At 39.6% G+C, this 576,716-nt stretch overlaps 2 protein-coding genes across 8 annotated transcripts; one reads left to right on the top strand and one right to left on the bottom strand.

Moving 5' to 3' along the window:
* Positions 1-22,590: 22,590 nt before the first annotated feature.
* Positions 22,591-355,921, bottom strand: LOC149180873 (protein MALE DISCOVERER 1-like). Of its 7 annotated transcripts, XM_089416351.1 has the most exons (10): positions 355,319-355,558; positions 355,141-355,234; positions 293,787-293,983; positions 155,409-155,632; positions 113,611-113,684; positions 57,824-57,876; positions 57,551-57,705; positions 23,984-24,175; positions 23,416-23,700; positions 22,591-22,992 (listed from the first exon to the last, which is right to left on the bottom strand). In XM_089416351.1, the coding sequence occupies exons 3-9, from the start codon at positions 293,962-293,964 to the stop codon at positions 23,452-23,454; spliced, it is 1,125 nt and encodes a 374-aa protein (XP_089272477.1). In that variant the 5' UTR covers positions 293,965-293,983; positions 355,141-355,234; positions 355,319-355,558; the 3' UTR covers positions 22,591-22,992; positions 23,416-23,451. The 7 variants fall into 7 exon arrangements, with proteins under 7 accessions (XP_089272477.1, XP_089272472.1, XP_089272471.1 ...); XM_089416346.1 differs by having other exon boundaries at positions 22,591-23,700; positions 293,787-293,988; positions 355,319-355,549; XM_089416345.1 differs by having other exon boundaries at positions 22,591-23,700; positions 355,319-355,547.
* Positions 355,922-358,781: 2,860 nt separating this feature from the next.
* On the top strand, positions 358,782-364,327 carry LOC149180874 (uncharacterized). Its single transcript, XM_089414018.1, has 3 exons — positions 358,782-359,799; positions 360,252-360,373; positions 360,596-364,327. The coding sequence occupies exons 1-3, from the start codon at positions 358,782-358,784 to the stop codon at positions 364,325-364,327; spliced, it is 4,872 nt and encodes a 1,623-aa protein (XP_089270144.1).
* The last annotated feature ends 212,389 nt before the right edge of the window (positions 364,328-576,716 follow it).

Raw genomic sequence — 576,716 nt, forward strand, 5'->3', positions numbered from 1 at the left:
AAAACATATGTCAGAGATGATACTCATATTTCAAATATAAACACTAATCATACATACCTTGTTGTAGGAGAATTACCCTTGACTGTTGATATGTGGTCCTTACTACAGTGATCCTTGAATGCATGCTTTTTATTTCCTTCTATGAGCTCGACATTGAATCTGTTGTTTTTATGTAATTTCAGATCTCCAAGGTCTAAAATTTATTCTTGTGGTGTCCCTTTGAGTCATGTTTCCAACCCCACAAATTTGATCAAGATTGGATTCTTCAAGAAAGAGTTATACCCAATCTCCCACGATGATCTGATTATAGACTGGTTCAGTAGAGCGAACTTGTACGAAGTGCCACGTATCCCTGTTGCGACCTTTAGCCCTGAAAACGATACTCAAAAAACCAAAGTACGTCCTATTTCTGTGACTATTTACGAAATTTGAATCCAATTCTTAGAGAGAAAGTTATGATGATTTTACCAACGTCACTTGTTTGACATGGAATTTGGGAGCCTGCAAAAGCCCTAACTTCCTCATATCATATCTCTTAAAATATATTGAACCAATATCTGAAATTCAGTCAAGAGGTTCATCAAGATTTTGGCTCAAATGGGTTTTAATTTCAGCATTTGAAGGTTCGCAGAAAAAACATTATAGAGAAAATTCCACAATGACCTATTTGAAGCCACAAAATCCTTACTAGAGGAGGATATGAGGGTCATTATTTATATGAATGTTTTGAGTTGAGAGGGTCTTCAACAAGTGAACGTTGAAGGGATTTTGAAAGAAAAAATATGTATTAGTTATTGAGTATTCAATGACCACAACCAATTATGAATGCCATGCCACAACCCCGTAGGGTTTTAGCCCACTAACTGGGGTTACTAACTTCAAACATGAATATCTCTCAAACCATGAAGAATTACTTGGCGTGCCATATATCAACGGAAACATCTCAACGAGTAGAGTCCATATAGAATATCCTTGACTACAAATAGAGTAAGTTGTTGAGCCAAAATTCCCTTGCAAGATCGGGGTAGCCCTTGGTGCTACTTGGGTTAACATCAATGACAACCACTGATCAACAGCTTTTGCCAACGGTTTTGACGAACAACGAGTGGAGGTTGGAGGAATTTCTTTCCAAATGACAGAGGAGTTGATTTCTGAGGTCACAACTTTTTCCACTCATAGAGAGAAGGCCTTTAGGAGTCACATTCTATCTGGAATTGATGTTCCTTTCTTCCTAAAGGACGAATTCAAAGAGAAGGACTGGAGGGCAGGAGTGCAAAGGGCATGGATGAAAGACAAATGACATGTGTTGTTGCAAATTGTTCAATCCTATTTCACCTGCGAGGGGTGATACAACATGGTCAACCTCTACCATTTCCATTTTCTTTCTCATCTGGCAAGTCAGATAAGAATCAATGCCTCTTATTTTTTATTAGATAGTTTGAAACATATGGCTGCTTGGGTTTAAGCTAGGATAGACCCATCTTCACATTTTATCTATCATAAAGCATTGATAAAATTATTAATTGAAAACCAATTAGTAAAGGTCGGGAGAACATGGGGCCATTTTATTTTTTTGGGAGGGTTTCAGCCCCAACATATTAAGTCTAGAAGGGGTAGGAAAAAGGGTGCTAAAAAAGAGACCAAATAGGTTAAAAAAACCCTTAGATCGGAACCTCCTATCAATGAGCTTCTACTGTGCAAACTAGAAGTCGAAAGAAGACAGAGAAGACCTCTTATCTTGTTCCTCAAATTCCTAAGGTTTATACTAGGAGTGATAGGCTTAGAAAAGCGCAACAAACCCATCCTCCTATTGAAAACCCTCATGCGAAAGACTTTCCTACTAAAAGCTTACCTACAGGAAGCTAATTGCCAGAGAAAACCAAAAGAGAGATGGTTGAACCCCATGATGAAGGAGTTTCAAATGAGAAGGAGCCTACCCTGTTTGAGATGTTCAAAGTGGGGGAAATCCCCACACTAGACCCTGAAACAAGATTAGATTAAACATCAAACTAAAGCAAAACCCAGAGCTTGCTAAATAAGTTATATATGTGGATGATATTTGGTTAAAATACATAATCATAAACAGGGAGAAAGCTACAAGTTCCCAAAAATCAAAGAAAACAAAGGCCACCAAGAAAAGGGTTCCCATGGAAACTGGACAAATAAAAAGACGTAGGATGGCTGAAGATGTTTGTCTTTTGTTTTCTTTGACCCTGTGTTGTCAAAAAGAACTTTTGGTTTTTGGTCGACAAAGCGCTTGTCAGCGTTTTAGCACAAGATAACGCAAAAGAGCATGACAATTTCATTGTCAGTGCGTTTTGATGGATAGTTTAGAGGAAAACACCGATAATTACGCCTATCAATGAATTATCAGTATCCATAGTTACAAATTGACAGTGGGATTATCAGCAAATTATCAGTTCCGAAAATTATAGATTGACAGTGAGATTATTAGTAGATTATCAGTTCCAAAAGTTACATATTAATAGTGGGATTATCAACAAAATTTCAGTTCTGACAACCACATATTAACAACAGGATTGTCAGCGAATTGCAAGAAAGGTGCCTGAGGAAGCAGGAGTTGCACAACAAAAGACTATTTTTGGAGGAATGACAAGGATGGATTCCCAACGAAGGAGGCATAACAACGATGCACTTTTTAGTCCTCATTTTTAGCATGATTTACAACAAGTTGATTTTGAAAAAACATATATGTTTTGAAATATATTTTACATGCATGTACCTAAAGATATGCATTGTTATTTATTACTGTAACTAAGTTTAGCTAGAAAATTGTTATTTATTGTTTCTATATAAATAGTTTCTAAAGAAGAAGAAAGGGTTGGAACTTTTGAAAGATAACCTCTTGTATTTACTATGTGATCAAAATTATAAATAAAACAGTTTATGTGAGCAGTTTTGCATAAATTCTTGTGTTGCAGTTCCCTGTCTGTCTCTTGGTATAATATTCTCCTCAATGTCTAAATGCTAAGTGTTGAAATTGGAATTCATGTTTGTTGTGCTCCATTTTCTTATGATTCAGATATTTACATACTTTTTTTTCTACATATATATCACATTGCTTTTCCTCCATCATCCTCCAAATTTCTTGAAACTTGTCAAAGGAAATGTTACTATCTCACTTTTGTAATTTTTTCTCACTGAACATGTGACTATATAAGCCTGATTGGGTCAGACTCCATGCCCAATGGTTAGGTTTTCCTACATGTTGGCATTATGTTTCAGGAATGACTATATATGTTACAGATGTTGTACTTGATGGCAACTCCCATGACAAGGCTCTCCTTTTATTGAAAAATAAGAAGGACGCAGGAAATCAGTTCAGAAGGTGCGTACCCGCAGGTACACCTTGCAGGGACCGCGTCCAGAGACGCGGGCCAGCCATTCAGGAGGTGCGTCCACCCAGTGCACACATTTCAAGGCAGAGAAAAGCTCACGTGGGGGTTTCTTGTGTTTTACTCTTGGTATCTAGCCGACGGTATTGTGTTATTATGGTGTCGGCTCGTGGTATTGTTCCATGTTTTGAGGAGGAGCTTGCCTATATAAAGCAAAGGAGATCATTTGGATTATGTATGTCTTTGGTTGAATATCTTATGAGGTGAGATCTGGTCTAGATCTAAAAGGCGAATCTACTGAAGGACTGAGATCTCTTTGGCGCAAGATCAGATCTGTAGATCTGACTGTTTGGGTTACACTTAAAGTCTTGAAATCATTCATACCCGAAAGGACGCAGGTACAGTGAAAGGAAAGTGCGCCGGGACGCAGTACAGTAGGAGGATACCTGCGTGGGGACGCAAGGCAGACGAAGTTCAGGTGCGTCCAGGACGCAGTTCAGTATCTGGAGATCTGCGTGGGGACGCAGGGCGACCAAGGTTCAGGTGCGTCCCTGAAGCAACAGGACGTGGCGCGATAGTATCTTCGGGTGCGTCCCTGCAGCAACAGGACGCGGCGTGATAGTGTTTTTGGGTGCGTCCCTGAAGCAACAGGACGCAGAGCAGTTGAAGGAACAGTGCGTAGGCACGCAGCGCAGCAGAAGGATCTCTGCGGGTGGTCGCAGGGAAGCAGAAGGTTAACTGCGTCTGGTCGCAGGCCACAGAAGGGAAAACTGCGTCTCTGTCTTAAGATGTTCTGTTGATTGAATTTCTCTATTGATAAGGTGTTCTGGGTTAGTTCTGTTATTACTGATCTGATAACTGTAGTGGACTGTAACTGTTATGTACTTGATGATCATTTGATGAAAAGAAGTAGGGGGTTGTAGCTCCTTTCCAGGAGAAGACTGGAAAACGAGAGAGAGTTGTAGCTCTCTACAGGTTGCAGCCTGCGTACTGGTAAAGGACTGCACCAGTACAAAATCATTGTAAAAGGAGTTTCTAATTTGAAAGAAGATAGAGACATATTGCAGCAGGTGGTTTTCACCCACATTGGGTTTCCACCTTACATCTTGTGTTCTTTGGTGTGACTATCTATTTTCCTTGTTCATGCTCATTATTTTATGGTACTGACATGCAAAAATAATTCAAAGATCAAATAAGGAAGATTTATTAAATTACTAGATAATACTGATTCACCCCCCCTCTCAGTATTATTTCCAACACTACAGTCCAACCAACCTCAAATTTTCTTAGACAAATTTGGCCATGGGACTTATTGCAAACCCTCTACCACTGTGACCTTTGGATAGCTGAGTTTAGGGAGAGATCCCTCTCCAGGCTGAAAGGGCCAACTTTTCAACCTCAAAGCGGTTCGAGGTTACCTTAGAGGTTTTCCCGCAACCAGAGTTTCCTCTAAGTTATAACAGTTTGGTAACTATTTTATGATAGAAAACACAATAATAATCAAGTTAAAGAAGAAGCTAATCAAGTTATTCAACCTCAAAGCGGTTCGAGGTTACCTTAGAGGTTTTCCCGCAACCAGAGTTTCCTCTAAGTGATAACAGTTTGGTAGCTATTTGATGATAGAAAAAACAATAATAATAAAGTTAAAGAAGAAGCTAATCAAGTTAAGTAAAAAGACATTACAAGCAATTATCAAAGTAAGATAAATCTTTTAATCTAGCTACCCTAGATTTCTCAACTATCATTTTGACCAAAGAAAAGAAATTACATTCCCAAATAATTAAAGAATATCTTATTAAGTTGAAAAACCTATTTGAAGACACCTCTTAGGCGATTGAGAAATTTCATCAACATATTTCAATACCCTTGCTTTGAGAACAAAACATTTATTAAATAGAAGGTAATTATATATATAATAAATAATAATTAAACCGAAATGATAAAATTAAATATATAAATAATAATTATTATTATAAGAGGTTATGACTCAAAAGGTCATGAATCTTCAAATAGACACCTTAGACTATATTTAAGATAGGCCCTTCTCACTGCAAACTCGTCTCATTCATACTCATTACTTTATAAAAATATTATATTTGATGAACAATCTAAATATCACTCATACCATAGTGTTCCAAGATAGTACTAGATAGAACATTGTTTCATTCTAAAGTGATAACTCCAGGTGTCTCCAAGGTAATTTATATTTCTTATTAAGCACTATTAGAGAATGACAAGAGTACTTTACATTTGAAATCTAAAGAGTAATAAGAAAAAATGATCTTGTACTATCTATGCAACCTATGAAAGCTTGAGTAAATATAAGGATAAAGAATGTTGTAATAAATTCTAAGAATTTAAGAAAATTATTACACATGATTTCACTATTAAATTGGATACAAGTTTATGTTGTAGGTATCAATGAGTACTTAGACAATGTCTAGGTAAGTATGAAGCATGTTTAATTAGTAATTAAACATTACTTTAATGTTCCAACATTTATTGTTTCATATGTATTTGTTGTGTATACTTTTCACATTAGCCCATACTTGGTTGGTATGTCAATTAGCTTTTATGATGATGAAGCTTTTAGGTGCTCATATTTATTTTATTAGTATTTTGAAATATTCCATTTTCTAGATTTAATATTCCTTTAACATTTTCAACATTGAATCTTTAATGTGGCCAAGATCACACAACTTTTACGATTTCTAAAACATTGTCATGAGTCATAACAAGAATTTGGCTTTTTCTAGTTCTTCAATAAAATCATTTCTTAGTGTCAATGGTGGGCTATTATAGATTTATTGAATTTTTCCCATGAGATCTTAACATGCCAAGATGGTGGGACTTCGAACATCACTATATCATACAATAAGTCTTATCTTTCCGTAAGTCTTATCATACAATTTTGTATGTTAGAATAAGTCTTATCTTTCCATTAGCACCAAAGCAATTCCCAGTTTACTTGGGAGTTATATGGTTGGGAGTTTGGATAAGAATTAATTTGTTGATTTTTGTATAGCATCAGGAGGCATGCCTATATGGCTAAATGGTTTTCAAGTCGGCCTAGAAGAATTATTTAAAATAAAAATAAAAATTGAAGTGACAAGTCAACAGAGGAAAGTCAAGTTGGCCCAACTTATGAAGGGGTGTGTCCCTTGGATTATTTCACCTATTCAAAAAGAATAAATAGAGGGTGTGATGTCTTATTTTCTCCACCAAGAAAGAGTAAGTTTCCCCTCTCTCTTCATCATTCCTATATTTCTCTTGGACAACCACATGTGTGGAGGAGGATGAGCTTGACTATTTTTGACTGAGCAAATTTGACCTTTGTTTGGCCGAGTTTGATTGGGCATTAAACACGCTGATTTGACCTCTATTTGAACGATTTTGATTGGACATTGATCAAGTTGTTTAACCTCATGTTTGACCGCAATTCGTACAATGTTGACAGAGGATTTGGCTGTAGGGATTTCACCATAGATTGGAAACCATTGACCAGAATTGACCACAATGTATTGATCGCAAGGCCGAACTTGACCACAGGCTAAAATTTTGACCAAAGTTGACTTTTGACCAATTTTTTACCAGCATTGACTGATATTTGGACTTGAATATTTGCACAAATTTCTAGACAAATCGTTGACTTGTAATCGTTGTTGAAGAATAATTTATCCTAAGAAAATTTGTTGGGTTTTATCCCAAGGTTGGGTTTCCTGGGGTAAAATATTGTCTCTTTTGTGCATGGCTATATTTTATGATCTTTACTGTTTCCACTACATTTACTATTGAGATTTTCTGAAGTGTAATTATTCAATGATAATAGTGGCATAAAATACTAGTAAATTACATTCCCCTGCACTAGCCTTAGAATTTCAACATGATATCTTTGCTTTGTTGAAAGAAAATCCATTTACATCAACCTAAGAGATAGTAATCAACAACTTGTTTGGATTATATATCTCTTGTCAAAATGGTGCCAAGTCTCAGAGCAGAAGACATGTTGGGTGGTGCTAATTTTAGATCTTGGAAGACTAAGATACGTCATATCTTGGAATAAAATGACCTTCAAGATCATGTGAAGGAAGTCGTTCCAGAGGCAGAGGGAGCTGAGAGAAAGCCAAGCATAAGAATAATGAAGCCAAGGATAAGAGAATCTTGATAGATTATATAAAGGATCACTTGATCCCACATGTTGCTAAGTAGAACACTACCAAAGTGTGTGATGCTTTGGTGGGATTGTTCCAGAGTGAACATTAGTAGGAAACTAACCTTCAGGCATCAATTTTGTAGTGTCATGATGACTAGATCAGATTTTGTTGTCTCTTATCTTATGAGAGTCTCTTGGTTGAGAGATGAACTTGGAGCCATTGGAGATACCATTAATGATGTATAGATTGTTACAGTGACTCTCTATGGATATCCTTCCTTATGGGGCCCATTTATTCAAGGAATTTGTGCACAAGAAAAACTACCCGAGTATGATAAGATATGTACTGATTATGTCCAAGAGGAGGCTAGATTGTTGTCCAAGGACAACTTTCAGAAACCTCAAGATGAAGAAACTCAAGCTCTTGCAGCTCATACAAGGAAAGGAAAAGGAAGAATAAATTTCGAATGTTTGATAAGAAGAATATAAGTAGAAGACCAACTCTTGTTTAGGATCAAAAGAAGGATATGTCAAATATTAGATGCTTCAACTGTCATGATTTTTGGACACTATGCCTCCCAATATCCTCAGAAGAAAAGAAAAGAAAAGCAACATGCATCAATAATCAATTTTGATGATGATGATGATGAACATAAACCTCGAAAAAAAATTACAAATGGAATTAAGAAAGAATACTTCTTTTGACATTCATGATTTTCTAATGAAGGCCAAGGATGAGGTCTTAAACAAGCTCCAGGAGTTTAAGGCTCAGATGGAGAACTTGACAGAGAAGAAGATCAAGGTTTGGAGGTCAATGGAGGAGAGTATACTTCTAGGGACTTTAAATGATTTTTGCAAGGAGGTAGAGAGCAAGAGGGAGTGGATAATTCCCTACAACCCTCAAAAAAATTCTTCCTTGACTAAGAGAAGTGTACTTCCAATCATATTTTTCCTCCTCTGATTTTTTTGTCAGCCTTTTGTCCTTTTTGTATGCTTTAAAATACTAGAAAATAATTGCTTGGTTATGATTTTCCATGGCCTTCTGAATGGAGTATGCCGAAAGGAAGAACAGGTCTATTGTGGAGGTTGCCAAGGCTATGATTCATGCAGTAGATGTCAACATGGAGAAGTAAACGAGAGGTTTGAGGCAGGAGGGTTCTCCAGAAAGAGGGAGTGGACTACGAGGAGAATTTTGCTCCAATCACCAGATGGTCAGGTCCTTATATGGCCTAAGGGCTCAAGCATATCCCCAAAAAGAGTGATTAATGCTCGAGGGGGAGGATTGTATAGATTATTAAGACATCCAAGACTATGCCAGGTGACCGGAAGAGCTTCCAGTCCAAAGGGAGCAGAAAATCAGGCAGATTGGAAGGAACAACCTTCCAAGAGGATTTCATGGGTTGAGATTGTCAAACTAGACGGTTAGAGATGAAAGGTATCTAGGAGGAATATTCCTTCTATGAGGGAACTAGGCTAGACAACAAGGCATGCTTTAGTTATAGAGGGAGAAACAATGACAAGAGGAATTGCTTCCAAGAAAAAGGGAAGAGCTAGGATTTCCACATGAGGATCTACTTCAGTGTTAGAGGGAGCACCTAGTCAGGGTGACCAAAAAGTAGCTATGGTGATGGATCTAGTGATAGAAGATGGCCAATTTTTGGTTGAGATGAGGCATGTGACAAAGCATGTACATGTGTGGTACAACTGAATATTGTATGAGACATGGTGGAGAATGGAGCAGTGAAGCTCTAGTACATATCCATAAATGAGCAGATTGTGGACATTCTCACCAAACCTCGGTATAGAGCGAAGTTTGCATACTTCAGAGACAAGCTTGTCGTGATGCAAAATGTCTCCCTCTCAAAGAGGGAGTGTTGATGTTTTTGTAGCTTGCATAATAGGGCATACATTCTCCCACGGGGTCATGTTGATTTGACTAGGGGAGAATGATACATTCACCCATTGGGCCATGCTGATTTGGCTAGGGGTGAATGGTAGAGTGTTGATGCTTGCCAGATTGGGGTAGAATTTCTCCCATACAACCATGCTGCTTTGGCTAAGGTTGTGTTGATTTGGCTAGGGAATATTGATACATTTACCCTTGAAGCCATGTTGATTTGGCTAGGGGTAAATGGCCCAAGGAAACTGTAGCATAGGGCGAATATTCCTCCATTGGTGCCATGTTTACTTGGCGTCCATAGGGAAATGTTGATTTGACCAAGGGAAGAATGATACATTCACCTAGGAAGCCATGTTGATTTAGCCAGGGGCGAATGGACCAGGGGTAGACCCCCTCTTGAGAAGCCATGCTGATTTGATTGGGTCATGTTGATTTGACCAGGGGAGATGGATACATTTCCCTAAGAAGCCATGCTGATTTGGTTAGGCCACGCTGATTTTGCCAGGAGTAAATGGTCAACATTACATTGCCTGCTCCAGGATGGAGTGATCTATATCTATATACATTCATGTGAGGAGATACTAACATAGCAATCTCATGAACTTTTCTTTTGGAGGAGAAATTTTAGCTAAGGAGAATACCTCCTTCACTAAAAGGGAGGGTTGATTTTTGTGTAGCATCAAGAGGTATTCCATGGCTAAATGGTTTTCAAGTCGTCCTAGAAGAATTAAAAAAAAAAAAAAATTGAAGTGACAAGTCGGCCCAAGAAAGAGTAGGCCCAACCAATAAACGGGTGTGTCCCTTGGGTTATTTCACCTCATTCGACAAGTATAAAAAGAGGGTGTGATGTCTCATTCTCTCCACCAAGGAAGATCGAGTTTCTTCTATCTTCATCATTGTAATATCCCTAAGGGAAAATTAACAGTAAATATTCAAAGCAAAATAGACCAACACATCATAAAATCAGAACAAACAATCAAACCATGAAATTGCTTCCAAAACAACGTTGTATATTCATTTTATTAATGGAAAAGGTGTATAGTCAAGGTGTTGGAATGAGTGCTCCTGGGCTTGCTCTTAGCAAGCTAGCAAAGCCCACAATGATCCCTGAATCACCCTCCTCCAAGCTTTGTCAATTCGGCCCAACTGTTGTGCTACCATTCCTAGAAAATGGCATTGTTGCTTGAAATGAACTGCTGCTAGAGCCCTCTCTACTGCTCAGAAAATTCCGGGAATTTGATTTTGGCCTCTACTCAAGAAACCCATAATAACCAATGAAGGGTTTGACCAAAGCTTGACCCTAGAATTTTGACCCCCTTAGGCTTGGCTAACTCTCTTGCTGGGAAATTCGAGCCTCCTGAGTATTTTGCTGCTAAATGCCCCCAAAATGCCTGCAAACCCTCTTAGAAGGCTTCCCAAGCCTTCCCACCAAATTTCCTCCTTGAACTCCCTTGACTCCACAAACTCCTAGAGTGCCTCTAGCAGTGACAACTCACTCCCTGTGCTGTTATGGCTCTCTCTGCTACTGTAAATTGACCTCCTGTTGCTGGTACGAATAGGGTTGAAGCCTCCTAGGGCTGGCACTCAAAGTCCACCGAAGCAAGGGCTAGGATTTCCGCTCGAAAACACCCGGTGTGTTGAACAACACATGGAGACTTGGCTCACTACTCAAGCGTGCTCTTGTTAGAAACAAATTCTGAAATGATGAATGATAACCAAAATGAGATCTCCTCCCTTGTTTTATCGAATTGCCTACAAGGCTACCCATGTGGGCCCACATCGACTTTCTCCCACCTTTTTTGAGCCAATGAGAGCGTACTCTCCATGTGGGCCGAAAATCCCTTTGTGGTGGGCCCCATATTCCACCAAAACCGTAATATTTCATTGAACACTATAGTTGGGGTGCTTCTTATGCCAAAAATAATAGGTGGGTCCTCTAGGCCCACTTTCCCTAAGTGAAATAATGTAATATGCCAAAATTGAGCAAAATTCGATATTCCCTTAGTGAAACACTAAGAAGCAATATCATAGTCCTCCCCACCAAAATGTTTCTTATCCTCAAGCAACTACAAAGAAGGATGATGCAGTATCTGTTCCCCCTCCCGGGTGGAATCCTCATCTGGTAGATTCCTCCATCGAATAAAAAATTCCCTGATGTCTCTATTACGTAGGTGCCTCTCTCTGGTATCCAAAATAGCCTTTGGTTCCAACACCAAATGTCTTCATCGTCCATATGGGATAGCTCTGTGGCAGCGGTAACCTGTTGTCCTAGTTCCTTCTTTAGGAAAGACACGTGAAAAACGTTGTGCACTCGTCTCCCCAGGGATAGCTCCAACCAATATGCTACCTCCCCCACCCTCTGAATGACATGATAAGGCCCATATAAGCGGGGTTTGAGTTTCTCGAACCCCTTCTGCTTGAGCGTAGACTTCCTGTACAGTTGGATCCTCAAGAAGACCAAGTCCCCAACTTCGAACTGCCTTTCAACTCTGACCCTATTTGCATAAAGCTTCTGCTGATTCTGGGCCATTTGCAGATTGCCCTTCAGAGCCCTTAAGATGTCTTGGCTCTCATGTATCCATTCCTTGGCCTTTGGGGCCTAGTTGTCTCCAAACATAATGTAAACAAAAGACAATTCACCATAACCATATAGGGCTCGAAACGGTGACATACCTATAGACATGTGATGCATAGTGTTGTAGCAGTATTCACGCAAATGCAACCATCGTATCCGTGCCCTGTCACATAGTTACGCAAGTAGCCCTCCAGCCACTTGTTAACTATCTCCACTTGTCTATCCATCTGTGGGTGGTAACTGGTGCTTGGGGTGAGCTTAGTACCCACCAACTAGAATAACCCCTGCCAAAACCCACCCATGAACCTGTTGTCCCGGTCACTGATGATGGTCTTGGGGAGACCATGTAGTTGAAACACCTCCCTAGAAAACAATTCGGCCACCTATGAGGCTGAGTACCGAGCTCGAATGGCAAATAAGTGAGCATACTTCATCAAGCGATCTACCACCACATAGATGCAGTCTTTTCCCTATACGGTGGGTAGCCCGGTGATGAAATCCATCGATATGCTTTCCCATTTCCCCTTCGGAATGGGAAGTGGCTATAGTAGACTAACAGGGTGTGTCTGCTCTCCCTTGTTCAGTTGACATGTGTCTCGCTCCCGGATATGCCTGAGAACATCATCCTTGAGGCCCTTCCATGCAAAGTGCTCCTTTATGGTCCTTTATGTCTTTGTGAATACCTGATGCCTTGGTAATGGTGAATCATGAGCAACTTGTAGAATATTCTCCCTCAGTGGGGAGCTAGGAACCAAGTAAATCTGGTCTCGGTAGTAGATCACCTCATTCATCACTCGATACCGATCATTTGTCACCAACCCATCAAGGACCTCACATGCAAACTTGTCCTTGGAGTACTCTACTAGTAATTGCGCCCTTCAGTGCGAGGCGATGCTCATCAAGGAGAAAGCAGTTGGCCTCCTAGACAATGCATTAGCAACTATGTTGTGCTTCCCTTTGACATATTCAATGTCAAAGTCATATGCATGTAGCTTGCTCACCCACTTCTGTTGCCTCTCCTATAGTTGTTTCTGCTCCAAAAAGAACATGAGGTTGTTGTGATTGGTCTTAACCTTGAACCTATTCCCCACCAAACACTGCTTTAACTTGGCCAATGCATGCATGTTGGCCAATATCTCCTTATCATAAATGGAGTAAAGTAGCTCATGGGGCAGTAACTTCCTACTCTCACATGCTATGGAGTGCATCAATATGGCCCCCACACCTACTCCTAAGGAATCACACTCCAGCACGAAACACTGAGTGAAGCCAGTGAGTGCCAACACCAGACAATTACTCATGGCTTCGTTGAGGCAATCAAATGCCTCCTAAGCTATAGTGGTCCACTCAAAAGCCCCCTTCTTCATAAAGTCTGTGGGGGGTGTGACCAACTGGGAGAAGCCCTTTATGAAATTTCAGTAATAAGTAAAAATGCCCAAAAATACCCTTAGCTTGGTCACATTTCGAGGCTTTGGCCACTCCCTGATAGCTCTAACCTTCATATCAGACGCACAATATTTAGCTCAAAATTCAAAGTTCTTAGAATGGCTCGAAACTTGAGCGACTGCGTCTGTCTCAGCGAAACGATCATAATGCAACTCGTTTCAATGAAAAATGAGTTCGGATGAATTTATTGAGTTCTATCCGCTTTGAGAAACATGAGAAATTTAAAAAAAATGTCGTGGCAGGTGACTATGCAAGGTCAAAGTTTGGTCAACTCCAATCAAAGCTCGCCAAGTGTCAAGTTTTTATTGGGTTCACAGGTGGTGACATGGCAGGTTTTTAGTGGTTGAAAGTGGTCCAATGAGGAGGGGACAAATGGCAAGCTCGGAGGCCACCACGTGTCCCTCCCCAAAGGACTGGGCTCGGCGCGCATCAAAATTTTTATGGAGGCACCAGGGTTCGACCCTGCAACCTCCTCTACACAGACCACAAGACTTATCGCTACAACACTCATTGTTTCTTAACCTATCTAGTTATCCGCGCATATTTGAATTTGAGTGCGATTAAGGTTGGCAGTTAGGAGGGCCAGCCCACAAGCCAACCCTCCATGTGAACACACCAACCCATAGCGGTAACACCAAACGGTTAACACAAACCGACAGACAACACAATATAACCGCGGCAACAACAATACATGTGAACGCTCCGAACTTCGATGGTTACGACTAAGGTTGCAATAAATTGAATCAACAACTGGTGCGACATTTCTTGTGAAACATGTGTCCACTAAACCCACCAGTGCTAATGGTTAAGCCTAAACCGTGTCATTTAAATGCGCGCTGTTAGCGCTAAACCCAAATTAACCGTTAATTAATCTGGTTTAGTATTTAATTAAACTCGAGTTAATTTCGGTGGTGTTTTGGCGGTACCACGAAATTCGGAGGTTTCTCCAGATTTAGCAGGCTTAACTGGAGTTCCTTTAGTTTTGGAGGAGGTTTTCTAGGGAAAAATAGTTTGGTTCATAACTGGATCATTTTTCGACCAAATTGAGTTCAAGAAAAGGTGTTCCTAGCTAATTTCGACATTCTGAACACATTGGAACAGGTTTCAGGAGTAATAGCGCTTTGGAAACAACATTTTTGTCATATTGAGCTAATACAAAGGCCTAAGCCATGGAAGCTGGACCAAGGAAATGTAGCTCAAGAGAGGTGAACTCCTTCATCAAAACATTGTGTTAAATGTTCAATTGATGGTTCGCTGTATTTCTTATTGTTGTTGTCCAACACTTGTCTTTTATGCTATTTTTCTCATGAATGTCACATTAAAACTTGATAAAATTTCCCTGATTCCAATCACAAACAACCTAAGGAATCCTATGCACAAGCAACAATAGACAAGCATTTGATTATAAATTTATAGTTGAAATTAGCATAGCAAAACTAACATTCAATAACATATCACCTTCTCCTCATGTACTCTAACACCATCCTCCCAATTATGTGCCTGAGGTAGAGCATCTCAGTTAGTCCAAACTTGCACTTGGACAATTTGGCATAGAACTACTGCTCTAGAATGTGTAGAACTGTCTCAAGGTGTTGCAAATGCTCTTCCCACATCCGACTATAAATCAATATGTTGTCAAAGAACACCAACACGAACTTCCGCAACTACCCACGAACAAGTGGTTCATGCATGACTCGAATGTTACGGGTGCATTGGTCAGCCCAAAGGGCATAACCAAGAACTCAAAGTGCCCATAATGGCACTGAAATCCTGTCTTCAAGACATCCTGGTCCCTCACCTAGATATGATGGCACCCCAATCACAGATCGATCTTTGAGAATAACTTTCCCCCGTCAACTCGTCCATCAACTCATCTATACGGGGAATGGGATAACGATTCTTCATCATTTTCTTGTTGAGGGTCCTGTAATTGATGCACATCTGTAAGAACTCGTCCTTCTTTTTCAACAGCACAACTGATAAAGTAAAAGGGATAGAGCTGGGCCTAATGTGCCCAAGTGCCAATAGCTCATGGATGGCCCTCTCAATCTCAACTTGATAGTCCTTGGGATGTCGATAAGGGGTGGTGATGACGGCCTACACCCGTGGCTCCAACTCAATAGTGTGCTCAAACCCCAGGTCAGGTGGTTGACTAGGTGGTATGTCCCCAAACACCACTAGATACCTGTCAAGAATAGCCTATACCTTCGGATGTGGTGGCTTGGGCTTTCGCCTAGCCTCTAAGATCCTCAACTCCACAACCCACTCAATGTCTCCATGTCTCAAGTCAACCTCCATCCTGTGGGCTGAAACAATCTGTAGTCGGTATGAGTGCATCCCCTGAAGCAACACAATCTTGCCATATGGCCCTACAAACTCCATCTCTAGCTTCATCCAGTCTGTTGTGATTTTGCCAAGCGTATAGAGCCACTGGACTCCCAACACTACATTGGTGTCTGGTACATCCACCATAAAGAAATGATCTGTCATGGAGTAGTTCCCCATGGTCATTGTCAAGGCTGTCACATAATGAGTGCACTACATGGTTCTGTCCCCAGGCACAAGAACTGAGAATCCCTCAAATTCCTTAGTCGTGATGTCCCTCCTTTGAACCAGCTACGCATCAATGAAGTTGTGGGTAGCCCCACTATCCACCAGAACTGAGACACATTGCCCCTGAATAGTGCCTCTAATCCTCATAGTAAAAAATTTGGGTACCCCTCGTAGTGACGCAAGGAGCCCTCAAGTAGGTGCAAAGGAAACTCCCCCTGCTTGTGGTGGTAGTCCTCCTCCTCCCTATGGTGTTGCATTGTCCTCTCCATTCATTTCAAAATAGGTCTCATCCTCTACATCATTGTCAGAGAAGACCTCGATATAGTGGGCCTTGCCCATTACACACCTATGGCCCAGTGCCCATGGCCCCTGAAAAGTGAAGCACAGTTTCCTCCTCCTTATGTCTTGGGTCTCATCATCCAACTGCCCATGCCCTTGATTGGATCTCGATGGTGGAGCCCTGATGTCCTTCCCCTTCTGCTGGAAGCCCTGTCTAGGGGTAATGGTTCCCTTGCCCTAGGTAGGGCACCTGTAGGTCTCGGGCTCTCCCTACTGCATCTTGCAATGTAGTGGGCCTGTTGGACCTCACCAACCCACGTAATGGCTCTGCTAGCCCATCCACAAACATGAAAATCCTCCTAGACTCTGACAAGTCTAGGACCGTCATAGACAAACGTAAAAACTCTGAGATCTAGGTTTTTGCACTCCTGGTCTACCTGAGCCTAGTCAGCGCCACGAAATACTCCTCTGGATCCTTCCGCTCAAACTGCTCCAACACCCTCCTGGTGAAATCATCATAGGCAGGCACCCTGACATGCCCCAACGTGGTCAATCTGTGGAACCACTAGTTGTGGGCTTCCCCTTTTAGATGCAACGTGGCAATCTTGATTGCCTCACCTTTTGTCATTTGGTTCAGCTGGAAATAAACATCCAGCTTCTCGACCCATGCCTTGGCTGAGCTCTTGGAGGACCCATCGAAGGTTGGGAGAAATAGCCTCCCCACAGTGTGTTGCAAATATGTCCCCTACATATAACCTCCTATATCATGTCCCTTGGACTTGTTTCCCTTCAACTGACAAAAATATTTGAAAGTGATGGCCTTCCCAAATTCAGGCCCATAATACTGATACTCCAGAAAATAGTCTCCATAGGGTGCTTCCTTCTACTCTGGTTGCCCACCTGCTCCAGATTGTAGGAACGTAGGAATGGTGGATCTAGGGGGTGTGTTTTGGACCAATGGCATGTTGGCATGGAGAGATGCATGGTGGTGTGAGGTGCCAAACCCTTCTCCATAGTGGAAATCCCCTTGGACTCCCTTACCCTTGTTTCCATTGCTATTTCGCTACCCCATTCCTTCAATGTTTCGAGACAAACCTTGCACTGCCTTCAGTAGGAGTTGGGCAAACTCCTTCTCCTCCTCCCTTTCGTCTCCTTCGTTATCACCCATGTTGGTTTCCTCTACCTTTGGTTCTGTAGTCACAGGATCAGGGGTGATCTCTAACTATCGTTCTTTCCTCCTGTATCTCTGCCTTCGGTATGTCATGTTCTGCGTATCCTTCGGTGTTATAGATTACGTTGCTCCCACAGGCTGTGCCAAGTCTATGAGCTCTGATACCACTGTAATATCCCTAAGGGAAACAGTAAATATTCAAAGCAAGAAAGACAAACACATCATAAAACTAGAAAAAACAATCAGACCATGAAACTGCTTCCAAAACAACGCTATATACTCATTTTATTAATGGAAAAGGTGTACAATCAAGGTGTTGGAATGAGTTCACCTAGGCTTTCTTTTAGCAAGCTAGAAAAGCCCACAATGATCCCTGCATCACCCTCTTCCAAGATATATATATATATATATATATATATATATATATATATATATATATATATACGGCATTTCCTTGCCGTATCGTATCCAATTTTTTTGAAAATTACCAAAATAAGAATTTCATATTATCGTTCATCTTTTAGAATCTAGATTCAATATCTAAAAATACATAATCATCATCATGAATTCAACATAACCAAATCATCATCATCAATTCAGCATAAACATTGTCAGCGTCATTAGTGATTATTATAACATTCAACATATTATCATCATCATTAGTAATGTAATCAGAAATGCTACAACCTTTGTGCTTTCAGGGCCAACTCCTTCAAAGAACGTGTCATGCATGGCAAATGATATCTATCTTCCTTGCATGGAAGTTAAGAGGCCCATGGGATCATTGGCATATTCTGTCAAGACCTATTTGAACATTTCAATCTTCTCAACGTCAACTTGGTCTCTTCACTATATGCAGGCAAAAGATTGGCTACAAAAGATTTGTTATATTGGAGTGATTTATGAAATCAAGAGAAAAATCAATGACAATTAACAAAACCTTAACCAGATTGAAAACTAATCACTCAAATAAATCTCTTTACGAAGACATTCATCAAACCCTTATATTTGTATTTTTGAACATCTATCTTTTTCTGAGTAGTAATAATCCTTAATAAATATATGGAGTGTTGTTGTATCTAAAGATTTAGAAGAGACGTTATGAGACTGTGTTTATAGTGAGTTTATTTGCAAATATGATTTCTTCATTTATATTATTTATTTATGGCTATACAAATTTCCACACTTTTTAACATTTTAAGGGTGGATTCCGATCACGATTTTCGTGGATCTATTTTCGGATTTCTGGAAACGGATCCAAAAAAATTAAAAACCATTGGAAACATATCCAGTTCCAAATATGAAGTTTCTGGTTTTTTGAAACGACACAAAAACGTTTTTATAGCGTTTCGGACAAGGATCATATCCGTTTCCGTTTCGGAAATGGGGATCTGCATTTCCAGCAAATTCTTTAGGTGTTTCCGTTAACTTAGGAAAATGGTGCTGCTACCTGAAATGAACTGCTGCTAGAGCCCTCTCTACTGCTTAGAAAATTCTGGGAATTTAATTATGACCTCTACTCAAGAAACCCAAAATAACCCATGAAGGGTTCAACCAAAGCTTGACCTCAAAATTTCGACCCCCTTGGGCTTGGCTAGCTCTCATGCTGAGAAATTCAACCCTCCTGAGTATTCTGCTGCTGAATGCCCCCAAAATGCCTGCAAACCTTGTTAGAAGGCTTCCCAAGCCTTCCCACATAATTTCCTCCTTGAACTCCCTTAACTCCACATACTCCCGGAGCGCCTCTAGCAGTGATTGCGCACTCCCTGCGCTGTTGTGTCTCTCTATGCTGGTGTAAGTCAACCTCCTATTGTTGGTACAAATTGGGGTGAAAAAGAACTCCCTCATAGCACTGGCATTCGAAGTCCACCGAAGCAAGCGCTGAGATTTCCACTCAAAAACACTCGATGTGCTGAAAAACACATGCAGACTTGGCTCACTGCTCATGCTCTTGTTAGAGACAAATTCTGAAATGATGAATGGTAACCAAAATGAGAGCTCCTCCCTTCTTTTATTGAATTGCCTCCAAGGCTGCCCATGTGGGCCCACATCGACTTTCTCCCACCTTTTTCGAGCCAATGGGAGTGTACTCTCCATGCGGGCCGAAAATCCCTTTGTGGTGGCCCCCGCATTCCACCAAAGCTGCAAGCTTTTATTGAACACTATAATTGGGGTGCTTCTTATGCCAAAAATCATAGGTGGTTCCCCTAGGCCCACTTTCCCTAAGTGAAATAATGCAATATGCCAAAATTGAGCAAAATTCGATATTCCCTTAGTGAAACACTAATTAGAAATATCACAATCATTCCTTTCTCTCTCTTGGACAGCTGCACATGTGGAGGAAGATGAGTTTGACTATTTTTTGACTGAGAAAATTTGACCTCTATTTGATCGAGCTTGACTAGGCATTGACTAAGCTAATTTGACCTTTGTTTGACCAATTTTGATATTGCAATACTTGTATATTGGCATAGATTTCTAAAATTGTTGATTTATATACTTTGCTAAAGAATAATTTCTCCTAAGAAAAGTTGTTAGGTTTTCTTCCAAGGTTGGATCTCCTAGGATAAAAATATTCTCTCTTTTGTACATGGTTGTCTCTCAGTGGTGTTTATTGTTGAGATTAGTGTAATTATTCAATGATAGCAGTGGCATAAGATACTGGTTGAAAATCATTAGGAAGTAATTACCTAGAAAAAAATTGTATCCTACTACACTAGCCTTAGAATTTCAACACAACCATATTCTAGGCCATGAACTCTATTGGGGGTTGTGGCCTAAACCTTGCTGGGATTTATGATGTCCCCTACACTCTATAGCAATACCACTAAAAACTTGATGTTCTCCTTGAGACCCCAAGGCAAAACAATCAACACTGGCATCTAGATCTCAATGCTGTGCAATTGCTATTCTTTTATTATCATACATTGATTTAAAATCTTGTAATCAACTCATGGAACAATAACAATGGAAAAGGGATCATTTCAGATATCAAACCAGAAATTTATAACTTGTTTTCTTAAAAATTGTTCTTTCTTCTTTCCTATATGAATAACTTTAATGCTTCATTCAAAATCCTACAGTAGAAAATAGAAACATCGATCTATCTTATTATTTTTACCATTATATTCTCAAGATTTATGAACAAGCATAATATTTGGATGCCCTACATATGGAGTATTTTGTTGGAAAACGAATGCCATGGGAGGAATATCAAACAATTAAAATGTCTATTTGGAAGGGCATGATCTTCAATCCGGCCATTTAGTTAAAGACTATGTTGCAGGAAACATAGGGCAAGGGGGCGTTTCCGTACGGAAACGGGTACGAAACGCTGAAACGTATTTAGTACAGCTCTGAAACGCGTTTCAGGCCGTACTGCCACGTTTCCCGAAACTGAAACGTGGCCAATACAGCCTGAAACGCGTTTCAGGGCCGTACGACTCACGTTTCAACGTTTTACTTGTGTTTTTTTGTTTTGTTTTAAATTTAGTTTGTTTTCTAATTTATTTTTAGGTTATCCTAGTGACTTCTAGTTGCTTCTAGATGCCTGTCTAAAGTTATAAAAGTGAACTTTTGCCCTAGTGTTGATATGCAATTCATGGTAATGTTAAATTCTTAAAGTAAAAGTGATATTCTCTTTTATTTTTCATTTTCATCCTTTTACTTAAATTTTTAACATTACCATGAAATGACTCAGGATGTTTGAGAGTGGTTTCGCCCTCATTGGATTTCATATGGAGAAAGTAGAATTTTAGATCTCACTCAAAATCCAACAGACTTATCTGTTTTTCAGGATTTCAGGATTAGGGGGATTGCAATGTTTCCATTGGATTTTATCATGTACTAGGGTATGGAACTTGTATTTAATCAAGAGAACCAAGCCCTCTATGCAGGGGAGACTCCCAATAATGAAGAGCATGTAGGGTACTAGGGTATGAAACTTGTATTTAATCAAGAGCACTAAGGTCATTTGACTATGTAGGAGGAGACTCCCAATCAAGCACGAGACAAGAAATTAGAAATTTCTCGTGGCTGATTTTGGATATTTCTATTTTCATTATGTGATCATTCATGAGTAAGATGTGATGTAAATTTAGAGACTTATAGTTTATGCATTGACAATTGAAAATTTTATCATAATGTAATAAATTAGAATGTATCATATATGCTTTATGATTGCACATATTTCTTAAATGTCCTATATATATATATATATATATATATATATTCGCGTTTCCCCGTTTCCAAAATTTGGGGAGGTCGCGTTTCGTATCGCTTCCTGTTTCGGAAACTCGTACCCGTTTCCCCGTTTCGTGCAACTTAGTAACTGGATGATGTCGAGACCACAAAGAATTCACTATATCAGGGTAACAAATTGGAAACAAGTGCATCAATAATGCCATAGAAACATTGATAATTGTGGAGGAAATGATTTATTTTTATTTTGTGCTGGCGAAGCTCGAGGCTGAAAACATAATTCAATGTTTATTAGGCATCCATCCTATAGCAATGGATTAAGAGGTGCACGCCAATCATTGCAATCTATCTGTTTGCAAAAGGAAATCAGAGCGGAAGCACTATGTAATACAACTTCATAACCAATGACAAACTGGAAATGTAGTAAAATAGTTATATTATGGAAGATGTATAAAAGATAAAGGAATAAACAATGAACAAGAATCTTTTCCTAGCTGTGACTGTTGATTTTCCTTTTCAATGTCTATTAAAAACGAATTGACAAATATTTCCAAATATTCTTTAAAATTCAGCTATAAATTTCTGCTCTTTGTAAATAGCTTTGCATAATTCCTATTTCTATTAACTATTATTACTTCAAGTTTACAGTTGATCAAAATATAGTCCTGCACCACCACAACTAACTCATTCAAATCTTTAGAATGAAAAGGAAGCCCATTTATGGTCAATAGCCCAGCTTGATTATACAACTAAAATGATGGTCAATCAAGTCCTTTGTTCCAGCATGACATACATACACAAGCTTTGTAGGGGAGAAAATTCCCATTTTTACAGTTATGGAGAACCATAAATAGAACAAAGATACAATCCAATGAGAAATGAACTCAATACTTGATTGTAAACTCCGAATTGTTGCAAATATACACAAAATGATACTGCAAACTTCACACTGTCTACTTCTGCTACAAAGTTGTACTGGCTGCTAGAAAAAGAATTGGTTAATCTAAGTTTGTAATGCTGACCCAACTGTCCCAGGCAAATAATGAATGCCCATTGCCACCCTCATAGAACCTTTAAACACAGGAGTTACAGGAAGGAAGTGATTTTTATTCACTATGGAGGTCCTTGGGGCTTCACTGCGTAATATCCTGTCCCAACAATCTTGCAGCTGAAGAAATCTATGGCTGGCATCCAAATTTTCAAGCAGATTTGAAGAGACTTTGCCATTACATGTATGTCTATCCATAAGAGAATGCACCATCCATTAAACGAGGGGACATAGCAGCCTAAACCTTTGATACATTAGTACTCGCCTGTAAATGCTTGGATTTCTTCAAAGGAATTAGTTGATCAACACTTCTGTGGATGGAATAGAATTTCTTATTAGATGGTGAAATATACTTCCACTGAAGGACCAAAATATATATGAAGAAAATTATCTCATAGAGCAAGGATACACTAAAATTTAATTAGATTTGGTACTAAGCCCAAGGGTTATCTTGAATGGTAGTTGCTCTTCTGCAAAAGTTCATGGAGGTCTCACAATCAAATCTCATTGAGTCCTTCGGGGTTACCAGCCAGTATTTCCGCTAATGGTTACTATTGTCCTCCATCTAGAAAACTGGGGAAGGGGGCAGGAAGTTGTGGGACACTGGAAAGGCACCAGCATCTTCACTCAGAATGTTTAACATGGGGGTGAGTGAAGGACTATATTTCTTTGAAAAAAAAAATATATCTGGAACTAGAAGATGTGCCTTCAATATATTTGTAAGTGGTATTTACCTTAGTACATGGGCCCCAATGAAACACCTAGAATTACTAGAAGATTTCCCCAAGGCCTCTTAAAGTTAATGGATTTGTTATAGGTGCAGCAGTTTCAAAACCAATACCCAGTGCTTGCACAAGTAATGTAATAACATCTTCCATGTTTGGCCTGGCTTTTGCATCTTGTTGAACACAGCGGCAAGCAATTTCACATATAGAACTGAACTCTCCTGCAACAACATTCTTCAAGGCTGGATCTGCTATATCTGGCATCTTATCATTGCAGTGGAGACATTGCTTTGCCTACAGGAAACCATAAGTTTGTCCAAGTCAACAAAAAGACTTTTCAATAGGGGTAACAGAAGAAAAAGATAATATACACTTCATACCAAATGACACTAAAAGAACGTATACAGAGAACCATATCAACCAAGAAAGAAAAAAATTCTAGGTAGTAATGCCATATAAACAGTTGAAGAATGAGTCTTTTGATACGATTCATCCATACAATAAAGGAAGATTTAGTAATATAGAAGACACTGGACACAGTAACATATTAGGAAAATTTTAAGAAATATTTCATTACCAAATCAGTAAGTGCCAAAGCACTTTGACTTGAAGCTTCTCTTCCAGATATAAGTTCCAATAGAAGGATGCCAAATGCATAAACATCAGCAGCTCTGGCACTCTCCACTTGCTGGATATGTACATTATTGTCATTATAGGATTTCACTTCGAGCTCTGATTCTCTTCCTGAAGCCTTCGCAAGACCTGTAATCTTCATAACAAGACAATGTTGTCGTGTGTCAAAAATGGAACTAAATCATGGGAGTACCCAAAGTAGCTAAAGCATAATTCGTTTTTCACAATTATTGTATGAAACTCCAATGATGGTTCGATAGCTCGGATCAGCATGAGTTTGATGCAAAATGGTTTTCGATTGTAATTAAACCCTAATGGCCATAATGGAAAATCAATAGATAAAGTAATGAAATATGATGAACCAAATGATTAGCAATATTGGCTGCTATGGCTTTAGGGTATGAAAGAGAAACAATTCAAACAGAGGAATTGAACCATAAAATAAATTAGATGCCCAAAATAAATGAAATCAAGCCATAAAAATGCAAGAAGAAACAATGGCAATGATACATAAAGTGAAACCACTTAGACTGATGAAGATGGTGAACTTCAATGTCGGATGAGTGATGAAGCCTCCAACCAAGTATCCTACTAAATCAATCTGCTATAAGGATCGGTATTGCGAACATCGCAATGTTTCCAAAAAACCGCGCTTTTTTCATCGTCCCGATTTTTTCGTCCAATAACATCGGCAATGTCTTTAACTTGAAAAATCGGGAAAAATTGCAAGTAGAGCAGTAAAAATCGTGGGGGACGGAAACGACGTTTTAAAGGCAATTTTCGGTTTTTTGGTTCATTTTGTAGACAGCGGGCAAGAGTGAGAGCTAAGGAGGATAACTCATCTACAAGGGCAAGAGAGGAGAAAAGTGAAGGAATTTAGCATCCCAAGCAAAAAAAAATTCAAGTTTGGACCAAGTTTCTTTAGCAAGGTGTGGTTTTCAGATATGAGCATCAAATTTGGCCCATTTTTTTGTTTTTTTCTTGTTTTTCCTTGGGTTTCTATCACCTATTTATATTCCATGATTTTTGTTTGGATTTGAGTGTGTTTCTATGTTCTTTTTGTTGCATTTAGTGGAGAGGGTTTTTTTATCAAAAATGCAAAATCTTGATTGTTAGTTTTATTTGTTTAATTTCTTCTTGCGCCCTAGTTTTTTTCCATCATTTTTGCTTGGGTTTGAATGTGTCTTTTTTGTCATTATTGTTGCATTGAGGTGAGGGTTCTTTTTTTGTCAAAAATTCAAAATGTTGTATGTAAATTTTAATTTCATTTGTTTAACTTGAAATTCTTATTGTACCCTAGGTTCAAACTTCAAACTTCAATCTTACATTAAAACTCAAGATTTTAAAAAGTTACAAACATGCCAAAGAAATTGGACCCTCTGTGGAAATTTGGTGAACTTGTTGGAGGATATGACAAATTAAATTTGACTTGCAAGTTATGTGGGCATCATATGACAGGGGGGGTATACAAATTGAAGTATCACCTTGCACAAATTCCTGGACATCATGTAGGGCCTTGCTCAAATACAAATCCAGAAATCATCCGAAGATCCCTCCAATCATTGGAAGAAATAGACACAACCAAATTGACCAAAGCAACTTTGAAGAGTCAAATAGCAGGGAGCAGAGTGTCAAGGTTGGGAGGTGACTGCGAGAGTGATACTGGTTCTACTTCACCATCAGCGTCTACACCTAACCCTGTAGATTCCTCATCATTTTTTGTTCCTAGAACCACAACTGGTGCACAACCATCTATCTCGTCAGTTATTAAAAAAAGGGAGAAGGAATCTATAAATGCACAGATGGGTGTATAGTGGGGCGATCCACAACTTTATTAATGCACAGATGGTGGAGCAGAGAGGTATACAGACTGAGATCTTTAAGGGGTTTTCAATCCTGGTGCTAGGAGACAAGACTATGCAGTGCACCAAGTATGTCCCTAGTCTGACAGTGACTATGGGAAATTACTCTATGACCGATCACTTCTTTGTGGTCGATGTTCCAGACACCAACATAGTCATGGGTGTCCAGTGGCTCTACTCCTTGGGACGAGTCACTACAGATTGGAGAAACTAGAGATGGAGTTCATGGGGCCAGATGGGAAGTTGGTGTTGTTGAGAGGGATGCATTCATACCCACCACAGACGATATCAACACATCAGATGGAGGCTGATTTACGACATGGGGACATAGAGTGGGCAGTGGAGCTCAGGATTACAGAGGCAACGACTCAGCCATGACCAATGCATCCAGACATTCAAAATATATTGGACAAGTACCCAGCAATCTTTGGAGACATTCCTCCAAGCAGGCCACCTGATAGGGGATTTGAGCACATGATTGAGTTAGAGGAGGGTGTGCATGTCGTGATCACCACTCCATACCGACATCCCAAGGCTTATCGGGATGAGATTGAGCATGCCATACACGAGTTGTTGGCCTTGGGGCACATTAGGCCCAGTTTGAGTCCCTTCGCTTCTTCAGTTGTGTTGGTGAAGAAGAAGGATGGGACCCTTCGCATGTGTATTGACTATCGAGCCTTGAATAATAAGACGTTGAAGAACCAGTTCCCAATCTCACGCATAGATGAGCTAATGGACGAGCTTAGAGGAGATAAATACTTCAAGACTAATTTGCACTCGGGCTACCACCAGATCAGAGTTTGGGAGCATGACATGTTGAAAAATGCAGCAAAAGTTTCTCAATTTGATTTTGCCTTGATTGAATTGAGAAAATTCAAATTTCCACATCAGCAGACAACTTGGATGCAGTTCCCCTGTGTGACATGGCTCTTGTCACTCAGTTACCTCAGTAAATGCGAGATAGACTTGGAGTTCAGTTAAGCATGTGTGAATGCTAATTTGTAGCAATCAAGGTCAATTATTTCAAATTGTTTTCAGTTAAACTAGTTCTAACTATTGGAGGAACTAGTGGAAGGTCAGTTGTGTAGTCTAACTCAGTGATCATCCAGTGAACTGATCAATCAACGCAAAATAGCAAGTGCATGCAGATAATTTGAGTTCCCCAATTGTGGTGGTGATTCCAAGGCAATGTAACATCAGTCGTATACTAGTCTTGAGTGTACAGGAGTTGCATGCAATCAGATGATCAACCTTGGGAATTTGCGCAATCAATTGGAGAAAAAATCCTAAATAATAGGGGCCTAATTCCTCAGGAATTGCTCAAGGAAATAGGGGCTCAAGCAAAGGCAAAAATTGACTAAGGCTGGTTTAGAGCTTCTCAGTGAGAAAAGAGATAGGTTATTCACTTGCAGGCTGGGCTCAGTTGAGCAAAGCAATTGTAAAGCATCTCTATTCATTAGATTAATGCAAGCAAGCATTGGAGTTTTTAGGAGATTGCTTTCCCCATGAAAAATATTGTGTGCATGTGTGTTATTTCTTATTGCATGTATGAAACTTTTGTTCTAAATTGTGAATTAACTTTCTCAGAGCAGTAAAGTAGGTTTGTGTCTTGTGATTTTGATTAAAACTTCATGAGCAGTTGCAAATCTACACCATATGTTCTACATGGTATCAGAGCAGAATTCACATTAAAGTAGGAATTTCGAAGTTGTTTCTCAGGAGGTTTGAATTTTCAGTTCAATGTAGCAGAATCTCTTCAGCGCGAAAAGATGACCTTCAATGGGCTAAGGCTAGACTATGCCTTGGAAGGAAAATCTAATTTCTTTGCATGGAAGGATCACATGGAAGCGGTATTCGATGACAATGGATTGCTAGAATACATCAAGAGAGATGTTGCAAAACCAATGGAATCTAATGCCCAAAACCTTGCTGAGTGGAAGAAAGATGTAGCCAAGGCGAGGAGCATATTATTGGAGGGAGTATGTGATGTTGAAGTTTCTAAGTTTACTTAGTTTAGAAACCCTTCATGCACCTTTTCTGATTTATTCCTAGCTACTTGTTAATTTTCCTTTAACAAGTTATTTACAAAGTAGATAATGAAAATAAACACCAGTGCATGCTCAACATATTACAAATCAAAAACTAAAAGAAACAAGAACAAACACACCACATGACACCATTATTTTTGGACCAATGTCCTCGGAAAAACCCAACGCGGGAAAACCGGTGCAGCTATCTGAGGGTTTTCTTATTAAGCAATATCAGAGAAAAATCTAGGTGCTGAAACTGGCCTACCCAACAGAGACTTTCATTAACAGCTATAACTCACAGTTTGAGAGAAATCTCCTGGTTGAAACCCAAGAAAAATCCTTCCGGCAGTTCCTCAGCACAAAACTGCTCCTGCAACCACAGCGTCTGCCCAATCTGGACTGCGTCAGCCCCTCTCTGTCTCACGTTGACCCTGTGTCAACCTTTCTATGCCTGCGTCAGCCCCAGGAGGCCCTACGTTAGCTCTGGGAGCCTCTGCGTCAGCTGTGCTGGCCCCTCTGGTGCTCTGCGCGGCACTTGGCTACCTCTGCGTGGCCCTGCGCGAGCCCTTGCTGGCTCTGCGTCACTCTCCTTGGCTGTTGCGCTACTCTCCTGGCACACTCTCGGCCTTCTTTGTTTCTCTGTACACAATGCCCCTCAGCTGCTCTCCCGATCATTGATTCAATCTCTCTTAGCAAACCCCGCTCTAGAGAATAGAATGACTGATCATCTGGTGTACTTCTCCAAGTGACCCTTAAGCCTCCTCTTATACTTTTCTTGTTGGCATCTCAACGACCGAGATTAAGTCCCTAATCAATGGCTAAGATTAGATCTGGCTTAATCCATGTCTTTTGGACCACTTTAACACAAATTCATATTAATACACATTAATATTTTATTTTCCCTGAGTTTAGACTTAGGGACTCCATTAAAAATATTAATTATTTTAATATCTCTTGATCTGTTTAGAATCTACCCAAACCCTTTCTGGATATTGGAGATCTCATGTGCCCCAACCTCTCCACCAAATTTCATGGCTAGAGCACATCCGATGCTACCCCAAATCAACACTCCCTCTTAGCAAGGACTGTGCTCTAGCAATACTCCTCACTGAGTATTACTCTGATCATCCGGCATAGATACCTGTGTTGATGCTAGGCCTTCCTGCCCACCATCCTCTGCATTGTTGCCTCCTGTACTGCTGCCCATGGTTTTGCCACTGCTTCTGTACGACAGCTCCCTCTGCATCCGTGTTGTTGCTGGTCCTTTCTCCCAACACTACATCTGCACTGCAACTCCCTCTGCATCTGTAATGCTGCTGGTCCTTTCTCCCAACATTGCATCTGCACTGCAACTCCTCTCATCATGTTGCATCATGCTGCCCACTGCTGCACTGCAACTCAGTTACTGAGAAGCAAGTACCTGATCTCCCAAATGACCTCCCTATTAGGCTAGAAACACCCATTGATGCTGAAGGTCCCTCTGTCAGTGACAAGTGCTCCCTCTATCTGACCTCTGCCCTGCTGCAACAACTCCCTGCATCTCTCACCGTTGCACACCTCTTTGTGCCTTCCTGCACTGGTGCAACACTCCAGTGCCTCTCAAACTACTACAACCTGCTAGCTCTGCGCTGTCTTGGACTCATGCACTGTAGCTCCCTCTGCCACTCCATCTGCATCCGTCTCTACCCACTCAGCCAGTCTTGCTACTCCTCATTGGGGCTCCAATAGCAAGGTCTAATCCAAGAGGCTGGGTACCTCAAGGATCCTGCCCCTAATCGCCTGTAGTCCACCCGACTACAGCTCAACGTCTCCCCACTTACGCTCAAGTGGTGCGTGTGCACTCATGGCATAGTCATCGTCTACAAAACTTCCTTCTCTGCCCATGTTGGCGCTGCCTTAGTCTCGGAAGACTCTCCCTTACTCTTCTTCCTTAGGCATTGGGTCGCATAATGACCCATTTGCCCACAGCAGAAGCACTTGATCTTGGAGAGATCTTTCTTCTTCTGCTTCTCCTACTTTCCCTCGGATACTAGGGCCACATCCTCCTCCTCCTGCTTGACCTTGATCCCTTTTTTTTTGCTACCTGTCTTTCACTGTCGTCTGATCCCTTCCTGGCGAACAACTGCCCACATCCCGTCCCAAGGTAGGAGAGTCCCTCTGCCCAGGATGCTTTGGACAAACACTTCCCACTCTTCTGAGACAGCATTCAGGGTTGTCCTCACCATAAGCTCCTGATCCGGTGTCGCTCCTATAGCAGTCAACTGATCTCGGATCTCATTCAATCCTCCAAGGAAGGAGTCAATCATTTGACCCTTCTTCATCTGATACGACCTCATCTGATTCTCGAGCAACATTCTTCTCTACATAGAAGTATGCCAACACAGGTTCTTGAGAGCCTCCCACATCTCAACTGTCGTTTCCTTCTCGGCTATATGTGGTACCACATGATCCTTGACCCCATCAAGGATAATGCACTTGGCCCTCGCCATCGCCTCTTCGTACTTGTCATTATCATTTGGGTCAATTGGGATAGCTATTGTCTTCAAGGCGAAGTTCTTGACACGATTCCTGTCAAGCACTGATAAGATTCTGGCCTTCCAGACTGCGAAGTTCGATGCTCTGTCCAGTCTATCCTGGTCTCTTACCCCGTGTAGTGCCATGACGCTCCTCTACTTCCCTCCTGGAAGTTCTTTGTTCGACTCCTCTGAGTCTCTACTTCCCGTCTAGAAGTTCTCTTCTAGACTCCCTCTGAGTCCTGATTTCCCTTCTGGAAATCCTTCTGCCACTTGTAGAGATGGCCCCTACTCTGATCATCTTGTGCAATTGCACTGCTGATCCAGGTTCCTCGGCGAGAAACCCCCGGTAACAACTCCTCTGGTCCTGCTCTGTCAAGTGTTGTTCTGACTACAGTACCTCACCAGCTCCACTCTACAATATCTTTGCAGCCTTCGAGACTCCAGCAACTGCCTCTCTGTGAACTACATCAGCCCCTCTCTGCCTCATGCTAGCTCTGCATCACCCCATATGGGTCTGCATCAGCCCTCTAGCCCTCTGCGTCAGCAACACTAGCCTCTCTAAGGCTCTACACAACTCCCAGCTTCTTCTGCGTGGCTTTGGCTGGCTCTGCGTCACACTTCTTGACTTCTGCGTTGCTAGAAACAGCTTCTGTCACCCTTTGATACCATATTGAAGTTTCTAAGTTTACTTAGTTTAGAAACCCTTCATGCACCTTCTTTAATTTATTCCTACCTACTTGTTAATTTTCCTTTAACAAGTTATTTACAAAGTGAATACTGAAAATAAACACCAGTGCATGCTCAACATATTACAAATCAGCAATTAAAAGAAACAAGAACAAACACACCACATGACACCATTATTTTTGGACCAATGTCCCCAGAAAAACCCATTGCAAGAAAACGGTGCAGCTATCCGAGGGTTTTCTTATTAAGCAATATCAGAGTACAATCTGGGTGCCGAAATTGGCCTACCCAACAGAGAATTTCCTTAATAGCTATACCTCACAATTTGAGAGAAATCAACTTGCTGCAACCCCTAAAAAACCTTCTGGCAGTTCCTCAGCACAAAACTACTCCTGCAACCCCAGCGTCTGCCCAACTGCACTGTGTTAACCCCTCTCTGTCTCATGTTGGCCCTGTGTCAGCCCCAGGAGGCCCTGCGTCAGCTCTGGGAGCCTCTATGTCAGCTGCACTGGCCCCTCTGGTGCTCTGTGGAGCACTTGGCTGCCTTTGCGTGGTCCTGCGTGAGCCCTTGCTGGCTCTGCGTCACTCCCCTTGGTTGTTGCGCTACTCTCCCGGCACACTCTCTACCTTCTCTGTTTCTCTGTACTCAATGCCCCTCAGCTGCTCTCTCGATCACTGATTCTATCTATCCTAGCAAACCCCGCTCTAGAGAATAGAATGACTGATCATCTGGCGTACTTCTCCAAGTGACCCTCAAGCCTCCTCTTATACTTTTCCTGTTGACATCTCAACGACCGAGATTAAGTCCCTAATCAATGCCTAAGATTAGATCTGGCTTGATCCATGTCTTTTGGACCACTCTAACACAGATTCATATTAATACACATCAATATTTTATTTTCCCTAAGTTTAGACTTAGGGACTCCATTAAAAATATTAATTATTTTAATATCTCCTAATCTATTTAGAATCTGCCCAAACCCTTTCTAGGTATTGGAAATCTCATGTGCCCCAACCTCTCCACCAAATTTCATGGCTAGAGCACATCCGATGCTACCCCAAATCAACATGTGACCAGATTATCACCAATATCCATGGGAAAGAAACTCCTTATGCAATGTGGCAGGCTCTAACAGATCTGTGTTCATTTGTGGTAGCATCGGATGTGCTCTAGCCATGAAAATTGGTGGAGAGGCTATGGCAAATATGATCTCCAAGACCCATAAATGGTTTGGGGAAATTCTACCCGGTTGGAGATATTAAATAATTAACATTTTTAATGGGGTACTACGTCTAAACTTAGGAAAATTAAAATATTAATGGGTATTAATATAAAACTGGGTGAGAATGTTCTAAATGACATGGATCAAGCCAAATCTAATCTTAGTTGTTGATTAGGGACTTAATCTTGGCCGTTGAAGATTCAACAAGAAAAGTATAAGAAGATGCTTAAGGGTCAGTTGGAGATACACCAAATTGATCAATTAGTTTGATTTTTTGGAGTGGGGTTTGCTGAGAGAATCGAACCAGTGATCTGTTGCCGCGAGGGGCAGTTCAGCCGAGAGACAGTGCAAAGCCTAGAAAGGCTGACGCAGAGGCAGTTGGGAGCTACGCAGAGGCTGAGGAGGCTAGCGTGGGTGACGCAGAGGGCTAGTGGGCTAACACAGAGAGCCAAGGGGTTGACGCAGAGGCATCAGTAGTTGCACAGAGACTAGCAGAGCTGACGCAGGGCCAAGAGGTAGTGCTAGGTGATTTTCGTGGGGAAAACTGAGTGTTGGTGAGCTGGGAAGGGTGACGTAGTCCCTGCAGAGTGACGTAGAGCAATGGAGAAGTTTGGAGCAACTTTCGTTGCCCAGCTAAGGAGCTGCCGTAGTTGCTCTAGGATCATTCATCCAGTGATTGATCAGCGGGTATATTTGTCTTCAAGGAGAGGTATTACTGCCAAGGGCATTCTCCATTGGGTGAGCCATTTCTGGCACCCTAGTTGTATTCAAAAATTGCATAATAATAAAACCCCCATATCTGCTGCACTGGTTTTCCTGCATTGGGTTTTTTTGGGGACGATTGTCCAAAAATAATGGTGCGCCTTGTGTGATTGTCTTAGTTATTTCAGTTGCTGATTTGTATATGTGTTATGGCTGTATTTGTGTTTATTTTCGGTATTTATATTTATAAATAACTTGTTAATGAAAAGAACAAGTAGGAGAAAATAAACCAGATAATGTAGTAGGGATTTCTGACGTGTCAGACTTAGAAATTTCAACATGGTATCAGAGGGTTGCAGATCACAGGAGAACTGAAGACACCAACAGTAATCTGAAGAATTTGCAGCAGTAGCAGCTATCTCGAGAGACAATGTTGTTCCAGAGCAGCAGCAGCAAAGAGGAAGTGACGCAGAGGGGCCGCGTCATCATTTCGAGCCAGGAGGAGGGTCAGCGCAAAGGCAGAGAGGGGCAGATCAGACGTACACAGTGCCCAATCATTTTTCTCAGCCAGGAAGGATCGACGCTATGGCCAGGAGGAGCAGATTCTGCAGTTGCTAAGATTGCGCAGCGCCTGAAAGGCTCAGTTTCTTCAGCTGCCAGGGCTTGGGGAGTTGTGGGAAAATTGTGATTGAGAAGCTGGTGGGGTGTTGTTTCTGTCAGAACAGAACAGTACCTAAGGAGACAAAACCAAGTTAGAGGGAGTCGCTACCTTGACGGATTTCTAGCCAAGAAATCCAGCTCCGAGTTGTTGCAAGGAGGACTGCAGAGGAGTGGTTCGACAACTGGCCAGAGGATTTCTAGAAGGGAAATCAGGACTTAGAGGGAGATTTCCAAGAGGGAAGTCGAATCTCAGAGGGAGTCTAAAAGAGGAGCTGAAATGGTAGTGAATGGATTGACAGATCAGGACAGGTTGGACGGGGCTTCCAACTTTGTCATCTGGAAGGACAGGATCCTGGCAGTCCTGGATCGACATCGCATCAAGGACTTTTCCTTGAGAGCTCTGGCTATCCCGGTCGACCCAGCTCAGAATGAGAAGTATGAGGATGCAATGGCGAGGGCAAAGTGCATGATCCTAGACGGGGTCAAAGATCATGTCATACCACATATTGCTGAAAAGAACACAACAAAGGAGATGTGGGATACTTTGACGACCTTGTATCAAGGCACTTAGGTGCAGCCTAAGTCACCTGACACAGGGATTCAGGTTTCATAGGATATGAGGATTCGAGAGTCGGATTCGGACATGTTGACCCCCCGGAATAGGACACGTAGGATTTTTTATATATTATTTTATATATATATATATATATATATATATTAAAAATTAGATATTTCTTACACATCCTCATTAATGATACAAATTCATTGATTTCAAACATAGATCTTCATCTAGATGTTAGTTTTACTGTTTACAAAGTAAGTTAGTAACATTATTGCATGCATAGTACATACAAAATTCAAATACATGTCAGTGGTCACATAAATCATGATTCATAAATGAAAGACAACTTACAAGATAGTAAAGATAAAGACACTGACAACTGTAGTTTTCTCATTAAGTCATCAAATCAAAATGTGTTACATAGGTAGTGCAATGCTAATGACAAATAGGAATAGAAAATATAAAACAACTACAAGTATACAAGCCTCAAGGCAATAGGTAGCCCATGACTCATGAGTCAACAATCTACATAGTCATCATCAAAATCAACATCAATGTCCTCATCATTATGGTCACTAGACTCACCACTGCTCTCCTCTACATCCTCCTCCTCCCCTGTATCCATAGTCGCCTCTGCATCTGCTGGTGTGGAGGATGACCCCTCAAAAATATCACCGTCATCAAATCTAACAGGCTCTAGCACTGGATCATTGAGATCCATGTTGGCCAATGCCAACTCAACACTGTTGTCCAGACCCATATCATCAGGAAAGACATCCCACATCTTTGTCTTTCCCCTCAACCACTCTTCCCTCTGCCTGTAAATAAGACGAAGGTTGGTGTGCACATACGCCATTGTCTTTGCCCTGGACTGCTCAAGCCTACTCTTCTTCACACTATACAAATTTCCATATGTGCTCCAATTCCTCTCGCAACAAGAGGATGAAGTCACTTGAGAGAGGAGCCTCATGGCTAACTCCTGAAGAGGAGGGCTTGTTGCCCCATGATTTGCCCACCAAGAATAGGGCTTCTTAGCCCCCCTGTCTCTAATCACATCATATCCTGCAAATTGACCAGTGCCAATGGAAAACTCTACAAAGGCATCCTCCACCTCATCAAGCAATGCTCTATCCTGAAAAACCCGCCTAAATGCATCTTTCTTCCCCTGTGAGATTTCACCATCCATGTGAGGAGGGAATCTGCGGGAAGGTTCAGCATTCAACCACTCATGGCTGTAGTATTTTGGGTTCAATGAGTGAGCCAAACAATGTAAAGGTGTGCAATTCTTGTCCCATCTGCTGACAAGAATATCCTGTATAGTACCACAGAAGGCCTCTAGTGATGTCTCATACTCGAGGCACTCACTCTGTAGAATAATGCTCCTCACAGACTCAATCATGGAATCCCATCCCTCATAAACCTCTCCTAGGATGGGTTTGTCTGTATTTGCAAATCGAAGCAAAGAAATGATAGGGTCCATGATCTGAATAATTAGATCTACCCTCTCCCACCAAGCATCATCTAGCACTGTGTCCTTCACTCTTTTAGAGGCTACTTGATCTGTCTTTCTCCAAAAAGACCAAAACTTATAAATAACCATGAACCCAAGAGCGGTCTTGACCTCCCTCAACCTCTTCAACATTATGAATGAAGAGGCAAACCATGTATCAGCAATCTTCAACAATGATAGATTGTTGTACTCCTTGTACCTAAGTTGCAGGAAACGTGCCCTAGGGGTCCGTTTCCGGCCGGAAACGAAACGGAAACGCGTTTCCGGCCGTACAGGCACGTTTCCCGAAATGGAAACTTGCCCGTACGGCCGGAAACGCATTTCCAGGCCATACGGGCCCCGTTTCCCCAAAAAATGATGATTTTTTTTTTTTTCTAATTAGTTTTTAAATTTTTTTTTTTTTCTAATTAGTTTCTTTTTAAATTTTTTTAGGGTTTCTAAGCTGTTCTAGAAGCTGTTTTAGGGTTTCTAAGCTGTGACTTGTCTCTATATATATATATTATTATATATATTCGCGTTTCCCCGTTTCCAAAATTTGGGGAGGTCGCGTTTCGTTTCGCTTCCCCGTTTCGTTTCGCTTCCGCGTTTCCCCGTTTCGTGCAACTTAGCCTTGTAGATAGTGAGGACATTTGTATGATTTTGCACAAAGTTACGAATATGTCGTGCATCCTCAATAATGTTACCAATCCAAAGCATATCAGAAGCAATGGATTTCGGTGCTAAGTTCAATGAATGGACAATGCAAGGTGTCCAAATATTTAGCTTCCACAATCATGCCAGCAGCCTTGCAAACAGGTGTATTATTTGTAATGATTTGCACACAAGAATCAACACCTACATCTTTAATAACTTTAATAAATAACTCACCCATAAATTGTGCATCCTTGTATTCTACAAGTGTATCCACTGCTTTCAAGAATACTGGACCATTCAAGGAAGACACCATGAAGTTGATGATTGGGTGTCGTGTTGGATCTGTCCATCCATCAGAAACAATGCTAACCCCAAATGTTGGCCATGATGCTTTAATAGGCTCAAGCATTTTTTGCACCTCTTTTTTTGCCTTCGTCAACAATGTGGTTCTAAGCTTCTCTGAACCAGGAGGCACATACAATGAAGGAGACTCGTGAGTTAGAGCTCGACACATCTCAATAAATAAAGGTGAGCGTGCAACATTAAATGATATGAAGTTTTGATAGAAAAAAGAAGGCAATGGTGAGATCAAGCTCTTCCTGTTTGTCTTTTTGAAAAATCTTGTCCATTGGACCAAGTGAAATTGCTCTTCTTTTTGCTGCTTGTCCCCCAATAGAACTCTCAAATGGAAATTTGGTGGTGCCTTTCCTCAAAAATGGAAGGGGGTCTTCATTCTTGGTTTTTCTTGATTTTGCAGCCACATTTGCCATACCAACAGTGAACTCCCTTTCCATTTCTTTTCTCTTTTGTAAAAGAACAGCTTTACAAGCTCCAATTCCACAAACTGGTAAAACCAACAAATGGCCTTTCACACAGTAATATGTGCTTTTGAAAGAAATGTGGCAAAAGTTGCATTTCCATTGCACATTGCCTCTTCCCTTCCCCTTGGTGCTTGTCCCATCCTCTCTTGTGACATATTTCCACAAGGGATATTTCTCAATGTTGTCTTTAGGTCCTCCTCTTCCCTCAACATTACTTGCAGCAGACTCTGATGATATCGCGGGAGGAGGAGCATCTCCAATGGAGACATTCTTCTCCTTCCTTTGCCCCCTAACTGCTACCCTTGATTGAGCCATGAATACTGTAAAAAAAAATAAACAAAACATGCACAAATTTGTAAAAAAAAATTCATATACAAACTTGTAATAGAAATGCAAAAAAATAGAGATGAAATGCACTTACCTGGTGCTTGAATCTCCTTGTTGAACGCTCCACACCCTTAGCTCCTTGCTCCAAACCCTTAGCTCCTTGCCCACAGCTCAATGTATGCAAAACTAAAAGAGAGAAATGGTAAATGACTGATAGAACAGCGTGTTTTTATGCCCACAAGTTTCCCTTTTTTGGGATTCGAATCCCAAAATCGTGACATGTATGGGATTCGATCGTGTCATGTTCTAGGATTCGAATCACCATTGAATCGTGTCCGATTCATGGGATTCAGACACGCAAGCCATTTCCAACAAATCCGGTTTCATAGGGTGCAGCGAAAGATGTTATTGGAGAATCAACTGCGGTCGTATTAGATGCAAAAGGGAGAGCAAATAGATCCACTCCTTAGATTGCAGGAGATTCGCAACCAGCGCACTTCCGTGGGGTTTACACCGGATCCAGAATTTATGGTTAGGTCTACCCTGAATGCAATCTCCGAGTGGGAGACATTTGTCAAAAGTATTTTGGGCAGGGCTACTCTTCCAGGTTGGGAGGAGATGTGGGCAACTCTTCGCCAAGAAGAGATCAGGAGGTTGACCAAGGCGGCGAGTAGTGGCAAGGGAAGTCGAATCTAGAAAGAGGAGGATGCGGCTCTAGCATCTGCAGGACAACAAGGGAAGAAGAAGAAGGAGGATATCTCTAAGGTAAAGTGCTTCCACTATGGGGCGCTGGGACATTATGCATCCCAGTGTCCCAAGAAGAAAAACAACAGAGAGGCTTTCGATAATAAGGCAGCTCCAGCTAAGGCAGAGAAAGAGGTCAACACTGATGATGATTGTGCCATGAGTGCTTATGCACCTCTAGAGAAGAGGTGGGGAGACATCGAGTTGTAGTCAGGAGGACTACACACTAGGGATAGGAATCTAGGATTCTTGAGGTGCCCAAACTCTTGGATCATATCTGGCTACGGGAGCCCTTAACGGCAGCAGCAGAATGACAGGCGTCGGGTGGAACAAAGTGTAGTGGAGCAGTAGCGCAGTGCTTAGGTGTAGAAATCTGAGGCAGCGCAGTGGAGGTTGCAACAGTGCGTGAGGCACAAAAGTGTATGCAGCAGCGCAGTGGCAGCAGAGGGAGCACAAGATAGCAGTAAAGGCATCTTCAATTTCACGAGGCTTCCAGACTAACTGGGATGTCAGTGTTTGGGAGGAGTCAGTTACTTACTTCTCAGTAACTGAGTTGCAATGCAACAGTTAGCAGTGGCAGTGTTAGGGGTAGCATGGGCAGCATATTGAGAAGGAGATGTAGTAGAGATGTAGCAGTGGCAGTGGCAGTGGCAATGTCATGGGCAACAGTGCAGATGATGTGAGGCAACAGGCCAAGCATCAGCACAAGTACCGGTGCGGAGGATCAGTGTGATGTTTCAATGATGGAGCATTACTAGAGCACATTCCTCGCTAAGAGGGAGTGTTGATTTGTGGTAGCATCGAATGTGCTCTAGCCATGAAAATTGGTGGAAAGGTTAAGGCACATAAGATCTCCAAAACCCAGAAATGGTTTGGGAAAATTCCACCCGGTTGGAGAGATATTAAAATAATTAATATTTTTAATGGGGTTCCTAAGTCTAAACTTAGGAAAATTAAAATATTAATGCGTATTAAAATAAAACTGGGTGAGAATGTTCTAAATGACATGGATAAAGCCAAATATAATCTTAGCCATTGATTAGGAACTTAATCTTGGTCGTTGAAGACTCAACAGGAAAAGTAGAAGAGGAGGGTTGAGGGTCAGTTGGAGATACACCAAATTCATCAGTCAGTTCGATTTTCTGGAAAGGGGTTTTCTGAGAGAATCGAACCAGTGATCTGTTGCAGCGAGGGGCAGTTTGCCACGAGGCCGAGAATACATAGCAGAGAGGCAGAGATAATTCCAGAGAGAGAGCGCAAAGCCTGGAAAGGCTGCCGCAGAGGCTGAGAAGGCCAGCGTGGGTGATGCAGAGGGCCAGAGGGATGACGCAAAGAGCCAAGGGGATGACGCAGAGGCATCAATAGCTGCGCAGAGGCTAGCAGAGCTGACGCAGGGCCAAGAGGTAGTGTTGGGTGATTTTCGTGGGGTAGACTGAGTGCTGGTGAGCTGGGAAGGGTGATGCAATCCCTACAAAGTGATGTAGAGCAGTAGAGAAGCTTGGAGCAACTTTCGCTGTCCAGCTAAGGAGCTGTAGCAGTTGCTGTGGGATCGTTCATTTGGTGACTGATCAGCTGAAATATTTGTCTCCGAGGAGAGGTATTACTGTCAAGGGCATTCTCTGTTGGGTGAGCCATTTCTGGCACCCTAGTTGTATTCAAAAATTGCGTAATAATAAAACCCTCATATCTGTTGCACCGATTTTCCCGCGTTGGGTTTTTCCGGGAAGATTGTCCAAAAATAATGGTGTCCCTTGTGTGATTGTCTCAGTTATTTCATTTTTTGATCTGTATATGTGTTAAGGTTGTATTTGTGTTTATTTTCGGTATTTATATTTATAAATAACTTGTTAATGAAAAGAACAAATAGGAGAAAATAAACCAGATAATGCAGTAGGGATTTCTAACGTGTCAGACTTAGAAATTTCATTTTGTTCCATAATAGTAGTGACCATAGGAAGCTAGCGCTCAAGGATAAACTTCGAAACATCAAGATGCAGAAGAATGACACTATCCCGCAATGTCTGAGTAGGTTCACACAAGTTCGTGATGAGCTTGCACGAGTTGGTATTATTGTTTCAAAGGATGGCTTGGTAAGCCTAGCCCTTCTGGGCCTTCCCAAGAGCTGACATAGCTACCAAGGTTCAATAAACAGGAGGGAGAAACTACCAAATTGGGAACGCTTCTGGTCTAATTTGGACTACGCTAAGAGGCTTCTTGGGCATTTGCACTTACTACAGGAAGTTTTCAAAGGGTTCTCACAGCTGGCAGCACCCTTAACCAACTTGACAAAGAAAGGGGCCTTCACATGGACTGAGGAAGCACAGGTCGCTTTCGATCGCCTCAAGCAGTTGTGAGTAGTTGCCCTGTCTTGGCACTCCCGGATTTTTCCCAGCCATTCATGGTGGAGTGTGATGCATCAGGGGTGGGAGTTGGAGCCGTTTTGTCACAGGAGGGGCACCCCATAGATTTCGAGAGTTAGAAGCTCCTACCGCACGAGCTGTCATATTCCATATATGACAAGGAGATGTTGGCCATCATGCATGCATTGGCCAAGTTCCGCCAGTACTTGGTGGGCAACCGATTCCGAGTGAAGACTGATCACAATAGTCTTCGACATTTCATGGGGCAGTAGGGCCTCAATGACAGGCAACAGAGATGGGTCAACAAGGTGTAGGCCTACGACTTTGATATTGAGTATGTGCAGGGAAAGCACAACGTGGTGGCCGATGCTCTATCCAGGAGACCAGCTAGATTATCTCTTATGCGCATCTCCCAGGATTGGAAGGCTCAACTGTTGGTCAAGTACTCCAAGGACAGGAAGGCCTGCGAGGTGCTAGAGGCGACACATGCATATGAGCATTACCATGTGATGGATGAGGTCATCTATTACAAGGGACACATTTACTTAGTGCCCAACTCGCAGTTGAAGGAGAGGGTATTCCAGGTAGCTCACGATTCACCATTGTCCAGACACCAAGAGTTTCGGAAGACTTACATGGTTGTTCGGTAGAGGTTCACATGGAAAGGCCTCAAGGAGGACGTGCTGTAGCACGTAAGGGAGTGTGAGCCTGCCAGCGGAACAAGGGGGAGCTGACTCACCCTGCAGGGCTATTACAACCACTTCTCATTCCAAAGGGGAAATGAGAAAGTATCTCGATGGATTTCATCACTGGGCTCCCCACAGTACAGGGGAAGGATTGCATATATGTGGTGGTTGACAGGCTGACCAAATTTGCCCATTTCTTTGCCATCCCCACTAGATTCACAGTTGCCCAAGTTGCCGAGTTGTTCTTCCGAGAGGTTTTCAAACTACATGGACTCCCTAAGAACATTGTTAGCGACAGAGATAGCAGGTTTATGGGTGGCTTTTGGCAGGAGCTCTTTAGGTTGGTTGGGACGAAGCTTACTCCTAGCACCATTTACCACCCTCAGACGGACAGCCAGACAGAGAGGGTCAACCAATGGTTGGAGAGGTAGCTAGGGAACTATGTCACGGGTCAGCAAAGGACATTGATTCGGTGGTTGTAGTTGGGCGAGTTCTGCTACAACACCACGCACCACATGTCTATTGGTATGACTCCTTTTCGTGCCCTCTATGGTTATGATGCTCTAACTTTTGTTGATGTTATTTTTGGAGATAGCCAGGCCCCAAAGGCTAAAGACTGGGTCCAAGAGAGCCAAGATATCCTCAAAGCTCTCAAGGATAATTTTGCGACAGCCTAGAATCAGCGAAAACTGTATGTAGATTGGCACAGGGTAGAGAGGCACTCTAAGGGGGACCTAGTGTATCTCCGGTTGCAGCCTTACAGACAGTCCACGATTAAACAGAAGAGGGGCGAGAAGCTACAGCCACTCTTCTATGGGCCCTACCAGGTGACCAGGCAAGTTGGAGAGGTGGCCTATGAGCTAGCACTGCCTCCGAGGAGCAGGATCCACAACGTGTTTCATGTCTCATGCCTGAAGAAGGTACTATGACAATAGGTGACCGCAGCGGCTGATCTACCCCCATTGGATGATGAGGGCCATTTGGTGCTGGAACCAGAGGCCATACTGGAGAGCAAGGAGAGAAGACTGAGGAGCAGAACCATCAGAGAGTTCTTGGTACATTGGAAGAACTTACTAGATGAGGATGCCACCTGGGAAAGTGAGCACATACTAGAGCGCCCGGCTTTGACGTTGCTTAAGGGCAAGCAACATTTGGGAGGGGAGGATTGTCATGTCCCTTCTCAAAAGAATTAGTCACGGGGTGCAGAAACACAATTTTGGCAGCATTTTTGGTTTAGGAGGAGGACCCCACACGCAGAAACTTAGGAACTATAGGTAGTTCAAATTATTTCTGGCAGCTAGTGGAATGTGGGGTCCACCACATGCATAATTCAAATTTGGCCAAGGAGGACGTTGGAGGGAATTCGAGCTAGTGGAGGGAGGGGCCCACAAGAGGCTAAGGGGGCCCAAGATGATAAAAGAGGATGGAGCTCTCATTTTGTAGCATTCTAAATATCTAACAAACAAACTCACTCTTGTATGCTCTGCTACTTAGCGAGTCTACCGGTTGTCTAGCCACGAGTCTTCCGCAGGGAAGATTCAACCTCGACTTCGGGGGTATATCCGTGCCCGCCCTAGGGAGGCTGTTCCACAGAGGTTGCAGGGGTTTCCAGTAGTGATTCACAACTCAGCCAGCCATGCAAAGGAAGGAACTGCGTGTTTTCTGGGCAGCCAAAAATACACAGAGATTGATTGAGCCAGCCAAGAGGCCCCTAACTTGCTGGGATTTTCGGGAGCAAGGAAGGTAGAGGGTTGAGGGTATTTTATCAGTGTTTTGCAGTCAGCCAGCCAGTACACACAGCAATATGCATTTCTGGGCAAAGAGATTGCGTAGTGGCCTCTAGCAGCAAATTCGTGGGGCTTGATTGAGCAGCCATCAAGGCGAAGGACCATTCGAGAAGCAAGGGATCAACTAGTATAGGTGAAAGCAGCATTTGAGGGGTGTTTTCAAGTGGATATGCAAGTTTTTTCCTGCAAAATGAATTTGGCAACAGTAACTGGAGAGAAGCTCCCAAGAGGCCGTAAATCCAAAGTCAAAATCAGAGAAATTCCCTTCTGGGTTTTTTTGGGTTTTGTCCAAGGAGTCTAAGGCTGAAAGGGCATAATTTTCTGGGCAGTTTTTGGGCACATTCCAGCAGGCCGAAGTCAGCAGATCAGCAGTTTACTGGGACAACGCAGAGCACAGTGGAGCAGCAACTGAACAACCATCTTTCCAGCTATTCTACCACCTGGGTTTGGTCCAACTTGTCCTTGAGACAAGCCCAGGTGCACCACTCATTTATATATTGTACTCTTACTCTCATATTTCATAATATATGGCTCAGCAGTTCCATTATTACAGTGTTTCATGGGTGTTTGATAAATGTTTTTAATTTTCCACTGATGCATTGTTTGTTTATTTCGATTATCACTTAAATTCCTGTTTAGGAACATTACATAAATCATGTGTTTTTTATCACATGTGCAAAGGAGAGAGAGAAAAAGAAGAACTAAGTTTGACTTACAATGACCACCAAGTCTTTTGGGTAGTAGACCAAATCTTTTTCGGCAACAGCAAGAGGCCAAAATCAACCTGTGTCTGGGCAGTTGACTATAGGTTGAATGAGGCTATTTTTGGACAATTTTGACCAGGTTTGACCTGTGCTAGTTGTTGATCTTGTTTGACCTAATTTGACTAGAAAATTAGATTGTATCTCTTGTTGAATTGAACAATTTCTCCTAAGAAAAGGTTGTTGAGTTTTTCCCTAGTTAGGGTTTTCCAAGGGTAAAATTTTGTGTCTCTTGTGTTTGGTTGTCTCTTTATGATCCTACTATCATTATTGTTTTACTGTTGAGATTTTCTATGTATAATTTCTTAATGAAAAGATAGATTAATTAAGAAATCATTGGAAAGTAATTATCTGACTAGAAGATCCTGAAAAATCCACATGGTATCAGAGCCTAGGTGAAAGAGTAGCATTGAAAAAAAAATGTTTGAGAAAGCTTGTTTAAAGTTATTCTACTAGGGCTTGCTGGTATTAGCCCTTTTCATTTCAAGAGATCAATCACACAAATTTTGTTTGAGATTTTAAAAAAAACCCTAGTCTACTTTTTGTAGCCCTAGTTCAAGGTAGGAAACCTTAGTCTGTCAAGAAGGCTACCTAATTTTTTGTCTGCTATTTGAGGCTGAAGAGGACAAAATTCTGATGACAGGAGGGTTTGTAATGAGGCTGCAACCCTGGTACAAGGTTGAGAATCCCAAGCCACGGGAAGAAGGCTCAAATATGAGAAGGTCGAAAAGGCCTCAATCTGAGTTGCAGAGGGCCAAAAGGCTTCATGGGCACCTCAGGAGGGTCGAAAGGCCTCGGTATGACATTAATAGAGACCAAGAAGCCTCAAAAGGTAACCAGGAAGTGTGAATTTATCTCGTGCCTATGGAAAAGTCCACTAGGTCATTGTTGAGTGCTAATTCCTAAAAATTGGTTGATGAAAGACGCTGATAAGTATAGTGATAGAATTGGGTTTGAATGTCTAGATTATAGAGGGCTTGTATAGGCCTGATTTGAAGGGAAGTCTAAGGACCTTTTATGATGCATCTTAAGAGAGGAACTTAAGAGCTAGGAAGGAATACCTATAGTTGACATGGAGTCAAACTCTTGTTTACCATCCACTTTAAATATGGTCAAATTCCATTACAAGAATGATTGGTGAGATAGTCTACAGTTTGAATAATTCAAGCATGACATTTGATGCGATTTGAAGTTATTGAGTACCAACACAAATCTTCATTTGACATGGAGTGGCTAGCTTGATTTTTGGACTAAAGAAGAAGAACTGCCAAATAATTTGTTTGTTCCCTAAAAGAAGGTCGAAACCTCTGCTCTACAAAACTGTGAAGCACATGTTCATGAACTTGACGATGGGGTTCACGAACCTGTCCCGGGTTCTCATCCCCACAAACAGGGAGCTGGAGCGGGTACTTCCCAGATGTACCCATACGAACTGGCTTCTTCCCATAAGAAACCAGTACTCAATACTTGTGGCCTGGGTTCATTTGCATAAATAGGTTTGTCGAACCTTGAAAATGGGTGCTTAAACACCGAAAATGGGTGTGTGATGGGTTCTTATGTGGCATCGAGCAAGAAAAAAAAAATCCTATCTTAGTAAAACATTTCAAATTTAAGGTTTTGAGGTCTTCAAGTCCCATCATTTAGAAAGAAGTATAGGTCTTTTTAATTTCTTTGCCATGATTTTTATCAAAATTCTTATTTTAGTAAAACATTTCAAATCTAAAGTTCTGAGGTCTTAAAGTCCATCATTTCGAAAGTACAAGATTTTAAATTTTTGTGCCATGAATTAGTTCCTGGATTTTATTTCTTAATGATATAACCACTAATTAGTAATGCATGCCTCTAATTCAAATACGACATCCTTTACAAAAATACCATTAAGTACAAGTCATCTGAAGGATATATGCTCTTAATAAAATACATTTTGCTATCTTAAGCGTTTGTTAATTTCCTTGCATTTCTTCTGCTCTGATAAATTTCTCCACAATGTCAATACCTATGTAATATAAATGTTTCATCACACTCAAAACAATACTTTGATACTAAGTTCTTTATTTATTTAGTAGTATCCATATGTGAGGAATGTGTTTTTATGGTTTTAAGTTCTTTAAACAGATATATTAATTTTATAATCTACTTTGGTTTTCTTCTTGAAGGGAGTTATTGTCTTCATTCAATATGTAAATTGTAATTTCCATTTGATATCAAATTTAAAATTTCAGAGTGAATGTTCATGCTTAAGTCATTAAATGACTTATTTTTCTTGTTGTAAGTTGGAAGATTTCAAAATTCATATATATTATAATTTATAAAATATATAATATATATAAATTATAATATAGCCTCGACGAATCCACATCCCCTATTTCAAAAAGTGATGCATCCATCGCCGCACCCGTCCTCGAACCCGTCCCTAAACCCACGTTTCCTAGCAACATAGCTACAAAACCTACGGACAAAAATTGTTGGTTTGGCTTGAATAGGACCATTTCAAGTATCACATGCTTGTGCCACTTGAAGATTGTTGCCTTCACATATATTGAGGATAGATTGATGAAGCAAGTTTCTTTTGGAAGACATTGGAATGCCATGGTCTTATTCCCTCTTTTGGAGACATCTTACTTTCTTTGAAAATTAGGCTCGACCTATGGTATTTTTGTCTTTGTTGACATGGTAGTTAAAAAGGCTGAATAGAACTCTAGAAAATAAAGTAGCAACGACAAATTTAATCTTAGTCAAGGGCTAAATGTTTTGCCCTGGTTGTGTAACTTCAAGAACAAAGTTGAATTATGTTTATAAAGAGACTGAATTAAGAGTGTTGCTCAAGTATGTGAAAGAAATGCCTTCTATGTGTTGTTGAAATTTGCATTGACTAAGATATAATGCTAAGGTCTTGCCAAAACAGATTGAAAGCTACTTCAGAGCCATGGGGAGCTGTGGAGAAAGGCTCTCTCATATAAAACAAGAAAAGTCATATCACTTTTACTAGAATATGACCCCTTCTTGAAAGAGTTGGTAGGGTTTGTAAACCCTAGGAAAGATTTGAAGATTATGATTTAGAAAGCCCTAGTGTTTGGGGATAAAACCCTGAGCTAGATCTAGATCGATGATTATGCTAAATAAAGAAACCGTAGCTCATGCAAGGAAGGAAAGGAAAGCAACATGATGATGATGAAAAAGAGGACGATGAGTTTTAAGAAGGAAAGGATCTAGAGGGAATTGACAAATCCCTTCTCCTCAAAAGATAAGTACTTCATTTCTTTATTCCTTGATTATTACTACTTTTGGCCAGCCTTTTGTATTTGTATATTTTGCTTGGTAATAATCATTTCTTTCGTGACCTCCTAATGAGGTTTGCAAGTACGTCGTGAAGGCTTCCAAGGATCTGGCAGCAAAGACAAGTGTTGGACACCTAATCCTAAAGGGTTAGCGTGGAAGTTGAATGGACAAAGCAGTCCAAGAGACCTTGGGATCTGAATCCCAAAAGTCACCTATTGTACTATAAATGTGTATCTTATCTTAATAAAAATATGCACTCACTGATTTATCTTTCCATTTGTTTTCCTATCCATGTGTGTTTAACATGGTATCAGAGCGGGCGATCTCCTGCCCTGCTCCATTGTGAGCCACCTGTTTCTGTGAGCCACCTGTTTCAGCGCTGCCATTCCTCTGTCGTGAGCAGTCCTGGCCCTCTGCCATATTCCTTTCCAGCGCTGCCTTTTGAACGCCTCTGTCCTGACATTGACTCAGTCATGATATTCGCATCCATTTTGAACGCCTCTGTCCTGACATTGACTCAGTCATGATATTCGCATCCATTTTGAACGCCTCTGTCCTGACATTGACTCAGTCCTGACATTCGCATCCATTTTGAACGCCTCTGTCCTGACATTGACTCAGTCCTGACATTCGCATCCATTTTGAACGCCTCCCGGCTTCGAGATCATTTTTGAAACTTGGAAATGGGATTTAATGCAACGTCTTCAGTCTTCTGCAATCCTGGATGCTTGAAAGGCACGTTACTGTTATCCACAATTATATTGTATATGTCCTGAGGCCGAGGTATGCTGGGAATGTGAAACGGCACCCGGCTACGCCCACCACTGGTTTTCTTATCCCGTGAAAGCACTTTCACGCCTCCAGAAATATCCCCCTCCGCCGCCGTGGCCTTAGCACCCAGAGCCAACTTCCGCTCTCTGCATTTTATTCTGCTTCCATAAACCAACTGAAAACCATTCTCTATGTCGTCCACACTACCAGGTTACCGCTATGATGCTCCTGCCGACCTCTCTTGAATTTGTCCATGGAAACGTCGACGCGTTCGAATATATTGTCATGGATATTAACTAACCAGTCGTATGCTTCGTCCGGATCAGCTGGAAAACTGGAAGAATCGCTGAGATGTTGAATGGATGAGGCCAGAGGACCTCTGACGAGGTTTTGCAAGTTCTGAGCCGGTTCTTTGAATACAGAGGCAGAGTTCTATCCGCGGCCCACTGGATCATATCATTGCAGCAATGCCGCGGTTGGAGGGCCCGACCGGGTTCGAACCGGTGACATGGTGAATGCATAACGCTTCTTTTTCTGGTATAGCCCTCCTTTCATCATTGTAGTGTAACAGAAGGCCTGCACTGATAAGTACCAACAATGCTGTTGGAACAATGCCGAGCCTGAATGCCAATGGCCTTGATGTCAAGCCATTCTGCAGTAAGTGACGGTTAGTTTCAGTTCCATTCTTTTTGGAATTTGATGATGTTGTATATTTGAAGACATGACTATTCAAATGCAAAACCGGTAAACTTAAGCAGTTCGATAAGTAAATGGCAGAGTTGTAAATAAGGTCATTGGGAGTTTGATGTTGCTGAGTCTTCGTTGGATTTCTCTTGATGCTTCTTCAGCTTGATCAAAGTGTATCAATTCATAAATCATATGTACATATTCTTCTGATAGCAGGCCCAGCTTTCTGGGTGTTGGGATCGATTTACAAATGCGTTTGAGGGATATATTGCGGGATCCATTGTTCAACTACAGGTGCTGCAGAAAGGAGCGTATCTCTCATTCTTGATTGGCAGCATTCTCTTTCTCATCAGCACCATTGTTCACAGCAAAAGGCCTTCACCCAAAGTGGAAAACACATGGCTTGACATCCTCGCTGGGGTAATGTTTGTTATGTGCACGACCTGTGGGCACATCTCTCAGGATTCGATATCAGGTTTTCACCGCTAATTCATCTCGAATCACAGCTTCCATTCGTTGAATTCGCAGTTCCAATCCTTCACGCCATTGGAGCAGTCCTAGTCTTCGTTGGTCTGAGAAACATTATTTTCTAGATCGTTACACTTTGTTATAGCAGAGGTTGTGATAGCTTGAGATCAAATAATGCGATGGTGTGTGCACTTTGGGGTGTGCCCTGAACATTACAAACATCTCTGTGTTTTATATACCAAGAATAGTGATTATTCGACTAACATTTTTCTTAGCAAGGGCTTATAATTAGGAGCTGATATTATATTGATCCATGAGACTATATGGTCCTGAGGTTTATGGTACTTCACTCCTTGAGAAGGGTCAAACCATAAACATCTGTTGAAGTTGTGGTCTGTTTGTTTTGAGTCCAAGCCATTCCTGTACCAACTGGTCAAGTCTAATTACATTCACTATTCTACTGAGGGATGAGTTTTTGGTATTCTGGGACTGAAATTCCAGTGAAGTCTATTGTTATCCATTAAATAGCACAAAGTGTCGAACCTCTGTTGCTAAAGTAAACACTAAGTTGAAGTTTTCTGGGCAGTGTGTATACCAGGTTTCACTATCTCTGAGTTTAGTCATCTTTTTTCAAGTAATATTCTGTTGAGCACTTGTTCGGATTCAAACTCAGATTGTTACCTGGATTGTTTGCCTTGAAGGAGTTTTATTTGTTGCAGATCCGATTTGTTGGGTTGATCTTCCAAGGACCAACAACTCTGGAATGGATGTGCCTCGTTGCAGTTGTATTGTTGAATGGTGAATGCAGTATAACTGGAGTTAACACTGATAGATGATTTGTAAGTCAAATTTTTTATGACTTGGCACATGCTCAAGCAGATTTTAAGAGCAGTATTGAAGCCACCTCGAAGCAGATTTGGTGTTGTCCATGGAACAATTTGAAACAACCTCTGAGTGAGGTGATTCGTGGAAGAGTGATCAGCATTGTGAAGTGAATTTGAAGCATTTTTGAAGACATTTTTTTTGAAGTCATTTTGCAGTTTCTTGTAGAGATTTTGGAGCAGTTTCTTGTAGAGATTTTGCATGATTTCCATAGCAGCTAGATGCTCTGAAGTTTGAAGTTGAGGACATCGCTCATCTTCACATTTATATATTTTTGCATTGGTGATGTTATGCTCCAGTTCATTCTTAAAACGAACTGTGGACTGTTGATTTACCATGTGCCCAATTATACCAATGTTTATTGTAACTTAACTTGGTAACATCCAGCTTACTCAGGTCCTGCTCCATCAACCTTTTTCGCGACATTGTTGCCACTTGATAAGCCCTTACAATATCTTGTAGTAAGAGTACAATATTATTTTTCTGTTGCTGTTGCCTCAGTTGTGTTTTTTAAGTGACATTGAAGAAAAATGGCCAGACTTGAAGATGCATTAAAGTTATTGAATATCCTAATTCATTCCACTGTTGATGAGATGGTCAAAGTTAACAAAGAAACTCTCTTTGACATCCAAACCTCTCTGCAAACTGCACATGAGAATATTGAGTTTTTGCAGCTTGAAACAAAACTACAGCAGGAAGAATTACACCAGTGGAGTCATCATTCTGAACCTGTTTCTGTTCAGAACAATGAAGCAGACTCCCATAAACAGCATGTTAATAATGTTACAGATAAAGCAGCAGTTGTACATGCAGATGCAGAAACTCAGTCTGCACTTCCCAAGCCCATCATCAGACCTTGGGAACAGCTTGTCCACAACAAGCACAGAACTGGTCTTGGATATGAAAAGGACTTGTCCTTTCATATTCCAGACTATGCCAAGCCCATTCAGTTTCAGAGTGCTGGATTCATTTATGACAGTTCACCTGCTCCTTATGACAGTTCAGCTATTCCAGATTCTACTCCTCTTCCACCACAGCAACAACAACAACAGATTGTGAAATGCCAACACTGTGACCGAGTTGGCCATCTGAAAGATCACTGTTTTGATCTTCATCCATGTGAGCACTGTTATAAAACCAGCCATTCTTCACACAGATGCTTCAGAAACAAACCACCTGCAAGAACAAAGATTCATCTTGGATGGATCGCTTCTTGGCAATGGGCATCAACAGCCAAGAAGATATTCCAAACACATGTCAGAACTTGTTCCAGAGTATTGAACAGTCTTGCAGTTGCGTTTTCTCCATCTTCTCACCTTGTATCTGACAGGGGGGGAAATGATGGTCATCTACAAGCTTCAAAGTCACATCAAGCGAGCCTGAGCCACAACCTGCCACACCAGTTTCAGAGTTGTAGCCAGAGACAAGATGCCTGAACATGCCTTCAGAGTTGTTGGTCATCCTTAAACCATCACAGATTGAGAACACTTCCTCTAGCAGAAGACACCAGCTTCTTGCCAGTTTTGGAAGAGTTCCGGGAACTGCACTAAGCGTTCCAGTGTTGGTGGTCATCCTTAAACCACCGGGAAGAACGAATCAAAAATTGTGGCAAGAGGATTCTCCCAGGATCAAGCATAAATTGAGCTAAAGTGATTTGTGCTCAAGAGAGATAAATTGTACTAACATCTAGAGCCATGCCTGATGACCAGAAGAGCTCCTAGTTCAAAAGGAGTAGGCAAGTTAGCAAGTTTGAAGGATGCCATGATGAAGCAAATTGTGTTGAGACTTGAGGAGAAGTCAAGTAGTGACTTCCAAGAAGTTTTACAACCTCAAGTATGCAGCAGATGGTAGCATAGAAAAGTACAAAGCAATATTCATGGCTAGAAAGTTCTCCCAGAAAGAGGGAGAAGACTATGAGAGGATGTTTGCTCCAGTGGTCAAGTACACTTCTTTTAGAACTATTATTTCTATTGCTTTTGTTGGAGGTTACATAAGATGGATGTAAAGACTGCTTTCCTCATTGGAGCAATTGTGGAAGAAGTGTACATAGAGTTACCTTAGGGATTTGAGGTACATGAGAGGGAATCTCATGTCTGCAGGCTGAAGAAAGCTTTGTTCAAACATCGGGCATGGTATTCTTGGATTGATGGATATTTGATGAGTCTTGGTTGATCTTGTGACTTGTTTCTGACAGGAGCAAAAAAACTCATTTGATAGAGGGAGTAGCAATGGCAGGAGGATTTGCTTCTATGATAAAGGGAGCAGTCAAGTTGGATACATTACTTCTTGGGATTAGAAGTGTGGCAAACGCTGTGTGAGATCTTCCTTGGCCAAAGCATATTATTACAATCCTTTAGAGATTTGAGATAATGGACAGCTAGTCCATCGCCACTCCCATGGTAACTAGCTTGAAGAAGTTGAGTGGCAAAGGGAGTAGCCAGGATTGCCACAAAAGGATTCGTTTCAGTGTCAATGGGAGCACCCAGTCGGGGTGGTCAGAAATTAGTTGTGGCACATGTGTTGAGGTACCGGCATGGTACAGTTGGATATGGATTGAGATATGTCTCAAACAATGAAGTACAGTTGTTGGGATATATAGGTTCAGATTGGACAGAAAGTGCAAAAGACAAGATGAACACATTAGGATGATGATTCAGTTTAGGTTCTTCTATGATATCCTAGATGAGCAAGAAGCATACATCTGTTAGCACTGTAGGAGTTGAGTACACTTCAGCTTGTATGGCGAGTTGCGAAGCAGTGTGGCATCAGAAGCTACTCACAGGATTGTTTGATAAGTTGTAAGAGACGACCATGATGACTAATCAAAGCACATTGAGATCATGGTACAACCACATCCGGGACATCATATAGAAGGGAGCAATGTGCTCCAATGTGTTTCTATGGACAAGCAAGCTGTTGACATTCTCACAAAGCCTCTGTCCCAGAATGAAGTTTGTATAGTTCAGGGTCAAGCTTGGAGTGTTTGAGAATGCTTCCCTCGGCTAAAGGGAGTGTTGATGTTGTAGCATTAAGGGGCGGAGATTCTCCCTAGGTCATGGGTATTGATTGGGAGCTATGTAATGTGACTAGGGAGATTGGCCCAAAAAGTATCAAGTCCCGGAGTGTTCCCATAGTCAAGGGTTACCTGACGATATTGCCAATAGTTGGTTGAGTCAATGCCTTACAACATCATGCAAGTGTTTTTCCATTCATTAGCATGTGACGAGATGTGGGAGTGGTAAATGGGCCTCTGGTTTCACCATTTCTTAGTGAGTTCCTGACATGACTCCAAGTGACGATTTATTGAGTTGGTGACCCAACGCTAGTCTTGTTGACCCCAGCCAGAAGGTCTTTTGGCCATATTGCCATGGGTTTTGGCTAGTGGGTGAATAGATCCATTTGCAAAGGGTTGTCTAGTGGGTGACTAGATCCCTTTGCATGACGCTGATGCAAGATGCCTTCCACGTGGTTCTGGTATAGAACATGAGGTGGATGGATTCATCAACATAGCTGAGATCATTCAACCTTTTTCTTGAAATGGAGAAATTTTTCAACAAGAGAACCTCTGAAGAAATCAAAGAGAATACCTACCTAGCTAAAAGGGAGTGTTGAATTTTGATCGCTACAATCGGTATTCATTAATTGTATTAGCCCACAAAAGGAAAAGAAAATGAAAAATACAAATTTGAACTTAAGTCTGCCCTAAAAAAAAATTTAAAAGGGAGGGAATTCAAAAATTTTAATTTGATATTATTTTACCTCCAAAAGTCAAGTCAGCCCTCCAAGAAGTTCAAGTCAGCTCAGTGAAAAGTCACACCTATTCAGGCACCTTCAGCCACTATATATTCCCCCATATATTCCCATTCATCTTCACTCTTTTGGCACCAATTCAGATCACTAAATCATCTGTTTTTCTGATCACACATGTGAAGAAGAGAAAGGGAGAGCAAGAATACCTAAGTTTGACCTGTGTTGACAACCAAATCTTCTGGGCAGCTGACAGAATCTTTCTGGGCAGCAGACCGAGTTTTCTAGGCAGTAGCAGGAGGCTGAAATTTGGCCTGTGTCTAGGCAGTTGACTGCAGGTCGACTCGAGTTATTTTTGGACAGTTTTGACCAGGCTTGACCTGTGCTAGTTGTTAGTCTTGTTTGACCTAATTTGACTGGAAAATCAGAGTGTATCTCTTTTTGAATTGAACAATTTTTCCTAAGAAAAGGTTGTTGGGTTTTTCCCTAGTTAGGGTTTTCCTAGAGTAAATTATGTCTCTTGTGTTTGGTTGTCTCTTTATGATCCTACTGTCATTATTGTTTTACTATTGAGATTGTCTATGTATAATTGTTAATGATAAGATGGATTAATTAAGAAATCATTGGAAAGTAATTATCAAACTAGAAGATCCTGAAAAATCAACAGTGTGTGTGTGTGTGCAGTGTGCACTGAGCATAGTGTCCCCCATGTACCCAAAATCTAACACAGAATCAATTTCAAGAAAATATCAACATGTCTTAGGTGGAAAATCTCTAAGAATACACTAGATTTTTCTAATTGTGTGGCTTGATGTCTCTAATTGACCAATTTAGGGGGAAATCCTATAAATAGGCATTGTCTGATTTCTAATCACACTATCCAAGTGTATTTTTAGACCTACGAAGGGCTACTGAAAGAAGCATCAAGCTAAATAATGTGAATGGGTTTAGACATCAATATTAATTAGCTTCCACAATTTTCACACCTAAGATAACCAATGAACTAGGACTCAATTTAGGTAGGCAACCTAAAGAATCTCCTAAGCTGCCTAAGTTGGACTGCAGCCTGCATTACATTGGTCTAGTGAATCTATCATATATGACACGGCAGGATAAAAGAAGTAATATACCCTGAATAAAATCATCGGAAGAAACTGGGCACAAGTCCAAGTGTGAGCACTACATACATCAATGCTCAAGACAGTGATTTTATAAGCATTCTTGCATTAATGACAAATATCAGGTATTTAATTTATCTTTTTAATAAGAATAATATGCAGACTACGATCTGGACAACTCCTATATCTAGGACTGAAGTTCATGTTCTAGTACCCTGCTGCTAAGTATGGTATAATATCTACACTGCCATAGACTAAGCAGTCAACTCACTTTGAAGAGGGGGTACCTTCACTCACAAACTAGGGAGTCTCATATGTCAATTTGGCATCTGGCTAGGCCATGACCTTAAATTACTTAATTATTCTTATTATTATTGGTGTTGATTTTTCTACAATAGTGCACAGTAGAATCTGATCTTCTAACTTTGATAATTACTTCCAATGATTTATCAGATTAACTTGTCACATATCACATGTATCATTAAGCAATTATACTTGGAAAATCTTCAACAGTAGGATCAATAAGAGACAGCCAAGCACAATAGAGACAACAAATTTACCCTGGGAAAACCCACTTGGGGGAAAAACCCAGCAACTTTTCTTCTTAGGAGAATTAATTCTTCAAAAGTACAAATCAGAATCTTTCTAGAAATCTGTGCCCAATCCAAATTCAAATTACCAGTCAAATCTGGTCAAATCTGGTCAAAACCTCAAAATTTGCCTGAGTCAATTCTGGTCAAAGGGGGCTGAAATTCGCCCTGAGGTCAGCTTGAACCTGTGGTCAGATGCCCTGCGGTCAACTGTGGTCAAAATACCCAGAACTGCTGTCAGACAGGATCAAATTTCAGTGGTCAACACAACCTTCTTCAGCAGTCAAAACTCCTCTTCTTTAGCAGTCAAAACTCGTCCAAGACTTGGTCAAATAGAAGTCTGAATCTCAGTCAAAACAGGCAGGTCAAAGATGTCAATGAGCAGCTTCAATTACCTATCACTCATAAATTCTCCTCATTTTTCTTCGCACGTGTGAAGAGAAGACTAGAAGATGATGAGTGATCTGAGTTGTCCGAATGTTGGAGGTCAAATAGATATTTATAGTGGTCAAACAAGGTGGGTTTTGACCAGTGTGGAAAAAGTCGCGATAAAGCCGTGATAAAATCAGCAAAGTTGATTTTTTGGGCTAGCCGATTTTATCGGCCGACCTTTTGGCAATTTTTTCGAAAACGAAAAAGTCGTGATTTAATCAGAAGTCAACCAAAAAAATCGCGAAGCCTACCCAAGCCGCGGATAAGTGAGGGAAAAGGCCGAAAAAACACTCTTCTTTCTGCCATTCATCCCTGTGGAGAGAGGAGGCACTTCCCATTGCCCAAGAGGAGGATGACAGAGGATGACAGAGAACGACAGAGTCCATTTGTAGCCCTAGGGGCACGACCTTCTTCTTCTAGAGGAAAAGGCAAAGCCATTCCCTACTCCCATAAAAGGGGCAGAGGATCTCAGTGACTGATTACTTTATGACATGTAGATGACTCATGATATACATTTATTATAGTTTTTGTTGATATTTTGACTCTTGAGATTTGAGATTGAGTTTGGACTCAAAATTCAGGACTTGACTCACTATTTTGATATGTGATGTAGCACTAGACTTCATATACATATTATATATTAGCTTTCTTTTCATGTTTATGTGGAAATGCATTTATTTGAAATTGTGGATGCTTCAGATGCTTAAAATATAATATATATATATATATATATATATATATATATATTTTGTGGACTATTTGCCGATTTTTTCAAAAACCTCCCAACTTTAATGACTTTTTCAATTTCTGGACCCTTGCCGATTTAATCCCGACTCTAAATTTTTCCACATTTGTTTTGACCAAGGGTCACACCAATTCATATGGTGGGGCCGACTTGGCTTCTGCGGCCTACATGAAGGCCAAAAATAATAATTTTTATTTTTCATTTTGTACAATATTCTTTGGCCAATTTAGGAGGCCTGTTTGGCATGCAGGAATACCTCCTGATGTTACAAAAATCAACAATTAGATGGCTTCAAATCAGTTTTTAATCAACTAAGTCCAACTCCCTACTAGCTACTGACTTTGTCTACACAGAACACAATTTAATTTATGAGGTTCTAAACTAAGTTCTACCCCCAAATTAGTTGCATCTATAGTAATAATATTGAGGTTTCCATTAGGCCACAACTGTACTTCATAGCTTGGAAAAACTTCCTGTTAAAATGAGTCAGTATCAAAAAATTAACAAACCAATAATTGACTTTATCAACGTTTCACAATGTTGCAAACATCAGCATCGGGATAAAATCGGCAAGGGTCAGGAAAACCAAAAAATCATAAAAATTGAGAAAATATCGGTAAAAATTGCCAAACATCGGCAAAATTAAGATACCACCAAAAAATCTTCAAGGCCAAAAAATCGTGACTTCGATATTTCTTCGTGATATAATGGGGATGTTTGCAACATGACTTTTCAGTCCTGTAGACAACAATTATACTTTGATGACCAACAATAAAAAGACTATTTATTTTTGTCTTACCATGAGCCAAAACTTACAGCTCTTTTGTTACAGTCAGAAACCAGAAAAAGCTTTTCAGAGTTTCAATATGACAGTGTTAATTTGACAAGGCTCATTCACATCACAAAAGTTTAGATATGCACCTTGGCTGCATAGTCTTCAGTTAGAAAAATATTTGATGAATTGAACTTCCCATTGAAAAGCAGTGGAGGATTGCATGAGTGATGCAAGTAAGATAAGCCATACGCAGTGCCAACTGCAATTCTCATTCTTTGCCTCCAGGAAAGTTGTTCTCCACCTGCATCAGATAGTTTACAGGTATGACCACTGTAAAAGGATATCCTATTCAGGGAACAGAAAAAGAAAAAGTACGAAAGTTGCAATGCCCATAAGATAAAGGGCATAAAAACACAAACCATGCAAATTTTCATAGAGTGTTCCATTTGGAGCATACTGTAAAACCAGCATCCTGTTTCACAACAGTAATTAATGATCAATATAAAGTGCACGTCATTCTAGCACAACATCATCTTAGCACTGAAATGCATTTAATATTTAAATAATACTTGCATATTGCCAGTTGGTAAGCTCACTTGCATGTTGAGCTCACACCTATGCTAAGCTGCATGGAAACAGATATGGATACAGAAATGAATCCACCAGATATTATGAGAAGTCAGGATCTGGATAGGGGGAACATATATAAATCTAAACCATGTACCAAAAACACAGAAAAGTCAAATCTCCAAATACATGTCACTCCAAATTGTTCTCACAAGCTTAGAAATGCAGGATGTTATCAAAACTCATATTTGTGTGTTTTAGAAATGGAAGGGACTATTTTATAGGAAATGTTAGGGATACAGCCCCACACTTTGCCTTCGTTTTTTTTTTGATGCACAAGCTTGACATTTCTGACAGGCCAAAAACGGATCCTGAACAGATCCTCTGGCATTTCCAAGTTGGAAACAGGTCCCAAGAAGATCTTGGATAGATCATATCAGATCAGATAAATCCGGGATCCTGCACAGGCCGATCAGATGACATAAGTCTATGTCATTGTCATGCTGAATTTATTATTGGAGTCATCCCGGAGAAGTTTCTTAGTTTGCGAATATATTGTTGTCAATTTTTAATCTCATATAGAAATCACAACAGTGAAGTTTTGTTGCTTGTTCGAGACCCACCCAGTCCTTTAAAATGAACCCACATAAAAGTGGCAATTATGCAAGTGACTGCTCTTGGCTCTTGAATTTACACCAACTTTCTCAAAGCAGTCACTCTGCCCCATCTTAGCATGGGATAATTTGAACATCAATTAATGGAAACATTCTTTTTTATTATCTCTAAAACATTTTGGAAAAGGAAAGCAATGCCTCTTCTTCCCTTCTGATTCTGAGAGTGTATCCAGTCCTTCAATTACTCAAATTTTCTCCATTGCAATGTAGAACATGCCCAGTCATCCTTGACATATCAAAGTCTCATTTTGTTATATGTCTCCAGCTATATGTAAATATGCCTTGGCTAGATATGAAATGACAAGAAACACAATATCTCATGAGTAGATTTCAAAGCTATTAATACGTTCAACTTCAACAATCCTGACTGAAGAGGCAATGTCAGGATCTAAGAGCTATAGTACATACTATGACACATTCACCATTGACTGAGAAACTAATTTGCAGCAATCAGAGAGGCTTTTCTCATCTAAATGGTGACTATATGCAGTTCACTTTGTGTAGTGGTATTTCCAAATTGGCAAATTTCTCAAAATAGGAATTTTACGTTGAACTTCATTTGAACGGTTGTAATGTACTAATCCTCAAAACATCAGAGCAATCATATAAAACATAGTGCAAAATCAAAGATCACAACAGAAAATAGATAAACCCTGAGAAAGATCTCTTGATAATAAAAAATAGTGAGCTATGTTCACTTTCCTCTTCAAGGGGATAACCTCCTTCGGCAAAGCTCCAAACACAATAACAATTATTGACAAAACATTACATAACCTTCTACTCAATATGTAGTGTTGAAGTTCCTAAGTCTAACAGTTAGAAACCCTCCATGTACTTTCTGATTTATTTCTGCCTACTTGTTCTAATTAATTAACATGTTATTTACCATGTAGATACTGAAAATAAATACAAGTAAATGCTCAACACATTACAGATCATCAACTAAAGGAAACAAAACAAGCACACAAGTGACACCGTTATTTTTTGACTAATGTCCCTGGAAAAACCCAATGCGGGAAAACCGATGCAGCTATCTGAGGGTTTGATTTATTAAGCAGTTTCAAAATACAATCTGGGTGCCAAAACAGGCTCACCCAACAGAGAAAAAATCTCATTAGTAGTTCCTCTCAGTCGGAGACAGATGTTCTGGTTGAAACCCCGGATAATCACTCTGGCAGCTTCATAGCTCCAATCTGCCTCACGAAACCCTAGCGTCAGCCTCTAGGGACAGCGTCAGCCCTTTCTGGCCCAGCGTTTGCCCAACATCACTCTAGCTTGGCTAGCGTCAGCCTCTGGAGGCACTATGTCAGCCCTCTGGCCCTCTGCATCACCCACGTTGGCCCTTTGAGGCACTGCGCAGCTCCTAGCTACCTCTACATGAGCCCTAGCTAGCTCTGCGTGAATCCTTGGCTGGTTTTGAGTCCCTCACTCTCGGCTACTGCGCTGATCCTCCTGGTGCTATCTCTGCCTCTCTACTTCTGTATTCATTGCCCTTCTGCTGCAACTCTGATCACTCTCTCAACTTCCTCAGCAAACCCAACGCCAGAAAGTCAAAATCTTGATCAACTCGGTGTGTTCTCCAAGTGACCCTCAAGCCTCCTCTTATACTTTTCTCATTGACAATTCAACGGCCGAGTTTAAGTCCCTAATCAACGGCTAAGATTAACTCTCGCTTGATCCATGACTTTTGGACCCTTCTAACACAGTTTTCTATTAATTTACATTAATATTTTATTTTCCCTAAGTTTAGACTTAGGGACTCCATTAAAAATATTAATTATTTTAATATCTCCCAAACTCATTAGATTCTGCCCAAACCATTTCTGGGTATTGGAGATCTCATGTGCTTTAGCCTCTCCACCAATTTTCGTGGCTAAAGCACATCCGATGCTACCCCAAATCAACACTCCCTCTTAGCGAGGACTGTTCTCTAATAATACTTCTTACTGAACATCACCCTGATCATCCGGCATTGGTCCCTGTGCTGATGCTAAGCCTCCCTGCCCAACATCCTCTACACTGCTGCATCCTATACTGCTGCCCATGGCCCTGCCATTGCCACTGTTGCATCTGTATGGCAACTCCCTCTACATCTGTGCTGCTACCCATGGCCCTACCACTGCCACTGCTGCATCTACACTGCAACCCCTCTCATCATGTTGCATCGCGCTGCCCATAGCACTGCCACTGCTAACTGCGGCACTGCAACTCAGTTACTGAGAAGTAAGTAACTGATCTCCCAACTCTAACATCTCTGTCAGGCTAGAAACACTCCTGATGTTGAAGCTCCCTCTGTCACTGACAAGTGCTCCCTCTCTGACCTCTGCGCTGCTACAACAACTTTGTGCATCTCGCACTACTGCCTCACACTGTCCTAGGACTCTTGCACTGTAGCTCCCTCTTTCACTCCATCCACATTCGTCTCTACCGACATCCGCCAGCCCTGCTACTCCTCTTCGGGGCTCTCGTAGCAAGGTATAATCCAAGAGGTTGGGTACCTCAAGGACCCTGCCCTTCATCGCCTGTAGTCCATCTGACTAGAGCGTGATGTCTCCCCACTTCCGCTCAAGTGGCATGTGAGCACTCATGGCACAGTCATCGTCTGTCTCCACTTTCTCTGCTCTTGTTGGCGCAGCCTTGGTCTCAGAGGCCTCTCCCTTGCTCTTCTTCCTTGGACACTGGGTCGCATAATGACCCAGTTCCCCACAGTGTAAGCATTTGACCTTGGAGAGGTCCTTCTTTTGTTTCTCCTGCTTTCCCTCAAATGTTAGGGCAGCATCCACCTCCTCCTCCTTGATTTTGATCCCCTTGCCGCTGCTTCCCGCCTTGCTCAGCCTTTTGATCTCTTTTTGGCGAAGAGCCGCCCACATTTCCTCCCAATATGGAAGGGTCGCCCTTCCCAGTATGCTCTGGACAAACACCTCCCAGTCTTCAGAGACTGCGTTCAGCGTTGTTCTCACCATCAATTCTTGATCCGGCGTGGCCCCTATGGAAGTTAGTTGATCCCGGATCTCCTTCAATCGACCGAGGAAAGTGTCGATTTGTTCTCCCTGCTACATCTAGTATGACCGCAACTGATTTTCTAGTAACACCCTTCTCTGCACAAAAGTATGCTGGTACGATTTCTTTAGGGCCTCCCACATCTCTTTTGTTGTGTCCTTTTCGGCAATATGTGGTACTACATGGTCCTTGACCCTGTCAAGAATGATGCTCTTGGCCCTTGCCATTGCCTCCTCGTACTTGTCGTTATCAGCTAGGTCAACTGGGATTGCTATAAGATTCTGGCCTTCCAGACTATAAAGTTTGAGGCTCCGTCCAGCCTGTCCTGGTCTCTTACCTCGTTCACTGCCATCTCGCTGCTCCTCTACTTCCCTCTTGGAAGTTCTTGGTATCACTCTGTCTGAGCCTCGAATTCCCTCCTAGAAACCCTTCTGCCAATGTTAACATGCCCACATTCCGATCGTTAATGCAGCTGCATCACTAATCCGGATTTCTCGGCTATAAATCCTCGGTAGCAACTCCCCCCTCCTTGGCCTTGCCCTATTAGGTACTGTTCTGACTACAGTACCCCACCAGCTCCACTTTGCAACTTACCCACAGCCTCCTAAACCCCAGCAAACTGAAGGTTAGAGCTCCTAGGCTCTGCGCAATCAGGGACTGGCTAAAGTTCTCCCCTAGCCAACTGCGTCAACCCTCCTGGTCTCTGTGTGGCTCAATCTTGATGACGCAGGCACTGCGTCACCCCTTCCTTGCTACTCCTCTGCTAGGAACAACTTCTGTTACTTGGGACAACTGTTTTCTACTTGCTGCTGCTCTGCTCGGTTGATGTCCTCAGTTCTCCTGTGATCTGCGACCACGCTCCGATAGCATGTTGAAGTTTCTAAGTCTAACAGTTAGAATCCCTCCATGTAGTTTCTGATTTATTTCTGCCTACTTGTTCTGAATCTCTGATTAATTAACAAGTTATTTACCATGTAGATACTGAAAATAAATACAAGTACATGCTCAACACATTACAGATCATCAACTAAAGGAAACAAAACAAGCACACAAGTGACACCATTATTTTTGGACTAATGTCCTCGGAAAAACCCAATGTGGGAAAACTGGTGCAGCTATCTGAGGGTTTGATTTATTAAACAGTTTCGAATACAATCTGGGTGCCAAAACTGGCTTACCCAACAGAGAAAAAATCTCGACAGTAGTACCTCTTAGTCGGAGACAAATGTTCCGGCAAAAACCCCTAATAATCACTCCGATAGCTTCACAGCTCCAATCTGCCTCACGAAACCCCAGCGTCAGCGCTTTCAGGCCCAGCATTTGCCCAACGTCACTCTGGCTTGGCTTGAGTCAGCCTCTAGAGGCACTGCGTCGGCCCTCTGGCCCCCTATGTCACCCACGTTGGCCCTCTAAGGCACTGCACAGCTCCTGGTTGCCTCTGCGTGAGCCCTAGCTGGCTTTGCGTGAACCCCTGGCTGGTTTTGCGTCCCTCACTCTCAGCTACTGTGCTGATCCTCCTAGTGCTATCTCTGCCTCTCTGCTTCTATATTCACTGCCCCTCAGCTACAACTCTGATCACTCTCTCAACTTCCTCAGCAAACCCAGCCCCAAAGAGTCGAAATCTTGATCAACTTGGTGTGTTCTCCAAGTGACCCTCAAGCCCCCTCTTATAAACAATTCAACGGCCGAGATTAAGTCCCTAATCAATGGCTAAGATTAACTATCGCTTAATCCATGACTTTTGGACCCTTCTAACACAGCTTTATATTAATTCACATTAATATTTTATTTTCCCTAAGTTTAGACTTAGGGACTCCATTAAAAATATTAAGTATTTTAATATCTCCCAAACTGGTAAGATTCTGTCCAAACCATTTCTGGGTATTGGAAATCTCATGTGCTTTAGCCTCTCCACCAACTTTCGTGGCTAGAGCACATCCGATGCTACCCCAAATCAACATGTAGCTATCCATAGACAATCTTAACTAGCTATGGACCCACTTATAATGACGGTCTACTTAAATTTCACTTACTGAATCATCATTTTTTTCTTCTTTTGCATCAAATGTGGTGTTGTAACTAGAATTACCAAGATAGGGTTATCTACCTCAACCAATACCAGAGTCACTCCATGTGCAAGTCTACTGAAGTATGATCTCTAGAAGAAGGAGAAATTGAGGCCCAAAACCTACTGGAAGTATACTTCCTAGAGATCTTAGCTTATCACAAACAAGTTATGACAGCATGTGTCTAGGATTGTAGAGTCTAGATTCTCAATACATGTTCATCATGAAAGTGCCTCCAAAATCCCTACAAAAATATCCTCCACAAATGTCTCCTTTCTCCAGCCCCTAACTCCTCCAAACTTCTGATCCTCTGACCCCTGTGTAAGCTTTGGCTAGTGACCTCTGCACACTACCGGGAATAGAGAAATTCGGCCGTCAATATCCCTGCACTTCGACCCCCGCAAATCTACCACAAAATCTCTAGCATTAGATAGGAAAATCTTCTGCAAATTGACAGGCCTTCTAACCCACTGTAGGTGATCCCCGAATGAATGATTCAAACTACCTCTGCACCCAAGAAATGTGCAGAACTGGATAATAACTACTATAATGAAGCCCTGTCAGTGCCCTCAATGGACCACTGAATTTGCTCACTAGGGAGATGTTGTCGCACAGAGTATCCAAGCACCGCGATAACGCTCAGACCGGGGGCTGTCACCCTGATCCTGATCTCTTCGTTTAAGCCATCTCCCTAGGCTAAGGGGGGCAGACCCTATGGGATAAGGGAAGAACAACTGGGAATCAGCTAGTTTGGGAGACACGACAGAGGAAACAAGCACTTGATTGATATTTAAACTTTGATTGGATCTTTAAATGTTTAAGACCAGTGCCTTCGCTATATGAAGTGAAAACTGAGTAATTAGCTTGCTGCTGATGCTAATGAAAAATTAACGGTTGCTTGAAAAATATTTGCAAAATATCCAACACGTAACAAGCATTAAATAATCCAGGCAATGACGAAAGATAGATGCAAGAGATTCAACAGATGCACAATGCCTTAACAATGTTCCAGCAATTAAATTTCTAAAGTTTAAATATTTGAGACAATCATGAAATTTAAATGCTTACTAATTTCAATCCTAGAAATGAAAGATTTACGTTTGGAGAGCCCAAATCTAGGAAAAATTCACCACTTTCAATAGTTAATTTTCAGATATAAGAGTTCAAGCACATTTAACTATGACAAATACCACAAAAATTCTCATTTAGATTTCTTACTTCAGCACAAAAGAAGCTTTAAACCCACAAATTTAGAAAATCATTTTCTCAACATGCTAAGCAAGACGAAAGGTTTTCAATTTTTTTTAAAAATGATCAAAAATATCCGATTCACTCAAAAATTTAAATGTTGTTTTTGTTTTTTTTTTTTTTTTTTATAGGATCAAAATCAAAATAAACAAAATTTGAAATTTAAACTAAATAAAAATGAAACTTAAAATAAACAATAAATATGTACAAATAAAATGAAATCTTAAACTAATAAAAATCTAAATGAAATCGAAACTTTAACAAAATTAATCAAATTCTAAACTATATAAAAAATAAAATAAAATCTAAATTCTAATTAAAATTTTCAAAGTATTGAAATCTAAATATATGAAACTAAAATAAAAATTACGCTAACCCTAACCTAATAAAAAAAATCGAAATGAAAGCTAAACATAAGATGTGTAAATCAGAAGAATTGGGAGACTTGTTTTGTTGATGTGCATACAGGGCGACAGCGGCGGAGAAAACAGGTCGAAATGTAGGTGGAAGGTTACGCAGATGGAGGAAGGCACGCGGAGAAGGAGGTGGCAGTGTGATGGATAGGAGGAACTCGAGCAAGGGGATGGTGCGGGATTTGCAGCAGCTCGATGGAAAAGGGAAACGCGTGTGCAGGTCGACAGAGGCTTGGATGGCGGATGAGGAGACTGAGGGAGAGATTAGGAGCTCGAGCGAGGGGATTGAGGAAGGAAATGGTCGCGGGTTGGTTTGCTGATGGAGTAAGGACTGCGTGAGGCAATTTGGACCAAAGGGAATGCAGAGAAAGGTAGCAATGGAGCATGCAGAACACAGAGGGGAAGGGTTTGAAACCGAATGGAGCAGCTGAAAGCTTGAGGAGAAGGACGCGGATATGACTGCGTGGATGGAAAGGGCAGCCCCTTGTTTGCAGGTTTTGAAAATGAGCAATGATGGAGAGATGCAGCCGCGTGGAGAATGTTGTCCTGACAGCGATGAGAGGAGGGGATAACCAAAGGCTAGGGATAAATCTGAGACAACAAACCCTTAAAACAAATTCAAAAATAATTCTCCCTGAACAGACCCCAGGGAGCAATCAAAAAAAAAAATTCAAAATTCTCCAGAGAAAGAAAAACACAGCCAAAGGCTGGTAAACCCTTAAAAAAAATTTCGGAAATTTGTCATTAAAGTGATATTTTTCTGCTTCAGAATCTCCAGATAAAAAAAAAACCCACAAAATTTTTTCCAAATCTGAAACAAACACCCTTGCAAGAGCTGATTCTGAGGCCAGATCTTACCCTCCAGGGCCTAGATCTGGCCTCAAACAAAAGAATTTTTCCTCAGATCTGCAACTTGTAATGACAAAAACAAAACACCCAGAAATAATATATGAAAGGATGAAACGAAAAATCCAAAACCAATTAAATAATTACAGTATTCACAAGTTAAAGGCTCTAAGCAACCAGATTTGTCATTATGCCACACATATTTTTTAAAATTTTTGATTTAAAATGAGGTGCTTCAAAAAAACCCTTCATGCATCCACAACAAAAGTTTTAATGATAAGCCCGAGATCAAAACCAGATAGGCTCTTTAGAAAATGCTTTTCGGGAGTTGGTTGGTTCAGCAAAGAACTTCCCGAACGCCTAGTGATTTCAAAATCAAGGATTTCCTACACAGCGTAATTCAACCATTAACAAAGAGGGAGAAAACGATACTAAAATCCAAATCTAATGGAGATACCTACCATCATATTCAGAAATTTAACTACCATTCAAACCCTAGTGACTAAACAAGATACCTGTGTTTAAAATCACTCTTCATCAAGCTATCATCAATGGCTGGAATTAAATTTATGCACAAAAATAAAACATCTTACAGCATTTCTAGAAGAGTAACACCAGCAAGATTTCAACCCCAAAGTCTTTCTTTATTGCACATGAAAAATGATTACAAGATAGCTTTATTTAGCACAAGACTCACAAATCGAATAATCTCAAATGACCCCTGACACTCTATTTAAAGAAAAAATTCCCAACAACTAGTTCAAGTGATCCTTGTCAAAGCGATCTCAACCGTTGATGAAGATCAAAATATATTTTAATCTCATCTGTCGATATTAAAATAATGAGGAAATTCAAAATTATCATTTAAATGCATTTTAATTAATTCAAATTTTAATTTTTGAATTAATTTCCTCAAAATTTTGACTTTGAATTAACTCAAGGGACCAAGGGCCTAAAATTTAGCGAAATAATCATTTAACCTTAGTCCCTGGACCTTTTAAATTTTAATTTTTCGAAGGACCCTCGAATTTAGCCTTTGGAAAATTTAAAAAAAATACCTAGGACCTAGGACTTATGAGGGGATAAAACATTTTTCTAACCCTCAAGACACTTTACATCATGATTTTTACACTTTTACATCTCAAGGGGGAAAACCCATTTGACATAGACCCTCATAAACTACCCAATTCTGCGACACAAATATAATCTAGTAGATCAAACAATTTGTAATAAAATAATCTAACCAAATAGTTAGGATTATTCCCAAATCACTTTTACATGGACTTGACTTAGCACACTAGGACTCCCCTAAGATTCTAATGACAAAATCCATTCCGGCTTTAGGGTTAGGCTGAAAGAAAACTCTGCCGACCATGGGTCGGTGAGACAAAAAAACTTCCGGAACGTAGATCATCACTAGAAGATTAGGTTTACCTAGGTAATTACATACATGACACAGATCTGCTAAAATTATTTACAATTTACACATGCAGACTGGGTTTACAACATAACATGATTAGGCTGATGATGATAATTGAATGGCACGGACATATCGATCAAGCGCTATCCCTTTTGCGAAAAAGGGGGTGTACTGCTATGGTTGACACGTAGTGGTCAACATCTGGCTCTACTTGGGGACACGTTGCTGCACTGTAAGAATGTGAGAATCCAGAATCTGCATCCATCAACACACAATAAAACATAAGTAGCGTCCATCCAAAAAATCATCATATAACACTAAGCACAGGACAGATATAAGCTCTTCATTTATTAACTGTATAGTAACATGAAAAGTAAATCTAATCCTAAAACAGAACTGAAAGTGCTGAAAAAACAAGGAGTAGGGTTAGAAATACAATACAGAGGATGCCCCATGGCATCAGATATCTTCTTTGAAGAACAGCTTGAGCATTTGGCCATTTGCAAGTAAATCAAGTGGTTCGCCATCCAATCTGCTCAAGTGGAATGAGTTTGGTCCAGCAATGTCTCGGATGATGTACGGTCCCAGCCACAAACTGTCAAACTTCTTATGTTTTCTTGGTTTTTCATTCTTGCGATCTCAAATAAGTACCATATCTCCAACCTGCAAAGATCTAGATCGAGATGATTTATCAAAGCTTTTCTTAGTGTTAGATTGACTATTACATGTAGTATCAAAAGCTATCCTACGAGCTTCACCTAACTCCACAATCTGATCTATTCTATTTTGAACAACATCTTTATTAATAAAAAAATGTTGAAGGAGCTGATAAGTTGGCAATTTCAGGTGCACAGGGAAGGTTACATCCAAGCCATAAACCAATTCAAAAGGAGATTTACCAGTAGCTTTCTTTTTAGTAATTCTATCTACCCATAAGGCATACTTGATTTTGCTATCCCAAGATCGCTTATTATCTCCTACTATCTTCTTGATAATGGTTATGAGATTTTTATTGCTTGATTCAGCAAGACCATTACCCTGAGGATAGTAATTTGATGAATGAGATAAGATAATGCCATATTTGAAACAAAAAGATGAAAATTCTGAAGAACTAAAAGCCTTGGCATTATCAGTAGTGATCTTAGCAGGGACACCAAATCTAGTAATGATATTATTTTCAATGAAATCCATAATGACCTTTTCAATGGCATTCTTAGCTGGGATGGCTTCAACCCATTTAGTGAAGTAATCAGTATCAGTCAAAATCCATGAGTAGCCACTGCTAGAATTTTCATGAAACTTCCCAATGAAGTCCAAACCCCAATGCTGAAAAGGTGTCTCCACAACGACAGGTTGTAAGGGCAAGGCAACAAGCTTCTGTTTCTCAGTGAACAGTTGACAAGCTTGACAACTTCTAACAAACTTATGCACATCAAAAAAAATTGAAGGCCAATAATAACTAGCTCTCAAAATTTTGTGGGCAGTAGTTCTAGCAGCATAATGACCACCACAAAATCCTGAATGAAACTCAGAAACTAACCTTTTGGACTCAATTTCATCAACACACCTAAGAACTATGCCCTCAGGATTTCTCCATCCAAGACTATCCTTCATGAGGCAATACTTAGTAGCTTTTAATCTAAGAGCCCTTCTCTTATGAGCGACTAAATGGTTAGAACATGTAAGATTTATCAAGTAATAAACAATTTCCTTGTACCACTCATGCTCTCCTAATCTTTGCAACTCGGGCGAAGATAGATCATTAAGACAAATCAAACCAAGAGCTTTTTCATTACCTTCGGTCATCATTTGAGCCAAGCCTTGGCCTTTGACTAACTTGGTGGGTCTAATCTCTAAATCATATTCTTGTATTTTAGTAACCCACCTAGCACGAGTCCCAAAGAAATCAGTTTGAGTTAATATATCCTTAACAGCAAAATGTGGGACAAAAGCAATGATTTTGGAATAATCCACATAAGTCTTGAAGTGCTTAAGAGATTTTACTAAGGCATATGCTTGTTTTTCCATGGTATTGTATTTTAATTCAGAATTTTGAAGCGCTCTACTCATGAAAGCAATAGGCTGCTCGTGACCATCTTTATTTTTCTGTAATAAGACACCAGCAATGGTATCTTCAGAAGCGAAAGAGAAAATCATGAAATCCTTAGAGTAATCGGGACTAACTAAAACAGGGGCTCTTGCAATAGCGCCTTTGATTTCCTGAAAAGCCCTTTTGTCGTCTTCTTGCCAAACAAATTTTACATCTTTCTTCAGAAGACTCTGAATAGGCTTAGCTACTTCTGCGTAATTTGGAATAAACCTTCTAAGAAAATTTGTTTTTCCAAGGAAAGACTGAAGGGATTTAAGATTATGGGGAAGAGGAATCTTTTGGATTGCTTCAATTCTTTCAGGATCAATCTTGATTCCATCTTTAGAAATGATGTGACCAAATATTATCCCTTCGGTTACTCCAAAAACAGACTTAGCCAGGTTCAAAGAAATCCTGTACTCTCTACATCTATCAAAAACTTGCCTAAGATGATTTATATGACTGATACCATCCTTAGAAAAAACAGTAAGATCATCCTGGTAAATTTCAATAAATTTCCCAATTAACCCCTTGAAGGCATAATCCATAGCCCTTTGAAAAGTAGCCCCAGCGTTGGTTAGTCCAAAAGGCATTCTAATATATTCGAAAGTACCCCATGGTGTGGTGAATGTAGTCTTGTGACAATCCTCTTTTTTAACCCATACCTGATTATACCTAGAAAAACCATCTAGCAATGACATCATTCCAGAACTGGTTACTCTTTGCAACAGAGTCTCCATGTTTGGCAAAGGGTAATTATCTTTCTTACATGCTAGATTAAGGTTTCGAAAGTCGACACAAAGCCTTATCGTGCCGTTCTTTTTTCTAACGGTCACCAAGTTGGAATGCCATGTTGAATGCCTCGTCTGAGCAATAATTCTTGCTGCAAGCATCTTCGAAAGCTCCCTTTGAACCAAAGGGACTAACTTAGGATTAATCTGCCTAAGCTTCTGGCGAAAGGGTTTAGCATTTTCATCTTTCAAAGGGATAGTGTGTTCCATGACATCCTCCCTATAACCTTTTAATTCATCATAAGAAAATGCTAAAACATCTCGATATTCGCGAAGTAAATTAGTTAACTTTTTTCTTTCTTCAACATTAGTACCTTTACCAATTTTAACAATCTTTGGATCCCCAAGAGTACCAATGTTTACTTCGATGTATTAGCCTGGATCCATTTTATTTTCCTCTTTCAACTTTGTGACATCATGCCGATCAAAGTGTTGTTCTAAAGCAACCACATTCCTGGGAGTAGGATTTATGATATCTTCATGATCATCGGATCCATCCTCCTTGGAATCTATCTGAAAATTTTCAAACTCATCCAAATTATCGAGAAAACGAACCACCTATTTCTCGTCATCAAAAACTTGCCAATGCTTTGAGTTATCTGGAACAGAAGGTCTAAATATAACTACCATTTTTATCTTATCCTTAATCAACCCATCAGATAACTGCAAAGTAGAAGCAGTTACAGCAAGCTCATCTGCCAAACTATTATGCTCTCTTAGGATTGCCTCAAGGTCAAGGGCATCAAAGTATTCCATAGAATCCCATACAACATTCCGATAATTCCTTAACTTTTGATTTTTACATGTAAATTTATTTTTAAGCTGCATGATAATTAAGTCAGAATCACCCTTGATGCTAAGCAACTTGATTCTTAAAGACTTTGCCAACTCAAGACCTAACAACAAAGCTTCATATTCAGCGACGTTGTTGGTTGCTTCAAATTCCAATCAATAGGCAAACTTGAAAATATGACCAAGGGGTGACTTTAACACTATTCCTACGCCTTTACCATGCCTAGACAATGCACCATCAAAATACATGTACCAAGCTTTATCATTGAGATCCCTAATCTTTTTATCTACCTTATCATCAGGAGGAACTATGAAATTAGACATGATAGCATAATTCCCAACGTCAGATTGTTCTTTAATTATCTTATTATAAGGTCTCTTAGGATCTTCAACATGGAATTTTCTCTCGGGCTCTCTATTAAGTCTCACAAAACCATCACCTCTAGGAGAAGGAATCATAGTGTATGACCAATTCATTTGAATACTCCCTCCTAGATCAGACGCCCATTTCCTAGATAAAAGCATACCCCAAGCATCAGGCACATCAACAACAACAATGTCCATAACAATCGTAATGTCAAGGTAAACTGATAAATGAACTTGTAAGTCCTTGATCAGACCATGAACTTCAATCTTCTTAGAATCCATTGCGCATATATTGTAGTAAGGCCTAGAAACTCTTAATTTAAGTTGTTCCATGACCCTCTTGGTCATGACACAAGCTAACGCACCAGAATCAAGCATGCAATTATTCAATTTATATCCATTAACCATCAAGGTGATGAAGAAGGGTTGATGATCCTTGTTATTTGAATCTAAACTTTGCAAATATATGGGAGCATCGTGATAATCAACCTCCGGGGCTTTCTGTTGAGAAATATTTGCTTGAGTACCTTGAATAGCTTTTAGTAACTTATCTCTCTGGGAAGGGATTTTCACAATCTCGGAGACAGGAACCCAGATTTTCACATTATTAAACCAGCTTCCCAAATCAACGTCTAATCTAGAGTTTAAACCAGGGTTAAAAGTTCGAGGGGGAATTTGATTCCTGCTCTGATCTTTATCCCTTCTCTGATAAGTTAAACCTTTATCTCTAGCAATTTCCATGATTTGCTCTGGAGAGGGTTTTTCGCCATATAACTTAGCCAAAATGTCATCTTCATTTTCAAGGTTATTTATACCAAAAGCTGACAAGGGCATAACATCTCGACTATTTTCCTTAACCTCCATATAATCATTCATAGACAAAGGAAACTCTTTACCCACTACATTTATTTGATCACCTGCCCCAAACATTGCATTATCCAAAATTCTTCTAACGATGGGACAAGTGGCCTCCTCATGAAGAGCATCACAAACCCGACAGTAAGGCGGAGCATCATCGACCAAATTAGTAAGCGAATTAGGAGGTCTCTGCTCACTAGATTGAGCCTTCTTTTGCCAATTATTATTTCTATTATTATTATTATTTATGAGCTGGAAATTTTCCGTTTGCGCTCTTTCCATTTGAACCAACCTATTCTGCAAAGTAGCTATCTCCTTAGCATGGTTAGATGTTAATTTCGCTTGATTAATTTCCATGCTTTCGATCTTTTGGAGCAATTTCTTAACAAGCTCACTATCAGGTTCTTGAACCGCTTTTCCTTTAGGTTCTTTTAGTTTCGTAGTAGCCCTATCAAAACCTGGGATTTCAGACTTCCCAGATGCTGCCTTATACTTTTCAAGCTCTACGGCTAAAGCTTGGCAATCCCTGTAATCAGGAAGTTTAGCGTGTCTTAACTCATAGGAAGGCTCAGGGCTAAAGGTGTCAATATAAAAATCTCGAAGAGATTTGTCAGTAGGTTTATAATCTTGAGGTAATTCTTTAATAATATCATTAAACCTTTTGTTAAATCCTTCAGCGGTTTCATTCTCTCTCTTTTTGATTATGCTAATAGCTTTCACGAGGTGTCTTTCTTCTCTCTTATCTCCATACTTTTCCTTAAAGGCATTAACGATCGATTGCAAGGAATCAAATGAATCCCGAGGCTTTTTTGTTAACCATTCTAAAGCATCGCCCTCCAAGGTCAGAACAAAAAGGGTCATTCTAACATCTTCATGATTAAAATTAGTAGCCCTTGCGTACTTACCCATCCATAAACTAAAAGCTTTCAGATGTGAATTAGCACTAATTGCGTTATTTCCCTGAAAGATAGGCAATTTATCCATCCCATGCGTTGGAATATCATTGAGAAAACATTGAATGTTAGAAAAATCACAAGGAGCAAATATGTCCATGATGTCATGCTCGACTGGGCTAGTAAAAAGCAAGCGGATATCAGAGAGGGCTTCTTGTCCGAGGTTAATAAGAAGTGTACAAGAAGACAGTTTGTGCAATCGTACTATGAGAGCCCTTTCAGGATCAAGGGCAAGATTAAGCAAACTGCTTGGATGCCTTCTAGTATACACTCTTGCAGAAGATAGATGAAGTGGAGTTGCCACTCAGACAAAAAGTGTAACACAGAAAAACTCAGAAGGAAGGGGTCGAGGACAGGAAAGGACAAGAGGAAAGAAACGAGACAAATGTCGAGGAAACCAACGACAGAAAAAACTCTATGCCCGGCAATGGCGCCAAAAAATGTTGTCGCGCAGAGTGTCCAAGCACAGTGACAACGCTCAGACCAGGGGTTGTTACCCTGATCCCTGATCTCTCTGTTTAAGTTGTCTCCCTAGGCTAGGGGGGTAGACCCTATGGGATAAGGGAAGACCAACTGGGAATCAGCGAGTTTGGGAGACACAGCGGAGGAAACAAGCATTTGATTGATATTTAAACTTTGATTGGATCTTTAAATGTTTAAGACCAATGCCTTCACTATATGAAGTGAAAACTAAGTAATTAGCTCGCCGCTGATGCTAATGAAAAAATTAACGCTTGCTTGAAAAATATTTGCAAAATATCTAACATGTAACAAGCATTAAATAATCCGGGAAATGACGAAAGATAGATGCAAGAGATTCAACAGATGCACAATGCCTTAACAATGTTCCAGCAATTAAATTTCTAAAGTTTAAATATTTGAGACAATCACGAAATTTAAATGCTTAATAATTTCAATCCTAGAAATAAAAGATTTACGCTTCGAGAGCCCAAATCTAGGAAAAATTCACCACTTTCAATAGTTAATTTTCAGATATAAGAGTTCAAGCACATTTAACTATGACGAATACCACAAAAATCCTCCTTTAGATTTCTTACTTCAGCACAAAAGAAGCTTTAAACCCACAAATTTAGAAAATCATTTTCTCAATACGCTAAGCAAGACGAAACGTTTTCAATTTAAAAAAAAAAAAATGAATAAAAATATCTGATTCGCTAAAAAATTTAAATGTTTTATTATTATTATTATTATTATTTATTTTTACTATTTATTTTTTTAGGATCAAAATCAAAATAAACAAAAGTTTAAATCTAAACTAAATGAAAATGAAACTTAAAATAAACAATAAATATGTACAAATAAAATGAAATCTTAAACTAATAAAAATCTAAATGAAATCGAAACTTTAAAAAAAATAATTAAATTCTAAACTATATAAAAAATAAAATAAAATCTAAATTCTAATTAAAATTTTCAAAGTATTGAAATCTAAATATATGAAACTAAAATAAAAATTACGCTAACCCTAGCCTAATAAAAAATATCGAAATGAAAGCTAAACATAAGATATGTAAATCAGAAGAATTGGAAAACTTGTTTTGTTGATGTGCATACAGGTCGACGGCGGCGGAGAAAACAGGTCGAAATGCAGGTGGAAGGTTACGCAGATGGAGGAAGGCACGTGGAGAAGCAGGTGATAGCATGATGGATAGGAGGAATTCGAGTAAGGGGATGGCACGGTACTGGCAGCAGCTCAATGGAAAAGGGAAACACGTGTGCAGGTCGACAGAGGCTTGGACAGCGGATGAGGAGACTAAGGGAGAGATTAGGAGCTCGAGCGAGGGGATTGAGGAAGGAAATGGTCACGGGTTGGTTTGCTAATGGAGTAAGGACTGCGTGAGGCAGTTTGGAGCAAAGGGAACGTAGAGAAAGGCAGCAATGGAGCACGCAAAACACAGAGGGGAAGGTTTTGAAACCAAATGGAGCAGCTGAAAGCTTGAGGAGAAGGACGTGGATATGACTGCATGGATGGAAAGGGCAGCCCTTTGTTTGCAGGTTTTGAAAATGAGCAATGACGGAGAGATGCAGCCGCGTGGAGAATGTTGTCCTGACAACGATGAGAGGAGGGGATAACCAAAGGCCAGGGATAAATCTAAGATAGCAAACCCTTAAAACAAATTCAAAAATAATTATGCCTGAACAGACCCTAAGGAGCAATCAAAAAAAAAAAAACAAAATTCTCCAGAGAAAGAAAAACACAGCCAAAGGCTGGTAAACCCTTAAAAAAAAATTGGAAATTTGTCATTAAAATGATATTTTTCTGCTTCAAAATCTCCAGATAATTAAAAAAAAAAAAAAACCCACAAAAAAATTTCGAGATCTGAAACAAATACCCCTGTAAGAGTTGATTCTAAGGCTAGATCTTACCCTCCAGGGCCTAGATCTGGCTTCAAACGAAAGAATTTTTCCTCAAATCTGCAACCTATAATGACAAAAACAAAACGCCCAGAAATAATATATGCAAGGATGAAACGAAAAATCCAAAACCAGCTAAATAATTACAGTATTCACAAGTTAAAGGCTCTAAGCAGCCAGATTTGTCATTGTGCCACACATATTTTTTTTAATTTTTGATTTAAAATGAGGTGCTTCAAAAAAAACCCTTCATGCATCCACAACAGAAGTTTTAATGATAAGCCCGAGATCAAAACCAGCTGAGCTCTTCAGAAAATGCTTTTCGGGAGTTGGCTAGTTCAGCCAAGAACTTCCCCGAATGCCCGGTGATCTCAAAATCAAGGATTTCATGCACAGCTTAATTCAACCATTAACAAAGAGGGAGAAAACGATACTAAAATCCAGATCTAATGGAGATACCTGCCATCATATTTAAAAATTTAACTACCATTCAAACCTTAGTTACTAAACAAGATACCTGTGTTTAAAATCACTCTTCATCAAGCTATCATCAATGGTTGGAATTAAATTTATGCACAAAAATAAAACATCTTACAGCATTTCCAGAAGAGTAACACCAGCAAAATTTCAACCCCAAAGTCTTTCTTTATTGCACATGAAAAATGATTACAAGAGAGCTTTCTTTAACACAAGACTCAAAGCGAATAATCTCAAATGACCCCTAACACCCTATTCAAAGAAAAAATTCCCAATAGCTAGTTCGAGTGATCCTTGTCAAAGCGATCTCGACCGTCGATGAAAATCAAAATATCTTTTATCTCATCTGTGGAAATTAAAATAATGACAAAATTCGAAATTATCATTTAAATGCATTTTAATTAATTCAAAAATTTAATTTTTGAATCAATTTCCTCAAAATTTTGACGTTGACTTAACCCAAGGGACCAAGGGCCTAAAATTTAGCAAAATAATCATTTAACCTTAGTCCCTAGACCTTTTAAAATTTAATTTTTCAAAGGACCCTTGAATTTAGCCTTCGGAAAATTTAAAAAAAATACCTAGGACCTAGGACTTAGGACTTATGAGGGGATAAAACATTTTTCTAACCCTCAAGACACTTTACATCATGATTTTTACATTTTTACATCTCAAGGGTAAAAACCCATTTCACATAGACCCTCATAGACCACCCAGTTCTGTGACACAAATATAATCTAGCAGATCAAGCAATTTCTAATAAAATAACCTAACCAAATAGTTAGGATTATTCCCAAATCACTTTTACATGGACTCGACTTAGCACACTAGGACTCCCCTAAGATTCTAACGACAAAATCCATTCCGGCTTTGGGGTTAGGCTGAAGGAAACCTCTGCCGACCATGGGTCGGTGAGACAAAAAACCTTCCGGAACGTAGATCATCACTAGAAGATTAAGTTTGCCTAGGCAATTACATACATGACACAGATATGCTAAGATTATTTAGAATTTACACATGCAAACTTGGTTTACAACATAACATGATTACCCTGATGATGATAATCGAATGGCACAGACATATCAATCAAGCGCTATCCCTTTTGCGAACAACGGGGTGTACTGCTATGGGTAGTTGACACGTAGTGGTCAACGGGGAGACACTCGAAGTTCTCCAAAATGAGGGTGGAAATTCCGCTTGGAACTCCTGTGCTAAACAACATTGCACTTCCTGTGCTCAACAACTACAAAAGAGTTTGATTTCTGAAGTTAGATAGGAAAAAGATGCAAAATTGAAGGCCTTCGTGTCTTACATATAGATGCTAGCCTTCACTCCCTTGGTGATCCCCATTTTCCACTAACGTGCATCCCTTTTTTCTCTCTCTTTCTCCACAAGTGTGCATTGTCTCTTAGTGGGACAAATTGCCTCTTTTTGTGGTCCCCACATTCCACTAAGGTTACATTTTTCTCCTTTTCTCCTAAGTCTCAATGTAAAAAATTCCTCCAATGCCAAAATTGTCAATATTGGGTTATTCTTAAGCAATTTAGGAAATAGGGGATATCAAAGTCCTCCCCGCCAAAAAATTTCTTCTCCTCAAGCAACTGCAATGTCAGATGTTGTAACACCTGTTCACCCTCCCATGTACTGTCCTCCTCAGGTAAGTCCTTCCATCTGACAAGGAACCCCCTGAGGACCGTGTTTCGGAGCTTCCTCTCCTGCACCTCCAAACAGCCTCCGAAATCAATATCACGTGCCCCTCATCATCCAACGATGGTAACTCTATAGCAGTTGCCACCTGTTGTCTTGGTGCCTTCTTTAGGCATGACACATGGAACACATTATGTATCTTGCTCCCTGGTGGAAGCTCCAACTCATATGCTACTTCTCCTGCACGCCTAGTCACCATGTATGGTCCATGTTACGCACCACCCATGGGTAGTATGCATAGTGTTGTCGCGCAGATTGACACGACAACGCTCAAACCGGGGACTGTCACTCTGATCCCCGATCCCTCCGTTTAAGCCTGTCTCCCGCGGCTAAGGGGGGTAGACCCTATGAGAAGATGAAGACCAACTGCCAAACAGTTGGGCTGGGAGACACGAAACACGATATGATAAGCACTAGATGGATTTAGAAATTTAAAAGACCAGTGCCTTGTGGAGTAAATATTTAATCGCTTAATTGTCAGATGCTGCAACAATAACCATGTAGAGCAAGCATTTATCATGAAAGCTAGAACGACGCAAGATATCAATTGAAAAAACAACGCTCTTAAAATGGGCAAAGCTCAATAACAATATCCAGTAATTAGGAAAATTTTGATCAAAGCTTTAAACAACCACGCAAATGCAACAAATATTCACGATAAACATTTATTCCACATGATAATTTCCGAAAAATAACTGGATCTGACAAAGAAAATTTCCACAATATTTTTATACTTTTTCAATTTTTTTTTTATTTTCTTAAATGGATCATCGAACTAAGCTTTTGGAAACATCACCTAGGACCTAGGACTTAGGACTCATGAGGGGATTTAAAACATTTTTCCAACCCTCACATTACATCATGACTTTTACAATTTACATCTTAAGGGGGAAAACCCCTTTATCATAGACCCTCATAAATCACCCAGTTTCTGCGACACAACTATAATCTAGCAGATTAACACACTAGGATTCTCCCAAAGTTCTAATAACAAAATGCATCCCGGCTTTGGGGTCAGGCTGAAGAAAAACTCTGCCGATCATAGATCGGTGAGACGAAAAACCTTCCGGGACGTAGATTATCATTAGAAAGTTAGGTCCACCTAGGCAATTTTACATAAACGACTCATATCTACTAAGATTATTTACAATTCATACATGCAGACTGGGTTTACAATTAAAATGATCAAGCTGCTGATGACTATAGGATGGCACGGACACGTCGATCAGGTGCTACCCTTTTTTTGCAAAGAAAAACGGGGTGTACTGCATGGGTAGTTGACCGGTAGTGGTCAACACATAGGAGAATGTTTTTCTCCTAGATGGTCCTCAATCGATAGCCAGTAGCCCTTTGCATCCACTAGATAGCTCATGTGCCATTATCTCCACCACCTAAGACAACCATATGCTCCCTCGCCCATCTGTTATGATCGTATGTTTGAAGGTGGGCCCTCCAAACCCGAAGGTATGGCTTTTCATTGTGTAGTTCGGTATTTTTGTTTACTGATCATGGAGACTTTTGGGCATGGATTAATGGGGGTATTCGGCAGAAAGAGTGGCCTTAGTTTGTACTCTTGTCTACTTTATCCAAATTGATGGTTGACCTCGCATCCTAGTCCCTGTGGGATCTCCTCTATTGGCTACTAGGCACTGCTGAAATTTCTAAGACTATCCGTTAGAAATTTAATCTGTATTCTTTTGGTTTATTTCTTCTACTTGTTAATTTTGAACAAGTTATTTAAACGATATAAATAACGAAATAAACACAATTTAGTCTCAACATCTATAGATCAAAAATTGAAAGAAAACAAACACACAAGTGACACTGTTATTTTTGGACAACTTGTCCCCGGAAAAACCCAATGCGAGAAAACCGTAGCAACAATTATGAGGGTTTATTATTATGCAGTATATCCCTGAGTACAACTGGGTGGAAAATTGGCTCACCTGACAAAGAAAAACAATCGGCAGTAATACCTCTCTATTCAGAAACAGGTATTTAGAAAATTTTTCCCACAAAACCCTCTCTAGCAATTCTGAAGCACTGTGTCAGCCTTTTGCTGCTCTGCATCAACCTCAGAACCCTCTACGTCGGCCCTCTAAGGCACTACGCAACCTCTTGGACCCTTTGCATCACTCTTGCTGCCCTTTGCGTGGATGACGCAGGCCCTCTAGCCTCTGTGTTGTCTCTACGTGGCCTCTGGCTTCTGTGTCTGCCTCTCTACCTCTGCGTCGGTCTCTCGACACTATCTCTGCCTCTCTGTCCAGTAGTCACTGCCCCTCGCTGTTGATCATTGATTCGACTTTACTTAGCAAACCCCACTCTAGTAAATCGAATGACTAATCACTCTAGTCTATTCTCCAACTAACCCTCAAGCCTCCTCTTATACTTTTCCTATTAGTCCTTCAACGGCCGAGATTACATCTCTAATCCACGGCTAAGATTAGATTTGGCTTGATCCATGTCTTTTCAAACCTTCTAACCCAGTTTTATATTAATAGCCATTAATATTTTATTTTTCCTAAGTTTAGACTTAAGAACTCCATTAAAAATATTAATTATTTTAATATCTCCTAAACCAGGAAGAATCTACCCAAACCATTTCTGGGTCTTGGAGATCTCATGTGCTTTAGCCTCTCCACCAATTTTCATGGCTAGAACACATCCGATGCTACCCCAAATCTACACTCCCTCTTAGCGAGGACTGTGCTCTAGTAATACTCCACATTGAGCATCACTCAGATTATATGGCACCGGTACCTATGCTGATGCTAGGTCTCCCCGCCCAACATCCTCTGCACTCCTACATCCTATACTACTGCCCATGGCCCTGCCACTGCCACAGTTGCATCCGTACGGTAGCTCCCTCTACATCTATGTTGTTGTTGGTCCATCCTCCCAACAATGCATCTACACTGCATCCCCCTCTCATCACGCTGCATCGTGCTACTGCCAACTGCTACTGCACTGCAACTCAGTCACTGAGAAGTAAGTAACTGATCCACCCAACTTTTGACATTCCTGTCAGGCTAGAAACACTCTCAATGCTGAAGCTCTCTCTGCCGCGAACAAGTGCTCCCTCTACTAACCTCTCTGCTGCTGCAACAACTCCCTGCATCTCGCACCACTGCAAACTTCTTTGTGCCATCCTCCACTGTTGCAACACTCTTCGTGCCTCTTCCACTGTTGCAGCCTGCTAACCTCGCACTACTCGGAGACTCCTACATTGTAGCACTCTCCGTCGCTTCATCTACATCCATCTCTACCGACATCCACCAATCCTGCTACTCTCTCTTCGGGGCTCCCGTAGCAAGGCATAATCCAAGAGGTTGGATACCTCAAGGATCTTGCCCCTCATCGCCTGTAGTCCTCCTAACTACAACTCGATGTCTCCCCACCTATTCTCTAGAGGTACATGAGCACTCATGGCACAATCGTCATCCTCCTCTACCTCCTTTTCCGCCTTCGTTGGTGCTTCCTTTGAGTCAGACGCCTCTTCCTTGTTCTTCTTCCTCGGACACTAGTTCGCATAATGACCCAGCTCCCCACAATTGAAGCACTTGACCTTGGAGAGGTCCTTTTTCTTCCTCTTCTCCTGCTTTCCTGCATATGCCAGAGCAGCATCCTCTTCCTCTTCCTTATTGATCCAAACTCCTTTGCTGCTACTTCTCATCTTTCTCAGCCTTCTGATCTCCTCTTGGCGAAGAGTCGCCCACAATTCTTCCCAATCTAGAAGATCCGCCCTGCCCAGTATGCTCTGGACAAATGTCTCCCACTCCTCGGAGACTGCATTAAGTGCGGTCCTCACCAACATCTCCTCATCCAGTGTGGCCCCTATGGAAGTCAGTTGGTCCCGGATCTCCTTCAACCGACTGAGGAAGTGATCTATCTACTCCCACTTCTGCATCTGGTATGACCGCAGTTGATTCTCAAGTCACATCTTCCTCTGCACGGAAGTATGCTGGTACAATTTCTTCAAGGCATCCCACATTTCCTTTGTCGTCTCCTTCTCCATAATATGTTGGACCACATGATCCTTGACCCCATCAAGGATGATGCATTTCGCTTTGGCCATTGCCTCCTCGTACTTTTTATTATCAGTCGGGTCAACTGGTATCGCCATTGTTCTCAAGGCGAAGGCCTTGATGCGATGTCTATCTAGAATGGACAGGATCTTGGCCTTCCAGACCATAAAGTTGGACGCTCTGTCCAACATGTTCTGATCCTTCAGCCCATTCATGGCCATCTCTCTGCTCTTCTTGTCGACTCCTCCGAGTCTCTCTACTTCTCGCCTAGAAGTTCTTTGCGAGACTCCCTCTGAGTCTCGATTTCCCTTTTGGAAATCCTTCTGCCAGTCGTCAAGTTGCACCTCTCCAATCTTTTGTGCACCTACAACATTGATCCAGATTCCTTGGCTAGAAATCCACCTCGATAGCAACTCCCTCTACCTTGGTTTTTCCCTGTTAGGTATTGTTCTGCCCACAGTACCCCACCAGCTTTGCTCCCGCAAACTGCCCACAACTTCCTATGCCCCAACAACTAAAGGATTGAGCCTCTAGGCTCTACGCAATCCCAGCACTGGAAAAACTGCTCCCTCAGCCAACTGCGTCAACCCTCCTAGTCTCTACGTGGCTCTGCGAGAGCCTTGTCTTCCCTCCTCAGCCTCTGTGCTGGCCTCTATCTGGCCCAAACTGATGACGCAGTCCCTCTGTGTCAAGTTTCAACCCTTCTTCTGCTGCTTTCTGCAAGGATCAGCTTTTGTCACTCGGGACAGCTGATTCTGCTGCAAATGCTCTGCTTCAGCTGATGCCTTCAGCTCTCCTGTGATCTACAACCACCCTTTGATACCATGTTGAAATTTCTAAAAGAACAAGTGGCATTGCTATAGGAAGCTCTCCTGATAGGGAAGACAGAATGGCAACGCATGAAGGCGAATGTGCAAAACATAAAGAAATCTATAATGGAAAGTACAAAGGTGGTGAATGTGAAATCATCCCAGGATAAAGGGAAAATGATTGCCCAAATAAACAACCATGAAGAGAACACAAGAGAAGAAACGAAAGGAGATTCCACCAAAGTTTCCAAAACTTGGGCTCAAGTTATTAGCAATTCTGCTAATAAGGAAGGAGAAACAAATATTCAGGTTGACAACATGCAAGATAGTGAAGGCAAGGAAAGACAAAATAGGGCAGCAAACATAATTATTAAAGGGGTGAAAGACTATGGGAAAAATGAATGTACTCTTGACCTTGTAAGAGACTTCTTGAAAGACAAGTTGCTATGGGAAGGACAAATATGTCAAGCATGGAGGGTGGGTAAGTTCAATGGGGAGAGAGCCAGGCCCATAAAAGTCATTATGCCTAGCTTGCGTGATAAATATATTATTCTAAGCAAGAAACATCGCTTGAGGGGTTCTCGTTTTTTCCTAGAAGAAGATTTAACTCTAAAAAGACAGGAGGAAAGAAGGGAGGAAATTTTAAAGGTTAGGGCTGCAAGAGATGAAGGAAAGAGAGCATGGATTTATAAAGGCAAAGTTGTGATAGCGCAATTTGGACCTCCTTCCAAAATAGAGCAGCAAGATGTTAATAAAGAAGAGACAACAAACTCTTCAACAGGAAATCAGAAAGCAAGTTCGGTATGGGAAAACAGGAACAAAGACTCAAATGTGAGTCTTGCATGTCAAAATAAATAGCAATCAAGTCATACCCAGGTTTCCTTAAGATTAGTTTGTTGGAACTGCAGAGGTTACCCATGGAGACGAGGACCTGGGTTAAGGCCTATTGCAAAAAATAGACACATAATTTGCCTCATAGAAACACATGAGCATGAAGGGTGCAAGACACCTTTGTTTGAAGGATACTGGAAGATGGCAGTGTGGAACAAGGCAGCAGGGAATGGCAAAGGGCACGGGGGTATCATGGTTTTAGTAAGGGAGAAAGAAGGTCGTCTTATTCAGTTAGAAAAAGAAGAATCAAATAAGCAATTCATTTGGTTTAAAATATCAGAAAATGGAAACCACATCAGAATCGCATCATGCTATTTTGTGCCACAGGTTTCAAAAATCTACAAAGGTAGAGAGCTTGACCACAAAGATCCATTTGTAGTTGTAAAAGCAGATATTGCAACATATTCGCAACTAGGTGAAGTCCTTATAGTGGGTGATTTCAATGCTAGGACTACAAGTGAGAAAACTAGCATTCTTTGTTGTAAAGATAATTGTGATCCTATTTGGCTTACAGAAGAAAGTAATCATCAGTGGGAAAGAATTTCAGAGGACAAGGGCTGCAATCTCTTTGGTGAACAATTGCTTACTCTATGTGGTGCCTTTGATTTAGTCATTTGTAATGGCTTGACTAGATGGGCAAAGTCCGGTAATTTCACTTGCAATACTTACAATGGAGCAAGTGTGGTAGATTATGTAATTTGCTTGCATGGTTTGTGTCAGAAAATGAAAGAAGTTTTGGTTGGAGATCAGCGATGGGATTTTAAATCAGATCACAAGCCAATTTATTTATGTTTCTCTTGGATTGGAAAAAAAACATTTAGAGTCAAAAATTCAACATGTCCAACAAAATCTCCCACGGGGTAGATTTCTTTTGACACCAGAAAATTGTAATACCTTCAAAATGACGCTAGAGAGGCTCTTTGAGAAGGAGAAAGTTACAATTCACAACCTTCATAGTCATGAATTAACACATTTAATTCAATGCACACTTGCAAAGTGCAAAAGAACAAAGATTAAGAAGTCTGAAAAAAATGGCTTTCCAGTTAATGCTTGGTTTGACGAGGAATGCAAAAAGGCAAGGAGAATGTGGAAAGAGTCAAACAAGGATAACATAAAGCTCAAATCGTACAAGCAGTTATTAAGCAAGAAAAAGGCTGATTTCATGGTTTCAAGGAGGGAAGAACTAATCTTCCTTGGGAAAAATAATCCCAAATTATTTTGGAAGGAGCTCCAACCGAAAAAAATACAAATTGGAAATAATATTACAACGTCTAAATGGTTGACTATGCAAGACAACTCTATGAGCAGGTTCCCAAGGTTGACCCTCCCCCCTTGGTCAACACTGATATTGAACTCTTCATGGTACAAGAGATAGAGATGGGTATCAAAAAGTTGGGTGTTGGAAAAGCAAAAGACTTAGCTGAACTCCAAGCAGAATATCTAAAGTGGGGTTCAAAGATTCTTGCACTTCACATTACAAAAGTCTTCAACAACATCATACAACAAGGGCTCCCCACAGATTGGTCAACTAGTCTAGCAATACCCCTTTTCAAGAGCGGTGACATCAATAATCCCTCCAATTAGAGGACCATCATGATAAACCCTTTGTTTGCAAAGCTATTTGGAAGCATGCTAGAAAACAACAAAAGCAAGTGGGCAGAAAAAAGAGATAAGCGTGCTAAAGGGCAAGCAGGTTTTAGACCTAAACATTCCACAGTTGATCATTGCATAACTTTAAAGCACATCATTGAAAAAGTTTGGGAGAAAAAGGAAGTCGTCTTTTGTTGCTTTGTTGATTTCAGAAAAGCATTTGACTCAATTCCTAGGGATAAACTTTGGCAGAGAATGGAGGAACATGGGGTTCCTAAACATTTGAGAGCAGTTGTGCATAGGCTGTATGAAGATGTGAAGTCAAAATTAGAACTTCAGCAAGCATTTCTGGAAGTTTTAGAAGCGATATCGAGGTCAAGCAAGGTTGCCCACTGTCTCCTACCCTTTTTGGTTTATATATCGACAAGCTTGAGGAGTGGTTAAATTCGCAAGGGGGTGATGGTATCTATTTGTGCAAGTTTGTTATAAGGCTTCTTTTGTATGCAGATGACCTTATTCTGATTGCTAAATCGGCTCTTGGTTTGCAAGAGCACTTACTATCCCTTGAGCATTTTTGTAGAAGTGTGGGGATGCAAGTCAATATCAGCAAAACGAAAGTAGTGGTCTTCTCTAAGAAAAGAAAACATAACCAGCATAAGTTCTACTTTGAAGGCAACATTCTGGAAGAAGTTGCAGATTACAAATACCTCGGGATTGACTTCAACAAAAATCTAAGCTAGAATGGTTGTAGAAATAAAAGAACTTTGGGGGGGTTGGAAAGCATTTTATGCTTTTCAAAATAGGTGTAGAGACGCAGAGTTATGGGACTGGAAGATCACTCAAACTCTTTTTGGGTTTCTAGTGATTCCGGTGATTCTCTATGGTTGTGAACTGTGGGCTAGCAGTACCTCCGACATGCAGTGGAAACAAATTGAGAAAATTCAAAAGTGTTTGATTACAAACAAATTTAAGATTAAAAGTGCAGTTCCTTATGATATCTTGTTAAGTGAAACAGGGACTGCTCCTATTGAAGCAATTGCTATGGTGTGAGTCATAAGGTATTTAAAAAAAATTGAGCAAATGGCAGAGGGTAGATGGCCTAAAGTTGTCTTTAATGATAGATTGTGCAAGAGCGAAAAAACTTGGATGCAGCAAAATAACAAATGGTTTAGTAAATGGGGTATTTGCTTGAACGCGTGTCCCATAAACAACAAAGAGATAAAAGCTTTTGTTATGGAAAAGTTCCACAAACGTACTTGGGATAAGGAGCTAGGAAGAAAGAAAAATTACTATATTGAAGTGTTTAATCCCACTCATAATCATCAACCAAAAGCATACATAGAGGCCAATATTTCTTGGAGAGCCAAAATTCTTATTGCTCAATTAAGGACTAATTCTCATCAACTCCATTGTGAAACAAGGCACTGGAAAAGGCCAAAGGAAGTGTGGGAGGAAAGGGTATACATTTTTTGTTCTTCCGGAAAAGTGGAAACAGAAAAACATTTCATTTTAGAATGTGAGGCCTTCAAAGACAACAGGAAAAGTTATGCAGATATGCTGGCAGCTAGCTCTTGGGATAATCTATTTAGCGAGGGGTTCGTCGATAAGCTGGGAGTATTTATTGTGAAGCTTCACAGAAAAAGGGTTGAATACATCAAGTAGATGAAGAATCAATCTCTCCCATAGGCTATCTTTAGCCTTGTGGACGTTAAAATAATTTCTTTCTTTCTTTCTTTCTTTCTTTCCGTTAGAAATTTAATGTGTATTCCTCTGGTTTATTTCTTCTACTTGTTAATTTCGAACAAGTTATTTAAAACATATAAATAACAAAATAAACACAATATAGTCTCAACATCTACAGATCAACAGCTGAAAGAAAACAAACACACAAGTGACACTGTTATTTTTGGAGAACTTGTCCCCGACAAAACCAAATGCAGGAAAACCGGTGTAGCAATTATGAGGGTTTATTATTATGCAGAGTATATCCTTGAGTACAACTGGGTGCCAAACTGGCTCACCCGACAGAGAAAAACAACTGACAGTAATACCTCTTTATTCGGAAACAGGTATTCAGAAAACCTGTCCCACAAAACCCTCTCCAACAACTCTAAAGCACTGCGTCAGCCTTTTGTTTCTCTGCATCAGCCTCAGAACCCTCTGCGCTAGCCCTCTGAGGCACTATGCAGCCTCTAGGACCCTCTGCGTCACTCCTGCTGCCCTTTGCATGGATGACGCAGGCCCTCTGGCCTCTACACTGTCTCTGTTGGACTCTACATGGCTTGCTCTGGCTTCTGCGTCTGCCTCTTTGCCTCTGCGTTGGTTTCTCGGCATTATCTCTGCCTCTCTGTCCAGTACTCACTGCCCCTCGTTGTTGATCACTGATTCGACTTTACTTAGCAAACCCTGCTCTAGTAAATCAAATGACTGATCACTCTAATGTGTTCTCCAACTGACCCTCAAGCCTCCTCATATACTTTTTCTGTTGGTCCTTCAACAATCGAGATTACATGTCTAATCAACGACTAAGATTAGATTTGGCTTGATCCATGTCTTTTGGAACCTTCTAACTCAATTTTATATTAATACCCATTAATATTTTATTTTTCCTAAGTTTAGATTTAGGAACTCCATTAAAAATATTAATTATTTTAATATCTCCTAAACCAGGAAAAATATGCCCAAACCATTTCTGGGTCTTGGAGATCTCATGTGCTTTAGCCTCTCCACCAATTTTCATGGCTAGAGCACATCTGATGCTACCCTAAATCAACAGGCACTACATGGGAAACCCTGATTTTGGTTGCGTGGTCCCACTTCCCGACACCATATACATCACTCTTCTCTGCTCATTATAACTCCATTCACCATATTTCTCATCCGGGTCCACATTTGTCCATTGGGTCCACAAGTAGTTAGTCTCCCCCTCCCCTTGTCCACACCTTGGGTCGGGCCTGGTGTTGAGAATTAGGGTAGGGCAACGTTTAATTCAATTCTCTTTACTTGATTACTACTTGTGTAACTCTTCTTAGATTACCTTTGTCCATTATTATTACTTATGTGCAGTACATTAAATAGAAATCAAAACAATAAGAACAGTGACACAGTGATTACGCTACAAGCTAGGGATAAAACCCCTCCTCTTAAGGGGAAAACCCGCAAACCTCTTCTCACAGATTCTTCACTAGATGAGTACTAAGACCATGACCAACCTAAGACCAATGCTACCTCACCTAGACCAAGACACAATTGTCCTCCTTCCTTGATTCTTCTGTCATCATCATGTTGCACCATGTCTCATCATTGATTATCACATTGAAGCATCATCATCACCGATCATCATGTAGTACTGAGCACCATATTGATCATCATCGAGCCCTTATCATATAGACTGAGATCTTATCTGAACTGAAGTATGCCATGTCAACTATATCTGATCTGTATCATTGTGTTACCCATCCGAACTGTATCACCCATCCAAAGTTGCAGCACTGTGACTTCCATTTGAAATTGCAACACTGTGATCTATCTGAAGTTGCAACATTGTTCTTTCTCTGTGATCCGAACCTGATCTGCCCATCCGATAATCACAGAAGGAGATCTAAACTTCTTGCTGTGTTATCCGAGCTCCCGTGGTAACCCTTCCTATAATAACCTCCGAAAAACTCAAAGAAACTGTGAGCTTTCTATGTTCTGACAGCAAGGGTATACACTCCCTTATATAGTTGTTGGGTCATACATTTGAGCCGACCTGAACTATTGAACTGACGTGTCTATATATGCAAGCCGACATGTCACATTTGAGCATATATAATATATATATATATATATATTGGAGACAACGTGGAGCTTCTTTTTGCACATGTTGAAGCCTAAGTTGCACGAAACGGGGAAACGCGGAAGCGAAACGAAACGGGGAAGCGAAACGAAACGCGACCTCCCCAAATTTTGGAAACGGGGAAACGCGAATATATATAATAATATATATATATATATTAAAAATATTTAAAAATTATTATTATATATATGTGCAATCATAAAGCATGAATGATACATTTACTTACATAAACATTTAAACATTAAGATTAAATTTACATCACATTTACTACCTGGAAACCCTAAAAAAAATTAAAAACAAATTAAAAAAAAAAAAAAAAAAAAAAAGTGTTTTTTTGGGGGAAACGTGGCACAGACAGCCTGGAAACGCGTTTCCGGCCGTACGGCCAAGTTTCCGTTTCGGGAAACGTGGCCGTACGGCCGGAAACGTGGCCGTACGGCCGGAAACGCGTTTCCGTTTCGTTTCCGTACGGAAACGGACCCTGTACCTGCGTTTCCTGCAACTTAGGTTGAAGCCGACTTAAGGATGACTGTGCTTGTCTATTCTGGAGGACTTTTACAAGTGTAACAACACTTCATATACATGACAATGAATTATACATTTATGACAAGATGACAAATCCCTAAAGACATCAAGAAGAAGTCTTTGACCTATAATAAAAAATCCTTGCTCATGAAACCCACGATGCAAGTATTACAAAATTCATTTTATTATCTTTGTCTTCTTCATTACATAAATTCATAATTACAAGTCATTATGAAGACCGAACCTAGTTACATTCTACAACACTCCCTCTTCACTAGGAAGGTATTCATAATAATACTTGGTCACACTCAATCACTTTGAAGAGATCTCATAAGAAGAGTCGGATTGGTAACCCATCTATTTTAGCATCATAGTAACCAACATTTTTTCCACAGCAAGGCATTCACTGACAACTCTATCTCTCATCAGATCATAGCACAATGTTGGCGAGACCAATGACTATATACACCTTCATCATTGTCTCTCAAGGTACAAACCCACCTGGGTGTTCACTGAGTATGGCCTTCTAGAACTATTCTTATCTTGGGTTCCCAGCCCTCAAAGAGTATTGGTCCTCTTGCCTACTCTTATCTTGGATGCCCTACACATCCTCAAAGAGCATCGGATGCCAGATGATTACCCAATCCTCCATTCTCTCTTCCCAAGTGAAGACAAGAATGTTGTGTCTATATTTCCCTCTTAACTAGGGAAGATATGCCCATTCCTATAAAGGAATGTACCTAAGTTCCCTCTGACCAGGAACTTGCCCAAGCTCCCTCTCAATTAGGGACTTGTCAGAGCTCCCTCTTAACGAGGGACTCTCCTTTTCATTAGCAGCTTCTTCTTCATGGGTCCTTCAACTGCTTGATCAATTTCTTTCCTTAATGTCATGAAATTCAGTCGAGTTTCTTCCTTGTAGGTGTAACGACCAAAAGTCGTATACGCAGTGGAAATATTAAAATACTTCGTAGACAAAGACATCCATCATAGGATAGTAACTGTAAATTGTATATTATATAAAGAATTGATATAAGATGAGTACAATTGAGAATGAGGGTTTCGTATATATAGCCAGGTAAGTACCCTTTCACCAACAGGCATTTCTCTAAGACATGCCTTTTCATTATTAACTAACTAACCATTAGTTAATTTACTTATTATTTATTATTATATTTATATTATTATGATTACTATTTATTATCTATTTATTCTCTATTTTTACATCATTTATGTTCATGACGGTAGGGCATTGACCATCCATCACTTTCCTTCTTGGTTCGTCATGTCATGCCTTTCTTCATGGAAAGTGGCCTTCTTGATACATATCTGGAACCTTTGTCATATGGCTACTTCTTCCTCATCATGTTTCTTTCAGGAATTTCCATCCACCACATGAATGCTAGTTGTACTTGTACTTACAACTCTTGTTCCAGTAGCCCTGCATGAACTCATCCTCATATCAAGAAATCAGAACATAACATTAAGTCAAATAGTACCTTATGAGATGGCTCTTCATCATGACATCTTCCTATAGGTATCAGCATCCTGCATACATGTTGACACATCCCCCAAAGATATCCATTGTCAAGGGTCTCCATTTTTCTCAGACTTTCATCAGAGTCTTCATATCATTCCGGGAGATTTCCTAGTCAAATCTTCTTAGTCTTTTGGATGTTGATTGCCTTTATCATGGTTGCATATCTCATGATCTCTTCCTTCCTCATGCATTCCATTCCTAGGAGCTTTCAATCAGAGTTTCTTAATTGTAGTCAACCACCTCATACTTCATATGACGACATATTATGTTGATTTCATCTAGTGCGCCTTATGCCTTCCTGCATCCTTTCAAAGGAGGAGATCCTTTTTCTCTTGATCATTCTTCTCAAGATAGAAGTAGTGATCTATGTTACCTGCAACCATATGACATGACTTTATAATATTGAATACAAGCATACATACCTCATTTTACCCTTAGGTCATCTAGGCTTCTTTCAGCAGCCTCCTTGATTGAAGTGTCTTCAACCCTGGATCTGCTTCTTCTTTTATGTCGTAACATCATCCATGGAGTTTCTGATGAAACACTTGCTTCCTCTCTAGATTAGTGAACCCTCCAATGAGGATTTCCATCAGAGAATCTTGAGGATCTTGCATATCCCCATCTAGCAAATGTTTCCTTTTTGACTTGATGTATGATGAGCTTTGTCCTGGATGACTTATTCTTTTCCTTCCATGTCCAATAAGGTTCCCAAAAGCTAAATCCTTCATGTTTGACTGCCATAGATTTTGTCCTTCATGATTCCCTTGGTGATGTCACGAGCTCTTGTTTCTAATGCTTCCATGATGCCACAATGCTTCTAGATATCATGGTCATATTTATAACAAAATATTTAGAAGCTTATGATAAGACCCTTTTGTGAAGGAGACTATCTCAAACATAGTAGAGATATGTTACTCCCTCTTTCCTTGCTCCTTTTCAGCGACTTCCATCTTTTCGGTGATATGAACTTTCTTTCCATAATCTTTCCATAGCGTTGAATCTTAGCTATATTGTTTTGTCTTGCTTGAGGGCCAAACTTCTCTTGCAAATGTTTGAGTCCTTTAGCCTTTAACACTTTTGCCCTCTTCAAAGATCTCCTTTGAGACCTTCTCGCACTGTCCAACACCAAGCACCGAAACTGCTCTAGACTATAAGTTATTGAGATCACTGTAGTATGATAGAGATTGTAATGACACCAAATTTGTGGCTAGCACTATGGTTATTTCAAGACTGAATTAGCACCGAGACTGTGAGAGGTACTGAAAACTGCCTTCTCTTCTTTTGACTGTGATCCGAGTTCTAAGGACTAGCATCGAGACTTCATTTTGACTGAGATCAAGTATAAGTTATCAAACTATGGGAGAATGTGATCATAACTAAATTGTAGGTTTGTATTCACCATCCGAAGATTTCAGAAGGGAGTCTGAATCTGAGCCTGAGGTAAACTATTTGAGCCATGAATGATTTGTGGAAGGTACCGAGACTATGGGTAGTATGTCACCTGACTGGAACCCGAGATTGTAGTCATATCACCAACTAAGAACTTCAGGTGTCTATTCAAGTTGTTCCGCTATATGGCTTATTCTAAATTGTCTCACTTATCTCTATCGTAAATCCATTTGAGACAGTTCCTCATTCTAGACTGTGAACCAATCCTTGAGTGTTATTGTAACCATAACTTAGATGCCCTTAGTTTTACTGTAACCATAGCTTTGATTCCATGTTGAGAATTAGGGTAAGGCAATGTTTAATTCAATTCTCTTTACATGATTACTACTTGTATAACTATTCTTAGATTATCTTTGTCCATTATTATTATTTATCTGCAGTACATCAAATAGCAATCAAAACAATAAGAACAGTGACACAGTGACTAGGCTACAAGCCAGGGCTAAAAGCCCTCCTCTTGAGGGGAAAACCCACAAACCTCTTCTCATAGATTCTTCACTAGATGAGTACAAAGACCATGACCAACCTAAGACCAATGTTGCCTCACCTAGACCAAGACATAGTTATCCTCCTTCCTTGATTCTTCTGTCATCATCATCTTGCACCATGTCTCATCACTGAGCATCATACTGAAGCATCATCATCACCGATCATCATGTAGTGTTGAGCACCATATTAATCATCATTGAGCCCCTATCATATAGACTGAGATCTTATCCGAACTGAAGTATGTCATGTCAACTATATCTTATCTGTATCACTGTGTTACCCATTCGAACTGTAATACCTATCCAAATTTGCAACACTGTGACTTCCATCTGAAATTGCAGCACTATGATCTATCCGAAGTTGCAACACTGTTCATTCTCTGTGATCCGAACCTGATCTGCCCATCTGAGAATCACAGAAGGAGAATGAACTTCTTGTTGTGTTATCCAAGCTCCTGTGGTAACCCTTCCTGTAATAACCTCTGAAAATCTCAGAGAAACTGCGAGCTTTCTATGTTCTGACAGCGACAGTATACACTCCCTTATATAGTTGCTAGGTCATACATTTGAGCCGACTTGAACTATTGAACCGACGTGTCTATATATGTAAGCCAACATGTCACATTTGAGCATATATATATATATATATTGGAGCCGATGTGGAGCTTCTTTCTGCACATGTTGAAGTCGACTTAAGGATGACTGTGCTTGTCTATTCTAGAGGACTTTTACAAGTGTAACAACACTTCATATACATGACTCTGAATTATACATTTATGACAAGATGACAAATCCCTAAAGACATCAAGAAGAAGTCTTTGACCTATAATAAAAACTCCTTGCTCATGAAACCCATGATGCAAGTATTAAAAAGTTCATTTTATTATCTTTGTCTTCTTCATTACATAAATTCATAATTACAAGTCATTATGAAGACCGAACCTAGTTACATTCTACAACATCTGGAACTATGCCCCAAAGGTTGATGCAGCTAAAAGAAAATAAAAAGCATAATTTAACCACTCTCAACAGGAAATGTACCATAAAATGCAAAAGATGGTCGCGACATACAAATTTAGCATGTGGGCAAAAGCCAAACATGAGCTTTACCCCTGTCATCATGGCCATCACCCTGGTTCCTACGGCCCCTCATATTAGCCCCTTACATCATTAAGGAATCCATGATTGTCCCAACCCCTAATGGACAACGAACTACCCCACCTTGAGGGGGTATTCACAGTTATATCTTATATATCATGCACTCATTCCCTAGAGCCCTGAGCAGTTACAAAAGAGAAATCTATAAAAGGAAAAAAGCATATGAAGAATTGAAAAATGTAACTAGTGTCGGTCTTCATAATTGTATTTGAGTCATGATATAATGTATTTGTTAAAAGAAAGAAAAATAAAATTTTATTATAAAAGAAATTGACTTATTAAAGCATGGGTTTCATGCTTGGGTCAATGATTTTTAGGTCAAAGCCTCCATTGTAGGCTTCTAGGGTTTATGTCAAGAGTCCTTGTCCTCGTTATCATGTAAAAGACCATTCTAGGGCTTTATCAATCAAGAAAGAAATTTATTTTAATGTAAATTAGGTCATTTAAGACTCCACCAAGTCAATGTCAAAGAAGGGCAAGTCAGACTCATCAAGGGAATTCAACCTCGCATATTCACTATATAAAGGCAGCAACTCAACCTCATACGGAGCAACTCACTCAAGTTCAATCTGTAGCCACTGAAAGCAGTAAAAGGGTGTGAAATTCAAGGGACGAGGAGGAAAACCAAGCGAAGGAGAAGGAAATCTTTATCAAGCAAAAAGAAGTCGAATTTTATCTCTCTTTGTCTCACATGTGTGAAGGAGTTGTAGCTAGGCTGAAATTTTGGACTGTCGCTGAGCTGAAGTTGCTAGACAAGAGGAGACTACAAAATCATCTTGGAAAGCTGACTTGGTGTGGGAGGAAGGTCTTTTGGTCTAAGGTTTTGGTGTAATATCCTCAATTTTGAATTTCCGCATTAGAGATGATTTTTGGAAGAGAAGGAAATTCTGGCATTGGGAATTAGGAGGAAAAAGGGAAATCACAGCTTTAGTGGAGAGTGGGGACCACAAGGAGAGAAATTTGACCCAAGTGGCAATTTGCACTAGTGAGAAGAGAGAGAAAAAGGAAGGGGTGTGAATTAGTGGAAGGTGGGGACCACCAAGGGAGAGAGGGCAAACAATTATAAATAGAGATAGGGGGCCTCCATTTGTTATCTTTGATCATTTTACGAATCAAGTCTATCTCTCTTGAGCTTCTTAACCAAGATAACCCGTGATGTTTAGCACAATGAATTCCCAAGCGAGAATTCCAGCCTCTCTTTCGGTGGACTTTGAGTGCCACCATAAGGAGGAATTTCTGAACTCAGTAGGAGGTAAATTTGTTGGAGATTGTGGTACCTTTCAGCCCATTTCTCAGCCAGTTCGATTTCCAAGGAGGATGCAGGGATCAAAATTGTACCATTGAGTTGGGGTAGAGAAAAGGGGTATTTTGGCCTGAGAATTTAGCAGAAATTTCCCTCAAGTTGGACTAGCATTTGTGGAGATTTTCAGGGCTGGAAGTTGCAGCTTTTGTGAGATCCAAATATGCCACTCTAGGGCCTGCGCAGTAGTGACATTGGGTAAAATTTCGTGGGGCTGAATACTTCATGCTTGTGCGGGTTTTTGGGAAGGAAAATCCACTCACCCCTCCGGAGGTAATTTCTAGGGCAATTCTATAGTAGATTGAGGAGAACCAAGTGCCAAATCTAGCAGTTGAAGTGAGGGGGATGCAGTTTTGCGAGGAAGGACGTAACACCAAAAACTGGGTAATTCCGAGAGGTCATAATTAGCCCAATTCCTTTTTGGGTTTTGTTGATCAAGGGTCAGGGAGTCTACTCGTAATTTTGCATAATTTTTGGAGGTGTTTTGGTGCCCCAAAACAACAGAATTATTTGGCAACCAATTAGGAGAAGTGAGCTTAAATTTTGGGTCCCGAATGGTTCGTAAAATTTGCACAAACCCTTTCTGGATTTTTCTGGGTTTTTGGTGGAGAACTCAAGATTATTTGGCAGAATTTTCTGAGCACACTTTTGGAGGCTCAAATAGGGGTTTCTTCCAGCCAACAATTGCATAATTTCCAAGGCCAGCGCAGAACATTGAGGAGAAGCCTTTTCTCTGCATCCGAGTAGCATATTCCTCAACTAGGATTGTTTAGCTTGCTTTGGCAAGCCTAGGTGCACACATTTCATGCATTGTACTCTTCTCTATATATAATAAAATGGTTGAATTTTGGTGTAGTTCCGATGTAAATTGTGGGTGTTTGATTGTTGTTTAAATATTTCAGTGTTGTATGGTATTTTGTTTTGTTTATCACTGTTATTTCCTTTTTGGAACATTACAGTGGTATCAAAGACTTAATCTTGGCTCAGCTTGTGGGAAACCCTACATTCTAGGACAAGACCAAAACAAAAAACTAAGAAATCCTGGGACCCAAACAAAGGTTAAAATCAAACAACATGGCAGTAACCTTGAATGAGGTGATTAGGATACAAAAAATGATGACTGAGGTGGGGAAATAGTTGATTCATACAACAATTGGGAATCAAGACCATTCTCAATTATACAACAAATCCACTATGCCCAAAATTGTGGATAATGCATCGAGATGGCGGGACATGATTGGAACTGAAGTAGAGTTATTGGCAGCAAATCGGAGGGCATACCAATTGTTGTCGCACAGATTGTCACGACAATGCTCAGATCGGGGGCTGTCACCCTGATCCCCGATCTCTCCGATTAAGCCGTCTCCCGAGGCTAAGGGGGGTAGACCCTATGGGATAAATGAAGACCAACTGTGGACCAGTTGGGTTGGAAGACACAGCAAGGCAATTTAGCACTTGATTGATTTAGAAATTAATGTACCAGTGCCTTATGGAGTTAATGATTAAATAATTGTTTATTAAATATTGCAGAAATATGAACCTTGTAAAACAATCATTTATCATCAAATAACCCAAGCGATGCAAGATGTTCAATAAGCTCAACGCTTTAATAATGATCCAACAATTAAATTTCAAGAAAAATCAAATGCTTTAAATGATCATATTATTTAAACGCTGACCAGTTACCACTTTCACATAGCTAATTTCAAATAAACATTAAGTGCATTTAACTATAGAAAAGTGGGAACATAGATACCACGAAAGACAACAAAAATGATTTTTTGATTTTTTTTTTAATTTTTTCTTTTTTTAATAAAATTCTAAGTCAAAGTAAAACAAAACCAAACTCCTAAATAAAAATAAAATCTAATCTAAAATCCAAAATTTAATTTTAAAACTAGGTAAAAGAAAACTAAAACAAAATAAATTCTTTATGCCCTTTTTTTATTTTTTTAATTTTATGACTTTTTTTTTTTTTTTTTTTTTTTTTTTTTTTTTTTAAATCAAACTTAAACAAAACTAAACTATAAGAAATCTGAAGACTATAAGCTAAAAAGTTAAAACCTAAATAAAATTACAATGAAATCTAAACAAAAAGAGCTTTTTATTGCCTTTATTATTATTATATTTTTTTAATTATTTTATAACTTTTGATCTATGAAATTATAATCAAAATAAAACTACATTAAAAGAAATCAACACCTAATCTATATACAAAATGAAAGCCGAATTCTTTTTATTTTCAAATATTTTATGATTTTTATCTTTTATGGTTTTCTACAATTAAAATCTAACTTTAAACAAAATTAAAACTAAATTTAGAGAAGTCTAAATCTAAAACTAAAACAAAAATTTAATAAATTTGAAACTAAACTCTAATCTATAGGAACCTTTTTATTTTATTTTTTTAAACATTTATGATTTTTATATTTTTTAATTCTTTTGAGAATGAAATCCAAACTAAAACAATATACAAACTATCCTAAGATCTAATTATAATAACATTAATGAAATTGAAACTTTACAAAAAAAAAATTAAACGGCATCAATTTAAAAGCTAATTCTAAAACTAAAATTTAAGCCTAAAGAAATATATACAAAATAAAATCAAACCTAAGGAAAATTTAAACCTTAAATGAACACATAAAAGAAGAAAAAAAAATGTAATGTTTTATTGTGTGTATGTACAGGTGACTGCTGAGGAGAAATACGCAGCGGGAGAAGGAGTTCTAGCAGATTTGAGCAGCATTTGTTTTGCAGGTTATTTCGATGGCAGAGAGCGGCACCGTATGGAGGAGGCTGAACAGCGATTTGGAGGGGAAGGCATGGGCAACATTTGGGAGCACCACGCAAGGAAGGCAATGGAGTACGCAGCTGGTTTGGCTTGCAGCTGGAAGTGGCAGAGATTTGAAAAACACTGGAGCGGGACGCAGGCGAAGCGTTTGAAGATGGGCAATGTATGGGATGCAGACGTTGCAGGTTGACCACGCAGATTATGTGGAGAAAAGAGCAAAGGGTGCAATGAACTAAGAGAGCTTCATATGGCAGTGGACAAAAAATTGTGGATTTTCGGTAGTGTGAGAGGTAGCTGCATGTAGATGCGTGGAACGGCGAAGATTTGGAGAGGATACGCAAGAAAGGAAGTTGGTTTTAGCAGAGAATGGAGTGAAGTTGTTGCGTTGATCAGGGCGAGAGGCAGCGTAGAGCTGCAATGAAGCTTGGCAGCGTGGACAGTGGGTAGACTGCGCTGATTTAATTTGCAAGTAGAAGGATGGGTGGAGGTGTGCGTGGAAACTGGACAGCGTTTGAGGATGCATGGGCAGATTGTTGAAGGAATGAGATTGCATGGAGAGAAAATGCACAGAGGTGAAACAGCAATCGCCCAACCTACTTTTAAAAATTTCAAAAAAAAAAAAATCTATGAAATGAAACCCTAGGATGAAAATTTCGAAAATTTCTGTCAAAATGAAATCCCAGGCAGCAAACAGATAGCCTAGAAAAAACCCTTGAATTTCTTCAGAAAACCTGAAAATCCTTTTGAAGAATATCCCTACAAAAATGACATTGAGGCCAGATCTTACCCTCCAGGGCCTATATCTGGCTTCAAACAAAAATCTCCTCTTCAGTCCTGCAACCTGCAATAGCAAAACAGAATACCCAGAAACAATATGTGCAAGAAACAAAACTAAAAACCCTAAAACCAGCTAAAAAATTACAATATTTACAGCTCAAATGCTCTACATAGCCAAATTTGTCAATATGCCACAAAAATATTTTTATAATTTCAAATTTAATGTGAGATGCTTTAGAAAACCCTTCATGCATTCATAAAAAAATTTCAAATGATAAGCCTGGGATCAAAACTGGCTGGGCTCTTTTAGAAAACGCAATCCAGGAGTTGGCTGGTTCAGCCGAGAACTTTCCCTAACGCCTGGTAAGCTTAAAATTAACGATATCCTGCACAGCTTAAATCAACCATTAACAGAGAGGGAGAAAACAATAGTGAAATTCAGATCAAATGGAGATACCTACCATTATATTTCAGAAATTAAACTATCATTCAAACCCCAGAGATCAGACAAGATACTGTGCCTAAATCAACCTTCATCAAGCTATCATCAATGGCTAAAAATAAAATTATGCAGAAAAATAAAACATCTTACAGCATTTCCAGAAGAGTAACACTAGCAAGATTTTCAACCCCAAAGTCTTTCTTTATTGCACAAAAATGACTACAAGAGAGCTTTCTTTAGCACCAGACTCTAAGATCCAATCTGATCTCAAATGACCCCTAACACCCTATTTAAAGGAAAAATTCCCAACTGCTAATTCGAGTGATCCATGTCAAAATGATCTCGACCGTCGATGAGGATCAAGATTTGTTTTAATCTCATCCGTCGAATTTTTAAATGCATTTTAATATATTAAAAATTAAAATTCTGCATTTATTTACTCAAAAAATTTGACTTATTATTATTTTATTATTAGTTTTTTTAATTTTTTTTCTTTGGATCCTCAAACTTAGCCTTTGGAAAATTTACCTAGGACCTAGGATGTAGGACTTATGAGGGGATTAAAACATTTTATAACCCTCAAGACACTTTACATCATGACTTTTACAATTTTACATCTCAAGGGGGAAAACCCATTTGACATAGACCCTCGTAGACCACCCAGTTCTGTGACCAAATATAATCTAGCAGATCAACACACTAGGATTCCTTTAAGATTCTAATGACAAAATTCATTCCGGCTTTGGGGTTAGGCTGAAGGAAAACTCTGCCGATCATAGATCGGTGAGACAAAAAACCTTCCGGAACGTAGATTATCACTAGAAAATTAGGTTTGCCTAGGCAATTTACATACATGACTCAGATCTGCTAAGATTATTTACAATTTACACATGCAGACTGGGTTTACAACCTAACAAGATCGGGTTGATGATGACAGTCGAATGGCACGGACATGTTGATCAAGCGCTATCCCTTTTATGAAAAAGGGGGTGTACTGCTATGGGTAGTTGACCCGTAGTGGTCAACTTCTGGCTCTACTTGGGGACACGTTGCTGCACTGCAGGAATGTGAGAATCTAGAATCTACATTCACGCAATACACAACAAAAAATAAGTAGCGTCCATCCAAAAAATCATCATATAGCATTAAGCACATGAAAGATATAAGCTCTTCATTTATTAACTATCTAGTAACATGAAAAATAAATCTAATCCTAAAACAGAAATGAAATGTTGAAATGACAAGGAGTAGGGTTAGAAATACAATACAAAGGATGCCCCATGGCATCAGATGTGTTCAATATAGTGTATACTGAGCATTTGCCTACTTTCAGGCAAATCTATCGGCTGCTTGTCAAATGTGCCATGTCCAATTCTGCATATGGTAGGACTTTTTCCTATCCGAAAATCAAGCTTCTCGCAGTCGTCTGATGCATCAAATCTTCTTCTCATTTTCTTCCTCTTACGCTTTTTCTTCCTGGCAGGCTGTATTACTGATGACATGGAACTTTCTGTTTCAAAGCTCTCAGATGAAGTATGTAAGATGTGTGTGACATGTCTTTCTTCATCCTGCATCTGCCCTATCAAGGATGATGGACCAATATCACAGGTGCCATGAGTTATAACTTGATCTTCTATGACTAGTGGATTAACCGTGTGAGCATCAACCTTATTATTAATTTCCCTTTTATCCAGGTCACCTTCAATTATCCACTTTTCAATGGAACAAAGGACCTCATAATAAGATGGAGCTTGCTGTAACAGATAAGGAGGCTCCTGATCTATTGACGTTCCCTGGGTTCTTTCATCCTCTGACAGCTGTTGAAATTTCTGAACTTGTATTGCAATGGCATCCATCTGACTAGAGTGTTCAACCTTCATAGCATTGATTTCCCTGGCATGGTCTTCTTCCATGGTCAATAATTTATTTTGCATGGAATTAATTTCCTTATCATGATTAGCTTTCATGGTCGTCATATTTCCCTCTAAGCCTGATAACTTGCTTTGCATAAAACTAATTTATGTGTCATGATTAGTTTTCATGGCCTCAATTTCCTTAGCATGTTGATTTTGCATGTTGGCTATGTAATCAGAGCGTTTAATTTTCATGATCTCCATCTCCTTATTACGTTTTTCCAGGTCGGTGCATAAAGTTCTCGCATCATTGGTGTAATTAGTTTGATTGATCTCCATATTTTTTACCAACCGCATTAGTTCTTGTATAATTTGCTTGTGATCTTCCTTTTCATTGTCAACACTGTTTTTACAATTTGTCCCAGCTTTTCCACTATCATGGATTTGATCTGCAATGGTACAGGTGGATGGCACATTCTGATATGAAGAATTGTCTTGAAATCTTTCATCGACAGCTGAACCTTTTACAAGATTACTTTCATTCTGTTGCACAATTTTAGGGGCACAAGGCGAGCTATCTGGATCACCATATTTATCTTTAAAAGCATCAACAATGTCTTGTAAAGAAGTGAAAAAATCTTCAGGACAATTATTAAACCAGTTCAAAGCATCACCCTTTAAAGAACGGACAAATAGACGCATTTTGACATCTTCATGATTATATTGAGGAAGTCTACAATATATGATCATTACACAAGTAAACTTGTTTAAATGCTTTCTAATAGCAACAGAATCACCACCTGAGAACAAAAATAATTTAGAAATGGCCTCTTCCGGAAAATCATGGAGATTATCAGTAAAATGACATGGTTTAAACGAATAATCCATGATGAATAACGAGGGACCAAATGGATGATAGAACGAGATCTCTGCTCAAGAAAATCAATAGATGAAAGAAGTGGAGTCGCCACTTGAACAATGAATCTAATTCTAGGATCCAAAAAGCAACAAACAAGCAGATATGAGGGAGGCTTCTTGCCTGGGAAAAATAAAAGAAATGGAGTCGCCACCCAAACAAGAAATGAACTGAAGAGTAGTTGCTGATATGACGAAAGATAAGGCGATGAAAAGATCCAAATGATGCCAAAAAATGTTGAATCTGCCAGCGCAAATGAGAGATGAGAAAGATAAAAGAATGACGAGAAGATGAATGTCGAATAAACCAAGGACAGAAAAAACTCTATCCCCGGCAACGGTGCCAAAAAATGTTGGCGTTGCCGGGCCGGATGAAAATATAAGAAATGAAAAGGATGATTGTCGTTGAAACGCCGAGAATAAAATGTCCCCGGCAATGGCGCCAAAAAATGTTGTCACACAGATTGTCACGACAATGCTCAGACCAAAGGTTGTCACCCTGATCCCCGATCTCTTCGTTTAAGCCGTCTCCCGAGGCTAAGGGGGGTAGACACTATGGGATGAATGAAGACCAACTGTGGACTAGTTGGGTTGGGAGACACAGCAAGGCAATTTAGCACTTGATTGATTTAGAAATTAATGTACCAGTGCCTTATGCAGTTAATGATTAAATAATTGTTTATTAAATATTGTAGAAATATGAACCTTGTAAAACAATCATTTATCATCAAATAACCCAAGCGATGCAAGATGTTCAATAAACTCAATGTTTTAATAATGATCCAACAATTAAATTTAAAGAAAAATCAAATGCTTTAAATGATCATAAAATTTAAATGCTGACCAATTACCACTTTCACATAGCTAATTTCAAATAAACATTAAGTGCATTTAACTATAGAAAAGTGGAACATAGATACCACGAAAAACAACAAAAATGATTTTTTGTTAATTTTTTCGATATTTTTTTTTTATTTTTATATATTTATAAAATTCTAAGTCAAAGTAAAACAAAACCAAACTCCTAAATAAAAATAAAATCTAATCTAAAGTAAAGTCTAATCTAAAATCCAAAATTTAATTTTAAAACTAGGTAAAAGAAAACTAAAACAAAACAGATTCTTTATGCCCTTTTTTATTTTTTAAATTTTATGATTTTTTTTACTTTTTTATTTTTATTTTTATATTATTTTTAAAATCAAACTTAAACAAAACTAAACTATAAGAAATCTGAAGACCATAAGCTAAAAAATTAAAACCTAAATAAAATTACAATCAAATCTAAACTAAAAGAGATTTTTATTGCCTTTATTATTATTATTATTATATATATATTTTTAACTTTTGATCTATGAAATTATAATCAAAATAAAACTACATTAAAAGAAATCAACACCTAATCTATATACAAAATGAAAACCAAATTCTTTTTATTTTCAAATATTTTATGATTTTTATATTTTAGGGTTTTTTATTATCAAAATCTAACTTTAAACAAAATTAAATCTAAATTTAGAGAAGTCTAAATCTAAAACTAAAACAAAAATTTAATAAATTTGAAACTAAACTCTAATCTATAGGAACCTTTTTATTTTATTTTTTTAAACATTTATGATTTTTATATTTTTTAGTTTTTTTGAGAATGAAATCCAAACTAAAACAATATAAAAACTATCCTAAGATCTAATTATAATAACATTAATGAAATTGAAACTTTACAAAAAAAAAATTAAACGGCATCAATTTAAAAGCTAATTCTAAAACTAAAATTTAAGCCTAAAGAAATATATACAAAATAAAATCAAACCTAAGGAAAATTTAAACCTTAAATGAATGCATAAAAGAAGAAAAAAAACGTAATGTTTTATTATGTGTATGTACAGGTGACCGCTGAGGAGAAATACACAGCAGGAGAAGGAGTTCTAGCAGATTTGAGCAGCGTTTGTTTTGCAGGTTAGTTCGATGGCAGAGAGCGGTAGCGTATGGAGGAGGCTGAACAGCGATTTGGAGGTGAAGGCGTGGGCAACGTTTGGGAGCGCCACGCAAGGAAGGCAATGGAGTACGCAGCTGGTTTGGCTTGCAGCTGGAAGTGGCAGTGATTTGAAAAACACTGGAGCAGGACACAGGCAAAGCGTTTGAAGATGGGCAATGTATGGGACGCAGACATTGCAGGTTGACCACGCAGATTATGTGGAGAAAAGAGCAAAGGTTGCAATGAACTGAGGGAGCTTCGTATGGCAGTGGACAAAAAATTGTGCATTTTCGGCAGTGTGGAGAGGTAGCTGCATGTAGATGCGTGGAACGGTAGAGATTTGGAGAGGATACGCAGGAAAGGAAGTTGGTTTTAGCAGAGAATGGAGCGAGGTTGCTGCATGGATCAGGGGGAGAGGCAGCGTAGAGCTGCAATGAAGCTGGGCAGTGTGGACGGTGGGTAGACTGCGCTGATTTAATTTGCAGGTGAAAGGATGGGTGGAGGTGTGCGTGGAAACTGGACAGCGTGTGAGGATGCATGGGCAGATTGCTGAAGGAATGAGATTACATGGAGAGTAAACGCACGGAGGTTAAACAGCAATCTGCCCATGCATTTATTCATTTGATTAGATTAGATCTCTGCAAGGCATTTATTCATTTGACTCATGCTTGTGGAAAACTTCTACGAAAATTCCTAGACTCGAAGGAACCCCTACTGCAGCAAATCTGAATTTAATTCACCTACTTGATTTTTTTAAATTACATTCATCAAGTTATTCTTCTGAATACTGAAGCAAATTACTTCTGCAGACTACACTAATTAAATATTTGATCTCATGAAACAGAAAACAGAGAAAAGAACAAGATACATAGGACACACTTATTTTTGGACATAATAGTCCTCGAAAAAACCCAATGCAAGAAAACCGGTGCAGCAACTCTGAGGGTTTTATTATTATGCAGGAGAAATATCTGAATACAAATCTAGGATGCTCATCTAGAAATCCTTTACAGAGAAAATACTGACAAGAAAATCTAAGTTTTACCTCACTTCACCCGGCAAAATTCCAGCTGATCCAGCTATTTCTACGTCACCTCTTCTGCCCTCTACGTCAACTTTCCCGGTTGTTCCGGCAGTTCCCAATAGTTCCGACTGTTCCCGGTAGTTCCAGATTTTTCCCTCTGAGTCGGCTTTCCTAGCTGTTCCGGCTATTCCCAACAGTTCCGGCTTCTACCCTCTACGTCAGCTTTCCCAGCAATTCCGGTTGTTCCCAACAGTTCTGACTTCTGCCCTCTGTTTCAGATTTTCCAACAGTTCATGCTGTTCCTGGCAGTTCCGACTTCTGCGTGACAAGCAGTTTTTCTGCTCTATTGGCTCTCTCTGCCTCTCTATCTGTATTCTCTAGAAAGTCCTTCTCTCGGATTCTCACTACCCCTCTGTTGCAAAATGATCACTTCATTCGAAATCCTTAGCAAACCCTACCCCAGGAATCAAATTCTTGGATCAATTCGTTCTCTCCGTATGTGTTTCCAAATGAAACCCAAGCCTCCATTTTATACTTTTTTTGTTGAGTCTTCAACAATCGAGATTAAGTCTCTAATAAACGGCGAAGATTAGAACATGACTTGATCCGTCTTCTAGACCATTCTCACCCATATTTTGATTAATACCCATTAATATTAATTATTTTAATAAAATTCAATCCCGCTGGAATTTCACCAAACAGTTGTTGGGTTCTTTAAAACTCATGTGCCTTAGCCTCTCCACCAATTTTCAAGGCTAGAGCACTTCTAATGCTACCAAAAACTAGCAACTTCTTGTTCAATTTGAATATGGGAATGAAAACTCTTCAGTAGGATGTAATTCCTCAAATAAGAGGAAGTCTGGGAATATCTTGGATCTTTCATCTCAGGGAGAAATCGTATTGGACACTGGCTGCTATAGCAATTGCAATACCAACTTATGAAGCACTTGTTGATTCCTTTCAAAAGAAAATTTTCTCTTGGAACATTCTTAAGAAGGAAGGTGAAATAGTAGTTGAAGCATATACAATGAGGGATCCCGGGAATGAGCTTCCCATTCATTTATTTACTTCTGTCATTATGGGCAAGGGAACTCCAGAGAACTTGTATGTATTAGGCTAGTCAGAGATAATGTATCCCATAATTCAGATTGGCAAAAAAAGCTTAAGATGGATCAACGTGAGTAACACAAGTGAGCAACCTGAAGTAATGCAACTCATTCTTATCTCAGAAACAATTTCTATTCGATGCGAGGAGGACAGGAATGTTAGTTTCCCAGTAGATGCTTTGGATCCAAATAAATTAATGAAGGATTGAGTCTGGTATGGTGAGTTTTTTCATAAAATGGCAAGGTGTAACAATACTGCTGCAACATTCTATAGGCTACTTGGAACCCCAGCATTGATGTGCAAATTTTGAATCATTTACAGCGGAAATTCTTTAGACACAATTGGGACCCAGGAATACAGGAAAGAATTGCTTGGGACAAACAATATTTGGCAGGGAGGACTGTAATATACCCAATTTTGTGAGTGTGGAAATTACTAAGGAGTTTGCTCAATTTTGATGATATTAGTAAAAAGGCGGCAAATATTATTTTATTAAAATGGTGGCAAAAAGTCACTTAGTGGAGAATGGCCCCCGCCAATAAAATAATTTTAAAAAGGGGAAAATCTAGAAGCTTTGAGAGACTCAAATGGAAATTATAAAAGGAGGGTGGACTCATTTTGTTATTCTATTTTAACCCATCATTTTCTCATTGCTATTATAGAGGAGCTCAAGCAAGTTTCTGCCTTGAGGGTTCCAAGTGAAATCCTCACACTAGTTTCGGTGGATCTCTTGCCACCTGAGTTAGTCTCTCCTTCTTCAGGTGGGCATTATTGCCACCGTAGTTGGAATATTTTCCAGTGTTATTACTGAAGATCTAACCAAGTTTATTTGCAGAGGAACTTCAGTATTGTGGAGCAAAGTTGTTATTGCAGGAAGACAAGGTTCATCTTTGCAAGAGGCCAAAGATTTTCAGTGTTACATTATGTTTCAAGGGTTGATACATATATCTGGGTGCTATGCGTATAAATCAGTTAAATAAGGGGCTCCTGTAGCATACCCGTGACCATAGCAGAGATTAAAAGGAAGCAAATTAATGGGGTTGAATTTCTTTAGCCATCCTTGCTGATTTTTCCTCAAAGGGCTGAACATTGAATTGATAGTTCACTGCTGTGGATGTCCAAGCCAAATCTGAACCCAAGGAGTGCAAATTTGTGGATAAAGAAGGCAAAGATATAGTGCTCGAAGGCACCACGAGTTGGCTAAAAGAAAGGATTGAATCTCATCTCCATAAAGATGCTAACTCATCCATTCAAGGGCACGAGCTTTTATCTGTAGATTATTGATTGTATGGTCACTGATTTGGGATCGAACTGCCAAGAAGAGGCTGTTATCTATTGCTGAAGGAGACTGAACAGACCCTGGTGCATTGACTAGGCCCCTTGGTGAAGAATGAATGTGTGTAGCTGAAGCTTGAGGGACAAACTGCTATCTGGTTTATTGTACATATCACCGCAGTCCATATTCTACCAAACCAAATTCTATTCAGCTAAAAGAGTACGGGTTTGCATCTGTTTTGTTGATTGATGTGAAAATTTCACTACTGAAATTCTTAATGCAGCAACTAGAATTAATTCTTCTAACTGTAAATTAATTTAACAGTTTATTGCTAAGACAACAACAAATTAATCACTGCAATCTTCACAAAAATAAATACTGCGGAAGATAAATTGGAAACTGATAAAATACTAGCACACACAAAAAATATAACACCGTTATTTTTGGACAAAAGTCACCGGAAAAACCCAATGTGGGAAAATCAGTGAAGCAGCCGAGGGTTTTTATTATTAAGCAGTAGTGAGAAAATTTTGAGTACAACTAGATGCCCAAACTGGCAATCCACTCTCTGTTGCACCGGTTTTCCCGCATTGGTTTTTTCGGGGACATGTTGTCCAAAAATACCGCTGTCCCTTGTGTGTTTGTCTCATATATTGTTTCATTTTATGATCTGTATGTCAGTGTAGTCTGCAGTAGTGTTTTTCATCATTGTTTATAATTAAACAATTTGTTGAATGAAATAAAAAGTAGGAAATGATAAACCAATGACTGCAGTAGGATTTATGTTTGTAAAGATTCAAAAATTTTCACATGGTATCAGGGCATTGCAGATCATAGGAAACTGAAGCCATCAGCTAGGAGATCCCGCAAATCTACTGCAGAGTGTAATATCCCTTATTAGGGGTATCCCTCAAACACAAGCAAACTCCAACCAGAGATGGACTGGGAGGGCATTTACCAAATATGTCGCCTCTGAAAAGAGGACGAGATCTAGAGGCTACCTGGCCCTTTCCAGACTCTGTCTAAGAGCATAGGAGAAAAACACACAAGTGGTATAGTAGCTGGGAAGCTCAAAGAGATAAAAATAACAGTAGTGCAACATACAATAATGTATACATGGAATATAAGCAGATACTCGAGAAATGCAGAGAGAAATGCTAAGCCATTTTATCATACTGAGTAATGGAAAGAGTACAAGAGGTGATTAGAAAGATAGCACCTCAACTTGCACAAGGTAAGTGAAGAAATACACTTAGAAGGGTAAGGAAATGGCCTCTCTCTGAACTGCGTCCAAGCTGCCGGAGAACTGTTGTGCTGCTGCTACTGCTGGAATCAAGTGAGGATTTGGGGCTATTCCCCTCCTCAGAAAATGCTGAAACTCTAGAATCAACCTCTGCTCAATAAACCCAGAAAAGCCCAAAAAGCTTTTCTAAAATAGCTAACCCTCGAAAATCACCCCCTTGAGGATCTACGCTATCCCTCAAGGCTCTGCGCTGCCCCTGAAGAGAATCCTCCAAAACTCTACCCGAGACTCTGCCAAAATCCTCCAATATGCAAGGGCTGATCCCTTGCTCAATCTCCAAGCTCAAATCCTCCACATAAACCCAGTCCGGAGCTCCTACCAAAAGAGACTGTGTCCTCCCCTCTCAAGACTGCGCAGTCATCAAAATGCTCAGTTCCTCCTCAACTCCAGAAATCGCTCCTCTTGCAAAATACTGATGAAACTACCTTAGCCGAGAAGGCACTCGAAGTCCCCCGAGGCTAAGGGTGAGATCTCTGAATAGAGACACTCGATGCACTAAACAGTGCTGCAGACAGGCTAAACAGCCAGCGTGCTCTAAGTCGAAGTGACTAGCTCAAATGCAACATAATCCAATGCCGAAATGAGGAGGCTCCTCTCTCCTTTATAGCATTGGCCTCTCTCAAAACCCTAAGGCCCACCTCCTCCAACGTAGCCTCTCTCTTGCCACGTGCTCCTTCTCCATCTACGCAGTCCTTCCAAGTGTCTACGTGGGCCCCCTTCTCTACGTGGTCCTTTGGCCCCTTTGGCTCCCCTTTTAAGTTACAACGTTGTGCTACTAGAGAGTGACTTTATTCAAAAAGTGAGTTATGTCTCCCTTTCCTCACCCTTTTTATTTATAAATAACTATAGAAGGCAAAATTGAGCAAAATCGAATATTCCAATTAGCCATGGCTAATTAGGAATATTACACAGAGAGGCAGCTGTCCCAAGTGACAGTGTTGTTCCAGAGCCAGAGATGCAAAGGGACAGTGATGCAATGCAAAAGAGGTGACACAGAGGCTCACGCAGTGCCTGCGTCAGCTTTCTGAGCCAAGTGAGGGTGACGTAGTAGCTGGGAGGAGCCCACGCAATAACTGCGTCAGCTATCTAGGCCAGCACAAAAGAAGAGAGGGGCAGATCAGACTCACGCAGAGCTACGTCATCTTTCTGAGCCAAGAAGGAGTGACGCAGTGGCCAAGAGGAGTTGATCTAGCTCACGCAGTGACTGTGCAGAGCCTGAGGAGCTCAGATTCTTCAGTTGTTGGGGCAGAGGGAGCAGTGCAAATCGAATCTGAGGTGTTGGTGGCACGCTGTTGCTGCTGGTGAAGAACAGTGTCTAAGGAAACTGAACCAAGGTAGAGGAAGACACTACCTTAACGGATTTCTTGCCAAAGAAATCTAGGTCCGGGTTGCTGAGCAACAGCAAAAGAGGATTATAGAAGGGGTGATTCGACATTATTTGGCAGGAGGATTTCCGTGAAGGAAATCGGGACTCGGAGGGAGTCTAGAAGGAACCTGTTCCTTGGAGGATTTCTAGCATGATGACGAAATGCAGCACAACGATAGGTGAAGGAGTCACCTTGGATAATTAGTTGAAGTAGCATGTCTTCAACTGATCTCAGGAATCATCTTCTTAGAGATGATCTATGTTCTTATCTAGGTAAGTCAAAGTGTTGACTTCTGTTGTAAACGTACTATCTCTCTCTCTCTCTGTTGAACTATTGAAGAACATATAAGAAGAATTGATCAAGGGTTTCCCCACATTGGGGTTTGTCCCTGGCTAGCGCCACATCTTGTGTCCTCTTGTCTTGGCTTGTCTTCTGCGATTTATGTTTATGTTCCATCTGCAATTTACTTTAATGCTAATGTGATTGCTAATTTGGAAAAGTTATGGAGCTAACTGTGAAAATTGAAATAAATTGCTCTAAGCATAGAACATACCTAAAATTAACATGGTAGTCCCCTATTTAGCTGGGGGGTGTTGCAAATGGTGCAATCTTCACATGTGGCTACAAAGGACCCATATTATAACATTAATCTATGTGGCTAAGACCAACTCATGTTCATTTAACATAATAAACGGTCATGATTAAGGCTGACCTGGTCAATCTTCTGTAGGTCCATAAACCCTCTTTGGGAGGGTGCCCTATTTCTTTAAATACGTATAAACACCCATTCAAGTATCATTTGCAAACCATTATAGTAAGCTATTGCTCTCTCCATACACTATTACACCCTCTTGATGTCTTGGTGTGATCTTTGTGCTTGTGTTTGTATAGCACTCTCATGATCTCTTACTCTAGTACACAAATGGTTCAGCTCTAGTGAAATCACTCTTTATCAATTGTTGTTTCTCCTTTTTATCGCAGATTTTAGGGCTCGTTGGTGGTTCCATTCAATCCTTGCTATTTCTTGTGATATTCAACAGAAAACATTTGTATTGAATTCTCAGTGTCATGAAGTCTTGTATCAAGAATCAAGATGCTTCATTTAGATAATTCATTATTGCTCAAAAATTGTGTATCTGCATTTTACACATCAAGATTTTTCAGTAAACATGACTTGGTTTAGGAATTTTGTAATGTCCCTGTCCCCATAGGAAGCTTATGATGGAGCCCGCTAGCCTAGAGTGGTTCCCATAGGCTAAAGCGGGGAAATAATTGATAAGGGGACTTAAATTTGCCTAAGGAGACTTTATTAGAGAAGGGAAAAGGACGATATTTCCTAGGCAAGTGGGGGGGGGGGGTCACTTTAACTTTATAAAGTGAAAGTATCATAAAGTGACTTTCTAAAAGTGAAATTAATAAAAAGAAAAAAATATATATAAAGAGAGAAAAACAAAAAGGAAGGTGAAGGGGAAAAGACAAAAAGGGAAGGTGAAGATGAAAAGGCCATCCCAAACTCATTAAAGAAGGGAATTGAGGAGGCTCCCTGCATTCGAACATTGTGTGAGTTTGAAGAGAGAACTCTTGGAGAGAGTTGGAAGAGAAAGCTGAGGGCTTTGGAGCCCTAGCTGCCATAGCAGACTTCGGTGTTGCAATGATACCCCCTAGTCTGAGAGTGAAATCACTCAGATTTCACCGTAGAGCTTCAATGGAGAACGAGATTTCTGAGAAATATTGAGGTACTCAGGCTTTATCAATTATTTTTATATCCTTATACTGTATTTCCCATCTCTTTGACAGGCTGGAAGACTTTCATGGGAGAATGGAGTACCAGAAATAAATTTGAGCCAATAAAGGAATAAGGGTGTTGCAGAAAGCTAATGTTCCTACTCACTGGGACCCACAAGTTATCAGAAATCTGTGTGTACAGTATTGTGGGGCCAGCCAAGAATTTCTATACGAATATCAAAGAGTTATCATGTTGATAATCACGAGTTTCTGGAGGAGAAGGGTTCGATTTTTCCTTGGAGAATAAAGGGAACGCAGACAGCAGTCTTCTCTGGTTGAATTTGCAGCTGAGAAGGAATGAAGCCACCAGTAAAGACAGGTCAAACACCTTGCTGCAATTTTGGAAGGTCTGTGAATAATTCTTTGCTGGTTCAAATAGTCAGTAAATAAGACTCTAGCTGTTCGGGTGATTTGGAGGGTAGCTACTTCAATGCAGGGGTGATTCCAATTATCAAAGACAGAACTGGGTCATTCTATCGCTTCTGGTAGTTGCTGTAAGGGCCTGTGTATAATCTCAGTTCAGATTAGAAGTAGTGGGTGCTAAACAATGGCTGTCAACTAGCATGGACCTGTGCCTCCAATTCTGGGCAGCGTATTTCTCAACTAAGCTGGGAGCTGTCATTTCAGATGGGTTATAATTGTTGGCTATCTCTATTGATGACTGTCTTCAAATATCAGGTTCCATATTACTGATTCCCTCACTGTATGTTCAGATTTCCATAAAAAGAATTTATTCTGTGGGCTGCCTTATTATATATCAGTGATGTTGTGAATTTTCTGAGCACATATGGTGAATGTATAATTGCTTTCTTGAATGCTGGATGGTGCCTGTATGTTGAACGTATTGCTCATGAAACCACAGTCTTATAGAATACCTACAGCGGAGTGCAAACTAACACAGCTCACACCCAAAACTCAGATATTTTTTAGAAAAAAATCAGAATTTAATAAGGCAGAATATTACAAATTTTGCAATCACATTGAAACCAAAAAATGAATCAGGAAATGATCAAGCAATATTTTCAACTTACTACCACCTACAGAAGCAATACTTTCATGCAGAAGGTGGACCTCCTTTTAAGTAACCAAATTTATGACATTCAAAGTGTTACTTTCTAAATCTTGTATCAAGCAATTTCAGTAAGAAAATGCACTACTGCTCAAAATTCTTGTCCCCCTTTTTATACCTCAAATTTTCAGACTGAAACCGACTTGGGTCAAGAATTTTGCGATAGCATTCGCACCACTAAATGGATCAGGAAATAACAAAACAACAGTTAAGATTCACCACAACCTACAGAAACAGCACTTTCTTTCAAATAGGCAGGTCTTACTAACCTGTAATTTTTCTCTTGACAATATCCAATCAAGTTTATCAAATTCTGATGGTGCACCCGAGATAGTAACTCTACCTGAAAATAATGAATTGCATATGATCAAGTAAGTTGCTTCATAATACATTGACATTAATTCTAAACTATATAGCTAGGTGACAACTCAATAAACTCCAAATGCCTGTACAATTGTAATTCCCTTTCAAATAATCTTTCTAGGTGGATCTATTTTTCAAAATTCAATCATAGACACTCTAAAAATATGCTCAAGTATTTGAAGGAAACTTTTATGCGGAAGGAAAATGTTTCAAGGCATCTACAGCTAACGAGGTTTGAGGTAGCACAAGATTGTGGAGCTGCTAATTGGTAACATTAATCATAAGAATCTCTCAGATGAGTATTAAAATACTGAAACTCATAACTAGGCAAGCAATTGGAAGATATGAGAAATTGTTCTTTTTAATATTGAAAGAATTTTTAAAGAAACATTACAATGAAATTTTGTGCTGTTACAAAGTGGTCAAATAAATAGATTTGAATTGATCATTACTGTCAAATAAGTTTTACCAAGAAAGATTTCAATTATCCAAGCACATCAGTGACCAACCATTCAGAATGTGACATTTGATGCAGCGTATATATTTTACAAATACAATTGTTATGGCCCTTCAGGTCTTTATATGTTGATTTTTGTAGCATCGGGAGGTACTCCCGCATGCCAAATTGGCCTCCTAAATTGGCCAAAGAAAATATTAAATATGAAAAATAAAAATTATTATTTCTGGCCTTCATGTAAGCCCCAAAAGTCAAGTCAGCCCCACCTTGTATGGTGTGACCCTTGGTCGAAACCCATCCAGTTTGACCACTATTGTCATGTCCCTTCTCAAACACGTTAGTAACAAGGTGTTGCTACACAATTTGGCACATTTTTTACTAAGGAAGAGGACCCCACACTTTCAACTTAGGGACTTAGGGGCCAAATTGATTTTATTTAGCCGCTATTGGAATGTGGGGGCCACCCACATAGGAGTTCGAATTAACCATTCGATATGCTTGGAGGGAAAATCGAATGGGTGGATGGAGGGGCCCACATGAGGCTAAGGGAGCCCAAGGAGTTATAAAGAGAAATCAGCTCTCATTTTGTTTTCATCTTGAACATTTGCAAACAAACACACTTTTTTACGCTCTGTTGCTTAGTGAGTCCACCGGTTGTTTAGCCACGAATCTTTCACGCGAGAGATTCAACCTCTTCTTCAGGGGACCATCCATGCCCGCCTTAGGGAGGCCGTTCCATAGGAGTTTCAGGGAGTTCAGCACAATCACACACTTCAGCCAACAGCGCAGAGAGGGAACTACATATTTCCTGGGCAGCCAGAAACACACAGGAGGAGTTGGAAGCCAGCAAGGAGGTTCATTGCTTGCTGGGAGTTCTGGGAGCTGAGGAGGCTGCTTGTTGAGGACATTTTCACTGGGGTTTGCAGCCAACTAAGCCAGTGCAACAGTTATACGAATTTCTGGGCATAGGGATTGCACAAAGGCCTGTAGCAGCAATTTCGTGGGGCTTGGGAGAGTAGCTAAACTTGGCCAAGAGCCATTCCTGAGCAAGGAGTTGGATAGCACAGGTAAAACCAGCATTTCAGAGGTGTTTTCAGAGGGATTTGCAGGTTGTTTCCTGCAAGTCGAATTTGGCAGCAAAAGCTGGGGAGAGGCTCCAAGGAGGCTGAAAATCCAAAGTCAAAACCAGTGAAATTCCCTTCTGGGTTTTTCTGGGTTTTGTCCAAGGAGTCCGTGGCTAAAAAGATATAATTTTCTGGGCAGTTTTTTGGCACATTCCAACAGGTCGAAGTCCACAAGGCAACAGTTTACTGGAGCAGCGCAGTGTAGAGTGGTGCAGCAGCTGGGCAGCCTTCAACTCAGCTATATTCCCACCTAGGGTTGGTCTTGCTTGTTCATTAGGACAAGCCCAGGTGCACCATTCCATTTCATATTGTATCTAGCCCTCTGATTTTTAATAATATGACTCAGTTGTTCCTAATTGGCAGCATTTTCATGGATGTCTAATGTGTGTTTTTATTTTTATATTCTGCTGCACTATTTACTTGCTTAATATCACTCACATTCCTACTTAGGAACATTACAACTATAAATAAACCATTCGACCTCCTCAATTCATCATCATCAATTCGGATCCCAAAAGCAATTAGACAGCTTTTCACATGTGCAAAGCAAAAGAAGACTGAGGTTTGACAAACGAATTCCAAGCAGAAGTTTGACTCGTTGAGCAGTGTTCACTAAAGGATCTTTTGGACTGTTTCTGACCTGCGTCGACGAAGATATATCTGAGCATTTCACCGAATATTTGACTGAACTGTTCACCGAAATTCTGGTCATTGACAGAGCTGTTTGACCAGCATTGACCGCAGGTTTACTGAGGCACTTTGACCGAATTTTCTGAGATAGCAGCATAGGCCAAAATTCAGCCTGTTGACCAGATTTGACTAAGCTAAACAGAAGTCAGATATTCTCTCTCCTTTGACCAGGTTTGACTGGTATTTGGGCTTGGAAATTGGCACAGATTTCTAGACAATTTATATTGTAAACTTTGTTGAAGATTGAATTCTCCTTAGAAGAAAAGTTGGCTGGGTTTTTCCCAAGGTTGGGTTTTCCCAGGGTAATCTTGTGTCTCTTTTTGTGTCTGGCTGTCTCTTTATGATCCTATGGTTACTATTGCATTATAGTTGATATTTTCTATGTATAATTGCTTAATGATATAAGTGACATAAGACAACTTGAGAATACAAATCATTGAAAGTAATTATCAAGATTAGAAAATCAGTTTCTATTATAAGAAAAATCAACACAGTATCAGAGCCTAGGTGAAAGAGCAGCCATTATAGTACTTTGAAGAAGTGAAGCCTTGGAATAATTTGAAGTCAAACCTAGAAACACAAATTCACAATTACTTGATTCCCTTATTGTTTGACAAATGGCTCCAATCCTTAGAACTGAAGACAGGTTGGAAGGTGGGATCAACTATCAATCTTGGAAAAATCGAGTACTTCTCATTTTGGAGGAAAATGACCTTCTAGAACATGTGGAGAAAGATATTCCAAAACCATAGGGAGTGGAAGAGAAAGCAAAGTTCAAAAAGAGTGAGGCCAAAGCAAAGAGAATTCTTGTAGACTCCATAAAAGACCACTTGATTCCTCATGTTAAAGGACTAAAGACTGCCAAAGCAATGTTCAATGCCCTAGTAAAATTATATGCAAGTAGCAATACTAACAGGAAATTAGCCTTGAAGAATCGTCTTCGCAATATTAAAATGACTGAATCAGATTTTGTTACCTCTTATCTTATGAAAATAACTCAGGTCAAAGATGAACTTATAGCCATTGAAGAGAAAATTGAAGATTCAGAATTAGTTACAGTTGCTCTAAATGGCTTTCCTTCATCATGGGAACCATTTATTCAAGGATTTTGTGCACGTGGAAAACTGCCATCATTTGATGATCTATGGGATGATTGTATTCAAGATAAAACTAGGTTGCTGGCTAAAATGAACCTCAGAATGAAGAAACTCAAGCCCTTGTTGTGTTGAATTTTGTAGCTATGGTCAGTCCTCATAATTAATATTTTAGCCCTTGAAATATATGTAATGATTAATATAAGACATGTTATTCATGTTGGTTTCAAAAGAGAAAATTTTGAATTTTAATTCTGAATTTTTGGCTTCAAAGTTGCCAAATCGGCCCTCCCTCAAGTCAAGCCACTCCCAATTGAAGAGACACCCATTCGACCATCCAGAAGTCTATATATAGGACACTTGACCTCCTTCAAGCACAATTCAGATCATCACAAGACAAGATATCTTTTGGGCATGCAAGCAAAGGAGAAGAAGAAAAGAAGACAAGGACGAAGAATTTTCTCTCTCTATCTCTTTGAGCTTTCACGTTGTTGAGAAATCAATAGGGCTATAATTAGGGTGATTTATCTTATACTTGATAACTGCTTATGATGTATTTTTACTTTTTCTTGATTATTAGCTTCTTCACCTAATATTATGTTGTCCTTATCATCAAACAACTACCAAAAACATGAAGATTAATAGTACACAAGAACACAGGATGTAAGCTACAAGCCAAGGCCAAAACCTCCTCTTGAGGGAAAAACCCATAAATCTCCTCTTCTTATAGAGTCTTCAAATGATGAATTCCAAGATCTAGACCAAGACCAATACCCTTCCAAGACCAAGCCAAACCTTCTTGATGATGTGCTTCTTCTATCCAAGTCAAACCCAATCAAATCTCTTCCAGCTACACAATTTTGACCCCCAAACACAGAATTTCGGCCTTCACTGCAGGTCTGAAATTTTCGGCCCCTGCAACAGTGGTTGCTTCCACACGTGTGAGCAAAATTATGGCTTCCAAGGCTTCCTTTCTTCTTTTCTTGGGTTTCTTCTCCTTCTAAGGCTAGTAGGTGACCTAAAAGTCCTTTCTTCCACCAATTTCGACCTTCTTTCTGCAACTTGATCATTTTGACCTAGTAGTTGCAAAAACCCTAGCCTTATCTTCACACGTGAGAGAGAGAGAGAGAGAGAGAGAATCAAGCCAAAAACTTCATTCTTCTTCCTTTTATCCTTCTTCGCTTGCCTTTCTTCTACCTCTTCTTTGCTTGGATGATGAGGAATGAGTGAATGTACATAGGAGGTCAAGTTCACTCCTATATATAGACTTCCAAGGAGGACGACATGCCTTAATGAGGTCAAATTCTTAGCTGCTAGGCCCACTTGGTCTTGGAGAGGTATTTTGACACTTTAAACACAAAAATAATTCTTTTGACATGTTACAAGATGCCCAATGGGGTCTTCTTCATATGACAATGACTCTATTGACTTCTTGACTCTATGACAAACCCTAGAAGCACTCAATGGGTGCTTGACCTATAAATAAAATGACCTTGAGCATGAAACCCATGCTACAAAAATAACAATAATAATTTTTCTTTCTTTTTACAATATACAAGAATCAAGAGTACATTTCATATTTATGAAGACCAAACCTAGTTACATATTTCAACACTCCCTCTTAACTAGGGAGGTATTCATAATGGTACATGGACATTCTCATACTGAAGAGATCTCATAAGAAGAGTCGGATTGGTAAGCCATCTTATAAGCTATTATTTCAACTTATCTCATTGTATCTCATCATACCAACCAACATTGTCACATAGCAAGGCCTTGACTAATAACTCTATCTCTCCAAAAGATCAGAGCACAATGTTGGCGAGACAATGATTTATAGACACCATCATCATTGTTTCTTAAGGCACATACCCCACCTGGATGTTCACAAGGTATGTCCTTTAAGGACAATTCCTGTCTTGGAACAACACATCCTAAAGGAATCTCCTCTTTGACTACTCTTACCTATTGGATGCCCTATCGCACAAGGTTACTTGGAAGCGGGAGCGAAAGCAAGGAGCGGAAGCATGAAGCGAAATTTTCAAAAGTTCCTGGTTTGGGAGCGAATCAGGAGCAAATTTTTATATAATATATATTTTTATATATTTTGATGCATATATGTCAAGTTGTAAACAAAAGCATGTAGAATGACGAATTAGATATAAAAAGCATAAACACATGGATTACACCATATAACATCAATCATCGAGAAGTTATAATCGTCATCAACCATGTCCACAAGTTACAAGTTCTTATTTATATAGGCATGTAAGGGTGCACATGTTAGGTTCCTATAATACTAGTGATTCCCCCATTACTATTGTCATTGTAACCCTTATTGTTATTATTGTGCCCCTATTGTCCCCATATTGTTATTAGTGTGCCCCATAAAAGCCCACTATTTTTATTGTTGTGCCCTTATATTATTATTGTTATGTCGGCTTTGATTATATTATAACTCCTTAGACTCTTATATATAGAAAGGCGGTTTAGTCATTTGAATCATCAAAGAATTGTTCAATTGTGTAATGTAAAGGAGGTTGCCCCCTCAAAAAGGCTAATTTCTAAGGCGTTGATCTTTCTTTTCTATCTTTTTGTGAGCTGGTTTCATAACATTTGGTATCAGAGCTTTGGATTCTAGGGTTTCGTTGCTCCAAACGGGCCATCATGGCATTTTCCCTATAACTTTTTTTCTGCAACGTTTCAAAAGCTAAAAAAAACCATTTGAGCCGAAATCGTTCTGAACTTTGGGTCCGAATTTCCGATCTTGTCTCACTATATTTTTGGAGATATGATCAGAGGAAGTTAGGGTTTTTGCAGACTCCCGAATTACATTCCAAACAGGTGACCTTGAGAAAATCGTCATAACTTTCTCTCTGGGCATCAAATTGAAATTTCGAAAGAAGTTACAGAAAGAGGACGGACTATCGTTTTTTGTGTATCTTTTTCAAATCTGAAGGTCAAACAGTGACACATGGCACATCGTACAAGTTCGCTCTACTGAAAAATTATATAATTAGGTCATCTTGGGAGATTGGGCATAACGCTTTCTTGGAGAATCCAATTTTGATAAGACTGGTGGCATTGGAAAGAGGACTCAGAGGGCTACCGTAGGAAGCAATTTCAGACCTTATAGATCCGCAATTATATAGATACAACAGATTCAATATCGAGCTTCTACAAAGCAAAAAAATGTGTGAGGTCCTTTTAAAATTTTGCACAAGTTTGGATTGAAAAATTAGTTTGAAGTTCAAAGGGCATAGTGAAGCAAGAAAATGGAAACACCTAGTAAGCAACTTGAAAGCTCTAGCATGACTCATGAAGAAGAAGAAGAAATACAACATGATATATCAAAATTACGACATCAAGTGCAACAAATTTCACTCTCACAAAAAGTAACAGAAGCTAAGATGGATGGTTTAAAGAAAGGCGTGGAAGATAAGATGGATGGTTTAAAGAAAGGCGTGGAAGCTAAGATGGATGGTATGAAAGACAACATTGAAGATTTGAAGAAGGACATGGAAGGTTTGAAGGAAGGTTTGACAAAGTTGCTACAAGAAAGGCTTCCTAATGGCGAAAAGGTAATAGAGAAAACTCATGATGAGAACAAAATAAATGTTAATCATGATTTCATAGACTCTAATGGTGGATTGAAGACCCACCATGTTCCAAAGATCGATATGAGGAAGTTTGATGGCAAGGATCCCATAACATGGATACTACAGATGGAGCAATATTTCAATCTCCGTAATGTGCAAAACCCACAAAAGATACGTATTGCAACTTTATATTTGGAACCAAATCAGTTTGTATGGTATCGATGGCTTTGCTCTCATAAACAAATTGTCACTTGGGCAATTTTTACGGAAGAAATGATAGCACATTATGAGGATACAAAAAGCAACACTTTTTTTAGCCAACCGATAAATTTCAGAGAAAAGGGTTCAATGATGGAGCACATTGAGGACTTCCAAAAATTGAATATAGGGTAAAAGATATTCCAGAGGAGCATAGGATTGATGTGTTGATTTGGGGTAGCATCGGATGTTCTCTAGCCATGAAAATTGGTGGAGAGGCTAAAGCACATGAGATCTCCAAGACCCAGAAATGGTTTGGGAAATTCTAACCAGTTTGGGAGATATTAAAATAATTATTATTTTTATTGAGTTCCTAAGTCTAAACTTAGAAAAAATAAAATATTAATAAGTATAAATATAAAACTGGGATAGAGGGTTCCAAAAGTCATGGATCAACAAGAAAAGTATAAGAAGAGACTTGAGGGCCAGTTGGAGAACACACTGAGGGAGACCAATCAGCTCGATTTCTAGAGCGAGGTTAGCTGAGAAATTCGAACTAGTTGTCTAGAGAGAAGCAGGAGGCAGCAAGTACGGAACAGAGAGTCGGGAACAGCACCAGGGGAACAGCGCAAAGCTTGGAGAGGCAGACGCAGAGCCTCTCAGACAGTGTAATATCCCTCCCCTTAATAATAAATAATAAATAATAAAAATAATAATATAATAATATAATAATAAATAATAAATAATGCAAAAATAATAATTAATAATAATAAATAAATCACTTAATAATAAAAATAATAAAGATAATAAATCATAAATGTTAAATAATAAATGATATTAAAAATATATACAAGAAAATAAATAAAAACAATAAAAATAAAAAATTGTAATAACCATACTAAAACTCTAAATAAGAATAAATACTAATAGAAATAAAACAAGAAAACTATCAGAAAGAAGGAAATAAAACAAGAAAGCTAAAAATCAAAAGAAAAGTAAAGAAATAAAACAAGAAAGCTAAAAATCAAAAGAAAGTTGCATGTAGACACATGGAGTGTGTGCATGTGGTTCCCCTTCCAATGTTGTTCTATTTAATAGATGGTGAGAAAGATGAGAGGCATTCCTGCATTCCATCATTCCGAGAGTCTATCTTTCATTCTCTTGGGAGAATGGTGTACTAAGACTTAGGAGTCACTGGCAATAGTACGTTGATTGAGGGCTCAGGGGTGCCCAATTGGAGCAAAGCCTTGCGCAATTGAGCCTATGGTTGGGTGGAGAGTCGTCCCCAAAACCTTGTTGTCATCTGGCAGACATCGATCACAGGTAATGTAGGTATGTACTTATTTGTTGATTCTGATTTTAATTAGGAAATTAATTTTATATTTACTTTGGGCTGTTACATATGGTATCAGAGGTTAGGCTCAACCCTTAGGGCCTATGGGCATCTTAAAAAAAAAAATGTTTTTTTGTTGGGAATTTTTTTTAACTCGACTTGTTTTGAAAGTCACAGGATCATTACTTCAGAGAGGCCGCATGTTCCTTTTTGGTCTACAAACCCTCGTTGTACACGTAATTTTTAATTTCAGGGTTTTCAAGAAAAAAAATAGCTAAAAGCCAATCTAACTCAATCGCAAGACTTAAGATCTGTCAGTGCATACTGGCTGCATCGTAATATTTTTATGATGTTCATTTTTAAAGACTGTCCTATTAGTAATTTCCACAACAAATCTTATTGTGTACTGTGGTTAACTTCATCTATTGCTCATTGGTTGACTTATGTGTAGATCCTTAGGTTAATATTTTCACCATAACCATGAATGTTTCCGGTTGCTGGTTGAGGGGTTGATAATTGTCACGACGCATATCTATTCATCTAGATTACTTCTTCTAGATCACACTCTTTTAACTACTTAATGGTAAATGATCTACTGTCAATTTGTTAGCTTTTGCAGGTCACACTCTTCCCTTGCTTATATTAATAATCGATTTCATTTTTTTCCAAATTAAGATCTAATGTTTTCTTTTCTTTAATCCTTTGCATAGATCCAATATTCAATCTCACTAAGGAAAGTCGTGAATTTAAAAGTTCTCTTGAAGTATTTGAAATATGATGATGCTTTAACTTAAGTGAATTTATGAGTTTCTAAAAGCCTGATATTTATATTTGGTGCATTTAAAAAAAAAAACGTTTCCATCATATCATGATTTGAAACTTTGATGTGCTGAAAATTCACTAACGATCCACTAAAATATGCAAATGATTCAGGGATTTATTCTATGTTTTGGGCTTAAGAACTATAAATGGATCTTGGCTGCATTCTGATCTTTGTATTTTATATCCGTAGTAATCACCAATGACTAGAAGATTCATAAATTAAAAACCTTAACCACATCGTTGGTACAAAAGTACCATTCTGGGTTGTTTTAGTTCAAATGCTACTCCTTGAAGGCTGAGACCTCTGGCTGCTCCTAGATCACTTAGGAAGTAAGAAAATTGGACTGTAATCATCCATGTGGAGGTAGCATAGCATATTCACAGATCTTTGGAAGCCTTGACCTATTTTTCTTATCAGTTTTGTGGTTGCAGAGTGTTAAGTTTTTTTTTAAGCAGCAGATCTAATCACATCCTTAACAGCGCTTACTATATCTATTTTACTAACTTGGTCTGTTGGCAAAATTCTGGAAGAGGACATAGGCCTATAATTGTCTTTTCAAATCAGATCACAAGTTTCTTTTGAGTAATATATAACATCTGCTTTAGGGCATCAGATCACAAGTTTATTTTAAGTAATATATAACATCTGCTTTAGGGCATTAAGGGAACATCAATGCCACACATCAATGCCGCACATGATCTTCAACCTTTGATTGTTTCAATGGCCCATCCTCCATTGATTGTTTCAATTTTGCGTTGTCTTTTAAACTTTGCTTCGGCCAAGCGTTTTTCCTCCAATCGGTCCACCATAATCACTTCCTTCTTTCCTGGCCTGTAGCGTCCTGTAGAGCCGTTTGCTACAGCCATGGTTCAGCATCCCTGTAAGATATTTCTCTTGGATAATCGACTCTTGGTTTTCTTCCATGCCTTCCAATTACAGGAATACCTCTGGGTTGTAAAATAAATGTCCCCTCAAACTACAAGATCTGTATATGTATATGCACTAACTAATGGCAGTTTGGACTGGTGGGTAGACTTAAAATTGTCGGAACCGACTCGCATAGGAAACCCATTTCTGAGCAGTGGTCTAGCCGAGTTCCTGGGAGCAGTGGTCTAGCTCATGTTCGGTCCTTCCCATGGAAATATGCTTTAAAATTCATCTTACTAATAAAAACATAAAACTAAAAACAATCATCATGTTTGAAGGACGGTATTACAAGTATTTTTTTTGGAAATTGTTTTTAAATTAAAAAGTACTTTCCACTTATATAGAAACGGTGTTGGCATGCTTTGAAGGGACTTATAATTGTTAAGTAATTTTAAATAAAAGTAAAGTTAAACTTTAGTTATATAATTTCACTTACATGTAAATGATCTATGTTTTAGTTAACAAATTGAATTATTTATGATCTGTACAAATTGATATGTAAATAGGTACATAACAGTTTATAAGATAAATTTAATGATATTTAGTAAATCAATTCATTTTGGGGAAAAAAAAATTAACTACATTTAGTGTTGATTTAGTAATATATTTTCTAATATAAGGACAAAAAATTCTGATTCTACAAAACGTACATTGTCACTCTCTCGATAAATTTCAAATTAACAACAAGTCAGCATGATTTTTTGGTGGAAAAACTTTGGAATTCAGGTTTTGTGTGTAGCATCCAGGGTACAGCCATTTGCAGATAAATATGATCCACAAGGTTACCTCAAATGAAGTGCATATCTGTTCAAGTCCAAGCACCAAAAGAATGTCCTCCTCTCATCAAGAATTCAAAGCTTCCTGGTTTTGTTTCGATCTTTATGTTGTAATTGATGAATGTAAAACCCGGTAGCCATCAAAAGCTTTGTTAGGGTTTGATATGGTGTTGCCTTCGCAGGTGCGCTTGGAGGCGGGCCATCTTATTAATAAAATGATTTTGTTTTGTGTTGGGGAGGGATAACCTTCCCAGTGATCCGATCCGGTTCTGGGTCGGGTGGCGGTGTCTCTTCTTTATGGTGTGGAATATTTCTTTGGTTATTTGATTTCTTAAATTTCCTTAGAGTAATCATTTAATAGCCATAAGAATCTCAAGATACATTCAATAAATTTGTTTAAACGATTTATTTTGCAGTCCATTTAATTCTTCTAACATAAGTTATGATTGCTTAACAGATACTCAAAATATTTCACTCTACATCACATAATTTCAATTTATCTTATAGCACATAAGGTCATGAATCTATAGACTTAATATTGGTGTGACGTATAATTTCATAAGTCATGGTGAATTTTCTTTCAGAATTCAAGTACCTTCTTAATACAATACTGCCACTAATATTCTTAAGCTTTACTCATTGGAATTTTGATTTTATGTTGAGACAATTCTCTAAGTTTTAATACTACAAAATTAGTAATTATTGATAATTTGCATGATCAATCACACAGTTTCAAATTTGGCAATGGTCTGATTGCATGCCGTGCAGTAGGGGAAAAATATACAAAACAGTAAATTGAAATGAATCAAGAATCTTCAAAACTTTGTTGAATAAATTTGGCATGGTTAATACATATCTGGTTAAAAATTCACTGCATAATTATCACAACAATAATCTAAGTATTCTAAATGACTCACCTAATTAAAAGTATATAGTTTTGTTATGACTCATTGATTCATTGGAAACAATATATAATCTTGTAATCTTGGATGGTGATAATCTACCCATAATTAACGATGTATAATTGCTGGCATGTTTTTTGTAACAAATTTTTAATGCTGGTGTAACCACTCACCACTAGTTCATTTTACAACACAGTTTTTGAAGTATTTGGATAATTGAAGTTGAAATTTGTCACCAATTAAAGTGCTCTAAAATAGTGAAATCTGTTCCAATTTACAATGGATAAACTCTGATATCTTAGTCTCTTTAGATGATCATGGTTCACTAGCAATCTATTCATTATTTTACTCTTCAAATTTGATCTAAAAACATAGAGATAACATTCCTTGAATGTTGATCATACTATTCACTAATTGGGTTGGATTGTTGTTCTCATTTCCTTTAGCGATAGCAGTTGCTTGGCATTTCTTGGGTATATTATTGCAAGAACACAACTCTCTCAATACGATCTTCTAGTAAATTTGATTTTGCATTGCAATTGCCATTCAGATTACATGTATCTGCTCATTTACTAAACATCATTAAGCTACCATTGAAGTTCCCTTCATTCTTGAGTGAATCAATTGGGTTTTGCAGTATATATATAAACCACAGGAGGGTATCTTTTAGTCTCAGTGGCAAATCGTATAAATTTGGATTAAAGTTCAGAAGTTGAGTATAATGTTACATGAGGTTAGTGATTCAAGGCTAATTGCATATAATGGTCAAAGTTGTCTAAGGAGAAATGGAAAGGAGAAACTTACAAATTTTTGGGATGATAACTAATGATAATTCATGTGATTATGGCTAACTTGGATCAGGTGATTACGGTGGTAGCGAAGAAGTATCACAACAAGAGTAAGAAATCAGTAAGAAGAGACAACCTATTTTAGAACATAATGAAAGAGTTTGGTATAATCATCACTTGGTACTCTAAAGGTATCACTATAAGGTATATCTAAGGAAGAAAATATTGGCAATCAACCAGGGAAGTTGAAAAATCATGGTAATAATGAAGGTCATTTTAAGGAACCTGGAAGGTATGATAAAATAGAATGATTGGAGAAGATAAGTTGTGTGCATAACAACATCTATAACAATGGGAGAGCCGCATTGTAAGTTTTCCATAGGTGACTAACTATATGAATAAATTATGGATAACAAGATGAAGGATCAGGCAATTTTATTAGGTGGATGTCTTAAAACAGGATTACATATGGTAGCCATCTTAATGAATTTATTTATCAAGGATTACCCAAGTTGGGAAATAGTAACAACATTTCCAAGGTATATCGGTGCTATGTTTAAAAGAGGAAGAAAAGAAACCACAATGACTGGAGGTGAGAAATTAAAGTCAAAATAGAATAAAGTAAAGAAATTTCCATTTTAAGCTAATAAACATGGAAGACTAGGAGAAAAATATATAATAATATCTGGTAGGAGGAAATGAAGGGATGTTCTATCAAGAAGAAAGGTATTGATGAGTGGAGCGAGAAGCATGATGGGTAATGGTCATAATGATGATCTACATATTTAAAAAAAAAAAATGTGAAGTTGTAAAGTTCCATGATGACCAAGTGATAATAAACAAGGAAGATAGGAAGGAATGTTGCTAGAAATTTTATAAGGATACCTTGAGAAGGATTGAGTACATAGTGACAAAAGAAGTGAAAGTCAATTAATATAGGTTGTACTTGACTAATTTTCACTCATTGTTTCATGAGTAGGACTTCCCATAAAGTTAAAAGAGGTTGTTTCCACATAACACCTCACAGTTAAATGGACAATGATGGTAGTAGTGTTTCCAACTATTTCAAAATTTAACATAATGATACTATTTAATAAGAAAGAGTCTTTTGCCCAACTTGAGGAAACTGAATTTATGATAAAGCAATCAAGTGGTATTGAGCTACGAACTTTATGAACTCGACGAGATAAGAAAATATTTCTGTGGATGAAGTGCTAATTGTTAAATAAGTCAACATGGATCAACAAATCCTTGTGCAAGTAAATTAAGCATGATATAAAATTAAATCATGATGAAAAAAAAATGTTTACAACGGTATTGGAATCAGTAAGCCAAAGGGTAAATGGATGTAAAATCAAAGGATTTTAATTTTGAGATAGATGATTTAATAAAGATGGTATCACTAGTAATATCTTAAACAATGAATTTCACCAAAATTTCCTTGGGGAAGGAAGAATATATGACGAGAGATTAAGACTCAAGATGATGAGACTCATATGAAATTTAACGATTATACCATTGGTGTAAATGGTCAACTACCTAGTAGAAAGAAGTCGAACTGATTATTGAAAAGCCTTTTCTAACTTGTTGAATGACTAGTTTTGAATCCACGACCTCGACTACAACAAACACGTCTACTACCAACTAGGGTACACAATGTGGCTTAAGAGTTATGATGCTATGAGGCTTATTAACATGTGATTCATTTATGTGAAGTTATGATATATCTTTGATGCAAATACGTTGAGGATCTAACTTACGAGGGTATTCATAAGGTGAAGTATGCAATAATTGCGTACAAATTTATGATATGCATGAGCATGCAGTTCGTTATTAGTGATAATGCTGTGCTTAACAAAGATGAACGTTCTCATGGTGACATGCAAGAGTTGGCATGTGGATTATTTCCTATGATACTATGATGGTATGGTTAATGCATTGGATGCATGTTGAGATGTGATGATTCACAGGACTCCACAAATGGGCCGAGAGAGCCAATTTATTTGATGATTTCATGCGAGCCCATACACACGAGGGAGAATACGTAACACCATATGGGCTGGGGACAAAACTCAATCAACACTACATATGCCAGTGGTTCCTTTGTCTTGTGTATAGCTCTTGAAGAGCTATGAGACCATCTTGAGGAGGCCAAGTGCCTGATGTTCTAGGCTAGGTGCCTGTTATTGGATTGGGATGCCGAAGTCTGGAAGGGTTGTAAAGGACTTCGATGCCTGGTGCGCCTTAGTAGTTGTGGAGGGAGTGGGCCAGCCTTGCGAGATGCTCGGGGTCATTGAGTACTGGACCGGATGCCTGCCTTGGGGCAGATGAGGTCTAAGTCAGGCGTGAGCCTTGGGGCCAGCCTTGGACTAGGATACAGACCGGGTCAGGCTTAGCCTGGTGCCGAAAGTGGGAAAAAGGACAGAGATTCCTTGAGATTTCTCGGGGTGTTGGGGACTTTCGATGCCTGCTGGTTATACTAGTGCAGCAGAGGGTGTTGGCAACATAAAGTTAATAAATAATAAATAATAAAAAATTCAACTTAACTTTGGGATAAATAAGAATAAATAGAAATAAAACAAGAAAACTATCAAAAAGAAGGAAATAAAACAAGAAAGCTAAAAATCAAAAGAAAAGTAAAGAAATAAAACAGGAAAGCTAAAAATCAAAAGAAAGTTGCATGTAGACACATGGAGTGTGTGCATGTGGTTCCCCTTCCAATGTTGTTCTATTTAATAGATGGTGAGGAAGATGAGAGGCATTCCTACATTCCATCATTCCGAGAGTCTATCTTTCATTCTCTTGGGAGAATGGTGTACTAAGACTTAGGAGTCACTGGCAGTAGTACGTTGATTGAGGGCTCGAGGGTGCCCAGTTGTAGCAAAGCCTTGCGCAATTGAGCCTATGGTTGGGTGGAGAGTCGTCCCCAAAACCTTGTTGTCATCTGGCAGACATCGATCGAAGATAATGTAGGTATGTACTTATTTGTTGATTCTGATTTTAATTAGGAAATTAATTTTATATTTACTTTGGGCTGTTACAAATAGACGCAGAGGCTGCAGACTGCACAGTCACTGGAGGACCTGCGTGGGTGACGCAGAGAGGCCCAGCGTTGACGCAGAGAGCCAAGGGCTGATGCAGAGGGTCTGGGAGCTACGCAGAGGCCATCCAGGCTGACGCTGAGACTGGGGGAAGTGTTGAAGAATTTTCTCTGTGTTGGGTAAGCCAGTTTGGCACCCATTCGTACTGAAGAATTGTTAAATAATAAAATCCTCCCTTGGTGCACCAGTTTTCTCACATTGGGTTTTTCCGGGGACTGATTGTCCAAAATATTTGTGTCGATGTGTTAATTCCTGTGCATGTGTTTGTTTCTGTATTATGATGTGATATCTGTAGCAGAATTATTTTAATGTTTACTTAAGGATTTTCATAAATAACTTATCGGGAAATAAGTAGGTAAAATAAATCAGTTGTTGCAGTGATAGAATTTTCACATGATGTGTTCATATGGACTTTAAAGGATAACATCCAACATGAGTTTCGCCTTTGGCAACCCGATTCATTGGAGAAGGCATTCAGGTTGGCAAGAAAAATGGAAAGCAAAATTATGGCAACAAGGAAGCCTACCACTTACAACTATAAAGATGGGAGTGTTGTTAGTGTTACCCCTAGCCTTCCACAACCTACAAGGTTGACACCACAACAATTGGAAGAAAAAAGAGCAAAATAGCTTTGTTATAGTTGTGATAGCAAATACACTAAAGGTCATAAGTGTGCCTAGAAGAAATTATTTTACATAAATTGTGAAGAGGAGGAGGAAAAGGAACAAGGGACATCAAAACAAAAGGATATATATTAGGAACAAACCCTAGAGAAAGAAAAAATGAATTCGAACATATCTTGTAATGCGTTGGCCGGAATTACCACTCCTCAAACTATCAAGATAGAAGGACATATCAAGAAGAAAAAGGTAATAGTGTTGATTGATTTGGGAAGTAAACATAATTTTATTCATTGTAAGATAGCCAAGGAATTGAATTGCTTCCTATATCCAGCACCAGAGTGTCAAGTGATGGTGGCAAGTGGAGGAACCATAAATTGCTCTGGAAAGTGCCATAATATCAAGCTATCCATGGAAGAATATGTATTGAATAGCCCAATGCTTTCCATTCCAATGGGTGGTGTTGATGTTGTACTAGGAGTCCAATGGCTACAATCTTTGGGTACAATAGCTTTTAATTTCCAAGAACTTTTAATGAAATTTTCTTCGGAAGGAAAGGAAGTTGAATTAAGGGGTATCACAGGGAAACTGGGTAAGATAATCAGCTCTAACAAAATGACAAAGCTTCTAAAGAAATAACAACAAGGCATAATTGCACAATTATGTTCGCTGGAGGTTCCCACATCGAGATCATCTATTTCTCTAGATCTCCAAAAAGTCTTGGACAACCGTTCCAAGGTATTTGAGACTCCCAAAGGCCTCCCACCTATTCGTGATCATGATCATGCTATTCATTTGATTCTAGGAAGTGTTCCTCCAAACATCAAGCCTTACAGATATCCCTATGCCCAAAAGAGTGAAATTGAACATATGGTTGCAGATATGCTAGAGGCTGGTATAATTCAACCTAGTCAAAGTTCTTTCTCTGCTCTAGTAGTATTGGTGCACAAGAAGGATGGGTCATGGCACATGTATTCGGATTATAGGGAGCTCAACAAGCTCACTATTAAAGATAAATTTCCCATTCCTATCATTGATAAATTATTGGATGAATTGCATGGATCAATTTTACTTCACCAAGTTGGATCTTCGTTCAGGATATCATCAAATCAGAATGAAGACTGAAGACATCCTAAAAACAACATTTAGAATTCATGAGGGTCATTATGAATTTTTGGTCATGCCTTTTGACCTTACCAATGCACCTTCTACATTTCAAGGTTTGATGAATTCCATTTTCAAACCCTTCCTTAGAAAATTTGTGTTAGTATTTTTTGATGATATACTAATCTATAGCAAGCCTTGAAAGGATCATGTTCAACATGTTGACAGGGTGTTCAAACTATTGGAGGAGAAACAATTATATGCAAAAAGCTCCAAATGTTTCTTTGGAGTACAAGAGGTGGAATATCTGGGTCATATTGTATCTCATGAAGGTGTTAAGGTAGACACTAGCAAAATTAAAGACATTAAGAAATGGAAAATCCCCACATCCATAAAGCATCTACGAGGATTTCTCGGGTTGACGGGATATTATCGCAAGTTTGTTAAGAATTATGGGAGAATAGCAGCACCTCTAACGACATTATTTAAGAAAGATGCATTTTCATGGACTCCAGAAGCAACGAAGGCCTTTGAACATCTTAAAGAGGCAATGTGCCAAGCACCAGTCTTAGCTACATCGGACTTCACAAAAACCTTTATTGTGGAATGTGATACCTCAGGAAATGGAATTGGTGTTGTTTTAATGCAAGAAGAAAGACCCATTGCTTTCGAAAGTTGTCCAATCAAAGGAAAGTATGTACACAAATCTATTTATGAGAAGGAAATGTTGGCAATACTACATGTACTTAAAAAATGGCGACCCTACCTAATGGGAAGACACTTCAAGTTAAAAACAGATCATGATAGTCTTAAATACTTTTTAGAACAAAGATTATCTTCAGAAAAGCAGCAAAAATGGGTCACAAAGATGTTGGGTTATGACTTTGAAATCACCTACAAAAAAGGGAAGCAAAATGTTGTGGCAGATGCACTCTCAAGAAAGGATGAGGATGTGGAAACATTGCTTTGCACCATTTCCATTATCCAACCAGATTGGATAAATGAATCAAGGGATAAATGGAAGAATGACGAAGAAGTGTGGGCACTCATTCAAAATCTACAAAAAGATCCCAGTACATCTGATACATTTAGCTGGAAAAATGATTCGTTATGGTACAAAGATCGCTTATATCTGGGTAAGAATTCCCAACGCAAACAAAAGATTCTTATGGAATTGCACACTTCTCCCTTAGGAGGACACTCAGGATTTTTAAAAACTTACCACAGGGCTAAGAAGGAATTTTTTTGGGATGGCCTTATATCGGATATTCAAAACTTTGTGGTGGAATGTTTGGTTTCCCAACAAAATAAAGTTGAAACAATTAAGACCCTAGGTCTATTACAACCTTTATCCATTCCAAGCCAACGTTGGGAGGAGGTTTCAATGGATCTATCACAGGTTTACTCAAGTCCAAAGGAAAGAGTGTCATCATAGTGGTAGTTGACAGACTTACCAAGTATGCACACTTTTGTGCATTATCTCATCCATTTAAAGCCAGTACAGTTTCTAATGCATTTATGGAAACAATTCCAAAGCTACATGGAAACCCAAAGATTATTATAAGCAACAAAGACCCCATTTTCACTAGAAATTTTTGGATAGAATTATTTTCTTGTATTGGTACTCAGTTAGCTCATAGCTCATCTTATCATCCTCAATCTGATGGGCAAACTGAGATAGTAAACAAATGTTTGCAAGGATATCTACGTTTCTTTGTCTCTGATAAACAGACATAATGGCTGAAATGGTTGCCTCTAGCTGAATGGTGGTATAACACTTCCTTCCATACTGCACCAAAAATGACCCCATTTATGGCACTTTATGGATATCATCCACCATCCATCACATCATATTTAACAGAAAATTCTAAGGTTCAAACAGTGGAAGATCACATCGAGCATCAACAACAAGTTCTCCAACTCTCAAAGGATAACCTCACTTTGGCACAGAATAGAATGAAACAATAGGCAGATCAACATCGCAGCGAAAGGAGTTTTGATGTAGGTGACTGGGTATTCCTACGGCTACAATCATATAAACAAGTGTCCCTCAAGCAAGCTAAGAAGGATAATAAATTATCGCTAAAGTATTATGGTCCATACAAGGTCTTGCAAAAGATTGGTACTATGGCATACAAATTGGAGCTTCTTGCAGCTTCCTGAGTGCACCCAGTTTTCCATGTTTCATGTTTAAAGAAGGTTATAGGTGACAAGCTCCCAGTTCAAACAATATTGCCAGAACTTGACAAGGAAGGAACAATCATATTGGAACCTGAAGCAGTGATAGAAACAAGAACTCGAAAGCTACGAAATCGATCAATTTCGGAGTATCTCATCAAGTGGAAGAACTTACCCACTGAATATTTCACATGGGAGGATGAGAATTTTACACAGAAGCATCCAGAACTACTCAAGCATTGAGGACAACACTTTTTTGGAGGAGAGGGGCATGTTAAGTCTCTATAATACTAGTGATTCCCCCATTACTATTGTCATTGTAACCCTTATTGTTATTATTGTGCCCCTATTGTCCCCATATTGTTATTAGTGTGCCCCATAGAAGCCCACTATTGTTATTGTTGTGCCCTTATATTTTATGTCATGTTGGCTTTGATTATATTGTGACTCCTTAGACTCCTCTCTATAGAAAGGAGGTTTAGTCATTTGAATCATCCAAGAATTGCTCATTTGTGTAATGTAAAGGAGGTTGCCCCCTCGAAGAGGCTGATTTCTAAGGCGTTGATCTTTCTTTTCTATCTTGTGAGTTGGTTTCATAACATTGGAACTTCTTACCTATTGGATGCCCTACTCCACAAGGTTACCTGGAAGCGAGAGCGTGGAGCGACATTTTCAAAAGTTCCTGGTTTGGGAGCGAATCAGGAGCAAATTTTTATATAATATATATTTGATGCATATATGTCAAGTTGTAAACAAAAGCATGTAGAATGACGAATTAGATATAAAAAGCATAAAAACATAGATTACACCATATAACATCAATCATCTAGAAGTTATAATCGTCATCAACCATGTCCACAAGTTACAAGTTCTTATTTATATAGGCATATAAGGGTGCACATAACCAAAATAGCATTGATTGTAATCCATCTCTGAACTGAAAATACATCAACAAATAGGCTCTAAATGACCTCTAGCATCCAAAAAAATCGTGCTACAACAAATAGCTACATATCATGAAAATCATTGCCTATCTTGGAATCTTTGTCATTAATAGCACCCTCTAAGAAATTAACATAAGATAGAAAAAATGTAGCATGTCAAGTCAAGATTTTGTTTGAGAGAAGGGTACATTTTTAGTAGGGTCATGATACAGGAGTTCGACAACCAATGTCACTAACATGAAGGTACATAGAAGGCTTGGAGCTCTTGATTAACTACGAGTCTCATACCCTAATACATGAGGGAAAAATTGCAATCCCCACAATCTTGAAATCCTGAAACACTGATAAATCCACTGGATTTTGAGTGAGATTTAAAATTCTATTTTCTCCATGTGAAATCCAATGCGGATGGAACCACTCTCAAACATCCTGAATCATTTCATGGTAATGTTAAATTTAAGTAAAATGATGAAAATGAAAGATAAATGAGAATTTAAACATTACCATGAATTGCATATCAATATTAGCACCATAAGCTTGAATATTAATCTGCCTTACTCAAATAATCTTGTTTCTTTGAAAAAAATTGCGTTTCGAACATCTTTGTGAAAAAAACCAAGGAGTGAATTTTTTTTGTGGGAGTGCGACGGGAGCAAATTTCAAGAGCGTGCTTCGGGAGCAATTCGAAGGGGGGGAGCCACAACCTTGCTACCACATCCTCAAAGAGTATCGAGAACCAGATACTTACCCAATCCTCCATTCTTTCTTCACAAAATGAAGACAAGAATGATGTGTCTATCTCTCTCTCTCTTAACTAGGGAGGAGATATCAACCAATCCAAGCTTGTCTCTCAAATACACAAGCTTCTTATTAGAAAGAAATATTGTCAAAATGTCAGCTACCTGCTTATCGATGAAGATATACTATAGTTGCAACCCATCTTGCACTAGCTTTCGTATGTAATGATACTTGTTGTTTATGTGCTTTGTCTTTCCATGGAAGACTGAGTCTTCAGCCAACCTTATGCAACTGGTGTTATCACAATGTATCACTGTAGGGTCCACCGGTCCTTCAAACAAGTCGGATAGCAGTTTCCTCAACTAGACAGCTTATCTACTAACTTCACATGCTGCAATGTATTCAGCTTCAGTACTACTCAAAGCAATTGACTTTGTGAAAATTTGACAAACAGAATCCTATTGTAGCAACTGGAAATTATTTTCCTAATTGTTAATTTAAGTTAACAATTTATTTGCTGTTTGCTACAGCAAATACTGAATAAATCACACTGCAACCTACATAAATAAAATTGTGGAAGAATAAACGCTGGAAGAAATGCTAGCACACACACATAAAATAACACAATTATTTTTGGACAAATGTCCCCGGAAAAACCCAACTTGGGAAACCAGTGCAGCAGTTGAGGTTTTAATATTAACCAGCGGTGAAATAATTTGAGTACAACTGGATGTTGAAACTGGCAATCCTACAGAGAAATACTAGCAAAAATCTGGAGAGGAATTTTGCTAACCCCGTAGACAATCTCCCAACGCAACTTTCCCTCAAAATTTCAGCCTTCTAAGGCTCTACGTAGCTGGCCAAACGGCTTGCCTCGGACTAGACTCTGATGAAGTCGTTCTGCCTTCTACTGACCAGAAAGACGCATCTCCGACACTCTGGGACTCCTTCTCGGTCTCTGGAACTAAAAACATCAATCTCTCCCAACGAATCAACTTTGCCTCTAGAGGCTACTGCGCAGCTCTGCATCAGCCTCTCTATGGCTCCTCTGCCTCTCTACAAACGCACTCACCAGATCTGGAAATATTCCTTTTGCTTCACTGTCTCTGCCCCTCTCTCACTACTTCGATCTCCCTAGCTCTCTCTCCGGCAACTAACTACTGCTACTCTGGAAATCGATCTGCTCATGAAATCAAACCTCTCAAGTGTTTTCTCCAAGTGCCCATCGACGACTTCTTATAATCCTTTGTTGGGACTCCAACAGCCAAGACTAAATATTAATAGATGGCTAAGATCATCTTGAAGTCGATCCGTGTGAGTTTCTAGATCATTCACGCCTTGACTTAATTAATTCTGATTAATTAACCATATTCCCTAAGCTTAGACTTGGGAAATATTTAAAAACTGATTAATAATCTAATTAAGTCATATCTAGGCGGAATTTCCATAAACGATTTCTGGCTTTTGGAGATCTCCTGTATTCTAGCCTCTCCACAAAATTTCAAGGCTAGAACACATCCGATGCTATAAAAACTAGTACTCTCTCTTAGCGAGGAATGTGTTCTAATGCTACTGCACACCCTGTAGCAGCACCCTGTCTTTGCATCATCTCTTGTCACGCTGCTGATGTTTCGCTGTTGCTGCCCATCAACCACTGCACAACTCTGATATACGTTGCATCTGTGTTGTTGCTGACCCTGTTGTACTGCTGCCAACACTGCATCTACAGTAACTCCCTCTCATTTGTTATTGCTGCAACTGCAACATCTGTAACTTAAAAGCATCCTAAATACTGAATCAACTATGATCAGTATAATGCATTTGTCACCGGAGTCTCTAATTGTTGCTAGAATCTGCACTGTCACTGAAGAATCTGCATTGTTGCTGACTTTGCACTATGCGAACTGCACTGCGCTCCCCAGCATTTCACTATTACTAGTCTCTGCAACTGTCACTCTAGCATCTCACTGCATCAACTATCACTAATCCATCTTGTTGTTGAATACTATGGGCCCCCGTAGCAAGGTATTGATCCATGAGGTGGACTCCTCAAGGATCCTGCCCATCTATAGCACTCTGGGGCTAGAAAACCAAGTCACTCCACCTCACTCATGGAGGTATATCAGCAAACATGGCGAAGTCTTCCTCCAACCTGGAGGAAAGCCTATCGATCTCTGCTAAAGTTGTCTGTGTTGATTTCTAGTAGCATCGGATGTGCTCTAAGCGTCAAAATTTGCAGGGAGGCTAGGACACATGTATTCCACCTACCCAGAAATCGTTTTGAGAAATTCCACCTAGAGACAGTTTTATTAAAATAATTAATTATTTTTAATGGGTGCCTAAGTTTAAACTTAGGAAATTAAAATAATTAAAGGGTATTAATTAAACTGAGGGTGAAACTTCTAGAAGAAGATAGCGATCGAGTCCAAATGATCTGAGCAATTGATTAGAATCTAATATGGGCCGTTGATTACTCAACTGGATGATTATAAGGACTTCGATGGGCATTTGGAAAACACATTGAGTAAGAGATCAAGAGATAGAATTTCTCAGAGAGGGCAGCGCAATAGTTGCCAGAGAAGTGATCAAGGTGATTTCTTGCAGTGAGGGGTAGGGATAATTTTCCAGGTGAAGTTTTCCTGATCCAGAGAGTGCAAGGCAGAGAGAGCAGAGAGACGTACAGAGAGGTTGACGCAGATCCACGCAGAACTACGTTGTGGCAGTGTAGAGCTTCAGAGGGAGTCGAATTTTTGCTGAGGAACAGTCGGGATCTAGTGTCGAAGCCGGGGTGTGAGACCAAGAGGCCAGAGGGCCGAAGTTGCAATCCAACAAAGGATCCGAGGAGGTGTAGTGCAATCCCAGCAGCAATGATGCAATACTGCGCAAAGGCTCACCTCCAGCGTAGATTAGTGTCGAGTCTTCCAGTGACTAGGTGAGACCATCTCATTACTTTTTGTCCAGTTAGATCTATGTATAGGATTGCCAATTTGGGCATCCGAAGAATTGTACTCAGAAATTACTGCTTAATAATACAAACCCTCAACCGCTGCACCGGTTTACCCGCATTGGGTTTTTCCAAGGACATATGTCCAAAAATAACAGTGTCATGTGTTGTGTATTTCTTTCTTACTCGGTTTCTTGTTTCCGCATTTAATTTAATTGGTGAAGGTTGCAGTGTTTTAGTTTCGGTATTTGTTGTAGGATGCAGTAAATAATTTGTTTATTAATTTAACAAATAGAAGAAACTTAATCAGTTGTTGCAGTAGAAATTTGGGTCTCCAAATTTTCAGCTGCTAGTCCTACTTCTCCTTGTCCTTCTTCCTGAGAGGACATTGGGTACTATAGTGACCAAGCTCACCACATCTGAAGCACTTGACCTTCGACAAGTCCTTCTTCTTCTTCCTCTGCTCCCCCTATCCATGACTGGGACCCTTCAATGCGAGGGTCACATTCTCCTCCTCCACCTACTTCGATCCGCTGCCGCTGCCGCTGCCACTAATGGAACTCTTCAATAGAGCTCGTCTCAACTACTTCTATTGCAAATCGACACACATCCTGTCCCATCTTGGCAAGGTATGTCTGCCCAAAATACTTTGGACGAATACCTGCCACTCCTCGGAGACACTGTTAGTGTCAGTCGCACTAGCTCTGTCTCGGACCTCTTGAATCCTGGTGAGGAAGGAGTCTATGCCTTCCCCCTTCTGCATCTGCATGAGCCACAGCTTCTCCTCGAGGTACATCTTTCGCTGTTCGGAAGTACCCTGGTATAGCGTGGAAAGAGTATCCCGCATCTCTTTGGCAGTATATTTGCCAACTATGTGAGAAACAACATGATCCCGAACACCATCTAGGATCAAAAGATGAGCAATCTCTTCACCCGTGCCATTTCCTTTTTGTACTCCTTCAGCTGATATACATCTTCGGGTATTGCTACCACTGCATCAATATACATCTTCAAGCCAAACTCATCCAGAAGGAAATAAATCCTTCCAAATGACATAGGTGGAAGCTCCATCCAACCTGTCCTTATCACGAAGCCTAGCAGTGGCCATTTCAACAAATGTCGAAAACCTCCTCTTCCCTTCTACTTAGTTGTTGCTCAGCTATTCGCACTCCCTTCTGGAGTGAGAAAATCTGCTCACAACGACTGTTGATCTACAAGGAAAATCGAACTTTTTGAGACTAGAAGTTCCCTAAGGAAAATTTTCCCTCAATGTGTGATCTTCTTCCTCCTACCCAAGGCTAGTTCTTCTCTAGAAAATTGCTACAAAACTACTACGCCCAGCTAGAGATCTGCTCTGTGAAAATACTGAGTTGCTCCCTCTGCCTATGGAATCACTCGATCTGGAGAGATCGAATTTTTCTGTCCCTCACTCAAAAAAATCGAATCTCCTCAAGTAACTTGGCCTCTTGGCAAAGTGACCGCGCTACCCTTGGGAATTCGATCTGTTGCACACATTGAACTACGAAACTCCTCTCTTCACCTCTGAGCTCTCCGGTTGTTCAACTGCGCTCTGATACCATGTGAAAATTCCACAACCGGAATCCTATTGCAGCAACTGGAAATTATTCTCCTAATTGTTAATTTAATTTAACAATTTATTTACTGTTTGCTATAGCAAATACTGAATAAATCACACTGCAACCTACACAAATAAAACTGTGGAAGAATAAACGCTAGAAGAAATGCTAGCACACACACATAAAATAACACAGTTATTTTTGGACAAATGTCCCCAGAAAAATGCAACTTGGAAAAACCAGTGCAATAGCTGAGGGTTTTAATATTAAGCAGCAATGAAATAATTTGAGTACAACTAGATGCTAACGCTGGCAATCCTACAGAGAAATACTGGCAAAAATTTGGAGAGGAATTTTCCTCACCCCACAGGAATCTCCCGACACAACTTGCATTAGGAATTTTGGCATTCTAAGGCTCTGCGTCAGCCTCTACGTAACTCGTTGGACGGCTTACCTCGAACTGGACTCTAATGAAGTCGTTCTTTCTTCTATTGACCAGAAAGACGTTTCTCCAACACTCTAGGACTCCTTCCTAACCTCTGGAACTGAAAACATCAATCTCTCCTAGCAAATCGACTTTGCCTCTAGAGGCTACTACGTAGCTTTGTGTCAGCCTCTCTATGGCTCCTCTACCTCTCTGCAAATGCACTCACCGGATCTGGAAATTTTCCTCCATCTTCACTATCTCTGCCCTTCTCTCACTGCTTCAATCTCACTAGCTCTCTCTCTAGCAACTAACTGCTGCTACTCTGGAAATTGATCTACTCATGAAATCGAACCTCTCAAGTGTCTTCTCCAAGTGCCCATCAACTTCTTCTTATAATCCTCTATTGGGATTCCAACGGCCAAGATTAAAACTTAATCGATGGCTAGGATCATCTTGAAGTCGATCTGTGTGAGTTTCTAAATCATTCACGCCTTGACTTAATTAATTCTGATTAATTAACCATATTCCCTAACTTTAGAGTTAGGAAATATTTAAAAACTAGTTAATAATCTAATTAAGTCATTTCTAGGCGGAATTTCCATAAACGATTTTTGGGTTTTGGAGATCTCCTATATTTTAGCCTCTCCACAAAATTTCAAGGCTAGAACACATCCGATGCTACAAAAACTAACGAACTCTTGCTTTCTACTCATCCATGATATCATAAATGATCCCAAGCTAAATCATCTTCCAGTAGTGCTTCTTCCATCTGTCTAACCGTCTCCCTAATCAAAATTTGTATATACAATCAATTGGACATCATTGCTTCTATCATACTTCAGGTAGTAATAGATTGTTCCTGGCAGATATCTCAGTATATGCTTGGCCGCTATCCAATGGTCATATTTAGGCTCTACCTAAAACGAAATAAGAATATTCACAGCAAAACAAATGTATCGTCGAGTGTTCGCAAGATACATTAGAGAGCCAACCAATTATTTATATTTTGTAGAATCCACGGGACTTTAAAGTTTAATCAAAACTTCTTAACATCTTCAAATTTGTGATCATGGGGGTGTTGATTTCTGGTAGCATCAGATGTGCTTTAAATCTCAAAATTTGCAGGGAGGATTAAACACATGCATTCTCCAATAACCAGAAATCGTTTTGGGAAATTACACCCAGTGACAGTTTAATTAAAATAATTAATTATTTTTAATGGGTCCCTAAGTCTAAACTTAGGAAATTAAAATAATTAATGGGTATTAATCTAAAATGTGGGTGAAACTTCTAGAAGAAGATGAAGATCGAGTCCAAATGATCTAAGCCATTGATGAGAATCTAATTTGGGTCCTTGGTTCTCAACTGGAGGATTATAAGAAGGGCATTGATGAGCACTTGGAGGACATATCAAAGGGAGATCAAAAGATCGAATTTCTGAAGCAAAGCAGCTGTCAGAGAGAAATTCGAAGTGATCTTTTGCAATGAGAGGCAGGGATAGTTCTGGTTGGAAATTACTCTTGATCTGGGAATACTCAGCAGAGAAGGCAGAGAGAGATCTGGGAGAGGCAGTGCACTGGATAAGCTAGCCAACATAGGCTGACGCAGACGCAGCGCAGAGCCTTGAGGAGGTTCGAAAATTTGTTGGAGGAATCGATATCTGAAGCCATATTTCAGGGTGTGAGGTCGGAAGGTGAAAATCGAAATTCTTGGTTAGCAAATCGATCAGCGGAAGGGTTGACGTTGTCCCTAGAGGCTGCGATGATGGGCTAACACAGTCACTGCACAGAGGTAGCGCAAAGGCAGCCAGGGGCAATCCATTCAGTGGCTGGATCAACCAAGATCTTAAGTGATAGTGTGAGGTAATCTCACTTATCTCTCTGTCAGTAATATTCTCTATATTCGATAGCCAGCAAGGAATCTAGAGCTTGTATTCAGAATTACTACTGCATAATAATAAAACCCTCAGTTGCTGCACCGGTTTTCCCACACTGGGTTTTTCCGGGGACATTTGCCCAAAAATAACTCTGTAGATGTGTTGTGTATTTCTTTCTTGTTTAGTTTCTTGTTTCACAATTTATTTAAATGGAAAATACTGCAGTGTATTAGTTTTGATGTTTACTGTAGGAAACAGTAAATAATTTTGTTCAGTAATTTAACAAATAGAAGAAACTTAATCAGTTGCTGCAGTAGAAATTTGGGTCTCCAAATTTTCACATGGTATCAGAGGTGCAAGTGAAACAAGAGAGCAGTGTCCGAAGAGCCCAGCACTAAAGGAGGAAGGGAGTTCGAAATTCCTGTAGAGGCGGCAATTCGAATCCCCAAAGGGATTGCACAGTTCAGGCCAAGAGGGCTAGATTTTCATGGTAAATCTCTCTCAGGGTGAGTCGAGAGGGAGGTAGGATTTCGAGATTGAGATTTGTCAGCGGAAGAGGGAGCAAAGCAGCAAAAGCTTCAGTGAAGAGGGGTTTCTTGTGGGACACAGTTTTCTGTAGGTAGTTGTTGGGCAGAAAGACATCAGAAGGAAGAAGAAAGGCACTTGAGGGAATTTCTTCCTCAGAGAATTCCTGGCCAGGGAATTTGAATTCTCATTTGCTGAGCAGCAGTAAGAGAGAGGAGGTCATTCAACTTTTTCGATTAGCAGAGATGGCAGCCAGGGGATTGAGAGATCAAAATAGGTTGGACGGGGCATCCAATTACATCATCTAGAAGGCAAGCGTGTCGTGCCTTTTTTATGAGCATTTTTCAATATCTACGTCGACAGCGTGGTAGCTGATCCCGCGAATCCAGATCCGCTCAAAAAGTATAAGGGAGAAATGGTGAAGACAAAGAATGATCCTCAACGGAGAGAAGGATCATATAGTCTGTCATATCACTGGCAGAGGGACTGCCAAGGAGATGTGGGATGCATTGATGACACTGTATCAGGGATCTTCCGAGCAGCAAAAGATGTACTTAGAGCAAAAGATGAGGTCCATGCAGATGCAGAAGGGGCAACACATTGATCTATTCCTTGCAAAGCTTCGGGAGACTCGAGATGAGCTAGCAGTTGTGGGGTCTACACCTCAATCTTCCGAGATGGTAAGACTGGCGCTCAACTCAGTTTCAAAGGAGTGGCAAGTATTTGTCCAGAGCATCCTGGGCAAGGAGAACTTGCCAGATTGGGAAGGAATGTGGGCAGCTCTTAAGCAAGACAAGTTGAGGAGAGACTTGGTCAAGTGTAAACTTGACGGAAGCAGCAGCAGTGGGTTGAAGCCCAAGGAGGAGGAAGAGAATGCAGCCCTTGCATCTAAAGGGCAGTTGGAGCAGCGAAAGAAGAAGAAGGGCGTTTCAAAGATCAAGTGCTTCTGATGTGGTGAGATGGGCCACTATAGCACTCAGTGTCCTCTCAAGAAGAAGGGCAAAGATGAGAAGCATGATCCGAAAGTTGCACCCGCAAAGATCGAGGAGGAGGAGTTTGCCATGACAACTGAGATTCCTCCAGGAGGGAGGTGGGCTGATTTAGAACTGTAGTTCGAAAGAACTGCAGTTGGGCAGGATCCTTCAAGAGTCCACCTCTCAGATCAATACCTTGTTACGAGAGCCCAAATCAGTAGTACCAGGATGGACTGGGACAGTTGATGCAGAGGAGTGTCAGAGTGACAGTTGCAGTGGTTAGGAGCGCCAGATACTCAGCAGCACAGAGCTAGAGTTGACAGCAGTGCAGTTGGCACAGAGCAGAGTCAGCAACAGTGCAGAGGCTTTAGAGGGTCAGCATATAGACTAGCAGCAGTCAGAACTCCAGCAATGAGATGCATCATACTGAACACCAGTTCAGTAATTTGGGATGCTTTATCGTTGCTAGCTCAGTATGTAAGGCTCTCAATAATTTACTCCGATATTTACCTTAAACATAATATGAAACTTGTTTCAAGAATTTAACCGACATTCATAATATCATAATTTATCAGTTTGATGTTGGGTACCTACCTGGGTTTGTGTGGTTGAAGATGCTTCTAATTTGCTCCTGCTCCTGCTCCTGCTCTCGCTCCCATTACCAAAAGACCAAAACCTCTCAGCCAAACTGGGTACAACCTAGGTACTCAGTTCCAAAATGCGTCTCAATTGATGCAATCTGGTACCCCCGTGCCCAAAAACCTAAGAACAATTGAAGCTCCTCCTCTTAGTCTGTAAGACTCTCTCAATTTGTAAAACTTTCTCAGTAAATTCCTCCTCTCCCTTTCTCAAGATTTCCCCTCCTTTTATTTCTTTGCCTACTGCCTTCCTCCCATCTCTGTGTCTTTGTTTTTGTTACGTGGAACTTTACCTGAAATCAAACCTCATTTGATTTTCATGGATTTTATTTGAATACGTAGGATTTGGTTTGATTAATATTTATATTATTTTAATAAATTAATTTAATTTATTTAGTTTATAATTTTTAATTAATTTATATTATTATTGGCAGAGAGGATCAGTGGCAACACTGGAAGGAAGTAATTTTCAATTCCAGTGAATATGCAGAGAGGGATACCAAAGTCATCTTTGGTCCAAGAAGGGATAGCGCAGCAGCTGAAGGCGATTGACACAAAGGGTCAGCGTAGCAGCTGGAAAAGGTTGACGCAGAAGAGCTAAGGATGAGCAGAATTTAGTACCGGGAATCACAAAAGATGATTGGCAGGAAAAATCTCGATTTCTCAACAGCAGAAGAAGCAGCAGTCTAGGTTGACGCAGTCAGAGGGAGCCTCCACGCAGAAATCACGCAGAGGCTGCATAGGCTCACGCAGGTACTGCGCAGTGGGCTGAAGACAGAGAAAAATCTCCAGAATCAGTGTGAGAGAATTATCAGTTATCTTCTCTGAGTGGATTGTCGTTTTTTCTCTAGGGCATCCAAATTGTATTCAGATACTTACTGCAAATAATAAAAATCCTTAGATTTGCTGCACCGGTTTTCCCGCATTGGGTTTTTCCAGGGATGATTGTCCAAAAACAACTGCGTCAATGTGATTGTTCATATGTTGATGTTTCTCTTGCCTCTTAATTTCTTAATTTGTGAAGTCTGCAACTGAATTTATTTTGGTATTTACTGAAGCTTTGGTGAATAACTTATTATAAATAAGTAGGAGAAATAAATCAATTATTACAAACTCTGAAAGAGACAGCCAAGCACAAAAGAGACACAAAATTACCCTAGAATAACCCAACCTCAAGAAAAAAACCCCGCAACCTTTTCTTAGGAGAAATTGTTAAATTCAACAAAAGTACAATTTGATATTCACAAGTCAAACTTGGTCAACCGAGACCAAAATAAAGTATAACTCACACCCGATCAAACAGGCCAAAGTTCAACTTTTTGCAACTACCCAAAACTTAGTCAAACTTCCCAGAAAACTCGGTTAAACTGCAGGTAAAACTACCCAAGAGCAGACAAGTCAACGTTGGTCAAAGGCTCATCAAAGACTCACTGCTCAAAAATTCGGCTCCACAGGCTTATTTAGCCTCTTCCTTAGACTGCTTTCCACGTGCAAAGGGAAAAGAATGTGTTGGTTCAGAGTGGGTGTCCAAATGAGAAGTTCGATTGTCCATTGGCATTTATAGAGATTTTTAGATGCCCAAGTGGTACGTCCTTTAGCTGGGCCAACCTATACTTTGGGGCCGACTTGAGCAATTTAATTTTAATTTCCCTCCCTTTAAGTAGATGGGGAATAACTCCCACAGCTACCTAAAAATCAACAATGGTATGCATGGGACTAGGGTAATGGCCTCACATGAGGGGGTACAGCTCAAGAGAACTTGGGTTTTGACTATGTATCATCCCTTGCCTTTATTTTTCATTTTAACATTTGGCACATGCTCTTTTGTTCTTTCTTGCAACAACATCAACCTCTGTGCATTTCTAGGCCCCTTCTTTTCATAGGATTAGACAAACAAGTAACCATTATGAGCAATTGACAACAACCAAATCAAAAGAAGGGATATTGAAGGAGCGATTGAAAAGTGTTAATATGGAAGGACATGGACACGCTATCTCTATCAAGGCCTCCTATTCATGCCCCTCATGGATAGTGAAAGAAAATCCCCAGGGGATCACAATGGACTAGAAGAATCAATGGCCATAAGGTGAAATAAGGCAACAAACATGACTTCCAAGCATCATGATCCATCATTTGACTTCAATCAATGATCCTTACTTAAAGGCGTAAGACATTAAATGTAAACACTTCATATGAAACAATGGACAATGTACTTCATGTATTGTTGAACCATCTTCATCAAATAAGCATGCTGATAAGGTGAATGAGCTGAGCATATGAGGAATAGGAGGCATTTGTATTATTTTATATATATTTTATTCATAACAAGTTGTTATATGTGGATAATGTCGCTCGTCATCTCTACCAATGTAATAGGAATCGTCGAGTCATTGCGATTACTCGCAAGTTTGAATTTGCTCAGCATCCAAAAGTCTCGAGTCAAACTCACGTTGACGAAGTTTGACTCATGGTCAATGTGAGTTTGACTCACGAGTCTACAATTGAATCGTCTTCCGATGAGTTTCCCTTTCTTTTGGCGATTATAAGTTTAATATTTCGATTTAGGCTTCACTGCCACCACATTCTAAAACGTTAAGCCGCTTCGCAGAGACGCAGCATTCTAAAACGTTAAGCATATTTCGGTTTCGGTTTTCAACGATTCTGGTTTCGGTTAAGTGTTGCTTTGGGGTAGCATCGAATGTGCTCTAGCCATGAAAATTAGTAGAGAGGCTAAAGCATATGAGATCTCCAAGACCCAGAAATGGTTAAGGGAAATTCTACCCGGTGAGAGAGATATTAAAATAATTAATATTTTTAATGGGTTCCTAAGTCTAAACTTAGAAAAATAAAAATATTAATGGGTCTTAATATAAAACTGGGTTAGAAGGTTCTAAATGACATGGATCAAGCCAAATCTAATCTTAGTCATTGATTGGAGATATAATCTCAGCGGTTGAAGACTCAACAAAAAATGTATAAGAGGAGGCTTAAGGATCAGTTGGAGACGCACCAGAGTGATCAGTCAGTTCGATTTTCTAGAGCGGGGTTTGCTAAGAGAAATCGAACCAGTGATCAGAGTTGCAGTGAGGAGCAGTAAGTGCATAGCAGAGACGCAGAGATAGTGCCGGAAGACCAGCGCAGAGGTAGAGAGGTAGACACAGAGCCAGCAGGAGCCACGCAAAGGCCAGCATTGACTGCGCAGAGGGCCACAGGACCTACGTGAGTGACGCAGAGGCTGCAGAGGTGACGCAGAGGGCCAAAGAGGCTGCACAGAGCCTCAGAGGGCTGACACAGAGGGTTTCAAGCTGACGCAGAGACTAGGAGGGTTGATTTAGTGCCTCAAAGAGGCGTTGGAGAGAATTTCGTGGAGCAGACTTTCAGAATATCTGCTTCCGAAGAGAGGTATTATTGCCAAATTGATTTCTCTGTCGAGTGAGCCAGTTTGGCACCCAGTTGTACTCAAGAAAAGCTGCTTAATAATAAAACCCTCAAAATTGTTGCATCAGTTTTCCCAAATTGGGTTTTTCCAGGGGATGATTGTCCAAAAATAACGGTGTCCCTTGTGTCTTTGTCTATTTCTTTCAATTGATGATTTGTAGATGGTTGAGACTGCATTTGTGTTTATTTCAGTGTTTATAACTTGTTCAATAATTAAAACAAGTAGGTGAAATAAACGAGGTAGTGCAGGAAAATTTCTAACGGGTTAGACTTAGAAATTTCAACATTAAGTTGCTTCGCAAGTTCACAGAGACACCGCATTCTAACTAGGGAAAAGAGGGAACATAAGTCCTATGCAAAGCGGACAATAAAAATAACACCCATAAAATTAAATCAGATCATCAGACCACAAAATTGGCAACTAAACTGTGTTGTCTATTCATTTTATTAAATGGGAAGAGGTGTACAAGGTGTTAGAATGTGTGCACCGGGGATTGCTCTAGGCAAGCTAGCAAAAGCCCAAAATGAACAATGGAACACCCTCCTCAAATCTGCTGGTAATCCAGCCCAAGAGTTGTGTTGTTACTGCCCAGAAAGGTGATGCTGCCTAAAATGATCTGTTGTTAGAGCCTTCCCTGTTGCTCAGAAAATTATGGGAAATTAATCCCAGCCTCTATGCAAGAAACCCAGAATAACCCACGAAGTAATTGGCCAAATGTTGACCTCGGAATTTTGGCCCAAATTCCCCTTAGCTCCTCTAGCTGTTGGCTAAGTTGGGACCCCTATTTGACCCCTCAAATCTGCCAAGAAAATTCTATAAAATTAGGAGTGTGACCCTTTCCCAAAACCCAAAAAAGGTTTCCCTTGGTTCCAACCTTCAAAAATTGACTCTTCACAGCGTGGCCCTCCTCCAATTTCGAATTCTATTGCTATGACTGATCCTATCAATCTGTTCTCTCCCAACTCCAACAATCCTCATCAAATGGCCCTCCAAATGATCTTCCAACACCCCAGCCCCAAACTCACTCAAATGGTGTTGCCCCAAAGAGTCTCACTCCAATGACTGCGTAGTCATGAAAGAGATGACGCAATCTTGCGTGTGATGAAATGAGAGTTGCATGTAGGATGGCCCTCTTGTCTGTAGCTACCCTCTATACTCCTGAAAATGATGAAAGGATGCTCCTGTCTCCCCAACTTCTCGGAGTGCCTCATGCTATGACTGCACAATCCCTACGTTGCTGTAACTCTCCCTGTTGCTGGTACTCGACTTACAGTTGGTGTAACTCGTCTCCCTGGTGCTTCTATGAACTGAGATGAAGAAGAACTCCCTCCTAGGGCTAGCACTCGAAGTCCACTGAAGCAAGGGTTGAGATCTCCGCTCGGAAACTCTCGTGTGCTAAACAGCACAGTAACCCGACTAAGCAGCTCGAGCAACTACGATTGAGTTCAATATGTCAAAAGATAAGACGCTGAAATGAGGAGAGTTGCCTTCCTTATATAGATTTCGTGGAGCACTTTTCCCTCCATTTTCCTTCCATCGTGGATACCTCACTTAACCATCGATTTCCCCTCCATGCAAATCGAACTAGGGAATGTGTATTCTCCTAGTGTGGATGGCCCCCATGTACAAATTAACTACATCGAAAAAACTTCTACTAAGTCTAACCTCCTAATAAAATTGAATGGGCCCCATCACCTCCAAAATCGGCCCCAAAATATAGAAATTAATCTTGTTCCAAAATAATTTAGGAAGGGACATTACAGTCCTCCCCTCCCAAATGTTGCTTGTCCCCAAGCAACTTCAGTGTTGGATGCTCAAGTATGTGCTCGCCCTCCCAAGTAGCATCCTCATCCGGCAAGCTCCTCCAATGCACCAAAAAAATTGCTTGTCCTCAAGCAATGCCTGAGCAAGCATCCTCTCTAACTGTTGCTCCCCACTGTCACTGCAAAATGTGCCAGGGTCCCAGATGTGCCACTGGATCGTGCCTGACCTCTGCACTATCCTGATATGAAAGAATCCTTCAATACTAGGATCCCAGGCCATCCTATCCAACATGAAGCTCCCCTCGCTCCACTCATTATCCTGCCCGGTGCAAGTACTAGAAGTCCCCTGCTCCATCAGTGACTCACTAAAGCCCAATGGAAGATTTGTATGATCTCCCCCTATAGTAGCCAGCGCATCCCTAAAGGTTATTGAGTTGTGAAGAGTTGTGATGCCCCAGTTCCCTGCTAGTCCCAGAGTGGTGCCACCATGCTGATGTTGCGCTACTCTGACTATGACATACTCCCCATCGTGCGCAGACAGTATCCTCCCCTCCTGAGGCCTAGTGGCGAAAAATCTATGAGTCAAGCTCATCCTGCCCAAGCATCTCCATGATGCCAATATCTACCCCTCCACTGCGAATCTTAACTCTGAGCCATAAAAGGACAAGTCTGTCTCGCCATGCAGTGGAGGTTTCAGTGATCTCACATGTGTCAAACCCAAAGTGAACTGGATCATCCTCTACCATGACCCTGCTTGTCACAAAGTGGAGTGATCTGCCTGCCAACTGGATCCCCGGATTCCCCAAACATATGGGGAGCTCATAACTCCCACTCCTCACAGGATTTCGCTGCATAACATCATTACTAGCTAGAATCCATTTGGTCCTTGTCTCCGATCCCTATATGTATTCCCTGGGTGGACCCCAAGTATAAGGAGTAGGCCTTGTTGACCACTACGTATCAACGACCCACAGTAGTACACCCAGGGAATACAGATCCGTGTCATGTATGTAATTACCTAGGTAAACCTACTTTTCTGGTGACGATCTACATTCTGGGAGGTTTTTTGTCTCACCAATCCATTCTTGGATGGTCGGCAAAGTTTACTTCAGTCTTACCCCAAAGCCGGAATGAATTTTGTCACTAGGATCTTAAGAGAGTCCTAGTGTTCTAGATCGAGTCTATGTAAAAGTGATTTGGGAATAATCCTAACTATGTGGTTAGGTTATTTTATTACCAATTGCTTGGTCTGCTGGATTATATTTCTGTTACAGAAATGGGTAGTCTATGAGGGTCTATTACAAATGGGTTTTCCCCCCTTGAGATGTAAAAAATATGAAAACCATGATGTAAAGTACCTTGAAGGTTGGAAGAATAATCTATCCTCTCATAGGTTAATTAATTAAATTTTCTGGCCAAAAATTAATTAAAATCATAAACCAAAAATTTAATTAATTCTAGGTCCTAGGTAAATTTAAATTCTCCAAAGGAAAAATTCGTTGGTCCTTAAAAATTAAATTTTAAGAGGTCCAGCGACTAAGGTAAATTGATTATTTTGATAAATTTCAAGCCTTTCATCCCTGGGGTTGAGTCAAAGTCAAAATTTTGGGGAAGTTAATTCAAAATTTTAATTTTTGAATGAATTAAAATGCTTTTAATTTGAAAAAATCGAATTTCCTCAAGAATTTAATTTTTCAACAGATGAAATTAAAAGAAATTTTAATCCTCATCAATGATCGAGATTGCTTTGACGAGGATCACTCGAACTAGCCATTGGAGAATTTACCTTTAAATAGGGAGTCATTTGTCAGTCAATTGATCCGACCTTTGAGTCGTGTGCTAAGCGAAAAGCTCCTGTGTAATCTTTCGAATAATAAAGAAAGAGTTTGGGTTTAATCTTTGCCGGTGTTACTCTTCATGGAAATATTGTAAGATGTGTCATTTTTCATGTGTAAATTTGTTTTTAGCCATTGATGATAGCTTCTGAAGAATGATTTGAGTACAAGTATCTTGCTCAATCGATGAGGTTTAAGTGATAATTTAAATTTTGAATGCAATAGCATGTATCTCTATTTATCTTAATTTTATTATCATTTTCTCACTCTGTTTTGATGGTTGGATTGAGTTTTGCAGGAAAATCTTGATTTTTAGATCATCGAACATTTGGGGAAGTTTTCAATTGGACCAACCAACTCCCGATCCGTGTTTCCTGAAGAGCCCAGCTTAATTTGATCCCAGGCTTATCATAAAAAATTTATTGGTGATGCATGAAGGGTTTCGAGTTAAGCACCTCATTTAAAATATAAAAATTTAATTTTTTATGTGGGGAATTGATAAATCTAGCTGTTGAAAGCCTTAGATTATCAGATTTGGGAGCGGAGTTGGACTCACACTCCTCAGATCTGATAGATCTGCCATTCCTGGGCATAAATCTGTAATTATTTTTGGTTTTCTGACTTGGATTTTTCTGGGTTTTAGTTTTATCATTGTATGTGTCGCTTGGGTGTTTCTTGTTGTCTTGCAACTATAGATCTGAGGAAGAAATCTGTACAGAGTCCAGATCTAGGCCCTGAAGAGTAAGATCTGAATCTCTGGGGTTCATCAACATCATTTTGCAGGGATACTATTCAAAAGATTTTATAGTCCAGTGTTCTAAATTTTTTTAAATCTGGATAAATTTTTAGAAGGGTTTCATTAATAAATCTGAAGCAAGTGGATTCAACATTTAATCAAGAATTTCTAGAAATATCTAAAGGGGTTTTCTAGCTACCATTTGTCCGTTTTTTTAGATCTGCTGCTTGGGTTTTTGGGTTTGCTGCAAAAATTTTTAATTTTTGCTAGAAGAAACCCTCTCTTTTCTTCCCTTTGCAGATCTGCAAACAAGACTGCTCCTTGCTGCCGTCATTGCTCAAATGCTATGCTCGGAGACAACTTTCAAAAATCAACGTTATTATTGGGCATAACTTAATTAATTATGCTCGAGGTAGCATTCCGAAGAGATTAATTGATGGAACACCTCAGTGTAACAACTCGTTGGAATTGGAACAAGAATATCTGCAAGATGGGATGCTGAGAAGAGACTTCCAGTGGCTTAAGAGAGTATGGTGGGAAATTTACCATTTTCCTTAGTTAAAAATGACTTTAATTAGTCATTTAATTAAGGAAAAATAATTAATTAGAGGAATTGGGCCAAAAGTGACTTAAGTAAAATAAAATAAAATAAAAAGGGGTCACTTAAGATAAAGTCAATGGAGTGGCTTCTAGAATAATAATAAAATAATAAAATAAGATGCTTCTAGAGGCTTGGAGATCTATCCATCTGATCTATGAAAAGAGGAGGAGAAGATCATTTGGGACATCTTGGATCTGAGTATTTTTTTTATATGAGAGGTTGAGAACTTGGTTCTCTACTCCAGCAGTAGCCCCAGGACGAAAACCCTTGGGTGATTCAGTGAGAGTGGGCGAGCACCCATCTCTTCCCTTGGTGAATCCATTTAGGGTTCACAAGTTGCAGTGTATTGTTTTTCAGTTTGTTTTGGAGGTCGATTTGCGGCATTGTTGTAGATCTGTTTGAGGCCAGATTATCTCAGTTGTATGGGTTGTATGTGCATGTAAAACCCCAGTTATCTAATATAATAAAGCTGAGAGTTTTCTTATTCATTGTGTTGTGAGATTGCAGTGCTCTATTTGTTTATTTTTACATGGCAATCTTCTGTTTGTGAATGAAAATTTTTATGTGAAGTGCTTGTTCCAAATTTTCTTCATTTGGGACATTACAAGTATTTAGTACATCTACTCACGAACCCTTGCCACTTGCTAGGTCTTTGGTGGAAAAGCTTTGGTAGTCATACACCAGACTTGAAGAGATTTGCCATTCGAATCTTAAACCAAGCATGCAGTGCTTCAGGTTGTGAGTGCAACTGGAGCATGTTTGAGAAAATACATTCTAAGAAGTGCAGCCGATTGACACAAAAGCGCTTAAATGACCTTGTATTTGTCCATTACAATCTATGACTTCGCAACAAGCAAATACTAGGTGAGAGCTTGAATTTGAAGGTTTCATAATCTGATTTGCACTTTAAAGTTTAAACTTTAAAGTTTAAAGTCAAAATTTAATTCACATTTCAATGTCTCATGATAATGACAGGTTTGGATCATTCACCAATCAACCTTGAAGAGATAGATCTGCAAACTACAAATGCAGCAGATTGGGTCCAATTAGAGGGGGCTCACTTTTAAGCCTACATGACTTGGAGAACTTTGGGACTCAGGGAAGCAAAGCAGTCAGAGGAATCGCTTCTAGTTCTCACTCTTAAGAGTCTTAGACTCTTAGTTACTGATTTTTTTCTGATTCGTATGCAGTTTTTTGTAAATTTTTAGAAGCAGATGCTTCTGGTTCTACATAGTCACTAGTTAGAGTCAGGACTCGGTCTTTGGATCATGTTTGGACTCATAACATATATGAGATACCTATTCATTCATGATATTTTGGACAACTATTGGTATTATGCATTGTTTGGACATGGCTTTACTGAATATCAATGAAAAATGTTTTTTTTTAATTCAATATATGTTTATATTTTTATTTATTGAATTCACAGAATTTTTCCCAATCCGATTAAAACTCTTCGCCCTTTTGCCTCGCCAATTTATTTCCAATTCCGAGTCTGGTAACAGTGATCTCTACAATGATCCCTGTTGTCGATAAATGAAGAATATGTGTAGTTGCTGTCTGGAAATCTGCACCACATGAGAAAGATTTTCTCCTACAGTTACCCATGTATATGGAAGGGTAGCAGTGACCTAAATCAAATGCAAATTGCATGCTTATATTTAGGGTTTTCAAAGTCATTGATAATCTCAAATAAACTGTTAGTATATATTTTTTTGTTTCTTCAGCTTAATTGATTAATCTTCTTGAAACATTGAACTTAAAACAAATATCTGATATGACCATGACTTGGTGGATCTTAGGGATTTATTTTCTCTGGTAAACAAGGTTGGAAGTTTTTACGTTCATGTCATGAGTGGGAGTTTTCCTCCACATGTGCCTCGATGCATTATTTCTAAAAGGAAGGTTGGTCCACAAGGATACAAAAAGACTTACACCATTTCAAAAGCCCAGTCCCATTTCCTTGTTCCAAGTGACATATATACATACACGCATTTCTTTGGCATGCTAGAATAAAAAGAAATGCAGCTCTGTTGTACTCCAACTTTCATTTCACCTACTTCAATTTTTTAATATATGAGGAAGACCGTGAACTTTGAGGACTTCTCAAGAAGACTACAATCCATATTTAAGATGTACTCTTGTCCCATTTATGCCATTGCCCTAAGAAGAACAATTCAATTTTATATATTTTCCATCAGTCTCTCTCCATAAGAAGCATAAAGCATCGATTAGTGCTTTGAATTTGAAACTAAGAATATCAGGAAAGTGAAGCATATACGAAGCGTCATTGAATCATTAACAAACACAAGAGGCAGGAATACAGGACTAAACTTGCAAACAATACCAATTTATACTTTCCAGCCCTGTAGAAGCCTGAGACTTCTCAAATGATTTAGTAATTTCTTCTAGTTATATAATATATTCCAAAGTCTTCATTTAGGAACCAGAAAATAAACCAGAAATATCTGGTATATTGCTTTTCCTACTCTTGATTTTTCTGAAGAATCTATGCATATTTTTAGTAATATATAGTAACAAACCATCCTGCTAAGTTGATAGACCTGTAAGTATCATTCATATGGTTCAATGGGAAAAGGTATGGTTCCACGGACAGCAGCAAAAACATTTTACTCTATCCTCTCCACCTGATGGTATTTCATAGTAATTTATAAAAACACACGAGACATAGCAGCTTTGACTTATCATTTATGGGTGTTCTCTCAGTTGTATGGGTGAACTTAGCACCAAAATCCAGAAATGGTTAATTTGTCTTACAGAATTTACAGGTGTAACAACCTCATCAACATTGAAATATACAGGCCAAAATTCGAATTCTTGCTCTATATTTGCTTTTACCATGTGATCCTTTCATTTCATATCCTTATTAAGCACTGAAATATTATGTTTATCGATAATGAAAATTTCGATCAATCTTCTATACATCTTATTAGAAAAGAAAACAGATAATACCTTAGATCGAAATCCTTTTTCTATGCTCGACTCACTCCCAGATCGAAATCTTTTTTCTACGCTGGACTCATTCCCAACCATGTCTTTGAATCTTTTGACTGCAACCTCTGTGCCATCTGATAAGATACCTTTGTAAACATAACTATTTGAGCCTCTCCCTACAAGATTACTGAATCCTTCACAAAAATCTTCTATTTCCTTATAGGTGAACAAATGGACACGACCTGTAAGAACAACCCCACAAATCCCAGAATCAAATGTCAACCAAAACATTTATAAGAACGATGGTGCTCGCTGCAAGGCATAAATTTATAAGCCGTTTTTAACACATTAGAGATAAATTTCGTGATAATTTTTGTTACTTAAAAGATTGCTACCTATTTAGAGTCCTCCTTAGAACAATAGCGCTTATAAAATTCCTCTCTCAACTACAATATAACAAGGATAAAAGGATGATATGTGGATCACAGCTCAACAACATTTTACAAATTAGCATAGACTTTACTCTTCCCCATGGAATCCAAAACATGAGAGTCTTGTCTGAATTTTGTTTGGCAACCCATTAAAACATGGTCAGCCCCTGAAAGAATGAATGTCAAGGAATTACAGCAAAGGCCTATTAGAGAAAACTACACTAATCCAACCTTTTTCCTCTTAAAGTTACAGTGCTTGCAATTTACAATGATTTAAATTAGTACTAAAACATATATTTTTATATGATGTACATCAGTTGTCGATTTACAAGATGGAAACGATGTAAAGAGAATTAGACTAGTACTAAATTATTTAGAACTAACCATTACAGAACATTTAATAGAAATAAAACCAAATAACAAGTATTTCCTTTTCGAACAGGTTTGGAAGGGTTTCATTTTCATACCTTAAGGCTTAGAACCAGGTGAAGGGTACTCTATTAAGTCCAAGCCAGAAAATTAAGCTTGTTAAGAATACCTAGTGATTATATCTGGTACTACATATAATAAGTGATTCACATATTTTATATGACATGCAAAGGTAGAGAGGAATACATTTTTTACAGGACTGCAACATCAAAAAAAAAAATTGTGTTCAAACTTCAAAAACAGAAACCTTTGAAAAAATGTTAATGCATGACACAAACTTAGATCTGCTTGTAGGCTCCAGTGCAGTTGTGATGTGATGTCATGGTCATTCATAAGAAAATGGACAAGTTTATATTATACAATGATAGAAATAATAATGAATGTGAATGATACAATGAAGGGTTGATATGAAGTAATTAGGCTTATAGACACTCTACACTTTAATATGGAGGAGATTTTGTCACATTAGTGTTTGATGAACTTCAAGCAATAGATGAAATCATACCAGAAAAAGAGCTCGTAATTACTGCTCTTCTAAGACTACCAAAATCTTGGAGCGCTTTTGCATCAAGAATTAATAGTTGGAAGAATACTCCAAGATTTGAACAAATGTGGACTGCATGCAGTCAAGAAGAACCCTGAATATCATTAGTAAACAACAAGAAGGTGGATGAAGAAGAAAACACCTCGAATGCTTATTCTGCTCATCACAAGAAGAAGGGAACCTTCAAGAAGTTCAAAGAACCAAAGAAGAAAATTGACCTATCCAAAATTGAATGTTACAATTGTCATAAGATGGGTCATTATAAAAGTCAATGCCCTGAGAATCCAAGGAATAAGAAAAGAGAAAGAGATCAAGCAAATATTGTCGATGAAGCTCCACCGAAGAAGAACAAAACTGAGGAATCGGAAGTCAAGGACTTATACTACTAAGTCCTCTCCTACATATCCTTCTTAGTCTTGTATTGTTTTCCTTTATATTTTGATTTCTAGAGTTTGTAGGTCTAACATGTCTCATTAGAACATTTTTGAATTATTTTGATAAGTTGTAGGTATCCCTCAAAAGGATTGGGTTAAGAGGGAGCCTTCACCATTTTACAAAAGATAAGTATTTTTTTCTTTGTATCATCTTTTCATGTTTGGTTTCCTCCTCACATCAAGACTTGTTTATATTGTATACTAATAACCTTTCTCTATATATTTTCCTTGGTTAGGAAATCTTGTTGAATGCTCTAGGGTTATGGAGGAGACTTCAAATGGATAGACTTGAAGCACGGTAGAAGTTCTATTGCAAAGGAAGCCCAAGAAGGTTTGTTAAGGAATAACTCAAAGGTGTGTCTTAGAATACAAGCTTTGTTATAAAGTTCTCTTCATGTAAAAGGTAAGATCATTCTTCTTTTGAAATTTGTTTTACATTACTGACACTATTATGTCTAGCGTTTTGAATCACAAAGATTCTTGTTAGGGTGATTAATCATTAGATTGAATCTACCCTCATGATATTATTTAATCATTGTATAACCCTAACCTTTAGGGTTCACTATAAAACCCTAGCCTCTTGTTGCTAAGGGTATGTCAATATTGATTATGAAACCCCAATCTACTTAGGGTTGTTATTTCTTTTTATGTTTAGATTTTGGTATTATAGAAACCCTAGTTCTTTAGGGTTTATTGTTAATGTCTAAATTATGTATTGAAACCCTAGATCTTTAGGGTTTGATGAATTAGGGTGTATGAGCAAAACCCTTGCAGTATCTATAGTAAGATCCTAGGAATGAAACCCTAGGTGTATATTTGTTTGATCGAAACCCTAGCCTAGAGAAAAAGTATTGCTTGTTTAACTTTGATGTATTGGTGTTTGTGTCTTGGATTTACCTAGTAGGTATGAATGTTGACATGGGATGTTGGTACATAAAATCCTAGATATGTATATGCTAGTATGCTAACCTAATTGTTGATATTTTATGAATTCTAGGGTTTGTAAAGCCCTAGTAGAGATTGATATTCTAGGATATAATGATATTGTTTTCCGATATGATTTAGTTTTGATGATAAAATCTAGGGTTTGCAACAAACCCTAGTAGAGTCTAAAATTGTAGAAGCCTTGGATGTATAGTAGGATCGTTATTTGATTGAATTGTTGATATCTAAAGCTTTGTGTCTAAGGGTTTGTGACAAAACCCTAGCAAAAGGTTGAAGTCTAGTATGTGTCTCTTGTTGATTATGAACCTAACTAGGTTTAGTTATCTAATATTTGATTGTTTTGATGCCTCCATTATATTGACATAATTTTGATATAGTTAACTTCATGCTTCTGTATATGTATTTTGATTGTACTTGCTATTAAGTTTATGCAGGTACATAATCTTCAAGATAATGGTGATGTTCAAATTAGGAAGATAAAGGAAGCCATAAGAATATGATGATGATCAAGATGACCTTGATGCCATAAGAAAGAAATAAATCCTTGAAAGGATGAAATTTCTGCGATATCATGAAACTATTGATTTCCCTAAATTAAAAGGGAGTTTGGATAGAAGAAAGGGTATATCTCCCTATTGAGAAATCAATGCTAGTAGAATTAGGGTTAGATTTCTCTTTCTTGATAATTACTTATGAATTATGTTGGCTTCTTTTAATTATTTGTTATATTATCTTTCATCAAGAAATTACCAAATTATGTGTATGAAGATCACAAAAACACAAGACACAAGATGTAGCACTGTGCCAAGGAAAAACCCCTATCTAGGGGAAAACCCAGTCAAAATCTCTTCCTTCAATAGTTTTCTTGAGACTCTTCAACCTAGACACAGACCTCCTCCAATAACCAAGTCAACCTCCTCTTCCAACAACTTTGACCCAAAATTTTGACCTTGAAGCAGTAGCACTTCTACCTAGCAACTAGTAGCAGTAGCTTTGACTAAACAAGGAAAACCTCGATCTCCTTGAGGAATCCAAACGAGAGAGAGAGATATAGCCCAAAACTTCGATTTTCTCTTTTCCTTTCTCTTTCTGCAACTTCACACTTCTTTTAGCCTCCTTTCCTTCTTCGCACTTTTCCAGCTCTTTCTTATGGATATAGAACTTATGAGTGAGTGAGAGTGCACTTCAAATGAATTCGATCTCCTTGTATGTATAGGCTTGAGGTGAGGTCGAATTGCCCTGTTTGAGGCCGACTTGATCTCCTTGAGGCCAACTTGGTGAGGAGGTGTCAAATAACTAATTTGACTTAATCAGAAATCTTTTTACATGATTCAAAAGCCTAAGAAGGGTCTCATAAAATGAACAATGACTCTAATGAATCAATATAAATCCTAGGAGTCAGCAATGGGGATTTTAACTAATAAAAGAGGACCCAAGCATGAAACCCAAACTTTAACAAGTCATTGTAATAATAATAAAAAAATTACTTTTCATTCTTTTGACAAGTACATTACATAATGACTCAAATACATTTATGAAGCCCAAACCTAGTTACATTTTTCAACACTCCCTCTTAACTAGGGAGGTATTCATATACAGTACAAGGAAGATCTCAAAACATATGAACTATGAAGAGTTTACGCAGCACAATGTCATGGACTAGATTCTTGACTAGGGAAATCTATCCAAGGTCCTCCAACAGTTTAGGCACTCACGATGCCATGGACTAGATTCCTGACCAACGAAATCTATCTAGGTGGGACTAAGATGGACTAAAGCTTTCAGCTAGTCTAGGTACCATCAGGATTACTAGCTGACCGTCAACCTAGGGATCCAGGTGTGTATCCAAGGTCAAAGCTCTATGACCAACGCCACCCTCCCTATTTCAGGATCTAGACATCAACACATAGTGTTGACCGGATGTCCTCCCAAGCAATGTGTCTCACACACAAAGCCTCAACACTCCCGATTATTCCAATCGGTAGCAAATCCTCCCTAATCAAACAGATTGGTAACAAATCTCTCTCGTGTAACCAGCATGCTTATCAAACCTCTAAGAGATTTACCTGTACAAACACAACCTTAATCAATAATAAACTTTCAAATGTACATAAGTAAACACAAACGTCTGGGGTCTTTCAGATAACTTGATGTTGCTTCTCAAATTATCAATCTTGACGAAAGATTCCTCAATCATACATCTTCCTTTCCTACTTCACATGTAGCAACAAATTCTACAAACAGATCATGTTTTCCTTATTTCAACAGCCCCTAAAAATGCATTCTCCAATTTCTTATTCAAGATATCCATATGACTATAGTATGCCCTTCTTCTCATCTCGAGGAGATTTCATCTATCCAGGCTCCCTCTTAACTTAGGAAGATCAACTTCTTATAACATTGGAGAATCTTTCATGGCTTCCATCCTTCTTATCAGAGTTATCATGACCATCATCATTCATATAACTTTCTTCATCATGCTTATCATATCAACTTTATTTATGAACATCTTCACCATCTTGAAGATTATGTACCTACACAACTTAGATAGCAAGTACAACCAAATCTATAGAAGCATGAAGTTAACCATATCATAATCATATAATAATGGAAGCATTCGACATTAGACATCAAATACCTAAACTTAGTTAGGTTCAAAAACAACAAGAAACACATACTTTTATACTTCAACTACATGCTAGGGTTTTGTCATAAACCCTAGATTTCATCATCAAGACTTCGAGTACCTTAATAAAGATAACAACCTTCATTATATCTAAGGCTTCAATATTTCTTCCAGAGGTATGACATACCCTACTACAAAATATTGCAAACCCTAGAAGCAATTCAGCCATATATAGTTCTACAATGCATCTAACAACTTTAGAACTCATATGTTAAGACTTCCACTACAATTTAGTGCAAGATCCTAGATTTCATACATGAGCCATTAAGCTTCAACAATCAAACATTAATCATAGCTCAATTTCAGATTTCAACAATCTTTCATTGACATCATATATTAGAGAATTGAACTTCTACTAAGGTTTAGTTACAAAACCCTAGAATTCACAAACACTATCATCCTAGAGAATACTTTGACTAAGGCTTAGATCCAAACCTTAGGACTCATGACCATCAACAATTAGGTCAACACATATATCTAGGATTCCATCATCATGCACAAGCATATCACAACATGTGTTAGTCAAACCCAATGACACAAGTATCAATATGTTAAAGTTAGACATATAACAAACTTGATCATACTAGGGTTTTGATCAGAAAAACACACATATACCTAGGATTTCATTTCAAGGACATTATAAGGGTTTTGCTTATACACCCTAACAAACCCTAATGATCTAAGGTTTCAATACATAACACAGCAAACCCTAATTTATCAATACTTCAAAGGTTTTGGATTTCAAACATCACCATTCAACCCTAACAAGTTAGGGTTCTCATAACCATACCAAAACCCAAACATGACATCATCAAAAACTTCAAACATCAAGAATAGCATTTTCTTAGACTTCATCAACAACCCTAAGTAGGCTAGGGTTTCATACATTATCATCGACATACCCTTAAGTTAGGGTTTTTACACACAACCTTTTTAGGGTTCCACAAAAATAATCGAAGATACGAGCATGGTAGATTTATCTAATGATGAATCACCCAATCAAGAATCTTTATGATTCAAGAGAGTTAGACACAATAATGTTAGTAATGTAGAATAGTTTATCAAGAATGAATATACCTTTATCATGAAGAGAAACAACACTTATAGTTTAAGACATACCTTTTGTTTCTTAACAAACCTTGTAATTCCAATGCTTTGTCTTGAGAGGCCTTCTTCCATAATCCTTGAGTATTCAGCAAGCTTTTCCTAAACAAGGAAAATATGAATAGAAATGTGATTAGTATTTAATACAAACAAACTTAGATAAGTAAAGGAAACCAAAAATGAAAAGGTAATACAAGGAGTAAGATACTTATCTTTGGAAGTTGGTGAGGGCTCCCTCCAAACTCGAGGGATACCTATAACCTTATAAAAACAATTCAAAAATGTTTTTCCAAAATATGTTAAACCTACAAATCAAAACATAAAGGAAAGCAATTCAAAACTTAGAGTAGAAGGATATGCAAGGGATAGAGTCCCTAAGAGTTCCTAGCAAATAGGTCTTTGACTTCGGATCCTTCCATCTTGTTCTTCTTTGGTGAAACTTCTTTGGCAAAGTTTGCTTGATCCCTGTCCCTCTTTTATTCCTAGGATTATCAGGACAATCACTTCTATAGTGACCCATCTTGTGATAATTGTAGCATTCTATCTTGAATAGGTCTATCTTCCTTCTTGGCCCTTTAGACTTCTTGATTTCTCTATAGATTTCTTCACTTTTCCTTTTACTAGATCCAAGACTTTATTCTTTTCGAGGATGAGATCTATCCTCTTCTTCCAAGCATTGTAATTGGATGCTCCTTCTAATTTGTTCTCTCCCTTTATTGTGTTAGACATTGTCCTTGAAGATAGTAAGCTTCTTTCCTTATAAGGTCTCCTTATATGATCCTTTGATCAACTTCTTGAGGTTCCTTAGATTCCTTTCAATAGATCCTTAAACTGCCTTTTTCCTCCTCCTTCACCTTAGCTCCATTCTCCAGCTTCAATGATGTTGATCCCAGGCCTCTTAATCGCATAGCTTTTATTGTCTCCCAATTCTACTGCATGAAAGATGGTGAAGTTGTTTACTCTTCCCTGTCATATGCCTTGATGTTCTATTGTCAATAATCCATGCATTATCATCTGTAAGTGCAGCCAAGAACCCTTGACTTTTGACCTTGTTGAATTAGTAGAAGATCTTCTTGATCTAGCTTCCTGCAATATTGAATCCCATTTTCATATAACTTATCATAGAGTGAGTACCCATTTCCTTCAAGCCAATAGAGTGATATTCAATATTCCTTGACCTTAGCTCTGATACCATGTCAAGAATCAATGCTAGTAGAATTAGGGTTATATTTCTATTTCTTGATAATTACTTGTGAATTATGTTGGCTTCTTTTACTTATTTGTTATATTATCTTTCATCAAGCAATTACCAAATTATGTGTGTATGAAGATCACAAAAACACAAGACACAAGATGTAGGCACTCTGCCAAGGAAAAACCCCTATCTAGGGGAAAACCCAGTCAAAATCTCTTCCTTCAATAGTTTTCTTGAGACTCTTCAACCTAGACACAGACCTCCTCCAACCACCAAGTCAGCCTCCTCTTCCAGCAACTTTGACCCAGAATTTTGACCTTGAAGCAGCAACACTTCAACCCAACAAATGGCAGTAGCAACAGCTTCGACTAGACAAGGAAAATGCCGATCTCCCAGAGGAATCCAAACAAGAGAGAGAGAGAGAGATCCAAAAACTTCAATTTTCTCTTTTCCTTCCTCTTTCTCCAACTTCGCACTTCTTTTAGCCTCCTTTCCTTCTTTGCACTTTTCCATCTCTTTCTTCTAGATATCAAACTTATGAGTGAGTGAGAGTGTACTTCAGATGAATTCGATCTCCTTGTATATATAGGCTTGAGGTGAGGTCGAATTGCCCTATTTGAGGCCAACTTGATCTCCTTGAGGCCAACTTGGTGTGGAGGTGTCAAATACCTAATTTGACTCAATAATAAATCTTTTTACATGATTCAAAAGCCAAAGAAGGGTCTCATAAAATGTACAATGACTCTAATGACTCAATATAAATACTAGGTGTCCACAATGCAGACTTTAACTAATAAAAGATGACCCAAGCATGAAACCCATGCTTTAATAAGTCATTGTAATAATAATAATAAAATTATTTTTCATTCTTTTGACAAGTACATTACATAATGACTCAAATACATTTATGAAGACCGAACCTAGTTACATTTTTTAACACTCCCCAGTTGAGAGGGAAGGCATATTATGATAGTGAGTACCATGAAGTAAGAATGGAACCAAATGAATGAAGGTATTACAGATAAAGGTGTGTGATTCATGAAGAATTGAGAAGTATTGGGGTTGTATTTGGTGTTGTTGAAGAGGTGAAAGAAGAAAGCTTCTGACAAGATGTATTTGGATAACTTAATGACGATATTAGTAGCATCTGAATGATTGAGGACCCTGAAGGTTTGTCTTTACTTGTATATATATTTGAAAGTTTATTATTGACTGGGGTTTGGTTTGTACAGGTAGATCTCTCCATAAGAAGAATGAACACTTTGGAAGCATGCTTGGACAAATGGATATATCTAGTTTAGTTTATAAGGAGAGGTGAAGCATTTAATGGCAAGATGCTTGGGAGGACATTTGGTCGACATGTATGTTGATGCGTTTCGAACCAACTAGTGTGGTTCATCGTCAGGACAAGTTATTCTATCAAATATTATGGATCACAGAAGCTTCAATTCTACTGTATGTTGATGTCTAGATCCCGAAGAGGGAGGGTGGCATTGGTCATGGAACTCCAACCTTGGATATGCACCTAGATCCCTGGGTTGATGGTTAGCAAGTAAGCCTGATGGTACTTAGAGTGGCTGAAATCTTGAGGCCATCTTAGTCCCACCCGGATAGATTACCCTGGTCAAGTATCTAGTCCGCAGCACTAAGTGTGTTAGAACTCTTTGTAGTTCATTTTTGAGATCTTCCATGTACCTCTATATATATATGTAATTATGAATACCTCCCTAGTTAAGAGGGAGTGTTGAAGAATGTAACTAGTGTCAGTCTTCATAATTGTATTTGAGTCATGATGTAATGTATTTGTCAAAAGAAAGAAAAAGAAATTTTATTATTAAAAAAATTGACTTATTAAAGCATGGATTTTATGTTTGGGTCAATTGTTTTTAGGTCAAAGTCTCCATTGAAGACTTCTAGGGTTTATGTCAAGTGCCCTTGTCTATGTCATAATGTAAAAGACCCTTCTTGGGCTTTATTTGTCAAGAAAGAAATTTATTTTATTGTAAAATAGGTCAATTAAGCCTCCACGAAGTCAGCCTCAACAAGGGAATTCAACCTCACAACCTCACTATATATTGGAGCAACTCGACTCATTTGGAAGCACATCCCTCACAAGTTCAAATTACAGTAGTCGAAAACAAAAAAAGTGCGAAATTCAAAAAGGAAATTGGAATCGAAGTTTTTGGGTCTCTCTCTCTCATGTGCAACGAAATTCTGAAGCTGCATCAAAGTTGTGAAACTGCATCAAAGCTATTAAGCTGCATCGAAGTTGTGAAGCTGCATCAAGGTCGAAGTTGTTAAGCTACATCAAGGTCGAAGCTGTGAAGTTGCATCAAGGTCGAAGTTGTGAAGTTGTTAGGCTGAAGCTACTGAAGTTGCTAGATAGAAACTGTTGTCCTAAAGTTGGTCAAAGTTCTGAAGTTGGAGGTCGAAATTTTGGGTTGAAGTTGCGTTTGATAAGTTGGCACTTGGTAACTTTGGAAGAGATCATCTATCAGAAGGAAGAATTGACTTGGTGGAGGAGGAAGTTCTTTTGGTCTAGGGTCTTGGTTTATCTCAATTTGAATCTACTGAAGGAAGAGTTATGACTAGGTTTTCCCCTATAAAGGGGCTTTAGCCCTGGCTGAGTGCCTACATCTGGTGTCCTTGATCTTCACATTTTTACTTTGATGATTTATTGATGAGAAGAAGATAAAAGAATACCATAAAGAAATTAATAAGAACATAAGAATATCACAAGTAATTATCAATATAAGAAAATCTTTCTTCCTTTTTCGATTTTCTAGCATGATCTCCACCATTGATCTAGAGGGTTGAGATCTAATCTCGACCCTTGATCAAAAGGGTTAGGGTTCTCCTATCATAATAAAGCTAAAAAGGGAGAAAAAGGCTTCTTAGCACAAAATCTAGCAGGCCCTAAAGAGGGAAAGCATATAGGACAAAGAGTAAGACTAGGTGATAATAATGGGACAACGGCCTACTATCACCTCAGCGAATGCCCTTTGCTCCTTATGGACTTTCATCGATGGGAGGAGTCTTGATAGGATGATAATCACCTTTTGATAGATATTCTAAAGTTTATGGTACTCGGTGATGAGGTAGGACCTCTCAAGGGAAGCTCTATGTGATAATATGACACTTCTAAAGGTACTTCGCTCCCTTTGAGAGATGTTAATTTTAGGTTAACATGTTCTTTGCTAGGTCAATTACTTCAATGATCCACATTAGCCCAATTTACATTTTCATTGCAATCACATAAACCATTATTATATTGGCAGTAACTGACAAAATAACAGAAACCATATACGCAAATGACAAGCCAAGAGAACAGAACAGAAAATTGGCACAAGCCAAGGAAAACCCCAAGATGGGGAAAACCCTTGATCAATCTTCATTATTATCAGTATCAAATGTTCAACAGAGAAAGAAAGAGAGTACACTCAAAGTCAAAATTGACTTGCCAATATGATGATCAATACCTCTGTCCAGATGTCAAGGAAATAACCCAGTCAAATTTGCATTTCTGTCTTTTGACCTAACCAGTGGTCAACAATAGTTAAAACAGAGACAAAACTGACTTCAAAAGCAGCTCGATCCTAGATCTATATATGCGGCCTTCTTTACTGAAGATGAGGAACCCAAAGCAGTTTGATTTTGGGTTGATAACAGATCTGGCTAGGGCATACATCAGCCCTGACCTACAGCATCAAACTTATGTGTTTAACCTCAAAACAATTCGTTCTTCCTTGTTGTGAGAGCGGCTCAGGCTAGGCTAATATCTTGGCCTCTTTTCTTCCACTAAACATAGGTTTGAACCTGGCAAACTCCATAGTAGGTCTGTATGAAATTTTCTAAATAGAAATCCAACTGTAGTGATTAATATTATTTTTTCTACTTATTAACTCAGAAATAAGTTATTCACAGTGTTTCTACAACAAATATCAAAATAAATTCTACTGCAGCATTCGCAATTAATATAATGCGAGAAGTGAATGCAAAGAAAAATACTAGCACGAGTATAACCACGATGACAGTTATTTTTGGACAATTTTCCCCAGAAAAACCCAATGTCAAAAAACTAGTGCAACAGATGAGGGTTTCTTTATTATTCTTCAGCAAAAATCTCATGTACAAGATACAACCAGCAGAATGGAAGAGGATTCTCTGTGAGAAATTTTACAAACACTACTCCACGAGTTTCTAATCCAGGAGAGGACCTATTGCCACTCTAGGTCTCACTGTGTCAGCCCCTGCGTGAGAACTGTGCATTCCCAATGTCACACTGCCTCTGCGTTGTCCCTCCTCTGCGTCACAACCTCTGTGTTGTCCTCCCTCTGCTCTGCATCTTCTACTCCTGACCTCTCGACTGATGCTGATACCCTCTCTCTCCTTCTCACCTGCAACTCTCCCTCTAATTCGATTTTCTCTTGCCGAACTTTGACCAATGAGAAAATCGATCTTACTCGGGTAACTAAGTATCTGCCTTTGGTGTATTTTCCAAATGCCCCTCGATGTCCTTATAATCTTCCAGTTGAGAACCAATGGCCCAGATTAGATTCTAATCAATGGCTCAGATCATTTGGACTCTATCTTCGTCTTCTTCTAGAAGTTACACCCACAGTTTAGATTAATACCCATTAATTATTTTAATTTCCTAAGTTTAGACTTAGGGACCCACTAAAAATAATTAATTATTTTAATTAAACTGTCTCCGGATGGAATTTCCCAAAAAGATTTTTGGGTATTGTAGAATACATATGTCTAAGCCTCCCTACAAAATTTGACAATTAGAGCACATCCGATGCTACCAAAAATCAACCTCCCCTCTTAGTGAGGAATGTGCTCTAGCAATGCGACCTACCAAAGCATCACCCTGTTCTGTAACATCTCTCTCTGCGATGCTAATGTCTGACATCCCTGCGCACCAACTACTACACAAATGTTGCATCTGTACTGTTGTTGACCCTACCACTGGCAACATTGCATCTGTACTGCAACTCCCTCTCATTCCCTGCCATTGTAACTGAGAAATTACATGTTCCTGCTACTGAAACGGATTCTCTACCATACCCATCTGCTCTCTGAACTGAATGAACTTAACTCTTCCTAGAGCCTCTGTGAGTACGTCTACTACCTGATCTCATGTGGGGACATACTGCAATTGCATTGCCCCACGCTGAACATAGTCTCTGATAAAGTGACATCTGATATCAATGTGTTTCGTCTGATCATGAAATACTGGATTCTCGAAGAGTTTGATACAGCTCTGATTATCGCAGTAAACCCTAGTCGCTTCCGTCCTTTTTCTGAACAAACTCACAAGCAGTTTTCTAAGCCATATAGCTTTGGAAGTATTTGTGATGCATGTCATACATTCAACTTCTATTGAGCTCAGAGCTACCGACTTTGGCTTCCTGCTGCACCAAGAGATCATTCTGATCCAACACTGAAGCAGTATCCAAAGGTACTTTTCCAATCTACTGAACTACTTGCCCAATCTGCATTTGTGAATCCACTCCCCTCGGGAGTATTTCAACCCATATCCGACTGTTCCACGCACATACCTAAGAATGTGCCTAGCAGCGGCCCAATGCACCCTTTTCAGTTCCACCACGAATGAACTAAGGGTGTTGATAGCGAAGCAAATGTCTAGCCTAGTGTTGAGCATATACATGAGCAACCTAATGAGATGTCTGTACATGGTGGGGTCCACCTCCTTGTCTCCTGATGCATCTATTTTCTTCCAATTGGTGATCATGGGAGTAGCCATGGGTCGACAATCCTGCATTTTGAATCTCTTCATAATTTCTGTAGCATATCTTCCTTGCCCAAGGAAGATCTCCCCATTCTTCTACCAAACTTCCAACCCTAGAAAATAATGCATCAACCCCATATCCTTCATGTCGAATTCTCCTTCAATATTCTTCTTCCAGTCCTATATGAGCCTAGATGACCCTATTAAAAACAAGTCATCCACATATAATACAAGAATAAGTGGCTCATTCTCTACCATTAAATAGTAGAGATTGGGATCAGCATCACTCTTGACGAATCCCAACTGCTGCAAGTAACTATCAATCCGCCAATACCATGCTTTGGGTGCCTGCTTGAGCCCATACAGGGCTTTCTTTAATCTACACACATGAGTTCTCTTTTCATGAGTTTCGAAGCCTTCAGGTTGTTCTATATATACCACTTCTTCTATCACGTTGTTCAAGAATGTTGTCTTGACATCCATCTGGTGAATCTCCCATCCCATTTGAGCTGCTAGGGATATAACAAATCTGATAGATGTATATCGGGCTACTGGGGCGAAGGTCTAGTCTATTCCTTCTTTCTGTGCATACCCCTTTGCAACGAACCTAGCCTTGTACTTCTCTATACTTCCATTTGCAGCATACTTGATCATGTAGATCCACCTTGATCCTACAACTGATCTATCCTCTGGTCTAGGTAATACTTCCCAGACATCATTCGTCATGATAGAACTATACTCTTCTACCATGGCATCCACCCAAACATGGTGTTGAACGACTTCCTGAAAGCTAGAGGGTTCTTCAACTTGTGCTACCAAGGCCTGGTATCTATCACACTGTTTACGCTCTGCTACTCCATTCTGCTCTGGATTATATGGAGTTATCCATTCTCTTTTGATGCCCTCCTTTGCGCAAAAATCTGTGAAGTCTTTGTCTGTATATTCTCCACCATTATCTAAACGCAATACCTTTATCTTTTTCCCTGTCATGTTTTCAACGAGAGCCTTAAACTCTCTGAATCGATCAAAGACCTCATCCTTGGTCTTTAAGAAATAGATCTAGGTTTTTCTAGAGTGATCATCAATAAAGGTGACAAAGTACTCGCCACCACTAAGAGCTCTTGTGGACATTGGACCACAAATATATGAGTGTATCAATCCCAATACACATTCTACTCTATTGTTGCTTCTGGAAAAAGTTGCTTTAGCGTACTTCCCTAGTACGCATCCTCTACATAAATCATCATGCTCAGTACTAAGGACTGGAACTCCTGTAACAGTCTCTCTGAGCATCCTTAGTGCTCCATGGTGTAAGTGTCCCATTCGCCTGTGCCATAATTCATTTAGTTCCTTTTCACCATTATGATTGTTGCCTATCAATGCCATTAGAGACTTGAGCTGCAACCTATATAGTCTGTTGCTTCGAGCTCCAATTTGTCTCTTCTTCTTCCAGCTTGGATGTTTGACATATACTTTCTTTCCAATGAAATATACATTGTATCCCTTATCCTGTAATTGAGACACTGAAATCATATTCATTCCTAACCAGGGCACATGCATAACATTGGTGGCTCGAATGTTGGTTCCTACTTCATATTCATTCCTAACCCGGGCACATGCATAACATTGGTGGCTCGAATGTTGGTTCCTACTTCTGTCTGAAATGCTATGGTGTCTCTCCTTATAGGAGTACACTTCGTTCTGTTTCCCATAGTAATCTGAAAGTCCATTTGTTTTTCTTGATAGGTCAAGAAATATTCTCGTACTTCAGTCATATGGGCTGAAGCCCCGCTATCAATGTACCAAACATCTATTGATGCTGAACTTGCTAAGCATGTGAATTCTTCTTCTAATTTCGAAGATAATTGGGAGACATCTTGAGTTTCCATCTTTGTGTTATTTTTCTAACGATCTCTGACGTTATCCTGCCCCACCGACCGCTGCAGGAAAAACTGCGTCGTCGCCTACAGACTGCTCTGCACTGAAGTTTCTATGTTGCTACCTGTGTCGCTAGCAAACTTCAATTTGAAAATCTTCCTCTCTGTCGACTCTCTCAAAGAGAGATTTTCTCATGAGAATTTTGCCCTCCTAGGCTGGACTGTGCAATTCTTCTGGGGATTCGATTTTCTGCCTGTTGTCACGCAGATTGACACGACAACGCTCAGATCGGGGGTTGTCACTCTGATCCCCGATCCCTCCGTTTAAGCCTGTCTCCCACGGCTAAGGGGGGTAGACCCTATGAAATGATGAAGGCCAACTGCCAAACAGTTGGGCTGGGAGACACGATGCACTAAAATGATTTTATTAATTTGGTGGACCAGTGCCTTATGAGATTGATGTTTAAACGATTACTTGCTAGACGATGTAAGAATATAAACCATGAACAGCAATCATTTATCATCAAATAACTAGAACTGTGCTTAAATATCCAGTAAAACCACAAAGTTCCTGCAATGACCAAATCTCAATAACGATATCCAGCAACTAAGAAAATACTAACGCAATTATAAATCACAAATCGTTAACCAGATACCATATTAAGATAATCATTCATGTACAGATAAAACATTCATTCCGCATTTATAAATTTGAATCTCAGCATGATAATTTCCTGGAAATAACTGGATCTTGGCAAAAGAGAAAATTTTCCCAAATTTTTTTTTTTTTTTTTAAACTAAATGCTAAAAGTTAAAACCTAAATCTAAAGCAAAACTAAATTAAATCTTAAATAAAAATAAAACTTGACTAAAAATTTATTCTAAAATCAAACAAAACAAATATTCTTCTTCTTTTTTTCTTTTTTTTTATATACCTTTTATGATTTTTTATTAATAAAAAAAAATTTGAAACTAAAAATAAAACTAAAACTTAACAAAATAAAATTTAAAATTATTAAACTAAGTTACAATTAAATCCTAAACTAAAAAAGGGGGGGCTATTCTAAATATCTATAGCCTATATTAGAATCGAAACAAAAATCAAAACTTTCAGCTTGTTGAATTTATTTTTATTTGTTATGAAAACGTGAAACCTAAAACGACACTTTACATACGCATAAACAAGAAAAATACAACAGGCGGAGAAAAACTTTACGATTAATGGCGCATTAACAGGTTTTGCAGATTGATTTTAGACGTGCTTGACAATTTTTGGGCTCAGAAACACACGTATTTTCAGCGGTGATTGAAAATTTGAAAACGCTTAGAGCTCACCTGCGGATCCTGCTTCGAAATGTTTCGATTGAGACTAGCTTTCTCACCTGGCGTATTCAAAACGTGATCTTAATTGCATGTCCATAAATTTTAAACAATTTGTTGAATGCTCGGTGTATGCAGGATGGCGGCGGTGGACAAAATGCGTGGAGGCGAGGCTGCGGATTTGAGACAGACCAAAACGAGAGCCACGCTGAGCCGGCAGAGGGGTATAGGAGCAACGCAAAGGAGAAGAGGCCAGCGATGCTGGCTGATTTGCGGCCTAACAGAGTAGATGGACGCTGGCCCGCGCAAGAAAGAAAATTTAAACTAATTTGTATGCAATGCAGGGATAAAGCCGCGGAAAAAATTGAGGGTCGAAAAGGCTTAAGGTGAAAACGACGGCTTGAAAAGTGATGGGGAGCCTGGCGGTGAATATATGGTCGATTTTCTGCGTGATGGCCGTTGTTTCGTTTGGAGGATTTCACGCTGGTCGTGGTGACAGTCCAATCCGAGCAACAACGACAAAATAGACACGATTTCTCGCAGGCCTCACAAATGATGGCGGAGGTCTTTATAAACAGTGTTCGTGGCTGTAGCAACAGCGTGGGTCTTTGAAACCCTTTGATATTTCTCAAATATTCCTTGGCTTGCCTCAGATCAGAAGTACGTGAGCCTGCAAAACCCTAGGCAGCGCAATGATAACCCTGGAAAGCAGAAAACAAGAGCTCGGCAGATATATGCAAAACTTCAAAGTAAAACCCTTCAAAATTAACCTAGAATCGCAAAATTTACAGCTCTAGGATAGCCAGATTTAACAATAATTGCAGTGACATTTTTCGAAATATCAGAAAGACTTGAATTCTGCTGTGAACAGGAATAAAAATCTCTCATGCAAAACAGGAAATAAACTTTAAATGATTAACCCAGGGCCAAAATCAGCTGGGCTCTGCAAAGAAGAGCCTGTGGGAGTCGGCTGGTTCAGCCTAGAACTTCCCCAAACGCCCACAAATATTCTTCAATAAAGGTTTTTTTTTTTTTTTTTTTTTTTTTTTTTCTGCACAACTCAAGCAACCATCAGTAAAGAGAGCAAGAATGCTGCTAGATCTCAGAAAGTAATGGAGATACCTGCCATTACTTCAGAAACCCTAACAACACTCAAACCCTAGCAAGTGAACAAGATACCTGTGCTCACAATACTCTAAAAACAAGCTATTATTAATGGCTGAAAAATGAAATATGCAGAAAATTAAACATCTCACAGCACTTCCAGAGAGTAACACCAGCAAGATTTGGACCCCAAAGTCTTCTTTTATTAACCAGAAACCAAATTACAAGAGAGCTTTTTTAGTACAAGACTCACAGATCCAATGATCTGAAATGACCCCTAGCACCCTATTAAGGAAATGATCCCAACGGCTAGTTCGAGTGATCCATGTCGAAATGATCTCGACCGTCGATGAGGATCAAAACATCTCTTAATCTCATTCGTCGATTTATTAAAAAATGATATTTTGCATGCATTCACAAAAAATATTATTATTTTATTATTTAGGGTTTTTGCTTTATTTTATAATTTTTTATTATTTTTTATTTATTTCATTTTTTAATTTTTAATTTTTTAATTTTTATTTATTTTATTATTTTATTATTTTATTTATTTTCTTAAATGGATCATCGAACTAAGCCTTTGGAAACATCACCTAGGACCTAGGACTTAGGACTCATGAGGGGACTAAAACATTTTTCAACCCTCAAGACACATTACATCATGACTTTTACAACTTACATCTTAAGGGGACAAACCCACTTTAACATAGACCCTCATAAACCACCCAGTTCTGCGACACAATTATAATCTAGCAGATTAACACACTAGGATTCTCCTAAAGTTCTAATAACAAAATGCATCCCGGATTTGGGGTCAGGTTGAAGGAAAACTCTGCCGATCGTAGATCGGTGAGACGAAAAACCTTTCGGGATGTAGATTATCATTAGAAAGTTAGGTCCACCTAGGCAATTTACATACATGACTCAGATCTGCTAAGATTATTTACAATTCATACATGCAGACTGGGTTTACAACATAAATCGATCACGTTGTTGATGACTGCGGGATGGCACGGACATGTCGATCAGGTGCTACCCCTTTCTGTCAAGAAAAGGGGGTGTACTGCATGGGTAGTTGACCAGTAGTGGTCAACATCTGGCTCTACTTGGGGACACGTTGCTGCACTGTAGGAATGTGAGAATCCAGAATCTGCATCCATACAACACACAGATAAAAATAAGTAGCGTCCATTCCAAAATCATCATATACATTAAGCACAGGAAAGATAAAAGCTCTTCATTTATTGACTAACTAATAACATGAAAAGTAAATCTAATCCTAAAAACAGAAATGAAATGCTGAAAAGACAAGGAGTAGGGATAGAAATACAATACAGAAGATGCCCTATGGCATCAGATATCATCTCTGAAGAACAGCTTGAGCATTTGGCCGTTCGCTGGTAGATCAAGTGGTTCGCCATCCAATCTGCTCAAGTAGAATGAGTTTGGCCCAGCTATATCTCTAATGATGTATGGTCCCAGCCACAAACTATCAAACTTCTTATGTTTTCCCGGCTTTTCATTCTTGAGATCCCAAAGTAAAACGATATCTCCAACCTGCAAAGATCTAGATCAAGAGCATTTATCAAAGCTTTTCTTAATATTAGATTGATTTTTACATATAGCGTCGAAAGCTGTCCTACGAGCTTCATCTAACTCGACAATCTGATCTATCCTATTCTGAACAACATCTTTATTAGTGGAAAAATTTTGGAGAAGTTGATAGGCTGGCAATTTTAGGTGCACAGGTAAGGTAACATCCAAGCCATAAACTAATTCGAAGGGAGATTTACCAGTAGATTTCTTCTTAGTAATTCTATCTGCCCACAAAGCATACTTGATTTTGCTGTCCCGTGATTTCTTGTTATCTCCTACTATCTTCTTGATAATGGTTATAAGATTTTTGTTACTTGATTCAGCCAAATCATTACCCTGAGGATAGTAATTTGACGAATGAGATAAGACAATGCCATACTTGAAACAAAAGGATGAAAACTCTAAAGAACTAAAAGCCCTGGCATTGTCCGTAGTGATCTTAGCGGGGACACCAAATCTAGTAATGATGTTATTCTCAATGAAATCCATAATAACCTTTTCAGTGGCATTCTTAGCAGGAATGGCTTCGACCCATTTAGTAAAATAATCCGTGGCAGTCAAAATCCATGAGTAGCCATTACTAGAATTTTCATGGAACTTCCCTATGAAGTCCAGACCCCAATGCTGAAAAGGTGCCTCTACAATGACAGGTTGTAGAGGAAGGGCAGCAAGCTTCTGCTTCCCAGTGAACAGTTGACAGGCTTGACACGCTCTAATAAACTTGTGCACATCAGAAAAAATCAAAGGCCAATAATAGCCAGCTCTCAGGGTTTTGTGGGCGGTAGTTCTAGCGGCATAATGACCACCACAAAATCCTGAATGAAACTCGGAGATTAATCTTTTGGACTCAACATCGTCAACACACCTAAGCACTATGCCCTCAGGATTTCTCCATCCAAGGCCATCCTTCATAAGGCAGTACTTAGTGGCTTTTAGTCTAAGAGCCCTTCTCTTATGAGCGACTATATGGTTAGGACATGCAAGATTGGTCAAGTAATAAACTATGTCCTTATACCATTCATGCTCTGCTAATCTTTTCAATTCTGGCGAAGATAGATCGTTAAGGCAGAACAAACCAAGAGTCTTTTCATTACTTTCAGTTAACATTTGAGCTAAACCTTGGCCTTTGATCAGCTTGGTGGGTCCGATTTCCAAATCATACTCTTGTATCTTAGTAACCCACCTAGCACGAGTCCCTAAGCAATCGGTTTGAGTTAATATGTCCTTAATAGCAGAATGTGGGACGAAAGCAATGATCTTAGAATAACCCACATAAGTTTTAAAATGCTTAAGAGACTTGACCAGGGCATAAGCCTGCTTTTCCATGGTATTGTACTTCAATTCGGAGTTTTGAAGTGCTCTACTCATGAAAGCAATAGGCTGCTCATGACCATCTTTATTCTTTTGAAGCAGGACACCGGCAATGGTATCTTCAGAAGCGAAAGAAAAAATCATGAAATTCTTGGAGTAATCAGGACTAACCAGGACAGGAGCTTTTGCAATAGCAGACTTGATTTCTTGGAAAGCCTTTTTGCCCTCTTCTTGCCAGACAAATTTCGCATCTTTCTTCGGAAGACTTTGAATGGGCTTAGCTATTTCTGCATAATTTGGGATGAATCTTCTAATAAAATTTATCTTTCCAAGGAAAGACTGAAGGGATTTAAGATTATGCGGGAGAGGAATCTTTTGAATTGCTTCAATTCTTTCGGGATCGATCTTGATTCCTTCCTTAGAAATGATATGACCGAGTAATTTCCCTTTTGTTACCCCAAAAACAGACTTAGCCGGATTCAAAGAAATTCCATATTCTCTACATCTATCGAAAACTTGCCTAAGATGATCTATATGACTGATACCATCTTTAGAGAAAACAGTAAGATCATCTTGGTAAATTTCGATAATTTTCCCAATTAACCCTTTGAAGGCATAATCCATAGCCCTTTGGAAAGTAGCCCCAGCATTTGTTAACCCAAATGGCATTCTGATGTATTCAAAAGTACCCCATGGTGTTGTGAATGTGGTCTTGTGTCGATCCTCCCTTTTAACCCATACCTAATTGTACCCAGAAAAACCATCTAGCAGCGACATCATTCCAGACCCAGTTACTCTTTGCAACAAAGTTTCCATGTTTGGCAAAGGGTAGTTATCCTTTTTGCATGCTAGATTAAGGTTTCTAAAGTCGACACAAAGTCTTATTGTTCCATTCTTTTTCCTAACAATCACCAGATTCGAACACCATGTTGAATGCCTAGTTTGAGCGATGATCCCTGCTGCAAGCATCTTTGCAAGTTCTTTTTGGACCAAGGGGGCTAATTTAGGATTAATTTGCCTAAGTTTCTGCCGAAAGGGTTTAGCATTCTCGTCCTTTAAGGGAATAGTATGCTCCATAACATCTTCCCTATAGCCCTTTAATTCGTCATAGGAAAAAGCTAAGACATCTCTATATTCATGAAGTAAATCGGTTAACTTTTTCCTTTCCTCCAAACTAGTACCTTTACCAATTTTAACTATTTTCGGATTTTCAGAAGTACCAATGTTAACTTCGAGGTACTCGTCTGGGTCCATCTTGTTTTCTTCTCTAAGCTTCGTGGCATCATGCCGATCAAAATGTTGCTCCAAGGCAACCACATTTCTAGGAGTAGGATTTATAATATGTTCATGATTTAAAGATCCATCCTCCTGAGAAATTATCCGAAAATCTTCAAACTCATCCAAACTATTGAGAAAATGAATGACTTGCTTTTCGTCATTAAAAACTTGCCAATGCTCCGAGTTATCTGGAACAGATGGTCTAAATATTACTTCCATTTTGATTTTATCGTTAATTAACTCTTCAGATAACTGGAAAGTTGTGGCAGCTACAGCAAGTTCATCTGCCAAACTATTTTGTTCTCTAGGAATTGCTTCGAGGTCAAGGGCATAGAAATGCTCCATAGTATCCCACACAGCATTTTGATAGTTTCTTAATCTCTGATTTCTGCATGTGAACTTATTTTTAAGCTGCATGATAACCAGATCGGAATCCCCCTTAATGCTAAGCAATTTAACCCTCAAAGCCTTGGCCAATTCAAGTCCCAACAATATAGCTTCGTACTCAGCAACATTGTTGGTTGCTTCAAATTCTAAACGATAGGCAAACTTGAAAATATGACCAAGGGGAGATTTAAGCACTACTCCAGCACCTTTACCATGACTAGAGGACGCACCATCGAAGTACATATACCAGACTTTATTCTCTAGATCCTTAATCTCATCATCGGGAGGAATTATGAAATTGGACATGATAGAATAGTTCCCGATGTCAAATTGCTCTCTAATTATTTCGTTATGAGGCTTCTTAGGATCTTCAACATGAAATTTCCTCTCGGGCTCTCTATTTAGTCTAACAAAACCATCACCCCTAGGAGAAGGAATCATAGCATATGACCAATTCATTTGAATGCTTCCTCCTAGATCAGAGGCCCACTTTCTGGATAGCAGCATACCCCAAGCATCAGGTACATCAACGACAACAATATCCATAACAACCATGATGTCTGGGTAAACTGAAAGATGAACTTGTAAATCCTTGATTAAACCGTGTACTTCGATTTTCTTAGAATCCATGGCACATATATTATAGTAGGGTCTAGAAACTCTTAAGTTAAGCTGTTCCATGACCCTTTTAGTCATAACGCAAGCAGATGCGCCTGAATCCAACATGCAGTTATTCAATTTATACCCATTGACTAATAAGGTGATAAAGAAGGGTTGATGATCTTTGTTATCAGCATCTACGCTTTGCAGATATATGGGAGCATCATGATAGTCAACCTCGTGAGTCTTCTGTTGAGAAGGGGTGACTTGAGGACCCTGAATCGCTTTCAGTAACTTGTCTCTTTGGGAAGGGATCTTAGCAATCTCAGATACAGGAACCCAGATTTTTGCATTGTTAAACCAACTTCCCAAATCGATATCTATTCCAGAGTTTACACCAGGGTTCAAAGTTCGAGTGGGAATTTGATTCCCGCTCTGATCTTTATCCCTTCTCTGATAGGTTAAACCCTTATCTCTAGCAATTTCTAAAATTTTCTCAGGAGAGGGTTTTTCGCCATATAACCTAGCCAAAATGTCGTCTTCATTTTCCAGGTTATTTATACTAAAAGCAGATGAAGGATTCATAACATCATAGCTCCTTTCCTTAACCTCTATCCAGTCATTCATAGGCAAAGGGAACTTGCTTCCCACTACATTTATTTGATCACCTGTCCCAAACATTCCATTGTCTAGGATTCTTCTGACGATGGGACAAGTGGCCTCTTCATGAAGGGCATCACAAACACGACAGTAAGGAGGAGCATTATCAACCAGATTAGTAAGCGGATTAGGGGGTCTTTGCTCACTAGATTGACCCTTTCTTTGCCAATTACTATTTCTGTTATTATTATTTCGAGGTTGAAAATTTTGTGATTGCGTTCTTTCCATTTGGATCAACCTATTCTGCAAAGTGTTTATCTCCTTATTATGATTAATTTCCATAGTTTCAATTTTTTGAAGCAACTTGAGAACAAGCTCACTTTCTGGCTCTTGGACTGCTTTTCCCTTAGGTTCCTTTAGTTTCGTAGCAGCCCTATCAAAACCTGGGATTTCAGACTTCCCAGAAGCTGCCTTGTCCTTTTCAAGTTCTATAGCTAAGGCTTGGCAATCTCTATAATCATTAAGTTTGGCACGCCTTAACTCATAAGATGGTTCAGGACTAAAGGCATCAATGTAAAAGTCTTGGAGAGTTTTATCTGTAGGTTTATAGTCTTGAGGTAATTCTCTAATAATACCTGTTGTCGCGCAGATTGGCACGACAACGCTCGGACCGGGGGCTGTCACTCTGATCCCCGATCCCTCCGTTTAAGCCTGTCTCCCGCGGCTAAGGGGGGTAGTCCCTGTGAGGTGATGAGGCCAACTGTCGACCAGTTGGTTGGGAGACACGAGATACGATGATAAAAGGGCTCGATGGATTTGGTTAATTTAGCAGACCAGTGCCTTGTGGAGTTAATGTTTAAATGATTACTTTTTAAATGATATAGAAACATGGACCATGAACAACAATCATCTATCATCAGCTAAACACACAATGCTCTTAAAATGACAAAAACGATATCCAGCAGCTAAAAATTTGAAAAGATGAATGCTTTTAAATCACCACGAGAATCATAAACCATCAACCAGATATCAATTTCGCATCTCGGCTTGAAAACTTTTAGATCTCAGCAATAAAGATATAACGTGAAGCCACTGAAATCTGACAAAAAACAATTTTCCAAAATTTTAATATTTTTTTCAAAAAAAATTTTTTAATCTTTTTCAATTTTTTTTTATTTTTCAATATTATGGAAATTAAAAACCTAAAAAAAAAGTTAAAATTCCAAAACTAAATTCTAATCATTAAAAATAAAACTAACTAAAAAAATATATTTTTTCATTTTTTTATTTTATTAAACAAAAACCAAAAGAAAAATCTACATTAAAATTTATAAATCTAAAAAAAAATAAAAAAGGGTAAAACTAAATCTAAACAATTAACTATACAAACATAAATCTAAAACTTAAATATTAAAATCTATTGTAAACTAAAATGTTAAATGAAAACCTAAGCTTAACATATTAAAAGAAACTAAAAAAAAATAAAACTAAAATCGAAATTTTAAAGTGTACGTATATCCTAAACCCAAAAAAAATGCACACGTTAACAAAAACTAAGGAAATCAATTTCGAATTTATACAAAGGAAAAAACGAAACTAAATCAAAATTTTAATTAAAAGCCTAACCCTAAAGTGCAAAGCGTATTGCAAAAAAAAAAAAAAAACGAGTTACCTAACTAAATACGACATGCAAATCCCAAATGAATTTCGATTACCTGCTATGAATCGTGGATTTTAAATGGAGAGCGTTTTTGCGTGAACGGTTTTTTAATGGCGAGAGCTAGGGTATCATAAACGACTGAAACATAATGCTGAGGACTGAGCAACGTTTTGAATCGGTTTTCTTACCTGAGCCCGATGATGAAGATGCCAGACAAAATACAGTCGTTAAGGATCAAATCGAAACTCGTTTCCTTACCTGGAGCTGCGTGTATGACCACAGAAATCCGATATGCATTTGATTTACCTGTTATGTTGATGCAAACCGCAGAACGGCTATCTCTCGGCCACCGGAGGAAGGAAATGATACAGCGTATTAACCAATGGCTTCCCAAGCGTGATCGAAGGATGATTACTTGCTGGATTCATACCACATATCTGAAGATTTAAATACCAAAACGCAGTCACACTGAGAACGATTCTTCTTGCTGGACGAACACGCCACAACTGGCCCACGAAAAACCGCTTGCCCACGTTGATTTGTTTGAATGCTTTCTGATATACGCCTCTGACATCAGTTTGATTTACCAGATCGATTTGACCTCAGAGTTACTGTGTAAACCGCAATAACTTATGAGCTGTTTAAAAAAAAACGATTTTATGATTGCAGGATTTTAACACTGGGTAGGACGTGAGCAGATGGTGATATCCGTAGGTAATGAAGCATTTCCAAATACAAACGCAGGCTGGCCTGTACAGGAATGCAGATCTGAAAATTTTCTGATGGTGGCAGCAAAGCCCGAGCGTGGGAGAACTGTATTTGCTGGCGAAATAGGGTGAAGGGCTTTGGAAAACCTTAAAAAATCCTGCAACCTGAAACAGACCAGATCACTCAAAAAATGATATATGCATAAAACCAAAACTGAAAACCCTAATGAAAAATTTGCATAAGGCAAAAATTAAAACCCTAGATCAGCTGGTTAATGTACAGTTTTGGCCCCTTGACAGCCAGATTTAGCAGTGAACACAGAAAATTTTAAAGAAAAGAAATTTCAAATTGTCATTGTGAAAAAACTTCAAAAATTCTCTCATGCAGATCAGAAAAATAAAACCGAATAATAGACCCAGGATCAAATCCACTGGGCTCAGCAGAAAATGCTTGTGGGAGTTGGCTGGTTCAGCCGAGAACTTCCCCTAACGCCCACCAAATCTTCTTCAACAAGGGTTTTTCTGCACAGCTCAGAAACAACCATCAGTAAAGAGGGCAAGAATGCTGCTAGATTTCAGGAAGTAATGGAGATACCTGCCATTACTTCAGAAAACCTACAACATTCAGACCCTAGCACGTGAGCAAGATACCTGTACTCACAATGCTCTGAAAACCAGCTATTATCAATGACTGAAAATAAAATATGCAGAAACTAAAACAATCTCACAGCATTTTAAGAGAGTAACACCAGCAAGATATGGACCCCAAAGTCTTCTTTATTAACCAGAAACAGATTTACAAGAGAGCTTCTTCAGTCTTAGACTCACAGATCGAATGATCTCAAATGACTCCCTAAGACCCTATATAAAGGAAATGATCCTAACGGCTAGTTCGAGTGATCCATGTAGAAATGATCTCGACCGTTGATGAGGATCAAGACATCTCTTGATCTCATCCGTCGATTTATTAACTTAAAATATTATTATTTTATTAGTTAGGGTTTTTGCTTCATTTTTAATTTTTTATTATTTTTTATTATTTTAATATTTTTATTCATTTTTTAATTTTTTAAATCATTTTAAAATGGATCACTGAACTAAGCCTTTCGGAAACATCACCTAGGACCTAGGACTTAGGACTCATGAGGGGATTTAAAACATTTCTCGACCCTCAGGACACATTACATCATGACTTTTACAAAATTACATCTTAAGGGACAAACCCATTTAATACAGACCCTCATAAATCACCCAGCCCTGCGACACAATGATAATCTAGCAGATCAACACACTAGGATTCTCCTAAAGTTCTAATGACAAAATCAATCCCGGCTTTGGGGTCAGGTTTGAAGGAAAACTCTGCCGATCCGTGGATCGGTGAGACAAAAAACCTTCCGGGACGTAGATTATCATCAGAAAGTTAGGTCCACCTAGGCAAATTACATACATGACTCGTGTCTGCTAAGATTATTTACAATTAATACATGCAGACTGGGTTTACAATCAAAAAGATCAAGCTGCTGATGATGGCAGGATGGCACGGACATGCTGATCAGGTGCTGCTTCTTTCTGTCAAGAAAAACGGGGTGCACTGCATGGGTAGTTGACCAGAAGAGGTCAACATCTGGCTCCACTTGGGGACACGTTGCTGCTTGCAGGAATGTGAGAATCCAGAATCTGCATCCATACAACACAAAAATAAGTAGCGTCCATCCCAAAAATCAGCGTATACATTAAGCACAGGAAAGATAAAAGCTCTTCATTTATTAACTATCTAATAACATGAAAAGTAAATCTAATCCTAAAACAGAAATGAAATGCTGAAAGACAAGGAGTAGAGTTAGAAATACAATACAAAAAATGCCTCACGGCATCAGATGTGTTCAATATAGTGCATACTGAGCATTTGCCTGCTTTCAGGCAAATCTGTCGGCTGCTTGTCGGATGTGCCATGTCCAATTTTGCATATGGTAGGACTCTTTCCTATCCGAAAATCAAGCTGCTCGCGGCCGTCTGATGCGTCAAATCTTCTTCTCATTTTCTTTCTCTTGCGCTTTTTCTTTCTAGCTGGTTTAATTACTGATAACCAGGAACTCTCTGTTTCAAAACTATCAGATGAAGTGTGCATGATATGTCTTTCTTTAACCCGCATCTGATCTTTATCATTCTTAAGTCTGTCCGGATCACCTTCAATTAACCATCTTTCAATCGAATCAATAACCTCCTCATAATAAGATGGAGCTTGTTGCAACACATGAGAAGGATCCTGATCTATTGATGTCACCTGATTTCTTTCATCTTCCAATTGCTGAAACCTTTGAATCTGTATTCTAATGGCGTCCATCTGTCTAGAGTGTTCAACCTTTATAGCACTGATTTGTCTGGCATGGTGTTCTTGCATATCTTTTATTACTTTAACATTTTCTTCCTTCATGTCCATCAAGCAATGCTGCATAAAATTTATTTCTTCTCTGTGATTCGCTTGCATGTCAGCCAACTGATTATTATGATTGAATGTCATGATAGTCATTTCCTCATCCATAGTGAATAACTTGTTTTGCATAGAGTCAATTTCCCTATCATGATCAGTTTTAATGGTCACCATATTTTCCTCTAAGACTGACATCTTGCTTTGCATGATTCTAATTTCTGTTTCATATTTAGTTTTCATGGCCTCAATTTCCTTAGCATGCTGATTTTGCGTGACTTCAATCTCCCTATTACGTTTTTCCAGGTGGGTGCATAAAGTTTTCACATCATTGACATAATTAGTTTGATTGATTTCCATATTTCTCACCAGCATCATTAAATCTTGTATTATTTGCTTTTGCTCCTCCTTTTCATTGTTATGAACTTGATCTGCAATATTTTCGGTGGATGACACATTCTGACATGAAGAATCGTCTTCAACAGCTGAACCTTTAATATGATTACTTTTATTCTGTTGCACAATTTTAGAGGCAGAAGGCAAGCTGCTTGGATAACCATATCTATCTTCAAAAGCATTTATAATGTCTTTTAAAGAAGTAAAAGAATCGTTAGGAAAACTGTTAAACCAATTCAAAGCATCATCTTCTAAAGAAAGGACAAATAGACGCATTTTGATATCACCATGACTAAACTGAGGGGGTCTGCAATATATGATCATGAAGCGAATAAACAAGTCTAGATGCCTTTTAGCAGCGATTGGATCACCATCTGAAAAAATAGGTAATTCAGGAATGGCCTCCTCCGGAAGATCATGGAGACGGTGAGTAAAACGACATGGTTTAAATGAATAATCCATTATGAACAATAAGGGATCAGATGGATGATAGAACTAGCTCTGCTCAAGAAAATCAAAGGATGCAAGAAGTGGAGTCGCCACTTGAACAATAAAACTGATTCTAAGATCCAAAAAGTAATCAACAAACAGATATGCGGGAGGGCTTCTCGTCTGGGAAAAAATGAGAAAGTGGAGTCGCCACCCAAACAAGAAACAAAACCGAAGAGAATCTGCTGATATGTGATGAAAAGATGCCAGAATATTTGAATCTGCCAGCGCAACTGAGAGATGAGAGATGAGAAGATTAATGTCGATGAAACTCCAGGAACAGGAAAACTCTGTCCCCGGCAACGGCGCCAAAAATGTTGTCGCGCAGATTGGCACGACAACGCTCGGACCGGGGGCTGTCACTCTGATCCCCGATCCCTCCGTTTAAGCCTGTCTCCCGCGGCTAAGGGGGGTAGTCCCTGTGAGGTGATGAGGCCAACTGTCGACCAGTTGGTTGGGAGACACGAGATACGATGATAAAAGGGCTCGATGGATTTGGTTAATTTAGCAGACCAGTGCCTTGTGGAGTTAATGTTTAAATGATTACTTTTTAAATGATATAGAAACATGGACCATGAACAGCAATCATCTATCATCAGCTAAACACACAATGCTCTTAAAATGACAAAAACGATATCCAGCAGCTAAAAATTTGAAAAGATGAATGCTTTTAAATCACCACGAGAATCATAAACCATCAACCAGATATCAATTTCGCATCTCGGCTTGAAAACTTTTAGATCTCAGCAATAAAGATATAACGTGAAGCAACTGAAATCTGGCAAAAAATAATTTTCCAAAATTTTAATATTTTTTTCAAAAAAAAATTTTTAATCTTTTTCAATTTTTTTTTATTTTTCAATATTATGGAAATTAAAAATCTAAAAAAAAGTTAAAATTCTAAAACTAAATTCTAATCATTAAAAATAAAACTAACTAAAAAAATATATTTTTTCATTTTTTTATTTTATTAAACAAAAACCAAAAGAAAAATCTACATTAAAATTTATAAATCTAAAAAAAAAATAAAAAAGGGTAAAACTAAATCTAAACAATTAACTATACAAACATAAATCTAAAACTTAAATATTAAAATCTATTGTAAACTAAAATGTTAAATGAAAACCTAAGCTTAACATATTAAAAGAAACTAAAAAATATAAAACTAAAATCGAAATTTTAAAGTGTACGTATATCCTAAACCCAAAAAAAAATGCACACGTTAACAAAAACTAAGGAAATCAATTTCGAATTTATACAAAGGAAAAAACGAAACTAAATCAAAATTTTAATTAAAAGCCTAACCCTAAAGTGCAAAGCGTATTGCAAAAAAAAAAAAAAACGAGTTACCTAACTAAATACGACATGCAAATCCCAAATGAATTTCGATTACCTGCTATGAATCGTGGATTTTTTAAATGGAGAGCGTTTTTGCGTGAACGGTTTTTTAATGGCGAGAGCGAGGGTATCATAAACGACTGAAACATAATGCTGAGGACTGAGCAACGTTTTGAATCGGTTTTCTTACCTGAGCCCGATGATGAAGATGCCAGACAAAATACAGTCGTTAAGGATCAAATCGAAACTCGTTTCCTTACCTGGAGCTGCGTGTATGACCACAGAAATCCGATATGCATTTGATTTACCTGTTATGTTGATGCAAACCGCAGAACGGCTATCTCTCGGCCACCGGAGGAAGGAAATGATACAGCGTATTAACCAATGGCTTCCCAAGCGTGATCGAAGGATGATTACTTGCTGGATTCATACCACATATCTGAAGATTCAAATACCAAAACGCAGTCACACTGAGAACGATTCTTCTTGCTGGACGCACACGCCACAACTGGCCCACGAAAAACCGCTTGCCCACGTTGATTTGTTTGAATGCTTTCTGATATACGCCTCTGACATCAGTTTGATTTACCAGATCGATTTGACCTCAGAGTTACTGTGTAAACCGCAATAACTTATGCGCTGTTTAAAAAAAACGATTTTATGATTGCAGGATTTTAACACTGGGTAGGACGTGAGCAGATGGTGATATCCGTAGGTAATGAAGCATTTCCAAATACAAATGCAGGCTGGCCTGTACAGGAATGCAGATCTGAAAATTTTCTGATGGTGGCAGCAAAGCCCGAGCGTGGGAGAACTGTATTTGCTGGCGAAATAGGGTGAAGGGCTTTGGAAAACCTTAAAAAATCCTGCAACCTGAAACAGACCAGATCACTCAAAAAATGATATATGCATAAAACCAAAACTGAAAACCCTAATGAAAAATTTGCATAAGGCAAAAATTAAAACCCTAGATCAGCTGGTTAATGTACAGTTTTGGCCCCTTGACAGCCAGATTTAGCAGTGAACACAGAAAATTTTAAAGAAAAGAAATTTCAAATTGTCATTGTGAAAAAACTTCAAAAATTCTCTCATGCAGATCAGAAAAATAAAACCGAATAATAGACCCAAGATCAAATCCACTGGGCTCAGCAGAAAATGCTTGTGGGAGTTGGCTGGTTCAGCCGAGAACTTCCCCTAACGCCCACCAAATCTTCTTCAACAAGGGTTTTTCTGCACAGCTCAGAAACAACCATCAGTAAAGAGGGCAAGAATGCTGCTAGATTTCAGGAAGTAATGGAGATACCTGCCATTACTTCAGAAAACCTACAACATTCAGACCCTAGCACGTGAGCAAGATACCTGTACTCACAATGCTCTGAAAACCAGCTATTATCAATGACTGAAAATAAAATATGCAGAAACTAAAACAATCTCACAGCATTTTAAGAGAGTAACACCAGCAAGATATGGACCCCAAAGTCTTCTTTATTAACCAGAAACAGATTTACAAGAGAGCTTCTTCAGTCTTAGACTCACAGATCGAATGATCTCAAATGACTCCCTAAGACCCTATATAAAGGAAATGATCCTAACGGCTAGTTCGAGTGATCCATGTAGAAATGATCTCGACCGTTGATGAGGATCAAGACATCTCTTGATCTCATCCGTCGATTTATTAACTTAAAATATTATTATTTTATTAGTTAGGGTTTTTGCTTCATTTTTAATTTTTTATTAGTTTTTATTATTTTAATATTTTTATTCATTTTTTAATTTTTTAAATCATTTTAAAATGGATCATTGAACTAAGCCTTTCGGAAACATCACCTAGGACCTAGGACTTAGGACTCATGAGGGGATTTAAAACATTTCTCGACCCTCAGGACACATTACATCATGACTTTTATAAAATTACATCTTAAGGGACAAACCCATTTAATACAGACCCTCATAAATCACCCAGCCCTGCGACACAATGATAATCTAGCAGATCAACACACTGGGATTCTCCTAAAGTTCTAATGACAAAATCAATCCCGGCTTTGGGGTCAGGTTTGAAGGAAAACTCTGCCGATCAGTGGATCGGTGAGACAAAAAACCTTCCGGGACGTAGATTATCATCAGAAAGTTAGGTCCACCTAGGCAAATTACATACATGACTCATGTCTGCTAAGATTATTTACAATTAATACATGCAGACTGGGTTTACAATCAAAAAGATCAAGCTGCTGATGATGGCAGGATGGCACGGACATGCTGATCAGGTGCTGCTTCTTTCTGTCAAGAAAAACGGGGTGCACTGCATGGGTAGTTGACCAGAAGAGGTCAACAATACCATTAAACCTTCTATTAAATTCCTCGACAGTTTCATCCTCTCTCTTTTTTATTAGACTAATAGCTTTTACAAGATGTCTTCCCTCTCTCTTATCTCCATATTTTTCTTTAAATGCATTAATGATTGATTGTAGGGAGTTGAATGAGTTTGGAGGCTTTTCTGTAAACCAACCATAAGCATCACCTCCTAGAGTCAAGATAAAAAGAGTCATCCTGACATCTTCATGATCAAAATCAGTAGATCTTGCATACTTAGCCATCCATATGTTGAAATCTCGCAAATGGGAATTAGCAGTAATGGCATTATCTCCTTGAAAGCTAGGCAATTTGTCTATCCCAACAGATGGAATATCATTGGGGTATCCAGGAATGTTAGAAAAATCACAAGGGGCATACATACTCATGGTGTTGCGCCTAACTTGACCCTTAAAGAGCAAATGAATATCGGAGAGGGCTTCTTGTCCAAGATTTCCAAGAAGTGTACGAGAAGCGAGTTTGTGAAATCGCACCCTGAAGACCTTTTCAGGATCAGGAGTAGGGTTGCACAGACTGCTTGGATGCCTTCTAGTGTACACTCTTGCAGATAATATAGGAAGTGGAGTCGCCACCTGAACAAGAAGTTAAACACAGAAAAGCTTGAAAAGAAAGAACCAAGGACAGAAAAACTCTATCCCCGGCAACGGCGCCAAAAAATGTTGTCGCGCAGATTGACACGACAACGCTCAGATCGGGGGCTGTCACTCTGATCCCCGATCCCTCCGTTTAAGCCTATCTCCCACGGCTAAGGGGGGTAGACCCTATGAAAAGATGAAGGCCAACTGCCAAACAGTTGGGCTGGGAGACACGATGCACTAAAATGATTTTATTAATTTGGTGGACCAGTGCCTTATAAGATTGATGTTTAAACGATTACTTGCTAGACGATGTAAGAATATAAACCATGAACAGCAATCATTTATCATCAAATAACTAGAACTGTGCTTAAATATCCAGTAAAACCACAAAGTTCCTGCAATGACCAAATCTCAATAACGATATCCAGCAACTAAGAAAATACTAACGCAATTATAAATCACAAATCGTTAACCAGATACCATATTAAGATAATAATTCATGTACAGATAAAACATTCATTCCGCATTTATAAATTTGAATCTCAGCATGATAATTTCCTGGAAATAACTGGATCTTGGCAAAAGAGAAAATTTTCCCAAATTTTTTTTTTTTTTTTTTAATATACCTTTTATGATTTTTTATTAATAAAAAAAAAATTGAAACTAAAAATAAAACTAAAACTTAACAAAATAAATTTTAAAATTATTAAACTAAGTTACAATTAAATCCTAAACTAAAAAAGGGGGGGCTATTCTAAATATCTATAGCCTATATTAGAATCGAAACAAAAATCAAAACTTTCAGCTTGTTGATTTTATTTTTATTTGTTATGAAAACGTGAAACCTAAAACGACACTTTACATACGCATAAACAAGAAAAATACGACAGGCGGAGAAAAACTTTACGATTAATGGCGCATTAACAGGTTTTGCAGATTGATTTTAGACGTGCTTGACAATTTTCGGGCTCAGAAACACACGTATTTTCAGCGGTGATTGAAAATTTGAAAACGCTTAGAGCTCACCTGCGGATGCTGCTTCGAAATGTTTCGATTGAGACTAGCTTTCTCACCTGGCGTATTCAAAACGTGATCTTAACTGCATGTCCATAAATTTTAAACAATTTGTTGAATGCTCGGTGTATGCAGGATGGCGGCGGTGGACAAAATGCGTGGAGGCGAGGCTGCGGATTTGAGACAGACCGAAACGAGAGCCAGGTTGAGCCGGCAGAGGGGTATAGGAGCAACGCAAAGGAGAAGAGGCCAGCGATGCTGGCTGATTTGCGGCCTGACAGAGTAGATGGACGCTGGCCCGCGCAAGAAAGAGAATTTAAACTGATTTGTATGCAACGCAGGGATAAAGCCGCGGAAAAAATTGAGGGTCGAAAAGGCTTAAGGTGAAAATGACGGCTTGAAAAGCGATGGGGAGACTGGCGGTGAATATATGGTCGATTTTCTGCGTGATGGCCGCTGTTTCGTTTGGAGGATTTCACGCTGGTCGTGGTGACAGTCCAATCCGAGCAGCAACGACAAAATAAACACGATTTCTCGCAGGCCTCACAAATGATGGCGGAGGTCTTTATAAACAGTGTTCGTGGCTGTAGCAACAGCGTGGGTCTTTGAAACCCTTTGATATTTCTCAGATATTCCTTGGCTTGCCTCAGATCAGAAGTACGTGAGCCTGCAAAACCCTAGGCAGCGCAATGATAACCCTGGAAAGCAGAAAACAAGAGCCCGGCAGATATATGCAAAACTTCAAAGTAAAACCCTTGAAACTTAACCTAGAATCGCAAAATTTACAGCTCTAGGATAGCCAGATTTAACAATAATTGCAGTGACGTTTTTCGAAATATCAGAAAGACTTGAATTCTGCTGTGAACGGGAATAAAAATCTCTCATGCAAAACAGGAAATAAACTTTAAATGATTAACCCAGTGCCAAAATCAGCTGGGCTCTGCAAAGAAGAGCCTGTGGGAGTCGGCTGGTTCAGCCTAGAACTTCCCCAAACGCCCACAAATATTCTTCAATAAAGATTTTTTTTTTTTTTTTTTTTTTTTTTTTTTTTTTTTTTTTCTTCTGCACAACTCAAGCAACCATCAGTAAAGAGAGCAAGAATGCTACTAGATCTCAGAAAGTAATGGAGATACCTGCCATTACTTCAGAAACCCTAACAACACTCAAACCCTAGCAAGTGAACAAGATACCTGTGCTCACAATACTCTAAAAACAAGCTATTATTAATGGCTGAAAAATGAAATATGCAGAAAATTAAACATCTCACAGCACTTCCAGAGAGTAACACCAGCAAGATTTGGACCCCAAAGTCTTCTTTTATTAACCAGAAACCAGATTACAAGAGAGCTTTTTCAGTACAAGACTCACAGATCCAATGATCTGAAATGACCCCTAGCACCCTATTTAAAGGAAATGATCCCAACGGCTAGTTCGAGTGATCCATGTCGAAATGATCTCGACCGTCGATGAGGATCAAGACATCTCTTAATCTCATCCGTCGATTTATTAAAAAATGATATTTTGCATGCATTCACAAAAAATATTATTATTTTATTATTTAGGGTTTTTGCTTTATTTTATAATTTTTTATTATTTTTTATTTATTTCATTTTTTTATTTTTAATTTTTTAATTTTTATTTATTTTATTATTTTATTATTTTATTTATTTTCTTAAATGGATCATCGAACTAAGCCTTTGGAAACATCACCTAGGACCTAGGACTTAGGACTCATGAGGGGACTAAAACATTTTTCAACCCTCAAGACACATTACATCATGACTTTTACAACTTACATCTTAAGGGGACAAACCCACTTTAACATAGACCCTCATAAACCACCCAGTTCTGCGACACAACTATAATCTAGCAGATTAACACACTAGGATTCTCCTAAAGTTCTAATAACAAAATGCATCCCGGCTTTGGGGTCAAGTTGAAGGAAAACTCTACCGATCGTAGATCGGTGAGACGAAAAACCTTCCGGGATGTAGATTATCATTAGAAAGTTAGGTCCACCTAGGCAATTTACATACATGACTCAGATCTGTTAAGATTATTTACAATTCATACATGCAGACTGGGTTTACAACATAAATCGATCACGCTGTTGATGACTGCGGGACGGCACGGACATGTCGATCAGGTGCTACCCCTTTCTGTCAAGAAAAGGGGGTGTACTGCATGGGTAGTTGACCAGTAGTGGTCAACACTGCCCATGCAGTGATTTCGAACTCCCTCCTCTGGTCTACACTCCTACTTAACCTTTCTTTGATACCGTGTGAAAAATTCTAAATAGAAATCCAACTGCAGTGATTAATATTATATCTTCTACTTCTTAACTCAGAAATAAGTTATTCACATTGTTTCTACAACATATATCGAAACAAATTCTTTCATGTCAGGACAATGCAAAGATCAGGGACGTTTCAGTGGCACATTTGAGACCCTGGCACATTTTGCAATGACAGTGAGGAGCAGCAGCTAGAGAGGATGCGTGTTCATCCATTGCTTGAGGACAAGCAATTTTTGGCGGGGAGGACTATGATATTCCCACTTAGCAACATTGCTAAGGTAAATGTCAATTTTTGGCCAGTTTTAAATTAATTCGCATTAGCACCTAGGAAGTGTGGGTTTAGAGGCCTCACATGTATTTTTTATCAAATGTGAGTCCAAACATTAGAGGATTGAGGAGAAAATCGAGCCACTAGTGGTACGTGGGGGCCACTCATAGAGAACTGCGGCCCACATTGGCAACACACTCTCATTAGAGCGAAGTTGATGGGGGAAAGTCGAGTTGGAGCCACATGGGCATCTTGAAGGCTCTTTGATAAAAAGAGCAAGAGGCACTCATTTTGGTCATTCATTCATCTTTGTGAAAATTGTCTCTGACATAGCCCGCTTTAGCGGAAGCAAAGTTTGCATGTGTTGTTTAGCACACAAGTGTTTCCGAGCGGATATCTCAACCCTTGCTTCGGTGGACTTCGAGTGCCAGCATAAGGAGGGAGTTCCATCTATTTTAGTTTGTACCAGCAGCAGGGAGTGCGAGTTTGTATAGAGGCCCAACAGTAGCAGCGCAGGGATTGCGCAGTTCTTAGAGGAGGCACGTTGGGAGGTTGAGGAATGAAGTGATTTTTGGGGCTAGGAATTGAGGTGGGGTCCAGGGAAGTATTTTTGTTGGATTTTCCAGCACTTTGGGGGAGCAGCAAACACAACAACTGTCACAGGTTACATTTTCTGCTTGTGGAGGAGGGCCAAGCATTTGGGGTCAATTTTGGAGCGTCAAAACTAGAACAAACCCTTTTTGCGTTTTTCTAGGTTTTTTACAAGGACCTCAGAAATAATTTGGCAAAATTTTTTGGGCAGATTTGAAGGGTCAAACAGGGGTCCCAATTCAGCCAGCAACTAGAGGAGCTAGGGGAAATTTGGGCCAAAATTCCAAGGTCAACATTTGGCCAATTCCTTTGTGGGTTTTTGTAGGTTATTGGTGGAGAGCCCAGTGCTAATTTCTCGGAATTTTCTGAGCACCGAAGGAGGCCCTAGCAGCTATTATTTGCAGTCAGCGATGCAGTTTTCACTAGGATAGCGCAGAAACTATTGAGGACAGCCATATTGCATGTTAGAGCAGCTGATTTCATCACCTGGATATTGTTAGCTTGCCTTGAGCAAGCCCAAATGCATGATTTCTGATTTAACCTTTGTACCCAACAATTATATTAATAAAATGGCTCAGCATAGTGCAATTTATGGAGATTTTTCCTTGTTTGATGTGTTGTAAATTTTTGTATGTGTTTTTACTGCATTTGCTTTGTTTATCATTGTAAATTTCCATTAGGAATATTACATATTCTCCAAGAGAAGGAGCCCTAGAACATACCTTATTGAGACTCGGTATTGCACAGGGTTACCTACGGGTTTCGATAGAGATCTCGGCCTTGTAGGATACTTCTCCATCTTACAACAAAGATCCTTAACTTGGCAATATTTCAGCCAAACACTTTAGGGAAATCCATCCTCCTTCTGTTGTTAATCAATTTGGCAGTTTGTACCAACGTTGCACGAAGCAGGGACGAAATGGGGACTTTTTTGGAAGCAGGGACAAATAAGCATCATTTTCCAAAAATATAGGAAGCAAAGCGTCTTATACATATATATATATATATATATACATGTATATATATATATATATATATATAGATATGTATATATATAGATATGTATATATACATATATATATATACATATCTATATATATGTATATATATATATATATGTATATATATATGTATATATATATATATGTATATACATATATATATATATACATATAGATATACATATAGATATATATATACATCTATATATACATATAGATATATATATATATCTATATGTATATATATATGTATATATATATATATGTATATACATATGTATATATATGTATATACATATATATATATATACATATAGATATACATATAGATATATATATATAGATATATATATATATACATATTTATATATAGATATATATGTATATACATATTTATATATAGATATATATGTATATGTCTATACATATAGATATATATATGTATATATATATATATGTATATATATATATGTGCGTTTATATTCAAAACAAACATCCCAAATACCAAATTAGTTGTAGAAGACATGAAAACGTGCATATTTTTACATAAATCAAGATAGATATGGCATCCATGATTCCATTGTACATCAATGATTAATTATTCGAGCATCAACTATCTATATTCTAGCAATTACAAACATACATCAAATTTTTAAGCATATTATAAAACACAAAACATAAAGCATATTATCTAGCGAGTGAGCAACTGTCAACATTAGTCATGTCCAAAATTCAAATAATAATGTTTACAAAATAGGCCACTTGGTCACCACCAAGACAAAAAGGTTCAAATTCACAACAAACCTACAAGTCTAATGATTAATCAATGACAGAAGTAGTAAATTGTGAACATATCTACGAATCTTTCTTCCTTCCACCACGAAGAGAACGTGGCGGTGGGCCTCCACGTTGTGGCAATGAAGAAGATGGTGTCTGTGGAAGTTGTGGGAGTGGGACTAAAACTGATGAAGATGAAGCCCCAATTGTTGGTGTTGAACCATGGAACCTGGGAACCAAGGGACCAGATGGGGGTGGCAACTCAACTCAATCATCACCATCCTGGAATCGCTCAAAAAATTCATACCAAAAAAAACCACTAGTTAACAAAAAAAATTAAAAACAGAAATTAGAGAAATGCTTTATAAGATTAATTCATACCACAATGGACATACTTGGAGAAGAGCATCCTCTAATTGCTCTAATCGCAACACTCCGTCCTCCAAATTGGGCTACTCTAGATTCCTATCCCAAAGCTTAAAGTCTTTACTATTCTTTGCACCATCATAGTAATGGGACAACAATCGCAAGTTGTAATAAACATAAACCAAGCTCTCTGCCCGGTCTAAACTCAGCATGTTCCTTTTTACATTGTGGATGAAACAATAAGAGCTCCAACACATCTCTGCAGAAGAAGTGTTTACCACCTGTGATAGCACCCGCAATGCCAAAGTCTATAGAAGTGGAGTAGCACCTCCATGCATGTTCCACCACTCAAGAGAAGAAACACTCTCTCAATCTCTAATTGCATGCATGCTCCCAAATGGACCAGTGCTCCTCATCGGGGACTAATTTACCCAATGCAATCATATATTTTTCTAGAACCTCTAGATCTAGGTGTGGTTTTTTCCTACTCCCCCCCGCCCCCAGGTGCTGGTGTTGAAAGCCATGATGGATGATAGTATTTAGGTGTCAAAACATATGCAAATGCATGCAATGGAACATTTAGCATTTCCCATCGGTTTTCCACCTCTCAACAAATATAATTGTACAAGGTGAGATCTCTAGGCTCAACAATATCTTTAAGCTGCCCCAACATGCTATCCATTTGCTCATGTGAAAATTTCTGAATCTACACATCAAAAATCCCTACTGCAATTACTGGATTAACATCTCCTACTTGTTCTTTACATTAACAAGTTATTTAATTACATAAATATCAATGTAAAACACTATTGCAGCTTACACACACATACAGATCATGAACTGAAATACACAGACACAATCACACAAGGGACACCATTATTTTTGGACAATTGTCATCAGAAAAACCCAATGCGGGAAAACTGGTGCAGCATATAGAGGGTTTGTATTATTAAGCAGATTTCTAAATACAACTAAGGTGCCAAATCCGGCTGGCCCAACAGAGAATAAACCAAGCAGAAGTACCTCTATCTGGAGATAGATATTTTGGCAATCCAGCAACTGGATGATCAAACCTCATAGATGACAATTGTTGTTCCCAGTGCTGGGCAGCGATGGCTACTCCAAGCTCTGCGTTGGAACTGCGTCACCTCCTCTAGGAGTTGCGTCACCCTCTCAGTGAGCCTCCATTGCTCAGAAATTCGATATGTTGAACTGCTCTCTCTCTGCCCCACAGACAAACCCCAGCGCTGCCTCTAAGGGCTTGCGTCAGCCCCTCCAGCTTCTGCGTCACCTACGTCAGCCTCTCTGGCCTCTACGTCACCCTCTCTGGAGCTGCGTTGTCTCTCCTGGTGCTGCTCTGCCTCTCTACTATGTATTCTTCGACCTTGGACTGAAGTCCCTCTGCCGAATTGCCCCTCACTACAACTCGGAACACTAGCTCGATTTTCTCAACAAACCTCGCCCCAGAAAAATCGAACTCTTTGATCTCTTGGTGTATCTCCAATTGACCCTCAAGCCTCCTCTTATGCTTTTCATGTTGATGAATCAACGGTCATGATCTAATCTCTAATCAACGGCTAAGATTAGAACTGGCTTGATCCTCGTCACTTAGAACATTCTCACCCATATTCTTATTAATACACATTAATATTTTTATTTTCGTAAGTTTAGACTTAAGAATTCATTAAACATATTAATTATCTTAATAACTCCTCATCCGGGTGGAATTTCTCCAAACGATTTCTGGGTTCTGGAGATCTCATGTGTTCTAGACCCTCCACAAAATTTTGGAGCTAGAGCACATCCAATGCTACCCAAAATCAACAGCTCATACACCTCCCCAATTATTGGCCGATCTGAATCTGCAAACTTGATCATGTAATAAATTGGTTTAGTGATTTGCAAAACATATTTAACCTGTGACCAAAAGAACATGTCAAGAATAGTGTACTTGGCTACATTAGCACCATCTTTATCAGTGTTAATTTCCTCCCATGATGTAGAGGTCACCATATTAGTTAAAGCTTGTGTCACCTTCACTAGCTGCCAAAAGGTGAGGTAATAACTTGCAAATCTTGTTTTTGCAATTTTAAGCAACTGCAACTTGGAGAAAGTCCCATTGAAGTAGTTTACCCTTGTATGCCCTGTGATAAATTTAATGAGTTGCTTCCCTTTCCAGTAAAGCTCATTAATCCATCCACATTCTTTATGCTTCACAATATCATGCATCAAAGGGTTCAATGTGTGCACCTAGCACCCAGACCAAAAGATGTGGGGATGAGTACGCTCAATAACTTTTCCTGTTGCCTTACGATTTGTTGCATTATCTATGATCACTTGAACCACATTATTCTGACCAACATCTCTAATTGATTGCAATAGGAGATCTGCAATGTTTTGGGAAGATGCACTGATGGAGGAGTCATGATATGTAATAAATACTACACCACTAGCAGAAACACCAAGAACATTTATCAAATGTTGGTTTCTAATATTTTTCCACCCATCTGATACAATGGATACCCCACGATCCACCCACTCATTTGTAAAACGTGTCAAAGATCTTTGAACCTTTGCTTTTTCTCTTTCTAATAACATTGTTCTAGCTTTCTCATAGTTGGGGGACTTGTATCCTTTTGGGGCTTCATTGATGGCCTTTACCATTTCATTGTTGATTTGGGGTAGCATCGGATGCACAGAGGTTGACGAGGGCAGAAACAGGCTCACGCAGAGGCCAGGAGGGCTAACGCAGTTGGCTGAGGGAGTTGTTTTGCCGGTGTCGGGATTGCACAGAGCCAAGAGGCTCAATCCTTCAGTTGCTGGGGTGTAGGAAGCTATGGGCAGTTTGTGGGAGCGAAGCTGGTGGGGTACTATGATCATAACAGTACCTAACAATGGAAAACCAAGGTAAAGGGAGTTGTTGCCGAGGCGGATTTCTAGCCAAGGAATCCGGATTAGTGTTGCAGTGTTGCACGGACGATCGGAGAAGGGCAACTTGAAGGTTGGAAAAAGGATTTCCATGAGGGAAATCGGGACTCAGAGGGAGTCCAGAAGAGAACTTCCAGACGGGAAGTAGAGAGACTCAGAGGATTCGAACCGAGAACTTCCAAACGGGAAATAGAGAGACTCAACAGGAGTCTAACCGAGAACTTCCAAGCAAGAAGTAGAGAGACTCGGAGGAGTCGACAGAGAAGAGCAGAGAGATAGCCGTGAATGGGCTGAGGGATCAGGATAGGCTGGACGAAGCATCCAACTTTGTGGTCTGGAAGGCCAAAATCCTGTCCATTCTAGACAGACATCACATCAAGGGCTTCGCCTTGAGAGTAATGGTTATCCCAATTGACCTGGTAGCTAATGAAAGGTACGAGGAGGCAATGGCCAAGGCAAAATGCATCATCCTTGATGGGGTCAAGGATCATGTGGTCCAACATATTGCCGAGAAGGAGACGGAAAAGGAAATGTGGGATACCTTGAAGACGTTGTACCAGCCTACTTCCGTGCAGCGGAAGATGCTACTTGAGAAACAGCTACGGTCATACCAAATGCAGAAGGGAGAACAAATAGATCTCTTCCTTGGTCGATTGAAGGAGATCCGAGACCAACTGACTTCCATAGGGTCCACGCCGGATCAAGAGTTGATGGTAAGAACCGCACTAAACGCAGTCTCCGAGGAGTGGGAGAGATTTGTCCAGAGCATATTGGGCAAGTCGAATCTTCTAGATTGGGAAGAATTGTGGGCAGCTCTTCGTCAAGAACAGATCAAATGGCTAACCAAGATGGGAAGTAGCAACAAAGGCGTCCAGATCAAGAAAGAAGAGGAAGAGGATGCAGCTTTGGCATCTGCGAGAAAGCAGGAGAAGAGGAAGAAGAAGGAGCTCTCCAAGGTCAAGTGCTTCCACTGTGGGGCACTGGGTCATTATGCGGACCAGTGTCCAAGGAAGGAGAACAAGGGAGAGGCGTCTGACTCTAAGGCAGCGCAAGCAAAGGCGAAGAAAGAAGTCGAGAAGGATGACAATTGTGCCATGAGTGCTCATGTACCTCTAAAGAAGAGGTGGGGAGACATCAAGCTGTAGTCAAGAGGACTACAGGCGATGAGGGGCAGGATCCTTGAGGTACCCAACCTCTTGGATTATACCTTGCTACGGGAGTCCCAAAGGAGAAGTAGTAGGATTGGCGGATGTCGGTAAAGACAGATGCGGATGAAGCGGCAGAGAGTGCTACAGTGCAGTAGTCCTTGGGCAGTGCAAGGCTAGCAGGCTGCAGCAATGCGAGAGGCACGGCAATGTTGCAACAGTGCAGGATGGCACAGAGAGGTTTGCAACGGTGGGAGATGAAGGGAGTTGTTGCAGTAGCGTAGAGGTCAGTAGAGGGAACACTAGTTAGCGACAGAGAGAGCTTCAACATCGGGAGTGTTTCTAGCCTGACAGGGATGTCAGAAGTTGGGTGGTCTAGTTACTTACTTCTCAGTAATTGAGTTGCAGTGTAGTAGCAATATGCAGTAGCATGATGCAGCATGATGAGAGGGGATGCAGTGTTGGAAGGATGGACCAGCAGCAACACAAATGCAGAGGGAGTTGTTGTACGGATGCAGCAATGGCAGTAGCAGGGCCACTGCCACTGCAGTATAGGATGCAACAGTGCAGAGGATGTTGGGCATGGAGGCCTAGAATCAGCGCAGGGACCGGTGCCGGATAATCAGGGTGATGCTCAGTGTGGAGTATTACTAGAGCACAGTGCTCGCTAAGAGGGAGTGTTGATTTGGGGTAGCATCAGATGTGCTCTAGCCATGAAAATTAGTGGAGAGGCTAAAGAACATGAGATCTCCAAGACCCAAAAATGGTTTGGACAGATTGTACCCGATTTGGGAGATATTAAAATAATTAATATTTTTAATGGAGTTCCTAAGTCTAAACTTAGGAAAAATAAAATATTAATGGGTATTAATATAAAACAGGGTTAGAAGGTTCCAAAAGTCATGGATCAAGCCAAATCTAATCTTAATCGTTGATTAGAGATTTAATCTTGGTCGTTGAAAGACCAACGACAAAAGTTTAAGAAGAGACTTGAGGGTCAGTTGGAAGATACACCAGAGTGATCAGTGATTTGATTTGCTAGAGCGGGGTTGCCAAGCAAAGTCGAATCAGTGATCAGCAGCGAGGGGCAGTAATTACTGGGCAAAGAGGCAAAGACAGTGCCAAGAGACCAGCGCAGAAGCAGAGAGCGAGAGGCAGCAGCCAGTTCAAGCCACGTAGAGCCCAGTAGAGACAGCATAGAGGCCAAAAGGACTGCGTCATCCACGCATAGGCTACAGGAGTGACGCAGAGGGCCCCAGATGCTGCGCAGTGCCTCAGAGGACTGACACAGAGAGGTTTGAAGCTAACGCAGGGTAGCAGGACGATGGCGCAGAGGCCAGAAGGGTTAGCGCAGAGCTTCAGAGACACTAGAGAGGGTTTCGTCGGATAGGTTTTCTGAATACCTGTTTCTAAATAGAGAGGTATTGCTGCCAAGTAATTTTTCTCTATTGGGTGAGCCAGTTAGGCACCCAGTTGTACACAAGGAAATACTGCATAATAATAAACCCTCGGAATCTCTGCACCGGTTTTCCTGCATTGGGTTTTTCCGGGGACATTTGTCCAAAAATAACGGTGTCACTTGTGTGTTTGTTTTCTTTCAGCTGATGATCTATAGATGTTGTGACTGTATTGTGTTTTATTTCAATATATAAATGTTTTTAAATAACTTGCTTAGAATTTCAAGTAGAAGAAATAAACTGGCAGAATACAGATTAATTTTCTAACAGATAGACTTAGAAAATTCAACATGGTATCAGAACATGGTTGCAGATCACAGGAAAGTTGAAGGCATCAGCTGAGTAGAGCATTTGTAGCAGATTCAGTTGTCCCGAGTGACAAAGCTAATCTTTACAAAAAGCGACAGAGGAAGGGTTAACGCAAAGGGACTGCGTCATCAGTTCGGGCCTGAGAGAGGCCAGCGCAGAGGTTGAGGAGCACAGAGATAGGCTCACACAGAGGCCAGGAGGGCTGACATAGTTGGCTGAGGGCACTGTTTTGCTCGTGTCGGGATTGCGCAGAGCCAAGAGACTCAATCCTTCAGTTGTCGGGGTGTAGGAAGCTGTTGGCAGTTTGCGGGAGCGAAGCTGGTCAAGTACTGTGGTCAGAACAGTACCTAACAAGGCAAAACCAAGGTACCCTTAGCTACGAATATGCCATCTTGTATTGGCATGTGTCCCGCTTGTGTCACTGTACCTATCACTCCCTGCATGTACTCAATGCGATGTGAGGCACTCCCACTCCACAACGCAGTCCAACATACTACGACACACGACCATGCATCTCCATGCTCCTTTGCAAGCCTCTACTCCTCGCCCCATAGCCCCACACGCCACTAGATGCTATGGCCTAACATTGGGTCTGTATGCATCAAAATGCATCCCTCTACATAACACTGGACCCTATGGCATAACTTTGTGTAGTCCAGTGTACCATTGCACACTGTCGTACCACCCTGTAACATACAGTATCCTGCATGGGCCAAAATATCCACCTCTACTAGTACACCCTCCATGATGCAGGCTACATCCGCCCATCTTCTCTGAAAGACCTGAGCGGCCTGACTCCCCGCATGCTAACGGAAATGAAACTACTACGCCTATCCTCAATAGTCCCTGCGTCCCATATGTTAGTAAGAGAGCACTCTCTCCATACCACACCCTATCTAATAGCCTGTCGATGCCGCCTCCTCCTACTAGCTCCTACCAGAGTAAGCTAGTCACCCTGTGACTCCACACACCGTTAATATGCCAAGACAACTCATGAAATATGTCTGCTCGCCTGTCAAATCATCCTATCACTAGTTCTGACTAGGGCTCTGATGGAGATCTGAAAATGTGGGTATGCTCAAGTGTCAAGTCCATCACGTAGCTACTACCATCACCTACCAGCTCTATGATGTGATGGAAAATCCCGCTTGGATCCCAAAAACAGTCTAGCCCTCGAGTCCCTCTGGTAATCCGTGGCCTCTACTGACATGTGGCCTGCTCCATCGAGTACCAGCTCAGTACCTCTCGCCATCCAATCCCAAGGGAGAGATCGAATGTGTAATCCTCTGTGGAAGGAACAAGCCCTCCAAGCTGATGTGGTTTCATGCTCATCTCAGTTCCGCTAACATGCCCACCCCCTCGAGTACGTCTAGACAACTCGGCCTCCCTTAATCCAACGCATACGGGGGGTTGATAACGCTATAGACCTCGCCAATGGGCCTCTGAAGTGAACTGTGCTGAAAACCCAATGCGCGGCCTCTATGTTGCCCCTCATCCATGGCTAGCCCAAGGGATGGTTGCACATCCTCCTCCATCACGGCCTTGACATGAGCCTTCGACTACTCCTCCATAGACAACCCGATGTGCACGATATGCTCACCAGTCAGTTGTAGGCGACTATCGTCTGGCAACTCCATCATAGATCTAGAGGCCTTTGTACCTATCGACTCCTCAAAAACGGTGGAGCTGTCTTGCGGCACCTCATCAACCTGTGGTGCATTGTTATCACCTTATAAATCGATCACAACCCTGAATACCTCATCAATGGGTGCATGCTCAACTGTCTCCTTGCCAATCACGGCCCCTTCAAATACTCTTTCATCTTTCTCCTTAATACTTCTCATCATCCCTGCAAAATCCCACTGAATCTCCATTAGTTTGTGCATACCCCTTAGTTCACAGAATTCCCAAAAAGAGAGGGACGCCTAAATGCCATAACCCAATGATTCATATGCCCTCGAGTTCTCCCCTAATAACTCCACATCAGTTGCAATCATGTCTAGATTCCCAACTAAGGAATGAATCAACTTCTTCCCCACATCAATCATCATTTGTTGTATCCTCACCACCTCATTCCAGGTGACCGCCATGTTGTTTGATTCTAATCTTTCCCACAGGCTGAGCCAAGATTATGGCTCTGATACCACTGTAATGTTCCTAAACAGGAATATAAGTGATATACAAAGCATGCAAACAATCCAGCAATCAGAAAAACGAAATATACATTAAGCACCCATGGAAACACTAGAAATAGAGAACTATTGAGCCATTTTATTACTTCTTTGGGAGCAAATACAATAGTAAAATGGAATGGTGCACCTGGGCTTGTCTCAATAGACAAGCATGACAAAACTCAAGTGAGAAAATGTTGAGCTCAAGGCTGCTACAACTGTTGCACCAAACTGAACTGTGCTGCCCTAGAAATTGTTTTCTCTACTGACTTCGAAGAGCTGGAATCACTGCTTCCCGTGCTCGGACAATTATGAGATTTCAGCTCCTAGATCCTTGGCCTAAACCTAGAAAAACCCATGAAGGAATTGGCCAAATGTTGACCTCGGAATTTTGGCCCAAATTCCTCTTAGCTTCCCTAGCCGCTAGCTCAGTTGAGACCCCTGTTTGACCCCTTAGATCTACCCAGAAAATTCTATAAAATTAAGAGTGTGATCCTTGCCCAAAACCCAGAATAACCCAAAAAGGAATTTGGTTGGTTTAGACTTCAGAAATTCGACCCCCTTAGAGCCCAGCTTCAGCTGCAACTGCAAAACTCGTCCTATTGGAATCTGCTGTAAATCCTCTCGAAAATGGACCCAAAGTGTTGGTCTGACCTCTTCTATCAATCCCCTGGCTTCCCGAATGGGATTCTGACCTATGGCACCTGCTCCTTAGCTCCACAAAATTGTTGGACTGGCCCTCTGCGCTGTTCCCAAGCCCAGTAATTCGAACTGCTGGGATGTTGGCTTTGCTGGCTCTGAAACTCACAAGAAAGGTTGGCCCTTTGCTTCTCTCCCAATCCTCTAACTCTCCCGGCAAATGCTTGATCACTGATAGCTCCAAACTCCCCCTACGTATTCTCCAGCTAGCCAGAAATACGCACTCCCTGTTGTGGCTGAATGGTAGTGTTGTAACACACTCCCGAAACTCCTAATATACTTCTGGAACTGCCTCTCTAGGGCAGACACGGATAGTACCCCAAAGTAGAGGTTGAATCTCCCGCTTGAGAGATTCGTGGCTAAACAGTCGGTTGACTCGGCTAAACAGCAGAGCGAACAGTCAAATAATTTTGATTGCAAGGTGTAAGAATGAACCCAAAATGAGAGTTTCTCCCTCCTTATAACTCCTTGGGCCTCCCTAGCCTCATGTGGGCCCCGCCATCCACCTATTCGACTTTCCCTCCACACTATTCAAATGGGCCAATTCAAACTCCCATGTGGATGGCCCCCACATTCCACTAGCAACCAAATAAAGTCAAATTGCCTCCTAAGTCCCTAAGTAGAAAATGATGGGTTCTCCTCCTTAGCCAAAATTGTGCAAACTTGGGTAGCAACACCCTGTTACAAATGTATTTGAGAAGGGACATGACACTAACCCCTATCATGTGAGTTGATGCTCCACTGTCTATATACCAGACACCCTTTGAAGCTTATTCTAATAAGCAAGCAAATTCTTCATTGGATCTGGAAGACAAATGTAAAGTCTCTTGAATATTACTTCTGTCCATGGTTATGCTAAAGAATTTATAGTGTATTATTCCTATTTTCACCCAAACGTTGGATCTGCTCTAGTGAATTGCTGTAAACACCTTTGCATCCAGCTAGAGATCTGCCCAACAAAAGTACTGGGCTACTCCCTCTGCCTCTGGAATCACTCGATCTGGAAGGATCAAATTTTTCTGCCCCTCCCAAAAAAAATTGAACTTCCCTCAAGCAACTCGGCCTCCTGGTAAAATAATGCATTGCCTTAGGGAATTTTGGCCTGCTGCCCTTGCTGAGAAGCAAAATTCCTTTCCTTCATTTTTCTGAGCACTCTGGCTCATCAATTGCGCTCTGATACCATGTGAAATTTGTATCTTTTGCAACAACTGGAAATTATTCTTCTAACTGAAAATTAAATTATGCAATTTATTTGCTACGGGAAACAACAAATAAAATCACAACTGCAATTTTCACCATAAAAGTATTGCGGAAAATAAAATACTGAAAACTGAGAAGTTCTAGCGCACACACAAGAATTTTGAATCAATTATTCTTGGACAATTGTCCCCGGAAAAACCCACTGCGGAAAAACCGGTGCAGCAGATGAGGGTTTTATTATTATTCTTCAGTAGCAATTTTGAGTGTTGACCACTGGAGTGACACCTGGGGATTATATGAAGACTCCATGGCCAAGGATGTACCAAAGGACACTTGTACCATCAAATATTATCAGGGGACAGAGTTTTTAAACTCTACATCTATTTCTCATCATCTTTCTTGTACCCAGATTCCACATCCTACGGAATTTTAATAAGTGATACTAGTAATGATGAGTTTTGAGTTCGTAATAGGCCTAAGATGTTGGGAATCACTCATCAAATGAGTACACCTCGGAGTGTTCTTTTATTTGGTTAATTGTCCCTTCTTTTTTAGAGGCGGATAATTTTCTAGGTTTTTTCACTCACTTTTAACCCAAAAGTCGGGGTGACAATTTGAAGGTTGAGCCCCTAACACATCTTAGTGTCTAGAGTCTATGTATATGGTTGAGCCCCTAACACATCTTAGTGTCTAGAGTCTATGTATATTACCATACTATATCACACAAAAAAATTTGTGGAATTTGGCTAGGTCTAAGTAAGATTTTTTAATAATTAAAAACTTCCCGCAAAACGGAATCTTTTAATTATTTTCTATGTAATGATGTAAATAAGTGGCCTTGGGAAATGCCTAGGGCATGTGACTACTAAAAATTCACCCTCAGAGACCCAGCATTATTCTAGGACCCACTTTAAGGGTCAAAAAACGACTTATAGTCCCTCAAAAGCTGATTTTCTTAATGTTAGTGTAAAAAATGAGAAGAAATTCAAAAAAATTAATAATTGGAAAAAATAATTATTTTTTCCAAAGTCAAAAAAGAGTCAAAGGGTGACATGGAAGTTCGTAGGAGAAGTCAAAGCTAATGTGGCAAGTATGTGGGGCCCACCACATAAGGCACAACAAGTCAAAGTCAAATTGGGCCCACATTGAGTTCATACGTATGGCCAAAAGTTCACCTTGGATATACTTCAAATGTTATGGATTAAATTTGATTGAGCATAACTCTAAAGTTTAAACTTTAATAAAGTGGGTGGGGATTGGACCCCACCTCAATCATATAGTCTACGTAGGAGGCAATCAAAACAGATTTATGCACATGCCACTAAAGAATTCAACGCAAAGAGAAAAGAAGGTTCCACGCAGCAAAGGAAACTCAAGCAACAGTGAACGCAGGAGTTTTATATATGCCTAACTCACGGTTTTGTTAAAGTTTGAGTGGGGACAGAACTGCCACATGGGACAGTTCTTTTCTCCCACTAACAGCCAATCACAAGAAGATATGTAGAGCATGCCTGGCAGCCCATACACACAGTTACACATCAGCCCTCAAGCATCAACGCTGGCAGGTTTTTTAGTGTATACGCAGTAAATCAAGGGATCATTCAATGGTTAACAGATTTGTTTGGTGGCATTTTTCAATAGTAAATTGTGGGTTATGTTTCCCTTCATTCCCACACAGTTGTACACTTGTGCCATTCAAACTAATATGCTGCCTGTCTAAGAGATTTATGCTGCCACTTCATAGTTTATACAGCCAGTCTTGTTTACACTAGAGGAGTTTGCCCAGCTTTGGGATTGTCAGCATTAGCCACTTGTCATTTGATTCTCCATTGGGATTGGCTCCCATTTTCCTATTTAAATGAGCTTTGGCTCGCATATTGTATCATGTAATATGAGCTATTGTGCTTGAGGAGACTCTGCGGTTGAAGAAAGTGTAACTAGGTTCGGTCTTCATAATGACATGATCTTTGTAAATGATGTAATAAAAGAGAATAAATTATTTTTGTATGCCTTGCTACATGGGTTTCATGAGCAAGAGTTGTCATAAGTCAAAAGACTTCTTCTTGATGTCTTTAGGATTTATTAATATGTCAAAGAATCATGTCATGTGTAAAGAAGCTCTTCATGAGCCTATGTAAACGTATACAAGTCTACAAAAGTAGGTAGCGGCCCTTCAAAGACCAAGATCAATCCTCCACTAGCAAACACAAGAAGTCTGCAAGCAAATCGATAAGGAATTCATTATGTTGGCTTCAATATTAATTTAAATGTATAAATGGCAATCATGTCGACCTAGAATAATAGACATGTCGGTTCATGTATTCAAGTCGGCTTATTTTTGGGAGCACAACCACTATAAATACTCCGTCAAGCTATCCGCAAATGAGAGGCACATAACTAGCAAACTCCTTTCTGAAATTTCGTATGGGCATAGGAGCAAATCCACACTACAGGAACGCAAGTGTTCTGGGTCTCAGATGAAGAAGTATCACCATAACATTCAGATGGGTATAGGAGCAGAGATCCGCACTACAGGAGGACATACTCTACCCTTCGGATGGCACAATAAGACAAGCAAACACTTCAGATGGGTACAGGGATATGATCTGCATTACAAGAGAAGTCTCGGTGATAAATACAGTGGCTCAAAACCTTGGTTAAATATAAATACAGCGATATGAAATCTCAGTGAGAACAGTGGCTTGATATCTCTCGGATGGGTATCATGATACCAGTCTCAAATGTAGAGAAGATCTCAGAACAAGGAAGAATGCTATCACAGTCTCGGTGGACCTGTTCCTAACACTCCATGTATATATATGATGAAAAGGAGCTCGGAACCCTCACTGTCTTTGTGTAGTCTCACTGTCTCGGAATAAGATCCCACTGTTGTAATCACAGTCTAGAAATACACTCTCGGCATGCTCACAGTTAATGTGATGATGATCTCAGCTAGAATACAGTGATGGAGGTATGATGAGACAGTCATCATGGTGATTGTCATAATGAAGCTCTCGGTGCATCAATGAAAGCTTAGAATAAAGATCACAGTGAAGATCTCAATAGACCTCGTTGACATGATGAAAGAAGCAGCAGTGAAGATCTCAGTGATGTAGTGATGATGGCCTCAATGGTGCAGCAATGAGGATGATCTCAACAATGACAGAGGAGAGGATTGGTATCTTGGTCTTGAAGTAGCAGAATGGGTCAAGAGTCATGGTCTTGGTATTCGTCAATTGGAATTTATGTAAGAAGAATTTTGTGTGGGTTTTCCTCTCCAAGAGGGAGAGGTTTTGGCCCTGGCATTAAGCCAAATATCTTGTGTTCTTATCTTTTTGTTTTGATAGCAGTTTGATGAAGTAAACACACACTAATAATACAAAGAAGATCAAGCTAAGATAAATTGTAAAAACACTTCACAAATTGTTATCATGTTAAGAAGAATCACGTTAATTCTGATTGCCCTAGATTTTTCAACATCTGCGGGATTGTATTTGTGAGAATTTATGAATCTACACATCAGAAATCCTACTGCAATCACTGGTTTATCATCTCCTATTTGTTCTTTACATTTAACAAGTTATTTAAATTTTTAAACAGTGATGAAAAACACTATTACAACCTACACATACATATAGATCATTAACTGAAATAAACTCAAACAATCACACAAGGGACACTGTTATTTTTGGACAATCATACCCGGAAAAATCCATTGCGGGAAAACCGGTGCAACGTATAGAGGGTTTGTATTATTAATCGGATTTCTGAATACAACTAGGGTGCCAAATCCGGCTCACCCAACAGAAAATAAACCTCGTAGAAGTACCTCTATTCGAAGACAGATATTTTGACAATCCAGCAACTACATGATCAAACCCCACAGATGACAACTGTTGTAATATTCCTGATTAGCCATGGCTAATTGGAATATTCGATTTTGCTCAATTTTGCCTTCTATAGTTATTTATAAATAAAAAGGTGAGAAAAAGGGGGACATAACTCACCTTTAGAATAAAGTCATTTCCTAGTAGCACAACGTTGTGACTTAAAGGGGAGCCAAGGGGACCAAAGGACCACGCAGAGATGGGGCCCACGCGGACACTTGGAGGGACTGCGCAAATGGAAAGGAACACGTGGCAGGAAAGGGACTGCATTGGAGGAGGTGAGCCTTGGGATTGAGAGAGGCCAACGCTATAAAGGAGAGGGGAGCCTCCTCATTTTGTGATTCGATTATGTTGCATTTGAGCTAGTCATTTCGACTTAGAGCACGCTGGTTGTTTACCTTGTCTACAGCGCTGTTTAGTGCATCGAGTGTCTCCGTTCGGAGATCTCACCCTTAGCCCCGGGGGACTTCAAGTGCCTGCTCGTGCAAGGTAGTTTCATCAGTCTTTTGCAGGAGAAGCGATCTTCGGAGTTGAGGAGGAGTTGAGCATTTCATGACTATGCAGTCTTGAGAGGGGAGGAGGCAGTTTCTTTGGGTAGGAGCTCAGGACTAGGGTTTTGTGGAGGATTTGAGCTAGGAGATTGAAATAGGGATCAACCCTTGCATATTGGAGGATTTTGGCAAAGTTTCGGGTAGAGTTTTGGAGGATTCTCTTCTGGTGCAGCACAGAGCCCTGAGGGATTGCGCAGATCCCCAAGGGGGTAATTTTCAAGGGTCAACTATTTTAGAAAAGATTTCTGGGCTTTTCTGGGTTTATTAAGCAGAGGCTGATTCCAGAGTTTCAGCATTTTCTGAGGAGGAGAACAGCCCCAAATCCTCATTTGATTCCAGCAGTAGCAGTAGCATAGCAGTTCTCCGGCAATTTGGACGCAATTTAGAGAGAGGCCATTTCCCTACCATTCCGAGTGTATTTCTTCACTTGCCTTGTGCAAGTCGAGGTGCTACCTGTCTGATCACCTCTTGTACTCTTTCCATTACTCAGTATAATAAAATGGCTTAGCATTTCTCTCTGCATTTCTCGAGTACTTGCTTATATTCCATGTATACATTATTGTATGTTGCACTACTGTTATTTTTGTTTTATATCTTTGAGCACCCCGGCTACTATATTGCTTGTGTTTGAGGGATACCTCTGATAGGGGATATTACAGTGGTATCAGAGCATAGATCTAGCTCAGCTTGTGGAGCTAGCAATCTATGACACCGGGGGAAAAGCCCTACATCTGTTACAGAGGTAGGAGATACAGAGACACTGGGCATAGGTTGGAGAACACCTATGGAGAGGGAGACTGTGTTCCAGTGGTGGACGCAGAACAGGAGGAGCCTGTGGTGGACGCAGGACAGGAGGAGCCTGTGGTGGACACAGAGCAGGAGGAACCGATGGTAGATGATGACGGGAAGAAATTTGCGGACATGCTCCTCAAATCAGTGCAGGATCTGTCGAGGCAAATCGAGGTGATGGGGCAGAGATTCACGACAGTGGAGGCTAGACAGCGTGAGAGCCCACGAGTTTTCCAGGTTGGAGAGGGATCGGGTGCATCTCACCATTTGCCAGAGCAGGGTGCCACTCAGCGTGATACTACTCAGCAGGTGGCCTCACATGCCCCTATATGCTCTACCATGCCCACTTTCCTAGGAGCAGATACGGGGGCTGAAGCACAGCAGGAGGCAAAGCCCGGTCATATGGGCGATTATTTTGCGGAGTACCAGGCCTATGGGCAGGAGTTCAGGGATGCTCTCTCATTCAGAGACTTTGTTCAACTCCACTGGGATAGTAGACCCCACGACCATCACAGAGGATACCGACATTATCATGATGGAGACACCCACCGCACAGCTAGTAGATTTCACTTGCCTACGTTTGATGGCTCATCAAACAGTTCGGCAAAGTCTTGGGTGGAGAAGCTGGACATCTATTTCCAGCTTAACCAGATGTCGGAGACAGAGGCCATCAAGGTGGCAACATTACATTTGGATGGTGAGGCCCAGGACTGGTGGTTCCATGGGTTGGTTACACTCGGACACTCCACAGTGACGACATATGCCGAGTTCACCAGGAGACTGATAGAGAGGTTCAACCGGAGGGATCTGAAACAGCATTTTGTTGAGCTAACGAGGCTCAAACAAACCGAAAACCCAGAGACCTACATTGCAGACTTCTTGAGGGTCTCAGTGATGGTGCCCGATCTATCCACAGCATGGAGGATCTACAGTATGTTGAGGGGTTAGCAGAGCCACTTCGGGGTCTAGTCAAGTCCACTAGACCAGCCACACTCTAGGATGCTATTAGCAGGACCCGGGATTTACAAGATGCCTTACCTAGGACCCGGACACCTTACCCCCAGAGACAGGCTTTCTAGCCTAAGGGGAAGGATGTGGGGATTCCGCCTCCAAAGGGGAATCCAGGACGAGCACAGATTGATGATGATGCCAGGAGGGAGTTGAAGAAGAAGTGGTTGTGCTTTACCTGTCAGGAGCCGTGGGCACCGAGACATAGATGTGCTGCTGGCAAGGCACATTTTATTGAGGTCTTCTCTGAGAGCAGCGGGGAAGAGGATGAGGAGGATGATGTGGAGGCAGGAGGTAGTCATGCCGCGCAGGATCGCTTGCCACCTCCACCACCACCAGCAGGTGGTGCAGCTTTTGCACCTACCGGAGGAGCCCTTGTAGCATTGCGAGGAGTCCCCAAGTATTTGACGTTGCGCACACAGGAGACAGTATGTGGCCAGCGGGTATTAGTTTTGGTTGACAGTGGGGCAACCCACAACTTCATCGATGCACAGATGGTTGAGCAGAGGGGTATACAGACAAAGAGCTTCGATGGCTTTTCAGTTTTGGTCCCAGGAGATCAAACCATGGTGTGTACTCGTTATGTTTCAGAGTTATCAGTGACGATGGGCACCTACACACTGACTGACCACTTTTTCGTGGTCGATATTCCGGACACCAACATGATATTGGGTGTTCAGTGGCTTATCACTCTATGGAAGGTCACGACAGATTGGAAGACCCTAGAGATGGAGTGGGATGATGAGAAGACAGGGAAGCATGAGAAGATATGGGGACAGCACACATATCCGCCTCAAACTGTTTCGGCTCATCGGATGGAAGCAGTCTTCCGAAAGGGAGACATAGAATGGGCAGTGGAGCTGCATGAATCAGAGGCAGGGACTACAGGGCAGACAGTGCACCCAGATATACAGTCCATCCTCGACTGGTATGCCATAGTATTTGGGGAGATTCCGCCAGGACAGCCACCGAACCGGGGGTTTGAGCACACCATTGAGCTTGAGCAGGGCATACAGGCAGTGATTACTACCCCCTGTAGGCATCCCAAGGCCTATCGCGATGAGAATGAGCGGGCCATTCAGGAGTTGCTGGCTCTTGGGCACATTCAGCCAAGCACGAGTCCATTTGCTTCTTCCGTGGTGTTGGTGAAGAAGAAGGACGGCACATTAAGGATATGCATTGACTACAGGGCACTGAACAAGAAGACACTAAAGAACAGGTACCCCATACCCAAGATCGATGAGTTGATGTATGAGTTGAGAGGAGCCCGGTTCTTCTCAAAGATTGATTTGAGATCTGGGTACCATCAGATTCGCGTGAGGGAACAGGACATTCCCAAGACCGCCTTTAGGTGTCACTATGGGCACTTTGAGTTTTTGGTGATGCCCGTCGAGCTAACCAACACCCCAGCTACATTCCAGTCTTGCATGAATCACATCTTCCGCAGTCACTTGAGGAAGTTTGTGTTGGTATTCTTTGATGATATACTTATTTACAGCAGGACTTGGGAGGAGCATCTCCAGCACATTAAGACAGTGTTGCGCATCTTGGAGGAGCAGCAGTTCTATGCCAAGCTCTCCAAGTGTGAGTTTGGATTGACGGAGATGTTGTACTTGGGACACATCATAGGGGTGGACGGAGTGAGAGTCCATGAGGAGAAGATTAGGGCCATCAGAGATTGGCCGGAGCCGAGGAACGTGACGGAACTTCGGGGATTCATTGGTATTTGTACTTACTACCGGAAGTTCATCAAGAGTTTCTCACAGCTTGTTGCACCCCTGACAGATTTGATGAGGAAGGGGGCATTCAATTGGTCGGATACAGCGCAGCGAGCCTTTGACAGGATCAAGGAGGTGATGAGCCACTGCCCAGTGCTTGTATTGCCAGATTTTTTGCAGCCATTTGTTTTGGAGTGTGATGCGTCGGGAGAGGGGATCGACGCAGTATTGATGCAAGGAGGTCACCCTATAGCCTATGAGAGCCGGAAGCTCCTTCTGCACGAGAGATTGTATTCTATATACGACAAGGAGATGCTGGCCATCATGCATGCATTGGCCAAGTTCCGGCAGTATTTAGTGGGTAACAGGTTCAGGGTGAGGACTGACTACAACAGCCTCAGGTTCCTTTTGGAGCAGAAGCAGCTACAAGAGAGGCAGCAGAAGTGGATCAGTAAGATCCAAGCATATGACTTTGACATTGAGTATGTCAAGGGTAAGAACAACGTGGTAGCAGATGCCCTTTCACATAGACCAGCCACGTTGTCTCTTATGAGCTTGGACACAGGCTGGAGAGCTCGACTCTTAGTAGAGTACTCCAAGGACAGATTTGCATGTGAGGTTCTAGATGGGCAGGTGGCAGATGACAGGTACAGGGTGGTCGACGAGATCATCTACTACAGGGACTAGATCTTCTTGACTGAGAGATCTCAGCTCAAGAAGAAGATACCTCAAGCGTCACATGATTCACCATTGGCAGGCCATCAGGGGTTTACCAAAACCTACAGGGCCATTAGAGAGAGGTTCTCATGGAAGGGCCTCAAGGAGGACGTACTCCAACATATCCGGGAGTGCGATGTTTGCCAGAGGAACAAGGGGGAGATGAGCCATCCCGCAGGATTATTTCAGCCTCTTCCCATTCCGGAGGGGAAATGGGAGAGTATTTCGATGGACTTCATCACAGGGTTGCCCGTAGTGCAAGGCAAGGATTGTATCTTTGTCGTTGTTAATCGACTGACAAAGTACGCACATTTTTTTGCCATATCCGCACACTACACAGCAGCACAGGTGGCCGAGCTATTTTTCAGAGAGGTCTTCAGGCTACATGGTCTTCCTAAGACCATCATAAGTGACAGGGACAGCCGTTTCATGGGCGGGTTTTGGCAGGAGCTTTTCCGGTTGGTGGGGACGGAGTTGACATCGAGTACCAGTTATCACCTACGGATGGAAGGGCAGAGAAAGATAGTTAACAAGTGGCTAGAGGGCTACTTGCGTAACTATGTCAGTGGGCAGCAACGAGCATGGTTGAAGTGGCTGCATCTGGGGGAGTACTGCTACAACACTACACATCACATGTCCATCAGTATGTCACCATTCTATGCTTTGTATGGATATCATCCTTTATCTTTTGCTGACGTGATGTTTGGTGCTAGCAAGGCTCCGAGAGCCAAGATTTGGATCCAAGAGAGTCAGGATATTCTCCGAGCTCTCAAGGATAATATGGCTACAGCGCAGAACCAGCAGAAGCTGTATGCTGACAGGGGTCGGGTGGAGAGACAGTTTGAGGTAGGGGACTTGGTCTACCTACGATTACAGCCATACCGACAGTCGTCACTGAAGCAGAAGGGGGCTGAAAAGCTCAAGCCCTGCTTTTATGGGCCATACAGGGTGATACGCAGGATTAGACAGGTTGCGTATGAGTTGGAGCTGCCCCAACGCAACAAGATTCATAATTTCTTTCATGTATGATGCCTGAAGAAGGCATTGGGACAGCATGTGACAGTGACGGATGAGCTACCACCCACGGATGATGAGGGCATTTGGTGTTGCAGCCAGAGGCTATTATTGATACCAGGGAGAGACAACTACGGAGCAGGACGGTCCAGGAATTCTTGGTGAGGTGGAAGAATTTACCAGATGAGGATGCCACTTGGGAGAGTGAGAAAATATTGCAGCATCCATCACTTCAGTTGCTTGAGGACAAGCAACATTTTGCCGAGGGAGACTGTAATATTCCTAATTAGCCATGGCTAATTGGAATATTCGATTTTGCTCAATTTTGCCTTCTATAGTTATTTATAAATAAAAAGGTGAAGAAAAGGGGGACATAACTCACCTTTAGAATAAAGTCACGTCCTAGTAGCACAACATTGTGACTTAAAGGGGAGCCAAGGGGGCCCCAAACGACCACGCAAAGATGGGGCCCACGCAGACACTTGGAGGGACTGCGCAGATGGAAAGAAACACGTGGCAGGAAAGGGACTGCATTTGAGGAGGTGGGCCTTGGGATTGAAAGAGGCCAACGTTATAAAGGAGAGGGGAGCCTCCTCATTTTGTGATTCGATTATGTTTCATTTCAGCTAGTCATTTCGACTTAGAGCACGCTAGCTATTTAGCGTGTCTGCAGCACTGTTTAGTGCATCGAGTGTCTCCGTTCGGAGATCTCACCCTTAGCCCCGGGGGACTTCGAGTGCCTGCTCCGGCAAGGTAGTTTCATCAGTCTTTTGCAGGAGGAGCGATCTTCGGAGTTGAGGAGGAGTTGAGCATTTCATGACTACGCAGTCTTGAGAGGGGAGGAGGCAGTTTCTTTGGGTAGGAGCTCAGGACTAGGGTTTTGTGGAGGATTTGAGCTGGGAGATTGAGCTAGGGATCAACCCTTGCATATTGGAGGATTTTGGCAGAGTTTCGGGTAGAGTTTTGGAGGATTCTCTTCTGGTGCAGCACAGAGCCTTGAGGGATTGCGCAGATCCCCAAGGGGGTGACTTTCGGGTGTCAGCTATTTTAGAAAAGCTTTTTGGGCTTTTCTGGGTTTATTGAGCAGAGGTTGATTCCAGAGTTTCAGCATTTTCTGAGGAGGGGAACAACCCCAAATCCTCATTTGATTCCCGCAGTAGCAGCAACACAGCAGTTTGGACACAGTTCAGAGAAAGGCCATTTCCCTACCATTCTGAGTGTATTTCTTCACTTGCCTTGTGCAAGTCGAGGTGCTACCTGCCTGATCACCTCTTGTACTCTTTCCATTACTCAGTATAATAAAATGGCTTAGCATTTCTCTCTGCATTTCTCAAGTACTTGTTTATATTCCATGTATACATTATTGTATGTTGCACTACTGTTATTTTTGTTTTATATCTTGAGCACCTCGGCTACTATATTGTTTGTGTTTGAGGGATACCTCTGATAGGGGATATTACAACTGTTGTTCCTAGTGCTAGGCAGTGATGGCTGCTCCAAGTTCTATGCTGGAACTACGTCACCTCCTCTAGGAGCTGCATCACCCTCCCAATGAGCCTCCCTTGCTCAAAAGTCGATATGTTGAATCGCCGCTCTCTTTGCCCCACAGAAAACCCCAACGCTACCTCTAGGGAACTGCGTCAACCCCTCTAGCTTTTGTGTCAGCCCCACAAACTTTTGAGTCACCCTCTCTGGAGTTGCGTTGTCTCTCCTATTGCTGCTTTGCCTCTCTGCTATGTATCCTCAACCTTGGACTAAAGTCCCTCTGCCGATCTGCCCCTCTCACTGCAACTCAGATCACTTAGCTCTACTTTCTCAACAAACCATTCCCCAGAAAAATCGAACTCTTTTATCTCTTCGTGTATCTCCAACTAACCCTCAAGCCTCCTCTTATACTTTTCCTGTTGATGAATCAACGGTCATGATCTAATCTCTAATCAATGGCTAAGATGAAAACAGGCTTGATCTTTGTCACTTAGAACCTTCTCACCCATATTTTTATTAATACACATTAATATTTTTATTTTCCTAAGTTTAGACTTAGGAACTCATTAAAAATATTAATTATTTTAATAACTCCTCAACTGGGTGGAATTTCTCCAAAAGATTTCTGGGTCTTGGAGATCTCATGTATTATAGCCCCTCAACAAAATTTTGGAGCTAGAGCACATCCGATGCTACCCAAAATCAACAGTATTCACTACTTGCAATATAATGCAACAATCTCCGGGGTAAAGCGTGATAGTGTTCTTCTCCTTGCATATGTGGTAAATTATTGACTTGTTGTTATACTTCTATTTATTTCCTCATGTCATTGTTTCTTTCATGCTTGTTTCAAGTTATGCTAGTATGCAACTATCTCATATGAGCATAAGGATTACTTATTTAGGAAAAGAAATCTTCTAGTGGATAATAGATGTATCTCCAGGAATTCTTTCCACTGCATTTATTTAATTCCATGTCGATTTAATGACTTGTAATGAAGTTTTGTAGAGGAATCATTATTTGGTCAAGTTTTTCAAGTGTGAGAGGAAATTCTCGGAGGAATCAACCCATTCTTGGAAAATATTCAAGGAGAACCCGCATGTGTTAAACTCAAATTTCTCATCTATATCTTATTTGTGTCTTGCAGGGATTCTTTCAAGGTTCTTAAAACTTTTATTTCTTGCATCAAAATATCAAACTTAAAATAATTTTATTTCTCATGTATTGCACTTCATTTATCAATATCTGGCTATTTCGAAGAGCTAAATCATGCCTAGTTAAAGAGGATAGCTTACTCATACTCTTTGGCCTAGCCTCTTGTAGATTTTTTTTGTAACATAATTTGTAGGTTCTTGAGCTAACATTTGTTGTTGAAGATTGTTTCTAACATGTTCTCTTGCAGCTACTTGTGGGATTCATCATCATAAAACTACTTAGAAGTTTGCATGCAGGACCTTCGGGCTCGGATTTATTGATTACTTACACCTTTAGGCCGAATTCATCTTAGACAAAGCCGTGTTCTTCTTGAGGGAAGTCGAGTTCATTTTGGCCGTCTCTATCTCTCTCTTGGCCATGGCCATAGAGGAAGTTTATCTTCTCTTCTCCTTCTTCAAAAATCCGCATTTTGTTAAGCTTTTGTGGGCCTCAAATTGCAGAAATTTTCAGCAAGGAAAGGTTCATGGTTTGATGCCATTTGTTAAGACTTTCCTTGGATTTTAGAAAAGAATTCCTTGTCTTTTCTTTTTTGTAAAAACTAATAAAATTTCTGATTTTGGGAACATGGGTTTTACCCATTGGTACCCCTATCTCTCCACCTCTTGGAGAGGCTTGGTGGTTTGATTTTGTTGGTTTATTCCATTCTGCATGCATATCATCTAAATGGGAAATTAACACGACATGCATCACACTCATTTTGCATGCACTTTAATTTAATTTACTACAACTTTTAAATCCACAACAAGTTCAAATTTTTGCATGCAAGCCATTTCTACTTGATCTTATTTGCCTTGAACATGGTTCCAAGTTTACTTACGCTTCACCATTAAACACATCTTACATGCATCAAGTATTTGGACAAATTTTCTCCATAAAGTAACATTCTATTTCATATCAAGCAAGTACATTTTTGTTGAAATTTCTAAGCCTAATTGTTAGAAACCCTTCAAGTACTTTCTAATTTATTTCTGCCTACTCGTTTCGCTAAATTAACAAGTTATTTACTATGTAAATACTGAAAATAAATACAAGTACATGCTCAACACATTACAAATCATCAATTGAAGGAAACAAAACAAGCACACAAGTGACACCGTTGTTTTTGGACTAATGTCCCCGAAAAAACCCAATGCGAGAAAACAATGCAGCTATCTGAGGGTTTTAATTATTAAGCAGTTTCATAATACAATCTGGGTGCCAAAATCGACTTACCCAACAGAGAATAATCTCGACAGTAGTACCTCTCAGCCGGAGACAGATGTTCCCGCTGAAACCCTGGATAAACACTCTGACAGCTCCCAGCTCCAATCTGCCCCACGAAAACTCCAGCGTCAGCCTCTAGAGGCATTGCGTCAGCCCTTAGAGCCTCTACGTCACCCACGTTGGCTCTCTGAGGCACTACATAGCCCCTGGTTGCCTGTGTGTGAGCCCTGGCTGGATCTGCGTGAACCTCTGGCTGGCTTTGCGTCCCTCTCTCCCGGCTTCTGCGCTGATCCTTGTGGTACTATCTTTGCCTCTCTGCTTCTGTATTCACTGCCCCTCAGCTGCAACTCTGATCACTCTTTCGACTTCTTCAGCAAACCCTGCCCCAGAAAATTGAAACCTTGATCAACTCGGTGTGTTTTCCAAGTGACCCTCAAGCCTCCTCTTATACATTAATCATTGACAAATCAACGGCCGAGATTAAATCTCTAATCAACGGCTAAAAGATTAGATCTGACTTGATCCATGACTTTTGGACCATTCTAACATAGTTTTATATTAATTCACATTAATATTTTATTTTCCCTAAGTTTAGACTTAGGGAATCCATTAAAAATATTAATTATTTTAATAACTCCCAAACTGTTTAGAATCTGCCCAATCCCTTTCTGGGAATTGGAGATCTCATGTGCCTTAGCCTCTCCACCAATTTTTGTGGCTAGAGCACATCCAATGCTACCACAAATCAACACTCCCTCTTAGCGAGGACTATGCTCTAGCAATACTCCTCACTAAGCATCACTCTGATCATCCGGCATCGGTCCCTGTGCCGATGCTAGGCCTGCTGCCCATCATCTGCATTGCTTCATCTCATACTGCTACCCATGGCCCTGCCACTACCACTGCTACATCTGTACAGCAGCTCCCTCTCATCCTGCTGCATCGTGCTGCCCATAGCACTGTCACTGCTAACTGTTGCATTGCAACTCAGTTACTGAGAAGTAAGTAACCGATCTCCCAACTCTGACATCTCTGTCAAACTAGAGACACCCATGAAGCTGAAACTCCCTCTGTCGCTAACAAGTGCTCCCTCTCTGACCTCTGCGCTGCTGCAACCACTCCATGCATCTCGCACTGCTGCCTCACGTTGTCCTGGGAATCCTGCACTGTAGCTCCCTCTGTCGCTCCATCCTCATCCGTCTCTACTGACATGCGCCAATACTACTACTCTTCGGGGCTCCCGTAGCAAGGTATAATCCAAGAGGCTGGGTGCCTCGAGGATCCTGCCCCTCATCGCTTGTAATCCGTCTGACTACAGCTCGATGTCTCCCCACTTCCGCTCAAGTGGCGTGTGAACACTCATGGCACAGTCATCATCTATCTCCACTTCCTTCTCCGCACTTGCTGGCGCAACCTTGGTCTCGGAAAACTCTTCCTTGCTCTTCTTCCTTGGACACTGGGTCGCATAATGACCCAGTTCCCCACAGTGGAACCATTTGACCTTGGAGAGGTCCTTCTTCTTCCGTTTCTCCTGCTTTCCCTTAGATGCTAGGGCAGCATCCACCTCCTCCTCCTTCTTGATTCTAACCCCCTTTCCGCTGCTTCCTGCCTTGGTCACCCTCCTGATCTCTTCTTGGTGAAGAGCCGCCCATAGTTCCTCTCAATCTAGAAGGGTCGCCCTGCCCAGTATGCTCTGGACAAACACCTCCTAGTCTTTTGAGATTGCTTTCAGGGCTGTTCTCACCATCAATTCTGGATCCGGCATGGCCCCTATGGAAGTCAACTAATCTCGGATCTCCTTTAGTGGACCGAGGAAGGTGTCGATTTGTTCTCCCTTTTGCATTTGGTATGACCGCAGCTGATTTTCTAGTAGCATCTTCCTCTGCACGGAAGTACGCTGATGCAATTTTTCAGGGTCACCCACATCTCCTGTGTCGTGTTCTTCTCGGCAATATGTGGTACTACATGGTCCTTGACCCCATCAAGGATGATGCTCTTATCCCTCACCATTAAATCCTTATACCTATCGTTATCAGCCGCATCAACTGGGACCGCTATCGTCTTCAAGGCGAAGTTCTTGACACGATTTCTGTCAAGGACAGATAAGATTCTGGCCTTCCAGACTACAGAGTTTGAGGCTCCGTCCAGTCTGTCCTGATCTCTTACTCCATGCACTGCCATTTCGCTGCTCCTCTACTTCCCTCCTGGAAGTTCTTGGTGTGACTCCCTTTGAGCCTCGATTTCCCTCCTGGAAACCCTTCTGTCAATTTCGAGATGCCCCCACTCCGATCGTTAGTGCAGCTGCACCACTAATCTGGATTTCTCGGCTAGAAATCCTTAGTAGGAACTCCCTCCTCCTTGGTCTTACCCTGTTAGGTATTGTTCTGACTACATTACCCCACCAGCTCCACTTTGCAACTTACCCACAGCCTCCTAAACCCCAGCAAACTGAAGGTTTGAGCTCCTAAGCTTTGCGCAATCCCGGCACTAGCAAAATTCGCACCCCCTAGCCACGGGCATCAATCCTTCCTGACTGAGAAGGATGACCGGGCACTACGTAAGTTGAATATGCTCCTCTCTGACACTGGGTTGATCCTCTTCCCGACTCAACCTTGATGATGCAGGCACTACATCACCCCTTCCTTGTTGTTGCTCTGCTAGGAGCAGCTCCTGTCATTCGGGACAACTGTTTTCTACTGCTGCTGCTCTGCTCGGTTGATGTCCTCAGTTCTCCTATGATCTGCAACCACGCTCTGATACCATGTTGGAATTTCTAAGCCTAACTGTTTTCAACCCTTCATGTACTTTCTAATTTATTTCTGCCTACTTGTTTCATTAAATTAACAAGTTATTTATCATGTAAATACTAAAAATAAATACAAGTACATGCTCAACACATTACAGATCATCAAATGAAGGAAACAAAACAAGCACACAAGTGACACCGTTGTTTTTGAACTAATGTCCCCGAAAAAACCCAATGCGGGAAAATGGTGCAGCTATCTGAGGGTTTTAATTATTAAGCAGTTTCATAATACAATCTGGGTGCCAAAATCGGCTCACCCAACAAAGAATAATCTCGAAAATAGTACCTCTCAGTCGAAGACAGATGTTCTAGCTGAAACCCCAGATAAACACTCCGACAGCTCCCAGCTCCAATCTGCGCCACGAAAAACCCAACGTCAGCCTCTAGGGACTGCATCAGCCCTTTCTGGCCCAACGTCACACTAGCTCACCCTACATCAACCTCTAGAGGCACTGCGTCAGCCCTTAGAGCCTTTGTGTCACCCACGCTAGCTCTCTGATGCACTACGCAGCTCCTGGCTGCCTCTGCGTGAGTCGTGGTTGGATTTGCGTGAACCTATGGTTGGCTCCGAGTCGCTCTTTCCCGGCTTCTGCGCTGATCCTCCTAGTACTATCTCTGCCTCTCTTCTTTTGTATTCACTACCCCTCAGCTGCAACTCTAATCACTCTTTCGACTTCCTCAGCAAACCCTGCCCTAGAAAATCAAAATCTTGATCAACTCGGTGTGTTCTCTAAGTGACCCTCAAGCCTCCTCTTATACTTTTCTCTTTGACAAATCAACGGCCGAGATTAAGTCCCTAATCAACGGCTAACATTAGATCTAGCTTGATCCATAACTTTTGGACCATTCTAACACAGTTTTATATTAATTCGCATTAATATTTTATTTTCCCTAAGTTTAGACTTTGGGACTCCATTAAAATATTACTTATTTTAATATCTCCCAAACTGTTTAAAATCTGCCCAAACCCTTTCTGGGTATTGGAGATCTCATATGCCTTAGCCTCTCCATCAATTTTCGTGGCTAGAGCACATCCAATACTACCCAAAATCAACAATTTTAAGTTGGACTTAATTTTCATGTGTTTGGTTAATTTACTTACATCCCCTAAGCATCACTAAAACTTACCTCCAACTTAAGTTGGTTAAATAGACTTTTAAGGGCCCTCTACCTCTATTGACTCCTCATTGTGAGATCCAAATATTTGGGCTAGGATGAGGTCTGAGGACTAGAGTTCAATTGTAACATTGCCTTAGCACTAATTAATAAAATAAACCGAGAGCAACATTCCATCACATTTGTTTTGTTTGCAAAGTTCTTAAATTTCTTGCTATCTTGATGGTTTAAAGTCTCACATGCAAATCTTATTTCAAGAGGCACTTTGGATGCAAGCATTGTAATCTCTTTTAATTTTGCAACAAGTTTAATTTTCTTGTACTTGGAAATTGGCTTACCTTTTGGTTTAATTGCATACGGTCATGAATGGTTGATTTCACTTTCAAGTACTATTATTTTGGGTTGCAAACTTAATTGCATGTTGTCATCTCGGTCTAACATTTGAGCTCTTTGTGTCATCTCATTCTCACAAGTATATTTCTAATTGTATCATTTTGAGCAAAATAGTTTCCATGCTTTGATTTGTAGACTTGTTCATCTTAAAAGCATTTATAAAATCTCGTACTAACAATTTATTGTTTCACTTTTCAGGATTACTATGGCTTTCCACTTGAAAGCATTTCACTTCATTTTAAGCAAATACAATTTCATTTCTTAAAGAGCAATACTTTGAAGGCACGGGTTGTTTATATATTTCATGCTATCTTATGTATTGATGGTTATTTCTCATATCAGTTTTTGCTTATAAATCTTAAATAATATATTTAACTCTATCAACTCTCCTAGAACCTCATATCACTTTTAACTTAACTTCTCATTAGGGACCACCCCCCTTAGCTAACTTAGGATATAGCTTAAACGGAGAGAGTTGGGATTAGTATGACAACCCCTTCTTTGAGTTCCCTTCCACCAACCACACCTTGTGTGGTTGAAGGGTTTTCTCTTTACCCTGTAGGCAGTAGGAGTAACATACAGGGAAAATTATTGTGAGAATTTTTTCACCCCACAGCGAATTTTTGCCACCGAAATTACCTCCCTAACCTCTGTGTCACCCTCTGCGCAGAGCTTATGCTAGCCCTATGAGAATTTCGGTCTTCCTTCCTTTGCCTCTTTTGGGGACTGGAAACCTTCTTCCCGGAACATTGCTACCCTCATGTTCCACCTACTACTCACCCTCTAGCTCTATCTTCTCTGCTGAGCTACAGCTACTGAGAAAATCGAACTGCCTGGGCAACTGAGTATCTGCACTAGTGTATTCTTGTTGGAATTTCTAAGTCTAATTTTTAGAAATCATTCATGTACTTTCTGATTTATTTCTGCCTACTTGTTATGTTTAATTAACAAGTTATTTACCATGTAAATACTTAAAATAAATACAAGTACATGCTCAACACATTGCAGATCATCAACTGAAGGAAAAACAAGCACAGGAGTGACACCGTTTTTTTTTACCAATGTCCCCGGAAAAACCCAATACGGGAAAACCAGTGCAGCTATCTGAGGGTTTTATTATTAAGCAGTTTCATAATACAATCTGGGTGCCAAACCGGCTCACCCAACAAAGAATTATCTCGGCAGTAGTACCTCTCAGTTGGAGACAGATATTTTGGCTAAATCCCCGAATTAACAATCCCACAGCTCTCAGCTCCAATCTACCCCACAAAATCTCTAGCATCTGCCTCTAGGGACTGCATCAGCCTCTCTGGCCCAGCGTCAGTCCAGCGTCACCCCAACTCGCCCTGCGTCAGCCTCTAAAGCCTCTACGTCACCCACGTTGGCTCTCTCTGGCACTTCGCAGCTCCTGGCTGCCTCTGTGTGGGCCCTGACTGGTACTGCGTGGCCTCTAGCTGGCTCTGCGTCCCTCTCTCCCGGCTTCTCCACTGATGCTCTTGGTACCCTCTCTGCTTCTCTGCTTCTGTATTCACTGCCCCTCAGCTGCAGCTCTGATCACTCCTTCGATTTCCTCAGCAAGCCCTGCCCCAGAGATCGAATTCTTGATCAACTTAGTGTGTTCTCCAAGTGACCCTCAAGCCTCCTCTTATACTTTTCTCGTTGACAATTCAATGGCTAAGATTAACTCTGGCTTGATCCATGACTTTTGGACCCTTCTAACATAATTTTATAATAATTCACAGTAATATTTTATTTTCCCTAAGTTTAGACTTAGGGACTCCATTAAAAATATTATTTATTTTAATATCTCCCAAACTATTTCGAATCTGCCCAAACCATTTTTGGGTATTGGAGATCTCATGTGCTTTAGCCTCTCCATCGATTTTCGTGGCTAAAGCACATCCGATGCTACCCCAAATCAACACTCCCTCTTAGCGAGGACTGTGCTCAAGTAATACTCCTCACTGAGCATCACCCTGATCATCTGGCATCGATCCTTGTGCTAATGCTAGGCCTGTTGCCCAACATCCTATGCACTATTGCATCATGTACTGTTGCCCACGGCCCTGCCACTGCCACTGCTGCATCTCTACGGCAACCACTCTCTTCATGCTGCATTGTGCTGCCCATAGCACTGCCACTCCTAACTGTTGCACTGCAACTCAGTTACTAAGAAATAAGTAACTGATCTTCCAACTCTGACATCTCTGTCAGGCTAGAGATACCCATGATGCTGAAACTCCCTCTGTCGCTGACAAGTGCCTCTTCCCTGACCTGTGCGCTGCTGCAACAACTCCATGCATCTCGCACTGCTACCTCACGTTGTCCTGGGAATCCTGCATTGTAGCTCCCTCTGTCGCTCCATCCGCATCCGTCTCTACTGACATCCGCCAGTACTGCTACTCCTCTTTGGGGCTCCCGTAGCAAGGTATAATCCAAGAGGCTGGGTACCTCGAGGATCCTGCCCCTCATCGCTTGTAGTCCGTCTGACTACAGCTCGATGTCTCCCCACTTCCTCTCAAGTGGCGTGTGAGCACTCATGGCACAGTCATCATCTGTCTCCACTTCCTTCTTCACCCTTGCTGACACAACCTTGGTCTCGGAAGCCTCTCCCTTGATCTTCTTCCTCAGACACTAGCTCACATAGTGACCCAGTTCCCCACAGTGGAAGCATTTGACCTTGGAGAGGCCCTTCTTCCGTTTCTCTTGCTTTCCCTCAAATGCTAGGGCAGCATCCTCCTCTTCCTCCTTCTTGATTTTGACCCCTTTGCCGCTGCTTCCCGCATTGGTCAGCCTTCTGATCTCTTCTTGGCGAAGAGCCACCCACAGTTCCTTCCAATCTAGAAGGGTCGACCTGCCCAGTATGCTCTGGGCAAACAGCTCCCAGTCTTCTGAGACTGCGTTCAGGGCTGTCCTCACCATCAATTCTTGATCCAACGTGGCCCCTATGGAAGTCAGTTGATCTCGGATCTCCTTCAATCGACTGAGGAAGGTGTCGATCTATTCTCCCTTCTGCATCTGGTATGACCACAGCTAATTTTCTAGTAGCATCTTCCTTTGCACGGAAGTATGTTGATACAATTTCATTAGGGCCTCCCACATCACATTTGTCATTTCCTTTCCGGCAATATGTGGTACTACATGGTCCTTGACCCCGTCAAGGATGATACTCTTGGCCCTCGCCATTGCCTCCTCGTACTTATCGTTCTCAACCGGGTCAACTGGGATTACTATCATGTTCCCTCTGAGCCTCGATTTCCCTCCCGGAAACCCCTCTGCCAATGTCGAGATGCCCCCACTCCGATTATTAGTGCATTTGCACCACTGATCCGGATTTTTTGGCTAGAAATCCTCGGCAGCAACTCCCTCCTTCTTGGTCTTGCCCTGTTAGGTACTATTCTGACCACAGTACCCCACCAGCTTCACTCTGCAACTTATCCACAGCCTAATATGCCTCAGCAAACTAATGGTTAGAGCTTCCAGGCTCTGCGTAATCCCGGCAACAGCAAAATCCGCACCTCCTAGCCGCGAGCGTCAATCCTTCCTGACTGAGAAAGATGACCGGGCACTGCGTAGGTCAGATCTGCACCCTTCTGCCACTGCGCTGATCCTCTTCCCAACTCAACTTGATGACGCAGGCAATGCTTCACCCCTTCCGTGTTGCTTCTCCACTGGGAACAACTTCTATCACTCGGGACAGTTGTTTCTATTGTTGCTGCTCTGCTCAGCTGATGCCCTCAGTTCTCCTGTGATCTGCAACCACGCTATGATACCATGTTGGAATTTCTAAGTCTAAGTGTTAGAAATCCTTCATGTACTTTCTAATTTATTTCTGCCTACTTGTTCTGTTTAATTAACAAGTTATTTACCATATAAATACTAAAAATAAATACAAGTACATGCTCAACACATTACAGATCATCAACTGAAGGAAAACAAGCACACAAGTTGTAGGAATTTGCAGGGTAAGTTCCTCGGACAGAACACCAAAGGACAACGCTCACAAACAGATCACAGATCAATACACCAGTATGCTTGACGTGGTTAAAACCCTCAAAAAGGGAAACAGTCCACGGCCTCAGCGAACGAGGCCACTTCAAGCAATTTATTAATAAAAAAAATGAAAATTTACATAAGCTTCTCTCATGAACGGTTACCCTACAAATGACCCTTCATGCTCTTTAAAAAGAGATCATGGACCAATCGGGTGTTAAGCCACGGATCAAGTGTCGGTATTACCGAGGAGAGCATGAACCGTCGAATTGTAAGTTACAAAAGTACATAGTAAAGAAACACACTTTACCTAACTCTATACTAGACCAAGTTATACTTAACTATTTCCTATGTGTCGGAATATCCTAACATCCCCCCTTAAGAACAACTTGGGATACAATTGAAGGATGTACAAATATGACACAATAGGAGAAGGAAGGAGGCATTAGAGTCTATCCCCTCTTCGTGACAACTTCCTGAACTCCAACCATAAATCGAAGTTTAGTAAACTTCGCCTCTGTGAGAGCATTTGTAAAGATGTCTGCAACTTGATCATTTGTTGAACAATATTGTACTTCAAGAACATGGTCATGAATGAGCTTTCTGATGAAGTGCATGTGCAGTTCAATGTGTTTGTTGCGCTGATGTTGGACTTGATCTTTGCATGGTTGAATGGCACTTTGATTATCACACCAAAGTGTAGTCCGATGTTGCTACTGAAAGCCAAACTTTGACAGGATCTAACGAAGCCACAGGGCTTCCTTACTAGCTTCTACAGCACCACGATACTCTGCTTCTACTGAAGAAAGAGAAATGGCACTTTGTTTCTTGCAAGCCCATGTAATAGGTCCTGAACCAAGAGTGAACACATAACCTACAGTAGACTTCTGATCATCAGGGTCACCAGCCCAATCGAAATCAATGAAACCAACCAATAGAGGAGATGCTTTTGCATTGTAATGAATCCCAAACTGAACTGTACCTCGAACATAACGAAGTATTCTTTTAGCTGCTTTCCAATGACTTTCATGTGGGTTTTGCATAAACCGAGCAATAAGGCCAACAGCAAAGGAAAGGTCAGGATGAGTATGGGTCAGATACAAAAGTTTTCCTACAAGTTGACGGTATAAGGTAGCATCAACTTCAGGGGAAGTACAAGTGACTGAAAGTTTGGCTCCAAACTGAAAGGGAGAAGGGGCTGGCTTACAGTCTTCCATGTGAAAATGGCGTAGAAGATCACAGGCATAATTGGACTGGGAAAGGGAAATACCTTCCTTGGATTGCAAGACTTGAAGACTAAGAAAATAATGCAAGTGTCCTAAGTCTGTCATTTCAAACTTCTTTTTAAAGCTGGACTTCACATGGTTTATAAGGTTGGGTCACTACCAGTAAGGATAAGATCATCAACATAAAGAACAAGAATAATAAGAGACTTGCCCACTTTCTTGGTGTAGACAGTATTGTCAGAATGACACCTAGAAAAGCCAGTTTCTAAAAGAAAGCTATCCATTTTGGCATACCAAGCATGAGGGGCTTGCTTGAGACCATAAAGCGATTTCTTAAGCCGACATACAAGGCTAGACTCTGTTTGTATAAAGCTAGTAGGTTTTTCCATATAGATTTCTTCATGCAAGTCCCCATGCAAGAAGACAGATTTAACATCCATCTGATGGACTTCCCATTTGAAAGAGGCAACAAGGGAAAGAACAAAGCGGATAGAGTTCATTTTGGCAACAGGGGAGAAGGTTTCAGTATAGTCAATGCCTTCAACTTGTGAAAAACCCATAGCAACAAGAGGAGCTTTATGTTTATCAACTTTTCCATCTGGTCCATACTTGGTTTTGTAAACCCATTTGCATCTAACAAGTTTTCGTCCCTTTGGAAGAGGAACAAGATCCCATGTATCATTTGCCAATAATGAACGATATTCTTCATTCATAGCTGTGTCCCAATCTGGATGGCCTGAAGCTTCTGCAAAGATGTCAAGATCATAATTCGTTGAAGCTTGAGCCAGTAAAGAAGAGGCTCTATCGAACTGAGAACGTGTACGTCGCTCATCTGTAGGATCGCCAACAAGAGCACCTGCTGCATCCCGAGTAGCACGGACCTATTTTGGAAGCTGAGGAGCTGAAGGAGGATCTTGAGAAGGTGGGGGAGGATTTTCATCCTCACTCTCATCATCTGAAGAAGAAATATTTTCAAAAGTAGAAGGGATAGAGAGAGGTGGCACATTTGCCAAACTAGTCTCCTAGGCCAATATATTTTCAGCAAACTTTACATCTCTTCTAATGATAACATTTTTGGACTTAAGTGGAATAAGTCTATATCCTTTGACATCTTCAGAATATCCAACAAAAATACATTTTTCACTCTTAGATTCTAAAGATTTATGTTTCTCATCTGGAAGATGGGCCCATGCTTCACTTCCAAAAACACGAAAATGACTTACATCTGGTTTAATTGAGCTCCATGCTTCTTCTGGAGTGATATTCTTTAAAACCTTAGTAGGAGAGCGATTTACTATGTAATTTGCACAGTTAATTGCTTCTGCCCAAAAATTAAGACTAAGTCCTTTAGATTGAAGCATACAATTAGCCATTTCCTTCAAGGTGTGATTCTTCCTTTCAGCTACACCACTCTGTTGTGGAGTATATCGAAGAGTCTGTTGCATTTGAATTCCATTCTCGGTGCAAAAGGTGATGAATATGTTGTTAATATATTCTCTGCCATTATCAGATCTTAGCTTAGGAATTTGATGTCCAGATCAACAAAGGCCTTAAAGGCCAAGAACATGTTAAATACTTCACTCTTGAGTTTTAAGAAGTATACCCAAGTGCGTCTGGAGAAATCAACAATGAAAGTTAAGAAATACTTGTAGCCAAAGAATGAAACAATTGGAAGTGGACCACATAAATCACTCACTATGCACAAGCTATAAAGGGGCTAAGGTGTGCCAAGAGGCACATTTTTCAAAACTATCCCGATGATGTTTTCCGAGTACACATCCGGAACAAACACCATCTCTGCAAGATACAATTGGAAGACCTTTCACCATATTTTCTTTACATAGATTCTGAAGGGAGCGATAGTTTAAGTGACCAAATCGCTCATGTCAAAGTTTGCTCACTTCATCATGAGCAACAAATACCAAGGGAAGATTTGATGACCCAAAATTGTTAAAGTTATACAACCTTGTAGAATCATCAGCAATGCCATTAGCTAAAATTTGTCTAGGATCTCTTAGGTCCTTAATTACAACATCATGAGGTGAAAATTCAACGATTTTACCTTCACTTGAATGAGTTATCTGATATACAGATAGAAGGTTGCAGGATAAGGTTGGAACACATAATACACAGTAAATTGACCATTGTCTAGATGAACAGTTCCAGTCCCTACAACACTAAGAGATCTATCATCACCAACATATATATTTTTGGTGTTACAATCATTTAAAGAAGAAAACACGGCTTTGTTTTTGGCCATGTGATAAGAAGCTCTAGAATCAATCAGTCACTCATGAGAATGAGAAGAAGAAGATACATTTAGTGCATAACCAGACCGAGATGCTTGACAACCACATGCAAAAAGTGCTATTCCTGAAGATGAAGTTGAAGTTGAAGAGTGCTCCAAATGGACGTTATGCTTCTTCATTGCTGCTTCTAAGGCTTCCATCTTCTCAAAGCATTTGGATTCTAAGTGGCCATCTCGATTACAAAAGTGACAATGTCTATCAGTCTTCTTCCCTTTGTTTTTATTTGCCTTATCATATTTTGAGACTGAAATTGCTTAGGACCCTTGTTTGGTTTAGGACCATTATTTTTAGGATACTGCTTCTTAGGATTCTTTGAATTTGGTTGCTGCTGGGTGGCTAAAGCTTTCTTAGAAGAGTTTCCAAGATTAAGAAGACCAAGATATAAAAGCTTTTCTTGTTCTCTTATTAAAGAATCACAAAAGGCATCAAAAGAGGGGGACTTGTAGTCTTGTCATTGAGAAATAAAGGCTTCTCTAGTAGAATGGAAGGTGGAAACAAACACAGAGTACGCTGGTCCCAACTTAGTAAGAATGGAATAGATAAGGCTACCATCTTCGTTCTTAACCTTAACACCTTCCAAGAGAAGTCTAAGGGCCTTGAACTTGGACAAAAAATCTTCAATGGAAGAAAAATTATTGGGGTCCAATGCAAGCAACTCATTTTCGAGTTGATGGGCTCTAATTTCATTTTTAATTCCAAACAATTTTGTGAGCTATTTCATTGCTTTATTCAGAGTATCAAGTTCTGTGATATGGAATCTAAGGTCTGAAGAAATAGACATCCCTATCAACCCATGTGCTTGATCCTGCCTATTTTTCCATTTGGCTACTTATCCTCATCTTGAGGTTTGGTTTCTTGGCCTGAGGCTATTCTGTAAAGGCCTTTACTTCTAAGTAAATCCACAATGTAGGACCACCATTGGAAGTAATTGGTGTTGTCAAGAATAACTTGGCATGGACTTTCCATTTTAATAGAAAATGAAGTTGTAGACGCTAAAACTAAGTGTTCCAATGGAAAAATCTCAAAAATTACGCTGATTCAAAAAAATCGGCTTTGAAAATAGCGTCCGGATGAAAAAGTTATGGCTTTTTGAATAAAAGTTATTGAAGATGCCGACGAAGTGTGTGAATGTGTGAAAATGAATGATAACGTTATATTTAAAAAAATCCCCCCGCCCCGCTTTCCAAACTTAATCTAATTAGCTCACTTTAAAAAAAATTATGTGACTCACTTTTATAAATAAGTGAAAGCCACTTTTACAATGGTACTTTATGAGCTAGCCATTAAATTGTAACTTAAATAAAAGATAAAGGGACTCTAGAATTATGAGTGACTCACTTTTTATAATGGGTGAAAACAAATTTACATAAAGTAACTTTAAAACATAAGTTACATGTGCTTTTTGAAAAAATAACTCAACAAAAAGAAAGACTTTAACTCAAGACCTCTATTCCCATAAAGTAACTTTGGACCAAGTGAGCTAGTTTAAAAGGTTAGTAATTTTTGGAAAAGAGGAAGGGGGGTTTTTTCTTTTTTTTAGTCACTAAAGCTTTGGGGTGTGTGCTTACTTGAAAAAACTCTTTTTTGCCTACAAAACAAAAACCACAAAACCAAACACGGACATACAAAAAAAAAACCTTACGGCTTGAAGTTAGCTTTACCCAGAAACTAAATATTTTCCTCAATGTTTCTGATTTTCTGAAATCACACTAAGGCGCGGCGGAAAAGAGCTTACGCATGAGAAAAATCCTTCATTTTTGTTTCTGATTTGCCCAGATCGCACAAAGTCGCAGGACAAAGAGCATACACAGAAATGAAAGGTATAGATCCGGTAATAAAAAACAGAGAGCTAAATAAACCGAAATAAACAGAGAGATGAATAGCTAGAACTGCAAATAAAGATTGTATACCTCCAGATCTTTAAAATGACGTAGCTAGGGCTACCGGAAACCTTTTCGTGTGAAACGAAAAGGGTTCCTCACTGGAACAGATGCTCCTAACACAATAGAGCAGTCCTCTCGGCCTGAAAGCAATCAAAAACAGTAGATCTAGGAAACGACAGTCGGATGCAGTTGTACCGACTTCAGATTTGGATCACCAACAGATGCAGCCCTCAAATAGCTCTGATACCATGTAGGAATTTACAAGGTAAGTTCCTCAGATAGAACACCAAAGGACAACGCTCACAAACAGATCACAGATCAATACACCAGTGTTCTTGACGTGGTTAAAGCCCTCAAAGAGAGAAATAGTCCACGGCCTGAGCCAATGCGACCACTTCAAGCAATTTATTAATAAAAGAATGAAAATTTACATAAGCTTCTCGCATGAATGATTACCCTACAAATGACCCTCCATGCTCTTTAAATAGAGATCATGGACCAAACGGGTGTTAAGCCACGGATCAAGTGTCGGTAATACCGAGAGAATGAACCGTCGGATCACTACATATCGTGACCATCGGATTGTAAGTTACAAAAGTACATAGTAAAGAAACACACTTTACCTAACTCTACACTAGACCAGGTTATACTTAACTATTTCCTATGTGTCAGAATATCCTAACACAACTGACACCGTCGTTTTTGGACCAACCCCTGAAAAACCCAATGCGGGAAAATTGGTGCAGCTATCTGAGGGTTTTATTATTAAGCAATTTCAGAATACAATCTGGGTGCCAAACTGGATCACCCAACAGAGAATGATCTTGGCAGTAGTACCTCTCAGTCGAAGACAGATATTTCGACTAAACCCCGGATGAACAATCCCATAGCTCTCAGCTCCAATTTGCTCCATGAAATCTCCAGTGTCTACCTCTAGGGACTGCGTCAGCCCAAAGTCAGTCTAGCATCACCCCAACTCGCCCTGCATCAGCCTCTAGAGCCTCTGCGTCACCCATGCTGGTGTTGGAATTTCTAAGTCTAACCCATTAGAAACCCTTCATGTACTCTCTGATTTATTTTTGCCTACTTGTTCTAATTAATTAACAAGTTATTTACCATGTAAATATTAAAAATAAATATAAGTACATGCTCAACACATTATAGATCATTAACCGAAGGAAATAAAACAAGCACACCACTGACACTGTTGTTTTTGGACTACTGTCCCCGAAAAAAACCAATGCGGGAAAACTGGTGCAGCAATCTAAGGGTTTGTATTATTAAGCAGTTTCAGAATACAATCTGGGTGCCAAAACCGGCTCACCCAAAAGAAAATAATCTCAGCAATAGTACCTCTCCTTCGGAGACAGATATTCTGCCTGAAACCCTGGATAAACACTCTGATAGCTCCCAGCTCCAATCTGCCCTATGAAAACCCTAGCGTCAGCCTCAAGGGACTGCGTCAGCCCTTTCTCGCCCAACGTTTGCCCAGCGTCACCCTAGCTCGCCCTGTGTTAGCCTCTGTAGGCACTGTGTCATCCCTCAGAGCCTCTATGTCACCCACGTTGGCTCTCTGAGGCATTGCGCAGCTCTTAGCTACCTCTGCGTGAGCCCTGGCTGGCTCTGCGTGAACTTCTGGCTAGCTCTGCGTCCCTCTCTCTCGGCGTCTGTGTTGATCCTCCTGATACTATCTCTGCCTCTCTGCTTCTATATTCACTGCCCCTCAGTTGCAACTCTGATCACTCTTTCGACTTCCTCAGCAAACCCTGCCGCAGAAAATCGAAATCTTGATCAACTCAGTGTATTCTCCACGTGACCCTCAAGCCTCCCCTTATACTTTTCTCGTTGACAAATCAACGGCCGAGATTCAGTCCCTAATCAACGACTAAGATTAGATCTGGCTTGACCCATGACTTTTGGACCATTCTAACACAGTTTTATATTAATTCACATTAATATTTTATTTTCCCTAAGTTTAGACTTGGGGGCTCCACTAAAAATATTAATTATTTTAATATCTCCCAAACTGTTTAAAATCTGCCCAAACCCTCTCTGGGTATTGGAGATCTCATGTGCCTTAGCCTCTCCACCAATTTTCATGGCTAGAGCACATCCGATGCTACCCCAAATCAACATTCTCTCTTAGCGAGCACTGTGCTCTAGCAATACTCCTCACTGAGTATCACCCTGATCATCTGGCATCGGTCCCTGTGCTGATGCTTGACCTGTTGCCCATCATCTGCACTGCTGCATCCTATACTGCTACCCATGGCCCTACCACTGCCACTGCTGCATCCATACTGCAACTCCCTCTCATCCTATTGCATCGTGTTGCCCATAGCACTGTCATTGCTAACTGCTGCACTACAACCCAGTTACTGAGAAGTAAGTCACTGATCGCCCAACTCTAACATCTTTGTCAGGCTAGAGACACCCATGATGTTGAAGCTCCCTCTGTCGCTGACAAGTGCTCCCTCTCTTACCTCTGCACTGCTGCAATTATTCCATGCATCTCGCACCGTTCCACACCTCTCTGTGCCATCTTGCACTGGTGCAACACTCCCATGCTTCTCGCACTGCTGCCTCACGTTGTCCTAGGAATCCTGCACTGTCGCTCCATCTACATCCATCTCTACTGACATCCGCCAGTACTGCTACTCCTCTTTGGGGCTCCCATAGCAAGGTATAATCCAAGAGGCTGAGTACCTCGAGGATCCTGCCCCTCATCGCCTGTAGTTCGTTTGACTACAGCTCGATGTCTCCCCACTTCTGCTCAAGTAGTGTGTGCGCACTCATGGCACAGTCATCGTTTGTTTCCACTTCTTTCTCTACCCTTGTTGGCGCAGCCTTGGTCTCGAAGACCTCTCTCTTGCTCTTCTTTCTTGGACACTGGGTTGCATAATGACCCAGCTCCCCATAGTGGAAGCATTTGACCTTCGAGAGTTCCTTCTTCTTCCGTTTCTCCTGCTTTCCCTCAGATGCTAGGGCAGCATCCACCTCCTCCTTTTTGATTCCGATCCCCTTAACGTTGATCCCCGCCTTGCTCAGCCTTCTGATCTCTTCTTGGCGAAGAGCCGCCCACATTTCCTCCTAATCTGGAAGGGTTGCCCTGCCCAGTATGCTCTGGACAAACACCTCCCAGTCTTCTGAGACTGCGTTCAGGGTTGTTCTCACTATCAATTCTTGATCTGGCGTGGCTCCTATGGAAGTCAGCTGATCCTGGATCTCCTTCAATCGACCAAGGAAGGGGTCGATTTGTTCTCCCTTCTGCATCTGGTATGACCACAGCTGATTTTCTAATAACATCTTCCTCTACACGGAAGTATGCTGATACAACTTCTTTAGGGCCTCCCACATCTCATTTGTCATATTCTTCTTAGCAATGTCTGGTACTACATGGTCCTTGACCCCGTCAAGAATAATGCTCTTGGCCCTGGCCATTGCCTCCTCGTACTTGTCGTTATCAACTAGGTCAAGTGGGATTGCTATCGCCCTCAAGGCGAAGTGGTTGACACGATTCCTATCTAGAACGAATAAGATTCTGGCCTTCTAGACTAAGAAGTTTGAGGCTCCGTCCAGTCTGTCCTAGTCCCTTACCCCATTCACTGCCATCTTGTTGCTCCTCTACTTCCCTCCTAGAAGTTCTTGATGTGACTCCCTTGAACCTCGATTTCCCTCCTGGAAACCATTCTGCCAATGTCGAGATTCCCCCACTCTGATCATTAGTGCAGCTGTACCACTGATCCGGATTTCTCGGCTAGAAATCCTCGGTAGAAACTCCCTCCTCCTTGGCCTTGCCCTGTTAGGTATTATTCTGAGTCCTGACTACAATACCCCACCAGCTCCACTCTGCAACTTACCCACAGCCTCCTAAACTCCAACAAACTGAAGGTTCGAGCTCCTAGGCTCTGCGCAATGAGGTACTGGCTGAAATGCTCCCCTAGCCAACTGCGTCAACCCTCTCGGTCTCTGCGTGAGCCTTTTCTACCCTCCTCAGTCTCTACACTGGCCTCTTTCTAGCTCAATCTTGATGGCGCAAGCATTGTGTCACCCCTTTCTTGCTGCTACTCTGCTAGGCACAACTTTTGTCACTCAGGACAACTGTTTTCTGTTGTTGCTACTCTGCTTAGCTGATGTCCTCAGTTCTCCTGTGATCTGCAACCACCCTCTGATACCATGTTGGAATTTCTAAGTCTAACCTGTGAGAAACCCTTCATGTACTTTCTGATTTATTTCTGCCTACTTGTTCTGATTAAGTAACAAGTTATTTACCATGTAAATATTGAAAATAAATACAAGTACATGCTCAACACATTACAAATCATCAACTGAATGAAACAAAACAAGCACACAAGTGACACTGCTGTTTTTGGACTAATGTCCCCGAAAGACCCAATGCGGGAAAATCGGTGCAGTTATCTGAGGGTTTGTATAATTAAGCAGTTTCAGAATACAATCTAGGTGCCAAAACCGGCTCACCCAACAGAGAATAATCTCCGCAGTAGTACCTCTACTTCGGAGACAGATAATCCGCCTGAAACCCCGAATAAACACTCCGACAGCTCCCAGCTCCAATCTACCCCACGAAAACCCCAGTGTCAGCCTCTAGGGACTGTGTCAGCTCTTTTTGGCCTAGCGTCTGCCCAGCGTCACCCTAGCTCGCCCTACGTCAACCTCTGGAGGCATTGCGCCAGCCCTTAGAGCCTCTGTGTCACCCACGCTGGCTCTCTAAGGCACTACGCAGCTCCTGGCTACCTCTGCGTTAGCCCGGTTGGCTCTGCGTGAATTTTTGGTTGGCTCTGCGTCCCTCTCTCCCGACTTCTGCATTGATCCTTCTGGTACTATCTCTGCCTCTCTGCTTCTGTATTCACAGCCCCTCAACTGCAACTCTGATCACTCTTTCGACTTCTTCAGCAAACCCTACCCCACAAAATCGAAATCTTGATCAACTCGGTGTATTCTCCAAGTGACCCTCAAGCCTCATCTTATACTTTTCTCGTTGACAAATCAATGGTCTAGATTAACTCCCTAATCAACGACTAAGATTAGATTTTAATATTTTATTAGATTAGATTAGACATTAATATTTTATTTTTCCTAAGTTTAGACTTAGGGACTCCATTAAAAATATTAATTATTTTAATATCTCCCAAACTATTTAGAATCTGCCCAAACCCTTTCTGGGTATTGGAGATCTCATGTGCCTTAGCCTCTCCACCAATTTTTGTGGCTAGAGCACATCCGATGCTACCTCAAATCAACAGTTGGCTCTCTCTGGCACTACGCAGCTCCTAGCTGCCTTTGCGTGGGCCTTGACTGGCTCTACGTGGCCTCTAACTGGCTCTGCGTCCCTCTCTCCCAGCTTCTGCGATGATGTTCCTGGTACCCTTTCTGCCTCTTTGTTTCTGTATTCACTGCCCCTCAACTGCAACTCTCATCATTCCTTTGATTTCCTCAACAAGCCCTGCCCCAGAAAATCGAATTCTTGATCAACTCGGTGTGTTCTCCAAGTGACCCTCAAGCCTGCTCTTATACTTTTATCGTTGACAATTCAACGGTCGAGATTAAGTCCCTAGTCAATGGCTAGGATTAACTCTGGCTTGATCCATGACTTTTGGACTCTTCTAACATAGTTTTATATTAATTCACATTAATATTTTATTTTCCCTAACTTTAGACTTAGGGACTCCATTAAAAATATTAATTATTTTAATATCTCCCAAACTATTTAGAACTACCCAAACCATTTCTGGGTATTGGAGATCTCATGTGCTTTAGCCTCTCCTCCAATTTCCGTGGCTAGAGCACATCTGATACTACCATAAATCAACAATTCTCCATCACCACATCGATCTCCTCTTATAATCCATTGTTGGAGCACCAACGGCCAAGATTAAAACATAATCGATGGCTAGGATCATTTCTGGATCAATCCATGTGAGTTTCTAGATGATTCACACCTTATCTCAAATAATATTGATTAATTAACCATATTCGTAAGTTTAGACTTGGGAAATATTTAAAAAAACGATTAATAATCTACTTTAGACACTTCTAGGTGGAATTTTCAGCAACGGTTTCTTGGTTTTGAAGATCAATGTATTCTAGCCTCTCCAGCAAATTTCGTGGCTAGAACACATCTGATGCTACAAAAACTAACAGTGACTATAGTGTGTAAGTTACAGACTTGAGGTCACTGTTACTTGTCAATTATGGTCCACAAGAATCACTTATCATTAATGTAAGTCCAATCACACAAAAGGTCACTGTCAATATATCAAGTTGTCATACACAGTTAATGTGCATGTTCCCACGGTCATATTGTCATATCTTTCAAGGTTGCATCACCTAGACGTTATGTCACTTTCAAATCTATCTTTATATCAAGTCAGTTCAGTGCATCATATTGCAAAGAATTCATGTCAATTATATTGATTTGGGGTAGCATCGGATGTGCTCTAGCCACGAAATTTGGTGGATAGGTTGGGGCACATGAAATGTCCAATACCTAGAAAGGGTTTGAACAGATTTTAAACAGATCAGGAGATATTAAAATAATTAATATTTTTAATGAAGTCCTTGAGTCTAAACTTAGGGAAAATAAAATATTAATGTGTATTAATATGAATCTGTGTTAACCCGGATGCGGGTGCATTAATAACGTGTTAATGCCATTGCATGCGACTTGGGCAGCTAGCATTCCACTTAGCTGGCTCTGGCGGTTCGAGGTATGTGAGTTACAGGCATTAATGGATCATCGGGCTCGAGGTCTGCAGGCAAGTGATTTTAGTATGGCGCGCATTCATCACGGCATATTTGCTCCGAGTTCTTCAGGTATTGGCATTTTGGTTCTCCTCTGTTGGTTATGCCCTCAGCGCCCCTGCGCAGCTCAGAGAATTTGGAAGCCCCCCTGGCTTCATAACTGGTCTCAATCTGCCTGCTTCAGGTATATGGTTCTGGTTTTCTCCGCCGGTGTCCGGTGTATTGAGTTGGTCTTTTCCGTCTGCGTCCGGTCTACTGTTTTCGTATTGCCCGTCTCTGTAAGGTGTATCGATTCGGTCTCTTCTGAAAGTGTCTGGTTCGTGCATTGGGTTTCTTCAGTCCTTGCTTGGTTTTTTCATCTGTTCTATTCAATCTATTGCGAGCTCTGCATTTGGGTCTTCTGTACAGAGGTCTGGTCCTTAAATTGGGTTCAATTAGCCGGTGTCTGGCCGCTTCACCCTCACCTTCAGTCTCCCTGCTCCTTCAATCCGTAGATTCATACTGTAATGGCCCATCGTCGCGGAATCCCTAGGCGTGGTAGTAATTCAGGGTCCCGTGGAGGTTCTCGGGGTCGTGGTGACTCTGTCCCTCAATGCATAACTCCGTTAGCCTCTGCCTCTCCATCCTCTCCGCCCTCTGACCATTCTAGACCCACCCTGAACAGCTCATTTCAAACGACCCGGTTCAAGTTCAGAAGCAGGCTTAATAAGCCTCTCATCTCAGCCACTATAACTGTTATCTTCTCGGAGGAGGAAGATGAGCTCACAAGCTCGGATGAAACCTCCAGGGAGCAGTCTCAATCTCAAAATTCTAGTGATTTTCAGGGTAGCTTGGCTGGAGTCGTCCTCAATGACTCTGTTGTGCTGCACGAGGAGGGCCAACAGGAAGACTTTCAACCTCAGCCAGCTTCACCTCAAGAGCAAATTATTGCTTGTGAGCCTGCGCGCCTTTCTGGAAGTGTTCTGAACCTTGTTCTTCCTCCAGATGGCAGTATGATGGAAGCTGAAGACAATGTGATGGTAACCTGGGTAAGCTCCCCCAACCAGGCAAATGAGAACGCTACAGGCTCTTCACCGCAAGTTTAATTACTCTTGGCTTCAGCCACATGACAGCAAGTTATCTTATGATTTCTGGTTTTGGTCTGAAATTCCCAATATGCATGGCCTCTTTTCTTATCAGCATGAAATTTTACAGTCTCCAGGACATAATTTTGGTTTTCAATCTTCTTGTAATAGTGACTGTAAAGGACAGCATTTTTGTAAAAGATCAGCTTCCTCTGAAGCTTCAATCTTATATAGCTCAGTTTAGTTTTGGGTCTCACAAGCTTACCATAATTCTCACTTCTATGATTCTCATTTTTTGTAAAAGGAAGGCAATGTGCTATCTGCAACAGTCTTTTTGGTAGAGGGCAGGCTACAGCCCCCTCAGAGGTTCAAACCTCTTTGTAAATATTTTTTTTCCCTTTATCTTAATAGAATAGTCTTTATACAGAAAAAAAAAAAAAAAAATATGAATCTGTGTTAGAGTGGTCCAAAAGACATGGATCAAACCAGATCTAATCTTAGCCTTTGATTAAGGACTTAATCTCGACCGTTGAGATGTCAATAGGAAAAGTATAAGATGAGGCTTGAGGGTCACTTGGAAAACACACCAGATGATCAGTCATTCTATTCTCTAGAGCGGGGTTTGCTAAGAGAGATAGAATCAGTGATCGGGAGAGCAGCTGAGGGTCATTGAGCACAGAGAAACAGAGAAGGCAGAGATTGTGCCTGGAGAGCTGCGCAGCAGCCAAGGAGGGTGACGCAGAGCCAGCAAGGACTCACGCAGGGCCATGTAGAGGCAGCGAAGTGTTGCGCAGAGCACCAGAGGGGCCAGCGCAACTGACGTAGAGACTCCCAAAGCTGACGCAAGGCCTCCTAGGGATGACGCAGGCCAAGAAAGGCTGACGCAGGGCCAGCATGAGATAGAGAGGGGATGACATAGTCTAGATTGGGCAGACGTTGGGGTTGCAAAGAAGTTTTATGTTGAGGAGCTGCCAGAAAGATTTTCTGGGGTTTCAACCGAAGATTTCTCTCAAACTGTGAGGTATAGCTGCTAAGGAAATTCTCTGTTGGGTAGGCCAGTTTCGACACCCAAATTGTACTCTGATATTGCTTAATAAGAAAACCCTCAGATAGCTGCACCGGTTTTCCCGCATTGGGTTTTTCCAGGGACATTGGTCCAAAAATAATGGTGTCATGTGGTGTGTTTGATCTTGTTTCTTTTAGTTGCTGATCTATAATATGTTGAGCATGCACTGGTGTTTATTTTCAGTATTTAATTTGTAAATAAACTTGTTAAAGAAAAATAACAAGTAGGTAGGAATAAATCAAAAAAAGTGCAGGAAGGGTTTCTAAACTAAGTAAACTTAGAAACTTGAACATGGTATCAGAGGGTGATTGCAGATCACAGGAGGACTAAGAGATATCAGCCGAGTGGAGCAATAGCAGCAGAAAACAACTGTCCCGAGGTGACAGAAGCTATTTCTAGCAGCGCAGAGGCCAAGAAGTGTGACGCATAGCTAGCCAGATCACACAGAAGAAGTCGGGAGTTGCGCAAAGCCTCAGAGAGGCCATCGTTGCTGACGCAGAGGGCCAGAGGGCAGACGCAAGGCATCCCAGGGCTGACGCAGACCCATGTGGGGTGACACAAAGCCAGCGTGAGGCAAAGAGGGGCTGACGCAGTTCACAAAGAGGCAATTGCTGGAGTTTAGAAGGCTGCAGAAATATTGCAGAGTGGAGTTGGTGAGGTACTGTAGTCAAAACAGTACCTGACAGAGCAAGGCTAGAGGAGTTGTTACCGAGGGTTTCTAGCCGAGGAACCTAGATCAGCGATGTAGTTGCACAAGACGATCAGAGTAGGGGGCATCTCCACAAGTAGCAGAAGGATTTCCTAGAGGGAAATCAGAACTCAAGGGGAGTCCAAAAGAGAACTTCCAGACGGAAAGTAGAGACTCAGAGGAGTCGAATAGAGAACTTCCAGGAGGGAAGTAGAGGAGCATCATGGCACTAAACCGGGTAAGAGACCAGGATAGACTGGACGAAGCATCGAACTTCACAGTTTGGAAGGCCAGAATCTTATCAGTGCTTGACAGGATCGTGTCAAGAACTTCGCCTTTAAGGTTATAGCTATCCCAGTCGACCCAAATGATACCGACAAGTACGAAGAGGCGATGGCGAGGGCCAAGTGCATTATCCTTAACGGGGTCAAGGATCATGTGGTACCACATATAGCCGAGAAGGAAACGGCAATTGAGATGTGGGAGGCTCTCAAGAACTTGTACCAGCATACTTTTGTGCAGAGAAGAATGTTGCTCGAGAACCAGATGAGGTCGTATCAGATGAAGAAGGGTCAATCGATTGACACCTTCCTCGGAGGACTGAATGAGATCCGAGACCAGTTGACTGCTATAGAAGTGACACCGGATTAGGAGCTTATGGTGAGGACAGCCCTGAATGTTGTCTCAAAAGATTAGGAAGTGTTTGTCCAGAGTATCCTAGGCAAAGGGACTCTCCTACCTTGGGACGAAATGTGGGCAGCTCTTCGCCAGGGAGTAATCAGACGGTAGTCGAAGACAGGTAGCAACAGCAAAGGGATCAAAGTTCAGCAGGAGGAGGATGTGGCCCTAGCATCCGAGAGAAAGCAGGAGAAACGGAAGAAGAAAGATCTCTCCATGATCAAGTGCTTCCACTGTGGGGAGATGGGTCATTATGCGACCCAGTGCCCAAGGAAGAAGAGTAAGGGAGAGTCTCCCGAGACTAAGGCAGCACCAGCACGGGCAGAGAAGGAAGTTTTGACAGACGATGACTGTGCCATGAGTGCACACGCACCACTTGAGAGAAAGTGGGGAGACATCGAGCTGTAGTTAGGTGGACTACAGGCGATGAGGGGCAGGATCCTCGAGGTACCCGGCCTCTTGGATTAGACCTTTGCTACGGGAACCCCGTCGAGGAGTAGCAAGACTAGCTGAGTGGGTAGAGACGGATGCGGATGGAGCTACACAGAGAGCTACAGTGCAGGAGTCCCGAGACAGTGCAGAGCTAGTAGGCTGCAGCAGTGAGAGAGGCACAAGAGTGTTGCACCAATGCAGGAAGGCATAGAGAGGTGTGCAACGATGCAAGATGCCGGGAGGTGTTGCAGCAGCGTAGAGGTCAGAGAGAGGGAGCACTTGTCAGCGGCAGAGGGAGCTTCAGCGTCAGTGGGTATTTCTAGCCCAACAGGGAGGTTAGTTGGGAGATCAGTTACTTACTTCTCAGTAACTAAGTTGCAGTACAGCTGTGGACAACACGATGCAGCATGATGAGAGGAGATGTAGTGCGGATGCAGTGCTGGGAGAAAGGACCAACAGCAGCACGGATGCAGAGGGATTTGTCGTACAGATGCAGCAGTCGCAGTGGCAGACCCATGGGCAGCAGTACAGGGGGCAACAATGCAGAGGATGATGAGCAGGAAGGCCTAGCATCAGCACAGGTACCGATGCCAGATGATCAGAGTAATACTCAGTGAATAGTATTGCTAGAGCATAGTCCTCGCTAAGAGGGAGTGTTGATTTGGGGTAGCAGCGGATGTGCTCCAGCCACGAAATTTGGTGGATAGGTTGGGGCACATGAGATCTCCAATACCCAGAAAGGGTTTGCACATATTCTAAACAGATCCGGAGATATTAAAATAATTAATATTTTTAATGGAGTCCTTAAGTCTAAACTTAGGGAAAATAAAATATTAATGTGTATTAATATGAACTTGTGTTAGAGTGGTCCAAAAGACATGGATCAAGCCAGATCTAATCTTAGCCGTTGATTACGGACTTAATCTCAGCCGTTGAGATGTCAACAGGAAGAGTATAAGAGGAGGCATGATGGTCACTTAGAGAACACACCAGATGATCAGTCATTCTATTTTCTAGAGCGGGGTTTGCTAAGAGAGATAGAAACAGTGATCGGGAGAGCAGCTGAGGGGCACTGAGTATAGAGAAACAGAGAAGGCAGAGATTGTGTCGGGAGAGTAGCGCAGCAACCAAGGAGGGTGATGCAGAGCCAGGAAGGGCTCACGCAGGGCCACGAAGAGGCAGCCAAGTGCTGCGCAGAGCACCAAAGGGGCTAGCGCAGCTGACATAGAGGCGCCCAAAGCTGACGTAGGGCCTCTTGGGGCTGACGCAGGGCCAGCGTGAGACAGAAAGGGGCTGACGCAGTCCAGATTGGGCAGACGCTGGGGTTGCAGAGCAGTTTTGTGCTGGGGAGTTGCTGGAAGGATTTTCTGGGGTTTCGGCGAGGAGATTTCTCTCAAACTGTGAGGTATAGCTGCTAAGGAAATTCTCTGTTGGGTAGGCCAGTTTTGGCACCCAGATTGTACTTTGATATTGCTTAATAAGGAAACCCTCAGATAGCTGCACCGGTTTTCCCACATTGGGTTTTTCCGGGGACATTGATCCAAAAATAATGATGTCATGTGGTGTGTTTGTTCTTGTTTCTTTTAGATGCTGATCTATAATATGTTGAGCATGCACTGGTGTTTATTTTCAGTATTTACTGTGTAAATAAACTTGTTAAAGATAAATAACAAGTAGGTAGGAATAAATTAGAAAAAGTGCATGAAGGGTTTCTAAAGTAGGTAAACTTAGAAACTTCAACAAAGTCATGTCACAATCTTGGTTCAAAATTGCAATGAGTGGTTTGTCAAAAAGAAGCACAAATATAAAATTCAAAGTCAATGATTGGGTTACTACCTTTAATTCTTGAAGATATTCAATTTATACACAATGAGATTGTTGTGAGAATCACTATCATATATTGACAATTGTAGGTGGTCAAAACTTCCTATCCACTTCTTCAAGACAAACTTACTTCATTTGTATGCTTCAATGTCATTTTCTAGGTTACATGTCAAGTCTATATCTCAAGTCACTATTGATCAAGGTCTGTCATATAAAACATTTCTCCCACACAGTCCAAACAACAGTGTCTAGTCAAGATCACTAGTGTGCTATACTTCTATGTTATACATCTGAGTGATTATCTTCCATTAAGGTTATACTGACAGCCTATAATGATAATTTCACACGCTGCATATACACATCATTACCATACCGGAAATATGGGATTTCATATGCTGTCCATACAAATGTAAACTACAGTAATGCCAAACAGTTCGGGCCACAAAAGCGAGTCATCCAACATAGCATTGTTATTGCGTTGTAATGCAATTAAGTTCATTGCCCTAATTCTTAGGTCTAAATCCTAAAATAATTCATTGTAACAATCAAACAAATAAGCATATTAACATACTTTTTATTAGGGTGATTTACAAAAAGTCCTAAAACTTTGTTGCCCTAACCAATACCCTAACTCACTATAGTAGTCCTAGTCACAAATCTGTTGCCCTAACGGGTCCTTAGGCAAACATAGAGCTTCGTGTGAAAATGCCAAACTGGAATCCTATCGCAGCAACTGATATTATTTCTCCTAATTATTAATTAATTAACAGTTTATCTGCGACAGCAAATATTGAAATAAATACACAACCTTCAAAAATAAATTCTACAGAAAAATAAAACGCTTGAAGCTGAGAAACGCTAGAAAACAAAAAATAACACAACTATTTTTGGACAAAAGTCCCCGGAAAAACCCAACTTGGGAAAACCAGTGCAGCAACTGAGGGTTTTATTATTATGCAACAGTCAGAAATTCTTAGTACAACTAGACGCTGAATTGGCAATCCTACAGAGAAAAAAATATTGGCAAAAATCTAGTGAGGAATTGTCCTCACCTCACAGGGAATCTTCCGACACGACTTGCCTTCAGAAATTCGGTCCTCTATGTCAGCCTTTGCGCTGCCTGTTGGACGTCTAGCCTCAGACTGGTCTCTGATGAAATCGTTCTGCCTTCTGCTGACTGGAAAGATGCTTCTTTGGCACTCTGGGTCTCCTTCATGGCCTCTAGAAATGAAGAACGTCTCTCCCTCTCAGCAAATCGATCTTACCTCTAGAGACTTTTGCGATGCCCTTGCGTCAGCTTCTTTGTGGCTCTTCTATCTCTCTGCAAACGCACTCACTGGATCTGGAATGCCTCCTCCAGCCTCACTGTCTCTGCCCCTCTCTCACTGCTTCGATCTCTGGCTCTCTCTCTAGCAACTGACTACTGCGATTCTAGAAATCAATCTGCTCAAAAATAGAATCGCTTAAGTGTATTCTCCATCCCCACAACGACATCATCTTATAATCCTCTGTTGGAGCACCAACAGCCAAGATTAAAACTTAATCAATGGCTAGGATCATCTCTGGATCGATCTGTGTGAGTTTCTAGATGATTCTCGCCTTGACTCAATTAATACTGATTAATTAACCATATTCCCTAAGTTTAGACTTAAGAAATATTTAAAAACTGGTTAATAATCTAATTAAGTGATTTCTAGGCGGAATTTCTAGAAACGATTTATGGGTTTTGGAGACCTCATGTATTCTAGCCTCTCCACAAAATTTCATGGCAAGAATACATCCGATGCTACAAAAACTAACACTCGCTCTTAGCGAGGAATGTGTTCTAGTGCTGCACTCCCTGCCATAATAGACTGTCTCTGCATCATCTCCTGTCACACTGCTGATGTCTGGTGTTGCTTCCCACCAACCATTGCGCAACTCTGATATACGCTACATTTGTGTTGTTGTTGACACTGCCATACTCCTGCCAATACTGCAACCCCCTCCCATCTGTTGTTGTTGCAACTCCAACATCTGCAACTGAAAAGCATCCAAAATACTAAATCAATTGTGATCGGTATGATGCATCTATCTCCCGAGTATCTGGATGCTACTAGCATTTGCACTGTCACTGAAGAATCTGCGTTGTTGCCAACTCTGCACTGGGCCACCTGCTCTGTTGTCAACACTAAACTGTGCTCCCCAGCGTCTAACTGCTACTAGTCTCTGCAACTGTCACTCGGTCTCTGACTGCATCTACTGCCATTGATCCATCCTGCTACAATATTGTGGGCCCCTGTAGTAAGGTAATGACCCATGAGGTGGACTCCTCAAGGTTCCTACCTAGCCTTTGTAGTTTTCTGGGACTACAGTACCAAATCTCCCCACTTCACTCCTAGAGGTATATCAGCAAACATGGCGAAGTCTTCCTCCAGCCTGGAGGACAGCCTATCGATCTTTGTTGAAGCTGCCTGCTGGTCCTGCTTCTGCTCCTTGTCCTTCTTCATAAGAGGACACTAGGTACTGTAGTGACCAAGCTCACCACATCTTAAGCACTTGACCTTCGACAAGTCCTTCTTCTTCCTCTGCTCCCCTGTCCCTGACTGGGACCCTTTGATGCAAGGGCCACATTCCCCTCCTCCACTGTCTTCAGTCCGCTGCTACTGCCACTAATGGAGCTCTTTAGAAAAGCTCACCTCAATTCCTCCTGCTGGAAGTCAACCCACATCCTATCCCACTCTGGTAATTTGTCTCTACCCCATATGCTTTGGACAAAGCCTTGCCATTCCTCAGAGACATTGTTGAGTGTCAATCTTACTAGCTTTGTGGGTTAAGGCGCTGCGCCAACAGCTGACAACTAGTCCTAGATCTCCTGAATCTTGGTGAGAAAGGGGTCTATGCGTTCCCCTTTCTGCATCCAGATGAGCCTCAGCGTCTCCTCGAGGTACATCTTCCGTTGCTTGGAAGTACCTTGATATAACGTGGCGAGAGCATCCCACATCTACTTGGCAATATCTTTGCCAGCTTTATGCGAGACTATATGATCCCAGACTCTATCTAGAATCAACCGCTTTGCCCGTGCCACCTCCTTTCTGTACTCTTTCAGCTGATCTGCATTCATGTGAATTACCACCACTGCATCAATATGGGCTTTTAGACTGTTACCCACCACTTTGTGGGTGATATCCCAAGGAGAAATTTTTCTCCGTGATGAGCTTCAGCCAGCCAGTAGATCCTTGATGCCACCTACTAGCTCGTTGTGCCATTTCTCTGCCACCTGAGCTAGCGATGTGGTCCCTCACCCACCTGTACTGATCGTATGTTTAACAGTGGGCCTCCCAAATCTAAAGGTATGTCTTGTCATTTAGTAATTGAGTACTGGGTTTGCTTATCATGGATACTTCTGGGTATGGATTGATGGGGAGATTTGGCAGAAAGAGTGGGCTTAGTTTGTGCTCTTGTCCCCTTGATCTCTTTTGGTTGTTACCCTTGGATTTTAGTCCTGTGGGATCTCCTTTATTGACCATTTGGTTCTAGGGTGGTACTACTTGGGAAACCCCGATTTTGGGAGCGTGGTCCCACTCCTTTACCTGCACATATTACTTCCTTTCCACTCACTATACCCCCATTCATCTTTTCTCCCACCTAGGTCCACATTCCCATTCTGGGTCTACACGAGGCTAGCCTCCCTATCCCCTTGGCCCCACCTTGGGTCAGGCCTAGAATGATGCCCCGAAGGTTGAAGCAATTAAAAGAAAAGTGAAAAGCATAATTTGCCACATTTAAATGGAAATTGTACCACAATGCAAAAGATGGCCGAGACAAAAATAATCATCACGTGGACAAAAGCCATTGCATGAGCTCTACCAAATCCATGGCCATCACTCTAGTTCCATAGGCCCTAGATGAGCCTCCTCTATCATTCAGAAACCCATGATTGTCCCACCCCCTGGAGGGCAATGAACTGCCCTACCTAAAGGGGGTAATCACTGCTATATCTTACACATCATGCTCTTGTCTTTTGAGCCCCGAGCAGTTAATTAAATAAAATTCATAAAAGGCAAAAGGTTTATGAAGAAGGGTGGAAAAATCAAGGTCGGGGCACCTCATGTACCACAACTGCTCCCTCCTATACATTACATACCCAAGTGTGGGCTTGCCCTTATCAAGCTACCCCTATGCCCCACTATGTGGCCCAGGACTTGCCCCTCTCATTTCCTATTTCATCTCACTTATTTGTCACTTTCCACCCCCATTAGAGGGATATACATTGGACATACTATCCCCTTTAAGGGCTGAAACCACATAATAAGGTACTTGGCTAACCCCCTTTGGGGCCTGGAGACACTAGCACATGCCAAAGCCCACTATGGAAGGGCATGCCATTATGAAGTGCCCTCGTTGTTATCCATGATTTGTAAACTCTTTTACTCGATTATCTTAATGACTGGTTGTACTGGAAGGCTAGGGGATGCATTGGATCTTATACAGGATTACAGGTGGTTTCTATTTGTGTTTGGTTTCCCTATATGGGATCCTAACCCCAGAGGTCTACATTGGCACATGTAGGGTGTGCATAGAGAGCCATTGGCCTCCACAGCAGCAGACAGCACTCCACGGATCTTCATGGATGCTCAGAGATTACTAGCGATCCACTTTTGGGATGATGGTGATATGCTTGGTACATTATGCCCAATAGGACCCCACAGGAGCCCCACACTCTTGACAGGTGTCCTAGGACTTGTATAATGTCATGGCAACATTCATTCCACCACTTGGACCCTTGCAGAGGATCTCCGATTCATATGGAGACCCATGGGGTCATCTATGTGCCCTCATACCCACTGGGAGCACCACAGGTCTACTACTTGGAGAACAAGGGGCCACCCCCTTGTCCATCATATTCCGAGGAATTTATTCCTCAATATGGCACTTCAGGATATTATTGAGCCTTTGGAGGGCCCTACGACATGCACATATTATTATTTGGCCCCTTGTGAGGCTTATTTTTACATTTGTGAGCTAGTTTGGTGGGCTTGTCACCAATAGGGGTTTTATTTGCACATTATTTTATCATTAGGGGCTAATGTAGGCCCATAGGCTAATTCGAACTCCTTAGGAGGCTATATATTGATGTTAGATACACTCATTTGTATCATCACTTCACTTGGGATCTCTATAATCATAGAGAATTTCACACTTTTTCCTCCATGGATATTTTTTGGAGATGGATAAATTTTGATGTATGGATTTAGGCTATTTCTCTTGTTTTGGAGCTTTATTATGCAAACAAAATGCTGGTTGGATATACTCTATAACATTGTAAGTAAATTTTAATGTTATTATTCTTGTTGCTGCATACTACTAAAATTAGGGCTAGTTGTTGCATTATTGAAATGTGGAATTGAGCATGTTTTAGCTAATTTAATGTATGGGCCAATGTTATATGAATGAAATGTCCTAGAGATTATTTATCTTGAGAAGCTTGCATCATTTTCTTTGAAGTATAAATATTTGAAGGTCAAGTTTCTTTTCTTTCTCTCAACATTGGATGAAGTTGACTTCTCGGGCCTCCTTGATCATGAAACCAAGTTCTTACTCATCATTATCCTTGACTCCATATCCCCAAGTGAACTAGGCATTGATCCCTCAAAAAGTGTGATCATTTTAACCCTCCTTTTACCTTTTTCCCCTTCTTTCCTAGGTCTAGCCCCATTAGGTCACCTAGGGCATGAATTTCCTGGGAATTGACCCAAGGAAAAATTTCGATCTCCTATAGTCTACTGCACTGGTGGGTCGCCTCCCTCTCCAAATTTGAGGCAATTCTAACAGTGGAATCTCCGAGAATCCCAAGCCCTAGTTGTAGGGTCGAATTTTGCCTAGGCATACCCAAGGCTAGACCTCAACAAGATCATTTCAACCTTTCGCAGTAAATATTCTTGTTTGGTAATTTCCCCTCACCTTGTCCAGGATAGGAACATCATTGGTTGTTTCATTCCATCCCCGAACCTGGACTGGGTCCACTTGGCCCCGTGTGGTCCCACTTCTCAATAAAGGTTATTTGTCAACGACCATTTGGGAATCCAAGTTCCCCAAGGATTATAGGGATTGAGAACCTCGTTTATAAACCTATCCTCTATCGCTCAACCCTCCAATCCTCCTCCCTTACCCCTATGGACCAAGTCCCTTGCTTAAAGTGCAAGCAAGTTCCATTCTTCACTCCATCCTTGGGAAAGGGTTTTCAGGGTCACTTCGCACCTATCCATTGACATATACCTTACAAGTGATCCCTACACTACCGGGACTCCTCCCATCGGTGAATGTTCGTAAAGAGTAGGGAGACTTAGCCATGTTGACAGTGGGCTAAGCCTCCACCGTTGCCCTTAACCTAGTAGTTGCCCTCTTAGGAACCCCTTTCAGGTCCCCTGCTGGTCTTAGTGGTAACATAGACCATATTCATCTAGATGGAAGGAAATCCTTGCCTTCCAAATGATGTGGTTGGAAGCTCCATCCAACCTGTCCTGATCACAAAGCCCAGCAGTGGCCATCTCAATGAACTATCGAAAATTTCCTCTTTCCTTCTGCTCAATTGTTGCTTTGTTATTCGCACTCCCTTCTAGAGTGAGAAGATCTGCTCACAATGACTGTCGATCTGCAAGGAAAAATCGAACTTCTTGAGACTAGAAGCTCCCTGAGGAAAAATTTCCCTCTGTGTGCTCCTCTTCTTTGCTCTAGCGAACTTCTACAAAAACCACTGCATCCAGCTAGAGATCTGCCCAACGAAAAATTTGAGTTGCTCTCTCTGCCTCTAGAATCACTCAATCTGGTAGATTGAATTTTTCTGCTCCTCACTCAGAAAAATCGAACCTCCACAAGTAACTCGGCCTCCTGGCAGAATGACTGCGCTACCCTTGGGAATTTCAGCCTGCTGCCCATAACGAGTAGCGAAATTCCTTCTCTTTTCGCCTCTGAGCTCTCCGGCTGATCAACTACGCTCTAATACCATCCAAACTGGAATCCTACTGCAGCAAGTGATATTATTTCTCCTAATTGTTAATTAATTAACAATTTATCTGCTACTGCAAATATCTAAATAAATACACTGCAACCTTCACAAATAAAATTCTGCAGAAAAATAAAACACTGGAAGTTGAGAAATGCTAGCACACACAAAAAAATAACACAATTATTTTTGGACAAAAGTTCCCGGAAAAACCCAACTTGGGAAACCTGGTGCAGTAATTGAGGGTTTTATTATTATGCAACAGTGAGAAATTTTGAGTACAACTGGATGCCGGAATCTGGTAATCCTACAGAGAAAAATATTGGCAAAAATCTAGTGAGGAATTTTCCTCACCCCACAGGCAATCTCCCGTCACGACTTGCCTTCAAAAATTCGGCCCTCTGACCCTCTGCATCAACCTTTACGCTACTTGTTGGACGTCTAGCCTCAGACTAGTCTCTGATGAAGTCATTCTGCCATCTGATGATTGGAAAGATGCTTCTCTGGCACTCTGGGACTCCTTCATGGCCTCTAGAAATAAAAAACATCTCTCCCTCTCAGCAAATCAATCTTACCTCTAGAGACTTTTGTGTTGCCCTTGCGTCAGCCTCTCTATGGCTCTTCTATCTCTCTGCAAACACACTTGCTGGATCTGGAATGCCTCCTCCAACCTCACTGTCTCTACCCCTCTCTCACTGCTTCGATCTCTAGCTCTCTCTACAGCAACTGACTGCTGCTACTCTAGAAATCAATCTACTCAAAAATAGAATTGCTGAAGTGTATTCTCCACCACCACAACGACATCCTCTTATAATCCTCTATTGGAGCACCAACAACCAAAATTAAAACTTAATCAATGGCTAGGATCGTCTCTGGATCGATCCGTGTGAGTTTCTAGATGATTCTCGCCTTGACTCAATTAATACCGATTAAGTTACCATATTCCCTAAGTTTAGACTAAGGAAATATTTAAAAATTAGTTAGTAATCTAATTAAGTCATTTCTAGGCAGAATTTCCATAAACCATTTTTGAGTTTTGGAGATCTCGTGTATTCTAGCCTCTCCATCAAATTTTGACGGCTAGAACACATCTGATGCTACAAAAACTAACACTTTGTTTGTTCTTAAAAGCTTGTTATTACATCAAAATAGACCAACATGGTTATGGAATAGAGGGAAGGAGGCTTCAAATGATAGGCCGAAGAGGATAGCTTAGTTTTGAGGTAGTTAGAAGTAAGCCCATGAAGATATGTACCGAATACTAGTCCAGGATGCCAAGAATAGTATCTAAACAAAAATAAACTTACCTCGGAAAAGGCTTCGTTGTTTTGGAGAAAAGATTATGCCTGAACGTTTGCTTAAAAGATGCCTAAACTCCTTCGCATAATGACCGAACTCATTACAAACAAGTCATTTGCCTTTCCTTCCACCCTTAGATCCGTACTTCCCATTGAAGTGATCTTTAGGTAGGCCATCAGAAGCTTCGCTGCACCATTCTGATAATGTTCTCTGCTTCGACTTCACCCTTGGTGAATTTGAAGAGAGATGAGGGACCCATTGAGCCTTTTGTCCTTACCCAACTATCTTCGGTGATTGCTCTTTCACTCTTGCTTGGGCTTTGTCTTCACCTAAGCTTTGATACCATGTTAATTTTAAGTATGTTCTATGCTTAGAGCAATTTATTTCAATTTTCACAGTTAGCTCAATATCTTTTCAGATTAGCAATCACATTAGCATTAAAGTAGATTGCAAATAGAACATAAACATAGAACAAGAGGACACAAGATGTGGCGCTAGCCAGGGACAAACCCCAATGTGGGGGAACCCTTGATCAATTCTTCTTATACGTTCTTCAATAGTTTTAGTGGAGAGAGAGAGATAGTACATATACAACAAAAGTCAACACTTTGACTTATCTAAATAAGAGCATAGATCATCTCTAAGTAGATGATACATGAGGTAGTTGAACTCAGTTGAAGACATGCCGCTTCAATTGATTCTCCTAGGTGACTCCATCACCATGTTGCACCTATCATTGTGCTGCTCCTCATCATCATGCTGCACCTCACTATGCTACACCATGTTGCACCCATCATCACTACGCTGCATCTCATCATGTTTCACTAATCATGACTGTACCCATCACTGTACTGCATCATGTACCATTGTTGTCCCATGTGCCATTGTTGCACCATGTTGCCACACTGCTGTCCCATGTGGCATGTTGAACCATGTTGCCATACTGCATGTCCCATGTGCTTGCAACACCATGCTTGCCACTACTGTCCCATGTGCTTGCTGCACCATGCTTGCCACTACTGTCCCATGTGCTTGCTGCAGCATGCTTGCCACTACTGTCCCATGTGCATGCTTGCCATGATGTCCCAATGTGCTTACTACACCACGCTTGCCATGTTGTCCCAATGTGCTTGCAGCATCATGCTTGTCATGTTGTCCCGTTGTACCATGCCATTGCTGTTGTCATGTGGCATTGCTATGCCTTTGTGACATTGTTGCACCATGCTGTCACACTACTAGCATTGTTGTCCCACTGTTAGTCATTGTTGCTCCTGTGTAGCAGTATACAGAATCTCCTCATCAATGAAGAGACCTTTCCAATCAAACAAGTCAAAGCACAAGTTACCATACTTTTGCACTTTTGTTTATGGGCAGTGTTTTGGTCACTAGTTAGGGCTCCAACTGTAACCTACAGCAACCCAACAATCGTGCCCAAAACACACCTTAATTATGCGGCCTCCTTTCCTCTTCAAGTTATGTGACCTTGCTGCTTGAGGAGGCACCTACAGCTGTATGTTTGACCCTCAAAACAACACCTATAGGCCTACGTCATAATCACAACAAAACAATCCCTTACTCGGCCTGTTTCAGGAGGAATCCCTGCATCTACTAGCCCAGATCAATCCCTTACTATTTCGGCCCCCTAGCATGGTACTTCGGCCCTCCTTCTAGCACTCTGTTATCTGAAAACGTCCCTTCAAACTCGCTGGCATGTCTTCCTAACTGCGGCTAGGGCACCTGTGTATTTGGGCAACGTGAATAGGCCTGCTATATCTCTTCTTTAGGCAGCTTAGAGGGCAGGTTGGGCAGCGTATAGAAGAAGGGGTCTCCTCCCTTGAATTGCGGCTAGATCATCCTCCTTAGGACTGCGGCTAGGGCATCCTCCTACATCTAGGGCTTCATCATCTAGATTTCTCGTGCCACTAAAACCCAGAACAAGTGGAGAGAAATCAAGAGTGAAGTGTGTGTAGAAATGACTATCAAGTCACCTCCTTTCATACTAAAACGTTGAGCACATGAGGGGGTCATTTTGGTTGCTGGCCGACCGTGACAAATCGTCCCATAACACAAATAAATTCATATCTCCATGAATACTTATTGGAATCGGATGATCTTTAGATCAATCCTACACCTCTCGATGAGGGGGATCCAAGAAAAATATCAGCTACCATAAATAAGATGACCCACATGGGGTTTGGCCCTACTTGCCAATTTTAACAAAGAGACTCTATGCCCTTGCTCGAATGTGCCTCAAAGAGGCTGAAAAAAAAACACAAAGAAACACCACCACCGAAAATTTCAGAGGAAGATTAAATTGTTGAGAGATGAAATGTCTTGGAGAGATATTAGGTTTCTTTTATAGTAATAGGTTGGGCTATTGAGGGCCTTTATTAGGTGTGATTGTTAGAGAAGTTTTAGGGTAAAAAAATACTTATTAATATTACCTAACTTAATAAAATGTTTTGATTAATTTCCTTTATTTCCAAGGAAAACCCACTTACCTTTGTAATGAAGAAATATATATATATATATATATATATCCCATGGTTATATATCAAACTTATCTTAACATAAGTCTTTCACAACTAATAAAAACATGCCAAGTCACCACCCTTTGGGGTTTCAAGCCCCCAACTAGGATTATCAACTTCAAATGGGAATATCTCTCAAACCAAGAGTCGTTCAGGGCATACCACATACCACCGGAAAGATATCTACGAGGTGAATCCAATGACATGGATCTCCAAGTCAAACGCAATGATTTGACCCATCAAAAACCCTCGATAAAGTAGGGGTACATCGTTAGTCTAGGGAACCCAAACCCAAGGACTTGGGTTTTCAACCATCCAACAATGGAGCTGCCAACTTGATGTAATTCGACAATTACTAAGAGACATTCATTGTTCATTTGACATCAATGACTGGTGTTTTAGTCAAAGTCAAACCCTAGGGTTGACATCAATAATAACACCATCCAACGAATCACGATGACCCAAACATTAAAAAAAACACCCAAAAAAGTCTCCAAACATTAGCGTGCTCCTTCAAATCTTCAAGACAAATCTAAGCCACAGAGAATAAGATGAAATTTCAAAGAATTCAATCTTGAGCACACACCATTTGTGGAGGATTCGATCACAAATTATAATAGTTGAAGGGGCACCAACAGGTGATCCAACCTGTACCTTTAGGAGAGGGTCGACTTGTATTGGAGGGACATTTCCAATTTTTTGAATTTAAACTTTATTTCGAGCCAAGAATCCTTGTCGATTTGTACCTTGACATATTTTGAATTTTTAATAAAAATCAATAATACCCTTTCATTAAGAAATCTTCCTTTGCCGTAGACTAACCAATAATGTGATGCCACATCTCATACCTTAGGTTTTGGACCACAAGGTGGGGCTTCATATCTTCTGACAAGCATATCTCTCAAATGATGAGGGCTCTTGTGTCGTGACATATACCACTGAAATCAGCTCGAAGAGGAGCATCCAATGATGGTGATGTTGAGCCCGAGATTCCTAATCTTCATCCCCAAATGCTTCAACAAGCGTGGGGCTTCAGGAGTTTTCCAGGGGCTTCTTCCTTTGGAACTTCCAACTAATGCAATCCAAAAAATATTAAGAGCATTCAAGAGCAGACGTTTGCATCAATGACAACACCATTCAACACCTTCATGTTCTTCAAATCGAACCCAAGTGCAAATAGTCAATTCCCTATCTCCTTTTCTTTCTGAGGATCCCTCAGTTGCTCTAGTTGTAGAATACCATGGCTACCCTTTGAGAAGGGCCTGCTATTTTTTCTTTAGCCCAAGGAAGTATCACAACCCAAAAAACCAATTGTTGCTAAGTTATTCAAGGTATTTTCTAAGGCCTTCTCCAAATCATCCATAGTGACAAAACTCTACTTATGACAAATACATCAAGTTGGCAATGGGCTAAGACTGATAACTCCTCGTGACTATGAGAAATACATGCTCAGCCATGACCCCTAACCTCACAATTTACAAGGCTTCATATGTGATACAAGGCAATATCTTTATCACAGACACTTCACTCTCAACCTTTTAACAATACAACGATCATGGATACACTGATAGCAGATTAAACTCAAGCCCTAAGTCAACACACCCTCTGACTGTTAATTTCACTAGCAATGTACAATAACATTTGATTCAATAAAACATAGTAATAAACTTGCACTTACATGGCCAATTAACTCAATACATAGACCTCTCACATCAAGACATACTCAACCCTCACAAGTCACACTCAACAATTACATAGAGGTTCAAATATAATATAAACACCTCATGTAGACTCACCATACTCTCTCACTAACCCAACAAATATTAAAAACTTTCTTTGAGAACTTTTAACAAACAGTTAGCAAGCAGTACTTTCGTCAAACACTTTGCAAATAAAGTGGAAACACTTGTAACATAAATAAATATGAGAGGAAAATGCTTGAGAGAATTACAATGCTCAAATGAGTTTGAGGAATCTGGCACAACTCTAGCAATATAGTAGTCTAATTTGGCCTTAAGAAATGATAACACTTGTCTCAAGAAGTAACTCGGCCCTCAAGGAGAACTCGGCCCCAACAGCTAATCTCGATGCAATAGATAAGTTTGAGTTTCAGCAAATGAATTCAGCTCCGGCATATAAACTGGGCTCCAGCAAATAAACTGAGCCCAACAAATAAACTCTACCTCCATAGATAAATCTACCTCCGACAAATAAACACAGCCCCAATAGACAAATTTGGCTCCTTCCAATATCTACGATAAATGGAACAATAATACAGCCTCAGCAAATAAAATTTCTTCAGAAAATCTCCAAAAGTAATTTTGTCGAAATTTTAATAAATTCTAGCAAAAATTGGATAGTCGGTGAATCATATTTTTTTCATTGAAAAATGCCACAACAAGAAACCCAACCAAATTGATTAATAATACCAAGGAAGAATCTCTCCCTCTCATTTTTTTTAGTTGACTTGGAAAATTTAATCAACTACTACACCAATATATTCAACTGTTGCAAAATAGATTGAGCTAAGAAGAGAAATTCAGCGTGGCAAGAGAAATTTGGCGCATCAAGATAAATACAGCCCAACATAATAATTTCAGACCGTCGAGAAATTCGATACAAGAAAATAATTTTGGCCAGCAACAGAGATTCGGCACAACAAGATAAATTCAGCCCAACAAAATAATTTCGGCCCAGAAAGATAAATTTGGCCCAACAAAATAAGTTCGGCCCAGCGAAATAATTTCGTCCCAGAAAGATGAATTCGACCCAGCAAAATAATTTCAGCCTAGCAAGGTAAATTCGGCTCAGCAAAATAATTTCGGCCCAGTGAGATAAATTCATCCCAGCAGAATAATTTATGCCCTACAAGAGAAATTTGACACAAGAAGATAAATTTGGCCCAACAAAATAATTTCGGCCTAGCAAAATAAATTTGGCCTAGTAAAATAAATGTCCCAGCAAGATCACTAATTTTGACCCAACAAATCAACCAACAAAATATTTTTTTTTGCTCTCCCAACATTTCTAGCTTCCGATGTTATTAATCTTCAAACCCTCGAGCTAGCAGGAACACTAGCCTTGATACCACTGTAATATCCTGGAAATAAATTTGACATAACTTCAGGGATTTTTCTTCATAAATTATGTCGTAAATTTCTTTAATTAAAAACCGTTCAATTTGCAGATTTATGCCACAAAATTAAATAACTTTTACGACACAATAAACCCTGAAAACGTTGCAACCCAAAATAGATAATAAACGAATGTAGGAATCTTAGCTTGATTTATAATATATAAAAAATGATTTTACAAATAATTGGAGGATAGTTGAGATGGGATCCTCCCACTGAATCTGGCCTCAAGATATATCTGTTGCAATACTAGATCTGGCCTCACCAAAATGGAACTACAACCAATAAGTGCTACTGTGAATTCTGAATGAATTCACCAAGGGATGAGATGAATTTTCGTCCACTCTCACCAAATCACCCGAAGGTTACCATCCCGAGGGTACTGAAGCTGAGAATTAGGTTCTCCAAACCTCACCAAAGACAAATACACAAATCTAGGAACATAAATGATATTAAAGGCTTTAAAATAATTAATTAAATGCCATACCTCCTGCTGGTATTTTTTAAGATTTGGTGAAACACAGTGGATAGTATCTTGTACCTGACGAGTGACCACCTCTGAGTCACCAATTACCTTGAGGATCTCTACCTTCAAATCAATGGCTTTCTTCAATCCAAGTATAAGTGCTTCATATTCGGCAGTATTATTGGTACACTCAAACTCCAAACAGAATGAAAGGATATGCTTCTTATTACATGGGTCTATAAGTACGCAACCAGCTCCAGAGCCATCTTGCGTCTTTGAACCATCAAAATATAAAGTCCAAATATTATTAGCTACTAGGTTGCTTCCTATACTATTATTACTATTACTATGTACATCTATATTACAAGATTCATTTGCGCCAGCTGGAGAACAAGGAGCTTCAGCTGTGTATCTGGTGGGACGGGTGATGGTTGTGCTTGGTAACACCCATGGTCAATTTCAACGAAACAATTTCCAAATATCAGATCGGCAAAGGCAACAAGCTCATTGTGGCCCTCAAGTGGTGTCATGACGTGTTTCATATATGGTTCGCTTTCCACTCGAATCTGGTTATTTCTACCCTTATACAGAAGCCATAAATGTGACCAACCTGTAGCAAAATATCTTTGTAGCTTACTAGACTAGTCTCTGCTCAGGAGTATGCCATAGGCTTCAAGGATGTCCACAATTACAATATTTATACATTGGTGAACTCGTTGATCAGATGATAATCGAATAAGAACATTCTTGAGTTCACCAATAACTTGGGCAAGAGGCCTATCCAGCTAAATGATTTGTGCATTGGTTTTATCCCATTAACATTTATTTTCTTGGCAACAGATAATGGCATTACATTCACAAATTCATCGGAATCGACTAAACAATTATGGACATTCTAATTAAAGATTTCAAACATTAACAAAATTGGAGGGCAAAGAGTGTTAGCTTCCAGTGTTACAAGATTAACTACAAATTCAAGGGAACCAAAAGACCTACCAGACACCTTATGAAAGGTAGAAACTTTGTCACCTGGCAAAGGTTGTGAAAAGGCTTGGGCTAGCAATTCACGTTGGCCTGCCATATTCGTGAGCTCAAAGATGGAAATATTGGCTTGAGCTCTCTTCAAATCTTCAACTATGTTATACTCAATTGTCTCACCTTTAGCAGGCAGTGCTAAAGTGTCTGGAGGAGTAACTTTGTTTGACACTTCCGGAGTGATGAACTTACTTTTGTTGCTGGAGGAAGTGTTCTTAGAAGTAGTTGCATTTCCAGACTTACTCTATCCATTCTAAGCAAGGTTGACCGGTGGCGAGACCCTTCTTAACAATTGTTCCTTCAATTTATGTATCGTCAGCCCCTGTTCAGAAATGGACCTTTTTCTCCTCAACTGTATTGACCTTTATGCATCTAAGGAGCTCCACTTTGTGGTGGTGATTCAGCACTTTTCTTGTCAGCATTAAGAATACAATCAAAAGCATTCACTGCATGTCCAATACCAATACTTTCTTCAGCCATTGCAGGTTCTTCTATTTCTTCCGTTTGTTCTAACTACTCATCTGCTAATAAGGAATCCACAATGTGTGTGGCCAGAGCATTCATGTTGTGGTTCCACTGTGGGCATGTCTTTTTTGAATGATATTCCTGGTGGAAAGAACAATAGTTGTCCATACCCATACTTTCTATATTCAACACAACATTTGAACTCTAGGCAGACTTGGCGGGCTGATTATTGATGTTTTTGTTATTATTCCTTTGAAACAGGAAAGACTTGGGAGGCTTACTACTAATAGAAGTCTCACTTGACCTTCTCTTTAATTTTGAAATTCATTCATAAGTGCTTTTACTATCCTGGTCAAGCTTTCAATGTCTGACGAGTCCTTACCTTTAACCTTACTTGAAGAAGGTTGAGACTTCTTGCCAGATTCCTTGGAGTCTTTTGATTCATCATCATCAGTGATAACTCCAATAACACGCAAGTCTTTCTCTATGGCAATTGCTTTTGCAAAGTTTAGTGCCAATGTTTCCTTTGCAACTCTTTTACCAAATGAGGAAATGTTGGAGGGCAAGGCAGTTGTGTAATAATATATAGTAATTGAATCGTGCGGTTGCGTGCCCAAGGGAAACTTGTTCAATATGCGATTGAAATTTTGATTAAAATCTTTCACTTTCTCCTTTTCCCCCATCTTATTGTTTCTGAGCGCTTTCAGTAACATGGGGGGAGTCTTGTCATCAGCAAATTTCTCCAAAAATAGTTTTTTAAACTCCCTCCTATTGTGGACTGAATTGATAGGCCAACTATGGTACCATGTCGCTGTGACAATTCCTAATCCTCAAGGAACCCCTACTACAGCAAATCTAAATATACTTCACCTACTTGATTTTAATATACATTATCAAATTATTCTTCTAAATACTAAAGCAAATTATTTCTACAGCCTACACTACTTTAATATTTGAATACATGAAACAGAAAGCTGAGCAAAGAACAAGATACATAGGACACAGTGATTTTTGGACAAAATAGTCCCCGGAAAAAACCCAACGCAGGAAAACCAATGCAGCAGCTTCAAGGGTTTATTATTATGCAGGAGAAAATCTGAGACAAATCTAGGATGCGCAACTAGCAATCCTTTACAGAGAAAATACTGGACAAAAGACTGGTGAAATAATCTCACCCTATCATTGGAGAATCAGTGATTGATCCTTCAGCTCTGGAGGCTCTGCGTCACCTTCTAATGGCCTCTGCGTCACCCTGAGCAGCTTCTGTGTCACCCTTGCTCGGTGTTACGCTGCCTCTCTACTTTGGATCCTCTGCTGGCCGAGGAATCGACTTTCTTGCTTCTAGTCTCACACTCTGGCTTCCGGCACCTGAACTTAGAATTCCCTCTGTAGAAACTCGACTTCCCCTCACTCACTACAAGGCCTCTGCATCAGCACTACATAGGCCAGTGTCAGCCCTCCTCTGGACGTCTTTTTTTCCTCTCTCTGCCTTGGACTCTCTAGGAAGTCCTCTCGGATTCTCACTACCCCTCTGCTACAAGATCTCCCTAATTGATTTTCCTCTTGAGAACTTCTCACCTCAGAAAATCGATTTCCTCAATCCCTTTGTGTGTTACTAAATGAACCCCAAGCCTCCTTATACTTTTCTCGTTGAGACTTCAACGGCCGGGATTAAGTCTCTAATAAACGGCTAAGATTAAAACTTGACTTGATCTGCCTTCTAGATCATTCTCACCCATATTTTGATTAATACCCATTAATATTTTAATTTTCCTAACTTTAGACTTAGGAACCCCATTAAAAATATTAATTATTTTAATAAAATACAATCCGAGTGGAATTTCACCAAATGGTTTCTGGGTTCTTTAGGACTCATGTGCCTTAGCCTCTCCACCAACTTTCAAGGCTAGAGCACTTTCGATGCTACCAAAAACTAACACTCCCTCTTATCGAGGAAAGTGCTCTAGCAACAATGTCCAACTGCATGTTGCTCTATCTTTGAAGCACCTCCTTTCCGCATTGTCGCTGCCACCAACACTGTGTTGTTGCTACTACTGTTCTTCTGCCCATGACACTGCCACTACCACTGTTGCATCTATACTACAACTCCCTCTCAAATGTTGCATCTACTATGCTGCTAGCACTACCACCAATAACATTGCATTCTTACTGCAACTCAGTTGCTAAGAGAATCAACTGAAAAACATCCAAAATTAACTGAACTTAACAGTGTTCAACATAATACCATGAATATTGGAATCTGACTGCTCTAGTTTCTGACCCTCTGAATCTTATGCACTACTACTGACCTTTGCATTGCTGCCAACCTTGCTCTACGTTGATCAGTCTCTGGTCTCCGGCTACTGCATTTGTTGTCCTCCAAACAATCCACTGCATCATCTGACACTAAGTCCATCTCGCTACTGCTAAATATCGGGCTCCCATAGCAAGGAATTGATCCAAGGGGTGGACTCCTCAAGGATCCTGTCCACATGTAGTCCTCCCGACTAGAGATCAATATCACCCCATCTCCCTCCTAGAGATGTGTGGGCACTCAGGGCAAACTCCTCTTCGTAAGTCTTTGTTGGAGCAGCCTTAGGATCATGTTTCTCATCCTTATCCTTTTGCTTCAAAGGACATTGGGATGCAAAGTGGCCCATCTCGCCACATCTGAAACATTTCACCATTGAAATGTTGTTCTTCTGCTTCTTCTTCTACTGTCTCTCTGATGCTAGAGTTGCATTCTCCTCCTCCTCCTTTGTCTTCGTGCCACTCCCACCACTGCCATTGAGGTTGACCTTAACCAGATCACTCCTTAATTCTTCTTGTCGAAGGGTTGCCCACATCTCCTCCCATGAAGGTAGTCTTTCCCTACCCAATATACTTTGGACGAAGACTTGCCATCCATCTGAGACTCCATTCAGGGTCGTCCTTACCATCGCGGTAGACTAAGGAGTAGACCCCACTGCAGCAAGTTGGTCTCTGGTGTCCTGAAGACGTTGAAGATAGGAGTTAACGCCTTCTCCCTTCTGCATCAAAATCTGTTGCAACTTTTGTTCTAAGTACATCTTCCGATGTTCGGAAGAACCTTCATACATTGAAGATAAAGCTCCCCACATTTCGCGGGTTGTATCTTTGCCCTGCCAGTGTGAGACCACATGATCTCGAAATCCATCGAGTATGAACCTCTTTGCCTTTCCCTGCTCGTCCTTGTGCTTCTTCTGATCATTATCCGCAGGAGTAGCCACAACACTCTTGACATAAGCTTCGAGATTGTACTCCTCCAGAATAGCTAAGATTTTGGTCTTCCATATGACATAGTTGGAAGCTCCTTCCAACCTGTCCTGATCTCTGAGCCCATGTGATGTTATCTCACCCAAACTGTCGAATTGACTCCTCTAGTCACTGTGCAGCACTAATCTGTTGTCCGGCAGGTGAAAAATTTGAACTTTTGGCGAGAAAAGTCCTCTGAGGAGAAAATTCCCTTCTATGTGTCTTTGCTCTTTTCCAACGGATTTCTTCCCTAGCAGAAAAGCATTGCGCTGAAGCTCTGCGTCACTCCCTTTGCTTCTGCAAACTCACGAACTGGGAATCGTATCTCTGTCGACTATTTCAGAGAGAGATTTCCTCGGAATCTCTGCTTCGCAGCAAGGGCTGCACAATCCCTTCAAGAGGATTTGAATTGCCGCCAAATGCAGATATCGGCCTCTCTGCTCAGCGCTGGATCTGCTCTTCCTATTTCAAAATCAATTCTCTGATACCATGTGAAAATTCCTAATCCTCGAGGACCCCTACTGCAGCAAAGCTAAATCTACTTCACCTACTTGATTTTAATATACATTATCAAGTTATTCTTCTGAATACTGAAGCAAATTACTTCTGCAACCTACACTACATTAATATTTGGATACATGAAACAGAAAACTGAGCAAAGAACAAGATACATAGGACACAATTATTTTTGGAAAAAATAGTCCCTAGAAAAAAACCCAATGTGGGAAAACGGGTGCAACAGCTCTGAGGCTTTATTATTATGCAGGAGAAAATTTGAGTACAAATCTAGGATACTCAACTAGAAATCCTTTACAGAGAAAATACTAGACAAAAGACCGGTGAAATAATCTCACCCTGTCACTGGAGAATCAATGATTGTTCCTTCAGCTCTGGAAGCTCTGCGTCACCTTTTGATGGCCTTTGCGTCACCTTGGGCAGCTTCTGCGTCACCCCTACTGGGGATTACGCTGCTTCTCTGCTCTGGATCCCCTGCTGGCTTAGAAATCGACTTTCTTGCCTCTAGTCTCACACCCTGTCTTCCGACACCTGAACTTTGAATTCCCTCTGCAGAAACTCGACTTCCCCTCACTGATTGCATTGCCTTTGTGTCAACACTACATAGGCCAGCGTCAGCCCTCCTCTAGACATCTTTTTGTCTTCTCTCTGCCTTGTACTCTCTGAGAAGTCCTCCCAGATTCTCACTACCCCTCTGTTGCAAGATCTCCCTAATCAATTTTCCTCCTGAGAACTTCTCACCTCAGAAAATCGATTTCCTCAATCTCTCTGTGTGGTTCTAAATGAACCCCAAGCCTACTTCTTATACTTTCCTCATTGAGACTTCAACAGCGAAGATTAAGTCTCTAATCAACAGGTAAGATTAAAACTTGACTTGATCTGCCTTCTAGATCATTCTCACCCATATTTTGATTAATACCCATTAATATTTTAATTTTCCTAAGTTTAGACTTAGGAACCCCATTAAAAATATTAATTATTTTAATAAAATACAATCCGGGTGGAATTTCACCAAACGGTTTCTGGGTTCTTTAGTACTCATATGCCTTAGCCTCTCCACTAATTTTCAAGGCTAGAGCACTTCCGATGCTACCAAAAACTAACAGTTGCTGCTCTACCCTCTAATGTAAAAGGAAAAAGCCTGCAAACAACATCATCGTAACTTACTTCCAACATCCATAGATGCATGTAGAAATCGTCGATGTGATCTTTTGTCTTTGTCTTCTTATCTGGATCAAACTTTGATAACATCTTTTCCGGATGTTTGGGCATCTTATGAAGATTATCTGGAAGAGAAAGAATCCCTTGGGCCATCCAATCCAGTTCCTGATAGGCCATGTCTTCATCTCTAGGTTCCTCCTTTTCAAAATCCGAGGAGCCTCCTCTTTGACTATCTAAACTATCGCTAAACTTAAAAACTGTGTCAGAAACAACAGTGTCTTCCTCGTACCCTTCGTTAATCGATGGAAGTGGATCTTGTTGCATTGTCTTCAGAGGATTGCGCTAACTCTTCAAGAGTGGCAAAAACCAAATCTTCCACAGTCGAAACTAATACTTTGATACGAGTTGTTTCTTTCTTCTTCGGATGATGTGGGAGATTATGAGCGATAGGGAGTAAACCGATAAATTTTGCAAACCGACGGGTTATAGGTTGAATTGCCTGGAGCTAAGTTGCAGGAAACGTTGGAGAAGGGTCCATTTCCGGCCGGAAACAAAACGGAAACGAGGAAACTCATACCGTACGGCCTAGAAACTTGTTTCCGGCCGTACTAGCCTGTTTCTCGAGGAGGAAACGTGGCTAGTACAACCGGAAACGCATTCTCCTTTATTTTTCATTTTCATCATTTTACTTAAATTTTTAACATTACCATGAAATGACTAAGGATGTTTAAGAGTGGTTTTGCCCTCATTGGATTTCATATGGAGAAAGTAGAATTTTAGATCTCACTCAAAATCCAGCAGACTTATCTGTTTTTTAGGATTTTAGGATTGGGGGGATTGCAATGTTTCCATTGGGTTTTGTCATGTACTAGGATATGGAACTTGTATTTAATCAAGAGAACCAAGCCCTCTATGCAGGGGAGACTCCCAATAATCAAGAGCACGTAGGGTACTAGGGTATGCAACTTGTATTTAATCAAGAGCACTAAGGTCGTTCCACTATGTAGGAGGAGATTCCCAATCAAGCATGAGACAAGAAATTAGAAATTTCTTGTCGCTGATTTTGGATATTTCTATTTTCATTATGTGATCATTCATGAGTAAATGTGATGTAAATTTAGAGACTTATAGTTTATGCATTGACAATTGACAATTTAATCATAATATAATAAATTAGGATGTATCATATATGCTTTATGATTGCACATATTTCTTAAATGTCCTAAGATATATATATATATATATATATATATATATATATTGTGTTTCCCCGTTTCCAAAATTTGGGGGGGGTCACATTTCGTACCTATGCCTGTTTCGGAAACTCGTACCCATTTCCCCGTTTCATGCAACTTAGGCCCGGAGTTGTTCACAAGTAACTTCATATGAGAACTCCAGACCAAGCTGAGAAGACCCTCCTACTTCAAAAATAGGAGTTGGAATGGTGCTACCTTGTCCAGAAGATGAATGATTAGGATGTGCAAAGTTATCAGCCATAAAAAATGGAATGCCCTCCTTCTAGCGCCAGAATGTTGACGGTGTTGGGTATCACCAACATACAGCAGATCTCCCTAATATGAGGTCCCAATTAGACCTCACACAGTTTGGTATAGGAGTCCCATCTGGAATACAGCGCGACCATCGTTTACTTAAAGATATGCCTTGGCTTTAGCTATTAGCACGAGAGAGAAGTGCACATGTGCTTTTGAATGAGCAAGCAAGTGTGCCTTGTGACTATTCGATTGCAGATGTATCAAGGTTCTTTCACTGCGAAAGGGGGATAAAGTGAGCCTCTAAGAGAGAAGTAATAGTACTACCCTAATGGAGACACACATAAATGAGAAAGGTTTGTCTAACATCAAGCAAAATAGTTCACATAGATGCGACGATCATTATAAACATTACAACACATTTCCAATAAGTTAAGCACTGAAGTCACCGAAATAGTTCAATTACTTCAGTACATGTGAAAGCAAACATGAATCATAAACATTCAAAGAATAGTCTTAGAAACATCCACAATCCATGTGTGAAAATGTGTTGGCCTGAAAGGCTTCGATATTAAGCAAAAGTTCCAAGATACATAAATACAATGAACATCACTAGCTCCAATAGTGGAGCGTTAGAGCCACTACTTGCTCCCCAAAAGTACTAACTTTGTCTCTCTAATGCCTTGTGGGAGAAGCCAAGGTTAAAATTCCTTTACATGAGTAATGAGGATCCTTTTATAACTTGAGGCATGACCTTTCACATCCCCATGACTCTTGACTTTCCAACTCCTAATGACCTTTGGACTTCTACAACCTTTGGACTTCCAAATGACTTTTGGAATTACATATGACTCTTGGTATTACATGTATTTTGGACTTCCATGACTCTTTTGTCCATACATGACTCTTGGACTTCCACTTATTTGTCTTTACAATGATTACATCATTACATCATAACTTCCACATCATCATATGATGAAGACATGACATGTCACTATCCTTGATGATTGGGACTAATAGTGACTGATGACATGGACTTTCTTCGGTGGTGACATGGTTGCCACTCGTGTCTTCATTCTTCATGCAACTTCCGATCATTGATGCCTTCACCCTCCAAAGGGTCTTTGATCTAATGGAGTCTTTAGGGTGCTTTGATCATCAAGATTTCAATGTGTTCTTTGTTCTTCAATGCTTCCTTTATTTGCCTTCTTTGCCCGATCTTTCTCATTGGTACTTGCCATGTTCCTAGAATACTTGTATTTGCAACCACTCATGACAAGCAACCATCAGCCTGAAAATCTCCTATTCTGAAATGTTTTATGCAGATTTTCTATTCATGCCTTATCAGTGTGCCTGAAAGGGACAAGGAGAGCTCCTGGTGGCAAGGGTGCACTTCGAAAGACTAAAGAGCTGAAAGAAAGAGGCTCCAGGGCTTCTACATGCGCTCAAGAGGAAGAGGCAATCAAGGCAGGGTGCATGGCGCAAGTTCGGAGGACGAAGAGGAAAGGCTTCAAGCTTCCCAAGTGCGTTGTGCGCTCAAGGGAGAGAAGGAGGGTGTAGGGTGTACTCCTAAAGGCTAAAGGAGGAGGCTTTGGGGTGCGCTCATGCGCTCAAGAGGCCTAGGAGGGTCCGTGGCGCGAGTCTGAAGGTTGAAGGATGAAGCTTCGTGCCTTCGAAGTGTGCTCATGTGCCCAAAGGTTCAAGAGAGAAAATGGCGCATTGTGGAAGGTTGAAGGGGTGGATCTTAAGGCCTTCGAGATGCACTCATGCACTCAAGGAGGGCGCATTCCTTCGGATCGAAAGAGAGCGCTCAAAGGAAGACTAGGTTTATGGAAGGGCGGAGTTTGGAACAAGGAAGGGGAAAGGGCTTAACAAGTGCACTTTATGCTCTTGGAGGGTTCATGGCACGCTTCCGAACAACAAAGGATTCCCGATCAAGGCTTCAAAGTGCATTCATGCGCTCTTGGCCTTAATGGGTTCGCTTTGAAACCAAAATTTGTCTAAGTCTGGAAGATAGGAAAAGGGGCGAACATGATGAGTTTAGACATAAAACCATGTGCGACACATACCAACTCATCGAGAAAACTTAGACAAGCTTGAACAAGGATAAATATACATTAAAACGCCACTTTACATGCATTTCCCAAGTACAACAGATGAAATGTGTATAACTGCAACCAAAAAGTGTTGTTTGACAACATAAAAGATGTTACAACCATGAAATACACCAAAGGTGTTCTAATCAATGCGACAACACTTGAAAACACTCGAGAACACTTGAAACATATAGACTGACATGAAATGACATTTGATGACCAGGGCAACACTGAATATGACGGTAAAGTAGGCTCCAAAATTTAAATGTAGTGAAATTTTTGAGGGTGTTGTCGCAGCGACAAGTTCTTTAATGATGCAAGGGGCACTCACAGGGGGGCCCTAGGAACCAAGGTGATGGCTATAATGATAAAGGGGTAGAGTTCATGTTTGGATTTTGCCCATGTGCTAAATTTTATAGTCCCGACCATCTTTTGCATTTTGTGGTACATTTCCTATTGTATGTGGTCATATTATGCTTTTATCTTTCTTTTTAGCTGCATCAACTTTCGAGGCATTGTTCCAGGCCTGACCCAAGGTGTGGACAAGGGGAAAGGGAGGCTAACACCTTGTGGACCCAAATGGGGAAAATGTGAAAAGGTTAAGTAATGAATGGAGGGGAGTGAAATATATGGTAATGGGACGCTGGACCACGCAACCAAAATCAAGGTTTCCCATGTAGTGCCACTCCTAAAGCTAGTAGCCAATAAAGGAGATCCCACAAGACTAGGATACAGGATTAACCCCCAAGCTGAGGTAAGGGAACAAGAGTACAGTCAAAGCCCTTCATTCTTCCAAGTCACCCAATAATCCATGCCCAAGTGTGCCCAAGAAAAACAAGCATAAACACCTAATTACATAATGAAAAATCATACCTTCGGGGTTGGATGGCCCACCTTCAAACATACGATCATGACAAATGAGCGAGGATACACAATGGTTAGCTCAAGTGGCGGAGAAAAGTAGCACATCAAAGCTATCAGGTGGTTGCAAGGGGTTGTTCGTTGCCAGCTGAAGACAAATCTAGGAGAAAATTTCTCCTATATAGATCACCCACTGGTGGTGTGTAACACACCTTAGAGGATGAACTTGATGTAACCACTCTTTTTATTATATTCCTAGTTTGGAGTGTTTTGAGAGGTGGTTAGGAGTTATCATTATTTTATTTGCTTTCCTTAGAGGAGAAGTGGATCTAAACCACTTTATGCTATTTTGAGAGAAGTTGTTGAGTAAATTGTGGATCCAAGAAAAGAATTCATACTTTATTGTAAAAGGAGATGGAGCTTAAACCTAGGTAAGGGTTTGTTCTCTCCATTTGTAAGGTGTGAGTTGAAAGCTAAGTTGCACGAAACGGGGAAACGGAAACGAGTTTCCGAAACGGGAAGCGATACGAAACGCGACCTCCCCAAATTTTGGAAACGGGGAAACGCGATATATATATATATATATATATATATATATTAAAAATATTTAAAAATTATTAATATATATATGTGCAATCATAAAGCATTAATGATACATTTACATTATATGATTATAATTTATTACATTTAAACATTAAGATTAAATTTACATCACATTTACTCATGAGTCATGAATAATCACATAATGAAAATAAAAATATAGGAACTGGAAAATCCAAAATCAGCCTTTATTTATATTAGTATATGAGGCTGAAACAACTGCCAGTCTCCAAGAGAAACGACTTGCTGAATAGTGTGATGAGAGAATGAGACAAACTGCTCTTTTATAACTTTAGAATAGGTTTCTAGAACATCTTGGAAACCCTAAAAAATTTAAAAACAAATTAAAAAAAAATTAAAAAACAACTGTTTTTTTGGGGAAACGTGGCCCGTACGGCCAGAAACGCGTTTCCAGGCCGTACGGTACGGGGATACGCGTTTCGTTTCATTTCCCCTGGGGAAACGACCCCTAGGGCCACGTTTCCTGCAACTTAGGTTGAAAGTGCTTCCATGCTTTGGAATAAAATTGTTTCTATCTTTGTCTAAGGTATTGTCGGATGGTTTTGCTACTCTTTGGAATAAAATTGTTTCTATCTTTGTCTAAGGTATTGTCGGATGGTTTTGCTACTTTGTTGAATGAGAGGAAAATGCTTCATGGTGCATTATTGATAGCTAACATGGCATATTTGTGGATGCCAAAGTCAACCCCTTAACTTCTTTGTTTCCTTTGACTTAAAGAGAAAATTTTATGCTTTTGACATTGGTAGAGTTATCACATTAGTTGGAATCTTTAAGTAAAGTCGCCCTTGCATTGTCTTGAAAATGAATCTTTTCATAGGCCCCTTGTTCTTTCACGTCTGTGATCTTTAGTTGCTAAATTAGGGTTGTGTTGTTACACATCTTTAGCTGTCAGCAAGCTCCTAATCCTTCTTAAGGAGAGCCTCCTAAAGTTGCACACATGACCCCCTAGCACAAACAAAACCTTTCATCCACAACCAAAAATATAAAAATATCCAAAACTAATTCTGTTTTCTAAGCGCTTTTGCTCCTGTAATGACCAAACACAGTAACCAGAATCTAAAATACAGAAAGCCTGAAGAATTTAAGTTTGTACTTACCTTAACTGCTACTGAACTGGTGATTCTGCTGATGATGTCGTGGCTATTTTGATCCAATCTCCGGGAGACCAATACCACCCAACCAGACTGAGCAAACCTAGCTGCTCAATCCAGAAAGCTTCTTAACAGAAGCTCTCTGTCCCTCCGTGCCCAGAACCTCGGACGGCTTAAAGCTCTTCCAATGGATAATTATCTTCCTCCTGGTTTTCTCTTGGTGAATTTCTGCTTCTGGTTTTTCTGCTCCTCTCCTGTTTTTCCCCCCCTCTTGGTTCAGCCCTCCGGTTTTTATCTGCGGGCCTGGCGGTGACCGCCCTCCTACCTGCAGCCACCGCCTTTCCTCCTCCCGACACGCCTCCATGCACTTACGGCTCTCAGATATTTCCCTGCTGACATAGCGCTCTGTTATAAATGTCCTGCTGGGTTAAGCGTCCCCCTTTTATATAAGGGTGCTTCATATGATTTTATTTTTATTTTTATTATATAGTTTAATTTTATAAAGTTTAATTCATATATTTTATAAAGTTTAATGGTTTATATTTAAAAAAACTTAATCATATTTATTTTAAAGTTCATCATTTTTGTTTTAATATAAGGATTTAAAAATTTATATTTATAAGGCTTCATCATATCAGTTTTCTTATAAAGTTTAAAACTTTATATAGTGGATTAGTTTAGATGGGTCGTTACATACACTCCTCCTTCTGAAAACTTCGTCCCGAAGTTAGAGTTTTAGGTTTAAGGTTTTAATGGACATGACTTTTTCTATTCAGGTTCCCAAGCTATTCTAAAATCATCCTATCCTCCCTAATCTCTTCTGCTCCCATCCTATCCATCCTCTACCGGAGTATGCCATGGCATCAGTTTTACTGACCTGACCATTCATAAACTCTAAGGTGACAGCGTCGGCTATACCGACCTGATTCCCAGTAGGCATCCGGCAGTCATCATCACACGTCTAGGGGAGCGTGATCCGCACAGTCCTCCCATGACTCCAGGGTTCGAAGGATAAACGGTGGGCAACACCTCCACCCCTCCTAGTAGAATTTAGGGTTAATACCCTATCATAGAATCACTTGGAGCTTTAATTGTTCTGAGGTTCTGTCATCACGTGGTCATCCCGGTAACTGCCTATTACCTGCAATCATACACTTATCCATGCATCCGTAAAATGTGCATCAGCATATTCAAAATAACTCACATATTATTCCTTTATGAATTCATCTATGATACTACAGTACAACATATTTTGCCTATTCACTTCCTGATTGCTATCCCATTGATCATATTGACATAAATAAGTAAATCAGATCTATAATATCTTAATTTCTATCAGAAGAAAAATTATTCAACTGTCTTAACTTTACTTCGGCAACTATAATTTAGTAAAATGAACCACATATATTGTTTTGGTATCCATGTACCAGCAGGAATTAAACATATATTATGTCACAAATTTCCATGTTTATCCATAATCATTCAAAATGTTTCTGAGTCTCTGATTGTAGTGAAGTAAATATATACTAAACATAGTGTAAAGTTCTTCAAAATGGACATAAATTAGGGTATCTCTGACATATGTCCTCTGTATTCTCCCAAGTTGCTGATCCAGGACTATACTTGTCCCATTGGACCTTAACTTGGTCCACCAGGCGGTTCCTCAGCTGTCGAACTCTACGCTCCAGTATACGTAACGGTTCGACCGTTATGACTCCCTCGTCCAATACCTGCAATTCCTTCCATTGAAGGTTATGAGATAGATCAGCTATATAATGCCTTAATACAGAAACATGAAATACATTATGAATTCTATGCAGGTGAGGTGGCAGGGCAAGACGATAGGCAACAGGTCCAACTCTTTCCACGACTTTAAATGGTCCAATAAATCGGGGCGACAACTTTGTCCCTTTTCCGAATCGAATAGTACTTTTATTTGGTTTGATGCGGATGAAGACCTGATCCCCTACTTCATACCTCCTATCAATTCGGTGAGTATCAGCATAACTCTTTTGTCTATCCTGTGCTTCCTTTAATCGTTGTCTAATTTGTCTTACCTGCGCTTCCATTTCATGGATTAACTCTGGTCCTATTATCACTCGATCTTTTAACCTGTCCCAACTTAACGGTGTCCTGCAAGGTCTGCCATATAAAGCTTCAAATGGAGGCATCCCAATCGAACTGTGGTAACTGTTGTTGTATGCGAATTCGACTAAGGGTAAATACTTTTCCCAGTGTGATTGCTGATCCATCACATACATTCGCAACATGTCTTCAAGTACTTGATTTACTCTTTCAGTTTGCCCATCAGTCTCAGGATGGTAAGCAGTGCTTAAATTTAGCTGAGTACCTAAGGCTGTTTGCATGCAAGTCCAGAATCTGGAAGTGAATCGTGAATCTCTATCGGATATAATCTTCTTAGGTACTCCATGAAATCTGATAATTTCATTTATGAATACTCGAGCTACGTCAGCAACATCGTAAGTATCTCTTACCGGAATGAAATGGGCGCTTTTTGTTAATTTATCCACCACTACCAGAATGGCATTGTGTCTTTGAGAAGTAAGAGGTAGTCCAGTGATAAAATCCATAGAAATGGTCTCCCATTTAGACATAGGAATGTCGTGGGGTTGTAAGAGGCCCGCTGGGTGACAATGATCTGCCTTTACTTGCTGACATTCCAAACATTTTGCAACAAATTGAGTGATATCACGTTTCATGCCTGCCCAAAAGAAGAGTTTCTTGGTATCCGCATACATTTTCCCTACTCCAGGATGAGCACAATATACTGCTTTGTGGGCTTCCCCAAGGATGGTATCTCGAAGATCTTTATCATCAGGAATGTACATCCTTCCATGGAATCGTAAGATCCCATCGTTTTCTAATTCATAACCCTCAAATTTAGATTCTTTTGCCTTAATACCCTCAAGACTTGCTCTCACCTTTAAATACCAGTTGTCTTTTATAAGATGATCCAGTACTCGCTGTCTTAAGTCTACTTTAATGGGTATGAGGGAGAATATCCGAGGTCTCCTGCTTAAAGCATCTGCTACTACGTTTTCTTTTCCCTTAATGTATGATATTCCGAAGTCATACTCACTTAGAAATTCACTCCATCGCCTTTGCCTGGCATTTAAGTCTCTTTGGGTGAACAAATATTGTAGACTTTGATGGTCGCTTTTAAGTATAAAACTTCGTCCCACTAGATAGTGTCTCCAAATCTTTAAAGCTAGCACTACAGCGGCTAATTCTAAATCATGAGTAGCATAGAGCTCTTCGTGAGGTTTTAACTTTCTGGAAGCATATGCTATCACTCCCCTATCCTGCATCAATACTGCACCCAGCCCTTGCTTGGATGCATCAGTACATACCGTAAAGTCTTTGCCCATATCGGGGACTCTTAGGATTGGTGCACTGGTGAGTAGTCTTTTGAGTTCAGAGAATGCTTTATTACATTCCTCAGTCCATTCATACTTAACACCTTTACGCTGAAGGGTTGTGATTGGCTTTGCGATTTTGGAGAATCCCTCCACAAATCTCCGGTAATAACCGGCTAAACCCATAAAGCTTCGTATCTCATGTGCATTTTTCGGTATTGGCCATTCCATGATCGCTTTTACCTTCTCAGGATCTACTGAAATCCCTTCACCTGATATGATGTGACCCAAATAATGAATCTTTTCCTGAAAAAAAAGAACACTTGGATAGTTTTCCATATAACTGACGTTCTCTAAGGCAGGACAATACTATCCGCAAATGATCTTCATGCTCTTCTTCATTCTTGGAATAGATGAGAATATCATCTAAAAAGACTTGCACAAATTTATCAAGATATTGACGGAAAACACTGTTCATAAGATTCATGAACACGGTTGGCGCATTTGTTAACCCAAATGGTACCACAGTAAATTCATAATGTCCAAAACGTGTCCGAATGCAGTTTTAGAGATATCATTTTCAGAAATCCTTAGCTGATGATACCCTGATCGAAGATCAATTTTTGAAAACACAGCAGCTCCTTTCATTTGATCGAAAAGATCATCGATTCGCGGCATAGGGTATTGATTCTTTACTGTAGCTCGATTCAAGTCTCAATAATCTATGCATAATCTTAAGGATCCATCTTTCTTCTTCACAAAAATTACAGGAGCGCCCCAAGGTGAGGTACTGGGCCGAATATGCCCTATATCGAGTAGTTCCTTCAACTGGATTTGCAATTCCTGAAGTTCTGGAGCTGTCATTCTATAAGGCGTTTTAGAGATCGGTCGGGTACCTGGCTTTAATTCAATAGTGAGATCCAATTCTCTTACCGGGGGTAATCTAGGTAGTTCCTTTGGAAATACATGCGGGAACTCGGCTAACACCGGATATTGTTCTAAAGATGGCCCTTTTTCTTGGCTTACTTCGTGAATTGCATAAGCCTGACAACCCTTTCTTAAACAACGCTTCACCTGCATTGCCGAAATGTAGCGTAAAGAAACTTCCCTCTTGATTCCTTGAATTTGGATTACTTCTCCCTCATCATTTATGCCCAGAATCCTTTTTCCATAACAGTCCACCCAAGCTTGGTGAGCTTCCAGCCAATCCATACCTATGATAAGATCATACGTTCCTAAGGCTGTGACATAGACTTTCAGTTTAGTCGAACAGACCCCTAGGTCAATTTTGCATTGATCCACACTCAAGCCCACGGTTTGGAGTTCTCCTGAGGCCATTTCCACTTGGTGGAAATCATTTTGTCTACGAGTTGCCAACCCACATTTGTTTAATGCATATGACGAAATGAAACTATCTGTGGCACCAGTATCAAATAAGATTTTGAGTTTTATGCCATTGATAATACCTGAAGATTCCACTAAAGTGGATTGATGGGCTGCTTGGTCGTGGTTGACTACTACATGAATTCTATGATTACCTCGATTGGCTGATATCGGCTCCTTCCCAGTCCTATGCAATATATTCGATGAAGCTTCTGGGCAGTCACGCTGGAAATGCGGTCCCCCACATCCCAAACAATTGAGCTGCGTTGATCCTCTTGAATCAAGGTGTGAATTTCTAGAGAACGAGCCGCGTCCTCCCATGTTGATTCCTCTCGCACTCCTTCCTCTACCGGCAGTCCCTCGCGATGCCCATGGTCTGGTGTTGGACGATTCCGCAGCTATAGTGTTTACTGCCATGGGAACTCTTGTCCCCACATTTGGGGTAAACCTGTTACCGTAAGGTGGCCTCGAGCTACCTCCTCTGAAGAAGTTCCGGGGAGCCTTCCCTGGAAATCCTGATTGTAAAGGCCCTGCTGGCCCCATATCTTTTTTGATTCCAAGGTGCTCTTCTGCATAACGACCACATTCGACTGCCTCGGCTACTGATGAGGGTTTCCACATGCTTACCAAGGCTCTGATGCGAGGATTTAACCCAAATATGAAGCGTTCAGCTTGACATTCATCAGAATCTAAGTAGTGAATGTATTTTACAAGTTCCATAAACCTTATCTCGTATTCTTCCACCGTTTTATTTCCCTGAATTAATGTATGGAAGGCTCTGGCTTGCTGTTGTTGAAAGTATGGAGGCAAATACTTTGCGCGGAACCTTTCCTCAAATAGTTCCCAAGGGACATTATCCGATGTAAGGTGCAGCTGCTTTTCCAGATTTCCCCACCAAATCAAGGCACTTTCCTTTAGTTGAAACACGGCAATTTTTGTTTTTGCTGAAGGCGAATATTCTCTTAACCTAAAGCATCGGTTCATTCCTTCCAACCATGCCTCAGCGCGTTCACCTGCTCGACCTCCTAAGAATTCGGGGAGTCTAATTTTCTGAAGCTCCCTAGAAATGTCTTCTCTCGATCTTCTGGGCTCAAGATTATTTGGTTCCGCTGAACTGGTGGCTACATGCTGAAATTCCTCTTTGGTTTTGGCCTTAGTTGATTCTTTTAATGTTTCCAATAAGGCTTCCAAAGAATTCATTATCACAGTCAACTCTGGCGCTGGGGCGATTGATGTCGATGATGGTCTTGGCGGTGACGATGGTGATGGGGATGATGATGGCGACGGTGGCGGCATTAATGGTGGTGATGCTGCCTGATCACGTCGTCGTCGCTCATACGTCCTCACCATTGTAATGGTTCCTGAACACATAATAAAATTCCGTAAAAATTTTGAGGTGGGCAACCGAATTTAACACACAATTCTCTTTTGCAACTTCACATTCATAAACGGGTATAGTTTTGCTATTTTTACCCGCTAGGCGGATCTTACTGGTACCGAGGTCAAGGAGGGTGGTCTCGCGACCTCCTTGTCCTAATGCAGGGTATTCTATCCTAATATGAATAATGCGGAAGTGGGGTTATCAGCTCCTAAAGTAAGACATCTAAAGTTTATTCACCTAATAACATCCATGATATTCTGTATATATTACTAGGGTACAGGTTAAATCTATAAAAGGAAGGGTTGCTCTCGTTCCATATTAGGATGAAATGTGATTATGAATTTTTTTAGAACCAGTTTTGTTTTAAGAGTGACTCCTTCCAAGGATATAATTAGTATAATTTTGTCCTCTAATTGATGCTTTTGAAAAGTAGTTTTGTGAACTGCACATAACGCTTTAATGGTTGATGCAAATGCAAATTGACTGCAATAGGATTCATAGAAAATTTTGTGCTATCATAAGTTTCAGATTTCACAATTTTTGGCAAAAAAAAAAAAAAAATTGCATAGATATTATCTGAGAAATTTAGCTGTTCCTTTCAACTTGAAACTGGCAATCTAGGAGGCTATGAATGATCAAACAACATAACAGGGAACCTATCAAGTTAGAATTGATTACTGTTAAGAAACAAAAAAGGAACCTGTTAGAAGGGTTCACTTTCCCCTGGGAGAGGTGTAACAGCTTGCAATGATGACTAGTCTAATGCTTGTCTTGGACAGTTGACTTTATTTAAAATTGGTTTGGCAGAACAGATAACAACCACAATATATGAGCATAGAAAAGATGTAGACTCTGTCCAGACTGGTGCTAAGGTGAATGCATTGGCTCTGCTCACATAAGTTGGGAGGGAGAGTTTGATTGCAGTTTTATACAAGGCACTGATGGTCTTGCAGTTTGCTGATGTAATGCTATTTTTACCTGTAATACAAGTGGTTCATAAAGGCTGCATGCAAGGGCCAATCAGCATGCGTATTCCTAGAAAATGTCAAAAGATAAAGTATCCTAGAAATTTGTCATCTTAAAAGTGAGTGCCATCCTTCAGAATTAATGACAAAAAGGGTTAAAAGAGTTCAATTTAGACGGCATCATAGGATACAGGAGCCCATATGACAATAGAATCTAACCTTACTCTTAACTAAATCAAAATGATAAAAACTTACTTCAAAAGTATATTATAAAAGCATGCTTTGCAAGTCAAATTTTATCACTAAAATTTTATGTGATTTGTATAAAGCAGACAATTTAACATTATAGAGATGGTGTACTTTAATGAATGAATGCTCATTAAAAGATTAGGTCACCTCCTCGATCAGAATAAAAAGGATTGCAACATCTGTGTTATGCTCATCAACTCTCTTTATTTTATATATTTCCAATACATTCCTTCAATTAGGGGTGTTGTGCTTGTTAGCATCCTCCTCTTAGTTCAGAACTTGAAAAATCTGCTGAAGGGCTTGTCATGGGCTATTGAATTGCGTCTGTCCTTCTTGCTAGTGGTAATGGTGTTTAACGTTTGGATCAAGTCAAATTGAGAATGAAAACTTATTTAACTTAGTAAAAACATCTAGTGAAAAGATGAAATGAGGAGTTTTATGAAAAATATAAAAGAAATAAAAATAAAATAATAAAAAAAATTATTGCAATTCATTCAAAAGCTTCCTTATGACAAAGCAGATATAGCAATTGGCGGGCACTATATGGACAATCTATTTGTCAGGAAAACATCCAAATATAGAATGCAATTGGACACGTGGTTCTTTGAATAAAACACGCAGGAGAGGAGGTTTTTTTTTTTTTTTTTTTTTTGAAAGGCCAAAATACTCTGGAAAACAGGGCTTTGCCAACACGAAATATTTACAGAATTTGGCAAACAAGAAATGATTTTTCACTTGCTCAGAAAGAGTATACACAATGGTAATGGACAATGCAAGAAAGGTTGCTCATCAAACCCAGATTGTAAGAACCCAGAAATTAATTCCTGAGGTTTCAATTGGCCGAGTTAGACTATAGGACCATCATTCGAAGGCTCCAACGAAGGCTCCAACATCTAACTTCCTTTATCATCGAACAGGTCAACTCTCAAGACTTCAACCTAGCTCAGAAATTAGCGAGACAGTGGATCGATATTGCATACAGAAGTGTGTCGCTACCTTAGAATGGATGTCTACCCGTCGGAAATGACATAGAGACCCTCTCGGTCTTCCCCAGATCAGCCGCTACAAGCATGAAATGATTTCGGCTTTTGTTTTAAGAAGTTGTTACAGACATACAAATGCAAAATATTTTCTCAGACACAGTCACAATCAACAATGTAATTGCGCTATTGACTATCGGAGTCTGCTGCAGTCAAGCAGGATCCTTCGAATGTACCACAATGCGACACAAAGCCGACGCATATAATTGAAACAGTGGCCAAGGAAGCGGAAAGAAAAGGATACCAAAAAATAAAATTATAAGTTACACGTTATACCTCTTATCCCGGAGGATCACCGCCTCAAACCAAATTCATGGACTATGTTGTGTTGCTAGCCTGTGGATTTCCCGGGTTACGCGTTGTGCAAGAATCCCGTGGGATCATCTTTCATGATAATTCGTGGCTTAAAATGTGTCCGAGGGTCGCTGCCGGGCTCAATCTTATTATTATAGATACCCGTCGGAGTTTCCATTTATGCCAAAGAAAGCGAAACATGAAAAGAAATAAAATAAATAAACATGATATATTATATTGGATAACCTGAGGTCTCACGGTCCAGCCCGGATAAATCACAGGTTTAGAAAATTCTGTTTTAATTTACAGTGAGAACGACTTACTTATATGACCCAATATTACCAACCCTACAACCAAAACCTAAAACGCACACAGCGCAACACAGTCATTTCATATAGCAGCCACACAAAACCCCATACTGCTTAATTTTGCCAAATTTTACCCAGACGAAACCTTGACCATACTGAAAATATATATAATTAAATTGGACTTTAATGAAAACAGGAACCTGCCATTATTACCGGAACCCAGAAAGCTCAACTGAAACTTTCAATTTCGTCTTGAAACAAATACAGAGAGGCAAAATGCGAGACAAAGTCAGATTTTATCCAAGGAGCAAAATACGAGAGGCAGCTCTCAGGACGTGATCTAACCTTTGGTTGTTGGATAAAATCTGACAGGGTTTTCATTCAGAGTCTACAGCAAAACTAGATTCTCATCCATAAATGGGGATTTGGGAATTGGGACGATGGAGTTTTCTCTGTTGGTACGCTGAAGTGAAGTTTACACAGACCACAACGCAGGGCCGATGAGGTCAAAGGGTTTGAACAAACCCTCTGATACCATATGTAATGACCAAACACAGTAACCAGAATCTGAAATACAGAAAGCCTGAAGAATTTAAGTTTGTACTTACCTTAACTGCTGTTGATTCTGCTACTGAACTGGTGATTCTGCTAATGATGTCGTGGCTATTTTGATCCAATCTCCGGGAGACCAATACCACCCAACCAGACTGAGCAAACCTAGCTGCTCAATCCAGAAAGCTTCTCGACAGAAGCTCTCTGTCCCTCCGTGCCCAGAACCTCAGACGGCTTAAAGCTCTTCCAATGGATAATTATCTTCCTCCTGGTTTTCTCCTGGTGAATTTCTGCTTCTGGTTTTTCTGCTCCTCTCCTGTTTTTCCCCCCCTCTTGGTTCAGCCCTCCGGTTTTTATCTGCGGGCCTAGCGGTGACCGCCCTCCTACCTGCAGCCACCGCCTTTCCTCCTCCCGACACGCCTCCATGCACTTACGGCTCTCAGATATTTCCCTGCTGACATAGCGTTCTGTTATAAATGTCCTGCTGGGTTAAGCGTCCCCCTTTTATATAAGGGTGCTTCATATGATTTTATTTTTATTTTTATTATATAGTTTAATTTTATAAAGTTTAATTCATATATTTTATAAAGTTTAAGATTTATATTTAAAAAAACTTAATCATAATTATTTTAAAGTTCATCATTTTTGTTTTAATATAAGGATTTAAAAATTTATATTTATAAGGCTTCATCATATCAGTTTTCTTATAAAGTTTAAAACTTTATATAGTGGATTCGTTTAGATGGGTCGTTACAGCTCCCACCTTTTCTACAACATCTTGAGCTTCTTTAATCATAGGGATTCCCCACCATGCTAAAGTTCATCTATTCTAAAGACAGAAAGGCAAGGCTACTGAGGTGACAATGGGTATTAGGCTATTAGCTTTCTGTAATAACTTTCAGTTACCTGTATTCTCGTATATAGCATTCCTTCCAGCAGTTTGTATGGGTTAGTAATATTTTGTTTTATTGGGTTTGTAGGAGTGCAGCTCTGATTACTATGAATTGAAAAATTAATAGGAATTTGTCTAATCTTGACTTAGTGGACATTGCATGTTTTCAATGTAAGGCCTGAATAGGTTGTCATTAATGTGGTGGTTAAGAGGTGGCCTTAGTGTTCATTTATTATTATGGTGTTTAGAAGATGACCTAGTGATCTCTCATTAACACAGTAGCTACACTAGAGCTAACCGCCATTTAAAAGGGTCCCAACCTGTTGAAAATAGCAACAAGAAATGATAAAAATAGAATCCAGAATATTCCAATTTTAATTTGTCCTTGAATTAAAATTGTGAATTAAAATTCGAATTTAGTCTCACCAGCTGCTTGGAATTAATTAATTAATTCATTATGGATTAATTAGTTGGAAAAATTCAAGTTAGAAGTCTTTCTGAAGTCATGCAACAGTTATCCCTTAAATTAAAGAGATTATCCCTTAATTAAGGAGATAAGATTGAGTTATATTTGAGTTGTAATTAGTTAGCTCAGTTTACTAAGTTAAGTCCAGTTAAATTAGTTCCAAACTGTTTAAGGAACTAATTGTGAGTTATCAGTCAGTTGATGCAGGCATGCACTCAACCAATGTACTCCAAATAAATGAAGATTCCCTCATCGGGAACTCATGCATGTCTATTCAGAGAAAGACCTAGTTGAGATTAAAGACAAGGACAGTGTACTATCAGTTGCATGTGTTTTCCTATAAAGGACACTAGCATGCAGTCAAGGTAAGGTTCCTTGAGGATTGTGCAGTTCTGACAGTGTGTTAGAGCAGTGTTACAGTGGGTGAAGGAGATCATCCCAGAGGTAACTGCGCAAGGAAATAGGGGCTTGGAGGGCAGAGGAGAAGGCTTGTGAGAAGCCAAGTTTGCCTGTGAGCATCCAGGAGGATTGTATTGAGAGCTGGCTAGCTGTGAGAGCTAAGGCTTTGTATAATCTTGATGTATTTCCACCTTGTATGATAATACAAATGGTGGGGTTTTTAGCTGAGGCTTTCCCCTGAGTATTTTTTGTGTTTCATGTGCATTGATTCTTCTTCTTCTGGTTATATGTGTTTAGCTCTGATTCAGCTCAATCTTTAAGCTTCCGCAATTTTGATAGTAGAAGTAGATTATAGTATTTTGCTTTGGTATATTGCATTATCGAGTTAATCTATAGTCATATTTTCTACATAGATCTCAGAGGTAGATTTGTAGAGAATTTGCAGGAAATTCTACATGGTATCAGAGCCAAGTTTATCGGAGCTGTGAACAGTATACGGAGAAGAGAATTCGAAGTTTGAAGTTCGGGGTTGCAGGTGCAAATCGAATTCTTATCATACTTCAAGGTTGGCCAATGGCGTTCTATGGCTTGAGACTCGAGTATGCCTTGGAAGGCAGCTCGAATTACATAGCATGGAAAGATCGCATGGAGGCTGCATTAGAAGACAACGGCTTGAGGATTTCATTGATCAAGAAATCTGAAAGCCAGGTTCAACTAATGCACAAGAGTTCGCTGAATGGAAGAAGTGTATGGCGAGGGCGAGACGGATCATCTTTGAGGGAGTTCGAGACCATATTGTCTCGAGTCTCCATGGGAAGGATACTCCATATTCAATGTGGAAGACATTGAAGGACCTCTACCAAAACAGTAGCGACTAGAGGAAACTGACACTCAAGGATAAGCTTCAAAGAATCAAGATGGAGAACGGCGATACTATTTCCACATATCTGAACAAGCTCACCACTTGCAAAGATGAGCTTGGAAGTGTGGGAATAACTACTACTGATGATGATATGGTGAGCTTCGCTCTCCTTGGCCTTCCAAAGAGCTAGAATAGCTACCAGGACTTTGTGAATGGAAGGGAGAAACTGTCGGACTGGGAATGACTATGGTCGGATCTCATGCAGCAGGAGATCAGGAGGAGCACACGAGATGGCTCTTCATCCAAGGATGATGATGAAGAAGATCTGGCCTTAGCAAGTAAGGCAAGGAAAGGGAATGGAAATGCGTCTCATTCCGAATCGAATTCTTCTCATGGAGGGAAGAAGGTTGACAAGTCTAAAGTGAGATGCTTTAATTGTCACGAGATGGGTCATTATGCGACTAATTGCCCATCGAAGAAGTCCAAGAAAGGATCCTCGGATGTATCAGAAGGTGAGGCATTAGCCTCTTAGTTCGAAATGGACTTTACCCTCATCACATGCATGGTGTCATCGATGATGGGTCGTGGTTGGTATCTTGACAGTGGAGCCTCATTCCACATGACCGGCGATAAAAGTTTATTCAGTACCTTGGAGGAGAAAGACCTCAAGATGCGCATAGAGATGGGTGACGACGAAAGGTTTAGTGTTTCAGGAGTGGGCACAGTTGCTTTTCAGAGGGAGCATGGAGCTCCTATCACCTTGACAGATGTGAAGTATGTGCCTGGACTGAAGAAGAACTTGGTATCAGTCACGATGTTGGAGGACAAAGGCTACGATGTTGTCTTCAGTAAGGGAAAGGTTTTCCTTAGACACATCACCACAAGACAGGTGAAACAGATCGGTTCACGAGTCAAGAACCTGTATGCTTTTGAGGTTCAAGATGCATGCAAAGCCTTGAGGAGCAAGGCAAATGTTAGAGACTTGGTGGTTGAGAGGGAGAGTAAATTACCCCTCAACATGCAGTCCCAGAAGAAGTCTCAGACAATTGTGGAGGAGCCACAATTGGAGAGGTGGGCAAAGGGATCACATGAATCCATACCTCCAGGTGTGAGGTGGGGCGATGTGAAGTGATGGTCCCAAGAAGGCTGAAATAAGGCAGGGTTCATTGAGAGGTTTTATCTCATGGATCGTACCTTGCTACGGGAGCCCAAAGTACATAGTAGCGGGAGGAATCAGTGGAATTGATGCAGTCAAAGATCAAAGTGACAAAGCCTAAAGCAGTCAGATATTGAAGAGCGCAAAGAAGGATTGACAACAGTGCAGAATGGCTGAGTCAGCAGAAGTGCAAAGTTTTCAGTTGACAGTGGCAATAGCACTCAGAGACTTTGATGATAGATGCATCATATTGATTCAGGTTGGATGTTTTTTTTGTTTCTGGAGTTGTTGGAGCAACAACACTAGAGAGAAGTGTTGCATGCATAACATTCCAAAGGTTCACAATCGGGATCGAGTTGAATTCCTTTCTTGTTGAGAGGGAGTGTTGAAAATAGCAACAAGAAATGATAAAAATAGAATCCAAAATATTCCAATTTTAATTTGTCATTGAATTAAAATTGTGAATTAAAATTCGAATTTAGTCTCACCAACTGCTTGGAATTAATTAATTCATTCATTATGGATTAATTAGTTGGAGAAATTCAAGTTAGAAGTCTTTCTGAAGTCATGCAACAGTTATCCCTTAAATTAAGGAGATTATCCCTTAATTAAGGAAATAATATTGAGTTATATTTGAGTTGTAATTAGTTAGCTCAGTTTACTAAGTTAAGACCAGTTAAATTAGTTCCAAACTGTTTGAGGAACTAATTGTGAGTTATCAGTTAGTTGATGCATGCATGCACTCAACCAGTGTACTCCAGATAAATGAAGATTCCCTCATCAGGAACTCATGCATGTCTATTCAGAGAAAGACCCTGTTGAAATTAAAGACAAAGACAGTGTACTTTTCAATTTTAGGTATGTTCTATGCTTAGAGCAATTTATTTCAATTTTCACAGTTAGCTCAATATCTTTTCCAGATTAGCAATCACATCAGCATTAAAGTAAACTGCAGATAGAACATAAACATAAATCGCAGAAGACAAGCCAAGACAAGAGGACACAAGATGTGGCGCTAGCCAGGGACAAACCCCAATGGGGGGAACAGAGAAAGAGAGAGATAGAGATAGTACATTTACAATGGAAGTCAACACTTTGACTTATTATATCTACATGAGATCAGTTGAAAACATGCTGCTTCAACTGATTCTCCAAGGTGACTCCTTCACCTATCATAGTGTTGCATCCTGTCTTCATACCGCACCTCGCTGTGTTGCACCATTTTGCACTTCATGTAGATGCTCTTGTCACTTTGCTGCTCCATTCATTGAGCTGCTCTTATCACGGATCGGCATCTAATGTTGTACACATTGTTGATCTACTCTCAATGCCTGTTATGCTATACTTGATTATAAGTTGCACTTGTCGTTGTGTTTTCACCCATTCATTCACACAAGGCATACTCAATACATCATCATGCTGCAATGCCTAGTTGCTACATCATGCTGCTGCTATACTTCTGTTGCTTCATTATACTCCCATATGTATATCAGCCTTAGCTGCTTGCTAGAGCTTGCAGCCTAGCAAAGCAGCTAGGCTATAGTTCCAAATTACTTCAAGCATACTCAAATTAAACAATCCTTCTATTGTCATGCTGTCACCTACAGCAATCCGAATTTATACTGTGAATAGGTGCCATCTTTTGCTGCGGATAAGGAGACTCTTCATTTGCTGCGTATAGGGTTTCTTATGAGTGACTCCTCTAATCAGTGCATATGATTCCACTTTAGCTGTGAATGAAGGCTCAAAGGATATGCTGATTTAGGGCATCTTAGAACAACTTATAATGGCCTCCTAGAACAGTAAATAAGAGTTGCGTAATAAGAACTTTAGGACAACATATGAGGGACACCTTCAAACTGCGTATAGGTACTCCTCTTGACAGTTACAAGTCTCCTGTTTAACTGTGGCCAAATCTCTTTGTATGACTTGACTGAGTGCTATTGTAAGAGCACCGAAATACAAGCATATACATATATACGTTGAGGCTGCTAGGAGACCGAATATTGTTTATTATGATGCCAAAACAGTGCCTCTCTTTTTCTTATGTAAATACACAATGATACATCCATAATGTTGTTCCTTAAGCACCCGAGTTTATGATTGCACCTAAAACCCAAACGAGGTGCAGTCAAACCCTTTGTTGCGGCTCAACTTCATGTGGAATTTCAGATGACTGCGTCTCCTCTTCATGACTGCGACTCTCTGCGGCTACATGTCTTGACTACGGCTCCTTTTTATGATTGCGGCTCTCTGCGGCTACATTCCTTGACTGCGGCTACATCCCTTGACTGCAGCTAGGGCATCATTCTTACGTAGTCCAGCGTATACTCTTTGTTTCTCCTTCACCAAAACCCAAAGACGTGGAGAGGAGGAGATCACATGAAGAGTGTGTGACAAATGAATTCAAGTCCTCTTTTATTTATACTAAAACATAGAGGTTGAAAAGACATCAATGATGGGCTTCTAAGCCTACATAAGTTGCTGGCCGGCTTGACAATTTGTCCATAATCAAAATAAATTCATATCTTCATAAATACTTATCAGAATCGCATGATCTTTAGATCAATCCTACACCTCTCGACGAGAGGGATTCAAGAAAAATATCAGCTGCCATAAATAATATGACCCACATGGAGTTTGGCCCTAGTTGCCAATTTTAACACTCCCTCTCAACTAGGGAGAACTCCATCCGTTGGTCCATATGTCCGACTGTACTATCTCTGCCATCAGTGCCCTGCACTGATCTGCTCTGATCTGCTCTGATCTGATCTGTTGAGCTCTGCTTCGCTCTGTTCTAAACTATGAAGAAGAAGAAGTGATCGAGGATGTATCATACCATCCTCCACTGACCCAAAGTCAGTCTCAGAGTGTGTACCACTCTCACTGGTCCTAGACCAGTCCTCTACTGACCCGAAGTCAGTCTTAGAGTGTGTACCACTCTCACTGGTCCCAGACCAGTATCATTGATCCCAGATCAATGGAGGTCATCCTAGCATAGGGAGTACGGTAGATACAACGATGTGTCCATCGATAGAACTACTATGGTCCCTATCCTCATTTCCCTGCTCATTGATCAGATGAGAGGTACTTCCCATGAGTCCCAAACTGCATGGGTAGGATGCCTCGACAGGAGAACTAATCATCCTGTCCACAGGAGAACGAATCATCCTGTCCAGTGGATGCCACGGAGAACTAATCATCCTAGCCTATAGGAGAACGAATCATCCTGGCCCACAGGAGAATGAATCATCATGTTCCACAGTCGCCATGGAGAACGAATCATCCTGTTCCACAGTCGCCATGGAGAACGAATCATCCTGTTCCACAGTCGCCATGGAGAACGAATCATCCTGGCCCACAGGAGAACTAATCATCCTGTTCCATAGTCGCCACAGGGTATCACAGGGGAAGGTTGAACCTGTCATCCTGTACATAGTGCACCACCAGGGGAGGGTGAGTCGCCCTATGGTCATATGTTGCTCCAGTAAGTACCCAGTGCCCCCTTGGAGCTCCCAGAGCTCAATACATCATACTTGACCCTTATAAGAGGGTTTCTAAACGACACCAAGTCGTTCTCAGAAAGTCAAGAATTTGACCTTTCCCAGGGGCTTTGTCAAAATGTTTGCGATCTGTACATCAGTCTCAATACGATGGAGCCTCCTTGCTCATCGACTTACCATATCCCAGATAAGGCAGTATCTGATGTCTATCTGCTGGAGCAATCATCGAATACGGGATTCCTCAATAATCGAATCCCACCTCTGGTTGTCACAGAGAATCAGAATGGTATTCATCATGTGTACAAACAGCTCACTTAAGAGCTTCTGCAACCATGCAGCTTCACACGAGATCATACTTGTCGCTGTGTATTCAGTCTCGGTGGTGCTTATTTTAACCGATTTCTGCCTCCTGCTCATCCATGATATTGAAGCAGAATCCAAAGAGAACCAGCACTGAGAAGTGCTCTAGTGATCCTCCACACTACCTGTCGAGTCAGCATTCGAATAATCATGCAGTTTCATATTTCCGGCAGTGTATCTCAATCCATGAGAGATTATGCCCCAAAGATATCTCAGAAGATTCTTGGCACCAATCCAATAAGGCTCAATCAAATATGAGCTCATCATGCTAACTGCAAAACATATACCCGGGCGGAAGTTCACCAAGAACATCAACACGAATGAGTTTATCAAACTCAGAGGCATTTCCCAAATCTGGTCTGACATCACTACCATATAACTTCTGAAAGTTAAGATCCTCGAGGTAGTCATAGGCTTGCAGTTTATCATTCCACATCTGGAATCCAACTCCCTCTTACTTCTGCAAATGAGAGGGTCTGCACTTGTCAGAAATAGGTCGTCCTCATAAGGTGCCGGTATGAGAGGTCTATCATCCACAACCTTCGGGTAATGGCTTGGATCGGTTTCACTCCTAGTGAATCTCAGCTTCATCAGATAGCTTTCAATCCTCTCATACTACGCCCGGGGTGTTTTGCTTCAAGCCATAAAGGGCTTTCTTCCACCTGCATACGTGAGATTTCTGATCATCAATTTCAAACCCCTCGAGTTGTTCCAAACCTATGGACTTGCCGCATGAGGGGAATGGTCCCCTTATAAGATTTTCCTTCGGTACATCTCAAACATGTACCTTCATGCTCATTTTGAATTCAGGCATACCTGTCACCATCTTAGTCACAGACCTCCGATGCTATGTGTCAATGGACATGGTCCCCAATGGACTTCCTGCAACTTGATACAACCTTGAACTCAAAAACATCTTTGAAAATTCTATTTTCAAACACGTACCTTTCCATCAATGAGTGCCACCTTGTAACCTTTGACTTCCATTGTTGAAATGGAGACCAGGTTCTTCTTCCGATCAGGTACATAAAAGAGATTCTGTAAGTAAATCGAGTTACCCGTATTCAATTGAGAGTTAACATTTCCTACACCCTTTCCGGGATAGGTGGCATCGGCTCCAAGTATAATCCCACGATTGTTTCCATCTCTACCAAATTAGAGAGTGCACCCATCTATCTAATGAAGTGCCTTGAAGCACTACAATCTATAAGCCAGATTCCCAAAGAATCTGAAGGAGAGGGCCAATACAAGATAATGCTTCTTTATCTTATCAGAAACAACATTTGATTCTTCATACCTGGGTTCCTTGCTTTCTATGAAGAGTCGGCTATTTCCTTGATGACCTGCATTACCTGTCATTCCTTTGATCATTGAAGATGTCCCTGTTGTTATCATCATCAAGTGATGTGTCCCTTCCATTCGGACACTCCTTCGCATAATGGTCAAACTAGCTATCTGCCTTTCTTTCCACCCTAAGATCCGGTCGTCTAATGAAGTGATCTTCAGGTAGGCCATATTCCGTTGCACCATTCTGATAATATTCTCTGCTTCGACTTCACCCTTGGTGATTTTGAAGAGGGATGAGGAATCCACTAATCCTTTTGTCCTTACCCAACTGTCTTCGATGATTGCTCTTTCACTTTAGCTTGTGCATTGTCTTCACCTCAGCTCTGATACCATGTTAATTTTAGGTATGTTCTATGCTTAGAGCAATTTATTTCAATTTTCACAGTTAGCTCCATATCTTTTCCAGATTAGCAATCACATCAGCATTAAAGTAAACTGCAGATAGAACATAAACATAAATCGCAGAAGACAAGCCAAGACAAGAAGACACAAGATGTGGCACTAGCCAGGGACAAACCCCAACGTGGGGAAACCCTTGATCAATTCTTCTTTTATGTTCTTCAATAGTTTAGCAGAGAAAGAGAGAGATAGAGATAGTACATTTACAACGGAAGTCAACACTTTGACTTATTATATCTACATGAGATCAGTTGAAGACATGCTGCTTCAACTGATTTTCCAAGGTGACTCCTTCACCTATCATAGTGTTGCATCTTGTCTTCATAATGCACCTCGTTGTGCTGCACCATGCTGCACTTCATGTAGATGCTCTTGTCACTTTGCTGCTCCACTCATTGAGCTGCTCTTATCACAGATCTGCATCTAATGTTGTACACATTGTTGATCTGCACTCAATGCCTGTTATGCTATACTTGATTATCAGTTGCACTTGTCACTATGTTTTCACCCAATCATACACACAAGGCATACTCAATACATCATCATGCTGCAATGCCTTGTTGCTACATCATGTTGCTGCTATACTTCTGTTGCTTCATTATACTCCCATATGTATATCAGCCTTAGCTGCTTGCTAGGGCTTGCAGCCTAGCAAAGCAGCTAGGCTATAGTTCCAGATTACTTCAAGCATACTCAAATTAAACAATCCTTCTATTGTCATGCTGTCACCTACAGCAATCTGAATTTATACTGTGAATAGGTGCCATCTTTTGCTGCAGATAAGGGGACTCTTCATTTGCTGCGTATAGGGTTTCTTATGAGTGACTCCTCTAATCAGCGGATATGATTCCACTTTAGCTGTGAATGAAGGCTCAAAGGATATGCTGATTTAGGGCATCTTAGAACAACTTATAATGGCCTCCTAGAACAGTAAATAAGAGCTACGTAATAAGAACTTTAGGACAACGTATGAGGGACACCTTCATACTGCGTATAGGTACTCCTCTTGACAATTACAGGTCTCCTATTTAACTGCGGCCAAATCTCTTTGTATGACTTGACTGAGTGCTATTGTAAGAGCACCGAAATACAAGCATATACATATATACGATGAGGCTGCTAGGAGACCGAACATTGTTTATTATGATGCCAAAACAGTGCCTCTGTTTTTCTTATGTAAATACACAATGATACATCCGTAATGTTGTTCCTTAAGCACCCGAGTTTATGACTACACCTAAAACCCAAACGAGGTGCAGTCAAACCCTTTGTTGCGGCTCAGCTTCATGTGGAATTTCAGATGACTGCGGCTCCTCTTCATGACTGCAACTCTCTGCGGCTACATGTCTTGACTACAGCGCCTTTTTATGATTGTGGCTCTCTGCGGCTACATTCCTTGACTGCGGCTCCTGCGGCTACATCCCTTGACTGCGGCTAGGGCATCATTCTTACGTAGTCCAACGTATACTCTCTGTTTCTTCTTCAGCAAAACCCAAAGACGTGGAGAGGAGGAGATCACATGAAGAGTGTGTGACAAATGACTTCAAGTCGTCTTCTATTTATACTAAAACGTAGAGGTTGAATAGACATGACTGATGGGCTTCTGAGCCTACATAAGTTGTTGGCCGACTTGACAATTTGTCTATAATTAAAATAAATTCATATCTTCATAAATACTTATCAAAATCAGATGATCTTTAGATCAATCCTACAACTCTCGACGAGAGGGATTCAAGAAAAATATCAGCTGCCATAAATAAGATGACCCACATGGAGTTTGGCCCTAGTTGCCAATTTTAACAGTACTATCAGTTGCATGTGTTTTCCTATAAAGGAAACTCAAGCATGCAGTCAAGGTAAGGTTCCTTGAGGATTGCGCAGTTCTGACAGTGTTAGAGCAGTGTGTGAGAGCAGTGTTACAGTGGGTGAAGGAGATCATCCCAAAGGTAACTGCGCAAGGAAATAGGAGCTTGGAGGGCAGAGGAGAAGGCTTGTGAGAAGCCAAGTTTGCCTGTGAGCATCCAAGAGGATTGTACTGAGAGCTAAGGCTTTGTATAATCTTTATGTATTTCCACCTTGTATGATAATACAGATAGTGGGGTTTTTAGCTGAGGCTTTCCCTTGAGTATTTTTTGTGTTTCATGTGCATTGATTCTTCTTCTTCTGGTTATATGTGTTCAGCACTGATTCAGCTCGATATTTAAGCTTTCGCAAGTTTGATAGTAGAAGTAGATTATAGTATTTTGCTTTGGTATATTGCATTATCGAGTTAATCTACAGTCAGATTTTCTACATAGATCTCAGAGGTAGATTTGTAGAGAATTTGCAGGAAATTCTACACAGCCCCCATTGTAATCACCAGATATTACAGACTATGTGACAAATTAATAAATCAATGTTGTTTAGAGTTGAGCTTTCTAACCCACAAGGGTTTCTCCACTATAATTGTGGTGTCGATCTTGCAATATGTGTGGAGACTCTACCTTTGTGTTTGTGGTGTTTATGTTCTAAATTTTAACAGCAGGGTTTAGGAAAGCAAATTATCATGAATTTGAGATTTGCATCTCAAAATAAGTCCCCAAGTACTTGCTTTCACTGTTGCCAGACTTAAACATGGCCAGAAAAGTTAGACAAATCCCCAGTTGAACAATTATGCAAATTCTTATGATCAGGTATTGTAAACATTCTCAATCATATATTCATAACTTTAACATCTCCATACCATCAACACAGAAAAATTCAATCAGTTAAGAAAATCATGTCAATTTTTATAAATACCCAATAGAAGATGTTTGAGAGTTGACAAAGAAACCATAATAGTAGCATACCTTTATCACTGCCTTTATAGTCCAAAGACTCTTCAAGCTTTGTACGGGAGAATGGCAGTATGGATTTATGAAATCTATGGTGCAACATAGCAATGATTTGAAATACAATGAAGAGAATGCATGCAAGAATAATGACTGAACCAGCACCTATGATTCCATAGATCCATATGTCCATCATTTTCTCTTCCCAGCACTGTCTGCCCTGTCAAAAAAACTTGTGATTAAACACACAAATAATTTAACCCTAATAAATCCGTCATCAAATCAATTTAGTCCTTATTTTAGATAATATCAGAAAAAATGCATTCAATGACCATTACGATTTTTCCCAACATGTGAAATGTTAGTTCTCAACTGAGTTCAGTTAGCAATGCAAAAATGTCTCATATTTATGATAACTTAGAATAAACCAGACAGTTCTGTCATCAATATTACTGAACTAATTTTCTATTGTAGAGTAAAGATGCATAGTAAAGAACCCTTATGTAGAATTTTCATTTCTAAAGACATTAAAGGAAACCTTAATATCTTTAATTGGTTTTGTCTGCATTTGAAGCACATGTTTGCTACCTATAAGGAATTATGCTACCAAGCTTCAAAAAATAACAAGTAGTTTTAGGATAATTTATTACGTTTAGTCTTTCATAGCAATTGTTCTAATATCTTAAAGGTTACAAGACATGTCATGTTATACGGCTACATATATCAATTTTAAGCCAAATCAACTTTGCCAAAACAAACTTAATTGTGTGAGGAGCATCATTTCATAAGATACAAATATTAGGCAGACCACCAATTCATTATATAAAATAGTTAGGAAGTAGACTAAAATATTAAAGTAGTTGTGACCAATACCAATCTGGATGGTGTACGCTCCTATTACCAATAGCATTGTCCATATCTTATGGACTTTTTCATCATAAAAGTGTTGCAATTCCCTTAGGCCCTAGATCTGGTCTATGGGAATTCCGACATGGTATCAAAGCTACTTTGAAGAGCACATGGATCAGAGTGTGCACAAGGAAGCAGAGTGAGCCAATGGAGGTTGTGTAGGCTCAAAGGGAGTATAGCTTTAGAGGGAGACTGCAAAGGAAAGTCAGCCACCCAATGGAAGGTTGAATCTCCAGGTTTAAGAGAGAATGGAGTTTCCAGCCCATACAAGGACAGTCAAGAACCATGAAAGAACATTCATGGTGGTGCAAGGAAAAGACGTGTTGCATGAAAGGACAGTCATGCACCAAGCAAGATAAAGCTAGGCCTAGTACAAAGAAGACGTTGCACATGCGACGACGAGTATGGCTACGCAAGGAAAGTCATGACTCATGCAAGGACGGTCATTGGCATGCAAGGAAAGTCATGGAACTGGAAGCAAGAAGGAAATACCTTCCTCACTATGAGGGAGTGTTAGAATTTTGGGTAGCTCGGAAGGTATTTCCGAGAGAAGGAAACTAGCCAAAATAAGTTAGGGTTTGGACCCAAAGATGCGGGCTTAGGACCTAGAGAAACTAATTGTTTATTCTAATGGGTTGGGAAGCTAAAATCCTAAAGATCTAAAGGCTTCCTAAATGACCCAAAGCAAAAGTATAAAAGAGAGCAAAAGGAGAGGCTCATAAAAGCACAAGAGCGATGTGACTTCTCATGTGCAAGGAGTGCCCTATGAGGGCCACAGATCAAGAGAGAGTGCTACAGCCTAGGACTGAATTTGGAAGTTTGTTTAGAAGAAGTCGAGCCAGGGTTTCTGCTCAAGCAACAATCCAAGAGAGGTCGAGCTAAAGGAGAGTTTTTGCCCTAGGAAGAGGATGAGTTGAGCAAGTCTGCTCAAGGAGGTCGAGTCTGTTGATTAGAAGTTTGAAGGAGGGCTGCAAGTGCCAACAGCTAAAGAGTGTTGGTTGGTCGTGACTTCAAAGAAATGTCCAAAAGACTGATCGAGGGCTTAGAAGCATCAATATGGGGGTTGTGGGTTACTTGTAACAGGATTGAGATAGGGTCTGAAGTAAAATTCAAGGCTAGATCATAGAAACTCATTCTTAAGAAGCATAACAAGTCTAAGGAGATTTGCAGATCACCTAAGGAGTAGCCACAGCTAGAAGGAGTACAAGTTTATGGTCTTATCAGTTTTGTGGAAGGGATTGCACCCTAGAAAGGAATGTCGAGATCTTGTCTGCAATGCAAAGGAGAGAATCTCTATTTATGGTTATTTTATGTGTTGTAGGAGGTTGTCATGAAGACTGTGGAGGGTTAAAAGGCCTCAAAATTACTTACAAAAGGGTCATGGACAATTTGTGGAAGATCGCAGAGAAGGGTCATAGACAATTTGTGGAAGGCCGCAGAAAAGGATCGCACAAAATTTGAGGAGGCCGCACATAGTAGTTTGGCGGTTGTGAGGTCTCAAGAAATTAGTGGCACAAGGCCAAGGTTCCGCAAGCCTAAGAAAAGGCCACCGAAGGGGCCACTATTTTGATGTGTTATGGTGTGTAGAGGGTTGTTGAGTACATTTCCTGAAGTTTGTTTAGAAAAGGAAGTTTACACAGCAATGTTATGGTTAAGTATGTAGTGAATTGAAGGGTGAATCCACTATGAGTAGCTGTGGTTTTGGACGTTGATTGTATAGTGACTTGATGGACGAGAGCCATTGTGAGCTCCTGGTATGTAAAGACATTAAAGGAGCAATTTCTCTACGTAGGTGGAAAAGGACAGCCAAGTCTTAGTGACAAAAGACTACTGAAAGGACTGTTGAGAAAAGACATCTTCAACAAGTTGGTTAATTTTGTTGAAAAGTGTAACTAGGTTCGGTCTTCATAATGACATGTGTAATTGTGATTTTATGTAATTGATGAAAAGAAGAAAAATAAAATTATTATTGTAATGCTTGTCTCATGGGTTCCATGAGCAAGGAATTTTATTTTTAATAATGGCTCCCATTATGAGCCTTTAGGTTTTGTCATCTAGTCATGAAAGTCAAATTGAGTCAATGTCATGTATAAAGGACCCTTCTTGGGTATGTTACATTTTGTATGAGTCATTAGATAAGTATAAATAGCCCTCCAAGACAAGCACAAACATCTCCCTTCAAGTCGGCTTCAAAAGGAATAATAACATCTCTCCAAATGACACGTCGGCCTAGCTGGATGACAAGTCGACTTATTATGATGGAAAACAACTATAAATAGGCCACTCGGCCTCATTTCAGAACATAGATTTTTGGTGAAGCAAGTTTGAAGTTAAGCAGTGCGAAGGTGATAAAGAAGAAGCCCTATAACTAGTGAGGAGAGAGGAAGAGAGAGTGAAGTGTTTCAGCGTTGTTTTGGGCTAAGTAATCTCCACACGTGCGAAGTTGCAGACCTGTCTATTGCAGCAAGGAGGCCAAGAAGGTTACAGTGATCTAAAGGTAACCAAGTTGGGTGAAGGACAAGTCAAAGGGAAGTCGAATTAAAAGGAAGGAGTCTCTTTCTAAAGAAAGGTTGGTTAAGGTTCAAAGTTGGTCATCTATACAGACTAGGGTTTTTAATTTGGAACCAAAAGTTGCAGACCGAAATCAAGGGGTCGAAATTCTGAAGAAAAATCGAGAAGAAGAAGAAGCAAATGGTTTAACGATCTTTGACTCAAGGAAGAGGAAGAGGGCTTTGTGTCTTGGTCTTGGAGTGGCAAATAGGTCAAAGGTCTTGGTCTTGGTATCCGTCAATTGAAGACTCTATAAATAGAAGAATTTATTCGGGTTTTCCTCTCAAATGGGAGAGGTTTTGGCCCTGGCTGATAGCCTATATTCTATGTCTCGTCTCTTTATGGTTTATGCATTGGTAGTTGTTTGATGAAGAAGAATACTAATAACCTAAGTAAAAGAAGATCCTAATCTAAAGAAGTAAAAAGCAGTTACTAATAGAAAAGAAATCACTTAATTGCTATGCCCTAGATTTCTCAACATGGAATAAAGTGAAGTCAAGGAAGGGCATCTTATCAAGGGACACTCAAGGATCAAATCTCGAGAAAGGCATCAAAGTAGAGATCATCTTAAAAGTCAAGATCTACAAAGGAAGCATTATAACCCTAGATCGAAGAAGGAGTCAACAAAGAAGTCTTGGGATCGTCATCAAGAAAAGAAGACCAAGTTGAAGAAATGTATGAATCAAGGTCCTTACCATTGAAGACATCATCAAGAAGTCATTATTCATCTTCATCTACAAAGACTCCACCATCAAAGGATCCAAAGGGATCTCCCTCTTTGTGGGATCAAGGATCATTATTGAAGAAAACTATCTTCATTAAGGAGAAGTTTTCTATTCTCTATATCATCATCAACATCAAGGAAGCAACAAGGAGAAGGAGCATCCGATCAAGTAAGTATATTTATGTTCACACCTGAATCTATCAAAATGTCATTTTGCAAGGAAAGCAACAAATTGGTTGGGGCTTCTAACTATATTACATGGAAGAAAAGGACAGATCTGAATCTCATTGAAAATGAGGTTATGGAACATGTCAAAGGATCTATCACTAAACTAGGAAAGGAAGATGCTCAAGCTCTTACAAAGTATATGAAAGGGGAAGTTAGGGCTCAAAGGATTCTCATAGAATCTATCAAGGATCCCCTCATCCCATATGTATCCAAACTCGAAACTTCAAAAGAAATCTATGACAAACTGGTAGATTTGTATTCTGTAAGCACTGCTGGAGAAGTCATCTCATGAAGGCAAGAACTCTACAAGTTGAAGATGTCCAGGGAAGATGGAATAGCCTCATACTTTATGAGGATATTTGAGATCTGAGATCAACTACAAGATCTGGGAGAAGTCATGGCTGATAGAGAAATGACTACAGTTGTATTAAATGCACTACCAGAAGAATGGGGTAATTGTTAAAATTGGCAACTAGGGCCAAACTCCATGTGGATCACCTTATTTATGGCTTCTGATATTTTTCCTAGATTCCTCTCATCGAGAGGTGTAGGATTGATCTAAATATCATCCAATTCCGATAAGTATTTATGGAGATATGAATTTATTTTGATTATGGACAAATTGTCAAGGTCGGCCAGCAAACTTATGTAGGCTCAGAAGCCCAACAGTCGCGTATATTCATATTCAACGTTTGCATATAAATACAAGAAGCATTCTCCTCATTTAGACAGTTAAATTCACTCACCTTCTCTCTCTCTCTCCTATGCATAAAAGGATCCTCTCTCTCTCACACGTGTGGCTGAAAGGAAGACGTTCTAGGGCAAGGAAGACGCAGAAAGAAGGACGCTAGGGTAGCAGGTCATCTCTTTGACCAGCGTTGACCTTCCAAAAGTGTGGATTGGGTGTGGTTGCCTCTCCTAGGCATTCCGCAATTTTTGGCACGAAAATCGAGGTGATCTGACCTTTGGTTTAACCGGTGTTGACTGCCCTAGTTTAGGGCTGCAAGTTGACTTCAGAAATATGCAAATTGACTGCACTTTTGGGGTTGTTCAAGGGTTGTTTCTTCACGCTGTTCAAGGACAAGTTGACCGGAAATTGACCAAGTATTTTAGAGGTCAATTTCAGCTAGTTTGACCAAGTTTGACTTTGCTAATCTAGGGTTTGCTGCTGCTGATATAAAATTACAGAATTCAGATTTTGTACTATTTCTCTCTGTTGAACTATTGAAGATAAAAGAAGATTTGATCAAAGGGTTTCCCCGCATTGGGGTTTGTCCTAAGCTAGCCACCACATCTTGTGTCTCTTATCTTGGCTTGTTTTTTGTTGATCATTTAATGTTCTAACTGCACTTTACTTAATGTATATGTGATTGCTAATCTGTGGCTAATACGAAGAAAAATAAGTAAATTGCTCTAAGCATAGAACATACCATAATTTAACATGGTATCAGAGGTGAGGTCAAGACAAAGCCCAAGCAAGAGCAAGAGCAAGAGCAATCACCGAAGAGAAGGTTGGCAAGGCTATCTTCAAGAAATCATGGGGTCCTCAACACACTTCCCTGCTAAAGACAAACTCTGTGAGAAACCTGACTATCACGGATGGAAGATGTCTCTCGATCTAACATTAGAAGAGCAAGAAGTGTTGGACCATGTGAGATGCGGGATTGTTGAGCCTCCATCAAATGCATCCGTTGCTACTAGGAACAAATGGACCAAGGGAGAAGTCAAAGCAAGGAAGATCATCCGGGACTCTATCGACAAGCGCTTGGTGCCCTATGTTTCTGATTTGAACACCTCCAAGGAAATCTACGATAGACTGGTGAGTTTATTTAAAGTTAATGATGCAAATCAAGTCTTGTTTCTTAGAAATGGGCTAAAGGAAATTAAGAAGGGCAAAGATGAGAGTATGAAAGCATATTTCTTAAAGATCACCGAGATCAAGAACGATCTCCTATCTATTGGGGAAGTGATTCCTGACAGGGAAATGACACTCACAACTCTTGGAGGACTGCCATTTGAATGGTATATATTCAGGACTACTCTTCTCAACAATAACGTAATTCCTGGTGTTGACCTCTACTGGTCAACTACCCATGCAGTACACCCCCTTTTCTTTGCAAGAAAGGGGCAGCACCTGATCAGCGTTTCTGTGCCATCCAGCAGTCATCAGCAGCTTGATCAATCTAATTGTAAACCCAGTCTGCATGTATTAATTGTAAATAATCTTAGCAGATATGAGTCGTGTATGTGAATTGCCTAGGTGGACCTAACTTTCTAGTGGTAATCTACGTCCCGGAAGGTTTTTTGTCTCACCGATCCATGGATCGGCAGAGTTTTCCTTCAAACCTGACCTCAAAGCCGGGATGGATTTTGTCATTAGAACTTTAGGAGAATCCTAGTGTGTTGATCTGCTAGATTATAGTTGTGTCGCAGAACTGGGTGTTTTCTGAGGGTCTGTATTAAGTGGGTTTGTCCCCTTGAGATGTAAATTGTAAAAAGTCATCATGAAATGTGTCTTGAGGGTTGAAAATGTTTTAAATCCCCTCGTGAGTCCTAAGAACTAGGTCCTAGGTGATGTTTCCAAAGGCTTAGTTCGATGATCCATTTAAAAAATGAAATAAAATAAATAAAAACTAAGAAATTTAAAAAAATAAAATAAAATAATAAATTATAAAAAACTAAAAAATAAAATAAAATAATAAATAATAAAAAATTAAAAAAATTTAAAAATTTAAAAAAAATAATAAAAAATTTAAAATTTTAAATCGACGGATGAGATCAAGAGATGTCTTGATCCTCATCAACGGTCGAGATCATTTCTTCATGGATCATTCGAACTAGCCGTTGGGATCATTTCCTTTATATAGGGTCTTAAGTGGTCATTTCAGAGAATTGGGATCTGTGAGTCTGATACTGAAGAAGCTCTCTTGTAAATCTGTTTCTGGTTAATAAAAGAAGACTTTGGGGTCCATATCTTGCTGGTGTTACTCTCTTAAAATGCTGTGAGATTGTTTCATTTTCTGCATATGTTATTTTCAGCCGTTAATAATAGCTTTTTGTAGAGTATTGTGAGCACAGGTATCTTGTTCACTTGCTGGGGTTTTGGGTGCTGTTAGGGTCTCTGAAGTAATGGCAGGTATCTCCATTACTTCCTGAGATCTAGCAGCATTTTTGCCCTCTTTATTGACAGTTGCTTTGAGCTGTGCAGAAAACATCATTGAAGGAAATTTTGTGGGCGTTCGGGGAAGTTCTCGGCTGAACCAGCCAACTCCCGCAAGCATTTTTGTTGAGCCCAGTCGGATTTGATCCTGGGTCTATCATTCAGTTTTATTTTTCTGATCTGCGTGAGAGATTTTCTAAAGTTTTTTTTTTTACAGTGACAATCTGAAATTTCTTTTCTTTAAAATATTTCGGTGCTTACTGCTAAATCTGGCTGTTAAGGGGCCAAATCTTTACATTAATCAGCGGTTTAGGGTTTTAAATTTCTGCTTTATACAGTTTTCATTAGGGTTTTCAGTTTTGATTTTATGTATATATTATTTTTGGATGATCAGGTCTATTTCAGGTTGCAGGATTGTTAAAGTTTTCCGAAAACCCCTCGTCTGTATCCAATTTCGCTAGCAGCTGCAGTCCTTCCGCACTCAGGGAATCAGGCTTCTTGCAAAACCCTTGCTGCCGATTTTTTTTAAAATCGATTTCGAAATTTTTTTGGGCCATTGACAGACATTGATATCGAAACGCCCTTTTATTCACGTGTCTTGGCTCCTAGCTTTCTGGCGTAAAAAGAAATCTGTATATTGATGCAGCAAAACGATTCAAAGCCGTCTCAAACAAGCAAAAAATCAAAACCCTGCGTCAGGCAGCAGGCCATCACGCAGTCAGACGAATTCATAGAGTGCTGAGAGCGTAAGGGTTCGTCGATTTCAATCCAAATCGAAAGTTTGTAAACGCTGGATTGCTAAAGGCCGTGCGTGGAGGGTTTCATGGCGTTTTAATGGCTGCGGATTAAACAATTCATGAATCCGATCTCAGTCGAAATCCTCAAATCCGTCAGACGTCCAGGCGTATGATCATCAGCTGCTAACAATTGCCAAGCATTTCCGCTTGGTCACTGAAGCTGCAAAGGCCGACGGGTCAGTGGCGTGGTGCGTGGAGGGTTCAGCAACCTTTCGACGTAATTCATCATTTCGATCAGGCAGCGATTCGAAACAAAATCATTCGATATCAGTCGAAACCCTTGTTCTCGCCTTCGAACCCTGTCACGCGCCTCAGGTAACAACGCAAATAGGTAATTCGACTTCCATTCCGCCGCAATTTGATTTCTCACGCGTTCATTTCTTCGTTTTATTAGGGTCACGTATCAGGTAAATCGCCTTTTTTTGATATGGATATATAATCAGTCCTGTGTGGTAACGTAACTTTGGATTAGTTTTGCGTAGATTCTTTTATTTTAATTTTAGCTCTTAAGTTTAGATTTGGAGATTGTATAGTTTCATTTATATTTTAACTTTAGATTTTGTTTATTAGTTTTTTTAGATTTAGGTTTATGTATATGTTTGTATAGTTAATTGTTTAGATTTAGTTTTACTTTTTTATTTAAGTTTTAGATTTATAAATTTTAATGTAGATTTTTCTTTTGGTTTTTGTTTAATAATAAAAAATGAAAATTTCTATTTTTAGGCTTGGTTAAAATTCGATTTTGTTTTGTTAGGATTTTGATTTGTTTTAGTTAGATTTTTAGTTTTCATTTTTAGATTTTATTTTAAAATTAAAAAAAAAAAAAAAACAAAACAAAAAAAAAAACAAAACAAAACAAAACAAAAATTGTGGAAATTTCTCTCGTTTAGCAGATCCAGTTATTTTTCGGGAATTGCCATATCTTTCATGCTGAGATCTAGATTTTCAAGCCGAGATGCGAAATTGATATCTGGTTAATGGTTTATGATTCGTGGTGGTTTAAAGCATTCATCTTCTAAAACTTTCAGTTGCTGGATATCGTTTTGGTTATTCTTAAAGCATTGTGTTTTCGCTGATGCCTTTGGTGACAAATGATTGCTGTTCACAGTTTATGTTTCTATATCATCTAACAAGTAAACGTTTTAATAACAATCTCTTAAGGCACTGGTCTGCTAAATTAATCAAGTCCATCGAGTGCTTTTTATATCGTATCTCGTGTCTCCCAACCAACTGGTCGACAGTTGGTCTCATCATCTCACAGGGACTACCCCCCTTAGCCGCGGGAGACAGGCTTAAACGAAGGGATCGGGGATCAGAGTGACAGCGCCCGGTCTGAGCGTTGTCGTGTCAATCCGCGCGAAAACACCTGGATTTGAGGAATTAATGCCCAGATGCATTCAAAAAGAAACGAGGATGGAAGAGCAAGAAATGTCCATACTTAAAGGTCATCCCTCTACCTTTTCTTCTCATTCTAAAACAAGAAACAATTCCGGGGCTAAATTCAAAGGAAAGGCTGGACCAAAGGGTGGAAGAAAAGGAAAATGTTACAATTGCAATAAAACGGGTCACTATGCAAGGGAGTGCCCTGATAAAAGGGACGCACACCGGGACGATGATCAAAATCCCTCTCAAGGCAATCAAAGGAATGGCAGGTCAAATGGTAGAGGTAAAAGAAGTGACGGAAATCAAGGAAGAGGACAACCATTCAAGAAGGCAAGAAATTCCAGGTATGAATCTAACACTGTTAACAATAAGCAGGATGAATATTATCTACCAGTAGCTCTATCTACTACTGCTCCCCCAGACTCGCTGGGAAATTGGCTTATTGATAGTGGTGCCACAAGACACTTCACTGGTTACAAAGAAGCTCTCTATAATCTGATAGAGAAGGAAACCAACCTGGAAATTGTTCTTGGAGATAATTCAAAATATCCCGTGAAAGGCATAGGAAATGTCACTCTTCAATTGAATCAGGGCAAGGTTGCACGAAACGGGGAAACGGGTATGAGTTTCCGAAACGAGAACCGATACGAAACGCGACCTCCCCAAATTTTGGAAACGGGGAAACACGAATATATATATATATATATATATATAGATATAGATATATATTAGGACATTTAAGAAATATGTGCAATCATAAAGCATATATGATACATTCTAATTTATTACATTATGATAAAATTGTCAATTGTCAATGCATAAACTATAAGTCTCTAAATCTACATCACATTTACTCATGAATGATCACATAATGAAAATAGAAATATCCAAAATCAGCCACAAGAAATTTCTAATTTCTTGTCTCGTGCTTGATTGGGAATCTCCTCCTACATAGTCGAACAACCTTAGTGCTCTTGATTAAATACAAGTTTCATACCTTAGTACCCTACATACTCTTGATTATTGGAAGTCTCCCCTGCATAGAGGGCTTGGTTCTCTTGATTAAATACAAGTTCCATGCCCTAGTACATGATAAAATCCAATGGAAACATTGCAATCCCCCCAATCCTGAAATCCTGAAAAACAGATAACTCTACTGGATTTTGAGTGAGATCTAAAATTCTACTTTCTCCATGTGAAATCCAATGAGGGGGAAACCACTCTCAAACATCCTGAGTCATTTCATGGTAATGTTAAAAATTTAAGTAAAAGTGATTTTCTCTTTTATTTTTCATTTTCATATGTGATATTGTCCTTTATTTTTCATTTTCATCATTTTACTTTAAGAATTTAACATTACCATGAACTGCATATGCCTCAAACTTCCTGATGAACTGCATATCAACACTAGGGCAAAAGTTCACTTTTATAACTTTAGACAGGCATCTAGAAGCAACTAGAAGTCATTAGGAAAACCTAATAATAAATTAGAAAACAAATAAAAAAAAAATTAAAAAAAAAACACAAGTTACAAGTGGAAACGTGCGTCGTACGGCCGTGAAACGCGTTTCCGGCCGTACTGGCCACGTTTCCGCATCGAGAAACATGCCAGTACGGTCGGAAACGCGTTTCACGGCCGTACCACACGCGTTTCAAGGTTTTGTTTCCGTTTCTGTACGAAAACGGCCTCCTACCCTGCATTTCCTACAACTTAGAATCAGGGTAATACCATCCACTTACAAGATGTATTATATGTGCATGATCCCAAAAAGAACCTGATGTCCATTTCAGCTATGGAAGACAAAGGCTACAAGGTGGCCTTCAGCGATGGCAAGGTACATGTATGGAAAAAGAACTTTAAAGATGCTTTTACTCTTGGGTTTCGAGTTGATTCATTATACCAGGTCGGAGGAAGTCTATTGGGTGTCGTGTCTTGTGACACATCTCTTCATTCCGAACTATGGCATCGAAGGTTTGCTCACCTTCATTATAAAGCTCTACCCGATGTAAGAAAAATGGTGACCGGGATGCCTGAGTTCAGATTAGAGCAAGAACGTGTATGTCCAAGATGTGCCGAAGGGAAGCTCAAAAGAGGACCATTCCCCTCAAGCCAAAGCAAGACCTCCGATATATTGTAGTTGGTACACTCAGACATATCCGGTATGATGCCTGTGAACTCCTTGGGAGGATATTTATATTACCTCACTTTTACAAATGATTATTCTCGCAAGACTTGGATATACTTCTTGAAAAATAAGGATGAAGTGTTCTCCTGGTTTTGGCACTTCAAAGCCTTGATCGAGAATCAAACTGAAAAGAAGATCAAGATCTTAAGCACTGATAATGGCACTCAATATGAATCCAATGAGTTTCATGACTTTTGCAACGAGGCTGGCATTAAGAGGGAGACTACTACACCATACACTCCTGAACAGAATGGTGTGGCGAAAAGGAAGAATTGTACAATTGTGGGAGTTGTCCGTGCTATGCTCCATGATCAAAGACTTCCGAAGTTTCTATGGGCCGAAGCTGCAAATACCGCCGTATATGTACAAAACCGATGCCCTTATCAAGCATTGGGTTCTAAGACTCCCGAAGAAATGTTCACCGGTAAGAAAACTAATGTATCTCATTTTAGAATTTTTGGAAGCCCTGTATATTTTCATGTGCCTAAAGAAAAAATGAATAAATTGGGTGCATCTGGAAAGAAAGGAATTTTCGTGGGCTTTAGAGAAAATACCAAGGGTTATAGAATCTGTGTATCTAGTCAAAGGGAAGTCGAGATTAGTCATGATGTCAACTCTGACGAAGATATGGCTCTTAGCAAGGTAGACAATCTTCTTACTTTAAGGGGATTTAAGGAAGCTGACACCGGGGAACCAAAGGAAAAGGAAGATGAGACGATGCCCGATGTGGAAGAACCTATGAATCCTATTGATCCTCCTCCGCAAGAGCCTACCTCTTCTAGGAAGAGGCCTTCATGGCTTAGGGGGACACTTGATGATGCTGAAGGACACATTGCACCCCGAGAAACCTTCCGTGAAAGTAAGAAGCCGAACAGCTATCAGGGATACCTAACCATCATGAGCATGACCATCCAAAATGAGCCTTCGTCATTCACAGATGCCGTCAAGCATAAAGTATGGAAGGATGCTATGACCAAGGAATATGAGTCCATTATGAAAAACGATGTTTGGGATGTGGTCCACAGATCCCAGAACAAAGCAGTTGTCACTTCAAAATGGCCTTACAAGATAAAGCATGCAGTTGATGGAAGTGCGGAAAAGTATAAGGCTCGTTTTGTCACTTGTAGCTTCTCCCAGAAGGAAGGTATAGACTATGACGAGATATTTGCACCTGTTGCCTGATATACCACCATCTGCTCGATCATAGCCCTTGCTGCTTCGCAAGGATGGAACCTACATCAGATGGATGTCAAGACTGCGTTCTTACATGATTCAATCAAAGAGGAGGTCTATGTGGAGCAACCCTAAGGATTTGAGATTTATGATCGAGAATCTCATGTGTGCAGGTTGAAGAAGGACCTCTATGGGCTAAAGCAAGCACCCTAAGCATGGTATGAGAGGATAGATAGCTACTTGATCAAGCTGGGATTCACTAGGAGTGGACCGACCCTAACCTTTACTTTAAGGTTATAGATGACAAGCCTCTCATACTGGTGCTATATGTTGACGACCTCTTTCTAACAGGTGCAGACCCTCTCATTCACGAATGTAAGAGGGAGCTGGCTTCTGAGTTTGAGATGAAAGACCTAGGACTTATGCACTATTTCCTAGGACTGGAAGTCTGGCAGAAACCAGGGGAGATTTTCCTATCTCAAGGAAAATATGTGGTGAAGATATTGGAGAGATTCGACATGGTGGACTGCAAGCCCGTAACTACCCTGATGGAGCTTGACTTCAAGAAGTTAAGCGGTAGTGCTGCCAGACCTGTTTTATGAAATGCTACCGAGTATCGTCAACTCATCGAAGCATTAATGTTCTTGGTGAACTCCCGTCCAAATATATGCTTTGTAGTCAACACATTAAGTCAACATATGGTTGAGCCTCACCACTCACACTAGATTAGTGCCAAGAATCTATTGAGATATTTTCGTGGCACAATCACTCATGGGTTGAGATACACTGCCGGAGATGTGAGACTACTTGGGTATACTGATGTTGATTGGGCAGGCAGTGTGGTGGATCGGAAGAGCACTTCTGGGTGTTGTTTCTCTTTGGGATCTGCCTCGATATCCTGGATGAGCAGGAAGCAGAAGACAGTGGCTTTGAGCACCGCCGAGGCAGAGTACATTGCTGCTAGCATGGCCTCCTGTGAGGCAGTTTGGTTGCAAAAGCTCTTCAGTGAGCTATTTGGATTTACATTGGATACCACCGTGATTCTGTGTGACAACCAGAGCGGGATCCGTTTATCATAGAATCCTGTATTTCATGATCACTCCAAGCATATTGATATCAGGTAACACTATATTCGAGATATGGTGCAGCGCGGAGCAATAAGGCTCCAACATGTAAGTACAGATGAACAAGTCGTCGACATTTTGACAAAGCCCTTAGGAAAGGTCAAATTCCTGACTTTCCAAGAACGACTTGGTGTCGTTCAGAGACCCTCTTATGAGGGTCAAGTATGATGTATTGAGCTCTGGGAGCTCCAGGGGGGCGCGGGGTACTTCTTGGAGCGACATGTGACCACAGGGCGACTCACCATCCCCTGGTGGTGCACTATGTATAGGGTAAAGGTTCAACCTTCCCCTGTGACACCCCGTGGCAACTGTGGAACAGGATGATTAGTTCTCCTGTGGGCCAGGATGATTCGTTCTCTGTGGCGACTGTGGAACAGGATGATTAGTTCTCCTATAGGCCAGGATGATTAGTTCTCTGTGGCATCCACTGGACAGGATGATTCATTCTCCTGTGGACAGGATGATTAGTTCTCCTGTCGAGGCATCCTACCCAGGCAGTATAAGACTCATGGGAAGTACCTCTCATCTGATCAATGGGTAGGGAAATGAGGACACGGACCATAGTAGTACTATCGATGGACACATCGTTGTATCTACCATACTCCCTATGCTAGGATGACCTCCATTGAACTGGGATCAATGATACTGATCTGGGATCAGTGAGAGTGGTTCACACTCTGAGACTGACTTCAGGTCAATGGAGGATGGTATGATACATCCTCGATCATTTCTTCTTCTTCATAGTTCGAGCAAAGAAGAGCAAAGCAAAGCGGAGTAGGGGTCAAGTTGTACAGGACAGTGCATTTGATGGATGGATTGTAGCGACGGTCTGACAGATTGCAGATGAAGTTCTCCCTAGTTGAGAGGGAGTGTTAAAATTGGCAACTAGGGCCAAACTCCATGTGGATCACCTTATTTATGGCTTCTGATATTTTTCCTAGATTCCTCTCATCGAAACGTGTAGGATTGATCTAAAGATCATCCGATTCAGATAAGTATTTATGGAGATATGAATTTATTTTGATTATGGACAAATTGTCAAGGTCAGCCAACAAACTTATGTAGGCTCAAAAGCCCAACAGTCACGTCTATTCATCCTCAACGTTTGCATATAAATACAAGGAGCATTCTCCTCATTTGGACAATTAAATTCACTCATCTTCTCTCTCTCCCTCCTACGCATAAAAGGAGCCTCTCCCTCTCTCACACGTGTGGCTGAAAGGAAGATGTCCTAGGGCAAGGAAGACGCAGAAAGGACGCTATGGCAGCAAGTCATCTCTTTGACCAGCGTTGACCAAGCGTTGACCTTCCGAAGTGTGGATTGGGTATGGTTGCCTCTCCTAGGCAAACCGCAATTTTTGGCACGAAAATCGAGGTGATTTGACCTCTGGTTTGACCGATGTTGACTGCCCTAGCTTAGGGCTGCAAGTTGACCTCAGAAATTGCAAATTGACTAAACTTTTGGGGCTGTTCAAGGGCTGTTTCTTCAGGCTGTTCGAGGACAAGTTGACCGGAAATTGACCAAGTATTTTAGAGTTCAATTTCAGCTAGTTTGACCAAGTTTGACTTTTTTGATCTAGGGTTTGCTGCTGCTGATATAAAATTACAGAATTCAGATTTTGTACTATTTCTCTCTGCTGAATTATTGAAGATAAACGAAGATTTGATCAAAGGGTTTCCCCGCATTGGGGTTTGTCCCTGGCTAGCCGCCACATCTTGTGTCTCTTTTCTTGGCTTGTTTTTTGTTGATCATTTAATGTTCTATCTGCAATTTACTTAATGTATATGTGATTGCTAATCTGTGGCTAATAAGAAAAAAATAAGTAAATTGCTCTAAGCATAGAACATACTATAATTTAACAGTGACTTTACTTCAAGTATTTATGGGAAGAAAGAAGCTACTCCATTCCAAGATCTATGGTCACTGTGCAAGAATGAAAAATCTAGACTAAAAGCCAAATCTGATGTGGGAGCAGGTGAGAAAAATCAAGCATATGCTACAATGACAAAAAGAAAGGGAAAATTTGGAAAGTTTGGTCCTCAGAAAAAGAAGAAGAACATGGCTAAAATACAATGCTATGGGTGTCAAGAATATGGGCACTATAGGAGAGATTGTCCCAAGCTCAAGAAGGACAATAACAAAAGAGGAAGAGAAGAAACTCACATCACTGAGGAAGTGGAGGAAGTTGAAAAGAAGAAATCCAAGGAGGAAGTAATAGATCTCCACTATTGAGATAGTCTTCCTCACATAAGTTCTTTTCAAGTTCCCAAGTCTTCTATTGTAAGATATGGCTATCATGATTCACTAAGTAAAATAATGGGATGCATCAAGGCTCCATAAAAGCATTGAAAGCAAGAACTCGGGACATCATCATAGAGAAGCATGAAAGATGGTTAGAATCAATGGAAATCAAGGATATAGCTCTTGGGAATCTCATTGAAAACACAAGTGGCAAGGTCATCTAGTACCAGGTTCATCTTACATCTGTCAAAAGGAAACATCTATTGATGGGGATACTTTAGATCCTCAAGGTTCTCTGATGGAATCTTCATTGAAAGGTTCACCGATCATGAGGGGAAGCAAATGTTTCATCAAGAATTCCAAACTTGTGGAATTCATGGGATGATGGTATGATGACATAAAAGTGAAGCAGATCAAGGGATTGAAGCTCTTTCAATCAAGGAAGTTGTTGCAGGAAGTCTGGATGACCCAAAGGAAAAATGAGGTATGTATGCTTACATTTGATATTGTGGAAGTCATGTCATATGGTTGCAGATATCATGAACCAATGCTCTATCTTAAGAGCATGATCAAAAGAAAGGATCTCCTCCCTCAAAGGGATGCAAGAATGCATGGGTCACACATTCACTAGATGAAATCAACATAATATGTCCTCATATGAAGTATGAGGTGGTTGACTACAATTGAGGAACTCTAATTGGAAGCTCTTGGGAATGAAATGTGTGAAGAAAGGAAGGAAGAGATCGTGGAATATGCAACCATGGTAAAGGCAATCAACATCCGAAAGACCAAGAAGATTTGACTAGGATATCTCCATGGAAGATATGAAGACTTTGATGGAGTCTGAAAAAGAAAGAGACCCTTGACAATATATATATTTGGGAGATGTGTCGATATGTATGCAGGATGCTGATGCAAACTAGAAGATGTCATGATAGAAGACCATCACAAAGGTAATGTTGATTTTAATGTTTATTCCTTTATTTTAGAACAAATATCTGGATGGGTTTATGCAAGGCTACCAAGGGAAGATCTTTGGATGTCTTCCACCACCAATGCACATGTAATAGGATGAAAGATCATTAAGTAAACATGGCATGAAGAAAGCAGCATGGCATGAAGGAAGGCTAGATATGGACTGATAGATCACTTTCCGATGATGACATGGCTGACTCATGGATGAAAGTGATGGATGGTCAGTGCCCTATGTAGAAGTCCCAAACATGAAGACTCCTAGATAACGAAAAGAAGTTCATGACATCGTGAAGAGGATTTCTTCAATCAACTAGTTGTCCCATCATCTCCACCTCAGGAGCTGTTGTAGGTCCCTAATTAAGAGGGAGCCTAGAAACAAATTTCTTACTTCGAAGAAACTTGGAAATTCCTAAGCCAAGAGGGAACTTAGGTACATTCCTTCTGTAGGAATGAGTACATTCCTTTATTGGAATAGATATGTCCTCCCTAATTAAGAGGGAGAGAGAGACACATCATTCTTGTCTTCACTTGGGAAGACAAAAAAGGGGATTGGGTAAAAATTTGGCATCCGATACTCTTTGAGGATGAGTTAGGGCATCCAAGATAAGAGTAGTCATAGAGGACCTATATTCTTTGAGGATTGGGAATCCAAGATGAGAATAGTCCTGGTGGAACACACCTTGAGAACCTGGGTGGGGTATGTTTCGAGAGAGACAATGATGAGGGGTCTCGCTAGCATTGTGCTCAAATCTCGTGGAGAGATAGAGCTCTTAGTCAAGGCCTTCCTATGTGACAATGTTGGTTGATATGATACTAAACAGATGGGTTCCCAATCTGACTCTTCTTATGAGAAATTCTTCAGATTGAGAATGACCAAGTACAATTATGAATACCTCCCTAATTAAGAGGGAGTGTTGAAAAGTGTAACTAGGTTCGGTCTTCATAATGACATGTAATTGTGATTTTATGTAATTGATGAAAAGAAGAAAAATAAAATTATTATTGTAATGATTGTCTAATGGGTTCCATGAGCAAGGAATTTAATTTTTAGTAATGGCTCCCATTGTGAGCCTTTAGGTTTTGTCATCTAGTCATGAAAGTCAAATTGAGTCAATGTCATGTATGAAGGACCCTTCTTAGGTATATGAGTCATTAGATAAGTATAAATAGCCCTCCAAGAGAAGCACAAGCATCTCCCTTCAAGTCAGCTTCAAAAGGAATAATAACATCTCTCTGAATGGCACGTCGGCATAGCTGGATAACAAGTCGGCTTATTATGATGGAAAACAGCTATAAATAGGCCACTCGGCCTCATTTCTGAACACATATTTTCGGTGCAGCAAGTCTGAAGTTCAGTAGTGCGAAGGTGATAAAGAAGAAGCCCTATAACCAACGAGGAAAGAGGAAGAAAGAGCGAAGTGTTTCAGAACTGTTTTGGGCTAAGTAATCTCCACACATGCGAAGTTGCAAACCTATCTATTGCAACAAGGGGATCGAGAAGGTTACAGTCATCTAAAGGTAACCAAGTGGGTGAAGGACAAGTCAAAGGGAAGCCGAATTAAAAGGAAGGAGTCTCTTTCTAAAGAGAGGCTAGTTAAGGTTCAAAGTTGGTCATCTATACCAACTAGGGTTTCTAATTTGGAACCAATAGTTTAAGACCAAAATCAAGGGGTCAAAATTTTAAAGGAAAGCCGAGGAGAAGAAGCAAAGGGTTTAACTATCTTTGACTCAAGGAAGAGGAAAAGGGCTTTGTGTCTTGGTCTTGGAGTGGCAAATAGGTCAAGGGTCTTAATATTGGTATTCGTCAATTGAACACTATAAGAAGAAGAATTTGTTCGGGTTTTTCTCTCAAGTGAGAGAGGTTTTGGCCCTGGTTGATAGCCTATATTCTGTGTCTCTTGTCTCTTTATAGTTTATGCATTGGTAGTTGTTTGATGAAGAAGAATACTAATAACCTAAGTAAAAGAAGATCCTAATCTAAAGAAGTGAAAAGCATTTACCAGCAGTTACTAATAGAAGAGAAATCACTTAATTGCTATGCCCTAGATTTCTCAACAATTTTTTTCATTGTACTTTTGGGCAAACTGAAGGTCAAAGGGAGCTAACCTCAAGCCCTAGTAGTCTTGTAGCAGGGCTTTGTAAGGGCCACGATCCCCACTGTGAGAGCCCTATGTTTGTTTTATTGAAGCACTAATAAAAACAATTTTTGCGTCACTTATATTTCTATGTACTTTATTAATTCATTGTTGTTACATTTACGTTGTGCAAAGTGTTTTGGTTGTACATTCCTAGTGTGTTTGTGTGCTTGGTTAGCCATAGACAAAACCTAGGGTATAAGGAAAATTCAACAAAAAGTCGGCTTTGAGATGTGTTGACCACTACGTATCAAGACCCATAGCAGTACACCCCCTTTTTTCGCAAAAGGGATAGCCCCTGATTGACGGGTCCGTGCCGTTCAATTATCATCATCACCCTGATCATCATGTTATATTGCAAACCCTTTCTGCATGTGTAAATTGCAAATAATTTCAGCAAATCCATGTCGTCAATGTAATTGCCTAGGTAAACCTATTTTTCTGTTGACGATCTACATTCCGGGAGGTTTTTTGTCTCACCGATCCATTCTCGGATGGTCGGCAAAGTTTTCCTTCAACCTTACCCCAAAGTCGAAGTGGATTGTCACTGGGATTTTAAGGGAGTCCTACTGTTCTAGATCGAGTCTATGTAAAAGTGATTTGGGAATAATCTTAACTATTTGGTTAGGTTATTTTATTACAAATTGTTTGATCTGCTAGATTATATTTGTGTCGCAGAACTGGGTAGTCTGTGAGGGTCTTTTTCAGATGGGTTTTCATCCTTGTGATGTAAAAAATGTGAAAATTATGATATAAAGTGTCCTGAGGGTTGGAAAAATAATTTATCCTCTCATAGGTTAATTAATTAAATTTTTTGGCTAAAATTAATTAAAATCCTAAGCCAAAAATTTAATTAATTCTAGGTCCTGGGTAAATTTAAATTCTCTGAAAGCAAAATTTGTTGGTCCTTAAAAAATTAAATTTTAAGAGGTCCAGGGACTAAGGTAAATTAATTATTTTGCTAAATTTTAAGCCCTTGGTACCTGGGGTTAAGCCAAAGTCAAAATTTGAAGAAATTAATTCAAAATTTTAATTTTTGAATTAATTAAAATACATTTAATTGAAAATTTCGAATTTCCTCAATAATTTAAAATTTCGATGCATGGGATTAAAAGAAATTTTGATCCTCATCAATGGTCGAGATTGCTTCAATATGGATCACTCGAACTAGCCGTTGGAGGATTTGTCTTTAAATAGGAGGTCATTTTGTCAGTCAGTATCCCATCTTTGAATCGTGTACTAAGCTCTCAAGCTCTTTTGTATACTTTTTTGAATTAATGCAAAATTATTTGGGGTTTCAACGTGCTGTAATGTTCCTCTTCATGAATTTATGGTAACATTGTTTTAATTTCTGCTTAATATTATGTGAAAACTATCAAGCAATAGCTCTCTTACAATAATTTGAATACAGGGATCTTATTCAGTTTGTTGGATCTAGGGTAACATTTTTAATTTTGATTGAAGTAGCAGGTATCTCTATTTCTTCAAAATTTTATTGTTGTTCTATTTCTCTACTTGATTTGATGGTTGATCTAGTGTTTGCAGAAGATCTCTCAGGTTCTCATTGAGCGTTTGGGGATAGTTCTCGATTGGACTAGCCAACTCTCAACACATATTTTCTTAAGAGCCTACTTCATATAAGCTTCAACATTTATCTAACGATAATCTTTTTTCTACATGGTGTTTTTGGGCTAGTACCTCTCTAAAATTTCAAAATCTTTTAAATATTTTGTGGAAATTTTGATAGATCTGGCTATTAAGAGCCTTAGATTATCAGATCTGGGAGCGGAGTTGGACTCATACTCCTCAGATCTGATAGATCTGTAAATTATTTGTATAGATCTGTAAATTATTTGTATAGATCTGTTATTTACTTGTGTAGATCTAAAATTTTGTAACATAATTTTGAATTTTAACACTTGGGTTTTTTGGATTTTCTTTATTTTTGTACATATTGGGTATTGGGTTTTTCTCTTTTCACTTGTGCAAAAACAGATCTGAGAAATCAGCGAAGAAAATCTTCAGATCTGAGTTAGATCTAGACCCTAGAGGGCAAGATCTGGGCTCAGAGATTGTTTGCAAGAATAGATCTGAGAAATCAACCAAGTAAATCTTCAGATCTGAGCTAGATCTAGACCTTAGAGGGCAAGATCTGGGCTCAAAGATTGTTTGCAGGAATAGATCTGAGAAATCAACCAAGTAAATCTTCAGATCTGAGATTTTTCAAGCAGATCTGGGGATTTTGAAACAGATCTAGGCCGTAGAGGGCAATATCTTATCCCAAACCTTTTTACAAGGCCAAGCATTAAAGATTTTGCAATAAATCTGAAGATCTGAAGCAAAATAATTTTTTTCAGAACAAGGGTTTCAAGTTTTGGGGCTCCTAAGCCCAGATTTGCCTTCTCCTAGCCCAACGCTAGTTCTATTGGGCCTAGTGCTAGCTCTCATTGGCCCTAGATTCCCTTGCCCCATTTCTGATTTGAATATTTGATTTTCTGAAGCTAATCATTGGTGGGTTTTTGCAGAAAATTTCGTAAAAAAGTGTGTTTTAGATATTGAAATTTTTTTGGCAACTTGGACAAGTGATCTTCAAGGCCTAAGGCCTAAGGGTTTGATCTCTAAAACATCTTTTTCCTCACTGTTTGCTACAGCAGTCATATACCTTTCTAATAGTGGTGAAAAACACATCTAAGTGGTTTGAAATTAACTAAAAAATTGTTAAATACATTAATAAATCATTTATGTTTGATGTGTATCAAAAATTTGGCCTAGATCTACATTTTGGGTCACTGTTATCTCTGAATAATTCTGTTTCTGAAGTCTGAAATATAACAGTGGAAAAATTTCATATGAGTTAGCCTAAAATCAGTTCCTAAGTTGTCTAATACATTAAGGAATTAATTTCTTGAGTTGGGCATTCATCATTAGGTTTATTTCATGTTTTAATTGTTGGTTGTAATAAGTATATCAAATCTGATATAATTCCGGAAATCACATCACAACAAACTAAAAAAAAAATTATAATTCATGTGGGCAAGTTTGGAAAAAATTCGGTAAATTTTTGGCATAAAGATATCATTGATAGTTTTCATATCGCTGTTGTCATAAAGTTTTTCTTACTGCTGTCCTAAAAATTAATTTCTGAAAATTAAGTACTCTGTCATGGAATTGTGATAAAATGCATATCTTTTGTTTCATAAACTAAGTATTGTTTTAAGCATCTGTTGACATTGATATCGAATTGCAAAGTTGTTTTTGTTCTCTTTGAGCTAAATTGTATCAAGAAGATTTGAAATAAGCCGGTGTTTTAACTATAATATCTTCAAGAGTTTATTTTCTAAGTCTTCATCTAAAAAAAGGCGAGCATTTCATTTGGGTAATTGAGGGCTTTTGCGGCATAAGTGTTTTATCATTCTCGAGTCTAACTTCATCTCATTTTCCGGTGCATTTGCATATAAGTTAACTTTGCATAGATAAAATTTACTTCCAAGCATAAGCTTGGTCGATAGACAAATAGATCTCCATCCGCCTTTTCTTGATAACCCTGTTTTAATAGTACTTAAAACGGTGACCTTGCAATCGTCAGAGCCACAGTTCTCTGCAGCGCCGAAGGCACCGAGTATGTTAGAATTTCAGGGGAGGTATTATTAATCACACCTTAGTGTGCTTCTCCTGATCTTCTCTCTGCCAATTACTACGAAATCAGGCTCAACACAAAAAGGATTGAAGGGTTCACATTTAAATAGGGATTTAACTAAAATTAACCAAGATTCTTGCATCTCACATTAGTTTTAGAATCTGCATTTCATATAAAATAGTCATTCATCTGAGCAGCAGTTGCTAATTGATTACTTGGTCTTAATTTCCCTAGCAAGATCGTTGACTCCATAAAGCACTGGTATCAATCGTTTAAAATCTAATCAAATCCTATAAGTCTTGCTAAATCTTAATCAAGTACTTGATCGCTTTACTGTGTCTCCTGAATTGGTTGGTTCCCAACTAGTTCTTCTTCATTCCACTTTTCCATAGGGTCTACCCCCCTTAGCCTATTGTAGGGAGACAGCTTACACTGAGAGATTAGGGATTAGGGTGACAGCCCCCGATCTGAGCCATTATCGCGGTCCCTAGACATTTTGTGCGACAACAAGATGTAAATGTTGATGTTTGTAGCTCTGGTAGGTACTTCTGCACAGGCCTAAGTGTCTAGGCATGTAAAAGTTAAATACTTGCTCTAGTGTGAGCAAGTTGTTTTTTGTAACTTAACCTAAGTTAGACTTTGGAAAATCACATAATTATTATGATGGCTTATTGAGCTAAAGTAAACTTAGGAAAAGTGAAGTAAATTACTTTAATGAATATGTTTTAATCTCAACCCTTAATGTCAAGTGAGGCAAGATTTAATCTCAATCATCAATCACTTTAGAGACTAGAATTAGGGACTTTGCGCAAGGCTAGGAGAAGGAGAAGATGCCATACAACAACACAAGATTGAGAGAGGCATCTTGGTGAGTGTGTTGGGTCCAAGGAAGGGGCAACAAGGAGATCCAAATCACCCAAGGATGGTTTGATTGGTTGGATCAGATCAAGTGTTGTATGTAATTCCTCAGTTGGGCCATTTTCCCAGGAAGGGAGCCCAAGTAAGTTTAGATATTAAATGAAGAATTGTGATTGCATAGAATCTATGTCATTTTTGTGATTACAATTGGTAATTTTTCTTTGTGTTGAATTTGTTTGGTTAATACCCTAGCTAGTGTTTTTATTCAGTAGATGTAAATTTGCTTGGAACTAATTATTGGTTTGTTAGGGTACAAAAATTAACATGGTATCAAAGCATAAACTCTAAAGTACCGATCTTTGAATCACAAATGCCAGGTTCATACTAGATCATCGGGGCCAGGTATCGGTCAAAATTGTACAAGCGAAAATTCATTTTAGGGAGAGGCCGAAGAAATCAAACATACAACCCAGTGGCCTTCGAAGTAAAACCTTTTTTAGAGATGAGGGCCGAAATTTTTTTAAAGGGACAACTTAAACATAAAAAAGGTGGCAAACTAAAAGTGATGCAAGGGCCAAGTGTTCAAAAGGATAATAGATCAAATAAATTAAAAAAGGGTTGTTGGGCCTGTTACCGCTCAAACTAACAGGGGACCTAAACGGCAAATGCTAAATCAAGGGCAACAAATGGAGACTTAGCCCACTATCAACTCAACTAAGGCTCCCTACTCTTTACGGACTTTCACTGATGGGAGGAGACCCGGTATATTATGGAGTCACCAATGAAGGAAAAATCAATAAGTGGATATGGAGTGACCCAAATAATTCCTTTCCATAAGAGTTTGAAGGATAGAGCTTGCTTGCTTAATAAGCAAGGTACAATGTCTTCTAGGAAAAGTATGGGAGGGTTTGAGGGTTAGGTTTAGGGAATATGACTTGTGAAAGAGTTTCCCAATCACTAAAATCCTTCTTGGAATTGGTATCCCAGATGGTTCTTAGAGAATTGTCTTTTCAAAGGAATGCGACCACACGAGACCAAGTGGACCCAGCCTAGGTTAGGAGGTAAGAGTTTAGCAACCAATGATGTTCTTAACCCAGACAAGGAGGGGGAAAGGATCAAAAAAAGAATATTCACTTAAAGGTGTTGAATTGATCCTATGAGGCACTAGCCTTGGGGATACCAGGGCAAAGTTTGATGTCAGAGCTAGGGCTCGGCTTTTCTCATAACTCCATTGTCTGAATGGCTTGAAAATTGGAGGAGGCCTTGGGGAGACACTAGCGCAGGAGAGGCTAGGAGATCGCACTTTTTGGAGGGCTATCTTGTTAGGAAAATGATGCCCTAGGTGACCCAACTTGGCTAGACCTAGCAAAAGGTGAAAAGGAATTGATTTTAGGTGACCACCTCTTGGTAGATCAGTGCCTTCGTCTTGGGAGAAAGGAGTCTATGATAAATATCAATGAGGATCTTTGGTTCTTAATCAAGGAGGCATCAAGACTACTTCGCTAACCTTCTAGGTCAAAGAGAAGCAATCTTGCAGCTTTTATACTTCGATGTGCAAAAGTTGATGGCTTATCAAGATGAATTTGTTGATACAATTACCCCTATGAGATTTCATTCAAATCACATGGCCCTTACATTGAGAGATGCTATATAAAGACAAAATTCCACAATTTAAGCAGTAAATGCATGCAGCAATTAGCCCTTAAAATAGCGAAAATCCCAGTCCAATGTATATGACAAAAGTAAAACAAGAATAGCATTAAAAGCATGTACTTACATGTAATAGAACATATACAACCATCCACAATTTGACAATAGAAAAGCTCTAAAGCAAGATAAATCAAATCGACACATCAAAATTCATCCATAAAGCTCCAATTCATCCTCCAAGAAAAAGTGTGAAATTCTCAAGAGAGAGGGGAGATCCAATCCAAACTGATGATGAGATAATGAACTCATCTCACTTGTATTTATATACTAGTGAGGAGTTCAAATTAGTCTCCTTGGCCTACATAAGCCCTAAAAACAAAATAATGTGCTAGTATTCTAACTTTTTGTGACAAACCCACCAAACTAGCTCACAAATGAAAGAATGTGCCTATTAAGAGGTCAATTGATGAATAAGACATGTCGTAGAGCCCTCTAATAGCCCTGATAAGGTCCATGGGTGCCATAATGAAGAGTAGACCCTCAAAAGTGATGGACAAGGGGTTGGCCCCTTGTTCTCCAAACAATAAACCTGTGATGCTCCTAATGGGTGTGGGGGCACAATAATAACCTCATGGGTCTCCAAATGGGTCGAAGATGCCTATAGATCATCTGCAAGGGTTTGATGATGGTGTAGGGGATGCCACATCATCCTACAAGTCTTGGGTCAACTGCCAAGTGCATGGTACATCTGTGGGGCCGGTTGGGCAAAGGTGAACCAGGTGCATCTTCCTCGTCCAATGGGAGTATCTCGAGCATCTCTGACCATCCTCGGGGATCCATGGAGTGTTTTCTACTGCTGTGGAGGCCCATGGCTCTCAACACACACCCTACATGTGCCAATGTAGCCCTCTAGAGGATTAGGACCCCATATAGGGAGACCAAACCTAAGATGGAGACCATCTACAATCCTGCATAAGATCCAATGCATCCCCTAGCCTTCCAGTACAACAAGTCATTAGAGAAATCGAGTAAATGAGCTTACCAACCATGGACCACAAGTGGGGACTTCATAATGGCCTGCCCTTCCATAATGGGCTTCGGGATGTGCCAATGTCTCCTAACTCCAAATGGGGTTAACCAAGTATCCTATTAGGTGGTTTCTACTTCTAAAAGGGATAATATGTTCAAGGTACATCCTTCAAAAGGTGGTGGCATGTGACAGATACGTGAATGAAGTAGGGGATGAGAAAGGGCAGCCCTAGACTACACACTGGGGTACAAGGGTAGCTAATAAAAGGGAAGTCCACACTTGGGTTTATAATGTATAGGAGGTAGCAATTGTGGTACATGAGGTGCCCTGGCCTTGATTTTTCCACCCTTCTTTATATGCATTTTTCCTTTTTATGATTTTCTTTAATTAACTGCTCGGGGCTCAAGAGGTAAGAGAATGATGCATAAGATATAGCAGTGAATACCCCCTTTTAAGGTAAGGTGGTTCATTGCCCACCAAAGGTTGGGACAATCATGGGTTCCTATATGATGAAGAGGCTCATAGAACCTGTAGGAACCAAGGTGATGGCCATGATGATGGGGTAAAGCTCATGTATTGGCTTTTGCCCACGCGCTAAATGTTTTTGTCCTTGCCATATTTTGCATTTTCTGGTACATTTTCCTGTTGAATGTGGCCAAATATGCTTTTGTCTTTCTTTTTACGTGCATCAACCTCCAGGCATCATTCCAAGGCTAACCCAAGGTGTGGGCAAGGGGTAGGGGCGAGCTAACCCTATGTGGACCCAGTTGAGGAATGTGGACCCAAGTGGGAGAAATGATGAATGGGGTAATAATGCATGGAAAGGGGGTTATATAAGCGGATAAAGGAGTGGGGCCATGCAACCAAAATAGGGGTTTCCCGTAAAATACCATCCCTAAAGCCAAATGGTCTGTAAAAGAGATCCCACGAGACTAGAATCCAAGGTTAATATCCAAAAGGGGTTTAGGGGACAAGAGCACAGACATAACCCATTCTTTTCATCGAATCCCCCTATTAATCCATGCCCAGAAGTGTCTAGGATAAGCAAACTACAATACTCAATTACCAAATGACAAAGCATACCTTTAGGTTCGAGAGGCCCACCTTCAAACATACAATCATGGTAGATGGGTGAAGGACCACATGGCTAGCTCAAGTGGCAGAGAAATGGCACAATGAGCTAGCTAGTGGCTGCAAGGGGTTGTTGGCTGTCAGGTGAGGACCATCTTGGGAAAAAAAAAAAAATCTCCTAGGGATACCACCCACAGAATGGTGGGTAACAAGGCCGACCAAGTGGAAGACAAGGCTTTAAGACTAGACAGCGTTGTTAGACAGGGCCACAATTGCCTAAAGAGGCCACGACAAGACCTATGAGAGCTAGTCGTCACCCAAATCAAGCCCACAGAGATGTAGTCGTGCATGAAGGAATAGTCACTCAGAGTTGAACAAGAAAAGCAACCCCAAGGGAGACTTGGTAGTGGGGTCGAGTAGCTGCACGTAGAGTTTGCAACCCCGTCATGTTCGCCAACATTGTCAACACCCACAGCCACTCGAAAGGGCCCTCATAGAGGAGTCGGAGGCACAACCGTTAGTGCTAGTGGGTGTCAGGGCGATTAGTGTGTGAGCGAAGGTGCCAGAGAGTCAATGCAATCAGAGAAGATAGCCATGATCGGCAAAGAAAAACACAACCGCAACTTACAAGTGATGACAGCCCTACAAAACATGGGTCGTACCATTGGTAGCAAAGGAAGTTGCAAAAAGAAGTTGGGTTGTACAGCATACTAGTTCACACTAGGCAGGAAATATGAGTTGTAGCAGGGCCAATAGCAGGGGTTCGAAGGACAATACAGGGGAGAGTCAATGCCAGGAGATAGCCCTAGTCAACAGAGAAAAACACAACCGCAGCTCACAAGTGAGGACAACCCTACAAAACATGGGTCATACCATAGGCAGAAAAGGAAGTTGCACACAGAAGTTGGGTTGTACAATGTATGGGTTCACAGTAGCCAGGAAATCTGAGTTGTAGCAAAGGCCAACAGTAGGGGTTTGAAGAACAGTACAAGGAATCTGCAATGCAATAATATTTGTTAAATTGGTGTAGGTCAACCCTCATAGGGAGAGAGAGGACCATACCAATCAAGACGTGATCAAAGTTTTTTAGTGATTTTCTGATGGCATCAACTAGTCTAAGGTTTGAGGATAGGTTGGATGGGGCCTAGAACTTCAGTCCACAGAAGGAGAGGATAGCATTGGTTCTCAAGCTATGGGAATTTGCAACCACCTAGATTACAACTCCTTCAAACATTATAGCTCTGGCAGCCCACGAATTGAATGACGTGAAGGCTAGAAGTCTAATCATGGATGGGGTGAAGGATCATGTGATCCCTCACATATCAGGGAAGGATAGTGCCTTTGAGATGTGGACCACTTTGATGAGCCTATATCAAAGTGACAATCAGAATCGGAAAATGGTGTTAAGGGAGAAGCTCAAGAACACCAAGATGATTAACTCATATACCGTAGACCATACCTCACAAGGATTCAGAAAGTTCAAAATGAGTTTGGAGTTGTTAGGGTATCCTTGTTAAATGATGAGCTTGTAAGGACAACCCTGAGCAGGATCTCAAAACCTTGCGCTCACTTTGTGACAGGGATTCTAGAAAGAGAAAATCTACCAAATTGGAATAACCTGTGAGATGACTTCGCCCAAAAGAAGCTTTGGGAGAAATCTTTGACTGGAGGACAAAAAATAGTGAGGATGATGAAACCCTTGCTCTTTCCAGTCAGGCAGCGAGGAGCAATGGTTTGAGTAGCAGCGATGAAGAGTCAACCTCACAGCCGAAGAAGGACTTGACTAACATCAAGTGTTTTTCCTGTCATAAGACGGGATGTTATGCTTCATAGTTTTCAAAGAGGAAGAAAGGGGGAAAGAGCATGCAGCCAGTTGTACCTGCATTGGAAGAAGCTCAAGAGAAGTTTACTAGGAAGTTCAAGATTAAATTCGTACTTGTTTCCTACCTTACCTTAGGCACATTACCAGTGGATGTGTGGTTGTTAGATAGAAAAGCCATGAGGCATATGATAGGAGCACAGGAATATTTTGACAGCCTAATCGAGTGGGACTTGGAACTGTATGGGGAGTTTGGTGATGATGCCAAACATAAAGTTAAAGGGGTTGGAACAGTTATATTTCAACTTTAGTCAAGAGGCAAGATGGAAGTGAAGGATGTGTTGTTAGTTCTCAGGTGGAGTTTGCTCTCAATCTCCACGATGGAGAAGAAGGGGTTCTATGTTGCTTTCCAAGATGGGAAAAGTATTGATTAGACTAGGGGATCAAACTCTGATTAGGGAAATGTCATAAGAGTTAGAGAGAGAAACCTATATAGGCTAAAGGGCCAGCATATTCAAGTAAAGGCACGAAGCAGAATAGTGACAGAGAACAAGGAGCAAGTAGCTCCAAAGTTGAGCAACTAATAAGAAGATAGCCTTCAGGTTCAAGAGGGGAGGAGTAGTCAACGGTGTCCTCCAAATCAATCAAGAAGGTCTCTTGTCCGAGATAGCCTTACTCGATGTTCAGGAACAAGAAGCTTCTACGAACCCAACCAAGGACAATAAGATTTCGAGGTCAAAGGGCAAGAAAAGCATCTAGTTTAGAGGGAGCATCCAAGGCAGTAGATGTAGGATCGAAGTCAATTCTAGGTGGCAGAAGTACCTCCCTCACTCAATTTCAAAGGTCTAAAGATACTAGAAAGAAGTCTTTTGGACCTTGGGATTTTAGGTTGGTTTTTATTTTGGTTAGCGTTGGTACCCATATCGATATTTTCTTTATTAACCCTCTCAAATTTGGGTAGCAAGTTAGTTCTAACAAGTGATGGAGTTCTCTCCCCTCTTCTTGTAGCGGCCCTCTTTCTAGGAGGAATGTTGTCTTCTAATTCTTCACTTTTTATTAAACTAGGGGCTTTGACAATGAATGGAGTCGCCAAAGGAATACTTAATGTTGTTAATGAATCAATTCCTCAATGATTCACAGGGAAGGTAGACCTACTTCCTCCCCGGCAACGACACCAAAAATATTGTTGCATAAACTAGTAGACCTTGTAAAGAGGAAAAAGCTAGAGGACACAACAACACTTTGATAGAGGCCCACTGTCACCACGGCTTAAGTCCCAATTTTCACCAACGGGAGGAGTCCTAGTATGACTCACTTAGTATAGATATGTGTTTATAGTAGGCTTGAAGTGAGGGAAGGTGGCTCATTCAATGGAAAGGTTCAATAAATGTGCAAGTTTTGGGAGAAGCTAGGAAAACTTTCCACGAAAAAACCCTTGAAAGAAAGACTACACGAGACCTAATGTTGAGATATTTGACAAGATAAGAGTTCATCCAAGGTCAAGGTAGACAAGAGAAAAGGTTGTGAATGATATACTTCAACAAGTACTAAAGCATAAACCTTCATAGAATCCCCAAGTTGAAGGATTAGCTTCTAGGGTTCCCACTCTGTGTAATCGCTAGGGCATCAATTATATTGAGAGTCCACCGACGGAATTTGTTCAAAACTTGTGGATTCCTAGAGGAGACACTAAGAACGAGTCTCGTCTGGTGTAGTGTCCCCATTTTTATTCTTCTTCATAGTGTAGCCAAGGTGGATTTCCAAGGCAGGAGATGGCCAGATCAATGGAGCAAGTTTATGTCATCAGGGGTTACGATGGAGTTTTGAGGAGTTTTTATGGGATTTGATGGCATTCGCTTCGCATATTCCATCATCCGCACAGTTTGCCTTTCGTTTTGTCGCATTCCAACAACTTTCAAAAATCAGCATTATTATTGGGCATAATGTAATTAATTATGCTCGAGGTGGCATTCTAAGGAGATTAATTGGTGGAACACCTTAGTGTAATAGCTCGTTGGAACTGGAACGGGAAGATTTACAAGCTGGGATGGTTAGATGTGAGTTTTTATTCTTCTTCATAGTGTAGCCAAGGTGGATTTCCAAGGCAGGAGATGGCCAGATCAATGGAGCAAGTTTATGTCATCAGGGGTTACGATGGAGTTTTGAGGAGTTTTTATGGGATTTGATGGCATTCGCTTCGCATATTCCATCATCCGCACAGTTTGCCTTTCGTTTTGTCGCATTCCAACAACTTTCAAAAATCAGCATTATTATTGGGCATAATGTAATTAATTATGCTCGAGGTGGCATTCTAAGGAGATTAATTGGTGGAACACCTTAGTATAATAGCTCGTTGGAACTGGAACGGGAAGATTTACAAGCTGGGATGGTTAGATGTGAGTTTCAGTGACCTGAGGAGACATGGTGGCCAATTTACCATTTTCCCGCATTAAAAGAATATTTTAATTAAAATAAAAGAGGCAAAAGTGCTCCATGATTAAAATAATAATAAAATAGAAGGTTCTAGAGGATTCCATCAAATCTATAAAAGAGGAGGAGGAGACCATTGGAGGATATCTTGGATTTGAGATTTCTTCATGTGGAGAGGTTTGAGAACGTGGTTCTTTACTTCAACAGTAGCCCCAAGACGGAAACCCTTGGGTGATTCAGTGAGAGTGGGTGAGCACCTATCTCTTCCCTTGGTGGATCCATTCAGGGTTCACAAGTTGCAGTGTATTGTTTTTCAGTTTGTTTTGGGAGGCCCATTGTGGCATTATTGCAGATCTGTTGAGGCCAGCTATCTCAGCTATTTTTCTAGCATGTAAAACCCCAGTTCTTATATTATAATAAAGCTGAGATTGTTTCTGCTTATCGTATTATCAAATTGCATGCATTTTATATGTTATATTTTACATGGAAATCTTCTGTTTATGAGTAGAAATTTTATGCGAAGGGGTTGTTCCAAATTTTCTTTGTTTGGTACATTACAGTGGTATCAAAGTTGTGCATCCTGCCAGCCTGAGGGTTTCTTACTGCAAGATTGATTCTAGCTCGGAATTGCAAGTGATATTTCAGATTGACCGAAGTAATCTTTGTTTGGAGGAACTGGAGCCAAGTTTACAATTCTTCATCAAATTGACAAATCAGATTTATAATCTTTACCTGCGGGTTTAGGGATTCAATTTCTCTACCACTGGAAGGCAGGATTTATGTAGCATTTGCGCGAGTACTATCCACCATTGGGATACGACAGAGATTAAGGGTCGAAAAATTTAAAATTATTCAAAGTCTCTCTAGTTTGCGGTTTTCCCTATCAGCTGAGTGTAGCACATTCCTTTCCTGCCATCGCATTCACAAACTGCAAGGACAATTTCATCTCTAGAAACCACTTCTTCGAAAAACGAAACTCACATCATGGAAGGGTGTTGATCCCTAGACGATCTGCTAAAGGTGGTGTCGCAACAGCGGGGGTAAGATCAGGTTCGACCAACAGCGAAAACACCATGCGCGTGGAAAAAAAAAAGACAAGCGAGTAGGCGTGGCTGCAACCTCACATGGAAAAAGGGGTCGCATTCGACGGAAAGCACTCAGCCGCAGAGATTAAGTCGACGTAAGGGTCGTTGAATATTCAAACAGTCCACGTATGCACAGCAAGAATTCCAAATGTGAAATTCAACCGTTGAGGGTTGAGTTGGTATATTGACTCTAACCGAAAAATAAAAGATCATTGGTTGCCCTGTGCAGTGGAGTCATCGTGGCATGCAGTAGTAAGTTGAGGCCTAAGTGCATGATGCGATTGGATGAGTCGACCTGACTAGGTCGATTGGGATGTGGTCTGATAGCAATTCGTAGATGCTGTGAGATGGTGCATAAAGATAAGTGTGGACATTGCAAGTCAAAGATTGTTCCCAGGCGTAAATACATTAGCAACTGAAAAATAGATCGTGAATGAAGAACGTTGCCTCTCTTATACAAATCACCAATCCATTTATATTGTTGGTTTTTGTTCTTAATAATATCATGCATCAAAAGGTTCATTGTGTGAACCAAACACCCAGACCAAAATATGTTGGGGTATTTATCCTCAATGATTGCTCTCGCTGCCTTACAATTAGCAGCATTATCAGTGATGACATTGTATGGCCCAATGCCTTCAATTGTTTCAAGTAATAGTTCTGCAATGTTGATGTTGGTCTTGAACTTCTCTGAGTAATCATACGCTGAAAGAAAGGTGTCACCACTAACAGACACAGCAAGAACACTTATCAATGGCTTGCCGTTTACATTTGTCCATCTATCAGAGACAATGGACACCCCATGCTCAGTCCAAGAATTTGTCATTCTACTCTAAGAATGTGATATTTTTGCTTTTCATTATCAAGTCCAACGATTCTAGCCTTGTCATACACAGGGCTCTTCTATCCTTTAGGGGCATCATTTATGGCAAAAACCATTTCATGCCAATAAGGTGAGCAAAAAACATTGAATGGTATCCCACGTGCATAGAGAAACTAGTAAATTTTTTAATCCACATCATTCCTACACCCTTCATCAAGGAAATCGGATATGGTTCTACGCCTTAAAGAGATGTTTGGTCCTGTGCCTCCATATCCACTGCCATGGGAGGATATTGAAGGAGTTCTTTGTGCATGTTGATGTGATTGTGAGTTATGTTCAAAGAAACCCTTCGATTTTTTAGATTTGTATTGGGCTTCCTCTGTGAAATTATGTTACTGCAACAACCAATTTATTTTACCTACTTATTTTTCAATAAGTTATTTACGAAAACCCTTCACTAAACATTAAAATAAATTTTGTTGCAGACATCACACCATAATACAGAAACAAATATATGCACAAGAATCAAACACATCAACACAGATATTTCGGACAATTGTCCAAGGAAAAACCCAATCTGGGAAAATCGGTGCAACAGAGGAGGATTTTATTAATCAGTTATTTTTTAGTACCACTGGGTGACAAACTGGCTTACCCAACAGAGATAAATTCTCCAGCACCCTCCCCCAGACTAAGCGTCAGACTTGTTGACCTTTGCGCAGCTCCCAAACCCTCTGCGTCAGCACTAGGCCTCTCTACGTCACCAACGTAGGCCCTCCAGTGACTACGCAGTCCTGCTACCTCTGTTGATTTGAGGTAGCATCAGATGTGCTCTAGCCACGAAACTTGGTAAAGAGGCTAAGGCACATGAGATCTCTAATACCCAGAAAGGGTTTGGGCAGATTCTAAACAGTTTGGGAGATATTAAAATAATTAATATTTTTAATGTAATCCCTAAGTCTAAACTTAGGGAAAATAAAATATTAATGTGAATTAATATGAAACTGTGTTAGAATGGTCCAAAAGTCATGGATCAAGCCAGATCTAATCTTAGCCATTGACTAGGGACTTAATCTCGGCCGTTGATTTGTCAACGAGAAAAGTATAAGAGGAGGCTTGAGGGGCACTTGGAGGACACACTAAGGTAGACCAATCAGTTCAATTTCTGGAGCGGGTTTAGCTAAGAAATTGAACCAGTGGTCTGGAGAGCAGTCAAGAGGCAGCAAGTACGGAACAGAGATCAGCGCAGAGGCAAAAAAGGCAGACGCAGGGCCAGAGGGAGCCACGCAGAGGCAGCAGAGACTGTGCAGAGCCAGCAGGGCTTGCATCATCCACACAGAGGCTGCAGGAGTGACGCAGAAGGCCAGAGAGGTTGCGCAGAGTCTCAATAGGCTGACGCAGAGGGTTTCAGGTCACGCAGAGGTTAGTAGGGCTGACGTTGGGTTCAGAAGAAGTGCTAGAGAATTTGTCTATCTGTGGGTAAGCCAGTTTGGCACCCTGTTGTACTAAAAAATTGTTTAATAAAATCCTCCTTGCTACACCAGTTTTCCCACATTGGGTTGTTCCGGGGACATTAGTCCAAAATAACTGTGTCAATGTGTTGATTCTTGTGCATATGTTTGTTTCTGAATTATGGTGTGATATCTGCAGCAGTATTTATTTTAATGTTTATTGAAGTAATTTCATGAATAACTTATGGTGAAATAAGTAGGAAAAGTAAATCAGTTGCTGCAGTGATAGAATTTTCACAGCCTCTGCGTCTGCCTCTCTAACCTCTGCGCTGATCTTCTAGTGTTGTTCCTGCCTCTCTGTTTCGTACCTGCTACCTCTTGCTGCAATCCAGACCACTAGTTCGAATTTCTTAGCAAACCTCACTCCAGAAATCAAACTAACTGGTCTCCCTCAGTATGTTCTACAACTGACCCTCAAGCCTCTTCTTATACTTTTCCTGTGGGTCCTTCAACGACCAAGATTACATCTCTAATCAACGGCTAAGATTAGATTTGGCTTGATCCATGTCCTTTAGAACCTTCTAACCCAGTTTTATATTAATACCCATTAATATTTTATTTTTCCTAAGTTTAGACTTGGGAACTCCATTAACAATATTAATTATTTTAATATGTCCTAAACTAGGAAGAATCTGCCTAAACCATTTCTGGGTCTTAGAGATCTCATGTGATTTAGCCTCTTCACCAATTTTCATGGCTAGCGCACATCTGATGTTACCCCAAATCAACACTCCCTCTTAGCGAGGATTGTGCTCTAGTAATACTCCACACTAAGCATTACTCTGATTATACGGCACCGGTACCTGTGCTGATGCTAGGCCTCCCTGCCCAAAATCCACTGCACTGTTGCATCCTGTATTGTTGCCCATGGCTTTTTTACTGCCACTGTTGCATCCGTACGGCAACTCCCTCTACATCTGTGTTGTTGCTCGTCCTTTCTCCCAACACTGCATCTGCACTGCAACTCCCTTTGCATCCATGCTGCTGCTGGTCCTTCTTCCCTCCACTGCATCTGCACTGCAACCTCTTCTCATCATGTTGCATCATGCTACTGCACTGCAACATCATGCCCATTTCTGCTACTGAAATGGATTCTTTATCATCCCCATCTTCTCCCTGAAATAATCAAACTTTGTTCTTCCAAGGGCCTTGGTAAGGATGTCTGCCACCTGTTCTCCTATAGGAGTGTAGCTCAACTGTACAGCTCCTCGTTGGACATAGTCTCTAACAGTGACACTAAATATCAATATGCTTTGACCGAACATGAAATACTGGATTCTTAGACAGCTTGATGCAACTCTAATTATCACACATGATACCGGTCACCTCCATCTTTCTTCTAAATAGGTTCACAAGCAGTTTTCTAAGCCATATGGCCTCGCACGAAGTTGTGCTTGCAGCCATATATTCTGCCTCAGCTGAGCTCAGAGCTACGATTTCTGTTTCCTGCTGTAGCAGGAGGTCATTCCCGATCTAATGTTGAAACAGTACCCAGAGGTATGTTCCGTTCCACTGAACTTCCAACCCAATCTGCATCAGTAAATCCACTCAATCTGATATCCTTACTCTTGGTGTACAAGAGTCCATAATCGATTGTTCCCTGTATATATCTGAAAACATGTTTGGCTACTGCCCAGTGCGCCCTCTTCGGTTCCACCATGAACTGACTGGGGGTGTTAACAGCGTAACAAATGTCTGGCCTGGTATTAACCAAATACATCAGGGACCCTATGAGCTGCCTATATAATGTTGATTTGGGGTAGCATCGGATGTGCTCTAGCCACGAAATTTGGTGGAGAGGTTGGGGTACATGAAATCTCCAATACCTAGAAAGGGTTTGGAAAGATTCTAAACAGATCAGAAGATATTAAAATAATTAATATTTTTAATGAAGTCCCTAAGTCTAAAATTAGGGAAAATAAAATATTAATGTGTATTAATATGAATCTGCGTTAGAGTGGTCCAAAAGACATGGATCAAGCCAGATCTAATCTTAGCTGTTGATTAGGGACTTAATCTCGGTCGTTGAGATGTAAACAGAAAAAGTATAAGAGGAGGCTTGAGGGTCACTTGGAGAATACACCAGTGATCAGTCATTCTATTCTCTAGAGCGGGGTTTGCTAAGAGAGATACAATCAATGATCGGGAGAGCAGCTGAGGGGCATTGAGTACAGAGAAACAGAGAAGGTAGAGATTGTGCCAGGAGAGCAGCACAACAACCAAGGAGAGTGACACAGAGCCAGCAAGGGCTCACGGAGGGCCATGCAGAGGCAGCCAAGTGTTGTGCAGAGCACCAGAGAGGCCAGCGTGTCTAATGCAGAGGCCCAGGAAGTTGCCGCAAGGCCTCCTGGGGCTGACGCAGGGCCAGCATGAGACAAAGAAGAGCTGACGCAGTCCAGATTGGGCAGACGCTGGGGTTGCAAAGCAGTTTTGTGTTGAGGAGCTGCCGGAAGGATTTTCCAGGGTTTCAACCAGGAGATTTCTCTCAAACTGTGAGGTATAGTTGCTAAGGAAATTCTCTATTGGGTAGGCTAGTTTCGGCACCCAGATTGTACTCTGATATTTCTTAATAAGAAAACCCTCAGATAGTTGCACCGATTTTCCCGCATTGGGTTTTTCCGGGGACATTGGTCCAAAAATAATGGTGTCATGTGGTGTGTTTGTTCTTGTTTCTTTTAGTTGTTGATCTGTAATATGTTGAGCATGCACTGGTGTTTATTTTCAGTATTTACTTCGTAAATAACTTGTTAAAGAAAAATAACAAGTAGGTAGGAATAAATTAGAAGAAGTGCATGAAGGGTTTCTAAACTAAGTAAACTTAGAAACTTCAACATGGTATCAGAGCGTGATTGCAAATCACAGGAGGACTAAAAGACATCAGCCGACCGAAGCAATAGTAGCAAAAAACAGTTGTCCCAAGGTGACAGAAGTTGTTTCTAGCAGCACAGAAACCAAGAAGTGTGACGCAAAGCTAGCCAGAGCCACGCAGAAGAAGTCAGGAGCTACACAGAGCCTCAGAGAGGCCAGCGTTGCTGATGCAGAGAGCCAAAGCACTGACACAGGGCTGACGCAAACCCATCTGGGGTGATGCAGAGCCAGCGTGAGGCAGAGAAGGGCTGACGCAGTGCACAAAGAAGCAATTGTTGGAGTCTACAAGGCTACAGAAATATTGCAGAGTGGCGCTGGTGAGGTACTGTAGTCATAATAGTACCTGACAGAGCAGGGCCAAAGGAGTTGTTACTGAGGGTTTCTAGCCGAGGAATCTGGATCAGCAGTGCAGTTGCACAAGACAACCAGAGTAGGGGGCATCTCGACAAGCGGCAGAAGGATTTCGAAGAGCGAAATCAAGACTCAGAGGGAGTCCAGAAAAGAACTTCCTTATGGGAAGTACAGACTCAGAGGAGTCGAACAGAGAACTTCCAGGAGGGAAGTAGAGGAGCATCATGGCACTACACAGGGTAAGAGACCAGGATAGACTGGACGAAGCATCGAACTTTGCAGTCTGGAAGGCCAGAATCTTATCAGTGCTTGACAGGAATCGTGTCAAGAACTTCGCCTTGAAGGTTATAGCTATCCCAGTCGACCCCAATGATAACGACAAGTACGAAGAGGCGATGGCGAGGGCCAAGTGCATTATCCTTGACGGGGTCAAGGATCATGTGGTACCACATATAGCCGAGAAGGAAACGGCAGTTGAGATGTGGGAGGCTCTCAAGAACCTGTACTAGCATACTTTTGTGCAGAGAAGAATGTTGCTCGAGAACCAGATGAGGTCGTATCAGATGAAGAAGGGTCAATCGATTGACACCTTCCTCGGAGGACTGAATGAGATCCGAGACCAGTTGACTGCTATAGGAGCGACACCGGATCAAGAACTTATGGTGAGGACAGCCCTGAATGTTGTCTCAGAAGATTGGGAAGTGTTTGTCCAGAGTATCCTACGGAGAGGGACTCTCCCACCTTGGGACGAGATGTGGGCAACTCTTCGCCAAGAAGTGATCAAACAGCAGTCGAAGACAGGTAGCAGCAGCAAAGGGATCAAGGTCAAGCATGAGGAGGAGGATGTGGCCCAAACATCTGAGGGAAAGCAGGAGAAGCGGAAGAAGAAAGATCTCTCCAAGATCAAGTGCTTCCACTATGGGGAGATGGGTCATTATGCGACCCAGTGCCCAAGGAAGAAGAGTAAGGGAGAGTCTTCCGAGACTAAGGCAGTGCCAACACGGGCAGAGAAGGAAGTTTTGACAGACGATGATTGTGCCATAAGTGCACACGCACCACTCGAGCAGAAGTGGGGAGACATCAAGCTGTAGTCAGGCAGACTACAAGCGATAAGGGGCAGGATCCTCGAGGTACCCAGCCTCTTGGATTAGACCTTGCTACGGGAGCCCCGATGAGGAGTAGCAGGACTAGCTGAGTGGGTAGAGACGGATGCAGATGGAGTGGCAGAGAGAGCTACAGTGCAGGAGTCCCGAGACAGCGCAGAGCTAGCAGGCTGCAGCAGTGCGAGAGGCACAGGAGTGTTGCACCAGTGCAAGAAGGCACAAAGAGGTGTGCAACGGTGCAAGATGCAGGGAGTTGTTGCAGCAGCGCAAAGGTCAGAGAGAGGGAGCACTTGTCAGCAGCAGAGGGAGCTTCAGCATCAATGGGTGTTTCTAGCCCAACAGGGAGGTCAGTTGGGAGATCAGTTACTTACTTCTCAATAACTGAGTTGCAGTGCAGCAGTGGGCAGCACAATGCAACATGATGAGAGGAGGTGCAGTGCAAATGCAGTGCTGGGAGGAAGGACCAGCAGCAGCACGGATGCAGAGGGAGTTGTCGTACAGATGCAGCAGTGGCAGTGGCAAAACCATGGGCAGCAGTACAGGATGCAGCAGTGCAGAGGATGTTGGGCAGGAAAGCCTAGCATCAGCACAGGTACTGATGCCGGATGATCAGAGTAATACTCAGTGATGAGTATTGCTAGAGCACAGTCCTCGCTAAGAGGGAGTGTTGATTTGGGGTAGCATCGGATGTGCTCTAGCCACGAAATTTGGTGGAGAGGTTGGGGTACGTGAGATCTCCAATACCCAGAAAGGGTTTGGGCAAATTCTAAACAGATCAGGAGATATTAAAATAATTAATATTTTTAATGAAGTCCCTAAGTTGGAAAATAAAATATTAATGTGTATTAATATGAATCTGTGTTAGAGTGGTCCAAAAGAGATGGATCAAGCCAGATCTAATCTTAGCCGTTGATTAGGGACTTAATCTCGGCTGTTGAGATGTCAACAGAAAAAGTATAAGAGGAGGCTTGAGGGTCACTTGGAGAATACACCAGAGTGATCAGTGATTCTATTCTCTAGAGCGGGGTTTGCTAAGAGAGATAGAATCAGTGATCGGGAGAGCAGTTGAGGGGCATTAAGTACAGAGAAACAGAGAAGGCAGAGATTGTGCTGGGAGAGCAGCGCAACAGCCAAGGAGAGTGACGTAGAGCCAGCAAGGGCTCACGTAGGGCCACGTAGAGGCAACCAAATGTTGCACAAAGCACCAGAGAGGCCTGCGTGTTTGAATCAGAGACCCAGGAAGTTGACGCAGGGCCTCCTGGGGCTGACACAGGCCAAGAAAGACTGGCACAGGGCTAACGTGAGACAAAGAGGGGCTGACGTAGTCCATATTAAGCAGACGCTGGGGTTGCAAAGCAGTTTTGTGCTGAGGAGCTGTCGGAAGGATTTTCCAGGGTTTCAGCCAGGAGATTTCTCTCAAACTGTGACAGTGTGAAGTATAGCTACTAAGGAAATTCTCTGTTGGGTAAGCCAGTTTTGGCACCCAGATTGTACTCTGATATTGCTTATTAAGAAAACCCTCAGATAACTGCACCGTTTTCCCGCATTAGGTTTTTCAGGGAACATTGGTCCAAAAATAATGGTGTCATGTGGTGTGTTTGTTCTTGTTTTTTTTAGTTGTTGATCTATAATATGTTGAGCATGCACTGGTGTTTATTTTCAGTATTTACTTTGTAAATAACTTGTTAAAGAAAAATAACAAGTAGGTAGGAATAAATCAAAAAAAGTGCATGAAGGGTTTCTAAACTAAGTACACTTAGAAACTTCAACATATAAGATGGGATCAACATCCTTGTCTTCTAATGCATCAATTTTCTTCCAGTTGGTGATCATTGGAGTAGCCATGGGTCTACAACCCTGCATCCTGAATCTCTTTAGAATTTATGTAGCATATCTCCCTTGTCCAAGGAAGATCTCCCCCTTTTGTTGCCAAACTTCCAACCCCAAGAAATAATGCATCTATCCCAAATCCTTCATGTCAAATTTTGTGGCTAGATTCTTCTTTCAGTCCCCGATGAGCCTAGATGATCCTGTCAGGAAGAGATCATCCACATACAATACTAGGATTAGAGGCTCATTCTCTACAACTAGATAGTAGAGATTTGGATCTGCGTCACTCTTGACAAATCCCATCTTCTGCAATACTAGGATTAGAGGCTCATTCTCTACAACTAGATAGTAGAGATTTGGATCTGCGTCACTCTTGACAAATCCCATCTTCTGCAAGTAGCCATCAATTTTCGACCATACCATGCGCTAGACGCTTGTTTCAGCCCATACAGGGCTTTCTTCAATCTACATACATGAGACTTCTTCTCATGTGTCTCAAAGCCTTTTGGTTGTTCAATGTATACCTCCTCTTCTATCACCCCGTTCAGGAATGTCGTTTTGACATCCATCTGATGAATCTCCCATCCCATTTGTGCTGCAATAGATATCACAGTTCTAATAGATGTATACCTGCCTACTGAGGTGAAGGTTTCTTCGTAGTCAATTCCTTCCTTCTGAGCATACCCCTTAGCCACAAACAATTGTATTATTCCACACTGCTGTCTGCAACGTATTTAATCTTGTAGATCCATCTTGAACCTACCACCGATCTATCTTGAGGCCTCGACACTACCTTCTAGACATCATTCACCATTATGGAATTGTATTCCTCTACCATCGCATCCAACCAAACCCGATGTTGAGCAGCCTCCTAAAAACTGGCAAGCTCCCCATCCTGAGCTACTAATGCTTGATATCTATCTGGTTGTTTTCGCTCCCTTTTATTGTTTCTTGGTGCACTGATGAAATCCTCTGCATCTCAGAGAATCTAATGAAGTTCCCTGCTCGTTCTTCCTCTAGTAGCAGGTGTTTCTGTCAGCTCCTCCTCTTGTGATTCTTCCTAATCCGAGGAAGAATTCTTTACTTCCGTTGGTTGAAGTGGTTTGACCAACGGCTCATCTTTTGACTGCTCCTCGAAAGGCGTTTCTCGAGATTTTCCGAAGGCCCTATCCTCCATGAACTTCACATCTCATCGAACTACTACCTTCTTGCTCCCTGGAAGATAGATTCTGTATGCCTTAGCATTCTCGCTATATCCCACTAGATATCCTTTCTCTGTAGTTTGATCCAGCTTCTTCCTCTTTTCCTCGGGTATGCGACAATATGCTAAGCTCCCAAATATCCTGAAATGACTGACTTCAGGTGTCTTCCCTGTGAAGACTTTCTCTGGAGTAATCTTGCCCAATGCCCGATGAGGAGTTCTATTCTGAACATAGACTGTCGTGTTGCACGCTTCTGCCCACAGGAATTTTGGCATATCCTGATCATACATCATGGCCCTAGCTGCTTCCACGATAGTCCTGTTCTTTCTTTCTGCTACTCCATTCTGCTCCGGATTGTAAGGAGTTGTCCACTCTCTTCTGATGCCCTCCTTAGCGCAAAAATCAGTGAAGTCCTTATCGACATACTCTCCACCATTATCTGAGCGCAAAACTTTTATTTTCTTCCTTGTCAGGTTCTCCACCAAAGCCTTAAACTCTTTGAATCGACAGAAAACCTCGTCCTTGGTTTTCAAAAAATAAATCCAAGTTTTCCTTGAGTGGTCATCAATGAAGGTGGCAAAGTACTCAAACACCACTAAGAGCTTTAGTGGACATAGGTCCACATATATTTGAGTGTATTAATCCTAATACACTCTTGACCCTGTTTTTACTTCTATGAAATGCCGCTTTGGCATACTTTCCTAGAGCACATCCTCTACATACATCATCTCGTTTTGTACTAAGATCCGGAACTCCTGTTACAGTTTTCCTAAGAATTCTTAGAGCCCCATGGTGCAAATGTCCCATTCTTCTGTGCCATAATTCGTTCAAATCCTTGTCTCCATGACTGCCTATCAGTGCCATTGGTGATTCTAGTTGTAATTTGTACAACTTGTTACTTTTGATCCCGATCTGCACTTTCTTTTTCCAACTCGGGCGTTTGACGTATACTTTCTCCTTGATAAAGAAAACATCATAGCCCTTGCCTTGAAGTTGCGATACGGAAAATAAGTTCATCCCCTGTCCTGGTACATGCAGTTCGTTGGTAGCACGGAACCGCTCTCCCGTTTCTGTTTGAAAAATTATGGTACTCTTCCCTACTAGAGTACACTTTGCTTTATTCCCCGTGGTGATCTAAAAATTCATTCTTTCCTCCTGATAATCTGAGAAACATTCTCGGATTCCCGTGATATGCCAGGAGGGTCCACTGTCTATATACCATACCTCTAATGATGCAAAGCTTGTCACACAAGCAACTTCTTCTTCCAATCTAGAAGCCAACATAGAGAAATCGAAATTACTGTCTCTTGTGCAATTTTCTGAAAATTTGTGCGAGTCTTCTGACGTAGATGCCTCTGCATCATGGTCTCGACCCATAATTGATTTTCCCTTCCTGTCTCTGATTACTTCCTCTGATACCATGTGAAAATTTTGTCCTTTTTTCCTTTTATTGATTTTTCTTGATTTTACTGCTTGGGGCTCAAGGGGATGAGAGCATGTGTAAGATGTAGCAGTGATTACCCTCTTAAGATGGGCCAGTTCATCACCCACCAGGGGTTGGGACAATCATGGGTTCCTTAATGATGAGAGGGGCACTCATAAGGGCCGTAAGAACTAGGGTGATAGCCATAATGACAAGGGGTAGAGGTCATGTTTGGCTTTTGCCCACATGCTAAATTTTATTGTCCCGACCATCTTTTGCATTTTGTGGTACATTTTCGGTTGTATGTGGCCATATTATGCTTTTATCTTTCCTTTTAGTTGCATCTACCTATGGGGCATTACTCCATGCCCGACCCAAGGTGTGGACAAGGGGAGGGGGTGGCTAACACCTTGTGGACCCAATGGACAAATGTGGACCCAAACAGGGAAAGTATGACAAGGGCTTGTAATGAGCAAAGGGGAGTGAGATATATGGTATCGGGAAGTGGGACCACGCAACCAAAATCAGGGTTTCCCATGCAGTGCCTAATGAGCGGAGAGGAGTGAGATATATGGTATTGGGAAGCGAGACCACGCAACCAAAATTAGGGTTTCCCATGTAGCGCCACTCCCAAAGCTAGTAGCCAATAAACATTAGAGGAAAATTCCACTCAAAAATAGCCACCTAAGAAAAAATTAATAAATTAATAAAATAATTCCATGTAGAAAAAAAAATTAATATATCATTTTTATATTTTACTTTTATCAAAATTTTCCAAATAAATGTCACATCTATTAAAATAACCATATATATATTTTATATTTAAATTAATTTATTAGCAAAGGTTTAATAAAATTTAAATTTAAAAAGTAAATTTAAAATTTTAATTAGTTACGCGTTATTATTATTATTATTATTATTATTATTATATATATATCTTAACACAAAATTTAATAAAATTTTGATTAAAAGGGTAAATTTAAAATTTAAATTAGTTACGCATCATTAAAAACGCACTCAACCCATGTTTTACCCTTCATTAAAAATATTCTCGATTTTATAACTTTTATAGAATAAGATATTAATTTTGTTTTTAATATTTAAAGTAGTTCTAGGTCACTTGGGCACCATTCACGCTTAAGGTAGGTAAATTATATTATTAAAAAAAATCAATGCATAGTCACACCTGTATCTCTTTTGAATTTTAAAGGATTTTTATTGGCTTACACATTATGACATGGAAATTCAATGTTGACTTTTTAAAATCAAATTTCCTCTAATGGGAGATCCCACGGCACTAGGATACAAGATTAACCCCCAAGTTGAGGTAAGGGAACAAGAGTACAATCAAAACCATTTCCTTCTGCAGAATCCCCCAACTAATCCATGCCCAAATGTGCCCAAGAAAACAAAGCATAAACACACAATTACATAATGAAAAATCATACCTACGGGGTTGGAAGGCCCACCTTCAAACATACGATCATGACAGATGAGCAAGGGCACACAATGGTTGGATCAGGTAGCAGAGAATAGTAGCACATTGAGCTATCAGGTGGCTGCAAGGGATTGCTCGATGCCGGCTGAAGACAAATCTAGGCGAAAAAGTCTCCAATAGGGGTCGCCTTGGTGGTGGGTAACACTCCCCACCGTTGTCTGACCTTAGTGCTTCGATCTTCCTACCGGTCTGGTTCTCCACCAAGGCTTTGAACTCCACAAACTTCGAGAAGACTTCATCTTTCTTCTTCATGAAGAAGATCCAAGTCTTTCTCGAGCAGTCATCAATGAGGGTGACATAATATCTGTATCCCATAACAGATGGAGACGAAAATGGTCCAAAGACATCTGAATGCACCAGCCCCAAGATGCTCTCGACCCTCTTGTCTCTGCTTGGGAAGGATGTCTTAGCATACTTGGCAAGTGTGCACCCTTTGCACATGTCATGTTGGTCTACATTACATTGTGACAACCTTGTGGCAATCTCTCTGAGCATCTTCAACGCTCCATGATGTAAATGACCCATACACCTATGCCAAAGCTCACCAAGGTCATGGCTCTAATCAATAACTCCTTTGTTGCTCAAGGGTACTGTTGTTTCAAACTAAAGCCTGTAGAGGTTCTTCACCCTAACTCCAATTTGCTTAGTTGCTTCGGAGTTGAAAGGCTTGATAAAGGCCTTTCCTCTGCTGAAGATAACCTCATAACCCTTGTTCTCCAAGGTTGAGACTGAAACAAGATTTTTCTTCAATCCTAGGACGTAGAGGACATCTTTAAGGTAGAGAGGGTTCCCAGACTCCCTCTCAAACTTGATAGTACCCACACCCTTGGCTAGGTACCTGCCATCATCTCCCAGCTCTATGTGAAACTACATGTCCTTTTCGATCAACTGGCTGAAATACTCCTTGTCCCCGATCATGTGACAAGATGTTCCACTGTCAACATAGCACATGTTGCTAGCCATTGAGCTTGTCATGCAAGCTATGAGCGAAAACTCCCTCTCAGAGTGAGAAACTCCTCCAACTCTGCAGATGTTACCACCTAGTCCTTCTTGGACCCTTTCTTCCTGTTTGGACATTTCGTAAAGTAGTGCCCAAACTAATGGCAAGAGAAGCACTTTATCTTGTTGATATCGTTCTTCTTCTTCTCGCCTCTAAAGCTAGACTCGGCCCCTCCTGTGCTTTTCATGCCCTTGGTTTTGTCCCCTTTGCCAGCTAGGGAAAATTCTCTTATTCCTCGGTCTATACATGAGACCTAGCTTCGACCTGCTTCCAAATCTCTTCTTGGATGCAGTCACTCCATAGCCTCTCCCATCTTAGTAGGTTTTCTGAGTTCTCTTCCACTAATAGCATCAGTAACGTTTTCCCATGACTTGTGAAAACCCAACAATGCAAAACTGACAAGGTCTTGTCTGAGACTGTCTCCCCAACTCCAGCTAGCTCGTTCCTCACTTGGGTGACCCTGGTGATATATGAGACCACAGACTTAGATTTTGCCATCCTGATGTTTCTAAGATTGTCTTTGAGCACTCGCTTCCTAGCCTCACTCGAACCTTGGTATAGCTCTATGATGTTTGTCCACATAACCTTAGTTATCTTCTTACCGGATAGGTGAGGTATGATGTGATCCTTAACTCCTTCAAGGATAATTATTCTCGCCTTTGAATCTTTCTTGTTGTGTTGAGCCAGTTGTTGAGGGTCTGCTGGTTGGGTTAGTGGACTGTCCACCAACTCCCAAACCCCTTGCTCCTCCAACACTACACCAATCCTCTCCCTCCAAGAACAAAAGTTTGAGGGCCTATCAAGGAAGTCCTCAAATCTCAGCCCCAAATATGCCATACTGCATTTCAATCTGCTCAGAAACCCTAGGTCACGCTATTAGAAACCCTAGCGCAACACCTGAACTGAACTACGCCCTTCTCTATGTTGATTTTTGTAGCTATGGTTGGTCTTCATAGTTAATATTTTCAGCCCTCCAAATATATGTAATAACAAATATAAGACATATTCTTCATGTCATCTTCAAGAAGAGGGAATTTTGAATTTACAAATTTGAATTTTTGGCTCCTACAATATCAAGTTGGCCCTCCAAGTGTTCAAGTCGGCCCAACGAGGCACCTGTTACCACTCAAACTAGCAAGGGACCTAAAAGGGGTTCCTAAGAGGGCAATTGCTAGGTTAAAGGCAACGGTGGAGGCTTAGCCCACTGTCACCACAACAAAGTCTCCCTGCACTTTATAGACTTTCACCGATGGGAGGAGTCCCGGTAGTGTAGGGATCACTCGTAAAGTATATGTCAATGGATAGGTGGAAAGTGACCCTGGAAACCCTTTCCCAAGGATGGAGTGAAGAATGGAACTTGCTTTCTCTTTAAGCAAGGGTCTTGGTCTTCTAGGGGTAAGGAGTGAGGATTGGAGGGTTGAGAGAGAAGGAATAGGCTTATAGACGAGGTTCTCAATCCCTATAATCCTTGGGAAACTTGGATTCCCAAATGGTCCTTGACAAATAATCTTTATTGAGAAGTGGAACCACACGGGGCCAAGTGGACCCAGCCCAAGCTCGGGGATGGAACGCAGCAACCAATGATGTTCCTATCCTGAACAAGGTGAACGGAAAGGACCAAACAAGAATATTAACTTCAAAAGGTTGAATTGACCTGTTGAGGTCTAGCCTTGGGGATGCCTAGGCAAAATTCAATCCTAGAGCTAGGGCTTGGGATTCTCGGAGATTCCACTGTTAGAATTGCCTCAAATTTGGAGGAGAGGGAGGGGACCCACCAACGCAGTAGCTTGTAGGAGATCGAAGTTTTTCCTTGGGTCAATTCCCGAGAAATTGATGCCCTAGGTGACCTTTGAGGGCTAGACCTAGGAAAAAGTGGTAAAAGGTGAAAAAGGTGAAGGAGATGACCACCCTTTTTAGGGATCAGTGCCTAATTCACTTGGGGATATGGAGTCAAGGATGATGATGAGTAAGAACTTGGTTTCTTGATCAAGGAGGCCCAGAAAGTCAGCTTCATCCAATGTTGAGAGAAAGAAAAGAAAAGTGACCTTCAAGCATTTATACTTCAAAGCAAATGATGCAAGCTTATCGAGACAAATAATCTCTAGGACATTTCATTCATATAACATTGGCCCATACATTAAATTAGCTAAAACATGCTTAATTCCACATTTCAATTATGCAGCAACTAGCCCTAATTTTAGCAGTATGCAACAACTAGCTCTAATTTTAGTAGTATGCAGCAACAAGAATAACAACGTTAAAATTTACTTACAACATTATCGAGTATATCCAACCAGCATTTAGTTTGCAAGACAAAGCTCCAAGACAAGAAAACTAGCCCAAATCCATACATCAAAATTCATCCATCTCCAAAAATATCCTCCAAGGAAAAAATGTGAAGTTCTCTATGATTAGAGAGATCCCCAGTCAAGCGATGATTCAAATGAATGTATCTAACATCAATATATAGCCTCCTAAGGAGTTCGAATTAGCCTATGGGCCTACATTAGCCCCTAATGATAAAAATAGTGCAATTAACACCCTTATTGGTGACAAGCCCACCAAACTAGCTCACAAGTGAGAACATAAGCCTCACAAGGGGCCAAATAATAATATGTACATGTTGTGGGGCCCTCCAAATGCCTAATAATGTCCTGAAGTGCCATACTGAGGAATAAATTCCTCGGAATATGATTGACAAGGGGGTGGCCCCTTGTTCTCCAAGTTGTAGCCCTGTGGTGCTCCCAACGGGTATGAGGGCACATAAATGACCCCATGGGTCTCCATATGAATCAGAGATGCCTATAGATCCTCTACAAGGGTCCGAGTGGTGGAATGAATGTTGCCATGACGTCGTACAAGTCCTAGGACACCTGCAAAGAGTGTGGGACTCCTGTGTGTGAAAATTCCTAATCCTCAAGGAACCCCTACTACAGCAAATCTGAATCTACTACACCTACTTGATTTTAATTACATTCATCAAGTTATTCTTCTGAATACTGAAGCAAATTACTTCTGCAGCATACACTACTTAAATTTGATTACATGAAACAAGGAAACTAAGCAAAGAACAAGATACATAGGACACAGTTATTTTTGGACAAAATAGTCCCCGGAAAAACACAATGCGGGAAAACCGGTGCAGCAGCTCTGAGGTTTATTATTATGCAGGAGAAAAATCTGAATACAAATCTAGTGTGCTCAACTAGCAATCCTTTATAGAGAAAATATTGGACAAAAGACTGGTGAAATAATCTCACCCTATCACTGGAGAATCAATGACTGACCCTCGGCTCTAGGAGGCTCTGCGTCACCTTCTGATGGCCTCTGTGTCAACCTGGGGAGCTTCTGTGTCACCCCTCCTGGGTATTACGCTGCCTCTCTGCTCTGGATCTTTTGTTGGCTGAGAATTCGACTTTCTTGCCTCCAATCTCACACCATGGCTTCCAACAACTGAACTTCGAATTCCCTTTGCAGAAACTCGACTTCCCTCACTGAACGCGCTGCCCCTGCATCAGCACTGCGTAGGCCAGAGTCAGCCCTCCTCTGGACGTCTTCTATCCTTTCTCTGCCTTGTATTCTCCGGAAAGTCCTTCTCTCGGAATCTCACTGCCCCTCTGCTGCAAGATCTCCCCAATCGATTTTCCTCCTGAGAACTTCTCACCTCAAAAATCGATTTCCTCAATCTCTCTGTGTGTTTCTAAATGAACCCCATGCCTCCTCCTTATACTTTTCTCATTGAGACTTCAACAACCGAGATTAAGTTTCTAATCAACGGCTAAGCTTAAAACATGACTTGATCCACCTTCTATATCATTCTCACCCATATTTTGATTAATACCCTTTAATATTTTAATTTTCCTAAATTTAGACTTAGGAACCCCATTAAAATATTAATTATTTTAATAAAATACAATCCGAGTGGAATTTCACCAAACGGTTTCTGAGTTCTTTAGGACTCATGTGCCTTAGCCTCTCCACCAATTTTCACGGCTAGAGCACTTTTGATGCTACCAAAAACTAACACTCCCTCTTAGCGAGGAAAGTGCTCTAGCAACAATGTCCACCTGAATGTTGCTCTATCTTTGAAGCACTTCCTTTCCGCATTGTTGCTGCCACCAACACTGTGTTGTTGCTGCTACTATACTGTTACCCATGATACTGCCACTACCACTGCTGCATTTGTACTACAGCGCCCTCTCAAATGTTGCATCTGCTATGTTGCTAGCACTGCAACTGCTAACACTGCATTCGTACTGCAACTCAATTGCTGAGAGAAGCAACTGAAAAACATCCAAAATCAACTGAACTTAACTGTGTTCAGCATAATACCATGAACATTGGAATCTAACTGCAACTAGTCTTTGACCCTCTGAATCTTCTACGTTGTTGTTGACTTCTGCACTGTTGCCAACCTTCTCTGCGTTGATTAGTCTCTAGTCTCCGGCTACTGCGTCTGTCCTCCAAACAATCCACTGCATCATCTGACACTAAGTCCATCTCACTACTGTTGAATCTTGGGCTCCTGTAGCAAGGAATTGATCCAAGAGGTGGACTCCTCAAGGATCCTACCCACATGTAGTCCTCCTTACTACAGCTCAATATCGCCCCATCTCCCTCCTGGAGATGCGTGGGCACTCATGGCAAACTCATCTTTGTCAATCTTTGTTGGAGCAGCCTTAGGATCATGTTTCTCATCCTTATCCTTTTTCTTCAAAGGACATTGGGATGCATAGTGGCCCATCTCGCCACAACTGAAACATTTCACCTTCGAAATGTCCTCCTTCCGCTTTTGCTTCTGCTGTCCCTTTGATGCTAGAGCTTGTTCTCCTCCTCCTCCTTGGTCTTCATGCCACTCCCACTGTTGCCATTGAGGTTGACCTTAACTAGGTCCCTCCTTAATTCTTCCTGTTGAAGAGCTACCCACATCTCCTCCCATGAAGGTAGTCTTTCCCTACCCAATATACTTTGGACGAAGACTTGCCATTCATCCAAGACTCCATTTAGGGTCATCCTTACCATCGCAGTAGACTGAGTAGACCCCACTGCAGCAAGCTGGTCTCTGGTATCCTAAAGACATTGAAGATAGGAGTTAACCCCTTCTCCCTTTTGTATCAAAGTCCGTTGCAACTTTTGTTCTAGGTACATCTTCCGCTGTTCGAAAGAGCCTTCATACAGGGAAGATGAGGCTTCCCACATCTCTCGGGTTGTATCCTTGCCCTACAAGTGTGAGACCACATGATCTCGAACTCCATCAAGACTGAGCCTCTTCGCCTTCCCTCTTAGTTTTTGGTAGCATTGGAAGTGATTTAGCCTTGAAAATTGGTGGAGAGGCTAAGGCACATGAGTTCTAAAGAACCCAGAAACCATTTGGTGAAATTCTACCTGGATTGTATTTTATTAAAATAATTAATATTTTTAATGGGGTTCCTAAGTCTAAACTTAGGAAAATTAAAATATAATGGGTTTTAATCAAAATATGGGTGAGAATGATCTAGAAGGCGGATCAAGTCATGTTTTAATCTTAGTCGTTGATTAGAGACTTAATCTCGGTCATTGAAGACTCAACAGCAAAAGTATAAAATGGAGGCTTGGGGTTCTTTTGGAAACACACACACAGAGGGAGAATTGATCTAGAATTCGATTTCTAGGGCTAGGAAGCTGAGACATTCGAATTAAGTGATCATTCAGTAGCAAAGGGGCAGCGAGAATCTGGAAGGACTTTCCGAAGAACATTGACAGAGAGGCGGAGAGAGCTTGCCAAGAGGTAGCGCAGTAGCCGGGAAAGATTGACGCTGGGCTAGTCTGGGCCTACGCAGTCCTGATACAGAGCTAGAAGGGCCAACACAAAGCTAGAAAGCTACCTGTCGCGCATAATCTAGAACTGTCGGAACAGCCAAAACTACCGGGAACTGCCGGAACAGCCGGGAGAGCTGACGCAGAGGGCAGAGAAGCTGACACAAGGTTGATGAGGAGCTTGAAAGGTTGACGCAGAGCCTACGCAGGGCCAGCGCAGAAACAGTCGGGTTTAGCCAGTCTTGTGCCAGATCAGCCGAATTTTGCTGAGTGAAGTGAGGTAAAACTCACTCAGATTTTCCGCCAATATTTTCTCTGTAAAGGATTGTTAGATGAGCATCCTAGATTTGTATTCAGCTATTTTTCTTACATAATAATAAACCCTCAGAACTGTTGCACCAGTTTTCCCGCATTGGGTTTTTCCGGAGGCTATTGTGTCCAAAAATAAGTGTGTCCTATGTACCTTGTTCTTTGCTTTGTTTTATGTTTCATGAGATCAAATATTTAATTAGTGTAGGCTGCAGAAGTAATTTGCTTTAGTATTTAGAAGAATAACTTAATGAATGTAATTTAAAAATCAAGTAGGTGAAGTAGATTCAGATTTACTGCAGTATGGGTTCCTTCGAGTCTAGGAATTTTCACATTCCCCTACTCGGCCTTGTACTTCTTCCTTTGATCATTGTCAAAGGGAACAGCGACAACACTTTTGACGTAGGCTTCAAGATCGTATTCTCCCAAAACAGCTTTGATTCTGGTCTTCCATATGACATAGTTGGAGACTCCTTCCAACCTGTCCTGATCTTTGAGCCCATGTGATGCAATCTCACCCAACTGTCGAACTGACAACTCTAGTCACTACTTAGCACTGCTCAGCTGCCCAGCAAGTGAGAAATTCGAACTTTTTGGCAAAAATTTCTTTGAAGAGAAAATTCCCTTCTATGTGTTTTCGCTCTTTTCCGACAGATTTCTGCCTCGACAGAAACTGCACCCTTCAAGCATTGCACTGAGGCTCTGTGTCACTCCCTCTACCTCTGCAAACTCTCGAACTAGAAATCGTACCTCTCTATCGACTCTTTCAGAGAGAGATTTCCTCGGAATCTCTGCTTCCCGGCAAGGACTGCGCAATCCCTTCAAGGGGATTCGAATTGCTGCCAAGTGCAGCATTTGGCCTCTCTGCTCAACACTGGATCTGTTCTTCGTGTTTCAAAATCAATTCCCTGATACCATGTGAAAATTCTTAATCCTCAAGGAACCCCTACTGCAACAAATCTGAATCTACTTCACCTACTTGATTTTAATTACATTCATCAAGTTATTCTTCTGAACACTGAAGCAAATTACTTTGACAGCCTACACTACTTAAATTTGATTACATGAAACAAGGGAACTGAGCAAAGAACAAGATACATAGAACACAGTTATTTTTGGACAAAGTAGTCCCTGAAAAAATCCAATGCGAGAAAACCGGTGCAGCAGCTCTGAGGGTTTATTATTATGTAGGAGAAAATTCTAAATACAAATCTAGGATGCTCAACTAACAATCCTTTACAGAGAAAATACTGAACAAAAGACTGGTGAAATAATCTCACCCTGTCACTGGAGAATCAGTGACTAATCCTCAGCTTTGGGAGGCTCTGCATCACCTTCTGATGGCCTCTACGTCAAACTGCGTCACCCCTCCTAGGGATTAGGCTGCCTCTCTGCTCTGGATCTTCTACTGGTTGAGAATTTGACTTTCTTGCCTCCAGTCTCACACCATGGCTTTCGGCACCTGAACTTTGAATTCCCTTTGCAGAAACTCAACTTCCCCTCACTGACTACACTGCCTCTATGTCAGCACTGCGTAGGCCAGCGTCAGCCCTCCTCTAAACGTCTTCTGTCCTTTCTCTGCCCTGTATTCTCCGGAAAGTCCTCCCAAAATCTCACTGCCCCTCTATTGCAAGATCTCCCTAATCGATTTTCCTCCTCAGAACTTCACACCTCAGAAAATCGATTTCCTCAATCTTTCTGTGTTTCTAAATGAACCCCAAGCCTCCTCCTTATACTTTTCTCGTTGAGACTTCAACGACCGAGATTAAGTCTCTAATCAACGGCTAAGATTAAACATGACTTGATCTGCCTTCTAGATCATTCTCACCCATATTTTGATTAATACCCATTAATATTTTAATTTCCCTAAGTTTAGACTTAGGAACCCCATTAAAAATAGTAATTATTTTAATAAAATACAATCCAAGTGGAATTTCACCAAACGGATTTGGGTTCTTTAGAACTCATGTGCTTTAACCTCTCCACCAATTTTCAAGGCTAGAACACTTCCGATGCTACCAAAAACGAACATTATGGGGGTCTGCTGGGCATAATGTAACAAGCATATCACCATCATCCCAAAAGTGGATCGCTAGTAGTCTTTGAGCATTGATGAAGATCCGTGGAGTGTTGTCTATTGCTGTGGAGGCCAATGGCTCTCTATGAACACCCTATATGTACCAATGTAGACCTCTGGGGTTAGGATCCCGTATAGAGAGACCAAATCCAAATGGAAACCACCTGTAATCCTGCATAAGATCCAATGTGTTCCCTAGGCTTCCAGTACAACCAGTCATTAAAATAATCGTGTAAAAGAGTTTACAAACCATGGATAACAAAGTGGGCACTTCATAATGGCATGCCCTTTCGTAGTGGGCTTTGGCATGTGCTAGTGTCTCCAAGCTCCAAAGAGGGTTAACCAAGTACCTTATTAGGTGGTTTCAGCCCTTAAAGGGGATAGTATGTCCAAGGTACATCCCTCTAATGGGGGTGGCAAGTGATAAATAAGTGGAATGGAGTAGGGAATGAGAGGGGCAATCTTGGGCCACATATTGGGGCATAGGGGTAGCTAAATAACGGGAAGCCCACACCTGGGTATGTAATGTGTAGGAGGGAGCAATTGTGGTACATGAGGTACCCTGGCCTTGATTTTCCACCCTTCTTTATATGCATTTTGCCTTTTATGAATTTTCTTTAATTAACTGCTCTGGGCTCAAAGGACAAGAGCATGATGTGTCAGATATAGCAAATTGCAATAACTACCCCCATTTAGGTAGGGCAATTCATTGCCCTCCAGGGTTTGGGACAATCATGGGTTCCTGAATGATAAAGGAGGCTCATCTAGGGCCTATGGAACTAGGGTGATGACCATGGATTGGGGTAGAGCTCATGTATTGGCTTTTGCCCACATGCTAATTATTTTGTGCCAGCCATATTTTGCATTTTGAGGTACAATTTCCTGTTAAATGTGGCCAATTATGCTTTTTTCTTTTTCTTTTAGCTGCTTCAACCTCTAGGGCATCATTCTAAGCCTGGCCCTATGTGGACTCAAGTGGGAGAAATGATGAATGGGGTATAGTGAGTGGAAGGGGAGTAATATATGCGGATAAAGGAGCGGGACCACGTACCCAAAGTCGGGGTTTCCGAAATAGTACCACCCTAGAACCAAATGGTCGATAAAGGAGATCCCACGGGACTAAGATCCAAGGGTAATATCCAAAAGAGATCAAGGGGACAAGAGCACAAACTAAGCCCACCTTTTCTACCAAATCCCCCCATCAATCCATACCCAGAAGTATCCATGATAAGTAAACCCAATACTCAATTACCAAATGACAAGACATGCCTTTAGATTCGGGAGGCCCACCTTCAAACATACGATCAATACAGGTGGGTGAGGGACCACATGGCTGGCTCAAGTGGCAGATAAATGGCACAACAAGCTAGTAGGACGCTGCAAGGGGCTACTGGATGCCAGCTGAGATTCATCATGGAGGAAAATTTCTCCTGGATATATCACCCACAAAGTGGTGGGTAACAGCACCCATTCGGCCTCATAGAGGACAATATAAAGTCTTCGACCTCCTCAAAAAGACAATTTGGATCTCTTATTCTCTTATGTTCACACATGAAGCAGTAGACCTAGATTCTTTATGAGCAAGCCGAGTTTTATGAGCAGACTTAATTATCTGAGGCAAACCAAGTTCATGGAAAACCAAATTTTTTGAGGCAAACCAAATCTTTGAGGAGGGCAGAAATTCTCTGCGGAGAGTTGACTGAAATTCCCGAGGCTACTTATTTATGTTTGACCAGGTTTGACCTAGTTTTGATTATGGTCAAGTATCAGATTGTATCTCTTGTTGAATTGAATAATTTCTCTAAGGAAGGGTTGTTGGGTTTTCCCCCAAGTGGGTTTTCCCAAGGTAAAATACTTGTCTTTTGTTTGGTTGTCTCTTTAATGATCCTACTAGCATTTTTGTTTCTACTGTTGAGATCTTCTGTGTAATAGCTTTATGATGAATGTGTACTCAAGAAAGATTAACTTAAGAAATCATAAGAAGCAATTATCAATTTAGAAGACATGAAAAATCAACATGGTATAAGAGTTATGGTTTGAAAAGAGCAGCCTTGAATTGAAGATCAAAAGAGCCCTAATCCAATATCTCAATTTGCAAGAAGCCTTGCTTCCAAATATTAGAGGGCCGAAAGGCCTCAGGTCTAGACCAAAGGCCTAGAAGAGTCTAAACAAGCCCTCAGTCCAAGCAATAGAGGCCAAAAAGCCTTAGACCATGATAAAAGAAGGGGTCGCAGATGTCTAAGGTAGGCAACAGGAAAAATAGGAGGCCGAGAGACCTCCGGGAGTATTTAAAGGAGGTTGAGGGGCCACAGGACTAAGCCACAGAAAATGAATTAGACCTCATTCTGAACTATAGGGGTGACCTCAGGTTGAAAAATCTCAGAGGAAGGAATTTGAAGTTCCTCAAATAATAGAAAGACCTTTGAGCTTATTAGGGCTTGATTTGTGCATGTAAAAACACTTAGATCTCTAATAGGAGTGTACATTGATCATAAGGATTCATTTGCTACTAAGTGTGTATTGGTAGCTACTAAAGTTTAACTTGGCTAATGCTCATTTTGAGTTTAAAACATACTGATGCCATAATATATAGTGAGATTGTTAGCCTTACTAATGCAAGCAGTATTATCATTGAGAAATATGCTATGTAGAAAAAGCCAAGAGTCACACCCTTGTGATCAGAAGGAACCAAGACCTTAAAAGGCCAATCATTGCATACAAAGGGGGCTGCAATAATTTTGCGCTAAGGCCATAGGCTAAGGAAGAGTTTAAGAATTGGCTGCAAGCCTTCAAAAGGAGTCAAAGCCTTAGGAAATAAGGCTAAGATGTCTTTGAAAAAGGGAAAGTGAAGAATCCTTGAACTATTGTTCATAAAACCCCGAACTATGTTGAGGTTTGTATCAAAGTTTATTTAGAGTTTTTACCCTATTTGACATAAGCCAATGTTGTACCTTGCCATGAACCTTGAGAAGCATGAAGTATTGAAGGACAGTCTGCAAGAAAGTATGAAATTGTTGGAACTTGCTCCAAGCTAGAGGGAGCCTCTTCACCCATTTAGCAATAAAATTCCCATAACTTTATCCATTAATTTATCTTATTCTGTTGGCATGTATATTATATGAGTTCAAATGGTAGAAGTAGAGTACTATACGTGCTAACATGTTGGTTGCAAACAATGCTTTTTCAGATGTACATAGAATATTTGTTGTTGATACTATTGTTGGGTTAAGGACCTAAAGTCTACAAGCAAGAGTATAAAGTTTAAACTGTGCCTTTGGCCCACTTATGGGTACCCTTGCTAAATTTACAGTGAACCTCTAAATTTAGTTGAACCCTTCCTCCTCTAACTCCATTCAACACTGACTTAATCTGCAATAACAACCAGAGCTTGGCCTCCTCTAAACATTGATAGACTCGATCTGCTCAGCTTGCAAACACCAAGATCTTAATCCCCAGAGTTGAAGCGCTAATGAGAAGCCAGGGTGGCTCCTCCTTTTTCAATCTGAAGCACAACTGAGAGATCTGAAGTCAGCCCTCCTCGTCGACTATCTAAGGTGTATCGTTGGAACACCGAAACCAATCTGGCCTGATCAACTAAGGTGGATCTCACACGACCAAAACTACCCTCCTTTCCTTCAAGCTCCAAGAGCTCTCAAAACAGTGAACAAAATAATATCCAATTCATCTTCCAACCTAGACAAGAGCAAGCTCCAGTCTTCTTTTAAATGTCATGGGCTATTAGAATACCATGGGTCCTTTTTTTCCTTTTTTAAAATAAAGTGACTTTATAAGGTTGTATTAGTTAATTAATTAAAAGTCACTAAATAATCACTTTTTAATTTAATTACTCAATAGCACATTAGAGATGACATTAAATAATCAAATTAATTGTCTCCTAACTTCTGTTCTTGGAAAGGGACTTCATACGCTCACCCCTAGCAGCTCCCTTGTTCCGCAGCATCTCATACGGTGGCCAATCATTCAGAGGCAGCTGCCATACTCTATCATCTATCTTCTCTGCGAAACTCAGCCCCAAGATCTTCCCACAGTACCCTACAATCAGGCCACAAAGTACAGATGGCACAGCTACATCTATATCAGCACAAGGCATCATATCGATGCAGCAAACAGATTCACACACAAATGGATCTTCAGCTCCAAGGCACCAATTCCCACCTCTCTTGCATAGGGTTTGCTCTAGTTTTCTCAACACTACCACATGCACATTTTTGTTTACAGGTGTACCCCGTCAGCATACTTTCCACTCTTCTGGTGATTTCCAGCCATGCATGCTTGTAATCTTGCTTAACACTCCACCTACCACTTTACCTAACGCTACCCTTCACCTAGTTCCACCTAGCAATTTTTGCACTCCTATACATGTATCTAGTGCAATATAGAGGTGTACAATGTGTATAAGTCAATGTTGCAAACATTCCAATTTTATCGCGAAAAAATCATGAAAATCGTGATTTTTTGGACTCGCCAATATTTTTGTCTATTTTTACTGATGTTTTGGTGGTATCTTAATTTTGTCGAGTTTGCTGATTTTTACCAATAATTTTTTTTATTTTTACAATTTTTTTATTTTCTGGACCCTTGCTGATTTTATCCCAATGCTGATGTTTGCAACATTGGTATAGGTGTGCCATTCTCCTTCGCAATCTTGCTTTCTTATGTGAAAGTTTCTTTGTTGTCTTTTGCACGCATATCACTGGATATTTTTCCTTCCCCTTCAATCAAACTTTGCTGATGACTCTAAACACCACACTTCCTTTATATTCATTACTACTAACTCTTCTTTCTTTTCTCATTAACACCAGTGCTGTAACAATTTGTAGCCGTTCAAGTGGCCTTTGAATTCTTCTGGAAAATTGTCTAATCACTTCACCTCCAAACCCTTCAATTCATACTTACTTCACATTTGGATTCACCCTCATGTCAGAACTCTTTTCTATCTTTATTTAGTTTTGGAAATTTGTGTATTTTGTTCTTAATAGGTTCGTCTTTTCCCACGTCTTTGTTTTCATTTTCTAAGGTCCCTTTTGTGGGCTACTGCTTAACATTAAGGAGCATATGCAACATAAGACAGTCAAAGAGAATCTGTTCTTGATATTTGAGGCTGCAACAGAAAGACCAGGCAAAATCTGCATGCCAATACCTTCACTTGTTGCCTGATGCGTATACAATATTCTCATTCTATAGGTAAAATCACCATTTTCTATTGTCACTTCTTGCTTATTAGAATGTTGTTTCAACCTTCTCTGGTGTCCGCATTTCCCAGCATTCCATCTAATTATCACTGTTCCAGTACATGTATAACCCAAACATTGTGGTTGTGACAAATTGGACTCCAAGCCCTTTTAGGCAATTGGCTTATAAACAGAACCATACCATAAGTGTTCAAGTATCTATTCATGGACTAAATCCAAGTTAAGAATCTCGCACTCCAATTCAATTTTGGAATAAACAATATCATAGCGGGATAAAAACCAGGTTGTATAACCTAAACCTTTGAGTTATAACAAATTGCACATAAAGCCCTTTTAGGCAATTGGTCATAGGAACAGAACCATACCATAAATGTTTGAGGATCTATTCAAGTGCTAAATCCAAGTTAAGAATCTCGCACTCCATTTTAATTTTGTAATGAGAAATATAATAGTGCGATAAAAGCCAGATTGATCCTTCTGAACTAAATAATAGTTGCTGACTAATGCAGATTTGAAGCAATAATTTTTAACTGACTGATAAATAACATCTGACATGGTTACTAGCATTGAAACAAATGAAGAAGATAATTAAGTTTATATTCTAGAAGGTGGTTGATTTAGGCCGAATTTTAAAAGTGCAGATTGTAGGATGAAGAAAATCATTTAGCTGATAACCTGAATATGATGATGATTTCGCCAGTCAACATAGGCACGGATATAACTCAAACTTCTTTGTGGTCCGAAAGGCACAAAGATAACAAATGAAGCATACATTCCCAAATAGTGATACGAATATATACAAGCCAAAACATATAGAAAACCCCAACGCAAAAGACCTTTTAAGTTTAAAACATCCACCAGACCACGGCAGTGCTTCATGTTACTTCAAAAGGGGTACAGATATGCAACCTTCAGCTATAAGCAGATGAACTAAATCTAAACTGCGGTGATTGAAATTTAGTAATGAGCAACTGTGGACCTTCCAAACCACAGTCAGAACGGGTTGCCTAAAAAGCATGGAGCTATGGTTGAACATATCTGGGATTTAATACACTCAGACAATCGAATTGGAGTATATTTCATTGATACCATGCGTGGCAATCAACTGATCTAGAGTCTGTGATTAAAATACATCCCGTACATGCAACGGAAAAACCACAATTCCTGCATCCATAACCAAAACAAAATTCGAAGATACCCACCTCTATGTATATATGCTTGCAGGAGTCCTAACGGATCAAGGTCTTTCAGTTTAATAGCCAAATCCTTGTGGGCGGTCATTCAATGATCTGAAATCTGGTGACAATTTAACAAACACCGATTTGTAAATAAAAGTAGTCTGCGGTGAGTATAAATCCTTTAAAGGTTAACGAGACATACCAACCAACTGAGAAGAGCATTCAAACCCAGATCAGGTCGTGGGGAGCTACTGTATTTAGTCCAGTTTTTGGTCAGGGGTTAAGTATTAATCCAGTTTTTGGTCATGGGTTAAGCAAACAACTCACAGTGTATACAATATGGAAGGGTAGGAGTCTGTGACTGGGTGGGAGGGGTTCAACTATTTTGTGACATGTGGGACCAAATGAGTGGTTAAATTCCAACCATAATCCACACAGCTTCTAATGTTGTTTTCTGTTGTAGGCCCCTGTTTTGTGGGGTATCTCACCAAACAAAGTAGCACTTCTGTTTCCAATCTGCCACCATGTCTGCCGCCATTGTTATGGTAGGGCTGTATTATGTCATTCTTGAGGTCTTCTTTGTCATTATTATGCTTACCCACGTACCTTCTGAAATTTTCATGAAAGTCGTAACTGAAAAGACTAAAAACCCCACCTTGGACCACTTACCTATAAATTTTCTGGATTTTGAGTGAGTCGCACACAAAGCTCCGCCGCTGCAGCTGACCAGGGTCCCATTGTTTTCATGCATGCTTCTAGGAAGACGCGCAGAAGGCATCACTCACAATCAATGTTTGAATGACAATGAGGGACTTGTCAAACATATTTTGTTTTTATAATAAAGTTGTAAGTTGTTTAATTTGTAGTGTATGATTAAAATATTCTATAATAATATGGCCATACCCTTACATGCTTAGCTCATTAAATTTCTTTGAGTATGTTTCACTTCAAATGGCAGAAAAGTCAGACTTTATGGAAAGTATATGCAACTTTTTTCCAAAAGCCCTGCAATGTAGAAAAGGGGATGTAAAGTCTTAGTGATATTAGGGCTTGGATTACTTTACATTGGTTAGAAAATTCAATGGATGGAATGGATGGAATGTCCTTATAATAAAAATGATGTCTCACCAACCTATTAAAAATCTATTGGCGCTACACATAAACACTTGGATATCTCAACATCATTTTGAAAATATATAAAAAGGTGAGATTGTGCAATAGTTATTTTTTGTTATCATTTTTCAGACTGTTATTTTTTTTTATCATTTTTCAAAATCAAAGTGTTTTTTTGGAGAAAAATAAGATCACTGGGTGAGATTGGACCATTTCCATATTATTCAAAGCCATATTATTTGTTGTAATTATTTTTTGTTATCATTTTTCAAAGGCATGGTTATTTTTTGTTATCATTTTTCGAAGTCATAGTTTTTTTTTTTTTATCATTTTTCAAAATTAAAATGTTTTTTAACGAAGTAATTTAAACATTGGATTTTTAATAATAAAAAAATTATTTCTTTTTATTTTATTAAAAATTTAAAGTATAAATATTAATAAATAAAATTGTATAATTCAAATATAATTAAAAATTTTGAAAGTATTAAATTCATTAAAAAAAATAACAAAAATGAGTAAAATTTATTGAAAATTTGTGTTTGGTCGCAGATTAGTATCTAAGTGTTACATCTTCATATTCCAATAGAACTAAGTTCGATTCAATATATTATGCAACTTGAGTAAGCTATACAAGCGAAACCAAGACAGATTGCACTGACTATCTAGAGACTGGACACTAGAAAACATAAGAGTTTGGAAACTATATTAAACTGATTGGACTCTTGTCGCATATCTACAGACGATTGACCCAACCTTGATATCAAGATTACATTTTAACAAAGTTGCCAGTGTACTTAGTCATCATCTTTAGTAGGCTAGTTGAGATCAATCTTAGGCCTTCCTTTATCATCCATTGCAGCATTGGCTTCATAGCTATCCTTAATTCCATAACCATGCTTCTGAGCATCCACTTCATCCATCATCTGAGAGAGTTGAAACTGGAGGGTCAATGATTTATCTGTAATTTCAATTTGAGCATGAGACAGTTGAAACACTTTAACTTGGAGTTCACAGTCAACTTGATGGAGAGCTTCGTGGGATTCAAGCAATGAGAACAGGGGTTACCCACGGAAGAAGAGCCAGAATTCGAGTCAAAATCCATCTGAACACCTTAAGAATGGGCACGATTCCAATCAAATGACTCGAGCCTTGCATAATGCAATAATTGTCATAATCGAAAATGAATATGGGGAAGTTCCTTATATCTCCTTTTAATCTCGTTATGTTCCATCAAACAATTGCCTTAGTTATAAATCTAATATTCAGAAATGCAAGATTAAGGGATAAGACACCTGCTTTGTTAACCATTGATTACCAAACCAATTTCTTCTAGGGAGAATGCTCAATTTTCCATCATGTTTGTTTCCAGATTGTTACTTCTTAGGATGTGAAAGCAATTCCAAGAATGAAAACTTGCCATAAGAGTCTTGATTCTCTGAAGATTCCTTGCAAGATAGTTGTCCTTTGTGTTATTTCCCTTGATTATATATTGTATCGTAGTCATCGAATTCCCAAGGATAATAATTTCATTCACAACTCTGCCATTGACAATAATTAAACCTTGTAAAAGCCCATATATTTCTACTTAATTATTAAATCTTCTTCTAACTCATTTAAGTACCTTATTTTAGTTGTTACTTGAGAATTAATGAAAATCTCTCCCCTTCTACCACCCCTCTAGCAAACGTTCAAAAATAATTCCAATAATAATATTATAATTCTACAAAAATTATAAAATATTTAAATAATAATTATTAACAATATCCAAATCATACCATATTTAGTTTTCATCTTTTTTTTATAAAGTATAAAAAATGTTATCAAAAATTATAACTCTTTTAATTCTTAAAATCAAAATTAATAACCTTTATAAACCCATTTTATCTAATAATAATATAATAAAGGCCGACCATATTAAAGAGTTCATTAAACTAATTATTAATGAGGAATCATAACCTGCTAACGAATTTATTTGAGAAGTTGGTCAAGATATAAAATAGTCAATAATTTAATGTGATATGATTGATATAAGTATCTTTAAAATTATTAGAGATGTTTGTCGATAAAGTCCATCACTTTGTTTTTATTTTTTTATAATCATTCCACTTTATTATGATGCGTTTTTTACATTAAATTAAATTTTAAATTATTTTATTGAAAATATTTAGATTTTTATCATTTTTTTTATATAAAGTAAGTATTTTCACATTATAACATACATGAGAGATGTTGTAATACAAATTGATATAATTATTAATAAATTTATATAATATTAAAAATTATTGAAGTTATATTAAAATTAAAATATTTGTTTTAATTTTAGATTTAATTTTAAAAAGATTAATTTTTTTTAATTTTAAATGAGGTTTGCACTTTAAGAGATTTGATCTTTCTTTACACTTAGTAGATCTAGAAATAAGATGGATTTAAACTAATCTATTTAATAACTTTATCCTTCATTTCTCAAATTTTTTGTGCTATATAAATCGCTCCGAGCTGCCGCGCTGCAACCCTAGCCGCGCCTTCTGAGCGACCTGCAAGCGCCCTCCCTCATGGAGCCTGGAGGTGGCCCTGCGGCCCCTCCCCCCTTCCCTCCGGAGATCGAAGCCTTTAAGGCTCTCGTATCTGCAACAGGAAAACGCCAGGTCACAGGCCCGCAGCAAAAATTCGTCAAAAAACTGGACAGTATACCCAAGGTTGCCTTACCAGAGGAGGAAATCTGTAGATCTGCGCTGAATTTAGCAGAAAAAGGTCTGATCGGCCAGTTCACCGGTTTGTGGCCATCCCCGAGAGCAGTCGAAGAATGGGTCAAAAGGAATTGGTTACCCTTGGTAAATGAAGGAATCAAAGTCTACTTTGTAGGAAAAGGGTATTTCGTTTTCCTGTTCGACAATACAGAGGATAGAGGCCTGATTTTCAGAAACGGGCCATACTTCATGGGGCCTCAAGGACTCTACTTGAACAAATGGTCTACTGATTTCGATCCAGCGCAAGATGTGCCCAAGGCGGTCCCTGTTTGGGTGCGCCTCCCGCATCTTCCCCTGCATTGCTGGAATCAAAGCTCTCTTCAATCCATAGGAAACGCACTTGGAAAATACATAGACCAGGCCCCAAGGAAGGATCAATACTCTTGTGCCCGGATCTGCGTGGAGGTCGATCTGGAAACAGGATTACCCGAAGCGATTCAGCTATCGGTGGCAAACTGGACACACATCCAAGAGCTCGATTACGAACAGCTGCCTTTCAAGTGTCGATTCTGCCATGAGTACGGGCACTTTGCAAGATACTGCAAAAAAAGAAACGAGGAGGCAACAGAGAAGGATAAAGAAGATCAATGGAAACAGGCAAAGAAGACAACATTCAGCAGACAGAGTAACATAAGCAAGGCTAAAGGGACAGAGAACAAAGTGGATAATGGAAGCACAAGTAACCAAAACGCTGGAAGCAGTGAAACAAAAGGCAATGAGGGGGATAAAAACCCCTTTGAAATCCTCACGCCTCCTTCAGATCCCCCGGAAGCAGGGGAAGAAGAACCACAACAGCAGGAGAATATTGAAGCCATGGAACCAGGTAATAATCCAATCCACACCCCAAGCAATATTTCTTCCCCTTCATACACAGAAATAATCAAAAAAAAGAAGAAAACCATAGAGAATATGGGATCATCAGATGATGAAACATTTGAAAGGACAACAAAAAGGGTTGGACGAAGATCAAACAAGGAAACCAGAGAAGAGGAGTCAGAAAGACAAAAAACCCTCGGCAGTCAAGCTACCATCGAAATGACACTAGGGAGGAATATCAGGCCTAGGGCCTCCAAAGGAGGAGGGCCTACCCCTTTAAGTGGTAAATGATGCAGTTGATCTCTTGGAACTGTAGGGGTCTGGGTAATCCCAACAAGGCAGATGCTATCAAAGACTTATTGAAGATGGAGTCCGCGGACATCCTTATGCTCCAAGAGACCAAAGTAGAAGGGGAAACCCTTCTAAACACCAGCATGCTGAAGTGGAAATTTGATTCAGGAAAGGCTGTTAGTGCAAGGGGATCGGCCGGTGGAATAGGCACGTTTTGGTCAAAAAGCTCTTTCACTTTGGAACGATCCACAGAGACCCAACATTGGATCCACACAGATCTGCGACATACGGTAAGCAATCTCTCCTTGGCTCTTTTTAATTTGTATGTCCCTGTCCACTATGAAGAAAAGAGAGAGTGTTGGAGGACACTAATGGCTTATATAGAATAGATTAACCCTACGAACATAGTCATTGGAGGAGATCTGAATATCATACTAGACCCCAAAGAAAAAAGAGGAGGAACATACTCTAGAGACCCCTTCGTCAACACTGTGGGAAATCTGATTACGCAGTGGGATCTAGTTGACTTCAAACCTATAAGAGGTAAATATACCTGGTCCAACAACAGATCAGGAGAAAATCAAATCTCTGCTAGGCTGGACAGGTTTCTCATCAGTAGCACATTAATGCTGGACAATAGAATGGTTTTCTCCAAGATTCTCCCCAAGCTTACATCGGATCACAAGCCAGTTCTACTCTGTATCAAAAAAGAAGAAGATCTCGGCCCTCTCCCTTTTCGCTTCAGCCCTCTCTGGGCAGGCAAAGACGGATTCTATGAAACTGTTCAAACGGCCTGGAGGATAGATGTTAACGGATCCCCAAGTTATGTGTGGGAACAAAAAATAAAAAATACCAAAAAAGCTCTGAAGGACTGGATTAAAAAATCTCTGCAAACTCCAACTAGCCAAAGGAAAGAAGCAGTTCTTCAGCTGGAAAGAGTCCAATTCGAAATGGAGGAGAAAGATCCCTCTCCCACAGATTTAGACATAGAAAAAACTGCCCAAAGGAAAGCATATTGTTGTTTCAGAACTGAAGAAGAATACTGGCGTTTAAAGTCCAGAAGCTTGTGGCTCAAATCTGGAGACAGGAACACCAAGTACTTTCATAGACAGTGCAGGGCACGAGTTTCCCGTAATCACATAGCAGAGATAACAAGCACAACCGGACAGGTGTACAATGGATTTTCACAAATCAAAGAAGCAGTTGTCACTCATTTCCAGAATCTTTTAAGTGCGGAAAGAAATGGAAATGAGGAGGATGCAGAGGAATTCCTCTCAACCATCCCAAACCTAGTCAAAGAGGAGGACAACGATTCTCTGTTGACCCCAGTCACGGATGAAGAGATAACTGATGTAGTTTGGTCCATGGAACCGGATAAAGCTCCAGGACCCGATGGGTTCTCAGCTCACTTCTACAGAATCTGTTGGGAAATCATCAAAAACGACCTATTCAGAATGATAAGAGGAATCCTGAGGAAGGCAAAAGTAGGAGGAGGAATCAACTCTACCTTCCTAGCCTTAATCCCTAAGGAAACAAACCCAAGGACCTTTGACAGATATAGGCCGATTTCTCTCTGCAACGTATCCTATAAGATTGTGGCCAAGCTGCTGGCCAACAGAATCAAGCCTCTACTCCCAAAGCTCATCTCTCAGGCACAAGGAGGATTCGTAAAAGGTAGACAAATTCTGGATAATGTCATCCAGATACAAGAAGCTCTCCACTCCAGCCTAGCCCGGAAAGAACAAGGTATGATCATTAAATTGGATATGTGCAATGCCTTTGATCGTGTTAATCGTTCCTTTTTATACAGGGTTCTAGCAGCATTTGGCTTTAAACAGGACTTCATAAACCTCATCAAGGCTTGTACAGAAAACGTTTGGATCGCCCCAATGGTGAATGGCAGACCGACGGATTTTTTCCAAGCAACTAGGGGATTAAGGCAGGGCTGTCCTCTTTCGCCCTTTCTATACATCTTGATGGCAGACGTTCTAAGTCGCAAGCTAACCCAAGAGAAACAAGTCGGTACCATTCCAGGGATAAGGATAGTTCAAGGCATAGCCCCGGTGAATCATGCGCTTTTCGCAGATGATTCAATTCTGTTGGGGGGCGCATCCACTAGAATTGCAAGCGCTTTCAAAACCATTCTTCAACAGTATTGCAACATCACCGGTGCATTAGTCAGTGAAAGGAAAAGTGCAATTTACAGTTGGAATATCGACCAGCACGCCACAGACAGAATTTCCAACATTCTGGGGTTCAAAGGATACGCTTTGTGGGAAAAAATCAAATACCTCGGCTTACCATTGACGAGGGGCTCCAATCGAAACCAACTGTGGGAAGAAGTGATATCTAAATTCAAAAATAAGATAACAGCGTGGGGCGGAGTTTGGCTCACCACCGGAGGCAAACTCACCCTCATCCGATCCGTGCTCTCTGCCCTGCCCACATATCAAGCCTCGTTGCTGCTGGCTCCAAAACAAATTACTGATCAAATCTCCAGCATCATTCGAAATTTTCTCTGGAGCGGAGGGAAAGGTAACAAGGAACGCTTCCACCTCATCAAATGGGAGACTGTGAAACGCCCAATAACCGAAGGCGGACTTCAGATCCGCGATCCCCAACATGCAAATTTGGCATTGGGAGGCAAACTCCTGTGGCAATTAATTACAGAACCTTCGCACCCAATCAGTCAGCTGCTGAACCTCAAATATTTACAAAAGCAACCAATATCATCTTTCAATCCAGCGCAATCTCCAAAAGGAACGCAGGCCTGGAGGCTGTGTTGCAGAGGGATCGAATTTTTCCGAAAGCATTTATACAAAATTCCTGGGAATGGCAAAAACTCGCTGCTATGGAAAGAACGAATCATGAATCACTCCCCTCTATCCACCATCAACGAAATAGCAGAGTTGAGAGCCTGGTTAATCTCTAAAGGGGTAAGGAAAATAGCGGACATAGCAGAGTGGGACCTCAATGGCAACTGGCAGCGCTGGACGTTGCCAACCATCCCAATCCACTTAAAAGAACAGTCAAAAATCCTGTTAGAGGCAATAACAGATTTTACTCCTGTGCACAAGGAAGAGGAAGATCAATGGGGATGGGGGAAAACAGGAGAGTATACGGTCAAACAAGGCTACTTTCAAATGCAAGGAAAACAGGAGTCACAGTATCCGGATTCAGTTTGGAAACAGATATGGGAAAACTTCAGCATTCCCAAGATTAACTTCTTCAGCTGGACCTTATTCCACAACAAAATCTTGACCGGAGACAATTTGTGCAAAAGGAACTTTGCAGGCCCGCATCGTTGTGTCCTCTGCAAGAACGCTTCAGAAACAGCAGTCCATTTGTTTATTGACTGTGAGTACGCACAGAAAGTGTGGAACAGCTTCTTAATTGGGCTGAATGTGAGTCCCCCAACACGCTGTCAGATCACAGACTTGTTTTTGACATGGAAAACTCGGTACCCCCACAGCATCAACGAAAAATCTCTTTGGTACAAGTTATGGATTGCTGCACCGAAATACGTTTGTTGGAAGTTGTGGCTCTCCAGGAATGAAGCTGTCTTCAACCACAAAGACATAAATGCAGAAGCAGTAGCAAGGCAGGCCAAGGATCTCCTCCTGGAAACTCTGAGACAAACTAGCGTCAAAGACAGCAACCTCAGAAATGAAGAAAAGGCGTGGCTGGAAGGTTATACTCCCATGCCAACTACTCTTGCCATCATCCGCCCAAACCACAAGGAAAACTGGCAGTACAGAGACAATTCAGACAATTTTCAAAATTGGTGGAAGTCACAAGGTAAATGTACAATCTTCTTTGATGGGGCTTCGAAAGGAAACCCAGGCAAATCAGGAGCAGGAGGCGTCATTTACTTTCAGAATGGCAGAAAAGAGGAATTCAGTTGGGGACTTGGGATAAAAACCAACAATCAAGCGGAAGCACTCAGTCTATTAAAAGCTTGTCAACTGACCAGAAAAGGAAATGCAAATGAAATTATAGTTTTGGGAGATTCAGAACTGCTGATAAGGTCTCTAATACACAAGAAAAGTCTCAAAGATCCAGTTCTAAACAAGCAGCTAGCAAGAGTAAACAGATTATTGAAGGAATTCTCATCAGCACAGCTCTTCCATATCCTCAGAGATTTAAACACTGAAGCAGACAGGTTAGCAAATGTAGGATGCAATCTTGAAAAAAGTATGATCAGCATAAATGCAGAGACTCCGAAAATGGCAATCATTCCTTAGGAGCACTAGAAAAACAAAGAAAAGCAATGAAAGGGATTTGTAATACTTGCTTGGCTTTGGCCTTAAATAAATAAAATACTCGTTTCAGTTAAAAAAAATAAAATTCTTTGTGCTATATATTTCTTAAACCCTACTTGAAAATTTTTAAATGTCCTTATAACACCCATTAAATTTTAATTCCTATTTATAAAAAGTTTTTATGGTAATTTTAATAAGTCCATTCAATAACATTATTATTATTTGATTTTTTTATTATTATTAGGTCATTACCCTCTAATAATATTAATAATACCAATATTACATCTCTAAATGCTTATTAGTTTAATATTTTATTTCTAGAGTTTCTTTCCTTTGTTTGGTTAAAGATTAATGGTTAAATATTTTATTAATAAATTAAAACTTTTATTTGAAAGATTAATTTTAATTAATCTTTGTTTAAAAACATTATTATTTTAATAATTTAAATTTCAATTCTCTTTCAATTAATTGGTCAAAGGTTGAATCTATCAAATGTTTTTATATAATTTCTCAATTGAAATTTATCAATTTTTAAAATGAAAAAATAAGTATTTTGTAAAATAACCTTTACAATTTTAAAATCTATATAAGCATTTTTTTATTTAAATCGTTTTAAAAATTATACTCCAATTAAGATGAATCTAGGTTGGTTTATTTAATATCAATGTCCTTCATCCCAAGTTCTTTATGCAAAATATTTCTTGAACTCCCCTTAAAAAAATTTAAATCTTCTTATATCACCCATTAAACATTAATTTCTATTTTTATATTAAAAAGATAAATAAATAAATAAATAAAATTATCATTATTTTAATAAACCCATTCAATAATGTTATTATTGTTTTACTTTTTTATTATTATTAAGTCATTACCCTTTCTGTATTCAAGCTTCTGTGATCCATAATGAATTAAACAAAGTCTTTCAGTAGAAATCACATGAGAGAATTTTTTGCTGACGCGTTTCGAACCAACAAGTGTCGTTCATCATCAGGACCAGATGAAGAACAAGTGTGATTCATCATCAGGACAAGATGAAGAGGCAGACCATGGCAAATGCTTAAATAGAGAGCAATGTAGAGACATAATTTCAAGTAACGGCTATATTTGAACAATAATGTTTAAATTATAATATTAATTTATTGATATATTAAAGACAAATATTATTAAGTAACGACTATATTAAACGGCTAATTTTTGAAAAAAAAAAATAATGATATTATTTCATTAATTTATTAAAAATATTAATAGGTAACAGCTATATTAAATGGCTAGTTTTTGAAAAATAATATTTAAATTAATTTATTAAAACCCAATATTACTAATTCTTGAAAAATAATATTCAAATACTGATATTAATTTATTAATTTATTAAAATATTAATATGTAATGGCTATATTAAATGGCTAGTTTTTGAAAAATAATATTTATATTAATTTATTAAAACCAAATATTACTAGTTTTTGAAAAATAATATTTAAACTGTGATATTAGTTTATTAATTTATTAAAAACAAATATTAATAAACAACCACTATATTAAAGTTTTTGAGGAATAAGATTTAAAATAAATAATCAAAGTCAAACTTTAAAGGAGGGGAGTGAAAAATTATAAAAACTAGTGAAGACCCTAATAGAGACAAAATCATTTGATAAATAAATTAACTAATGAAAATAAAATAAAATAAATCAAAAATAAATAATGGAAAAATAAATAAAATAAAACAAAAGTATACACAAGTCAATATATATATATATATAAACACAAACATATATATATATCCAAAAAAATCAATAAATAAAACGGGGTCAACAATAAAATATGGGGCGAGGGCCCATTAAACAAATAACAAAAATACTAAAAGGAGTTAAGAACGAATAGGATGATAAAATACATGAAAAAACATGAAGGATCAAGAAAATAAACTCTAATGAAGAATAAATCAACAACAAATACTATAAAAAGGATGTCAATACCTACATAGATAAACAAACAAACAAAAATAAATCCCAAAAAGAAGCCTAAAAAACTAGGAGGACAAGACAGGGACCTAACTTCTATTAATATTCCAACCATCATCTCTATTCAAATTATTGGGTCTTTTTTCAATTTCTAGGGCCTCCCTCAATTTACGATGACAGAAATGACTAACCTTAACAACGACTTGGGCCTCCTCAATGCAGATGTGATGCTTAGATTTATCTGCATGCTCCGCCAAAGCAGAGGAGCAGGTCATATAAATCTAAGCATCACATTTGCATTGAGGAGACCCAAGTCGTTGCTAAGGTTAGTCATTTCCATCATCGTAAATTGAGGGAGACCCAATAATATGAATAGAGATGATGGTTGGAATATCAGTAGAAGTTCGATCCGTATCTTGTCCTCCTAGTTTTTTAGGCTTCTTTTTGGGATTTTTTTTTTTGTTTATTTATCTATGTAGGTATAGGCATCCTTTTTATAGTATTTGTTGTTGATTTATTCTTCATTAGAGTTTATTTTCTTGATCCTTCGTGTTTTTTTATGTATTTTATCATCCTATTCGTTCTTAACTCCTTTTAGTATTTTTGTTATTTGTTTAATGGGCCTAAGCCCCATATTTTATTGTTAACCCCGTTTTATTTATTGATTCCCCCATATTTTATGGTTAACCCCGTTTTATTTATTGATTATTTTTTTGGATATATATATATATATATATATGTTTCTTTTTTTGTTTGTTTATTTTTATTTTTATTTTTATTTATTTATATATATATTTATTTTGACTTGTGTATATTTTTGTTTTATTTTATTTATTTTTCCATTAATTATTTTTATTTTATTTTATTTTATTTCCATTAGTTAATTTATTTATCAAATGATCTTGTCTCGATTAGGGTCTTCAATCGTTTTTATAATTTTTTACTCCCCTTCTTTAAAGTTTGACTTTGATTATTTATTTATTTATTTATTTTAAATATTATTTCTCAAAAACTAGCTGTTTAATATAGCGGTAACTTATTAATATTTGTTTTTAATAAATTAATAAACTAGTATCATAGTTTAAATATTACTTTGCAAAAACTAGCCGTTTAATATAGCCATTACATATTAATATTTTAATAAATTAATAAACTAATACCAGTGTTTAAATATTATTTTTCAAGAACTAGCAATTTTCGGTTTTAATAAATTAATTTAAATATTATTTTTCAAAAACTAATCATTTAATATAGCCGTTACCTATTAATATTTTTAACAAATTAATGAAATAATATCATTATTTAAATATATTTTTCAAAAACTAGCCGTTTAATATAGCCGTTACTTAATAATATTTGTTTTTAATATATTAATAAATTAATATTATAATTTAAACATTATTGTTCAAATATTTCCATTACTTGAAATTATGTCTCTACATTACTCTCTATTTAAGCATTTGCCATGCTCTGCCTCTTCGTCTAGTCTTGATGATGAACCACACTTGTTGGTTCAAACACGTCGACCAAAAAATTCTCTCATGTAATTTCTATTGAAAGACTTTGTTTAATTCATTACCCTTTAATAATATTCATAATACTAATATTACACCTTTTAATGTTATTAATTTAATATTTTATTTCTAAAGTTTCTTTATTACATCTCTTAATGTTATTATTTTAATATTTATTTCTAAAGTTTCTTTTATTACATATCTTAATATTTTGTTTCTAGAGTTTCTTTTACTTGTTTCGTCAAAAATTAATCATTAAATATTTTATTAATAAATTAAAACTTTTACGTGAAAGATTTGGTTTCTCATCAATTCAATTGAAATGTGTTTGGGAATTTAACTCTCCTTATAGGTAAAATAAAAATAATGTAACAATTAAATGTAAAGTGCAACTAAGAGGATACAATTATGAACAACTATTGTTAATTGAACTTAGATTTTAAAGGGTAAGGCATTGCACATTCTGCCTAAAAAAATGTGTAAAAAACCCCTAAATATGAGAATACCCCAAAATTCATAGATAATCGTAAAATATATGAAAATGATTTATATTAATTTAAAGAGTATGCGCCTTTTATTTCCTAAATCAACTAAGAGGATACAATTACAGATGGCTATCACTAATTAAATTCATATTTCAAATGGTACCCCACTACACATTCTACTTAAAAAAAAATAGTAAATAACCTTGAAATATGGAAATACCCCAAAATTCATAAATAATCCTAAAATATATGAAAATGATTTCCATTAATTTAAAGAATATACAATATGCATCATGAAAAGAGTCTTTTATTTCCTAAATAGCTAAACAATAATGAATTATGAAATCCATGTGCCTGACCCAAAATACTTTGTTTCTAGTCTAAACATGGGCCCTCACTTCTCCTACAGAGAGAAAAGACCTTACCTGAAAAAAACATAACAAAGAACTGTCACATAAAAATGAAATTAAGAAAAATGAAATGTGCAGAGAAGCCAAATGAAAAGCTTTCGATACTTGCATGATGAGTGGTGGGTGTGATAAGGTATGTTGGTGGGTAATATTCATAAATAAATTAACCCACGACACCCTCACTTTCATTCACTATGTCTGCCATGAATGGAAGCCTTAACAAAACTTAAAGTTGGCAATATCTTTGAAGTGTTAAGGCTTTAAGTCACTTATGGTTACTTACAGTCACTTCTAGGCTTGTTGGTAAAAATCTACATCGATGGAGTCCCATGGAAGTAAAACATTAAAAATAGTTGGTCGATAAGATTGAATTCTTTTATCCATTAATAGTTTTACTTTTACAACTCCCTATTGCACTAACTACTCTTCAACTAAATCATTCTCTAAAAAAGAAAGGGAAAATTCATTAGAATTTTATGTCTTTAAAAAGGCGACATTAAAAAAGAATACCATGGGAAAAACCATGGGTTGATAAAACCTTGAAAACCATTAATGTTTATAGGATAGGACAGGACAAGTCAACATCTCTTCCATACTAAGAGAGTCTTATGGCATTAAAACAATAAAAATAGTTGGTCGATAAGATTGAATTCTTCTATCCAATGATAGTTTTACTTTTACAACCCCTATTGCACTAACTACTCTTCAACTAAATAATTCTTTAAAAAAATAAAGGGAAATTTCATTAGAATTTTATGTCTTTAAAAAGGCTACATTAAAAAAGAATACCATGGGAAAAACCATGCGTTGTTAAAACCTTGAAAACCATTAATATTTATAGGACAGGACACGACAACATCTCTTCTATACTAAGCTAGAGAGCATCTCTTCTATACTAAGCTAGAGAGCGCTCTCGACACAATAAATATAATAAAACAATAATCATATCAATTGAAAAAACAGAATATGAAATAAGTCATTTTATACTCCAATAAAAATAAATAAAAAATTAAAAAAAAAAATTATATATATATATGATAGGAAAAAACTCATTTTGATACTATCAAATTTTTTAAATGTAAAATTTCAATTAAATTTTGAAATTATGAAAAAATATTTATTTTTCTAAATATTTAATCACTCTCCATATTTTGATAGATACAAGACTGAGATGAACCTAAAATAGTACCTACACATTCTCTTATAAAATAAGTTATTTTATTTATACAATAAATTGGAGATGAACAATATTTTTTGGTTTAACATTCATTTCTTAAATAATATTGGATATAACCTTATTCAATTTCATAAATTTAGTTACTCTTTAGAACTTCTATCTCAGGAAAACCACAATGTTGTAAATATAAAAATAACGTTTTGAAAAATATTTAGTTGATTTTGTGGATTTCTCTGGACAAAAATTTGTTAATAGAAAAGAAATATAACTATTATCATCATTATGGATAAACGTGTCGCACCTTTAAACACATATTCCACCAAAATGTTTTCAAAGTTAAAACATTTTAATTACTTAATCATGTTGAAATTATATTAATTTTTAAACCCATATTCCACCCAAACATTTTAATTACTTAATCATGTTGAAATTATATTAATTATTAAGTAAATGTATATTGTGAGATGTCATACCCATGATTAAAATTGGGTATGTGAAACCATTTCTAACCATTGGCTTTAACATCACTGAAGATAAGAGAAATTCCATAAATCAAGTCATAATGTATTGCATGTGCTACGTAAGGTATAACAATGGACACCTCAATGTATATTAGTGCATGCATATATATATATGCAAGCTTGGTAAGGGATGTTGCATGTATGTGCTTATTAATGGTAATTAACTAGTGCAAATTTAGCCATCAATATAAATGTGTAATATGAGTAGAATACCAAGGTATACTAACCTTGTCGATTAGTAATTCAGCAAATATATGAGAATTAATTGCACAATACACATATATGTCTAGTTTTCATATAGTCAATAAATATGTTTTCATTATAGTTTATCAAAGAGAAATGAATATAGAACACTTGCATGATTTCCATCTAATTATGTAGTTGGATATAAATAGCTAACCACATTTACAAATTATGATACTTCAATCTACGATTTAACCCCGACACTAGCATGTTACTTATAATTTCATATTTTATTCCATTATGCTACAACCATGATATGAGTGCACAACTAATGCATTTACGTGATATAGTTAAAAAAATATATAAAAAACATAAGTGTATAAGGTTAGTGCATTTACATTATATAGTTAAAAAAAAAATATACAAGAAACATAAGTTTAAGAGAATTTTTTCGGCATAAATGTCAAATGATTTATCTTGTGATTTACGCCGAAGAATTTCTCTTAAACCTAATATGGATCACAGAAGTCTCAATTCAACAAAAGAAACATAAGTGTATAAGGTTAGTGCATTTACGTGGTATAGTTAAAAAATATACAAGAAACATAAGTGTATAAGGTTAATTCATATGCATGTGTTTAATTTGACTTTAATATTATGAATTTAAAATTTTCTTTCTTTTTTTAAATATAATGGACTATGTTGAATGATGTTGTTATTGATGTTAAAGTAAGTTGTCGACAATCAGTATGAAGAACACATCTTTTTTTGTAGCGAATAAAAGAAATCAAGTCTTGATGAGATTTTGAAAAAGCTTTGACATGAACGCTTTTAATATACGTAGTAGATTGCAAATATAGGAAGTACCAACTTCTTCTTTATCGTCAAGAGTATGTGAGGAAATGAAGCCTATAGCAAAGCCAAGATGCCCCACAGTAGATTGAATAAAAATAATATGAAGGACAGTGACATCGCATGCAAGACCACCATGGATTGATTGTCATTGTCAAGTTGTTTCCAATGGTAGGCAACATGCCATGTGGTTCCCCTCAGTTGATGAGATATACTCATTTAAAGATAGTGTGCCCCAATGCATGGGCCAATTCACGCAATGCCAACAAAATAATAATAACACAAATAGTGTGATCTTCACCCAAACAATTATGACGCGGCTCCCCAACAAAAATTATAATGCAGAAGGAGGTCCAAGTCCACCTTAAAATAATGAATTTTATTTTTGTAAATTTTTTTATAAGAGATTTAAGATTGAACTAAATTCTTGGGTATTTTAAATAGAAGTTAAATTCAAATAAGGTAGGTCGGCTCCCAATAGCCCCAAGGGATAGCTTAGTTGGTTGAGTTCCCGTTGCTAAGTACCTTTCCAATTGGGAGGTCACAGGGTCAAAAATCATCGATGTCATTGGGGTTAGGCCCAAAAAATTAGGCTGGTGGGTAGATCCCTTTAGGTGGATCTGCCCGGATTATTTCTTGTGGATGTAGCAACCACTTAGTGACCGTAAACCACAGTTGGGAAAAAAAGGTAGGTCGGCCCCCTCCCTTGTACCCTTTGAAAAGCTATAAAAGGGAGAAGACGTCTGCCCTTTGTACATACATTTTTTATCCTCGACAAAAGATATGAAATTACAAGTGCACATTAGAAGGATAAGGTTGAGCGCAATCCTTTATTTTCATGGTGTGTTTCACCTTTTTCATTTATGTTTATGGCTCATTGTTTAGTTATTCCTAGGCCAAGTTTCTAAGACCAATAAGGGCCTGATCTTAGGCCATATCTAAAGCAAGTTTGGCCTAATTTGTGGCCACATCTTAAGTTTTTTTAAGGTCAAGAAGACCAAATTTTGTTTTCTCTTCATGGTGTATTTCTCAAGTCAAGAACGAATTTTGTTTTCCCTTTCAAGGGATAATTTTGAGGTTAAATATTTGTTGAGACTGAGCTTTATGTGAAGGACATTTAGGTTTAAAATCTTAGTTTCATATCACAATAGGTAGGCTGAGTATTGGTTTGATGATCAAAATCAAGATTATATTAGCAAGTTGAATCTTGTCAACAAGAGAAGCAAAGTACAATGTTTAGAAAGTCAATTTTTGTCGCAATCAAGGGTTGAGTTAGCAATCAACAGATAGGCCAAAATTCTAAGTTCTTTGCATTAATTATTGCATACAAAGTTCAGCTTGTTTGGTGGACAAGGTTATCAAATAATGTGCAGGTCGAAATCATCCATTTGTGAGGACTGAAGTAACCTCATAAGGATCGAGTTTACTTTTGTTATTGTTGGTCGAATAAACATCCATTGTTGGCATGTCATCCTTTAATTATATAGGCAATTTGAGCATGACCTAGGAGAGGATGAGTTATAGTGGAAGTTGATTCTAGTTTGTGGGATGACTTGGGATAGATCGAATCTATATTTAGAGAGATTAAGTATCATTTGAAGAGTTGATTGGAGTCCCTGTACTTGGACTAGAACTAGAATTTCAATATGTTATTGAATTCTTTGTTGTCACACATTGTACATGACTATTTTGAATCGGGTTGAGGTATAAATTCTAGGAAGGTCAAACCATCTCAGGATTCTAAGGCATCCAAGTAAGGGATCTTCATAAAACAATTGAGATAGCTTAAGGTTGGGTATAGGATAGACCCGTGGTACATCAGATTGTGTATGTGGAAAAGAACTAGCAATGACATGATTTTGCTTTTGTGAAAAGGGAAGCATTGAGGAGAGTTATCTCATTGGTGATAGCAATAACAATAGTGGGGTTGACAATAGTATTGTGACAATGTTATGACAATTGGATAGAAGTAGAGGCAATGCAACAATGCTATTAACAGTAGTGGTTGGTAGTGATCAAAACAACGGTTATGTAGTACAGTGACTGAGCAACGTATTCATTGTGATCTATCTTATTCAATTATTTTATCTTCAGGGTAGTATGGTGGTGCGAGGGAGGAGACCAAAGACTCCTTCAAGTTGTTTCTTGAGAAGATATTAAATCCTAAGGGTGATAAGGTGGTGCAAGGTGGAGATTGAAGTCTCCTTTATGTCGTTGCTTGAGAACACTTCAGGGTGGCAGGGTGGTGCTAGGGTAGGTTGGTGCTTGTGCAACAATTTTGTGCTTGTAGGGTATTGGAGCATCCTTCCAGTTGGTGTTGGAGAATCCAGGGTGTTGGTGCATCCTTGTAGTTGTTGTTGGATAAACCAGGTTATTGGTGCATCCTTCTAGTCGGTGTTGATAAATTAGGGAGTTGGAGCTTCCTTCAAGTTAGGGCCTATAAATTAGAGGGTTGATTCCTCCTTCCAGTTGGTGTTGGAGAATCATGGAGGTTGGTGCTTCATGTTGATGTAATCTTCAAGAAATATATTAAAAGCATTCAGTGGTTTTCTCTCGTTTGAGTTTCCACATAAAGATCACTTGTGTACTATGTGTGATGTTATGCATTGTTAATGATTAATATTTACATAAATTATTAAATTGTTAAGAAGTTCCCAATGTTGATTCACCCCCCCTTCGCAATTTTGTGAATATTCCAACAATTGGAATTAGAGTCGATTTCCTTCACAACAGTTTAACCACTGGAAGGTAGATCATGGATTGCACAAAACATGGAACTCTAATGTTAGACGGACATAACTATGCATTTTGTAGAAATTTTTCATTTCCCACCCCGGTTTCAGTTTCTCCTTATTTCTCCCATATAGTTAAATGCCCTTTCCCATAACCATACATTTAACAAGCTGGAAAAAATAAATTTGCTGAAAACACAAATTCTGGAAATTTTACAGAATGCTGGAAATTGCAGAAATAAAAATCAGCAATAATAAATAGCCATTAAAACACATTTAAACACTGAGATTTTTGGTCAATGTGACTCTAGAAAAACCCCCCACAACTCTTGGGGAAAACTAGTTTGAGAGCTCTTCTTTATTTCTGGAAAATGCCTTTTTACAGTAAGAGAAATATTCAGTAAAAATCAGCAAGCAAACTTTTACAACTTATCTCAGCCTTTCTGAAACTCAGCCTTGCTAAAACTCCGCCTTGTTGAAACTCCGCCCTGCTGAAACTCCGCTGCTGAAACTCCGTTGCTGAAACTCCGCTATGCTGAAACTCCGCTTTGCTGAAACTTCGCTGTTGAAACTCCGCAGCTGAAACTCCGCTCTGCTGAAACTCCGCTGCTGAAACTCCGCAACTCACTGTCCAGAAATCTCCCTTGCTCTCTTGCTCTCCTTCTCTCAATCTGCTCATGAAAGAATGAATGACCTTTTCCTCCTTTTCTTCCTTTAATCTAACCCCAAGTGACTTTTGGGTGATCCAAGTGAATTTTGGGTGATCCCTAAATCCAATGGTTGAAATAGATTGAGATCTAAGGCTGAGATTAAATGCTCATTTAAATCTCACTTTTTATTTTTTAATTCACCCCACTTTAATAAAGACCCACTTAGTCACTTATTTCCAAAGTCACTTTTCCTTTCTAATTTTTCATTGACTTTATAAAAGTCACTTTAAAATTAGACTTAGTAACTTTATCACTTAAAGTCACTTTTAAATTAGATTTAACTTTATAAAATTATAAAGTCACTTTAGGAGAAAAATTAAATTATTTTGGACACTTTTCCCTAGGCCAAAGATCAAAGCCTAAGGGAACCACCTGTCCTCCAGTACCAAATTTCAACACTCCCTCTTACCGAGGAAGGTGTTCCTCACCGCACCCATCTTGTCTCTGAAGTAGACATGCTTGCCCCGTGGTAAGGCTTTGGTAAGAATATCTGCAACCTGCTCATCAGTGGAAATATACTCAAGCTTCGCAGCTCCCTTCTGAACATAGTCTCTGATGAAATGATATCTGATCCCGATATGCTTTGAGCTGTCATGAAATACTGGATTCTCCGTGAGTTTAATGCAACTCTGATTATCACAGTAAATCACTGAAGGTCTCAACGGTTGACCAAATAAGCCAAACAACATCTTGCGAAGCCAGATAGCCTCACGACTAGCTAGAATGGCTGCTATATACTCTGCTTTCACTGAACTCAGTGCTACTGACTGCTGTTTACGGCTGAACCATGACACTATTGCTGAACCCAACCCAAAATAGCACCCTGAAGTGCTCTTCCTATCAGAAGCACAACCTGCCCAATCAGAATCAGTGTATCCTGCCAATCTCACTCCATCTCCCTGCCTGTAGTCCAGACCATAATCCATTGTCCCCTGCAAGTACCGCAAAATGTGTTTTGCAGCCACCCAGTGAACCTTCCTAGGCTCACACATAAACTGACTCATCGTGTTGACTGCAAAACAGATATCTGGTCTAGTGTTGACCAAATACATCAAGGAACCAATCAGCTTCCTGTACAATGTGGCATCCACCAACTCGGAATCCGAAGCATGAAGCTTCTTCCAGTTGGTGATCATCGGTGTCGACATGGGTCTACAATCCTCCATGTGGAATCTGCTAAGGATGTCCACAATATACTTCCCCTGCCCCAGGAAGAAATGCCCCTCCTTCTGCCACACCTCCAAGCCCAAAAAGTAATGCATCAAGCCGATGTCCTTCATCTCAAACTCCGTCGCAAGATCTCTCTTGCAGTGCTCTATGAGTCTCTCTGCACCTGTAATGACCAAGTCATCCACATACAGCACCAGAATGAGAGGCTCCTCACCAATCAAATAAAGTAAAGGTTCGGATCTGCCTCACTCTTTGTGAAACCCATCCCCTGCAAATATGTATCTATCCTGGAGTACCAAGCTCTGGGAGCTTGCTTCAGGCCATAAAGGGCCTTCTTCAGTCTGCACACATGGGACTCCTTCCCATGCACCTCAAAGCCCTGTGGTTGCTCAATGTACACCTCCTCCTGTATGAAGCCATTGAGAAATGCAGTCTTCACATCCATCTGGTGGATCTTCCAACCCATCTCTGCTGCTATCGATATAATGGATCGGATCGAAGTATATCGAGCCACGGGAGCGAAGGTCTCCTCATAATCAACTCCCTCTACCTGGGAGAACCCTCTAGCCACAAACCTTGCTTTGAATTTCTCAATGCTGCCATCTGCAGCATGCTTTACCTTATAAAGCCATTGGAAGTAACCACGGATTTGCCCTCAGGCCTCGGCACCACCTCCCAAACATCATTCTTCATGATAGAAGAATACTCCTCATGCATGGCCTCTCTCCAGACCTGCTGGCTAGCTGCCTCCTCTAGCTAGAAGGCTCAGAGTCAAGGATGCTGGTAACCATCGCCATATAGCTACAAAACCTCTCAGGTGGTCTACTCTCTCTGACCGGCCTCTTCGGCTCAGCAACAGATGAGGCATCTCTCAAGGTGTCCTGAAGCCACTTGGGCTTCCTCTTCCCTGAGCGCACTTCTCCCACCGGAGAATGAAACTCCTCCTCATCATCATCAAGAGCCTGAACTCCTGACTGTCTGTCTGCTGTCCTCCTGCCTGCACCTGAACTGTAGAAGCTGAGGTACCGTGTGAACTATCCATCAGTGGACTCCCTAGTGAACTGCTCTGTGAACTGTTCTGTATGCTGCCCAGAGCACCACCCCTCTGGCTCGGTGAGCCACTGCTCACTGACGGACCTGACATCCTCATAGATGTACCTCCTGATCCTCCTGATCCCTGCCCACTGGATCCCTGCGACTGACTCAACTGCGGCTGAGGGTCTGGCTGATCCAGATACTCTAACTCCCGTGACCTCCTAAAGGCCCTATCCTCCTTGAACTTCACATCCCGTCTGACAACAACTCTCCTCTGTGCAGGAATGTAAATCCGAAAGGCCTTTGAGGTCTCACTGTAGCCCACAAAGATACCCTTCTCTGCGGTGGGCTCTAGTTTGGTCCTCTTCTCCTTGGGTATATAGGAGTATGTAATGCATCCAAAGATATGAAGATGACCAATATCAGGCTTCTTCCCAGAGAAAGCCTCCTCTAGAGTCATGTGCCCCAAGGCACGATGCAGACTCCTATTCTGCAAGTAAACAGCTGTGTTGTAGGCCTCTGCCCACAAGAACAATGGGCAACCCCTATGATGGATATGTTCTTCCTCTCTGCAACCCCGTTTTGCTGGGGGTTGTAAGGAATAGTGAACTCCCTCCTAATGCCTGCCTCCGCACAATAGTCAACAAACTCTCCAAGGGTGTACTCTCCTCCATTGTCCGACCTCAGGGACTTGATCTTTCGACCTGTCTGTGTCTCCACCTGAGCTCTGAACTCCTGAAACCGCTTGAAGACCTCACTCTTGGTCTTCAAAAAATAAATCCAGGTCCTCCTGGAGTGATCATCAATGAATAAAACATAGTACTCATATCCACTCAAGGAAACATGAGACATCCGACCACTCACATCAGAATGAATCAAATCAAGTATCCCAGTCACTCTGCTGTCACTGCTGGGAAAAGGGGATTTGGCAAACTTGCCCATCGCACAAACTCTGCAAGTATCAAAGTGACTAGTACTGAAATCTAGCACACCTGTAGTGATCTCCCACAATGTCCTCAAGGCTCCATGATACATATGTCCCATCCTGCGGTGCCAAATCTCACACAGCTCAGAACTGCTAGCTCTGTTGTTGGTACTACTGCTCAATGCCAAAAGGGGCTGGAATGCAAACTTGTACACCTTTGCATGGCGTACACCTATCACTCTAGCTGAATCAGCTGGAGTGCCCCTGGGATACATCAACACCTGTCCTCCCCTGAACAGTACCTCATATCCTCTGTCCTCCAAAGCTGAGACGGATATGAGGTTCTTCTTCATCCCTGGCACATAAAGAACATCTGACACTTTCAAGGGAGGTTTGGACTCCCTCTAAAATGTCAGTGTCCCCACCCCGACTGCTCTAACAACTCTGTCATCACCGAGTACTACCTCTATATCAGTGCCACTCTCTGAAAGCTCTGAGAAGTACTCATGGACTCTTGTCATGTGACGTGAAGCCCCACTGTCCACATACCAGATACCTGAAGATGCTCCGCTAATCGAGGGAAAAGCATGCTCCCTCTGAACCTGTGTGGCAGGTGATCCTGCACTAGAGGACTCACACGTAGTGAACGCAAACTCCCGGTCAAAACGACCTACAAAGTCCTCAATCTCTGCTGAAGCTGCCACGTCCTGGTTCTTCCCCTTCTTCTTCTTCTTCTCCAGACACACAACTGCATAGTGTCCCATATTTTGACAATTCCAACACTTCACCTTGGAATAGTCCTTCTGTGTGTTCCCCTGTTTACCTTTACCTTTTCCTTTGCTCCCACCACTGCTTGTGGAAGCCTGCTTCTTCCCTTTGCCTTTCTTGCCTCCTGCCACCAGTGCTACATCCTCATCCTGCTCAACTGGTTTGGCTGCCCCAAGCTGACCTTTCCTGATCTCTGTTTGAATGCAATCATCCCAAAACCTCTCCCATGTGGGAAGGGTCTCACGTGCACAAACCCCATCAGCAAAGTTCAACCATGAACGAGGGAGGTCATTCACTGCAATTCGCACCAACTCAGTGGGTGGAATGGCCTCTCCAATCGCTGCCAACTCATCTCTCACATTAGTAATCTTTGTGAGATATCCAGCTGCACTATCATTACCCATCTTAATGTTCTTCAGCTTCTCCTTCAGGACCATCTTCCGGTTCTCATTGGTACTCTGGTAGAGATTGGACAATGCTGTCCACATCTCATGGGCATTGCTCTTTCCTCTCACATGAGGAATGCAATGGTCTTTGATTCCGTTTAGAATCAGCATCTTACCCTTGTTGCTATTTTTATTATAAGCTGTCAACTGAGTAGCATCAGTAGGCACAACAACAGGGTTCTGTGTGGTATGCACCATGATATCCCAGACTTCTGCCTCCTCAAAGATACTCTGCATTCTTTCCTTCCAAACGCTGTAATTTGTATGTCCATCCAGCCTATCCTCCACCCTCAATCCCAATGACATCCTGCTGTCCTAAAACTGAAAAATAGCACTGCTGTAGTAAAGATAAAACTGCTGTTTATGAAAAAAATCAGCTTGCTGGAATTTTCTGAGTGAAAAATCAGCAGCTGTAATTTTTCCTTTTGCTATCCCAAATTGTCCTTCAGCACTCAAGCTTTGATACCATGTAGAAATTTCTCATTTCCCACCCCGGTTTTCAGTTTCTCCTTATTTCTCCCATATAGTTAAATGCCCTTTCCCATAACCATACATTTAACAAGCTGGAAAAAATAAATTTGCTGAAAACACAAATTCTGGAAATTTTACAGAATGCTGGAAATTGCAGAAATAAAAATCAGCAGTAATAAACAGCCATTAAAACACATTTAAACACTGAGATTTTTGGTCAATGTGACCCTGGAAAAATCCCCTACAACTCTTGGGGAAAACCAGTTTGAGAGCTCTTCTTTATTTCTGGAAAATGCCTTTTTACAGTAAGAGAAATATTCAGCAAAAATCAGCAAGCAAACTTTTACAACTTATCTCAGCCTTGCTGAAACTCCGCCTTGCTGAGACTCTGCCCTGCTAAAACTCCGCTGTACAGACTTGCTGAAACTCCACCCTGCTGAAACTCCGCTCTGTTGAAACTCCACTCTGCTGAAACTCCGCAGCTGAAACTCCGCTCTGCTGAAACTCCGCCGCTGAAACTCGGTAGCTCACTGTCCAGAAATCTCCCTTGCTCTCCTTCTCTCAATCTAATCATGAAAGAATGAATGACCTTTTCCTCCTTTAATCTAACCCCAAGTGACTTTTGGGTGATCCCTAAATCCAATGGCTGAAATAGATTGAGATCTAAGGTTGAGATTAAATGCTCATTTAAATCTCACTTTTTATTTTTTAATTCACCCCACTTTAATAAAGACCCACTTAGTCATTTATTTCCAAAGTCACTTTTCCTTTCTATTTTTTCATTGACTTTATAAAAGTCACTTTAAAATTAGACTTAGTAACTTTATCACTTAAAGTCACTTTCAAATTAGATTTAACTTTATAAAATTATAAAGTCACTTTAGGAGAAAAATTAAATTCTTTTGGACACTTTTCCCTAGGCCAAAGATGAAAGCCTAAGGGAACCACTTGTCCTCTGGTACCAAATTTCAACACATTTTGGAGTGAAAGGATGAGAACATTTGTGGAACCACATGTATTTGATGTTTGGAACTATGTAGAAAGTGGATACACTACACCTACCTCTCCTCCAATAGATGATACAAGTAAGAAACTCTATGAAAACAATGCAAAAGCCAAGAATGATATTTTAAGTGGTCTAACTAATTCAGTTTATGTTAAAGTAATGCATGGTAAATCTGCATAAGAGCTTTGGGACAAGCTTCGAAGCATATATGAAGGAGATAATAAAGTCAAAGAGGCCAAGCTTCAAACCTTTAGAGGACAATTTGAGCATCTAAAAATGAAGGAAGATGAAAATATTGCAGCCTACTTCCTCTGTGTTGATGAAATAGTAAACACCATGAAAGGATTTAGAGAAGAAATAGAGACCAAGGTGGTTGTTTGAAAGGTTCTAAGATCTCTTTTGATGAGATTTCATTATGTGGTCTCAATTCTAGAAGAAAGATCAAATCTAGCTACAATAAGCATGGATGAGCTACATGGAATACTTACAACTTACAAGGTGAGAATAGAACATGAAAATTCATCCAAAAGAGAAGTAGCTTTCAAGGCATCTAAGAAGACAAGGAAGAACAAACAATAGTCAAATCCAAGCTCCAATTGTAGTTGTAGTGATGATTCATATGAAGCAATAACCAACCTTATGAGAAATACGAAGAAAGGAATTAGCAAGTACAAAAGTAAGCTTCCCTTAAAGTGTTTCAATTGTGGTAGAATTGGTCATTTCGCTTCAAAATTTCCCTATGCAAAATGTTCAAATAGTGATGGAGAAGAATAAGCTCCTAAGGAAGAAAGGAAACATCAAAAAAAGGACAAGAAAAGAAATAAGATAAAATCCTTTAAGAAAAATATCTACTCAAGAGAAGATAGTTAGTCATCTAAGGAGGATAATGACAATGATAGTTACTCAGAAAAGGTGTCATTTATGGCAATGGAAACCCAAAAGGAATCTCCTAAATATGATTAAGATGAAGGAGTAGTGGATATTGAGGAGGAATTGATTAGTTCCTTAGGAGATGTGAAGGAAGAATGGAAGTAATTCAAGTCACTCCAAAAGAAACTAAGCAAGTTAGATAATTATTCTCACGATCCTAGCAAAAATTCTGAAGAAATAGAGCAAATTATCATCAGTCTAAAAGTCCAGTTGGAAGAAGCTAGAATGACTGAAGAGACACTAAAAGATCAGTTGGAATAAAATGATAGAATAAAGGAAAACCTTGAAGCATAAATAGTGTCACTAAGAACGAAAATTCAAAAGAAAGACTTCCAACAAAAATTTGGGAATAACACTAAAATATTGGATGAAATCATCAACAGTTAAAGCTCAAGCTACGACAAGTCAGGGTTAGGTTACAAAAAACTCATATTGAGAGTGGTTCAAGCGCCACAAAAAAAAAAAAAGAGCAGAGCCAAAGAGTCATGCAGATGTCATCAGAAGTCCTATCAAGAAGGAAGGATGCAACCCCACAAGGGAGAACGTTCAACCAATAAAAGGGCATTTCCATTGAATTAAAAGGATGCAAAATAAAAAACTAGCAACGAATAAGACTCGTGAAGAAGCTTACAAAAGTGTTGCACCACCTAGAAGATTTCCCACATCCAAGTACCCTAGTATATTTCCTGGTTATTTTTTTCATGTACAAATTTTGGGCATAAGGCTAGGGATTATAAAGCTTATGACAGGGATGATTATCAAGGACATTATCAAAATCCTAGAAGCAAGTTTGCATGAACATAAGACATATATCCAAATGGATTCATCAACAGAAAGTATATTCCAGTTGCTCCATCATTCAGGTACCACATTGAATGTTACAAATTCCATAACTATGGATACATATATCGCGATTGTAGAAGCATGATGGATTATTCCATGAAGGAAAACACTGATATCAAATATAAGAAGGTTTGGAGAAGAAAACAAAAACAAGAAGAATAGGTGAATGAAGAAATCCCATAGGTCACACTCACGGGATTTACAGAGTTAAGAGATCACAATGAATTCACAGATGAAAGGAAGATGTCGAGATTCAAAATAATAATCCCATAGTAGAGCAAGTTCATACATTATTCTACACAATCTAGATTGGAGACTCCTAGTGTTGTGAATGTTGAAGAGGGGGAGTCTAAGTAGCAACAAAAACAAATTTAAGAGCTATCCTTTGGGCAGTCGGATTTGGGAAGCAAAACTCACAGTGCTTAGATGACAAATTTGTGGAATGTCTTGTGTTAGATAGGTTGATTAATCCAAGTGAAATTCAACAGTTCATGATTGTATAGAGGATTACAAGTATGTATTCAAGCAAGAATATGTTATGATCAATTGTAACATATTTCAAGAAGTTATCAGAACAGTGAAGTGGCAGATTAGTCAGTAGCAGAAGCAGATTCAAGGACAATTTTGTGGCACATGGGTAGAAATTAAATTATGAGACATCTCATGGTTGAACTCAAGAAAATTGCAGAAGGACTCATTGGCATTATTGTCAAGGTGAATATTTAGAAAATCTTATCAACAAGTGGAACCATCTAGTCACAGAAAGGAAAATTGTGTTAGGCATAGCAAGGCAAGGAGAGTTATACTATCAAGGGGAAGTTACCCTTTTCCATTGATGTCAAAGGGGGAGAGATATTAGGAGCATGATCATAGGGGGAGTATTAGTGTTTCCATCAATGTTAAAGGGGGAAATTGTTGAATAGTGTTTTCATTGATGTCAAATTCAGTCGTTGTAGATCAGCATGAAGAACACGTTATCCTTTGCAATGAATTAAAAAAGGAAAGTCTTGACGAAGATTTGAAGAAGATTTGACATGAATGCTTTTAATATATGTTAGTAGATCGCAAAGATAGGTAGTACTAACTTCCTCTTAATCGTCAAGAGTATGTAAGGAAAGGAATCCTAGAACAAAGCCTATACATCCCACAGTTGATTGAAGAAAAATAATACAAAGGATGGTGCTATTGCATGCAAGACCACCATGGATTGATTATCCTTCTCAAGTTGTTTCCAATGGTAAGTGTAACACCATGTTTTTCCCCTCGATTGAGGAGATATGATCATTTAAAGATAGTGTGCCCCAATGCATGGATCAATTCACCCAAAGCTAGAAAAATAATAATAACACATGATATTAACCCAAAAAATTATGACATGACTCCCCAACAAAAATTATAATGCAAAAGGAGGTCCAAGTCAACCCTAAAAGAAGGAATTTTATTTTTGTAAAATTGTTTTATAACAGATTTCAAGTCAGCCTAAATTCTTGGGGGTATTGTTAAATAGAAGTTAAATTCAAATAAGGTATGTCAACCCCCTCCCCTGTACCTTTGAAAATCTATAAAAGGGGCAATTTTCTACCCTTTGTATATACATTTTTTCTCCTAAATAAAAGATCTGAAATTACAAGCGGGGATCAGAAGGATAAGGTGGAGCCAAGTTCTTTGTTTTTGGGGTGTATTTTGTCGTTTTTTTATCTCTATTTATGGCTTTATATTCAATTGTTCCAAGGTCGAGTTTCTAAGGCAAATAAGGGCCTGATCTAAGGCCATATTTAAAGAAAGTTTGGCCTAATATGAGGTTGCATTTGAAGTATTTCTAAGGTCAAGAAGACCAGTTTCTGTTTGCTCTTCATGGTGTATTTATGAGGTCAAGAAGTCCAAATTTTGTTTTCCCTTTCAAGGGCTATTTATAAGGTCAAAGATCTGCCCAGACTGAGCTTTGTGTGAAGGCCAATTTAGGTTTAAAAGTTGAGTTTCATATCACCAACAAGCAGGTTGAGTATTGAATTTGATGGTCTAAATTGGGATTATATCAACAGGTTGAATATTGTCATTGAGAAGTAGAGTACAATGTTTAGAAAGCCAAGTTGTGTCGCAATTAGGGGTCGAGTTAGCAGTCAACAAGCAGGCCAAAATTCTGAGTTCTTTGCATTAATTATTGCAAAAAAGTTTAGCTTGTTTGGTGGATGAGGTTATCAAATAATGTGCAGGTCAAGTTTACCCATTTGTGAGGACCGAACTAACCTTATATTGGTTGAGTTTACTTTTATTATTGTTGGTAGAATGGACATCCACTGTTGGCAGGCCAACATTTAATTATATAGGTAGTTTGAGTATACCCCCAGTGAGGATGAGTTAAAGTGGAATCTAATTCTAGTTTGCAAGCTGACTTGGGACATATCTAATCAATCTTTGGAGAGATTGAGTTATCATTTTAAGAGTTGATTGGAGCCCCTGTAGATGGAATGGAACTAGAATTTAAACATGTTATTTAATTCTTACTGTCACAAATGGTACAGGACTATTTTGAATCTGGATGAGGTATAAATTTCAAGAATTCCTAACCATCTCAAGATTCTAAAGTAGCCAAGTAATGGATCTTTGGGTAGAATTTGAGATGGCTTAAGGTTGGTACAAGACATACCTGTGGCACATCATATTGTGCATGTAGGAAAGAAATAACAGTGACATGATTTTGATTCTGTGAAAAGGTCAGTGTTGAGGAGATAAATCCGTTGGTGATAACAGTGACACTAACAACAATATTGTGACAATGTTATGATAGTTGGACAAAAGTAGAGGTAGTTCAGTAGTGTTATTGACAACAATGGTTGGATAGTGATAAGAGCAATGGTTATGTAATGCAGTGATCAAGTGCATCGGCTTAGCTGTGTATTCAATGTGATCTATCTTATTCAACTATATTATCTTCAAGGTGGTAGGGTGGTGCAAGGGAGGATATCGAAGACTCGTTTAGGTTGGTTCCTATGAACATCTTCAATCCTAAGGGTGGTAGGGTGGTGCAAGGCAGATATTGAAGTCTCCTTCAGGTTTGTGCCTAAGAACACTTCATGGTGTCAAGGTGGTGCTAGGGTAAGTTGGTGTGTGTGCAACAAGTTTGTGCATCCTTCCAATTGGTGTTATAGAATCCATGGTGTTGGTGCATCCTTCCAGTTGGTGCTAGAGAAACTAGGTTTATGGTGCATACTTCCAGTTGGTGTTGGTAAATCAAGGAGTTGGAGCTTCCTTCAAGTTCGGGCGTATAAATCAGGGGGTTGGTGTTGGAGAATCTTGGAAGTTGGCGCTTCCTGTTAATGTAATCTTCAAGATATATGTTAAAAGAATTGCATGGTTTTCTCCCATGGGTTTCCACGTAAAAATCACTTGTGTATTGTGTGTGATGTTATGCATTGTTAAATGCCACTGTTAATGGTTAATGTTTACATGATATGATTAAATTGCTATAAAATGCCCGATACTAATTCACCCCCCTCTCAATATTGGTGAATATTCCAATAGAATCAATGTCATGTGGATTAACCAATATAATAAATTGATGAAGTTATACTTGATTTGAACTAAACTAGTATGAAAGTAATGCTAGTGAGATAGCTTGAAGACCTATGTTAGAGAGAACTTTGTGATTGAAGCTTGGTTTTCATTCTTTCATGTTTGTGTTAAGTGATGTTTTCAAAACCTAGTATGAACTGTGAGTTATAATCCGAAGCAATTGTTGAGCGATGTCATTGGCACAAGTTGTTTAAGTTTGTTACATAATTCTTTAAATGTGGCAACCAAAAAACTATTGAGCTAAATTCTATAAATATTGATTTTAAAAAAGAAAAGAAAAACATATCTTTTAAAAAAATTCATTGAGTTGAACTCAAACCAAACAAAGCATTGAAATTTTGTTGAGTGAGTTGAAAGTGTCAACTTTTTTATATGATGGGATCTAAGTTTATATTAATTAATGACATATATTTGAGTGTTCTAGGTTGTTAATAGTATATTATCATCTACAATCCTATAATCATTGAAAGTATGATCAACAAGGGTTATTAAAGGGAGCATTTTGTACTAATGAATCCATTTGCACATAAAAACTAAAAATCAAGCCAAGGTTTATCACTAAAGGGAATGTGCTCATTTATTCATGACTAGTTAGACCTAAGGATTGACAATTGTAACTATAAAACTAATATGTTAGAGTGGTTTGTCTCTCCCAGTTAGATCCAAAGTAGTTTCTCAAAATCTTGTATTAGCACTCTAATGTAAGTTATTAATCACTCTCTCTTAAAGCTACTACTTTGTGGATGTTAGAGTAGAGAGATTGTGTATGAGATTAGTGGTTTATTGGATCTAATGGTAAGTGAGGAAACCTATCAAGCACAAACGATGTTGATTTAAATAGGGAATTCATATATAGAGGTTGGAGGGGGAGGCAAATTAAGTGACTACCTAGTTGCCTCCAATTATTTTGATGTTCTATCTACCTATGTTGTCCATTATTCCTTCTAATAGAGCCACTAATTCATGTTATTATGTGTGTTATTTAAACTAATATGTTCATCCGAGAGTTACATGTTTCCTATTGAAGGTTGCATTTTTTATTGAATATTTTAACCATGCATATATCTACTAGCACTAGGCTTTAAAAGAGGGTTGTGAGATCCTAGAGGAAAGTCTAGGCCAAGTAAAATGTTACCACTTTCTACAAACTCCTATTACTCCTTTTGACTAAATTGCAAGTGTGTGTTCAACTAGAGGTTTGAAATATTCGCATTCATCTATATGTTTGGCTTGGGCAACCTACAGTGTAGTTTATTTATCTTGCAACATGGTGGTCAATGATTTTTTATTAGCTTAAATCATTTAATGCAGGTTTCTAAATATTCTATGTTTTTATCTAATGTCCTTATCTAATTTGTGAATATTGCACATTCTTCTACCATTTTCACTAATTGGTCACTCTTCTACATTAAATCTAGCTCCATGTCCCAAGCATTTATGACAAGCTCATTGTATTCCTATAATTTTTTGCAAGCATCTTCAAGTATACTGTATTATCTATGTTTATGTAAGGATAATTTCCTTGTGATGAATGGATCCTTTTTGCTCAGTAGTAACACCTTAATCTCTATGATGCATTATTTTAACATATTGTTCTTAGCTTCCAATTATCATATTTTTCAAAAAAGTAGGGTATATTTTACGAGTGAAAATTTTCTAATGAGTCATTTTGTAGAAGAAGAAAATCACCAATTTGGTTGAAATTCACCTATTTTTTTACATAAATATGGTTAAATTTATAATATTTTCCAAAAGTATAAAAAGTTTTTATATTAAATTATATGTTTTTTATTGAATATTCTCCTACATATGCATCTACATAATTTTTGAAACCAAAATAGTCACCTAGAATAGTATACATATGTATAATATTTCAATCCTTTAAAAGTACTCTGCCAATAAGATGTGAAAAATGAGTTATTTTTAACTCAATTAGTTATGGATCCATGGTACATAAGGAACTCAACAAATTATCCATGACCATGTCTTCAATTCCTTTGACACCATATTATTGATAAACAACTTTAAATATGGGAGACTAGTTATGTAATTGAAAGTCTCAATGGTGTGATGAAAGATGAAGAGGTTCACCTTGTAGTGAATTGGAAGACGACAAACCTGGAGTGATGATAACTAGTGCAGATCCATGTTAAACCCAAACCTATCAAGCACTAAGAGGGATCAAAAATTTTAAGGTGTAATTTTTTTAATCATTGAATTATATGTTATGTAATAATCCCTACATATTAAATGAAAAAAATGATGCCTTATGAAATTTGATCCCTCTCGGTGCTTGATAGATCTGGGTTTAGTATGGATCTACACTGGTTTATTTTTTAGAACTTGTCATCTACATTTGTACATACATAATTATTTATTTTGTTTAATTATTGTAGTTATGTACATACATAGTTATTTATTTGTTGTCACATAATGTTATGTTATCACTCAGGTTGTTTCCCATGAAAATTCTAAGGAGGGAATACGGCCGAGGTAACCACTGACCAGTCTTTTAGCTGCAGATTCTAGCCAATCTGCAACCAGAGAGGGCTCTCTCTTTGTAATTTAGCTTTGTTTTGCTATATGTTAGGCTAGTTATGAGGCACAAGTTTTTGTTTGGTGTTTGGAAGGTGACATTCAATAAAACAGGGCTGCAAAGTGTGAAGAAGTTCAGACCATTGGGTTAATGGAGTCAGTGAGAATGAATTACTGGGTATGGTTTCTTAGGCAAAAGGAGGACTACAGAGCAAGATAATTAAACATAGAACAATTTTCAAGCTGGAATAAGATGAATTGAAGTCAGGGAATGAAAGACAATTAAGAATCCTTCATTATGCTCACAGAGGGAAAATGAGTAAACATTACCAAGGAGTAGTTAAGAATTCCTTAATTATATTTAGAGTGAAAGAACCAGGGAGACAGGAGCAGTTAAGAATTCCTGCCTATGCTAGTCCTGTAGAAAACATAAAAAATGACAGGAATTGAACACAGAGTACAGCAAAGTAAATTCTGGGCTATTCTTTTTTCCTGTAATTTAGAACATGATATATGGATGATATGTAAAACATAAATATAGTAAAACGAGAGTTTAAAGAAGACTTATTGATCCATGAAGTAACACAAGAATTCTGCAACATGTTCTTTTGCCATTAATTCCATAACCAACAAGTTCACCAGCAAAGCATTCCAACAATCTTTATTTCAGAAGAGTTCTCAAAATTTACAGTGCAGGTCCAGAATGATATTCACCAACCAACAATAATACATATCTTGAGGAGGTATTTATAAAAAGAGTTACAAAATATCTCATAGGGAAAATATCAGGCAATAAATTTATCCATCTACTTCTTCAAAGGCAATAAATGACATTGAAAACAGAGCGTAATTAATGTAAGAGTAACTCCGTTGTACTGGCTGCCTTAGGTGGTCTGATGTATTTGACTTTTTGATTTAACAAGTCGGCTGGCAGCTGTCTCTTTAACTTGCATCCCTGCGTTGCTGTCACGACCCTGTCAATCTGTGCCTGATTCTGCCTTAACGCATTTTAGCGTGAATTCCTTTCTCTGCTATTTTCATTTTTCTGATAGGTGGCATGTGCATTGAATTTGATTTAATGCAGATGATCAAAAAGAGAAAGCACTAACACTACCTTGGTGGTAAAATCTCCAACATGCCCTGCCACCATTGGTCTGTTGGCAGCTGGTGCCTTTGTAGTTTTATTAATGTTTCATCAGCTTCAGTATACCTGTAGTAATTGGGCTGGACTTCAAAAAGATGTGTTATCTTATGCTTAATGTAGAACAGATTTTCCAATTTATCATATAAGCTTTGTCCAGAGGAAGGTACTATGTCTTTTAAAGAGCTTGATGATGCTGTGATCTGATTGGTGACATATGTATTCACCCTGTGTGCATATTGTTCATGTGTCAACAGTCTTTGATTGCTGGTCAATAAGCTGGGTAACCCTTTGCTCTGCAAGACTACGAACTTCTCTGTAAAGGCATTTATTTCTGTCTGCATTTCTTGGCACTTTCTTTCCAAGTTTTGTACAAAATTCCTCATGGTCAGCACCTTTTTCACTGTCAAAATGGTGCTTGTTCTGTCCCTGATATCCAGAGCTGCTAGTTGTTCCCTGGTATGAGTATTCAAAAAATGAATTAGTTTATTGGCCTGCTCAGGCATGTTTCCCAATAATGTCCTGGCCTTTTGAATCTCAACCTGAGCTATTTCTATCAATTCAATTTGCTCATGGATCGTTTGAATTGATCTCCATTGATCAGTGATGGACTGGCCGATTTTAGTCCACAAAATTGTTTTGATTTCTGCCAGAGTTTTATGAAGAGTGAGGTCTTTCTCCAAGGATTTTACCTTGTTTTCCAAGGCCTTTACTTCTCTGGTTTTTTCTGCTACAGTTATCTTGGATTTATCATAATTCACCTCTAGCTTGGCCAGTTTTTCTTTGGCTTCCTTTAGCTCTGCCATTTGGAGTTCTAAGGCCTTTATTTCCTTCATCATCTCTTCCATGCTCAGGTTGGTGTCTGATACTGTTGTTGTTGCTGCTGTAGTTGTTGCTGAAGCTGAGGTACCTACTGTTGATGCTGGGACAATGGGAGGGACTACTGTTGTAGTTGTAGGAGGAGCTGTTGTGCTTATTGGAGCTGTTTCTGGTGGCTGGGAGGCCAACTCTCCCTGTTTTCCTTGTAATGCTTCCTCCAATGCCTTCTCTGTTTCTGCCAGTCTCTCATTCATCCTCATTAGCAAACTCACCATGTCCTCCTCTTCTTTCTGCTGTGCAACTTCTGTGGTTTGAGGGTGCATTGTAATTGGCAGCTTGAGCTGCTTCCTGAGAGCTGCAATATCTTCTTCTTTCTTTTTTATTAAGGCCTGTATGCCCTTGGGATCCTTGGGATCATGTCCCAGCTCAATGATAATTTCCTCCAAGGATTTGATCCTGTTATCCTTGGCTAATGAGGAGGCCTTTTCCAATTCCAATTGGGCAGAAGTATTATGTAATGAATTTTGCAGTTTGTGAGCTAATAATGCTTTGTCTGCCAAGGTGGAGTATACCATTTCTCCGGTTTGTTTATGTAACTCAATCTGGTCCATTGGGTGGATGTCTTTAGAGAGAACTTCCAGATTGGTCCTGATATAATCAGCAGCTGACTGTGGCTGCTGCATTGTAGGCCTGAAGTGACTAAGGGTCATTTTCCCTTCTTGAATATCATAGGCTGCCATTAGCCTTTGTTGATTTGTGGGAGCCATTCTCAGCAATTGATTATAAAGTTGGAACCTTACTGGCTCATTTCTAGCCTTTATTTCAGTAAATGCTTTCTTGATATCCGAGCCTTGCTTGCTCTGTTGCCTGGTGGATGTAACCTCCACACCATGCTGCCTCTCTTGCTCTTGCTGAAATGAGCTAGTTGATGTTTCCAAAATTGGAGGAGCCTGCTGTTCAGTTGTTTCCTCACCCCTTAAGTTGCCTGCTGTCTCTTCCGCCAGTTCCTCTTCAGAGTAAGGGTTTAACCTTTTCCTCTTTTCCCCTTGCTATTTTATTGACCCACTTATAGGTGTGTCTTCCTGCCTGTCCCTTTTCTTGGCCCTTTCCTCATTGAGAGGAGTTTGTAACACAGGGATTTTAGGTACTGTTGTTTTTGTTGAAGGACCTTGCCCTTGGCTTTGTTCCTTTGATGCATCTTGCGGGTCTGCCATTATATCTTGGTCTGAATGCAACACTTCCTTGCCTTTGGATGTCCCTGCAGGTGGAATACTCTCTTGGGCAGGCTGTTGAGAAGTTGTGGCAGATGATGTGCCCGCTCCAATGTGTTGAGGCAATATGAAAGGGACCTGTCCAAAAGAGTCCAGGTCAAGTGTTTTTTCAAGTCCTTTCATTGCTTTTTCTAATTTCTCTTCTTCAGTAATCTCTTCAACTAATGTGCCTTCTACCCATTCTTGTTGATTAGCATATTGTTCAATTTCAGGGATTTTGTGGTGCACATATCCTGTAAGCTTGTTTTTGACTCTTCTAAAACTTATGAAATGTTCAGGGTCATATGGTGACCAATGAAAACTTTGTTTCAGCATAAGTTGATCTCTTAATACCTTATCTGCTTCTTTCCAGGCTTCTTCCCTTTTATTGAAGATAAAAGGGCCCAATTGATGTCTTATCTTGAGCTGTGCCTTTTTCCTAGCACCATAGAAATGAGTCAAATCTGAACTACTAAATTTCCAGAAGTATTCCAAGGCAAAGAGTCTCATAGGGACATACTTTGGCAGCTTGTAAGGGGATAATTCACAGCCATAAATCCTGATTACTGTGTGATTTTGGTAAAAATACCAGTCACCAATACTGTATTCCTTTGAGAGATGTAGAATTTTCTGCATTTCAGCAGAGAGCCTGGCAGGAGGAGTTGTCATCAATAAAGAAGTGGCTGGATATATGAACAGGTCAATGAACTCACAATATGTATAAGGGGAGTTGTGGACCTCATGGAATACTGAGGTCCAGAAAATTACAGACCTCCTTTCACCTTTGAGGTCCAATCTTCTAAGAGGAATTTGGAAACTATCAGGTTGATAGTACAACAGCAAATGATATATGTAGGATGTGTATTTGAACACTCTTTCTCTGTCCAAGTTCATGAATTGCTCATGGATTTTATTTGCTATGAAGGTGGCATAATCATACTTGACAGCAGGGGGCTGTCCTGGAGTGAATATGGACATCAATGCTAAAACAGTTTCATCAATATGCTCACTGGTTTTGAAACCCAGAATGTAGGAAATCATATCAGTAATGAGTATACCAGCCTCATTGAACCAGACTTGATTAAAAGGAGGTGGATGCCTGGGCTGGCTTTCTGGTCTCATGAATAATTGAGCTATTCTAGTAATCTCTGAACTGGGCAGTTTGGCAGCCTGGTCAAGCAATGATTTCATGGTGAGAGGAGCCAGAGCAAAAAGTTCAAAATCTCATTTATGAATTGAGGAGTAATATAGAAGAGGACAGTCCCAGATGGAGCCACAACTGCTCTTTGTGTGGGTTCATAATTTTCACAGCATAAATGGATGAAATCAGGGAGCACATTCACTGAAGGGAGGTAATAGATAGGCATGTTGGATTCCCAAATTCCCAAGACATCAATGTTGCTTCTGTAGCTATTTCTAATTTCACAAAAGGCTTGCAAGTGAGGCTTCTCACCCATCATATCCTTAATCTGGAAATCCCTGTCAGCAAGGGGCACCCATTCCAATTCCTTATGTGGTGCATTCAAGGGGGCAACATTCAAGGCCACTGGAGCTTCCATGCTTCAACTGTCTGTGTTTATAATTGGAATTTGGGTCTGTGCAGCAAAAAAAAAAAATAGAGTACTGGCTTAGGGGTTTTTCATAGGAAATTTGCAAACTGAATTTTATTTAGAACTCGCCTCACTGGGTAAAATTCATAGAAAAGACAAAGTTTGCAGAGTTTAGTTTGAGAAGCTGGATAAAACAGTGGAAATGGTGCTCTTTTTGCAGGTGATTTGACAAATTTCACTCAATATTTGGGCTTTTTTGGAGATTTTGCAGGCGGAAATGGGCTCGAATTTTAGTTTAATGGGCAATTTACAGAGGAGAACAGAATTCGCAGGTTTTCTTTGAAAAAAGGGGTAAAATAGTGATTTATAATGCAAAGGTTTGTAGGCAACAACGCACTTTAAGTTGAATTCTAGTTCTTCGGGCGCTTTTTACAGAAAACTTTGGAAAAACAGGGTTTTTAAGCGAATTACGGGTAAATACCTGTTCTATGGGCGCCTGGTGCGAAATGTGGGTAGAAGACTGAGCTGAGGGGCCGAGCTGCGGATTGAATTCCTCTGGGTGGCGAACTGTGCAGAGAAAATGTCGTTTTGGACGTCGAAAGCCATGCAAAGCTCGCGCAAGATGAACAAAGAGAAATGGACAAAAACGTCGTTAAAATGACTTTTTAACAAAATTTTTGATTTTGGCGGGTTATTGGCGCGCTTTGGTCGGGTGACGTCAGCATGACGTCACCTTTGTCGGGTAGCAGGGGTATGGAAGGTGACTTGGCGCTGACGTGGCGGACACGGTGGACGGAATAGCGATGAGGTGGCAGCTGACGTGGGCGCTGACATCAGCAGCGGGAAACGGGAGGCGGTTTATGGTTTCATCGCACTGCCTTATGTACGATGGTGGTTTCTGGCAGAACGGACGCGATAAGCTGTGGGGGCGACACGCGTCCCGTAGTACGGCGGGAAAACCGCTTTTTATCGGGGCCTAACGTTCGGTCATCAAGGCGCCTCCGATATTGACGAGAGTCGTCTGATTTGAGGGATCGGATCCGACGGTTGACGGAGGGGTAAGTTGGCAGAGGTTTATGTCATGGGGCCCGCCCGTATATTTAACGTTTTATAAAGTTTGCGGGAGGGTTTAAACTTTGGTTACTGTGTTGTTTCGGGTGCGGTTGTTTATTTAACCGGGTGTTACATAAATCCTCAGGTTTATATATGCGGCTTTGGTTATTTGTTTAACCAAGTGTTAAAAAAATCCCGGTGGAGCGCGTGGAGGGTTGCCATTGGCCCCGGGTGGACAAATAGCTCCCGAAAAAAAAAAAAAATTTACATATGGACATAACTTTAGCCGTGGGGGGATATTTAAGTATTTTTGGGATTTCTTATGTATTTGTAAAATAGGGGCGGGGAAATATACATAGGAGTTATATAAATAGAGTTAGGATGTTAATATGGTTTTATGAATGGAAAACACTAAGTTTATAAGGTAATAACTTAGGTTTTTTTTTAGGGAAATGAAAGGGAAATGGAATGATTATTTTTACACAAGAAATGTGGCTTGTTTTGGCCAAGTGAACACAGAATTCCACTTAGTATTTCTCATAAAACGAAATGAACTAGGACCATTGAGCAGATCCCAATGTCCTTGAGGGATGTTAGTAAGTGTTCTTGGGGAAATGAGAGGGGAAATCAGTCATGCTCCACTGAACTGTAGCCACTTTGCCATGATGTTTGTGATGCTCATGAGATAGATCATATTTAACAGAACAAAACTGATCACCAGCCTGCTTCTACAACACCAGAATTACCTACCCATTCTGTTACACCTAAAAAATTTTCTTCATCTTGTTTGGGTGCATTTGAACTAGCAAACCCGGACTCTCTTGTTTTCTTTTGACTGCCCTCCTATCTAAGTTTGCCCTTATTTCTTCCAAGGGCTTACAACCCATATTTTTCGCCAGTCCCTACTAAAATTCCATCACACATGCCAAAGTTTGAAGGGAAGTCTGGGGAAGATTCAATAGACCATGTAACCACTTTCCGTTTATGGTGCTCATCGAACTCCTTAATTGAAGATTCAATTAGGTTAAGACTCTTTCAATTCACCTTAACTGGAAATTCAGAGAAATGGTATATTTTATTAAAGGGTGGGTCGTTTTCTACATTTAGTGAGTAGGATACAATGGTCCTTAACCACTTCCATTTGTTTGTCTGTTATGATGCCATAACTGAAATTCTAGGGAATTTTGAGCAGGACAAGGCCACCCATATTTCTAACCACATTCAAGAGTGGCATAGAAGGAAGAGATTGATCAAGGCTTACATCCCTAATGAATTTCTACTCGAGTCATTTTTGAAATATTTACAAGCTACAATATCTAAGGATGTGTCACTTTTAGGAGTGTTCACAGAAGAATAGGCTATCTTTAGAGCCCAAAAGTTAGAGCTGATTTATTCCCAGTCTAGTGTCCTCTATAAGATATTTCCTGATGCTCCTAGGTATAAAATTGATCTTGCCAAACTGAAACCTGGCCCCCACGCTGATGGAGTTGTACGATTGCTTGATACGACCAATTTGTTATTGAACCAATTACAACAATTGTCATTACAATATGCTTTTGCAATGAAGAATACATCATTCATGTCTCACCCTTCTCAATGTTTTGTGGTTAATGTCATTCAATCAACAATCTGAAGGGAAGAAGAAAGGACGTGTAAAGAAGAAAGATAAGGGAGGGAAGGGGAATGTAAATAAACCTTGGGAGAACACTGGAGAGGGAAAGAAAGAGTCCAAAAATAAAGTTAAATTCGCATGCAATCTATGTAGTGGGGAAAATATTACTCATATTTTCCTCAAGATTGAAGATGCTTAGTGCTTGTTAGACTAGCAAGGTTCTTCTAGTTCCAAGGTTGTGCTTACTAACCCTTTTCCCCAAGGGAAACAATTACTTGATGGCACGAATACTAATACCGGAATCCCTACAGTGGGAAATCATGAAGGGGAATCCACGTCAAATGTGTGTATGGTTAAGACTCATGTTAAAATTTCAACAAGAGCTCATGATTTTGGAGACTCGTAATCTTCTAAGACTACTTCTTATACTCAAGAACCTCTTCATATAGAGAGGCTCGCAATTGAACCTCTACCTCGGATGCCGAAAGGCTCCTCAAAACTATTGAATTATAATCCAAATGTTAGGGCTACTCAAAACTATTCCATTGTTGAAGATTTATCTCAGAGCCCTTGTGCTATGTCAATGCTAGAGGTACTCCAGTAGTTTCCTTCACAAAGGAGTACTTTTCTCACTGCGATCAGAGAAGTTGACCCAAAAAACTTTGTAGTGGTTACATGTGATATGTCAAATGTAAAAAAGGGACTCCCTCATGACATGGATTTTGAATTAAATCTACGTATCATAAGAAGACCATATTTCGTACCAGAGTTGATGAAGGGGCTTCCACATGTGTCTTGTCTATGTCATGTTGGAAAGCTATCGAGTCCCCTGAAGTTGTTCCCTCTCCTATCCTTTTAACTGTATTTAATGGTCATTCTCATAGGCCTCATGGGATTATGCCTAACCTCCCAGTTGGTGTGGGGGGGCAAGGTAGTTAATGTGGAAGTATAGATAGTCGATGCCAATCTAGATTATAATATTTTATTGGGTCGAAACTGGGTATATGTGATGGATTCCATAGTTTCATCTTTGTTTCACATACTATGTTTTCCTCATGAAGGGAGAATTGTTTTGGTTGATCAATTATCCTATTCTCCCAATGACCCAAATGCATCTGCTGACTCTATTGTCCCCTTAGTTAAGAATGCTAAGCATCTTACTGAGAATTTAGGAGTTGGAATGTATTCCTCATTGATGGGTACTTTTGATCTTCCATCTCCTATTGCATATGTTAATTCCATCTCGTCCTCCAGGTTGGTACCTCAACAATTTTCTTTTAGAACTCATATTTTTTGGATCCTTGGACCTTGCCCCCTCTGAATGCCACAATAGAATAATGGAAAGTTGGTGGAATGGCTTATCCTATATCTGTAGTAGAAATTTAATATCAAGCCATTGTTAATAATGCCGATCCTGTACCGATTCCACTTTGGCTATGGATTTCCTTGATATATTTTTACCATATGAGGAGGCAATTCTAGAAGTAATTATAGGTGTAGAAAGGTCGTGGGATGATTTGCATAATTGGTCATATTTTCTCCCTAACTTGCATAAAGTTGAATCAAGTTTGTCTAGTCCTTCTTCTCATGGAAATGTTCACAAAATTTTGAACCCTTTGGCTCCAACACATATCTTTGCCGAAGGTAATATGGCTAACATTTCAAAAACTATTTTGGTGAACATTTCCAAGAATCCCAACATCATTGAAAATGTCTTCATCGAAGTTGATTGTTTCCTCAAAGAGATTAAAATTTACATCGACCTCTTCAAAGAGTTTAGAGATGTATTTTCTTAGTCTTATGAGGAAATGCCTAGGATTGATCCTAGTATAGCTCAACATGAGATCAAGACTTATGGAAACACAAAGTTTGTGCATCAAAAGCTTCATCCGATCAACCCTAGAAAAGTTGTGGTCATCAAGGCAGAAGTGGAGAAACTACTTAAAGAACGTTTCATCTACATGGTTCCTCTTACTAAATGGGTTTTGAATCTTATCCCTGTGGACAAAAAACAAGGAACAATTCATGTATGCATTGTTTCGGGGATTTAAATAAAGAATGTCCAAAGAACAATTTCCCCACTCCATTTATAGATCAAATTATTTATGAGTGTGATGGAAATAAGATTTTTTCCTTCATGGACGGATTGTTTGGGTATAATCAAATAACCAATTATCCTAAAGATCAACCCAAAAATATGTTTATTTGTCCCTGGGGTACATTTGCATGTAGGAAAATGCCTTTTGGCCTTAAAAATGCTGGAGCTAATTTCCTGCGGGCTATTCCATATTCTTTCCACGACATATGATTTAGCTGCTCCCTCTTGCAAGAGAATGGAACACCCAAAGCATCTTCGTTTAGTTTTTCAAAGGTGTTGTCACTATAAAATTTGGTTGAACCCTAATAAGTGTGTTTTCATTGTTACAACTGGTCGATTGTTGGGATTCATCGTTTCCAGTGAAGGGATTCGAGTTGATCTCGTCAAGGTTGAGGTAATACTTAGGTTTCCTCCCCCATCTAACATTTGTCAACTTCAAAGTCTCCAAGGAAAAGGAAACTTTTTAAGAAGGTTTATTGTGAAATATGATGATATTACAAAACAATTTGTGTTTACTTAAGAAAGGAGTTTCATTTATTTGGGATGAATTTATTCAACTCTCATTCGATTCTTTGAAAAAATCATTGACCTCTGCTCCTCTATTGAATCCACATGATTATAACAGAGATTTCATTTTGCATCTCGCAGTGGAAGAATCAACCATAGGTATGGTTCTGGTTCAGGAATATGATGTCCCTAGAGAACATGTAATTTATTATCTAAGTCGTGGCTTATTCGGTCCTGAACTTCAATACTCCCACGTGGAGAAATTGGATTTAGTAGCAGTGCATGTTGTTCATTGACTCCATCATTATATTTTGCTGAGAAAAACCATTGTAGTTTCTGACATCAACCCATTTCAATTTTTCCTAAGTAGGAAAATGATTAGGGAAAATAATAACAAATGGATTGTAATTTTACAAGAGTTTGATATCGAGTTCATGTCATCCAAATCAAAGAAATCTTTGGTTTTCATAGAATTAATTTCGGAATTGCCTTGTGAAGGGGATTTCCCTTATGAAGAATCATTTCTGGATGAACACATTTTTCTTATCTCCTCGCACTATCCTTGGTATGGGGACATCCTTATATATCTCCAGACTTTGAATTTCCCTCAGTCTTTTTGGAAGGACGAACACCGAAAATTACGTCACCTTGCTAAGAGTTATCCGATCATTGGTGATACCCTATATAATCATGGGGTTGATTCAATCCTTAGAGGTTGTTTTACCTTAGAAGATGCTGAGTCAATTTTAGATGACTGTCACAGTGGGGCTTGTGGTGGTCATTTGTCTGGGATTGAAAAAAATCAGAAGATATTGCATGTAGGGTATTTTTGGCCTTCGATTTTCAAACATCGCATTGAAGCGGTCAAAAATTCCACCCTTGTCAAATATATACTCGGAAAATGTGTGCTCATCCAGCTCCGCTCTTTCCTATTACCACTGTCAGTCCATTTACCAAGTGGGGAATTGGTTTTATGACTTGTCACCCGAATTCGGATAAGGGACACTGATAAGGTGCTCATAATTATGCTAAAAAATCAAAGTTTCAGAATCTTGTCAAAATCAGCTTCAGATTGAAGAGCTCGTCATTCTAAATCCAACGGTGTGAACGACACTCAAATATGAGTCCGTATGTAGAAGATAGAGTAAGTCAAAGCTCAAGTTCGACTTGTCTATGTGGTAGGATTGGATGACATGGAAAGGGTCCCAACGAATGGGGAAGTGCCAAGTGGCAGGTTTCCATGGGTTCCACATATCACATATCGGGAAAAAAAGAGGCGCAAGTTAAGAATTGGCCCCCGTAAATCGCACTGAAACACCACTGTTATTATTTGTTACCACTGATAAAGTGCCGATTACGATAGAATGCCGAACATGATACTTTATGTGTTACAGTTTAGAGTCCCGACGGGTCCGTCATATTGCACTAGTTATGTTCCCGCAGCTAATTTCTGATTGCGATGAGCACCCCAGACACGAGAATTTTATATATCACAATTTATTACCGCGACGGGTTCGCAATACCGCATTCGCAGTGTTTCCATGTTAACAAGACCTTTGACCATTGAAATTCGCCGATTGCGATGAGAGGGAGGTTCCAGATGTGGGATTTTATACGTTGAAGTTAATTATCTCGTCGGGTCCACAATATTGCATCACAACATTTTACTGTGTTGAGAGCCCGCAGAACTTGCCGAATGCGATTGTGATAAGGTTGACAGGATATAGCCCACCGGATGATGAATTTCTCACTCCATTAGCGGATTTTGGAGCGGAAATGGGGTTTTTGGTCGGTTTTGGAGTTGTGGAACAAATAGTGGAAGCACTGGGAGAAGTCACAAATTCTTCAGTTATTATCCAAATTGGATGCAAAAAGAGTCTAGATGGCCATTTTTGAGTATTCTGAACTCACTTAGACATGTTTCAGAGGAATTTGAGCATTGTAAACACACTTTTGTTGTAATTTCAGCATAATAGAGAGGCCCAAGCCATTGGAAGTTGGACCAAGGAGACGTAGCCCAGGAGGGGTGAACTCCTTTATCATGTGTTTGTTGTGTGTTTTATTTTGATGTTCTTTGCTTTGCTGTTGTTCAGCATATATTTTTAGGTAAAATTATTTTATAACATTTACATAAGAAACTCTCATGGGAATAAGTTAATTAAGCAAAAGTTTTGAATCCTTAAGAACTTGATAGAAAAATGATAAGCATCTTTGGTTTTATTCTAAATGGAGAATTAACACAACATTACTAATCTGCTCCATTTCAGATCAAGCACAAGTACATTATCACAGTAGTAGACTACTTTATAAAGCGGGTCAAAGCTATGCCCACTTTCAACAATGATGGTGAGACAACAACACTTTTCTTCTTTAATCAAGTTATCTCACATTTCAGTATCCCTAAAGAGATTGTCACTTACCATGACAGTCACTTTCAAAATAAAATGATGTCTAAGTTCGCTTCAAAATTGGGATTTTGGCAGGAGCATTCGTTTCCTTATTATCCTCAAGCTAATGGACAAGTTGAAACCATTAATAAATCCCTTAAAACCATCACGCAAAGGACAATTAATCAAGGCAAGTCCAACTAGAACATCATGCTTTATCCTACTTTATGGGTATATCGAATGTTTGTCAAGACTGCCACGAGGTTCACTCCCTTTTAGTTAGTCTATAGTTTGGAATCAATATTTCCCATATAGAGTAAGATTCCATTGCTTAAGTTGTAAATTGAACTTCTTCTGAACACCTCAAGTTTATAAGAATACCTTGTTCACTTGGAACATCTTTATGAGCAGTGTCGAGAGCTTCCACAATGAACGAGGCTAATAAGAAAAGAGTTAAAGCTCAATATGATAAGTTCGTTCGACCTAGGGTTTTCTCTGAAGGTGACCTTGTCTTGTTCTATGACCAAGATAAAGACACCTTGGGGGCAGGAAAGTTCAAACCTATGTGGTACAATCCTTTCATTGTCAAATGGGTCTTGAGGAAGGGCACCTATTAGTTAGTTTATTTTGAAGGGGATGTGCTATCAGAGCCAAGAAATGGGGTTTATCTAAAGAAGTATTATGCTTAGGCTCTTGCCTGAGAATTTGTTTTGTTTTGTAAATATTGTATATAGTTTTGGTTTTTGTCTGAGTATCGCGGTGAAGATCGTGTTTTTGATATGCTTTGGTAGGTATTGATGGGTGATTCAATGTATTTAAGATTCGTAGATGGTGCCAGTAGGCATACCAGGAATCTAGCTTTTGCAGCATGGGTAATTTATTATCCATCTGGTCAATTCTTGGTTGCAAGAGGCATATGTATTGGCTTTTTTCTAATAATATGGTTGAATACAATGTCATTATCAATATATTTTCTGAGGTAATATCTTATGGTATTGAATCAATAGTTGTATACTTGGACTCACAACTAGTGGTGTCTTATCTAAATAACATTTATCGTGTGAGAAATCCTTCATTACATTGTCAATTTCTGAGAGTGAGATTATTACAAATATCATTTAATTTTATCACATTTATTCACATTCCACGATTAGATAATGCATTTGTTGATTCTATAGCTAACCAAGCATTGGATTGGCACATCAATCATTCATCACATTGAATCAAAACATCAAACAATCATTTGTATATATGATAAAGTCATCTTGAAGTCTCTATATATATAGATAGATAAGTTTAAAAAATATTACAAAATGTGGAAAAATGTCCTGCAAAATTAGGGCTTATGCTCGATCATGTCTATCAAAAGATCAATATAATCTAAAATTCTAAGGTTGAAGGCCCTGCCCTGGATGAGCCTCTCGATAGAAGACGATGCTATTCACCATTCATTGGAAGATTCACATGCACTGACATGGTACTATGACCAACCATCTTTGTATGGAGTTTGGAAGGTCCTCTACTGCCACCATTGGAACTTGACGAGTCAAACTCTCCAAGTTCCTCTGTATTGCTCAAAGAACCCTCTCAGACTTAGTAGCTATGCCTTCTGAGTATCTGTCGCAATATGTATGCCTCAGTAGACATTCAGGTCTCATTGGTCCCACATATGCATCATGATGATTATAATCTTGTTAGGATTTCTGATTTATGAAAAAGGATTTCAAATTTCTTGAAATTATCCTTAAAAAAAAAAAAAAAAACAAATATATATATATATATATATATAAAACTTACCAATTTCACCCCATGCAGCCCCCTCGGAAAGTGCTAACTCTGGGTCCCTCATAATTCTAGCCTTGCATAGGGGTTGTCCTCAATGACTACGACTTGTTCCTCCCACCATTGGAAGAATTCGTCATTAAATAACGTCTAGGTGACTTGGCCTCCACCAAGTCTTCTCATTAAGTATGATCATATAGCCATCCTAGGATCTCTGGGACTACTAATGGCAAATGTTACTCTGGGTCACAACGTAGGGATTTTCTCAAATAAAATTGAGCAAAGAATAGTGCCATAGCCAAAAATTTATGTCTTTCCCTGTCGACAAGACGTGAGATGGCTCTTCATGTTGCCCAAGCGTGTTGTGCACCAACCATATACTACCGGTTTCAAGCACTCTACTGCTAGAAACATCGTAGATCGTGAATCTTGATGCAAAGAAGACAATCCCGATACCTTGACAATTGTGAAAAGGATGATTTTTATAGCCAAGTTTGTGATATTCTTGATTGGGATTTGTGACCCAACTTTTTGAGTACCTGGTGCACAATATATGATAATGTAATCATCAATGTTTAGGCCCCCACTGGCCTTTACCTTCAATGTTGGACACCTAATCCTCAATGGGTTAGTGTGGAAGCTGAATGGACAAAAGGAGTCCAAGAGACCTTGGGATGTGAAACCCAACGGTCACAACAATGTACTATAAATGTATATCAGTTGTTAATAAATGTATTTGTCATGTTTTATCTTTCATATTTCTCTTGCTGTCCATGTGTGTTTAACATGGTATCAAAGCTGGTACGTTCATAACCTTCTCAATATTGTGTAAGCCACTTGTTTTTGTGGCCTGTGTAAACCAATGCTTCTATGTCTTAATGAAGCTTGTGGGTTTGTGATCATTTGTTAGGATAAATTCATATTGCTCATTGAGATTGAAGTCTAAGTGTAGTTCATGGGAACACAAAAAGTTTCTCATCTATGTCTCTCTGCGTAATTCACATTTGTTTTTTCCTTCTCTCAGATAAATATCAAAAATGGTATTTTTAACTCCTTTCTGACGACTATATTCCCAGTTGCACATCGCTTATACATCTCTCTGTACATTGACTGTTGCATCACCTATGTGTAACTTTGAAATGTCTTCACTTATGCATCTCTGTGTGTTGGAACCTTGATGGTCATGGTATGCGTCGAACTCCTGTTACAAACCCTGAATTGAAGGTTGTGCACTTTGGCACTCTCTCTCATTTGCTAGTAGCAACATCTAACGAATTGGGTGGCCATAGCAACTACGTGATCCCGAAGCTCGTCTTGAAGATGTATATCTAGAATATGCTTGAATCGATGTAATCTTACAGTCATAATGGAGACTGTATAGTCAAAAGCGGTCTTGTAGAGCGCTGATTCAGAAATCTAAACAGTAATAACCCGTCCTCCTGGTACATCTACTCTCCAACCGGTAATATCGATGATGGAGCAGTCGTTTGCAGAATTCACAATAACATTCAAGATGGAAAACTGGTAAGTCTGTAGTGTGGCGTGAGTGCTGGTTCATTGGTTCAACTATGCGTTTCATATCTGTGTTGATTGATTTGCATGAAATGTTACTTTCAATTATGCGTACAGAAATCTTGGGAAATCAATGCACCCAAATCTGAGGCACATGTTGCACTGCCAGCCACTCCATATTCAAAACGTTGCATACACAGACCTCATACATTAACACTGTCTCCATACTGCCATTTCTAGCTCTGAAATTTATACTGGTATCATTGCAGTTACGCTATTGCATTGGTTAACAACCATTTTTTGTAACATATGGCCTGACATGCTATACATGTTATTCCACTGCGCGCATACCTTATTCCTCCCTCTGTCACGCTGCCTCCATATCACCATGGGATTCAGTGTTTAATAGATTGCTTTTAAAGTGTAGATATATTTCTATATGTTACTCCATTCATCCATTAACTGGCATTGAATGATATCCCACATAGCGGGACTGTCAGTGTTGGATTCATTTTCGAAGAAAATAAAACTTGACGAATTATTTTGAAGAAGAGTAATCGATATCTGAAACATTTGTTTTGGGAGGTTGTGTATCCGCTGGCATGTTCCATAATTGGCAGCTATTAGTATTCTCTAGCAATGAAGATAAAGTAATGATAGATTTCGTGTAACGTAATCGACAGGATTGATAAGAGTTACATGCTTCTACAATTACGAAAACTGTCGTGGCATCCGCTAGCACTCCACTGCAAGGTTGAATTCAATACAAAGGTCACAATTCACGAATCACTGTGATAAGACAACAATGGTATCAACCACTCACTATAATATAACTCAGCATCGACACTAGGTGCGTTGAATGGTCGGTTCATTACCACTGTTTCTGGTTGCGATGAAAGGTGCGAATACAATGTTAAATAGTTCTCCTGGCTATATGTTGTAATTTTGAAGACTCTGCATGATTGGAAGGCTCTTGAAAGGTCATACTACGTCGAAGTTGAAACAGTGAGTGCGCAGTCAAATCTGGAGGGGCATTTCAAGAAGGCTTATTGTCTTTGTAGTTGCTGTGGTGGAAGAAAATTTCAATGTATTGGGAATGATTCAGCGAAAGCAACTACACTTTCGTATAACACTTTCCATTTAATTCCTGAGTGCCAGCATTGATAAGTCTCATAAATTCATCTTCATTCAACACTCGATGACTAAAACTGTCCATGACACCATTTGCTGGAGGTGTCATGTTGCGGTAAGACGGCGCAGGCACAACAACATATTCTCTGGTGTGCAAATTCTTGAAGTTGGGGGCGCTATCTCTCTCAGTAGTGTTTGTAACTGCGAGTCTGTAGATCCTGCCATTTGATTCCAGTTCCTAGTATTCACATCCTTTACCTGTTAAATTTTGGCGGCAACAGAGTAATTATAAGGATGCATAGCATATAGTTTTTTGGTTTTACATTTGAAAGCGGAAAGGAGAATGCTTTTTGGTTTTAAGTTTGAAAGCAGAAAGGGGTAATGCAAGATCCCTAGGCGACCTCTTGCATCTGCTTTCTCAAGTGCTTTGCATCTGAATCGGTGCACCCCCATAAGCAACGACAACCTTGACACCAATTTGATAAGAAAACTTTTTAGCTTCTTCGTGTATTTGACATGATAATTCTCTTGTTGAAGAAAGAATAAGTGCCAGCGGTAATGCTGTCCGTGCCCCGCGGAGACGCTGAGGAATCTGACCCCTCATAATTCCTGCAATTATAGGGAAACAGAAGGCTGCAGTTTTACCGAAACCCGTCTGCGCACACGCCATGAGATCCCATCTTGCAAACCACTGCACAGGAGTCGGCTTGACAAATCACTGCGTTAAAGATACATTGTTGATCGTTTCAAAATTTTCCTGATTCTAACACTGGGTGAAGGTTCTACTAAGACTGTCGACAAATTTCATTTGCAAAGAAAGTCAAAGATTGACTCTCTTTTTCACAGTGTGAGTAGTTTGAATAATTTGAGAAGTACATTAAAGCAACGAGTCATTTGCTACATTGAAATTGGTACTGTGCTGTCTGCTACAGTGACTTGGTGATATTGGTATCCTGCTACTCATCTAATAGTTGCAATTATTTATCATTTTATAGACCAATTTGTAGCTGAAGATAACATCACTTCTCTGATTATATTGGTCTGAAATGGATAGAATAGATGATGTATTGAAACTACTGAATAATTTAATACTTTCCACTGTTGATGAGATGGTTAAGATCAACAAAACCTCTCTTTCCAATATTAAAATTTGTCTCCAAAATGCACATGAGAATATTGAGTTTTTGTAGCTTGAGACAAAGCTACAGCAGGAAGAATTACAGCAGTGGAGTCATCATTCTGAACCTGTTTCTGTTTAGAAGATTGAAACAAACTCCCATAAACAGCAAGACAATAATGTTGCAAATTCAGATTCAGTGCCTAATACAAAAACAGATTTGCATGCAAGTGGAAAAACTCAGTCTGCACTTCCCAAGCCCATCATCAGACCTTGGGAACAACTTGTCCACAACAAGCATAGAACTGGTCTTGGATATGACAAGGACTTGTCCTTTCATATTCCTGACTACTCAAAGCCCATTCAGTTTCAGAGTGCTGGATTCATTCATGACAGTTCACCTGCTCCTCATGACAGTTCACGTCCAACTGTTCTAGATTATACCCCTCTTCCACAGCAACAACAACAACAACACATTGTGAAATGCCAACACTGTGACTGAGTTGGCCATCTGAAAGATCACTGTTTTGATCTTTATCCATGTAAGCACTGTCATAAAACCAGCCATTCTTCACACAGATGCTTCAGAAACAAACGTCCTGCAAGAACGAAGATTCATCTTGGATGGATCGCTTCTTGACAATGGGCATCAACAACCAAGAAGATATTCCAAACACATGTCAGAATTTGTTCCAGAGTATTGAACAGTCTTGCAGTTGAGTTTTCTCCATCATCTCACCTTGTATGTGATAGGGGGGAAATGATGGTCATCTGCAAGCTTCAAAGCCACATCAAGCGAGCCTGAGCCACAACCTGCCACACCAGTTTCAGAGTTGTATCCAGAGACAAAGATGCCCGTGAACATGCTTTTAGTTGGCAATCTGGGACACTTCCTCTAGCAGAAGACTTCAGCTTCTTGCCAGTGTCGGAAGAATTCCAGGAACAAAATTGAGAACACTTCCTCTAGCAAAAGACTCCATCTTCTTGCCAGTTTTGGAAGAGTTCCAGGAATTGCATTAAGCATTCCAGAGTTGTTGGTCATCCTTAAACCATCACAGGTTGAGACTTCCCTTTTCAGGTTGAAGTTCTCCCTTTTATGCGGGGTGAGACCTCCCTTTCATGGTTGAATATTTCCCTCTTAAAAACAATAGGAGCACTTCCTCTAGCAGAAGACTTCAACTTCTTACGAGTATTGGAAGAGTTTCGGGAACTGCCCTAAGCGTTCCAGTGTTGGTGGTCATCCTTAAACCACCGCCCTTTATACCAACATTTCAGAGAGCACATTCAGCCTAGTGCTGCCATGCATTTTTGCACATTTTGTATTACAGCTCTCTTCTTGGAATCATACATAACCCTTCGGATTAAGGGGGGGAATGTTGGACACCTAATCCTCAATGGGTTAGTGTGGAAGCTGAATGGACAAAAGGAGTCCAAGAGACCTTGGGATGTGAAACCTAACAATGACAACAATGTACTATAAATGTATATCAGTTGTTAATAAAAATGTATTTGTCATGTTTTATCTTTCATATTTCTCTTGTTGTCCATGTGTCTTTAAAAAAATTGACCACTTATCCCCTCTTGGAGAGACCTGTAATGAAGTAAATATCTCCTACTTCAATTTAAAGCGGCATCGAATCTGTGAAAAATTATCCCTGCTTTGGGTCCCAATAGATGATTAGCATGTTCAGTAATTTAGTTTGGGCTCTCATATTCTGCATCATAAAAAACTTGAGCAAGTCACAATTTTTAAGACCATCCAATGATTCTTTGTCATCCAAGACTTCTCTATCAACTTCATCGCGTCCCCTCTCTCTCCAAATGATCAACATCCTCAAGAATTTGACAAATTCAGCCATTAGAAAAGCTGTTTTTGAGTTTGGCTCTATGTATACATGGTTTTTGTAAAAGATAGTTGCATATATACACACTTTTCCTTCTGACAACTCACGTATAGGGATTTTTACACGTGGCCCGGTAGAGCAGGACCCGCGTTTATGCAGATCTAGCTTTGAAAGCAATTTGAACCATCAAAAAATTAATTAAAACATTTAAAATTTGATCTAAATGAAATGGAATATGGTCAAGAAGTACCTGGTCGAGCTCACGGTTTCCAAATCCGTTGGTGAAATTGGTTGAATTTGCTTGCCAAAGTTTGTTCCCAAAGCTCTCTCCTCAACACTTGAATGGTAAAATTGAGTTGGGTAAGTTCTAAAACTTTGTTTTATAATAAAAAAACCTCAAACCCACTTTTATAAAGTCCATTTTTACTTTATTATTTTCTTTTCATGAAAATTTTGACCTTGCTTGAAGTGTTGGGAAGGGCCTTTTTAGGGTAATGGAGACTTTTCTTGTCACTTAGTGAAATTTTCCTGTTGTTTTGATTCCACAATCGCTGACCTATCGTGGCATATATTGTACTCTAAACTGGAATATAGGCCAAGATCATTTTCCGCTTCATTTTTCATCTTGACCTCATGCTACGATACTTAGCCACATGGTCTACCCCACTATGTTGCGATTTTTTAATCGTTCTCACTCATCGTTTCATAAAATCATAGCATAGTGGTAGAGACTTTCCTTTCCTAGTTAGAACTTCACTAGCACATGTTGCCCATACTGCAAATCTTGTATAGGCTCGAGAGTCCTGTTTAGTCCTGCGATGACTTTGTGTTGAAGCCACATTCTTCTTCTTCTCCTCTTTTATTCTGGATTTATACCCTAGAGGCCCCTATGTGTTAAGTTGTATTATTGCATTGCATATTGACCACTTGCACCCTTTTTTGGCCTTAAGCTGACTTCATTGGACTTGTATATAGGCCAATTTTGACCATGACCTTTTTGCAAGATCAATCCATGCATCCATTTGCCTTTTCGACTTGACACCCTTTTTCGTGGAGGGAACATTCACCGAGTGTCAATGGGCAGTATCCACCACCTTGTATTGAGCATAGGAATGTTCTAGACCCAGGAATTAGTGCACTTGCCCTTGACACTTTTTCTCTCCATTATACTATATGCATTCTTTTATTCCTTTTTAGGCTTTATAGTATGAAAAAGACAAAGAAATATTAAATATTCCAAAAAAAAGGGTAGGAACGGGATAATTTCTTCATCATTTGATGCCAGCAAGTGTCAGTGGTGTCACCCTTGAAAAAAGCACTTAAAATGAGTCTTTCCTCCATCAGGATGGGACTTAGTTTGACTTTATAGAAGCTAAAACCTTATCTTTGAGTCAGTCCTCCATTGGTTGGTTAACTCTTCCAAACATATAGAGAGTTTGTTGATGCCTCCTCCATCACAAACTTATACAAAGTTATTTTATGCTGCCATAAAGTCACATAAATGATTGCTTTTGTTTAAGGGAAGTCAACCTTTTGTCAACCATTCTGCGGTGTCTCTTGACTCATTTCTGTTGGCCATACCCGGTTTGTCAAGTTATTCTCAGTATCACATCAATTACTTGGTCCTTTACTCATGTCAGTTTAGAAGGTCCCCATTGAATTGTTGCTGGAGGGTCTGTTCTCACCTACTCCAACAAATTGCTCTGAGAATACACCTAGAGTCGCACCTTGGCCTATTTACAACATTGATAAGTGATCTTGTGCTCAACATTGATCAATATCATGGGTCTTTGACTGAGTGGTTTCCCTTTTGTTCTACGTCATCTTACATCATCACACATTGGGATTTGTGCAGTACCTTGGTTTCCATTTGACCCTATTGGTGGATTCCTCGCTTCTGTGTCAACTTTCATTATTTGTTGGTTCAGAGGATTTCTTTCATGCGTTAGCCACATTTTGTGCATGTCGGAAATGTACTTTAGGGTGGTTACTTCATCTTTATTCGTCCAAGTCCTTCCAACTTATTGGCCTACGGGTTATGCTCACGCTGGTTGATGTGGGATGCCTTAATTTCTTCCTTCCATCAGTTCTTTTCCCCTAAACTCCAACCCATTGCTCCGGGAACAAGGTTTAGAGTCATTTTTTAGTACCTTAGGGTTTTTAGTCATTAGTGATAGAATTCTTCACTATCGATAGTGAGAATACATCAATGTTTCCTGATTGGTAGATTATTTCAAGTGTTCAAATCAAAAACATCTATTCACACTTGTTAGATTGTACTGGGGGTACCTTGACACTCATTATCATTATTGGTGAGTTGTATCATGTTTGTTAACGATGTACATCAATGACTGGTGATGAGCCCCAGAAATGGGTAATTATATGGGCTCATTTAGCCTCCTAACTCAGCTTAATCCACCATTCTCATTAGTTTATTGCATGTTTTTGATTATATTTATGCTAATAGAGTGAATTGGGTTAGTCATTATGCCATGAAGTCTAATGTGTGCTTTATGTACATTTTTGGTCAATTTTGAGACAAAATCAAGGGTTTAATAAGCATTTGGCAGCCAAATTCAAGGAAGAACAAGGAAGAGGATTTGTAGGGGGGGTGTCCCCTTCATTTATGAACCCTTACCTTGAATTCTCCATCAGAAACTCGGAGCACAAAGGTCCACTTTCCAAGGGGCAGCCGAGCAAGTAAAGAAGGACTATTGTTTATCTCCAGTTCTGGGAAGCCGAGCTCCTTGATTTTAGGAGGGATGTTGGGGGACTCCATTTGTATAAATAGGGGGGCTTAGGGCCTCAATTTTTTTAGTTGGATTTTATCCATTTCTTAGTCTATTTTCGCACTTTTGTGCAGCATTGTACTCAACTCATTTTCGATCTCTTTTTGAGACAGTTCTTATGTGATGTAACTGCTATTTTTTTGATAAATGAAGATGAACCAAGTTTTGAACCAGCATTGATATTCTCCAGAGGGCTGAAGCTCTTGGTTTAGGGCCCAAACCAAGTTTCCCAACACCTCCTTTGTGTATTTATATGTTTTGTTTCCATTCACGAGTTAATTTCTGCTGCATATACTCATTTTGCTTCATTAGATTAGGTAGCTTTTGATGGTTAGAATAGTTGTTTTTGCTTCAAGTTGCTTAAGTAAGTTGCTGTAGTGACAAAATATGATTCGAAAAGGCCACAGCAAGCCCTGATCTCCTTTCTCCCTTCTTGGGACTATGATTTGAGGTCAAGGCACTACTACTGCCACCAAAAACACAATTTTTGCTCTTCCATGCAACTGCTAGTGTGATAACCTAATTTGGAAAAGTTGATATTAGTTTAGATTCACTTGCTTAGACCTTTTTCTATTATTTTCTCATAGTTCTCTCCACATGCTTTTCTGTTCATAAGTGACTGTTCAACATTTTCTGTTTGTAGGTCAGAAATTAGGTCGAGATAGAAAAAGCTTTGTTTTCATGGTATAATAGTTCTTCCTTTGATCAGCTTTTGTGCAGATCTATTGTAGGACCTTCTAGCTCACCATCCATCCATGCAACAACCAGCACTAGCTCACTCCTCATAGATTTCCCAGCTCATTTGCAACATTTCGCCAATCTGCCCTAATTTCTGCGTTTTTCCATAAAGCTGTTTTCTTGCCATTCGAACAAATCCGACTATCACATTCGTCCATGATCTTCATTGATAAGTTCTAGACACCTTCACACCTTCATCTAGCCTCCATTTCCCTTTTCCCGTCATTTTTCCACTTTCAAAACTCCAAAAACAACTTTCGGCCTCCTCCTGTAGATCCTCCTGTAGAACATCCTGTAGATCCCCTACAGCCTCTTGTAGAATTTCTTGTGAGTGATTTTTCGAAGTCTGATCGCAATGGAAGTATTCAGAAGGGTACTAGGGACTTCTTAGGACCTCTCCACACCTTCCTCACCCTCTGCAAAAGCCAAATCCATCTTCCTTTGCCACCAAACCTCTACACAGTCACAACCAGTCAAATCACAAGCATAATAATTCCACATAAAAACGCTCAAAAGTACAAAAAGATGATTTCTTCTCATTTCTCTTCAGGAGTAGCTTGAATATATGCAATTTACCTTTTTAGTAGTCAATGGCACCCATTTCAGTAGTTTCCATCTCTTTTCTTGCAAAAGCAGGGTTAGTGGGTAAACTAGGGTTTGCTAGGGTTTGTGTTTCATTTCAGTTTTCCTTCTCTTTCTGCAAGTAGAATAACCCCCTATAGAGTTAGCTTTCTTCCATCACAGTTAAAAGCTTCTTCTGAGAACTCATAGAAGTTGGCTTAAGCTCCTAGCGAACTTGCGGCAGCTGATCAAGTGACAACGTGCAGTAAGAGCTAGTACTTGTGCATACAACACCGTCGCTTCCAAGTTTGTTACGAACTACCGGGTTGATAAAAGTAAAGAAGGAAGACCCAAGAGTTGCAGCATTATGGCTGCAATATTGGAGCTCACCCACTGGTAATCAAACAATTTCTCACATGGTCGACTTCAACTCATTTATTCCCATAGTGTAGAGATGTACCATCTGTGGTTGGTGAAGACCTCGGGTCATTGTCAACATCTTGGTTCACTTGACAATTCCTCTAGATTTATACTAGTGACACCTCTTAGCTCTATATGTTGCACGCTTTTTCAACAACATCTTATATGTTGTCACCAGAGTTTATGTAGTACAACTACTCCACTTACATTACTTGGTAATTTTATGAGGACCAATTATACAACATATTTGTTCAAAAAGCCTCCGATATGATACTAGACATAACTCCACTCTGTTCTTTCACGGCTATGATTTGATGGTCCACTATATATTCTTTAGCTCATTTTTTACACTTATGTATACATTTTGGATCCACACTATACTTGATCAACATACATGATTTATTACTTCTGAGCATGGGTATGCCCACCTCAGATATGAATTTTCTTTTTGACTCCTTCGACATGTCTTTGATGGGACGAAATCTGGTTATTTACTCCCATGTTTTCGAATGGCTCCTCTCTATACTTAATATATTTCTTCCATCATGTTCCCTTCTGATCCAGGTTCGGGTGTGACGAAGGACCCTTCCAAGACCTTTTACTTTTGTGATGTGTTAAATTGCATTTTTAAAAGAACATTAATAAATATATCTGCATGCTGTAAAGAAGAGGAACATGTCAATCATCAACACATAAAAACATAAGTCTTGATAACGGAGTTCGTCTAGGAGGGACTACGTCTCTGGGCCCCTGTGTCAAGATGGTGTAGGCCACTGCATTAAGTGCTGTTAATAGTGATGATGTACATAAGAGATGATGTCGTTATCATACTAGGAAAATACCCTCATGCAGGAGTGGCTCTAGGAGATGTTCCATTACAGGAACTCTCAATCACAAGGGACTCCTGTCAGTATGACACAAACTCATGCATGATGAGCATCCCACCAACCTGGCATAACAGGGATCTCAATGCAAACATGCATGATGACAACATGAATATCCCATCAACATACAAGAAAGGGATCTCAAAACATAACATGACAAATCATGACAACAAGTACATCACATAGATGATTCCGCGTTACATCAAGCAGGAATCATGGAAACATGTAAGAGACAAGATCCCACATCAAGCATCAACAAGGATCTGTGCAACACAATGCATAAAGAAGAAATACATGAACACAACATATACCTCACATCTAGGGCCATCTGAGGAAGTGGATGTAAAACAACTGAAGTTGTTTGTGCCGTCAATCTCATGGCATCAATCGCATGGAAATGGTTGCTCGCACATGAATGTTGACACCTACACTCCACTTAGAAAATTGGCTGAAGAATAGAATGAGAAAAAGAGAAATCTAAATGCACCATCAGATTTGTGACGTCGAATAGTGCAAAATCGACTGTCAAATTTTCTGAATTTTGAGAAATTGAGAATCTGGAGCTCAAGGAATCTTTTAGATTCCCCCTAGATTCCTCAAAGATTCTGCTCCATAGGTGGATTGGAAATCTGCAACTCCAAAGGTGAATCTGACCTCACCATTGCGTTCCTTAAGGAAAACCGTGAAAAACGACTATAAACTTGACTATATTCCGACATGGAGAAAACTTACCTCCTCAGGAAAATTTCAAGGATCATGGTTCTGCTCCCTATTTTTGCAGCGATCATGGTTCCACCCTCATACTGAAAAATGACCAAAAATTCAAAACTTTGATGGAGAAACGGACAACACCATTGCGTTTGTGGCATTGAGAAGTGTTGAAACCATATAGAATTTGTCAAAATTTGACAAAGTGAAATTTCACCCCTCCTGCAACATGCTACCTCAAACTGCGTGCCAAGATTCTACCTCCTCAGTCTCAAAATCCGTGCCCGCTCCTGGTTCCTCCATCTCTCCATGCACTGTGAAAATGAGGTTTATGTATAAATTACTAGGTGGATATTCCAATGAAAGACAGTTGGTGCGCTGGTTAAAAATAAGCCTTGTTTAAGGAGGGGTCGGGGGATCAAATTCCACCCCTTCTATTTTTTATCACCACGTATATTCACTATTTATTATAGGTGGCGGGTCCACCGGTACGGTGGCCCGCCTCCCCCATTTCCATCGCGTTCTGTGGTGAGGTATCGGTGTAATAACCATTCACATGACACATTAACTTATATGGTATAACCATATCTTTTTAACATTCAATGATCATCTCCTTTTTAACTAATTCGTTCAAACAATAACATTTTTTTTAATATATATTAACCTTTGTTTGTTTTTATATAAATGAAATTTTGATTTATTATTAAACTTAATCTATTTAATAACAATATATTTATCCAAAAATGACTTGCCTTATATGGTTATTTTTTTAATTATTATTTTTTTTTTGTCTTTTTTGTGTGTGTAGGTTTTAAGAACAAAAGCTAGCTCGCCATGTGTTGATGTTTTAGTGGCCATTTAGTTGCGACATGAACTTAGTGGGTACCACCTGCTGACTAGGATGCCATGTGGCACACTGTGGGCCTCGCTTTTTTCCCATGTTATGTCAAACTTTGAAGAGCTATATCTTTCGCATGCGAGCTCGGGTTGACGAACCGTTTGCACCACTGTGATCATGACGGTGAGATCTTCAACATGAACCTAGTTCAAACAGAATCCAAACACTTTGATTTTTGACCCTTCCTGAGTCCTCTAGGACTTCTGCTTGTGTCTAGATCCACTTGGATCAATCCTCCCACTAAGGAGCTTTTGGTCCTCCAAAAGCATGAAAAAATAATATGCAACTTCTTTGTACTCTGTCTGCATCACAAGCGTCCTAAAAAGGTATTGCTTCCATCTCCTTCACCTTTATTCTTCAGAGCCTTAAGCGATGAGCCGACACCTGCAACCTCTGGAACCTGTAGTAAATTGTGTTGCAAATTACATGCTACATTTACATGACCAACTAATAACCCAAGCATCCCATACTTGCCACGAGTTCAGAACACATACTTGGTGGTCAAGTTTACATCAAGATGGACACAATACCCCAGCTACGAAAACAAGGCCAACATATCATTGTTGCTTTAACAATTAATGGAAAACTCATCATCACTGCAACACATGATTTACAGACATAAGGCCAAACACTATTGTTATGACAAGTGATGAAAACATGACATCACTTTCATCGTTTATCATGCAACACAAAATAAGACTAGACATCATTGTTGCTAAACAAGTGATGGAAAACACATCATCACTTTTACATTTTGAAATGCAACAAGTGATTTACAAAAGCACGACCATGAAACGACAACATGTCTAGAAACCATTTTTCACTTATCAAGGTGAATGGGTCACCTCCTTGTGGCGCATTCGATGGTTGAACAACTTCTTCACCTGGATCACGCACCAATGCTTTGTCTTTAAGGCGCTGCTCTAGATGGAGCCTCCAACAAGTGGCTCTTTGATGGCCATTTCTGTCACAATGACTACAGTAGGTTTTCTTCCTCCAGATCCGTTTAACATGTTTCTTTTCCTTTTGTTGAGAGGGTATTTCACGTCTCATCCTTTTGTGTGCTACCATTCTTTTCCAACACTTAGAAATGTATGGTTGTGTAATCCACAAAAGGTACATGTTTTTCGATGCCATGTTTTACGTTCATCGTTAACAACATGATTATAATCGAAATGAACATTCGAATGTCGAAACTGGTTATACCTTTCCTTGTTGTCTTTGGTGTAAGTATGACAATGAGAGCTCGCCTCAACTCTTTCCCTGCAATGGAAACTGCCATGGGATGATGGAAATGTTTTCCCATCATTCTCTTTCCTCAATGATTTCGATGATGTCTTAGACAAGTTTGACACCTTCAAGCATTCTCCTTTAGTGTATCTCGAGCCTGCAAATTGAGGTCTCTGCATAACCTCCAAAGGTTGAGTTATGCCTTGGTTATTAACATCAAGTTCTTTTTCCTCCTCGTGCTTCGTCCTTGTGAGGAGCCTCATGTTTGTTCCTGTAATTGGGATCTCCAAATATCCAACAGAAATCATACTATGTGACGATGAGACCGAAAGGAAATCAACATCTTTTACCTCCTCTGTCGACTTGGAAAGAACTGATGAGGGCTGCTCATCATCTGTGGTTGGTGGTTCGCTAATTGTCGTGGTGAATTTCCCAACTTCCTTTCTGACATACCCAAGTCCTGTTTGACACGGTAATTCCTATACTTTGATGGGGTTGATAATGCCTTGGCCATTGACGCCCAAGCCCTTTCCTTCATACCCCATTTTCTTCAACAATTCGAAGCCAATTCCTGTGGTATGATTTTCAAAAAGAGCGAAATCATCATCAGGAAACATACATGAAGATGGAAAACTACTTTTCGCCTCACATGGGTCATGTTGTAGCTTTTCCAAGGCCTCGTCCTTTGCTTGCAGCTGTCGTAGCAAACTATGTTTCTCCTCTTTCTCTTCATGTAGACGCATCTTCAATTCAACGTTCTCTGTTTGAAGATTATGTTTTTTATGCTTCAGTTCTTCCAGGGCCTCTTCTGTGGCTTGCAACTAAAGCTGCAATCACTCCTTTTCCTCTGTCTCTTTCTGTAGAGTTTCATACATGATTTCCACCCTTTTGGAAATTTTGAGCATGGTCTCGTACATCGCTTTTTCATCCTCTGCCACTGCACATTCCATTGTTCATGCTGCAATTCACATCAATGCAAAGGCTGCTCTGATACCACTTGATCTAGGTCCGGGTGTGAAGAAGGAGCCTTCCAAGGCCTTTTACTTTCGTGATGCATTAAATTGCATTTTTAAAAGAACGTTAATGAATACATCTGCATGCTGTAAATAAGAGGAACATGTCAATCATCAACACATGAAAACATAAGGCGTTGATAACAGAGTTCGTCCAGGAGGGACTATGTCTCCGGGCCTCGGTGTCAAGATGGTGTTGGCCATTACATTAAGTGCTGTTAATAGTGATGATGTACATAAGAGATGATGTCGTTATCATACTAGGAAAATGCCCTCACGTAGGAGTGGCTCCAAGAGATGTTTCGTTACAGGAACTCTCAATCAAAAGCGACTCCTATCAGTATGACACAAACTCATGCATGATGAGAATCCCACCAACCTGGCATAACAAGGATATCAATGAAAACATGCATGACGATAACATGAGTATCCCATCAACATACAACAAAGGGATCTCAAAACATAACATGAAAAATCATGACAACAAGTACATCACATAGATGATTCTGCATCACATTAAGCAGGAATCATGGAAACATGTAAGAAACAAGATCCCACATCAAGCATCAACAAGGATCTGTGCAGCACAATGCATAAAAAAGAAGTACATGAACACAACATACACCTCACATCCAAGGCCATCTGAAGAAGTGGATGTCAAACAGCTGAAGTTATTTGTGCCATCAATCTCACAGCATCAATCGAATGGAAATGGCTGCTCGCACATGAATGTTGACACCTGCACTCCACTTAGAAAATTGGTTGAAGAATAGAATGAGAAAAAGAGAAATCAGAATGCACCATCAGATTTGTGATGTTGAATAGTGCAAAATCGACTGTCAAATTTTCTGAATTCTAAGAAATTGAAAATTTGGGACTCAAGGAATCTTTTAGATTCCCCCTAGATTCCTCAAAGATTCTGCTCCATAGGTGGACTGGAAATCTGCAACTCCAAAGGTGAATTTGACCTCGCCATTGTGATCCCTATGGAAAACTGTGAAAAACGACTATAAACTTGACTATATTCTGACATGGAGAAAAATTACCTCCTCAGGAAAATTTCAAGGGTCATGGTTCCGCTCCCTATTTTTGTAGCAATCACGGTTCCACCCTCATACTGAAAAATGACCAAAAAATTTAGAACTCTGATGGAGAAATGGACAACGCCATTACATTCGTGGCGTCGAGAAGTGCTGAAACCATATAGAATTTGTCAAAATCTGAAATTTCACCCCTCCTGCAAAATGCTGCCTCGAACTACATGCCAAGATTCTGCCTCCTCAGTCTCGAAATCCGTGCCCACTCTAGGTTCCTCCAGCTCTCCATGCACTGTGCAAATGAGGTTTATATATAAATTACTGGGCGAATATTCCAACGAAAGACAGTTGGCGGTGCTGCTTAAAAATAAGCCTTGTTTAAGGAGGGGTCGGGGGATCAAATCCCACCCCTTCTATTTTTATCACCACGTATATTCACTGTTTGTTATAGGTGGCGGGTCCACCGGTACGGTGGCCTGCCTCCCCCATTTCCTTCGCGTTCTGTGGTGAGGTATCAGTGTAATAACCATTCACACGACACATTAACTTATATGGTATAACCATATCTTTTTAACATTCAAAGACCATCTCCTTTTTAACTAATTCGTTCAAACAATAACCTTTTTTTTTAATATATATTAACTTCTGTTTGTTGTTTTATAAATGAAGTTTTGGTTTATTATTAAACTTAATTTGTTTAATAACAATATATTTATCCAAAAGTGACTTGCCTTATATGGTTATTTTTTTAATTTTTTTTTTTTTTTGTCTTTTTTATGCAGGTTTTAAGAACAAAAGCTAGCGCGCCGTGTGTTGATGTTTTAGTGGCCATTTATTTGCCACATGAACTTGGTGGGTACCACCTGATGATTGGGATGCGATGTGGCACACTGTGGGCCCCGCTTTTTTCCCATGTCATGTCAAACTTTGAAGAGCTCTATCTTTCGCATGCGAGCTTGGTTTGACAAATCGTTTGCACCACCGTGATCACGATGACGAGATATTCAACATGAACCTAGTTCAAACAAAATCAAAACACTTTGATTTTTGACCCTTTCTGAGTCCTCTGGGACTTCTGCTTGTGTCTAACAATTCCTCTAGCTTTCTACTAGTGACACCTCTCAGCTTTATATGTTGCACACTTTTTCAGCAACATCTTATATGTTGTCACCCGAGTTTATGCAGTACAACTACTCTAATTACATTACTTGGTAATTTTACGAGGATCAATTATACAACATATTTGTTCAAAAAGGCCCCCATATGATACTAAGACATAACTCCACTCTGTTCTTTCACGGTTATGATTTGATGGTCCACTATATATTCTTTAGCTCATTTTGTACACTTATGTATACATTTTGGATCCACATTATACTTGATCAACATACATTCTTTATGACTTCTGAGCATGGGTATGCCCACCTCAGGTATGACTTTTCTTTTTGACTCCTTTGACTGGTATTTGATGGGATGGAATCTGGTGATTTACTCCCATGTTTTTGAATGGCTCCTCTATATACTTAATATATTTCTTCCATCACGTTCCCTTCTGACCTGATACATTAGTGGGCATCTGTTATAACATCATTCGACACTCTTGTAGACCTGATGCTCTTATATGGCCCTGGGAAGTCCCTTTACCCTTGTATACTTGAGTTTATCTTAAAAAGTATACTTCAAAATTCATATGTGACTCTTCCCACTATAAAAAAGCATACATATGCAGGTCCTAAAACACTATACCCATGTACACATTTTTAAAATAGAAAAAATAAAATAAAAAGATATTTTTTCGGGTGGGGTTTACGGGTTTTATCAAGAGCCCACCTACAACGGCCCATGGCCTAACTGAAAAACCCAATTTAAGGTGGTATATATACACCCCTTGGGTAGACCTAATTCAGATCAGAAGAGAGGTATCAAATATATACTCAATTTCCCCTAGATCAAGTTTTATTTCCCCGCGCCTCCTACACTTCTAGTCTCTAGGAAACCTTGGTTTCCTTTGAAAATATGCTCATCCCCTTATCTAGCATCTCCTTGCATCTATTATAGAGGTTTTCTTTGTGGCTCAGGTGTCAAATAGTAAAAAGGGTCTTTTTCACCTCTATTTACCCTACATTAATTGTCAATCCAGGAACAATTTGTTTTCTCAAAGAGTGTACTTAGTTTGAGGCGGTCGTTTGTCAAAGTAATGCTAGTAGTATAGTGCTCTAAATACAAGAGTAAACGGATGCTTGGAATAAAATCTACTTACAAAAAGCAACTTAAAACTCAAATCATGCATTCAGAAAGCTACAAAAATTTATCAATCAAGGGTATAGTAATGGTAACTCTTCCCTCTGTAAACTGATGCAATTAAAAATTAATCAAGGAAAAGATCATCAATCTAGGAACTAGACAACATATGTCAATGTTCACTGCAGTCTCAGATCGTTCTGCACACCAAAGCAATGATAATTCAAATGACAAGAAATGGAACAACAACTAATCTTATTAACAGGATTGAACAACAAAACCTTAACCTACAGAAATGAATGCAACAATAATTATATCCTACAGGAATTGAGTAACAATCTTTACTTTAGAGATGAATTGAACAACAAATGGAAATAGAACAACAAACTAACAGAAATGAAATATAGAACAACAACTTAAATCAAATGTAAATGTACAGCAAACCAGATCAAATATTACACACGACACTCTTAATATTGAAAGGAACAGTAATCTGAGCTTCGATACAATGAGTATGAATCACAGTTATAAAGAAACAACAATTGTGATCACGATGGAACAACAATCCCAAATGAACAACAATCACGTTTAAGAGTAAACCATAGATAAATACAGTAATACCGATTTATGAATATACAACACTGTTACTCTGTAATCGAACAACAATGGAAATCTGTAAGGAACAACAATGTTATATCAATTTTTAAAGGAACAACGATGCGATATAAAGTTAGAATGAATAGCATAACATTCCTATTGCAGAGAATAACATTACTTAGTCAAGTATAAATGAAATATAACAGAACTGATATGTAAAGTAGTAAGGCACATCAGATTACTAAACAGAGCGAATAGAAGAGATCAAACCACACACGAATCAGAAATAATGGTACAGGAGCAAGTGATCCACCAGGGCTGGGCCCTTAGCCTCCAGGGACACACTGCTTAAGATTACTCCAAAATCAAAGATGGAACGACAACAAGATTTATATATTAAAACATCAAAACAGAGTTACAGTGAATTGCTCTTCAAAGAGAGTCGATGATCAAATTTTTAAGTACAAAGGAGAATTTCACAAAAACAACAATAGTCCATCCCCTTGCTAGCAATGTTGCTCCCTTTCTATAGCAGCCGAGCGAAGATATCAATGATACATAAAATCGTTAAGGTAGAGATCCCTCAGGACCAAAGGATCCTGAGGGATTCACCAAACTGTTAGCTCTCAGTTATCCTCTTGTTCTCTTGCGCCAATTTGGTATCTCCTTTTCCTTTTCCTGGCTGATACTCTCCAATTTGGATTGCCTCATTTGAATGCGGCTCCCTGTCAAAGGGATAGCAGTTAACTTTGTCTTGGCTTTTCCTTTGGGATGGCAATCTTCCATTTTCTCCTTTTTCTGCATAGGAAAAGGGTAATTATTATTTATTTCACGTTGCATACAAATCTTCTAGATTTTATCATAATCTCTTGTCATATACCTAGTTTATGATTTTTAGCTCGAGACCCCCTGGTCCACTAGGAGTTAACCCTGGGGGTGGCGGGGTGGGGGGGGGGAGTGAAACTAGATACTGCCAATGTTTAATACCACCCATGTTTGGTATGAGGGTTCATCATGGAACACTGCGCACTAGTGAAGACTGCACATATCGACCTCCCATGGCACAATGATGACGTGGTGATGCCATGGGGGATAGGACAGAGCCACATGATGGCCTTGTGCTGACATGGAACTCACTGATTGGTATAAATTTATTTGGATATAACTTTGATCCATGAATTAGATTGAAATGAAATTTATATTGCCGAGAAGATATTGTCAAGTTGGGTATGATGGCAATATCAAATTTTAATTTCAAAACCTTTGAAAAAGAAGGATTTTTGTAACCCCGTCTTCATAAAAAACCTTGGAGTTCAGGTTAAGTCATATGTAACACCTCCCACAACCCGAGATGGTACAAGGGAGTTGAGAGGGAATGTTATAGTCATCCTTAACAAAAAAATCTCATAGAACATCAAGAATTTGAAAACTTCATTAGAACAATACTACTCATATTAAAGTAAATAAAAAATTTTGGGGTTTAAACATACCATTATAGGAGACCTATCTCAAAGGATACTTTATGTGATTTTTATTGACCATATTATTTTGGGTGATCTATCTAAACAAATTCCTCACACAATGTTGATCACATTGGTATAATTCTTAAATAACCATTTTAGTGGACTCCAAGGCCCATGACATCCACTAGGAACACCACAATGGATAACAAAATCATTAATATGCAAAAAAATGGTCAAATCACTGACCACAAAGGTGGAAAATTGTCAACAACCTAGAAATCACGGTTGTCAATATAAAAATTAAGTGTGTATTTGAGTTTAACAACATCAAAACCTAAATTGCCAGACTTATGAGAGTATAAAAATCTTAGTAGGATCAACTGGTGTATCCAGAAGAGCGTGAAATTTCTAACGAGGGAGGGTATTACCAAGAAATACACTTTCAAGACAATCAAAACAATATGTTGCACACATTTCCTAAAGTATATCTAATTTTTTTTGATGGTTTAGATCTGACATGTTGATTATCCAAATGGAACACTACTTTTCTCTTCAAGTTATTATTGATGACCTAATGAAACTTTGAATGAGTGTATTGTACTTAAATAGGGAGCTTGAAAATGGGGAAATGTCATAAGAAGTCAGGCAACTAGGGTACACTGCTTGAATCCAATTTGTAAAGGCCATCTATACCCCATTTTGATATATATATATATATTTCTTATTTGGGGTGGTTGACTAAGTTTCTCCAAATAGGCATCATTGGATACTTTATAGCAGTAATGAAGCAATTCATAATTCACATGAATGGCATGACTAGTTTCTTTTTCAGAGAAAGTTTTATAAGTGAATGTCTAAAGGAGGATATTAGAGCATAGGTCTTGATGGCTCACTTCACTACATAGGTGGAAGCCTCTTAGTGAGATTGTAAAGCAAAAGTAGTGGTAAATGAAAAGACCAAAATCCCTTTTTGTTCCCCTCCCATGCCTCCCTTTGGGACCTATAACCACCACCTACTCCTCTCATCCCTTGATTCATGGGAAAGCAACCAAATTCCTATACTTCAAACTTTATTGTAATTGTGATGAGAAGTATTCAAAGGGCATAAATGTAAGGAACAAAAATGATTTCAATTTGATGTGGCCCAATTTGACTAACCAAAGGAAATTTCCAAGGAAACCACAACTGAGTTGGATTTAAAGCATACTACACTTCCTCTTCAAGATTAAACCATCCCAAAGCCTCGTCATGAGGAAACCTAAACTTCCATCCACACTTTACAGAGTTTCCCTAGACCCTAAATTTGCTTGGCTGTATCAATAACCAAAAGGTGACTACTTTAATTAAAAATGACATTAGCCATAGTTTCATTCATATGCAAGTTGTATAAGAAACTCATTTTTATGTATATGTCGAGAAAAATCTTCAAATTATGATAACCAATGGTGGTATTATGAAATATGGTGGCAAGTGTGAGAATGTGAAACTTCAAATAGGAGATTATCAACTCAAATCCCACATGTTTTCTATTATTATTATTATTGTTTGTGATATAATGATTGGATCAAAATGGTTACCATTTATTTTGAGGATTTATACACGAGCTTCACTAAGGGAGGGCATAAACATATCCTTAAGGGGATCAAGTTAGACCCCTAAAAAGTTATCAACTTTCGCTGTATAGAAAATCTCTTGAAGAAATGCCATTCTAACATTATTGTTTAATCCAATGGCATTGAATTTATGGATAATCATGCACAAGAAATTCAACCTAATTATTAGTTGGTCCTAGCTAAGCATCAATATCTATTTTAAACACCTCATTTATTACCTCCTTCAAACAATGATCATGATCATAGTATCCCACATATTCCCTATAGTTAACTGCTCAATGTATGTCCTTATGGGCACCCTTTTGCATAAAATAATTAAAAAAAAATATTATTCATAAATTGTTGGGGACCAAAATCATTTGTCCCAATGTTAGCCCTTAATCCCACTCAATATTCATAGTTTTGAATAAACAAGGAAATTGAGGCACGTGCCTTGATTTCCATGCTCTTAATAAGCTGAATATCAATGGAAAGATTCCCATTCCAATTATTCATGATATATTAGATGAATTTCATGGTTCCAAGTTCTTCACTAACTTAATCATTCACTCCAGGTACTACCAAATTAGGATGAAGGAGGTGGACATTCATAAGATGACCTTATGAAGGATTATACTTTGGTATTTGTAATACCCCATGCACCTTTTAGAACCCAATGAAAAATCTTTTGTGGCCCTTTGTACATAATTATGTGCTTGTATTCTTTGATGATATCCCCATCTATAGCAAAACAAGGGTCTAGGGAAGAACATGTTGAGCATGTTGAAAAATCCCTCCAACTACTTTGGGGTAACCACTTCTTCCTTAGATATTCCAAATATAATTTTGAAGCTTTTGAAATGGAATACTTGGGTCACATAGTTAGTTTGGATAGGGTGCCAATGGATGCCATGAAAATTAATGCTATGCAAGGTTGGGCATGCCCCTAACCTCTAAAAAGCTTATGTAGTTTTTAAGGACTTATGGGATACTATAGCAAGGTTGTGTAGAATTATGGGTGAATTTCAAAACCCTTAACTATGTTACTAAAAAACAATGTCTTTTATGGAATGATGCTATAGAATAATCCTTTTCAACTTTAATGAAAACCATGCGTAATACACTTATATAATAAGATAAAGGATAATGTGGTGAACAATTCTTTGTTTAGGAAATATGAGGAGGAAGGAATCAATCTCTTTATGCTTTATCCTTAATCATATGAGATAAGTTTGCAAAAATTGAATAAGGATGATTGGGAAATGACATAATGGTTCAACTTATCTAAATACTTTAGGAGGGCATCATTACCCCTTTGGGATATATATGTAGCAATATACTTTGGGGTATAAAGGGCATATTTGTTTGGTGTATAATTATGCTTTAAAAAAAAGAGTGTTAGAAGAGATGCATTCATCCCCTAGAGTGGGTGACTTTGTCTTTCAAAATTCCTACAAACGAGTTAAGCACTTTTCCATTGGTAAGAACAAAAAAGTACTTGCATAATGGTGAAAATTTTCAAAAGAACATGGGTAAATTAGCGAAGACTCTTGGGGTATTGTAACCACTATTAATCTTGACAATATCTAGAATAACAATTCCATGGATTTTCTAGTGGGCCTCCTAAAAGCAGAAAAAACATTGGTCATCATGATGGTATTTAACCACCTTTCGAAATATGCCTACTTTTGTGACTTACAACACCCATTTATGTCCTCTAAAATGGCCCAGTTCTTCATGGATCATATTTTTAAGTTAGATGGCATGCCCACTTACACTAGATTGTGAGCCCACCTTCAACAACAAATCCTGGGATTTTTTATACCTCAAGACACACAATTTCACATGAGCATAACATATCATCCCCAAATAGATTTCGAAAATAAGGTGGTCAACAAATGTTTGAAAAGAACCTACTTACAATGCTTTATAGTGAACCAACGAGACCAATGGGTTCAATGGTTACCTCTTATTAAATGATGGTACAACACCACTTATCATAGTGCCACCAAAATGTCACCATATCAGGCTATCTATTGCCAAAAACCTCTTTACGTCATATCATATTTACTATATATATCCAAGGTTCAAGAGATGTATTACACACATAAAATTAGATCAACTATTATTTGCACCCTTAAGGACAATTTGATTTTGGCTCAAAATTTAATGAAGCTACAAGTTGATCAATGTCACTCTTAGAAACATTTTAAAGAATGGGATATCGTGTTCCTTCGTCTTCAACCCTATTATAAGACTTCTGTCAAAGAAAAGAGCTCCCAGAATCTAGAATTAAAACTCTTTGAGCCTTATCAAATACTCCAAAGCATTGTACAAGCTCCTTGCCAATTATCCCTTCTTATCCACTCCAAGATTCACCCAATCTTTCAGATGTCTTGTTTGAAGAAATTTGTGGGGCCAAATTTACAATTTTAATCCATTCTCTAAAACATGATTAAGAAGGTTCCATTTGGTTGCATTCAAATATAGTTTACATTTGAAAGTTGATTGGGTCAACACTCCAATTCAAGAAGTCCTAATATATTAGAAGGAAACCCAACCATACAATTCCAACTAACAACCAACAATGGTTTTAAAACAATTTCCACATGTCCAATCTTGAGGACAATGTTGCTCTTGATTGGGGGGGGGGGGGTGGGGGCACACATATTGTGGCCTACCATAACCACCCTACTTTGGGGTACTTAGAAGTTAGTTAATTAAAGTATGAGGCTAGTTTTTTTAATAAGGCCCATTGGGTAGTTGTGGGTATCAAATCAAGTAAAATGATCATGTTTATTAAATAAGGCCCACTAAGTGATTGGTACTTATGAATGATGGGACCATAGTTAGGGTTTTTCTAGATAGAAACCATTTATAGAGCTAGTAGGCTATGTAGTGCTTTTTAAGCATTGTTATTATATTGAAGCTCTATTGAATAAGAGCTTCATGAAAATCACTATTTTTTATGGGTTATTAAAACACGGGTTATATTCTGCAAGTTCCATATCATTTCTTATTTACTTTATATTATATTTATTAAATATTTTCTTAATAACTAATTTTTAAATGGTGTCACATTAAATTTTAGCAATGTGGGCAAATCCCTCCTCATAATCAACTTTTTTCTACTAAATGAACATCATATTTCTTCAAAATCCATCTCAGTTGATGCCGGAGTATTCGAATGAAGAGGTGACAACTGGGAAGTATTTTTGTTCTGTTTTAATTTGTTTCATTTTAAATTAAGGCTGAATCAGCCATTGTTAGTTCTTAAATTAGGCAAACAGATTAAGTTAGGATTAGTTAAGAACTATTTGAAGAAACTGTTGAGCAACTGTTTCATAACTGAGGAACAGTTCCTCGAACTGTAAAAGAAACTGCTAATGATGTATTGAAAAGGAAAACAAGAGAGAAGAGTAGGAGGTTAGCTGAATTGAGTATGATTGTAAGCCTATGGGCAGAATGTAAGAGGGGCCACTGGAGTTAGGCGAGCAGACCATAGAGAGAGATAGAGCCTCAAAATATATCCTTTGTTTAATTGTTATGTGCAAAGACAAATTCAAATCCATGTAACTATGTGTTTCGAATGGTTGAATGATGAATTCAATGTAAATCATAGCTTCTGTACTATATATATACATGTAGGTGAATTTAGTGGACTCAAAGAGGTGAAGGAACACATAGAGAAAACTTGCTCATGGCACAGTGGAAGTGTAAAAGGTCTGAACAACAGAGGAGTGAAAGATTAAGGAAGTGATGCTCAGGGACCATTCTATCCAACAGATCAATGGTGGAGATTGAATCGGTGGAATTGAAATCGACGAGTGGAATAACCCCGACCTCAGGCAAACGCCGATCGTGATCAAGCGATTGAGCGAGGACCATTGGATTTATAGGAAAGATCAACAACGGAGATCTAATCGGCAGATTTTGATCGGCGAATGCCGATGCAATCATCAGAGTGATCACGTCGCAACATTCAATCGCATCGCAACCTTCAGAAGGTGTCTATCAGCAGAGGAGTATGGATGTAGGTGACAAGGTGAACCCGATGATATTTATAATCCTTGGTGCATAAAATTTGAGATCCGGCCTAAGTGATGGGAGCAGATTTTTCTTTGTATTCCCGTGTTTCCCATAATTTCCAATATAACGAAGGGTGCGGGATTTTAGTGTAAAAAGCGCCCCTATAGAGTCCTGATAGTGTAATCGCATATTGGGGAAGTGGAAGGAGTGGATAATGCGACCCGCAAAGGGGCCAATACCCGATTGCAATAAAGGGAAGCCCTCTGAAATTGTGCCAAGACTATGAAATGAGCGGGTAAATGGTGTGTTACGCATGTTTTATGTGTAATTCTTTTATTAAGGTTTTACAACCATTATAGCGCCAATTTGAAGGATTCATGTAATATGTTATCACTTAAGAAAAATTTCAAATTCTGAGCATCGGTTTTTTTCAAACTTGGTCTGGTTTTTCCATGTTGTTTTAGAGTCTAAGATTTTGAATAGAGTCTTGTTGGTATGGTCAAAAGGGGTCAATTCTCTGTACTTGTCTATCATTGATCTCATATCACACATAAACTCCATATGTCAAAACTTGTTTCAAGGTTCTTATGCACTACGGAATTGTCTAGGAGTTTTCGTAGCACCAAACCCAGTCTTGGTGTTTTCGTAGCGTAAAACCCAGAATTTGCACTAGCTATGCTACGAAATCGGGGATTCGTGCAGATCTGTTGAAAATCTCATCCAGCTGTCAAATCTATCAAAATCCGTTATCTTTACATCATCAGTTGTCAGTCCATACACTTTGCCTATCACATTCAACCGCTTATCATCATCATTAGGGTCGTTAAATGTCTTGGTACGCTTAGGTTGCAAGTGTTAAAAAGAAGCCAAGTAATCACAATCATAATTATATTTGGGTTCATGCATGAGGAGCAAATTGGCAAGTGTTCAATTAGAAGTCCTTGAAGATCAAGCGAGGCAGTTTTCAAGCGAGGCAGCTTTCAAGTGAGGTAGGGATCGAGATTGAGACAGTGCAAGTTTTTTCAAAGTTTCATTTTGCTGGAATTTCATGGAGGGGTCTGCAGAAAGAAAAGATCATAGGTCAGGCAGATGTCTGAGGAATGAACCTGAGGGTTTAGATATCATCCTAAAGAATAATGAAGTTGAACAAGCCTTCAAACAGGTTGGCTGTTGGAGGTTTTGCGAAAAACTTCAAGGAGGCCATATGCAAGTCACCAGGGAATTTGCTTTAAATTTCACAGGACTGAATTCGAAAGTTGGGGTGCTTGAATTGCCAATCTCTCCAGCGGTTATATCTACAGTCACCAAGATTCCAAGGGGACAGGAAAGATGGTTTAAAAATTTCAAGTTTGATATGACCCCCTGCAAGGAATTTCTGAAACCAGAGTTCATTGATTCAGACTTAAACAAGTCAGTGCCCAGGAGTTTTGTCAAAGATTCATATGCTAATTTACTTACCCGTATACAGAGGTACTTCACCTGCGAAGGGAGGTATCATAAGGTGTATTCCTACCACTTCAAGATTCTGCTTCATTTCACTGGAAATATATCTCTTGATTTGCCTTTCTATTTGTTTTGTAGCCTAGGAAAAATGTGTGACAAGGTTCAGTTGAAGAAGGAAGCGTGTGAAACCTCGTTGTTTCATCACGGCTTAGTCAAATTGATCGTTTTGCATGAGCTCCAGAAAATAGATAGGGAATGGTCCATGTTCATGTTTATGTCTGGCTTCAAGAATGAAACTGGTCTCAGTCCTCAGGCTACGAAGAGTTCTCCACCAACAGTTAGTCATCGTGTAGAAACAAGATCCAGGAGATTTGTGAAATTGAAGGCTAGGAAACAAGTAAAGGAGCCCACAAGACCACTAGTAATCCAAGACACACCCCAACAATCACAGAAAGAGAAAGCTCATATCAAAGAGGGTTTACATGAGCAATCTACATGTGAAGCAGTCCAGAGAAGAATAACCAGGAGCCAATTAGATAAAGAAAAAGGCAAGACAATGGTTACTGAGGAAAGCCTGATTTCAAAGGGAAGTCTGAATGACTTGCTTCAAGCTATTGATATTGAAGAATCTCCTCTGGTTCGAGCAGATTTAATAGAATCAGGTAAAGACAAAACCCAAAGGGTCAAAGCCTCTAAAAAGCTCAAATTTGATGATTAGGTTTCTAAATTTGTCTTTAAGCCAAGAAGACCTGTGACGAGGCGTTCAAAAGAGGTACAAGAGGAGCTGCCAGAAGCAAGTGAAACAGAGGAGGTAGCAAAATCTCATGAAGGACCTGTGACTTCATCAGAAACATCATCTCAACTGCATAAAAACGATAGAGGTAAGGCAGTTATCTCTCAAGAGGAATGTAGTGTTGAAGAGTTGAAAAAGAAATTGAAGTTAGCAAATCTTGAAATTGCCAAATTAAGAAAAACCTCAAGGAAACATGCAATCAAGGAAGCTTATTTTAATAAAATGGAGGCTCTGTGGGAAGAAAAAACTATTTCAATACCCGAAGTGGTCAAATTTCATGCTCAATACTACACCTAGTCAGTACCTGCCATAAAGGAAGCAAAATACATCAGGAAAGTCAATACAAAATTGAGAGCTGGGATCAGAATTATGAAGAGGCAAATTGAAGATCTGAAGATACAACTAAGCCAGCGTGAAGGACATCCTTAGCTAAAGGAAATCCCATAGCAAGTAAGGCTAAGTCCCAAATTTTGATAGATTACCTTTTTTAAGTTTACCTTGAAGAATGGTGCCTGTGTATTCAGTTTTGAACAACTTCATGACAAGTTAGAAAAGCCATTTTCAAGAAAAGGAAGCCTCAAGAAAGTCAAGTTTCAGCCTTAAACTGTGTTTTTGTAATTATACAGCAGTTTCGTAGCGTAGATGATGCCTAATGCACAGCAGTTTTGTAGCGCGCTACGAAATTGCTGTAGCTACATGTTATAATTCGGTTGAACAATTTTGAGTGACAAAGGGGAAATCTTTTTGAAAAGGAATTTCTGAAAAGGATCATTTACAAAGTGCAAGCATCCAACAAGGGAAAAACAAGCAGAGGAAAGATATATATGAACTCTAAGTTATTTGTTATAAAAATGATCACAGCTAGTATTGTTCATGATATTTCAAGCAGCATTAAAGAGGTTTTGTCTTCACACATGTATATGGGAAAGGTCTACAGTGCATGAAAAACATGGCAGTCCAATACATTTTTGTGTAATTAAAGAAGAACAACAGGGATAATTGATTTCGAAGATCCTTGTGGAGACCAAAAGCAGAAAAACAGGGGCAGTTTCCTAGTTTCCAGGAGCAGTAAAGGGATGAGGCATCAAGGGCCAGCAAGGAATTTCAAACCTCCACCAAAGCTAAACTGAAGAAGGCCATTTGTCAGAGAACGAGTTTGGATTGTAATAAATGCTACTACCAACATGATGTGGAGTTATACTCCTAATTGTTTTAGGTCTCTAGAACTTCCAGTTAGCAGTTAGTTGCATTTAATAGTTAGTTTAAAGTGTCAATAGGTGTCATAATAGGAAGAATTCAAGTTCCCCTCATGCTGGAGGAGGAATCTCAGTTATGTAAAGAGCTCTATATATAGCGGAAAATTTGATGAGAACCAGTGAATGCGCCCATTGAATCAGCTGACCAAAGTATTGACTCGTCTATTATCTCTATAGTTGGAAACAGAACAGCAATAGACTCAATAAAGCAAGTTGACTTAGCAGTTGGAACACGTCAATACTGGGTGGGAAAGAAATAGGGAAAGGAGAAAAGCTCTCGATAACCGATAACGTACAAGTACCGAGAGGGAAGAGCAGTCTCACTGAGATATTGGTGTAGTAGGGGCACCCACCCCATTAGTTCGCTACGAGCAATGACGAGCTGGAGGTGAAGGGTTGGAAAATTTCAGAGAAACTGGTATATTGTGCTTTGTGTAAGACTCTGTTTTAGTAATATAGTATTTGGCTTTACTTCTCAAGAATCATAAGGAATTCAATGTTCAGAATGTCTTGTATTGTCCTCTTCTCAGTATTTGCAGTGGTATGAATGTGTGATTACTTAGAAATCACTAATTGTGCTCTAATTCCCTTCATACATTTATAAACCGTGTTGTCCTATATGTTCCTGGTGTGTTCTAAATGTGTTGAATTCTGGATGCCCTGACTTCTATGTAAGGCTAACATTATTGTTATACTGAAACGATTTTGACTCCATAAGCCCAATGGATATTTTCTAATTGTGTTTCCACCATTTACACTTCTTCATTTGTTTCATAGAGTTAGCCATCTTATTCATTATCAAAATCTTTAATCATTGTGAGAGAGCCCTCTCAGGTTGGGGAGGCTAAACCTCAGCCAAAAGTAGGTTTGAAACAGTTACTTAAGGTCTACCTGATCAGCAGCCTTTCAGGGGTTGATTTTGAGATAACATAATAAATCCAATAAACCAAGGTTAAAGAGGAGTAGTTACATGTATGCGGGCTTGAGGGCTTAAAGGGTTATAAAGGGGTTGTAGAGTTCCGATAGGAAGAATCGGTGAAGGGAAAAGGCTGGGTTACTGACTTAAAACATTCCACAGAGACTGTTTAAAGGGGCTGTAACCAATAAGGTTTGGAGATTGGTGCATGCTGTAAATTGACGGCATCATTTTGGTATCAGAGCAGGTTTTTCCTTTCTCTCAGTAAAGATGGAGGTAGGAAGAAGGGGTCGAGGAAGAGCCGTCAGAAGAGCAGCAAATGAAGGGTTAAGAGAAGAGATTAGAAACTTAATTGCATGTTTGGCAGTGTTGGAAGTAGGGAGGTGTAGAGAGCTAGCAGATGGGGATGATAGTGAGGAGGAAAACATAGCAATGACAGATGGGTCAAATGATGAAGGACCAAAAATTAAGCTCTTGAAGTCAGTTTTGTTGGCTAGCATCAAGCCAAAACTAGAGCTTTCTAATTATGATGGTAGTTTGTCCACAGAGGCATTGTTAGACTGGATAAATGAATTAGATAAATATTTTGAGTATGAAGAAATCAGCGAAGATAAGAGGGTTAGGTTTGCTGTCACCAAATTGAAGGGACATGCAACATTATGGTGGGATAGTGTACAGGCAGAAAGGAGGAGATTAAACAAACCCTTGATTAAAAAATGGGACAGGATGGTTGCGAAAATGAAGAGCAAGTTTCTGCCTAAAGATTATCAAATTTCCCTTTATAGACAGGTACAGAACTTGAAACAGAGAATGATGACTGTGAAGGAATATACTGAAGAATTTTATAAAATTAACCTGAGAGCTGGTTATGTTGAAGATACCCCTGAGAAGACAACGAGGTTTGTAAATGGTTTACGGATGGAGATCCTAGACGAAATTAGCATTCTTTCCCATAAAACCATGGAAGAAGCTTATCAGAGTGCTTTGAAGGCAAAGGAAAAGATTGCTAGGAAACAAAATTCTAGAAGAGGACGTGGTTCTGGTAGAGGTCGAGGACAGACCTTTGGCAGAGGTAAGATTGCCAACAACAATGAAGAGGGTAGTAGTTAGAAGACTATGGGACAGAGTGAAAGGGAAGGTAACACCAGAGGAGGAAGGCCATACTAGCGAGGAAGAGGTAATGGCAGAGGCAAAGGAAATGCATATTAATGTTACAAGTGTCACAAGTGGGGACACAACTCCTTTGAATGTCCTAAAAATGAACAAACTGGGCAAAGGGGAGTGTCGTGGCGGAAAAAGTCGTTTGTGCGGACACAACTGACCTCCCTAGGAGTCTAAACTCTCTAGCGACAAACAAGACAAAATGGAGTGATCTTTCTCTAAATATACCTTTTAAAACATGAAAACTACAAGTGTTTAGGCTTACCTTATTCCAAAACGCGGTTGTTGTAGTCCGTCCTTGCCGATCCGGATGAGCTCCTCCTCCAAGTCAATTCCTGCAACCACAAACAATCAAACAATTACCAAGCACTTGCATTTCATATAATAAAACATATATTCAACATGCAGACCAAGGAACACATGAAATAACTCATTAACACAAGCTATTGAGAAAAATAAACCAGTTTGTATTAATAACGGAACAAAGAAACTCTTACAACCTGGCCTTGGTGTTGTGCAAGTTCCTCCCAGGGTCCATCAAGGGTTTTCCTCTACTTTGACAAAGCTCACCCACTTCCAAGTAGAATCAAGCAAAGACAATCTCTCCTCACAAGGTTCTAAATGGGAGTCCTAATTCCTGCAGCATTTACCCAAAGAAAATGTATAGCTCCAACCTCTCCTCCCTCTGGCTCAATGTCTTTATTTATAGTGCTGTAAAGAGGTTATTCAGGTCCACCATCAATGGGATAATCCCCCTCTTTGGGTGGGATAGCTCCCTTATTGATGGGATAAGTTCCTCCTTAATAGAGATACATGAACCAACTGGAGGCGCATCCAATTCATCAAACCGACCTCTAGAAAGTTCTAGAAGTAACCACAAGTAACTTTTTTAAGATGAAACTCGCGCATTTTGCCTTTTACAGAAGGACGCACCTGTCCCTTAACATACAGAGCGTCCAAGGACGCACCTTTTGTGAACATTGTGAGCGTCCCCGCAGGTAAGGCTAGAGAGAACCTGCGACCCCAGAGATAAACATATTTTTGACAAGACTTTCTCTCTTCTTTGAGTTTGAGATGGATAGCAGAGGCATAAGACTTGCCTAAGAGGGTAGCATGACTGTTGATTTGAGCCATACTAACTGTAAGTGGTCATGGTGACATTTTTTAGTGTAACAGATTGCCCCCTAAAGTGCGAAGCCTGGAATAGATTTAGGGTTTTGTAATTCTAGGAAGGGTGAAGCGCTTTATCATTTCAAGGATTGTCTTGTGGATGACCCGGTTGGAACCTGCAATTTTCAACACAAAATACATGTATAAGATTATATCATCACTGAGGTAGGCATTCCCATACTCAGATTCAAAACTTTAACTAATGGACTAACTATTCTGATACAGGAATGATCTTGCAGTACATCATTTTTATAGACTTTTGTAGACACAGTATGGACGCAGCCATCTGTTTATGATTAGTCTACATAGATAATGAATACAAAACTCCTTGCAGCCTGGATGGTAGAAACTAGATCCAGGGTCTTCACTTCTACTTCCCGAATTGGTACGATTCTAGCCATGTGATTAAATGATTCGATGTCGAACATGTTAGAAACCACTTGATTACCAGTCGATGATGCAAACTGTTAAAAAGCGTGAGAGAAACCACCAGTAATGTCAATGGTTCTCAAAGTACCAAGCACAACCCGTGAAATGTGAATAGATGTTTTGATGTCGAACACTTCACGGAATCCTTTGATCGAAAGTCAATGATGTAAACTGACGTCAAAGGCGAGAAACCTGCCATTGATGCATGCAGACTTCAAGGTGCTGTCGATTCCTAAGTCATCTTTCTAGATAATGTGTCGATGTCGATAGAAAGCGACTCGTTGCAGGCAAGCCCGCAACACGAAATCATTGTTCAAGTTGAAGAAATGTTGCTGTAAGGACTGACTCAGGGATGGTCAAATGGATGACAAGTATTTTGCAGATGAAAGTTTTTGCTTGCAGACCTCTTGAACACATAACGACACGACAGATGGCTTGGTGACGAATAACTCAAAGTTAATCCCCGGAACCCGGTTAAAGACTTTCAAAGTGGTTTGGTCAACTGTGAGGTAAAAGATTTCCCAACCCAGGTGAATGAAAAGTGTCGTGTTCAAGAGTGGTAATAAAGTTTCTTTTGAGACAAAAGGTAACAAACAGGTTCATTCTTCTCTCTTTTCCCCCACCATTTCTGGCAAGTACCTCTTTATTTTTAACAAGCTTGAGGAGGATAACATATGCTTGATTATAAGCTCATCCTTCGGACAAGTCCAACCTAGTTTAAATTCGAACCCTAGGAAGGAGTGGTTCGTTCCTGTTTGTAATTGAACAGGTCCTTTACTGTAAAAGTTTAACGAGCCCAGTATAGGAGAAACTCGATGTTTTTCATTTTTAGAGAGTCTGAAAAAACAAAAGGAGACTCCACGTTGAACTTTTTCGTATATTTGTGTCCCTCAAGCCCGAAAAAGTATAAAATAATACCTGGGGGAACCGCTTGATCTTGCGACCAAGGAGTACTTTCATAATAGTGTCGTTGACCTGAAAAGTAAAAAGCGATCAAGGACACGTCGCTTTATTTACTTATCGAGTTCGAAACGACAAAAACTCGGCAATCTTTTCCTGATTTTGCGGTCAGAAAAGAGCTAAAAGGGGACCATCTTTTAATTCCGTTTTAATGAGTGTAAAAGAAACGCTCGACGATCTTTTCATGTTTTAGGAGTCAGAAAAGGGCTTAAAAGATGACTCTGATATTTTTGTTTGTGAAAAATTACAATTTCCCTCGAAACCCCTTTGTCCTGCACAAAAGCAACACATTACTCATACCTGTTTAAAATAGGCAAAAATACATCGAAAAACATCTTTTCATGGTAAAAAATGAACTAATTCATCCAAAAAACCTATAAAAAGATCTTTTACCATGTCATTTTTACCGTTTCACTGTTGAGGTTGAAAAAGGAGCTTTTGACAAGAAACTTCCCGTGGTCGCTGCGGAAAATCCGACCGTCGGAATCGAACGCCGTCTTATCCAGGTATTTTACACATCCTACTCTGCATTTCTATCCGTTTAGAATCAATTTTTAGGTCTTAGTTTCATTTTTTGGGGGGGTTTTGATTTTGGAATGCGCCTCTCGGCGGACGCGGGTGCCCTTCGGGTGACCCGCGTCCCCCGACTTTTTCTCATACGGGAAAAAGGTCGGAAGACGCGGCCCGCCTTTAGGCCAGCCGCGTCCGGGCGCCCTGTGCTACAAAGCCGGGGTGCGTCTTCCGAGAAGTGCGCATTTCAAAACCCCAACTCCCTCAAAAAACCACCAAAAATTCCCAAATCAATTTCTAATTGCTATTTTTGATGTGCAGGGTATTAACCATGTTAGATTGGAGAGAAAGAGAGCATGTAGAGGATGATGAAGTTGCAATAAATCATCAACCTTCCCTGGATGCCCTAAGAGCATGCGGATTATACAAATATTGGACCATACCGGGCATGAGGGGCCAGGTAAGATTCTTGGAATGGCTGGTTGAGCGATGGAATGTTCAAGAACAATGCTTTTACATAGGAGGGCACCAGCTCGAGATAGAGCCCTCGGATGTATACTTTCTTACTGGCTTGCCGAACAGAGGTGAGCAATTAGATAAAGAAAAAGGCAAGACAATGGTTACTGAGGAAAGCCTGATTTCAAAGGGAAGTCTGAATGACTTGCTTCAAGCTATTGATATTGAAGAATCTCCTCTGGTTCGAGCAGATTTAATAGAATCAGGTAAAGACAAAACCCAAAGGGTCAAAGCCTCTAAAAAGCTCAAATTTGATGATTAGGTTTCTAAATTTGTCTTTAAGCCAAGAAGACCTGTGACGAGGCGTTCAAAAGAGGTACAAGAGGAGCTGCCAGAAGCAAGTGAAACAGAGGAGGTAGCAAAATCTCATGAAGGACCTGTGACTTCATCAGAAACATCATCTCAGCTGCATAAAAACGATAGAGGTAAGGCAGTTATCTCTCAAGAGGAATGTAGTGTTGAAGAGTTGAAAAAGAAATTGAAGTTAGCAAATCTTGAAATTGCCAAATTAAGAAAAACCTCAAGGAAACATGCAATCAAGGAAGCTTATTTTAATAAAATGGAGGCTCTGTGGGAAGACAAAACTATTTCAATACCCGAAGTGGTCAACTGTCATGCTCAATACTACACCTGGTCAGTACCTGCCATAAAGGAAGCAAAATACATCAGGAAAGTCAATACAAAATTGAGAGCTGGGATCAGAATTATGAAGAGGCAAATCGAAGATCTGAAGATACAACTAAGCCAGCGTGAAGGACATCCTTAGCTAAAGGAAATCCCATAGCAAGTAAGGCTAAGTCCCAAATTTTGATAGATTACCTTTTTTAAGTTTACCTTGAAGAATGGTGCCTATCTATTCAGTTTTGAACAGCTTCATGACAAGTTAGAAAAGCCATTTTCAAGAAAAGGAAGCCTCAAGAAAGTCAAGTTTCAGCCTTAAACTGTGTTTTTGTAATTATACAGCAGTTTCGTAGCGTAGATGATGCCTAATGCACAGCAGTTTTGTAGCGCGCTACGAAATTGCTGTAGCTACATGTTATAATTCGGTTGAACAATTTTGAGTGACAAAGGGGAAATCTTTTTGAAAGGGAATTTCTGAAAAGGATCATTTACAAAGTGCAAGCATCCAACAAGGGAAAAACAAGCAGAGGAGAGATATATATGGACTCTAAGTTATTTTTTATAAAAATGATCACAGCTAATATTGTTCATGATATTTCAAGCAGCATTAAAGAGGTTTTGTCTTCACACATGTATATGGGAAAGGTCTACTGTGCATGAAAAACATGGCAATCCAATACATTTTTGCGTAATTAAAGAAGAACAATAGGGATAATTGATTTCGAAGATCCTTTTGGAGACCAAAAGTAGAAAAACAGGGGCAGTTTCCTAGTTTCCAGAAGCAGTAAAGGGATGAGGCATCAAGGGCCAGCAAGGAATTTCAAACCTCCACCAAAGCTAAACTGAAGAAGGCCATTTGTCAGAGAACGAGTTTGGATTGTAATAAATGCTACTACCAACATGATGTGGAGTTATACTCCTAATTGTTTTAGGTCTCTAGAACTTCCAGTTAGCAGTTAGTTGCATTTAATAGTTAGTTTAAAGTGTCAATAGGTGTCATAATAGGAAGAATTTAAGTTCCCCTCATGCTGGAGGAGGAATCTCAGTTATGTAAAGAGCTCTATATATAGCGGAAAATTTGATGAGAACCAGTGAATGCGCCCATTGAATCAGCTGACCAAAGTATTGACTCGTCTATTATCTCTATAGTTGGAAACAGAACAGCAATAGACTCAATAAAGCAAGTTGACTTAGTAGTTGGAACACGTCAATACTGGGTGGGAAAGAAATAGGGAAAGGAGAAAAGCTCTCGATAACCGATAACGTACAAGTACCGAGAGGGAAGAGCAGTCTCACTGAGATATTGGTGTAGTAGGGGCACCCACCCCATTAGTTCGCTACGAGCAATGACGAGCTGGAGGTGAAGGGTTGGAAAATTTCAGAGAAACTGGTATATTGTGCTTTGTGTAAGACTCTGTTTTAGTAATATAGTATTTGGCTTTACTTCTCAGGAATCATAAGGAATTCAATGTTCAGAATGTCTTGTATTGTCCTCTTCTCAGTATTTGCAGTGGTATGAATGTGTGATTACTTAGAAATCACTAATTGTGCTCTAATTTCCTTCATACATTTATAAACTGTGTTGTCCTATATGTTCCTGGTGTGTTCTAAATGTGTTGAATTCTGGATGCCCTGACTTCTATGTAAGGCTAACATTATTGTTATACTGAAACGATTTTGACTCCATAAGCCCAATGGATATTTTCTAATTGTGTTTCCACCATTTACACTTCTTCATTTGTTTCATAGAGTTAGCCATCTTATTCATTATCAAAATCTTTAATCATTGTGAGAGAGCCCTCTCAGGTTGGGGAGGCTAAACCTCAGCCAAAAGTAGGTTTGAAACAGTTACTTAAGGTCTACCTGATCAGCAGCCTTTCAGGGGTTGATTTTGAGATAACATAATAAATCCAATAAACCAAGGTTAAAGAGGAGTAGTTACATGTATGCGGGCCTGAGGGCTTAAAGGGTTATAAAGGGGTTGTAGAGTTCCGATAGGAAGAATCGGTGAAGGGAAAATGCTGGGTTACTGACTTAAAACCTTCCACAGAGACTGTTTAAAGGGGCTGTAACCAATAAGGTTTGGAGATTGGTGCATGCTGTAAATTGACGGCATCATTTTGGTATCATAGCAGGTTTTTCCTTTCTCTCAGTAAAGATGGAGGTAGGAAGAAGGGGTCGAGGAAGAGCCGTCAGAAGAGCATCAAATGAAGGGTTAAGAGAAGAGATTAGAAACTTAATTGCATGTTTGGCAGTGTTGGAAGTAGGGAGGTGTAGAGAGCTAGCAGATGGGGATGATAGTGAGGAGGAAAACATAGCAATGACAGATGGGTCAAATGATGAAGGACCAAAAATTAAGCTATTGAAGTCAGTTTTGTTGGCTAGCAGCAAGCCAAAACTAGAGCTCTCTAATTATGATGGTAGTTTGTCCACAGAGGCATTGTTAGACTGGATAAGTGAATTAGATAAATATTTTGAGTATGAAGAAATCAGCGAAGATAAGAGGGTTAGGTTTGCTGTCACCAAATTGAAGGGACATGCAACATTATGGTGGGATAGTGTACAGGCAGAAAGGAGGAGATTAAACAAACCCTTGATTAAAAAATGGGACAGGATGGTTGCGAAAATGAAGAGCAAGTTTCTGCCTAAAGATTATCAAATTTCCCTTTATAGACAGGTACAGAACCTGAAACAGAGAATGATGACTGTGAAGGAATATACTGAAGAATTTTATAAAATTAACCTGAGAGCTGGTTATGTTGAAGATACCCCTGAGAAGACAACGAGGTTTGTAAATGGTCTACGGATGGAGATCCTAGACGAAATTAGCATTCTTTCCCCTAAAACCATGGAAGAAGCTTATCAGAGTGCTTTGAAGGCAGAGGAAAAGATTGCTAGGAAACAAAATGCTAGAAGAGGACGTGGTTCTGGTAGAGGTCGAGGACAGACCTTTGGCAGAGGTAAGACTGCCAACAACAATGAAGAGGGTAGTAGTTAGAAGACTTTGGGACAGAGTGAAAGGGAAGGTAACACCAGAGGAGGAAGGCCATACTAGCGAGGAAGAGGTAATGGCAGAGGCAAAGGAAATGCATATTAATGTTACAAGTGTCACAAGTGGGGACACAACTCCTTTGAATGTCCTGAAAATGAACAAACTGGGCAAAGGGGAGTGTCGTGGCGGAAAAAGTCGTTTGTGCGGACACAACTGACCTCCCTAGGAGTCTAAACTCTCTAGCGACAAACAAGACAAAATGGAGTGATCTTTCTCTAAATATACCTTTTAAAACATGAAAACTACAAGTGTTTAGGCTTACCTTATTCCAAAACGCGGTTGTTGTAGTCCGTCCTTGCCGATCCGGATGAGCTCCTCCTCCAAGTCAATTCCTGCAACCACAAACAATCAAACAATTACCAAGCACTTGCATTTCATATAATAAAACATATATTCAACATGCAGACCAAGGAACACATGAAATAACTCATTAACACAAGCTATTGAGAAAAATAAACCAGTTTGTATTAATAACGGAACAAAGAAACTCTTACAACCTGGCCTTGGTGTTGTGCAAGTTCCTCCCAGGGTCCATCAAGGGTTTTCCTCTACTTTGACAAAGCTCACCCACTTCCAAGTAGAATCAAGCAAAGACAATCTCTCCTCACAAGGTTCTAAATGGGAGTCCTAATTCCTGCAGCATTTACCCAAAGAAAATGTATAGCTCCAACCTCTCCTCCCTCTGGCTCAATGTCTTTATTTATAGTGCTGTAAAGAGGTTATTCAGGTCCACCATCAATGGGATAATCCCCCTCTTTGGGTGGGATAGCTCCCTTATTGATGGGATAAGTTCCTCCTTAATAGAGATACATGAACCAACTGGAGGCGCATCCAATTCATCAAACCGACCTCTAGAAAGTTCTAGAAGTAACCACAAGTAACTTTTTTAAGATGAAACTCGCGCATTTTGCCTTTTACAGAAGGATGCACCTGTCCCTTAACATACAGAGCGTCCAAGGACGCACCTTTTGTGAACATTGTGAGCGTCCCCGCAGGTAAAGCTAGAGAGAACCTGCGACCCCAGAGATAAACATATTTTTGACAAGACTTTCTCTCTTCTTTGAGTTTGAGATGGATAGCAGAGGCATAAGACTTGCCTAAGAGGGTAGCATGACTGTTGATTTGAGCCATACTAACTGTAAGTGGTCATGGTGACATTTTTTAGTGTAACAGATTGCCCCCTAAAGTGCGAAGCCTGGAATAGATTTAGGGTTTTGTAATTCTAGGAAGGGTGAAGCGCTTTATCATTTCAAGGATTGTCTTGTGGATGACCGGTTGGAACCTGCAATTTTCAACACAAAATACATGTATAAGATTATATCATCACTGAGGTAGGCATTCCCATACTCAGATTCAAAACTTTAACTAATGGACTAACTATTCTGATACAGGAATGATCTTGCAGTACATCATTTTTATAGACTTTTGTAGACACAGTATGGACGCAGCCATCTGTTTATGATTAGTCTACATAGATAATGAATACAAAACTCCTTGCAGCCTGGATGGTAGAAACTAGATCCAGGGTCTTCACTTCTACTTCCCGAATTGGTACGATTCTAGCCATGTGATTAAATGATTCGATGTCGAACATGTTAGAAACCACTTGATTACCAGTCGATGATGCAAACTGTTAACAAGCGTGAGAGAAACCACCAGTAATGTCAATGGTTCTCAAAGTACCAAGCACAACCCGTGAAATGTGAATAGATGTTTTGATGTCGAACACTTCACGGAATCCTTTGATCGAAAGTCAATGATGTAAACTGACGTCAAAGGCGAGAAACCTGCCATTGATGCATGCAGACTTCAAGGTGCTGTCGATTCCTAAGTCATCTTTCTAGATAATGTGTCGATGTCGATAGAAAGCGACTCGTTGCAGGCAAGCCCGCAACACGAAATCATTGTTCAAGTTGAAGAAATGTTGCTGTAAGGACTGACTCAGGGATGGTCAAATGGATGACAAGTATTTTGCAGATGAAAGTTTTTGCTTGCAGACCTCTTGAACACATAACGACACGACAGATGGCTTGGTGACGAATAACTCAAAGTTAATCCCCGGAACCCGGTTAAAGACTTTCAAAGTGGTTTGGTCAACTGTGAGGTAAAAGATTTCCCAACCCAGGTGAATGAAAAGTGTCGTGTTCAAGAGTGGTAATAAAGTTTCTTTTGAGACAAAAGGTAACAAACAGGTTCATTCTTCTCTCTTTTCCCCCACCATTTCTGGCAAGTACCTCTTTATTTTTAACAAGCTTGAGGAGGATAACATATGCTTGATTATAAGCTCATCCTTCGGACAAGTCCAACCTAGTTTAAATTCGAACCCTAGGAAGGAGTGGTTCGTTCCTGTTTGTAATTGAACAGGTCCTTTACTGTAAAAGTTTAACGAGCCCAGTATAGGAGAAACTCGACGTTTTTCATTTTTAGAGAGTCTGAAAAAACAAAAGGAGACTCCACGTTGAACTTTTTCGTATATTTGTGTCCCTCAAGCCCGAAAAAGTATAAAATAATACCTGGGGGAACCGCTTGATCTTGCGACCAAGGAGTACTTTCATAATAGTGTCGTTGACCTGAAAAGTAAAAAGCGATCAAGGACACGTCGTTTTATTTCCTTATCGAGTTCGAAACGACAAAAACCCGGCAATCTTTTCCTGATTTTGCGGTCAGAAAAGAGCTAAAAGGGGACCGTCTTTTAATTCCGTTTTAACGAGTGTAAAAGAAACGCTCGGCGATCTTTTCATGTTTTAGGAGTCAGAAAAGGGCTTAAAAGATGACTCTGATATTTTTGTTTGTGAAAAATTACAATTTCCCTCGAAACCCCTTTGTCCTGCACAAAAGCAACACATTACTCATACCTGTTTAAAATAGGCAAAAATACATCGAAAAACATCTTTTCATGGTAAAAAATGAACTAATTCATCCAAAAAACCTATAAAAAGACCTTTTACCATGTCATTTTTACCGTTTCACTGTTGAGGTTGAAAAAGGAGCTTTTGACAAGAAACTTCCCGTGGTCGCTGCGGAAAATCCGACCGTCGGAATCGAACGCCGTCTTATCCAGGTATTTTACACATCCTACTCTGCATTTCTATCCGTTTAGAATCAATTTTTAGGTCTTAGTTTCATTTTTTGGGGGGGTTTTGATTTTGGAATGCGCCTCTCGGCGGACGCGGGTGCCCTTCGGGTGACCCGCGTCCCCCGACTTTTTCTCATACGGGAAAAAGGTCGGAAGACGCGGCCCGCCTTTAGGCCAGCCGCGTCCGGGCGCCCTGTGCTACAAAGCCGGGGTGCGTCTTCCGAGAAGTGCGCATTTCAAAACCCCAACTCCCTCAAAAAACCACCAAAAATTCCCAAATCAATTTCTAATTGCTATTTTTGATGTGCAGGGTATTAACCATGTTAGATTGGAGAGAAAGAGAGCATGTAGAGGATGATGAAGTTGCAATAAATCATCAACCTTCCCTGGATGCCCTAAGAGCATGCGGATTATACAAATATTGGACCATACCGGGCATGAGGGGCCAGGTAAGATTCTTGGAATGGCTGGTTGAGCGATGGAACGTTCAAGAACAATGCTTTTACATAGGAGGGCACCAGCTCGAGATAGAGCCCTCGGATGTATACTTTCTCACTGGCTTGCCGAACAGAGGTGAGCAACTCAGTCTTGCGGGGACTAGGCCGGGTGGCCAATCCCTTGATAGTCTCCGCGACGAGTGGTGCACACCTGGGGCTCACCATTCAAAAGGCATAGAGATAAAACACATCACTTTACCGGAACTCAAAGTCATAGCGTTCACGGTTACCAGAATTTGCGGCGCGGCCGCTTTACACATTGCTTCCGGATCCCAAATGCGGATGGCAATTGACTGTTACCAAGGCACCATTTTCAACTGGTGTGAAGCTGTGTCGGCTCATATGAAGAGCCAACTGACCAAGGCAAAGAACAGACGACTAAAGACTTTTGGATATGGGCCTCTAGTCGTGAGCTTTGCCTTGGAGAGAGTTCCAATGCTGATCCCTCAGCAACTCACTGTTGATATCTTGGGTCCTCGGGAGCCAAAGCTGATACGATGGGTTGCGGTGATGGCCCGGCATCCTGACGAGGGTGCGACAGTGGTTCGATTCTCAGATAGTTATTTTCACTGGTTAGAGGACCAGGTTTTTTTGATACAGGATTTTCCGTATGCCGGAGTGGATTTTAGAGGTGATCCGGACATGGTTCTTCCACCGGGAGAACAATGGGATGACAGAGGTACTTTTATTTTCACAAGTTCTCTAATTATGTATTTTTTATTTTTCATATATATCGTCTCAAAACTAACAGTAAAATTTTCAAAATGCAGATGTTGGTCCACAGCGTCCAGCCAACCTCCGGCCTTTTGATAGACTACATCCAGCTGCACCGGTACCGGCCCCACAGGACGCGGCTGCGGAAGTACTAGCTGAGTTGGAGCATGATCTAGAGCGTCTCACGGCAGATATACCTGAGACTACTATGGATGACATTCCTACCTGGCTTCAGCGCTTCGTAGTCGCGGTCCCTGGACCGTTTAGGAGATTTTTGCGTAAGGTAGCCCGCGCAGTGGTGTCATACAGAGAGCACCACCAGTGATTGACTAGTCACTTTTGTAGTCACATGTGACATTTTGACTTTTTGTACTATCATTTTGCCGATCATAAGGTGTTTTCAACCTATGATCGAAGACGATGTATATATTTTTTTGACACACTTCTATCTATATATATCACTATTACCGGCTTATCTTGTTTAACATATGTGATGAAATGTTTTTAAATTTACTTGCATGATTATCGTAAATGTCTGTCCAACATTCGAGAAGCAATTGCATCTGCTAATGTATTCAAAGACCTTGGAATATGTTGATATTCAATGTAATCAAATTCACGTTCCAAGAGACGCACTCTCAAAAACAACCTTAATAACACAGGATTCCTAATGGCATAAACTCTATTAAGCTGTAATACAACAAGTTCAGAATCTAACCTCACTGTCAAACGTCGAATTCCAAATGAAATAGATTCGGATAATAATTCAATCACTGCACTGTATTCTGCAATGTTGTTCGTTGTTTGACCGAGGCTTACCCCATGCATAGAAACTAACTCGTCAGAGGGCGAATAGATAACCCAAGCTGCGGAAGAGATGTTCCGTGTACTACGACAAGCACCATCAGCAAATCCAATATATGTTTGGAGAGGCGTCGACATCTGCAATATCAAGAGTAAAACCAAGATAAGCCAGAATAACGACGAAAAACCACACTCTCTAAGCTAAGCACACTGACTAAACTAACACACTTGCTAGCTAGAAAGAAAATCTAACCTATCTAAAAATTTCTCCATTCCCATCATTTAAGCATAATACCTCTTTAGGTAAAGTCCATTTCTGGGTTTACCCAAAGAGTCCCCATCAAAGTCAACTAGCTCATAAGCCCCTTTTGCTAGCTTTCGCTTTACAATGTAGGGCCCATGCCACATGGGAACGAATTTTCCGGCACCTAGCTTATCGTTAGCTTGATCATATAATAGTACTAGGTCTCCTTCCGAAAAACTTCGAGGGGTTACATTTCTATCATACTGAGCTTTCATTCGTTTCGCGTGAGTCTCGATTGCCAATGTAGCGTCACGTCGAGTCTCATCTAATTTAGCCAAGTACAATAAACGTGTCTCCTCTTCGGAAGTAGCTGGAAGTAATTCGACAGCCATTTGAAGTGATGGGATTTCGCATTCAATGGGTAACACAGCTTCTAAGCCATAAACTAGCTGGAAAGGAGTGAACCCTGTTGAATTTTTCACTGAGGTTCGGTATGCCCATAGCGCTGAAAATAACATGTTGTGCCAATTCGACCGATGAACACCAATGGTTCGTCGGATCATGGTAACTAGAACTTTGTTGATAGACTCAACCAAACCGTTGGCTTGCGGATAATAAGGAGTAGAGCTATCGTGGCGCAAACCAAGCTGGCTTGTAAGCTCAGTCATCATGACATTTCGAAAATGGCTCCCATGGTCAGTAATGATTGCTTGTGGGACACCAAACCTAGTTATGATATGATTGAATACGAAAACTGCAGCTGTTTTGCCGCTTGCGTCGAATGTAGGCATCGCCTCGGCCCACTTAGTAAAATAATCAACCGCAAGGATGATATACGCATGCCCCCGGCCGAGTGAGGGTTACAAGTAATAAAGTCGATACCCCATTTGGCGAATGGACCAACGGCAATTATAGGGTGGAGAGGAGCAGGTGGAGCGCGCATCTTGCGATCAAACACTTGACAGTTGTGGCACTTCCTGACTGCAATGATACAATCTTTAAACATAGACGGCCAGAAATAACCAGCGCGCAACACCTTCTGAGCTGTGGCATACCCAGACATATGACCGCCACATGCTCCAGAGTGACAATCATTCAAAACCCTCTCAGCCTCTTCGTGAGTTAAACAACGTCGAAAAACTAAGTCTGCCCCCCGGCGATAAAGTGTATCTCCAATAATTTTGTATGGCTGGGATTGAAACCGAATTTTTCGACGTTCCGCTTTGGAAGCTTCAGGCCGAAAGGTTTGGGTTTGGAGATAAATGATTATATCCCCGTACCACGGATCTACAGTACTGATAAGAAACAAAGATTCGTCCGCAATGGACTCCTCTGCCACAGTCTCTGTGTCAGCACTCGGGAAATCACACATCAATTCCGCAAAAACTAAGGATTTCTTAGACTTGGACTTCTCGAACTCCAAGTCGAACTCTTGCAGGATAACAATCCATTTAGAGTACTTGCCCCCTAGCAGTTGTTTTGTCAAAATATAAATCATAGGGTTGCAATCCGAAATAACTGTAGTTTTGCGGAGAAGAATGTAGTGACGGAAACGCTGGACAGCTTGAACGGCTGCCAGGGCCAATTTCTCCACATGCGAATATTTTAGCTCAGTTGGATTCAAGGTCCTACTAAGATAATATATCACATGTTCCGCTCCGAATTCATCTTCTTGAACTAACACCATTCCAATGGTGGAATGCGAAGCTGCGAGGTATAAGAAGTAGTCTTGGTTGTAGTTGGGAGGATGCAATAACGGTGCATGGGTCAACGCGTGTTTAAGTGCATCAAAAGATTGTTGGGCAATCTCGTCCCAAAAGAATTGTGCATTCTGTTTCAACAACCGTGTAAAACCTTTAGTGACCTCGGCGTAGTTTGGGATGAATCGGCGTAAAAAGTTCGCTTTCCCTTGCAAACTTTGGAGTTGGCGCAAACTCGAAGGAGGAGGCAATTTGATGATAGCCTCGACTTTCGAGGGATCGACGCGAATGCCGGCTTTTGAAACAACAAATCCCAGCAATCGACCTGTTTCTATACAGAAAACACACTTGTGGGGATTCAACCGAATTCGATAATGCCTACACCTCATAAAGATTGCTCGTAGGTGGACAAGGTGATCAGCTCGATGTAAAGAATGAGCAGGCAAATCATCGAGATAGGGTTGCACAATGTGCTTGATATCATGAAATGCATAAGACATCGCCCGTTGAAAAGTGGCCCCGGCATTCTTAAGCCCAAAAGGTAACTTGCAATAAGCAAATGTCCCCCATGGACAAATGAATGCCGTTTTTGGTTGATCGGCAGGTAGAATATTGATTTGATTATAGCCCGAAAAACCATCCATGAAGGAAAACATTTCACTTCCGGCACAATCATCAATAATTTGATCGATATAAGGCGTAGGATAGTTGTCTTTTGGACAAGCTCGATTGATATCCCTATAGTCGATACAGATTCTTATTGTTCCTTGTTTCTTGTTGACCGGAACAATATTCGATACCCAATCCGTTAACGGGATCGGATAAATGAAACCTGCTTTCAACAGCTTTTCGACTTCTGCTTTAATCGCAGCCGCTTTTCGAGGGTGAATTTGACGCAACCGTTGCCGGACGGGTTTAGCATCCGGGTAGGTCTTTATTTCATGAATAACAATGGCAGGATCAATTCCCGGCATTTCCTCGTAAGACCAGGCAAACACGTCGCGGAATTCTTGGAATAGGGCCTTGTAAGTTTGGATTTCTTCTTCAGTACATGCGGCACCTATATGAATGTTTTCCTCGATTCCGGGCTTCACTGAAATATCAATGGGAATAGTACGAGAAATATTCCCTAAATTCAACTCTGAATCAGAATGTTTCGTTGGATCCTGAGCGTCTTTGACATATTCAGCGGTAAAGATAGATGAAAAATCATTTTCAAATGCATCATCCTTAGGTAAAAACGAAGATCTGTGATGGAGATCTTCCCATGGTAGATCGTCTACACTTAGGATTTCGCGAAGTTGTTCGTCAGATGACACGACTTCGGGAAACGTTATCCGTTCTAAGGGTGAGGTGAAAAGTGACTCTTCACTGACCACATTCATTTGGTCGACTTCGGTTGAATGAAAGTCAGTAAAAGACATGAGAGCTTCATAAGCAATTTCATATGGACTCAAAGGCATAACATCACCGAGTGAGTCTATCTCAGAGTCAGATGGGACGAACCAAGGATCATCATAAATAATGTTTTCTGATGTAATCATATGAATGGTTGCAAATGAAGGATCTGCGTTGAGTGGAGGGAGAGGAAAAGTTCCCAGTAAACCGGAATCCTTAACTAAACCTACACCAACATCCCTATAAGGGATTGTCGTTTTACCAACATGCTGGATACTCTCTGAAGAGGCTGGGTCGGATGAAAAGTATGTCAGCTGATCAATAGTCACGATCTTACCGTTATGTGGAAACTTAATTACTCTGAAGACCGATGAAACGACCGCTGTCATAGCATATGACCAACTTCGACCCAAAAGAAGGTTGTAGTCTAGAGGGGCATCAACCACTTCCACATCCAGACTAACGGTTTTACCTTCAACCCCTATAGGCAATTCTTGTAGAATACCAAACGGACGGAACCCACGGCCATCAAAGGCCTTAAGGATGGTGGGGGATTGGTTCAACGAAGGAGAACCAAGCGATCTCCAACATTGAATCGACATAATACACGTAGAAGCTCCCTCATCAATCACAGTCCGATGAATAGGCCTGTTTTTGACTATCACTGGAATTTGGAAAGCCATTTGATGGGGGAGACGTGGTGTACTATTTTCTAGATCAAAGATCATTAGGTTTGGGTCCTGAACATCGACAGCTCCGATAGCCGACAAAAGCAATTTCCGTTGTGCTGGGCATGATTGCAGCACTTCGAGTGCCGACATTGCTGAAGGTGAAACAGCTAAGTCCTCAACAATGTTGTAATTCTGGGCTGCTCTCGCATGTGGATTGAAAGCAGACCTTCGAAGTACACCCTTGGCGGGCGGCTTAATCACTAAGTCTGGGTTAGGTTTTTCGATCTGTAGTGGATCGGAACCAGGAGCTGAGGTTGATGGGTTAGAGTGAGAAGATTCTGCTTCCTTGCCATCAACAGGAGCCTTACTACCATAATCTTGCGATCGAGTCGCAATCCTCACATGAGACATCATCAAAATGGGTTCTTCACTGGCATTCGAAGAAGAACCTATCATCTTATTCTCCTGCTCTGGAAATGGATTCTTTAACACAGCAGGAGTGGGAGAACCTTTGACTATTTTTACAACCTCGGCCCGATGAGGGCAATCTCTCGTAAAATGATCCTCTTCACAAATAAGACAAGGATATCGAGGTTTGCGTTTTTCGTCATTGGTTTCCGACTTTTCAGTTTTCTCCTTTGGAGCCTTGTCTGCTTTAGCCTTCTTTTTCCTTTCTTCTTTCCACCGTTTTTTGGTTTGGCCGTAGATGACTCTACAGCGTGAATGTCGGCGGTGAGTTCAGGAGAAGACTCTCCTGTCGGAGAATCAGGCAAAGTGATAATTGGAGTAGTTGAAGCCTTGGAAGACTTCTTCTTGCTCTTCGTAGTCACGATACCAATCATACCATCAGCGGCATGAGATCCCGAAGGAGCAGCAGCGATTTGATTCGACTTTGGAAGATCCGGAATTTTCTCGTGTAACGTACCCGACTGAGTGTAAACTAAGTCAAGGTATTGTGCCTGAGCAATGACTTGCTCCTCAGTAACTACTCCGGCCTTAGCGACATCTTCAGTAATCTTCGGTAATAATGATTTGACAAACCATTCAGCTAAGATTTGGTCCGGGATAAAAACTTTCACTAATCGCCTTCGACGTCTCCACTCATGAATGTGATCAGAAATATACGTGGACGTCGATTGTTTTAGTGAAGTTAATAACTCCGTGCCGTTATCGTATCTGACCGGCAACTGAAAGTGAGTTAAGAACGAGGTAGCTAACTGGCTAAAGTTGTAAAAAGAGGCCCGTGGTAACTCAATGTACCACTTGGCCGCGAGACCAATGAGTGTACGCTGGAAAAGACGTAAGCGGATGGAATCATCTGAGATAGAATTCGAAGCACACCAGAGGTGGTAAGTCATCACATGATTGGACGGATCCTCTCCAGACTTACCTTCGAACTTGGGTATATCACTGGGCAACTTATTTGGCATTGGCGGCCAGAACTGAAGATATTGAATTGGATCGTTCGTTAGGCGCGTCAAGTCGGGTAAATCCAAAGTTGCAATAAACGGTAACTGCCGGTTAGGATCTCTAAAACTCTGGGTCACAATACCAGCCCCAGGAGGAGGATATCCAGGATAACTAGGAACAGGAGTCGCATTTGGGATATTATATCCTCCTGGAAAACCAGGATTAACCGGACCGTACTGGGGTTGTTGAGGTTGTTGATAAGTGTACCCAGGATACGGTTGATACTGGTAAACCGGTTGTTGGACAGCTTGCCCAGGTTGGTACTGTCCCTGGTACGGAGGTTGAACAAATTGAGGTTGAGTAGTCACAACCGTACTTATACCAGGCTGACCTACAGGCATCTGGACTGTGGTTTGAATCGTAGATCCAGACAACGGTAAAGATGTCTGAGGTGTGGTAACAGGGACAGTAGAAACTGGAGCTGTCGATACTCCAGAAGTAAGTATGGTAGATGTAGCGATAGTTGCAGCAGCCGTTTGAGATGGAGTACTAGGTGCAATTGACGGCTGAGTAACTACCGAAGCTACAGAAGTTTGAACATTTGGCTGGACAGGTTGCGGTTGCTGGGTTGGACCAGAAACTACGGGTTGTCCAGCTTGAGGAAGCATCTGTACACTTGGCTGCAACACCTGTTGACCCTGTGAGGGATCCCACACTAACATTCCAGGGTACTGACCCGTAACAGGTTGAGGGTACTGAGATCCATAACCAGATTGAGGGTAGGATTGATAATTGTAAGGTGCAGTTCCCATACTTGGAACATATGACTGACCTTGAGGCGGTTGATAACCTTGACTTGAGTATTGACCTTGAGGTTGATAACCTTGAGGTAAATACTGATACTGGGGTTGACCTTGACCTTGAGGTTGGTACCCTTGAGGTTGATAACTTTGGGGTTGATACCCTTGAGGTTGCCATCCTTGAGGTTGCCATCCTTGAGGTTGATATTGATACTGAGGTTGACCTTGGGGTACATATTGAGGCTGAGGTTGACCTTGAGGCAAGTATTGCACCATAGGTACATACTGACTTTGAGGTTGCCCCCCAGACACGATTTGTGTACCTTGAGGTTGCCCCCCAGGCGTTAACTGCGGTTGCCCCCCAGGCGGTAATTGGCCACCTTGAGGTTGGGAAACGGGAACTGAACCTGACATCATGTAAATGTCTCCTACACCCAATGGTATATTACCACTGTTTCCAGCAAATAACCCATGATCAATGGGTTGAGGAGATGCCCCCGCAAAGGTACCAGAAAGTGACTGATACCCAGTGGGAACAGAAGGACCGCCGTGTAAAAAAGATTCAGGACTTTGTGTAAACACGGACGACTGACCAGACATATTTACAGGAGTATGAATACCTCCAGGTGGAAAAGGAGTACGAGGTGTGGAAAAACCGACTGAGTTGTCTAAAAAATTGGTTAACGCAAGGTACCAAGAAGTACTTCTAGGAGGACTGTAAAAGATGGATTCACGCTCCCTTAGATCAATAGTAAGTTGACCTTCAAGGTGAGAGACACCTATATCTTCTTCTGGAGCAAGTTCTTCTATAGCAATCAAACCAGAAGGTAGATTTTCGGTGATAATTCTTTCTATTCTCGGTGAATCAGGGACACTAGAAGTTGGAGTAACAGGTTCGGAAATTTCAGGTTCTTCGCCTGTTTCACTGGCAGATGAAAAACTACCAGCAAGCTCGGAAACTGTAACAGTTTCGGGATTGTAACCTGTTTCTAAACTTTGGTAATCTGGATGGACTACCAAGGAAGATTCTCCTTCTTCAGGTGAACCTACTCTACTGTCACTAGGAGGAGTTACAAGGACCTTTAACCCTTCTAAATTACCCGGGTCGTCTCGAGGAGGGGATCCCCTAAGTCTACGGGATCTTCTCAACAATTCGGCCACAGAAACAACTTCAGGAGACTGGCCCCGAAGTCTACGGGACTGTCTCGGTAATTCCGCCACAATTAAAGATTTTTAACTACAACACACGAAAACAAAGTAAAAATTTCAAATCAAACCACCTAAAGTCTTCTAAAGAAGCAAACAAATTTGAAGCACACGCCTAAATAATCTAGAGCGTCAAACCACACACAAACAGTAGTCTTCCGGACCAAAAGCGCTAGTTGGTGATTAGGCCCAACCTCGCAGGATTCAGTACAGAAATGGCGGGTGGAACAGTTACCCCGGCAACCTGCTTAATGAATAGACCGGCACAAGTTCCTCCACTTTAACCGTCTCGAAGTGAAGTGAACCCCCCGGAAAATCCAAGTGAGTATAACCGACGTCTGCTCCAGGTACAGTGGGACCTTCCCTCCACCGTCACCTCGGTAGAACCCTAAAGATTATGGTCACTAAAGTTACCAATCACAACAATTACACCTGGGGGAACAGTCTAAACTCCGACAGCACGCAAGGGCAGAGTAACAAGCTCAATCCCCTTACCGGCTCCTTGACAATAATCCAAGGTTTACCGATAAGTGACCCCTGGCTCCTCGACAATGGTTAATCCGAGGTTTACCGTTTGTAATACGTACTGTCTGGCGTCGTTCCCAACGAGGGAGGAATGATCCCCTCACTGGTTCGGACACGAGCTCGTGCTTCTCCTTTAAGAGGAGCTTTCCCAGAGTATAACTGAAACAATTGGATTTAATCTACTCAAGATAAACTATCTGTTTGGTTTTGTAGTCTTGGAGAGTTAAGTACTCACCTACTCCAAGACCCTAGCCTAAGCTATGTTGGTGTTTCAGAGCCCTAGAAAAATAAAAATTACTAGATTGATTTTAATTTAAGCGTTACTTTTAAGGTTGTTTCTTAAGTCAAAAGGTGATGGAAGTGAAACCAGTGGTGTGTTGACTCGACTCGAAACCACTACAAAATGCACCTAGGATGATTTACCCACTACTTTACTTTTTCGATGAATTGCTTAACTAAAAAGTTGAGAGAATGCAATCTTTATAAAAGCAACTTCTTAATTGAAGACAATCAAAGAAACAATTCGTTTGTCTTTTCCAAGCATAAAAAACATGACCGCTCTTTACATGCACGAAAAAACTCTTTTTCTCTTTCAAAAACAAAAAGCTACTTGAAACAAGACTTTTAAAGAAGATGTTTTTGTATTTTTATTTTAATAAAGCAAATAAATCTAATATAACCAAAAATCAATCTTAACAACTATTAAAATCTATGAAAATGCACTCATAAGCAAACTAAAAGGTAAATTTACTCTAAGCAATCTTAATGAGGCCAAAACCAACAATGATTATTCTAAGGTGTTTTACTTGATCACAATCAAATCAAGGACTAGCTTATTGCAGAACCAAAAACTAGTCAAAACAAAACTCCAATCTTTTTGTTCTTTTGTAAAATGGAAATCAACACTTTATAAACAAGTAATTCGAAATTTGACCCAAAACAACTTAAATGGCAAGCTGCTCACACAAGGAGACTTTACGACAGGCCCGACTTCTAAGAAGGCTGACTAACCAGAGAGATCTGAGGCTGGACAACTTTCTACCGTCAAAGTCACTACAGGACCTATTGAAAAATCAAACCCTAGGCCTAAACTTCGTTGAAATCCACTAAAACACTCAAAGCTCACAAAACAAGTTCAGGTGAAAATTCTTGACAGGGTACTAAAGGATCTGGGTAGAAAACACTAAGAAAAATCAAAATCTAAAAGCAATTAAAGCAAAAAATGGAATTTTCCTAAATTTTACAGGAAGACGCAGGCAACCCGTTATAACAGGTGCGGGCCCGCTCTGTGCAAACGGCAACAGCGCGTCCAAAGACGCACTGTGCAGTACTCAGAGGGTGCGTCCTTCTGGAAAAGTTGAGAAAAACCAAATCTAACTAAATCTAAAGCTAAGCCACCCAAATACTAATTCTCACAGTCAAAAACCAGAAAATAAAAGTGATTTTCACAGAGCAAAGTTCACACAAAGGAAAAGACTCTCTCATTAATGGATTCCCCAGCGGAGTCGCCAATTTGTCGTGGCGGAAAAAGTCGTTTGTGCGGACACAACTGACCTCCCTAGGAGTCTAAACTCTCTAGCGACAAACAAGACAAAATGGAGTGATCTTTCTCTAAATATACCTTTTAAAACATGAAAACTACAAGTGTTTAGGCTTACCTTATTCCAAAACGCGGTTGTTGTAGTCCGTCCTTGCCGATCCGGATGAGCTCCTCCTCCAAGTCAATTCCTGCAACCACAAACAATCAAACAATTACCAAGCACTTGCATTTCATATAATAAAACATATATTCAACATGCAGACCAAGGAACACATGAAATAACTCATTAACACAAGCTATTGAGAAAAATAAACCAGTTTGTATTAATAACGGAACAAAGAAACTCTTACAACCTGGCCTTGGTGTTGTGCAAGTTCCTCCCAGGGTCCATCAAGGGTTTTCCTCTACTTTGACAAAGCTCACCCACTTCCAAGTAAAATCAAGGAAAGACAATCTCTCCTCACAAGGTTCTAAATGGGAGTCCTAATTCCTGCAGCATTTACCCAAAGAAAATGTATAGCTCCAACCTCTCCTCCCTCTGGCTCAATGTCTTTATTTATAGTGCTGTAAAGAGGTTATTCAGGTCCACCATCAATGGGATAATCCCCCTCTTTGGGTGGGATAGCTCCCTTATTGATGGGATAAGTTCCTCCTTAATAGAGATACATGAACCAACTGGAGGCGCATCCAATTCATCAAACCGACCTCTAGAAAGTTCTAGAAGTAACCACAAGTAACTTTTTTAAGATGAAACTCGCGCATTTTGCCTTTTACAGAAGGACGCACCTGTCCCTTAACATACAGAGCGTCCAAGGACGCACCTTTTGTGAACATTGTGAGCGTCCCCACAGGTAAGGCTAGAGAGAACCTGCGACCCCAGAGATAAACATATTTTTGACAAGACTTTCTCTCTTCTTTGAGTTTGAGATGGATAGCAGAGGCATAAGACTTGCCTAAGAGGGTAGCATGACTGTTGATTTGAGCCATACTAACTGTAAGTGGTCATGGTGACATTTTTTAGTGTAACAGGGAGCATATGTTGCTCAGGCCGATGAAGCAGAGGCACCACCATAGGAGGTGGAAAATATGCCAAAAACCGGGGAAGCCTTGGTGTTGAACAAGGTGTTATTAAAACCAGCCAAGGAAGTAGCTGATCAGACACAGAGGAAAGCATTGTTCTGGACTATATGTAAGTCACACGAAAAATGCTGTAAATTGATTATTGACAGCGGAAGCACCGATAATTTAGTAGCTACGGAGATGGTGGAGAAACTGGGTTTGAAGAGAGCAAAACACCCAACTCCATACAGGGTGTCGTGGTTGTAGAAGGGACACCAATTGTTAGTTGATGAACAATGCGAGGTAGATTTCAGATAGGCAAGTACAAGGATAAGGTGACTTGCGAAATAATGTCTATGGATGTGTGCCATATCCTACTGGGCAGACCATGGCAGTATGATAGAAAGGTAGTCCATGATGGAGTGGAAAATTGTTACAGATTTGTCAAAGATGGGATAAAGCATACCTTGGTACCCATGAAAGAAGCTAAGGAAGGAGAGGAGACAACAGAAACAAGTGGAACGAAAGCATTACTGCTAGGAGGAAAGGAGTTTCTACGATAGATTGAATAGAGTGAAATGGGTTATACAGTTGTGAGAAGACCAAGGGAAGTGTTAATACACACCAACCTTATTGATTTACTAGAAGAGATACAGAACATGCTGCAAGAATTTAGTGATATTGTGGTAGATGATCTACCACCGAACAGGAGCATCAGTCACCATATCGATTTTATTCCAGGAGCCAGTTTGCCAAACAAGGCTACCTACCGGATGAGTCCAAAGGATAATGAAGAAATCCGAAAGCAAGTGCATGAGTTGTTGGATAAAGGATTGATTCATGAGAGTTTAAGCCCTTGTGCAGTTCCCACTGTTTTAGGTCCCAAGAAAGGAGGTGAGTGGAGAATGTGCACGGATTCCCAAGCCATTAACAAGATTACTATCAGATACAGATTCCCATTACCTCGGATGGATGATATGATGGATTGTTTGAGTGGAGCAGTGTACTTTTCAAAGATAGACCTGAAAAGCGGCTACCACCAAATCAGAATTCAAGAAGGTGACCATTGGAAGACTACTTTCAAGACTAATGAAGGCTTGTATGAATGGCTGGTTATGGCTGGAGTTGTTGGATAAAGGATTGTTTCAAGAGAGTGTAATCCCTTGTGCAGTTCGACTGTTTTAGCTCCCAAGAAAGGAGGTGAGTGGAGAATGTGCACGGATTCCCGAGCCATTAACAAGATTACTATCAAATATAGATTCCCATTACTTCGGATGGATGATATGATGGATTGTTTGAGTGGAGCAGTGTACTTTTCAAAGATAGACCTGAAAAGCAGCTACCACCAAATCAGAATTCGAGAAGGTGACCAGTGGAAGACAACTTTCAAGACTAATGAAGGCTTGTACGAATGGCTGGTTATGCCATTTGGATTGAGCAATGCCTCTAGCACGTTCATGCGGTTGATGAACAAGATGTTGAAGGAAGTCATTAATAAATTTGTGATTGTGTATATAGATGATATACCTATATCCAACAAGACGAAGGAAGAACATTTTTGACACGTGAGGTATGTATTGGAAAAATTGCAGCAGAATAAATTATTGATAAATTTGAAGAAATGTTCTTTTTTTCAAGAAAGAGTTAATTTATTTGGGATTTGTGATTTCTGAGAATGAACTAAAAATGGATCCGGAAAAGGTTGCAGCCATAGCTAGCTGGCCGTCTCTCAAAATTTTGTTTGAGGTACAAAGTTTCCATGGGTTGGCGAGTTTTTATCGGAAATTTATTAAAAATGTTAGTGGGATTTGTGCACCCATGATGGACACCATTAAGAAGACAAATCAGCCTTTCCATTGGATAGAGATGGTAAAGAAGAGTTTTCAGTTACTCAAAAGGAAGATTACCGAAAAACTGATTTTGAGGTTACCAGATTTTTACAAACTTTTCCAGGTTCGTTGTGATGCTAGTGGGACAGCCATTGGTGTAGTACTCAGTCAAGAGGACAAGCTAGTAGCCTATTTCAGTGAGAAACTAAATGAAACTAGGTAGAAATACACATCTTATGACAAAGAATTTTATGCACTGGTTCAAGCGCTAAAGCATTGGAGACATTATTTGTTGGCTAATGAATTTGTATTATTTTCAGATAATTCTGCGTTGCAGTATATTATGCAGCAGCATAAGTTGAACCATAAACATGCAAAGTAGGTGGAGTACTTACAGAGTTTTATGTTTTTGTTGAAACATATCAGCGGTCAAGCCAACAAAATGGCAGATGCATTAAGCAGGAGGAATCTGATCCTACAGGAAAGTACCATACAAGTATTAGGATTTGAACATCTTAAGGACTTGTATGAGGCAGATGCAGATTTTAAGGAAGCTTATGAAGCTTGCCAAAATCCATTATTGAGAGATAACAGTTCATGGCTGTACTATAACATGCAGGAAGGATTGATGTTCAAAGGAGGGCAGTTGTGTATTCCGGAATGTTCTATGAGAGAGAACTTAATCCAGGAAAAGCACAGTGGAGGTTTAGCCGGGCATTTTGGCATAGACAAGACCTTGGATTAGTTGAGCCACTTTTACTATTGGTCGAAGATGCGCAGAGATGTAAAAAGGTTTGTAGCTAGATGCAAAATGTGTCAGCTTGCAAAGGGACACATCCAAAACACAGGGTTTGGATATGTCCTTACCCATTTCGAACAAACTGTGGGACTCAGTCAAATTAGAATTTGTCTTAGGTCTACTGAAGACACAATGAGGATTAGATTCCATCATGGTGGTGGTGGATCGTTTCACTAAAATGGCACATTTCATTCCATGCAGGAAAACCAGTGACGCTACACATGTAGCGCATTTGTTCTTTACCGAGATAGTCAGATTACATGGCTTGCCAAATTCTATTGTTTCGGATCGAGACATTAAATTTATAGAACATTTTTAGCAAACCTTATGGAAAAAATTGGACACCAAACTAAATTTCAGCTCAGCTTAACATCCACAGATCGATGGCCAAACCAAAGTGGTGAATCGGAGTCTGGGAAATTTATTGAGGAGTTTGGTTGGAGAAAACTCTCGACAGTGGGATCATGTGCTTGCATAAGCGGAATTTGCTTATAACGATTCGCCCAACCAGAGCACAGGCAGTAGTCCTTTCCAGATCCTATACGGAATGCACCCACATGGAGTACATGAGTTACAGGATTTGGGGCAGTTGGAGCACAGGAGTGTTGATGATGAAGACTTCGCAAAGGCAATCAATGATCTTCATGAACATGTGAAATTAAAATTACAGAACAACAACCAAAGATACAAGAAGAAGGCAGATTTGAAAAGGCGGGAGGTGCAATTCAACTCGGGAGACTTGGTATTAGCACACCTACGCAAAGAGAGGTTTCCAAAAGGTGAGTACAAGAAGTTCAAATGGAAAAATATTAGACCTTACAGGATTCTTCGGAAATTTTCTACAAATGCTTACGAATTGCAGTTACCCCGAGGCATTGGAATTTCACCCATTTTCAATGTAGCAGACTTGTACCCCTACATTGCGGCAGAGGACGAAGACAGTTTGGAAAGATGAACATGGGACACCCAGAAAGAGAATGATACGTGGATTAAAAAAATACCCCCAGTAAAGCCTCTAGAGATTGAACAGATCCTAGATACCCAGGTGGCTAGACGAACTCGAGAGAAGGAATATTTGCAGTACCTAGTCAAGTGGAAGGGTCATCCAATTGAAGATAGTTCTTGGTTAGATGCTAGCCAGATTTAGAGCGTCGGGTACTCCATTGAAGAGCTCATGGATAGGAGCCATGAATTTCATTTACCCCGGGAGCCTGATGCAGGAGCATTCGAATGAAGAGGCGACAGATGGGAAGTATTTTTGTTCTGTTTTAATTTGTTTCATTTTAAATTAAGGTTGAATCAATCATTGTTAGTTCTTAAATTAGGCAAACAGATTAAGTTAGGATTAGTTAAGAACTGTTTGAATAAACTGTTGAGAAAATGTTTCATAACTGAGGAACAGTTCCTCGAACTGTAAAAGAAACTGCTAATGATGTATTGAAAAGGAAAACAAGAGAGAAGAGTAGGAGGTTAGCCAAATTGAGTATGATTGTAAGCCTATGGGTAGAATGTAAGAGGGGTCACTGGAGTTAGGTGAGCAGACCACAGAGAGAGATAGAGCCTCAAAATATATCCTTTGTTTAATTGTTATGTGCAAATACAAATTCAAATCCATGTAACTGTGTGTTTCGAATGGTTGAATGATGAATTCAATATAAATCATAGCTTCTGCACTATATATATACATGCAGGTGAATTTAGCAGACTCAAAGAGGTGAAGGAACACATAGAGAAAACTTTCTTGTGGCGCAGCGGAAACGTAAAAGGCCCAAACAACAGAGGAGCGAAAGATTAAGGAAGTGACGCTCAGGGACCGTTGGATCCAATAGATCAACGGCAAAGATTGAATTGGCGGAATTGAAATCGGCGAGTGGAATAACCCTGACCTCGGGCAAACACCGATTGCGATCAAGCGATTGAGCGAGGACCGTTGGATCTATAGGAAAGATCAATGACAGAGATTTAATTGGCAGATTTTGATCGGCAAATGCCGACATGATCATAGGATTGATCGCATCGCAACCCTCGGAAGGTGGCTATCGGCGGAGGAGTATGGATGCAGGCGATAAGGTAGACTCGACGATATTTATAAGCCCCGGTGCATAAAATTTGAGATCCGGCCTAAGTGATCAGAGCAGATTTTTCTTTGTATTCCCGTGTTTCCCATAATTTCCGATATAACGAAGGGTGTGGGTTTTTAGTGTAAAAAGTGCCCCTATAGAGTCCCGATAGTGTAATCACATATCGAGTGGGTAATACAACCCGCAAAGGGGCCGATACCTGATTGCGATAAAGGGAAGCCCTCAGAAACTATGCCAAGACTATGGAATGAGCGGGTAAATGGTGTGTTACACATGTTTTATGCGTAATTCCTTTATTAAGGTTTTACAACCATTATAGTGCTGATTTGAAGGATTCATGTAATAAATCCAATAAACCAAGGTTAAAGAGGAGTAGTTACATGTATGTGGGTTTGAGGGCTTAAAGGGTTATAAAGGGGTTGTAGAGTTCCGATAGGAAGAATCGATGAAGGGAAAAGGCTGAGTTACTGACTTAAAACGTTCCACAGAGACTGTTTAAAGGGGCCGTAACCAATAAGGTTTGGAGATTGTTGCATGCTGTAAATTGATGGCATCATGAGTGAACTTAGTTTTGTAGACCCATTTACATCGCACAAGATTTATACAATGTAGAAGTGGTACTACATCCCTAGTCTTATTCTTCATGAGGGAATCATATTCTTCTTTCATTTCCTTCTTCATCCTTTCTCCCTTTAGCATCCTCATAATATGTGATATCACTTGTCCAAAACATTCCACATAAGAGTTAAATGTTATTGAGTCCTCCTCATGTTAAACGAATCTCTTGCATTAGAGCTTACCATTTCAAAATTTCTTGATCAAATAAGGAATTATATACTAGTATTATTTTCACCACTAGAAACTTATAGAGATAGAAAAATCATTAGTAATAATTAAAGTAAAAATTAGGAATTTAAGCATGTACACAACCATAATTATTAATAAATGTAAGGTCAATAAAATATCAAACATAATGCAAATTCAAATTAACACATGAGGCTCAATTGATTTGGTGGTGTAAAAATTTCATTAAACTAAACATACCTACAAATTTCAAATAGCTTGTAAGCCTTAAAAGTCCTCACTACAAGCAACAAAGATGCATTTATGTTACTTAATCTCTAGCTTATCCTTTTATTTTCTAAAATATCATCCCAACACTCACATCCAAAAGACCAAAAATAACTAATATATGGTATCTTTGCACTTCCTTTTCCCATAAGAGTAACAAACAAAATTGCTTTAGTAGGTACCATGTTCAAAATGTAGCTTGAAAAATAAATAAATCCCCCCCTAAAATATTTTCTATGAGACCTTAGAGTGTAACATACATCTATACATTTATAACAAGTTCTTATTTTTGTTTTCAATAACCACAAATTGTTATGGTGGGTAAGGAAGAATTCTTTGACATCTAAAGTAAGCATCTAAATTATTTTTTGGTACAGTCTCCCCCTATTTTTAACACAAAGAACTTTAATTTGGGTAGCATACTCTTTCAACTATGGTCTTCAACTTTTTAAATTCAACAAAAGCTTCACTTTTGTGCTTTAAGAAATTGTCCCAAGTATGCTAATTAAATTAACCACTAAAGATGATAACAAAGACAATATCTAATAGAAAAGAAACCTCAAGAAGCTACGTCACTGTGAACTAATGAACCTTGTATTCAACACAACAAGTCTCGTCCTTCTCAAACTTATTCCTCAATCATGATTTCCATGTACACAACCCTCACAAACACCCTTAGTAGTGGTGAGAGAAGCTAATCTCTATACCATTTTAAATTTATTCATTAACTTCAATTTCCGTAATGGAATTAACCTAGTGTTTCATACTATTATTTACTTTTAATATGAACATGAGAAATTAAGGCATAGAAGGGAATATTTGTACACATGGATAAAGCAACAAATTCATACCTACTACCATTATGGTCAATAAGACAAGAAGAAACATTTCTAAACCATTATTTATATCCTTGATAACATATTTACTAGACTAAGCTTTGAACTTATAACTATTTTGGAAAACATGGTAAATAAAGAACAAATAGATTGTCACCTCGTTCCATGGAATGCATCTTTTAATTCACCATTTGGAACATACACATTTCCAAAACCAAGAAATAAAATTTGGTTATAATCACAAAAAAATATTGATCCTTAAACTGTCGTGGATATTCCAATGGAAAATTCATCACAACAAATACGATAAAAATTTACTGAAATATGAAATATGAACTACACTATGAGGGTTAATTTTTACTTAGATTCATGGATTTATTAAGTTATTACTTTTTTCTTATGCATGCAATATATAAAAATAAGGAAAATAGAGAATATATGGAAATAATCACTCACAAAACCATAAAACACCAAGATATGATCTAGGAAACCCTTTCGGTAAAAACCCCAACTGGAAGGTGAGGCTGTTCCGCTCTCTTTCTTTGAATGTAAATGGTGCAAATATAAAGGAGTGAGACTTGTGGCCTGTGGGTTGCTATAGAATACAAACGCTCTCTATTTTCTCTCTTTCTATCCACTCTAAGCTACTTTTCTCATCTATGGAACAAAATGCACTCAAATAGAATGAAACCCTTTTTTCTCATAATGGCCCAAATATAACATAGCTCGATAGCTAACTAGTGGTTAAATTTTACTCCTTAAAATGTAACTAGAGTTACAATATTGAACCTTTGAGAGTCTTCTTCATCATGATCACATGACTAGCCCCTTTTTCATAAGTAATGGGTCTAGCATGTCATCCTCTCAAATCATGGTAGACAAAATAGGAAGGCCAACTTCTGAGTGGCATAAATTTTGCATATAGACTTTGTTTGAGGCCTTTCTTGTGTTGTTGGAAATGTATCTAATTGTAGAAAAATTCCAAGGGGTCCTATGCAAGAGAGATTTTTTGGTCATCAAAAAATCTTTATTAAATGCTTCAAATTTCCTCCATAGGGTTTTAAACCCTAATTCGCCAAACTAGCACCCATCGTTATAAATGGTCTCATGAGTTGTTTCGTCCAATTTTTCTATTATGAAAGCATAAAGATGGATGAAAAATAATATAATGATCCAATTTGAATAAAATATCATCAAACATGGATGCTTATATTTTTATTATTACTAAAAGTAGCAAGTTGGAATAATTCCATATTATATGATGACAATCACTTAAATTCATGATCCCTTTTATGGAAGGGAGGGAGTCATCCTAGATTTATTAGGAAAAACTTCAAGATCGATCTTCTCTAGATGATTACGCTTTCCATACTACCAATACGATTTCCATTCATTTTTATGAGAAGTACATGGATTACTATTATTTTGGACTTGAATGGATAACTAGAAGCATTCGTGCTAGTAACATGACTTAGTTCCAAATTCTTTTTGGATCCTTTAGCTAGAAACTTGCTACCATGTGCTACATAGGCATGCACAACAACATTTTATCTTGAAGAAATAAGTCTATCCTATTCATATATAATGCCTTTGCAAAATTATTTAATGTTGGGCTTATTTATTCCCTTCAACATATCAATGGATCTACTCATAGAATGAATAAAGATATCATAAATGAGAGGTAATATTTTTTCAACATAGATGATAAAAGCATCACCATTTTTATATTAATCACGCCCACAATGACCTAATTTACGTCATAACTCTTATGTTAAGTAATAAATCATTTATTTTGTTCAAAATATATAATATCTTGACCATGAAATTCTACATAGTAGGCTAATATATCATCAATGTTCTTATACAAGGAAGCTAATATCTCCCACACCTTAAGAGTAAATTTTTTTTAGTTTCGACATATACCTATAAATTGTTTGATATTGCCTATACAATGAGGCTTTTGGCTTGTTCATATCACTTTATCATGATTACAAACTATCATAGGTTTTCACCCTTGAGCACAACATCCATCTTTCTTTTCCAAATCACATAGTTAGAGCCATCCAACCCACACAGATTTACCAGTTCACAAGACAATGTGAGGAAATCCAAAACCTCATCAAAGATAGTAGAATTTATGAAATCTAATTTCACTAATGGAAAGTACACTTAAAAATAACAAAAAGAAATCACCTCAAATGGACATTCTATGACAAAGTTATAACCCTATGAAGTTTTCTACCAAAAACATATATCATAAATAGAAATTTTATGAAAACAAAATTTTCCCAAAATGAAGTTTTCCCAAAATAGTATGAAACTTCAAATTGAAATTTGAAGCTTGAAATGATTGAATCTAGAAAAGTGAAAAATAGCACCCCCATTCCCCTCTAATTTTTTATGTAGAATCTAGCTGTGCTACCAATTTCTCAATATGAATTACAGTTTGTTGAGAAAATGGATTTTCTTAGTTTGTCTTCAAGAGGCAATTTTATCCACATTGATCATCCATATTGCATGAAACTTCAAACATATATTCTTCAACTACTATTAAAGCCAACACAATTTTCTAGATAAATATGCAATGTCAAAACCAACTGAAAGAGATACTACTAATTGTAGAGTGTTGATGCAAAATAAAGAATCCAAAACCTTGAAACCTTTACATAAAATGGTGCTAAAATCCTTAAAGTTTTACTGAATATTTAAGAGATGAACATTCTTTCAAGAAAAATAAGAGCCTCCTATGGATGCCTTCAAACTATTAAAAATTACAAAATACTTCCACACCAAAATTAGAACGTGTTAAAGTATTAAACCAATCATGACATTATAACATAATAACATGTTAGAAATTAAAGAAGACAAGTGTCAACAACAATCTAACTCCTATAAACATGAATAATTAATGTAATAAAATCAAAAGAAGAAAATACATGAGATGAGAGCACAAGATTTATAGTGATAAAACCCATATAATGTGTAGGGAAAACATTTGATGTCAAATATTAATCACCAAACCTTACTATAATAAGCCTGTAAGATTCCTGTGGTAGATCTCAATGAGATACACACACTTCATCTCCTTCATGATCCACACTAATGAATGGATCATAAGAACCTCAAGACGTCCTCAATATATAGGCCTCAATAATGAGAAGACAACTTCATATAATGAAAGGGGGATAAACAAAAACGCACCTACCAAGTAACTGGAACACCTATATTAAGGAGAAGGAGTTAGTTGCCTATTTTAAGTAACCAGAGTTACATAGGTGTTGTTATGGTTGTATGACTCAATGGTCTATTCAAGATGTTTTTGTTTGTTTGTTTGTCAAGTTGTCCTTGTTCTCTAGAGATGACTATAGGTTTAACATTTGGCTTGAGAAACCGCACCCAAGGGCATCTAAGTCGTTAAAATCACCCAGGGATCACAATGACTTGGGCCACACCAACCTTTAACATGACTGGATTTTTTCCCACAAAGTTCCAAACCAGTGACATTCATATCACAAAATTACTTAACAATGTACCCCATCACCATCTATTCTACGCCTCGTAGTTTGTTAATTCAAGATGTTTTATGAGAACAAGAAGAATATTAATAAAAGAGGAAGTTGCAAAATAGAAAAAAAACCTAAGTCATTGTGGGTGACTTAGAATTGAATCCTTAGAGACAAAAAATATGATTAACAATTATATATAAATTTGAGGGGATAGAAAATCATCTTCTAATCCAGAGATAAATCCAATAATTAAAAAATTAAACTTACAAACATTTAAACCATACAATCTCAAATTAAATCTTAAAAAAATATAGTAATAAAAAACATATATTTCGAAAACAAGCATAATAATTAGAATAAAATTTAATAAATTATAAAGACAATTAAAAAATTATATACCAATTTATCCCCATACATATATATATATATATATAAAAACCAAACCTTATTATACCCAATACCAATATAAACTATAAAACTCTGGTATAATCTAGATCTATATTCTCTTATAAACCTCTAACTAAACACGAGACTTTCTTCTTAGAAAAAAGTAATCCGCATTCTTTGTATATATGAATCGATAAAACTAAGAAAACCAAAAAATTGCATGTAAAGTTATATGGTCAAAGTACACTTTTTAAGCCAGTGATAATACTATCTCAAGAGGCCCTGTAGCTCAAGTGGTCTTATGACCGCCAATGGTGTGGCTAGCAATAGACACGTTCGGTTTCCAATTTTTTCTAGAGAAACCCAATTTCCAAGTCATATATTAAATCATTAAATGCCTGACCACAAGATTCTGCCCACACTTCTTAGTTTTGGTCCAGCTGTATATGGAAGATAAATGTTTAAATTATTCCCAGGATGTGGGGTCTAATGAAGTCAATTGACTTATTACTCCAAGAAAGCACCTAGATCAAACACCAACACTTCATATTTAAATCAATTTAATAATAAGAATTCATTACCATTTAATATTCACAAAATAAAATGAGGCACTCAATCATTTAATTGAAGTAAACCTAGAACTAGAATAAGATTGACATTCAATGGTGAGCTACATAATAAACAATTGACATAGCGATCAGTACTTTATTGTGTGTGTAATCACAATTATGCCATAAACGACCACCTTGTATTGTTGAGTACAACAACGCATTCCTTAAAGAAAGTCAAAACTTACAATGCTTAAGGGGCCTATCAACGCTTTATTCAGGAGGTAAACTATAGACATCACAATAAAGACGGGGAGATGTTTCAATGTGCATTTAAAAACATGCGCAATACATTAGGTTTAAGGGTGTAAGTTAATTTAGGATTATATTGTTTTAAGAAGGGTTTCAATTTGATTGACTTTTCTAAAATCACGATGAAAACATTTTGTTATTAGAAAAAGCATTCTTTCATTTAATAGGGGGATATTTTAGCATAAGCATAATTTAGTAATGAAAAATTAGTTTCCAAATAAAAATAGTTGTAAAGTGATTATAAATTTAACAATTTTACAAATTTGACATTTATAAAAGGGTTAGTGTTTAGTATCACCCATGATAACATACAAGTCCAAATATATCATTATCTTTATGCCAATGGAAATAGTCATAAGAGAGTGATGTTACCTACTAACATAATGGTTAATTGGTTGTAGCCCCCACCCCCTCTCCTAGAGATGCGTTGTGTAGGTTTGTATGTATATGGACTAGTAACCAAATACACCTATCTCGTGGTGTCTTTGAAAAGCATAGGGATGCATGTTGGTATATTGACAATTTCACTCCATACCTTTCAAAACCTATGTTTCACTTATTAGAATATGATAGTGAATGGGTTCATCCTCTTCTACTTGTGAAAAACTTACTCACAGAGAGTGCTCTTGGAGTAGACAATCCTAAAGTCATCTCCTTGATTAATTTGGGATATGAGATCTAAATAGTGCAAGCATCCATATGTCAAGCCATGGTATAAAGGAGCTTCAACAAGCAAAATATTGCTCACAGTATTAGTGGGTTATTCCATGGTTCCAAATAGGGTTTCACCGAAGTTGGTAGCAAAATATTACATGAACAATTGAGTGGCCACTAAACTAATGGTCATCTTATCTACAAAATGTAGGAAGAGGACACATGCGAGTGGAAGAGAGAGATGATTATTTGAATTCAATGAAGTATTTTACCACATATCCATGTCTAATTATCATATAAAATTGAGATAATATTAATATTTTAAGGTCATGGTCAAGACAAACTCCAAATTGGTGTATGCCATTCCCTTTTTTGCGGGATAAGGGACCCACTTCTGCTAGTGATTTGATTACTAAAATCTATGGAGGTGTAAATCCCGAGTTGGTAGTTCAAGTAGTTGGGAGTGTGGTTTGTTCTCCCATCCACCTATATGCAATTCCAAGGGGTATGTTTGACTTGTTGTGATAAGGCTCAAAGAGTAGGTGTTGCCAAACACCCACCCACATATGTCTCAACATGCTAGAATATTCCAATGTGTGGACCTCACTGAGATTACTCCAACCTATTATCAACTCACCATGATTAAAAAATAAAAGATTTATGAAGATATACATATTCCACACTCTCTAAATTTTAATCTATCACCATTTAGGAGGAAATACATGTTTTTAACCATTGGAATTATCTAAATTGTAAATATATTTATATGTTTTATTTAAGATAAAAAATGTGAAGTTGCAAATTTGAGGATTTAATTTATTTAAGATAAAAAATGTGAAGTTGAAAATTTGAGGATTTTTTTTTAATGGAAGAAAAACTAATTAAATTTGATAATTAAATTATAAATAAATATTTTATCTATTAATAATTTAAATTAAATCAAAATAATTAATTTAATCTTTAAATCAATAAATTGTAAAGAAAAATATTGATAACTTATATTATATTATTTTTAAAAAATTAAAAAAATAAAGTACTTTAAAAAAAAATTGTTTTGCTTAATATTTTTAACAAAATTATAACTTTTATATATTTATATCAATATAGATCCATTTGGGTCTATTGAGAATTGAGATCAATCAAATCCCTTAAGATGTATTTTTTTAATATAAAACTTAAGGAAAAGTTTACACCTCAAGAAATCGAATCTCTCAAGTGACACAGATCTAAAGTTAAGATGAATTTGTGCTTATTCTTTATAATATTATTTAAATTACACATAAATTTAACATTTCTGTACATAACAAGTGTAATATGCAGCGTTGCTACTTAGTACGTGTCTCTTAGGCTAAAAATAATTGACACTTTTAAAAATTAATATAATATTAAAAATAATATAAAAATTTAACATAATAAGAGTTTTTTCATAAAATTAAAATAAATTATTTATAAATTATTTTGGTTTTGAAATATGTTATGGTTTTTGGGCAAGTGATATTGATAAGCCATGGTACCAGCACATGATATTGTAACAAAACTTATTTACAAGTTAATAATATACATGGTAAAGTGGGGGTAAATATCAATGGTTAAGAATCTTGTTATATTCTAAGTATTAAGCGCGCTTGAGCCAGAGGTGATCTGGGATGGGTGACCTCCCGGGAAGTCTTGGTTACTGGGTGCAAGCCCTAGAAGTGATGATTGACACTATGTGATTCATTTCACTAGTTTCAATCCCACTTCTTCACCACTGTGAGCATCACCCGATGCAATGAGTGTTAAGTGGACTATTCAAAAATCATGAGAAATTAGTCAGTTACGACTACCTTTCATGGAAATGGTCATAGATGAATGACTTCTTAACACAATTGAATCCCAAAATGATATCGAATAAAAATATTTATAAAATATTTTGATTTTGGAATGAGTTATGCTTTTTGGGCATGTGTGGTATTGATAAGCCATGATATTGGCCCATGGTATTATAACAAAACCTAAATTATTATGACACTTGGCGAATATATTATTTTTAGATTTTTTTTTTAATACAATTTTTATATTTGACAATTCAATTTAAAACCACATAAAAATAGTCATTAACCAATTGCAAAAAAAAAATTACATTTAAAAATAAAAATAAAGTGACTACTTTGTATTATATTATAAGACTGGAAAACATGGCCAACTCTGTTTACATTCAATAGTTACATCATCTATTTCAAAATTCCAGAAGAGCCATATCTTGGTTTTCCTGTTGTTGTGGTCTTTTTGTTCTACACTTTTACATTGAAAGAGTCTATATGCCCCAAATTATTTGTACACATACAATACATACTAAATCAGTTTCTAATTTGCCCCAAATGCACTACGATCCAGGTCTGGATTGTTCTCAACTGGCACCTACTGGCAACGAGCTGCTTCATCTTCTCCTCTTGCCCCTCCACTCTCCACTTCCTGCAAAGACAAGCTTGGTTCTAGTGAGCCTTGTTTTTCCTCTTCATTCAAAGTCTAGTTTGCCTCCTACTTCCTTGTCTTTAGCAACAAAATTTCTGATTCCATGCGAAGTAGATGACGCTCCATACGAGCGCTCATCCATTCCAATTTATGCTCCATAGCCTTGCCCCGTCGTCCCTTTCTCACTCTAGTAATTCGACCCTATTTTCCATCATTTCATACATTCCCATTAAGTTTTTAAATATCTTCTTTGTTGCTTTCTTCCACCGATTGAAGTCTCCAGTGGCATCCCTATTCTCTATCTCTGCCAATGATGACTTTCGTAGCATTGATTTCCAACCTAAGAACAACCAGATGGGCTTTGTATCATTTTGGCATCCCTTACTTATTAACTTCCCTTCCTATCAGGAGGGGTTATCCCCATCTGCCAACATTAACTCCTTTTTTAGCTGAGCTATAATTGCATGATCCCAAGATGATGAGCTAGACCTCATGCAGAGGAAATTCTTAGTGACAATAAAGAAACTTATGTTATTTAACTTCATTGCCCACATTGATTGAACTTGAGAGGACCACCGACTTTTAATTTTAAGCCGCCCTTCATTACTGTTGATCCAGGTGTGGAGGCCATCGTGCATGTAATACAAAGTGTGATGGATGGGCTAAGATCCAAATTATCCTCTCCTATTTTCTTCCCTATGGTGGTGTGTTTCCAACTAGCAATTTGTGTTAGTTCCCATTAATTCAACTGAGAGAAGGAATGACTTGTTCAAACTCCCAAAAATTTCCATTAATTAATTCTGATTATGGGATCGACGCGATTATCCTTTCGCCACCCTGGAGCATAATAACTCCTTGTTCAAGTTGGGAGCCCTAGTTGGCTAAGGTGTCTGCCTCCATGCTAAGAGTTTTGAGGACGTGGAGGAAGATTATTTTTTCAAAATTTGCCACAGCAGAGCTATTCTTCGGACAATTAGAGGAAAAGGAGGAAGGATTCCTGAAATTTCCTTTGTTACCTGTCATATTACCAACATTAATTCACCCAGGATCATCAAAATTTTTATTCCATTATCCTTGGAAATATTGAGGCCTTTCCATAGTGCCCAAAACTCTATTTGATTATTTGTTGCCCATCCTAGACCCCAAGAAAAACTATATACAATTTGTTCTTTGGGGAAGTGTATTTACCTTCCCACTCTTGTTGCCCCCAGGTTTCCTTTAGAGGCTCCATCAAAACTAATAATTGGAATATAATGCATTATTTTCCAAGCTCAGAATTCATCCACTTCCAGCCTAAGCTGAGTGAAAGAGAGAATTTTGGCTCTAGGTGTGAGATTGAAAGTATGATCATGTAATTTTGGGAGTTGGATCCATTCTCTCTCATTAGGAGTCATATCTGCTAAGTCCTTTAGATTTATGCCTTTTGCAACCATGTATTATGACAGTAAACATTGAGAATTTATGGCTATTCTATGAGTGGATGAGATTTTGTCTTTGAATATCACCCTGTTCCTTTCCAACCATATCGTCCAACATAGAAATTTTGGCATTGTTGTCCAAACTCATTTCACTAGAATATATTTGATTTTTCCATCAGTTACACTTCTAGGCTTCAGACATTTCTGTCCAATTTATGAGGATGGTTGAAACATTACATAAATTTTCAAAGGCTAATTTCGATACCTCTACGGAGAAAGGACAAGAGTGGAATAATTGAGGGATTATTTCTTCATCAACCTTACATAATACACACTGTTAAGGACATTGGATGTTTCATCTTCTCAGGTTCTCCATTGTGATTATATTCTAATGAATAAGAACCCAGCAAAATGAGTTAACCTTTGAAATAGCATCATTCCTCCAAATCATTTTCCATAATTTCTTCTTTGGTGGGTGGGAAAGATTTTTGATGAGGAGGTTGTATCCCTCTTTGAATGAATAATTTTTTGACTTACGTGGCATCCATGTTCTTGGGAACAAAGGATTTTACAGTGAATTGGAGGAGAAGGACCTTCAGATGCACATCGAGATGGGAGATGATGAAAGGTATAGCACGACCGACATCAATACTCTTACTTTTTAGAGGGAGTATGGTTCTCCTCTCATATTAAAAGATTTCATGTATGTTTTAGGTTTGAAGAAGAATTTAGTTTCAGTTGCTATGTTGGAGGACCATGGATATGATGTGATATTTAGCAAAGGAAAGGCTTTCCTTCATCACATAGCCTCAAGAAAAGTGAAGCGAATCAAGGTTTAGGTGAAGAACCTCTACAAATTGGATGTAGAAGATTGTGCAGCATTGAGCACAAAAGTAGAGAAGGTGCAGAGCTGAGACATCGGTGAATTATGGCATAGAAGATTGGGCCATCTTCACCATGGAGATTTGAAGATCATGCAGCAGATTTCTACAGGACTTCCCAAGGGTGCACTAGAGCAGAGAGATACATGCAAAGGGTGTACATTGGGGAAGTACACCAAAGCCACCTTTCATGATAAGGACAGTCAAGCGCAAGAGATCCTTGAAATAGTTCACTCAGATGTGTGTGGACCATTCTTGACAGCCTCCATGGAAAAGCACAGGTATTATGTAATATTTGTAGATGATTTCTTGCGTAAATGTTGTATTTTCTTCATGCAGAAGAAAGATCAGACATTCTCTAAATTTTGTGAATTTAAAGCATTTGATGAGAAAGAAACTGGCAGTAAATTGAAGGCTCTCAGGAGTGATAACGATGGATAATATATGTCGAATGAATTCAAGAAATTTTGTGCATCAAAAGGCATTTGACAGGAGTTAATAACACCCCATAACCCACACCAGAATGGGGTGAATGAAAGGAAGAACAAAAGTATTGTGGGAGTTGCACCTGCGGTGTTACATGATCACGGCCTATCGTTGCACTTGTGGGCTGAAGATGAAACATAGTTGTATATGTGTAGAACAAGAGTCCTCATCAGATATTCAGGATGAGTATGTCAGAAGAAGTTTTTTTAGGTAAGAAACCAAATGTGGCACACTTCACAACATTTGGTTTATCAGTTTACTGTCATGTTACCAAGGATGCAAGGAAAAATCTAGAATCGACAACAGAGTTGGGAATATTTGTGGGTACACTGATACACCTCACAACTATCGGGTGTACCTACCATCTCACAGGATGATAGTGATTCGTAAAGATGTGAATTTCGATGAAGAGAAGGCCACAATATTTTCCCTTGAGAGGGAGCTTCAATTGCATGTAGATGAGGAGCTTTTAGCTCCAAAGGAAGAACCTCAAGATGATGTGGAGCAACCACATGCGGAGGAGGAGAGAGTGGAAGCACCCACTCATGTAGATACTTCCAAAGATGGAAGGAAGCACACTAGAGAAGCTAACAGATTGATGCATGATGATAGAGAGAATGTTTGAGCACCCACATCACAACGTGGGCAGTGGCTCTGATGAGCGAGAGTGTAGAGATTGATCCATCCTCATTCAAGGAAGCAATGCAAAAACCAATATGGGTTGATGCCATGGTAGAGGAATATGACTCCATTATTAGAAACAGTGTTTGGGAAGTGGTCCCAAGACCAACAAACAAGTCAGTGGTGAGTTTTAAATGGCTTTATAAGTTAAATCAAGCAGCAGATAGGAGTGTTGAGAAACACAAGGCCAAATTTTTGGCCAGAGGATTCTCTTAGGTCAAGGGAATTGATTACGAGGAGACCTTCTCTCTAGTAGCTAGGTACTCTTTAATCAGATCTATTCTAGCACTTTCAACACATATGGGATGGAAGATACATCAAATGGATGTGAAGACAACATTCCTCAATGGAGTGATTGAGGAAGAGGTGTACATTGAGCAGCCGGAAGGATTTGAGACCTTCAACAGAGAGTCGCATGTGTGCAAACTCAAGCAAGCATTGTATGGATTGAAACAAGCACCCTGTGCTTGGTACACCAGGATTGACAATTATTTCACCAGGTTGGGCTTCACCAATATTGAAGCAGATGTGACCCTTTACCATATTGTGGTTGAAGGTAAATTAATCATTATTAAGTGAAGTTGGTAAAAATATTGCAAAGAGGATTTTGCAAGAGAATTCGAGATGGAGTGGGTATCATGCATTATTTCTTTGGTATGGAAGTATGGCAAGGAGATGAGGAATTGTTTGTCTCTCAGGGAAAGTATGCCAATGAGATTGTAATAGCCCTGATGAAATTTTCATGTAATAAAGTAAATAAAGGCAAAATAAGACCACGGGTAAGGGACATGTATTCCAAACTGAATTTTGGACAAAGATATCCTAGTGGACATCACTGGATGTGTGTTTTGGCTAAGGAAAATTAGCAAAGACATTAAAAGAAAAAAAGGCATTTTTGGCACATTTATTTATGAAAATAAAGGAAAATAGGAGAAAAGGAAGGTAAAAGGTCACAAGTTGCATGTGAGGAGGAAATTCAAGTAAAATAATGGAAATGAAGAAATTAAAGGCCTCATTAATAAAAAAGGCTTCTTGGGATCAGTTGGCAAGCTTCTCATTTTTCAGTGTTAAGCTCTTGGCTCAAGATTGGTCAATGTAAAAGCTTTTTGTCAAGTTCAAGTTTGGAGCTCTCTCATTATTCTCTCTCTTTCTCACTCTCTTGGTGACATAGTTTTCTTGGAGCACTCTAGTTTGGAGAAAAAGAAAGGGAAAGCAAGGAAAGGAAAGGAAAAGAAAGCAAGGATCAAGGAAAGGAAAGTAGCACTCAAGAAACTTCATCAGGAATACTTGCAAGTAACCTTTTGCATGTGTGATTTCCTAGCTGATTTGGACATGCATGGCTTTGCATGTTGGTGTATGGTTCTCCTGTTGTTGATGGAATGGTCTTTCCGAGTTATGACAGTGGATTTTATCCTAGCCTAGCCTTTTTCTGAATTCCATGGTGTGTTGGAATGTTCATCTCAGTTTTCAGCTTTAGAATTGTCAGATGGATTTCGGAATCTAGGGCAGAGGTGGTCTCGTGGTTCATTCCCAAAGGCTTAGGAATCCCTTGACCGGTTTTGGCGGGATACACGGTAAAGCCTGAGGGAGCAGTCTCGGTTTAGGGCCTAGTGATCCGAGTTTGGATTGCGGTAAATCCTGAGAGACAAGGAGATGGAAAATTCCTCAAGGATAGTGATGGATTCCAGATGGCATTCCAAGTTTTGTTCGGTTATGATTGGAGCACCGGTTTTGGTGTGATCACAATTGGATGAGGATGGAGGTGGTTTAACCTCTGGATTCTCTTGGTTGTTATTGGATTAGTTGTTCTATGAGATCCCACATTCATGCTTAGAATATGGAACGGGGGTGACTAGCTGAAAGAGAGATTTGGTTCAGCCATGTATATGGTAAGGTGGTACGCAGAAGTCCCATACCTGGTCGGATTTGCCTATGATTAATAAAAGCTAAGTTCTCTTACTTTTGCATTGATTTATATGTGGATTTAATGGTTTTCATATCTCTGATATTTATATGGTTTTATGCTGGTTATAAGCATGGTTGAATGATTGGTTCATGTCATGGTTATTTCATATATTTACTTGTAATTATTAAATGGATGGATGCAAGACCTAATTAATGATGTAGTAGTTCAATGGAGGAGGTGATCCTTCTAGTTATATTTCATAAGTTGTTTCATTCAATTATGCTTTATCTTGTATCCTAGACATGTAGGTTGCATTGATGCCAAGTGTTTGACAGAATGTCAGTCCCGGTTGGGGATGCTCAGGCCTAGTCCTAAGGGTGATTTTTGATTTATCAGAATTTTTATTATGTTTTTATTGAATTCTGGAAGTTACAACAAGTTTTGGGCAAAGGTTGGGATTATGGGCTAGAAAAGTGGATTAAATCTCGAGGTCACTCGCAAAGAACTGGAAATTCTGGTCCACAGTTGCTAGAAAGCAAGCCTGTGAGAGTGACTTTAGGATGCTGGCCACTCCCTTGCCCATATCATGACAGCGACTATGGCCTAAGAGCTATAGAATAATAGTGGGACCCAGGGACAGGCTTTCTGAGTGGTTGACTTGTCTCCTTAGGGTTATGTTGATGATGTTGGATGATTGTATGTGATGTCCCATCGATTCCACTCCCTTAAGGTGACATAGGAGGTCGAATATGATTGTAGTATAATCTCTCCTCATGTTTACCCCGGTTAGCATGGTTACTTTGGGTAGACCTGGGAGGGGTTGTTATAGATTGGTATCAGAGCAGGTTGCATTCTCTTTGGGTCATATCTGATACCACATAGTGATATCAATGTGTGGTTGCACTCTCCTTAGGTGAAGGTGCTTGGTCATGCATGCATGTCAGTTGCATGTGTGTCTCTTTGATCCAAGTGGCTCCAGACACATGCAGAAGTCCTAGAGGACTCAGAAAGGATCAAAATTCCAAGTGGTCATATTACTCCGAAAATAGTACAAGATTGAAGTGCTCATCGCCCTGATTCCAATGGTGTGAACGACACTCAAATCCGATCTTGTATGAGGGAGAAAGAGGCAATCAAACTTTTGGTCAAAGTTGGGTTGTGGGCCAGGTTTAAGTGTCCTACAAATTGACCGAGTCCCGGTGGTGGAACCTAGCTCCCGAAAAGCGGGCGAATTTGTTGGATACTTAATTTGTCTAATATCCCTTATATTAGACAAATTAAGAAATAACTATTATTATGATAAAAATAAAAATAAATATTTATTGAAAGTGGTGATGGGCCATGACCCCGCCGACCCCCAACCAACACCCCAACCACATATTTAAAACAAATATTACATGTGATGTGGGCAGGCCACCTCCCGTGGACCCGGCCCACACCCCCACCCACCATGCAACAAACGGCCATATATAAACATGTACCGGTGGGAATCGAACCCACTCGGCCACGTGATCGGCCTGCACCATGGGCTTCCCAACCCAACCAAAACTGCAACAACATATCAACGTCGCCAACTGTATAAAACACATCAACCCAAACCATAACTCCGCCCAAATTTAAATCACACTAACCACGGTAATGGTTAGCACCATAAAAATCTGCACCCACTCATAACCGCACTTTATTACAAAATAAACAATTATATGTTAAATTTGGTTCCATGGGGATTCGAACCCGGAACCACCTCCAACAAGTGCGCCAATGTTAGCCAACGACCCTTTCATTAATATTTTCGCCCAGGAACATTATATAAATCCTCATTTTCTCAGTACACAGAGGCCAAGGGGAGTGTGGAAACCGAGACACATATTTTTTTAATTGATTTTCAAGTGGAACCATGAGCTTGGAAAAAGAGCATGCAGAACCATGATTGAGCCAAATTTTCAAGAGGGAAAATTTTTTCTAGTGTCCAAATTGGAAAAACTTTATGTCTATCCTACACCTCTCAGTGACACAAACTTGATGGCGCATACAAAATTTTGATCTGAGCAGCAGATCTTCAGATGAACGGAGGAGGGAATCTTTGAGGAATTTAGGGGAAATCTAAAAGATTCCTATAGCCTCAAATTCTCACTTTGTTAGAATTCGGAAATTTGACAGTCAATTTTACACTATTCGATGCCACGAATCTGATGGTGCAATCAGACTTTCCATTTGATCATTTCATTTTTCAGCCACTTTTCAAAGTGGAGTGTAGGTGTCAGCATTCAATGTGTGAGCAGTCATTTCCATGAGATTCGACGCCATGAGATTGATGGTACAACCAGATCCAACAATTTATCATCCTCTTCTTTAGATAACTCCTTGATGTGAGGTATATGCAGTGTGATCATGTACTTCTTTGTCTCTTTGCTTGACATGCATTGTGTTGTATAGATCCATGTTTGATGTTTGATGTTTGATGTGGGATCTTGTTTTTTCTTGATGTGGGATGTACTTATTGTCATGTTTTGATTGAGATCCCTTTGTTGTCATGCTGACGAGATATTCATGTGTCGCCATGTATGTTTGAATTGAGATCCCTTTGATGCCATGTTGGCAGGATGCTCATTATTAACATACATGAAATTATGTCAAGATGATAGGAATCCTTTTTTGAATGAGAGTTCCTGCAGCGGAACATCTCTTGGAGCCACTCCTGTGTGAGGGAATATTCCTTGCATGATAGAGAAAACACATTCATGTACATCATCACTCTTTCCAGCACTTAATGCAGTGGCCTACACCATCTTGACACCGGGGCCTGGAGACGTAGTCCCTCCTGGATGAACTCGTTATCAACGTCTTGTGTTTTATGTTGCTGATTCTTGTCATGTTCCTTCTTATTTACAGCATGCATATATGTTCCTTTATGTTATTTTAAATGTAATTCTAGTCACATCACGAAAGCAAAAGATCTTGGTTAAATCTGGGAGTTGAATCAACTCGGATCAAGTTTGGTATCAGAGCAGCCTTTGCATGGATGTGAATTGTGAGCGTGAACAATGGAACGTGCAACGATGGAGGATGACAAAGCAATGTACGAGACCATGCTCAGAATTTCCCAAAAGGTGGAAATAATGTATGAAGCTCTACAAAAAGAGAGAGAGGAAAAGAAGTGATTGCATCTTCAGTTGTGAACCACGAAAGAGGCCCTCGAAGAACTAAAGCACAACAACCAGAATCTTCAAACAGAGAACGTTGAATTGAAGATGCGTCTACAAGAAGAGAAAGAGGAGAAACAGAGTTTGCTACAAAAACTACAAGCTAAGGATGAGGCCTTTGAAAATCTGCAGCGTGACCCATGTGAGGTAAAAAGTAATTCTTCGAATTTATGTATGGTTCCTGATGATGATTTCGCTATTTTTGAAAATCATACCACAGGAATTGGCTCCAAACTGTTGAAGAGAATGGGGTATGAAGGAAAAGGCTTGGGCATTAATGGCCAAGGCATTGTCAACCCCATCAAAGTAGAAGAATTACCCCGTCAGGCAGGACTTGGGTATGTCAGGAAAGAAGTTGGGGAATCCGCTAAGACAAACAGTGAACCACCAACAGATGATGATAAGCCCTCATCAGTTCTTTCTAACTCGAAAGTGGAGGTAAAAGATGTTGATTTCCCTTTAGTTTTGTCTTCACGTAGAATGATTTTTGTTGGAGATATGGAGATACCAATTACAGGGACAAACATGAGGCTCCTTACTAGGATGAGGTACAAGGAGGAAGATGAACTTGGTGTTAATAACCAAGGCATAACTCAACCATTGGAGGTTGTGCAGAGACCTTAATTTGCAGGCTTTGGATACATCGAAGGAGAATGCTTGAAGGTGTTAGATGCTTTTGAGACATCGTTGAAATCGTCAAAGGAAGAGAATGATGCGAACACATCACCATCATCCCATGGCAGTGCCCATTGCAGGGAAAGAGCTGAGGCAAGCTCTTATTGCCATAATGACACTAGAGACAGCAAGGAAAGGTGTAACCAGTCTCGATATTCGAATGTTCATTTCAATTACAATCATGTTGTTAATGATGGACATAAATCATGGAATCGAAAAACATGTACTTTTTGTGGATTACATAACCACACATTTGTTGAGTGCTTGAAAAGAATAGCAGCACACAAAAGGAGGAGGTATGAAAGACCCTCTCAACAAAAGGAAAAGAAACATGTTAGGTCGATCTGAAGGAAAAAGATGTATTGCAGTGATTGCAATAAAGGTGGCCACCAAAGAGCCACTTGTTGGAGGCTCCATCCAGAGCAGTTCCTTAAAGACAAAGCGTTGGTGCATGAACCAGATGAAACGGTTGTTCGACTAGCGAATGCACCACGAGGAAACGACCCATTCACATTGATAAGTGAGAAATGGTTCTTCTAGGCGTGATAGAATGTCATGGTCTTATTTTTTTCCAATCATGTGTTTCATTTTAAAATGTAAAATTGATGATGTGTTTTCCATCACTTGTTAAGCAACAATGATGTCTGGTCTTATTTTGTGTTGCATTTTAAACTATGAAAGTGATGTTGTGTTTCCATCACTTGCTAAAACAATAACATTATTTGGCCTTATTTTTGTAAATCATGTGTTTCAGTGATGATGTGTTTTCCACCACTTGTTGAAGCAACAATGATATGTTGGCCTTGTTTTCATAGCTAGGGTATTGTTTCCATTTTGATGTAAAATTGACCACCAAGTATGTGTTATAAACTCTTGGAAAGTATGGGATGCCTGGGTCATTAGTTGGTCATGTAAGTCAAGCATGTAATTTGCAAAACAATGTACTACAGATTTGCAGAGGTTGCAGGTGTCGGATCATCGCTTATGGATCCTAAGGACAAATGTGAAGGAGAAGGAAGGGTGATTTATCAGACATTTGTAAGTGCAGACAAGGTACAAAGAAGTGGCAGATTATTTTCATGCTTTTGGAGGACCAAAATCTCCTCAGTGGGGAGGATTGATCCAGGTGGCTCCAGACACATGCAGAAGTTCTAGAGGACTCAGAAAGGGTCAAAATTCCAAGTGGTAAGATTGCTCCCAAACTAGCGCCAGATTGAAGTGCTCGTCGCCCTAATTCCAATGGTGTGAACGGCACTCAAATCCGAGCTCGTATGAGGGAGAAAGAGCTAGTCAAACTTTTGGTCAAAGTTGGGTTGTGGGTCAGGTTTAAGTGTCCTACAAACTGACCGAGTCTTAGTGGTGGAACCTAGCTCCCGAAAAGCGGGTGAATTTGTCGGATACTTAATTTTTCTAATATCCCTTATATTAGATAAATAAAGTGGTGGTGGGCCATGACCCTCGCCACCCCCATCATTCCAAACCATAAAAGCAAACTTTAATTAAAAATGGTCGACGGGCCATGACCCCCACCGGCTCCCAACCACATATTTAAAACAAATATTACATGGGTTGTGGGCGGGCCACCTCTGATGGACCCGGCCCACGCCCCCACCCACCATGCAACAAACAACCATATATAAACATGGGATGACGGGAATCGAACCCTCCCAGCCACGTGGTCGGCCCGCACCATGGGCAGCCCAACCCAACCAAAACTACAACAACATATCAACGGCACCAACCGTATACAACACATAAACCCAAACCACAACTCCGCCCAAATTTAAATCACACCAACCACGATAATGGTTAGCACCATAAAAATCCACACCCACTCATAACCACACTCTATTACAAAAAAAAACAGTTATATGTTAAATCTGGTTTCGTGGGGATTCGAACCCGGAACCACCTCCAACAAGTGCGTCGAAGTTAGCCAACAGGCCAACGGCCTTTTCATTAATATTTCTGTCAGGGAACATTATATAAATACTCATTTGCTTAGTACGCAAAGGCTAAGGGAAGCGCGAAAATCGAGACAGATTTTTTTAATTGATTTACAGGTGGAACCAAGAGCTTGGAAAAAGTGCAGGCAGAACCATGATTGAGCCAAATTTTTAGGAGGGCAAAATTTTGCTAGTGTCCAAATTGGACAAAATTTATGTTTATCCTACACCTCTCAGCGACACGAACCTGATGGTGCAAACATAATTTTGATCTGAGAAACAGATCTTCAGATGACCTGGAGGAGGGAATCTTTGAGGAATCTAGGGGGAATCTAGGGGGATCTAAAAGATTCATGTAGCCCCAGATTCTCACTTTGTCAGAATTTAGAAATTTGACAATTGATTTTACACTATTCGACGACATGAATCTGATGGTGCAATTAGATTTTCCATTTGATCATTTCATTTTTCAGCCACTTTTCAAAGTGGAGTGTAGGTGTCAGCATTCAATGTGCGAACAGTCATTCCATGAGATTCGACGCCATGAGATTGATGGCACAACCAGATCTAGTAGTTTGTCATCCTCTTCTTTAGATAACTCCTTGATGTGAGGTATATGCAGTGTGATCATGTACTTCTTTGTCTCTTTGCTTGAGATGCATTGTGTTGTATAGATCCCTGCTTGATGTTTGATGTTTGATGTGGGATCTTGTTTTGTTCTTGATGTGGGATGTACTTATTGTCATGTTTTGATTGAGATCCCTTTGTCGTCATGTTGACAGAATACTCATGTGTCACCATGTATGTTTGAATTGAGATCCCTTTGATGCCATATTGGCAGGATGCTCATTATTAACATACATGAAATTATGTCACGCTGATAGGAGTCCTTTTTTGAATGAGAGTTCCTGTAGCGGAACATCTCTTGTAGCCACTCCTGCGTGAGGGAATATTCCTTGCAGGATAGGGAAAACACATTCATGTACATCATCACTCTTTCCAGCACTTAATGCAGTGGCCTACACCATCTTGACACTGGGGCCCGGAGACGTAGTCCCTCTTGGATGAACTCCATTATCAACGTCTTGTGTTTTATGTTGTTGATTCTTGTCATGTTCCTTCTTCTTTACAACATGCATATATGTTCCTTTATGTTCTTTTAAATGCAATTCTAATCACATCACGAAAGCAAATGATCTTGGTTAAATTTAGGAGTTGAGTCAACTCGGATCACTCTTACACTTGCATTCCATGTGCATGTTGCATTACATAATGATTGGTCATAATGGTAGTAAAGTTATCATGAGGAACTTGATGTTGATTTTATGGAATGCATTGTCAAGAGTATATGACTGGTTACATGATTATGTGCAGCTTGATTACATCCTTGTATGTTGGGTTGAATTCTTGGTTATTTGATTACATGCATTAGTCTTGTAGGTTGATTACAAGAATTGACCGCTTATGCTCGACTACATGCGGTTATGCGTATGTGTAGTTGATTAAGCATTGCTTATGCAGGTCAATAGTTGCATGAGGCAATGTGTACAATGGAGTAATGGTTTTGTTCATGCATGTATGGTCTTGGTTATAGTTATGCATGAATAGTAGGTCAAACGTGCCTTGTGAATTCATGGTATGCAATTTAGGTCATGAGGGTGATATTGGTATGTTATGATGCTAATGTGTTAGCCGAGATAAAGCAAGAGATGTAGAGCATCATAATGAGTTTGCAGCATTGGACTTTGGGGTAAGAGCAGATCATTATACATATATTGTATGTTTAGCATGCAGGTATGTAAGTCAATGATTTTTATATACATTAGGTTTATGTACATGTATTTTGATCTTATGGTTACATTCATGATAGATGTGAGTTGATTATTGTAGTTATATGCACATGTGTCGGATAGTCAAGAATGATAGTAACCTGTAGTTGTATGCATTGCTATTGTTGTTTTATATTAGATAATCTGATGATTATGGTACATGTTGTTGATGAGTATGTTATAGGCTAACTTGTTGTTGTTATATGACAGTTAGCTTGATGATTAGGTTATATGTTGTTGATGAGAATGATAGTTAGCTTGATGATTAGGGTTGTAACATTTTTGCCTTGATTTTATATATATCATGCTAAATTGGATTGGCCTATGCATATGGTTATGATTATGATATTCAGGTATGAGCCGACATAGTTTTGATATGGTGTTGTACTAATCTAGATTGAATTTGCATATGTGTGAATGATAATTGTGTATGAGTTATGATGTAAACATGTTAGCTAGTGACTATTCTGGATATCATGATCTTATTTATGTTTGAGTTGATATGTTGTGAAGTTATATTGTGCTAATTAGATTGATTGTGCAGACAAGATAGCATCCCCTGATACATAGTAAGGTACGAGTTTTCTTATGTTGTATATTTGGTGCTTTATTGTTTGATTATGTCATCTAGTTGATTTATTTAACATGGTATGTTGCAAGTTGGTTGAATGTTTGATGAATTGCATAATATGAGTATGTGTTCAAATGATCTTGTTTTAAGATGATTGTGCTAATACATATGAGTTGAGATAGCTGACATGTACTTGAGTATGATAGGTGATAGTTGTAGCATTATTTATTATGAATTATGACTATGAGTTGACTATGGATTATGACACGATTGTTAGTCCTGGTAAAGGTTGATTTCGGATTGATAGAAATGATTGTCTTGATGTGTGGAACATGTGGTTGACACGTGTGAGTAGTTGTAGGAAACATGCTTGGTATTAGCGTGACAAGGTAATAGTTGATGTGTTTATATAACTAACAGTTGGGTGATGCAACAACACATAGTAAGCCTTGATTGCAGCAAGGAAAAAGGTAAAAGAAAGGAACTGGGCAAGAATTTCTTTGGCTAGGTTTGGAAACCCTAATTCCAAAAACATGAGTGCTTGGCATACAGGGAGTCTTCTTAACCTTGATTTTTTTGACATTATGTGGATATGTGTTATATTCATGAACATGTACTTAACAGGTATATTAGCTCGTATCTAGTTACTGGTGGATCTGTTAAAATAATTGGAGTCCCTTGAGAGAGATGGTGTGGATGTGTTCAGTTGCAAGGCCACAATATTGGCACCACAAGATAAGGTAACTGATGTATTGTTATGTTTATTTATGCACTGACATTATGTGTTTATGGTAGTATAATGCAGGGAGTTGCATAGTAAGAGAGGTTGCCATGAATCTTGAAGAAGGCTTAGGTTGAGATTCCTTTGGAAGCATTGGGAACCATGGGGATTGAGTGAAGGTGTCTATTGTTAGTCTTGTGCTTTTGGTATTTTTCTATTGTTGCACTAGATTTTCAATTTTACATGTGTCTGGTGCATAGTTATGCCACTTTTTTGCGGTTTCGTATTGTTGTTATGGATTTCCATGATCTTCTTATTTTTTGTTTCTTGGGTTGCCTTTTATGTTTTGAGTCTTGGGAATTGGTTGGGAAAGAGGAAAGTTAGTGGAGCTCGGGGAGAGTCGTATGGTACCCAACAGGTAAGGTAAGACTCAGATAAAAGTCTGTGCATGAGTAAGCACAACAGAAGGTAAGACTATGATAGTCGGTCGGACTAGTTGGTCCATTGTGGTAAATGGATGGTGGCAATACAAACATGTGAAAGGTAACTAGAAAAGGTAAAGTAAATGGATCTAAGGTGTTAGATGCCTTGGCTATGTTGGGAACAATTGTTCTCGATGTTGTACATGTTGTACATGGGTAAAGGAAGTTCTCTTAACCTAGACCTTATGTTATATGGTAATTATGTCATGATCATGATTATGTTGATGTTTATATACATATGCATGTATGTATGTATGTCGTTGTCTGACAAGAAGATGATTGTTTTATGCTAACAATTACATATGTATGTATGTATGTTGTCACTGTCTGGCATGGTTGTCAGGGATCATTCTCATGGAGGAATGATTTCTTATGCATTTTAATGGCATGAAGAGATTCCTGGTTCATGAGGAATCAAGTGGGAAGAGTAGTCACGAAAACTATACAAGGTCAATATCATGTGGATATGAATTGATATTGTATACTTGTATTATGTCTATGTTTATGACAGGTAATGTGGAAGGATACATCAGCGTAATGAAATCAATGTGGTCTGCAACATGCTGGGACAAACATGGATAAGACACTGGAAGCAAGTTTCTTGGTAGAGTCAGTGTGGTTATGGATGTGTGGTACTATTGTTGTGTGCATGATGTATACGCATCGTTGTGTGTATATGATGTTATGTGCATGTTGGATATACGGTGTTGTGTACAGATGATGCTATGCACATGTTGGATATGCAGTGCTATGTACATGTAGTGTTGTGTGCATGGTGTACATGTGGCACTATGTACATATGGTGTTGTGTGCATGATTGTACAAGTGGTTTTGTGTACATGTTGTACAAGTGGCACTATGTGTAGGTGGTGTTGTGTACATGTTGTGCATGTAGCGTTGTGTACATGTGGTGTTGCGTACACGTTGTACAGTGGTGCAGTGTACATATGGAGTTATGTACACATTGTGCAGGTGGTGTCATGTACATGTGATGTTGTGTAGGTGGTGCTTTGTACATATGGTACTGGTGTACATGTGGTATTATGCGCATGTCATACATGTTGTGTTGAAGGCACGTGGTACTAGGTGCATGTATTGCATGGTGATGTATGTCGTGTGTGGTTGTATGTGTGTGAAGCACACTATGTGTATGTGCATGTTGTTGAGGAGCAGGCATTGGGTGTTTTTCAAGTGTGGCAACCGATCTGGAGTGTGTACGGAATAAAGACAAAGGTAGAAGCTAAGAATTGATGAAAGGATAAGTATCAACATTTTATTTCATTTTTATTATGCATGTGATTTAGGACTATGCTATATGATGATTACATGTGAATTATGATTCTGGTTTATGATGGTTACATGTGATTTATGATTTTGATATATGATGGTTGTGTTATGAGCTAACCTGATGTGATATGTTTTTACATGATGATTTTGTCAAATATGTTAATTTGACTTGTTGTGACAGGAAGTAAACAGGCTTGCAAGTGTACCTTATTGACGAACTACCAATGAGGTATGATTTGAGTTTATTTCAATTTATTTGAATCTAATGGAATTTATGTGCTTGGAACAGGAATGCATGAACATGCCTGGTTGAGTGGCCGAAATCGACTGCAATAATTGGTAGCAACATCAAAAGGATTGGAACATTCAATAGTATGTTGGCATAGTACGGTAGGATCAGGGCCATTGTGAGACACTAGTACCCAATAGTGTCCATTGATTTCCATGAGCATGTTATCACTGGTATGATGGTTTTGAGGCAGGTATATGCCTTGGTTGTTGATCTTCCAATGTGGGTAAGCCTTGCCAAGGGATAGATCGCCTGGGATAGGGGATTTCAGGGAACTTGGAAGGTGAGTGACTGCACGGAAGGGGGTGACCTAATTTCCAGAGGCACTGTGTAGCAGAGAAGGGAACGTCGCAAATATATTGGTTTTGGTCATTAACATTGCCAGATGGAATCAGATGCTCGTTGGGAGTGCGCCCTGGAACAATGATTTGGTAATTTTTCACTGAGGGGAAAAGTGGTGCATGATTATAGCGTTGGACATTAGATTCAGCTTGATTGTGGCATTGGATTATGGACTCCCTTGTTGATTGATATGGGCATCATATCCTTTTATTTGTTGCTTTAGAAAATGTGCATATGTGTATATTTGGTTATTGTAAATATTGTAATGAGTTGTGTTATAAAGCTCCTATATGTTGTATGTTGTCATGTTGTCATGACGTTTTGCTTTGAGCAGGTCTTTCATTGTAAATACTACAACGAGCTAAGTTATAAAGCTCCTTGGGAAGTATGTTTGCTTTTCAACGGTTTTGATGAGATCTTGGTGTGATTAAACACCAAGGACGGTGTTCCCCAAGGGGGAGGGTTATATAACAACGCTGGTGGAATTTTCATGTAATAATGTAAATAAAGGAAAAATATGACCACGAGTAAGGGACACTTATTCCAAACTGAATGTTGGGCAAAGATATCCTAGTGGGCATCACTAGATGTGTGTTTTGGCTAAGGAAAATTGGCAAAGGCATTAAAAGGAAAAAAGGCATTTTTGTCACATTTATTTATGAAAATAAAGGAAAATAGGAGAAAAGGAATGTAAAAGGTCACAGGTTGCATGTGAGGAGGAAATTGAAGGAAAATAATGGAAAATGAAGAAACTAGAGGCCTCATTAATAAAAATTCTTCTGAGGATCAATTAGCAAGCTTCTTCTTTTTTAGTGTTAAGCTCTTGGCTCAAGCTTGGTAAGTGTAAAAGATTTTTGTCAAGTTCAAGTTTGGAGCTCTCTCATTATTCTCTCACTTTCTTGGTCACTTAGAGTTTTCTTAGAGCACTCTAGTTTGGAGTAAAGGAAAGGGAAAGCAAGGAAAGGAAAGGAAAAGAAATCAAGGATCAAGGAAAGGAAAGCAAGACTCAAGCAGCTTCAACAGTAATACTTGCAGGTAACCTTTGCATGTGTGATTTCCTAGCTCGTTTGGACATGCGTGGCTTTGCATGTTGGTGGATGGTTCTCTTGTTATCAATGGCATGGTCTTGTTGGGTTATGACAGTGGATTTTAGCCTAGCCTAGCCTTTTTTCGAATGCCATCGTGTGTTGGGATGTTGATCTCGGTTTTGAGCTTTGGAATTGTTGGATGGATTTTGAAATCCGGGCAGGGATGGTCTCAAGGTCCATTCCCAAAGGCCTACAAATCCTTTGATTGGTTTTGGTGGGATACATGGTAAAGACTGAGGGAGCAGTCTCGATTTAGGGCCTAGTGATTCGGGTTTGGATTACAGTAAAGCCTGAGAGACAAGGAGACGAAAAATTCCTCAAGGATAGTGATGGATTTCAAATGGCATTCCAAGTTCTATTTAGTTGTGATCAGAGCACCGCTTTTGGTGTGATCATGGTTGGATGAGGGTGGAGGTGGTTTAACCTCTAGATTCCCTTGGTTGTTCTTGGATTGGTTGTTCTTGAATTGGTTGTTCTATGAGATCCCACATTCATGCTTGGAATATGGCACGGGGATGACTGGCTAAAAGAGAGATTTGGTTCAACCATGTCTATGGTTGGGTGGTACGTGGAAGTCCTGAACCTGTTCAGATTTTCCTATGATTAATAAAATCTAATTTATCTTACTTTTGCACATATTTATATGTGGATTTAATGGTTGTCATATCTTTGATATTTATATGGTTTTATGTTGGTTATGAGCATGGTTGAATGACTGGTTCATGTCATGATCATTTTATATATTTACTTGTAATTGTTAAATGGATGGATGCAAGACCTAATTGATGATATAGTATTTCAATGGAGAAGGAGGTGATCCTTCTAGTTATGTTTCATAAGTTGTTTCAGTCATTTATGCTTTGTCTTGTATCCTAGACTTGTAGGTTGCATTGATGCCAAGCGTTTGAAAGAATGTCAATCCCAGTTGGGGATGCTCAAGCCTAGACTTGAGGGTGATTTTTTATTGATTGGAACTTTTATTATCTTTTTAATGAATTCTAGAAGTTACAATATGTTATAGACATTTTTGTGCCTTACAGCATTGAGCATGAAATGTCCATAATCTAAGGGATCCAAAGTCCCTAAACATGTTGTTCCTACCCCTAGAGGAACAAGGCTAACTAACCACAACAATTCACAGAAGTTCTCCACCTGAAACCACTCAAAAACAAGTCAATTCAGGATCATGTCAACTGCTCCACTGAGCATCTGCGCTGAATGTCAACTGCTCCACTGTCTACCTACGTTGAATGTCAACTCCAACAAAGGCTACCTGCGCTGAGCGAGTTTGGACAAGTGGCAGGCTCATTCCTCAATGTGTCAATGCTCAGGAAGCTTCCAAAATGACACTTGCCTCAGGGAATTCGACTGGTGATGAGTAAGAGGTTCCAAATCTCCAAGTGGAAGCAAGAACCTCCAAGTGGACTCAAGAACTGAGAGAGGGAGAGGACACTAGTCAGATCTCAAGCTGACTCATCCTCTCTCCAAAATAACTATATATAGATCTCTCCTCCATGAGATCTAGAGGCTGGAATTTTGTTATTGAAAAGAATTGTTGTTGGTTTGAGACTGGAAACATTGGGTGTTTAATGCTTTGAAGGGAGCTGAAGAAGGAATTCCATTCTGCTGGGAAGGAGATGCTGGATTGGAGCCTTCTGGGTTGTATCTCTTCCTGAACCTTGTTATCAATCAATAAAGCTATCTTGGTTTTCTCCTATATACTGGTGTATTTGTATGATTGCATTAGTGTATTTGATTTACTTCTAATCCTGAATCATTTATGAATATGAATATATGCCTTTGTGTTGTGTTCTTCTCTTGTCGCAAGTAGCTGTTCTCTTGTCACAGGTAGCTGTTCTCTTGTGATCTCGTGGGAATCAAGTAGCTGTTCTCTTGAGCAAGCGAGGAGGCAAGTAGCTGTGAACACCCAAAGAGAAGAGGATCTAGATCGAGGGACAAATGGAAGACAACGGTAAGTCTATCGATCTCCCCTCTTTCACATTTCATAAAGGAAGAAACCAGAATAGCTGTATCTGTTTGTTGCTAAGGCACTGTCACACCTTAGGTGGATAGGATCGTCCTGCATAGGCATTTTTCCCCACAACAAATTGGCGACTCCGCTGGGGAGAATTTGTTTATTCATTTCATTTGTGTTTCTGTCATTTGTTTACTTCATAGACTTGACAGCAACAATCGAACTGCATCTTTCCCGGATGCAAAGTAGAAAGTTGCTGCTTTGATCCAGTTGCTGGACTTGTCTATGATCTAAACAATAGATCCCCAAATGATTTGATGATCCTTGTGATAGTCTTTAGTACCCTCTCAAAGCATCCCTCTATTTATACCTTGCTTGTGTTTCTGATTTGCCCTGAAACAGTTGATTTTTGAGCGTTTTATGACCTAGAACCCAAGGGAAACGAGAGTTTCTCCTTCAGCGCAGACACTGTGAAGGCAGTTTGCATTTCAACGCAGGTCCCGTGAAGGCTACCTGCGCTGAATGTCAAACCCACAGTGTTGGACTTGCGCTGAACCAGTTTAGCCTTGTGCAGCTGGGGTTCTCTGCTGTCTGTTGCCCTGTTTTGATCTCTGTTTTTTGCAGCCTTTAACCAGCATAGGTACCAGTCTGATAACTCCTTTTCTTTGCTTAGATTCCGCCTCTTTTTGTACAAAAAGACTGTGAATGTTTTTATGTGTTTGTGGCGTCATTTACAGTTTTCCTTTGCATGAGTAAAGTAGTCATCCTGTAGCCCTTGATTCAGATCTGATTGATTGTGATCTTAGAAGAGAGTTCATTGGCTGTTTGCAGATTGATTATAGATTTACTTTTGCTTATTGGTTTGAATTTGTCTCTTTTGAAGTGTCAAAACAAGTCTTTATTTCGAAAATCGTTAAGTAGTGTAATCTCTTCTACCTTCTCTGATTTCGGAAAAGTGAACTTGTTTGTATTGATCATTTTAAAAGCAAATTCAAAGTTGTACAAAAAAGCTTTCTTTGTAGGCATTAATACTAAGAAAGCGGAAAACAAACACCTGCATTGTGCATTTTTCATTTGATAGTTTGCATGTTGGATTTAGGAAAAGTGCATTAGAGTGTGCTGATTGCTCTTTGAGAAAAGATGGTGTCTTTCTTTTCCCTTAGTAGCTAGGATTTTCAAAGTTGAAAAGATAATCAAGCTTGCTTATCATCTTTAGACTGCATTTAGGAATTTGTATCATACATCTCGTGGTGAACCTTGAAAGGCAAACTTTAAAAAGATCAACCTAAAATAAACTGAATGAACCTAACAACGCTTTGTAACATAACGCACAACATAGAGGTCTAGGCTAGAGACGTGTTCTGGCGTCGTTAAGCCTAGTGACTGTCGATCTCGTGGAAGGTGGGTGATTCCTCCTGAGGGACGATAGCGCTAGTACAGATTGTGCTCCCACGTATCGTCGCGTATATATTGGGAGACCCCTATAGGCATATATCTTTTATCCTTAGGAAGCCGTGTCGGCCGCCCTACTGATCGCAATGCAGTGAACACAGCATTCACGAAGATCGACCGCCCGTACCCTAAAAAGTATTCTGCGGTTTTGCGAAAAGTTTGGCACACCCTCTGCCTAGAACTCCAGAGCAGTTTCTTTTGGTCTTTTTCAGACTCTATAACAGAAAAAGTCCATCCGAGCATTTGTCACTTCGGGCTCGTTAAAACATCGAAGGAGACTAGAGTCATCTTTAGATTTTTCTCGACTCTTTAAAACTGAAAAAGCAAGTTGTGTCTAAAGCGTCGTTAACAATTTATTTTAAATGGAACAATCACCCTTTAATCCTGCGTTGATCTTTAGGTTGAAAAGATGGAGCACACCAACCAAGGAATTCCCCTTGGTGGAAATCCTAGTCCCTGCTCCTCTTGGGGAGATGTTGGTGCGCCCCACATGGCCACATTGTCGCTTCCAGGACTGACAATTGGCCTACCAGTCTGGCTCTTTTCAACCAATGTCGTTCAGAATACCACCATTCCTGAACAGTCGAGTCAACAGTTAGATCAGACAAGAGTTGCCTCCCAGCCTTCCACTTCATCTTCCTCCCCTCCTTCCTCTTCGCTTGACGGAACTGGTCAAACAAAAAACCGGGTTCCTAAGGAGAAGAAGGAGAAGAAGAAGAAAGAAAAGAAGAAGAAGGAGCCTAAGGCGACTGGGGGCAAACAAGTGTCATCTAACAAAAATCCACACACAGCACTCGTAAGGCCTAAATCGCCGTGCGTCATATGCAAGGGAGACCACTTCCATAGAGATTGTCCCTGTATCCCCCGGATACTAAGGGACTGGTCCCCCCGTTTGCACAATCTGGTAGCATCGACCTCTGATAGCCGTGTCGACTGCTCACCGTCAACTAGTGGGAGTGAAGCTCCAGGACAGAGCGGGAAAGCTAAATTTCCCTGCAGACTGTGTGAAGGTGATCACGCCATCCACCGTTGTCCCTTCTTAGACGAGGCAAAAAGAGTTCTGGAAGATCGCCCGATTTTACGAGCGCATCTCCCTCCTGGATATCAAAGACTCCTGCCAAGTCCCTCACTAGTTGAGAACCCGGCTGACCCGCCTAGGTGGTCAGCCGAAGCACCTGTCATTGAAGATGAACCGTCTGAATCCATACCTGACGAAAGTCTAAAGGTTGAAACGACAGTTGACCCGGTTTTGCCTTCAGAGGATCTATCTTCGAATGACACCATCACAGAGGAGAATAAAGACGACACCGTCCAGATTCTCTTCATCAGCACTGACTCTGATGATCAAGGGGGCAATGCCACCATTCCTTTATCGCAGGAAGGAAGTTCATCAGAGCGCTATCCGGCCGTATACTCAGTCCCACCACCAAGCAACCTAGTTGTGTCCTTTGACTGGAACCAACTAGGCAGACCCCGGTTGCCAGCCAGTATACCATTCAGAATTATTTGTCAAATATACAGAATGGTAATGGGTGGCACTATCATTGATGAGGGGGCATCTGTGAGTATCCTTTCCTCTATTGCTTGGAAAGCGCTTGGTTCGCCAGCGCTTTTGCCTGAGATGAGAAGTCTATCGGGCTTTGATAAAGGAACCAGTCGACCTTTAGGGATCCTCCCCAATGTGCCTATAACATTGAAAGGGAAGACTGTTCAAATGAACGTGATGGTCGTTCAAGGACCCTTGGATTATAACCTACTCCTTGGACGAGACTATATATATTGCATGGGAGCTGTAGTCTCCTCACTCTTTAGAGTAATGTGTTTTCCGCATGAAGGAAGAATGGTCAAGCTCGTAGACCAACTTTCATTCCCCGGATCACGCATCGCAAATAGTCATGTACCATCCCTAAATGGTCTATTCACGCAAGAAGTGTCTCAACCCACGGTTCGTCCTCCTGATGAGCGCGAGTAATCTGGGAAGATATGACCGGAACCCAGGGGGCATGCGTCCTGGTCTGCTTCGGCAGGGAAACTTTGGGTATAGAGTAGGTTTCCGCGGGAGAATATGACTAGTCCGTACCCCGTCCGTGATTGGAAGAGGGGTTGTTCTAGAATAGGATTCTTTTGTCAAAGTTACGTGTTCGGCGCCAGAGTCATTCACCCTTGTCTATTTCGGTAGACATTGCCGAGGAAGTGTTTTGTTTGAAAGATTAACGAGACAATCTTTGGGTAACCTGAAAGAGGTAGGCCTCTCCCGGTAAAACAAATGTTTTATCTGCAAATTGAGGGGTAACCTTGAAATCTAACTTTATGCCTGGGGGCATGCAAACCTTTTGGAGTGTTAGCAAGGGGCGGCTATTTATTTTTTAAATTTTTAGGACCTCTAACCCTTTAAACTCGTAGGATTAGTCATTTCCGAGCTTACATAAAGAAAGGATGAGGAGCAAAGCTTAGTGAGATGAAGCTCCATAAAAAATAGAATCTTGATGAGACACTCTTATCATATGACTGGGTAATCGAGCAGTTTTAGCATAAAGTTCATGCTCGTTAAAAAATAAACGCAAGATCCGAGCAGTTTTAACGCGGTCTTCATGCTCGTTAAAAAATAAATATAAGCAGTGAGCAAGAGTTTCCTCCAGAGTTCAAGCTCATTAAAAAATGAACCTATCCCAGTAAATAACCACTGTGAATGTAATATCATCAGCCATTAAAGCCTTGGTCGTGTTTGCACCTGCCACCTCCACTTTTCATTTGGCCGATCGTTCACCTCCATATGATTGTTTACCCATTTTGAGGAACAACTGCGAAGAGTGATTTCACCTAGCCATCCTTGTGACACTACCGTGATTGGAAAATTCCAACCTGTACCTGGAATCAACTGCTATCCCTGTTTATCACTCGTTCCTCAAAAGACGAGTCTTCTTTAAGCTCTTTTCAACTGACTCGTAAAATATGAAAAGATTGCCGAATTTTGGCCTTCCAGCTCGTTAAAGGACAGGAAGAGCTATCCCTCCTCTAGATTTTAATCTTTTTGGACCTGAGGGATTATTGCACAAAAAGATCGAGCGCTTGTTTTGTTCGGCTCGTTAAAGCTATCAAAAACTCATCCCTTCTGTATTGTTTTATACTTTTTCGGACTTAAGGGATTAGATGACGAAAAAGGAATTATGGAGTTAACTTTATGTACCTTTTCAGACTCTCTAAAAATGAAAAGGACCGAGTTATCCTTGTCGTTAGACTCGTTAAAATTATTAAATAGCGACAAACTTGTCTTTAGACGAGAACGAGTTTCACTATCGCTAGGCTCGTTAAAACATAGCGATGGGCTTGCCTGAAGGGCAGGTTATAGAACAAGCATATGTTATCCTCCTCAAGCTTGACAAAAATAAAGAGGTACTGGTCAGCAATGACTGGGGAAAAATTGGGAGAAAACTAAAGAAAACTTTGATGGTAGCAGGTCGCTCTTGAACATGACACTTTTCCTCCGTACCACAATCGGGTTGGGTTGTCTCATTCACCGGTCACATCACCATGGTCTCGCCATACCATCCATATTTGGGGTAATGCTACCGATCCATCGCATCAGTGTCACCATATGTTCAAGAGAAGTCGTTCAGAAAGAGTCAACCGGGTCCCATCCACTGCCATACATTATCCTTCATCCATTCATGACCGCCACCCTGAATCATATGTCACAGACTGTTTTCACCTCCATTAAAATCATTAGCTCCGTTCCGTGTCACTGATGTGGGATTCATCAAGGCCCTCCTTTGACGGATCGCTTCTTGTCGACATCAGCTCATTATCCAAGAAGTTGATCTAGGAACAACCCCTTCAGTACTTTGAAGCTTGCATGCCTCAATGGCAAGTTTCTCACTTCCGGCGACAGGTATACATCAATGACCTTCGACCAGAAGATTTCGCGTGGTGTTCGACGCCAAGTCCTTTATTCACACCACGTGAATTGTACTGCAGTACCTTGAGGGTCATTATCATTATCGGTGATTCCTCTCGCGCTTGTTAACGGTTTACATCATTGACCGGTAATCAAGCGATGTCTTTCCATGTTCGACTTCAGCGCAATTCTCACATGGATCGACTTGTACTTAGAGTGAAGATCGAACGAGTTTGAAGACCTCGGATCTAGTTTCATCCATCCGGGCTGCGATATATATTCGGGGAAGATAAAGACATTTGACATGTACATCATTGCAGCAGATGATCATCCTACTCAAAGGATGATAATTTCGCCAAAATTATCAGTCTACCATCAGACGATCGTCTTTTCTATGTACAAAAAATGAATTTATAAAGATGAGCATGGGAATTCCCGCCTCAGCTAGATCATGAAAGAAGTATGAATCATAATGTATTGTATTGTATCTTATTACAGGTCTCCTCCCAGCAAATGGATGAACTTCAGACCCTCCTGGATAAAGCATTTCACCCGATAAACGGCCTCATACTTTAGGGGGCAACTGTTATAGACATTTTTGTGCCTTACAGCATTGAGCATGAAATTTCCATAATCTAAGGGATCCAAAGTCCCTAAACATGTTGTTCCTACCCCTAGAGGAACAAGGCTAACTAACCACATCAATTCACAGAATTTCTCCACCTGAAACCACTCAAAAACAAGTCAATTCAGGATCATGTCAACTGCTCCACTGAGCATCTGCGCTGAATGTCAACTGCTCCACTGTCTACCTGCGTTGAATGTCAACTCCAACAAAGGCTACCTGCGCTGAGCGAGTTTGGACAAGTGGCAGGCTCATTCCTCATTGTGTCAATGCTCAGGAAGCTTCCAAAATGACACTTGCCTCAGGGAATTCGACTGGTGATGAGTAAGAGGTTCCAAATCTCCAAGTGGAAGCAAGAACCTCCAAGTGGACTCAAGAACTGAGAGAGGGAGAGGACACTAGTCAGATCTCAAGCTGACTCATCCTCTCTCCAAAATAACTATATATAGATCTCTCCTCCATGAGATCTAGAGGCTGGAATTTTGTTATTGAAAAGAATTGCTGTTGGTTTGAGACTGGAAACATTGGGTGTTTAATGCTTTGAAGGGAGCTGAAGAAGGAATTCCATTCTGTTGGGAAGGAGATGCTGGATTGGAGCCTTCTGGGTTGTATCTCTTCCTGAACCTTGTTATCAATCAATAAAGCTATCTTGGTTTTCTCCTATATACTGGTGTATTTGTATGATTGCATTAGTGTATTTGATTTACTTCTAATCCTGAATCATTTATGAATATGAATATATGCCTTTGTGTTGTGTTCTTCTCTTGTCGCAAGTAGTTGTTCTCTTGTCACAGGTAGCTGTTCTCTTGTGATCTCGTGGGAATCAAGTAGCTGTTCTCTTGAGCAAGTGAGGAGGCAAGTAGCTGTGAACACCCAAAGAGAAGAGGATCTAGATCGAGGGACAAACGGAAGACAACGGTAAGTCTATCGATCTCCCCTCTTTCACATTTCATAAAGGAAGAAACCAGAATAGCTGTATCTGTTTGTTGCTAAGGCACTGTCACACCTTAGGTGGATAGGATCATCCTGCATAGGCATTTTTCCCCACAACACAATAAGTTCTGGGCAGAGGCTGGGATTCTGGGCTAGAAAAGTGGCTTAAATCTCGGGGTCGCTAGTAGAGAACTAGCAATTCTGGTCTAGAGTCGTTGGCAGGCAGGCATGTGAGAGCAACTTTAGGATGTTGGTTGATCCCTTGCCCATAGAATGAGAAGAATTATGGCCTAAGAGCTGCAGAATAATAGTAGGACCCAAGGATAGGCTACCTGAGTGACTGAATTGTCCCTTGAGAGTTTTGTTGATGGTGTTGGATGATTGTATGTGATGTTCTGTTGATTCCACCTCCTTAAGGTGACATAGGAGTTTGAATCTGATTGTAGTAGCATCTCTCCTCATGTTTACCCCAGTTGGCATGGTTACTTTGGGTAGATCTGGGAGGGGGTGTTACAGAGATACTGAAGAAGCTCCACATGGAGAGCAAAAAACTCATGGAAACTCCTCTAGCGTTGAATTGGAGGAAGGAAGATGCTACTTTGGGTGAAGTAGTGGAGGATACTATTTATAGGAAGCTTGTGGGTTCACTTATGTATTTGGTGAACACATGAAGATACATATGTTTTGCACTTAATCATCTTAGTCAAGCAATGGTTAATCCAACCAAACTCTATTGGAAGGTATCTAAACATGTGTAGAGATGCCTCATAGGCACCACTCAGTTTGGTCTTTGGTATAGACAGACAGAGGGAGTGAAGTTGAAAGGCTTCACTTATGCAAATTAGGCAGGGAGTCCATCCAACAAGAAGATCACATCAGGGGGAATATTTGGTATTTGGTCAGCAATAGTTTCTTGGTACATCAAGAAGTAGAGATCAATTGCACTCAGTTCCGCAGAAGCAGAGTACATGGCTATTAGTCAAGGAACTTGTGAGGCTATCTGGATGAGGAAGATCATTGTTGGGTTTCTTGGTCCACAGATGGATCCTACATTGATTTACTGTGACAATCAGAATTGTATCTAACTCTCTGAGAATCCAGTTTTTCATGATCATTCCAAGCATATCGACATCTTGTATCACCATCTACAAGATTTTGTGCAGAGGAGAATCGTGTTGTTGGAGCACATTCCTACAGAGGAACATGATGCAGACATATTGATTAAGGCATTGTCAAGAGGAAAATTGGAGTTCCATAGAGGTGGGATTAGGGTATTTGATAATTCATTTCTTGTTGAGAGGGAGTGTTGAATATGCAAAAAGAAAATCCTGATTTAATTTTGTCCTTGAATTAAATTAGGAATAAAATTGTAATTCCACATCACAAGACAACTTGTACAAGTTAACTAAGTTAATTTGACTTGGTTGGCTCAGTTAATTCAATTTAAGGGTATAACTTGAGTCATGTAGAGTGTCTCCTACTTTATAGGAGCCCTGGTTGAGTTTATTTTGAGTTGTACTTAACTAATTTAGTTTAATTGGGTTAAATTCAGTTAAACTAGTTCCAATTGATGGAGTAACTAGTAGGAGGTCAGACAGTGGGGTACTTATTCATGTCTTCAAACAGTTAACTGATGATTAACTCATAAATAACTCATGCATGTGAGATTTGAGAGTTACCCTGTTGATATTGGAGTTAAAGGATAGTGTACTATCAATTGTATAATCATCCAAATTGTACAGGTGGTGCATGCAGTCAGAAGAAGGCATGTGGGAATTTCCCTTTAATAGGGGCTAATTCCCAAGGAAACAGTGCAAGGAAATAGGGACTTGGGAAAGCACAAAATTGGTTAAGTATTGGCCTAGGCTTGTCTAGGATGTCGTGAGACAGATAGAGATAGTGTAGAGCTTGCTCGGGCTTGAGAAAAGAATTGTAATCTTATCCTATTTTCTGACTAATGCAATATACATATAGCAAGGGTTTTTAGCTATGGATTCCCCCAGGAAATCATTGTGTAATGTGTTGATTAAATTATTTCTCTTGTATGGTTTGTGATTTCGTTATCGTTTAATTGTTTCCATTGATGAGTAGAGTAGATTCAAGTCTATTGTTTTAGTAAATTACAATTAGAGTTTGAATCTACAAGGAATTTCTACAGGTCGCAGTCTCTTTCAAGTGGGTATGGTATTTCAACCATTATGTATTATTGATTTTGTCATGCCTCATGGGACTACACAAGCAGAGTCTACACATGTACAATTTGAGGCTGATAAAGCAACTAGGTTTATTGAGAACATTTAGCACATCTTCCAGAAGGTTCATGACATCTTGGATAAATTCAATGCCAAGTACAAATGATGACATGATCAGCATTAGGTGCCACATAAGTTTTGGGTGGGCGATAAAGTTTAGTTTCATTTGTAAAAATAATTCCTTGTCAAATCCCATTATAAACTTCAACCACTCCATTACAAGCCTTACACCATAACCAAGGTTGTGGGAGAGAATGTTCTCAAGCTTAGCATTCCCCCATTCCTTGGCCTGCACCTATTGTTTAATGTGAACCACCTTTAGCCATCCTTTCCACCATTTCTTCCTAAGTGGGGAGGACTGATCTAGGTTGATATTAGTGGCCACCTGCCTATTCTGCCTAGATCGCCAACACGGTTTCTTCCATCTTCCTTATTTGTAGCATAGTTTACTATTTTTGGAATTTTTTTAGGTCCTAAACTTTTGGAGTCGTTTTGAGGCCCTAAACAGCGTGTTTTAAAAAATGTGCTTAGATTGTACCACATAGGCAGGGGATTTCTTAGAAAAAAAATCCTCAGATAGATCTTTATAACCAAGTATTACACACGCCAAATAGAGATCATATGGTTGAATTACAACCCTAGGAAGTTGGTGTTCCAACTAATCCGAATGGGGCCTACAAAATTTTGGCGCTTCATCTCCTAGGGTTAGTTTTTTGGATGTTTATGTTTTCCCATTATTTCTCAATAATAAAAAGTCCTTTGAGCCTCATTGTAACATAGTTCAAACGGCATGTATCCGACACATTTCTTCTCAGAGATAAGCTACCATCACCCAAGCTAGTTTATTTCCATTCTACATGTAAATGGTTTGAGTATTTTGTTATTAATGAATTGAAGTTAAATTTTCATTGTAGCTTTGGGTTTCTGTTTAATCTTGTATTTCATTTCATTCCTACATAAATCTGGATCAGTGGTATCAAAGAGGTCCTCTCTTTCTCTTTTTTTGGTGCATGTCCCCAACAAGGTTAGGGTATAAGGAGTTAGGAATTGAACTAGTTGAACCCTTGCAATACTGACCTTGCCAAACCCGACAACCTCCCATGGAGGAAGAAAAGAAAGAAAAGGGAGCAATAAATCCTTTCAAAATATTTCTCAAAGAATCCCTTTAGCGACAAAGGAATGATATGACGGATATTTTTTCCTAGATCCTTTGGAAGGTATCAATTGGCGAAGCATCTTCATCCGGAAACCACCTCGAAGGCACCACCCCCTTTAAGGTACAATTTAACTTTGACATTCCTATATTTGAAGGAAAGATAGATGCTTATGTCATAGATAAATGGTCAAATATTCTGGAAGGATACTTTTCAGTTCACGATTTTTTCACTAAGGAAAAGATTACACTTGCACTCCTCCAATTCACCCCCCACATCAAGGATTGGTGGGAAACCTACTTTTAGCAGAGGGACGAGAAGGAAACCTCACTTTTTTCAACTGCACACACTTGGAATTCTTTCTGAGATGTCGTCAAGGAACAATATAACCCTGTCGAGAGACATGATGATAAGTACATACCTCCAACTATGTTATTGGTGTAGTTCTCACCTAGCAAGGGCATCCGGTGGCATACCATAGTGAGACAGTTTTTTTATACAATTTGGAAATACCCCACCTAGGATAAAGAGATGTATTATGTCATGCAAGCTTTTCGGTAATGTAAACATTACATTTTGGGTAAAGAGACAATCATCCACACAAATCACTGACCTCTTCATTTCATACAGATGCAAGGGAAGTTGTTGAATGGTTGCCATAAGAAATGGTCTATATATCTGCAACAATTCCATTTGAACATTAAATAAAAGAAGGGAAGAACCAATCATGTCACAGACTTGCTTTATCAGCCCTCGGTTGCAGCACTGACCGTTGTTCTCAACTCTTGTAGCCATGAGACCTCTGGATGGTCGAAACTATACAAAAATGATCCAAAGTTTGCCACCACAAACCAGATGCTAGTGGATGGAAAGAAATTACCAGACTTCCACCTCCAAAATGAATTATTATGCTACTTGGACCACCTTTTTGTTCCTTCAAGTTAGCGTGCCAAGCTAATTTGGGAGGCACACTACAGTCGGGTCCCACGGAACTTTGGTGTGGAGAAAACTATGGAAGTATTGTAGAAGTAATTTTATTGGCCAAAACTTTGGCATGATTTTGGAAAGTATATTAGATCCTTCACTACTTGTTCCATTGCCAAGCCAACCTTTAAGAGGCAAGGCTTGTACACTTCTCTACCTACTCCCATCCAGCCATGGGAATCCATCTCCATGGACTATTTGTTTGGCCTCCCTTCCACCAAACATGGTAATGACTATGTATTTGTGGTTGTGGATGGATTTCCTAAGATGGATATATTGGAAGCCTACAAGAAGAGTACCATAATGGAGGTCATAGCCAAACTCTTCTTTGAATGAGTGTGTGTACATTTTGCAATCCTACAAGACCTTATATCAGATCAGGATAGCAGGTTCCTAAGCACTTTTTGGCCAAGCCTTTAGTCATTATTTGACAACAAGCTCGCCAATTCAACTACATTCCATCCCCAGAATGATGGATAGATAGAGTTCGTCAACAGGAGGATAGTGCAAATACTACACATTTACAACTCCTAGCATCCATGAACTTGGGATGAGAGCCTTCCCTATGTGCAACACAACAATAATATAACTCTCCATAGCTCGAGTGGTCGCAGTCCCTTTCAATTGGAATTGGTATTTCGACCATTGTGTCTAATTAATGTTGCCATGCCTCATTTGACTACACAGGAAAAGTCTACACATGTACAGTATGAGGTTGATAAAGGAACCGGTTTTATTGAACAAATCAAGCACATCTTCCAGCAGGTTCACAACATCTTGGATAAAGCCAATTCCAAGTACAAACAACGGCATGATCAACATCGGGTGCCACATAAGTTTCAGGTGGATGAAAAATTTTGGTTGAATTTGCAGAAAGAACACCTTGCCAGAGCCCATGGGAAACTTCGACCACTCTGATATGAGCCTTGCACCATCACTAAGGTTTTAGGAGACAACACTCTCGAGCTCATCATTCCCCCATTCCTTGGCCCGCACCCAGTGTTCAATGTGGACCACCTTCGGCCATACTTTCCACCATTGTTGGACACATCATATATTGTTGAGCATCTGACACCAACAAAGCTTAACCCAAATTGCATGGAACAAGACTGTTATAGGCCATTTTTTCACATCTTGTCAATAGGCCTATAAACTAGATCAATCAACATTCATGAACATGTTTTCATCATCCCTTCACAAATCCCTAAGCATGACCTTTCCAAAAAGTTTGATTTTTTGGGATTAGTTGCTCAAAATCAATGTTTTTAGCCCCAAAACACTCTGCCACTTTAGTCACCTGCATTTAGCGCTCGTTGCTCCCTTTTGCACCAGTGTTGGCTGCTCCCTTCTACACCAACGGTGGTCAGCACTTGTTGCTCCCTTCTGCTGGTGCACTGATTCTAGAAATATGTAAAAATTAAAAAGAATTCTGAAGCTTCCTCTTTTAGAAGATTCCAAGGGTTGTTTTAACTATTTACCATGGATAAGAAGCTTGAATCCTATCTGATCCTATCTTGGAGACTTCACCTCTTATCCCTTGAGCTCATCCTCCCATCATATGTGGATCTCAAGCCCATAATGGTAAATCCTAAACTACCACTCTTCTCCTATAAATTTACTGCCATCCATAGCATCAGGGTTGGATTTTGGAGATTGATAGTGCCCTTATGTTGTTGCCTTGAACCTAAAGGAGTCATCATATTCATGCATTAGGGTTGATATTGAGGTGTGCTTTGTGACAAGGAAGGACAAGTCAACTTGGGGAGACATCTACAAGATCAACTACTATTTATGGTTGTAAACTCTCTCCTATTTCTATTAATACAAAGAATATATTGTTTTCCTATATTTTTGTGTTATGTTTGCACTCATATATTTCAATGCCTTGTTGATTCATTGAATAGAGATGTTAGATTATGCTACTTGGTTGTTGTGGATCCTTTGCTTGTTTTAGTTATGTGTGCAAGTTTTAATTATAGCACTTGGAGCTACAATTGGAGCTTACAAGCGAGGAGGAAAAAAAATCTTGCTACAGATTCGAGGTAGGCATATTTCCCATTATTTAACTTTTCTAAGGAAAAATGTATGCCTTTTGTCTTATGTTGTTCTAAACTAGTCCACTAGGCCTAGGGAATTCACCTTTGTCCACAATCGTAAATTCCGCATAACAAATTGGTGACTCTGCTAGGGATTGATTTTCCCTTAGTGGTTTCCTTGACCCTAGCAATTTTTAAACTACAAAGTGACCTTGAATGACTCATTCAGACATTGATTGACCTTAGGAAAACACTTTGTTGAACTTGGGTGCATTTCTTGTGTCGTCTTTTCACCAAAACTGCTCCAACACATTCCCTGGTCTAGAGACAAAGCACTTCAGCGCACTTTCTCCTTCTTTGTACCTACGTTGAAGCATACTTTCTATTGTTATGCACCTGTGCTACTTCCTTGTATCTACACTGTAGTGACCTTTCTCCTGTGCCGCACCTGACTAATTCCCTGTACCTGCATTGCAGTGCACTTTCTCATGTGTTGCACATGCACTGCAGTGCTATGGTGTCCCTATTACACATGTGTTGACCCTCTAAAATGAAAAAAAAAAAAATCATTCCTTGGCCTTCGTTTTCATTCTTCTTTCATTTAGAATTTTTTCTTGAGTCTCTGAGTTTGTCTATGTCTCCAAAAATCCAATCCCTTGTGTGAAATTGTGTGTTTTTTCTTGTATTTTTGCAAAATTGTGTATGAATGTTAATCACCTGTGAGTGTCATCACCTTTTTGATAAGATAATGTTTTGTTCTTTCTTTCTTCTTGTCAATTAGGGTCTTTATGCATAGATTGATTGTTGAATTTGAAAAGTAACTTTTACATTACAATTAATGTCTGTGTGGTTTATTTTCGTCGATAATCAAGTTGTATTCATATTTTTCTTTGCATTTGAAAGATTAAAAGAAAAACCAATATTTGCATTGCATATAGGGCTTTGATTTTATTGGAATAGTGAAGTTACGGAGATCGATTGTTGCATCACTTATTTGTTGCATTGTTGATTGATTTCTTCTTCCCCTACTTAGTTAGGCCTTTAATTGTTAAAAGGAAAATGAAAAGATTTATTTTTGTCATATTAGTTGCATCATAGGTGTGTTCATGTGACTTCAATTTTTGAGCCTTGAAATCAAAACATAATTCAAGGTAAACCCTAAAATTTACTCAATTAACCTAAGGAGCATTTGAAACTTAACAGAACATCTAGAGGTGTAGGCTAGAGACGTGTTCTGGTGTCTTTAAATGTATGAGTTGTTTTTTTTTTCAACATTACATTTTGGGGGTGATATCTCATTCCACGTATGTAACTATATCGTACAATTTTCCACGTACCTTCAGGTATATCGAATGGCGCTCCACTCATGATAAGTATATGGGAACGCTCTCATCGAATGGTTATGCATTAGACAACACTACTACGGATGTGTTTCCACATACCTCCGGGTATATTTTAGAAGTCCCCTGTTACACAAAAATATCATCACCATGATTATTTGCAGTCAGTATGGGTCTATCATCACTTGCACTGTCCTCCTAAGCAAGTCTCAGACCTCAGCTCTTCAAGTCAAGCTTTGGAAATGAGAGAAAGACATTAAAAATCAATGTAACTCTGGTTCCGCACTTTCTCTCACTGTAACCTGCGGTCCTGCACCTTCTGTGTACAAAACCTGCGGACCTGCCCGCTCTGTCCCTAACGGTGTGGGTGCGGACCCCTGTGAAAGTCAAAAGGCGCAAATTTTATCTTAAAAAACTCACTTTGGGTTAATTCTAGAGGATTCTAGAAGGAATTTTGACGTGGATTGTTCGCTTTGATTGATCGTTTCAAAATTTTCCTGATTCTAACACTGGGTGAAGGCTCTACTAAGACTGTCGACAAATTTCATTTGCAAAGAAAGTCAAAGATTGACTCTCTTTTTCACAGTGTGAGTAGTTTGAATAATTTGAGAAGTACATTAAAGCAGCGAGTCATTCGCTACATTGAAATTGGTACCGTGCTATCTGCTACAGTGACTTGGTGATATTGGTATCCTACTACTCATCTAATAGTTTCAATTATTTATCATTTTATAGACCAATTTGTAGCTGAAGATAACATCACTTCTCTGATTATATTGGTCTGAAATGGATAGAATAGATGATCTATTGAAACTATTGAATAATTTAATACTTTCCACTGTTGATGAGATGGTTAAGATCAACAAAACCTCTCTTTCCAATATTAAAATTTGTCTCCAAAATGCACATGAGAATATTGAGTTTTTGCAGCTTGAGACAAAGCTACAGCAGGAAGAATTACAACAGTGGAGTCATCATTCTGAACCTGTTTCTGTTCAGAAGATTGAAACAGACTCCCATAAACAGCAAGACAATAATGTTGCAAATTCAGATTCAGTTCCTAATACAACAACAGATTTGCATGCAGGTGCAAAAACTCAGTATGCACTTCCCAAGCCCATCATCAGACCTTGGGAACAACTTGTCCACAACAAGCACAGAACTGGTCTTGGATATGACAAGGACTTGTCCTTTCATATTCCTGAATACTCAAAGCCCATTCAGTTTTAGAGTGCTGGATTCATTCATGACAGTTCACCTCCAGCTGTTCCAGATTATACCCCTCTTCCACAGCAACAACAACAACAACAACAACAACAACAACACATTGTGAAATTCCAACACTGTGACCGAGTTGGCCATCTGAAAGATCATTGTTTTGATCTTCATCCATGTAAGCACTGTCATAAAACCAGCCATTCTTCACACAGATGCTTCAGAAACGAACGTCCTGCAAGAACAAAGATTCATCTTGGATGGATCGCTTCTTGGCAATGGGCATCAACAACCAAGAAGATATTCCAAACACATGTTAGAACTTGTTCCAGAGTATTGAACAGTCTTGTAGTTGAGTTTTCTACATCATCTCACCTTGTATCTGACAGGGGGGGAAATGATGGTCGTCTACAAGCTTCAAAGCCACATCAAGCGAGCCTGAGCCACAACCTGCCACACCAGTTTCAGAGTTTTAGCCAGAGACAAAGATGCCCATGAACATGCCTTCAGTTGGCAATCTGGGACACTTCCTCTAGCAGAAGACTTCAGCTTCTTGCCAGTGTCGGAAGAATTCCAGGAACAAAATTGAGAACACTTCCTCTAGCAGAAGACTCCAGCTTCTTGCCAGTTTTGGAAGAGTTCCAGGAATTGCATTAAGCATTCCAGAGTTTTTGGTCATCCTTAAACCATCACAGGTTGAGACTTCCCTTTTCAGGTTGAAGTTCTCCCTTTTATGCGGGGTGAGACCTCCCTTTCATGGTTGAAGATTTCCCTCTTAAAAACAATAGGAGCACTTCCTCTAGCAGAAGACTTCAGCTTCTTGCCAGTATTGGAAGAGTTTCGAGAACTGCACTAAGCATTCCAGTGTTGGTGGTCATCCTTAAATCACCGCCCTTTATACCAACATTTCAGAGAGCACATTCAACCTAATGCTGCCATGCATTTTTGCACATATTGTATTACAGCTCTCTTCTTGGACTCATACATAAGCCTTCAGATTAAGGGGGGGAATGTTGGACACCTAATCCTCAATGGGTTAGTGTGGAAGTTGAATGGACAAAAGGAGTCCAAGAGACCTTGGGATGTGAAACCCAACGGTCACAACAATGTACTATAAATGTATATCAGTTGTTAATAAAAATGTATTTTTCATGTTTTATCTTTCATATTTCTCTTGTTGTCCATGTGTGTTTAACAAAATTGACCACTTATCCCCTCTTGGAGAGACCTGTAATGAAGTAAATATCTCCTACTTCAATTTAAAGTGGCATCGAATCTGTGAAAGATTATCCCTGCTTTAGGTCCCAATAGATGATTAACATGTTCAGTAATTTGGTTTGGGCTCTCATATTCTGCATCATAAAAAACTTGAGCAAGCCACAATTTTTAAGACCATCCAATGATTCTTGGTCATCCAAGACTTGTCTATCAACTTCATCGTGTTCCCTCTCTCTCCAAATGATCAACATCCTCAAGAATTTGACAAATTCAGCCATTAGAAAAGATGTTTTTGAGTTTGGCTCTATGTATACATGGTTTTTGTAAAAGATAGTTGCATATATACACACTTTTCCTTCTGACAACTCACGTATAGGGATTTTTACACGTGTCCCGGTAGAGCAGGACCCGCGTTTATGCAGATCTAGTTTTGAAAGCAATTTAAACCATCAAAAAATTAATTAAATCATTTAAAATTTGATCTAAATGAAATGGAATATGGTCAAGAATTACCTAGAGCTCACGGTTTCCAAATCCGTTGGTGAAATTGGTTGAATTTGCTTGCCAAAGTTTGCTCCCAAAGCTCTCTCCTCAACACTTGAATGGTAAAAATGAGTTGGGTAAGTTCTAAAACTTTGTTTTATAATAAAAAAACTCAAACCCACTTTTATAAAGTCCATTTTTACTTTATTATTTTAATTTCATGAACTTTTTGACCTTGCTTGAAGTGTTGGGAAGGGCCTTTTTAGGGTAATGAAGACTTTTCTTGTCACTTAGTGACATTTTCCTGTTGTTTTGATTCCACAATCGCTGACCTATCGTGGCATATATTGTACTCTAAACTGGAATATAGGCCAAGATCATTTTCCGCTTCATTTTACATCTTGACCTCATGCTACGATACTTAGCCACATGGTATACCCCACTATGTTGCGATTTTTTAATCGTTCTCACTCATCGTTTCATAAAATCATAGCGTAGTGGTAGAGACTTTCCTTTCCTAGTTAGAACTTCACTAGCACATGTTTCCCATACTGCAAATCTTGTATAGGCTCGAGAGTCCTGTTTAGTCCTGCGATGACTTTGTGTTGAAGCCACATTCTTCTTCTTCTCCTCTTTTATTTTGGATTTATACCCTAGAGGCCCCTATGTGTTAAGTTGTATTATTGCATTGCATACTGACCACTTGCATCCTTTTTTGGCCTTAAGCTGATTTCATTGGACTCGTATATAAGCCACTTTTGACCATGACCTTTTTGCAAGATCAAGCCATGCATTCATTAGCCTTTTCGACTTGACACCCTTTTCCGTGGAGGGAACATTCCCCGAGTGTCAATGGCCAGTATCCACCACCTTGTATTGAGCATAGGAATGTTCTAGACCCAGGAACTAGTGCACTTGCCCTTGACACTTGTTCTCTCCACTATACTATAGGCATTCTTTTATTCCTTTTTAGGCTTTATAATATGAAAAAGACAAAGAAATATTAAATATTCCAAAAAAAAAGAGTAGGAACGGGACAATTTCTTCATCATTTGATGGCAGCAAGTGTCAGTCGTGTCACCCTTGAAAAAAGCACTTAAAATGAGTCTTTCCTCCATCAGGATGGGACTTAGTTTGACTTTAGGGAAGCCAAAACCTTGTCTTTGAGTCAGTCCTCCATTGGTTGGTTAACTCTTCCAATCATATAGAGAGTTTGTTGATGCCTCCTGCATCACAAACTTATACAAAGTTATTTTATGCTGCCATAAAGTCACATAAATTAATGCTTTTGTTTAAGGGAAGTCAACCTTTTGTCAACCATTCTGTGGTGTCTCTTGACTCATTTCTGTTGGCCATACCCGGTTTGTCAAGTTATTCTCAGTATCACATCAATTACTTGGTCCTTTACTCATGCCAGTTTAGAAGGTCCCCATTGAATTGTTGCTGGTGGGTCTGTTCTCACCTGCTCCGACAAATTGCTCTGAGAATAGACCTAGAGTCGCACCCTGGCCCTATTTACAACATTGATAAGTGATCTTGTGCTCAACATTGATCAGTATCATGGGTCTTTGACTGAGTGGTTTCCCTTTTGTTCTACGTCATCTTACATCATCACACATTGGGATTTGTGCAGTACCTTGGTTTCCATTTGACCCTATTGGTGGATTCCTCGCTTCTGTGTCAACTTTCATTATTTGTTGGTTCAGAGGATTTCTTTCGTGTGTTAGCCACATTTTGTGCATGTCGGAAATGTACTTTAGGGTGGTTACTTCATCTTTATTCGTCCAAGTCCTTCCAACTTATTGGCCTACGGGTTATGCTCACGCTGGTTGATGTGGGATGCCTTAATTCCTTCCTTCCATCAGTTCTTTTCCCCTAAACTCCAACCCATTGCTCCAGGAACAAGGTTTAGAGTCATTTTTTAGTACCTTAGGGTTTTTAGTCATTAGTGATAGAATTCTTCACTATCGATAGTGAGAATACATCAATGTCTCCTGATTGGCAGATTATTTCAAGTGTTCAAATCAAAAACATCTATTCACACTTGTTAGATTGTACTAGGGGTACCTTGACACTCATTATCATTATTGGTGAGTTGTATCATGTTTGTTAACGATGTACATCAATGACTAGTGATGAGCCCCAGAAATGGGTAATTATATGGGCTCATTTAGCCTCCTAACTCAGCTTAATCCACCATTCTCATTAGTTTATTGCATGTTTTTTATTATATTTATGCTAATAGAGTGAATTGGGTTAGTCATTATGCCATGAAGTCTAATGTGTGCTTTATGTACATTTTTGGTCAATTTTGAGACAAAATCAAAGGTTTAATAAGCATTTGGCAGCCAAATTCAAGGAAGAACAAGGAAGAGGATTTGTAGGGGGGGTGTCCCCTTCATTTATGAACCCTTACCTCGAATTCTCCATCAGAAACTCGGAGCACAAAGGTCCACTTTCCAAGGGGCAGCCGAGCAAGTAAAGAAGGATTGTTGTTTATCTCCAGTTCTGGGAAGCCGAGCTCCTTGATTTTAGGAGGGATGTTGGGGGACTCCATTTGTATAAATAAGGGGGCTTAGGGCCTCAATTTTTTTAGTTGGATTTTATCCATTTCTTAGTCTATTTTCGCACTTTTGTGCAGCATTGTACTCAACTCATTTTCGAGCTCTTTTTGAGACAGTTCTTATGTGATGTAACTGCTATTTTTTTGATAAATGAAGATGAACCAAGTTTTGGACCAGCATTGATCTTCTCCAGAGGGCTGAAGCTCTTGGCTTAGGGCCCAACCCAAGTTTCCCAACACCTCTTTTGTGTATTTATATGTTTTGTTTCCATTCACGAGTTAATTTCTGCTGCATATACTCATTTTGCTTCATTAGATTAGGTTGCTTTTGATGGTTAGAATAGTTGTTTTTGCTTCAAGTTGCTTAATTAAGTTGCTGTAGTGACAAAATATGATTCAAAAAGGCCACAGCAAGCCCTGATCTCCTTTCTCCCTTCTTGGGACTATGATTTGATGTCAAGGCACTACTACTGCCACCAAAAACACAGTTTTTGCTCTTCCATGCAACTGCTAGTGTAATAACCTAATTTGGAAAAGTTGATATTAGTTTAGATTCACTTGCTTAGACCTTTTTTTGTTATTTTCTCATATTTCTCTCCACATTCTTTTCTGTTCATAAGTGACTGTTCAACATTTTCTGTTTGTAGGTCAGAAATTAGGTCAAGATAGAAAAAGCTCTGTTTTCATGGTATAATAGTTCTTCCTTTGATCAGTTTTTGTGCAGATCTATTGTAGGACCTTCTAGCTCACCATCCATCCATGCAACAGCCAGCACCAGCTCACTCCTCATAGATTTCCTAGCTCATTCGCAACATTTCGCCAATCTGCCCTAATTTCTGCGTTTTTCCATAAAGTTGTTTTCTTGCCATCCGAACAAATCCGACCATCACATTCATCCCTGATCTTCCTTGATAAGTTCTAGACACCTCCACACCTTCATCTAGCCTTCATTTCCCTTTTCCCATCATTTTTCCACTTTCAAAACTCCAAAAACAGCTTTCGGCCTCCTCCTGTAGAACCTCCTGTAGATCCCCTACAGCCTCTTGTAGAATTTCTTGTGAGTGATTTTTTGAAGTCTGATCGCAATGGAAGTCTTCAGAAGGGTACTAGGGGCTTCTTAGGACCTCTCCACACCTTCCTCACCCTCTGCAAAAGCCAACTCCATCTTCCTTTGCCACCAAACCTCTACACAGTCACAACCAGTCAAATCACAAGCATAATAATTCCACATAAAAATGCTCAAAAGTACAAAAAGATGATTTCTTCTCATTTCTCTTCAGAAGTAGCTTGAATAAATGCAATTTACCTTTTTAGTAGTCAATGGTACCCATTTCAGTAGTTTCCATCTCTTTTCTTGCAAAAGTAGGGTTAGTGGGTAAACTAGGGTTTGCTAGGGTTTGTGTTTCATTTCAGTTTTCTTTCCCTTTCTGCAAATAGAATAGCCCCTATAGAGTTAGCTTTCTTCCATCACAGTTAAAAGATTCTTCTGAGAACTCATAGAAGTTGGCTTAAGCTCCTAGCGAACTTGCGCCAACTGATCAAGTGACAGCGTGCAGTAAGAGCTAGTACTTGTGCATACAACACCGTCGCTTCCAAGTTTGTTACGAACTACCGGGTTGATAAAAGTAAAGAAGGAAGACCCAGGAGTTGCAGCATTATGGCTGCAATACTGGAGCTCACCAACTGGTAATCAAACAATTTATCACATGGTCGACTTCAACTCATTTATTCCCATAGTGTAGAAATGTACCATCTACAATTGGTGAAGACCTCGGGTCATGTCAACATCTTGGTTCACTTGACAATTCCTCTAGATTTCTACTAGTGACACCTCTTAGATCTATATGTTGCACACTTTTTCAGCAACATCTTATATGTTGTCACCAGAGTTTATGCAGTACAACTACTCCACTTACATTACTTTGTAATTTTATGAGGATAAATTATACAACATATTGTTAAAAAAACCTCCTATATGATACTAAGACATAAATCCACTCTGTTCTTTCACGGCTATGATTTGATGGTCCACTATATATTCTTTAGCTCATTTTTTACACTTATGTATACATTTTGGATCCACACTATACTTGATCAACATACATGATTTATTACTTCTGAGCATGGGTATGCCCACCTCAAATATGAGTTTTCTTTTTGATTCCTTCGACATGTATTTGATGGAATCTGGTAATTTACTCCCATGATTTCGAATGGCTCCTCTCTATACTTAATATATTTCTTCCATCATGTTCCCTTCTGATCCAGGTTCGGGTGTGACGAAGGACCCTTCCAAGACCTTTTACTTTTGTGATGTGTTAAATTGCATTTTTAAAAGAACATTAATGAATACATCTGCATGTTGTAAAGAAGAGGAACATGTCAATCATCAACACATGAAAACATAAGTCGTTGATAACGGAGTTCGTCTAGGAGGGACTATGTCTTCGGGCCCCGGTGTCAAGATGGTGTAGGCCACTGCATTAAGTGTTGTTAATAGTGATGATGTACATAAGAGATGATGTCGTTATCATACTAGGAAAATACCCTCACGCAGGAGTGGCTCCAAGAGATGTTCCATTACAGGAACTCTCAATCACAAGGGACTCATGTCAGTATGACACAAACTCATGCATGATGAGCATTCCACCAACCTGGCATAACAGGGATCTCAATGCAAACATGCATGATGACAACATGAATATCCCATCAACATACAAGAAAGGGATCTCAAAACATAACATGACAAATCATGACAACAAGTACATCACATAGATGATTCTGTGTTACATCAAGCAGGAATCATGGAAACATGTAAGAAACAAGATCCCACATCAAGCATCAACAAGGATCTGTGAAACACAATGCATAAAGAAGAAGTACATGAACACAACATATACCTCACATCTAGGGCCATCTGAGGAATTGGATGTAAAACAGCTGAAGTTGTTTGTGCCGTCAATCTCATGACATCAATCGCATGGAAATGGTTGCTCGCACATGAATGTTGACACCTACACTCCACTTAGAAAAGTGGCTGAAGAATAGAATGAGGAAAAGAGAAATCTGAACGCACCATCAGATTTGTGACGTCGAACAGTGCAAAATCGACTGTCAAATTTTCTAAATTTTGAGAAATTGAGAATCTAGAGCTCAAGGAATCTTTTAGATTCCCCCTAGATTCCTCAAAGATTTTTCTCCATAGGTGGACTGGAAATCTGCAACTCCAAAGGTGAATCTGACCTCACCATTGCAATCCTTGAGGAAAACCGTGAAAAACGACTATAAACTTGACTATATTCCGACATGGAGAAAACTTACCTCCTCAGGAAAATTTCAAGGATCATGGTTCTGCTCCCTATTTTTGCAGCAATCATGGTTCCACCCTCATACTGAAAAATGACCAAAAAATTCAGAACTTTGATGGAGAAATGGACAACACCATTGCGTTCGTGGCATTGAGAAGTGTTGAAACCATATAGAATTTGTCAAAATTTGACAAAGTGAAATTTCACCCCTCCTGCAAAATGCTACCTCAAAGTGCGTGCCAAGATTTTACCTCCTCAGTCTCAAAATCCGTGCCCGCTCCTAGTTCCTCCATCTCTCCATGCACTGTGAAAATTAGGTTTATATATAAATTACTAGGTGGATATTCCAATGAAAGACAGTGGGTGCGCTAGTTAAAAATAAGCCTTGTTTAAGGAGGGGTCGGGGGATCAAATCCCACCCCTTCTATTTTTATCACAACGTATATTCACTATTTATTATAGGTGGCGGGTCCACCGGTACGGTGGCACACCTCCCCCATTTCCGTCGCGTTCTGTGGTGAGGTATCGGTGTAATAACCATTCACATGACACATTAACTTATATGGTATAATCATATCTTTTTAACATTCAACGATCATCTCCTTTTTAACTAATTCGTTCAAACAATAACCTTTTTTTTTAATATATATTAACCTTTGTTTGATTTTATATAAATGAAATTTTGATTTATTATTAAACTTAATCTATTTAATAACAATATATTTATCCAAAAATGACTTGCCTTATATGGTTATTTTTTTAATTATTATTTTTTTTTGTCTTGTGTGTGTGTGTAGGTTTTAAGAACAAAAGCTAGCGCGCCATGTGTTGATGTTTTAGTGGCCATTTAGTTTCCACATGAACTTAGTGGGTACCACCTGTTGACTAGGATGTCATATGGCACACTGTGGGCCTCACTTTTTTCCCCATGTCATGTCAAACTTTGAAGAGCTCTATCTTTCGCATGCGAGCTCGGTTTGACGAACCATTTGCACCACTGTGATCATGACGACGAGATCTTCAACATGAACCTAGTTCAAACAGAATCCAAACACTTTTATTTTTGACCCTTCCTGAGTCCTCTGGGACTTTTGCTTGTGTCTGGATCCACTTGGATCAATCCTCCCACTAAGGAGCTTTTGGTCCTTCAAAAGCATGAAAAAATAATATGCAACTTCTTTATACTCTGTCTACATCACAAGTGTCCTAAGAAGGTATCTCTTCCATCTCCTTCACCTTTATTCTTCAGAGCCTTAAGCGATGAGCCGACACCTGCAACCTCTGGAACCTGTAGTAAATTGTGTTGTGAATTACATGCTAAATTTACATGACCAAATAATAACCCAAGCGTCCTATACTTGCCACGAGTTCAGAACACATACTTGGTGGTCAAGTTTACATCAAGATGGACACAATACCCCAGCTACGAAAACAAGGCCAACATATCATTGTTGCTTTAACAATTAATGGAAAACTCATCATCACTGCAACACATGATTTACAGACATAAGGCCAAACACTATTGTTATGACAAGTGATGAAAACATGACATCACTTTCATCGTTTATCAGGCAACACAAAATAAGACTAGACATCATTGTTGCTAAACAAGTGATGAAAACACATCATCACTTTTACATTTTGAAATGCAACAAGTGATTTAAAAAAGCACGACCATGAAACGACAACATGTATAGAAACCATTTTTCACTTATCAAGGTGAATGGGTCACCTCCTTGTGGCGCATTCGATGGTCGAACAACTTCTTCACCTGGTTCACGCACCAATGCTTTGTCTTTAAGGCGCTGCTCTAGATGGAGCCTCCAACAAGTGGCTCTTTGATGGCCATTTCTGTCACAATGACTACAATAGGTTTTCTTCCTCTAGATCCGTTTAACATGTTTCTTTTCCTTCTGTTGAGAGGGTCTTTCATCCTTTTGTGTGCTACCATTCTTTTCCAACACTTAGAAAATGTATGGTTGTGTAATCCACAAAAGGCACATGTTTTTCGATGCCATGTTTTACGTTCATCATTAACAACATGATTATAATCGAAATGAACATTCGAATGTCGAAACTGGTTATACCTTTCCTTGTTGTCTTTGGTGTAAGTATGACAATGAGAGCTCGCCTCAACTCTTTCCCTGCAATGGAAATTGCCATGGGATGATGGAAATGTTTTCCCATCATTCTCTTTCCTCAATGATTTTGATGATGTCTTCGACGAATTTGACACCTTCGAGCATTCTCCTTTAGTGTATCTTGAGCCTGCAAATTGAGGTCTCTGCATAACCTCCAAAGGTTGAGTTATGCCTTGGTTATTAACATCAAGTTCTTTTTCCTCCTCATGCTTTGTCCTTGTAAGGAGCCTCATGTTTGTCCCTGTAATTGGGATCTCCAGATATCCAACAAAAATCATAGTATGTGACGATGAGACCGAAAGGAAATCAACATATTTTACCTCCTCTGTCGACTTGGAAAGAACTAATGAGGGCTGCTCATCATTTGTTGTTGGTGGTTCGCTAACTGTCGTGGTGAATTTCCCAACTTCCTTTCTGACGTACCCAAGTCCTGTTTGACACGGTAATTCCTATACTTTGATGGGGTTGATAATGCCTTGGCCATTGACGCCCAAGCCCTTTCCTTCATACCTCATTTTCTTCAACAATTTGGAGCCAATTCCTGTGGTATGATTTTCAAAAAGAGCGAAATCATCATCAGGAAACATACATGAAGATGGAAAACTACTTTTCACCTCACATGGGTCACGTTGCAACTTTTCCAAGGCCTCGTCCTTTGCTTGCAGCTGTCATAGCAAACTATGTTTCTCCTCTTTCTCTCCATGTAGACGCATCTTCAATTCAACGTTCTCTGTTTGAAGATTATGTTTTTTATGCTTCAGTTCTTCCAAGGCCTCTTCTGTGGATTGCAATTGAAGCTGCAATCACACCTTCTCCTCTGTCTTTGTAGAGTTTCATACATGATTTCCACCCTTTTGGAAATTTTGAGCATGGTCTCGTACATCGCTTTTTCATCCTCTGTCGCTGCAAATTCCATTGTTCACGCTGCAATTCACATCAATGCAAAGGCTGCTCTGATACCACTTGATCCAGGTCTGGGTGTGAAAAAGGATCCTTTTAAGGCCTTTTACTTTCGTGATGCATTAAATTGTATTTTTAAAAGAACATTAATGAATACATCTGCATGCTGTAAATAAGAGGAACATGTCAATCATCAGCACATGAAAACATAAGCCGTTGATAACAGAGTTCGTCCAGGAGGGACTACGTCTCCGGGCCTTGGTTTCAAGATGGTGTAGGCCATTACATTAAGTGCTATTAATAGTGATGATGTACATAAGAGATGATGTCGTTATCATACTAGGAAAATTCCCTCACGTAGGAGTGGCTCCAAGAGATGTTTCGTTACAGGAACTCTCAATCAAAAGCGACTCCTATCAGTATGACACAAACTCATGCATGATGAGAATCCCACCAACCTGGCATAACAAGGATATCAATGAAAACATGCATGACGATAACATGAGTATCCCATCAACATACAACAAAGGGATCTCAAAACATAACATGAAAAATCATGACAACAAGTACATCACATAGATGATTCCGCATCACATTAAGCAGGAATCGTGGAAACATGTAAGAAACAAGATCCAACATCAAGCATCAACAAGGATCTGTGCAGCACAATGCATAAAGAAGAAGTACATGAACACAACATATACCTCACATCCAGGGCCTTCTGAAGAAGTGGATGTCAAACAACTGAAGTTGTTTGTGCCATCAATCTCACGGCATCAATCGAATGGAATGGCTGCTCGCACATGAATGCTGACACCTGCACTCCACTTAGAAAATTGGTTGAAGAATAGAATGAGAAAAAGAGAAATCTGAATGCACCATCCGATTTGTGATGTTGAATAGTGCAAAATCGACTGTCAAATTTTCTGAATTCTAAGAAATTGAAAATTTGGGACTCAAGGAATCTTTTAGATTCCCCCTAGATTCCTCAAAGATTCTGCTCCATAGGTGGACTGGAAATCTGCAACTCCGAAGGTGAATCTGACCTCGCCATTGCGATCCCTATGGAAAACAGTGAAAAACGACTATAAACTTGACTATATTCTGACATGGAGAAAAATTGCCTCCTCAGGAAAATTTCAAGGATCATGGTTCCGCTCCCTATTTTTGTAGCAATCACGGTTCCACCCTCATAATGAAAAATGACCAAAAAATTCAGAACTCTGATGGAGAAATGGACAACGCCATTGCATTCGTGGCGTGCTGAAACCATATAGAATTTGTCAAAATCTGACAAAGTGAAATTTCACCCCTCCTGCAAAATGCTGCCTCGAATTACGTGCCAAGATTCTGCCTCCTCAGTCTCGAAATCCGTGCCCACTCTTGGTTCCTCCAGCTCTCCATGCACTGTGAAAATGAGGTTTATATATAAATTACTGGGCGAATATTCCAATGAAAGACAGTTGGCGTGCTGCTTAAAAATTAGCCTTGTTTAAGGAGGGGTCGGGGGATCAAATCCCACCCCTTCTATTTTTATCACCACGTATATTCACTGTTTGTTATAGGTGGCGGGTCCACTGGTACGGTGGCCTGCCTCCCCCATTTCTGTCGCGTTCTGTGGTGAGGTATCAGTGTAATAACCATTCACACGACACATTAACTTATATGGTATAACCATATCTTTTTAACATTCAAAGACCATCTCCTTTTTAACTAATTCATTCAAACAATAACCTTTTTTTTTTAATATATATTAACTTCTGTTTGTTGTTATATAAATTAAGTTTTGATTTATTATTAAACTTAATTTGTTTAATAACAATATATTTATCCAAAAATGACTTGCCTTATATGGTTACTTTTTTAATTTTTTTTTTTTTTTTTTGTCTTTTTTATGCAGGTTTTAAGAACAAAAGCTAGTGCGCCATGTGTTGATGTTTTAGTGGCCATTTATTTGCCACATGAACTTGGTGGGTACCACCTGATGATTGGGATGCCATGTGGCACACTGTGGGCCCCGCTTTTTTCCCATGTCATGTCAAACTTTGAAGAGCTCTATCTTTCGCATGCGAGCTTGGTTTGACGAATCATTTGCACCACCGTGATCACGATGACGAGATATTCAACATGAACCTAGTTCAAACAAAATCCAAACACTTTGATTTTTGACCCTTTTTGAGTCCTCTGGGAATTCTGCTTGTGTCTAACAATTCCTCTAGCTTTCTACTAGTGATACCTCTCAGCTCTATATGTTGCACACTTTTTCAGCAACATCTTATATGTTGTCACTCGAGTTTATGCAGTACAACTATTCTAATTACATTACTTGGTAATTTTACGAGGATCAATTATACAACATATCTGTTCAAAAAGCCCCCCATATGATACTAAGACATAACTCCACTCTGTTCTTTCGTGGTTATGATTTGATGGTCCACTATATATTCTTTAGCTCATTTTGTACACTTATGTATACATTTTGGATCCACATTATACTTGATCAACATACATTCTTTATGACTTCTGAGCATGGGTATGCCCACCTCAGGTATGAGTTTTGTTTTTGACTCCTTTGACTGGTATTTGATGGGATGGAATCTGGTGATTTACTCCCATGTTTTTGAATGGCTCCTCTCTATACTTAATATATTTCTTCCATCACGTTCCCTTCTGAATTGATACATTAGTGGGCATCTGTTATAACATCATTCGACACTCTTGTAGACCTGATGCTCTTATATGGCCCTGGAAAGTCCCTTTACCCTTGTATACTTGAGTTTATCTTAAAAAGTATACTTCAAAATTCATATGTGACTCTTCCCACTACAAAAAAGCATACATATGCAGGTCCTAAAACACTATACCCATGTACACATTTTTAAAATAGAAAAAATAAAATAAAAAGATATTTTTTCGGGTGGGGTTTACGGGTTTTATCAAGAGCCCACCTACAACGGCCCATGGCCTAATTGAAAAACCCAATTTAAGGTGGTATATATACATCCCTTGGGTAGACCTAATTCAGATCAGAAGAGATTGAAAAACCCAATTTAAGGTGGTATATATACATCCCTTGGGTAGACATAACTCAGATTAGAAGAGAGGTATCAAATATATACTCAATTTCCCCTAGATCAAGTTTTATTTCCCCGCGCCTCCTACATTTCCAGTCTCTAGGAAACGTTGGTTTCCTTTGAAAATATGCTCAGCCCGTTATCTAGCATCTCCTTGCATCTATTATAGAGGTTTTCTTCGTGGCTCGGGTGTCAAATAGTAAAAAGGGTCTTTTTCACCTCTATTTACCCTACATTAATTGTCAATCCAGGAACGATTTGTTATCTCAAAGAGTGTACTTAGTTTGAGGCGGTCATTTGTCAAAGTAATGCTAGTAGTATAGTGCTCTAAATACAAGAGTAAACGGATGCTTGGAATAAAATCTACTTACAAAAAGCAACTTAAAACTCAAATCATGCATTCAGAAAGCTACAACAATTTATCAGTTAAGGGTATAGTAATGGTAACTCTTCCCTCTGTAAACTGATGCAATTAAAAAGTAATCAAGGAAAAGATCATCAATCTAGGAACTAGACAACATATGTCAATGTTCACTATAGTCTCAGATCGTTCTGCACACCAAAGCAATGATAATTCAAATGACAAGAAATGGAACAACAACTAATCTTATTAACAGGATTGAACAACAAAACCTTAACCTATAGAAATGAATGCAGCAATAATTATATCCTACAGGAATTGAGTAACAATCTTTACTTTAGAGATGAATTGAACAACAAACGGAAATAGAACAACAAACTAACAGAAATGAAATATAGAACAACAACTTAAATCAAATGTAAATGTACAGCAAACTAGATCAAATATTACACACGACACTCTTAATATTGAAAGGAACAGTAATCTAAGCTTCGATACAATGAGTATGAATCACAGTTATAAAGAAACAACAATTGTGATCATGATGGAACAACAATCCCAAATGAACAACAATCACGTTTAAGAGTAAACCATAGATAAATACAGTAATACCGATTTATGAATATACAACACTGTTACTCTGTAATCGAACAACAATGGCAATCTGTAAGGAACAACAATGTTATATCAATTGTTAAAGGAACAACGATGCGATATAAAGTTAGAATGAATAGCATAACATTCCTATTGCAGAGAATAACATTACTTAGTCAAGTATAAATGAAATATAACAGAACTGATATGTAAAGTAGTAAGGCACATCAGATTACTAAATAGAGCGAATAGAAGAGATCAAACCACACACGAATCAGAAATAATGGTACAGGAGCAAGTGATCCACCAGGGCTGGGCCCTTAGCCTCTAGGGACACACTGCTTAAGGTTACTCCAAAATCAAAGATGGAACGGCAACAAGATTTATATATTAAAACATCAAAACAGAGTTACAGTGAATCACTCTTCAAAGAGAGTCGATGATCAAAGTTTTAAGTACAAAGGAGAATTTCATAAAAACAACAATAGTCCATCCCCGTGCTAGCAATGTTGCCCCCTTCTTATAGCAGTCGAGCGAAGATATCAATGATACATAAAATCGTTAAGGTAGCGATCCCTCAGGATCAAAGGATCCTGAGGGATTCACCAAACTGTTAGCTCTCAGTTATCCTCTTGTTCTCTTGCGCCGATTTGGTATCTCCTTTTCCTTTTCCTGGCTGATACGCTCCAATTTGGATTGCCTCATTTGAATGCGGCTCCCTGTCAAAGGGATAGCAGTTAACTTTGTATTGGCTTTTCCTTTGGGATGGCAATCTTCCATTTTCTCCTTTTTCTGCATAGCAAAAGGGTAATTATTATTTATTTCACGTTGCATACAAATCTTCTAGATTTTATCATAATCTCTTGTCATATACCTAGTTCATGATGTAAAGAGGTTATGAGTTTTAAAGAAAATATGACAAAATAAATGATAATAACATACCTTCTCTAGTGCTCAACACACCCCCCTGCTTACCCTTTTTCATGCCCTCATGAAAACATTGTAGTTGACATGCAAGGTAGTGAGGGAGTAGGCTGGAGACGGGATCTCATGAGGTGGTCTACAACCATGATGCCTAGCTAGGTGCTCAAAAATATGTCCTGTCTGACCCTCAGGCATTTCATATAAGGCTTGGTATCCTGGTGCAGGATGCCAAATGACTGGACTTCGGAACCTACAGCCTAACCAAGATGGGCCTTCTCTCAAAATAAGGTCACCATAGAGACCCAAGCGGTCAGCAGCTAGCTTAAAGTTCTCATAGTTAAATGGTTCCCTGTGTTGGATGTTCGGATTAGAAGTCTGATATCGGAATTTGGCAGCTGCAATGGCAAGGTCTTTGATGGTAAAGAAGTATTCTATCCCTTGCCGATTGATTGTTGTATGAATAGGTCCCAATGCCTCAATCACGCCCGGAGTCCTCATTAGGTTCCTATGTTTATTCCATAACTGCAATGGGTCTCTAGGTTCAGCTCTCACCCATAAGTCTAATCCATTCTCTTGTCTTTGAAAGGCATTGTAGGCTTTAAGCCATTTTATTTGATTAACACCAAAAGAAATGAATACCTGCAGTTGGACATCACCCACGAAAGGGCTGGGATTCTGCTCTGTTTCTCGATCTAATACAAGGTTGTGAAAATAGAATTCACATAATAATCTTTGAACCTTCACCCCATAGTGCTTACAATAGTTTATGAAGTCATCAATAGTGTTTATTTCTATAGGGGCTCCTGCTTTGACAGCTTTAATTTTCAATTGCAAATATCTTTCCATTAAAAACAAAGCATAGTTCCTAGCAGGTGCTCTACACGCTAGAACATCAGTATACAAAGAGCATAAGGTATCCATTTGTTTGATGACTACATCTAGTCTATGAGTTACCTTTTTGACTCTTTCTTCTTCGTTTCACCATCCTTCGAAGGCCTGACTTTCGGATAAGTTAATGTCCCTCAGCTGCTCTTGAAATTTCTCATACTTTGCTCGAGAGACAGTCTGTTCTGTTAGTTTCTCCTGCTTGCTAGGCTTGCACCAAATCCTTTCGCAGAGTCACTATCCTCGGGTCACTATCCCACATAGTAGGTGTAAGCGGGAGGTTTACTTGAATCTTCTTATTGCATTGTCCCGTATTTATGGTTCGAATTTCCTCAGAGAACTGTGCCTCTGTCTGAACTTCTTTGTCATAGGTCGATATGTTATCTGTTTGTACTTCGACATGGGCAACAACCAAATGCTGTTCCTTTCAGTTTTGAACGACAGGCTGGACTTGAGTCCTCTTAATATTTTTCTTAAGGGGTTTCGCCGGAGTGGTTGCATGGTTTACCACCAAGGTCCTTTTTGCTTTCTTCCCCATTTTCAAAACCCTTATTTGTTGTCGAAGTCGTGCTATCACATTAAGCACTATTTGCTGTTCCTTTTGTAATATTTTGATTTCTTCTATTTTCTTGGAAGGAACAGCCATTCGTTTACTCGAGCCTCAACTTTCGCCCTGCTTCCTCATTGTTCTGCTGATCGGGTTGTTCAGGGGTAGAAACCCTAGCTTGTTCTTCTATCTCCTGGGTAACTTCTTCTTCCACCCCTTCTTCTTCATGAAATTCTTCTGGTGTATTCTGACTAGGAACAAATTGTTCCTCTTCTTTATCTTCATCACTTTTCTCTCCGGATACACTTTCATCATGGGCAGAGTGATTCTCTTCTTCTTCCTCGTCACACAATTCTTCAGATGCACTCTTATCATGAACAGAGTGCTCCTTCGGTCCTTCTTCGGTGTGGAGGTTTAGTGGGCTGAGAGGTTGAGCATATTTGCCCATATTGGCCAGAATCTGGGCCAATTCATCTTCTTGCAGTGGATTTTGCAATGGGCTTTCCTCACGTTGCTCTATTTCTTCTTCCGCCTGACTAGATTTCTCAGTCTCTTCCTCTGTTTCTCCTTCATCATTTTCCTCCAATTCTTTTTCATTGTCCTCTCCTTCCAATTGTGGGGGTTGCTCATCCCCTGAATCATCTATTTCCACCGGTTGACTGGTGTTCCCTTGGGAATTTTCCAGCCTCCCTCTGATCCATGCCAATCTAACGGATTTCCTTCGTTTCAGCGGTCTGTTCGATGTACTGGCAGCATGTTTTCGTTTTGGGGCTGGCAAAGCCAGTCCCCTGTCTATTGTGAAAATCAGTTCTTCCCAACTGCTCTGTTGCTGAGCAAGACTGTAGCTAACTATCAGTCATATCAACCCATGGTGACTTACTACCAATTCTACATGGCGAGATTTCTTCATGCTTCGGGCAACATCGTGTAATAAAGAATTTAAAAACGCAGGCAAATTCACAGTGCATTTTTGTTTTAACACGGCTAAAAGTTTAAGGTGGCGTGGTCTTACCACGTCTTTCCTGCCTTCACAGGTGATGTAACTCTGGATGATTCTCGCCAACTCTGCCCACGGTTCTCCCAAGGCTGTTGGTAGAACTCCCTTTCCTCTTACAGTCAGGTTCTGCCCTTCATCTTGGAAGATTTTTATGGTGTCTCGCAGTCTCACCTTTTTCAGAGTCCACACAGGTCCAGTGGCTGGCAGTCCTAAAACCTCTGCAATTATGTCATCAGTGACTACTATCTGTCTCCCTCTTACCATGGAGTGATGTTCTTGCAAGTTCTGCAAAAATTCAATTGCCACGGTCTCGTTGGATTGTTGTAGACGATTGAGATAAACTATCCATCCTGCCCTTGTTAGGATTTCTCGTGCAACATCAGAGACTATCAACACCTGTGGTTCTCTACAAATTGATCTTCCTCCCATGCTTAGCACACTGTAAAAAAACACAGAGATGGCAATGGAACAATAGGCTATTCAAGCTGTTAGCAAACACAGAGAAAATGACGAAACAACAAGCTTGTTCAAATTTTGAATTACTGCTAATTGTTGCAGAGCATAACACGGAAATAGCTTTGGAATAGCAAGCCATGCAAATTGGAAAACAATATACCGTTAAGCCTTGCTATTCCTGAGTGAGAATTCTCCAAATGATAGGTTGACACGTATGCCAACAAATTATGAGGTCACTTGCTCCCCCTTGCAATGTGATAGGCCGTCCTCGGCCATCAAATGAAGGAGCGGCGTGCTGAACTACCGTGGTACAGAGTCATAAAGGAACAACGTATACCGAGATGCCATGTCTACAAGAATGAGCTGTTTTCCGAAATCAAGGTGTATAATAGAATCGTTTAATAAATAAGAGAATTCCGTGATATGATGCAAGATTTGGAGGATAGGACAACTGACATGCACAAAAGGTCCAATGCAGTCATTATCAACTTTTTCCGTCATAATTGATTGTAATAGATTTTCATGTATTAAAGGTTCGGAGGGGTTATGTACATAATCTCATTTGACCCATTACAAAGATATAAGAAGAAGAAGGGTTTTATAATTGCTATTGGTGTATAAGGAATGTGACTTCAATACCATCAACAGAGCTCTGTTGCCCACAGGTGTCCATAACCTTGACAGAGTTGTTTATTTCACCCATGGAACCATGATCCTTTGTGTATGCTTAGGAAAGTGCTGTGCAATGTCAGAATGGAGGCCATTATGCTGGCTTGGTAACCAGAGAAATCATAATGCCATTCACCAGGAAGGAGTGAAAGGTGGGTAGGCCGGCTCATGATGAGACCTCCTATTCCAAGGACTCTTTATTTTTTTTGATGTGCCTCTTGGATCATATCCTTGGTGTGGTGGCCATAGTGGGAATGCCACTTCACTTTCTTCCTTATGATCATGGTAGGCTGGCTCTTGATGAGACCCCCTATCCTTCATTTGACAAACCATGTTAGCAAATCATATAAACATTTTTCTCTGTTTTTTTTCTTTTATAAAGCACTTTTCCTATTTATACACAAAGGGTGGTTCAACACTCCTTAAGAGTAGGAATGGTGGAAGAAGTCTTAACATCTCAATAGAAAAATATACCCTTTGTTCTTATTCCTTAATAATGATCAAAGAGGATTATGGGAATTTAGAAAGAACCATCATGATAAAGATAACCAATCATATCGGTATTAGTAGAATAATGACAACAAGGTGATCAATAGTTGTGTCCTTTCCTCTTTTCTCTTATCAATTCAAAGCAATTTCTTGTAAAGATAACAATTTTTATGTAATTTGTTGATTTCAGTATCCTCTAGTTTTTGTATTCATTGCATAGATGTATAGCTGTGCTTCAAAAATGATCTAAATGGTAAAACACACAAAGAAGAAAAATGTACTCTAAAAAGATAAAACAGGTACTGTGCACAAAATCGCAAGAAAAAGGAAAAAATATACTTGAAACTGTTGTGCATTGAGAGGAACAACAGTTGTCCCTTAATTGGAACAACAAAGAAAACAAGCGTAAGAAAAAAAATGCGAAAATTCTATCCTTTCGAAAAGGAACAATAGAAAAACGAAGGTGCTATTCCTTCGGAAAGGAACAACAGAAAACAAAAGTGTTGTTCCTTTGAAAATGAATAACAGAAAATGCAAGTGTTGTTCCTTTGGAAAGGAAGAGAAGAAAAATGCAAAATGCAAGTGTCGTCCCTTCGGAAAAGGAACAATAGAAAATGCAAATGCTGTTCCTTCAGAAAAAGAACAACAAAAAATGCAAGTGTTGTTCCTTCGGAAAGGAACAACAGAAAAATGCAAGTGTTGTTCCTTCGGAAAAGGAACAATAGAAAATGCAAGTGCTGTTCCTTCGGAAAAGGAACAACGAAATGGTAGAAATGCTGTTCCTTCATAAAGGAACAACAAAATGCAAAAGTGTTGTTCCTTCGAAAAGGAACAGCAAAATGGTGGAACTGCTATTCCTTCGGAAAGGAATAGCAAAATGCAGAAGTGCTGTTCCTTGAAAAAGGAACAACAAAATGGTGAAAATGCTGTTCCTTCCGAAAGGAACAGTAAAGTGCAAAAGTGTCGTTCCTTCAAAAAGGAACAACAAAATGGTGAAATGCTATTCCTTCCTAAAAGGAACAGCAAAATGCAAACGTTACAGAAATGCAAAAATATGTACAGAAAGTAATTTATACTAAAAAACAAAATAATTATGTACAGAATGTAAGAGCAATCGAATCACTTAATGAACCAAAGGCGAGGAAGATTTCTCTTCCTCGACCAGAATCTGCATGTCAGAGTCTCTGTGGAGTTGCTGGTAGAAGGATTCCCGAGTAAGTGGTTTGCAGTATAATCGAACTCGGTGGCTATTTACCTTAAAGGTATGTCAGGATCCATCAATGGTGGTTAGAGTATTGGGGCCATTATCATGTACCTTCTAGATTTCGTATGGTCCCAACCAGCGAGTTTGAAGTTTCCCCAGAAAATTCTAAAACCTAGAATCGTATAGGAGCACCCAATCTCCTTCGTGGAAGACTTTCTTTTAATGAGGGCGTCGTGCCATTTGGCTCGCTGTTGTTGGATTAACGTGGTATGTTGAAGGGCAGAGAGCCTGATTTCATCTAGCTCATTGATCTACTGTAATCTATTAATCTGGGCCTCGTTTAAATCTAGACCGACTTCTTGTGCTGTTCGCAGTGTCTGTATTTCGAATTCTATTGGAAATATGGGTTCCTTTCCAAATACTAGCTGATATGGTGAATAACCGGTAGTACTTCTCCATGTTGTTCTGTATGCCCACAAGGCTTCCGACAATCTTGTAGCCTAATCGTGTCTGTGTGACGCAATGGTTTTTGTTAGTATTGCTTCTATTATTTTATTCGTGCTCTCTACTTGACCATTCGCCTGTGGGTGGTATGGAGTAGTAATTTTATGCTGAATATGATAGTTTTTTAGTGTTGCAGCAATTTTATTACCAACAAACTGTGGTCCTCCATCCGTAATTATATCTCTTGGGAGGCCATATCGCACAAATATGTGGAACAGGAACTGTATGACGGAATCCTCTGTAGCTCTTGGCAATGCCTCTGCTTCAACCCATTTGGTGACATATTCTGTTGCTACCAAAATATATGTTTTCTAGTTCAATGATGGATTGATTGGACCGACAAAATCGAGCGCTTATTGTTCGAATGGTTCAATAACTAGCTGTGGGTTCAGGGGCATTTCGTCAGACTGTCCAGGGCATCCTGCTCTTTGGCAGCTGTCACAAGTTTGAACGAACTTCTTTGCATCTTTGAAGATTTTGGGCCAATAATACCCTGTTTGCAGCACCTTGTGACCACTTCTCTGATCTGCGAAATGTCCACCACATGGTCCGTCGTGACAAGCTTTCAAGATGTCAAAAATTTCATCTTCACAGACACATCTCCTGATGTGCATATCTGCCCCTGTATGAAACCGGTAGCCCCCAATCCAAGAAAATTAGGTACTACACTGGACAATGTGCTTTCGTTCATTGGGGGTCAGATGTTTCAGTAATTTGCCTACTACTAAATAATTCGCAACATCAGCATACCAGGGTGTTTTAACAGTGACAACGAACAAATGTTCATCTGGAAATTGATCTTCGACCGCTGCTGCGTCCACTGGTTTTGGCATTCGTGAGAGAAAGTCAGCTATAGGATTTTCTTTTCCAGGTCGGTCCTTTATTGTGATATCGAATTCCTGCAATAAAATCAGCCATCTGGTTACTCTACCGTTTGTGATTGGTTTATTTGCTAAATATTTTATGGCAGAGTGATCTGTATATAAGACAACAGGATATCCAATGATATAATGCCTAAATTTATTGACAGCATGTATTACAGCTAAAAATTCCTTTTCAGTAACAGTATAGTTCAATTCAACAGGAGATAAATTCTTGCTAATATAATAAATTACATATGGTTTTTTATCTTCTTCCTGCCCAAGGACTACTCCAATAGTTGTGTCTGAAGCATCTGATGAAATTTGAAATGGCAGGTCCCAATTTGGACCTTTGAGTACTGGGGCTATTGATATGAGCTTTTTCAGATCCTCAAAAGCATGGTCACATTTTTCTGTCCAAACAAAGTCAACATTTCCTGTTAGTGCATATAAAGGTGCAACAATATGAGAAAAATGTTCTATAAATCTCCTATAATAACCAGAAAATCCAAGAAAACTGTGTACCTCTGTCTGTGTGGTAGGAGTAGGTATTAACAAAATTATCTGAATTTTGGCCAGATCTACCTGTATTCTAGCTGCTGAGATATAATGGCCTAGAATAAGTCCTTCAGTCATCATCATATAGCATTTTTCATGGCTCAAACAGAGCCTGGTGGCAATGCATCGCTGCAACACTTTTTCTAGTGTGTCCAATGTTGGGTCGAAATCATCTCCGTATGGTGTAAAATCATCCATGTATACTTCGAGCCCTTCATTTATTAAATCTGAAAAGATGCTGAGGATAGCCCTTTGAAATGTGGCAGGGGCATTGCATAGGCCAAAGGGTAAAACTCTGTAGGCAAATGTTCCCCAAGGACAGGTAAAAGTAGTTTTGTCTTGGTCTTTAGGGGCAATCTGAATCTAATTGTATCCACTAAAGCCATCTAAGAAAGAAAAGAATTTCTTTCTTGCTAAAGTATCTAATACATGGTCAATGAATGGAAGGGGAAAGTGGTATTTTTGTGTTGCTTTATTTAGTTCTCTGTAATCTACACAAATCCTCCACTTTCCATTCTTCTTTGGCACCACTACAAGCGAAGAGACCCATTTGCTATCGGAGATAGGGTAAATGAAGTTCACATCTAAAAGTTTTTGAAGTTCAGCTTTTACAATGTCTTTTAGATGAGGGTTAAGTCTCCTTTGTGGTTGGCGAACAAGTCTTGCATCCTTTTCTGTGTAAATGTGGTGTGTACATAACTGGGGATCGATTCCTTTCATGTCAGGATAATCCCATGCAAATGCTTCTTTGTATTTTCTCAGTAGTTGGATTAGCTTCTCTTCTTGTTCGGGAGTTAGGTTGCCATTAATGTTTAAAGTTTTTCCTGGCTCAATTTCTACAGTTTTGCTATTTGACACAGAGGTAGTAGGTATTGTTTGATCATGAGTGTCTTTGAGAGGATCTTCTTCTAATTCATTATCAAATGCTGCTTCTATCATGTGACATTGTATGCGGGATCTAGATTCAACTTGGTTAATAAAGTTGTTAATGACATCATCCTCTATTTGATCTTTGAAATCGAGGGCATCTTCTATGGTTAATGGGGATCTAATATTTTCGGTGAGGTATGATACAGGATGTTTGTTAGTTCTTATTATTGTGACACTTGGCTGGGCTGGAGGATATAAGGCTAGATTCTTGATATTAGCCCCTCTAGTTATGGTCATACTGCCTTGTCGGCAGCCAATATAAGTGTCAGTGGTTGCAAGCCAAGGTCTGTCTAAATCAATGGATGTCCATCAAGTCGGTTTTTGGGGTTTACTATCAGAAAGTTAGCAGGATACTCCCAGGAATCAATGGATACCATGACATTATGTAGTCTGCCTTCTGGCCTAACCACAGATCGGTCAGCTAGTTCTAATAAAGTGGAAGTTGGTTCTACTGACGTAATGCCTAGTTTTTGACAAGTGGTAGTTGTTAGGATATTAATTGCAGTCCCTAAATCAAGTAAGGCATTTGAAAAGGTTTGTCCATTGATTTGTCCTGTTACTATTGGATTTCCTGGGTCTTCATATTTGACGGGTGTTTCTTTTCCTAATAATAGGTCGGACAAGGTGCCAACTACTTGGACTGTTGGGTTATTTGTTATTCTCCTCCTTGGTTTTTTATACATAGCTCTTTGATGGTCTTTGCATATATTGGGATGTCTTGGATGGCTTGGAGGAGTGGGATTTTTATGTACATATTTTTAAGTTCTCCCAGAATGTCAAAATCAGGATGTTGTATAGGTCGAGGTATAATTAATCGTTCTGGGAATGGGGGAGAGGATGTGGTTGCTTGATCATGAGTTTTCTATCTGATCACATCCTCTTCTTGTGGTGGTTGTTCTATAGGTAACTGATTTTTAACTTGAGTGGTTTTATCTCCCTCTGTTTCTATAATGCGCCCAGATCTTAATTGAAGGTCATTGCACTCCTTTAGATCGGTTTCTAGTTCTGGTGTTTCAATTATTTGAATAGATTGGACCGGTCTGTTATTTGGATTAGGGTTGGGTTGGGCTGGGAGTTGCGGTCTTAAGTTAGACTGGGGGTTTTGTTGCAATGCTGGCAGTGTAGGTTGAGGGAGCGGAATGGTTCCTACTGGTTGATTCATCGGTCTTTGCCAATTTGTCTGCCAGGCTTGACTCTATGAAGTAGGAGGGGACCATTGTGCTGGATATACATTGTTTTGCCAATATGGTGGGGCATAGGGAAAATTTGGCCAATTGGGTTGACTTGCTTGATTTGGCCATGGTGATGATGAAGGAAATGGTTGTTGTGACCAATTTGAGAAGGGAGGTTGATTTTGCCACATTGTATTATATTGCTAAGCATGATATTGTGGAGGCTGAAAAGAAGAAGTTGGATCGGGGAACATACCATATTGTCGTGGCTGCCATTGACGGCGCTGATTAAGTAGGTACACCAGTTCTATCTCTTCTTATGCTTCCTTGTATACTGCTTTCAAATAAGGAAGTGAGGGAAAACTCTCTGTAGAATGGTGTTTGTAAAAATGGTACAAAGTTAGACTGCATCTAATGGACACTCTTTATGGCTGTGTTTCTTTCTGCATCTTGGACATAAGATTACCAGTTTCTGCTCTGCCTCTACTTGTTTCTGCTTGGCTTGCATAATATCAAGTTGCGTTATCAAAGTCCCCAATATATCAGTTTTGAAATTTTCTAATAAATTTCCAATTTCTGTGTGAGTTACTCCTTATGCAGAGATCTTGTTGTCTCTTGTAAACCTGTCATGTTCTGCTGGTTTTAGTCTTGTGCTACCTCTTGAACTCCTGATACATAAATCAATAATGTCAGCAAAATTTTCCTGATAAATATCTCCTTTTCCCATAATATTTAGTGTTTCAATCCATTGTTCCTTCATTCCTTTAATTAATGTTGTTTTTAATACATTATCAGGTAAGGGTAATGATGCATAAGGAGATCTTTGAAGATTATACTGAAAACATTCAACATACTCTTCTAATGTTTCATTAGGTCTAGCTACCATCTGAAATATTTCATCTTTTAACTCTCTAGACTTGCAATAATCCTAATATTTTTTCATAAAATCATCTTTCATTTGATCCCAGTTATTTATAACACCACCACCCAACCCCATAAACCATCTTAAAGCAGCCCCTTTTAATGTAGAGGGAAATAATTTCAGTTTTTGGGGATCGATGGTATAGTCATATCCTCTACATAGCACATCAAATTCAAACAAGAATGCATCCGGATCTTCTGATGTAAGGCCATGAAATGTAGGGATATGCTGGAGAGGAATTGCTTTCATAGGTGCATTAGCTGCAGTATCCACAATGGGATATTGCAGTGTAGAGGTTTGGGTGTTTGGCTGGTTCTGGGCCATTTGGTCAAATATATGCCAATAACCTTCTGGGATGTCTAGGAGGGTATTCCTAGGTTGGCGAGAAGGAGCAGGAGTGGCCTTAACAGCACTTCCTTGATCTGGGATAATGAGAGTTCCTTGTTGATTTAATGTTTGGGAGGATTCTTTGTTTTGAATGATCTTTACAACACTTCCCTTATCTGGGCTGCTTAATGGCTGAATTATCCCAAGAGGAGATCTTGGTTCTTCAGTTTCCCCTGTTTCTCCTCTCCCTTCACAGAGGTTGCTAAGGTTCCCTTCTTGCAATGATTTTGGGCTAGAATTCTCAATTTCTTGAAAATCTTGCTCTTCGGTTTGACTATGCACCTTAGCAAAGGCTATAGATGGTGATCTTGTGGCCTGAAGGGAACTAGTAGGTTGTCTAGAAGCAACTTTTCTAGGTCCTACTGAAGGCTGAGATTCTGCTTTCTTAAGGATTTCGTCTATAAAGGTCGATCGGCCAAGGGTCACTGGCCCCTTAGCTTTATCAGACTTGGGTAGTGGTTTAGGATTCTTTTCAGGATTTTTCTACTTAGTCATGCACACAAATCAAATGCTAATTTCTACCCAAAAATAGCAACAAATCTGCAGGAAAGTGGGTAGGGGAGCAGGGCTGTTACATGCTCTGTATGCAGGTTCTTACCTTCCGTTTTTAAAACCCAATTCTCTCCTAGCAGGTTCTTACACTACTCTAGAAAAGAAACAAATGGATACACTCTTCCCTGGAAACGGCGCCAAAATGTCAAACAATAAAAAGGGTCTTTTTCACCTCTATTTACCCTACATTAATTGTCAATCTAGGAACGATCTGTTATCTGAAAGAGTGTACTTAGTTTGAGGCGGTCATTTGTCAAAGTAATGCTAGTAGTATAGTGCTCTAAATACAAGAGTAAATGGATGCTTGGAATAAAATCTACTTACAAAAAGCAACTTAAAACTCAAATCATGCATTCAGAAAGCTACAACAATTTATCAGTGAAGGGTATAGTAATGGTAACTCTTCCCTCTGTAAACTAATGCAATTAAAAAGCAATCAAGGAAAAGATCATCAATCTGGGAACTAGACAACATATGTCAATGTTCACTACAGTCTCAGATCATTCTGCACACCAAAGAAATGATAATTCAAATGACAGGAAATGGAACAACAACTAATCTTATTAACAAGATTGAACAACAAAACCTTAACCTACAAAAATGAATGCAACAATAATTATATCCTACAAGAATTGAATAAAAATCTTTACTTTAGAGATGAATTGAACAACAAACGAAAATAGAACAACAAACTAACAGAAATGAAATATAGAACAACAACTTAAATCAAATGTAAACGTACAACAAACCAGATCAAATATTACACACGGAACTCTTAATATTGAAAGTAACAGTAATTTGAGCTTCGATACAACGAGTATGAATCACAGTTATAAAGAAACAACAATTGTGATCATGATGGAAGAACAATCCCAAATGAACAACAATCACATTTAAGAGTAAACCATAGATAAATACAGTAATACCGATTTATGAATATACAACACTGTTACTCTGTAATCAAACAACAATGGCAATCTGTAAGGAACAACAATGTTATATCAATTGTTAAAGGAACAATGATGCGATATAAAGTTAGAATGAATAGCATAACATTCCTGTGTAGAGAATAACATTACTTAGTCAAGTATAAATGAAATATAACAGAACCGATATGTAAAGTAGTAAGGCACATCAGATTACTGAACAAAGCGAATAGAAGAGATCAAACCACACACAAATCGGAAATAATGGTACAGGAGCAAGTGATCCACCAGGGCCGGGCCCTTAGCCTCCAGGGACACACTACTTAAGATTACTCCAGAATCAAAGATGGAACGGCAACAAGATTTATATATTAAAACATCAAAACAGAGTTACAGTGAATCGCTCTTCAAAGAGAGTCGATGATCAAAGTTTCAAGTACAAAGGAGAATTTCATAAAAACAACAATAGTCCGTCCCCATGCTAGCAATGCTGCCCCCTTCTTATAGCAGCCGAGCGGAGATATCAATGATACAGAAAATCGTTAAGGTAGCGATCCCTCAGGATCAAAGGATCCTGAGGGATTCACCAAACTGTTAGCTCTCAGTTATCCTCTTGTTCTCTTGCACCGATTTGGTATCTCCTTTTCCTTTTCCTAGCTGATACGCTCCAATTTGGATCACCTCATTTGAATGCGGCTCCCTGTCAAAGGGACAACAGTTAACTTTGTCTTGGCTTTTCCTTTGGGATGGAAATCTTCCGTTTTCTCCTTTTTTTGCATAGGAAAGGGTAATTATTAGTTATTTCACGTTGCATACAAATATTCTAGATTTTATCATAATATCTTGTCATATACCTAGTTCATGATGTAAAGAGGTTATGAGTTTTAAAGAAAAGATGACAAAATAAATGATAATAACATACCTTCTCTAGTGCTCAACATCGGGCTAGAAGGGTCTAGAGGAAGGCTTCGTTAGTGCCTTTGGCCTCGATCAGGTTGTATCTATCTTGTACTTACTGTTATTCATCAATAAAGAAACTCATGTCTTGTTCTTGATATATGTTGTCATCTTATGAATGATAGTCTAAATTTATATTTATGATGATCTAACATATTCTTATGCATTTACTGTTGGCTTAGGGGGTCCTGACCCAGGTTCAGAGTTAGTTGCGCCAACCAGCAAATCCATACACTACTGGCCCTTTCGGCAACAACCCGCGTAGCGCACGCTGCAGTCTCACCCAAAGTAGTATGGGGGGATGAAAGAACCAAGTTTCTGCATCCAGAGACTAGTGTGATGTCTTCCAGCGCCTCATATCTGCCTTAAAACAGGTTAATGCACTCTTAGGGCACACTGCTGCAACTCTGTCAAAATGGCCCTTAGACCTTCACGAAGGTCTACGTTTAGTCCTTGCAGACCTTTAACAATCAATCTATCTACTTACCTGCATCAGAAAGTAGTTCTAAATTAGGGTTTACACAAATTTACTTAAGTTATTAGTAGACATCAGGGAATTCATCAGAGTCTTCACAAACATACATAAACATGCTCTGCGTACATTATTAACATTTATTCATCAGAATCACGCAACATTTAACAAATATTCCATAAAACACATTAGTCATAGAAAACATATATCATAAACATAAGTAAACAAAAATACACAAAAATTCTTTGGAAGATGTCTTTATTGATCTTCAGTGCAAGGTTACAAACTCAAAACTACCCTGTGCACACAGCTGCCGGGGTTCGAGCACTCAGCTGCGGACTCTAACTATGCCTCTGTGCGCTCAGCTACAAAGCCTATTCTCCTATTTGACTCAATTCTCTCGCTATCACCTCTCTTCTATTGACCCATTTCTTGTCAATTATGCCTTAGACTCTCTAAGACACACCTATTTATAGCATTTTTCATACAATGGCATGGGCTGTGGACCATGGGTGGATCTCAAAACCGACTCAAAGTTTACATAAAGCAAGGGGATAAACCCCTTTGAATCCTAATCATCTACGCACTCTACATCCAAATCACAAATACTTTACATTAATTACAAGAATGTATCAAAACTTGGGTTATCTTAACTCCAAAACTAACCCAGGGGACCCCATCCCAATAGGCCCCCAACACAAAGATGATGACTCGCCCTCGAGTCACTCGGTTGGCATTGTGATCTTGCTGTGAAGATCCACCAGCTCCACTTGGACCAATGTAACTTTGCCAGTGCTCTGAGTTGTTGCCTACTTAACTTCCTCAACTAATATTTCCATGGCTAGTCCTTCGATGACCAACCTCATCGTCTGTTGTGTTTACTGCAATCATTTAAGCTTATCCTGAATGGTATTCGTGACTTGATAAGCTTCCTCCAACCGTGGCTGTAACCTGGAATTTAGCAAGGCCTCCTTCTTCTGCGCTTCTTCCACCTGTGCTAGGAGCTGCTTTCCCTCTTGCAATTTGGCAAGGCGCTGTGCTGGTGCTATGGAGTGCACAGTCACACTGATTTCATCATACTATCACTGCAGCTCCCTGACCTCTATATTCAGTGTCTACAGGTTTAGATCTTCCTGCAGATTGGTCACTAACTGCATTTCTTGCTCGAACAATTCCGTATAGTCACTAACTCTGGCATCCAGGGTGGTCATTCCTTCCTTTATCATGGCTTTGCACTACTCCCAGACCTCAGGTGGAGTCATGGGCTGCAACTTTAATTGCATCTCTGTGATCTTCATGTTGAGTTCAAACTGAACTTGACCAACCTCTGCTTTAGCTTTGCACACACCAACGACGAGTTTTATGATCTTTTCTTCTAGTTGTGCATCCTCCGAGATGTGAAGCTCAGGCACTATCCTGCATGCCTCTACAAATGCTGAATCTAGCCGTGAACTCTGCACCTACAATGTATACTTTTCTTTTAGAGGCTCTGTCTTTACAACGAACATATGTTCATTGTTCACTCTGTATTTGCTGATGAGGTTGAGGGCGCGCTGCTCCCAGGCTCTCAATTCATCTGTCACCCCTGCATGCAGCGCGTGGAGGGTCTCGTTGGAGAGCACCGCTATATTCAATTCGATGTTTTTGATAGTACTAAGGATAATATAATCATTGGTGGATTCTACGCGAAGGGACCCATATGGCAGTGCTATGGTTCTGAGGTCAAGGGCCCTTACTAACTTGGCTGCTTGGCTCATCCCAGGTGCCACACTTGCTTGTCTAATGCCCATCCCAGGTGCCATGCTTGTTTGTCGGATGCCCACCTGTATCCTGCTTGCTTGGATCTGTAGCTTGTGCATATCCTTTTGGACGCTCCCCAACTCTGCACATATTGCTACTTGAAATGATGCAACACTTCAATTGTGGTATCCCTGATTTTGTCCACGATCTCATTGAGATCGCCTTCTATTAAGACCATGGGACCGGCTTGTGACTTATCCAATTTCTGCTTCTTCCTTGTGCCTTCCTGCTGCACCTTACCACGTTTCTTCATAATGAATGAGGTGCTCTACCCCTCATCTCTGCCACCGCCTTACCCTGAAAGTTCCTCCTCCTCTGTCTTCGACGAAGGTGACTTGTCACATTTTTGTGACTCGCATTGCTCCTATTATACCTACTCCTTGGCAACGCGTTCTTCTTCTTCTCGAGCCTTTTCTGTAGATTTTTTATTTTTCTTCTCTGTGTATGCACAACTTGCTTCGCTGCCTCCTTTCTCTTCTGCAAAACAGAACTTCCTGCGCCCATGCTTGTTCCAGCATCTAAGTCTGAGGGGGCACGCCACTCTGCAGGCCATCTTGCTACCACCTCTTGCACATTTATTTTCGTCACCAAATATGGCAAGTCATGCCATTTCTGTTGTGGATCCTTCTGCACTTGAATGTACACTCTATGGAAGTCAGCCTTGAATGCCGCGTAGGGTGACAACTGCATGAACAAGGTTGGGGACAACCTTGGACGTTGATTGATGGCCATGTGGAGATTCATTTCCATTAGAACCCAAAAGATCTTCATCTTTGTGATCCATGTGGGGTCCTTTGTAGCCCATAAGGAAGCGAATTGCGCTGCCTCTGGCAATCCTTCCTCAAGCGGAGGAAACTGGCTATCCTCCGGCAATTCCCACACAACAAGCATAATGGACAACAATAACCAAGCATAGTGAAATGGCTTGGTTTCATCCTGGGACTCTCGGCAATTCGCGAGCAACTCCTGACAAAGGTATCTGGACCAATTGAACTATATGCCTTTTGCGCACTGGGCAGCTAGGGAAACTACGGGCGCCAGACTTTGTCTGCGTGGAATTTACTCATCATTTCCCTTGCTAATATTTGGGTGGCCAATTGAACTGCCAGATCTATGATAGAGAGGATTGAATACCCTCGTGACTTCTTCATGAGGCCGTAATCTCTCTTCATTCTTTCTGCAAGGTCCTTTTCCCCCGTCTTTCTGCCAAACTCCCTAGCCAAGATCTCGCCCTTATAGGGAAAGTATGTGTTTCTGTGACTAAGCATGTCTGTGATGGGGATAGGCCCTCCTATCCATAGACACCCATCATGCACCAATGTGAGCAGTTGGCACACACAGATTGTGTTAATGGGGCTGTGGGGATAATGGGACACCCTCAATAGATTGAGTAACCCTGAGATCTCAACATTGTCAACCCATTCCTCCGTTTCCAATGCGGTAACACCTCACTCCACATAGTAGACATGCCTCATGTACTTGTCCATCACCAAGTGTGGAAACCTAACATGATTTGCGAGATCCCAATCCTCCATTTTCAATAATGGGATTGGCGCGAGCCGCAAACCTTCAAAAGGGACCTACTTAGGTAGCAAGGGCGTGGATACGATGAATTTCTTAGAATCTAGATCCTTCGGGACCTTCGCCTTTCCCTTCCATGGAGGGATATACTTGGGTAGCTTCGTTATAGGTTCCGCTCCTTCAACATCAATATATTTCATTCCTTGGCCTTCTTCTACCTCCAGGTCCACAAATTTCTTTGGCTTCTTGTCTTTTTTTTGTTTTACTTGTGCTGCGGAATGCTTTCTTGGTGACTCGCGCACCGGTACTGGCTTTTTCTGCTTGTCCTTCTTCGCTTTGGCTGTTTGGGTTTCTCTGGTAGGCATAGGATTTGAGATAAGCGACCTCGGTGCCGTAGGCACAAGAGCCAGAGCTTCCATACTTACCACTTCCAGGGAAACTCCCTCAGAGGCAACATCACCATCAGTACTCATTGTTTTAGTGGGACTTGGTCCAAGCATTTTATCTAGAATAAAATTTTGGTTTAGCTCAGACAACTTAGCAAACACAGGGCTCATGACTAAATCTTCCCAATACGACCAGTTCATAGGCGACAGACAACAAATCTCACTAGCAATTCTGAGGGTGCAGAGCGTTCTCTCTTGGACCGAAACGCGTAATTTATAGGGAGTTTTGAATTCAAATCCGACCGTTCCCCCCAATTTCTGATAATAACTATTGTTTTGGCAGTAGATCTTCAACGAATTTTGCCTTAAATGCTGCCATCATGCTCCCCTTAACCGTCTTCTGGTCATCAAGTCATGAACAATGACTCCAATGGTCACTTTCCTGCTGTGCTGTGCGGTACTTCAATCGATGGCACAACTTTCTTAGTGCAGCTTCATAGGTTGCAACTTCGTCACTTTTCGTGCAGCCTGCTAGCTGCATTGTCCTCCAAACTAGGCAGTGTAGTTTAGAGTCCCGCGCTCCCTTGCAACTGCCTGGAGCACTAAGACTATCATGCCGCCATATAGTCATTGTGCAGGATCCCCTGTATATAATTTCAATCTGCTCCCATTTACTCTTCCCGGAAAAGGTTCCCCATTCAGCTTCACGAGTTGAACTGCGCCTCCATCTATAATTTCTTTGATAATGTATGGCCCTAGCTAATGCATCTAGAATTTACTCAAAAATTTAGTGAATTTACTATCATATAACAAGACAAGATCATTTACCTTGAATGTGTGAAGCTTGATGTGGTGATCATGCCATGCTTTTTCGCATTCCTTCTGGACTTGTTGATGAAATCCTGCCAAAAAGTGATCCTCTTCGAGCTCCATCATCTGTGCGAGGTGTTCCTCCAAGGCCTCACGATCCGCCATACGTATGAGAGCTACTATGCGTATATACTCCATGGAAATTACAGCTTCAACCCCATATACTAGCCTGAATGGTGTTTTCCCTATCATCTTCTTACAAGTAGTCCTATAAACCCATAGTACTACAGGTATGTGCACATCCCAGTCATTCCGCTGCGTGTTGAAGATCTTTGTCAATGTGTTCTCCAAAATCTTATTGAAGTCTTCAATAGTTCCATTGGCTTGCGGGTGATACGGTGTGCTCTTCTGATGGTAGACCTAGAATTCTTTAGTCAACGTGCTGATTGTTTCGTTCAAAAAGTGCGAACCCCTGTCACTCATCAACACTTTCAGGCAGCCAAATCTAGTTAAGGCATATTCAAACAAAAACTTTGCTGCTGTAGCCCCTGTACAATCCTTAACCGGCTATACTTCTGCCCATCTGGTGAGATATTCCGTGACGTTGATGATATAGCGCACACCTGTTTTCTTTCCTAGGGGCTAAATTGGCCCAACAAAATCAATTGCCCATTTCTCAAATGGCTGTAAAGATACTTAAGGATGCAATGGAAACTCATCCCTTCGTGATGGTCTACCAGTTCTCTGACATGCATCACATGCCTTACAATATGCCTTGGAATCCTTATGCAGCATTGGCCACCATAGATCTGCACGCAAAATATTTTGTGCAGTTGCCTTGCCTGCATAATGACTGCTTGTAGCTCCCCCATGAGCTTCAGTGAGAATTATATCCCTCTCAAAATCCGACACATATCTTCGCAATATTTCATCAGCACCCATATTATACAAATGTCCCGAAATAATTGAAAAATCTGTCGTGCGCACTACTAGTTCCTTTTTCTTTTGACTTGTGTATCCTTCTGGTTCCATGCCCATAGTCAAGAAGTGAATAATGTCTGCAAAATGATTGTTCGCTACGTGCACCACAAAAAGTTGTGCATCGGGAAACCCTTTGTCCAGATTATTGGGTTCTTCACCTGTTTCGATCAGTGACAGATGGTCAGGTTATGCATTTAACCTCTCTGGCTTCACAATTACTTCAAATTCATACTCTTGGAATAGTAGCAACCATCAACAAATCTTCGCCCCCAACATAGGCATATTGACCCGGTATTTCAAACTAGAATTATCTGTGTACATATTGAAATTCCATCCTAACAGATAATGCCTGAATTTCTGCAACGTGTATAATATGGCCAATCCTTCGTGCTCAGTCGTTGAATAATTCTTCTTAGCCTTCGATAATTTTATACTCACGAAGGCTATAGGGTGGTTCATTTCTCCTTCACCATCCTGCGTTAACACTGCATCCAACGCAATGCAAGAGGCATCCACATGTACGTGAAATTCCTTCTTCCAATCAGGGAATACCAAGATTGGCGCAGTGACCATCTTTTCTTTCAATACATCTAGGTTGTGCTTACATTCTTCATCCCAACAGAATGTTTCATCCTTCTTCAGCAGTTTCCCCATGGGCGCGGTAACTTGAGTATATGCTTTGATAATTTTTCTGTAATATCTCGTATGTCCCAACATCACACGCAATTACTTAACATTCCTTGGGGCCTCCAAATTCACAATCATGACAATCTTTGCAGGGTCTACCATTAATCCTTTCTTGCAAACCACATGACCCAGAAAAATCCCAAAAGGAACACGAAATATGCATTTCTTCAAATTTAGCGTGATCTGGTATCTGCGACACGTATCCAACATCATGCGTAGACTTTCTAGATGGCGTTTTACTAATCCGAACACCGTCCAATCATCAAAGTATACTTCTAAGAACTTATGAATGAATTCCTTGAATGTTGCGATGACTACGCGAGAAAATATCGCAGGCGCATTCTTAAGTCCAAACGGCATGACAGTGTACTGAAAACAACCCCACTTTGTTACGAAAGTCATTTTTCTCCTATTCTCTGGTGCGATCTTAATCTAATGATACCCAGAAAACCCATCAATGAAGTAATAGGCCTCCTACCATCCAACATTGTCTAATACTTCATCAGTAAACGACGTTGGGAATGGGTCATGGACACATGCATCATTAAGCTTCCGCAGATCTATGCAAATCCTTATTTCACCCTTCTACTTCTTCTCCTGAACTACCATCAGGTTCACCCAATCAGATTCTTCAACTGGTTCTATAATGCCTGCCTCCAACATATGATCTAACTCTTGGCAAACATTTTCCTTGTATTTAGGATTAAGGTGATATGAACTCTGTTTAATAGGCTTCACGTCTGGCTTTGGAGTAATCTTCATAACGCCCAAATTGCCAATTATGCCCTTCAAATCTAAAAACTTTGCAGGGAAGATATCTTGGTATTCGTGGGGTAACTCAACAACTTTATCCATACTAGCGTCATCCCAATAATCTTCGATCTTCACGAACTTTGGTTCTGCTTTAGTGCCAATGTTTACTTGCTTTGTTTTCAACGACGCGGTGATGTTTGGGTTGTCTATTTGTGGGACTTCAACATGCCCTTCTGCCTCAGGAATATTAATGTTTCTCAAATCTTCATGCTCCTCTTTAACGGTCACATTGTAGCATTCCAACACATGGTGCAGCTGGGTGCTCCAATCTGGTTGGACCCATTCCATAGGTTCTTGTGGTGTTCTGAAGATAACTGCCTTAATTTATTGTAGAGCGTCATTGATGCTTGCGAAGCCATCTTCAAAGTTGAATGTCAATAAGAACCCTTCCTTCAAGACATCCCATTCCGTAGTACCATGGCAGAGCTCCGTTTCCATATACTAGTTCATGGGAATTGTATCCAAAGTATGGAAAAATATGTGTACCCACTCTGGTTGCAGTTTTGTCCCCCATGCTTTAGTCCATTTTTCTAAGTGATAGTGCGGATCATCCCTTCCATTATATTTCTCAGTCATTCCAGTATTAGGATGCCCAAACCGTAACCACATCATTCTTCGATAATCTCTCCATCGAGCAAAACTATCTTTATGAGTACCCACCATTGTGCAGGCGTATAACATAGTGCCAATTCCAATGCTTGGAAGCGATGACCCTTAGGGACTTCGCACTCAAATTCATCCAAAAACTTATCTACATCAGTTAAACCATCATAGTAGGGTAGTTTTCTTATCTCCAATGAGACACAATTTAACTATTTTGTCATCATATTGCATCACAATGTCAATACTTCATGCAAATGATTTTTTCAATGCTCCAACTCTTCATCTGAATTAGAAGTGCAGGAACTCTCCCGGTCCCATGCAATCTATCCATCTTCCGTCGGATTGATCCAGTCCCGGTCTTGCACCTTTATTTTGTAGATTTGATCCAGGTCATCATCACTTCCTTCATAATCGTAGACTGGTTCAATATAGCGTTCCCCTTTTGAAGGGTCCAACAGTACTACAACCCGAATCGATTTCCTTTCAAAAGACATTGTCTACTTCTTTAAATTGATGAACCCATTCATATCAATGGCTTAGTCAATTCCCAGGAGCACAAGGTATGTATTACAGTCATCAACGATCTCTATAACCTCAAAATCGTCCATCGCACTCACACCTTCTATATCAACGGTTACTCCATATAGTCGTCCCATGGGGATGATCTTCTATTGGTTCACCATTCTGAGCTGAATTGGGTACCACTGCGGCTCAGGTATTCCCATAATTTCCCAGGTTTTTTTTTGAAAAACATTCGCATCAAATCCCAGATCCAAGGTGACCTGATCCATCTCATAGTCACTTATTTGTGCGGTGAGCCTCATTTCACGCCCTGCTCATTCCTTATGTTTTCCAATTTTTCTGACTACGCGGTGTCCATCAAGGGATTTCTCCCTGCTAGCACATTTATTGATTAACTCCTACAGGCCTTCTATAGCTTTGCTATCACGCAACAGTTTTATTCAAGTCTCCAAAAATGCAGTAAGCACAGAGGGATCAACCTCTGCAGGTGTACTGGTTTCTTGCACCTTGTTCTAGCTTCTTGAGTTGGAGGCCTCAACGAAGCTTTTCTTGGCTTCCATAAAAGTTTCCTTAGCGTGCTCTAGATAAAAACCAAATTCCTTCTCTAGGGCCTTGCGGACCCATTTGTTCTCTTCAGGTTGTTTTCCTTTATCATTGCCAATTGTTATTCCACTTCTCAACACTATATTTATGCTTTGGTCCTCCTCGTGGGGCTCAAATCTCATCATCTGTATGTTCTGCGTAGGCTGCGCTTTCTTTTCTTGCATTTTAGCTATCAACATCGGGCATTCTTCTATAGTATGGTCAAACTGGCTGCAGTATTGACATGACAGGCGTGTCTGATTCTGGCAGTCTTGTGCATAGTGCCCTGGCATTCCATAGTTGTAATAGATGAGTTGACCACGGCCTCTACTAGGTCCTCCCCCTCCCCAGCCTTGTCCTCTTCCCTGATAACCTTCACGCACCCCTCTGGCACCCTGATCTAGAGGCCGAGTTTTTGCTTGCATCTAGTATGTAGGTGTTCTTTCCATCATTAGTTCATAGCTTCGACAGTGGCGCTCATCGTGGCCCACTGATTTGCAGAAGTTACAAAACAACTGTTGAGGTGTCTGGATGAATTTTTGAAGTAAATGACAATTATCCGTCACATGTTGTCCAATAACCTGACAAATAGCGCACCATAGCGCAACCCCCATGCTTGGCCCTACTGGAGCTTCTGGCTTCAGGGGAATTGGTCCCCCTCCTGTAATATAATTCGAGTACACGGGACAATGGTCTTTATCATGCCCCTGACTCTTGCACTTCAGACACCAGACTTCCGCGCACACCTCTAGTTTAGTCTCCTTGTCTTTCTTCAAGATGTGCAGTTATAAGTGTCAGATTTGTAACTAAGAGTGGATCTATTGTACCCCCAAGGTCACATCCTGAACAAGCATTGCATGAAACCTCATTGCGATCTCCAAGGCTTCTGCATGTGTTCCTATCTTCTATTGTGACAAAGCAATTCGCAGGTGGGGCAAAAGTGAAGCTATAAACCATTCGCGATGTTGACTATCTGAGAGCTGCATGTTAGCTTCTTGAATCTGACACTTCAACCTCTGATCTAATTCCCACGGTGTCTCATCGACCCTCATCATGATTTCTTTAAATCCAACTACTGACTGTGAGTCAGACTTAGGCTTACTAAACTCCTTGTTTAAAGCCACCTTAGTCTCTGCTAGTGATGCAAGAGGATTATCAGAACAAAACTTAATATACCAAGTTAGTGCATGATCCTACAGAGCGGTAACCAACTGTGCCTTCTTGATATTGTCATCAGTAATCTATTGCGTTGTCCACACAACATTCACAACAAACCAGAACTTCTCTGTATCTTCACTCCCTATGCCCTTGAAAATCGACAGCTTCATCATGTTTGCCATGTTGAATGGTGGTGGTGGAGGTGGAGGTGTGGGAAAAGGTGTATGTGGTGGAGGTGGAGGTGGGGACGGAGTGGATGGGTGATTTATTTGAGGAAACCCCTGAGTGATTAACTGAACAGTGCTTCATGGTAGAGTTCGTTCTGCCCCTTCATCGTCACTTAAAGGAGGTCCAATCAATGGACTATACTCTGGTCCCGATCCTTCACGATTTCTAAAGAGTCGTCCACTTCGCGTAGCTCCAAACATCAAGGTAATGGCATCACCCATTTTTCACATAACATCATTTTAATCCAAGTATTCAAAGATATTAAATACTTACCTTGCGTACCTTTGAAAAATATCTGCTCCACTGTAGCTAACTGAGGTATCAACTGCAAATTATGTAACAAATCCTCCCAGAATCCAATCGAGCCAATGATCAACAACCCACGCGATCTTGTTTTCAGAATCTTCTAACTGTCGCACTAATTCTAGAGTCCACACTATTGGATTATCAAGCTTCCACCTTCCTTGGCTATCTGTCAATTTAGCCAACCACTCATATAGTTCAATGGGAAAAGTGCATAAGAAGATCTTGTGTATCTCTATGTATAGGTACCTGTTCAACCACTCTTCCTTTGACAGGTGAAGATTCCTGTTTTCTTGCGCCGCGAACTCATGAATCTTCTGATCCAACCACTTTTCAATTTCTTTCTTGGTCGGATTCCAATGATGCGACATCACACATCTCTTTCAAGCAGATCCTGGTCCTGACAATGGAACCATTTGTTGGCTTAGGGGGTCCTGACCCAGGTTCAGAGTTCGTTTTGCCAACAAACAAATCCCTACACTACCGGCCCTTTCGGCAACAACCCACGTAGCAGCTGCAGTCTCACCCAAAGCAGTATGGGGGGATGAAAGAACCAAGTTTTTGCATTCAGAGACTAGTGTGATGTCTTCTAGCACCTCAGATCTACCTTTGCGTAGATCAATACACTCTTAGGGCACATTGCTGCAACTTTGTCAAAATGGCCTTTAGGCCTTTACGGAGGTCTATGATTAGTCCTTGCAGACCTTTAACTATCAATCTATCTACTTACACGCATCATAAAGCAGTCCTAAATTAGGGTTTGCGCATATTTACTTAAGTTATTAATAGACATTAGGGAATTCATCAGAGTCTTCGTGAACATATATAAACATGATTTGCATACATTATTAACATTTATTCAACATAATCGTGAAACATTTAACCAATATTCCATAAAACGCATTAGTCATAGACAACATATATCATAAACAAAAATAAATAGAAATACGCAAGAATTCTTTAGAAGTTGTCTTTATTGATCTTCAAAGCAAGGTTACAGACTCAAAACTACCCTGCGCACACATCTGTAGGGGTCCGCGCACTCAGTTGTAGACTCTACCTAGGCCTCTGCGCACTCATCTACAAAGCCTTTCTTCTCCTATCTAACCCACGTCTCTCGCTATCACCTCTCTTCTATTGACCCATTTCTTGTCAATTATGCCTTAAACTCTCTAAGACACACATATTTATAGCCTTTTTCATACAATTCCATGGTCCGTGGACCATGGGTGGATCTCAAAATCGACTCAAACTTTACATAAAACAAGGGGCTAAACCCCTTTGACTCTTAATCATCTATTCACTACGCATCCACAAATCGCGGAGACTTTACATTAGTTATAAGAATGTATCAAAACTTGGGTTATATTAACCCCAAAATTGACCCAAGGGACCCCATCCCAACATGTACTATGAATTATATATTTTATCTATGCTTTTATGATTGATTTACAGGTATGCACATCTTGGAGGAAGAAAATGGTTTGAACCCTTCAGGAACATCTTCAAACGCAGGACCCCCAGGTACACTTATAATCCAAATTTTAGTAATTCGAATGTTTGGCATGTTGGATTGAGTATTCTTTGTTTATTGATCTATTCATCTCTATTGGGGCATCCAACCATGGCCTTAGGGATTATTCCCCCCAATAAGATCCACTATTGTTCCTTCCATATTGTTGTCATTTTCTCATGTATCTTGTGTTCATTTAATGATAACTTGGAAGATGGTCTATTGTTTGTATGTTCAATAATGTATTGTTGTTGTTAATTTATTAATGTTTGAATTGATCAAGATTTATATGTTGTAAAGGTTATGTTTTCTCTCTTTTGTGTGCAGGATCAAATTTGGGATTTGACTGGGAGAAATTCTCATCCAAACTAACTACTCTAGCTGATCTACATAAAAGGATCATTAGAAAACCCCTTACCATTTCTTTGTCAATTCCAACTTATTGTTTACATTGTTGAATGAATTAGATCATAGATTGATGGATCCCTTGATCCGTCTTCCTTTGGTTCCAGGAAACCCGAGAGGATTTTATAGTTTGTCCATACGAGCTTAAATCCATACAACAACAACATAGTAATATTATCCAATAGCAGCATGCCAAGTGGCATGATAGATTTATTAAAAAAAAATTCAAAAAGGAGATTGGGCTTTGCTATATGATTCTATATTAAAATATTTTAAGGGGAGGCTCTATACGAGGTGGCTAGGTCCTTACGAAGTGGATGCAGTGTTTGACAATGGGACTGTAAGATTGACAAACATTCTTTCTTTCCAATGGAAACCATATTTGGTTGTATCGTTATCAAAATTTTGAGGATTCATTCATTAACATTGTCTTTGATTCCGACGTTGAAGTTGTTGGTGAAAATGAAAAATTTCCTGCGTCGCTAGCCATTTAATTAATTCTTAAAAAAAAAAGGAATGAAGTAATAAATAAAAAAATGAAAATTTATAATGGTGAAAAACCTCTAGGGCGTGGTTAGACAAAGTGGTGACTGAAAACTAGCTTGCTAGCAGTCAACACATGTTTTCTTTTGCAATTTCAACCTTATGATGTTTTTTTTTGTTCACCTGTAACTGGTTCGTTGCTGCTAAAAGATAAATGTTGCTATTGACACTATTTTTGACATAGAACATTGTGTTATGCTAGTGATATAGACTAAACACACCTGTTGACCATTAGAAGTTGTTGTTGATACATACGAGATATACCTATACTTGCTAATAATTACAAGGTTTTGTTGCAGATACACCACATGTACCTGTTATCTTTAGTAAGATTGTGATTGTTGCTTATGATTTTGCGTTGTTACAATGGATTTTTCCAACACATGAGTTATTTATATTTCCATCACTGAATTGATATATTTCATGAAAAGTAATTTCCATGAATTCATTGCCAAGCATTTTTAGTTGAGTCAACATTTCCCTCACAGTAACCACATCAACATGATTGGTAAGTCTACGACATGAAAAATTCTATCATTAAATTTTATTGCTATGATTAAGGATGAAATGACTCTTCTATTACACTTTCCGAGGATGACCATCATTTCTAAGTTTGGGGGGGGGGTGGATTTGTACCGTACTATTGTACGATGCACCATCACTCTCTCGATTTGGCATGTGGCAATTAAATTCTACATTCATAAAATAATTTATCATCCTATCGTTGTTACTCCAATGAAATTTGATATGACTATTTTGAAATCATTCCAAATCATCCATACCACTTCCCAATTATGGCATAAAATTCGGCTATTACCCTACCATAACTAAAACTTGTCGATTCCAGTGAGTTTGGCATTTTCCTGTCAAAAAATATCTACATGGAAAAGTGATATACCTATAATAGTTTCTTTGAAGAGTAAGAGCCACGGGTGGAGCAACAGTCTGACATGAACCATACTCCATTGGTACCTTTATGTATTATCCAACAACTTATAGGATATTCTAGGCTATAATATGGTTAGTTTATTTTAACAGGTTGCAAGGGTTTAATGAGAAAATTGCTTGAGAATTTTCACAAAATTTTAGTGCACATAGTTCAGTGGTAAGGGCAGTACACATTTTTGTTACAAAGGATGTCATTTCCAGAGTAATAACGCTACCTCAGATAGGATTATGCTAGTTTAGTAGGAAAATTGTAGTTCCAATGACCAAACCTACATTTTTACAAGAAGTTTAAAAGATATTGTACAAAGGGAGAGGAGTGGATAGGGCTTCCCTTCCACACCCTTGGGAAGATGTAGCCTACTCCATTAAAAAATTTATAACCTATTATGGAAACTTTGGGATGGTTTTTAATTACCATTTCTAACAGTTGGCACACCTACATAACATGAAATTAATAAGCATGCCCTACTATCTTCTGAAATCATTTTTTCACATGGCTGATATTGTTTGACATGCCAAACACTTAGAAACATGTGTGATGACTCATAGTTTGATTAAGTTTATTATTGTGTATTCACTAGAACAATAGGGGAATACACGGGCAAGGTTGTTAGTAGGAGAAAAAGCACCAACTCAGGAAGAGGTAGAAGAAAATTATCCTAAGGAGAAAGATGTGGGTGCTGAAATAGAAAATGTAGAGCCAAGTAGGATGAGTGTTTCCTCTACGGGAACACCTGTTCAAATCCCTAAGGAGGATGTTCCTACAAAAACTGCTCCTACTGATACACTAGCTAAAGACTCCTACACTGAAAAATGAATGAATGTTGAAACTCCAGTGGATGTTTCTAATGGACAGTCTAGAGGTTATGAATATGGAGCATGCCCTATTGAGGAAGAAACACCCCCCGCCCCACCCCCCCACAAAATAAGGTGAATAAAAGGCCATTGAAGAAACACGTGGGAGGAAAACTACCAAGAAAAATGGTTAAAATTATTGTTACATCATCATCTCCTCCATCATCTGGGATACCCATTATTACTAAAGACTTGAATACATTAGAAGAGTAATTCAGCAAGGAGGAATAGAATTCGGGAAAAAAAGAGAGGATAACCCCCCACTTGTTAAGTCTGAACTTGATCCCCTGTCTCAAAAGTTTAATGATTTAAGAAAAGATAATGAAATGTAAGAAATTATCTTGTTATGCTTAAGGCGAAAATTTAATTTAAGAAATAATTAGGGTTGGAAACTCTAGATGAGGAAGTGGAAATGGTAGATACATCCTCTCAGACCAATAGAACTGGGAAACCATTATGAAAAAATGTGTGGGGAGCTTCTTGAAGACATTGATTATGCAAAGAAATAAATTCATAATTCAATGATTGTTTTAGTGGGAGTACAAGTAGAAGTTGAAGTGGAGAGTGTGAAATTTCAAGTTGCACCACAAGAAGTTGCTAATGATACTGTTATCACACAAGAACCAACAATTAAAGTAGAGTGGTCTAAGGGGAATAAAACTACTAATATAAAATAAACTACCAATGATACTACTGCTACACAAGAACCAACATTTAAGGTAGTACTGAAGGAAAAAGGAGAATAATTGAAGGAACAAGAGAATTTGCAGGAATCCATTGAATTCACTATTGTAACAACAATAGATATGGTAGAAACAATGGAGACATTAAAAATAATGGAGGAAGCACAACCTAATTTTGAAGAGAATTTGAATTCAATATTTTTACTTGTTGACCTAAGTAAATGGAGACGATTGACAGTCTCATTGGAAGAAGAACTGATCCCTTTCTCTGAGCATGAGAAAATTTTCCACAATATTAAGAGGTCTTGGGTCGAAGAGCTAACACTTCAAAGATTAATGTGGGATAAAATCAAAGAGGAGAGGAAGAAGAAATTGATGCAAGCGAAGGAACTACAACATATATTTCAACTGTTACTGGAGGACAAAGAACAAATATATGACCAGACACATAGTACATAGAGTTGTAAGAGACCTTCTCCTTCCTATTGTTTGTTCTTAAAAGAAAAACTCTTCCTCATTAGACTAACAAAAGTAAAGGAGCAAAGACCATATAAGATGAATGACATTAAAACCTTCTTAGAGACATTTCAACAGGCTAATTTCATGGAGTGACACTTGTTGTGTGAGTTGTACCTACATGAGTATGCTTGCTTTGGAGAGAAAAGTTTTAAATTTTCACCTTATGTAGGAGAAATCTAGTTCAAGGATTTTACATCTTTTGTGAATTGTGAAAAATCAAGTTAGCTGGAATGCATCTCATGATATTGTGACAACAAACTTGGGAGCCAGGATCAAATGATGAAGTATTAAGAGCATATAACATATTTTTGCAATCCTTAGAGGCAAGGGATAAGGTGATGGAAATTAGAGATAAGGTTTTGAAATTTGGTTCTAGAAGCATTAAATTGATGAAACATGGTGCAATGGATGGGAGAAGGCTAAGGTGGGAAGAATGCGATTAAAATTTGAGAAAGGAGGACCCTTATTGCTTCCAAAACTTTATGCTTGTAATTTCTAGGGCACCTAAGTATTTAATGTATCAGGAGATGTGGACCCAAGTAACTTGGGCTCAAATCATATTCCTGTTGATTTGGCTCCTTATATTCAATCATCAACGTTCATATCAGTTACAGTCAGTATATACAAAAATTTGGTGGCTAGGTTTGATCATCTCTCGCGGTTACAAAGCCCCCACCGATGATATAGAAACAACCTACAATTTTTCTAAATTGCATTCACAACACACATCAAAGTTTTATTGAAGAGGTTTGCATAAGGAAATTCAATTGCTTCAATTTGGGGGAGACGTTGGGACATGGAATTGACCTTGATAGCTAGATCTTGTTACTCTGTTATTCGCCTTTTGACCAATGTATGCCTCTTTACTATATCACCTTAAATTATTCAACTTTGCTTGTATTTTGATATGAAGTTGAATATTTAGGTGATTTTATTAACAAAATTGACAAGGGGCCGTTTCAAGGAAGTTTGGTTTGATGAGATACTGTTGCAGGGAAATTATGCTATTTCACCTAGTTTTTTCTTGCTAATTCCAGAATGAAGACCTTATTGATACTTGTTATGAAACCAGCTCACAAAAAGATAGAAAAGATAGATCAATGCCTTAGAATTTAGCGTCTTCGAGGGGGCAACCTCCTTTACATTACACAAATGAATTATTCTTTGATGTTTCAAATGACAAAACCTCCTTTCTATATATAGGAGTCTAAGGAGTCACAATATAACCCAGCCGACCTAATAATAATAATATAAAGGCACAAAAATAACAATAGAGGGATTCTATGGGGCACAATAATAACAATATGGGGACAATAGGGGCACAACAATATTAATAAGGGATATAACTACAATAGTAATGGGGCAATCACTAGTATTATAGGGACCTAACATGCCCCTCTCCTTCAAAAAAGTGTTGTCCTCAACGCTTGAGTAGTTTTGGATGCTTCTGTATAAAATTCTCATCCTCCCATGTGGAATCTTCAGCGGATAAGTTCTTCCACTTGATGAGATACTCCGAAATTGATTGATTTCGTAGCTGTCGAGTTCTTGTTTCTATGAATGCTTCCGGTTTTAATATAATTTTTCCTTCCTCGTCAAGTTCTGGAAATATTGTTTGAACTAGGAGTTTGTCGCCTATAACCTTCTTTAAACATGAAACATGGAAAACTGGGTGCACTCGAGAAGTTGCAGGAAGCTCCAATTTGTATGCCATAGTACCAATCTTTTGCAACACCTTGTACGGACCGTAATACTTTGGTGATAATTTATTATCCTTCTTAGCTTTCTTGAGGAACATTTTTTTATATGGTTGTAGCCATAGGAATACCAAATCACCTACATCAAAACTTTTTTCGCTGCGATGTTGATCTGTCTGTTGTTTCATTCTATTCTGCTCCAAGACAAAGTTATCCTTTAAGAGTTGGAGGACTTGTTGTTGATGCTCGATGTGATGTTCCACTTCTTGAACCTTAGAATTTTCTCCTAAATATGATGTGATGGATGGTGGTCGATATGCATAAAGTGCCATAAATGGGGTCATTTTTGTTGTTGTATGGAAGGAAGTGTTATACTACCATTCAGCCAGAGGCAACCATTTGACCCATTGTGTCTGTTTATCAGATACAAAGCAACGAAGATATCCTTCCAAACATTTGTTTACTATCTCAGTTTGCCCATCAGATTGAGGATGATAAGATGAGCTATGAGCTAACTGAGTACTGAGACAAGAAAATAATTCTGTCCAAAAATTTCCAGTGAAAATGGGATCTCTGTCACTTACAATAATCTTTGGGTTTCCATGTAGCTTTTAAATTGTTTCCATAAATGCAGTAGAAACTGTACTAGCTTTAAATGGATGTGATAATGCACAAAAGTGTGCATACTTGGTAAGTCTGTCAACTACCACCATGATGACACTCTTTCCCTCAGGCTTAGGTAAACCTGTGATAAAATCCATTGAAACTTTCTCCCAACGTTGGCTTGGAATGGATAAAGGTTGTAATAGAACCGGGGTCTTAATTGTTTCAACTTTATTTTGTTGGCAAACCAAACATTCTGCTATAAACTTTTGAATATCCAATTTAAGGCCATCCCAAAAAAATTCCTTCTTAACCCTGTGGTAAGTTTTTAAAAATCCTGAGTGCCCTCCTAAGGGAGAAGTGTGCAATTCCATAAGAATCTTTTGTTTGAGTTCGGAATTCTTACAGAGGTATAAGCGATCTTTGTACCATAACGAATCATTTTGCCAGCTAAATGTATCAGATGTACTGGAATCTTGTTGTAAATTTTGAATAAGTGCCCACACTTCTTCATCATTCTTCCATTCCTCCCTTACTTCGTTTATCCAATCTGGTTGGATAATAGAAATGGTGCAAAAAAATGCTTCCACATCCTCGTCCTTTCTTGAGAGTGCATCTGCCACCACATTTTGCTTCCATTTTTTTTATATGATTTCAAAGTCATAACCCAACATCTTTGTGACCCACTTTTGTTGCTCTTCAGAGGATAATCTTTGTTCTAAAAAGTATTTAAGACTATCATGATCCGTTTTTACCTTGAAGTGTCTTCCCATTAGGTAGGGTCGCCATTTCTTAAGTGCATGTAGTATTGCCAACATTTCCTTCTCATAAATGGATTTGTGTAAAAACTTTCCCTTGATTGGAAAAATTTCAAAAGCAATGGGTCTTTCATCTTGCATTAAAATAGCACCAATTCCATTTCCTGAAGCATCACATTCCACAATAAAGGTTTTTGTGAAGTCCGGTGTAACTAAGACCGATGCTTGGCACACTGCCTCTTTAAGATGTTCGAAGGCCTTTGTTGCTTCTGGAGTCCATGAAAATGCATCTTTCTTCAATAATGTTGTTAGAGGTGCTACTATTCTCCCATAATTTTTAACAAACTTGCGATAATTCCCTGTCAACCCGAGAAATCCTTGCAGATGATTTATGGATGTGGAGATTTTCCATTCCTTAATGGCTTTAATTTTTCTAGGGTCTACCTTAACTCCTTCATGAGATACAATATGACCTAGATATTCCACCTCTTGTACTCTAAAGAAACATTTGGATTTTTTTGCATGTAATCGTTTCTCCTCCAATAGTTGTAGCACCCTGTAAACATGTTCAACATGATCCTTCCAAGACTTGCTGTAGATTAGTATATCATAAAAAAATACTAACACAAATTTTGTAAGGAAGGGTTTGAAAATGGAATTCATTAAACCTTGAAATGTAGAAGGTGCATTGGTAAGGCAAAAAGGCATGACCAAAAATTCATAATGACCCTCATGAGTTCTAAATGTTGTTTTCGGAATGTCTTCAGTCTTCATTCTGATTTGATGATATCCTGAACAAAGATCCAAGTTGGTGAAGTAAATTGATCCATGCAATTCATCTAGTAATTCATCAATGCCAGGAATGGGAAACTTATCTTTAATAATGAGCTTGTTGAGCTCCCTATAATCCAAACACATGTGCCATGATCCATCCTTCTTGTGCACCAATACTACTGGACTAGAGAAAGAACTTTGACTAGGTTGAATTATACCAGCCTCTAGCATTTCTGCAACCATATGTTCAATTTCACTCTTTTGGGCATAGGGATATCTGTACGACCTGATGTTTGGAGGAACACTTCCTGGAATCGGATGAATAGCATGATCATGATCATGAATAGGTGGGATACCTTTGGGAGTCTCAAATACCTTGTAATGATTGTCCAAGACTTTTTGGAGATCTGTAGAAATAGATGATTTTGATGTGGAAACATCTAGCGAACATAATTGTGCAATTACACCTCTTTGTTCCTTTTTTAGAAGCTTTGTCATATCGTTAGAGCTGATTATCTTTCTCGGTTTCCCTGCAATACCCCTTAGTTCAACTTCCTTTCCTTCCTTAGAAAATTTCATGAAAATTTCTTGAAAATTAAAAGCTATTGTGCCCAAGGATTGTAGCCATTGGACTCCTAGTACAACATCAACACCTCCCATTGGAATGGAAAGCATTGGGCTAGTCAATACATATTCTCCCATGGATAACTTGATATTATGGCACTTTCCAGAGCAATTTATTGTTCCTCCATTTGAAACCATCACTTGACACTCTAGTGCCGGATATAGGAAGCAATTCAATTCTTTTGCTACCTTATAATGAATAAAATTGTGGGTACTTCCTGAATCAATCAACACTATTACCTTTTTCTTCTTGATTTGTCCTTCTATCTTGATGGTTTGAGGAGTGGTAATTCCTGCCAATGCATTACAAGATATGTTCGGATTCATTTCTTCTTTATCTAGGCTTTGTTCCTGGAGTATATTCGCTTCTTTTGACCTTTCTTGCTCCTTTTCTTCTTCCTCTTCACAATATATGTAGAATAATTTCTTCTCAGCACACTTATGACCTTTAGTGTATTTGCTATCACAACTGTAACAAAGTCCTTTTGCTCTCTTTTCTTCCAATTGTTGTGGTGTCAACCTTATAGGTTGTGGAAGACTAGGGGCAACAACAGTTCCATCTTTATAGTTGTAAGTGGTATGCTTCCTGGTTGCCATAATTTTGCTTTCCATTTTTCTTGCTAACCTGAATGCCTTCTCTAATGAATCAGGTTCCCAAAGGTGAACATCATGTTGGATATTATCCTTTAAAGTCCCTATGAACACATCAATCCTATGCTCCTCTGGAATATTTTTTACCCTTATGTTCAATTTTTCGAACTCTTCAATGTGCTCCATTATTGAACCCTTTTGTTTGAGACTTATCAATTGGCTAAAAAAAGTGTTGCTTTTTGTATCCTCATAATGTGCTATCAATTCTTCCGTAAAAATTGCCCAAGTGATAATTTGTTTATGAGAGCAAAGCCATTGATACCATACAAACTGATTTGGTTCCAAATATAAAGTTGCAATACGTACCTTTTGTGTGTTTTGCATATTATTGAGATCGAAAAATTGCTCCATCTGTAATATCCATGTTGCGGGATCCTTGCCATCAAACTTCCTCATATCGATTTTTGGAATATGGTGGTTCTTCAATCCAAAATTAGAGTCTATGAAATCATGATTAACATTTCTTTTGTTCGCATCATGAGTTTCCTTTCCTACCCTTTCACCATTTGTAAGTATTTCTTGTACAAAATTTTTCAAATTTGTCTTCAAATCTGCCATGTTTGTCTTCAAATCTGTCTTCAAATCTGCCATGTCTCTCTTCAAATCTATCTTCAAAGATATCTTCAAATTGTCTGTCTTAGCTTCCATGCCCTTTATCTTAGATTCCACGCCATTTATCTTAGCTTCTGTTAGCTTTTGTGAGAGTGACATTTGTTGCACTTGGTCTTGTAATTTTGATATATCATGTAGCATTTCTTCCTCTTCTTCATGAGTCATGCTAGAGCTTTCAGGTTGCTTACTAGGTGTTTGCATTTTCTTTCCTCGGGTCATCAGTTATTGATAATAATTCTCTACTATGCCCTTTGAATTCCTTCAAAATAATTTTTCAAACCAAGCTTAAGCAAAAATTTAAAAAAATCTACACTCCTTTTTGCACTTTGTAGGAGCTCGATATTACCTTTGATGTATCTCTGTAATTTCGGATCATCTAGTTCTAAAATTGCGACCTGCAGTAGCCCTCTATGTTCTCTTTCCAATGCCACCAGTCTTATCCAAATTGGATTCTCCAAGGAAGAATTATGCCAAATCTCCCACAGTGACCTGATTATAGACTAGTTCAGTAAAGTGAACTTGTATGACATGCCACGTGTCCCTATTTCGAACTTTGGCTCTAAAAAATATATACAAGAAACTAAAATCTGTCCTCTTTCTGTACCTTCTTACGAAACTTCAAACCGATGCTCAGAGAGAAAGTTATGATGATTTTCCTCAGGTCACCTGTTTGGAATGTAATTCAGTAGTCTGCAAAAAGACCAACTTCATCAGATCATATCTCTGCAAATATAGCATGCAAAGCTCTGAAATTCAGATCCAAGGTTCAGTGCGATTTCATCTCAAATGGTTTTTTTTTTTTTTTTTCGCTTCTGAAACATCGCAGAAAAAAAGTTATAGTGAAAATTCCACGATGACCTATTTGGAGTAGCGAAACCCTAGAATCCAAAGCTCTGATACCAAATGTTATGAAACCAACTCACAAAAAGATAGAAAATATAGATCAACGCCTTAGAATTCAGCCTCTTCGAGGGGGCAACCTCCTTTACATTACACAAATGAATTATTCTTTGATGATTCAAATGACAAAACCTCCTTTCTGTATACAAGAGTCTAAGGAGTCACAATATAACCCAGCTGACCTAACAATAGTAATATAAAGGCACAAAAATAACAATAGAGGGATTCTATGGGGCACAGTGATAACAATATGGGGACAATAGGGGTACAACAATATTAATAAGGGATATAACTACAATAGTAATGGGGTAATCACTAGTATTATAGGGACCTAACAATACTGCTGCTACTGTGCTGATACTTTGCCTTCAAAATGTTTTGTATTTCCAACGATAGTAATGATAGTCAACACGGGTTGTCACTCGGTCACTGTTAACATTGACTATTGTGCTAGGAAAGTAAATTACTTGTTGATAATGCAACCAAATTTGGTTGAGACAGTTATGATCTTTAGTTGTTGGCCTTTCGTTATTTGGAAAGACTATCATAGTTCTTCTTATTCACATTAAACAATTGTAATTTGTTATGTGAGGTTTTGATTTGGGTAGCTTGATGATCGAGATATTATTATGACTAATTGTATTTCAAAGGTATATGTAATGTAATATGTAAGATAGAGAGCCCTTTGCCTCGCAGGGGGTGTCATAATTATTTTAATTTTGGAGAAATTATGTAATTTCAATCCTTTTATAATATCAATGCAACTCTCATGATTCGTGGCTTCATATCTCTCCATTGATTAGCCTGTGAGCTGTGTGTTACCAACTCCTTGCTAAGGAGGAAGGGCCCTCCTTTTTAGCATGGGTTGCTAAGACAATGAGGTATTGTAGTAGTGTGCTTAGTTTCTGTCATTTATATTTCAAGGTTATTTTAATTTACTATTACAAATTTCTTTGAGGCATTGCAGTTACTGATTTGTTGATTTTCAAAACAGTAATCTCTGTCACTCATGTAACAACATAAGTCCTAGACCAGTCCACTTGTTAATACACATGTTGCTTTTTAATTTACTATTAAAACCCTTAGATTTTAATTTATGTACATGTGTGTATTTTTTATAGTGTAACTATTCATATAAATTGAGCGATGTTATAATGACTTATCTTATTTAATGATGTTGAGTGAATGATTTCCAGGAGTGTTGTTTTCCTTCTACAAGAATGGTTGAGTGATCAAGTGGTTTGTTCTGCAAGAGTGTTCTATTTTGTAAGAGTGTTTTATTCTGCAAGAGTGTTTTCCTTTCAGAACTATGTGCAAGATGTGTTGAATATTGGAGTGTAACAACAATAGTTTGGTGTGCTGAGAGTGACAATTACAATGACTTTATTTCAAGAGTTTAATATTAAATAGTGCTAGTTGGCATTGTTACTTGCATATAATTTACATGATAACCTTGAAATAAAATACTTACCTTGGTTGAAAATTTATGTATGAGTGTGATTAATTGATCCTAATTTAAAGACGATTAATTCACCCAACACAAATCAATACAAAATAGCTAGAATGGTAGTAATTTATCTCTATGAAGAGATGTGTCAACTACACTAACTTGCAAAAACCCCATAAAAAGAGGATAAAATTTCCTTTTAACACAAAATCTAAAACCTTATGAACAAGAAACCATAAGATCGTAAACCCTAACCTTGGAAGATGAGGTGGGGAAATGAATGTGGGCCCCAAGGAGCCTAATTAATATGTCGTCTTCCTAAAGTTATAAATTTCACATATGAACATTGTTTGGGGCATTTATATACGATTAAAACGCATATTATAAGCTCTATATGTTTTCTTGACATACTAATCAAAGATTTCTAGGTTGTTTTAATCATAAATATGCAAGGGATTTTTTCAAAAAATGAGTCAAAATTTATCACCTGCAAGATGTTGATGGTGCTAGAAGTCTGCCAACACAAGGGGTATCCCTGGTATAAAATCCTAACTAGACATCACACATTTTGGAGTAGGAGCCCAATCCAGATAATAAGCTCGACTTCCATAACTTGGAGGTTTTCCTTGGCTGCAATAAACAACATAAGAGAGTATGCAAACAAACTTTGAAACAAGAAAGTTGACAATGTGAAACATCAATTGAAAAGCATAAAATGGACTTCCACGGAAGGGAAAGAAAGAGTGAGAATCTATAAGAAAATTAATAGTACTATCTTAAAATATACACACAAGAGCAAGGAAAGGCTCATTAGTTAACCTACAAAATAGTTCACAAGAAAACAACAATCCTAAAAGAAAACAACAATGCACATTCAACAAGATATATACCAAACCCAATGAAATAGTTGATTTTCTTTAGAATATGTGAACATAACATATACTGCAAACATTAAAAGAATAGTCTTGCAACATCCATGATACATGCATAAAAGTTCACCGACTCTGAGAGCTTCATATATTAAGTGAAAGTTCCAAGATACATGATTATAATGATGCAACATTGGTCCCAATAATGGAACATTAAGTCACTACTTGCTCCTCTAAAAAATGATCTTCTCTCCTATGCCAAGCTAGAGAAGCCAAGGTGAAAAACTCCTTTGCTTGAGTTATGAGGGTTTATTTATAACAAACCAGGTGACCATTCGCCTCCAATGTGATTCTTTACATCCCTCATGACTCTTTTGCATCTACATGAAATTTGATATCTTACATGACTCTTAGACTTCCTAGTGACTTTTCATGTTCCATGTGTGACCTTTGGGCTTTCACACATTTTTTTTACATTTTCTCATTTTTTTGAAAAATAGAATATTACATTCCACCAATAATGTGGAAAAAATACAACTTTGAATGACCATGATTTGGTTATTGTGACATGAGACTTGATTGAAATGTATTGATGTGAGGTTACTTTCTCCACTTCTATGTCTTCAACTCTTGATGATATATCTAGCTTATACTTCATCTTCACCCTCCAAAGGGTTTGGATAAGTTTTGGAACCTTCTAAGCCAATATGAGTTGCCATATCTATGTCTTGGTCTAAGATTCCTTTACTGGGTCTGCATGATAACATCTTTGTGACTCATCTCCACAAGTTTCATTCTCGTAACTTATTCTTGTTGACCTCCTTGAGCATCATCTTGCCATGATAGGATGGCATCACCTACAAATGAGGTTCATTCATGACAATACAACAACGATCCCATAATCACCCATTCTATCTATGTTTGCTCATGTAACATGTTAACTGTGATGGGACATTGTGCAAGGATTGAGAGAAGGGGCCTAGGAATTGTGCAGTTGAGCACTCCAAGGACCAAGGGATGACCATATTGTCAATGGAACTACATAATGTGAATTTAGGGAAGGCTCATCAAGGTTCTGCACAAATAGAAAGTCTAAGAGACAAGGGTGATAGGCTTTCTCACTGAGGATGTGAAGTGCACCATGCTTAAGGAAGAGGAAGCATGGATTGAGTAGTTGAGCTCTGTAAGGACTGAGGGATAACCCTACTATCCACTAGAACTGTGCAATGCACAGTTGAGGCAAGGAAGTACAAGGCATTGCACAATTGAGCAAGTGAAGGAGACAAGGGAAACAAGGCTAGGCATTGTAACTGCACAATGTGCAGTAATTGAGGAGAAGACTTTGGGATTGTGCAGTTAGGAACTATAGTTACCTAGAGATGAACCTATTTCTAACTATATCTTTGCAATGCACGATTGGAGGCATATTTGATCAAAGCATTGCATAGAAAAGAGAGGCAACCAACAAAAATTAGGTCACTGTGCTATGAGGTTGTTGAATTATCAGTTGAAGAGGCAGTCCTCTAGGATTGTCAAAAGAACAAGTATAAGAAACAAGTGGCTCATGAATGAGGCTCAAGGTGCACACTGTGCTCATTGCTTGTTTAGAGGTTGAATATATTCATGAGTTGTGCAATATGTGAGCACAAAGAAGGACTCCAAAATTAACTAAGTGTGAGATCAATGGGACATGAGAGTAAGAGCATATAACAGGTCCCGAACATGATCACACACACATATATACCCAAGCATAAGAAGACACACAATACCCAAAACCAACAATCATACAATGAAACAAAAATAAAACAACACTTATCTAAGTGCGACACTTAATATGTACCTATATGACACAAGTGTCGCAATGCAACTAAAAGTTGTGCTATGCCATAAAATGTGTCCAAAACATATTCTAATGATAAATAACATCAACTAGTGCAAGAGAATGTGCTGGAATTGCCTCTAGGAGGTGTCCCATGGTACTCTTAATATGTGTGAAAACAAGTGAAAGAGACACATGGAAGAGTGAACACGACACTTATAAACACAAACGACACATGCAAGAATGAAAGTAGGAAAAAGGGACACTTGTAAAAGACAGAGCAAGCAAAAATGATGCATATAAGAGAAAAGGAAAGAAAAAGCGACACTTGCAAAAGAAAAAGTGACAGTTGATAAACTCACCTGGAAGATGGGGCATTCACAACCATGGATGAGAGATTACTCCTTATGCTCCCAAAATGTGCATAGCTCAAAAGCGAAAGATAAATGTGAAAATGAGCTCTGGGATGGAATCTTTATATAGGGAGAACATACATGCAATTAGAGTTAGAGTTTGTAAGTGTGCTTCATACATGTTGGGAAACTAAGAGCCAAGAGTGAATTGGCTGCCATTAAGAGGTGCGACAACACTGAATTAAATAAGATCACTCTCACTGTCAAAAAAGAGTGTGAAATCACTATCTACAGAGGATGCCCTTACACTGCCACTATCCATAAGGACTGCGCAATATTTGTCCCTAAGAAATACAAAACCACTATCTACAAGGATTTGCAAGCACTGCCATCAAAGGTTGTGCAATCACTATTTCTAGAGATTGCGCAGTCACTGTCATTAGGCAGTGCCCAACCTCTATCATCAAGGGTTGCACAATTCTTGATGCCAAGGATACACATTGAATGCTAGGCTTGTTTAGAAGAAGTTTACTATGCAGGCATCACAAGATAAGCATGTAAAAGCAAGTCACTTGGACGCTTAGAATTCTCAAAAGAAGACACTAACACTTAAAAAAATAAAACATGGCTTGAAATGAAAGATGGTATGACCATAAGGAGGCTCAAAAATTTGGACGTGAGAAAAATTTGGAGGGTATTTGTCGCAATGACAACACAAGATTATTATAAATAGACAAGTTGTAGGATTGATTTTTAGTTAGTGATAGATTTGGGTGGCCACCTATCCCCACCTTGATCATTCTTTGATGTCTCGAGTCCATATGGTTACTTATTCTTTCAAGCAGGGCAATGCAAGGGGAGTTATATTTTACAAGATACATTATTTAGTAAAATGGTTCTATTAATAGTGGTAGCATAAGATCTCTTGATATTTCTAATAAAGATTTAGGAACCTATTTCTGTAAGCTATGTATATGTTGTTTAAAATACAAGCTCTAAATATTAGAGTTTATAGTGTTATAAACACACCCTCTAATATAATGTTTGAAAATCTTGCTCCGATAGCATGTGAGAAAATAAAGAGAAAAAGGAGCAACATGTCTAATATCCTATGAACATGCACCTATAATAGAAGAAAATACAAGAGACAAGAGTATTATGATTTATACTGGTAAAACCCCTACGATGTGTAGGGGAAACATCCACTATCAAATATTATTTAGTTTATTAATACCAAACACGACTACAAAAATCTTCTAATACTCCTTAAGGATATGGGATACACACACTTGATCTACTTTATGCTCCACCACAATGAATGGATAAATAATGGAGGGCCTCCTCAATATGTAGGCCTCAATAGTGAGAATATTGCATCACATAGTAAATGTTGGATAAATAGAAACTCACCTCACCTACTAAGTAAATTTACCACCTATATTAATAAAAATTCACTTGGATATATATTTAAAGTAACAAGATCCATGCAAGATTATCCATAAAGCCCACATTATGACAATTAATGGACCTCAGAAGTCTAATGAAGCCATATTGCTTGTACACAAGTGACCCACAAATGATGACTTTAAATGCTATGACTACCATCATAACATAATTAAATACAACATGAAATATGGCCATAAATTAAAATTATATCACATTTCAACATTCACCCTTAATGTTGACTACAAAATAAACACACACACACACACACACACATAATTAACTACAACATGAAATATGGCCATAAATTAAAATTATATCACATTTCGACATTCACCCTTAATGTTGACTACAAAATAAACACACACACGCACGCATGCACACACACACACACACACACACATAATTAACTACAACATGAAATATGGCCATAAATTAAAATTATATCACATTTCGACATTCACCCTTAATGTTGACTACAAAATAAACACACACACGCACGCACGCATGCACACACACACACACACACACACACACACACACACACACACACACACACACACACACACACACACACACACACACATGAAGATGCCATTACATCAACATTTCTCCTTAATGTCAACTTCCCTTCTCCCTACTTAGTTTCAAATGTTAGCAAACTTTCCTTCCACCAAGGAATTTGTGAGAATAGTTGCAACCTACTACTCAGTGGGTCAAATCCAAATGAGTAATTTTAACAACAACTAGATATTTTATTTAGTGGGTATAAAAAATGATGTGCTTTGTCTTGGACTGGTACAATACATTTTGTGCAAGGTTAATGGATCTTTGTTGATCACATCTCAACTCATTTTGATTAGTTGATGTCATTCCAATCTCCCTTAAGAGTTTTTAGGTCCATGCTATTTTCTTTATTACTTTAGTAGATGCCTTATATGTTTATTCACAAGAATAAAGAGAGGTGATGCTACATGTCACACTAGACCAAGGTATTGGACCTTAACTAATTTGAAACACATAATATACAATATATTTCTTAGCATTAGTATCTTTTAGCTAATCATAGCTTAGATACCCACCATTCCTCCTTTAGAATAATGAAAACCATAATTCTATGTACCCTTAAGATGTTTAAAGATTGTCTTGCCTACATTCCAACATATTTAGTGAGGTTTATGCATGAACCTTGAAATCAAAGTGGAAATAAAATAGATATCATGCTTTCCCTAAGTTAAGTAAATCAAGATATGAATGAACTACCTATAAAGAGTGGATAAAAAAGAGGCATTGAAAAATTAATGATGCTTAATCCTGTATTAAAATAGTATAAGAGCCGGTTTGCGATCACCTATCTTAAACCTTCCAAGATAATCCAAAGCATACCTAGGTTGAGATATAAATTTTCCATCAAAAGTCTTGTAAACTAACAAAAAATGGACCCAAATATACCATCTCTATTATGTACTTCATATTAATTTTCAAATCAAGGATCATAACACCACTTCTATAAGTTCCAATTAGATCATCCACATCAAGGACTATGATTATCATGACATCTTTAATCGATTGAAAATATAAATTTTGGTTAGGCATGCATATTTGAAAACCAAGCTATAGGTGCCTACATAAGGCCATAAAAAGAATTCTTTAGCTAATAGAAAATTTTGAAATTTTAAAATTAACAAAATGAGGAGTGCACTCCTTATCATTTTCTTCAACAAGATCAACATTTAATAATCCACTTTCAATTTGATGTATCTCCCAATCAAAAGAGGTAGAAAGTGAAACAATAATGTGAATTGTGTACATTTTATGTTATGACCATGCCCTAACCTTGAAATTTAATAATGCACTTTTAACATTGATTTGATGTATCTCCCAATCAAAAGAAGTATAAAGTGACACACTAATGTTAATTGTGAAAATTTAATGTTAGGATTGTACCCTAACCTTCCTAAGATGGGAACTTATGATTTATTTAATTAATGTATGAGGTTTTCTTCTTTGAATAATACCCATTAGGTAGTTATTGGGTATTTAATAAATATAATTTGTCATCTTTATTAAATAAGGTCCACTAAATTGTTGGCACTCATTATTGTTGGTACCACAAGTAGTTAGGGTTTTTCTAGAGAGAAACTATATATAGAGGTAGTGGGCTATGTAATGTTTTGTCAAGTGTTTTTATTGTATTATGGATCTGCTGAATAAGAGGCCGCCCCCTGAAGAGGCCCATGAACATTGATTTATTTTTTTAGGATTATTAATACTAGGGTTATATTATATAGGTTCTATGTAATTATCCCTCTTATTAACTTTTTGCAGTTTATATTTCTCGTATAATTATTCAACTATTGTCTTTTTCTACTAGTTAGGTCCATTACAAGTGGTATCTGAGGTATTTCCTTTGCTAGTGCATGCACACATTTTAGAATTTTTCTTTTTAAGCTAGAGACATATCTTTTCATCTTTAAACACAAACATCAACCATTCATTGGGTAAAATTGAAGTTGAAAACAATATACATAGTATAAATAGAGTCACTTAGTTGTATACCCTTACACCTTTGTCGGCATTCAACAAGTATCGCCACACTAAGTATAATTTATCTAAGGATTCAATCTTTTGCATAACTTTAAGTATATCAAAATCCCTTTACGCATACTTGAAACTATCCATACATAAGCATATTGATAATTCTATTGCTATAGTACATCAAGAACAACATATAAGGAGATCACTTTTGTGTACGTGGTAATCAAGTAGTATCACTAAGGGTGCAATATGCCCACTTTAGTGGGTGTCATGAAAGACTCAAATGAGCACTATTGTTGGAAATCCTCTGGTATGTTAAAGTTGTAATGCTAAACACACCTTTGCATTAATATCCCCTTATTCTACCCATGTTTCTTGTAATAATAATTATGACTATATCACTAGTGTGGATAACCATAACTGGTTGAACCCCAATTAAACATTTGACCATCGTTACTTAAAATTAATTAAGTGAAACAATTGAAGGTTTGACAACCTTATAGATCCTTGGTTTGAGGGAGGCTTTCTTACTCACTTGCTTTGAAAAAAATCCATGACCTATACCCAACAAAATTTAATGCCATAGTTTCTTGTAGTCGAGAGAAGCCATGGTTAGACAGACTTAACGTTATGTGATTGGGGTTGAATGAAGTCGACAAAGTTCACTGAAAATTTTGATGAGATTGGATTGGGATAGTGGAAGGGTAGGTAGTGCCCATGCCCCCTTTTTTGCTCATAAATTGAGGAGACATCCCTCAAGAAGATGACACCGAAGAGCCAAGATATTCTTAGGGAGAAACATGCAGAGAGGAAGAAGGCAGTGCTCTCTCTCTTTCTCTCTATAACTCATGAAAAGATGTTGAGAAGGATATAAACACCCTCATAGTGGAGGACATAGGAGCTCTTGCACTATCTCTTGCTCGTGCTAGCCCAATTGAGCTTTCATATTCGTTTGGAAGGCTTCATGACTAGTTCTGGACAAAGTAGGATCTTTGGAGGATAATGCGAATGATTTATCAAAGTAGGAGTTGAATCAAAGCTTGTGCCATAAAATCTTGAGTCGATGTTCTATGGATAAAGGTGTTCATTTCAGTGGTTGTATTTAAGACCATTGTGTATGCGTAGGTTTTTTGGTGTAAATTTTAATGATTGAATGCAACAACTAGGTGCTTGTAATTAGACTGATGAACCACTTAGTGTCTGCTAAGTTCTTACTAACCAGATGACAAAGCACCTTCATAGTGGAATCAATCCTTTGGTTAAACCACCGGGTGCTTGCAGGTAGGCTAAGGAACCACTTAGTGCTTCCTAACTAGCAGACGAACCACCTTCATTCCCTAGGTTAAATCACTGGGTGGTTGCAGTTAGGTTGATGAACCACTTAGTGCATGTTAAGCTCTTTCTAATTGGATAATGAACCACCTTCATAATGTAATTAAATCCCCAGGAATTGAATAACACACTCTCCTCTATCATTTGGGTGGAGCCCTATGTTTTGAAGTTTAGAGAGTAAGTGAGTCACTCGGGTGCTTACTACCAGAGAATAATTGATTAACCACCTGGATAGTAGAATCTAATTCTTGAGTGTTTAACCAATCAATTGGTGTAAAATACCCCATGTAATTAATTCCACTTAGACTCTCGATTTGGCTTGGGGGTGGTTAGTTGTAATAAGGGTTATAATATAGATAACCTATGATTGGGTGGAGAGTGAAAGTCCCTCCTTTATTTTTAAACCATCTCAAAAGAATCAGATAAGTCTATTGCATTTATATGTTTGAATTATGGACTGTATTGTTCCTTGCTATAATTATGACTGGTGTAATATCTTGTGTACTTTGTGAAAGTGAATGAATGTCTAAACTATGAAGTTCACTATTATGTTAATTTGGTTGATTACTATGGTTGAGGAATTTAATTGCTTAATTTCTTAAAGAACTTATGTTATTTAATATAGAGTCTACACTTCCTCTTGTATTAACATAAGCTCTTATAGGTTCATACCGGTGAGCTCTAGTATTGCAGCAATGATGCTGCAACTCCTGGGACTCCCTACTTTACTTTTATCAACCCGATAGTTCGTAACAAACTTGGAAGCGATGGTGCTATGTGCACAAGTACTAGCTCTTACTGCAGGCTGTCACTTGATGAGCTGACACAAGTTTGCTAGGAGCTTAAGCCAACTTCTATGAGTTCTCAGAAGAAGATTTTAACTGTGATGGATGAAAGCTAAATCAAAAGAGGCTAGTCTACTTGCAGAAAGAAGATGAAAGCTGAAAGGAAACACAAACCCTATCAAACCCTAGTTTTACCACCTAACCCTACTTGTGCAAGAAAAGAGATGTAAGTTACTGAAATGGTTGCCATTGACTATTGAAAAGGTAAAATTCATGTGTTTAAGCTACTTCTATAGGAAAATATGGAAAAATCATCCTTTTGTATTTTTGAGCAATTTTATGTAGAATTACTATGCTTGTGTTTTAACTATTTGTGACTATGCAGAGGTTTGGAGGTGAAAGGAAATGGAGTGGATGTTTGCAGGAGGTTGGGAAGGTGTGGAGAGGACCTAAGGAGTCCCTAACACCCTTATGGATATTTCCACCATGATTGGACTTTGAAAAATCGCTCACATGAACTTCTACAGGAGGCTGCAGGGTATCTACAGGAAGTTCTACAGGAACAGGCCGGAAGTGGTTTTTAGAGGGTTGAAGGTGGAAAACCAGTGGGAAAGTGGAAATGAAGGATGGATAGGGATGTTAAGGGATATAGGACCTGGTAAATGAAGCTCAGGAGTGATGAAGATGGTTGGATTTGTTCAAAGATGAAGAAAGCAATATTGCACAAAAATGTAGAAATTAGGGCAAGTTGGGAAAGTGTGGCGAATGAGCGAAGGAAATCTTGAGAGAGAGACCGGAGAAGGTTGTATGATGGAGGAGGGATAGGTTGGAGTGTCTTACAGGTGTTCTGCACTCTTCTTTCCAAAACTGACCTAAGCAAAGACTAAGAAAACAAAGTTTACCTATTTTTGACCTAATCTGACCTAAAAACCAGAAAAGTGATGAACAAAAATTTATAGATAGGAAGTTAGGAAAGAAAGATATGGAAACTGAGTAAGAACAGATCTAAGCATGAAAACAAAACTGATATCAACTTTTCCAACTCGAAATCTAACACTAGCAATTGCATTGGAAGGCAAAAACAGTGTTTTTGTGGCAACAAGAGTGCCTTGGTCTCAATTCATGGTCCCAAGGAGGGAGAAAGGAGATCAAGGCCTGCTTGGTAGCCTTTTTGTGGATCTTTTCTGTTATCAAACTATCAAATCAACCTGAAGCAAGAACAACTATCTTAATCATCAAAAACAACCTAAGTAACAAAGCAAGATTTAACCTAAATAACAGAAATTATTCTATGAATGCAATAAAAACACATAAAAGTACACAAAGGAGGTACTGGGCACTTGGGTTGGGCCCAACCCCAAGAGCTACAGCCCCCTAGGAAAGATCAGAACTGGTTCAAAGCTGGATTCATCTTCATTGATAAAAAAATAATAGTTACATCACAAAATTGTCTGCAAGAAGAAGCTCGAAAATGAGCTGATTACAAGGCTGCACTAAAGTGCGAAAATAGACTATCAAATGGCTAAACTACTAAGGCTTGAAGCCTTCCTATTTATGCAAGTGAGGACTCCCAACAGTCCTCCTAAACTTTAGGAACTTGGCTGCCCAAAACTGTAGATAACAACCACTTCACTAGACCTGCTCGACTGCCCCTTGAAATCATCTTTGGTGGGCTGTTGAACTCCGAGCTGTTGGTGGAGAACTCGAGGAAGGGGTCATTTAGTGCAGGAGACACCCCTCCTATAAATCCTCAGCCTTGTTTCTTCGAATTTGGCTACCAATCTGCTCATAAATGCCTGGTCTTGGTCCAAAAATGTCCAAAAATCTGCAATAAACACGTATTAGACTTTGTGGTAAAGTGACTATTCCCATTCACTCAATTAACATAAATATATTCAAAAGCATGCATAAAACTATGGAGAATGGTGGATTAAATGAGAATAATAGGCAAAATGAGCCCATATAGTTACCCATTTCCGGGGCTCATCACATACTCAATTGATTAATAATCACATGCCTCTAAACATGTCTAACCAATCTTCAAGAGGTAAGCAAAATGGGAGATACTAGAAAATTCCCCCCTACACAACATTGTGACTATGAATGTTTTGGAGATGGGGATTCACCCCTTCTTGTCTCAAGAATGTGTGTGTTGGACATCATGGCACCTTTTTTCAATTGTTGTTTATCATGTAGAGGATAATGGTTCAATACTTCAATCCTTATGTTGGCAGAGAAACAAAGCTTGAGGTAGTCACCCTTTCTCACCTTTGTTCACCTGATCTGAGGTTTTGGGGCCTCGAAGTCATGTGCCTCCATATACAAGAAGATTCAGTGTTGGGAGGTTTCCCTCCTTATTTGGTGAACATCCCTAATCTAAAGGGCCTAACATCTAAGGACAATGGAGGAACCTTACCCATTAGAACTGTGACTTATGGGCTCATCATACCTTTAGGATATAGGGATTATGGATGGATTAAATAGAAAGTGGGGTCGATAAACCTTATAATTGAGATTATGTGTACTGGGGTGATCCCACTAGGCTCTCAGGTCATTTGAATTTTGATTTGGATCAAGTGGAGAGTAGAGCCAGGAACAAGAAAATCCCCTTTTTTTGGTTTATCAATTGATAGGACCACCTACCTCTCACTGGAGTTCACGACCTAATGTAAATTTGGAGTTGGACGGTGATGATAGATAGCAAAAGAATATTAATTTTTCAGGTTGTTAACTGAAAAGACCGCCTGTCATTCATCAATGCATTTGACTATGTTGAGTTTCATAATCGGGCGGCGATGGTAGATGGACCAACACATGGGATGATTATCTGTATACAGGGGCTGTCAAGTGATGAAATCACCCCACCACTAGTAGATCTGCCCCCAACATTGGTTCAATTAATTTTAAAGGTGCGATAGTGGTCATGGATTGATTGGCAACCCACATACATTTTGGCCCAACCCCCTAGTCTACTATGGTTTAAATGGTAAGCAGGGTCTGATATTGAAATTCCTGCTGTGGGCCCCTGTTTAACTGGACCATTGCATTAGGATGGCGAGATCATCACAAACTCTAAGAAATGGTACATTTTTAGCTCGAGACCCCTTGGTCCACTAGGAGTTAACCTTGGGGGTGGCGGGGTGGGGGGGGGGAGTGAAACTAGATACTGCCAATGTGTAATACCACCCATGTTTGGTATGAGGGTTCATCATGGAACACTGCGCAATAGTGAAGATTGCACATATTGACCTCCCGTGGCACAACGATGACGTGGTGATGCCACAGGGGATAGGACAGAGCCACATGATGGCCTTGTGCTGACATGGAATTCACTAATTGGTATAAATTTATTTGGATATAACTTTGATCCATGAATTAGATTCAGATGAAATTTATATTGCCGAAAAGATATTGTCAAGTTGGGTATGATGGAAATATCAAATTTTAATTTCAAAACATTTGAAAAAGAAGGATTTTTGTAACCCCGTCTTCATAAAAAACCTTGGAGTTCAAGTTAAGTCATACGTAACACCTCCCACAACCCGAGATGGTACAAGGGAGTTGAGAGGGAATGTTATAGTCATCCTTAACAAAAAAATCTCATAGAACATCAAGAATTTGAAAACTTCATTAGAACAATACTACTCATATTAAAGTAAATAAAAAAATTTGGGGTTTAAACATACCATTATAGGAGACCTATCTCAAAGGACACTTTATGTGATTTTTATTGACCATATTATTTTGGGTGATCTATCTAAACAAATTCCTCACACAATGTTGATCACATTGGTATAATTCTTAAATAACCATTTTAGTGGACTCCAAGGCCCATGACATCCACTAGGAACACCACAATGGATAACAAAATCATTAATATGCAAAAAAATGGTCAAATCATTGACCACAAAGGTGGAAAATTGTCAACAACCTAGAAATCACGATTTTCAATATAAAAATTAAGTGTGTATTTGAGTTTAACAACATCAAAACCTAAATTTCCAGACTTATGAGAGTTAAAAAACCTTAGTAGGATCAACTGGTGTATCCAGAAGAGGGTGAAATTTCTAACGAGGGAGGGTATTACCAAGAAATACACTTTCAAGACAATCAAAACAATATGTTGCACATATTTCCTAAAGTATATCTAATTTTTTTTTATGGTTTAGATCTGACATGTTGGATTATCCAAATGGAACACTACTTTTCTCTTCAAGTTATTATTGATGACCTAGTGAAACTTTGAATGAGTGTATTGTACTTAAATAGGGAGCTTGAAAATGGGGAAATGTCATAAGAAGTCAGGCAACTAGGGTACACTGCTTGAATCCAATTTGTAAAGGCCATCTATACGCCATTTTGAAATATATATTTCTTATTTGGGGTGGTTGACTAAGTTTCTCCAAATAGGCATCATTGGATACTTTATAGCAGTAATGAAGCAATTCATAATTCACATGAATGGCATGACTAGTTTCTTTTTCAGAGAAATTTTTATAAGTGAAGGTCTAAAGGAGGATATTAGAGCATAGGTCTTGATGGGTCACTTCACTACATAGTTGGAAGCCTCTTAGTGAGATTGTAAAGCAAAAGTAGTGGTAAATGAAAAGACCAAAATCCCTTTTTGTTCCCCTCCCATGCCTCCCTTTGGGACCTATAACCACCACCTACTCCTCTCATCCCTTGATTCATGGGCAAGCAACCAAATTCCTATACTTCAAACTTTATTGTAATTGTGATGAGAAGTATTCAAAGGGCATAAATGTAAGGAACAAAAATGATTTCAAATTGATGTGGCCTAATTTGACTAACCAAAGGAAATTTCCAAGGAAACCACAACTGAGTTGGATTTAAAGCATACTACACTTCCTCTTCAAGATTAAACCATCCCAAAGCCTCGTCATGAGGAAACCTAAACTTCCACCCACACTTTACAGAGTTTCCCTAGACCCTAAATTTGCTTGGTTGTATCAATAACCAAAAGGTGACTACTTTAATTAAAAATGACATTAGCCATAGTTTCATTCATATGCAAGTTGTATAAGAAACTCATTTTTATGTATATGTGGAGAAAAATATTCAAATTATGATAACCAATGGTGGTATTATGGAATATGGTGGCAAGTGTGAGAATGTGAAACTTCAAATAGGAGATTATCAACTCAAATCCCACTGTTTTCTGTTATTATTATTATTGTTTGTGATATAATGATTGGATCAAAATGGTTACCATTTATTTTGAGGATTTATACATGAGCTTCACTAAGGGAGGCCATAAACATATCCTTAAGGGGATCAAGTTAGACCCCTAAAAAGTTATCAACTTTCGCTGTATATAAAATCTCTTGAAGAAATTCCATTCTAACATTATTGTTTAATCCAATGCCATTGAATTTATGGATAATCATGCACAAGAAATTCACCCTAATTATTAGTTGGTCCTAGCTAAGCATCAATATCTATTTTAAACACCTCATTTATTACCTCCTTCAAACGATGATCATGATCATAGTATCCCACATATTCCCTATAGTTAACCGCTCAATGTATGTCCTTATGGGCACCCTTTTGCATAAAATAATTAAAAAAAATATTATTCATAAATTGTTGGGGACCAAAATCATTTGTCCCAATGTTAGCCCTTAATCCCACTCAATATTCATAGTTTTGAATAAACAAGGAAATTGAGGCACGTGCCTTGATTTCCATGCTCTTAATAAGATGACTATCAATGGAAAGATTCCCATTCCAATTATTGATGATATATTAGATGAATTTCATGGTTCCAAGTTCTTCACTAACTTAATCATTCACTCCAGGTACTACCAAATTAGGATGAAGGAGGTGGATATTCATAAGATGACCTTATGAAGGATTATACTTTGGTATTTTTAATACCCCATGCACCTTTTAGAACCCAATGAAAAATCTTTTGTGGCCCTTTGTACATAATTATGTGCTTGTATTCTTTGATGATATCCCCATCTATAGCAAAACAAGGGTCTAGGGAAGAACATGTTGAGCATGTTGAAAAATCCCTCCAACTACTTTGGGGTAACCACTTCTTCCTTAGATATTCCAAATGTAATTTTGAAGCTTTTGAAATGGAATACTTGGGTCACATAGTTAGTTTGGATAGGGTGCCAATGGATGCCATGAAAATTAATGTTATGCAAGGTTGGGCATGCCCCTAATGTCTAAAAAGCTTATGTAGTTTTTAAGGACTTATGGGATACTATAGCAAGTTTGTGTAAAATTATGGGTGAATTTCAAAACCCTTAACTATGTTACTAAAAAACAATGTCTTTTAATGGAATGATGCTATAGAATAATCCTTTTCAACTTTAATGAAAACCATGCGTAATACACTTATATAATAAGATAAAAGATAATGCGGTGAACAATTCTTTGTTTAGGAAATATGAGGAGGAAGGAATCAATCTCTTTATGCTTTATCCTTAATCATATGAGATAAGTTTGAAAAAATTCAATAAGGATGATTGGGAAATGACATAATGGTTCAACTTATCTAAATACTTTAGGAGGGCATCATTACCCCTTTGGGATATATATGTAGCAATATACTTTGGGGTATAAAGGGCATATTTGTTTGGTGTATAATTATGCTTTAAAAAAAAGAGTGTTAGAAGAGATGCATTCATCCCCTAGAGTGGGTGACTTTGTCTTTCAAAATTCCTACAAACAAGTTAAGCACTTTTCCTTTGGTAAGAACAAAAAAGTACTTGCATAATGGTGAAAATTTTCAAAATAACATGGGTAAATTAGCGAAGACTCTTGGGGTATTGTAACCACTATTAATCTTGACAATATCTAGAATAACAATTCCATGGATTTTCTAGTGGGCCTCCTAAAAGCAGTAAAAACATTGGTCATCATGATGGTATTTAACCACCTTTCGAAATATGCCTACTTTTGTGACTTACAACACCCATTTATGTCCTCTAAAATGGCCCAGTTCTTCATGGATCATATTTTTAAGTTAGATGGCATGCCCACTTACACTAGATTGTGAGTCCAACTTCAACAACAAATCCTAGGATTTTTTATACCTCAGGACACACAATTTCACATGAGCATAACATATCATCCCCAAATAGATTTCCAAAATAAGGTGGTCAACAAATGTTTGAAAAGAACCTACTTACAATGCTTTATAGTGAACCAACGAGACCAATGGGTTCAATGGTTACCTCTTATTAAATGATGGTACAACATCACTTATCATAGTGCCACCAAAATGTCACCATATCAGGCTATCTATTGCCAAAAACCTCTTTACGCCATATCATATTTACTATATATATCCAAGGTTCAAGAGATGTATTACACACATAAAATTAGATCAACTATTATTTGCACCCTTAAGGACAA

Source organism: Pinus tabuliformis, chromosome 3_2, assembly GCF_031772625.1.
Source record: "Pinus tabuliformis cultivar Carrire ecotype Pingquan chromosome 3_2, CPIR1, whole genome shotgun sequence".
NCBI classification, from domain to species: domain Eukaryota; kingdom Viridiplantae; phylum Streptophyta; class Pinopsida; order Pinales; family Pinaceae; genus Pinus; species Pinus tabuliformis.

Coding starts and splice junctions, on each gene's coding strand:
- LOC149180874 (XM_089414018.1), top strand. CDS start 358,782: ATGGAGCCTGGAGGTGGCCCTGCGGCCCCTCCCCCCTTCCCTCCGGAG. Junction 359,800..360,251: donor TATTGAAGCCATGGAACCAG/GTAATAATCCAA, acceptor AATTTGATTCAG/GAAAGGCTGTTAGTGCAAGG. Junction 360,374..360,595: donor ACACAGATCTGCGACATACG/GTAAGCAATCTC, acceptor CTGATTACGCAG/TGGGATCTAGTTGACTTCAA.
- LOC149180873 (XM_089416349.1), bottom strand. CDS start 293,964: ATGATGGACATATGGATCTATGGAATCATAGGTGCTGGTTCAGTCATT. Junction 24,176..57,550: donor CTGAAGACTATGCAGCCAAG/GTGCATATCTAA, acceptor CTTGTTATGAAG/ATTACAGGTCTTGCGAAGGC. Junction 23,701..23,983: donor CTTTGGCACTTACTGATTTG/GTAATGAAATAT, acceptor GGTTTCCTGTAG/GCAAAGCAATGTCTCCACTG.